Source organism: Schistocerca gregaria, chromosome 6 (genome assembly GCF_023897955.1).
Source record: "Schistocerca gregaria isolate iqSchGreg1 chromosome 6, iqSchGreg1.2, whole genome shotgun sequence".
Classification (NCBI taxonomy): domain Eukaryota; kingdom Metazoa; phylum Arthropoda; class Insecta; order Orthoptera; family Acrididae; genus Schistocerca; species Schistocerca gregaria.
The window spans coordinates 333,272,340-333,849,055 of NC_064925.1; the positions used below are offsets into that span (position 1 = coordinate 333,272,340).

General features: G+C 41.0%; 2 protein-coding genes and 1 long non-coding RNA gene across 9 annotated transcripts; 1 reads left to right on the plus strand and 2 right to left on the minus strand.

The window, feature by feature from the left end:
- Positions 1–76,240: 76,240 nt before the first annotated feature.
- On the minus strand, positions 76,241–122,389 carry LOC126279139 (cytochrome c oxidase assembly protein COX20, mitochondrial). Its single transcript, XM_049979650.1, has 3 exons — positions 122,257–122,389; positions 93,267–93,442; positions 76,241–76,907 (listed from the first exon to the last, which is right to left on the minus strand). The coding sequence occupies exons 1-3, from the start codon at positions 122,284–122,286 to the stop codon at positions 76,754–76,756; spliced, it is 360 nt and encodes a 119-aa protein (XP_049835607.1). The 5' UTR covers positions 122,287–122,389; the 3' UTR covers positions 76,241–76,753.
- Positions 122,390–122,421: 32 nt separating this feature from the next.
- LOC126279138 (blastoderm-specific protein 25D) lies at positions 122,422–261,784 on the plus strand. 7 transcript variants are annotated; one of them, XM_049979646.1, is made up of 21 exons: positions 122,422–122,973; positions 130,436–130,596; positions 134,409–134,529; positions 141,381–141,541; positions 145,078–145,337; positions 148,948–149,205; positions 151,204–151,344; positions 158,729–158,891; positions 161,031–161,147; positions 176,574–176,725; positions 198,065–198,306; positions 202,027–202,127; positions 209,304–209,447; positions 223,605–223,712; positions 225,570–226,265; positions 230,007–230,133; positions 243,904–244,019; positions 246,192–246,335; positions 253,852–254,014; positions 254,424–254,524; positions 256,519–261,784. In XM_049979646.1, exons 1-21 carry the CDS (start codon positions 122,700–122,702, stop codon positions 256,654–256,656), a joined length of 3,888 nt encoding a protein of 1,295 aa, XP_049835603.1. In that variant the 5' UTR covers positions 122,422–122,699; the 3' UTR covers positions 256,657–261,784. The 7 variants fall into 7 exon arrangements, with proteins under 7 accessions (XP_049835603.1, XP_049835604.1, XP_049835602.1 ...); XM_049979647.1 differs by having other exon boundaries at positions 253,855–254,014; XM_049979645.1 differs by having other exon boundaries at positions 122,427–122,973; positions 130,436–130,602; positions 176,574–176,727; positions 198,070–198,306.
- Positions 214,964–469,996, minus strand: LOC126279140 (uncharacterized). The gene is made up of 4 exons (XR_007550791.1): positions 469,866–469,996; positions 349,317–349,637; positions 289,684–289,891; positions 214,964–221,100 (listed from the first exon to the last, which is right to left on the minus strand). It is a non-coding gene; the product is annotated as an uncharacterized LOC126279140 (long non-coding RNA).
- Between the last annotated feature and the right edge of the window lie 106,720 nt (positions 469,997–576,716).

Below are 576,716 nucleotides of genomic sequence, written 5' to 3' on the forward strand. Positions count from 1 at the left end.
GGTATGAAATGGTGCTGTAGAGCAGCGCCGCTGTAGTCACTTTATCTGTTGATAGAGAAGGCCCAGGAGGCTGTTCCTATCATTCCGCTGGAAGTTTTATCCGTGTTAGGTCATCATATCTAGTTACTGCTGCTATTTTGTTTAACTTCATGGTTTTCCGGACGATTTTTGACGTACTTCTCAAAGTTATATTTAACACTTGCGTAAAATGCTTTGTATCTGTCTATGAAAATCAGTTGGTGTGCAGATAAGTTTCAAGCTACATTGCTTTTTTAAGACACATGTTTTTTATATCTGTATTTGTTAGTGTATTTTTATCAGGTCATCTGTAGATGGGCAGAGCTCGAAGTGCATAATGATGAATAAAATAGACGGGTTTTTCCAAGATCATCCAGTATTTTTACATTCATTATAGTTTTTGTGAAAATCACAAGACAGCTGCATTCTCTCTTCCGATCAGGTGATATGGCATCCTGTACATAGAGTTATTTCGTCAGAACAAAGATGCTGAAATTCGTCTACGGCCCCGCTGTCGTTTCAAAGAACATCAAGAACTTCAACCCTTCAGAAAGAGTTAAATCTTCTCAAAGAGATCGTGTGAACGAAACCATCTTCTGTTAGAAATAAAGGCCAAATTGCATAATATTTCTTTCTTGGTAATGAATTTCTGTATTATATATGAGCCATATGAAACAAGGATCTTGTTAAGTCATGAAAGGCGTAAGGGATACTCTCAAAGAAGTTGAAACCTAGCTGTGCTAAGGCGCAGTGAATTTAATGGTATCTACGATAAGTGTTAGACAAAAAAGTTGATCATACACGTACAAACGTCCGTGAACGTTTTGTTAGTAATGTAAACATCTACCGCATCCCTAGAAACAATTTATTCCACAAATAAATAAAGACGACTAAATGGAAATATAGCCAATTACTCAATTTCTTTTGCAGATTGGACTAATCGAATAGAAAAACAAACATAATCGGATCTTGAGTCATTTTCTTAAGGAACAAGTTGCTTTCAGGGCTGGTCAATATTTCACAGCAGGAAATGATCAGTCTGAAAATCCTGGAGGTGCGTACAGTAAGTAATCAAATACCATTTTTTTCTGAATGCACGTTGGTTGTATGCAGGACTCAAATATGCCATATTATTTCCCACTCTTTTGGCTACAAAACCCTATTTTTCAGCCGGCCGTTGTGGCCGAGCAGTTCTAGGCTCTTCAGTCCGGAACCGTGCTGCTGTTACGGTCGCAGGTTCGAATCCTGCCTCGGGCATGGATGTGTGTGATGTCCTTAGGTTAGTTAGGTTTCAGTATTTCTAAGTTCTAGGGGATTGATGACCTCAGATGTTGAGTCCCACAATGCTCAGAGCCATTTGAACCTATTTTTCAACATAATCTCTGTTCAATGCGACGGCCTAACGCAACATTACTGGGAGTGCTTGTATGCCCGCATGGTACTATTGTATTGGTTGACGTCGGAGCCAATGTCTTACTGCCCCATCATCCACGTACTGCTTCACGCAGAATGCTTCCTTCATTGAGCCAAACAGATGGGAGTCGGAAGGTGAGATCCACGCTATAGGGTCGATTAGGAAGAACAGTCCAAAGAAGTTCTGTGAGCTCCTCTTGGGTGCGCAGACTTGTGTGAGGTCTTGCGTTGTCATGGAGAGGGAGAAATTAGTTAGCATTTTTGTGGCGACGAACAGTTTCCTGTGGGTAGCACACACTTCAGAGTTGATCGGTACAACATGAGGGAAGACACCAAACAGAATAACCCTTACTCAGAGTCCCACAAGACCTTCGAAATGACTTCAGCGGCTGAGGGTGCGATTGAGACGTGGTGTGGTGCCACTACGTAAATTGCCGTTTCGTTTTCGCCTGTGATGATGTCTACAAAAAAATCGTCAAAATCAGCCTCGTAAGGTGCAGAAAATGCCGCGCAGATGGTCCATCGTTGTCTTTATATTCCTCTTTTAGGCAGCGAGCAACTCAGCGGGTACACACCTCTGAGTACGCCAACTGCTGGGCGGGCGTACCAGCATTACCAGCAGAGACGTCCAGTTGAGTAACGAGGCGTTTAACTGTGATCCGTCGAATCACCTCAAATGAGAGTGTCCGCACGTTCCAACAGCGCAGGAGTCACAGCTGCGTGTGGCCGGCCGGCACGCGTGAGATTTGACCTTGTTGCGATGATGAGAGACGCCTCGCCCAACGACTCAACATGCTTTTGTCCTGGCAAGTCTCCGTAGACATTCTGGGAATGCATGTGAACATCTGCGATGTTCTGGCTTTTCGTCAAAAGAAACTCAATGACAGCTGTCTACCAGGGACGTATCTCTGTTACAGACGCCATTTTGAAGAGTACGTACAGCGCCGCCACCAATCGGAATTTCATGAAACTATAGGCACTAAAGCGGGAATATCCCACTATGTCCCACAACAAATTGCGCATTTTTCCAACCGAAACTGGCGGAGAAAAATGTGATGAATTGCTTATTGAACGCTCCTCGTACATAGATACAGACTGGAACCGGCACGCCCGATACACGAGCATAATACGCGAAAAATGCAAAGTAATTTATCAGCCTTAAGGCAAAGTGTAGGACAACTATTCGCTTGCACGAATGTAAAACACATAAAAATATCGTAGAGCAGGTTTTGGATGAAATAGAGTTCGTCTGGGGGTTGTGCAAGCATGGGCATATGGTAAATATCTTCCACATTAAACAATAGATTGCGTCACGCCAGTGCATGAAAAAATTAAAGCATTGCCACCCAATAAAACGGATAAGGGATAGATGAAACACCTGATGCCATAAATAAAATACTATTTCACCCAGACAGAAATATATAAATGTTAACTTAAATAATGAGCAACAGCAATATATGTATATTAGATAACTTATTCTAAACATATCCATACATTACTTGGATAACTAATCTTGCTTGGCCCAGTTAAACTGTGCAGGTGAGTTCAAACTAAAATAGACATCTTGTGCAAGACCACCATTAACTTTACAGCCAGGCACACAGAATCACTATGACAAAAAACCAACTCAGTGAAATATCTACACTCTAAATACTATCAACCTTAACCGTCTGCCAGACGTGTCCCAAAAGAAAACAGAATTTCACAGAGCTAACCAACACACGGTAAATAATAAAATGACAATACACAGTAGCTTATCGTTAGACTACAATCGTGGAACCACAGTCTGACTGTGTATATAGTTTCACAATCAAAATATAACATTCTCTTAAACTTGACAGTATTCTTTACAGTCTCACCAAGCTTCTATACAACACGACAGAAGTAAGTCAACTTCAGCTGTCCACACAAACATCACCGCACTGTAAAGTAATCAGCCAAATACTCTCACTGCTCGCCACTGACAGATATGGCTCAGAAAATCACACGTCACGTTGTGCTCTGCATTGTCTTGGTCTGGTAATATACAATATACACTCCTGGAAATGGAAAAAAGAACACATTGACACCGGTGTGTCAGACCCACCATACTTGCTCCGGACACTACGAGAGGGCTGTACAAGCAATGACCACAAGCACGGCACAGCGGACATACCAGGAACCGCGGTGTTGGCCGTCGAATGGAGCTAGCTGCGCAGCATTTTTGCACCGCCACCGTCAGTGTCAGCCAGTTTGCCGTGGCATACGGAGCTCCATCGCAGTCTTTAACACTGGTAGCATGCCGCGACAGCGTGGACGTGAACCGTATGTGCAGTTGACGGACTTTGAGCGAGGGCGTATAGTGGGCATGCGGGAGGCCGGGTGGACGTACCGCCGAATTGCTCAACACGTGGGGCGTGAGGTCTCCACAGTACATCGATGTTGTCGCCAGTGTTCGGCGGAAGGTGCACGTGCCCGTCGACCAGGGACCGGACCGCAGCGACGCACGGATGCACGCCAAGACCGTAGGATCCTACGCAGTGCCGTAGGGGACCGCACCGCCACTTCCCAGCAAATTAGGGACACTGTTGCTCCTGGGGTATCGGCGAGGACCATTCGCAACCGTCTCCATGAAGCTGGGCTACGGTCTCGCACACCGTTAGGCCGTCTTCCGCTCACGCCCCAACATCGTGCAGCCCGCCTCCAGTGGTGTCGCGACAGGCGTGAATGGAGGGACGAATGGAGACGTGTCGTCTTCAGCGATGAGAGTCGCTTCTGCCTTGGTGCCAATGATGGTCGTATGCGTGTTTGGCGCCGTGCAGGTGAGCGCCACAATCAGGACTGCATACGACCGAGGCACACAGGGCCAACACCCGGCATCATGGTGTGGGGAGCGATCTCCTACACTGGCCGTACACCTCTGGTGATCGTCGAGGGGACACTGAATAGTGCACGGTACATCCAAACCGTCATCGAACCCATCGTTCTACCATTCCTAGACCAGCAAGGGAACTTGCTGTTCCAACAGGACAACGCACGTCCGCATGTATCCCGTGCCACCCAACGTGCTCTAGAATGCGTAAGTCAACTACCCTGGCCAGCAAGATCTCCGGATCTGTCCCCCATTGAGCATGTTTGGGACTGGATGAAGCGTCGTCTAACGCGGTCTGCACGTCCAGCACGAACGCTGGTCCAACTGAGGCGCCAGGTGGAAATGGCATGGCAAGCCGTTCCACAGGACTACATCCAGCATCTCCACGATCGTCTCCATGGGAGAATAGCAGCCTGCATTGCTGCGATAGGTGGATATACACTGTACTAGTGCCGACATTGTGCATGCTCTGTTGCCTGTGTCTATGTGCCTGTGGTTCTGTCAGTGTGATCATGTGATGTATCTGACCCCAGGAATGTGTCAATAAAGTTTCCCCTTCCTGGGACAATGAATTCACGGTGTTCTTATTTCAGTTTCCAGGAGTGTATATCAGAGCAAAGAAGGAATAATAAGAGTGGAAGACCAAGAACGAATTACTCGAATTGAAAAGGGTGTACATAGTCTTTCGCTCCTACTGTTTAATCTGGAAGAAGCAGTGATAGAAATAAAAGAAAGGTTCAGGAGTGGAATTAAAATTCAAGGTGAAAAAATATCAGTGATACGATTCACTGATGACATTGAAATCATCACTGAAAATGAAGAAGAATTACATGATCTACTGAATGTAATGAACAGTCTAATGAGTACTCGATATGTATTGAGGGTAAATCGGAGAAAGACGAAAGTAATGAGAAGTAGAAGAAATGAGAATAGCGAGAAACTTACCATCAGGATTGATGGACACGAAGCAGATGATGTTAAGGAATTATACTACCTAGAGAGGAAAATAACCAATGAGGGACGGAGCAAGAAGGAGATCAAAAGCAGACTAACATTGGCAAAAAGGGCATTCCTGGCCAAGAGAAGTCTGCTAGTATCAGAATCAAACATAGGCCTTAATATGAAGAAGGAATTTCTGAGAGTGTACTTTTGGAGCACATCATTGTGGGAAGACCGGAAAAGAAGAAACTCGAAGCAAAATTTCAAATGGTTCAAATGGGTCTGAGCACTATGAGACTTAACATCTATGGTCATCAGTCCCCTAGAACTTAGAACTACTTACACCTAACTAACCTAAGGACAGCACACAACACCCAGTCATCACCAGGCAGAGAAAATCAAACTCGAAGCGTTTGAGATGTGCAGGCTCCGGGTGTATAGCGCTGCTCGGATCCGTGGCGCTCTTCTCCCCAGTCTGCTCTTCTTCTCACGCCGCCCAGGAACTGGCGTGGGAACTCCCTTTTCTATAACTGGCTGATGATTGTGGCCGCGCCTGGGCCAGCCACGCCAAATACGAAGAACGACACCGCGAAAGGTGTGCGGTGGTCAGCGCCCTGGACTCGCATTCAGGACGACGACAGTTCACATCCACGTCCGAGCATCCTAATTTTTGATTCTTTTAATATTCCTGAATAGCTCCCGGTGTACCAAGTGGGCTCTGGAGCGAGGACTGGGTGGTAAAAGGACGTCTAACACTTCAAGAATTTATTAAAACCAAATATTAAATAACAATGTAAGGGAATGTAACCGTAGGCTTCCGCGGCCGTTGTCAATGTCAATAAAATTCTTCTGGGTTAGAGACCGCATTGTCATTTATAAAATTCCAACGTTTCGGCGTCTGTTGCAAGACGCCTTCCTCAGGGTGTGTTGCTAACTGCTGAATGAGCGCAAGTGTGGGTACATATATACTATGGAAGAGTGTTGTGATTGGATGTGAGGGTGAGGAGGAAGGGCACTAGGAGTTAATTTTATTGGCGTTTGCATTGCGTCTTGTTATTGGCGGAAATAGGCGTTTTCCATTGGAGTTTCCTTTACTGCCTGCCATTGGTGGAAATCGGCGAATAGGAGACTTAGCGGCGACTGCAGCATAGCGTTGTTTACTAACTGCCTAGTATCGACTAGGCCGCGTCAGCGCTCTGTGTACCATCCTCCGCTGTGGCCTACCGCACGCCTGTTGCTTTGCGCGAGCTGTCCTTCCGCAAAGCTGTCACAGCAGGCAGCCAAGACGCTGGAAGTCTGTACCCGTCTTCTCTGTTCATATTATCGGGTCGCTTGGCTATTTCTATAGCCTCTCTAATCTTCCTCCTCAAACTAAACGGCTGTTTCACCAGTACCCTGGCCTCTCGAAATTCGATGTTCATCCTGCACTGCTCATGATGTTCTGACACCGCTGATTTGCTATATTGTTTGAGGCGGATATATCTTTCATGTTCAGTTAGCCTCGTGCTTATTGGACGCCCAGTCTCACCTACATACACCAGTCCACATTCACACTCGATTTCATAAACTCCGGCGGCATGAAGCTTGTCAATTGTATCTTTTGTCGAGCCCAGAATGTCTTTTATTTTGTTGTTGCTACGAAAAATCGGCTTAATACCTGCCCGACGGAGAATTTTGCCCAGACGTTCAGTAACCCCTTGTACATACGGTAGCACGGTGGTGTTCTGTGCTTCGTTCTGTATTTCCCTGTTGCCCTCCTCCTTCGGCGCCATGGTTTTGTGTATCAGCCTCATGTCGTAGCCATTAGCTCCAAAAATGGTCCTGAGGTTCCGCAGTTCAGCTTGCAGGTTGTATTCATCGCTGATCCTGTAGGCTCTCTTAGTTAAAGTTCGCAGGGCCGAATTCTTTTGCATAGGATGGTGGTGGGAGGATGCATGAAGGTACCTGTCCGTGTTGGTGGGCTTCCTGTAAACTCTGTGTCCAAGCTTCCCGTCTGGCTTACGATAAACTTCTACGTCGAGAAAAGGCAATACCCCGTTCTTTTCAATCTCCATGGTAAAATGAATTTTGCTGTGCTGCTGGTTAAGATGTTCGTGGAAGTTCTGAAGCTCTTCTTCTCCGTGTGGCCAGATAACAAAGGTGTCATCCACGTATCGTAGCCAGCATTCCGGGCGTAATGGCGCGGACTGGAGTGCTGTTTCTTCGAATGCTTGCATAAAAATATCTGCTGCAGCAGGCGAAAGAGGGGGTAGGCCACAGCGGAGGATGGTACACAGAGCGCTGACGCGGCCTAGTTGATACTAGGCCGTTAGTAAACAACGCTATGCTGCAGTCGCCGCTAAGTCTCCTATTCGCCGATTTCCACCAATGGCAGGCAGTAAAGGAAACTCCAATGGAAAACGCCTATTTCCGCCAATAACAAGACGCAATGCAAACGCCAATAAAATTAACTCCTAGTGCCCTTCCTCCTCACCCTCACATCCAATCACAACACTCTTCCATAGTATATATGTACCCACACTTGCGCTCATTCAGCAGTTAGCAACACACCCTGAGGAAGGCGTCTTGCAACAGACGCCGAAACGTTGGAATTTTATAAATGACAATGCGGTCTCTAACCCAGAAGAATTTTATTGACATTGACAACGGCCGCGGAAGCCTACGGTTACATTTAACGCACCTGTATGGGCAGGAGATTTACGCAAACATCAGGCAGCTCGAATCACTGAGGCTGAAAAGAGGTAAACTGCTGAATGATCTTGCGTTCCTGAAGAGATGTAGGGATGCCAATGTAGTACCAACATTTTTACGGCTGACGTCCCACATAAAATCGTACAAGGCCAGGAATATCTGTGCACAGGCCAGCAAAGCTTTATTGCGGGAAAGGATCCGTCACATTCGTGGTAGTCTCGACGTGAACAACATAAAACTGTGTGAACTGCACCTCTTTCTGAGTGGGAAACTGGATGAGGAAGACTGGCACAAGGTCGACAGGTTAACCTTCCAGCAAGCTGCCAGATCAAGTGAATGTACCACCAGTCGACAGGTGACGAAGTTCGACAAATTGCAACGGAAAACAAGAGATGAAGGACCAGTTTTGGATACGCGACGAACAGTGGTGAACCTCTCCAGCCACACCTTGAGCGATGCAGCAACAAAAGTTTTGGCGAAAGGGATGAACTATGCAATCGCACCAAAACTAGTACCGAAAGAAGACATTATCGAATCAGTGGAGGCCTCGGTACGCCATCTACCACAACCAGAAGCAGAGAAGATCCGACAAGAAACAGTACGAGTCTTGGCTCACGCAAAGCCTCCGAAGCAAAACATCAGTAAAGAGGAACGTCAGGCCATCAAGGAGCTGAAGAACAACTCTCAGATTGTGATAATACGGGCGGACAAGGGAAATGCCACCGTAGTGTTGGACACCGTAGATTACGATAAGCGGATGGAGGATCTTTTGAAGGAACCCATTTACCATAAACTTAAGGGGGATCCGACGGTCAAGATAGTGAAATCGACGCAAGCGCTGCTGAAGCAAACCAGGATGAATTTTGACACGACCCGTAGACTCATTCCACAGGTGGCACAGGCACCAAGAATATATGGGGTACCAAAGATCCACAAAGAAGCCTTCCTTTTACGGCCGATAGTGAGTAGTATCAACTCGCCGACCTACAAATTAGCGAAAGAATTGGCTCCGAAGCTTAGACGTTTAGTGAGACATACAGATGCATACGTCAAGGACTCCACCCATTTTATAGCACTTTTGAAAGAGAAGCGTGTCTCTGATACGGATTTGATGGTCAGTTTTGACGTGAAATCTTTGTTCACGAATGTACCCGTGACGGACACCATGAACATCTTAGAGGAACGCATGGCACCTGACATCAGTGAGCTAGTGCGCCACTGTTTGACGACCACCTATTTTAGGTGGAAAGGATATTTTTACGAGCAGACGGACGGTGTTGCTATGGGTTCCCCTCTTTCGCCTGCTGCAGCAGATATTTTTATGCAAGCATTCGAAGAAACAGCACTCCAGTCCGCGCCATTACGCCCGGAATGCTGGCTACGATACGTGGATGACACCTTTGTTATCTGGCCACACGGAGAAGAAGAGCTTCAGAACTTCCACGAACATCTTAACCAGCAGCACAGCAAAATTCATTTTACCATGGAGATTGAAAAGAACGGGGTATTGCCTTTTCTCGACGTAGAAGTTTATCGTAAGCCAGACGGGAAGCTTGGACACAGAGTTTACAGGAAGCCCACCAACACGGACAGGTACCTTCATGCATCCTCCCACCACCATCCTATGCAAAAGAATTCGGCCCTGCGAACTTTAACTAAGAGAGCCTACAGGATCAGCGATGAATACAACCTGCAAGCTGAACTGCGGAACCTCAGGACCATTTTTGGAGCTAATGGCTACGACATGAGGCTGATACACAAAACCATGGCGCCGAAGGAGGAGGGCAACAGGGAAATACAGAACGAAGCACAGAACACCACCGTGCTACCGTATGTACAAGGGGTTACTGAACGTCTGGGCAAAATTCTCCGTCGGGCAGGTATTAAGCCGATTTTTCGTAGCAACAACAAAATAAAAGACATTCTGGGCTCGACAAAAGATACAATTGACAAGCTTCATGCCGCCGGAGTTTATGAAATCGAGTGTGAATGTGGACTGGTGTATGTAGGTGAGACTGGGCGTCCAATAAGCACGAGGCTAACTGAACATGAAAGATATATCCGCCTCAAACAATATAGCAAATCAGCGGTGTCAGAACATCATGAGCAGTGCAGGATGAACATCGAATTTCGAGAGGCCAGGGTACTGGTGAAACAGCCGTTTAGTTTGAGGAGGAAGATTAGAGAGGCTATAGAAATAGCCAAGCGACCCGATAATATGAACAGAGAAGACGGGTACAGACTTCCAGCGTCTTGGCTGCCTGCTGTGACAGCTTTGCGGAAGGACAGCTCGCGCAAAGCAACAGGCGTGCGGTAGGCCACAGCGGAGGATGGTACACAGAGCGCTGACGCGGCCTAGTCGATACTAGGCAGTTAGTAAACAACGCTATGCTGCAGTCGCCGCTAAGTCTCCTATTCGCCGATTTCCACCAATGGCAGGCAGTAAAGGAAACTCCAATGGAAAACGCCTATTTCCGCCAATAACAAGACGCAATGCAAACGCCAATAAAATTAACTCCTAGTGCCCTTCCTCCTCACCCTCACATCCAATCACAACACTCTTCCATAGTATATATGTACCCACACTTGCGCTCATTCAGCAGTTAGCAACACACCCTGAGGAAGGCGTCTTGCAACAGACGCCGAAACGTTGGAATTTTATAAATGACAATGCGGTCTCTAACCCAGAAGAATTTTATTGACAATGTAAGGGAATGATAGATTGCTACTTACCATAAAGGTGACACATTAAGTGTGATTCTGGTCCAAGCTGCCGGAGATGGCAATCATGTATGCCCGAGATGTGCTTGCTTGCGTGTGTTTCTTTTTCTGACGAAGGCCGAGCCCGAAAGCTAATGCACAGGCGTCTTTTAATTGTGCCTGTCTGCAACGTCAACGTGTCATCTTTACGGAAAGTAGCACTCTATCTTTTCCTTAAATTGTCGATATGGCGATCTGCAGTTTCCATTGTTCAAACATTAACTACACTTTTCTAAATCTTTAAGTCCTACGTCCAAGCAGACGAATTAACAGAAAAAAAAATTAAATTAAAATCATTCATAAGAACCATTACTTCCAATCAGTCTAAGTTAAAAACAAGGTTAAAAATTATTCCCGAGAACACATTTAACAACTACAAGAACTTGTAACATTTCTCAGTTCTCATTACACTGTGATAGGCTAGTCATTTAAAGAAACTCTTTGAGTTATCCATAAGTATTAAACAATACATTTTTCAGCGATCGTTATCGCAGCTTGAAAGCAAGTAATCACTCAAAACTTATGGTACAATAAAGTGCAATGAGAATGGTTTAAACTATTATAACATACAAGGCAACAACCAAGTAAGATAGTTTCCCTTGACCGAACCTCGATTAACACAATCAAACGGCCCCTGTCTGCTGCATGCCTGGTAGTCCTAACTGCCAAATAACATCAGAACAGTTCAAGGAAAATCCAACACCTCATTTGTCAGGAATTTCCTTACACAATCTGAAAACAGCAATAATTAACACTCTTTCAACTGATAGCAACTGTGAATTACAAGTTAATTAAAATGACAGCATTAACAAAGATTTCCACACTCTCGATTTCACACAACATAGTAATCACAGGACGGTGTTCATGGTCAGTTACACACACCATATTTTATTATCTTTAGCTAAGACTGTACATACGTAACATACAATATTAAATCAAATCCCTTAAGCGCTAGCGACAACCCTTCATAAATTTCTGTTTCTGTATGCCAACAAGCAATACAAGTTATCGGATTCACAATACATTTTCCACATAAAGTAGCATAAGCTGCATCAGACCAAAAAATTTAGGCAGCAGTGTGAAAGTCCGAAAGACTGTGGAGAAAAAATGTCTCTGAGCACTATGGGACTTAACATCTGAGGTCATCAGTCCCTAGTACTTAGAACTACTTAAACCTAACTAACCTAAGGACATCACACACATCCATGCGCCAAGTCAGGATTCGAACCTGCGACCGTAGCAGTCGCGAGACTGTGGAGAAATGAGTACAATATGATGTGGCACAGAATAACATCACATAGTGTCAATTATTCGATACCATCATGCCCATTCTTAGCTTGAATAATCTATGTACTTCTAATATACCAGTAACTTAAGCCACCCAATGCTGGTCGTTTACCAGCACGGCAGAAGTGTTCGATTTAGGGTTGTTCAGTTCAACATACCAAATCAATCCTGTGCTGGCTACGAATACATACCTTATCCAGCTCCCTCTAGTGCCATGGAAGTAATTCCACAGCCATACGCCGAACATGACGATCTTCCCTCTCAGTAGTGCCAGATGACCATGTGGCCCGGTCTTCTTGAGATCGTCTTTCTGTGGCCAGAAGCTCAATAACATTCAATTTCTCCCTCTCAGTTCACCACTATGAGACATTTCCCCATGCAAATTAAGCCACCAACTCAGGTAAGCAGCAACATAGTCTAAAACCTAAACCAGTGCTCTTCCCCAGACATTTACATTAAGAGGACAGCACCACTCCTATACCAGGCCGTCACTACATCGCTTCACTGACCTCCACCAATCGACTACACACAGCTTGTGCACACCTTCGGTTTACGATCAAGTAGGCAATAATTCGAAGATGTACCACTCACTGGCGCACAGGCAACTTCTAGAATGGTTTTTTGAGAAGGGCACGCACATATCCTTCCCCATCGTTTCGTAATCTTTGTGCTCCGTCTCTAATGACCATGCTATCGACAGGACGTTAACCACTTTTTTTTTTTTTTTTTACCGGCATGGTTCATGCGCCGTCCAGGCCCAACTACAAACCAATTAGTTGTCCATCATAATCTCTAATGACCTCATCGTCTGTGGGATGTTAAATCCTGTTCTTCCGGCCTTTACTTCCTTCATCCGGCTCTGCACATAGCAGATCTTGGCGCTGGCACAAATGGAAGTAGCTGCCTCTGTGTCGTCGCACTGAATGGCTTCTCCGGCAGACTCCGGCCCTGGCAATTCCAACTCCTCGGTCTAGCCACGCTGAAGCGAACAAGTGTGGCTGGTGCGCCATACCAGCCGCTGGCACCTCTTCACAACTTGTCCGTCGCTGCTCCCAGCCCTGTCCAGCCGTGCCTCAAGCTGATGTTGCCGCTGGAACTTCTTCCGGCCAATGTGCCCTAGCGGTTCTAGGCGCTTCAGTCTGGAACCACGCGACCGCTACGGTCGCAGGTTCGAATCCTGCATCGGGCATGGATGTGTGTGATGTCCTTAGGTAGGTTTAAGTAGTTCTACGTTCTAGGGCACTGATGACCTCAGATGTTAAGTCCAATAGTGCCCAGAGCCATTTGAACCATTTGAACCGCTGGCACTCCAAGCTGTTGACTCCCATTCCCCCTGTCAGGCTGCCGCAACTCAGCTCAATGTGAGGCTGAGTCCACGACTCTCCACACACACACGCCCTCTGGAGCTAGTTCAGCACCTCATGCACGAAACCGCGACCAGCTGGGCAGGTGGGAAGAGAAGCGTGCCTCGAAATTCCAGTTTCACGGACCAACTTGCCCTCAAAAACCAGTCGCAACACCGTCTCGCAAGAGGAAGTGATCACCACCAGACACACACCACAAAATACACTCAAGGAAAAAAAATTCCCCCACCACCAAGGAGTCGTGGAAGATGAACGAAAATTGGAAGGCGTTTTTCTACATCTGAAATCTACTCAAATTCCGTGCCAGTCCCATGAGAATAGCACTCGTAGCGATACCATGAGCATGCAAATCAAGTTTGCTTTAAAACATGCTGTAATGACTAGTTATCATTGAGATTGCACATAGTGATCTGATATTAGTCAAGAATGCCTTTAAGACGACGAAGGTGCCGTTATCAGAGCCCACTGAGTTTGAATGAGGTCGTCTAATAGCGCTACGAGGAGCTGGATGTTCCTTCTGCGATACTGCAGAAAGACTTGGCATGATTGTTGGCGGCAGTGGCCACAGAAAGACGATCTCAAGAAGACCGGGCCACATGGTCATCTGGCACTACTGAGAGGGAAGATCGTCATGTTCGGCGTATGGCTGTGGAATTTAGCACTGCGTCTACAGCAGCTGTTCGAGCAGCAACTGGCACAACAGTGGCACAACGAACTGTTACAAATCGGTTACTTCAAGGACAGCTCCGGGAGAGCTCATCGCAAACACGATATTAATGAATATGAGATGGGAGATACGATACTGCGAGAATGAATTGACAAAGCATTGAAAGAGCGAAGTCAAAACAGGGGCCCGGGAGTAAACGAAATTCCGTCAGAACAGCTGATGGCCTTGGGGCAGCCAGCCATGATAAAATTCTCTCAGCTGGTGTGCAAGACGTATAAGACACGTGAAATACGCTCAGACTTCAAGAAGAATGTAATAATTCCAATTCCGAAGAGCGAACGTGCTGACAGCTGTGAATATTACCGAACTATCGGTTTAATAAGTCACGGTTCGAAAGTGCTAACACGAATTCCTTACAGAAGAATGGAAAAAACTGGTAGAAGCCTACCTCGGGGAAGATCACTTCGAATCCCAGAGAAAGGTAGGATCACGCGAGGCAATAGTGACCCTACGACTTATCTTAAAAGCTAGGTTAATAGAAGGCAAACTTATATTTACAGCACTTGTGGACTTAGAGAAAGCTTTTAACAACGTTGAGTAGAAACCTCTCTTTGAAATTCTGAAGGTAACAGGGGTAAAATACTGGGAGCGAAATTCCACTACAACTTGTCCAGAAACCAAACGGCAGTTATTAGAGTCGAGGGCCATGAAAGGGAAGCAGTGGTTGAGAAGGAAATGAGATAGGGTTGTAGCCTATCCCGATGTTGTTCGATCTGTACGTTGATCTAATAGTAAAGGAAACCAAAGAAAAATATGGAATCGGAATTAAAGTTCAGGGAAAGAAATAAAAACTTTGAGGTTTTCCAATGAACATGTAATTCTGTCAGAGACAGCAAAGGACTTGGAAGAACATTGGAAAAGACTGGACGGTGTCTTGAAAGGAAGATATAATGACGAACATCAACAAAAGCAAAACAAGGATAATGGAATGTACTCCAGTTAAATCAGGCGATGTTGAGGGACTTAGATTAGGAAACGAGAAACTTAAAGTAGTAGACGAGTTTTGTTATTTGGGCAACAAAATAACTGATGAAGGCTGAAGCAGAGAGGATATAAAATGTAGACTGGCAGTAGCAAGAAGAGTATATCTGAAGAAGAAAAATTTCTTGACATCGAATATAGATTTAAGTGGCTGGAAATCTTTTCTGAACGTATTTGTGTGGAGTGTAGACTTGTATGAAAGTGAAACATGGACGACAAACAGCTTAGATAAGAAGAGAATAGAAGCTTTTGAAAATTGATGCTACAGAATATTGCGGAAAGTGAAATGGGTAGATCATATTACTAATGAGGAGGTGCTGAAGAGACTTGGGGAGTAAAGGAATTTATAACACATCTTGACTAGAAAAAGGGATCGCTTGATAGGAAGCATTCTGAGACTTGGTGGGATCACCAATTTAGTAATGAAGGGAAGTGCGGAGGGTAAAACTCGTAGAAAAAAAACCTAGAGATGAATACAACAAGCACATTCCGAAAGATGTAAGTTGCAGCAGGTTTTCAGAAATGAAGACGCTTGCACAGAATACAGCAGCATGGAGAGCTGCTTCAAACTACTCTTCAGACCGAACACCACAACAACAACAACATTACGAAAAACTGGCCACACAAAACATTGGGGTCTTTCCAGATCACTGCCAATCAGCTGGTTATGGGAAGGCTAGCCGAATATCTCCAGGCTGGAGAATAGTCCACGTTCCTCGGGAAACCAGCGCTGGCGTTCATATTATCGACCAACACTAGCCGATGGACGCGGAAGATGCTCAACAAATTCCTGTGGCAGACACTGCTAACAAAGCATTGTGCACACAGACGAGCTCTCCTTGTTGCAGTGGGTCCTACCAGCTGTCGCCGCATCCGTCATTTATGTCGCCAAACTCCTTGATATCGCCATTTTTCCTCATCTATTCTATTTCTCCTCTTTCCATCGCTTTTCGGGTACCACTTAGTCACCCTTTCCGTGGTATTTCTCTCCTTCTACTTCCAGGAAGATACTCTTAAAGTACTCTCCTGGGCCGCCTATCTTCATCCTTTGTTTTGACGCTCCTTAACCATCTGTCAGCAATACTGTAAAGAGTCTACGTCTTTTCTCTTATTTCCTCAAGTTGGAAAATTCTACATGCTTTTCTCAAGTGGTCCATTTCTAAAGCTCTAAGTCTCTTTTTATGTCTTTCTGTGAGTTCCCAGCACTGATTCCCATAGTCTGTCATTGTTTCCACAGTGGCTTTAAAAAAGGCGTTTTAACCCCTAAACTCATTTTTGAGGACCGAAGTACAAGATTTAATTTTTGGATAGCTACTCTTCCCTGCTTGATCGATTGTTGGATATCTCTGTCACATCTCACATCATGTAATAAAATACTACCCAGGTACTTAAACTCTTTATACACTTCGTAACTTGGCTATAATTTCGCACCTTACAAGCACTCATCCACATACTTTGCCATGAACTATAATCATAATTAGGTATCATCTGATAGGTTGTACATCGTATATATTAATATTTAAAGGAGACTGACATTGTTACGTACGCCTTTTAAATAATTAACGCTTGTTGTATGAAAGGTGATGGATTGTCTTTATTATCAGAGTGGCGTAATGAATGATTGCTTATACTAGTAAAGGTTGGAACGCCAGTGGACATGAAACGACAGGAAGAACTCAAGCTCTGGGTGGATGGCCCGCACAGGTGTTGGTCCTGTTTAAAAACATGAAGTAACTAGACGGACGTCGTGGCACCTGAGCTCTGGAGCACAATAGGGTGACGGCCGGCCGCTATCGTAGCAGGACCGGAGGGATAACCGGGACGCAGGTGATACGAACAAAGAAGCGGCACCTCGGAAACCACGCAGACTTGGTTATTTCCAAGGATTTTTACTCAGAAGCGTACAATTGTTCGAGTATAGGTTTTTCCTCGCAAACTTTCCGCGCTGGACGACAAAAGTCTAAAATATGGTTGGTCGGCGTTCGGAAGAATCTGTAGAGAGGGAGAATATGTTTCGTTTTCAGAATTACGATGGTAGGGACCCAAACCTTGCTGGGAAGCCAGCAGTGGACAGACAAGGTTTTCGTTGTGAGCGCCCGTGTGTGACGTTGGATCGGTATCAGCTTTGTTGGTACAGACGGACTTGCTGTCTTTGCTCTCAGGAGAGTTTAGAGTTAAAACAGTTAGACACTGTACTGTTGCGAACCTATATGAGTCTGGACTTCACCTCCTGGTTGGAAGTCGTCTTTGAGTACACAGCATTCAGTAATTGAGAGCACTTCTTCTGCCTATACTTACGTTGAGACATTGAACTCCATCCTTGTGGCTGGGAGTTCGCGTTTCTCGTCTGTAGTACATAGAGAAGAGAAGACAGTATTAGAGTATATTAGTCTGCCGTCCTAGTGTTTGAAAGCGTTTATTTGTTGCTGGAATTCTTCCATTGTCGCAGACGAGTACGAGAACCATCACTTCGACGCACCGGACACAGTATATACGGTGGTATCGCAAATTGATTCGGCTTATTAGGGCTATAAAAGCTAAACAGCTGTGATCACGTTAGTTTATTTCCACTAGGGTTCCGCACCAGCTTAGATCATCTTTTAAAGTAGTTTCTTCTAGTGTTTGACGCAAAGGTGATGTCAGTCATCTCGCGTTAGTGATATTACACTGCGAAATCATAACAAGGGGTAGTGTTGGGCAATTGATCAATAATTTTAGTTACGAAATACAGACAAGTGTACTTACAAGTTTGATTTTAATCCACAATAAATACACTCCTGGAAATGGAAAAAAGAACACATTGGCACCGGTGTGTCAGACACACCATACTTGCTCCGGACACTGCGAGAGGGTTTTACAAGCAATGATCACACGCACGGCACAGCGGACACACCAGGAACCGCCGTGTTGGCCGTCGAATGGCGCTAGCTGCGCAGCATTTGTGCACCGCCGCCGTCAGTGTGAGCCAGTTTGCCGTGGCATACGGAGCTCCATCGCAGTCTTTAACACTGGTAGCATGCCGCGACAGCGTGGACGTGAACCGTATGTGCAGTTGACGGACTTTGAGCGAGGGCGTATAGTGGGCATGCGGGAGGCCGGGTGAACGTACCGCCGAATTGCTCAACACGTGGGGCGTGAGGTCTCCACAGTACATCGATGTTGTCGCCAGTGGTCGGCGGAAAGTGCACGTGCCCGTCGACCTGGGACCGGACCGCAGCGACGCACGGATGCACGCCAAGACCGTAGGATCCTACGCAGTGCCGTAGGGGACCGCACCGCCACTTCCCACCAAATTAGGGACACTGTTGCTCCTGGGGTATCGGCGAGGACCATTCGCAACCGAGGCACACAGGGCCAACACCCGGCATCATGGTGTGGGGAGCGATCTCCTACACTGGCCGTACACCTCTGGTGATCGTCGAGGGGACACTGAACAGTGCACGGTACATCCAAACCGTCATCTAACCCATCGTTCTACCATTCCTAGACCGGCAAGGGAACTTGCTGTTCCAACAGGACAATGCACGTCCGCATGTATCCCGTGCCACCCAACGTGCTCTAGAAGGTGTAAGTCAACTACCCTGGCCAGCAAGATCTCCGGATCTGTCCCCCATTGAGCATGTTTGGGACTGGATGAAGCGTCGTCTCACGCGGTCTGCACGTCCAGCACGAACGCTGGTCCAACTGAGGCGCCAGGTGGAAATGGCATGTCAAGCCGTTCCACAGGACTACATCCAGCATCTCTACGATCGTCTCCATGGGAGCATAACAGCCTGCATTGCTGCGAAAGGTGGATATACACTGTACTAGTGACGACATTGTGCATGCTCTGTTGCCTGTGTCTATGTGCCTGTGGTTCTGTCAGTGTGATCATGTGATGTATCTGACCCCAGGAATGTGTCAATAAAGTTTCCTCTTCCTGGGACAATGAATTCACGGTGTTCTTATTTCAATTTCCAGGAGTGTATATATTGAACAATAACGTTTATCATTTAGTAGTATTAGTTGACTTCATGATTCATTTATGTTTAGATTGTAATTTATATGTTAAAAAAAGCATTAAGAGATCCTAAGATCTGCTTCAGGGGGTAATCAGAAAGGGCCAAATCATCACTTTAGCGTTCATTATTTTCCAGAATGAGATTTTCACTCTGCAGCGGAGTGTGCGCTGATATGAAACTTCCTGGCAGATTAAAACTGTGTGCCGGACCGAGACTCGAACTCGGGACCTTTGCCCTTCGAGGGCAAGTGCTCTACCATCTGAGCTACCCAAGCACGACTCACGGGCCGTCCTCACAGCTTATTTTCCGTTGCACACATTCATTTTACACCCGCCTGGAGTAGCATCTTGGAACTTTAATAAGATGTTCGTCAATGTCCAAGTTACTTCCCTCTTCTTCGCAGGATAAATATTCCGTCTTCTCAAAATTAATTTTCGACAAATTCCGATGCATGTGAGATATATCCTCTTCCTCGTTTGCTGCAACGACCTGATCATCAGCATAGAAAAGTGTGTACATGCGCTGGTTCGCTACTTCAGTCCCCATGCTCGTGCACTTTCTACACAACGGGACCAGTGCTTTCTCCACACACATGTTTAAGAGTGTGTGAGATAGGCAGTATTCTTGCTTTAGCCCTTTAGTTATTCTGAAGACCCATCTAGAAATTTATTTCCCCAATTTAATGACGTAATGACACATACTCCCGGCTTGTATAAGTTTATGGTGGTTCTTACATTAATTTTTGGCAGTTCTCCTGATTATAGCACCTCGAACGATAGTTTTAGTGGCACTGTGTCATACTCATTTACAAGATCTATGAAGACCATGACTGCTTCGATTCCTTTCCAATCTCTTCTCCATGATCTGTCTTAGGGTAAGGAGCTCATTGTTAAAATTCAGAGAGGAGACATTCCGAGATGAATCAGACAACTTATTACTGCATCCCACATATATCTCACGTCGCAAGCCTGTTAGTGAAATAAGACACATTCGACTCATATAGAATGTTTCCGACAGGCATTATTCCGGCGCACCTTTCACGTACGGCTTTGTGATAGCGGTAGCTCAGGCACTAACCGAAGAACCCCTCCGCCAAACAACGACTGATGGCGTGCGTATATAGGTGCAAATGTAGATGTAGTAATGTCTGGTGCACTCAGCCACGAATTACTCTCCTGTACCAACCTCTTCAACTCAGAGCTCTTGCAACCAATTTCCTCAAACATCGGTTGGGTATATACCAGTCTGTCTTCCGCTGCAGTTTTTACCCTCTACAGATACCTCTAACACAGTTACAGTTATTCGTTGTCTTAATACGTGTCCTATCGTCTTGTCCCTTCCTCTTGTCGGTGTTTTCCATTTGTTTCCTTCTTCGGCGATCTGCAGAGAACCTCCTCATTCCTTACCTTGTCAGCCCACCTAATTTTGAACACTCTTCTGTAGCACCACATCTCAAATGCTTCAGTTCTCTTCTGTTTCCGTTTTCCTACTGTGCATGATTAACTTACAAATAAAGCTGGGCTCCAAATATACACTCTCATAAATTTCTTCCTCAGAGTAATGTCGCTGATTGATACTAGGAGAATTCGTTTGGTCAGGAGTGCCCTCTTTTCCTGTCCTAGACAGCGTTTTATGTTCTCCTTGCTTTTCCCGTCATATGTTAATTTGTTTCAAAGGTAACAGAATTCCTTCACTTCGTTTACTTCACGGTCCCCAGTTTTGATGTTAAATTCATCACTAGTCTCAAATCTGGTACTCTTCGTTACTTCCGTGTTTCTTCGGTTTACGCTCAATCCATATTATATACCTATTAGGTTATTCACTCCACTAACTAGATTCAGCAATTCTTCCGCACCTGCACTGAGGACAACAATGTCCCAAGCGAATCTCAATGTTGATATCATTTCACGCTGAATTTTAATGACATTTCCAGGTCTTCCTTTTATTTTCGTTACTTCTTTCGATGTGTAAACTTAGTCTGAATACTTCGCTCTTGATGTTCCATTTTTGTTTTTCCGTTTTGTTTCTTGTACATAATGTATATTACCGGAATTTTCCTATAGTTAGACTCATTTTTTCCCTTAGAATTTCAATATTGCACCATTTTACATTGCCTAATGCCTTTTCTAGGACAAAAAATTCTATGAATGTGTCTCGATGTTTCTGCGCAAGCCCAACGTCGGAAATGCCTCTGTGTTAACTTTGCCTTTCCTAAAGCTAAACATCTTCATCTGGCATGCAGATACGGAGAACAGAATTTTTGTCGCGAATACACATTGCTTCTAAAGTCGTGTGACTACAGAAAGATACAAGGCTTGTCTATACGCTCCAAGCAGATTTTAAATGCCATTAATTCGCTAGTAGAGACAGATCCAGTTTGAAAGAATCACAGACTTTGTATACGCGATACGTAGGTTTATTAACAATTTCCATTCGATATTTGGAATGAACGTGGCTCTAAGGTTTCGAAGAGATAAACGTACGGCATTGAGTTTGCAACAGACGTGATTGCTCAAATGTCGCTATCTTTTTGTTACAGGACAATAAGGGCTAGCCCCAGCTATAGTTTTTGGTATTATACTGCACTTGACCGTATTGCTGAATTTCTGTTTTAATAACCTATGTAACAGTGGATTGCAAAATGGGCTTCTATTACACCAAAATGTAAATGCCCGAAACAATGTCGAATTTGTAGCGACGAGATGCAGTAAGTTATCGATTTATCACAACTGCGATATTTTCACAGAATAAAATTCATCCGTTTTCCTTTTCTTACAGTCGTTTTAATCTTCGTTCACCCATAGGGACACTAAAATTTTGGTCACATCTAATCATTTTCCCTGTCATTAGTGGTACCGTTTCCTGTTGTGACTACTTTTGTAATAACCACGATGGCTTGGATATCTGCATAAACCAGGAGTAAATTATTCAGACTGTAATATGTAAATCGTATCTACATATGAACGTAGGTCACAATGAGTAAACATACAACACACTAATTGGTAGCAGAGTCCCACACTATCGAATTTGTCTACATCTCGCCTACTACATCCACCGATCTGCAAGAACATTATTACCACCTGCCTAATAACCGGTATGTCCATCTTTGACAAGGATAATAGTGGCATGTAAGTAATGAGCCCTTGGAGGTTGCTGGAGGAAGTTGGCACCACATCTGCACACACAAGTCACCTAATTACGTAAATTCAGCGGAGGGAGGCGATGAGCTCTGACGCTACGTATAATCACATCTCTGATGTGTTCGATCGGGTTCAGATCTGGCCAGTTGAGTGGCAGCACATCAATTGCAACTCGCCACTGTGTTCCCCGAACCATTCTATCACACTACTAGCCTTGTGACTTGACGCATTATCTTACTGAAAAATGCGACTGCTCTCGGGAAACATGATCGTTATGAAGGGGTGTACGTGGTTCTCAACCACTGTACGATACTCCTTGGCCGTGATGGTGTCTTGCACGAGCTACGCTGGATGCCCACGTGAATGTTCCCAAGAGCATGATGCAGTCAGCGTCAGCTCGTCTCCGTCGAGCAGTACATGTGTCAAGAAGCTGTTCCCTGGAAAACGACGTATTCGCTCTCTCCCATCGGCAGATGAAGAAGGTGTCGTGATTCATCAGACCATACAAAGCCGTGCCACTGCGCCAACATTCAGAGTCGGTAGTCACGTGCCCACTTCAGTGGCAGTTGCCGATGTCGTGGTGTTGACATTGGCACATGCATGAATCTCGGCTGCTGAGGCCCATCGTCAGGAGTGTTGGGTGCAGTGTGTGTTCAGACATACTTGTACCCTGCCCAGCAATAAAGTCTGATGTTAGTTCCGCCACAGTTCGCCGGCTGTTCTGTTTCACCAGTCTATCCAGCATACGATGTCCGAGACCTATAATGCCTGCGCAACCCGAAGACGTCTGGACGTGATTTCACCGTCATGTATCTTTATCCTTTTGACAGGAGGTCTGGGGGGGGGGGGGGGCGACGGCCGTTTACTATTGTGAGAAAATGAAACGCCTACAGCCGTCCTTACAATTTTATTTATTTTGTAGCTACCAGTTTCGGCGTTTCAATTCGCCATTTTTAGGCTGTAGTTGACGCTGAAAAAGTTGACACGATCTCTATATATACCACATCAGTGACCAATATAACTAGTTACGCACACTATCTGAAAACTTTGGTGTCAGCACTCCAACCAACAAGTGACAACTCAGTTGGCCTTTGTGGTATTTACCAATGGAAAACAATTTTTCCTCCTTTGGCGTATTTCAAAAATGGTTCAAATGCCTCTGAGCACTATGGGACTTAATATCTATGGTCATCAGTCCCCTAGAACTTAGAACTACTTAAACCTAACTAACCTAAGGACACCACACACATACACTCCTGGAGATTGAAATAAGAACACCGTGAATTCATTGTCCCAGGAAGGGGAAAGTTTATTGACACATTCCTGGGGTCAGATACATCACATGATCACACTGACAGAACCACAGGCACATAGACACAGGCAACAGAGCATGCACAATGTCGGCACTAGTACAGTGTATATCCACCTTTCGCAGCAATGCAGGCTGCTATTCTCCCATGGAGACGATCGTAGAGATGCTGGATGTAGTCCTGTGGAACGGCTTGACATGCCATTTCCACCTGGCGCCTCAGTTGGACCAGCGTTCGTGCTCGACGTGCAGACCGCGTGAGACGACGCTTCATCCAGTCCCAAACATGCTCAATGGGGGACAGGTCCGGAGATCTTGCTGGCCAGGGTAGTTGACTTACACCTTCTAGAGCACGTTGGGTGGCACGGGATACATGCGGACGTGCATTGTCCTGTTGGAACAGCAAGTTCCCTTGCCGGTCTAGGAATGGTAGAACGATGGGTTCGATGACGGTTTGGATGTACCGTGCACTATTTAGTGTCCCCTCGACGATCACCAGAGGTGTACGGCTAGTGTAGGAGATCGCTCCCCACACCATGATGCCGGGTGTTGGCCCTGTGTGCCTCGGTCGTATGCAGTCCTGATTGTGGCGCTCACCTGCACGGCGCCAAACACGCATACGACCATCATTGGCACCAAGGCAGAAGCGACTCTCATCGCTGAAGACGACACGTCCCCATTCGTCCCTCCATTCACGCCTGTCGCGACACCACTGGAGGCGGGCTGCACGATGTTGGGGCGTGAGCGGAAGACGGCCTAACGGTGTGCGGGACCGTAGCCCAGCTTCATGGAGACGGTTGCGAATGGTCCTCGCCGATACCCCAGGAGCAACAGTGTCCCTAATTTGCTGGGAAGTGGCGGTGCGGTCCCCTACGGCACTGCGTAGGATCCTACGGTCTTGGCGTGCATCCGTGCGTCGCTGCGGTCCGGTCCCAGGTCGACGGGCACGTGCACCTTCCGCCGACCACTGGCGACAACATCGTTGTACTGTGGAGACCTCACGCCCCACGTGTTGAGCAATTCGGCGGTACGTCCACCCGGCCTCCCGCATGCCCACTATACGCCCTCGCTCAAAGTCCGTCAACTGCACATACGGTTTACGTCCACGCTGTCGCGGCATGCTACCAGTGTTAAAGACTGCGATGGAGCTCCGTATGCCACGGCAAACTGGCTGACACTGACGGCGGCGGTGCACAAATGCTGTGCAGCTAGCGCCATTCGACGGCCAACACCGCGGTTCCTGGTGTGTCCGCTGTGCCGTGCGTGTGATCATTGCTTGTACAGCCCTCTCGCAGTGTTCGGAGCAAGTATGGTGGGTCTGACACACCGGTGTCAATGTGTTCTTTTTTCCATTTCCAGGAGTGTACATGCCCGAGGCATGATTCGAACCTGCGACCGTAGCAGTCGCGCGGTTCCGGACTGAGCGGCTAGAACCGCGAGATTTGGCGTATTTCGATGTGCGCCCGTAGCAGCAAAAATTATTCTTAATTGTTGTTACTAATAAATAAATGTGTAAACACATAGGAAAGAAGTGTAACATTGAACATTCGGTGCAAGAGTAAAACGTAAACAAACAGAGTATACAGAAGTGAGGAAACAATCCCAGTCTGATGTTAATGACGTTCGCAATATACCATGTTCACTCGATCTCCATAAAGCAACTTTTCCTGCGTGGACTTATTTTGATGTGCAGCAAAAATGATTTTTAGTTACTATTGCTAGTAAATTAACAAGAAAATAGGGCAAGTAAGAGTCGTATTTAACTTTCGGACCAAGCGCAAAATGTAAGCAAATAGAGTAATCGAAAATCATGAAAGACTCCCAGTTTGAAGTTAGTGACAATCGGAGTATACTGCATACACTCTATCTCCGTGTACCTCTACACGACTGCTATGTAATTTACGCTTAAATACTTGGCAGACACTATTTCTCTACGCTCACCTCCCGAATAACGCTTGGGAAAAAGGAACACTTAAATCTTTCCGTGCGATCTCTGATTTATGTTACTACTATGATCATTTTTCCTAACGTAGATAAGACGCAACAAACCATTTTAGAATTCTGAGAAGAAAGTTGACGATTGAAATCTCGTGAAAAAATCTCGTTGCAACGATAAACGCCTTTGTTTTAATGACTGACACCACATCTCACTTATCATATCCGTGACACTCTCTCCTATTTTTCGCGACAATGCAAAACTAGCTGCCCTTTTTGAACTTTTCCGATGTCCTCTGTCAATCCTATTTACGAGGGGCGTGCAATAAGTAATGCAACACATTTTTTTCTGAAGTCAGGTTGTTTTTTTATTCCAATACGTCACATTATTCACCACTCTTTTGGCTACAAAAACCTGTTTTCCTTTATACTGGAGGACCTGTATGACCCCGTGTCACAACTCTACTGGTCGACGTCGGAGCCAACGTATTGGTGCATCAATAAGCTCTGCATGATCCCCGTAGAATGCACCCTTCAAAGGGCCAAACAGATGGAAGGTGGAAGGTGGGAGAACTGGGTCGCAGAGTAGATGAGGCAGAAGAGTCTCATGGAGTTTTGTGAGCTTCTTTTGCTGTAAGAGTGTGTCAGTACTACCAGCAGAGACGTCCAGTTGATCAGTAAGGTAGATTTTGTTCCGTCGATCACCTCGTATGAGAGTGTCCGCACGTTCCAACATTGCAGAAGTCACGACTGTGTGCGGCCCTCCGGCACGCGGGAGAGCGGACAGGTTTGCGCGACCTTGTTGCGACGGTGACAGACGCCTCGCCCATCGACTCACCGTGCTTTTGTGCACTGCCAGGTCTCCGCAGACACTCTACATGCGCCTATGAATCTCTGCGAAGCTCTGCGTTTTCGCCAAAAGAGATACCCAATGATAGCTCTGTGCTTGGGACGCACCTCGGTTAAAGAAGCCATTTGGAAGGCTACGTACAACGCCGCCACCGATCTAAACTTCATGAAGTATAGGAGCTGAAGAAGGATGATTGCACGATGTCCCACAACCTCGCATTTTTTCAACCGAAATCGGACGAGAAAAAAAAGTGTTCCATTACTTGTTGAAAGCCTTCCGTAGTAGGGATCCCATACTGCGCAGCACTACGCCGGAAAAGAACATACGAGCATAATGTAGGTAATCTCTTTCGCAAGATTTGGTGCAACTTCTAAGTGTTCTGCCAAAAAATCATGGTCTTTGGCTCCCCTTCCCCTCAACGTTTCCTCTGTGATGGCTACAATTTAATTTGTTCGTAATTGTAATCATTAGACATTTAGCTGAATTGACAGCCTTAAAGTTCGTGTGATTTATCGTGCAGTGAAGATGACCTCAATTTTTTTTATTATTTGCAGTAAATTACTCCTTCTTACATCACACAGACATCTTAAGCCAGCGGCCTTACCGTAGTGGTAATACCGGTTGCTAATAGGTCACCGAAGCTAAGCGCTGTCGGCTGGGCTTGCCTTTGGATGGGTGACCATCCGCTCTACCAAGCCCTTGTAAGGCACACTGAGGAGCTACTTGATTGAGAAGTAACGGCTCCGGTCTCGGAAACTGACGCACGGCCGGGAGAGCGGTGTGTTGACCACATGCCCCTCCATATCCGCATCCAGTAACGCTTATGGGCTGAGGATGACACGGTGGCAGGTCGGTACGATTGGCCCTTCATGGCCTGTTCGGGAGGAGTTTAGTTTTAAACAGACATCTTGTCTAAATCATTCTGCAATTGGTCTTGATCTTCTAATTACTTTACTAGACGGTAAACGGCAGCATCGTCTGCAAACAATCTTGGAGAGCTGCTCTTAGTGCACTGCTCTGTGGCTAAAAAATAAGGTCACCTGTTGCTTCAGTCGTTATGCCAATGTCACCCCGTACATAACAGTTAAATATTTATAAACCTGTCCCCCCTCCCAAAAAAAGAGATTAATTTCTCACTATGGTCAAATTGTTCAAAAATTCAAAACTGAACTGCCTCATACACTTCGCATCACAGGACACCGAATCTGCGAGGCACCTGTGTATTTAGGTCAAGCGGCACACAGTACGCCGTCACGATGAAATTCATAGAGTATAATCGGGTACTTCAGCAACTAAAAATTGTTCTCCTCTGCAGAGTATCCCGCTAGCGACGCCTCCGTTCAGTTTGCGCCAAGAGAATGGTATTTAGTGTGGGCTTTTTGTGCCCAATTTACCATCGAAGCTAGAATGTCCATAATGTAGTTCACACAAAGCTATGTATGAAAAAGAAGTCCCTTTGATAGGTGTGAGCGGCGCTCCAATTACCTGCTGGGAAACAGCCGCTCCTAACAGGCGTCTCCCGTCGTGCCATGGCAAGCTACCAAATCGCTTCGCTTTAATCGCTATTTCTGTCCAGGCGAAACGCTCGCCAGCATGTTCCGCTGAGAGTGTCTTATGCCTAGAATTCCGCAGTTCTTCTATACGGGATATTCACACACATATCTTCAGCATACATAATGATACCTCCCAGATACGTACGAGGAGCGTTCAGTAAATAGTGCAACATATTTTTTCTCGGCCAGTTTCAGTTTAAAAATGAAAAATTTGTTGTGAGAGGTAGTGGAATATTTCCACTTCAGTCCCTACAGTTTCATGAAGTTGCGATAGATGGCAGCGCTATACGTAGCGATCAAAATGGCGTCTGCAACGGAGGTGCATTCCAAACAGAGAGTTATCAGTGAGTTTCTTTTGGCGGAAACCAGAACACCGCAGATGTTCACGGGCGCTTGCAGAATGTCTACTAAGACCTGGCAATGAACAAAAGCACGGTGAGCCGTTCGGCGAGTCGTCTGTCATCTGTCATCATCGCAACAACGCCGCGCAAACGTGGTCGATTTCCCGCGTACCGGCCGTCCGTACACAGGTTTGACTCCTGCAACATGGGAACGTGCGAACATTCTCGTTCGAGGTTATCGTCGCCACAAAGAGGGATACGACCTTCTCCTTTCTATGGTGACGCGGCGCCTCACAAAGGTCTGTGCACCCGAGAAGAGCTCACAAAACGCATTGGACTGCTTTTTACTCATTCATCCTGCAGCCTGTATCTTGCACCATCCGTCTTCCATCTACATGACCTAATGAAGGATACACTCTGCGGGAAGCAGTGTATCAATGATGGAGAGGTTGTTGATGCACCAACACGTTGGCTCCCACGTCGACGAGTACAGTGGTGCCATGCGGGCACACTGGCCTTTCCATTACGGTGGCATAAGGTCGTCGCATTGAACTGACATTATGCCGAAAAATAGAATTTTGTACCAAAACGACGGGGGAATAACAAGTTGTTTTGGAATCCTGAAGAAAACCACATTGCTTGTGTTGAACGCCACCCCCCTTCCCCCTATTTTTTGAGTCGTTTGATAACCACAGGTAGCGGACATGCTAGACACAGCTGGCCCTCTTTGTGCACGATATACAAACAGGCTCTAGACACTGACTCCCAGGTTGATGCCATATTTCTCGATTTTCGAAAGGCGTTCAACGCAGTCCCGCACTGTCGCTTGCTCCAAAAAGTGCTCGCTTACGGTCTATCCGATGACATATGCGGTGGAGTAGAAAGTTTTCTAACAGACAGGGAGCAGGATGTCGTCCTGAACGGGGTGATTTCAACAGAAACAAGCGTAACTTCAGGTGTGCCCCAGGGCAGCGTAATAGGTCAGCTGCTTTTTACGATTTACATAAACGATCTGATCTGCCACACCTTGGTAGACGTGACGCCACCAGCAGTCGACCATATGTTCGCCCTGAAGATGGCCCCTGCGATGGGCTGAAAACGGTTGGCATTAAATAAATAAAAAAACGGGATTAAGACTGTTTCCTTGATACTAAGCACAATTAAACAGCCATAAAATTACCAAAACTTCTTGGGCACAAGAGAGAATAAAAATTTAATAAAACTGAACCGGCCACATAACAGTCGACAGTTTAAAAATTCCAATGCTAAAACACAAGGTGGCCAAAGAAGGGGAACCCGGAGTTGAAGACCTCACCAAACAGGAATGATAGCAAAGGTTACAGCGTTCCCCATCAGTATGCAAATAAGTAAAATTTACATTAAATAAGAATGGTGGTTGTTATCTCAACTACTAGTATAATGTTTAAATAACTTCCAGAAGCAACAGGGTTATAAAAGGGCAGCCTCTCTTAATTTAGGAAGTGGAATGACTCAAAATCGTTCTAAAATTGCAACTTAACTTTAAACAACAGCATTAAAGGCCATAGTGGCGCTTGGATAAAATAACACTGCGGAAGACAGACAGCGCAAGCTTTCGCTGCCCAAAACTTTTGAACAGGATCGCATAAACTGGCGGATGTGTAATCCGACTGAGCCCGACATAAGTAGCCCTGACAAGGATTTATGAACAGCAGCGACCCCGGTGCACAAGTATTCTTAACAAAATTCCTTGCAGCACAAATAAATTCCAATAAGTGCAAGCTCCAGTCACAGCCAAGATCATAATTAATAATAATTACACTCCCAAGAGTTAATGCAAATTCTTACGGAGCAATCCTGAAAATTAACAGTCTCCTAAGATGTTGGTAACAATTTAAGACACCACTTACAGTAGGCTTAAGGAACTTCCCGTATTAAATCATTATATCAAATCCTGCTGCAACAAGTGATTAAACCAACCCCGAGCCAATTGTGTTGAATTCTACGGCTGTTGGACACGTACACAGTCCCGGCCAAGCTCAGACCGGACAGTGTGTCCCAAAACGGAATAAAATTTGCAAATAAACCACTTAAAATGACACACTCTCTCTGTACATGCTCTGAAGCACAATAAGCAGTACATTAGCCTCAACGAATAAGACATTGTGGAACCAAGTTCAGAACTATCCTTAACTAATCTCCGGCCGATACCACATGGCACCAAAAGTCTCACACATCTTCACCGGTTAACATCAGGGATGTGAATCATACGTAACTTAATGCTTCCAGTTACGCAGTGAGAAGAAGTCTAGAATGAGATGACGAACCCGCCACCGTTTCGCACGCAAAGGCCCCGACTAATCAGCACCGTGCACCCGGCGCGCGGCCAAACGACAAGGACGGCGAGGCCCAGGCATCGCGGATGGAGACGAAAGATTCCTTTAGAAACACGCTAAGCCGGAAAACCAAAGGCGGAATAGTCAGATACAACACCAGACGAGTGTCGATATCAGTGGAACATACAGTACTGACTATTAAAATTGCTACACCAAGAAAAAATGCAGATGATAAATGGGTATTCTTTGGAAAAATATCTTATACTAAAACTGACATGTGGTTACGTTTTCACGCAATTTGGGTGCATAGATCCTGAGAAATCAGTACCCGGAACAACCACCTCTGGCCGTAATAACGGCCTTCATACACCTGGACATTGAGTCAAACAGAGCTTGGATGGCGTGTACAGGTACAGTTGCCCATGCAGCTTCAACACGATACCACTATTCATCAAGAGTAGTGACTGGCGTGTTGTGACGAGCTAGTTTCTCGCCCACCTTTGACCAGAGGTTTTCAATTGGTGAGAGATCTGGAGAATGTGCTGGCCAAGCAGCAGTCGAACATTTTCTGTATCCAGAATCGCCCGTACAGGACCTGCAACATGCGGTCGTGCGTTATCATGGTGAAATATAGGGTTTCGTAGGGATCGAATGAAGGGTAGAGCCACGGGTCGTAACACATCTGAAATGTAACGTCCACTGTTCAAAGCGCCGTCAATGCCAACAACAGGTGACCGAGACGTGTAACCAATGGCACCCATACCATCACGCCGGGTGATACGCCAGTATGGCGATGACGAATACACGCTTCCAATGTGCGTTCACCGCGATGTCGTCAAACACGGATGCGACCATCATAATGCTGTAAACAGAACCTGGATTCATCCGAAAAAATGATGTTTTGCCATTCATGCACCCACATTTGTCGTTGAGTACACCATCACAGGCACTCCTGTCTGTGATGCAGCGTCAAGGGTAACTGCAGCCATGGTCTCCGAGCTGATAGTCCATGCTGCTGGAAACGTCTTCTAACTGTTCGTGCACGTGGTTGTTGTTTTGTAAACATCCCCATCTGTTCACTCAGGGATCGAGACGTGGCTGCACGATCCGTTACAGCCATGTGGACAAGATGCCTGTCATCTCGACTGCTAGTGATACGAGGCCGTTGAGATCCAGCACGGCGTTCCGTATTACCCTCCTGAACCCACCGATTCCATAATCTGCCAACAGTCATTGGATCTCGACCAACGCGAGCAGCAATGTCGCGATACGATAAACCGCAATCGCGATAGGCTACAACCCGACCTTTATCAAAGTCGGAATCGTGATGGTACGCATTTCTCCTCCTTACACGAGGCATCACAAGAACGTTTCACCAGGCAACGCCGGTCAACTACTGTTTGTGTATGAGAAATCGGTTGGAAACTTTCCTCATGTCAGCACGTTGCAGGTGTCGCCACCGGCGCCAACCTTGTGTGAATGCTCTAAAAAGCATATCATTTGCATATCACAGAATCTTCTTCCTGTCGGTTAAATTTCGCTTCTGTAGCACGCCATCTTCGTTGTGTAGGAATTTTAATGGCCAGTAGTGTAACTACCGCCAGTCTCCAGGGCTCAATCTGTCTTTGGGAACCATCTGCATCCCTTCGTACAGTTTGTTTTTCCTCAACGCGATGGCATCTTTCAGCAGGGCAATGCAACGTGGTTCAAAGAACACTAGGCCACTAGGCCCATAGGCCACTAGGCCACCAGCCTCCCGGATTTAAAGCCAACCGAGAACCTGTGGGACCACTTCGATTGGGCTGTTCGGGCCATGGATCGTCATGGAAACCTAGCACAGCTGTCCATTACACAATGGAGTCGGCATGGCTCCACATCTCTGTCGGTATCTTCCAGAACCCCACTGACTCTCTTCCTACACATCTCCCAACGGTTCGTTCTGCAAAAAGTGGTTATTCAGGCTTTTGATGTGACTGGACAATGTGCTAGATGGCTATAGCCTCGATAATTTGCACTTCGTTTTAAGGAAAGGTAGTTATTCGCTCATTTCAATGATAAGGCCATTATATCTCTGTAGCAGTGGCATAATATTACAGGGTCGTCGGAAATTCCCGTTACAAACTTCTAGGACATGTAGAGGGTAGTGAGTACATAACATTTTGAATACGAACCCATGTCCGGTAACGTATCGTTTCAGTTCTACGACAGTTTCAATGCAGATGATTATCTCGTCCACACCCACGTGAGGAATGTACTTAGGCGTGACGCAGTACAATTGTTGCAATCCATTTGAAAAGAATACTGACTCGTTCCGTTATTACTTACGCATTTGCCTTACGACTTACACATTATGGTTTACATTAGTCGACAACAACAAGAACCCAGCATCTACGGCACCAGTCGCAACGTACCGATACATTACAACAGCGGCTCCATGTGGCGACCACCAACGTTGTTACACACATTGTACCTCCGAAGCATCTTCTGGTACACTCTCGCCATCCCACCTGGTGTCTTGTGCAGCGGCCAGAACTCGTGTCAGCAGATCTTTCTCTGTCTCATAAATTAGTCTCTTCATACGACCCCACAAGAAGTAGTCCATAGGGGCTAAATGCGGCGATCGTGGCGGCCACGTGGTTATATCACCACTGCCTATCCACCTTTCACTGTCTGTTGAGATGTCTCTGGACAGCCAATGAAAAGTGTGGTGGTGCTCCATCATGCTGAAACCACATTTCCTGACGGACATTCAATGTCACAGCTTCCAAGAACGGGTCCATTACGTGTCGTAGGAAGACTAAGTATGCGGGACCCGTGACCTTGGATGGAAGGAGGTATGGTCAAACCACATGACCGTCCAGAATACCTGCCCACACGTTAATCCCAAACCTGTCTTGAAACCCCTGAACATGCGTGGCATGAGGGTTTTCCCACGCCCAGGCATGGCTATTTCGAGCATTCGGAACACAATCCCTTGTGAACCTACATTCACCTGGAAGAGAACACGACGTGAAAACAGCCGTGTCTCGATGCATAGGTGCAGGAACCATGTGCAGAAGGCGACGCGTTCTGGAAAGCCTGCTGGACCCATAAGGTGTACCGTTTGTAAGTGGTACGGATGTAATTGTTGCTCATGCAGTACGTCCAAGACGGTACTGTGGCTAACAGCCATTGTACGCGCAATTGTTCGCGAACTCGTTGACGGGCTGTCTTCAATGCGACGCAGTACACCTTCTTCAAATTCGGGTGTGCGGCGTCGCCGTGGAGCACAACAGTCCTGCTTCCTCGTGGTGAACCCGTTTTTCGTAGCCGTTCTGTAACCTGGGCAAGCAATTTGTATGATGGAGTGTGTCGGTGTGGAAAACGTTCGTGATTCAGACGACTAGCAGCTCTTCCGTTGCCTTCAGCTTCGCCATACACAAGGAGCACGTCTTGTGTATTCCGCAAACGTGTACCGCACCGCCGGCCGCTGTGTCCGAGCATATTCTAGGCCCTTCAGTCCGGCACTGCGCTGCTGCTACGGTCGCAGGTTCGAATCCTGCCTCGGACGTGGATGTGTGTGGTGCCCTTAGGTTAGTTAGGTGTAAGTAGTTCTAAGTCTAGGGAACTGATGACCTCAGATGTTAAGTCCCATAGTGCTTAGATCCATTTGAACCGTTTGTATACTGCACCATGTTTCCTTTATCGGTGATGCACAGGTATTGACTCGGTCTCACAGCAAAGCGGACAGTAAGTTTGACGTAGTACACGTCATTGTGTCTACACTTTGCATACCACGACAGGGAACCCTGAGACGTTTCTGTCGCCCTAAGCAGACGTTGACGAAGTACACATCTGAACTGAACCTGTCGTAGAACGGAAACGATACGATTCCGGCCATAGATTCCTATTCAAAATGTTCTGTACTCACTACCCTCTACATGTCCTAGAAGTCTGCAACGAGAATTTTCGATCGCCTCGTACAGATGCGTTCAGTGGTATATGTGGTATTGTCTGCAAAATTTGTTACGAATAGAGCTAGCAATAAAATAAATTGTAAATTAAATCGTCATGCCTTTTGCTGATGTTTGACTGCATGAACAACGAATATGTAGTGATAAACTTTTTTTCCCTTCATCATTTCGTTGGCGAAGTCAGCGAGGGAAAGTTTCGAAAAGGTTTGAAATCATGTGTTAGATTTGTTGGGAGTCGCAAAGCGTTCTCATTTTCAGATATTGGTTGAAACTCTATGCTGTTAGCTAATGCTGCCTCGAGACTCGCACACAGTTTCTAACATAAATGCTTGACTTATTTCGTTAAACTTTTAACATAACATTACATCTCTTAATGGGTAGATGTTATTGTTGTGGCCTTCAGTACTGAGACTGGTTTGATGCAGCTCTCCGTGCTACTCTATCCTGTGCAAGCTTCTTCATCTCCCGGTACCTACTGCAACCTACATCCTTTTGAATCTGCTTAGTGTATTCATCTCTTGGTCTCCCTCTACGATTTTTACCCTCCACGCTGCACTCCAATACTAAATTGGTGATCCCTTGATGCCTCAACACATGTCCTACCAACTGATCCCTTCTTCTAGTCAAGTTGTGCCACAAACTTCTCTTCTCCCCAATATCCTATTCAATACTTCCTCATTAGTTATGTGATCTACCCATCTAATCTTCAGCATTCTTCTGTAGCCCCACATTTCGAAAGCTTCTATTCTCTTCTTGTCCAAACTATTTATCGTCCATGTTTCACTTCCATACATGGCTATACTCCATACAAACACTTCCAGAAATTACTTCCTGACACTTAAATCTATACTCGATGTTAACAAATGGGTAGATAACGATTGCATTTTAATTTTTTTTTAAATTCGGTCGACAGTTATATGACACATTGCCCATGGAAGCCGTTAGGTAGGCAACCTGCACCTGCGATTGTGCAACGTTGTAGATGTTTAGAGATACAGATAATATGAGCCTATCCCTGAGAGCAGTAGTGTAGTTAGGGTATACACCATCAGTCCAGGAAATCTCAGGTTCAAATGGTTCAAGTGGCTCTTAGCACTATGGGACTTACCTTCTGAGGTCATCAGTCCCCTAGAACTTAGAACTACTTAAACCTAACTAACCTAAGGACATCACACATATCCATGCCCGAGGCAGGATTCGAACCTGCGACCGTAGCGTTCGCGCGATTCCAGACTGAAGGGCCTAGAACCGCTCGGCCATAACGGCCATAAAACTGTAATTGCACTTAGCGCAAAACAGAAAAGTAACGTCCAGCCGACTGGACGCGGGGACTGAAGAGGATATACCAATTAGGTCCCTTTCAAAGTATGCTGATGCATTAGCTCCATGCTTAACAATCATATACAACCTTTCGTTCGACGAAAGATCCCTATTCAAAGACTGGAAAATTGCACAGGACACACTAATATTGAAAAAAGATAGTAGGAGTAATCCACTCGATTACAGGCCCATATCCCTAACGTCGATATGCAGCAGGGTTCTGGAACATATATTCTGTTTGATCATTACGAATGACTTCGAAGAGGTGCAGGCAAAAAGCCAGTGGGGTTCTGGAAGGCACCGACAGGGATGTGGAATAATGCCAACTCCAGTGTGACATGGCCAGCTGCGTTATGTTTCTCGGTTGAGGATCGATGGCGTGAATAGTCGGATCGAGATGGTCCGCCAGAGATTGGGAGGATTAGTGGCCAGGGGAGTACACTAAACTGCTCCTGGTGTTATTAGAACCACGCACGTGCGCTGCGAGCTGTGTGACATGTTGCATTGTCGTGCTGGTAGATGCTTTATGCGGTCCCTTATTCCCAAAAAAATCTAAAACCACCCAAAGGGGTGAAAAAACGGACAACAGGAAAGCCGGCAGACGACACAGGACTAGAAATACTCAGACAGGGATGAGACAAAACAAATTAAAATCACACAGAGTGTGATGGTGGTTAGCCGACCATAGATATAAAAAGGAAAAGCCAACCACCGAGAACACATTAAAAACTCAGCTTAAATTCGGAGGCCAAAGGCCAGAATCAACACAAAACAATAAAAGAAAACAGAAACACTCAGATTAAACGATAAAAACTCCCTGCCCGAATAAAACGTAAAACTAAGCCAGCCATAGCAGGGTCATCAGTTAAGAGGGCAGGGAGCGTATCAGGCAGCGCAAACGTGTGCCTGAGTACAGCTAAAAGCGGACAAGACAATAAAATGTGCACCACCGTCAAAACCGCCGCGCAGCGACAGAGAGGCGGGTCCTCACGACGCAATAAATAACTGTGTGTCAGTCGGGTGTGGCCAATGCGGAGCAGACAAAGGACGACTGAGTCCCTGCGGTTGGCTCGCATGGATGACCGCCATCCAGTCGTCGTCTCCTTGATAAGACGGAGTTTGGCTCGGGCACGTTGCGCTATTCAGTGTCCCATAAATCAAAAATTTTGCGGCGTAATAGTGCCCGCAAATCAGTCGCCGGGAGGCCAATCTCCAGAGATGGTTTACTGGTGGCCTCTTTCGCCAGGCGGTCTACATGTTCATTACCCGGGATACCGACATGACCGGGGGTCACCACAGAGCGGCAGCAACGGGCAAGAATGTGCAGGGACTCCTGAATAGCCATCACCAGACGAGAACGAGGGAAACACTGGTCGAGAGCTCGTAAACCGCTCAGGGAATCGCTACAGATCACGAAGGACTCACCTGAGCAGGAACGGATATACTGTAGGGTACTAAAGATGGTGACCAGCTCAGCAGTGTAAACGCTGCAGCCATCCGGCAAGGAACGTTGTTCGGAATGGTCCCCTAGAGTTAGCGCATAACCGACACGACCAGCAACCATCGAGCCGTCAGTGTACGCAATGCCAGAGCCCTGATACATTGCAAGGGGGGAAAGAAAGCGGCGGCGGAAGGCCTCCGGAGGGACTGAGTCCTTCGGTCCCTGTGCCAATTCCAGCTGAAAGCGAGGGCGAGGCACACACCACGGAGGTGTACGCAGAGGTGCCCTGAAAGGAGGCGGAAGAGGTAAGCCCCAAGCCCGGAGAGAAGCTCTCGGACGCGGACCGCGATCGTACTTCCAGCCAGGTATTTATGGAATTGTGTATCTTCACTAGGTTCCTGAACGTCAGACTATTAGTCAACATTACTACCTTAAAGTTCTTGCTCAACGCTCTGAGAAAATGCGAAGGCAAACGATCCGAACTGTGGAAGAATCAAGGAAACGCACCGACTCATACCACATCATCTGTCAAGAGGTTTCTAGCGGAATACGGCATCCCAGCGTTAGACCAGCCACCTTACCTGATCTAGCACCTTGTGTCTTACGTGTTCCTCAAGGTCAAATCTGCTTTAAAATGAACAAGACTTCAGTCTATTAAAGCAGTGAAAGAAAAAGCGACATGGGTCATCCAAGAACTCACAGAGGAAGACTTCCAGCACTGTTTCCATCAATGGAAAATTCGTATGGAGCGTTTCGGGATAGAGGAGAGGAGTATATTGAGGGTGACACTAACTAAATAAATTTTTGAAATTAAATGTTTTATAGCAATAGTCCTGTTATTTTATACCCACACCTCGTATGTTGCGGTATACGCTTTGGTAGCAGCATTCCGGGTCCGATGGGCTTCCGCGTAATGGTCATGCGAGTTCTGGGTCTACTCACGAAGCCATCGCTTGCCGTCCGCAGCTAGTGGTCGAGCGGTAGCGTTCTCGCTTCCCGCGCACGGGTTCCCGGGTTCGATTCCCGGCGGGGTCAGGGATTTTCTCTGCCTCGTGATGACTGGGTGTTGTGTTATGTCCTTAGGTTAGTTAGGTTTAAGTAGTTCTAAGTTCTAGAGGACTGATGACCATAGATGTTAAGTCCCATAGTGCTCAGAGCCATTTGAACCATTTGAATCGTCGCTTGCCGCTGCGCGGAAAACACCTTTGCAGGCTACTTGCAACGACATCAGCTTCATCTGCTTTGGCTACCAAAAATCTTCAAGGCAGTTCTCTGTTCGACGCCAAAACTGCCCGAATGCTAGTCAGTAGCCGATTAAACTACAACACCCGACTAAAATTTTCAAGCAGCAACTTTTTCCTGGCCAGTGTCTTAAGGTCAGTCAAAAACTGTTCGGGGAACATATCCTCTAAATGCTTACGACATAGCAGCTCAGGCGACAATGAGATATTCAGGAGATGACAATCTTTTATTGTTACATAACGCTGAGCTTGTAACATCTCTTCAGCATGAACAACCTTCTCATATTGCTTGTAATAGCGTACTGTTCAAACATGCTATTGGCTTGTATAAGCCTTAATTGTGGCATTGCTGGCCAAAATGGTGTAAATTTTATGTGGCCGAGAGTTCTGCCTTGCATTGAATCTTGAGGTAGCCTGAGCTGTCCTGATTGTTCTCCTGACGAATTTTCTTCATGTTTCTGTGTTTATGGTTTGCTCAGATATGTTTGCTCCTGCTTGCATACGTTATTTGCAAAAATGGTTCAAATGGCTCTGAACACTATGGGACTTAACTTCTGAGGTCATCAATCCCCTAGAACTTAGAACTACTTAAACCTAACTAACCTGAGGACATCACACACGTCCATGCCCGAGGCAGGATTGGAACCTGCGACCGTAGCGGTCGCACGGTTTCAAACTGTAGCGTCTAGAACCGCTCGGCCACCCCGGCCGTCCGTTATTTGCAGTGGGGTTTGTTCGAGTCAATGTTAGGACAGTGCAAAGGCTCGAAATTTATGTCTTATTCTCATCACAAGGCACCATTATTGGAATTTAGTTACACACTTACGTAATAACTTCCACACATAATTGATTGGGCAATAAATCGAGCACCAGACATTTATTAAAGACTTGCTAGGCACATTTTATGCACCACAGAAGATAAGCAATGTTTACAGCTCATGTACAGGACGCTGATTGATTTTATAAAGACATTATATTGATTACACTCTCACTGTTGCGAGCAGTGAACCGACTGCCGTGGTTGCTACAATAGTAACGAAGTATCGATATCGACAATGTTAGGTCGCAATATATGAAGGGCGCTCGATAAGTAGGATCTGCAACACATTTTTTTCTGGGAAAATTTCGGTTGAAAAAATGCGGGTTGTGGGATATCGTAGAATATTCCTGCTTCCGTCCCTATGGTCTCATCAAATTCCGTTAGCTTGCGACACTATTCGTAGCCCTCGAAATGGCGTCCGTAACCGTGGTGTGTTCCAAGAAGAGAGCTTCCATTGAGTTTCTTTTGGCGGAAAACGAGAGCATCGCAGATATTCATAGGCGATTGCAGAATGCCTGCTGGGACCTGGCTCCGAAAAATGCACGGTGAGTCCTTGGACGAGGCGTCAGTCATCATCACAACGAAACTGTGCAAACCTGTCCGATCTCTCGCGTTCCGGCAGGCGGCACACGGCTGTGACTCCTGCAATGATGGAACGTGCGGACACTCTCATTCGAGGTGATGGACGGATCACAATCAAACACCTCGTTGCACAGTTGGGCGTTACTCTTGGTAGTGGTGGCACATTCGTCAGCTAGTTGGGGTACTCAGAGGTATGTGCTAAATATTAAAAAAATACTGGTTCATATGGTTCTGAGCACTATGGGACTTAACATCTGAGGTCATTAGTCCCCTAGAACTTAGAACTACTTAAGCCTAACTAACCTAAGGACATCACACAATAAAACGGCAATCCATGGAGTGGTAGCACACCACCTCTCCTCGGAAGAAAAAATTCGAAGCCACACCCTCAGCCGATAAAGTCGTGGCGACGGTCTTGTGGGACTCTGAAGGGGTTATTCAGTTTGATGTGCTCTACATCTATACTCTGCAAATCACCGTGAGGTGCATGGTCGTGGGCACGTCCCATTGTGCCAGTTATTGGGATTTCCTTCCCGTTTCATTCACTTATGCACCGGGGGAAGAATGATTGTTTGAATGCCTTTGTGCGTGCAGTAATTAGTAAATCTTATCCTCACGATCCGTATGTGAATGATACATAGGGGACTGTCACATGTTCCTAGAGAAACCATTTAAAGCTGGTTCTCGAAACTTTATTAATAGACTTCCTCGGGATAATTTAGGTCTATCTTGATGGGTCTTCCAGTTCAGTTACTTCAGTGTTCCTGTGACACTCTCCCACGAATCAAACAAAATTGTGACCACTCGTGCTGTCATTCTCTGCCTAGCTGTAAGCCCTATGTGACTTAACATCTGAGGTCATCAGTCCCCTAGACTTAGATCTACTTAAACGTAACTAACCTAAGGACACCACACACAGCCACACCCGAAGCAGAATTCGAACCTGCGACCGTAGTAGCAGCGCGGTTCCGGACTGAGGCGCCTAGAACCCCTCGGCCACAGCGGCCAGCTGCCATTCTCTGTATACGTTCAATATCCCCTGTTACTGCTATCTGGTACCGGTCCGACACACTTGAGCAATATTCTAGAACCGATCGGATGAGTGATTTGTAAGCGATCTCCTTTGTATACTAATTGCACTCCCCCAGTATTCTACTAATAAACCCAAATCTACCACCTGCTTTATCCACGATTGAGCTTATGCAATCGTTTCACTTCATATCCCCACATAGCGTTACACCCAGGTGTTTGTATGGGTTGGCAGATTCCAGCAGTGACGCATTGATGTTATAGGATACCTACTGTATTTTCTCGTTTTGTCAAGTGCATAACTTTACATTTTGGATATTTACAGCAAGTTGGAAATCTTTGCACCACTTTGAAACCTTATCAAGATCTGAATATTTATGCAGTTTTTTTCAGACTGGACTTCATTACAGATAACTGCATCATCTGCATTACTTTTAATAAAGTCTGCAAGGTCACTGATATACAACATAAGCAACAAGGGTCCCAACACACTTCCCTGGGGCACACCTAAAGTTACTTCTACATCTGACTACGACTCTCCATTCAAGATAACTTGTTGCGGCCCTCCCTAAAAAGAAGTCCACAAGCCAGTCACAAATTTCACGCGATACTCCATATGACTGCACTTCTGACAATAAGCGTAGGTATCGTAATGAGTCAAATGCTTTTCGGAAATCAAGAAATGCTGCTTCTACCTGACTGCTTGATCCAAACCTTCCAGTATGTCACGTGAGAATATTGAGGGTTGGGTTTCACAAGATCGATGTTTTCGGAATCCCGTTCAAGACACTCCATCACATTTAAGCTCAGAATATGTTGTAAGATTCTGCAACATATCGATGTCAAGGATACAAGGATACTGGAAGGTAGTTCTGTCAATCACTTCTACTACCTTTCTTGTAGATGTGAGTGACCCGTGTTTTTTCCAAGAACTGGGCACGTTTTTTTTCGTTCAAGGGATCTACAATAGATTATAGTGAGAAGAGGGCGAATTCAGTCGAAAATTCAGTATAGAATATGATAGGGATTCCATCAGAGCCTGTGGGTTTGTTCAGTTTTAACGATTTCAGCTGTTTCTCAATACCACTGACACTAATATTTATTTCATTCATCTTTTCAGTGACACAAGGATTAAATGGGGGCAATTCTCCAGTGTTTTCATTTGTAAGAGAACATTTAGAAAGGGAGTTAAGCATTTCAGCTTTTGCTCAATTTCATTTCCTATCTCACTCGTTAGGAACTGGATACTAACTATGGTTCCACTAACAGGCTTTACATAAGAGCAAAATTTCTTTGGCTTTTGTGAAAGATCACTTGACAATATTCTCCTACGGTAGTCATTGACGGCATCGCACCTTCCTCTTTTGACACGCAAACGTGTTTCATTCAGAATCTCTACCTACAGCCCTACCCTTGTTTTTCACCCTTTATACAGTAATCTCTGTTTCTTTAGAAGTTTCTTTACAGTAAAGGTCCCTCCTCTTATGAAATGTTCTACTGGGTACTTATCTATCTAGTACATGGTCAACACATGTTTTAAACTTGAACCATACTTCCTCTACATGCTCCTGCATTTGCTGAAAGTTTCAAGTACCTCATTGAGGTATGACACTACTGATTTATTATTTAGTTTACTGAACATATATATATCTCTCTGTTTGTTCTGGCTGTCCTTTCTACTTTGGTATTGCTGCTACAACCGCATCATGGTCGCTGATACCAGTTTCGATGTGGAAATCCTCAAAGGGATTTGTTGCCATTAAATCCAATACCTCTTCCACATGAGTGGGTTTCCTAACTATGCTCACGATGGAAGAATCAGCTCTGAAGTGCACTGTGCTGCCGTTATAAAATTGAAGAAATGACTTCATCGTGTTCGTCGGCACAAAAATGTAAACGAACTTCTCCTTCTCCATGACAACGCATAGCCTCACACAAGTCCGCGCACCCAAGAGGAGTTCACAAAACGATTTTGGACTGTTCTTCTTCATCCACTTTACAGCCAGGATCTCGCACCTTCCTACTGCCTTCTATTTGGCCCACTGAAGGATGCACTCTGCGGGAAGCAGTACGTGGATGATGGGGAGATTATTGATGCAGCAAGTCGTTGGCTCCGACGTCGATCAATGGAGTGGTACCATATAGGAATTCAGGTCCCCCCAGTAAGGTGACGTAAGGCTGTCGCATTGAACGGAGATTATTTTGAATAATAGGGTTTTGTAGCTAAGAGGTGGGGAATAATATGGTGTACTGGAATCCTGAATAAGTAGAACCTGGTTTCATTTTAAAAAAAGTTTTTGCGTTACTTACTGAACGCCCCTCGTAAAACAGTTGTACAGACTGGGGAATGCTCTTTATTTTAATCATTTTTGCTAACGTTTCGGAAGTCACTCTTTTTTTTTTAGCGTTTCCCATTTGTCTTCCATTACTCAACTTCCTGTGGTTTCGGGGCTCTACGTGTGGATTCAAGATTGAAGTCGGATTTAATGTTGACTGCAGGTATAGTCAGCCTGTGAATAGGTGCCTCTACCTAACTGAAATGTTGCTGGTCAGCTCAAAAAACCATCCATACGGTAAGCCCACACGCAATCAGATGAAACTTATCCTGTGTTGAATTCGGCTTGTTATTTCTAGAGTTTCTTGCCATTTTCGAGACATTTTAGTTGTTATGCTGCTTTATTCTCTGCAAGTTAGTTGCGAGATTGGGAAATTGAGATATGTAAAATACCAAGCTTCGATTAAAACGTTGTTCCAGGGAGGGAGGTTTAGGAGATTGGAGATTACAACCTCGATGCCATTCTCTCCCTCCCCCCGTCTCCATCTCCTTTGGATTCACGCCACATATCCTTTGGAAACTGACGAGTTTTTCAGTAAAATATTCTGACAGTCTGTCTTGTAGTGAAGTTCTTCGTCGGCTAGAGAACACTTCTATGCATAAACCTGTGGCACTGACCGATACTCGCATGTAATTCTACGTGTGAGATGTTCGTCTTCGCAATTTTCATGGCCTTTAATTGGATTATTTGTCGACAGATAGGTGTCATATATTTTCTTTTACCTTTTAAAAATGAAAGAACCCTAGCTTCAGCTCGGGATATTTCCTGGTTTCTGCTTTCTGCTGGATTTCCTTGTTGAAACTGCAGTTTACTCATTATTTTGTATCGAGTTCATACGCTGCACATTAATCATTCAACTTAACTTTTTCCAGCTTCTCTATTAGATGCACTCTTCACATGCCGAATTAGGCCAATAACGTTCCACAGGGCCTGCAGCGTAGTATATGTCAGCAAGTGACTTATTTATGAGTATGCAGACTCGCTGCTGTATGATGTTGATTTTTATTTCTTTCACTTTCACTACAGATCTGTTTCGGCTAATGTTATTCTCTGACATTTTCAGTGGGGGGAGATATGGGATCTGTTGATTTAAAACATGTGTGGATAAAAATCATACGTCAAGACTGGATATTTTCTGTACTGATTACCCGTTTCGGCTCATTACCGAGCCATCTTCGGATCAGTCTAAAATACTGTTCAATGTATATGGCACTTTACACATCGTCGTATTTTCAGATCTAAGTAGCCCTAGTTAAATTAAAAATCGAACGTGAAGATAGTAGTTTGTTATGTAAATTGACAATGTTAATCACTAATCAAATGTTGTTACAGTGCCCATGTTGCCCCTTATATATACAAACGATCGACAGCAATTATAGTTGCATCGCCTGTGAGTGGATGTAAACAAGATATCATTTCTACCATTCATACCAGGATGGAAGTATCTGTGTGCCATTTTAATTTAATTTCGTTTCATTTATTGTATATTGAAAGAACTGCTGCCTATTTTAAAAAGCAGGTCGTACATTCTATTATTTTGCATGTTACAATACATTGTTCCATATTTCTAACATTTTTTTCTGAAGCAAAAAAAATAAAAATTTAAAAAAAACAATAGTAACAATCACTAGTTGGTACTGGAATAAAATGAACATAAATTGAGGAAAAGAAAACAGAAACAATTTAAAAATTTAAGAAGAAGCTAATAGATGATAGGAGAGGTTTTTAATTGAAGAAAGTGTCCCACTACCTAGCTGTTCCAGGTGAGAGGGCATCGAAACAACTTCGAGCCAGTCCCAGGTGGAGCAGGAGTTTGCTTAGATCTAAGTACAAATGATATTAATACGTTGTTTAAAATTTTTCATTAACTATACTAGATTAGTATTCATCTCGCATTCATTTTACTATTGATTACTGGCAATGTCATAGATTTTCCTGTTAGCCCCGATACTGAGTCTTGCCAATTTCACATCCAGCGTCAATTTCTATCTCGGTGGATTTGAGTTTCTTGTCTACTGCAAGAAATACACCCCCTCCATTTCTCATTCGCCTATCCTTTCGTCATTCATTTAACTTTCCCCCAATTTCAGGCATCAACCAGCTTTCTGTGCCTAGTAATATGTGAGCTTCATTGCTTTTGAGGAGCACTTCGAACTCGCACTTTGTTGCGAATGCTTCGGAAGTTAACATCTAGGATTTTAGTACTGTCACCCGTGGCGGGCATTTCTTTCGATCTCACACAGATACTTCCGGGTTTCCTATGGCTATCGTTATCTGGATTGGATGGAGGGTCGCCTAATGTAAATAACGCTTATGTGCACCCCACACACAGTCAGGTATCTGGGTAGCAGCCTGAACTATTTAAGTGGACCCTACAGACCTCAACCTTATGGTGCCCTCGGTAGGATTTCAATATACCATTATCTATGTCACAGTCATCAATGGGGATATCTGTTGGAACATAGGAGCAGGGCTGACATTTGCGTAGTTTGCAAATGCTGTTTTCCCATAGGAACATTTTTCATCGCTTCCTGTGCCGCATATACATTTTCAGTAAATGTTTTTCAATAGTTTCGCAGATGCTGCTCCTTCAGAAGTGGAAACTGGCAAGACGCCTTGTTTTGAAGCATTCTAGCTCCACTGCAGTTAATCTGCTGTGTTGCTTTTTCCAAGCTTGCATCTGGAAATACCTTCTAAGGGAATGCTGTCGAGTAGTTGATGTTGTAGGAAGCAATGAGGTGAGGTTGAATGATGTATTTGATTCTCATTTTTCAAAGATTTGATAGCGAAGCACATTTAATGGCTTTATTTCATCTTGACACTACAGAGCTGCTATGTACTTCTGTCCGCCCTTTCCAACCCCATCAGCAGTAGCACAGAAGCTGCTGAATATTTCTTCTGCTTTCTGTTGGTTGTTTTTCTTCTACAATGCTTGAGGAGTTTCGTTTTTTTTCAGTTGTCGAAAAACGATGAATTCGTATCGCAGTCACAGAAAGCATTTAGAAAAATGAAGCTGTCTTTCGATACTTGGGACAACTTGAAATAAAGGAGGCTGTAGACTACATCGCCTTGTCTGGCTTTGCCTGCCTTCAGTTGAAAAACGCTGGGGGTCTATGGGGCCGAAGCGGTTAGAATCCTTAGAAGGGCGGTGTCCTTGCCAAAGACAGCAAAGAGAGCTGAGCAACGTCAGCAGCAGTAGCAGTAGTATCGGTGTCCCACTGCTTGCTTAATATTGAAGTGCTCACCCTCAAATAAAGCAAGTTTCGTTGTTTCACTAAACGTTAGTTGCAGTATATGACATAGCTCCATTCAGTAATTCAAAACTACCTTCCAAAGTTGTGCGTTCAATTAATGACTCCACAATTAGAAATTTCAGAGAAAATCTTCAGCAGTTAGACTGGGATGAGGTGTACAAGGAGCCTGGTGCTAATTTAAAACATAACTTACTTCATGATACACTTGTAAGAGAATTTGAAAACTGCTTCCCCAAGAAAGTAGTTAAATCTAATTATAATAACTTTCATATACATAGTCATTATTATTATTATTATTATTACTATTATTATTATTATTATTATTATTACTATTATTATTATTATTGATTGTTATAATTATTTTTTATTGTTATAATTATCATTGTACTACTGTTATAATATCTATTTTTTTCTTTAACATCAATACTGCATAATAGGCTATATGTCCTTAATGTTAAGTAGAAACTGTAACTCGTTCAATCTCAGTATGCCTGGTTAGGTGTAAGAGAGGGCCTGAAGGCCCTAATCTTGCCAGGTAAAATAAATGCATAAATAAATAAATAAATAAATAAATAAACCATGCAAAAAACCTTGGCTTACTAAAGGAATAAAAATATCTTGTAACCACAAAAGGAAACTGTATCTAACAACAAGAAAGAGTAATGACCCAGAAACAGCCAAATATTATAAAAACTACTGTATTACATTAAGAAAGGTTATTAAAAAGTCCGGAAGCATGTGCATCATGTCTGAGATTAATACCTCTGATAACAAAATCAAAAAAATTTGGAATATTATTACAAGGGAGACAAGGCAACCAAGAGTAAATGACGGCGTCACCATCAAAGCGAATGGAAACTTGATAAACAACAAGCCAGAAGTCGAAAACATTTTGAATAATCATTTTTTAAATGTTGTAGAGAAAATAGTTTCTAAATGTTCATTAGAAGAAGCAAGGGAGTTAATGGAAGAGGCTTTACCCACACCATATGATACAACTGAAATTCCACCCACCTCTCCTTCTGAAATTAGGAAGATAATAAACTCTCTCAAGAATAAAAGCTCACATGGAATTGATGGCATTTCCAGCAGGATAACAAAAGCTTGTTCCCAAGAAATAAGTGGGATTCTTAGCCACATAAGTAATAGCTCTCTGAAGCAGGGTATTTTCCCACATAGACTGAAGTATGCCATTGTTAAACCAGTGCATAAAAAAAGGGGATACGTCTGATGTCAACAACTGCCGCCCAGTCTCTTTTCTGACTGCCTTATCCAAAATTCTTGAAAAGTAATGTATTGTAGAGTAGCTTCACACCTTTATAAAAATAAAGTTTTAACAAAATGTCATTTTGGTTTCCAGAAGGGTTTTCAACGAAAAATGCTATATATACTTGCACTAATGAAATATTAAATGCTCTGAGTAGCCAGAAGTTACCTGTTGCGATTTTTTGTGATCTATCAAAGGCGTTTGATTCTGTAAATCATGGGATACTTCTAGATAGGCTCAAGTACTGTGGTATGAGTGGGACAGTGCTCAAATAGTTTAAATCATACCTAACTGGAAGAGTGCAGAAAGTTGAAGTAAGCAGTTCACATAATATGCAAAAAAAACTGGTGATTTCTAAAACTGGGGATCAATCAAGCAAGGGGTACCGCAAGGTTCAGTCTTGGGTCCTCTGCTGTTCTTAATACATATTAATGAGTTGCCATTCTATATTCACGAAGATGAAAAGCTGGTACTTTTGCCGATGACACAAGTATAGCTATCACATCCAACAGACAAGAATTAACTGGTGAAATTGTAAACGATGTTTTTCAGAAAATCATTAAGTGGTTCTCTGCAAATGGGTTCACATTAAACTTTGACAAAACACAGTATACACAGTTCCACACAGTAAATGGAATGACACCATTAATAAATACAGACTTCGATCAGAAATCGGTAGCTAAGGTAGAATATTCAAAATTTCTGGATGTATGCATTGATGAAGGGTTGAACTGCGAAAAACACACTGAGGATCTGCTGAAACCTTTGAGTTCGGCTACTTATGCTTTTAGGGTAATTGCAAATTTTTGTGATATACATCTGAGTAAATTAGCTCACCACTCCTATATTCATTCTCTGGTTTCGTATGGCATCATATTCTGGGGTAACTCATCATTGAATAAAAGAGTGTACATTGGACAAAAGCGTGTAATCAGAATAATTGCTGGAGCTCATCCAAGATCATCATGCAGACACTTATTTAAAGAGCTAGAGATCTTCATTGTAGCCTCACAATATGTGTATTCACTTATGAAATTTGTTATTAACAATCCGAACGAATTCAAAAGTAATAGCAGTGTACACGACTACAACACTAGGAGAAAGAATGATCTTCACTACTCAAGGTTAAATCTAACTTTGGCTCAGAAGGGGGTAAATTATGCTGCCACAAAAGTCTTTGGTCATTTACCTAATAGCATCAAAAGTCTGACAGATAGCCAAATAGCATTTAAAAGGAAAGTAAAAGAATTTCTTAATGGCAACTCCTTCTACTCATTAGATGAATTTTGGGATGTAGTAAGTGGTTAACGCCCACAAAAAAAATTAAAAATATTAAGTGTTATGTAATATCTTGTATACACACCTTTTATTAACCTGACACATTCCACATCATTACGAAGTGTCATATTCATGACTATGGAACAAGTACTAATCTAATCTAATCTGTTGGCAGAGTTCTTTTGGTGGCTCTGCATAACCGCTCAGCTGATTTCGTGCTCCTGTCACTTGTCACATCGGGGTAACCATTAAACACAGTTGTGAAGCTTTTGCCATATGCAGTGTAACTGCGTTGCTGAGGGTGAATGTTGTCAAAAGAAAATAATTCAGAATAAATGTCTTTACGAAACATTAGTTTTGTCAATAGTAGTTGAATGAATGTTCCTAACGTTGGATAGTTGTAACTCAGTTCGTTCGGAATAATAAACGTTGACCAGGACTTACCTTCATTTTGATGCTTCGGTGCAGCTGACTACTCCTGTTTCTTAGTGTGAAGTGTCTCAAGTGAAGACGGACCAGATAACTCGATGATCCCCAAAAGACGTGAAAAGTCGGTTAGTGTGCCAGGCGTACAACTTATTACGTTACACAGTGCTGATCAATATCTTAACATCATACTGCTCGGCTCCCTTCTCCCGGGTCTTCGTAACAACTTATGTATTGTCGCTTGCAGTTAATTCGTTAATTACAGTTATAGAAGTTGTTAATAATTACAAAAAATGTTATTATCCTATAATTACAACTGAAATTCATGACATAAGATACACATACAATTACAAATTTCTTGATTTCACAGAAGATTAAGTGAAATGATAAGAATGTGTCAATTACACTACCATGTTTCCTGTTTCAAAGATGAGTACATTATTTTTTAGTGTGAACAGCAATTCAGTAAATAATACCGCAGCCCAAATGAACACTTCGTGTACATTGTTAATCTGGTTCCTTTACATGGTTAATCTGATTTCGTTTTATGAGCTACAGTAAATACGAGTTAATTACAAGTTGTTATGTTAGGTAATAGCATCGTAAGCTGAAATGATAAACAGAGATGTTGCAAGTCTCAAACATTATAATTGCAGTATGTTTGAAATCTCTTTTGTTACTCGATTGTTCGTAAATGCAAAGCCCTAACTGCAATTGAACGAATTGACAGTACATGTTCCTATGATTGGATGGAAGTAATATTAGTGAGTACTTTGTTGGAAATTACGTTACAGAGCTCAAAAGGCGAAATTACTAATATGGGTCGTACCTAATGACTTACCAGTTAATCATACAGTTCAAATTAGCTTAGAAATCGTAAGAAAAATGAGCTGTTACGTTTCAAATGCCAACGTCTGATGTAATCTACATAATTTTTAATTATGGAAGAAAATAGTTATTTTGTCTCCCATGCCTCGCTAGGCAACAGACAATGAACTCTGCCTTTTCGAAGTCAATTGGACGTTTGAAGGGATCAAACAATTTTTAAAGCACAGCTTTTTCCGTTTCCCGAGTACCTACGTAGCAGAGAACATTCTAGCTACGATTTTTGTCACATTCTTTGACTTTTAGAAAACACTTCTTGATGCTCTGCAACATTGATTATATAAAGTTTTGCGTCAAATTGACCGATTCTCAGATGCTGCACGTTTCATAGCGAGGAAATGAGTGGTTTTCGAAAAGTGTGAAAAATTGCCATTTTCAGCTGTAGTTTCTCTATAGAAAAGTTTAATCAAACAGCAAAGTTTTGGTACTCAATTGATGCAGAATTTAGTGCTCTGCATTTTTGTAACCACGGTTTTAATCGAGTTAAACACTTAGTTTGAGAGGAAAAACAAACAAAAGGTAGTCCGAAATTAAGGTGGTTTTCTTTTAATTACAACTGAAGTTGCACTCTGAAATCGGATCGAACTGATTATTCATATCAGAGACTTACAGTACTTGAATGGTTAAAACAGTTTCTAGAATTTCACTGATTTTTTGAAAGCAATACTCTAACTTTCTTGGTCTTAATACCTGTAAGATTGGAATTCGAAGCGTCATAACTGCGGCGAATGCTAAAGTTTTTGGATGATTTCCTTTTGATGTTACGATTGATTCGTAAATACTAAATTTTATTCTTTACTAAGTGAAAAACTGCTTATCAAAGATAGTTACATGTTGCATCAAATACAATGATTTGTTTACAAATATTTGCAACTGTTGCTCCATTTCGAGCACTAGTCCTAAGTTTCGGTGTCATAGTTAGACCTCGGACTTTTAGATTCTAAAAATTTTAAATTGGGTACCTAAAATAGGTTTTATCACTTAAAAAATAGGTTACAAAAACTGGAAAATAAGTGACCAAAATCTGACATTTTATCGTCTAGAAAGATAAATAGATTGACAAAAATTCACATTATATTGTCGTAAATGTCCATAATTACAGTCACAGTAAATAATTAACACTTTCTTCACATTTTCCATGGAGAAACTGGATCGCTTATCTGTTAATAGCATCTCATATGCCGAGAATGAGCGTTCCACGTCAACAGATGTCACCGGAGCATATTTAAATGACGGTATTAGGCGCAATTTGACCGCACTTTCATGTTATGTTGATTTATCTAATAAGATCGTCTGCCACTGTGCACAGGGTGGTCAATCCTCTCTCTTTTTACGCTGTCTTTAGTTCACACTAACTTTCATACCAATAGAACCTGGGACCAAGATGATTTTTTCTGTCACCTCTTCTATCAATCGCAGTTGCGTGTAGACTGGGTTCGCTCTAGAGCTTTAATAATAGGGACCAAAAAATGCATAATGAGATTTTATGTATGCAATGACGTTGGAAATTGTTGTTTCCTTTAGAAGATCTTTAGCTGAAGTAATGCTCAAAGAACAATGTTCTTCATGTCTTCCAAATACTCGCTGCAATATTCCACATCCTCTAGCCACGTTCCCCAGTGAGTAAGTATGGGTTCTGGTGGAAGTGGTACGTTGGGAAGCTCCTCTAGAAATAACTGGGCTCTGGTAGGTGCTTTAATAAAAAAAAACTTTTTGGTGGATGAAACTAGCTTATTTACATGTGGAAATTCGAGACGTATCGTCTCAGTTAAACCATTCATGACATGTGCAAGACATGTGATATGGAGCAATGCTGGGTAAAATACTTTAACAATTTAACAGAAGCAGTCATGTATGCGGCTGCATCAGTGTAGATTACAAGTACTTTATTTTCATCTAGACTGTTGGGGAAACATAATTTATGGGCTTTATTAACAAAGTGAGCAATTGTTTGCTGGTTACTCTTTTTTATCACCTTGCTGCAGATTAGATGACGTACAGATCGAGTGTCAGAATCTATCTAACTTTCCAACAATCAAATTAGCCACATATTAACCTTGTCTGTCAGTTGTCTCATCGACAGAGATGCACATGTATGAATCGCCTATATCTTCCCTTTCGTGCTCAATGTATTTTCATATGAAGTATCTAAACAGGTCTTTCTCAGTGTGGATTCTGATGGAATGCTGCAGTGACAGTATTTCTCTACAAAACTTTTGAACTGGCTCTTTTCAACTACATTGAATGGTACGTTTGCTGCAGCAATGGCTCGACACAGGTCAACTTGAAATTCGGTTTTCTTTGTTGTATTTGGTTTAGTTACAAACGTTTGTTTCAAGTTTGATTAATTTTTAATTTGCCAGGTGTTTAATCCCTGCAACATGCTGACTTGAAGAATTTACGCACGAGATCTACTTAGCAAAAAATTAAATGATCGTATTTATCGTATATTTATAATATCTCCAGGAGATGAACTGACACCTTCGCAATATTCCACAACAATGTGTAGTGATGACATTATCCAGAACCTAGTCGAGCAATCTAATCTATACTGCACACAGAAAACATGTGTATCTTTAGATACAACCAAACAATGGTTGGCCGGGAGGCCCCATTCGGGGGAGTTCGGCCGCTGTATTACAAGTACTTTCCAATTGACGCCACTTCGGCGACTTGCGAGTCAATGATAATGAAACTGATTATGGACACACGACACCCAGTCCCCTGCCGGGAATCGAACCCGGGACCCTTCGTGATAGGCGGTAACGCTACAACTACGCTACGGAGGCGTACTACTTAGCAAAATTAACCTATATTAAGGGGTTAGAATCATTTTTGCATTTGTGTCTAGTCCACGTTAACTCGGGAAAAACAGTGGCATTACTGTTCTCTGAGTGGGCGTAGTATTGTTGCATGACGTCTACGGTACAGTGCACCCAGCTGGACCTTCAAAATATTACATCATGGTAAAAGAAGCAAACTAATATAAAAGTTGCACTAATAAATTATTGTTGAAAGTGTAAATTAACTAGTAAACACTTTGAAAATAATGCTAGTCACGGTAATTTTCTGTTTGAAAGTCACAAACATGTGTGATTCCATTTGGCATCATTGGGAATTTGTTATGTTACCAAATGTAGTACATGCAATAACTTCGACTAAATTTTACCATAATGTGTAACTCTAATACTTTCAAGTTTCTTTTGAAGCTTTAATATACTAACTAATATTAATGTGTTAAAATTTTTATTGACATAATTTACCAGTTTTTTTGCTGCTTTAGTAAAAAGTTCGCGGTTTGTGTACCAGATGATTCGCAATCATAAATCATCATCAGGAAAAGAAATATTGCTGCTTCTCGAAGGTGATTTATCTGATTTGCACCTTGATACGTCTGATATGGAGGAAGAGATTGAAAATGCTCGGCAGCAGGACACTACTACACTGGATATACAGATTCTTCAAGAAATGGACCTTGATATGGTTGAAATTCTGGACCCTCAAGCCAATGATGAAGATGATGTTCCCTTAGCTTCAAGATTACTTGCTGAGCCAAACCTAGCACCAAGTCATTCAGCTCAGAAAATTCAGTGTGATACACACCGGGACCTTCTGTGGAGAATGAAGGACATTGAAGAAGTGGACACATCACGTAATGCAGTTTTTTCTGACCCTCCAGGAGATGAACTGACACCTTCGCAATATTCCACAACAATGTGTAGTGATGACATTATCCAGAACCTAGTCGAGCAATCTAATCTATACTGCACACAGAAAACATGTGCATCTTTAGATACAAATGTTCGTGAAATAGAAAAGTATCTACATGTACATCTACATGATTACTCTGCAATTCACATTTAAGCGCTTGGCAGAGGGTTCATCGAACCACAATCGTACCATCTCTCTAGCATTCCACTCCCGAACAGCGCTCGGGAAAAACGAACACCTAAACCTTTCTGTTCGAGCTCTGATTTCTTTTATTTTATTTTGATGATCATTCCTACCTTTGTAGCTTGGTCTCAACAAAATATTTTCGCATTCGGAAGAGAAAGTTGGTGACTGAAATTTCGTAAATAGATTTCGCCGCGACGAAAAACGTCTTTACTTTAATGACTTCCACCCCGACTCGCGTATCATATCTGCCACACTCTCTCCCCTATAACGAGCTGCCCTTTTTTTGCACCCTTTCGATGTCCTCCGTCAATCCCACCTGGTAAGGATCCCACACCGCGCAGCAATCTGCTAACAGAGGACGAACGAGTGTAGTGTAAGCTGTCTCTTTAGTGGAAATGTTGCATCTTCTAAGTGTCCTGCCAATGAAACGCAACCTCTGGCTCGCCTTCCCCACGATATTATCTATGTGGTCTTTCCAACTGAAGTTGTTTGTAATTTTAACACCCAGGTACTTAGTTGAATTGATAGCCTTGAGAATTTTACTATTTATCGAGTAATCAAATTCTAACGAATTTCTTTTGGAACTCATGTGGATCACCTCACACATTTCGTTATTTAGCTTCAACTGCCACCTGCCACACCATACAGCAGTCTTTTCTAAATCGCTTTGCAAGTGATACTGGTCTTCGGATGACCTTACTAGACGGTAAATTGCAGCATCATCTGCGAACAACCTAAGAGAAATGCTCAGATTGTCACCCAGATCATTTATATAGATCAGGAACAGCAGAGGTCCCAGAACGCTTCCCTGGGGAACACCTGATATCACTTCAGTTTTACTCGATGATTTGCTGCCTATTACTATGAACTGCGACCTTCCTGACAGGAAATCACGAATCCAGTTGCACAACTGAGACGATACCCCATAGGCCCGCAGCTTGATTAGATGTCGCTTGTGAGGAACGGTGTCAAAAGCTTTCTGGAAATCTAGAAATACGGAATTAACTTGAGATCCCCTGTCGATAGCTGCCATTACTTCGTGTGAATAAAGAGCTAGCTGCGTTGCACAAGAACGATGTTTTATGAAACCATGCTGATTGCGTATCAATAGATCGTTCCCTTCGAAGTGATTCATAATGTTTGAATACAGTATATGCTCCAAAATCCTACTGCAAACCGACGTCAATGATATAGGTCTGTAGTTAGATGGGTTACTCCTACTACCCTTCTTAAACACTGGTGCGTCCTGCGCAATTTTCCCATCTGTAGGTACAGATCTATCGGTGAGCGAGTGGTTGTATATGATTGCTAAGTAGGGAGCTATTGTATCTGCGTAGTCTGAAAGGAACCTAATCGGTATACAATCTGGACCTGAAGACTTGCCCGTATCAAGCGATTTGAGTTGCTTCGCAACCTCTAAGGTATCTACTTTTAAGAAACTCATGCTAGCAGCTGTTCGTGTTTCAAATTCTGGAATATTCCATTCGTCTTCCCTGGTGAAGTAATTTCGGAAAACTGCGTTCAATAACTCCGCTTTAGCGGCACAGTCGTCGGTAACAGTACCATCGGCACTGCGCAACGAAGGTATTGCTGCGTCTTGCCGCTTGTGTACTTTACATACGACCAGAATTTCTTCGGATTTTCTACCAAATTTCGAGACAGTGTTTCGTTGTGGAACCTATTAAAGGCATCTCGCATTGAAGTCCGTGCCAAATTTCGCGCGTCTGTAAATTTTAGCCAATCTTCGGGATTTCGCGTTCTTCTGAATTTCGCATGCTTTTTCCGTTGCCTCTGCAACAGCGTTCGGACCTGTTTTGTGTACCATGGGGGATCAGTTCCATCTCTTCCCAATTTATGAGGTATGAATCTCTCAATTGCTGTTGCTACTATATCTTTGAATTTGAGCCACATCTCGTCTACATTTGCATAGTCAGTTCGGAAGGAATGGAGATTGTCTCTTAGGAAGGCTTCTAGTGACATTTTATCCGCTTTTTTAAATAAAATTGTTTTGCGTTTGTTTCTGGTGGATTTCGAAGAAACGGTGATCACGACCTTGTGATCACTAATCCCTGTATCAGTCATGATGCTCTCTATTAGCTCTGGATTGTTTGTGGCTAAGAGGTCAAGTGTGTTTTCGCAACCATTTACAATTCGCGTAGGTTCGTGGACTAACTGCTCGAAATAATTTTCGGAGAAAGCATTTAGGACAATCTCGGAAGATGTTTTCTGCGTACCACCGGTTTTGAACAAGTATTTTTGCCAACATATCGAGGGAAGGTTGAAGTCCCCACCAACTATAACCGTATAAGTGGGGTATTTATTTGTTACGAGACTCAAATTTTCTCTGAACTGTTCAGCAACTATATCATCGGAGTCTGGGGGTCGGTAGAAGGAGCCAATTATTAACTTAGTTCGGCTGTTAGTATAACCTCCACCCATAGCAATTCGCACGGAGTATCTACTTCGACTTCACTACAGGATAAACCACTACTGACAGACACAAACACTACACCACCAATTCTGCCTAATCTATCTTTCCTGAACACCGTCTGAGACTTCGTAAAAATTTCTGCAGAACTTATTTCAGGCTTTAGCCAGCTTTCTGTACCTATAACGATTTCAGCTCGGGCGACAAAGCTCTGCAGAGCAGGGCGGGCTGGAACAGCCTCGCATATGCAGTCGTCGTCGTCTGGCTCGCGATTGACGTTCACGCATGCAAATAAAACTGTTATCATTCAATTACTGTTTTCTAAGTAGCCGGGAAGACCAGAAGAGTAATTTTAGTCATACAAATTCTATTTGACAGGATTTTTAGAAATTAGATAGTCCGATTCTAACATGAAGTTAGGTACTATAAAATTACAATTATCGATAAAATATTTGCATAATTCTTAGCTGGGAAGGCCACGAGTGAATGTTAGTCATAAAACATTTTATTTTTTTAAAATTTTTTTAAATTCAGGTACAATCAGGTTCTAATCTGAAATATGGTATTTTTAGGAGCTATAAAACTAGCGTTTTCGATCATAAATTGGCGTATTTCGTGTATGTATAACATTTATTGCCTTTATTTGATGAGAAAAAAATGTTTTTACCTAAAATTCGAGGCCTAGTCACAGCATACTCACCAGAGTGCGAGCCATTTCAGTCTCCCCAGTTTAGGATGAAGAATGAATATTTTCCATTCAATTGTAGGTTCGTTTAATCATAGTGAGTGACGGTATATTTCTATAAACTTACCGCATGCATCAACAGTGTTCGTTCTTTCCTTTTCTCAGGGAATAAATTTCATTGCATGTTGTTGTTGTCCGATTTGATACAATTCTCTGTGCTGCTCAGTCCTGTGCAAGTCTCTTCATTCCAGATAACTACTACAACACACTTCCATTTGAACCTCTGCAATTTTTACCAGCCCCCTCCCCCCTACACACACACACACACCCGCGCGCGCGCGCCCACACACTCTCTCTCTCTCTCTCTCTCTCTCTTCCCTCCAATACTAAATTGAGAATTCTTTGATGTCTCAGAATGTGTCTTATCAACTCGTCACTTCTTTTAGTCAATAACACTGCAATTTTTTTCCACTAATCCTGTACAGTATCTCCTCATCTAGATCTACCAACGTAATCTTAAGCATTCTTCTGCAGCACATTTCACTAGCTTCTATTCTTGTTGCTTGAATGGTGTACCATCCATGTTTCAGTTCTGTACAGGTCTACATTATAGACAAATACCTTCAATTTATATTCAACTATCTGAGTAACCAGCACCACCCTGGTATGTATTCGTCCCCCCCCCCCCCCCCTCTAACTCCATTTCCTCCTCTGTCTACTTCTTCCATCCCCCACCTTGTGACCCATGTCCTCCTCCCCTATGTACATACGCTGCTTCCCCCTCTGTCCATCTCATCCTTCCCCCATCCAATTCCATTTCCTTCTCCCCTGCCCTTTGTCCATCTCCTCTGTCCATTTGCTTCATCCCCCTGTGTCCATTTTTTCCTTCCACCTCTGTACATCTCCTCCTACACCCATCTAATTCTCTTTCCTCCTCCCCCTTTCTTTACTCATTTCCTCTACCCCCTCTCTCTGTCCATCTCCTCCATCCCCATCTAATACCCTCTCCTTCTACCTCTCTCTTTGTCCATCTCTCCTCCCTATCCATCTCCTCCTCTCCTCCATCCATCTCCTATGTCTACCTGTTCCACCACCAGTATCCATCTCCTTTACCTCTCTATCCATCTGCTCCTTCCTCCTCTGTACGTCTCCTCGTTTCCCTTTCTCTGTCCATTTCCCCTCCCCTCTCTTTGTCCACCTCCTCCTCCCCTCCCCATGTAATCATCCCCACCTCAATAGGAGGCTGATGACTCTTACCCCCACAGTATACCGTTTCTGGTTGTAATTAGAATGTATACAAAATCTGGTTGAAATTATTCCAGGGGTTTAGAATGAGCTTTTAACCTGTAGCTGTGCCTGTTTACACACATTTCAAAAATATTTAACATTATCTGTTCCATTTTCACACAGCTCAATGTTTATGACATCATATCTCTTGAATTATGTGTTGTACAACAATATATTTTTCTAGATAAATTCTGTGGCATATGAGTCCATTGTTTGTGAAATGTGTCTCAAACAGAGTTAGTGTTAAAGAAGTAATACATTGAAATGTCATGAATGTTAGGAAGTTTTGGGAGCATTGTGTTCACAGTGATATATTTTTGTAAGTACATTCAGCACGGCAATGTGGATACTGTCTCTGAATGGTTTTGCGAACAGCATTAGTAGTAAAAAGTAATAAATTTAAATATCATGCAAGATGCGGCAGTTTTTCTGCATGAACGGGAACATGTAATAAGCGATAATCTTTTTTCCTTTCATCCATCAAAGTTTCTTAAAGATTTGAAATGATGTGTTTAAGTTTGTTGCAAGTCACTAAATGCTCTGCTTCTCAAATAATGGAAAAATAAAGTACAGTTATTCAGGTGTTGTGGGCTACACTGCTTTTTCCCCCCACCCCTACCCATTTCATACTGTGTAGGTGCATTTTAACTTTACAGCAATTCTTTCCAGATGCTAAGAGATGTGTGTACCAAGTAATACTTCCACTTTCTGCCACAAGCTGAAAATATAGTGCTGTAAGCAGTCAGAATGTGGTGTCGGTGCAGAAAAGGAGGGGAATGATCAAACACACAATAATGGTGGTTCTAGCACATTTATTAGTATATCGTCGCAACATGTTTTCAGGGTAGTCTCCTGACTTAGAAACATGTTGCAACAGTTGTTTGCAGCATATCCAGTGTAATCAGAGTGATATACCATCATATGCTATCCTTCAGATCAGGGAATCCAGATACATCCCTGACAGACACGATCTTTCAGATATACCCACAACCAAAGTCACATGGATTTATTTCAGGGGATCTGGAAGGCCATACAGCTTGAAATTGAGTATGTACTCATTACCAAATGTCCCTCAAAGCAAATGTTCCACCTGTCAAGCAACATGCAATGCTGCCCCATCTAGCAAAAGAATAGCAGTGGGGACACAGCTGCATTCCTGCAAAGCTGGAATCATACGTTGCACAAGTAGGTCCTTGTAATGTGCAGATGTAGCTGTACACCAAAGAGACCGTGAGGCATCATCCTCTCAAAGAAACATGAGTTGAGGATTAAGGAGCTTGTGAAATCGCACCACAGAGTCACATAAGCAGAGTTCAGTGGATTTTCCTGTACAACATGTGGCAGAGTAGAACCCCATATGCAATAGTTCTGTACATTCATGGCACAGTGCCAAGTAAAATGTGCCTTGTCTATCCACAGAATATTCCCTAGCCACGTCATCCATTTTCATTTGTGCCAAAAAATGAAGTGCAGAGTTGAGGCATTGTACCCTATCTTTGGGCTTCATTTGGTGCACATTCTGAATCTTGTAGGGATACCAGAGTAAAATGCACCGCAAAATCTTAACTGTTGACCAGGGTAGAGAGAATTCCCCTGGCACAGCTCAAGTACTGGCTACAGAATTTGAGGCTTCTGCTGCATGGTCAGCTTAAGCCACAGCAAGTTCAACAACAACTGCCGTGTAAATGGGCTGCCCCTCTCTGCCTCTGCTGCATGCCTAATTCAACTGTTCTATCACATTTTTTGATCGTATTCTTCAGCCTGTTTATTGCGAAGAGGTCTCTTCACAGCTATTTCTCTCAGCAACATTTCCACATTGGAGTGCACTGCTATTGCTGCCATTCTAATAAAAACAACTTTACCAGCCATGCACAGCCCTTCTTTTCAATAGCCATTGCACTTCATATAGGAAACTTCACCCTTCTTGACCTTTTATACCAATAGTCACTTCACAAAAGAAAACAACATGCTTCACCACACAACAAGCAGCATATTGACATCAAAACAGGATGGTTCAAATGGCTCTGAGCACTATGGGACTTAACATCTATGGTCATCAGTCCCCTAGAACTTAGAACTACTTAAACCTAACTAACCTAAGGACAGCACACAACACCCAGCCATCACGAGGCAGAGAAAATCCCTGACCCTGCCGGAAATCGAACCAGGGAACCCGGGCGTGGGAAGCGAGAACGCTACCGCACGACCTCAAAACAGGAAACATTTCCCCAAAACAAATATAACACCTGCAAAAATTGTTGCACTAGATACAATGATGTTACTTCCAACCACAGAGAATGAAGTCAATAAAACTGTTCAAAAGCTAAAAAACAAAAAGTCAGAAGGCTTAGATGATGTACCAATGTGTGTACTGAAACAATGCATAGGGATTATACAAGGCCCATTAACAAATATAATAAATGAATCCTTCACATCAGGGACATTTCCAGAGCAGCTAAAACAGGCAAGAGTTGTACCTTTGCTTAAGAAAGGTAATGCAGAAGACATAGAAAATTACCGGCCCATTTCCCTGCTGTCAGCATTCTCAAAAATAATAGAAGCTATTATGAAAGACAGATTAGTGAATTATCTGAATAAATACAATCTTTTAAGCAAATCACAGTTAGGTTTTCGAAGTGGCAAAAATACGGAGTCAGCCATAGTAGAATTCACAAAAGTTGTACTTAATGCTCTTGATAAAGATGAGTGTGTCACAGGCATATTTTTGGATCTTTCTAAGGCTTTTGATACAGTCGACCACAAGATTCTATTAAATAAATTAGAAGCATTAGGAATAAGAGGGGTAGCTAATGACTGGTTTCGATCATACCTAACAGATAGGGTACAAAGAGTAGAGATAACACATACTTCAAATAGATCTAAACATTTAGTAAAATATATTAATATAGGGGTTCCACAAGGTAGCATATTAGGACCAATACTATTCCTGATATACATCAATGACTTTCCCAGTAGTGTTACTCATGGTGAGAAAATTCTCTTCGCTGATGACAGCAATATTATAGTCACTGAGAGAACAAGAGAACTCTTTACCGAGAAAGCAAATGAAACTCTCAAGGAAGTTTACGATTGGTCAATAAGCAACAAATTGACATTAAACATAAAGAAAACTAATGCCATGAACTTCAGTCTGAAGAGGAAAAATGACAATGTTAAATTAAATGTAGATGGCACCTCTATAGACTGTGTAACAAATGCAAAATTTCTAGGAATGAATATTGACTCTCAGCTGAAGTGGTGCGAACACACAAAGGTACTTGCAAACAGAATGTCATCAGCATGTTATGCCCTTAGAATTCTATCATCTGTGTGTAACATGCAGTGTCTTTTAGTTACATATTATTCATATGTACACTCAATTCTTAGCTATGGCATTCTTTTTTGGGGAACAAATCCACAAAATATGAACACAATTTTCAAACTCCAGAAAAGAGCCATAAGAATAATAACCAGAAATAGTAGTCAAGCTCATTGTAAAGATCTGTTCAAAACACTGGGAATTTTAACTGCTCCATGTGAACACATTTACCAGTCAGTTGTACACATCAAAAGTAACATTGGCAATTACTGCACAAACAGCTCTGTCCATGACCATGCAACAAGAGATAGACTCAACTTACATTTACCAAGACAAAATAAACATAAAACTCAAAACAGCATTTTCTACCAAGGAATAAAACTGTACAATAAATTACCAAAAGAGATTAAAGAAATTTCAAAAATACACTTATTTAAGAAGGCAGCTAAAAAGTACCTGTTATGCAATACATTTTATACATTGAAGGATTACTTAGATAAAGCAGAGTAGGGGTTTGATAAAAAAAAATGTTATACAAACAAATAATAATAATAATGATGATTATAAAACATCCAATATTCCACATAACACCTTCACTTTATTATTTTTCTTCTTTTTTCCTTTCTAGAGACACTCTCCCCTCAAGCTATGCATAGCACAATACTAACACCTCTTCCTCTTTCTGAGCTCAACATCTCACTCATTATGAAGGGATGCTGACTCAGTTTTTCAGGATAGCAAATGGGAACTTGCAGTACAGAAAATGGCCCAAGGATCACCTGTGTGTGTGTGTGTGTGTGTGTGTGTGTGTGTGTGTAGTGAGTGAAGTGTTATGAAACAATGTGTGTATAGTGTGTGCAGTGACTGATAGTGAAATATGAGTGAATAGTGTGGCATTACATTATTTAATGAGTTATTTGTAAATAAATTATTGTATACCAGGAGTAAAATCTAATGATTGTCTCTAACTAGAAGTCTGTAAATATATGTGTATACGAATTTAGCTTATTGTAAATTGATCTAAGCTTGTAAATACTTTGACATGTCCTATATCCTTGTAAAAAGAGATCTACGGATGAATAAAACTACTACTACTACTACTACATATTATGACTGCTTACAGCACCATATTTTTACCTGGTGGCAGAAAGTAGAACTATTATTTTTTTCAGCATACTCTGCGAGCACACCGATTAATGAAAATACTTGCGATGTTTCAGCATCCTACGATGTATGCAGCCCACACTGCAGCACTCGGAAAACTGCGTACATACATATGTGCATATGTATGTACATCCATTTGTATAATACATATGGATGCAAGCAAATTTCTCTTCTGTTTCTCGGCTAGCATTGCCGAACTACATTTGATATGTTTTTTACTTTGACCATCACCAGTTATCTTACTGACTAAATAGCAAACTTCATCTACTACTTTTAGAGTCTCATTCCCTAATTTTATTCCCTCAGCGTTGCCTGATGCGATTCAGCTCCATTCCATTACCCTTATTTTAATTTTCTTAATGATCATTGCATAGCCTTCTGTCAAGACACTTCAAAAGTCCTTTGCTCTCTCTTGACAGAATGACAGTGTCATCGTCAAACCTCTAAGTTTTTGTATTGTCTCTCTGAACTTCAATTCCTTCTCCAAATTTTTCTTTGGCTTTCTTTACTGGTTGCTCAATGCACAGACTGAACGTCATGATAGGGCTACAGCTCAATCTCACTCCTTTCTCAACCGCTGTTTGCGTTTCATGCCCTTCACCTCTTATAACTATCACCTGGTTCTGTGTTGGTTATAAATAACATTTTGCTCCTATTATTTTACCCCTTCTGCTTTCAGAAATTTAACAGAGTGTTCGTGTCATCATTACCAGAAATTTTCTCATAATCTAAGCTTTCGAAATGTGGTGCTACAGAAGAATGCTGAAGATTAGATGGGTAGATCACGTAACTAATGAGGAGGTATTGAATAGGATTGGGGAGAAGAGAAGTTTGTGGCACAACTTGACTAGAAGAAGAGATCGGTTGGTAGGACATGTTTTGAGGCATCAAGGGATCACAAATTTAGCATTGGAGGGCAGCGTGGAGGGTAAAAATCATAGAGGGAGACCAAGAGATGAATACACTAAGCAGATTCAGAAGGATGTAGGTTGCAGTAGGTACTGGGAGATGAAGCAGCTTGCACAGGATATAGTAGCATGGAGAGCTGCATCAAACCAGTCTCAGGACTGAAGACAACAACAACAACAACAACAACAACAATCTATAAATACTATAAATGTAATTCCTTAACCCCTTACACAGTGTCACACATGGATTGGAAAATTGTTTTTTGCACCTCTAATGGGAATTTACTGAACCAACCCTAGTTTCACAGATGCAAATAAGCTCATATAAAGAATCTCAGATGCTAGGCATTTAGTAGTTGGCTGTGCAACAGACTTCTGGTAATCCCTTTGTACGAATGCAGAGAAAGCTGTTGCATGTGAATTTTCTGTAGTTTCAGACTGTGTTACATAGTTTCATGTTCTATGGATCATCTGCATGATAAATTGTTATGGTGTGGAATGAGTCATTTTACATTCACACCACAAATTAATTTGTAAATATGGCTAATGCCAAATATTTATATCTTATTATTATTATTAAATAGACAGATGTTAGCTAATAATTCTTACCCATCACCTTTTACACATTACAATAATAGAAGTTCTTCTATGGAATAGAAGAAGTTAGCAAGTTTTCAAATTTTATTTTTCTGTCTGTCGCGCATTTTACATCACCGGGTAATTATCAAAAATTTTAGTTGGAGCATGGTGCACTGCTTTTCGTGCTGAAAACAATCTTAATGTGGAGTAATGAACATTATTTTTCCTTCTGACATTGTATTTACAGTACATTATTGTTCCTTTTGAACTGCAGTGGTTTATTTTCAAAGAACTTCTTGAGGGAATAAATATACCGTGAACTGGAAGTCAGAATGCCCAACTCCTCAAACAGGTGTCTACAAGATGAACATGTACGAGTACATGTTATTCTTACAGAGTGCCTTTGAGCGATGAAGACTCTCTTTAAGCTGAGTAACCTCCGAACATTATTCTGTATGAATGAATTGTTGTTGTTGTGATCTTCAGTCCAGAGACTGGTTTGGTTACAACCCTGTCTCACTCCCTTCCCAACCACTGCTTCCCTTTCATGCCCCTCGACTCTTAAATATGCCATCTGGTTTCTGTACAAATTGTAAATAGCCTTTCGCTCCCTGTATTTTACCCTGAATTTGAAAGAGAGTATTCCAGTCAACACTGTCAAAAGCTTTCTCTAAGTCTACAAATGCTATTTTCTAAGATAAGTCATAGGGTCAGTATTACCTCACGTGTGTTCCAACATTTCTACAGAATCCAAACTGATCTTCCCCAAGGTCGGCTTCTACTAGTTTTTCCATTCGTCTGTAAAGAATTCATGTAAGTATTTTGGAGCTGTGGCTTATTAAACTGATAGTTCAGTAATTTTTACATCTGTCAACGCCTGCTTTCTTTGGGATTGGAATTATTATATTCTTCTTGAAGTGTGAGGGTATTTTGTCTGTCTCATACATCTTGCTCACCAGATGATAGAATTTTGTCGGGGCTGGCTTTCTCAAGGCTATCAGTAGTTCTAATGGAATGTTGTCTACAGCTGACGTAATCATGTTCCGTGGATCATTTTGCGTGATCAACTGTAATGATGATGTAGAACAAGTCATTTCACATTCACTCTGGAAATTAATTTGTACATACAATTACAATCTGAACATTTGTAAGGTTTTTTATTTTTATTGTTTTTTACAAAAAGAAAAAATATATAGAGATGTGAATTACTAATTCCTACCCACCAACTTTTACACATTACAGTAATAGAAATTCTTCTACAGAATAGGAGTTGTTAGCAGATGTCTACAAGATGATCATGGGTGAGACCACATGTTATTCTTGTAGCATGTCTTTGCACAATGAAGACTTTCTTTCTTAATGATGAGTTCCTCCACAAAATTATTCCATATGACATTATTGAATAAAAATATACAAAATATGTCACCTCATTGAACTGTCTCTCTCCAAGATATGCAATGGTTCTAAGTGCAACTGTGAATGAACTAAATAGAATAGAAAGAAACTTCCACATGGGAAAAATATATTAAAAACAAAGATTCCAAGACTTACCAAGCGGGAAAGTGCCGGTAGACAGGCACAATAAAATAACACACACAAAATTACGAGCTTTGCAACCTGCGGTTGCTTCGTCAGGAAAGAGGGAAGGAGAAGGAAAAACGAAAGGATGTGGGTTTTAAGGGAGAGGGTAAGGAGCCATTCCAATGCTGGGAGCGGAAAGACTTACCTTAGGGGGAAAAAAAGGATAGGTATATACTCGCGCACACACACACACACATATCCATCCATACATATACAGACACAAGCAGACAATGAACTAAGTTGTTTTAGGCATTCCAAAATGTGCTTTTTCCAATTTAAATTTTCAACAATAGAGACCTAAAAATTTTGTAGTTTCCAGCCTATTTATTATGTCCTCACCATGTGTTACACTTATTATTGGTGTAGTATCCCTAGATGTGCAAAACTGAATATGTTGTCTCTCTTTAAAATTAAATTAAATTAAATTAAGGTTTATTAAATTAAGGGCAAGACCATTTAGAGAAAACCAGTCAATGATACTTTTAAGAGCCCTGTTTACCATTTCTTCTGTTTCTATATATGTTTAGACTCATTTCAATATTACTGTCATCTGAAAAAAGAAGGACTGCTGTTTGTTGTGTATTGTCCCCGGACTATATATTTTGAATTACTAAGTACAATTATGTATTATTTTGGTTAGATATGACATTATACATTGCCTGGCTAAATCATAAATCCCATTAAACTTCAATTTATGTAGGAGAATACTATTGTTCACACAGTTAAATGCATTAGATCGTTCGCAGAATAAACCAGCTGGTGCTATTTTATTGTTTGATCCTTATAAAATCTGGTGAGTGATCAAGTAAATTTTCAGTAGACCGTAATTTGCTGAGGATATTATTGTTTTCAAGCTGAGATACTGTTCTAGAAAGCATCATCTTCACACGAATTTTTGGAAAATGATATTGGAAGTGAAATAAGTCAGTAGTTATTAACGTCTCTCTTATCACATAGGAAACGTAGTACGTGAATATGGATTGGGGGTAAGAAATGAAAGAGGAAGCCGTCTGGTAGAATTTTGCACAGAGCATAACTTAATCATAGCTAACACTTGGTTCAAGAATCATAAAAGAAGGTTGTATACATGGAAGAATCCTGGACATACTAGAAGGTACCAGATACATTATATAATGGTAAGACAGAGATTTAGAAAGCAGGTTTTAAATTGTAAGACATTTCCAGGGACAGATGTGGACTCTGACCACAATCTATTGGTTATGAACTGTAGAATAAAACTGAAGAAACTGCAAAAAAGATGGGAATTCAAGGAGATGGGACCTGGATTACCTGACTAAACCAGAGGTTCTACAGAATTTCAGGGAGAGCACAAGGGAACCATTTTCATGAATGAGGGAAAGAAATGCAGTAGAAGAAGAATGGGTAGCTTTGAGGGATGAAGTAGTGAAGGCAGCAGAGGATCAAGTAGGTAAAAAGACGAGGGCTAGTAGAAATCTTTGGGAAACAGAAGAAATATTGAATTTAATTGATGAAAGGAGAAAATATAAAAATGCATCAAATGAAGTGGGCAAAAAGGAATACAAACGTCTCAAAAATGACATTGACAGGAAGTGCAAAATGGCTAAGCAGGGATGGCTAGAGGACAAATGTAAGGCTGTAGAGGCTTATGTCACTCGGGGTAAATAGGTAGGGCCTGCAGGAAAATTTGAGAGACCTTTGGAGAAAAGAGAACCACTTGCATAAATATCAAGAGCTAAGATGGAAGCCCAGTTCTAAGCAAAGAAGGGAAAGCAGAAAGGTGGAAGGAGTATATGGACGGTCTGTACAAGGGTGATGTACTTGAGGACAGTATTATGGAAATGGAAGAGGATGTAGATGGAGTTGAAATGGGAGATATGATACTGCGTGAAGAGTTTGACAGAGCACTGAAAGACCCGAGTCAAAACAAGGCCCTGGGAGTAGACAACATTCCATTAGAACTACTGATGGCCTTGGGAGAGCCAGCCCTGACAAAACTCTACCCTCAGACTTCAAGAAGAATATAATAATTCCAATCCCAAAGAAAGCAGGTGTTGAAAGATGTGAAAATTACCGAACTATCAGTTTAATAAGTCACAGCTGCAAAATACTAACATGAATTCTTTACAGACGAATGGAAAAACTGGTAAAAGCCGACCTCGGGGAAGATCAGTTTGGATTCCGTAGAAATATTGGAACACGTGAGGCAATACTGACTCTACGACTTATCTTAGAAGAAAGATTATGGAAAGGCAAACCTACGTTTCTAGCATTTGTAGACTTAGAGAAAGCTTTTGACAATGTTGACTGGAATACTCTCTTTCACATTCTGAAGGTGGCAGGTGTAAAATACAGGGAGCGAAAGGCTATTTACAATTGTACAGAAACCAGATGGCAGATTTAAGAGTCTAGGGGCATGAAAGGGAAGCAGTGGTTGGGAAGGGAGTAAGACAGAGTTGTAGCCTCTCCCCGATGTTATTCAATCTGTATATAGAGCAAGCAGTAAAGGAAACAAAAGAAAAATTTGGAGTAGATATTAAAATCCACAGAGAATAAATAAAAACTTTGAGGTTTGCCAGTGACATTGTAATTCTGGCAGAAACAGCAAAGGACTTGGAAGAGCAGTTGAATGGAATGGACAGTGTGTTGAAAGGAGGATATAAGATGAACGTCAACAAAAGCAAAACGAGGATAATGGTCGAAGTAGGGAGGGTATAAAATGTAGACTGGTAATGGCAAGGAAAGCATTTCTGTAGAAGAAAATTTTGTTAACATCAAGTATAGATTTAAGTGTCAGAAATTCGTTTCTAAAAGTATTTTTATGGAAGTGAAATATGGACGATAAACGTTTTGGACGAGAAAAGAATAGAAGCTTTCAAAATGTGGTGCTACAGAAGAATGCTGAGATTAGATTGGTAGATCACATAACCAATGAGGAGGTATTGAATAGAATTGGGGAGAAGAGCAGTTTGTGACACAACTTGACAAGAAGAAGGGACCGGTTGGTAGGACATGTTCTGAGGCATCAAGGGATCACAAATTTAGCCTTGGAGGGCAGAGTGGAGGGTAAAAATCGTAGAGGGAGACCAAGAGATGAATACACTAGGCAGATTCAGATGGATGTAGGTTGCAGTAAGTACTGGGAGATGAAGAAGCTTGCACAGGATAGAACAGCATGGAGAGCTGCATCAAACCAGTCTCAGGACTGAAGACCACAACAACATCACCTTTCTTAAAGAGAGGTTTAACATGAGAATATTTCATTCTCTCTGGAAAAGTCCCTTGAGTCAGTGGTGCATCACATATTTCATATAAGACTGGGCTTGTTATATGGGAGCAGAGTTTTATCACTCTATTGGAAACATCATCAAAACTACATGAGGAGCTACTTCTGAGAGAATGTGTAATTTTCTTAATTTCAGAAGGAGAAGTTGTGATACATTCATACAATTAAATTTTATGAGAGATAATTTTTCAACATACTACTGTGATTTTTCTCTTGAACTGCTTGCACGTATGCTTCTAATACATGTAAGAAATGATTATTAAATACATTCACTACCTGTGACTCTCTCCCCCCCCCCCCCCTCCCCATGAACCATGGACCTTGCCGTTGGTGGGGAGGCTTGCGTGTCTCAGCGATACAGATAGCCGTACCGTAGGTACAACCACAATGGAGGTGTATCTGTTGAGAGGCCAGACAAATGTGTGGTTCCTGAAGAGGGGCAGCAGCCTTTTCAGTAGTTGCAAGGGCAACAGTCTGGATGATTGACAAAGAAAGCAGGTGTGGACAGATGTGAAAATTACCGAACAATCAGTTTAATAAGCCATAGCTGCAAAATACTAACACGAATTCTTTACAGACGAATGGAAAAACTAGTAGAATCCGACCTCGGGAAAGATCAGTTTGGATTCCGTAGAAACACTGGAACACGTGAGGCAATACTGAACTTACGACTTATCTTAGAAGAAAGATTAAGGAAAGGCAAACCTACGTTTCTAGCATTTGTAGACTTAGAGAAAGCTTTTGACAATGTTGACTGGAATACTCTCTTTCAAATTCTAATTTGGCAGGGGTAAAATACAGGGAGCGAAAGGCTATTTACAATTTGTACAGAAACCAGATGGCAGTTATAAGAGTCGAGGGGCATGAAAGGGAAGCAATGGTTGGGAAGGGAGTAAGACAGGGTTGTAACCTCTCCCCGATGTTATTCAATCTGTATATTGAGCAAGCAGTAAAGGAAACAATAGAAAAATTCGGAGTAGGTGTTAAAATCCATGGAGAAGAAATAAAAACTTTGAGGTTCGCCGATGACATTGTAATTCTGTCAGAGACAGCAAAGGACTTGGACGAGCAGTTGAACGGAATGGACAGTTTCTCGAATGGAGGATATAAGATGAACATCAACAAAAGCAAAATGAGGATAATGGAATGTAGTCGAATTAAGTCGGGTGATGCTGAGGGAATTAGATTAGGAAATGAGACACTTAAAGTAGTAAAGGAGTTTTGCTATTTGGGGAGCAAAATAACTGATGATGGTCGAAGTAGAGAGGATATAAAATGTAGACTGGCAATGGGAAGGAAAGCGTTTCTGAAGAAGAGAAATTTGTTAACATCGAGTATAGATTTAAGTGTCAGGAAGTCATTTCTGAAACTATTTGTATGGAGTGTAGCCATTTATAGAAGTGAAACATGGACGATAAATAGTTTGGACAAGAAGAGAATAAAGGCTTTCGAAATGTGGGGCTACAGAATAATGCTGAAGATTAGATGGGTAGATCACATAACTAATGAGGTGGTATTGAATAGGATTGGGGAGAAGAGGAGCTTGTGGCACAACTTGACCAGAAGAAGGGATCGGTTGGTAGGACATGTTGTGAGGCATCAAGGGATCACCAATTTAGCATTGGAGGGCAGTGTGGAGGGTAAAAATCGTAGAGGGAGACCAAGAGATGAATACACTAAGCAGATTCAGAAGGATGTAGGTTGCAGTAGGTACTGGGAGATGAAGAAGCTTGCACAGGATAGAGTAGCATGGAGAGCTGCATCAAACCAGTCTCAGGACTGAAGACCACAACAACAACAACAACCTGTGACTCATCATTTATAGCCCTTCCATTCAGTTCAGTAGTGATATTATCTCGTTTTGTGGCTGGTTGTCTTGTCTCTTGTTTCACTACATTACATTTAGCTTTAAGTCTGTTGTTGTAATTCTCATTTCTGAAATTATGTGAGAGTGTAAGACTCATGCTACCAATGAACAGCAGAGTCAAAGACTAGGGTGCATTCCAACTGATACAGCAGATCAGTTAGTGAATCATCCCCAAATGATGTGTCACTTTTGAGAACATTGTCACAGAATTCCATCATGAATCAATGTTCTGTAAACAATAACAACCACGATTATCTTGGCTACAAGAACATATGCAACCAATGGGCATCAAGAAAGCTACCCATGACCACAAGTAAGTGCAGCTGACAATGTCTAATGAGTGCCTGGAAAATTATGCTTTTGAAGAAGATACTTTCCTCGACTGGATTGAACAAGACATGAGTTCATGATGATGATGATGACATGAGTTACGGATGCACTGTTCAGAATTAGAGTGTAAAAGTCAATCAATGGAATGGATTTTCCTGTCAAGAAAAAACTCACACAGGAACCAACTACGAAAGTCAATGTCACAGTCTCTTGAAATGTCAGGGGCTCTAGACCAGTGCATTTTTTGGAGAAGAACCAAGCAGCAACTATAGCCACTACAGTAAGATTTTGCCAAGACAACTGAAAGCTCCTGTCCAACCAATGTGCTGCATATTTCTCTCACAGGGAGTATTGCTACTTCATGAGAACACATCCTCATTTTACTGTGTATAGTAACATTACGCTAAATAAGCTAAAATTTAAGGTATTGAGACATCCATCAAACATTCCAGATTTCACACCAAGAAAGAGGGAAGTGCAACTTGTTAAACTGGCGTCCAATGAAAGAAGTGCACCAGGCCACTGAGCTGCCTTAAATTATATTATGGAAGTGTGTCTTGTTTGAACCTTCAAAAGAGCATTTGTGAGTGTTGAAAGTTTGCAGATGACACCATGTGAAACAGATTTTTTCACTCTTCAGGTGGATAAAATGTGGGGTAAAGGAAAGATATAATAAAATTCCTGTTATTTAATGACTTACCCTTATAAATTTGCTGAGTTTTCTCAAAAAGTGGCACCTTTTGTTTTACAAGCAATGCTCCCACAATCTGGTCACCTTTGTTTTGGCATGTACAACTGTGGGTTTTTTAACATATATGTGACACTCTGGATCTGGCTAAATAAGAAATATATCTGAAAGCTTCTCTTTCAACCTTCTTTATCTTTTCTTTTCCACACAGTTTGGAGTGGATCTCAGAAAGAAGATCCATACTCAAGAGTGGGGTTAAGTAGATTTGTCCTCCTTTGACTAAGAGTTACCTTCTTTAAGAAAATTCTTCTCAGCCTAACATAGCACTGTCATATGCCATAGCCACACTGGACAGAGCTTAACTTTGGTGATCTGACACGAATCACTGTATCCATCTTGGTATGGCCATTAGCCCGGCCTGACATCTGCTTTTCCAACAACAAAATTCGTGTCACTATAGACTAAGAATCATATACTTCTAACTGAATCAGGCGATGGAAACCCCAGGTAGGAATATCAACAATATAGAAGAAGACAGATTTCTATTTACTATAAAGAAGACATATCAAGTTGCACACAGGCACAATTAAAAGACACTTACATAAAACTTTTGGTTGCAGCCTTCATCAGTACAGGAGAGACACAAACACCATTCACACACACAAGCAAGCAGACCTCATTGCCACATGACTGCCAACTCCAGCATCTCAGCCCAAGATGCTGGAGTTGGTGGGCATATGTGTGTGAGGTGTGCTTTCTTGTGTTGTAATGCTATTGGAACTATAATACTGCCATTAATCTGTATATTTTAAAACTTTTTTCTTCTGTAACAATTTTAAAAACTTAAGCAAATACTATAACGAGAGTAAGTTTTTGTTAAGTGTAGTTTATGTGTTTAAAATAACCTCTTTGACATACGTGGAATATGTGTATTAAAACATTTTTTTAAATAATTATGTAATATCTCAAGTACAACTGTAATTAATTAGGTCAGTTTTGTATGTATATACTGTCATGCAAATGTAGATGGTTCATACATAGGGTTTTTGTAAGCTGAAGTATAAATTGAAAAGGTGTAGGGATCATAGGTAGAACGGAACTCCGTTCTGTGGTGGAATGGAAAAGGTGGTGGGGCGCGCGAATGAGAATTGGCAGGCAACTGGCTCAGACAGTCAGTAGCTGCCCTGCAAGTGGTGAACACGCACTAGAGGCCCCGAATTTACCTGCAAGACTGGGTTTTTGGCCTCGGACATGTTCTACATGATTGGCACAGTACAGCAATAAATCAATAGCTCAGAAATTTGCAATTTTATCATTGCCACCAAGAGGAAGACAGAGCTATGTACATCAAGAGCCGTACCTGCGCAGTGTTACTACGCACCACCGCCTCACGCCACCTTCAACATCAGTAACAGGCAAAGTACTTTATTTAAAGTGTATCACAGTGTGAACTATCCATCTTCAATCAGTGGAACATAAGTGTTAAATGTACCTTTGCGTTTAACCGTGATTTTCCTATGTCATGTACCTCAGTAGGGTCCTTACCTAAACGAATTTATACCGAGTATCCTGATGTTTATTGAAGCTTAATAATAGTAAATTACTGGCAAGAGTACTGTTTTGGTAGTAAATTCTGAAAATCATTATTAAATACTAAAGTTTGCACGTATCAGTTTAAGGACCACTGCTTTGCATGATCATGAGGATAAGTTTTCAATAGTATTCCTGAAAGTAAAGTAACATAATTGTTTAACTGCAACAATCTTAACAGTAATTGTTCGTGTTGCTTCTCCATGTTAAAGAAAGCCAGACAAATATTGGTATTAGTAAAACGTTAACAAATAACAGTCCTAAAGAAATGAAATTTAGTCGTGTTAGATAATAGTTTAATATTCTTTTGTATCCTTGTTGAAACATGTGTGTGTCTTCTTTAAATAATTACTGAAGTATAGTGATAAATTCCATAAGTAACAGAAAGTGGAGTTATTAGTACTTATTGCCAAGTGACCGTAGTAAGTGAAAGTAGTTATTTATTCAGTGTCGAAAATTGACTTTATCTTTTTGTGTAGAAATTTGGCGAAACAGTTTATTGTTATAACAGGCTTTGTCTGATAAAAGGTTTCCAAAAGTAATTGTTCTCACTGTTTTTCCCCAAACTGTATGATTTGGAGAAAAATAGTTCGATACTTTACCATTGGGTTGAACATGGTTAAAATCTCTCTCCAAGAGTAGATGGTTTGGAGTGTTAGTGCTGCGTGATTTTATGTTGGTGTTCCTGCCGCACCTTACTGCACAGCTCTGACATTCCGAATCGCGGATCTCCGTCTTAACAGTGGTAGAACTTAAACGTTCTGCTACCGTACTGACAAGAATGCGAAAGTATTGTTGCAGTGTAGGCTGTGGGCAAGTGCTTTATGTCAGTGTCTTTTAATTGTGCCTGTTTGCAACTTGACGTGTTTTCTTTATGGTAGGTGGCAATCTATGTTGATACACTTATGACTGATTCCTAGGGCTTACCATGTACAGTGTAACGAAGCAACGTGGGCTATTTTTAATTAACGGAATGTTTATAAATTATGCCATTAGGTAAATACAGTTAGGGTAACAACTTTAAGTTACCATAAGAAAATGACTTGTTATGAATGGATTTCATTTTTCATACATACTGCATTGTCCTCAAACTAAGGCTTAACCAACGTATAGGCCCTATATTATCTGATAGAAGTACCACATCATCTGCTTTTGGCTTATTCACTAGTTGTGCCAAATTCTTCTTTATTGTCTAAGCTGAAAACAGTCCATGGTGGTTAAGTACAGTTGCATACAATAAAAGCAGAATCACTGCATGTTTGTCATTGCTATAAATTGGTGCAAAAGGCACAACAGAGAAGCTGTGCTCATAGCAAATAGTCCAACACCAGTGAAGCACTATGAAGCCAAAGAGCAGTCCAGGTATATATTTATTCCGAGAGAAGTAATTAAATAGGAATTAAACATGAAAATTTGTTGGCAGTCACAACACTGTTTGAAGTCAGTCTGTGCAATCTTCACTTTTACAGAGTTAAAGCCAAAGGTCTTGCTACCAGTGCCAGTGGCAGAGACTGGAGTTAGTTATCTGTGGTATCCTTGAAGTGGAGACTCCACATCACTGTCTGGCAATGATACAGGATGTAGTCCTGCAATCATTTCCTGGCTTTGTTGTGCCACACTAGATAATAAAAAGGATGCACATACTCATCACTTTGGCTCTTATACTATACTTAATTAGTTTAGCCCAATAAGAAACACTACTTACACTCTCATTGTAAACATAAACGTCATATTGTACCAGGTGCTTTACTAGTTTTCTTCTTAGCAATCATCCTCTCTTCGTGTAACATTCCACACAGAATGTCTTCTGATCCAACACTTCTTTTCTTGAAAGATGTCAAATCTTACTGCACAACAATGCTCAGAAGAAAATTAAAATATTTGTCGTAAGCATTCTGTAATATTTTGTAAGTATGTCTAATGCTGCAGCAAACCAGTCTTACTTTGTGTCTGGTTATATCACCTATTCATTGTTCCCTCCTTAGCCTTAGCCAAGTTCAAATTTTTTCATGGAAAATGTTCTTTTCAGAATAGTAATTTTAGAAAAATGGGTTGTAACAATTTCTTGTTACACTCTCACTATTGTTGATTACTACTTTCAGCATGATTTTGATATTAAACAATGGGGAGTCCATGATGGAATAACAACAATATGGAAAAGATAAGAGTGTACTCACTTTATAGAGGAAGTACTGAGCACAGACAGGCACAATGAATACAACTGTTAAAATATTAAAGCTTTCGGACAAAGACCTTCTTCTGAAGTAAAAACCACTTGCACATTCACAGGAGCACAGCAATCTTTCCTTTCCATATTGTTGTTGAAATTTATAAATGAACATTAATTACAGTGACACTCTAGCATTTATGCAAGCAAGAAACATTTCACTTGGCATTTGGTACTTGGACAATCCTCAGACCATACAGATCCACCAAGCTTAGAGAAAATGAATAGATATTTGCTCATAAATATGTGATAAACTGATGTCAAAGACAAATGTCATTGACAAAATTAGTTTAAACTTGTTTGTTTGTATTTATAACAATGGAACATAGGCTATACATCTTAAACATTAAGTGTGAAAAGACATCTTATTCCAAAACATTTCTCTAATGAAACATGTTCTATACAAAAATGTCACAAATATTACTTGACAGGAGAGCCTTCAGAGAAAGCACATTAAAACAGAAACGAATGATTACAACTTACAATCATTTACAAAAATATGGATCTGAAAAATTCACTTCTTAACGAAGAATGAAAAATTAACTTCATAACAAAGAAAATGTTTCACTTTGCATAACTAGTGTACAGTAAAAATATAAAATAAATAACTTGATGGCAAAATCCCTGAAAATTATTTTAACTTCTCACTTTCTTCCAGTTTCTTAGCATAATCTTTCAGTTTCTCCTCTAATTCAGTACCTTCATAGAGCATTTGTTGCTTCATAGCGTATTTAAGCTTCTGATATTCAAATCTCTGTTTTGACCAATTTAACCGGCAGTAAATCCTGGGAAAAAAAAACCATTCCTTTAATATTAGCCACAAAAGCTTAAATTACAAAGGGATTGCCTTGTCTCCTTTAAAACTGAAATGGTAATGACAGATAGATTTATCAACAAGTTATGATTGTGGAGACATTGCGTAAATTGTACACTTGTTTACATTCAATTCAAGAACATTTATTGCAAAGGATGAAAAAGATTTGTAGTGTGTGTTTGTGTGTGTGTGTGTGTGTGTGTGTGTGTGTGGTTATAATCATTATCATTGATGTGAGGATGGTGAATTATTATGAGTAAATTGAAAATGTTGCTGAGCTTCTACACAGTGTCTTCCTTCTGAGCTCGCACTCGCACTCGCACTCTCTCTCTCTCTCTCTCTCTCTCTCTCTCTCACACACACACACACACACACACACACACACACACACACCACACACACACACACAAACACACAGAGAGAGAGAGAGAGAGAGAGAGACATGACAGATGATATAAAAATTTATGTATGTATGTATATATGGATGATCCACATCTCCTCCTAAACCATTGGAGCGATTTCAACCAAACTTGTTACACATATCATATACTTTCAGACAGGAGGAGATGGACTAATGGAAGTTGAATAAATACATACTCAGGCAATTCAGTTAAGTGTATTTCCAACTATCTTGGCCTGTGCTGCAGCCTGATTGGAGTGAGGGGATGTGGTGGGTGGTATCAGTGAGAGGAGAAAGGAGATTGGGAAGAAGGTAAGTGAGGGCTGAAGGGAAACATGACTGGTGGTTGGAAGATTGTGGCAGCAGTGATGCCACTCTGACACATACAGGGAGTGTTTCTTGTGAAATATGATGTAGTTCATAGATGTTCTGAGGCTGTCTCCATGATGCAGTGAATACATGAAAGTATTTGTGGCCATGGAGCTCCCAACCCATACTGATGTTGATTATGGACATCAATTCCAAACTGAATGAAAGTTTAACTATTCAATACCTAGTATGTGATGGACTGTTGTTTCATGGTGTAGCACTTTGTATTTTCATCAGTGTATGTCAAGTGAGGTGCTGTAGTGGATAAGGAAGTGACTTCAAACTCGAGAGCAGATGCCTTAAAATCTTTCTCCAGTCATGCTGCTCATTGTTTTTCCCTAAATAATTTTGAATTATTGCTGCAATGAGGCCACACCTGATTATCTCCACAATCCATGTTCACATCAACAATGGCTTAATATCCGATGATGTCAATGCCAATAGGCTGGTAACTTTCCTTTCCATCTGTAGACCAGAATGTAGCCTCATACAAGACACAGCAGATGAGGACATGGTCCACTATACATTGCAGCATGAAACATAGATCACCACTGGGTATGACTCTCTTTCATATAAATTAATGTTATTAGTCCACTACAAGTAATGGGTTAAGCCATAGTAGTCTTGCTGTCCCATGGTACTGAAATTTGAAGCACTCCCTGGCAGGTGAGATAGAAAGAGTACGAACCAATGTTCCTGCACACTGTTGCAGAAGGGAAAGCCAGTAAGAGTGGGTATGAATCGCTTTAACTGCTTTACTCAATAAATAATGATTGTAGAGTTTTTATTCCAGTGGTCCCTTCAAAGTCCCATGCAATTGGCAATGAGTATCTACGAGTTCTGAAAATTCAGTTACAACCCCTGTCCTAACATTGGTTAGCGCAGCACCTCCCACTCCTTTACAATGATTCCTGTTGTTTCAGGTAACTGCCTCATAATTCTAATTTCATTTTAGTTTTCATGTTGGGTGATGATGGAGAGGGGTTAGGGAGCAAACTGTCACACAAGGGGCTGACTACATCAATGTCAATAAATTGCTAAAAAAGTTATGTCACCATTTAAACATACTTCACACAAAATTCGACTGCACTAACCTTGGTTAAAGTTAAATGAGAGAGTTAATCATGGTTAAAGTTAATTGAGATTAGAGGCTCATTTATCTTGAATTGATCACTCTTATACTGAAGTAAACAAGTACCATATTAAGATAGCAGAGTCTTTTGATGTTTCAGATGGTGCAGAAGATATGACTATGTAAATAATGCAGAAATTCTATTGGTGTACTTGTAGAAAGGGGGAAGCCTTTCAAAGGTTTCAGAGACAAGAAATTTGAAGAAATATCTTGTATTTCAAAATAAACTGTGCGGTGTTTATTCATGAACTTGATGAAAGGCTGCAATTTCCTACTTATCATAATAACCCTAGCTTGCTCATGAACAGACTTCTGATGACATTAAGGGCAAATGCAACTGGTGCATTTAATATAGTTATTGATGACAGTGCTCATGTATATAGTACAATGGCACAAAGAATTATCAGTGATGTATTGGGCATCATAGTAGCAAAATGTTCAAATGTGTGTGAAATCTGATGGGACTTAACTGCTAAGGTCATCAGTCCCTAAGCTTACACACTACTTAACCTAAATTATCCTAAGGACAAACACACACACCCATGCCCGAGGGAAGACTCGACCTCCACTGGGAGCAGCCGCACAGTCCATGACTGCAGTACCTTAGACCACTCGGCTAATGCTGCACGGCGTCATAGTAGCAATGACTCCACGATATCATTGGTACAGTGGATTATATTAACATATGGATTCAATCTCCTGGGGGTTTATCGGTAATGCAAAGGAATCATATTTTTCATTTAACTGACAAACTATCAATGAGTACAATAATATTAATAATATGGGACACTGTTGCTCGGTGGCCTGGAATGGAATTACACTGTGTTGCTATATTTATGACCATGCTTTCAGTTTCTACCTAACGCTATGCCGATCCATTTTTTTGCATCTAAAACTTTCATATAACAGCCAACCACCTCCAATAGGATATTAATTTCAATTTTTGATAAATTCAATGTCCTTTTCTTGCCCTCCATAGTGTAGTAACAATACCCACATTATGATAACAAACTGTAAAGTGTGCATACCATTATTTTTGCATTTATAATGAGCACTTTCCATTGTAAGACATGAAGTTAACTGCAGTCAAAGTCCTGGTTAGCTGAAAGTGTTTTGCTAACCAGCATTTTATGCTGCACAGCAGAGACAACGTAATAGCAATTAAACTTTAACTGTGATCATGGGACCCTCGGCTATCTCGCTTTTTAATCGGCATTGGTGCAGTCGGCCGAAGATAGTACAGTCAAGGACATAGATAAGCTCAGCAGGTTTTCCAATGAGGATCTTTAAAACTGATACAGAATATACCTCAATAACAACTGTATGCCCTGCATTATCTTCCCTGGAGACTCAACAACTTCATCCTCTTTAGCATCAATGGAACAAGACATTCAGACTATGGAACAAGTTGGTTATATGTTTAAACACTAGACTTATATTCATGGGGAAATGATTGAATTATTGTCAGGCCACCAAGGTTTGTGATCATTGGAGATTCCCCAAGTCACTTTAGCTGAATACTGAGAGGGTTTCTTAAACACGGATACGATCCTCTCCTTGGCCAAGCAAAATTTGTGTATCACTTGCATTGACTACACTGCTGACAAGGTGTAGTGCTTCGAGAATTTAGAAGTAAATTCTAGAACCACTCAGCCTTCCACCGTTTCAGACACCCAATATTTTAGAGGTGAGTGGGAGAAACAAATACACCCTACTGTACATCACCTATTTATATATGCAGGTCAAAACACAGTTACGAGAAAAAGATGGATCTGGCGGCCGAATGGTGGCAGACAAGTACCTGCTGTATGGACCACAGAGTTTCCACGTGCGGGCACAGAAGAACAAGAAAAGTTTATATAGTATTCTGTGCTCTTTAGTGTCTGTGTTGATTGTAAAAAGACTAATGAACAATTGAATATAGATTTCTATGTACATTCACATATTGGACTCGCTTGAGACTAGATACTTTTAACTTACTTATGTCTTGGCTGTGAACGAAACAAGAAACATATATGATGTTCATAAATTATTTGGTTATCAAACCAATTATATTTGAATATGTGTAAATGAGTCTAATGTTTAAGGACTGAGTTAGCTTGCAGAAGTTGTTGTCTGTGGAAGTTGAAAATATAAAGTGATTGAACTGAAAAGCACTCTACAAGTACCCAAATTATTTCAAGGATAGAGAAGTAGATTAATAAACTCCTTAAATCAGCTGTAGTCTTCGGAGAAGAGGCTTTTGGGAGATTGATGTAGCTGATTACTCAGAGAAGAGGATCAGCTACACATAACGTGCAAGTTAACTGATTTGAGAGACATATGAGCCTTGCAACCCAATACCACACTCTCTCTTGTCATCCAAAAAATGTTAGAATGTGGCGACCCAAGTGACAGGACCCGAAGAAAATGGGAATTTTAAGATGGAAATGAGAAGATGATATTATGAGTTGCCATAGCAACCAGGCCTAACAAGATACGAGAACTGTTTCCAGTAGTTGTATTGAGTCTAATAAACCAATGGAAGAAAGTTGCATGCGCAATACAGTAAAAGACGTGAGTAAGTAATAGCGGAAAAAAAAAAAAAAAAAAAAAAAAAAAAAAAAAAAAAAAAAAAAAAAAAAACAGAGAGAAGATCTCAACCTTTTGACTGAGAAGATTGGGCGTACAGAGTAAGCAGTTTTCACACACATACATTGCGCCGATGCCAATGCAGTAAACAGCCACCAATGCCGACTGAACCAGCTGCTGCTCATCGGTGCTGACCACATGTCCGCTCGCTGACGACAACACTAAAACCAACATTTGGTGCCGCCAGCGCTGTCCACCGGCGCTGATTACACATTCGCTCACAACTGCAGCTAGAACTCTACGCCGGGTGAGCGAAAAACAATAATTGTTTGGTAAAGTTGAAGGAACTGTTGAATGATAAACTGTTGTACTCAGTGGCTAATTTTCTTTTAGATGATTACTAGGTCTAAAATCAATAAAGTTACGCACAGCAACTAGCAGAACCAGCCACAGCTATGACAGTGAAATGCCAGACTGGGCTCAGGTAGCAAATTTAATCAGAGAACTAAGTCTAAAATTAGACTCAGCGAGAACAGAGTTGAATGCTCAAATTATTATTCTACGTAAAAATTTAGAAGCTCAAAATACTCAGTTGAATGTTAAGTTGGATGACCAGAAGGCTGATTCAGCCACTCTAAGTGAAAAATTAGATGCTCAGAGTGAAACTTCAAGTAATCAAAGTGAAACCTTGAACAGTCAAGCAGCAAATATAGTTTTTATTAAAGACTGAATTTAACTCTTTTAAAATAATAAGGTAGAAAATCTGAAATTAGATTTAAAGAGTGAAGTCACTAGTTCTTTGAATATTCATGTTAATCAACTATTTACTGAATTTAACCACAGACAGGATAAGCAACTTCAAGATTTAACTAGAAAATTAGAATTTGACATTGAAGATAAATGTAATAACGTAGAAATGGAACATGTTGAAAAATTAGGATCATTTCAAAGCATATGCAATGTTACATTCGATGTTGTAAATCAGAGGTTGCGCACCTTGAAGGAGAGTGTTGAAAAACAGTCTATGTTAATTCCTTCTGTCCAATCACAAATTGTAGGCGTCAACACTCAAGTTGATACCGTGGAAAGAGATTTTAAAGAGAAACTAGTGACATCACATACCTTAAATATAAGCAATCTGGAGGAACAAGTAGAAGAGATGTTAAGACGGAAAAGTGACCGAGAGGGTAACCCCTAACCATCTTTCTTCAGATTTAGCTTTGGAACTTAATGATACTAAGAGAGGCGTAGATAATTTATGGAAAGAATTCAAACTTATCCAGGATAGAGTAGAAAATAGAATAACTTTACCTAATGTTGTGTTACCTCATGAAGTGGTGATTGTTTTGCTGAGGGGGAGACTTTCACACAAAATTTAACGAGAAGTATTGGTTTGCACTTGCTCGAGTGAGGTTAATGTCAGATCCATGGGATCCGGGCAGAGTCACATCTGTCTCCCAGGGACATTGATGTTCTGTGTTAATGGGCGGAATGATGACTGTTGGATCGCTAATTGTTTTCAGTGTTTCTTCTGTACCATTTTTCCTGCATTGAATTCCCTTCAAATATTAAACTATTCTGTAATCTATTCTTGAATTCTTAAACTATCCTATAATTTTAGTATGTAGGAAACCATATATGACTACAAGACAGCCCAATTTAAGAGAATCACGGATGAACAGTGATCTCTAGACATGAAGTGAAACGAATAGAATGTTATATTAGTGGGGAGTATAATATAATGTGGATGGATGATGGATGGATGGAGAGGGTTGCATGGGCGCATGACGGCAAGGTCTTCAGTGTCCGGTCAGTAACAGATTGAGATGGGTGTCAAGAAAATTCTCAGAACAGTAAGGTAAAACAGAACATAAAAAACAGGTAACAAGATATGGTATTCTTTAAACAGAGTGATGTCGAGATGACATAAACTGAACAGAGGATTTTACGTGTGTATTAAAAATAATATAAAGTGACTAACTAGACAACTATTTTATCGTAGAGTATAATTTTCTATTTAGTATAGAATATTTTATACCTTTTATGAAATGTAATGTAGATGGGAGGGGAAAGGGTGGGTAGTGTAAGTACAAGCATGACTAACACTAAACACACATCACACCTTTCAGACAACCCTCACAGACAAGTGTGACTGGTTCTTCACCATTTTCTGTTTCATAGTGGTTGCTAAAATTTTTCCTCAGGGGCTTCAAAGGCGAAGGTGAGAATGTCCGTTCTGTAGGAGATGTTTAACACCATACCTCCTCCGGCTTCTCACTCAAGTACCGGTGAAGTAGGGATCCTGGGAAATGGGGGTGTAAGGGTTTCCTGTCTTTGGGGCTATCTTCTATCTCTTCTTCAATCTTAGCAACCTTTTCTACTTTTTCCTTCCTTACTTCTCATAAGAGTACCGATCTATCTCTCCCTCTTTTCATATGCATATACTTCTATCACTGAACTACTTCTTATTTTCCACGGTTTCCAATAACCTTCATCTTATTTCATATACGTAGGCTGAAGAATCAGGCTACACGAACACAATTCCACACACACACACACACACACACACACACACACTCACACACACTCACACACTATAACACAAAGACACAAACAATGAAAGTCCAGATTAAAAGGATGTGAGAACCGTCAAGTGTTGTAGGGTGAAAGAACGTGCACACAGAGAAATATGCATTTCACTGTAATGGTTCTACATCATCTAGGTACTTGAAAAAAACTATCATGTTGATAAGGAGCATAACTAATGAGCATAAGTCAGGGAGGAACTAATTACAATAATTATCCAGGAATGTCAGTCTAACAAATATTCTGACGACTTGCAGGATAGTGGGACTCTTATAACCTAAGTAAGCATATTATATATTGAACAATGTGTGTAGGCAAGAAGTAGATGCTGGAAACGTAGAAGTTGACAAGTAAAGGACTCTAGGGTATTAAAGAGAAGTATGAAAAGGCAAGAGTGAAGAGTGAAGTAGGTTTTAGTTTTACCAGATAATATTTAGTTATAGTGTACATAAAGATGTATAATAGGGCAATGAACCATGAGGCCTACTCAAGAAGGATAAGGGGGGACAAATCTGGCCTGTATTGGATGCAAAGGGCAAAGGGCAGATAGGCATACCTAAGAAAGGCTGACCTATACTGCGTGGACAGGGGCACCAAGAAGGGGATTGACCTGTACCACAGGAATTAAAAAAGGGGTGCACCTACCAAAATAGAAGGAGAAAGGGTACTCATAGTATCAACCCGTATGTACGGTATAGGTACTGTTTCTAAAGAGGAAACGACAGTATCGTGACAAAAGTCACAAAATTTTTTAGAAATTGTTCTGGTAGCATGATCATGTTTTATGAGTGTCAATGGGAACATTTTTATTTTGCCCAGAGTCCCTCCAGACTACAAAACGTTTATAAATAATAAGACCATTGTGAGCTAAAGTAGAAGCACAAAGAATTGGAATAAAGAATAAAGTACTCAAGTGTTGTGAACACCTGGAGTTTGTGATTGGAAATGAATCCTAACTATTAGGAAAACTTACCAGATCACAAGGGAATATTCGGGGTTGATGTCAAAATAGAGTGAGAGTAGAATAAATGAATGATTAGCTAAAGTTTATTCTAAATGAGTGCAAAGATCTATGTTGGAATGTATATTGTTAGAATTGTATGTGATATAAATTTACATAATGATTGTATAAAATATCCTGTGTTTGATTTAGGGGGGAAATAGGTAGTGCTTCAAGAATTTTGGAGTAAATTCTAGAACCACTCGACCTTCCACCGATCCGAACACCCGATATTTTAGAGGTGAGTGGGAGAAACGAATATGCCCTACTGCGCTTCGCCTATTTGTGTGTGCTGGTCAAAACACAGTTACGAGAAAAAGATAGACTCGGCGGCTGAACAGCCGCAGACAAGTACCTCCTGTATGGACCTCAGAGTTTCCGTGTACGGGTGAAGAAGAACAAGAAAAGTTTATGTAGTATTCTGTGCTCTTAAGTCTCTGTGTTGATTACAAACAATTGAATATAGAGTTCTATGTACATTTACATATTGGATTCGCTTGAGACTAGGGACTTTTAACTTACTTCATGTATTGGCTGTGAACGAAGCAAGACACATGTATGATGTTTATAAATTATTTGGTTATCAAAACAGTGATATCTGAATATGTAAATGAGTCTAATGTTTAAGGACTAACTAGCTTGCAGAAGTTGTCTGTGGAAGTTGAAAATATAAAATGATTGAATTGAAAAGTATTCTACGTGTACCCAAATTATTTCAGGGATAGAGAAGTAGTTTAATAAATTCCTTAAACCAGCTATAGTCTTCGGAGAAGAAGCTTTTGGGAGATCGACGTAGCAGATTACCCAGAAAAGAGGATCGGCTACACACAATGTGCAAGTTAAGCCTTGCAACCCAATACCACACTGTCTCTTGTCATCCGAAAAACATTACAAAGGTATTGATTTATAACCTTACTACTTCCTGCTTCTTCTTTTCTAGATACATTGCTGTTGGAGTCATAATGATACACCAGTTTCATTACCATTAATGATCAAACTGAGACATGTTTCGCAACACTGCACTGTACTGTGTTGTGCTGCCTTCAGCCATACCTGTTTGCTGCTGGGTTTGATGATTATTACTTAAGATTTGCTGTCACCATCAACGAATGTCCTTGAACTGAATGTTGCTCCATGATTATTTAAGATCACTCTAATGACTGGGGACATTAAATTACAATCTAGACAACATTTTGTTTGCAATGAGAAACAGAACGCTGTTTTCCACAGACACTGAACATTGCATGAGATGTCCTATGAGCAGTCTTCTTGGTCTGGTTATCTCTTGGTGTCACTGGTAAAATGCCAGGCACCATCGATCCAAACATCTCAGGTTCAATCTTTGATCGGTTCTAGGGTTTTTTCTGTTCAGTTAGCTGTTCAGTTTCCTGCCTGGCCCGGTGCACCCCTCCGTAGCTAACCTGGTCACTCAAGACTCCTCTTAAAGGACCATATTGATGGCGATCTCAGTGCGGACGCCAGTTCAACACAGGATGCTGTGAAACAGTACTCGCATCCTCAGACTATCCACTACACCCGGCCTCCAGGTCGCTGGATTACAGGAGCACGCCACCACTCCCAGCCTTATCATTTCATTCATCTGTGGTAATGTTTGCTAATGTGAAAAATACTCAGTTGTGCCATTGTTTGGAGTCTATATTAAACTACAGGTTCCCTTATAATGGCTAAATAAATCAGTTTGAAAGTTAGGGGAAGGAAATGGTGATCCTCCAATAGGGCTTTACTTATTCACACGACATCAATGCAAAATTGAAAATACCCTCAGAAACACTGAAACATCATTAAAATAAAGGTGTCTGGTGATGCTGAAGTGAAGGGAATGATTTGAGTTTTAAGGATCAACACTGATATGCTGCATGTCAATGCTCCATTTAGTGATAGTATCAGCATATTTTGTGTGTGTGGGTTGGGTATAGCAGACTGGCTACAGAAACTGAGCTGTGAGGACTTAAATACGGTACTTAAGATGTCAAACAACAAGAAATAAAATACGGTTAATGGTCTGAGGAAAGACAACAGCTCATTATCATATTGAGGAGATGCTGAATGGAGGACTGATATGCAAAGAAGAACTGGAACTACATTTTCCCACTACTGCCACTACTTAGATGTTGTACTGGGTGTAGCAGGAGATGGGACCTTGAAATGTGCAAGAGGAAGAGATGGCTCGTGTCCATGAGAGACAGGTTAGTTACTTAGTTAGTTAGTCACGTGTTTCATTGATCAATAGCACAGAAAAACTGTTTTATAGTGTTATACCTAAATTTTCCTATTATCTATCCCATTCCCTTAAATGGCACAAAATGCATATATTATATCTCCATATTTATTTACTCATATTCAAGAATTCATCTATGGTATAGAAGGAGTTGTCAAGGAGGTGTGATTTCAATTTGTTTTTAAAACTATTACTACTGTCTGTCAGACATTTTATTTCATCCGGTAATTTATCAAAAAGTTTTATAGCAGTATATTTTATCCCATTCTGTGCCAAAGATAGGTTAAGTAAAGGATGGTGTAGGTCTTTCTTTTTTCTGATATTGTAATCATGAATGTTGCTGATGATTTTAAACTGGTCCATGTTGTTGAGAAAAAATTTCATTACTAAGTAAATTTACTGTGAAGCAGTTGTAAGAATTCCGTAACCTATTAAACAGATGCCTACAAGATGTGCAGCTATGAACCCCACACATTATTCTAACTACTTTCGTTTGAGCAGTGAATACATTTGGCCTAAGTGTTGAGTTGCCCCAGAATATTATTCCGTATGACATCAGAGAGCGGAAGTATGCAAAGTATGTTAGCTTACTAATTTCTACATCCTCAAAATTGGCAATTATTCTGATTTTAAAAGTTGCTGAACCTAGTCGCTTTAGGAGATCCAAAATATGACTTTCCAATTAAGATTCTCATCTATATGTACACCCAAAAACGTAGTATGCTGTACCCTGGCTACTGACTTCTTTTGATGTGCTATGTTTATTGAAGGAATTATACTTTTCGCAGCAGAAAATTGGATGTACTATGTTTTTTCCAAGTTCAGAGCAAGCCCATTCGCAGAAAACCAATTAATAACTTTTCCAAAGACCTTCTTTGTATCATTTTCTATTGGACTTTCTTTTACTGGATTAATAGTTATGCTTGTATCATCAGCAAACAGTGTCAGTTCAGCATCTTGTTTCACATAAGAAGGGAGGTCATTCATATATATCAAGAACAGGAGGGGACCCATGATCGAACCTTGTGGAACACCTACAGCAATTTTACCCCAGTTAGATGAAGAGGCAAACTCCTCTGATTCACCTGAAGCATATAAAGAGACTTTCTGCTTCCTGTTCTGTAGATATTACTTAAACCACTCATATGCTGTTCCATTTATACCATATAATTGTAATTTCTCTAACATAATGTCATGGTTCACACAATCAAATGCTTTGGATAAGTCACGGAATATTCTTACTGGTGACATTTTACTGTTTAAAGACCTATTATGTGGACAGTGAAATTGTATATTGCTGTCTCAGTGGAACAGCATTTCTGAAATCCGAACTGTGATTTACTAAGTATCCCATTACTGTTGAGATGGCTAACCACTCTCGAGCACATTACTTTCTCAAAGATTTTTGAAAATGCTGTAAGCAAGGATACTGGCCGGTAATTATTAACATCTGTAGTTTCCTCCTTTTTGTAGAGGGGCTTGACAATGGCATATTTTAACCTGTCTGGAAAAATACCCTGAGTTAGTGATGCATTACTTATATGACTCAAAATATCAGCTGTAATTGCTCCACATTGTTTTAATAACTTGTTAGAGATGCCATCTACTCCAACAGTACACTGTTTTACAAAGATTTGATAATTTTCCTTATTTCACAAGAGGTTGTTAGATGAAACTTAATCTGACTAAAATTTTTCAAAACTGACTATTCCATGTATTGCCCGGCTTTTTCTCCTACACTTAAGAAGCAATTGTTAAATACATTGGCTACCTGTGTATTATTGGTTAAGATGGTCTCATTTTCTTTAACAGTAATACTACCTACTCCAGTGGTTACTTTTCCTGTCTCCCTTCTAACAACATTCCATATTGATTTGATTTTATTACTGGAGCTGTTAATTTCTTCTTTAACATACATATTTCCTGATTTCTTTACAACTTTTCTCAGTATGTTACAATAATTTTTATAGTGTAAAGCTACTTCTGGATCTTTGCTAGTTCTTGCTGTCTTATATAGTTTTATTTTTTCTTTCTGAAGACACTTTAACACCTGTAGTAATCCAAGGTTTCTTTGAAAAGTTTGTGGTGTTACATTTAGAAATTTTCTTTGGAAAACAATGTTCAAAAAGGGATTTAAATTTATCAAGAAATATGCTGCATTTATCAGTAGCATTTGGCCCATTATATACATCTTCCCAGTTTACATTTCCTAAACTTTCTCTCAAGTGATCTATAGATACCGGCTTGAGCACCCTCACACTTTTACTTAATGGTTTCTGAAGTATACGCCCTGTTAGGTTTTGTAAGTTAATCAGTTGTGCATCATGGTCAGATAATCCATTTACCACAGGGAAAGCATGTGTTTGTTGTACATCCTCTTGTTGTACAAATACATTATCTATTAGAGTACTACTGCCCTGAACTGATTCTAAGTTATATGTTGTTAACTTCTAGTTCACTTTTCCTATCAGAATTGCTTAGAAAGTTAACACTGAAATCACTACAGATTAATAACTTCTCCCTTTTGTCCGACAGACGGCATAACAAGGAGTCAAACTTTTTTTTTTATGAACAGTTCCCAATCTCCAAGTGGAGACCTGTACACTGTTGCTAATATCAACACAACATTATCTAGCTGAAGTTCACATGCACAAACCTCAAAGTGCTGAACAACACAAAATTTGCTTACTTCAACAGATCTGTATTTATACCCTTGTTTTATGAAATGGCAACTCCTCCTTTATCCATACTAGATCTACAAATGTAAGATGCTAAATTATACCCATTTATACTGACATTTTCCATCCCCACTGTGACATGGTGCTCAGACGGACAAAGTATATCAAACTCATTCTTATTTTTGAGATCATCTAAACACATTATCAGCTCATCTACTTTATTTTTTATTCCCCTGACATTTTGGTGAAGTAAGTTGATCCGCCCTTGGCTTTATCCCTATTTGCTGCGCATGAAGTTTCTTTTCTTTGGTTGTTGTCTCTTTGGAATTTGGCTTTAACCTAAAAAAAACTGTCTGCCTGGTCCCAATAACCACAGGGATCACCCCTTGTGTGACTTGGCCCCCCTTACAGTACTTGCTGATAGAGATGCTAACTTATCTTTCCCCTTCCTATTAAGGTGCAGGCCATGTGCAGTGTAACCCCACCTACCAATAGCATGAACTGGAATAACACTCATGTGAGACTTTGCTGGTGTCTGGAACATCCCGTTCGGCTCAGTGTTAACATGCCTTACAGCAGAGTTTACCCAGGGCTGATCATTGTGCTGAAAGACCTCCACAAACTGCACATTCGTGTGCCCAGTTTCTGTTCCTATTTTATCCAGGTCACTCCTAATACTATATCTTGGATTCATAGCCAGCTTGTTTCCTGCTCCCCCAACTATAATTACCTGATCATCTTTCTCAAAGTCCTTGCATAGCTGACCTAAGTTTTCTGTCACTTGCCTAAGGCTAGCACTTCGTTTTGCAAAACTTGTGACCTGGTACTCGGTCGGTAGTTTCTCCTGAAGCTGTTGGCCCACACCCCTCCCATAACTGCTACCTAAAAGCAGAATTTTTCTTTTCCTATTCTGGTTTAATCTCAACCTGCCTTTTTTCTTTAAGCTAGTATTCTGCTTCAACCTACATCTGAATGAGGCCCTTCCTCCACTACTTCAGATAGCAAGCCAAACTGATTTGCTAACAGAATTTCAGAAGTTTTATCAATTGTTTCCCTTTTTCACTCTTTGCTTGCTACCTTTTCCCAACGCCCAGAGTCCTTTTCCTCCCTAAGCTTACATAATTCCAAATTTGTGATTTCTAATTCAGCCTTAAGGCCACAAATCTTTGCCTCCTGATCCGCGATTTTTCTGTCCTTTCTACATAACCTACACTGCCATGGAAGAGCCTCATTATCTACCCTCGTTTCCTTAATGTTGCACTCGCCCCAATGAAACAACAACATACAGTCTATACAGAACACCCCCTCTTTCAAATTTCTATGGCAACCACCACAGTTGTCACACATGGTTTGATAGTAAAACGTAACAAAAAAAGCACAAAATAACTTCAACAACCCAATAGTTTTGTAACCTGTACTAATATGTAACTAAACACTAATGTAAACAACCTTACAAACTTGCTTCAGAAACTTGTAATTAAGCACACAAATTCTGGATGAGAGACATGAATTAATTTAACTTTGAAGCGCTAAGTCTAGTCAAAAATAAATACCTTCACCCGTACAAACTTTACGCCTAAATATGTAAACAAATTCGTGACTGCCGGCCTTTACAAAATACTTCCTTTTCGATGTCATTACGTTTAGAAAAGCGAAACCTTCAATAGATAGATTAGATAAAAAGTAAATGCACTAGTCTAAAACGTAATATTAACTAAATTAGCTCATCGCTTAACTTAGTGAGAGCTTCGTACACGTGCGTCCACCTGGCTGCAGGGCTGCCAACCTATATATGATGGAAGCAGGAGAATGGATATGAACGCAAGGTAGCGCGTAGTATTAATAGTATGTGGTATATAGTTACAAGGAGGTAGGGACATTGGGAGGAGGGAGTGGGTAGGAGATGTGAAAATTAGGAAGGGAGGTTGAGGAGGCAGCAGGGAAGAACAAAGGGAGAAGGAATTTCAAGATAATCATGTTAAATAATATTTAACTAAATTTAATTACCATTTTGTACCTATTTCAATTTCAACTGCTAGAGCCACAATAAAAAAATTTTACTCAAGTGATAGTTATTTAGTTAGTTCCCTGCTCTGTACGTTACAGTCATAGTGAACTTTATGATGTGAAACATGTCATTTGAACATATTCCAGACACAGTTAGCATTTATATTTATATGGCTAAAGCTGACTATTTACAGGTTTATAACTGCCTAATTATTCCAACTCAAGAAATCTCCTATGGTATAGAAGTTATTTTAAGGCATACATAAAGAACCTAAATAGTTTAATTCAGGTAATGTTCCTTTTATAAACATGGCATTGGAGTCTCCCATGGAAATGTATTTATGTCTAGTTAACTTGTACAGCATTATTTAAGGATGTTTCATGTGAATTACTGGTTAAATGAATTGTGATTACCACACTGACGAGGACTGTTGGATTATTTATCATCAATATGTTTCTAATTGTCTAAATATGACTATCTACTTGTAGCATGTAAAGACTGTAATCATTAATATTATTTTATTCATATTTTCAGTTGTACTTTTCTAGTTAAAGCAGGTTTGGTGAAAAAAATTGTATTCATTGGCATATAGAAAACATCATGTAAACATAAAGATGTATTTGCCTTCATTTGTCCAATACCTGGTGTGCAGTGTAAGATTTACTGGACCAAATAATAATACAAATACAATTGATGATGTGGAGAAACACGTTAACATCAGGTAAAGAATGTAGTCTTCAGCTACTGTGGAAACAATTCATAATCATTATCCTAAAGGCAGAAAACGTGACCAATGAGTGTTTTACAGTATTCTGTACAAATGTTGAGAATAGCACACTTGTTTTAAAGAGAAAGTTGTGAAGGGTAAAGAGATAATCATAAATGAAGTACACTAACTACTACTCGAAGCAGTCAACAAATTACTAGCACATCCCAAATATGCACAAAAATTTATTGTAAACATGGAATAGTGAAATCTGAACACATCTTCAGTGGAAGCAAAGCACCTACAAATGAGAAAATTTTCATTATCAAGAATTTTGCCATTACAAAATTAAAATTCGAAATGCTAATTTATGAATATAGGTGGAATCATAGAGAAGACAACTGTCACTATACTTGAGTTTGAAAATGAGGTACTATTTTTTTACACTGCATTCTAAAGTACTCCTGACAATGAGAATTGAAATCACAGTTTATTCCCAATGAGAATTGAAATCACAGTTTATTCCCATCCATAATAAATAATACTGAAAGTGCCAGAAGAAAACAGCTTCACTGAGTCTTGTGACACTCTACATTTCAATACTGACTGCAGTATTGCAATATCATAACATTTTTACTTACCAGTAAGACAAGGAAACTCCAACAAATGTTCCTGCAGCGACATGTGATGATGTTGTTGTCCGGCTTGTGAAGAGAAAGTACGTAAGTCCAGCACCAAAACCACTAGTGATTCCATACAGGAACGTATTTCGAAAACATGGTATTTTAGATATGTCCCGGCCAAACAGGAAAGGTCCCTTTAGAAGAAAAGAAACCAAGTAATAAGAATTTTACAGTAAAATTCTCTTTACATTAGGAAAAAGACGTTGTTTTGTATTACATTGCTCAAATGTAATAACTAAATCTACTCAAGAGAGGGAAACTGGAAAAACAGAAATGTTTATGCTCCTATGCATTGCCACCACAAGCAAAATTTATTTTCCGATAACATTTTTCTGGGTTTGTGACTGCGTTGTCAATGCACAAAATTACCAATATTTTGGTCCCTGTTGCAAGTGGCCTTCTTCAGGGTGTTTTTATTTACTACTGAATGAGAAAGCTTTGTTTCTTATACACTCCTGGAAATTGAAATAAGAACACCGTGAATTCATTGTCCCAGGAAGGGGAAACTTTATTGACACATTCCTGGGGTCAGATACATCACATGATCACACTGACAGAACCACAGGCACATAGACACAGGCAACAGAGCATGCACAATGTCGGCACTAGTACAGTGTATATCTACCTTTCGCAGCAATGTAGGCTGCTATTCTCCCATGGAGACGATCGTAGAGATGCTGGATGTAGTCCTGTGGAACGGCTTGACATGCCATTTCCACCTGGCGCCTCAGTTGGACCAGCGTTCGTGCTGGACGTGCAGACGCGTGAGACGACACTTCATCCAGTCCCAAACATTCTCAATGGGGGACAGATAGGGAGATCTTGCTGGCCAGGGTAGTTGACTTACACCTTCTAGAGCACGTTGGGTGGCATGGGATACATGCGGACGTGCATTGTCCTGTTGGAACAGCAAGTTCCCTTGCCGGTCTAGGAATGGTAGAACGATGGGTTCGATGACGGTTTGGATGTACCGTGCACTATTCAGTGTCCCCTCGACGATCACCAGAGGTGTACGGCCAGTGTAGGAGATCGCTCCCCACACCATGATTCCGGGTGTTGGCCCTGTGTGCCTCGGTCGTATGCAGTCCTGATTGTGGCACTTGCCTGCACGGCGCCAAACACGCATATGACCATCATTGGCACCAAGGCAGAAGCGACTCTCATCGCTGAAGACGACACGTCTCCATTCGTCCCTCCATTCACGCCTGTCGCGACACCACTGGAGGCGGGCTGCACGACGTTGGGGCGTGAGCGGAAGACGGCCTAAAGGTGTGCGGGACCGTAGCCCAGCTTCATGGAGACGGTTGCGAATGGTCCTCGCCGATACCCCAGGAGCAACAGTGTCCCTAATTTGCTGGGAAGTGGCGGTGCTGTCCCCTACGGCACTGCGTAGGATCCTACAGTCTTGGCGTGCATTGGTGTGTCGCTGCGGTCCGGTCCCAGGTCGACGGGCACGTGCACCTTCCGCCGACCACTGGTGACAACATCGATGTACTGTGGAGACCTCACGCCCCACGTGTTGAGCAATTCGGCGGTACGTCCACCCGGCCTCCCGCATGCCCACTATACGCCCTCGCTCAAAGTCCGTCAACTGCACATACGGTTCACGTCCACGCTGTCGCGGCATGCTACCAGTGTTAAAGACTGCGATGGAGCTCCGTATGCCACGGCAAACTGGCTGACACTAACGGCGGCGGTGCACAAATGCTGCGCAGCTAGCGCCATTCGACGGCCAACACCGCGGTTCCTGGTGTGTCCGCTGTGCCGTGCATGTGATCATTGCTTGTACAGCCCTTTCGCAGTGTCCGGAGCAAGTATGGTGGGTCTGACACACCGGTGTCAATGTGTTCTTTTTTCCATTTCCAGGAGTGTATATGTGCAGACATGACTGTTATCTAATTCTGATAGGCTGTTAAGGATGAAGGGGAGGGATGTTAGAAGTCTTTCTTGGTGTTTTTATTATTTCTGTTCATTGGCGGGAACCCAAGGTTTTGATTGGTGTTAGCATTACTGCTTTTGATTGGTGGAAATCGGTGAATGGAAAACCAGGCAGCAGCTGTGACATGGTGTTGTTTTCCTCCTTTCTAGCACTGGCCAAGGGGTGCCAGTACTCTGTGTACCAGTGGACACTGCAGTCTACTGCACAACTGTGTGCTTTGCTTCACGTGAGCTGTCGTTCCATAATGCTGTTATTGCTGGCAGCCAAGACGTTGGAAGTCAGTACCCATCTTCCCTGTTCATGTTGGCAGGTTACTTGGTTATTTCTATTGCCCCTCTAACCTTCCTCCTGAAAGTAAGAGCCTGTTTTGACAGTATGCGAGCTTCAAAAAAATCAGTCTGTTTGCAGCACTCATCCTGGTGCTCTCCCACCGCTGACTTGGTGTGTTCTGATATCTGTGTGCTGATGGGTCGCCCCATCTCGCCTACATAAATGAATCCACATTTGCCACCTGATTTCTTAAACCCCAACAGTATGTAGTTTGTCAACTGCATCTTTTGTTGTGTGAAGAACATATTTTTTTATGTCGGCTTGATGCCTGCTTGGTGGAGAATTTTGCCCACCTGTTGAGTGACACCTTGAACATATGGTAATAGTGATGTTTTGTGCTTCCTTCTGCCCTCCTATATTGCCTTCATTCTTTGTCACCATATTATTATCTATTAGTTTCATTCCATAACCACTGGCACCAAAAACAGGCTTGCCGTTTTGTAATGCATCCTTTATAGATATTCCTTATCGCTGACCCTGTGAGCCCCCTTGGTTAAAGTGTGCAGGGCGAATACCTTCTGCATAGAGTGATGGTGAGAGGAGGCATGTAGGTACCTGTCAGTACTAGTTGGCTTCCTATTTACTCCATGACCCAGTTTACCATCAGGCTTTCTATAAACTTCCACGTCGAGGAAATGCTGTACCTCCTTCTTTTCTATCTCCGTATTGAATTGGATTCTGCTGTGCTGCTGGTTGAGGTGTTGGTGGAAATTGTGTAGCTCTTTCTTTCCATGTGACCAGATAATGAAGGTATCATCAACATATCGGAGCCAGAATGTTGGCTCCGATATGTTGATGATATCTTCATTAGCTGGCCACATGGAGAGGGAGGGCTACGAAATGTTGCCTCTGATATGTTGATGATACATTTGTTATATGGCCACATGGAGAGGAAGAGTTATGAAATTTCCACCAACACCTCAACCAGTAGCACAGCAGAATCCAATTAACTATGGAGACAGAAAAGAAGGGGGTGCTGCCTTTCCTCGGCATGGAAGTTTACAGAAAGCCTGATGGTAACCTGGCCCATAGAGTATATAGAAAGCCTACCAGTACTGACAGGTACCTACATGTCTCCTCTCATCATCACCCTACATTCGAGAAATCCATCCTGCACACTTTAACTAAGACTGTTCACAGGATCAGCAATAAGGAGCAACTAAAGAATGAACTACAAAATCGCAAGTCCATTTTTGGTGCCAATGGCTGTGGAATGAAACTAATAGATAAAACTATGGCAACAAAGAATGAAGGGAATTGAGGAGAGCAGAAGGAAGCGCAAAACATTGCTCTATTAGCATATGTTCAAGGCGTCACTCAACAGGTGGGCAAAATTCTCCACCAAGCAGGCATCAAGCCGACAGAATAAAAGATGTTCTTCACAAACCAAAAGATGCAGTTGACAAACTACATACTGTTGGAGTTTACGAAATCAGGTGGCAAATGTGGATTCGTTTATGTAGGTGACATGAGGTGACCCATCAGCACACGGATATCTGAACACGAAAGATATATCCGACTAAGACAATACACCAAGTCAGCTGTGGCTGAACACCAGAATGAGTGCGGCAAACCGACTGATTTTTTTGAAGCTCGTGTACTGGCAAAACAGCCTCTTACTTTCAGGAGGAAGATTAGAGAGGCAATAGAAATAACCAAGTGACCCACCAACATGAACAGAGAAGACAGGTACCGACTTCCGACGTCTTGGCTGCCAGCAATAACAGCATTACAGTATGACAGCTCACATGAAGCAACACACAGAGGCGTGCGAGAGACTGCAGTGGCCGCAGGTCCATAAGAGTACTGGCACTCCTTGGCCACTGCTAGAAAGGAGGAAAACAGCACCATGTCACAACTGCTGCCTGGTTTTCCATTCACTGATTTCCACCAATCAAAAGCAGTAATGCAAACACCAATCAAAACATTGGGTTTCTGCCAATGAAAAGAAATAATAAAAACACCAAGAAAGACTTCTAACATCCCTCCTCTTCATCCTTAACAGCCTATCAGAATTAGATAACACCCATGTCTGCACATATATAAGAAACGCAGTTTTCTCGTTCAGTATTAAACACAAACCACCCTAAGTAGGTCACTTGCAACAGGGACTGAAACATCGGTAATTTTGTACATTGATGATGTGGTCACAAACCCAGAAAAATTTTACTGGGTGTGATGATGGCCATGGAAGCCTACATTTATATAAAAATTATTTTGCTTAATTTAGTGGGCATTAGCTTGGTTAGATGCATAATTCTTAGAATACTTTCCCTCTGTTTTCCTGTGTGGAATTAACTGTCAAGCTGACAAGGAGATCTTTAATGTGGTTCATTTTAATGACAGTCCAAAAAGACAAGTATTTTCTGTTACTGCCTGTTAATTAAATACATCTGCATGAACAGAGTATGGAAGCATTCTGGGAACAAACACAAAAGATCAGAGCCTGGCTGTTTTGGAGCAAGAGACTGGAATCAAATGACAAAATATGTTACCTACCTGCACATCTGTAGTGGATAATTTTCTTTTCTTTTTTAAGGGAATAAAGTTCTATTAAGAGCAAGATCAACAGAGACCGAGCAGTCCTTGTATAGACACTGTTGACAGACTAAATAACTGGTATTTCTAAGAAACTATTGATGGATTGTGAGTTATTAGTCTCATAACATAAATAATGTAAATCGTTTGATTAAGGTACAGGAGGCACATCATAAACATTGAACTAGTACTTCATCTTAAATATAAAGCAAGTGGTGTTAATAACAGTGTTGCAATTATTATACAGTTTATTCCTCCTACAGAATCTGTGCAACTTTATTTTTAATATATGCTGATTCACATTAAGTATGCTGTTGTCTAAGTATTAACTTATTGTATTTTTTTTTTCATCCCCCAACATTGTTGAGTCTGTGTGTATAATTTCAACTAGTGTGTGATGTATTTACTTGCTTTGTTTCAGAAACAAACCTGCAGTAGGATAGCCAAAATGAGACCCAAATAATGCTTTTTCTTATTATGATTCTGACTTTTTACCCTGGCCCACAAAACACACAGTTAAGTGAAAAGAAGCCCTGTGTTATACTTTTAGCTCTAGTGCAATTCCTGTGATATGATCTGAACAGAAAAGAAAGTCTTCATTAATTTTCTCCGCTGTGTAAGTATGTTATTTCTGACTCTACACTTTGCGTCGCCTGACAAGAGAGGACCCCTTAGACACTTGAGAGACGTGCTATGCTCATTTTCAATGTTTAGATTAATGACTCTGAGCACTATGCGACTTAACTTCTGAGGTCATCAGTCACCTAGTACTTAGAACTAATTAAACCTAACTAACCTAAGGACATCACACACATCCATGCCCGAGGCAGGATTCGAAACTGCGACCGTAGCGGTTGCTCGGCTCCAGACTGTAGTGCCTACAACTGCACGGCCACTCCGGCCGGCCAATCTTTAGATTAGGAGACATGTCAAAAAGATATGACAGACATCCAACACAGAGTTTTTCTCTCTCTCTCTCTCTCTCTCTTTCTCTCAAATATTGAGCTATTTCACAAGTTAGTTCCATCTACTGCAAAAAAGCACAATAGCCCTAAAACAAATTTATTTAGATCATGTCACAAGGGTAAACCTTGTAGTGTGTTGAGTTGCAAAAGCCTTTGAAATGGCATAGTAATGCACTATACGAGAGATGGCATATTAGCTATGATACCAGACATAGCAGTCTATGCCAAATGACAAGCAAAGTGTTAGTACATAACTTCTACACAGTGAAGTAATAAGAAATGGAAGTGAAGAGCATATTGTCTTAAGTTGAAAAAGTTTGATTATACTTTTCGCTCAGCACTAGAGGCTGCCGTAATTTATGGCTTGGTTTGTAACGGGATCATTACAGTTGTCCCATTTGTCCCTACTTGCTCACACGGTATGGCATCAACAGGATTCATGTGAAAAGCTCACTCTTGAGATTCTTGCCAACACTTTCACAGATCTGGTTACAGGGCTTGTTGCATCAACTGGAGATATTTCAGGCCATGGAAATTATCTCCTGAGAATGTGATATAATCATGAGAAGATTTATTTTTATTTGAATTTGAACTGGAGGGTGGAGGGAGGGGGGGGGGGGGGAGGTAATGAAAACTGCTTCCATGGTATTTCAATGAAGCCACACATTCTTCATGGCTCATTCCAAAAAGGTATAGGTAGGTTCCAATAAGTGCACATAAAGCTCCCAAATTGTAGCTTATGGCGGCTCTTATAAAGGTATTTTTTTTTTTAATTTTAATTTTAACGCTCCCTGTGAAAATGAGATTTGTGAAATTCGGGCTCAGTAAGGTGAGAGGCCCCCCCATGAACCATGGACCTCGCCGTTGGTGGGGAGGCTTGCATGCCTCAGCGATACAGATAGCCATACCAAGGTGCAACCACAATGGAGGGGTATCTGTTGAGAGGCCAGACAACATGTGGTTCCTGAAAAGGGGCAGCAGCCTTTTCAGTAGATGCAGGGGCAACAGTCTGGATGATTGACAGATCTGGACTTGTAACACTAACCAAAACGGCCTTGCTGTGCTGGTACTGTGAATGGCTGAAAGCAAGGGGAAACTACAGACGTAATTTTTCCCTAGGGCATGCAGCTTTACTGTATGGTTAAATGATGATGGCGTACTCTTAAGTAAAATATTCCGGAGGTAAAATAGTCCCCCATTCGGATCTCCGGGCGGCGACTACTCAAGAGGACGTCGTTATCAGGAAAAAGAAAACTGGCATTCTACGGATCGGAGCGTGGAATGTCAGATCCCTTAATCAGGCAGGTAGGTCAGAAAATATAAAAAAGGAAAAGGATAGGTTAAATTTAGATATAGTGGGAATTAGTGAAGTTTGGTGGCAGTAGGAACAAGACTTTTGGTCAGGTGACTACAGGGTTATAAATACAAAATCAAACAGGGGTAATGCAGGAGTAGGTTTAATAATGAATAGGAAAATAGGAATGTGGGTAAGCTACTACAGACAGCATAGTGAATGCATTACTGTGGCCAAGATAGATACAAAGCCCACCCCTACTACAGTAGTACAAGTTTATATGCCAACTAGCTCTGCAGATGACGAAGAGATTGATGAAATGTACAATGAGATAAAAAAAATTATTCAGACAGTGAAGGGAGACAAAAATTTAATTGTCATGGGTGACTGGAACTCGATAGTAGGAAAAGGAAGAGAAGGAAACATAGTAGGTGAATATGGAATAGGATTAAGGAATGAAAGAGGATGCCGCCTGATAGAAATTTGCACAGAGCATAACTTAATCAAAGCTAACACTTGGGTCAAGAATCATAAAAGAAGGTTGTATACATGGAAGAAGACTGGAGATACTGGAAGGTCTCAGACAGATTATATAATGGTAAGACAGAGATTTAGGAACCAGGTTTTAAACTGTAAGACATTTCCAGGGGCAGATATGCACTCTGACCACAATCTACTGGTAATGAACTGTAGATTAAAATTGAAGAAACTGATAAAAGGTGGGAATTTGAGGAGATGGAATCGGGATAAAATGAAAGAACCAGAGGTTGTAGAGAGCTTCATGGAGAGCATTAGGGACAATTGACAAGAAAGGGGAAAAGAAATACAGTAGAAGAAGAATGGGTAGCTTTGAGAGATGAAATAGTGAAGGTAGCAGAGGATCAAGTAGGTAAAAAGACGAGGGCTAGTAAAAATCTTTGGGTAACAGAAGATATATTGAATTTAATTGGTGAAAGGAGAAAATATAAAAATGCAGTAAATGAAGCAGGCAATAAGGAATACAAAGTCTCAAAAATGAGATCGACAGGGAGTGTAAAATCGCTAAGCAGGGATGGCTAGAGGACAAATGTAAGGATGTAGAGGCTTTTCTCATGAGGGGTAAGATAGATACTGCCTACAGAAAAATTAAAGAGACCTTTGGAGAAAAGAGAACCACCTCTATGAATATCAAGAATTCAGATGGAAACCCAGTTCTAAGCAAAGAAGGGGAAGCAGAAAGGTGGAAGGTGTATATAGAGGGTCTATACAAGGGCAACGTTCTTGAGGACAATATTATAGAAATGGAAGAGAATGTAGATGAATATGAAATAGGAGATATGATACTGTGTGAAGATTTTTGACAGAGCACTGAAAGACCTAAGTCGAAACAAGGCCCCAGGAGTAGACAACATTCCATTAGAACTTCTGACAGCCTTGGGAGAGCCAGTCCTGACAAAACTCTACCATCTGGTGAGCAAAATGTATGAGACAGACGAAATACCCTCACAGACTTCAAGAAGAATATAATAATTCCAATCCCAAAGAAAGCAGGTGTTGACAGATGTGAAAATTAACTGAATTATCAGTTTAATAAGTCACGGCTGCAGAAAACTAACACGAATTCTTTACAGACGAATAGAGAAACTGGTAGAAGCCAACCTCGTGGGAAGATCAGTTTGGATTCCGTAGAAATGTTGGAACACGTGTGGCAATACTGACTCTATGACTTATCTTGGAAGAAAGATTAAGGAAAAGCAAACCTACGTTTCTAGCATTTGTAGACTTAGAGAAAGCTTTTGACTATGTTGACTGGAATACTCTCTTTCAAATACAGGGAGCGAAAGGCTATTTACAATTTGTACAGAAACCAGATAGCAGTTATAAGAGTCAAGGGGCGTGAAAGGGAAACAGTGGTTGGGAAGGGAGTGAGACAGGGTTGTAGCCTATCTCTGATGTTATTCAATCTGTATATTGAGCAAGCAGTAAAGGAAAAAAAAAAGAAAAATTTGGAGTAGGGTTAAAATCCATGGAGAAGAAATAAAAATTTTGAGGTTCGCCAATAACACTGTAATTCTGTCAGAGACAGCAAAGGACCTGGAAGAGCAGCTGAACGGAATGGACGTGCCTTGAAAGGAGGATATAAGATTAACATCAACAGGACCAAAATGAGGATAATGGAATGTAGTTGAATTAAATCAAGTGATGCTGCAGGAATTACATCAGGAAATGAGAGGCTTAAAGTAGTAAATGAGTTTTGCTACTTGGGGAGCAAAATAACTGGTGATGGTCGCAGTAGAGAGTATAGAAAATGTAGACTGGCAATGGCAAGGAAAGCGTTTCTGATGAAGAAAAATTTGTTAACATCGAGTATAGATTTAAATGCCAAGAAGTTGTTTCTGAAAGTATTTGTATGGAGTGTAGCCATATATGGAAGTGAAACGTGGACGATAAATAGTTTGGACAAGAAGAGAATAGAAGCTTTCGAAATGTGGTGCTACAGAAGAATGCTGAAGATTAGATGGGTAGATCACATAAAAATGAGGAGGTATTGAATAGAATTGGAGAGAAGAGAAATGTGTGGCACTACTTGACTAGGACAAGGATCGGCTGGTGGGGCAAATTCTGAGGCATCAAGGGACCACCAATTTAGTACTGGAGGGCAGTGTGGAGGGTAAAAATCATAGAGGGAGACCAAGAGAGAATACACTAAGCAGATACAGAAGGATGTAGGCTGCAGTAGGTACTGGGACATGGAGAAGCTTCCACAGGATAGCGTAGCATGGAGAGTTGCATCAAACCGGTCTCAGGACTGAAGACAACAACAACAACAACAACAACAACAACAACAACGTGAGAGGATGGGATGCTACTGGGACATCAAAATATGAATATTCAAGAAATTATCAACTTCATAAAATGTTATATCTGTATGACAAATCCATTCATTACCTAATGTAGGCAGGTTCTTTACTTCTGTCTACGAGACAGAATGCATTTTCATTTCACTCACCACTTTGGTCATGTGATGCAGCCACTCAGTGACCCTGAGCCAAATAAATTTAGGGCAGAATGGGCTGAGCAGTCCCTTTTAATGGTCCAATTCAAACTACTCTATTCAGTTTTCACTTCTGAGGGAAGACAGCAGTTGTAGGACATAAAATAGCTTTTTCCTCAACTTGTTTATGGGTTACAATTTATTTGCTAGGGCATTAGTACCCCAAAATAACTGGAAGCAAAATGCAATCTGCCACTAAATATTAATGGTTTTAATTATCAAGTGGATAAATCCATTATGCTTCGAAGTGCTGCACAAGGTGTGTGGGAAATGATGATTTATTGTGTAAAATTATAAATTCCAATGCAGAATTTGAGGAACTGCAAATAAAAACTGGAAGCTTTGTAACAACAATGGAGGTAATTTCAAACAGAGTTTCAAAAGTAAAGACATAGATTTTTTCAAAAACCTGATGACATGGCACAAGCTAATTCCCTGACCATTACAGTCAATCAATTGTTATGAGGAAGACCTAAATTTACACATGGAAATAATAACCCATTATCTGAGAAATAAAGAAAAGCTTCTGAGGGAACTGAGACAGTAGTGAAGAGGTGAGAGCTAAGTCAATATGAAATTCAGCATTTCAGTGAGTTATGTATTTACATACTTAAATTATTAATTTTAACAATATTAGGAAAAGGATAGATTACACACACAACCGCTACCACACCAGAACCTCCAACCGAAATGCGAATGTCACGGGAGTAGCAATCTGTAGTGGGGTGGGGAAGGGGGAGAGATAGCAGGGTACAGCTGGGGGAAGAGAAGAGGGCGTGCATGGACCAGAGACTGCTAGGTGCAATGCCAGAAGGTGGAGTGTGTACATTGGCAGGGTGAATGGTAAAAAAGAGAGGAGATGATAGGGCAAGGGGGTCGAAATTATTGGATGGAGGGTGCCGGGACAGTAGGTTACCATAGGTTGAGGCCAGGATGTAGCTACTGAAATTAGGCATGTTATATTCAACTGCACGCTGTGCCATGGGATGGTCTACTTTGCTCTTGGCCACAGTTTGACTGTGGCCATTCATCCTGGTCAACAGCTGATTGGAAGTCATATCAATATAAAAATCTGTGCAATAGTCGCAGCATGGCTGCTTTCACAGACTGCCTGGCCTTTATGGTCTAAGATAAACCTGTGACAGCAATGGAACAGGAAATGCTATGTAGGTGGATTGGGCAGGTCTTGCATCTGAGTCTTCCACAGAAATATGATCCCTTGGCAAGGTGCTGGGGTTGGGAGTGGCATAGGGATGGACTAGAATGTTGTGGAGGTTAGGTGAATGATGAAACACCATTTCAGGAGGGGTGGGAAGGCTCTTGAGTAAGATGTCCCTCATTTCAGGGCATGAAGATAGATAATCAAAGCTCTGATGAAGGATGTGGTTCAGCTATTCCAGTCCATGGTAGTATTGGGTGACAAAGAGTGCACTATTTTGTAGCTGGCTCTTGGGGTGGTAGTTTGAGGATTGGAGGTGAGTGAGGAAATGGTGCAGGAAATTTGTTTGTGGACTAGGTCCAGGGCATAGTGCCTGTCTGTGAAAGCCTTGGTGATGCCTTCAGCAGACTGGGAAAGGGTGTCCTTGTCACTGCAGATACATTGTCCCCAGATGGCAAGGCTGTATTGGAGGGATCTTATGGTATGGAAGGGATGGCAGCTGTCAAAATACAGGCAATATTGGCAGTTAGCAGGTTTAATGTCGACAGAGGTGTGAACAAAACCATCAGAGAGGAGGGGCTCAATATCTTGGAAGGTCGCACACTGGTTGGGGAGGACCAGATGAAGGGGATGCGAGAGTGTTGAGGTTGTGAAGCAATGAGGGAAGGCATCTGGGCCCTGAGTCAAGGTCATGAAGATATTATCAATGAACCTGAACCAGACCAGGAGTTCAGGAGGATAGGAATAATTTTGGATACATGTGTATTTGAAAATAAATTAAAAGTTGACTCTCACTCTATGCTCATAATTTTATGCCTATTTTGGTTGTTTAACTTACTAACAGTATGTAAAAACGCAGGAAAAAGTTACTATGAAAATTTTGTAGAGTGGGGTTATCAGTTTTATGATAAAGCACTGGTTTTTGAAATATCGTCATAAAACACTTTTAGGTGTGCATGTGCATTTTGATGAAAAGCTTTTTGGAAAAAGGCGTTTTGTATTTAGCCCATCTTATGGGCATGAGTTATATATGAAATCATTCTCAAAAGTCGACATAAACGTTTTCTGGGTATGGTACCAGGTCATAATGTAAAAAACTACTGCTGCTGGAGGAAAAAAACCAACGTTTCAGCCACGGTTGCAGCAGCCTTCTTCTGGGTCTAATGGCAGCAGTAGTTTTTTACATTATGACGTGGTACCATACCCAGAAAACTTTCATGTCGACTGACTCTGGCCGCAGAAGCCTATGCAATTACATTCTCAAAAGTATTTTTGAGGAAAAGATGAGCTGCAGAAGTGAGGGCCCATCGGTATCAACATTGATGCCAAAGCACTATATTTGGATTTAAGAGCTCTTTCAAAACTATCAGGTTGTAGATTGTGATACCTCTTGTGTATCCCCTCGGACACACAATTATAGCTTTCGGCCATTACGGCCTTTGTCAGCAGTAGACACACATACCTTCTCTCCTGCCCTCCGTCTAAACTGCAAAACTTCACTGTCCGCCACTCCCACCATATTATCACTCTCCCTCCCCACCTCAGCCTCCTCCTTACCCCCACCCAGTCGCCACTCCCATCATGCCCTGGTGCTGCTGCTCGCAGTGTGGTTTCAGCTCTCTGAGACTGCAGACGTGTGTGCAAGTTGCGTTTGTGTTTGCGTTTGCATGTGTGTGTGTGTGTGTGTGTGTGTGTGTGTGTGTGTGTGTGTACTGCTGACAAAGGCCTTAATGGCCGAAAGCTATAAGAAGTTGCTCTTCTTTTTCGCTAAGGACAGCAGTGTCATCAGCAAATCTTGTCTGATGTCCTTTCCACCTGGACTTCAATCCATACTCTTGACAATTGCTTTTATTTCTGTCATTGTTTCTCTGATGTCCAGATTGTGCAGTATGGCAAAATACAACATTCCTGTCTTATACCCCTTGTAATATGCACACTTCATTCTTGGTCTTCCATTCTTATTTTCCTCTTTTGTTCCTTTGTTCTGGAGTATGTCATGTATATTATCCTTCTTTTCCTATAGCTTCCATCTATTTCCCTGGGAGTTCGAACATCTTGCACCATTTTACTATATCAAAAACTCTCTAGGTCAAAAAATTCTGTGGATGCGTCTTGACTTTCTTTAAGCCTTGCTTCCAGTACCAAGCAAAATGCCAAGATTGCCTCTCTGGTGCTTTTACCTTTCCTAAAATCAAATTGTTCATTATCTAACAGCTCCTAAATTTTCTTTCCCATTATTTTATGTATTACTCTTGTCACAAATTTGGATGCAATATATGTTAAGATAATCGTAGAATATTTTTCACACTTCTCTGCCCTTGCTACCTTCAGGATTGGGTATTTGGTGTTTCACCAAAAGTCTCATGATACCCTTCCAGACTCAAAGATTCTACAAAGCACCTGGAAAAGTAATTCAGTTGTCACTTCCCCCGTTGATTTTAGAAATTCTGAAGAAATGTTACCTATGCCTTCCACCTTATTTGACTGCACATCTTCCGAAGTTCTGTTCAACTCTGATCCCCTATGGATTCTCCATGTTGCTGCTGTTATGATGTTCAGTTTGATGTAGCTCTCCACAATACTATATCCTGTGTGAGCCTCTTCATCTCCAAACAACTACTGCAACCCACATCTTTCTAGATCTACTTCCTGTATTCATCCTTTGGTTCCCCTCTATAATTTTTACCCCCCTCCCCCCACACTTCCCTCAAACACTACATCTAAATTGGTGATCCCTTGATGTCTCAGATAGTGTCCTGTCAAATGACCCCTTCTTTTGATCAAGTTCAGCCACAAATTCCTTGTCTTCCCAATTCTGTTCATTACCTCCTCATTCGTTACGTGATCAGCCCATCTAATGCAGCTCTAATGTACAATTAAATGATGATTGCTTCCTCTTGGGCAAAATAGTCCGGAGATAGAATAGTCCCCCATTGGGATCTCTGGGCAGGGACTTCTCAAGATATTGTCATCATCAGAAACAAATGATAAGAGTGTGGAATGTTTCCAGAGTGTGGAATGTTAGATCCTTTAATTAAGCAGGTAGATTAGAAAATTTAAATAGGGGAATGATAGGGAAATGGATAGGTTGAAGCTAGATATAGTGGGAATTAGTGAAGTTCAGTGGCAGGAGGAACAGGACTTCTAGTCGGGTGAACAAAGGGTTACAAACACAAAGTCAAATAGGCGTGATGCAAGAGTGGGTTTAATAATGAATACGGAAACAAGAATGCGGGTAAGCTACTCTGAAAAGCATAGTGAATGCATTATTGTAGCCACGTACACATGAAGCGCACACCTGGCACAGTAGTACAAGTTCACATGCCAACTAGCTCTGAAGATGATGAAGAGATTGAAGAAATGTGTGCTGAAATAAAGGAAATTATTCAGACAATTAAATGAGATGAAAATTTAATTGTGATGGAGAACTGGAATTCGATAGTTTGGTAAAGAAAGAGAAGGAAAAATAGTAAGTGAATATGGACTGGGGAAAAGCAATAAAAGAGGAAGCTGCCCAGTAGTTTTGTACAGAGCATAATTTAATCATTGCTAGCACTTGGTTTAATAATCATAAAAGAAGGTTGTATATGTGGAAGAGATCTGGAGGCACTGGAAAGTTTCAGATTGTTTATATAATGGCTAGACAGCGATTTAGGAACCAGATTTTAAATTGTAAGACATTCCCAGGGGCAGACGTGGACTCGGACTACAGTTTATTCATTATGAACTGTAGATTAAAATGGGAGAAATTGGAAAAAGGTAGGAAGTTAAGGATATAACATCTGGATAATTTGAAGAACCAGAGGTTGCTGAGAGCTTCAGAGGGAGTATCGGGCAACAATTGACTAAAACAGGGAAAAGGAATACTGTAGAAGATGAATGGGTAGCTTTAAGTGATGAAATAGTAAAGGCAACAGAGGATCAAGTAGGACAAGGCCAAGAATGAATCCTTGGACGACACAAGATATTGAATTTAATCGATGAAAGGAGAAAATTTAAAAATGCGACAAATGACACAGGTGAAAGGGAATATAAATTTCTAAAAATTGAGATAGACAGGAAATGTAAAATTGCCAAGCGGGAATGGCTAGAGGACAAATGTTACAATTTAGAAGCATATTTCACTAGGGGAAAGATGGATACTCCCTACAGAAAAATTAAAGACATCTTTGGGGGAAAGACAAGCAGTTGTATGAATATCAAGAGCTCAGACGGTACACGAGTCCTGAGCAAAGAAGGGAAAGCTGAAAGGTGGAGGGAGTATACAGAGGGACTATACAAGAAAGATGAAGTTGAAAGCAATATTATAGAAAGGAAAGTGGCTGAAGATGAAGATGAGATGGGAGATATGATACTGTTAGAAGAATTTTAAAAGCCCTGGAAGACATAAATCGAAACAAGGCCCTGGGAGTACACAACATTCCAGCAGAGCTACTGATAGCCTTGGGAGAGCCAACCATGACAAAACCATTACATCTGGTGGGCATGATTTATGAGACAGGTGACATACCCTCAGACTTCAAGAACAATGTGGTATGAGGGGTGTTTGAAAAGTCTGTGCAGAGTCTGAGAGATGGCACCACTGGCATGTATCGAGGTCATGCTTAGTTAGGGGCATCTTTGGAAAGAATGCGCACCAAGTTTAAGTCATATTGGTCTATTTCTTTGTGTTTGGCATTCATGTGAATCAAGGAAGTCAAGTGATTGTCAGATAATGGACAAAAAAAATTGTGTGGTGATTAAACATTACTTTATGAATGGCAAAACACCTCAGGGGACTAAAGAGAAACATTATGGTGACTCTACACCTTTGATTAGATCAGTTTATAAGTGGTTTCAAAATTTTCAAAGTGGCCCCTGGGCACAAGTGATGCTGAACGTTCTGGAGCCCTGTGGAGGTTACGACTCTAGAAAGCATTGATAAAATCCATGATATGGTGATGGATGACAGAAGAGTTAAGGTGCGTTAGATTGCTAGTGCTGTGAGCATCTCGAATGAACGGGTACATAACATTTGGACATGAGAAAGCTATCTGCAAGATGGGTTCCATGATAGCTCACACTTGACCAAAAATGGAATCGTGTGAAGTGTTGCAAGGATTGTTTGCAGCTGTTCAGGAAGAATCCACAGGACTTTAAGCATCGTTTCGTCACTGTGGATGAAACATGGTTACATTACTATACTCCTGAGACCAAACAACAATCTAAAAAATGGGTTACCAAGGGATAATCTGCACCATAAAAGGCGAAGATCATTCCTTTGGCTGGAAAGGTTATGGTGACTGTCTTTTGGGATTTGCAAGAGATAATCTTCATCAACTATCTGGAAAAGTGAAAAGTTATTACATGTGCATATTTATTCATCATTACTGGACCATTTGAAAACTGAGCTGCAAGAAAACTGCCAGTGATTGGACCGCAGAAAGTCCTTTTTCATCACGACAATGCACCAGAACACACCTCTGCAGTTGTGGTCGCAAAATTAATGGAAACAGGATTCCAACTCGTTTCACCCCCCCCCCCCCCCCCCCCCCCGCCCCTATCTCAAGACATGGCTCCCTAAAACTACTATTTGTTCCCCAATTTGAAGAAATGGCTGGTGGGACAAAGATTTTATTCAAACAAGGAGGTGATTGCAGTAACTAATAGCTATTTTGCAGACTTGGACAATTCCTACTATTCGGAAGGGATCAACAAATTAGAACAGCACTGGATGAAGTGTATAAGTCTAACAGGAGAATATGTTGAAAAGTAAAAAAGGTTTACGCCAAACACGTAAGTAGTTTTTATTTTTGCATGGAATTTTCAAATGCCCCTCGTAATTCCAATTCCAAAGAAAGCAGCTGCTGACTAGTCTGAAAATTACCCAACTATTAGTCCAGTAAGTCATGGTTGCAAGATACTAATTTTTCACAGAAGAATGGAAAAACTGGTAGAAGCAGACCTTGGGGAAGAACAGTTTGGATCTCAGAGAAACGTAGGAACACACAAGGCAATACTGTCCCTATGACTTATCTTAGAAGTTTGAGGAAAGACAAACCTACATTTATAGCCTTTGTAGACTTAGAGAAAGCTTTTGACAATGTTCACTGGAATACTCTCTTTGAAATTCTGAAGGTAGCAGCGGTAAAATACAGAGAGCGAAAGGATATTTACAACTTGTACAGAAACCAGATGGCAGTAACAAAAGTTGAGGGGCATGAAAAGGATGCAGTGGTTGAGAAGGGAGTGAGGCAGAGTAGTAGCATATACCTGATGTTAATCAATCTGTACACTGAAAAAGCAGTAGAGGAAACCAAAACAAAAATTGGAGTAGAAATTAAAGTTCAGGGAGAAGAAATAAAAACTCTGAGGTTTGCCGATGACATTGTAATTCTGTCAAAGACAGCAAAGGACTTGGAAGAGAAGCTGAATAGAGTGGGCAACAGTTTGAAAGGAGGATATAAGATGAACATCAACAAAAGCAAAACAAGGATAGTTGAATATAGCCACATTAAATTAAGTGATGCTAAGGGATTCAGATTAGGAAACAATACACTTAAAGTAGTAGATGAGCTTTGCTATTTTGGCAGAAAAATAACATGATGGCCGAAGTAGAGAGGATGTAAAATGTAGACCGGCAATGGCAAGAAAAGCATTTATGAAGAAGAGAATTGTATTAAAATTGAATATAGATTGACGTGCTAGGAAATCTTTTCTAAAGGTATGTGTCTGGAGTGTAGCCATGTATGGAAGTGAAAGATGGACCATCAACGGTTTAGTTAAAAAAAGATGGATCTCCCATATGTCTTCCACATTGACTCCAATTTATTTTTCTTCCCCATGAACCATGGACCTTGCCGTTGGTGGGGAGGCTTGCATGCCTCAGCAATACAGATGGCCGTACCGCAGGTGCAACCACAATGGAGGGGTATCTGTTGAGAGGCCAGTCAAACATGTGGGTCCTGAAGAGGGGCAGCGGCCTTTTCAGTAGTTGCAGGGGCAACAGTCTGGATGATTGACTGACCTGGCCTTGCAACATTAACCAAAACGGCCTTGCTGTGCTAGTACTGCGAACTGCTGAAAGCAAGGGGAAACTACAGACGTAATTTTTACCGAGGGCATCCTTCACTGTATGATGATGGCGTCCTCTTGGGTAAAATATTCCGGAGGTAAAATAGTCCCCCATTCCGATCTCCGGGCAGGGACTACTCAAGAGGACGTCGTTATCAGGAAAAAGAAAACTGGTGTTCTATGGATCGGAGTGTGGAATGTCAAATCCCTTAACCGGGCAGGTAGATTAGAAAATTTAAAAAGGGAAATGGATAGGTTAAAGTTAGATATAGTTGGAATTAACGAAGTTTGGTGGCAGGAGGAACAAGACTTTTGGTCAGGTGAATACATGGTTATAAAAACAAAATCAAATAGAGGTAATGCAGGAGTAGGTTTAATAATGAATTAAAAAATAGTAGTGCGGGTAAGCTACTACAAACAGCATAGTGAACACATTATTGTGGCCAAGGAAACATAGTAGGTGAATATGGATTAGGGCTAACAAAAGAAAAAGGAAGCTGCCTGGTAGAGTTTTGCACAGAGCATAACTTAATCATAGCTAACACTTGGTTCAAGAATCATAAAACAAGGATGTATACATGGAAGAAGCCTGGAGATACTAGAAGGTATCAGATAGATTATATAATGGTCAGACAGAGATTTAGGAAGCAGGTTTTAAATTTTAAGACATTTCCAGGGGCAGATGTAGACTCTGACCACAATCTGTTGGTTATGAACTGTAGATTAAAACTGAAGAAACTGCAAAAAAGGTGGAAATTTAAGGAGACCTGGATAAACTCAAAGAACCAGAGGTTGTACAGAGTTTCAAGGAGAGCATAGGGGAAAAATTGACAGGAATGGGGGAAAGAAATACAGTAAAAGAAGAATGGGTAGCTCTGAGGGATGAAGTAGTGAAGGCAGCAGAGGATCAAGTAGGTAAAAAGACGAGGGCTAGTAGAACTCCTTGGTTAACAGAAGAAATATTGAACTTAATTGACGAAAGGAGAAAATATAAAAATGCAGTAAATGAAGCAGGCAAAAAGGAATACAGACGTCTCAAAAATGTGATCGACAGGAAGTGCAAAATGACTAAGCAGGGATGGCTAGAGGACAAATGTAAGGATGTAGAGGTTTATCTCACTAGGGGTAAGATAGATACTGCCTACAGGAAAATTAAAGAGACCTTTGGAGAAAAGAGAACCACTTGTATGAATATCAAGAGCTCAGATGGAAACCCAGTTCTAAGCAAAAAGGGAAAGCAGAAAGGTGGAAGGAGTATATAAAGGATCTATACAAGGGCTATGTACTTGAGGACAGTATTATGGAAATGGAAGAGGATGTAGATGAAGATGAAATGGAAGATATGATACTGCATGAAGAGTTTGACAGAGCACTGAAAGACCTGAGTCGAAACAAGGCCTCGGGAGTAGACAACAGTCCATTAGAACTACTGATGGCCTTGGGAGAGCCAGTCCTGACAAAATTCTACCATATGGTGAGCAAGATGTATGAGACAGGCGAAATACCCTCAGATTTCAAGAAGAATATAATAATTCCAATCCCAAAGAAAGCAGGTGTTGGCAGATGTGAAAATTACCGAACTATCAGTTTATTATGTCACAGCTGCAAAATACTAATGCAAATTCTTTGCAGACGAATGGAGAAACTAATAGAAGCCGACCTCGGGGAAGATCATTTTGGATTCCGTAGAAATATTGGAATACGTGAGGCAATACTAACCTTACGACTTATCTTAGAAGACAGATTAAGGAAAGGCAAACCTACAATTCTAGCATTTGTAGACTTAGAGAAAGCTTTTGGCAATGTTGACTTGAATACTCTCTTTCAAATTCTAAAGGTGGCAGGGGTAAAATACGGGGAGCGAAAGGCTATTTACAATTTGTACAGAAACCAGATGGCAGTTATAAGAGTAGAGGGACATGAAAGGGAAGCAGTGGTTGGGAAGGGAGTGAGGCAAGGTTGTAGCCTCTCCCGGATGCTATTCAGTTTGTATATTGATCACGCAGTAAAGGAAACAAAAGAAAATTTCGGAGTAGGTATTAAAATCCATGGAGAAGAAATAAAAACTTTGAGGTTCACCAATGACATTGTAATTCTATCAGAGACAGCAAAGGACTTGGAAGAGCAGTTGAACGGAATGGACAGTGTTTTTATCACACAGGACTGGGACAACTGAACTATATCCTTCCTTTGATTATCTCCAATCCTGCCCTGAAATGAGGGTGATTCTATCCAAGATACTTCCAATCCCACCTAAAGTAGTGTGTTGTCATCCACCCAATCTACATAACATCCTAATCACTCCCATCCCTAACCCCTTGCCACATGTATCACATCCTTGTGGCAGATTATGGTGCAAGGCCTGCCATCCTATCACAGGCTTATCTGCCCTGTCAGAGGCCGGGCAATCTGTAAAAGCAGTCATGTCATATACCAACAATGCTGCAAACACTCCACAGCATTATGTGTTGGTACAACTACCAACTAGCTGTCCAACAGTATAAATGGCCACTGCCAAAGTGCTGTTAAGTACACATTTGACCACTTGGTTACACAACTTGCAGTTGAGGAGAACATGCTCAGTTTCAATGACTGCTTCACAGTCTGAGCCATTTGGATTCTTTCCACCACCAACTGCTTCTCTGAACTATGCAGATGGGAGTTATTGTTACAACACATCCTCCACTCCCGTAGTTGTTGTGGCCTCAATCTCACGTAACCCACTGTCTCCACACCATCCGCCCAACTGTTTCCCCTCCTTTGTCCTGTCATCCCCTGCCAATTCATATCCCTACATTGCCTTCAGCATGTGCCACTTCACATCGTCCACTACAATCATGTTAGCCTATGCACCTGCCACCCATCCCTCTGGCATTCCTAGCCAGCAAACTAGCCACCTCCCTCCAAGCTGCTAGCCACCCATCCCCAATACCTCTCCCTGCCTCCCAATCCCTCCATTCACCCCCTCCGCCACAACCAATCCACCTGCCAACAAATAACAACGGCGCCGTCAGTCTAGCCAGCACCATGTAAGGATGTGTGTGTGTGTGTGTGTGTGTGTGTGTGTGTGTGCTGTGTGTTTCCATTTTTTTACTCGAGCTCATCAGTGGATAACTCCAAAAGCTAGCAAGTTTTCTTTCTTTTGTGTATGCCTATTGGCAACTAAAAGCTTCTGCTTTCAGTGTGTGGTCTCCTTTAATCCTAAAGTATTTACATTCTACATAAACATTCCTACAAATTTACGGATGTTATTATTAAAGTTAATAAAACAATATTGATAGCCAAGTGGAAATTAGTAAAGTTTGGCTAATTAGCTACATATGAACAACATATTTTAGATAAAAAAGAAATAAAATTTCTATGCATTTTTCTTTCTTTTTTGTGGAGGGACCAAAGGCACTCTTTTCCTACGAATCCCAAACTACACACAAGAAATTTTTTTCGCAGCTTAACCCAACTGAGGAGTAGTACACAGAAAAAAAATCAAACTTGAAAAATAAGAGACACACAAGTGGTAGTGGAGTTGTGGGCGCCCAGTCTAAGTTGACGAGTGTAAGGTACTACGGATTGAAGTCACTGGCGAATGCCATATGCTGTGATGAAAAAACGTTAAATCAGTGACTATGCACTATGAAATGGACTGTGTCTCAAAGAATAGGGGTCTTGGCTTAGCCAACCAAATCATGAGCACTGGACAAAGTATTAGTAACAATAATTAATAATAATAAAACTCCAATCTCAACATCTGTCATTAGCAGCCACCTGCCATATATCAGTTGTATTATGATTTTTCAAGTAAGGCAGCCTTCTGTCTACATCAACTTTTAGCTCTCCAGCTACTGGTGACAGCGCAATGCAAGTCACTGATTCAAACAAATGCCCAAAAGAAAGTTTCCAAAATTGTTTCTCAGCAAGCAAGGATCCAATCTTCCAGCAGAACAGAGCTCAGAGGGTTTGTTAGGTTTTTTGTTCCCATAACGAAGAGCTTTACTTCACCCATTTTTCCATCTGAGAGCTGAGTCTACTAGTACCTGCAGGTTGTAATACAGCAAATGGTCACGGCGAAATCCAATACACTATGTTGTGGCACTTCAAAGTGACACCAAAACAAATTCTCATTGTTGTGTTAAGGGGACTTGTACGTGAATAACTGTAAAAAATCGATTTTTTAATTTTTGTCTTAAAAATTTCTCTGTAGTCTTCTGAATCAGAAAAAGTTTACTTCCAGGAAAATCGCCCACAGAAAGTACAAAAATTAGAGGAATTTAAAAGTGGCTGCACGCACCACAAAGTCCCCCTGGCACTCAGTCAGCTCTATTAAAATAACCTGCGAAAGCCTTACAGTTGCTTATCTTTCATTTAGTCATTGTTTGCTGTTGTTTTCGTGCTAATATTTTGTTTTCAGTGAAGAAATTGTGTGCGTGAGTTTCTTATTACACTTGAAAGCAATGGGAAGAATTAAGGAGTTCAGTGTTAAACAAAGTAAATTTTATAGAAATCAGTTCATCAGATGGATTAACTCTGCTAATACTGAAATACAACATGACATAACACTTGAATCAGCTTCAACTGCTCCAAGTGCTTTGAAGCTAAAACTGAAATATTTGGACAATGTACTTTACAGTATTAATGTTGATAATATAGAGATGCCAACTGCTGATTAAGATTGTATTATTGTTGAACTCTCTGCTCTATCTGAACTAATAAACAAAGCTTTGTAGAGTAAGGAATATGGCAATTGTGGTGTGAGGGTAGTTGAGTAGACATGTGTTAGAAGAGGTTGTGCATCAAAATTAAGAATTGTTTGTAATTTTTGTGATTTAAGCGACTATGGTTATACTTGTGGCATAATTAAACAGAGAGTGTATAACACAAATATTAAACTAGCTTATGCTATGATCTGTACAGGTAAAGGGTATAAAAGTGCACAAATTTTCTCTACTCCTAAGGACTTACGTCCCCCTACAAAGTTTCACAGGTACAATTAAATTATTCTACAGAAGAAGTAGCAAATAATAGTATTAAAAATGCTGTTCAGGAAAGTGTAGACATGAATGACAGCAATATATCTATGTCTGCAACCTGGATGCATCCTAGCAATGAAGAGGCCATAGTTCGCTTAATGGTGTAGTGATAGCTACCTCCTTGGACATTGGTAAAGTCATTGATGTGAAATGTATTACCAAGTATTGTCATGGATTCACTATTGGAACTGAAAATCATAAATTTTTGATTAATTTTAGTGGTTGTAGTGGAGGGATGGAATCTGGAGGTGTTGTGAAGATATTCCACAGGTCAGTGGAGAAATATGGTGTGATGCAAACATCTTAACTAGAAGATGGAGACTCAAAAGGGTACCAAAAAGTTTGTGAATCCAAACCTTATGCTGACACAAAAACTGAAAAAATGCAGTGTGTTGGACATGTCCAGAAAAGACTGAAGAATTTGAAGAGGAATTTAAAGGGAAATAAATTAGCTAATGGTAAGTACATTAGTGGACATGGTCAGCTTACAGACAAAGATAATAGTGTAAAGAACTTACAGAAAAAATAAACCTTCTACTTTTTTATATTTTGAGTAGTGTGTACCTATGATGTACATAAATAATTAGTGTTGTTTATTTCACTTTCAACAAAAAATACAATTAATAAGAAGTGTGAGAGCGAAGGCTGTGGTTCATACATAAAAATGTTCCCCAAAGATGTCTTAAAAATGGTAAGCATTATATGGGCTTACAAATCTTATTCTTCGAGTTAACACTGTTTAGAAAAAACAATTTTTTCAAGATTTCCCCTGGTATTCATGCACCAGTCCCCTTAAACTGAATCTTGGAAACAGGATAATATACTGAGTCAAGCTGTGCATGAGAATCTCAATGGAGATAGGGAACTATCATCTTTTCTATGTTCTTGCTTAATTGCTTCCAGTGGGGGTTTAGGAGATATTCTTATACTAAGGGTGGAGTAAATGTTATGGTATGATAGGTGGACGAGCCAGAGGCCCTTATACACAAGTAACACCTCGTAGATGTATTTTTCAGGCTCTGTAATACTCATGACACTACTTGGAGGCATTCTAATGTAGCTCTGCCAACATGGATTTGCATGACATGTCAACATATTTGTATAATCTTTGCTAGATAGAAACATTTCAAATACAAAGTTGGGGGAGATCAATCATACCATGTTATTTGAACATTGTATACACCAAGAGAAACTCTGGTCTCACAATCATACTAGTTTGAGTATCAAAACAGTGTCCCTAAATAAAGCATCTAAGATGTCACCATCACTGAGCTCTAATCTTCAATACCATTATGTCCACAATACGGAAGCCAATTCAGAAATCCTTATATGTGGATGTGAGGACAATTTTGCTACATTTTGCTCCTTCCTGAACCATGTAACTGGTTTGGAGGGATGGAATGTACACACTAGGATAAAGTTCTCAGGAAAAATGTTAATTTGCATGGAGTTTCACAATGGTATTTATTCAATACAGCTGGATTGATGTGGGCCACCAATCTGGGAGTAAAACAGTGGGCTTCATGTTTGTTAGTAAATTAATATTGTTATTGAACTGAAAGCACTTAAAATCGAGGTCCCTTGAAGCAAAGGTCTTAGCCATGGGTCCCTCGAAGCAAGTAGAATATGTCTGGTTCAGTTTTTGAGCTTTTGTGTGGTTCCAGCTGGGTTATATGTACCAGATACATGATTGAGCAAGAACTTCATTTGAGCATTACAGATGCTATCATGAGGAGATCAGATTGGTTCCAGATGTCTACACACTCCCATAACCTGTTTTTGCACTAAACTTGTGAGCTGCTCCTGTCTTATCTGACTGCAGCTCCTCATGGTGTGACAAGCTCATAGGTTCTTTGTTTATGCACAGTGCCAAGCATTTAATCAGTGTGTGCACCCACATATGGAAATATTATTCACAAATAATGTACAAGCAATAAGACCATTTGGGATCCACGTCAAATTATAGCTAGTGGTATTTGGTGTGAACCATCTCTAAATCCCTACCTGGGAAGGGGGAATAATGGAGAGGGAGAAGAGGAGCCAGCAGCCACCCTGGCATAAACAGAGTAGCTACGTAACTATTTACATTGTTGGGTCTAAACAGGGGAACTGGCTTGGTTATCTATAGTTGTCTTTATTGTGTCTTCAAGATCCACTTAACAATGAATTCAGTACCTACAACATGGAGCTACATGTGATTTTGAAGGAAATGGTGGATTTGAGCTAGGAAATTCCTCATCAACTATTATTCCCCAACAATATGTGCAAACTGAGCCAACCAGCACATGCACCCATACCCAGCAGTTACGGCCATCTCAACACATGCTTCCTCCCTTACAACTAGGGAAGGAGACAATATTTTGTTGTGTATCAGGGAACATGGGAACTTAGGGTAATTAAATTGGAGATGTAGCATGCCAAAAACGCTTGCATATTAACCTGCTGTCAAAGTAGACTCACTGTTGGGGTACGGGGCCATAAATCTTTGGGGAAATGGGCTGGCTAGAAATCAGAAGCAACAAGTTCAAGCCTTTAACTTGCATCCACACTGAAGATTGCCCTCTGACACATCACTTCCTAATCTGCTAAGAAGATCAGTCCACGTACAGTACTTGAAGCACAAAACTATCTGAATGTCATATTATGGAAGAGTACCCTCAATTTGCTAATGAAACAGTAGTCCATAATTTGGATGGGGACTTAACCTTATATTTTTTGTGACCGTTGTCCACATGGCAGTTACTTTTTTTTGGTGAGTTTCTATGCAAAGTGCAGAAAGAAAACATCTAGCTTGGTTATAAATCTGATTTTGACTAATCAATCTTTCTTATATCAAACATCTTTAAAATTTACAACACGTACTTGTATATCACTCTCTTTGGAAAGTTCTCAGTTTTTTACTGACTTTACAGATACTAACCTTGTTACAATTGTTATTTGGTGTTAACATTTTTCCTGTATAATTTTATTTAGTTATGGAAACCATAATTAGTTTGCCTGGAGTGATCCAACTTCATCTTATGGCAGTTAGGCATTGACTTTCAATGTTAAAACAACTCAAAAACTACAGCATGCTCAATGAGGAGATGTTTACTAACAATAGTTAGGAGTGACAAGAAAACAAATTAATTGACCATGGAACAGCCTGTAGAGCATGACATAATTCTGATTCAGTGAAAATGATACGAACGTTGATGGATTGTGTAGCAAGGCAAACTGACCAAGAAAGTTCTTTGCTGGATTCCAAAAGATCTGAAAAGACTGAAGTGTTAATGTACTGGTAAGCGTGAGGATGGCATAAAAAAAAATAGTGCGAGCGATGCAGTTGTGTATTCCTGAAGGCCATAATGCATGGAAAGTCTGGAGACCTTTACGAAACACTGGAAGTCAACTGGCTGACGATGGCCTTAATACAGATATTCTACACCATTCGTCTTATTCTTTTCTTCCATACTTTTATAGCTATTCTACTGCATTATAATCTGCTAGCTGACCATATTTGAGAAAGTCACTATTATCACAGATGAGTGTGCAGTGCTGAATTTAGAAATGACATTTAAATATGCTTATTCATCTGGACAACTGATCATGTGATATTGACATACCAATTGTTAGCTGTGATGAAGTTGTAATGCACTGCAGTATTTTGGGAAAACTCTTTTGATTATCTGTTAGGAAAATTGCAGATCCAACAAAGAGAACAATGCTATACAAATTATTGCATGATTTAAGGAAATGAACAATTATATGACAACTTGTTTCTCCAGTGCTGCATGAATTCAAATTTGTATTCATTGTCTGGAATTTTTACCTTACCTATATAGAAAAAAGTGATGTAATCATGTTTTAAGAATGGAAAAGTGTGCTTCAATTGGTTTCATACAATATCACACCAACATCTAAGTCAATGATGCCTCAAAATATGTAACTTCAACAAAGTTTACAATCGGCAGCACTATTCTCTGAAGTGATTGTGGTCCGCTGGAACTGTTTTGAAGGGATGGTTTGAACTAAGGAGTACAAGGTTCTGTGACAAGCTTGGCTCTGATTTTGAACACTTGTATCATTAGGTTGAGAACTGCAAAATCACTAATTGGCTTAGGAATGCACTGTACAACAGCAGCTGCTAACTAAATATGTGACTGTGTGTGGGGTATGCATAAGGGTAAATTTTAGATTTGGTGATTCCCTATTCAGTCCAAATAATAATATAGTGCACAAGACACTAAGTATCTGTGTAATCAGTGTAAGACCAAAAGACATACTACTTCCCACAGATGAAACTATGAAAATTGTGTTGATCAACTGCCAAAGTGCTCTTGAAAAGCAACAGACATCACATAATGATAGCCACTGAAAATTGGCTAAAATCCAAATTGATAGCAATGAGATTTTTTGGATAAACCTAAGTATGTATCGAAAAGACAACCCAATGGGAAATGGAGGTGGTGTATTTGTCGCAACAGAGAAGCAACTCATATCCACTGAAATAGAAATTGAAGCTGCATGTGAGATAATCTGGCCAAGACTCACTATAGAGGGTGGGCATTTAATTTATGATTGAGTCCTTCTGCTGAATACCACACTCATTGATAAGATACTGGGAAAGTGAAATCAGTCTACAAAGGAGATTGCAACCGACTGAACAATATTTTTCAACTGCACCACAGTAGAATTACAGGTTATATTAAACAGGTAGAAAGAATGAAAGCACAAGTGGTTACAGTTATGTTTGACTCGCAGGAAATCATTGCAGAAATGCTAATTAATCTGAAATGGGAGATGCTTGCAGGCAGCCATCAAACATCCTCTGAAAGTTTATCCACTTATAAAGCTTCAAAAATAAAAATTATGTGAGGAACCTAAGATATACTAGTGCGCTATGTATTACACCTGTAAGAACAGTGAAGACAAAATGAGAATAATTAATGCATGCACAGGCTCATTTAAGCAACCACTCTTCCTGCACTCCATGTGGAATGACAAAAAAATGTGAGTCATCCCCTGCCATGCACTTTGTAGAGGTTTGCAGAATATCTGTATAGACGTAATTCAGTAAGTGAGCTATCCCACTTCTCCGCGAAAAAATCCAGGTATAGCTACCAAGTGTATTATGTTTTACATGATATAGTGAACAATGTAAACCCCAAACTTCAATATGGGCCAGTCATCTCTCAGCTTCATTTAAATACGTCTTGGCTACCAAATGAAGTGGAACATGTCCAGCTTTGAAGCAAGATATTCTTGGAATCCTAGTTATATGAAGCATTGTCTTGTGAGGCTTTTGGATAAATGCCTTATAAGGAGAGCTAAGTGAGAAGTCAGACCTCACACTCATTACATTTCAACAGCAACCACTACCACATGATAAGTATACGTCAAAATCCAAGGAACAACAATCTTGCTTCATGCAGTAAAGAAATAAACATTGAACTGAATTAAATTTGTCTTTGGGACGGGCAGTGTTCGTTATTTTGCCTATCAAAACTCTGTGCTACTTTTCGTTACGATAGATACGTGCTTTCGGCTTTAGGAAATTACGATGAACTAAACAACGTAATTTAACATTTTTGCGAATAGTATCACGGTTGATTATATTTGCGAGTTTTTACCTGTTTCAACTCATCTTCTGGATCTGACATGGCTTTGTAATTTTTCTGCCTACAGTTATTTCATATTTCTACCTGCAATTGTTCACTATTACCTGCTCCTCATATTGTTATAAACAAACATCGCACGTCGTTTGTCTTCTGTTCACTTCGCAAGCAGCGCAATCTGTGTTGCGTACTTCAAATAACGGGAATGGGTGTTTGACAGGAAGAGTTGATTAAAATTGTTAAATATTTATGAATTCATATATTTTTGGATCTATTTCTTTTGTGACCAGTATAAAGTTTTAAACTGCTCTCGCTAAAAGTTTGGTTCGTTACATTTTCAGACTTACGAGAAAAATGTCGCAGCAGAGACGTGACTTTTAGGTTAAGACAATATACGGGCTTAATCCTTTTTTCATGTGTGATGCCTTCGTTGTGAATATAACAGTCTGTGCCATGCCATGGAGGGCCGATCGCTCGATCCATACGAACAGCAATTACTTGCAGTGTTTGAAAGCTGTGATGAACAAAACACAGGGAGCCTTGACAGAAAAAGCCTTGAACAACTCTGCTCCAAGTTGCAGCTTGAGGAACAAGGTCTGGAACTGATGGATTACCTTTTGGGAAATGATAAGTCCTCCAGGAGAGTGACTTTCACTGAGTTTAAAGACGGTCTCTTAACAATGTTAAGAGAAGGACAAAAGAAATGGGACTCTGGGGGTAGAGGATCCCCCGGTAATTATTAACACTCCTTTCTTTTTACTAATGTGCATGTTTCAGAAGATTGTAGAGAATTTGTGTACTAGAATGTAAGATTTCTTTTAACAAGAGTAATTAACAAATGCCTCCTGTATATGTCAGCCTCCCTTTTACCCTATGAAATATCATGGTTATGAATATGAAAAATGAGATTTATTTTTTCTGCTTAGTATATTCATAGCTTTATTTGGCTACGAAAAACTAATATATGATAGAGTTGTCTAGGTTCTTAATAAATTGTCCATTAACTCATCTTAAACTGAAATGCATGGTTTTTCTCTTTATCCCTTGCTTTGCATGTCACAATATATCAGTTGTTGCTTCTCCTCCTATTATTTGCCATAAGCAGCTAAATTGACTTAAAGTAAGGATCAAGCAGGGCCTAAGACAACATTGCTAACTGTATCCAAATGTTTTTAATTGACTGGTTCAAGTCACACTACAAATAGTAAGAAGCTTTTGAACAAATGGAGAGTGGAAAGCTTGGAGGAAAGAGCATAAACATTCTGGTGATAAAACTATTCAAGGCAGTGTAATTCAGTCGGCTAATGGTGTCAGTCCTGCCTCACACCATTTTAACACTATCTTATTATTCATTGTTTTCCATTTATGCACACTACTGAGTATGATATATAAAGTTTAGCTTGGTCTTGGATTAATAACTTATCTGTCCCTATTTTATCTGCACACTCTTCACACTTTCAACCACCTTATTCCACCTGTTAGAGGTTTTTGTTAAATTCAAAAGTTTGAGAAAGCATTTTATGGTATTCTTTCTTAATTTCTTCTCCCATCAGTTTTATCCAAAATCAGACATACTTCCCAGATCTTTTTCTTTTTTCTTTTTTTTTTAAACTTTTCTGAAGCCGAATTATCTTTCTAAATATTATTCTAAACCTGAATGTCACATTGCTTGTCCAGCTATAATTTTCTGCCAAATATGGCCTTAATCTTATTAAATTACATGGTTATCTTTTAAAAAGAGATTTTACTGTTAATTAAATCAATGTTATACCTCAAATGTGTCAAAAACTCACAGGCACACTGTTGGACTGTGTCATGGGGGTCAAATAAATGACTATTTCTCCAGAAGTATTGAATTAATTACGATGAAACATCACCAATGTTCATTGGGAATATGTGTGATCATTCAAACAAAATTTCATCAAAATCTGTGATGCTCAGGTGGGAACCTCTAGATCACTTGGCATGGAATGACCTACCATTCTCAGAATTTTCAGTGTCCACCAATTTTTATTTCATCTCTCTTCAAATGTACTTCATCTGTTGTTGTGGTAGTTCACACCTGGTAATGGCCTGAAGCTAGTTAGCGAGTAAATAAAAATTGTTTCAAAACATTAAGAAACTGTTCAGTTTGTTTTGTGGTTCTTATTTCATTCTGCCAAACAGTGATGGAGAATTTTATGTAATTTTAATTTATTCTTTTTTATCTTCTATGTGTCTTCTATGAACTGTTCTCTGCACTTCCCAAATTAGCAGTTGATTACTGCCTCAAAGAGTTTACTATATTTCTCATATTTTCTGAATTTTCCAGTTTCTGTTTCCAAATATTGCAGCTCTTTCTTAATACATCCATACAAAATTAAGCTAGGCCTATGTGTTGCTGTAAGGTTATGATCAGAGTCCACAAATTACTATTGTTGTTATTCATATTAGCATTATTATATATGTTGTTCATTATTTACCAATTAGAGCAGTGACCAGGGATGTAGAAACTACAGGAAATGCTTAATTCATATTAGTAAACACGTACAGTTCATACTCACAAAGGCAATGTTGCATTCCGACACTGCCACCATACTGAGGTAATTGGTGATCTTGGATGGGAAAGTCTGGTGGGGAAACAGACTGGGTGTGGAGTTAGGAATGAAATGAATGGGAAGGATTGGGAGGAAGTGAGTGGGGCTGATAATATTGAGTTAGGAGCAGGTTAAGAGAATGTTAGGAAAAATCCAGAGAGAAAACAGAAAGAAAAAAGGGCAGATAGGAAATAGAACATCCAGGGTAAGAGACAGAATAGAACTGAGGTAAGCATCAAAGTAGTTTACAAGGATGGAACAGAAAAGTAATTGGGCATTAGAGTGAGAGCAGGTGGATGTGAATAGAATGGGTTCAGGTAGTGGCAGTTGCAGAGGGAATGTAGGGAATGGATGTTAGGGAAATCAAGAATATTTTGCAAGGAGCATTACCACCTGTGCAACTTCCTCATGTTCTTAAATGAGGAATATCCTCTCCACAGCACTTTTCAGTGCTTCCAAGGTAGTATTCTGCTGCCCACAAAAGTAACTAACTTAGTCTTCCTCCTCCCACCTTCCTCCCCACCGCTCCTCTTTTTCCACCAAATGCTGATGGGCCCTATGCCTGTGGAAGACTCATATGCAACCCCTACCCCATAGATTCATGAACCACGTTCTGTCTAGCCATCAAATGGAGTCCTATGTAAAAGCAGCCACTTTGGATATCAGCTTCTCTCTCTCTCTCTCTCTCTCTCTCTCTCTCTCTCTCTCTTATTTACATATAATTTCTTGTAAAGTAAAATAGGCATGCTTTTCTGGAAATAAATGTGTATGGGGAAAAAGGTAATGATTATTGGTTTCGTGTGATCCTCAGAACCATGATGTATTTCCTTATGAGGAACTAGATCACTGACCGTGAGTGAATTTCTTAAGACATTTCAGATGAAAGTTATTTCTCATCTCTGTATGTAAACAGTAATTTCCTGGAGTGAGGGAGGATGGAAGGGAGTTTTGGTTGGGGAATGTAAAAGATCTGATGTAGGTGGCCAGGTAAATGTCAGTATTTCACACATATATTGTGATGAGTATTCTCCGTTGTCCACAAGCTTCAGAACATAATGTTTATTATATAATTATTTAACTGGTTTCCTGTACCTCACCTATTGTAGAACACGTCATCTGGTTTAAAATATGCTTTTTTCGCAGTGAGTGTATAGTTATGTGCTCAACATTTACATCATTGGTCACCTTTGCTGTGAAATTATTTATTTATGCAACAGTCTCTTTACAACTTCATCTGAATGGCCATTATCAAATGGTATACTGCAAAGTGCAAAAACTGTTTGCATGTAATGGAACTCGCATCATCCCATGTATATACCAGTTATATAATGAAATAAAAAGTTAAATACAATCTATTATTTATGCTGTGCTTTAGCACATTACACATTGCCAACACATTCATATGTTGCGTATTTTAACTGTAAGTATGCACCTACATTAAGCAACAGTAAGACTATGTACTTCATGGTAATTACATAAATTATGCATACTGTTACCATTGTTCACATCTTTTGCACAAATCACATCAAATCACTACTTGTGTAGTATGTTGTATAGCCTACACTACAACCGAGTAAGTGCCAGGAAATAGATTCCCATGTCATATATTGAATGTATATTGAATGTGGCTCTCCATCAGGGATACGACTTCCTAAAATCCTGCCCCGCAATGAGATCCATCCTTCATGAAATCCTCCCCACTCCACCAAGAGTGTCTTTCCGCCATCCACCTAACCTTCGTAACCTCTTGGTTCATCCCTATGAAATCCCCAAACCACCTTCCCTACCCTCTGGTTCCTACCCTTGCAACCGCCCCCGGTGTAAAACCTGTCCTATGCACCCTCCCACCACCACCTACTCCAGTCCTGTAACCCGGAAGGTGTACACGATCAAAGGGAGAGCCACGTGTGAAAGCACCCACGTGATTTACCAACTGACCTGCCTGCACTGTGACGCTTTCTATGTGGGAATGACCAGCAACAAACTGTCCATTCGCATGAATGAACACAGGCAGACAGTGTTTGTTGGTAATGAGGATCACCCTGTGGCTAAACATGCCTTGGTGCAAGGCCAGCACATCTAGGCACAGTGTTACACCGTCCGAGTTATCTGGATACTTCCCACCAACACCAACCTATCCGCACTCCGGAGATGGGAACTCGCCCTTCAGTATATCCTCTCTTCTCGATATCCGCCAGGCCTCAACCTCCGCTAATTTCAAGTTGCCGCCGCTCATACCTCGCCTGTCTTTCAACAACCTCTTTGCCTCTGTACTTCCGCCTCGACTAACATATCTGCCCTTACTCTTTGACTTTAAATATGTCTGTGTGTGTGTGTGTGTGTGTGTGTGTGTGTGTGTGTGTGTGTGTGTGTGTGTGTGTGTGTGTGTGTGTGTGCGTGTGTGCGCGAGTGTACACCTGTCCTTATTTTTTTCCCCCCCCCCCCCTAAGGGAAGTCTTTCCGCTCCCGGGATTGGAATGACTCCTTGACTCCTTACCCTCTCCCTTAAAACCCACTTCCTTTCGTCTTTCCCTCTCCTTCCTGAAGAAGCAACCATCGGTTGTGAAAGCTAGTAATTCTGTTTGTGTGTTTGTGTGTTTTGTTCATTGTGCCTGTCTGTCGGTGCTTTTCCGCTTGGTAAGTCTTGGAATCTCTGTTTTTAATATATTTTTCATATGTAAGTATGACATATCAGTATATTTTCCTCACCAATTATGTCAACTATCTTTGATACAGTATACACAAGTAACGATTTCATGTGGTTCATTTAAAAGATATTACCAGCATTAACTGAATGTATGATTTGTGCTATTTTCATAATAGCCTCGCTTTCATTTTTTGTAAATGCATTCTTGCATGTCGACAGCCAAGATATGAAGATGGTTAGAACATGTAATCTTGTCAGATGTTCTTTAGCATTTGATGTGATAAAGCACAGCATAAGTAGCTCTAGCATTTTATTGTACTATATGCTGTGTTTTAATTTTTTACTCTCTACAGCTCTCTCTCATAAATACCACCTGATAATAGCCAAGCAACCATAATTGTAAAAGTGAGTTTTACAAATAAATAATAGAACAGTCGAAAGTAACCATGATGTAATTTCAAAATTTTATATCTCTGTGAACTCCAGCTGCAAAAATGGCATTATTGGCTTTTGTGTTAATATTATTGTGCATTATATTCAGACATTCATATTCAGATTAAGACCAAGCAGAAAAGCTTTAACTTTTTGTTTACTGCTTTCGTTGTCTCCTATCACCTTTAATTTACCAGGGAAACAGTTAAATAGGTTTGTTGTTGAATGCATCTCTCCCTTCTATGCAAAAGGAAGGTGAAGTTGTAATTAATTGAGGCTAGTTTTGTTCCTAGTATTATATTTGTAAATGCTAGTATCGCTTTCAGATTGTGGCAGTTTTGTGACAACAGATTTCATAACTAAGTAAAAGTTTTGTGAGGGTGTTGTTACTGTGCCTAGATTTTGAATAATTGCTTACATGTCCTACAATATTTTGAAATGTATGTACTGGCCAAATTATCATTTTTTTATTTTATGTGTATTTTATTTTGCTACACAGTTTTAATCTGTAAATGTTTCCTGGATCTGTTGGCTCGGTAAAATGACACATTTTCACAGTCTTTGTGACCATATAATGGTTTATTGAATACATGCTGTAGAAATAGTTATTAGTTGGAAATTATTTTATTTTTGAAACCATTTTTATTGTCAGTTACTACTGAGATTTGAATACCCATATTGTTCACCCCCTTTTTTTATCGAAATGAACTTGTAAGTAATGGAAGCCTTTTTTATATCTGCTTTTAAACATATAAATGTTTCTTTTCTTTCAGATTTGTGATCATTTGATGAATGATAAAAAACACAGGAAAGAATGAAGTCTTTTTTAATAATAAACTATGTACTCTGAGGCTGTTGTTACTTGTTAAGTTGTTTGAAATGTTTACTACAGAAAGACTGAGGGTGGACACAACATGTAATCATTACGGAATGTTGTTGCAGACAGATGAAATTCTCTCTTCCTTGTATTTTCTACCACCAGTCCAGAGACCAATTTTAATTTCTAGCTAACCATGGTGTTTCCATCCCACCTGAATTAATTTCAGTAATTTCAGTGCAAAAAAACAAAATCAACATCATTATTTATCTGTACTGTTAAGCAGAGTGCTGATAGGCAGCACAGCTCAAGCTGTGGTTAATGGCTGCAGTGTTTGGTTGCAGGTGAGACCACAGAGGAAAGAGTGGCTAGTGGCACTGGCTTCCATTTCTACATTAGCTGTGCAAGTGGTTAAAACTATGTGGTGGAATTCTCATAGCAGGTAGACAGTTTGGTTTGGCGACATAATATAAGGTGTATCTGTGAAATTCAATGAATGGTCTCAGAAAATAAAGGAAACAGGAGTTACAAACAGAACAGCTGTACTGATCTTCAGTGTAATCTCCATTAGTTAAACTTTACTTCTGACATCGGTTGTAAAGCTGTTAAAACTGTCAGCAAATGCTTCTTGTGGAATCACTCAAAGCACCGTGGTCACTTATTGTTGGATATTCGCATCATTACAGGAGATGAGACCTGGTGCTACCAATACAACCCATAGCCCAATCAAGTCAGTGGCATGACTCTCATGGTCTTCCCCACCTCCCTCAAGTAGAAGTTTGTGATGGATTGAGATTTTTTCTCAGCAAACATTTTGTGGGAGGTGGAGAACATAATGAACGCAACAACATTGCCTGTTGCGTGGTCTCTGGATTGACTGCTAGCACCAGGTCTCATCTCCTGTAATGATGCGGATATCCAACAATGTTTGACCATGGTGCTTCGAGTAATTTCACAAGAGGAGTTTGCTGACAGTTTCCAATAGCTTTACAACCAATGTCAGAAGGGTTTTGTAGCTAATGGTGATTACTTTAAAGGCCAGTAAAGGTATTTTGTTTTTAACTATTTGATTCCTTTGTTTTTGAGACCACTCTCCTAACTTTTCAGATGTGACTTTTATCTGCTTATGAGTACTCATTCCACAGTTGAAAATTATTTTGATATGTTAGTTACATTTCATGTACAGCAACACCTGGCCCAAAGTATAACAAATGCAAAGTAGCCAGTGACACAAAAATTTGCTGCAGATTCTTCAGATTCACTGCAAATTCTTGTATGTAGAAATGTGCTTGCATGCGCTGGCTGTAGCAGTGCAACTGCACTTGGAGACAACTAACCATTCTGAGTGGGGACAGGCTATAGTATCAAATTTGCTCTTCATGTGACCAGTACGATGTAATAATTCACAGTTCAGAGCTGCAGCACAGCTGTCATATTCAGAGGCTGCAAACTCTGTTCTATTTGTTGAGGCCTTAAATGTTAATCACCTTTGAAGTTAGTTGATATGCCAACGATGATTAATTTTTCCTTTCAGCAAACTGTCAGTTGCTGTTCGTGTTGGTTGTATGTTAATTACAGATATTGCAGGTGCTTTGTTTCTCATCTTTTTACTTAGCAGTTTCTGTGACATTGCCAGTTCCATTCATATTCATTCCTCTGTTAATAGTGTCTGCTCGTATTTCAGTATTAGTATTTTTCAGTTTTTTGTTTATTATATTGCAGATCGAGAAGTGTCCCCAAAATTTGTTTTTGGACAGAAAAAATATGGACGTCGCTCTAAACCAGAAATAAAAGACAAGGATCCTCGTAATAAGGATGCTGCTGTTGATTCTGACACTGAAATTCTTATAAGTATGGATGGGGATGTCAAAGATATCATAATGGTAATGGTATGATACATAACATTTCAGTTTTTTGACAAGTTAATTTTTCAGCTGTGAATGAGCCCATCGCAATACATATTTTCTAATTAACTCTTCTTCAAGTTGGAAATTCCAGGATAGACACAAGAAACTGAAACAAGTAAAGTGAACCACTCATTTGCAGCTGGATGATGTATGGCACATAAACACAAGCAATAGCTCAGAAAATGATGATTTTGGAATTTGTCTAAGTTGTTCTGTGTGTTTATGCACCATCCATCAATTAGCTGCAGGTGACTCATTACCTTTTCTCATATTTTGTTTATCTTATACTCTGAAAAGGTGAAATACAGGACAGGCTAGAAGTAGTGACAGGAAACTTTCAGGAACATAACAACATGAAAAATAACGTGAAAGTGGCAGCTTTACAAAATATTGCAAAATCGGTGATTTTTAAGGTTGGTGTGTAATCTTAAAATGAATGAACGTTTCCCTCATAACTACAGGTGATATCAAAACTAACACTGAAAGTGTCAAAAAAAATAGTATTAGATTTGGAGGACAGTGACATTGGTAAAGGGGAAAGAAACACAAAAATTCAGAAAAACAACAAATTTAACCCAAAAAAGCCACCAAATTTGGCAAAAAACCTGTGAATTTGGCTAAAAAGGTAACACTGAATTTACAAAAAAAGGTAACATGAAATCTGACAAAAATAACACAACCTGGCAAAAATAACAGCAGATTTGGCAAAAAGTAGCAGTGATTTGCCAAAGTAGCAGCAAATTTGGCAAAAATTAAAGCAGAAAGAACCCCAAATTCAGCAAAAAATAAACAATGTTATGAAAAGAATAGTTGCTACTCACCATATAGTGGAGATGCTGAGTCGCAGATAGGCACAACAAAAAGACTCCAGAATGAAATTTTGCACTCTGCAGCAGTGTGTGTGTGTGTGTGTGTGTGTGTGTGTGTGTGCTGATATGAAACTTCGTGGCTGATTAAAACTTTCTTCCAGGAAAGCTAGTTCTGCAAGGTCTACAGAAGAGCTTTTGTGAAGTTTGGAAGGTAGGAGGTGAGGTACTGATGGAATTAAAGCTGTGAGGAAACGTTGTGAGTCAGGCTTGGGTACCTCAGATGGCAGAGCACTTGTCCGTGAATGGCAATGAGTTCGAGTCTCGGCCTGACACACAGTTCTGATCTGCCAGGAAGTTTCATGTCACTGCACACTCTGCTGCAGAGTGAAAATTTTGCTCTGGAAACATCCCCCAGGCTGAATCTAAGCCATGTCTCCACAATATCCTTTCTTCCAGGAGTGCTAGTTCTGCATGATCTTCAGGAGAGCTGTGAAGTTTGGGAGGTAGGAGACAAGGTACTGACGGAATTAAAGCTGTGAAGATGGGTTGTGAGTTACATGAAAGGCAAAGATCCCAAGTTGAAGTCTCAGTCTGACGCACAGCTTTAATCTGCCAGGAAGCTTCTTAACAAAAAGACTGTCAGAAAATGAGCTTTCAGCCAACAAGGACTTCGTCAGAGATAGAACGCTTACACGCACACGCAAACACAACTCACACACGCGACAGCAATCTCTGGCTGCGGAGGCCACACTGCGAGCAGCAGTGCGTGATGAGAGATGCAACAGTGTGGTGGGAGTGAGGATGAGGCTGGGGTGGGGAGAGGTAGGGATAACAGTGTAGGTTTGGCGACAGTAAAGTGCTGCTTGTGGGAGCACACAGGGATGAGGTTGTGAGAGGTTAGGGCAGCCAGGCGCAGTCAGGTGGTTAGACCGAGGGCGTCCGCCGACTTAGCTGGGTGGCAACATGCTTGCCTCCCATGCACTGGGCGCGGATTCGATTCCCAGTGGATTGGAGATTTTCTCTGCTCGTGGACTGGGTGTTGTTTTGTCATCATCATGATTTCATCCTCCTCATCAGCCGAAAGTCACCCAGTGTGGTGCCGACTGAAACAAGACTGGCACTTGGCAGCCGAACCCGAATGAGACATCTGGGGAGGGGGTGGGAGAGTGTTAGCGGAAAAGGAGGGAGGTATAAAGACTGTAGGTGCGTCAGTGGAATAGGGGACTGTGTATTGCTGGAATGGGAACTGGGAAGGAGCTTTTAGAGGATAAGGAAACAAAGGCTAATGAAGGTTGAGACCAGAAGGGTTAGGGGAATGTAGGATACGTTGCAGGGAGAGTTCTCACTTGCGCAGTTCAGAAAAACTGGTGTCGTTGGGAAGGATCCAGATGGCACAGCATGTGAAGCAGTCACCAAAATGAAGAATGTTCTGTCAGATGACGTGCTCAGCAATGGGATGCTCCAGCTCTTTCCTCTCCAGAGTTTGTCAGTGGCCATTCATGCAGACAGACTACTTGTTAGTTATTATGCTCGCATAGAATGCAGCACAGTAGTTGGAGCTTAGCTTGTAGACCAAATGACTTGTTGGCACAGGTAGCCCTGTCTTTGATGGAATAGGTGATGCTTGTGACTGGGCTGGAGTAGGTGGTGATGGGACGATGTATGGGACAAGTCTTGCATCTAGGTATATTTCTGGGATACGAGCCAGGAGGCAAGGGATTGGGAGCAGGGATTGTGTAGGGATGGACATGCATATTGTGTAGGTTCAGTGGGCAGTGGAATGCCACTGTGGGAGGGGTAGGAAGGACAGTTCTCATTCCAGGACATGGCAAGAGATAGTTGAAAACCTGGTGGAGAATGTGATTCAGTTGCTCCAGTCCTGGGTGGTATTGAGTCACGAGGGGACTGGTCCTCTGTGACCCGATGGTGGGACTATGGGAGGTGGTGAGTAACTGGAGAGATATGGTATGGGAGTCCTATTTTTGTACAAGGTTGGGAGGGTACTTATGGTCTTTGAAAGCCTTAGCGAGAGGGACTGTTCATCACTACAGATGAGATAGCCACAGGTGGCTAGCCTGTAGGGAAGGGACTTCTTGATATGGAACGGGTGGCAGTTGTCAAAGTGAAGGTATTGCTGGTGGTTGGTAGGTTTGATATGGGCGGAGGTACAGATGTAGCCATCTTTGAGGTGGAGGTTAATATCGGGTTGAATAGGACCACCTGAAGTGAATGGGTGAGAAGGTGTTAAGGTTGTGGAGAAAAGTGGATAGGATGTCGTCGCCCTCGATCCAGATCGTGAAGATGTTATCAGTGACTCTGAACCAGGTGAGAGATTTGGGATTGTGGGTGTTCGGGAAGGATTCTGGTAGATGGCTCATGAGTAGGTTGGTATAGGATGGTGCCATGCGATTGCCCATAGCCACACCCCAAATTTTTGTTGTTGTGCCTATCTGTGACCCAGCATCTCTGCTAAATGGTGAGTAGCAACTATTCTTTTCACAAAATTGTTACATTCTGTCCTGGATTTTCCATTGTATTAAAAAATAAAACCTGATTTGTCTGAAAATTACTCTGGATTTGGAAAAAAGGTCCAAATTTGGCAAAAATATTCTAATTTCATAAAAGACTCCGAATTGAGCAGAAATAAAACCAAAAAGAGAAAAATGCGAAATTGACAGAAACAGTGAAACTGGCGAAAAAAAATTATGCAAAAAAAGAGAAAAAAGCTAAATTTGGCAACAATGTCGAAACTGCCAGAAAAAATTACCAAAAAACAGTATGAATTTGGCAGAAAAGTTAATATCAAATTTGGCAAAAAAAAGGTAACATCAGATGTGGCAAAAAAAATATCAAATTTGACCATAAAATAAAATGATTTCTTCCTATCCCTAGTTGGAGCATAAATGTTATAATAATTTTCTTATACTTGTTTTGAAATTTTTGTATAAACAGTTTGTCACATTAAAACAATGTTTACAGAGATCCTCACCCGATACGCCAGCCGCTGATGAGAGCCAGTTTCCAAGAAAACGAAAGACCAGCATTGATGATGGCAAGAGCTTTAAAAGATCAATTTCTCTTCCAGACAACAAAACTCCTGGTAAAACTTTTTTTTCTGTTTATGTATATCATTAAAAGACAAGTTGGCTTTGATGATGGATGCAGTTTTAAATTGCGCATTTTGTTCAGAAAGAGTTACTTTGAAGACAAGTTTGGCTAAATTCTGTTTGCTATTTCTAATATGGAGAATTTTTGTTGTATAATGAATGATATTATTCTTACATATATATATATATGAATAGAGGTAGGAGGGTTTGGACAATGAAGATCATATTGCTCTCCATCCCCCCCCAACTGCCTCACCCCTTAGGTCTCGGTGATTCCAATAATGTATTTCCTATGCAAAGGAAACAGGAATGATGTAACCGTAAGTCATGTCAAGGCAGATCAGATGTGTGCAAATGAACACTTGTAGCAGGACAGACAAACACTCCAATTGGAAAACGTATTGATCTCTACTTTTTGTGTTGTGCAGTTGTGAAGGTGGACATTTCAAGCCCATTTCTGCTGAATATAAATCTTCTGTGTGCGTGTTCTGATAGGTTACTTGTGATTCACTAAATTACTACACACTTATGCTAGTATGATTCTATTAACAGGTCTGTGGATAAATTCGATGCTCCATTTCCTCCACCTCTCTATGGGTTGGACTTAAAAATCCCTTCACAAACTGAAAGGGAAATTAGAAAACACAAAGAAGAAAGTGGACATGCTATAGGGTGCAAAAGCCATTTAAAAATCTGAATCTAGGGAAACGTTACCACAAAGAAATAAATGGAATTAACAACAAAGTAATACCTGATGCTATAATTCCAATATACCAATGAGTTGTGGTAAAAACTATGAGCGTGGGCCGGCCACTGGACGCCAGCTGGACGTCACCTGCCGGTCACACACACATATACAGTATATGTATGGAGCAGTGCTAACTGACCCTCTTTTATGTTCTTGCAGTTGTACCATTCACATCAGTGTTCTGTGTTTTGTTACATTGGGATCTGCGATAGTCTGATTTCTGTTATTGTTTAGAGGTTCATGAATAAAGCCATAGTTTTGTTACTTTGACCAGTTACGTGTGTTACTTGGTTACTACAATTGTGTTTGAGACATTGCATCACTAAATAAGGCTGAGATAATATATCCTGGCCATACTGTTGCAGAAATTGGAATATCATCTGATGAATGGTTCCTTTCTTATGTAGACAGCTATAAGCAGTTCTTTTAAAAAAAAAAAAAAAAAAAAAAATGAGAATATATTTGAATCTGACAGGAGTACTGTAAAGTTTTTAATTCCACCAAACATGACTGATGGTTTCCCCTTTGTAGATAGGGCAGGAGCTGTTTTTAGAGAAGTGTAATATAGTTTAAATTATTTAGCTAATAGACTGCTCCAATGGCGGCTCATGAGTGCACTTTTTGGATGTTCCCCCCAGTTTAAGTTGAAAGTATGAAACAGCAACTGCTGTTTAACAGTTATTATGAACAAATTTATACAACTGCAGCCACTGCCAATATCATCATCATCATTTAAGACTGATTATGCCTTTCAGCGTTCAGTCTGGAGCATAGCCCCCTTATAAAATTCCTCCATGATTCCCTATTCAGTGCTAACATTGGTGCCTCTTCTGATGTTAAACCTATTACTTCAAAATCACTCTTAACCAAATCCAGGTACCTTCTCCTTGGTCTGCCCCGACTTCTGCTACCCTCTACTGCTGAACCCATGAGTCTCATGGGTAACCTTGCTTCTCCCATGCGTGTAACATGACCCCACCATCTAAGCCTGTTTATCCTGACTGCTACATCTATAAAGTTCATTCCCAGTTTTTCTTTGATTTCCTCATTGTGGATACCCTACTGCCATTGTTCCCATCTACTATTACCTGCAATCATCCTAGCTACTTTCATATCTGTAACCTCAACCTTGTTGATAAGGTAACCTGAATCCACCCAGCTTTCGCTCCCATACAACAAAGTTGGTCGAAAGATTGAACGGTGCACAGATAACTTAGTCTTGGTACTAACTTCCTTCTTGCAGAAGAGAGTAGATCGTAGCTGAGTGCTCACTGCATTAGCTTTGCTACACCTCGCTTCCAGTTCTTTCACTATGTTGCCATCCTGTGAGAATATGCATCCTAAGTACTTGAAACTTTCCACCTGTTCTAACTTTGTTCCTCCTATTTGGCACTCAATCCGTTTATATTTCTTTCCCACTGACATTACTTTCATTTTGGAGATGCTAATCTTCATACCATAGTCCTTACATTTCTGATCTAGCTCTGAAATATTACTTTGCAAACTTTCAATCGAATCTGCCATCACAACTAAGTCATCCGCATATGCAAGACTCCTTATTTTGTGTTCACATATCTTAATCTCACCCAGCCAGTCTATTGTTTTCAACATATGATCCATAAATAATATGAACAACAGTAGAGACAGGTTGCAGCCTTGTCTTACCCCTGAAACTACTCTGAACCATGAACTCTAACTGCTGCCTGACTATCCATGTAGAGACCTTTAATTGCTTGCAAAAGTTTGCCTCCTATTCCATAATCTCGTAGAACAGACAATAACTTCCTCCTAGGGACCCGGTCATATGCCTTTTCTAGATCTATAAAGCATAGATACGGTTCCCTGTTTCACTCATAACACTTCTCCATTATTTGCCGTAAACTAAAGATCTGGTCCTGACAACCTCTAAGAGGCCTAAACCCACACTAATGTTCATCCAATTGGTCCTCAACTAATACTCGCACTTTCCTTTCAACAATACCTGAAAAGATTTTACCCACAACTCTGATTAAAGAGATACCTCTGTAGTTGTTACAATCTTTTCTGTTTCCATGTTTAAAGATTGGTGTGATTACTGCTTTTGTCCAGTCTGATGGAACTTGTCCCGACCCCCAGGCCAATTCAATTATCCTGTGTAGCCATTTAAGACCTGACATTCCACTGTATTTGATGAGTTCCGACTTAATTTCATCCACCACATCTGCTTTATTGCACTGCAATCTATTGACCATTTTCTCCACTTCCCCAAATGTGATCCTGTTTCCATCATCATTGCTATCCCATTCTACCTCGAAATCTGAAACATTGCTGATTGTATTTTCACCTACATTGAGCAACTCTTCAAAATGTTCCCTCCATCTGCCCAAGGCATCCACAGGATTCACCAGCAGTTTTCCTGACCTGTCCAAAATACTTGTCATTTCCTTCTTACCTCCCTTTCGAAGACTGCTAATTACACTCCAGAATGGATTTCCAGCAGCTTGACCCAAGCTCTCCAACCTGTTTCCAAAGTCTGCCCAAGATTTCTTCTTGGATGCTGCAATTATCTGTTTGGCTTTGTTTCTTTCTTCAACATAACTTTCTCTGTCTCCCAGACATTCTTTAGCCAATTCTAGTACTGTGTCCCTGTACCTTGTCCATTCCTTTTCCAATGACTGTAACTGACTACGTTCAACTAACTGGTACCTTTCTGAGATTGATGTTATGTACTTGTGCCTAATTTCCTTATCCTGAAGTTTCTCCAGTCTTATCCTTCTACGTATGGACCTGACCTCCTGCACTTTCGGCCTCACAATCCTAATTTCACTGCAGATTAAATAATGATCAGTGTCATCAAAGAATCCCCTGAATACACGTGTGTCCCTCAGAGCCTTCCTGAATTCCTGATCTGTTATTATATAGTCAGTGACAGATCTGGTTCCCCTGCCTTCCCAAGTATACCGGTGAATGTTCTTATGTTTAAAAAAGGAGTTTGTGATTACTAAGCCCATACTGGCACAGAAATCCAAGAGTTGTTTCCCGTTCCTGTTGGCCTCCATATCCTCTCTAAATTTGCCCATAACCTTTTCATACCCTTCTGTTCGATTTCCAATCCTGGCATTAAAATCACCCATGAGCAGAACACTGTCCTTGTCCTTTACTCTAACAACTACATCACCGAGTGCCTCATAAAAAACTATCCATCTTATCTTGATCTGTCCCTTCACAATGTGAATATACTGACACAATCCTAATTGTCTTGCTAGACACTGTCAAATCTATCCACACCAGTCGTTCGTTTACATACCTTATTGCAACTACGCTGGGTTCCATTTCTTTCCTGATGTAAAGCCCTACACCCCATTGTGCTATTCCTGCTTTGACTCCTGACAGGTAGACCTTGTATTCTCCCACTTCCTCTTCTTTCTCACCCCTTACCCGAAGGTCACTAACAGCTAAAACGTCCAGCCCTATCTTACTTGCAGCCTCTGCCAGCTCTACCTTCTTCCCAGTGTAGCCCCCATTGATGTTAATAGCTCCCCATCTCATTACCATTTGTTTGCCAAGTCGTGTCTTAGGAGTCCCTGGTTTGTCAGTTAGAGGTGGGACTCCGTCACCTCCAAAGGTCCGAGGCATTTTGCTCTGATTGTTGCCAGCATCATATTTAAAGTATCGGGGAAGCAGGTTGCTAGCCTTACTTGCCCCGAGTCCCATTGAGTTTTACCCCTAACGGTTGAGGGACTAACCGGTGGATTTGGTAGTCTTTACCGTATGAGCACAAAGGTGACCACGACTCAGAATATGCCCGAGATGCCCAGCATTATTCCAAAGTAACTGGTATCCCGACTGTCGGGACCACTTACTTGGCCACTCATACGTTGTCTGTTGGTTCATGAACTAGGACATGACTACAGGAACCCACACCATGAACCACGGCATTGCCAATAATACCAATAAAAATGTAACAGTGACGACTGATCTAATTTTAATATATAGTGAGCGAATTGACATATCCGAGGAATATGTTACCATCTACGGGACTTTATGCCAACTGCAAAACTGAAAGAAATGTCACACAGTAAATCCACTTTATACTGCTTTATTATGTACTATTCACACCCTTTTATTGTATTAAGGAAGTATTAACGAAGTTTCCCTAAGCTGGGTGGAATTAGATATGTAAGTTTCAGTCAAAGAGTTTGTAACAAGATCCAGATTTCATTTGCTACTTTAACAAACTTCAGTACTTCCTCACAATTAAATACCAGTGTTCACTTCCTATGTCAGTAAATTACTAACAGTCTATTACTTTGGGGCAAAGTTCTGTCTTCCCTGTGTAATAATCAGTTAAGACAAGTGCGGGTCTTTTGCTCTCTTGGCTTTACATAATGATATACTCATGATCTACCTATTTCAAGTTTAATGATTCCTAGCAAATCGCAAATTTCCAGAAATGCACAAAACAATCTTGTCACGCCTACGTACAAGAGCACACGTTGCGATACGACCTGATCCAGCAAGCACTAGCAGCACGTTAACAATGTATGACTTTTTTCTTCTGTATTACGCAGTGTCCTCATAGAGTACTCACAAGGAGTGTTCTTTAAGTTCACTTGTTCTATTCCGTGATCTATCAGTACACTACTTTGCAATCTACTATTATTTTAATTTGAAACTAATGGATTCTATTTCTTTCCCTTTTTAAAATATTACGTCACTTTATACTGGATTTCTTTTCTATATACTTGATACTATGCAAGTGATGCTGTTCCAGTGGGACGTGAATTTGGATCTGGGATTTGGGGACTTTTATTGGGTTTTGAGTACTATTTTATATTTTCAATTTTGCATCCTAAGGAAGCGGCATTACACACTGTTGAGAGCCCTTCTTGGCACAAAGTAACAATGTAGACGTGAGCAAACCACAGTACTGACTGTCTAGGCATGGTTGAACTACAGACAACACGCACCAAGTACCTTCTTCCTGATGGAATGACTGGATCTGATCAGCAGTCGGACCCCCTCCGTCTAACAGGCGCTGCTCATGCGTAGTTGCTTACATCTTTGGGTGGGTTTAGTGACCTCCCTGAAAGTCAAAGGAACTGTGTCTGTAATACAATATCCACAGTCAATGTCTGTCTTCAGAAGTTCTGGGAACCGGGGTGATGCAAACTTATTTTAATGTGTGTATTTAAAATGAAAGTATAACATTTGGTATTTGACGACAAATAAAATTTAAATGTTCCCAAAGTCTTTTGTGTGCAGAACTCTTCGGTTCATGTACCACCCTATTGGATCACAGGTGGCATCATATCATAAAGTAGTCCACAGAACTCTAATTTGCACACTATTATGAGGAGTGTGATTGACATCGATTAATGAGTTTCCAAAAATGTTCCATGCATTTCTGGCTGATTCACTTTCTCATTGAATCCTAGGATGACTATTATGTGAATAATTTTTTACAGTTTGTATGGTCATATTTAACTGCAGTACTCACTGTGTACCCTACTCTAAGTGGACTTGTATTACAACCAATCATGTCCTACATCATGAGTCATGTATCCATTATATGGTAACTTCGTGGTTATGTTAATGGTTTTTAATGAAAAGTATAGGTAATAATAACCAAATTTCCAGTCCATTTGTCTCAAAATTCACATACTACTACAATAAGCAGGGAAACCAGGTTTCCAGCAGTGTGACGTTGCTAGCAGGAATGCTATTGTGAATGGCAAAACCATGATGCCTTCCAAATAATCCACTTTTCTGACTTTCTATTTGTGTGTGAATTGACATCACCAATACATACATCTTATAGTTTACAATATACTAATTATTGCTAAACATTGATCCTCCAGTTGAATGCATTTTCTATTTCATTATAAAATTGACCTTGCTTCATTGTGTGTCAAAATAATTTACTATTCCTGTTACTGTAGGATTTCGCTCATTCTCTTTTAGCAGTACCACCTGGGTGAGATTGCAGACATTTTTGTACCATTGTTGTCTTGTTCAGAAATTGTGCAAAATTGTTGGGTCAGTTTTTCATCACTAAAGATATTAAGATTGTTATAATTTGTGTCTTTTTTTTTTACTGAAGCAATAACTTTTCAGGTGTAAGTGATGATAGTGCTCCACCAAGCTTGGATAGTTCTGAAGAAGAGGTCTTAAGGACAACATGTGATTCTCTCGGTGTAGGTCGTAATGGTTACCTCAACAGGCAAGAGCTGGCACTTGTTTGTCAACGGATTGGACTGGATTCTGTTGCCGATGAGGTTAGTTTGCATTGATATTTCATTTATGTTAATAAAGAATAGGTATTTTGAAAACCAGTCCAAATGGAAGTGCGGATAGGAGAAATATATTCATACTACCTTAACAGCAGCTAGAATATACGTGGGTCCACAGAAAGACATTGCAATAATTTGATAATTTCAGGTGTTAAAAATGCACTTAATGAATGAAAATAAAGGTATGAGCATCCATTGTTTGAGAGAAAAGAGGTTGTTATGGACAGCTCACTGGAAGCACAACAGAAGCATCGAATGGAGTAGAAGTACGGAGAAAAGTGTGTATTAATAAACTATAGATAGTAGCTGCTAACAGAATAAGAGTTTCTCATGAGAAAAATTAAAGAAAATTGTAATATTTGTTGACAATAATAAAGTTTGTTACTTGGTAGCTGCATGGATGACTGTCAGACTACAAATCCAAATTTTTGAATTCCAATATGGCAGATATGTTGACTTTCACCTTTTACAGTAATTTTAGTCTGTGGGAACAAAAAGAAAAGTTACACCATGATTCATATTCCTTGTTAAAGTGTAAGTCTCCAAATAACTGACAGAATGTGCAAGTTCACCCTGAAGAAACAGTCTTTGTAAAATACTGTGATGTTCAAATCGATCGTCAGGTTGATATACGGCATGTAATTATTATTGAAGACAGGAACTTGGCTTTAAGATTTTGGCACATTTTACAAGTAATATTATGAGCAAGGCTAAGATTCCAAAGTGAGACAGGCAGAGAAAATTGTAGGATCAATTGGCAATCAAACCTTAGTCTTGTAGCCTTCAACTGAAGCCACTGAGCCACATGAAATGACACAAGAACTATGGAAAACTTCAGGGAAAGGTTTTGTCAATGTGTCAGTAATGGAGGATGCCATTTGCTGGATGTGTTCTTTAAAACCAACTAATGTAAAATGGTATAGTATTCGTTGTTCACCAATAAAAGTATATTGTATATATCTTTCTTTGTTTGCTTGGAACACTCTTGAAATATGGGAGGTCTTTTTGCTAGACCCTGTAGATGTGATCAAGCTACACTTCAAAAGAAGTTATGTAGAGATGCACATGTGAGAACAAGCAGCTCAAATGTATCAGTTTTCACATTAATTGACTTTCTAAAAATCATAGGTGAAAGAAGCAATAAGTAACAGAGAAAATCGTTGGATCATCTGGGGATCTAACTCCAAACCATGTCTTGTAGTCTTCAAGTGAAGCCAGCTATAAATTTACAACTATTGAAATTTAGTGGCTGTTAAGCAAATTACCTAAACTGACTATTGTGTATGCCAACAGATGAAATAATTGTGGATGGAATGCTACATCCTACGCTGTTTTCCACAGGGCGGGATACAAATGAAGGAGGGGTTGAAACGATATGGTATGCTGTATTAATGTTAATCTGCCATAATTCGTTTGAAATGGATAATTTTGCCTTGTAGTTGATCTTTCAGCAGTTGGCTTGTGCTATTGATTGAGTATTGATTTCAAACAATTTCTAATAATTTCTACTTCCTAACAGAATAGTTTATGTATATTTTTGTTCTAGTTGTATGCCACTCGTAGCAAGCAAGAATTTATGCATAAATTTACCTTATTGCTGTCCCCAGATCCAGGTAAACTTGAAATGTGTGAATGCAACTGAAGATACTTGTTGAACCAACAAAACTATTCTCATTTTTTCTTCACAATTTTTGTTTGTGTGATATTGTTGTGCCTGTGTTATTCCTATTCTGAAGGAACAAGCACTCTGAGATAATAGGCGTCATGAAATACATGAAATGTATTCACAGTTGTGAATATGGACGACCACTAGCTGTGTAATGGAATGACAAGGATGAAAATTTCTACCGGACTGGGAATCATACCAGATTTCCCATTTATTGCAAACAGTTGTCTTACCTTTTCTTTTTTTTTTTTTTTCTTTTAAGGACATCATCTTCACGTCAGTGACTGTTATAAGCTTTTATTACACACTATTGCAATTTTGGCCTTAGGCCATTATCAAGTGCTGCTGAAAAATACAGAATGTTTAAAAAATTATTTTACAGATTCATTAGGTGGCCGAGCGGTTGTAGGCGCTTCAGTCCAGAACCGTGGTGCTGCTACGGTCACAAGTTCGAATCCTGCCTCGGGCATGGATATGTGTGATGGCCTTAAGTTAGTTAGGTTTAAGTAGTTCCAAGTTTGGGGGACTGATGACCTCAGATGTTAAGTCCTATAGTGCTTAGAGCCATTTTTTGAACCAGATATATTATGTATCACGATGTTGTCCAATTATACACAACATTTTAATTATGTAGCCATGTTACTTACATATTATGGGTTTAAGCCATGTCAACGTGATGTAAGCTGACACATTTGTATGTCATTGTCAATACTGTTAAATACATTCGTGATATTGTTGCCCAGTGCGAGCACACGTATTCAGACATCGTAAAACAACATAATCTGTCACTGCACATGTTCGTTAAACCATCATTAGTCACAAATGCATTAGACCACAGCTGCAGACTACTGTTTGCCAGCCACTAATAACAATTTTTGTGCATAAACGGATCACAGATATTGTTTTGCCATGTGTGGAGCGCCATTGCAGTCAAACGTCTGTACTAAGAAGCAAAGGGTGTGCCCTCGTTGCACAATTATGAAGTCTGCTGTAAAATCTTATGTGACTTATTCTTAAATCATCATAGATAAACATGAGGATTACACATTGAATTACATACACAGGGGTTTATACATCATTACACATAAAATCTTACTTACAATGTTATTAGTTGCCTTACCATTTGGCTATCTCAACCAGACTCAAACTTCCGTATGTTGTCAAGCATGTGCCTACAACCTGTACTTGTATGTCCATTATGTTTATTTGCACACGGTGGAGACATTTTACTTGAAAGTTGCTTACCTGGTGTCGGCAGATAAATACAGTATTCAAATGCCTTTGTTATTCTGCATAAGGATGCTTATTCCTTCGAACATGCATTTCATGTATTTCGTGGTGGCTTTAGTCACTGCAGTGTCTATTCCTTTGGACATATATGCATGTCTGAAGGAACATTGCATCGAAATTCAAAACAGCACAGGCTCTGCAGTATCGTATTTATCCACTGACACTGGGCAAGTGGCTTTCAAGTAAAATGTCATCCCTGTATGGGAAAATACATAATGGATCTATGAGAATGGGTTGTAGACTCATGGTTGATGACATATAGAAATTTGTGACTGGCTGTGAGTCATGCTCGGTGACTGGTAAGGTGACTGGTCGCAATAAGCGGGAAATCCAGGTTTGAGTCCCAGTCTGAAACAAAGTTTTGTTTTTGTCATTCCATTACACAGATAATTCACAACTGTGAATATATTTCATGTATCTGGTTTTATGGTTTTTTGTCCTGCCAGTATTCAATAAGTGTGTGCTGTATCCCTTACCTGAATTTAGTGCTATTATAAATGTTATTGGTAGTGTTTAGTTCATTCATCCACTAATGTTGTGTAAACAATTACTGTGTTGTGTGCAGGTTGTCCAACAGGTATTTGAGAAGCTTTCTGTGGACAACGAAGGTCGCATAAGTCTGCAAGAATTTCTACAACTGTTTCGGAATGCTGGAAGTTGGGCAACAACTGTGGGTGTGAGTGTGTCACCGTCGCTTGTGGAGAAGGATGCAACGTGTGGCCATTCTGGATCGAGAACTTCAGGAGCAGTTGTTGGAGATCCTGATGAGACAGGCGATGTGAATAAGGAACTACACTTCCTAGCTTTGGATACAAACAACTCGGGGTGAGAATCTGAAACTGCATTGTTTGTACAGATTTATGAAACTACAAGTTGATGAGGAAACAACTGGAATTGGGAGGAGGAGGGGACAGGGCATTTAGGCAGCAGCATGCTGCTTAATTTTCCTGTAATTTATTATTATTATTATTATTATTATTAAGGAAGAATTTGGATTCCTTATTCATGATTCTGTCGCTTTTTTTCCTCTCTCTCTCTCTCTCTCTCTCTCTCTCTCTCTCTCTCTCTCTCTCTCTCTCTCTCTCTCTCTCTCCATTATTTTTTTTTTCCTAACACAAAAGAAAAGAAGCAACAAGAAGACATGGTGAGATGTCAGTGTAACTTTGTACACAGACAAACTATCAGCAGATGTAAATAACCAAGTTTTATTTTTCTCTGGTGGGTAGAACTGCTCCCAGAATGATTAATGTTTGTATTTAGTGTTGTTACCAGGCTGGTAGGGCTTATAAGAGGGTGTGAAATTTTAAGTGATTGCCGTGAAGGACACAGAGATGCCACATACTTGTGTGGGACAGAAGTAAGAGCACCTGACAGAATATTAAAGGGGCATCATTGTGGGTCTCCATTTGGATAGCTAGGCGAACCATGGAGCACCCATGGTTGTGAGGCATTTAATTAAACAATGCTCGATATGGGAGTGCATGGGAATATGAGGGCAGACATACTCGTCATCTGGTTTCCAGTTGATCACATCTGGCTACCATAAAGGAGGATCACTGCATTGTGCACCAGGCACATGGTAACACTTTCACCTCAGCGTCTGCCATCCGAGAACAATGATAGACTCCCTGGAACGTTCTGTGTCATCCTGCACCTTTAGTTGGAGACTGACAGCATCTAGACTAGGGAATTACCACCCCATTTGTTGACTGCTATTAACACTGCAACAGAAATGGCCATATTTGTGGTGGTGCCATGAGCAGTAAGCATGGACTGCTGATGGATGGTATTGCATCATGTTCAGCACTACTCTGGATGACCATTGTTGACAAGTATTGTGAAGATGTGTAGAGACCCCCCATTCTTCCAATGTTTTGGAGAGGCACAGTGATGTTCTCCTAATGAGATGGTGAGAGGAGCCATTGGATATGACTTCAGGCCACTGCTGGGAGTGATGGATGTGATAGTGTTGTGGTGCCCTTTTTCAACAGGACAGTGCTTGTCCACACAAGGCACATGTCCTTATGAACTGTCTGCATGGTGTTAAGGTACTCCCATGGTCAGTAAGATCACCAGATCTCCCCCGATAGAACATGTGTGGAACCAGATTGGGCATCAGCTCTCCATCCCAGTGCCAGTATCCAGGATATCAAGGACCAATTACAACAGTTGCAGACCATCTTGCCGCAGGAAAGGATACAATGGCTTTGACACCCTTTCCAAATGTATTCGTGGTGCATTCATTGAGACCACAAGAATTACAATATTATACTGCTATGTGGACTCGTAATGTCAAGCTCTCTTTAAATTTGACTCGATGTTGTAATCACTGAAGTAACATCATATTTTTTTTTTTTTTTTTTCCAGCTCTGGCAAGCTCCATACATATGAAAAATGTTAAGTTGCGACATGATTCACAGCACTTGTTAAATGGTGGATCCCTATAACAGCCAGAGTAAGTCATTCAAAAGGTCAGTAAAGGAAGGACCACACCAAACAAAGAACTGCAAGTTTCAAAGCAACCTTTTGGTTTGAGGACAGCTTTCCCTGTTTTAGTGACATTAGTTATGTTTGTGACTCGTGGAACATTGCAGAAATGTGTTGATTGTATTTTGCAAGGTAAAACTGCCTGTTGAACTGGCTCTGTCCAGTTTACACCTCTTAACAATGCCTGCTTCGTGGGCACCTGATAACTTCGTTTTGCCACTGACTCTTCTGTTGATTGTTATCTGGGTTAAGGACCTGGTCCTGGTTGCTTCTGCCAGTTAATGTATAACTTGATTCATTCCACATCCTCTTCAAGTGGGGACTGACAGAACATGATGTGTGAGTGCGTGCATGAATGGATGAATGTATGCATGCATTGACACTTTCTATCAATACAGTGTAGTACTACTGCGTCCCCCCCCCCCCCCCCCACACACACACAGAGAGAGAGAGAGAGAGAGAGAGAGAATATTTATTCTCGAATGATGTAGAGTGATTATTCCTCCTGAGCATTTGAAGCCACAGATCAGCATGCACTGCAATTGATAGTGACATTTAATAATTTAATAAAGTCTATTCACATTTCAGTTTGATGTGAGTGCTTTTCTGTGATATACCTTTCCTATTATCATTTTCATAATGTTCTGAAATTTGTGCTCACAGTAGACACCCCCCCCCCCCCCCCCCAAAGTATGTGTGTTGTTTTGCTGAAATTGCTTTGCACAGCATTATTGCAATAACTTAATGTATTTTCACCCACTTTCAGCTGACACAGAAAGTTAATCATACCAGATAAGGTTCTTCACTTTCTGTGCTGCCATTTCATTCTTGAGTTTCCTGTAATTCAAAAATGATGGTTATAATGTAAACTTTCAGATTCGAACATATTTGTAGGTAAAATTCACAAGTACTGTTACTATTGCTTCAAGTACCTCATAGAAAATAAATGAAGTGTTTCTACTTCTGTGAACAATAGTAATGAAATGGACGGTGCTGAAGCAGTACCAGCAACCTCTTCATCAGCAGTGATGAGCAACAAAATTGTATTATATGGCATTTTTACACACTGTCTTTTGCTTGGTTGAGGATCTTCAGCTGATTTAAATTTCATACCAAACTATGTCAAATCAAATCCTTGCCTATGAAAGCAGTGGTTTTGTTTCCATCTACACCATTTTTCCAGAAATTTGAGCTGAAAGTCTCTGCTCCCCTTTGGTAGAAAGAAAAATAAGAAAATTTGTGATTATAGTAGTGCAGATATTTCCTAACAAATGTTAGTTTTATAATGATAATGTTTTAATTACCATAAAATTCATGACAAGCTGAACTCTGTGATTGTCCAGTATATGTGAATATCTCATTAAATATCTGAATAACAATAATGGAAATTCCTGGATGAAGCAATATGTAAAATAAGCACAACCACACAGGCACCTAAATGCACTCTTCCAGAAAAAGAGCAAGAGCTCTAAAGTTAGTGTGAATGTTGTTTCCTGTTATGTGTTTGTATGCTCCATGCATCAGTTTGAGGCGAGTCTGTTTATGTTTGTAATCAATTACATATTTTTCTTTGGAATATTCACTGATAGTTATTGGTTTTGATGTAAATAAAATGAATCATGCCAGATGTCCTGAATTGTTGCCCTTGATTCAGCTTAGGGGGCAAAACAGTTTTAGTACATTGGAAGAGTAGTGCTCTTTAAATTCATATTTGGTCCATAGTTCAGTACTTAGTTTTAACCTATCATGATTGCTCAACAGATATATTAGCAGCATATTTGTAGGAAGTTCTTACGCTCTGGTCTGTGGTACCATCATATTTCACTCATATCTAGACATTTCTTTCACTGATGTTTCGTGCTGCTGGTTTCCAAATTAGTTACTGTGGAGCATTCGTCACCTCAAAATTTATTGTTATTTAATTTTTTCTTGTTTGTTCATATGACAGGCTGGTTCCCGTGGAAGCAGTACTAGAGTTGTGGGAGACAGCAGGCATGTCTCCTGCAACAGCAGCTCGTCTTGCTAGAGATTTGGGGCTTCCAGAAGTGGGCACAGGTGGTCAAGTGCGTCTTTCAGATCTGGCCACTACATTGGAGTCAGAGCTCCCAGCAGCCCAGGCTGATGCTGCGGCACATGGATATAGTGCTCTGGAGCTTTTACTTCATGCAGCCCTCGCTCTCTACCAGGCAGAAGTTCGATGTCTCAGGTCAGACACTAGTATCTAATTATTAAAGCACATTTGATATTGCTTTTTATTTCCCATTATCTGAGTATATGAGAATTTTTGATTAATTTTTCAGGAGTAAAATTCCAGTACTTTCGATGGATGCGTTTAAACTGAAAAAACTACTTGTATTTCTCCTCATCCTCGTGAAAGTGGGGTCCCTCGTATCCTTCCTTTCTAATCTTCATCAACCTGTGAAACTTGAACTTCCCAGCATATTGAATGTTCAGGAAACTTAAGGTAATGCAGCTGGGTAACATCCTTGAGGATGTGGCTGCATTGGTAAAAGACTCTGTGGCATACTTATGTGTTTCATACAGGAATGTTGTCAGAGTTTGCCATGAGCTATGATGGGAACAAAAGGAGGTTTGTTGGCAATTAGCGTTGCGCAGCCAATGAGAGAGCAGCAGACAGGCGACATGTTTTGAAGTAATACATTCAGAAGAAAGAGTGAAACATTGCTGTAAATTAGGATTATAAATTTGATTGTTCCTTGTTTGACTCACAGATGTTTAAACTGTGCTACTGTCGCAATCAATGGTATAGTTGAAAAAGCAGTGAAATATTTCTCTGCTCTGTGTTGCTACACAATTGATCTGCATGAGTGCACTAAGTAAGTGGCTCAATGTTTTTTTTTTAAATTAAATTGTAGGAGATTAGATTAATTAGATCATGGGAGAAAGTAGTTGGATCAGTGGTTATTAATATATTAAATGTGTGACTGTTAATAATAAATATTGATCCACATACCTTCTCCCATGATTTAATTTAAAAACATTGATCCACTTACTGAGTGTGCTCTTGCCGATTGGTTGCATAGTCATTTCACCACCACATTTGATACATTTTTGTATCTGTGCAATTAATCCATGAGATATGCCCCAATGGATGACATTGTCATGCAGAGATAAATCACTTAAATCAGTTAAACAATGGAAACATGAGATAGGAATGTAAACAGCCCAGAAAAAGATAAATTGCTACTTGCTGTAAATAAGACATGTTAAGTTGCAGACAAGCATAATTAAAAGGCACTTACACAAAGCTTCCATTCACAGCCTTCGATCTTATGTGTATGAAGTGTGCTTGGTTGTGTGTATGAATGGTGTGTGTTTCTCTTTTATTGTTGAAGGCTGTTACTGAAACCTCCGTGTAAATGTCTTTCAATAGTGCCTGTCTGCAGTTTAACATGTCTTATTTATAGTAAGTAACGTCCAGCTTTTCCTTTTTCTGTTCACTTAAATCAGTCCACTTTATAGCACTCACTGCCATAATCACAAAATATTTCTCTTGAAACTTACTAATACATCAAAAAAACAAACAAGACAATGGATTCAACTTGAGTGCTAGAAAGGCATTGCCTGTCTTCTCGCCTCTCATTTGTTATGTCAAAGAATCATCTCATTTGCTATGCGAAGTGATGTGTTGCCAGCCTGTGAACAGGAGATGAGCACCACTGTGATTGCCACTGGCCCTGATCTAGACATTAATTAGCTGTATTTCTGTAAGTTGTTTGAACTTCCTCAATGTATCTCTCTTTCCTCCCTGAGGAAGTAACTAAGGAACCAATAGTTCCAAAAGCCAGGAATAGTTTTCTCACTTTTAAATGTCTCTATTGGCAGTGTGGGAATTTCACCTCCTGGTGCAATTGCTTATGGCTCTTTGTAATTTTAATTTTCTCAAGTAAATTTTCATTTTGATATTGTTAATTTTGTAATCACTTACGTATTTTCTTGGAGGTTATGGTTTTGTTGTGATTTTAAAAATGAATTTTGCCTATTTTTTTGTTCCTGTTGGCATTTAGCAACTTTCATCTTGCTGGCCTCCTTGTTAGCCATTACATTTTTTTTTATTCATGACTGCAGTCATTTCATATTGCTCCCATGTCACTACATTTACATGCAAAACACTAACTTTTATATGGTTATAGTTTCACTTAACTGCGATAAGAAACTTAGAAAGTGTTTGCTATATTTACAGATTGTCTTTGGAACACCTCCGTGGCGAAAGAGACAAACTTCGAGCTGATATATTAGATGCCAATGAACGAGCCTCCTTGCTGGCCCAGGAGGTTGATGATAGCCATGCTCGGCTTGAACAGTCCAGTCAAATGCAGGTCAAGTGAGTAAGATTTGTAGCCAGTTACATGTATACGCATACCACGACCAAGGAAAGGTGACAGTCATCTACATTGAAAGGCCCTTGGGCTGATGATCTTCAATGTTGTTATCACATTATTATTGACCGATCCCTCCCTCCCTCCTCCTCAAGGAAGGAACTATTACTTCCAAAAGGTAGATAGTGTGTCTATAGGCAGTACTACAATTTTTCCTCCTGAAGATAAGCACTGACCAAAAATTTTGAGTCATAATTTATTATTTCTCTCATCTGAATTTCCATTTGATAGTACTTGTAGAAGCTGTTGCAAAAAGTACGACAGTTTTTGCATAATCACCCTTCTTTTCAGCAAGTTTCTCTTATTGTTACATCATCTGTTTTATTCCAGCAGAGAAATAAGTGTTGACTATGTCTTTCAATTAAGAATGCCCACAAACTTTTGATCCTGACCTTATTTAAATTAACATTCTCACAAAGTGCCTTCACCAGTCCCAAACACTTGATAAACTTAAACACTTAGAGTATGTTTATTTGGTAGGTACTCTAGAATCTGAAATTAATGTCTCAAAATTGTATCAAATGTTGCAGCTGCGTTGTGGTAGTGAGCATTGCTCAGAGTGGGATTAAATTCGTTAGAAAAAGAGAAAAGGATTCTTTGCAATAACTTGGTGTTGATAGTAACACATCCTCCAAAATTGCATTATACTGTTAACATATTATTGTTTCACTCTTCTCTTGGTAGTATTTCATAACACGGAAGAGAGTAAAAATAACCTTACAAATTAAGGCTGAGACCTGATTTTTTGCCACAGCACATTTGTGTGTCTATTATTAGGACTATTTCTTGCTTCTGGATTCATAATGTCTCAATTAGGTTGCATCCTCTGCAACAATATGACTGAAAACTGCCTCTTACAGCATTACATTACAAGTGGATGTGGAAATGTGCACATTATTTTGTGTCTATCATTCTGTGTGTTGAAGTTCCCATCACACAAACACGCACACACACACACAATTACCAGTGGTATAAGGGGTTCGAATATTAATATTTGACATCTTCATCAAAACCTGTGCAAAAATGTCAGTTCTCATAATTGTAGGTATTGACATAACCGACCTTCGCATGTATGTTCACTTCATGGGAGTTCAAAATCCCCAAAATGTTCCCAACATGTAATATTATCAATTTTCTGTTATTTTTTTGAAAAACTTTAAAACATGATCTTTCTTGTAAATAATGGTAAAAATGTTAGTGGCTACTTTGCTGGATTATAATGTTGATAAAAAAAAAATATTTGTAATATCGTGATTGTATACTACCAAAAGTAAAATCCATCAAAATGCTAAATTTATTAATACAAACAAATCTTTAGTTTGTAATTTATAAACTGACATATTCAGAAGAATAATCTATATGATGTCCTGAAACTGTATTATTTCTAGGGATTGTATTTGATTTTTCAATGTTGAATAATAATAATAATAATAATAATAATAGTAATTATTATTATTATTATTATTATTATTATTAGTCTCATAAAATAAATGTGAGAATTTTCTCTTTGCTGCCTTATATATGGCTTGCATCTCTATTTCCCATTACCCATTTTCCATTTACACAAAAATGCTTTCGCAGCTGTACCTCTACAAAATTTCAGATAAGTTTCAAAGTTGGCTATCTCGTTTAAAGAACAATCAAATAAAAGGGCTGTTTTAGTGATATGTTATTGATAATTATATTTGTGTGTGTGTTATTTTATTGTGCCTGTCTACCGGCACTTTCAAAGATTCCAAGACTTACCAAGCAGGAAAGTGCCGGTAGACAGGCACAATAAAATAACACACACACAAAATTTCTAGCTTTCGCAACCAACGGTTCCTTCTTCAGGAAAGAGGGAAGGAGAGGGAAATACGAAAGGATGTGGGTTTTAAGGGTGAGGGTAAGGAGTCATTTCAATCCTGGGAGCGGAAAGACTTACCTTAGGGGGAAAAAAGGATAGGTGTATACTCGCGCGCGCGCCCGCCCACGCCCACACACACACACACACACACACACACACACACACACACACACACACACACACACACAGATATCCATCCATACATATACAGACACAAGCAGACATATTTAAAGGCAAAGAGTTTGGGCAGAGATGTCAGTCGAGGCAGAAGTGCAGAGGCAAAGATGATGTTGAAAGACAGGTGAGGTATGAGTGGCGGCAACTTGAAATTGGCGGAGATTGAGGCCTGGTGGATAATGAGAAGAGAGGATATATTGAAGGGCAAGTTCCCATCTCCGGAGTTCGGATAGGTTGGTGTTGGTGGGAAGTATCCAGATAACCCGGACGGTGCAACACTGTGCCAAGATGTGCTGGCCGTGCACCAAGGCATGTTTAGCCACAGGGTGATCCTCATTACCAACAAACATTGTCTGCCTGTGTCCATTCATGCGAATGGACAGTTTGTTGCTGGTCATTCCCACATAGAAAGCGTCACAGTGTAGGCAGGTCAGTTGGTAAATCACGTGGGTGCTTTCACACGTGGCTCTGCCTGGGTTACAGGACTGGAGTAGGTGGTGGTGGGAGGGTGCATAGGACAGGTTTTACACTGGGGGCGGTTGCAAGGGTAGGAGCCAGAGGGCAGGTAAGGTGGTTTGGGGATTTCATAGGGATGAACCAAGAGGTTACGAAGGTTAGGTGGAGGGCGAAAAGACACTCTTGGTGGAGTGGGGAGGATTTCATGAAGGATGGATCTCATTTCAGGGCAGGATTTGAGGAAGTCGTATCCCTGCTGGAGAGCCACATTCAGAGTCTTATCCAGTCCCGGGAAGTATCCTGTCACAAGTGGGCACTTTTGGGGTTCTTCTGTGAGAGGTTCTGGGTTTGAGGGGATGAGGAAGTGGCTCTGGTTATTTGCTTCTGTACCAGGTCAGGAGGGTAGTTGAGGGATGCAAAAGCTGTTTTCAGGTTTTTGGTGTAATGGTTCAGGGATTCAGGACTGGAGCAGATTTGTTTGCCACGAAGGCCTAGGCTGTAGGGAAGGGACCATTTGATATGGAATGGGTGGCAGCTGTCATAATGGAGGTACTGTTGCTTGTTGGTGGGTTTGATGTGGACAGATGTGTGAAGCTGGCCATTGAACAGATGGAGGTCAACGTCAAGGAAAGTGGCATGGGATTTGGAGTAGGACCAGGTGAATCTGATGGAACCAAAGGAGTTGAGGTTGGAGAGGAAATTCTGGAGCTCTTCTTCACTGTGAGTCCAGATCATGAAGATGTCATCAATAAATCTGTATCAAACTTTGGGTTGGCAGGCTTGGGTAACCAAGAAGGCTTCCTCTAAGCGACCCATAAATAGGTTGGCATATGAGTTGGCCATCCTGGTACCCATGGCTGTTCCCTTTAATTGTTGGTATGTCTGGCCTTCAAAAGTAAAGAAGTTGTGGGTCAGGATGAAGCTGGCTAAGGTGATGAGGAAAGAGGTTTTAGGTAGGGTGGCAGGTGATCGGCGTGAAAGGAAGTGCTCCATTGCAGCGAGGCCCTGGACGTGCGGAATATTTGTGTATAGGGAAGTGGCATCAATGGTTACAAGGATGGTTTCCGGGGGTAACAGACTGGGTAAGGATTCCAGGCGTTCGAGAAAGTGGTTGGTGTCTTTGAAGGATGGGAGACTGCATGTAATGGGTTGAAGGTGTTGCTCTATGTAGGCAGAGATACGTTCTGTGGGGGCTTGGTAACCAGCTACAATGGGGCGGCCGAGATGTTTGGGTTTGTGAATTTTAGGAAGTAGGTAGAAGGTAGGAGTGCGAGGTGTTGGCAGGGTCAGGAGTTTGATGGAGTCAGGTGAAATGTTTTGTAGGGGGCCTAAGGTTCTGAGGATTCCTTGAAGCTCCGCCTGGACATCAGGAATGGGATTACCTTGGCAAACTCTGTATGTAGAGTTGTCTGAAAGCTGACGCAGTCCCTCAGCCACATACTCCCGACGATCAAGTACCACGGTCGTGGAACCCTTGTCAGCCGGAAGAATAATGATGGATCGGTCAGCTTTCAGATCACGGATAGCCTGGGCTTCAGCTGTGGTGATGTTGGGAGTAGGATTAAGGTTTTTCAAGAAAGATTGAGAGGCAAGGCGGGAAGTGAGAAATTCCTGGAAGGTTTGGAGAGGGTGATTTTGAGGAAGAGGAGGTGGGTCCCGCTGTGATGGAGGACGGAACTGTTCCAGGCAGGGTTCAATTTGGATAGTGTCTTGGGGAGTTGGATCATTAGGAGTGGGATCAGAATTATTTTTCTTCATGGCAAAGTGATATTTCCAGCAGAGACTACGAGTGTTGGACAGTAAATCTTTGACAAGGGCAGTTTGGTTGAATCTGGGAGTGGGGCTGAAGGTGAGGCCTTTGGATAGGACAGAGGTTTCGGATTGGGAGAGAGGTTTGGAGGAAAGGTTAACTACTGAATTGGGGTGTTGTGGTTCCAGATTGTGTTGACTAGACTTTTGAGGTGTTGGGGGGAGTGGAGCTGGAAGTGGGAGATTGAGTAGATGGGAGAGACTGAGTCTGTGTGCTATGAGAGGAGGTTGAGGTTTGTTGGAAAGGTTGTGAAGAGTGAGTGAGTTGCCTTTCCGGAGGTCGGAAACCAGGAGATTGGATAGTTTTTTGATGTGGAGGGTGGCATGCTGTTCTAATTTGCGGTTGGCCTGTAGGAGGATGCTATGAACAGCCGGTGTGGATGTGGGAGAGGAAAGATTGAGGACTTTGATTTGGGATAGGAGTTGACGGGTGTGTTCATTGGCCGAGTCGATGTATAGGTGAAGGATTAGTTGGGTGAGGGCTATGGATTGTGCTGTTTGGAACTGGTATAAGGACTGATGGAAAGAAGGATTGCAGCCAGAGATGGGAACTTTTAAGTGTGAGGCGTATGGGGGTAATGCCAAATGTCAGGCAAGCCTGAGTAAATAAAATATGGGAGCGTAATCTGGCTAGGGTGAAGGCATGTTTGCGGAGGGAATGTAAATAAAATTTAATGGGGTCGTTGTAGGGGTGTTGTGACGTTGACATGGTATTAGAAGGTGGAAAGGGTAATATGAGGTTAAAGTGAAAATAAATAGAAATTTATATAGGAAGAGATAAAGGTGTGAAAAAAGTCGAAAAAGTGTTGGTTTGAGATGAGCTATGTTGATCCTGTGCTGAACTTAGGTTGGTGTGAAGGTTAGGTGGTTGTGTTGTCTCCAAAACACGTTAAAGGGTGGGGAAATTCAGGAAAATTGCGAAAAAACTGCGTGTAAATGTATTCAAAGGACTGGTTATGTACTGGCAGATTATGAAAATGAGGCTAACAATTGTTTGACGAATCAATAATAATGTTCAAACCTGTGGGGAGCTGCTAAAAAATGATCCGTTATGTAGGAAAAACGAAAGTTGTTGGAAATAGCTGAGATGGTTGTTTAATGGGTGAAAGGAACTGAAGCTGTGAAATAGTATTCACTAGTTTACACGAAATGTTTGTAAACTTGGAACAGTGGATTTTATAGCAGCGGTAATGTTGAAAGCGTTAAAAGTTTTTAGGTTACGGTTTGGAAGTAAATTACGTATTATTGAGTATAATTAGGCAGGATAAACTGTATGGTAGATTACGGAAAAAGGGAAGATGAATACAAAGTGAAACTACTTGTACAAACAAAAAGAGAAAGTAAGATGATAGAAAAGATTTCGAAATGCAACAGAGACAATAACAAACGTAATTGTTGGGTTCAAATTAATGATGTAAATAAAATAGAAAGAAACTTCCACATGGGAAAAATATATTAAAACAAAGATTCCAAGACTTACCAAGCAGGAAAGTGCCGGTAGACAGGCACAATAAAATAACACACACACAAAATTATGAACTTTCGCAACCGTGGTTGCTTCATCAGAAAAGAGGGAAGGAGAAGGAAAGACGAAAGGATGTGGGTTTTAAGGGTGAGGGTAAGGAGTCATTCCAATCCTGGGAGCGGAAAGACTTACCTTAGGGGGAAAAAAAGGATAGGTATATACGCGCGCGCGCGCGCACACACACACACACACACACACACACACACACACACACACACACACACACACACACACACATCCATCCATACATATACAGACACAAGCAGACATATTTAAAGGCAAAGAGTTTGGGCAGAGATGTCACTTGAGGCGGAAGTGCAGAGGCAAAGATGATGATGAATGACAGGTGAGGTATGAGTGGCAGCAACTTGAAATTAGCGGAGATTGAGGCCTGGTGGATAACGAGAAAAGAGGATATATTGAAGGGCAAGTTCCCATCCCCGGAGTTCGGATAGGTTGGTGTTGGTGGGAAGTATCCAGATAACCCGGACGGTGTAACACTGTGTCAAGATGTGCTGGCCGTGCACCAAGGCATGTTTAGCCACAGGGTGATCCTCATCACCAACAAACACTGTCTGCCTGTGTCCATTCATGTGAATGGACAGTTTGTTGCTGGTCATTCCCACATAGAAAGCGTCACAGTGTAGGCAGGTCAGTAGGTAAATCACATGGGCACTTTCACATGTGGCTCTGCCTTTGGTCGTGTACACCTTCCGGGTTACAGGACTGGAGTAGGTGGTGGTGGGAGGGTGCATAGGACAGGTTTTACACCGGGGGCGGTTACAAGGGTAGGAGCCAGAGGGTAGGTAAGGTGGTTTGGGGATTTCATAGGGATGAACCAAGAGGTTACGAAGGTTAGGTGGATGGCGGAAAGACACTCTTGGTGGAGTGGGGAGGATTTCATGAATTTCATAATTATATGTATAAAGTCTTTTTGCCAATATACATACCTGTTGATTTCACTAATGAAGCAAACCATCTTTTTCTTTGCGCATTTTAAACAATTTGTTTTTCTTGATATTACGCCCCTTTGTTGCCCTTTTCAATTAATGAAATAAGCCAATTTATTTACAATACTTGAAGTGTTACAGCGTCATCTCCCACTATTCAAGACTTCTACAGGAATAGTTTTATGTTTCATATCTCTTCTGAAAAAACCTTTTGCTATTCATGTAGCATTGTTCTGTCCTTATCTTCTGATTTATTGGTCTGACAATATTTCACTTCATATTAAAACTTAGATACCTTTCATTAACAGTCGATTTCTAATTGCCTGTTGCGTAGTTGCTTGCAGATCTAAATTCTTGATTAGCCTATGGATTCCATTTGTAAAGATAGAAGTACTGGAATGGTTAAATAACAAAGAAAATTATTACAAGTGTCCAGTCTGGTATAGCACATTTTTTTAACAGCTACGATGATATGTAGTGATATTTTAATTCGCTAGTGTATAATATTTTGACAGTTTTTGTTATTAGACTTTCCGTGATTATTGTAGAGAAATTGCTGATTGCAGATTATTGGAGCAGCGTCATGCAGAACAACTCCGTGAAGTTGCAGAACAGTTAGGACAGGAACGGGAGCAGCTCGCTGCTCAGGTACACAACCTGGAACAAAGGTTGGCAGCATTGCATGAGGAAGATAGTCGACTGAGACAAGAATTGGCAGCCTTGAAAGTGGTGAGTCTTGTGGTTATACTGACAGCAGCTTAAAGTCGATAAAGTCAACAACAGCTAAATCAGATACCCAGTTTTCCAAAAATAATAGCATTTGTTTGTTGAAAAAGTCCATGTTCTATTTGTCATACATGAGGTTTATTCAAAAAATTCTGGAACATCCGTAATTTCACACCAATTGTGTGTTGGACTGAAATGGGGTTGGCATCCCTACACACGCCCGTGTTTAATGTGTAACTGCCAGAAGTGTCATTGTTGTATGTCTGTTAGTTATTGTTCAGTGCTCTACTGAGCAGAATACTGCGTCACACATTTTGTGTATTTCGAGATGGCAGAGTTAAGAGAAGCAACACTGGCAGTGTTAAGAGGAGCAACATGTGAGCATTAAATTTTACAGAGACACACCAAATGATGCATGAAGCCTACAGTGGTGAGTGCTTAAGACGTACTCGGTGTTATGAACGGTTCAGACAGTTCAGAAACGGCCAGACGGAAGTTAAAGATGACCCTCGTTCAGGACGTCTTTCCACATCTACTGATGACCCTCATGTCAGGAAAGTCAAAAAAACTGTGGGTACCAATCGAAGACTGAATGCCCAAGACATTGCACAAGAATGTAACATTTCAGTTGGATCATGTCATGAAATCTTGGCTCAGTATCTTGGAATGCATCATGTTGCCGCCAAGTTTGTCCTCATGAGTCAAGATCAGAAAGACCTTTGCCTCGCAATCTGTGAAGAGCTTTTGGATCTCACGAATGAGATGTTCCTTAAGTGAATCTATGGCCCCTGTGGACTTTTTTTTCCAATGTTGAAAACCTCATTGAAAGGACGATGATTTGCAATAATAGACAAGATATAAGAAAATTCGCACAGGGCACTTTGCATGATCCAGCAAGAGGCGTACCAAGACTGCTTCCAGAAGTGAAAATGGCATTGGGAATGATTTATCAATTGTGGAGGAGAATATTTTGAAGGAGACCATGCACAGTAAGTAAAAGGTAAATTTGGAAAAATTTTATGGGCGAAGTTCCAGATTTTTTTAACAGACCTCATGGTTCAGTGAAATGTGTGTATGTAATTGCTGCAAGGTAGTAACTTGGAAACACAGATTAAATCTTCCTATGAATGTGTGGTTTTTTTTATACTAGTGCCTCTATTATTGTAGAGGGAAATAACGATTTTTTTTTCTTCTTAGGAGAAAAAAAAACACTATTTTCTGCTTTCACTAGGTCTGATGAAGTATGTCTATGCGTGTGCATTTTGTAAGGAGTGCTTCAGAGAAAGACAAATCCTTATTTTGTTTTTAGTTTCTATTTGTAACATGTAGAGCTGACAGACAGGATATGTTAGGAGATTTAGACAAAGTTTGGTTCATATTTAGTGAGCCACCTGAACAGAAATTTTATTTTGGTCCAAACCCTGTTTTCTGGCCCTTTAATGTTGCCACAAATTAACATTGGTAAATGTTTCAAGTTTACAGCATGTGTATAGTATCACTAAATGCTACACATGTAAGAATCAATTAATCTCACCCAATAAATGGTGAAGTTGTTTATAATTTTTTAGCATAGTAGGTTTATATCAATGGAAATCAGTTCCTGAGAAATAGAAGGGGAACAGTTGTTCAGTTTTTCATCATGTATATTTTATTGTGATTTTATTTTTGTATCACATGTTTTACTTGCTTATATACTTGTTCCCATTCTTGACAACAAAGTGTGTGTAATTAATTCTTTAATTACCCACCATCTTATGGTTTTTCCCTCCACCTTGCATCTCTCTGATTCCAAAATTATTTCTAAAGATAAATATGTGACATCAGTTTTAAATGTTTATTTTGCTCTGTCACTATGTTTTCTTTTCTTTCTACATCAGTGTTAGTTTTCTTTTATGTAGTAGATTGAGCCTTCTTTGGAAGGATCTTATCACAACTAAAATGTGTGTGCATTGAAACAGTAGCAAAGCAGAGACTGGACAATCTTTCTCTCACGTCTAAGGAAGAAAAGAAATGTTCTGCTCTGTCATTGAGATCCGTAATGCACTGTACGTAGTTGCCCCTTAACTCTCTTTAGTATCCTGCTGTATTAATTTATCATACCATAATGTCTTCCTTTTCAATTAAACTTTTTCAATGATACAGGAAAATGAAGCAGTGGATAAAGAAAACCAAAGTCTTTTGGAACAGTTAGAGGAAACCAGAAAAGCCAAAGCTAGCCTTCAGAACGAGTTGGAATCACTAGCGTCACTTCAGCAAAAGGTATGATCTAATGACAGATGTAATAAATTTTAATTTTTTATAATTACTGATAAGTGTATGTTTCTTTGCATAGGGCATGGAAAAAGTGGTTGCTCTTGTTCTTTCACAGTTAGTGCCCAAGTTTGATTTATATCTCTTAGGCATATTTGCAGTGAATTTAGTTCATACAATCTTCCTTGCTTATTTGGAGGCATTAAACTTAATTGTTATTCAGCACATGAATATGTGCATGTGATGTTTTTTATGTAGTGCATGATTTCAGGTGGCTGTAAACAGAGGAACATCTACGTACTTACTCCGGAAGTCACCATACAGTGCGTAGTGGAGGATGCCTTTTCCCACTGTCACCCATTCTCATTCCACTCACATATCGAATGAGGGAATAATGACTATCTTTATACTTCTGCAGAAACTCTGATTTCTTTTATCAAGACTTTGTGGCCCTTATGCAAGATGTATGCTGATGGCAGTAGGATTGTTGTGCATCATTTTGCAGATGCCGGTTCTCTAAACTTTCTCATAATGTTTAGTGAAAAGAACATTCAGATATACCAATTTGGGTTCATGAAGCATTTCTGTAACACTTTCATGTTGATTGAATCTGTTGGTAACAAATCTAGCACTACACCTCTGAATTGCTTGCATGTCTTCCTTTAATACAGCTTGGGAGGGGGGGAATCACAAACTCTCTAGCATTACTGAAGAATGAATCTCACAAGTACTATGTTTACCATCTCCTTTATGAATGAGCTTAACTTTCCTAAAACTCTCCCAATAAACCAAAGGTGAACATTCACCTTTTCTACAACTAACCTTAAATACTCATTCCATTTAATGTTAATTTACATTACACACATTATTTAATCTATGTGACTGTGTCAGGCAGCACGCCACTAATACTGAATTCGACATTATTGTGTTGTTTTCCCTTGCTATCTTCATTGACTTCTTTTTTCCCCGGATTTAGAGGAAGCTATCATTCATAACACCATATAGAAATTCTATCATATCATCCTGTATCCTCCTACAATCACTCAAAGATGAAAGTTTCTTTTATACTACAGCACCATCAGCAAACAAGTCTCCGATTGGTGGCCAGACTATCCATCAGATCGTTTATGTACATAGAGAAGGAGAATGGTCCTGTCACACTTCCATGGGGCATCCTGAGAATATGTTTGTCTTCGATGAACACTTGCTGTCCAAGATGGTGTATTGGGCCCTGATAGTGTGTCTTCAAGCCTCTCAAATATGCTGTGATTGGATAGACAAAAAATCTACTCACCAAGCAGCAGCAGCAGGATAACACACATATAAAATAAGGTCTTACTTACGGAAGCTTTCAGAGCTAGTGGCTCAATCTTCTGGCAGAAGGGTTGAAGGGGACTGAAGAGAGGTGAAGGGAAATAAACTTTAGAGGTATAGGAACAGGGTTGAGTTCGGAAAAGCCTCCCAGAACCCCGGGTTAGAGGATCCTTTTCATCCTGTCCAGTAAGTCTCCCATGACCCAGGGTTCTAGATTGATTTTCGAACTCTACCCTTTTCCTAAACCTCTCAAGTTTCTTTCCCTTCAGTTCTGGTGCAAGAAGAAGCCACTGTCTCCAAAAGCTTGCGTAAGTAAAACTTTTTTTTTTAGTGTGTGTGTGTTCTTCTGCTGCCACTTAGTGAGTAGATTTTTTTATCTATCCAATTACACTATATTGTCAAAATTGATTATTTTCATTGAGGCATATTTTTTATGCTCAGACCTTTGTTAAAAGTATGCAGTGTGGTATTATGACAAATACTTCCTGTAAATCTAGAAATATGGACTCTGCTTATTGCTGTGCATCCATGCTTTGCAGGATATAGTGTGAGGAAAGGGCAAGCTGAATGTTGCACAAGTGGTGCTTTCTTGATCCATGACCTAAACCCATGATGATATATGATTGATTATCCAAACATCAAAACTTGTGTCACTCATTTCTTTAACATTTCACATGTACAAAAGCCTGTTTAGTTTCACATATTCTGCACAACTGTAGTAAATGACACATAAATTTCAGAAAGAAATTCAGCAGTATCAGGGTGTATACACCTGGGAAATCCGGGAAAAACCTGGGATTTTTTTAATCGAGGAGAAAACCGGAAATAACCTGAGAATTTTTTGAAATTTCGGTAATTTTTCATTGTTTTAGTTTTCAGTTAAATTCTTGGATTTTAACTGGTAATAACTGATACCCTGCCAAAAAATATTACTGTATCCCTCTACTGCAGAATAATACTGCAGCAGTAAAACATAAGCGAGAAAAAAAAGCAACAAACGTTAGTTGCAAAGGAAATGCACCTTTTACAATAACAAAGCAGTGTGCACACACAAGCATCTCCTAGCAGCAAAATGTGTCAAAAGCCTTAGGACAAAGACTATGCAACACTTAGTAACAACAAACTGCTTCCAATGAGTGCGACGTCAGATTAGTGTGTTGCCAAAGGGCTCAGGTGCATGCACAGTCAATCACATATGAGCAGTACCCTCTCCCACTTCTGGCTGCTTGAAGCCAGATGCTAAATTAAAAAAAAATTGGCCCAGCCAGATTCGCGCATGCAAGATCAGTCTGAGTTGTTGTTGTTGTGGGGGGGGGGGGGGGGGGGGTTAGTCTTCACATGACCCCTGTTTACGTTTAGTGATTTTGCTGACAGCATAAATCAGCAAGAACTATACAGAGTACTGGAAGAAGCTGGTATATTTGCTACACTAATAACACTAATCAGAATGACAATGACATAGACAAGAGCAAAAGTAAGATCCTTAGCAGAAAAAGTGAAAGCTTTGACTGTAATAAAGGTATGAAGCAAGGTGATAGTCTCTCCACTGTCCTATGCAATATAGCCCTGCATAGAGTAGTAAATTTATGAAAACTAGCCAGATATGTGCATATGCTGATGACATTGCTATAGTAGGAAGAAATATAACTACACTCCAAGAAACATACTGGGCAATAGAAACAGAAGCCTTAAAAATTGGCCTCATAGTAAATGAAAACAAAATAAAAGATATGGTAATTCACAATCTGAGGCCAGAAGAACCTCTAAAAACCTAAACATCAATGGAAAATGCTTTTAACTACTTGGGAGCCCTAGTAATAAATGAAGACTATAAGAGGAAGGATACAATGAAGGCTATAAGAGAAAGGATACAACCAGGAAACAGAGCTTTTCAGAAATAGCCTTGTTACAAGAAAAACAAAACAGCCTACATATAATTGCCTAGTCTGCCCAGTTATCACATATGGGTCAGAGGTATGGACGTTAACAGAACATGATAAAAATGCACTAAGAACCATTGAGCAGAAAATACTGTGCAAAATCTATTTGCCCATAAGAGAGGAAGAAGGCTGGAGAATATGCCAAATTACAAGAGTTAATACAAGGTAGGGACATAGTAAAATATATGAAATCACCTTAAATATGATGGCTAGGACACTTGGAGGGAATGGCAGAGGATAGAATTCCAAAGAAAATCATGAAAGGTGTGATCAATTCAGCTAGGTGAAAAGGGAGACCTAGAAGAAGATGAATTGATGATGTAATAATGGATCTCACCATTATGGGAGTCTGGAGTTGGAAAAGAGCAGCAAATAACTGAGAGGTGTGGAGGAGGATCGTTGAAGGAGCCGAGGCTCTCCAAGGGCTGTAGTGCTACTGAAGAAGAAGATTAAGATTGTGCTGTTTCTTCTTCATTTACAGCTCCCACGTGGGATAAAAACAAAATGGATTTCTGTGACCCGGAGCTATCAAGTGAATTAAAATACATTCACATAATTATTGAAGGCTGTGATATATAATTAGTTTCAGTTTTCTGATTTTATTTTATTTTCAGTTTTTTGGTAGTCAAGCATTAATCACCTTACAGAACAATGAAGCTGTTTTTGTTGGTTTGTTAAAGAACTGTGGGCTTTCATTAATCTTTTCCACTGAGGCAGTCAATTTATTTGAAATGAAGCATTTTATTCCACAGTATAGGTTAGTTCCAACTGTTCACTGAATTTCAAGTGCATGTTTTCGTCCTCTGGCACATATGGCGATATGGTATAATAAAGAACCAAACATGAGATAGCGTAGTACTGGTACTCCAAGAAAATTTACATCTCGAAAATCACACTGAAAAGCTTAATATAGATTGGGGCCTACCGCATTGTGGATCTGGACATATGAATGTGGACTTCAAGCCGAATTATGCATTTCAGCATGGTTTACGAAATTCTGATGCTCTTGGGAATATCCTCTGATGTCCTGTTTCTTTTATGACATAATGTAAGATCTTTTAATGCATTATATGTACAAACATACAGGCTTCCTATGCCTCATAACTGCACATGTTCAATAACGCCTGTGTCCTGGTGCTGAAATGAACCTGTTTCCAACAGGTCTCAGTAAAATATTGCGAATAGTGGTTTGAAAAATGTTACTTTCGAAGTAAATTTCCTTTTACACAAGTTGAATTGTGTTACATATGAGTGTGTCCGATGTTTCTTAAGTCACAGAGCATTTGACTCTCATTTAAAACGTAACACTTTGAGGACCAGTCACTTAGAATAATTTTGAGCTCAGAAGACCAGAAATTTATGTCATTAGTTCAAATTTTACTGCCATATTTGTGTATTGTATGTTAAGGTGTAACACCTGTAAGAGAGACCAATATTACATGTGATAGCTTAGCTTAGCTTCTCTAGTAGCTTATTAATATTATATGTGAAGGCTTAGCTTTTCTTGTAGCTGCAGTATATACATATATTAATTTAAACAATTAACTTTTCCTATTTGTGTGTTTTGGTACTTAATAGTGATGTGTCCGTTGGCTGACTACATCATGTGTCGTATGCCCTGGACATCTGCTGTCATCATTTTACTTCTCTCCTTTACCTCTACCTCCCCTCTCTCTCCTGTCCTCTGTCCAATCTCCCGACTGCATGTAGCTGCCCTACCCTAACTCCACCTTGTCCCTGCAAGCTCCCACTAGTAGACTTCACCATCATGAATCCCTATTTTCCTATCCATCCCAGTCCCTTCCCACCCCAGCCCCTCCTTACTCCCACCCAGTTGCCTCTCCCACCTTGCACTGCTGCCCATAGTCTCGCTACAGCTGCCAGAGACTGTGTGTGTGTGTGTGTGTGTGTGTGTGTGTGTGTGTGTGTGTGTGTGTGTGTGTGTTGTCTTTTTTGGACAAAGTTATTGTTGGCCGAAAGCTCATTTTGTGACAGTGTTTTCTGCGACTCAGCATCTCTGCTATTTGGTGAGTTCACATATATTTAACATATTTCACATTTATTTGTACACATATTTCATCAGTATATCTAGTGAATTTTGCCCTGCAGCTTCATTTTCATGCAGCTCAATGTTTATAACATTGTATATCATGAGCTGTGTGCTGTATAATGATATGATTATATGTTATATGTGGCTACTGTCCGCAATGTGTGTTGCGAATACAGTGAGTAGTAAATTAAAATGTCATGCTTCATGTGCAGTTTTTCTCTGTGAACAGTGAAAATGTAGTACATGATAAACTCTTCCTTTCGTCATTTTGTGGGTGTCAGTGAGAAAAAGTTTCACAAACGTTTGAAATTATGTGTAAACTGTGTAGTCTTTTAAGTACTCTTGTTCTGAAACACTGGATGACTAACATATGGGTATTTGAATGTCATGGACTACACTGTTTTTTCAAACCCATCCCCACTCCCACACTTTTGATATGAGATGTGTGAGGAAAGTAATGAGAGCGATCTGGCAATGCTGGGTTGTTCTACTCGTGTAGACCTGTGTGTTCATCCCTTCCAGATGCTCAGTCTGAGTTTGCGCTCATACGGTTTTCACACGATTTTTGAGAGAGCTGCAAGTGAATGTGTGTGTGTGTGTGTGTGTGTGTGTGTGTGTGTGTGTGTGTGTGGTTTTTTTTACAAAAATGGAACAGTTGAGTTGAGAGCAATATTATGACATCAAGTTTTGTATTAAACTTGGGAATCTGTGAGTTTGACATTTGAAAAGTTGAAAGAAGCCTGTTGGGACATTCCTTACCAAGAGCACAAATTTTTCAATGGCACAAATCATTTTTGGAAGGTTGAGAATAGAGGTCTGCACGGATAAGAAAAGTGCAATCCGCATCCACAAGGTCCTAATCCGCATCTGCATCCGCAGCAATTAATCCACATCCGCAAGTTCCTTATCCGCATAGGCATATATTTAAGTTTTGAATGAGTAGTTAATAGTAATAGACAGTAGTACTTAGAATTATGATATGTAATGACACAGTTATAGTTAGGGTGCCATTTCTGCGACAACTTAACTACTATTGAATTCTTAAATCACAGGAAATGCTCTATACCTACTCTAAAGCAGACCATTCCAAACAGGAAAGCATTGGCGCTCCGGAGCACACACAGTAGCAGCTCAGATCTCGTGAGATTGGAAACACTATTTAAAAAAATAAAATTCAATGTAATAGTATTAAATGATGAAAATACGTGTATAGAAACAATTATATTTCGCTGCTCTTGTGCCAAGGCAGCTGAAAATGACGATGGTTTTAAACTGCTACTAGCACATTGCATCATTTACCGACAGTTTTTTTGTACTCACTGCTAGGATGTGTCAAATTTTGAAGCCATTCATGTCAGCTGATAATTATATTATAGCTTATGCATTCAGTCCTCGTTATTTCCAGGTGAAAATATTTACAGCATTAGGCCTACACTACAAAGCGCTGGCGCACCTGTGAAAAAGTTAAACTGCCAGCAATAATTGATGTTGTCTGGAAGAAATGACTCGTCTTCCGATGAGTGACAACAAAATCAGTGGTTATAGAAATTAGGAGTCCATTTAGCTTTAGCTAAAAATACGATTGAAATCTCGAACCTCACCTTTTGGCTGATTTCTCGAATTAAGACCTAGCGATAAATGAAATGTCTGTTTCATTCTCAACTAAACAAAGTTTTTCACACTTTAAAACATCCTCAACATTGGTCTAAACTAAGACAAAATTTGCAATAGATTTCACAGTTAATACTTTCAGTGTTAAAAAATATTTTTTTTTTCAGAGTTTCATGGAACTGCAAACAATTTTATGATGTCTATATAAAAACCATTGTCCCATAACTTCAAATGTTAGGCACTGTTCCCTGTTAAGCAATACCGAGTTACAGTTAAAACATTCAATTTTGTTATGAATTTCAGCCCTTATCTTTACTAATTGGCTTGTAAATTAAAAGACACATTATTATTTTGGATGATTTGAATATTTTGTATGTTTTCAATGTGATCAGAATAATCTTTCACGGGCTATCGCAGTCACAGCTTGTTGGTGGTCGTGAGCCGTAGTTTTGAAGTCCCACTTGTAATTAATTACAAGGCCCGCCGTGCCACCACTCTGGCCGGGCTGTTTCACTGTTCACAAAGATCGACAATGCTTGGCGGCTGCAAATGTTACTATAGTGCGCTAAAATTTAGGTAGGCACTTATGAGATCATCATTTCCTAACAATATTGACGTATTAGCTGTTGAATGTTCTTGTTGCGAAGAGTAAAAACTTAAAATTGAGCTCTTTAATATGAAAATTACAACAAAACAAATTGCTTGTTAAATATTTCCTTCTTTTGCATAATGCTACTTAAATGTTCTTGTTGTGAATAGTAAAAATACTAACAATATGCTGAGGAAATTCTTTACTATAAATATTACAATAAAATCTCACAGGCTTCAGATTAAATATTTTCATCTTTTGCTTGCTTCTGATTCAAATACTGTGAAAGAAAGAATCAGATGAAACAAATTGTAACTAATTCAGATAAGTCCAAAAAATACAGTGAAGTAAGAGAAGCTGTACAAGTACCTTTTTACTTTGGAAGATTACAGTGCAAGAACGTGATGTCATCAATCGTCTGTGGCTTCAAAGACGTGCGTCAATCCTGCATTATTTGTCCCGCTGTAGAGAAGCTTCTGTCAGATGGCATGCTAGACGCAGGAGTGCAGTGCACGAAGTATGCGAGTTCTGAAAGACGCGGATAGACGTTTTCACGTCCATGCCACCAAGCTATCATGTCGATGCCTTCTGAAAATTGGTCTTTATCATTCGTATATATCTGAGAATTTCATCTGATGTGAAGTCAAGATCTCTCGTCGATTCATCTTCTGAGGAATTGTCAGATTCATTAAAAAGTACGTCAGACTTCTCTCTCTCTCTCTCTCTCTCTCTCTCTCTCTCTCTCTCTCTCTCTCTCTCTTTTGCAAGAATTCCAGATGTTGTTTCCTCCTTATCTTTTCTTTTAACTGTGGACAATTTCTCGCAACATAATTTTTTCCTTCCTTTACAACTTCATCTTTTTCAGCACTGCTAAGAAATTTTAGGTTTTTATATTTTGGATTCAAATACGTTGCAAGTTTATTGGTTACTGTTATGTCCCATTTGCTGATAATCTACCAGAAATGGGTTGTCACTATCATATTTATTTATTTATTTATTTTTATTTTTATTTTTTTATTTTTTATTTTATTTTTTTTTTTCCAAGGAAGAAGTTTTAACTTCAACAACACACATAAATAAAGCGTAGGGGTTTTGGAGGCTTCGAGATCACAAGAAGCTATTTTAAATGGTGTCAGAAAGGTTATTATACCTTCCAGTATCTTCTTGTCTATAGAATCAATCAAATTAACTTGGTTTTTCTCTGAAAAAATTGACAGAACATCAAACCATTGTGAATTAATATACTCAAACATATCCAATTTACTGTTCCATCGTGTGTCTATATCTCCTTTCAATGACTTCTAAAGGCGATTCTGAAGACCAGATCTTTTAAAGAAAGTTCCGATAGCTCGACAGGAATTTATTAGTCGCTGCATGTCACTCTTCTTATCATTCGCGTCTCCTCGAGTCATGTGCTCCAGCACAGTATTAAGAATGTGTACTGAGCACGAGAGCCTCTTGTATGGGCGAAGTGCTGCCACACTATTTGGACCTCTATCCGTAATGAACACTGTTATTCACAGCACTGAATAAATCGAACGACCGTAGTATCTTAATTAATTCAAGTTCAATGTTTTCTCCTGTTTTTTTCATCTCACTCTCAAAATTTCTGGTGCACAACACTCAATCCTCAAGTATCACTTCTTCATAATTAACATAATGTGCAGTCACTACCATATAGTTTATTTTACGGTACAAATCAGTCCAGTTAGTGCTCCACCTATATCTCTGAATATATTCTTCACTTCTGCGGAGACAGTTTCAGACTTGGCCCCCACATCAATAAGAAACTGTGCCGTCTTGAGAAACCCAGATTCACACGCAACTTCGAATGGTAAAATGTCTTTTCTGACAAGATTGATAAGTTTTTCTGTCGCGGCTGTCTTCAAATTTGGCAGAACTTCAGGAACTTTCACGTCTCTTGGTATTTAAATAAGTAATTATGCTACTTTGTCCAGCCTCACACGAATGTTTTAGCAAATTTGAAGTTCCACTTTTGTGTCCAGTGTAGGACATGCAAAACAACCCACTATATCTTTTATCTTTTCGTTGTCTTCGAATACGTATCCAAATTTTTTTTCGAATTGGCGATTTCAATTTGTTTTCCTTCACTAATGTAAAATCACCTTTTTTCACCTTACACAAAATTGTATCCATAAATATAGTGTTCATTTGAAGAAAGAACTCTCACTGATATTTGCTACGATGCTCGTTGTCACTCGGTCACTACAAAGTGTGAAGGCAGCGTAAAATTGAAACGGGCACCTGTCTGGTAGACAGTGTCAGCCAAGTGTTGTACAAAACGTCAGGCAGTAGTAGCCGACCGAGGCAGACACAGCAACAGGGAAGTAACCAGTTTTGTGATATTTGCGACTTCCTAACAGGAGCGAATTTTATATCATGTGTGTGCTTTAATAGTTTAGTTTCTTGAGTTTCTGCGTGTAAATTTAATATCTAATTCGGAAAGTAAACCTATTTTGTAACATATTACAAGTTCATAATGAGGGACGAATTATTTAGTTTCACCTGAGTGTTTTGGTAGTTAGGTTTTTGAATATCTGTGTATTATTAGACACAGTTCCTGCATTTTCGTCAGGGTCTACAGTAGAGTTGCGCGGCACGTACTGATAGTACATTTATGTGCATAGTTCAGTTTTCCACAGTCTTTAGTATGGACAGGGACTGCAATTCTTGTGTGCAGACATGAGCCGAGTTGGTAACACTTCGCTCTCAACTTCAGGCTGTGATGGCTTTGGTTACGCAGATTGAGGCTGTAGTGGATGGGCACCACTGTTGTTGGCTGGCCTTGGGGATCCAACGGATGTCCAGCATGTCCAAGTCCTCCAATCGGTTCTCACCGGTGGCTAGCGCAGTTACTGCTCACACTAAGGTTGACACCTCACCTGTGGTCTAGTGGGAGGTCGCCCCTGGGCAAGCAGGTGCTGACAACGTCACTGAACGAGATGCTGTCACATGTCCAGTTTCAGAGGAAATCACTCAGCCTGCAAGATTCGGGCAATCACAGAGGGTTGGATTATTGGTAGTTGGGAGCTCCAATGTTGGGCATGTTATGAGGCCCCTTAGAGACTTGGCTGACAAGAATGGAAAGAAAAGCAATGTGCACTCCGTGTGCATACCGGGTGGAGTCATTCCAGATGTGGAAAGGGTCCTCCCAAATTCTATGAAGAGCACTGGGTGCAGCCAACTGCAGGTCGGTACCAGTCATGTGTGTCACTTTGGATCAGAAGAGATTCTCGTGCCTAACAGAAGTGATAAAGGCTGCCAGTCTTGCTTATAAGATGAAAGCAGAGCTGACCGTTTTCAGCATAGTTGACAGGACCGACTGCGGACCTCTGGTACAGAGCCGAGTGGTGGTTCTGAATCAGAGGCTCAGATGGTTGTGCATCCATATAGGCTGCAGATTCCTCGACTTGTGCCAATGAGTAGTTGGGTTTTGGGTTCCGCTAAATAGGTCAGGTGTCCACAATACACAGGAGGCAGCTACATGGGTAGCAGGGGCTGTGTGGTGTGGACTGGGCAGTCTTTTAGGTTAGAGGGTCTCTGGGAAACAAAAGAAGGGCTTCAGTCAGATGATAGGGTGCAGGCTGAACACAGGAAGAATGTAGATACAGGAACGATTGTTTGTAAATTGTCGTAGCTGTGTTGGGAAAGTACCAGAGCTCCAAGCACTGATGCTCAAATCATAGGCACTGAAAGCTGGCTAAAGCCGGGTATAAGCTCAGCTGAAATTTTTGCGAAGACCCTAATGGTGTTCCGAAAGGGTAGGCTAAACACGGTTGGCAGTGGCGTGTTTGTTGCTGTTAGAAGTAGTTTATCTTGTCACGAAATTGAAGTAGATAGTTCCTGTGAGTTAGTATGGGCAGAGGTCATTGTTGGCAACTGAAATAAAATAATAATAGGATTCTTTTACCAACCTCCCAATTCAGACGATACAGCTGCTGAAAGGTTCAAAGAAAACTTGAGTTTGATTTCAAATACGTACCTGACTCATATTTTAATAGTTGGTGGTGACTTTAATTTACCCTCGATATATTGGCAAAAATACATGTTTAATTCCAGAGGTAAGCATAAAATATCATTCGAAATTGTGCTGAACGTATTCTCTATAAATTATTTTGAGCAGTTAGTTCATGAGCCCACGTGAATAGTAAACGGTTGTGAAAATACGCTAGACCTCGTAGCAACAATTAATCCTGAGTTAATAATGAGCATCAAAACTGATATGGGGATTAGTGAACACAGGGTTGCAGTAGTGAGATTGAATATTGTAATCCCCAAATCCTCCAAAAATTGGTGAAAAATATACCTATTCAAAAAATCAGATAAAAATTCACTTGATGCCTTCCTGAGAGACAATCTCCACTCAATCCAAATTAATAATATGGTTGTAGACCAGATGTGACTTGAATTCAAAGGAATAGTATCAGTAGCAATTGAGAGATTGATACCAAATAAATTAACAAACGATGGAGCTGATCCTCCTTGGTACACAAAACGGGTTAGAACACTGTTGTAGAAACAACAAAACAAACATGCCAAATTTAAACAGACGCAAAATCCCCAAGATTGGCAATCTTTTACAGGAGCTCGAAATTTAGCACGGACTTCCATGCAAGATGCTTATAACAGTTTCCACAACAAAACTTTGTCTGAAACCTGGCAGAAAATCCAAAGATATTCTGGTCATATGTGAAGTGTGGTAGCGGCAAGAAACAATCAATGCCTTCTCTAAATTACTTAATAAAAGCAAGTCTTCTGGTCCACACTGTATATCAATTAGGTTCCTTTTGGAGTATGCTGATACATTAGCTCCATACTTAACAATCATATAAAACAGTTTGCTCGACAAAATATCTGTACCCAAAGACTGGAAAGTTGCACAGGTCACACCAATATTCAAGAAGTAGGAGTAATCCACTAAATTACAGGCCCATATCGTTAACATCAATATGCTGCCGGATTGTTTTCAAACGTTATGAATTACCTTGAAGAAAACTGTCTATTGACACACAGTCAACATGGGTTTAGAAAACATCATTCCTGTGAAACTCAAGTAGCTCTTTGAGCGCTATTGACAAGGAATTTCAGATTGATTCCGTATTTCTGGATTCCCGGAAGGCTTTTGACTCTGTACCACACAAGCGGCCCATAGTGAAATTGTGTGCTTACGGAATATCATCTCAGTTTTATGACTGGATTTGTGATTTCCTGTTAGAGAGGTCACAGTACATAGCAGTTGACAGAAAGTCTTCGAGTAAAACAGAAGTGATTTCTGGCATTCCCCCTGGTAGTGTTATAGGCTCTTAGCTGTTCCTTAACTATGTAAATGATTTGGGAGACAATGTGAGCAGCTGTCTTCGGTTGTCTGCTGATGATGCTGTTGTTTATCGACTTATAAAGTCATCAGAAGATCAAAACAAATTGCAAAACAATTTAGAAAAGATATCTGAATGGTGCAAAAATTGGCAGTTGACCCTAAATAAGGAAAAGTGTGAGGTCATCCACTCGAGTGCTAAAAGGAATTAAATACCTAGGTATTACAATTACGAACAACTTAAATTGGAAGGAACACATAGAAAATGTTGTGGGGAAAGCTAACCAAAGACTGTGTTTTATTGGCAAATGTAACAGATCTACTAAGTAGACTGCCTACACTACACTTGTCCGTCCTCTTTTAGAGTACTGCTGTGCGGAGTGGCATTCTTACCAGATAAGACTGATGGAGTACATCAAGAAAGTTCAAAGAAGGGGAGCACATTTTGTATTATTGCGAAATATGGGAGAGAGTGTCACAGCAATGATACAGGATTTGGGCTGGACATTGTAAAAAGAAAGACATTTTTTGTTTGCAACGGAATCTTCTAACGAAATTCCAATCACCAACTTCCTCCTCCGAATGCAAAAATATTTTCTTGACCCTGAACTACATAGGGAGAGATGATCACCACAATAAAATAAGGGAAATCGGAGCCCGTACGGAAAGATATAGGAGTTCATTCATTCCGCGTGCTATATGAGATTGGAATAATAGAGAAATGTGGAGGTGGTTCGATGAACCCTCTGCCAGGCACTTAAATGTGATTTGTGGAGTAGCTATGTAGATGTAGAAAGATGTTCTTGAAAGGCTCAGCAAAAGGATGAATCGAGTAAGACCGGATATTGCAGACAAGTGGATGCCTCAAATGGCTTTCCTGTTGTTCCACAGCCCCCCTTTTCACCTGATTCTGAGTCCTTTGGGCTTTTTGTTCCCCAATTGAAAAAGTCTTAAAAGGACGTCATTTCAGCTCTCTGGGGAGCATTCAAAACAATGTGACTGGCTTTCTAAAGACCATAACAGTCGAAATCTTTCAGCAGCTGTTTTTGTGTTTAATTGGACACAGGTTACATAATTCCTGGTATCATGTGAAGGTGGTTTGTGTGCTTAGAAATGACCTCCAATTAGAAAATGCCATGGCTGGTGGGGCAGACATTACCAACTGACTGCTGACGTAGTGTATAGAGTTGCATCTCCGCTGAGAGCCTAATGTATGTCCCACATAGCATATATTGCCACCACCAGACAGCAAACATAATACATTGCTTGAATTCAGTGGTCCATTCAACACTTATAACTTAGTTTGGCTTTGATTCATTGATAGACATCTTCATAATCTAGATCCTTGGCAAGAGCAGCATCTTGTCTTTCTTCAACATCTACTTCCAAATCTACTTCTCTCTTAGTTCTTATCAACTCAAGGAGTTACTTTCCAAAATGTTGATCTCCATGCAAGCATTTCAAAAGTTGTTAAGCTTTTAAAACTGATGGTACTGTCACAGGTATGTAATTGTTATATCTTAAGCATCCTTTTTGTACACTGCTATAACATAATTTATATAGTGCTGTAGATAAGAGACAGTTACTCATTGATGATGATCTAGATATTGGATATGAAATTTTACTCACCAGGCAGAGCCACATTACTGTGAAAGGATTTTCACCAAAATTTTAATTTACCTGTAAAGAAAAGAATATTATAAAATAAAGCTACAACTATAAAGTGTTATTACTCGACTGTTGCAAATTGACTGAAGCAAATAAAATTTAACTGGTTTTTCACTGTCCAATAAATAGCTCTGCTTTACACAAAAAGGTGTAAGTCCATGTATAGGAAATATTTGATAGTAAAGCTCTCCTACAGGGAATAGTGACAACTTTATTTGAACAAAAAGGTGTAAGCTTGTTTTGAAAACTTTTTTTGTATTTGGAGTAACATGCACAAATAGAAATAACATCCAGTCAAAGGGAGGGAATTGTGTCCTGTTAAACTGTGGAAATTGGATTTGCACCCTTCTGTTCAAAGAAAAGCAAAAAAAATGGAAAGAATATCTGAATTTCTGGGATGTACTCATGGAAGGATGTAATACACGTTAGATATAACTGAGAGACTTTTGACAACAGGAACTAGACCCAGTGTAGGATACACAGCCAAAATTTACGTATTACAGACTATAGATGATATGCTGAGAATTTGGTGCAGACTTGAGAACAGAAATTGACTTAAGAAAAATTACGAATTGCATCATGCTCACAGACTGCAACACCTATTAGAGTTTATTCAATCTGTAACACACACATGCAGATTATTGTTGCCTTTTAGGTACATACATGCAGACATTGAGGACCGTCTTTTAAAAGATTAATTGTTATTATTTCTCATGTTCATTTTGTTGCTTCTGCTCAATTTTTTTCAGTCAGAATTAGTTTTTAACCCGTAGTTTGTGCGTTTAGTTTTTGCTATGACTGAAATGAATTACTCAATTTACTGTCCTTTTTTCTATGCATTTCAAAAGTCGTTATATCTTCTCCATTTGATAGATTGATAAACAAGTATGTATACCAATGCTTAAAGGTAGGTAATGTTTTATTTCAGATTAGTGAGCTGGAAGGAAGTCGAGACATGGTTGAGCCTCTTCTTGAACAAGTTGGGCAGCTTCAGACAGAAAATACTGAGCTGAGAGATCGCAATGATGAATTAAAGATGAAGATAGAAGCACTCACTGTACAGTTATCAAGGCTTGCTAGGTAGGTCGTGGTTCAATTACAATTTTTTTTTCTCTCCACATGATCTTAGGTTATTATGTCATCACTTGGGTATTAAAAATAAATAATGGTTATACCCAAAAGGGTTAATTTTTTAAAAGTAGAATCACAAGAATAATGACCGCTTGTGAGATGTACTCTACTTGGTTTAGAAAATCAACGGTTCCAAACAGTATAAGATTAGTGAGGCGTCTTAATGTGCATCCCAGACATGCCAGGATTCAAATATAGATTTGTTGATGGCCAATACTTGCAGTGGATCTCTCTGTGTGTGAGCAGTTAATCAGATAGGGTGGTTCCATGCATATGGGTGCTGTCATCTGTGAGGGGATATCTGGACCAACTGCACATCTGAAAATGTTGCACATGTGGTTGCATTATCTCAACTTGACATGTCCTGTGAAACAAAACATCTTTGCCTCGCTCTGTTGTATCAGCTTGGGGTTGGAGTGATCTTGCCCCTCTTTCCAATCACTCCAACATATTTCTCTTTCCTCCATGACAGAGATAATCTTTCCAAAAGCTGGTATATTGTTTTCTGCTTCTAATATGTCTTCTACCAGTACTGTAATTTTGACTCTGGAGATGATTACTGGTCAGCCAATATGCCTCTTTAAAATTTTTCAGGAAATTATTCTTTTTTTTATTCTTTTGATATAGTGAGAGATAGTATACAGTGAATGCAGAAGAGGTAGCTAAAGTTGTCCTCATAAATTAAAAACTCTCAGAATCCAGGCTGTGGTGGTACAGTCACATAATATGAAGACTTGAAGATCATGTCATAAAAAGGGTCTTTCTATGGTTACAGCTCCACAGGACTTGTGGCCTGTAATTGAAAAAGGACTGTGATGATTCTCCATTGACAAAAGATCCCAGATTATTCCTCCATTCAGATCTCCAGGAGGGGACTGCCAAGTGGGAGGTGACCATGAGGAAAAAATGGAATAACCAGTGATGGGATAACATTCTACAAGCCAGAGTACGTAAGGTCAGAAGTTTGAATGTAGTTTAAATAAAAGAAACATTCAGGAGTGGAATTAAAAGTCAAGATGAAAGGATGTCCATGATATGATTCGCTGATGACATCGCTATCCTCACTGATAGTGAAGAAAAATTGCAGGATCTGTTGAATGGAATGAGTAGTCTAATGAGTGCCGTATATGGGTTCAGAGTAAATTGAATGAAAGGCAAATGTAATGAGAAGCAGCAGAAATGAGAACAATGAGAAATTTTACATCAGAATTGGGGATCACAAGTAGATGAAGTTACAGAATTCTGCTACTGCTGCAGCAAAATTACACATGATTGACAGAGCAGAGAGGACATAAAAAGCAGGCTAGTACTGGCAAAAAGGGCATTCCTGGTTGTGAGAAGTCTAGTAACATGATGCATAGACCTTTATTTGAGGAAGAAGATTCTGTGAGTGTATGTTCGGAGCATAGCATTCTATGATAGTGAAACATGGACAGTGGGAAAACTAGAACAGAAGAGGATCAAAGTGTTTGAGATATGGTGCTACAGAAGAATGTTCATAATTGGGTGATCTGGTAAGAAAAGGAATAAGGAGGTTCTCTGCAGTATCAGCAAAGGAAGAAACATATGAAAAACACTGCCAAAAAGAGGGGACAGCATGATAGAACATATGTTAAGGTATCAAGATATAACCTCTATGGTGCTAGAGCATAAAAACTGTAGTGGAAGACAGAGATTTGAATGTATCCAACAAATAATTGAGGATATAGAGTGCAAGTGCTCCTCTGAGATGAAGAGTTTAGTGCAGGAGAGGAATTTGTGGCAGGTTGCATCAACCCAATCTGAAGAATAATGAGTCAAAAAGTCTGTTGATATATGATATGGCTATTTTATATGTGGAATTTCTATTTTACAATCTTTTAATCTTCTAGGAATGACTTTTCTTGGTTTATTGATCTATTCTTTTTATTTGTATTCTATGTTCTCCTTTGTTTAAATTGTTTGCGAAAAATGTCTCCCAAAAGACAGATGTGTGACATATTTTGTACTAGAATTGAAGAAAATTGCAGTTTAGTATAGATTCGGTTCCATCATGCTACCAGAGTATAGACTTACAATGAAAGAGAAGAAAAACTGCCACTAATGTGAGTGCAGGCTTCTACAGTAATATATCCACTTACACTGATTAGAAAAACTCAAATAGCTCAAAAATATATTTCAACTTTCAGTTGCATACAACTGACAAATGTGTTAACATGTAACAAATTTTTCTGAATTTCTATTTATGTTTACTTCATTATCTGAATGGAGATGATGAATAGTAACAATGGCACAAGGATAAGTTAGTCAAAAAGCTCAGCTCTTCCAGCTTTTCATTTATTTATCATTCTCATTATGTTAACTTGCAGATAGAATTGCTAGCACACTTCATATACTTTCATTCAGTACTGTTCTATAACTGTGCAGCGAAGGTCAAATAAGTATTTATTCTGCGGAAGTGTACTGTAAGAATACTGTGTAAAGTTGATAGCTGAACATCTTACAGAAGTCTCTCCAGGGATCTGTGGATTGTTACATGTACATTCAGTACCTATATTCCTTTATGATAAACAGTGCAGTTCATCATTACAGTAATTGAAATAAAAATATGTGCAGGGTAACCCAAAACTCTATTAGCAATTGAAATTGCACTAATTCACAGAATCGTGTAGGTAGAGAGATAAAACTTGACACAAATGCCTGAAATAACATGGGGTTTTATTGAAACCTAAACTAAGTGCAAAAACCACCCAACAGACAGTGCTGGGCAGCAACACATCAGTGATGCTACATTATAAAATTATAAAAATGAATTGTAGTGAGAGAGGGAACCATATGTGCCAGCAATTGTGGCAGGTTGATTTGTCAGAAAATGTACTGTTAGTGAAGCTTTACTACCAGAATGGAGAATCTGCAATCTGCTACTGCAGCTTTACAACTCTATCAGCATAAGAAGGGTATCTGAACAGGTGTTGCTGTGAAGAAAATGATAATGAAGTTCAAAGCCACTTGTTCTTTAGATTATCGGCCCTGTAATGGGCAGTGAGTCACAAGTGCAACTGCTACTCAGGCAGTTCAGGAACAAATGATGACTTCCAGGTTCATCTATGAAATCAGCTCTCATCAAGTCACATGTTGCACTGGCATTCCATGCACTACTGTTTGGAGGGTAATTAGGTGTAGCCCAGTGCTAGTCGTACAAAATCCGGCACCATCAAGAACTGTTAGCCACTGATTTTCTGACATGGAGAACATTTACAGTGTGGGCACTTCTAAAAATGGGGGGAAGATGATGATTAGTTGTCTAATGTGTTGTGGACCAATGAAGCCCATTTCACTCTCTGAGAGACTGTAAACTCCCTCAACTGCAGAATCTGGGCTACAGGAAATACCAATGCTTGATAACAAAATAAGTGTGATATGGATTTACCGCATCAGTTGTGATCGGACCCATTTCTTCAAGGAAATGCGGGATGCTGTTTTTCAAACTGTCAGTGTTATGGGTGTGATGTATGCGGATATATCACAGAATTGCTTCTTCCCTAGCTTGTCTGATAAACACCAGCTGGAAGTTATGACTTTTGTGCAGGATGGCACTCCACCCCATATTGTTACATGTGTGCAAGATCGCTTGGCGGGGATTGTTTGTAGAACCACAAGTCATTTCAAGGACATGTCAGTTTTTACCTCTCTGTCTACACAAATCGTGAAGCATTTAATTCTCAAATGTTAACAGACTTCTGGGTTACCTATATGTTATGCATCACTATTTAGGTCTCAGAATGGAATTTTACACTCTGGTGAAAAACTGTACATGTTGCTAGTAGACATCAGACAAAAAACTGAAAATCCACAGATATTCAAAAACAAAGCAAAAGATTACTTCTTTAGCCAACTCTTCCACAATTTATTTGTGTTTTAATTAGTGTGGCTTTTTTAACTTTATCGGAGCTAAAGGTTTTAGGTTATATTCAGATTCATATATATGAACCCAGGGATGTAAAATTTCCATAAATCTGTCATTTGAATGAAACAGATTTTGACTTTGCTAGTGCACAGACAGCTGATAGTGTGCTGTGTACAGCTGCATGAATGCTTGGCTTGAAATAGTGAAGAAAAGAACAGCAGTGGATTAGTTAAGGAGATTGACCAGTTTCAAAGTGGTGTTTTATATCCTAACAGCCATATACGTATGTAAGGTAATCCAGAAGTGATTTCAGTAATTTTCAGTGTGAGTAGAGTCCATGCACACATCACCATTCTGTTGCCCTTTATCCAGCCAATCCTATATCTGGACTGGTATGGTACTTCCTCTGTGTTTTACCGAGAACCATACCTGCATATTACTACAGTGGGGTCACCACTTTCAAAGGCATTTTAAAGGTATGGCTTCTACTCACTCATCCCCCTCGCCCTTACTCCCATCCCCTCCCCTCCCCACCTCACCATTCTCGTACACGAAGGAATCCATGCTCTCCTTTCTCTGCATCTAGTGTATAGTGCAAGGTCAAATGTAACACTCTTTCTCAAAGTGTGTGCTGTCTGCACATTCAGTAACTCAGGAGGAACCTGGAAACTAGCCTAGTATTTAGCAAAATGGATATGGAAAACCAAATAAACCCCATTGTCAGGCTGGTGAGTACACCGGCCCCCATCCTTAACTCTATTTGTCCCAATAGTACAAAAGAAGTTTGAGTCTAAAACTGTTTGCATAATTAACGTTTACTATAGTAAGCAACAAGTAAAAGAAGAAATTGGAAATTTAAGGAAGTGGTTTCATTTTGGAACCCTAGGTCATGCAGTTTTCAATGACATAATGTTTCATATGGTATATATGAACGTAAATTTACATTTTTCGTGGACGCAGTCCCGCGTCTTGAAATTTTCATAAACTCTTAATGCCTAAAACAAATTATAATCCTAAATAGCAAAAATGAGCCGGTAGTTTAATACATTTTGTATCAACACCACACAGTAGACTGCCCCAGTGGTTTCATTTCAAAACCACTCATAAAAGCGGCAGTACAAACTCAGCTACATCACAATAACTTTAGATATACTTACTTTCAGTGTCAATGATATCCTCAATATTATCAATATTTTTTTTTTTTTAAGCTGAATGTTAAAATGTCCTAAAATCAAGTAGGACAATCTCTGCAATGACTGTTGCTTGAAATGCTGTAAGTGATTGCTACAGTGCACTACATTCTTAGAAGTGCATCCATAAATGTGTCTGTCATGCAACATCATTGATGGTTTCATACTAAAGGTATGAGTACTTTAGAAAATGGTAATAAAATGGTGGTTTCAGGCAGTAACCACTGGTGGTCAAAGTGGTAATCAGTGAGATGGATTCTATGTGGGTCCAGCACACTTTTCAGTTCCCCGGAAGTGGTTGCTTCAATACATGTGGCTGTCTGAGCAAGTCTGTGAGTAGATTATCACTGGTCACCATTTGTTGGCAGTATAGGATGGTTATAATTACACTTCACTACTTGAGGGGGCTCCCGTGAAAAACAAGTAATCATAGAATGATGAAACTGTGAGGAAACATTCATAGGGACATGGTGAAGAGGAAATAATGAGTGAATCATTGAGAGAAGCACACTTTAATTTCTACATGAGAGGGCAACATTTGTTAATTGCATGCCATGTTTATGTTCCAGGTTACAAACATTGCACAATGTGACAACCATCTTATCCATGACAGACTGGACCTGCACTAGGGATACAATTTCACAATTGTTCGTGGCACTTTCCGAACAGTGGATCACAGAATGTTGTCATGACACAGCTTGTGCACTGCTTGAAGATCACCCATTGCATCTAGCATTCTTAGCTGTAGCAATAGTAACTTCTTGAGCCATTTGTGGCACAATTGGCTATCAACCTCTCCCATGGGCAGTTCCCAAATTGCCAGTTAACGTGAACTTCCAAATCATGTCCTTCAACCTGAGTGCAGAAGGATGACCTCTCCGTATTCCTTTAATGAGTCTATCCTCACAAAGATCAGCAGCACTATTGCTGTAGTTTTGGTACAACAGCTTTACGAGTAAAGCCCTGCTCACCTTGTCTAGACTGACGTAAGCTGTCTGCAGCTGTAATGCGCACTGTTGTTTGTGTTTCAGCACTACGTCGCCGTACCACTACCAGTGCCCAACAGCAGGTTGTAGCACTAACACTAATAATGTCACAAATCCTGCATTGCATAGTCTGAACATCATTCCTAAAAAGTTGGTATGGTAAATAGTTTTTCTTCTACAGTGGCTCTAGTAGTGAAAGTTTAGCTATAATCACCCTGTATAATTTACAGAATTAGTCTGTGGTGGGTGCTTCGACCTTTTAATTTATAAGCTACCTCGTGCCACATCCATGAAGGCTCTCTTTCATTATAGGATTTATGGGAATGAATGAATAGATTCGGATGCTATAGATATATTATAGCTTTTTATTCCATGCTCTAAGTTTCCAAAATCATTATCTGACATTTTCTTTCATTTTATTTCTATGATTATACTCCCTAATTTGTCTCACTTTTGTTCACTTGTCAGTTGCTCATTCTGAGTTTCAAATTTCCCTAGTATTCAATAATTTTCTCTATACCTGTGGTCACAATGTGTTACAGTTGAACGCTAAGTACAACAAATAACCATTACTGTCAAAATTACAGCATTTTAGTAATTATTCAAATGCAATTAACATAATTTTGTGAGCATCTCTTGCTATATTTGTGACACTGGAAGACTCTTTAAGTGATGGTAATGTTGGTAGGGAAGTATTACCCTGAAGTTGTCAAGATCATCGACTACTGTGTTCCTCATAGCTGTCAAAGAGTTCGCGTGCTAGTCACCAGAGGTGGTGATGCTCAGCATCAGAGGTTGCAACAGTCCATGAAAGTGACACAGTATTAGAACTCCTTGTCAGAGGCAGGTCTTGACTATGCTAATCTAATGCAGAAAACTGCATTTCAAGTGCTTACAGAGTATCTTCTCTTGTGTTTTGTTTTCGTTAATAAAAGTTTATTATTCCTGGTACATGAATGTTCATATTTCATATATTGTTGTAGTTGAGTTGCCAAAACATAATTAGTTCTGACAGTTAACACTTAGCCATGCAAACAATGATGACTCTGACATGACTTCACCTGTCATGAACAGCCTACAAAGACCATAAGGAGCAGTACAAACTCTTGAGAGTGATCAAAGAATTTTTTTGAAAACACAAGACTCAGAGCTTGCCGAAGGGAAATCTGTACCATAACTTGTGAAAATGCCTCCATTGTGCAGGTTTAACAATCAATTCAATCAAATTAGGTGAAGTCAAAGACATTATTATTCCTCCACCTGTACAAGAATCCTATCACAAACTCAAATGGCTCTGAGCACTATGCAACTTAACTTCTGAGGTCATCAGTCGCCTAGAACTTAGAACTAATTAAACCTAACTAATCTAAGGACATCACACACACCCATGCCCGAGGTAGGATTGGAACCTGCGACCGTAGCGGTCACTCGGTTCCAGACTGCAGCGCCTAGAACCGCACGGCCACACTGGCCGGCTATCACAAACTCAAGGCAAAATTGAGTCACAGACTTTTTTGCCTCATAAGAAAAGTGCAAGTGTTAAGTTCTAACACAGGAAGATATCAAAGACAGAAAGCTGCCGCCATTATCTGAAACACCTATGCAATAAAGATGCCATGGGAACTGTACCTGGTACCTTGTTACATACACTTTGGAATAACCGTCTTCTGGCTCAGTCTAAAGTCACTATAGCGTCTCAGATGGAAATGCCATCAGATGTGCTGTCACAGATCTGGCTGACAGAATTCAAGATGCAAGAATTCCAGCATCAATCAAAACAGTAGCAGTGCTGTACAACAGTGTTTTGTCATTGGCAGTGACACATGCAGTTTATGATTACCTCTCAGATAAGGTAGACGCTGTAGCTAAACAGTTAAGTGAACTGCTGTCTTGTTGCAGCTCCAACAGTGACAGAGGATGTTTTTGCATATCACGTAGTAATTTCATGATGAACTCATTGAGCCTTAGTGGCGCAGTGCAGCCACCTACTGTATGCTGGTCAGTGGATGTTTGGAAACCAGTTGCACAAGTACACTACCTTGCACGTACCTAAATGGCAATGGCAGTCTAACATAGGCACATCGAGTTGCTGCTTGAAGTCTCAGTGTCTTTTTATTAGTGATCTAAAGATGGGCCAATAATTTCTTGTGGATGTTGGGCCAGACTTGTGCATTTATTTCTGTATTATACAATTGCTGGCCACCAACTTTGTTCTGTCTCAATATTTAGTAACTTACGATACACAGCATATTGAGCTGGACTTGGGACTGCACTGTGTCTTCGCCTGGAATTTCACCATTGCCAAAGTCACAGAACCCATAATTGAGGTTGATTTCGTGGTGCATTATTTTCTACTACCAGGTGTGACGAATGCAAGTCTCGTCAATAGCATCGTTGGACTTTCGACAGCTGGAGTCCGTAGCAGTACAGCAACACGCAGAGCCAAGCTCATACAAATGATGAAAAGCAAGTTGTTGAGCTGTTTGAAAAGTTTCCCATCATAACACAACCACCAGGGCTCCAAGGGAGGTACATAACAACACCATACATTATACCAAAACGAATGATGGCCCATCAGTTTCATGTCATCCAAGATGTTTAGCTCTTGATCATCTTATTATTGCAAAAGCAGAATTTGAGTTTATGATAAGGGAAGGTAATATTTGCCCTACTACCAACCCATGATCGTGCCCAAGAAGTGTGGTGCATGACATCTGTGCTGTGATTTTTGTGCACATAATATAATGACATTTCGGACAGATACCTTGCACCCCTATCAAGAGATTACAACTATGTTCTATGTGGTGTGAATGTGCAAAAGCCATTACACAAATTCCTGTGGCTGGCAGATATATTCTGAGAACAACCATAATCATGTTGTTTGGCTTATTCAAGAGTATCTTCATGACATGTGGTTTATGCATGCTGTTTTGCGTATCTCGATGACATCCGTATCTTTTCAACCATTGCAGAACAGCACCAGCAATACTTGGCGGATGTTTTGAAACAGTTACAATAGTTTGGCGTGTTGTTAAATACTGACAAGTGTGCTTTTGATAAGCCACATATTAACTTCTTAGGATTTTGTCAGCAGGAACAGTGCAACCACCTGAGAAAATAAAAGCTATAGTGAAGATTCCACAGCAAGAAACAATAAAGAATTATGCCCTTTTTAGGAATGCTGAATTTTGTCCGGCCTCATCTGCCCTGCTGAGCTGAGCTGCAAGAACCGCTGACTGCAGCTCTTTGTGGACATAATACTAAGGGGAATTCACTTGTCCACTGAACAGATGCGATGAGCTCTGCTTCTGAGGCAGCAAAGCAAAGCGTAGCAAATGCTGCACCTCTGCATTGGATACACATCTCCAATGTCAGTACAGTAAGGTTTTCCACGTGCATGTGCCTGTTGTAGATTATCCAGATACAGTAACATGTTTCTTACATGTGCACATTGACTTATTAGGCTCACTTCCACCATAAATGATTAGCACTATTTATTAAATGCAATTGATTGCTTCACTCATTGGCCATGACCTATTTCCTTACCTTTGTGTTTTGTTGTGTTGGGTTTCGCACTTCAGGTGTCTGCTGCAAACAAGCACAGATTGCGGCCGGCAATTCGAGTCGGAGTTACTTATTCAACTTAGTAAATTCTGTGGTGCATTCCATCACAGAACAACCAGCTATCACCCAGCGAGAAATGGCATGGTCGAAAGTTGGCACTATTCTTCAAAGGCTCCGCTGATGTGTCTAGATACTCATTGGACAGCTGCCTTACCCATGGTCTTGCTTGGACTTCGCATTGCGTACAAACCAAACTTGGATTCATCACCAGCAGAGCTTGTGTATGGCGAAGAACTTCATCTGCCTGGCAAGTTCATTGACCCATGTTCTGTACAGCTACCTGACCACAACCACTCAGACTTCATTTGATGTCTTAGGGAACATATTTGCATGCATTCACCCTCGTGGCATGGAACGACACCTACCTATATGCATCGTGACTTGCAAACAGGCACACATGTCATGTTACAAGTAGACAGTGTCAAACCATCAATACAATCCCCATGAAATGGCTCATATCAAGTCATCAAAACAGGAGTACCTGCATTCTCAGCTGAGAGAGTGATACCTGCATACATCCCCTCTGTGAGTCCGGGGCTTAGAATAGGCCCGAGTTATTCCTGCCTGTCATAAGAGGTGACTAAAAGGAGTCTCCCACCTTTTGGCACTACAAGTTCAGGTCTCATTTTATGGTTTGACCTCCCACTTTCCAAATTCTGGAGAAGTGCGGGACATTTGAAGGAGGACGCCTTTGTGGTGACCAGTTATCCATAGTGCAATTAGATATTCAATCTCGTGCACCTCTTTTTATCATGGCTTTGCATCCCTACCTGCAATTCAAGTATTTGGGTGAGGACACCTTCTGGGGCATGTCATCTTCTTCCATTGTCTCCTGTCCTCATGCACCCCCATGACAAAATTGGATTTTTCGGCACCCAACATCCACCACAGTAGACAGTCCATTGTGGTGGAGCCATCATGTACCCATTTGGTGGTAGCCCCCTGACAACACAGGGATCACGCTGCTGATGCCTGAGCTTTATACTCTCCACATATGACAAGAAGTAGATGCCTGACTTGTTGGAGCATCATGACTCCCGCCAAAGGACATTGTGCCAGGTGGCCTTTGCTGTGGCTGGGTGGTGCCCATGGGAAGAAACCCTGATCGGAGTAGGTGGCATCAGAGCAGATAACTCGCAGTGTAGTGAACTAAGTCATGTTTTGCTGGGGACCGAATTGTTGATTTCAATGCTGACAGGTATGACCCTAAATCGTTCTCCTCCCTAGCAACACCTTGGGAGGAACGTAGAGTTTCAGAATGACAGGATCCATACTCGCCTCCTTACTCAGTGAGCAGCAGAACTGATGGGTACTCCTTTCTGGGTACGAAGCCTCTGTTTTTCGTTGAGCACCTGGAGGATAAGTTTGGAGAACAGCACTGTCCAAAATGCGCAATGGGTCAGTTTTTATTCAGATTGCCTCCTCAATCCAGCCCTGAGTGTTACTTGGGTAATTTTCTTGTTTGGTCACTCCCCATAAAAGCCTCAACGTGATCCAGAGAATTATTTTTCATCACCACCTCTTTTTGTTGTCCGACAATGAGCTACGTGCCAATTTAGAATGGTGTGGTGTTCATTACACATGGCACATTTACGGGGAATCCAGAGACAATGGTTGTTGCTACCGGTGCCTTTGTCTTGGCCTTTGAGGGCGATTCGTTACCTGAAAAGGTCATTGTGATAGTATACTGATGTGACATCAAACATTACGTCCCTCACCCTATGTGGTGCTTTAAGTGCTGGAAATTTGGACACATGTTCTTCCAGTGCAATTCCGGTGCCACATGTTGAGATTTTGGACGTTCGCTGCATCCGAATACTCCATGTGCGCCTCCTCCCATCTGTGTGAATTGTAGAGTGCACCGCGTCCCCTCCCCGCGGGACTACCTGGTACTCCAAAAGGAGCGGAAAATTATGGAGTACAGAACCCTGGGCAGGCTGCCTCACCCTGGGGCTAAACTCAAATATGAAAAGCTAAACCCTGTTCGGGAATGCTCTCTTCCTAAGCTGCCGCCACAACGGCGTCACCTTCGATAGCGCCGTTATGCCCATTATCTAATGTAGCTCCAGTGGGCCCTCAGGACCGCCCACCTTCCTGCCCCTCCAGTTGGCTGGGGGCACATCTTCTGTTGCTCTCCAGGCTTCTACTTTGAGAGCCACTGGCTGGTGGTCTAAGGGCTTGAGGGTATCCCTCTGTCCCAGAAGCTACTTCTGAGAAGCCCTCCCAGCAAGCCCCTAAGGAGTGGTGAGAGGCCAAAACTTCAAAGAAGAAGTCCACTCAGAAATGGGAGCATCCAGTGCTCCTCACACCAACACTCCCCCATGGCTCTGCGTCCAAGGATGAGGTGGAAATTCTGGCATTCCCGAGGACCTAGATGTCACCGACGCCTTGGATGCAATGATACTGGATGCAAACATGCAACCAGTGGTGACAGGTGATGCTGAGGCCTAATTTACCTCTTTGGTCACTTCATGCTATCCTAGATGACAAAGTGTCAATTCTCCAGTAGAACTGTGGAGGTTATTTTTTGCACCTGGCTGAGTTATGTCAGCTTTTAACCAGTATGCCTGCTTTTTGCATTGCCCTTCAGGAAATCTAGTTTCCCACAATGCAGACCCCCACTCTTTTGTGGCTATCAGGTATACTACAAAAACTGTCCTGCCTGTGACAGACCGTCAGGTGGAACATGCATCTTCATCCTTCCCTCTGTCTGTAGCAAACCTGTGCCCCTTCAAACACATGTAGAAGCTGTGGCTGTCAGGTTGTGGACTAGGAAGGAAATTACCATCTGTAACATCTACTTCCCTCCAGATGGTGACACACTGCACCATTTCTTGGCTGCGTCAATTTCACAATTCCCCCCATCTTTTCTCCTTAAGGGTGATTTTAATGCCCATAACCCTTTCTGGGGTGGAACCAAGGTCACTGCCTGTGGCAAAGATGTTGAAGACCCACTAACTCAACTCAACCTTTGCCTCCTAAATACAGGTGCCCCACACATTTCAGTGTAGCACATGGCACATATTTGGCCATTGATCTCTCGGTTTGCATTCCTGGCTTTCTCCCATCTGCCCCCTGGAGAGCACATGACAACTTGTATGGTAGTGACCACTTTCCCCTCTTCCTGTCCCTACTCCATCATCCTTCATCTAGAAGCTTGCCCAGGTGGGCTCTTTCCAAGCCTAACTGGGACACTTCCACCTCTGCTGCCACCATTGAATCTCCGTTGTATGCCACCATCAGTGAGGTAATTCACACCATTTCTAATACCATTATTGCCACAACTGAATTGGCAATCCCTTGTTCCTCCAGTTGCTCACGGCAGAAGTCAGTGCCTTGGTGGTCATTGGAAATCTCTGCGGCCATTAGGGACCACAGGCAGGTACTCCAACATCATAAGCGCCACCCCTCCCTGGAGAACCTTATTACCTTCAAACGGCTCTGTGCCCAGGTTTGCCTCCTCTTCAAACGAAGGAAGCACTAATGTTGAGAATGCTTTGTTCCCACCATTGAAACATGAACCTACCAAGCTATCAGACCCCTACAGGTGTATCCAAAATTTCCACAAATGGAGCTGTATCTGCCAATCGAGACGTAATTGCACTGTGTCTTCCTGAGCATTATGCTTGTATCTCTGCATCACAGAATTACCACCCCGCCTTTCATCTCCTCAAACAGAGGGTGGAACGACAACACCTATCTTTTGCTCCACGCCGTCCTGAGACTTGTAGTGCTCCTGAGACATTCCTGGCCCAGACCGCATCCATTCGCAAATACTGAAACATCTGTCAGCGGATACCCAATGCCACCACTTTGCCGTCTTCAAGCGAATCTGGAGTGATGGCAGATTTCCATTGCAGTGGTGGGAAAGTATCATCATTTCAGTGCTGAAGTCCAGGAAGAACCCACTAGATGTTGATAGCTATTGTCCTATCAGCCTCACCAACATTCTGTGCAAGCTGCTTGAATATATGGTGAGCTGTCCATTGTGTTGGCTCCTTGAATCTCGGGGCCTTCTTGCTCCATCCCAGTATGGTTTTCGCCAAAGATGCTCCACCATCGACAGCGTGGTGTGTCTGGAGTCTGCCATTCGATTGGCCTTTTCTGGGATGTCTTTTTCGACCCTACAAAGGCCATGGGATACCACTTGGTGTCACCACATCCTCACTATTCTGCATGAGTGGGGGTTCTGGAGCCTGCTCCCGATTTTTATATGGAACTTTTTGTCACTCCATACTTTCAGAGTTCGCATCGGTGCTTCCCACAGTGCACCCCATATGCAAGAGAAAGGGGTCGCACAGGGCAGAGTGTCCCACTCTTTTCAGTTGCTGTCAATTGTCTCACATTAGCAGTATGATCATCAGTATCTCCGCTCCTATATGCTGATGATTTTTGTATTTCCTTCTGCTCCTCTTCTATTGTTGTGTCTGAACACTGTCTGCAGGGAGCTATACAGAAGGCGCAGTCATGAGCCCTCAGTCATGGCTTTCAGTTTTCAGCTGCCAAAATTGTGTAATGCACTTCTGTCATTGTCGTACCGTCCAGCCCCATCCAGAACTTTACCTCAACGACCAACTTCTAGATGTAATGGAGACTTACCATTTTTTGGGACTGGTCTCCAACGCCCGCTTAACTTGGCTTCCCCTCTTCATCAGCTTAAGGACAAGTGATGGCAACACCTTAATATTATTTGTTGCCTGAGCCACGTCGATGGGGATGTGGATTGTCCTAGACTGCCGCAGCTGTACAAAGCCCTTGTACAGTCCCATATTGATTATGGAGGCGTTGTGTGTGCTTCAGCATTGCCCTCTGCACTGTGTCTGCTGGACCCTATCCACAACTGTAGAGTTCGTCTCACGACGGGAGTCTTCCAAACAAACCCCGTTAATAGCCTCTGTGTGGAAACTGGCATTCCTCCAGTGCAGCTGTGGTGGCAGCTATTGCTTGCAAATTATACCACCCACAATCATAGTTTGCCTCACCATCCAAATTAGCATCTCCTTTTTGCTAACACAGCGATCCATCTCCCACAATGGCAGCCCAGCACTGGAAATCCCTTCACTGTTTGTGTCCAGTCACTTCCTAATGAACTCAATGCTTTCCCCTTAGCACCTTTCCTGGGGGTCCATACCTCAGCTACAGCTTTTGCTGGACCTATTGCAAATCCCCAAAGGCTCAGTTCCACCCGAGGCTCTCTGCCAGAAATTACTCTGTCTTCTCAGTGAGTTTGAGGGCTCAGATATAATCTACACAATTGGATCAATGGTCAACAGTCTTGTTGACTTTGCTTACACTTGCCGTTGGTCATACTGAACAGTGCTCCTTGCCAGATGGCTGTAATGTTTTCAGTGCAGAGTTGGTGCCATCTATCATGCTCTTGAGCATATCTGTATTTGCTCTGGTGAGTCCATCATCATCTGTAGTGACTCCTTAAGGGGACATGCTCGTGAAAATGACCAAAAATTTGAAAAAAGAATTCTTTGTCTATAGAAAAGAGCATTTCATGCTGATTTCAAAAATGTATAGTTTATGGGCATTATCATTTTCCGTTCATCCTAAAATTGAAGTTGAACATAGTGTTGCACAGGAGCCATGCCCATCTGTCAGTTTGAAATGCATCAGAATATGTGATGCATTATTTTATTCTTCTGTTTTCTTCGTTGTTAGTTACGGATCGTTAACACAGTTGTATTCTAGAAGGCACTGGCTTCCAAAACCAAACTACAGGCATGTCTATTTTGTTTCTGTGTGTGTGTGTGTGTGTGTGTGTGTGTGTGTGCGTGCGTGCGTGCGTGCGTGCGTGCGTGTGTGTTTCCTGTGCTACAAATGCCGAGATTAAAAAAAAATTAGCCCCAAATGAAAGTTTTGCACCAACTAGTTCCAAACACAGCCAACTAATACGCATCAGTTGCTTCATAAGTGGCCCACGGAAACTGTGTCTGCAGGCAGTGAATGTAATAAGGACAAGCCTAGTGTATTATGAGCAGCAATAACAACGGAAATGTTATTGTGAACCTAAATATGCTGTCAAGACTTTGAAGAGTGCTGTGAAATGTTAGTACTGCAATTTTGAAGATAGTATTGACATTTCTGAGGATATTTCAGCAAGGAAGGGTCTTTCAAGTTGGTTAGTGATTGCCTGTAACTCGTGGCACAGTGATACTATGACATCGCCAGTAACTGAGAGTTGACATTACATTGTAAATATTCAGCTTTGTATTGGAAGGGGAAGGAGAGCTGCCCGGACTTTTTGTGCAGTGATGGATTTGCCTCCACCTCCACTGAGGTTTGACAGATACAATAAATTAATACATAATGCTTTATGTGGAGTAAGTGAACATTCAGTGAAAAGAGCAGCAGAAGAAGCAGTAGCCTTGTCTGAGAATACAGACATGGTAGCAGCGTTTTATGGATCTTGGTAGAAGAGAGGTCATACTTCTCCGAATGGAGTTGTAACTGCCACATTTATTGAAACTGGTAAGATACTAGATTATGAATGTCTAACAAAGCTCTGCCAGGGTTGTTCTAGTAAATTTATTGGCACCCATGTTTGTGAAAAGAACTATATTGGACCAAGTGGAAACATGGAAATGAAAGGAGTTCACAACATTTTTAGAAGATCAGAGGTCAGCTGTGGTTTGAGGTATGTAGGCTACCTTTGGGATGGAGACTGTAAAGGACACACTACTGTTGTTAATGAAGACCACATGGGAACACACTGATAGAAAAGCTTGAATGTGTTGGGCATGTACAAAAAAGAATGTGAGCTCGGCTGAGAAAATTATGTAACGACTTCAGTGGAAAAAGCTGTCAGACAGAAAACACATAAGTGGACGCAGGTCATCTTACAAAAACTGAAATTGATTCTTTGACTCAATATTATGGACCAGCAATAAGGAGAAATGTAGGAGATTTTGAGAACATGAGACAAGCTGTTTCGGCAACATGGTTTCATAGTGTGTCAACAGATGAAACTCCACAGCATGGTTTGTGTCCGAAAGGGGAAGATTTGTGGTGCGAGTACTGGTTGAGCAATGCTACAGGCATACAATATACCCACAAGCATTTCTTGGCATTTGTAACATATGCAATTAGGCCTATTTATAGGGATCTGGTAAATAAAACTCTACGTAGGAAATGTATGCGTGGTCTCTCTTAGAATGCAAATGAAAGCTTCAACAGCTGTATATGGGAGAGAATACGCAAAACTGTATTTGTTGGGATGACAGCGCTGAAAATTGTTGTACTGGGTGCAGTAACAACATTCAATGATGGTGCAATTTCAAGAATCAATGTCATGAAGAAATTTAACATCCAGATGGAAAGGAATGTGGCTTCAGCTCTAACTGCTATTGATAAGTGGTGGGTAGCTGAAGCAGAGACATCTGTAGAAGCTGCTGCGAAGGAGTAAAGGATAAAGAAAAGAATGAAGGGAGAGAGAGTGTGAAGGATAAGGAAACAGGAGGACAACTGGAGTATGCAGCTGGAATATTTTAAACGAGTATAGTGGTAAGTTAATAAATCTGTAAATCTTCTTTTGCAATTTACTGAAAACTCGAATTTTCGTTATTCAGGTACATTTTTCTCCTTAATGACTGAAGTTAAACTCTCAAAAATTGGTACAGATATTTAGAATGATCTCCTCTACCTCCCTTGCCTACTATTTCCTGAAAAATTTATAACATGATGTCATCAGTGATAATTGAGCTACATTTTTAAATATTTTTGTTTTAATAAAATAAATTGCTTGTCTTTTTCACAGATCAGCATCAGTGAAGGAAACTGGAGGCATAAAACACTTATGTGAATCTGTACTCTGACTCTTTTTCCAAGCTGTGCAGTCAGTGGTTCCAAAGAAAATGGTACCACAGTGAAATAGTGTTCCGTTTTTTATACTGTTATAAATATTGTTGTCGGTACCAAAGTATAATAAATATCTCAATGATTTTTTGCGAATTGCTTTGACTAATGACGCTAATTGTGTGTAATAATTACGAGCTATCTCTCATTTATAGCTCAGTTGCACTATGAGGGTCAAGATAATGCTAAAAATGCAGCCAGTTAAGGGACATGTCCCCTTAAGCAGCGTACAAGCTCTCAACCAGTGTTTCCGTAGACAGCCTTTGGTAAAGACTATCCAGGAGTCTCTTTATGCTCTCTGCGACAGTGGTCTTTCAGTAACCTTCATTTAGACCCCAGGACATGTCGGGATACCGGACAATGAACTTGCTGACTGCAATGAACTTGCTGACTGCAATGAACTTGCTGACTGCCTGGCCAAACAGGCTACCAGTAAAACACCTCTGGAGATTGGCCTGCCGGCGACCGATTTGCAATCGGTCTTCCGCCGCAAAGTTTTCGCGATCTGGAATACTGAATGGCACACCTCGAGTACATGAAATAAGTTCCGTGTTATTAAGGAGACAACAATTGTGTAGTAGTCCTCCGTGCAAACCACTCGCAGGGAATCTGTTATCCTTTGCCAGCTTCACATCGGCCATACGTGACAAACACATGGTCACCTCCTCCGTCAAGAGGACTCACCTCAGGGTCACCGTGGCTCCCTTATGACTGCCATCCACACCTTGTTAGACTGCTCAGTTTTAACTGCTCTGTGGCAGATTTTTAACCTTTCCAGCATGCTACCTACAGTGTCTGGTGACAGTGCCTCAACAGCAGATTTAGTTTTACATTGTATTCATGAGTTTTTTTTTTTATCGTACCAGGGTGGGCGTCTGGTCTTCTCTCAGAGGCATCCACCCTCCCTCTATTTTAACTCTCTGTCTCTTTCTTTGCATTTGTTTGTCTTGGTTTTTGTCTTTTCCCTATGTGTGTTCATCTCACCTTGTCTTTTTGGGATGGACATTTTTGTGTGTGTCAGAGTGGCTGACTCATCCTCTTTTATTCTTGTGATTGGCCAGCCAGACCATCTGCTCTATGGTTTTAATACATACCTTCCTTATGGTGTATATTTTTCCTGTTTTGTTCATTTCTTTTGTTTTCTCTTTCGGTGTGGTTCCCCATTCCTTTCCCCCCTTTTACTTTCAAAAAACTTAATTTGGCTGTTGTTTTACCTTGAGCCTTATTTGTATCAGGAAAAAAGGACTGATGGCCCTGTAGTATGGTCCCTTTATACCGCAACACAACCAACCAACCAAACCTGGATACAAGTTCCCAGAAGTACTGCTAACATTCACACCGCAAAACCAGCCTCTGCCCCTGACACAAATGCAACCATCTGAAGCAAACTCACTACCTGAACAGTGAACACCCTCTGGACGCTGAGAGCACTTCCCTGCAAGATTTTTAGATGACTCTCCACATCCACCAATGGGGCTGATGTTGCAGTGTACATTGTCTAGTATTGCGTTCAACACAGCTGTTAAAGACCTGACGCACCAGCCACCAAAGGTGCTGTTTTTTGGCATTAGCAGTTGAGTTGTTCTTGATATTCCTTGTGACGTTCTGTGAAAGTGACAGCGAGCTGGAACTTCCTTGCAAACAGGAACAACTCTTGACTAATACTAATCTAATACAGAAAACTAGAGTCAAGTGCTTCCAGAATATCTTTTTCTGTCTTGATATTTGTGCTACATGAGTGTTCATATTTTGTGTGCTCATTTTGTTGAGTTGGTTGAACACGATAACATTATTAGTTAACACTTAGATGCACCGACAATCCCATAAAATTGTCTAACCATCATGAATATATGCAGTAAATTTTCAGCTGTTCCAGTATTATTCTGCTTATTCTGAGGTTGGTTTGATTCTTTATAGTAGTTGTTAATGTATACTGTGTAGTTATTTTGAAATAATAGTGCATACTTACATACAATGCATGACAACATAAATCAAAACAGGCAATGCTAGTGAATTACTGTTGTTTGTTTTAATAATATTGAAAAGTTATAACTTTCAAAAGAGGAAGCATAGAGATGTAAATTTTCTCAGGGGTGTAATATGGTGATGTCTTCAAGATCTATTTATCAAGAAATTTTTAGGCATGGTGCTGTACTTCATATAGTTTGCTCAGAAGCAGTTCTTGAGGAAGGTGAATGAGCAAGTTTTGGGAACATTGTACAATGATTTTAGAATACCTGAAGAAACACATACACACTATATATAGGGGCTTGAAAAGTAGCATCTATTTTTGGTAAAATTCACATCTGTTTTTGCTGAAATTCAATTTGTTTGTTTGTGTGTGTGTGTGTGTGTGTGTGTGTGTGTGTGTGTGTGTGTGTGTGTGTGTGTACATTATATACAAGAAGTCAATCCTGACAGTAAACAAACGAATTATGACTGTCAGAGGGGAGAGGAGCGGTATAGGGAAACAAGGGCAGATGACTACTTTGCGTTCTGTATTTCTGTGAAAGCAGATCTAACATGTGGTCACAAAGCTCACCGATCCCTTCTGGTGTTATGAGGGTCGTAATCCAGTCCCATGGTGGACCAGGATTAGTCTCTTCACTAATTTCAAAATAAGAAAAGAAAACAATGAACAACGCACAACACAAAGCTTACTGAGGTTCACAGTATCATAAGTGAGATATGAAAAAAAATTGTTCAGGCCCAACACCTACAGGCATTTGATGCAACTAAAGTTCAAAAGACCCACCACCTAAACCAACATTAAAATGTCTCCATTATACCAAATTTTGGACTTAAAAGAGCAAGCAGACATATCAATTTCTTTCTTCAGGGAGATACTAGGCCCACAGGTGAGTACTACATTGCATTACACGGTGTGTATCTTATACAGACCATTCAACCACCCACATATTGGCATGGCACCAGAGCATCAAACACACTGATACTTCATTATGTTCATCCACTTTTTATTTTGAAGATTGGTCTTTGCTAGATGATGTGCAGTACCAGTAACTGAAAATTAGTTACTTTTTAACATTTCTGTACAGAAAGTAAAGTTATTCCAAACTATTCCTGATAAAAATAGTTCATCTGAGTACAATTCGCTATAAAATATTGTCCATTAGGTAATTTCAAGTTTTCACATTTTGAGGCAGAATTTGCATCTATATTCACATTTATCACAAAATATTTGCTACTTGAGATACATGTGTTATGTGGTGAGTATTTGTCATTAAACAGTTTGTCTGGTTTTTATAGCCATGATACATAGTTTGTCAGCCAGGATGTCTTCTCAAAGTGCACAGTATTCTCGATTGGGAGACCCCAAAAGGAAAGCATTTTTTGTACCAATAAACAGACCTACTTTGTATGAAATTTGTGTATTGCAAAATGTTTTATCTAGATTTCACATATGAATAACAGGCTCATCTAAGAGAAGTCAGAAAATGTGCTGAACTGACAAGAACACCATTACTTTAATGCTTTATGTGTGGTGAATATAAAATTCAAATACAGTAAACAATAGAAAAGCAGATTTATATGGCTGGATAGTACTGTTTTCAAGATTTTACAGTAAACATTCTAAAGAAAGTAACCACAGTTATAAACTTTTCAATTACTTTGTCTTTAAATGATTTTAATTTTGTTAAAATATTTGCTGCTTACACTATTTTGAGTTCTTAAAGTATGTGATTGTAATTGAAATAAAATGTATCTTGATTACTAATTTAAGGTCACCACCACCACCACCACCACAGCACCAGGCTGGCACAGAGAACAACAGTGAAACTGTTACTGATGAGGTGGGGTCGGCAGCAGTGGGTGGAGGAGTTAAAAGAAGGGGAGAAAGTGCTCTGATCATACCTCAGGAAGAAAACCCTGAGGATGATAGTCCTCGCCTTGGAAAAGTACGGCGCTGTACGCCCGTTGTAAGCAACCGTACTGATGTTGTGGATGATGTCATGAACATGCAGGGTAAGGCTTTTGTTAGTTACTGGTTACAAAATTTGTGTCAGATGTATACTGTGGTCAGCCAATAAATCTTTTCTCCCTGGTACTGTTAGTATATTATTGAAGGGATGATCAGAAAGTAATTTCACATTTTTAACGTCATAAAACACAGTAATAAAGGAACATGTTTGATTTTGGTTCTGATGCACAGTCTTCTTACATAGTCTTTGAAAATATCAATGTGTTCCGACTTCATGCAGTCATACTGTAGTATTTGAGAAAATGACTGACATTAATAGACTGTGATTATTCAATTCTGAAATCAAGTACTGATCCAAATTTGTGAAAGGCTGAAGAATATCTTGTAGAATACTGAAGGGAATGTCAAAACAGATAGACATTGAGTTTATTGCTGTAATGAAGCTACACACTGAATACCATTGGCTACTCTAAAGCTTAATAGCTAACCCAGTGATATAGTGACTGCACCAGGCACCCAGTACATCTTTCATACAACCACTGCATAACAACTGGCAAAGTGTGTAGCTGTGTGTTCCACCAGTAAGGGGGGTTTCATTATGACTTTTTACAAAATAATCTACTGAAAGGTTTGTTCATGGAAGTATCGTATCATAAATGTTGACTGATCAGGATAAATACATAAGGGGAAAGTACATGAACAACCATCAGCTCTATGAGGGAATTATGACAATGAAAATTTGTGCTGGACTGGGACTCCAAACTGGATTTCTCACTTTACACAAGCAGTTGCCTTATCTGCTTTGACTATCCACACATGACTCACAGCCAGCCCCAAATTTCAATATGGTGTCATTCCTGTGTCAGAAACATGCTCTTGCACATGTTATGTAACTGACATACAGTGGAGAAGATTTTAATTGAAAATATCCACCAGTGAGTTGCATCATTTCTATATCATAAGAGAGGAACTCTTAGTGAACATTGTGAAAACAAGTGAGAGGCAGGTTCATTCCTGTGAACGCAAATGGAAAAGATAATGAAATGGCAAAACTCATAGTGTGAATGGAAAGACTCATTTCAGCATAGTACAGCAGCAGCATTAAGAAACTTGAAGTGTATTTTCATCAAATTCTCTCACCAAAACATCTAGTGATTTTATATGATAATGGCACACAATAAATAGGTCAGCATGCGAGCATACCATTGATTAGATCATAGAATGTGGGTGCGAAGCCACACACTTCAGAAGATGTGGCCCCATTGGACTGCCATCTCTTCAGGCAATTAAAGAAAGCTCATTAGTCCATGTGACAGTGTACCAGAGGCTGACAAACAGAGGCGGTGGTGTGGGAATCTTTTTTTTTTTTCCCGAAGGCCAATAGAGGTTAAATTGAAAGTGAACAGATTATATGCTGTTTAAATTTTTGTCATTTTGTTATGGGTAATTAATAATAAATCTAAAAAAGGTATATTTGTTACTAAAGAAATTACACTCCTGGAAATTGAAATAAGAACACAGTGAATTCATTGTCCCAGGAAGGGGAAACTTTACTGACACATTCCTGGGGTCAGATACATCACATGATCACACTGACAGAACCACAGGCACATAGACACAGGCAACAGAGCATGCACAATGTCGGCACTAGTACAGTGTATATCCACCTTTCGCAGCAATGCAGGCTGCTACTCTCCCATGGAGACGATCGTAGAGATGCTGGATGTAGTCCTGTGGAACGGCTTGCCATGCCATTTCCACCTGGCGGCTCAGTTGGACCAGCGTTCGTGCTGGACGTGCAGACCGCGTGAGACGACGCTTCATCCAGTCCCAAATATGCTCAATGGGGCACAGATCCGGAGATCTTGCTGACCAGGGTAGTTGACTTACACCTTCTAGAGCACGTTGGGTGGCACGGGATACATGCGGATGTGCTTTGTCCTGTTGGAACAGCAAGTTCCCTTGCCGGTCTAGGAATGGTAGAACGATGGGTTCGATGACGGTTTGGATGTACCGTGCACTATTCAGTGTGCCCTCGACGATCACCAGAGGTGTACTGCCGGTGTAGGAGATCGCTCCCCACACCATGATGCCGGGTGTTGGCCCTGTGTGCCCCGGTCGTATGTATTCCTTATTGTGGCGCTCACCTGCACGGCGACAAACACGCATACGACCATCATTGGCACCAAGGCAGAAGCGACTCTCATCGCTGAAAACGACACGTCTCCATTCGTCCCTCCATTCACGCCTGTCGCGACACCACTGGAGGCGGGCTGCGCGATGTTGGGGCGTGAGCGGAAGACGGCCTAACGGTGTGCGGGACCGTAGCCCAGCTTCATGGAGACGGTTGCGAATGCTCCTCGCCGATACCCCAGGAGCAACAGTGTCCCTAATTTGCTGGGAAGTGGCAGTGCGGTCCCCTACGGCACTGTGTAGGATCCTACGGTCTTGGCGTGCATCCGTGCGTCGCTGCGGTCCGGTCCCAGGTCGACGGGCACGTGCACCTTCCGCCGACCACTGGCGACAACATCGATGTACTGTGGAGACCTCACGCCACACGTGTTGAGCAATTCGGCGGTACGTCCACCCGGCCTCCCGCATGCCCACTATACGCCCTCGCTCAAAGTCCGTCAACTGCACATACGGTTCACGTCCACGCTGTCGCGGCATGCTACCAGTGTTAAATACTGCGATGGAGCTCCGTATGCCACGGCAAACTGGCTGACACTGACGGCGGCGGTGCACAAATGCTGCGCAGCTAGTGCCATTCGACGGCCAACACCGCTGTTCCTGGTGTGTCCGCTGTGCCGTGCGTCTGATCATTGCTTGTACAGACCTCTCGCAGTGTCTGGAGCAAGTATGGTGGGTCTGACACAACGGTGTCAATGTGTTCTTTTTTCCATTTCCAGGAGTGTAGATGTATGGGATATATCACATAAACTGTTGAGCTTCAAATATCTATGTATTCCTTAACAGTGTCCATATTGTGCTTGATTGTAGGTAGTTTCTGCTTGTGACAAGAGTTTTCATAGGTCCTTGTTGCTTTAGATCATATAATTTTTTTCACACAGAAATTGATATTTCCTTCAGTCATTTATTATTGAATTGTAGTTGTTATTAATACTGTTGTAACATTCATCAGTAAGATATGTTCTATCTTGTAACAGTCAGTGACATAAGGGAGGTACTTTTGGAGAAATAATAATGTTTAAATTATCATCATGCATAACTGCATAAGATGGAAAGGGCCTTTGAGAGGTAATAGTATTTAATCTCTGAGTCACAAAAGTAAAAGGTCTGCTTAATTGTGGTAGCCTTTTGTTACTGAAACAGGTGTCAATTAATAGATATGGAACATAAGAGATGCAGCTTCACAAATAAGCTGCATTGACAAACATAATAAACAATTGCAGTATGCATTTGCTGTGTCTGGAGAAGAAACAAAGCAGGAGGCAACACTTCCAGTGATGATACAATGCATAGACTTTCTATATTGTCAGGTTATTTGTTTGGGAAAAGTCTTAAGTATTTACTTTTCTTTTTAGATGCATATGCAATCGCAGATGAAACTGAATGAAAAATAAGTTGTAAGTATGGTATGATGTTTATTAGGCTACTTCCATATGAAAATCACACTACATGGCTATTGAATGTGTGGAACATTCTGTTCCTACATAGTTTTCTGGTGGTTATTAATGTGCCCCAAAATAAAATTCCTTTCTTTACACAAATTATATACTTCATGTATATCTTGACAATTTCAGGCCTTCAGATACATCCTTCTGCTAAGAGTCAGTGCATTGTGGATGCTGACATTGATGTGGATGAACCAGAGTCTTTGGATTCAAATCCAGCTCTGTATAGGGTGAGTCAAAAGTTTGAGTTACCTGTTTGCCTATTTTCTGATGACCTGTCTGCTAATATTCATCATACACTGGTGTTGATACTAACACAAGTGAATCTGCAACATGAAGCACAAAATTTGTATATGTTGTAATTATAATATTTACAACTTCATCAACACAATAAAGATCTAGCATCGAAATTCACTATTTTATTCACTACTTCTTAGCTGTTTTCTAGATAGAACTACTAAGTTACATTTTCTATGACAGAAATGACATAAGTTTAAGCCTGGTTGTGCAGCAAAAGGCAAAGTGTAGGACAGTAAGTCTTCTACTCTACACTTTTTAACAGCAATTATCTTAAATTAATGAATAATGTTGGTTATGATATTTGTGTTATAAGGTAATCTAACAATGACTATTGTATTCTGTTTGTGTATTTTATGCTCATGGTCCCTATTTATCGACACACTTCTCTAAATTTACGTCATGTGTCCCTCTACCAAATATTTCCATTTAACAAAGGAACCTTGTGGTTTGGCCTTCTCCAGTTCTAGTCATAATTATAGGAGTGTCCAGGCATCAGTTTCCTAAAGCAGTATGACACAGTTCTTAAAAAAAATCACCAGTAAAGATTAGATTACCAAGTGGTGTTAAATATGGGCCATACCAACATGTTGCAGTTCTAGCATTGCATCTCTGAATTTGTTCAGTGCTGTTGTCATGCCCAACTTGGTAAGGGCTCCAAATGCTAGAGCAATGCTGTGAAAATAGACGTACAGATCTCTTACCTGTGGTTTCCTTTACAGCTTTCCGAGAACCCTTCCAACAAATCTAAGTCTGCCAGTTTGCATTCCATGCTACAGATTTCATATGGCTTCTTGGTACTACTACTAAATCTTTAAATATAGGGGAGCTTCAGATGTTTGTTGCTATTCTTGCAATTGGACCCACCTCCTTTGTTATTGACATTACCTTGCATTTATTCACTTTTAAATAAATCTGCCATTCATTGTGCTAAGTGGAAATCTTCTCGAAGTTTTACTGCATTCCATTATGATAGTCCAACAGTGATACTTTCCTGTGGACAACAGGATCATATGTGAACAAGTGCTGCTAATCCTCTCTGATAAATTGTATATACATGGGGAACCAGAACTCCCCTGACAAGCTTTCAGAAGTTGCTGAGGGATTCCGTCTGAGTAGTTTGATGTAGGGACCTATGGTCTCCCGGAGCACGTGAAAGTTAATGAATATTTTGTTTTTTGCTACAGTTATCTATATTACACTGATAAAAGTGCACAGCATTGCAGATGTCGACAGTATGTGCTATTTGTCTAGTTTCCATACACTCGTAGTTGCTGTTGTTAACAACAGTAATGCCCTCTTTAACCCATTGCCCTCAAGCGTGCATTCAGTGCTTCTCGAATCTGTCTAGGGCTTTGTTTCCTGACTGCGTTAGTCGTACATTAACAATGGTACACAGTGGTACTGTGGGTAGGTTTGCTGATGAAGGGTTGTCCAATATGCACCTCATGTATGCTTTCAGTGAATGCAGTGGAAGAGCAGCATGATGGCAATCACATCTTGGTTTTGCGTTAGTCTGTGTTGTACTTTTTGCGATTTGCTTATTACACGGTTCTTTTCTGTTGTGAAGCTATGATTGTGGTAACAACCGAATAAATGGTAATTTTATTGTTACACTGTAATAAGCTGCCAGAGACCATGTGTCTCTTGCACCAGAATATTCACAAGGTATCCTGAAACAGCACCGGAAAGTCTTTCAGTTGAGTTTTGGTTCACCCTGTATGTTTTCAGAACATTAGCAGTGTTGTAACTCGAAATTTTGTGTGTGTGTTTGTGTGTTTTTTTATTGTGCCTGTCTACCGGCGCTTTCCCGCTTGGTAAGTCTTGGAATCTTTGTTTTTAATATATTTTTCCCATGTGGAAGTTTCTTTCTATATTATTTGCTCTATTTAATCTGATTGAAAATACTGTTTTCAGATTTAATTTGGTTATTAATTGTCAATGTGATGCAATGTCAAAGGTTTTACTGCAAGCCAGTAAGAGGGAATCATGGCATTCCTACTTGCAGTACTGCGACAGTAAAACATGAAGAATAGCCAGCACTACAGCAGCAATTAAGTAGGATTGCTGCTTGGTAGTAGCAGTGAGCATGGGCCAGGACAGTGGTATTGTTACTGGAGTACTAGTTATTCTTTGTGTTTTACTTCCCTCTTAATACATATCAATAAAACAAATATTGCACTAGACTAATTGGGAACCACTCTGTTGAATAGACATATAAAACTCTACGTTAAAAGTTATTTTGTTCATAACAGAAAACAGACCAACTCTTTCCATCGATGGTGCGCATCTTATGAAAGAAGTCATGAGCAGTATTTGTTTGGATGACTCCTATTACACATCACAAAAGTAAAATTGCAGATACATCCCAAAACACCACATAAAATATGCCTGATAACTCTTGTAAGAGACACCCCATGCATGTGAATACAATTTTCAATGTGGAACTTAATATTTCTGATATCAGTCTGCTGTCTTTAGTTTCAACCCCAGACTGATCTGCGAGAGATTGGATGAAAAGTGTAGATCCTCTCATGAACCAGAACTTCTGAGCAACTTTTTGTGGACTTACCCATATCCCATTTGTTGGCAGCTCGAGTTGCCATCAAGTTTTCTGCATCAAATTTTCACGTGTTATCTTTTGTAGTGAGAATACAGAAGCTTCTGTATGTCATATCTTTTCTGTTTAAACAGCAGAGTTTGTTCGAATAGTATTACTGATATACAGAGTCTGGCATCCATATTCCCATGATATTTAGTTGCAATAAATTTCATTCTTAATCTTTGCATATGACACACTGTTACTAAAGGCTTTGCAAATATTGTGATTCTAATTTGATTACCTTCCTGCTGTGACTGAAAGTAGTTGAATGTTGTTTACCATAAAGTGTGTTGCCAGTAACTCTAATTTTCAATAAGAATTTTCTTTTAATAACCATCTACTTCAAAGTATTCACTTCTCAAGTTAGATAGTTTATTGCAAAATGAACCTCCACTTTGTTGCTCAATACAGCATAATGACGATAATACATATTTGCAGAATTTATGTTAATATTATATATAACACATTACAAAATACAGGGTAAGTCGAAAAGGACTTTACAACTATGAAATGATAAAGAAATTTATTGAGGTAACTTGCAGAATCGGTAGATGTCATTTTGAAGCAAGCAACCTCAAGTTTGATTTCTGTAGTGCATCAGTACCCCATTCTGCCACCAGGAGCATCAGCCAATAAAATAGCTACTTTTACTGGTGTGGAGCATGTTTTGGTTTCATGAAATGAACACTGCAACAACTGTTCAACATAAATTTTGCACTGAATACACTAAAGAACCTCCAAGCAGATCTACGATTTACTGTTGGCACAAGAACTTTGTTGAGATGGATTGTACACAGTGACACTATGAAGCACCAGGTTGCCCACATGTTGATTATGTCGAACAGAGGAGGGAAAGCAACACTGGCATTCCTCTCCCACCAAATAATTTAGCTGACCTCAAAAATTGAATCTACACTACCACTGCACAAGTTATGCCTGATTTGCTGCAGTGAATGTAGGAAGAAATTTATTACTAGTTGGATGTTTACTGCATCACAAATGATAGTCACATCAATCCAAAATGATACTTGACACTTTTATATGAAACTTGGGATTGTTTGCTACAAAATGATGTATCTACAGTTTCTGTAAGTTATCTGAGTTATTACTTAAAAGATCATACAGATGTAATCTGCACAATAAACTTTAGTAAAAGGCAAATAGTAATGAAAGCTTTATTTTCAGTCAGGTAATCTCTGATGAAAGTGGTCATGAACATCCCAGCAACCATTTCATCTGTGCTACTACTATTACTATTACTCCTATTAAAGACGAGACATTGTTACCATCAATCTCGAAAGTTCTTTACCACTTTGCTTCAGATTTCTACACAATACTCTGATGAATGTTCGAACGGACATAGGCTATGTATTTTTGTAATCTATATAGCAATTAAATATATACAGTGTGGGCCAGAAGTCAGGTGGAATGTTTTCTGGACGTATATTCTAGGTGGAAAATATTGTTTCCTGCCTTAGCATGCCTGACTCTGGCAGAGATCACTCAAATTACAACAATGCAGTCAACACACCCTGATAATTGGGTGTATGATCATGTTGTTTTGCTTGTAGTTCTGACGATTGCTACAGCATGTGACCATGTTCTGTTTTGTTACCAAGATAACACTTGTAAACGTTTGTGTTAAATACAAGCAGATGCACCATTGAAGAATGTCTCCTTCTTAACATATGGGTCCATGAAAAGGAACAAATGGTTGAGACATATGATAAAATTAGGAAAAACTTTCTATTCGCTTGGAGAAAAAAGCCCCGACAGAGACCAAACTTCAGAAACTGGAAAGAAATGCCTTTGCAACTGGTTCTGTAACAGACACACCACACAGTGGAAGACCCAATAAATACGACATCAATAATGAAGTCACTGAAAGCTTAAATGCATTATTGCGTTGTTCACCAGACAAATCAACAAGGCAGTGGTTGGCAGAGATGAACATTCCCAGAAACTCTATGTGTCATTGGATGAAGAAAGGAGATTTCCATTTATTTCAACTCTGCATCATCATTGAATGGAGTGATAATGAGATATGTGATGGTTAGCATACAGACAGAGTTTGAAATATGTAAGACCATTTCTTTCTGTGTTATGCCATTCTTGCATTCTTTTTCTGTTAAATACAGTTTCTGCGATAGCTAGGGAGCCATTTTATGTTCCTGTTTGCTCTTCTTGTTGCTTCTTATTTCAGCATAATAACATGAAACATTTCCAAATGTGACTTCTGGCGCACCCTGTATATACAGGATGATTCACGAAGATATGCAAATACTTTAATATGTTATTCTACAAGTAAAAGTAAAGAAAACAGTTTATGTAAACATATGTCTGCAAATGTTTAGTTACAGAGTTACGACTAATAAAAGATTTTGCCTGGAACTTAGCAACTTCGCTAATATGAAGCCATCACAAAACTGCACAAGGTTAAAGTAAAGCATGATTTCTATATATTTTGTTGTTATTGATCTGGTGAATCTAATGAAACATGTCCCAGACGTGTATCTGCTGTAGTTTACCAGAACATCAGTAGAAGCAAAGAAGTGATTTTGTAAATTTTTTAATTTATTAACTACATGGCCCAATTTGTTTTTTAAATTCCAAACAATTGCACAAAGTTTTCAACAGAAGTTGTAGAGAAATTAATTTTAGAAAAATGATGGTAATAATGTTAACTGAAACTGTATGAATGTGTCAGATAATCTACAAAGTACAACAGTTACTACGTGGTTTCACTTTAATACTCTGTTGTTATTATGTTCTTCTACTGAACAATACAGACAGCTAGCTCATTTCAAGGTTAGGAAACAACAAACAACTCACTAATGGTTGCTAACAATGACATAAACGTTTCTACATTCTTAATGAAAAGTAAACAAATTGACTTGTATAATAATCTTTGCTTCTTCAGATGTTCTGGAAAACTACTGCAGATACACATCTGGGATATGTTTTATTATATTCACCAGACCAATAACAACAAAATAAATGGATATCATGCTTTGTGATGGCTTCATATTAGCGAAGTTGCTAAATTTCAGGCAAAATCTTTTATTAGTCGTAACTCCGTAACTAAACAACATATTTGCATGTCTTTGTGAATCACCCTGTATAATATATAAAGAGGAAATGTTGTTGCAAAAATCTCGAAGTTCTTGACAGATTTACTTCAGATTTTTATATGATATTTTAATACACATTCAAATTAACATAGACTATACATTTTTTTAGATAACAATGTACAGTACAGGTTTCCTGTTAAAACTGGTTACCAGAAGGAAAATGTCGTGCTGTGTTGTGCCATCAAAATGTGTGGTTTAGTTTTATTTTCCTCTGTCACTTTTAATAACTATAGCAGGACTTTTAAACCATTAGACAAATTGTTTCTCTCTTATATATTCTTTCTCCTTAGTGTAAATAAAAATTTTAAAAAAATAACTTGCATTTATGGCTTATTGATTTATAAGAATATTGCTATGGAAGCTGAATCGTCTGAAACTTTGTAACCCTCCTCGTTCACAGTTTAAAATTATAAAAAATAATGTCATTGGAGCTACTACCCTCACAGGCCCAACAGTTGGAGAGACGTCTCTTGTACACCATATACCATGAGCCCAACCAATTTACCCACTCATTTTAAGTGACTTCAGTTCCCAATCGAGGTTTCGTTTGCAGTAACAGTAAACAAGGCCCAATATCAGGGAGAGGGAATAGAGGAGATTGGAAGAGATGTGGAGGGAGGAGGGCGGAAATTATGATAGAGATGGGGAAGGAAGGAGACAAAGAGAAAGGGGGGGGGGGGGGAAGGACAACATGTACAGAGGGAGGAGGAGGAAACAAACAAAGAGTGGGAGGGGGGAAGAGTAGGTGATGGACATAATGGAGGTGGGAGAAGGAGATGAGGACATATATCCAATTCCAATATACATTTAGCAATTGTAAAGCATTGCCGGGCTCCCTAGCTATGAATGCGCTGAAAATTGTCAGTTATTCAATTTGATTTTCAATGACTGAAAACAAATTCATGTTGCATACAAATTTCTCACACAATTTATAGAAGAAACAAAAAATGCCTTCGAAATGAATCTGGATAATGTTTCAGGTTTGCGCCCCAGTTCAGCATGTAGCTTCAATTTGTTGAAAGTTTAAAAAATGATTACATGAAAATAACTTCACCATAAGTTTTATGTAGAATTGGCCACCCAATATACCTCTTTGTAAATTAGTGTTTCGTGAAGCATATATTGTTTACTTAATTCTGCCATTTTAAAAGAAATTGCTATATTTACATTGCATGCAATAAATTGTAAAACTAAAATACTATAAATTGAAAGTGAGTTCATTACGATTTTTCTTAATTTAAAGTTATGTAAATTGTGTATTATTTCCAGGATTTTTTATTATCTGATGAGAAATTTTTGTAGCACTAATTCCCTCTCATTTTCTGTCTGCAGATGTTATTGCTCTTGTCAGTTTAGCTGCTTCTTTGCTGTTTTAGGATGATGAAACTACTGGAAATAATGTAAGAACTTTTCCTCGTCCAACTGAAATAATAACCAAGGACAGCTCTGAAGTTGAACGCTTACAAATGCGTATTGCCGAGTTGGAGCAAAGGCTGTCACAACAGAACAGCAAGCTTATGGTGAGTTAATTTTATCACTGGAATGAGTGGAAAGTGTTAGAAGAATGCTATTACTGGAATAGCTGTAAAAATATCAGAACTCTATATGTGCTTTAACCATTGCGAGGGGTGTAATACAATGAACAGAACCATGTGGTAATTTTTTTAGTGTGGAAAGTAGAAGGAGAAAGAACTATGCAGTAAAGATAAGATAGTTAATATATTGTGAATATTATTAAGACAGCTTACAAGAAATTTCAGTCCAGTTGTTGTAAAGAACCCATTTGTCCAAACAAAGAAAAAAGCATGGGTATTCTTTTATTTTGAAGCCAATCTGTCAGATGGATTTGTGAGACAAGACAAATTGAATGGAACTGTAGAAAGATGTTAAGACATAGTCAGGAAACTGATTAGAATTATAAAAAAAAGAACACTTATGTTGATGCAAAATGGAGAGGTGTGTGAATTCCTTGTTCAGGAAGGAATAGAGCAAAATGTTTGGACATGGAGATCTTAACTGTGAAATATACACTATCCATAACTCTCTTAATCAGGGAAACGAGTATTTAAGGAAAACAATACCTACATTTTCAGAAAAGAATTGCCCCAAGAAGTTATAATTGTTTCAGTATTAATATTCACAGTGTGACTTACTTACATTTATATTGAGGATTTATGTAGATGGCAGAGAGGTATTTGCAAGATGTTTGTTGATTCTGCTACTGCTAGATTGAAATATAATGAGCAACTGAACCATTCAACTCCACTACAATAATAAAGATAGTTTACAAAATTTCTGAAGCTTTTGTGGCCACTTGTTGACAAACTACCTATTGGCTTCAGTCTCAGGTTCTTTGGCTGATGCTTGTTTGATATTTTTCTGACATTTTGCCAGCACAAGTGGCTGACACTTTCAATCCTTCATGTTGCTGGTGTCCAACTTTTGTTTCATATTTTTCTGATGTTACACAAACACTGTCAAAGCTTCACCCTTGATTGCCGGTGGCCACCATCAACAAAGAATGAAGCTTTGACAATGCCGTCCACTCATACTGGCAGAAATCATAAAAGAAATGAAAAAAATTATCCTGAGACAGAAGCTAACATGCTGTTTGCCAAAGATAATTAGCATCAGTTTCAAACTTTTTATTTTTATTTTCGAGCTGATGTCCTAACTATATTACTTTATTTGAGACATAAACATTGAGGACAATTACTGACACTTGTTTTGTGGCACTCATAAGGTGTATCTGCTCCTTTATCATTATGAAATTGGTTCTCTACTGCTATGAGATTTGCTCTTTAAATGACTGTCATGCAGCCTGTGTCCTATGGTGGCTGCTTCTGCTTTCCCTAGAAAATTTGCCATCAGCATTGTACGAACTGTATCAATTGTATAAAGTTCCACATGGAAGCTGTGTAAAACACAAATGCAATTCTTCAGGTTCTGAACCATGTCATATTATCAAACTTAACTGGTCTCTGTTTCAAGAATTCAACTCCTCGTTAGTACTATGAGATTATAATCAAAGTGCAGCTACACACACAAGTCCAGTGTGGGCTGTAATTATTGTATGGGATCGAAACATGATAGATATTCTAATATGTTAATGCAGAATCAATTTACACTGAAAGAAGTTGGTTTCAATTTTGGCCACCAGGTGCTATGAATGCAAGAACGAAGTATAGAACTGTTTCCTTATGTAATGAATTAGGAACGAGACATTAGGTCAAACAAGTGAGAAAGGCATAATGTTGGTGTTATTATTAACCACCACTTACACAATTTGAGCACTGTGGAAGTAAGTGAGATGCTGTACAGCACCAGATTTGCATCTGGCAGTCAAAATTGGAACTAATTTTTTTCCAATGTAAATCCATTCCTCACTAACTCATTAGAATATCCACCAAGTTTTGCTGCATGTGCTATTTCTAGAACAATGCCTGCTGCCAGATGTTTGTGTGATCTGAGACATTATTTGCCACCAATCTATTTTAAATGGCAAGGAAAATTAAATTGCTGTGGTATCCTCACTATCATCTATGATGGCATTTCTTTTCATTGAAGCCTTCCAGAACACTGCTGCTGGCTCTGTTCCATTTCACTTGCAGTACTGACTGTGATATGTGGAGTTCCAGTTTTTAATTTGCTGGGAAAATATGTACAATGGAGGCAATACTACAGGAGAATCAAGTAACCAAATCTTTTTGCACTTTGCTTTTATTTCTCATTCTTTTTTATTCAGTTTACTGAATTGTAGATATCAACACACGTTTTCTGCTTTCAGCTCTCCTCTGCCATAAAATCTGTTGTTAACAATATTTTTTTTTATTTTCAAGCCATTCATGAATTATTGCTGTTGTTTCATTTAATTTGCAATACCAGAGCTATAGTCATTGTACCAGGTCTATATTGGTTATGTATACGACAGAAGATCTTACTGCCCTCGGATCCCACGTAGGAGAGGAGTGATGCTACCCCCCTTTCACACACACACACACACACACACACACACACACACACACACACACACACAATTAAAGGTATGGTGTTGGATTTGAATGTGTCTCAGCCCTGTTGCAGATGTTGGTAAGCAGACATGCCTGTGCTATAGTTAAGGGTTGAATGGTTTAACATCATTGCAGCACATTTCTGTCATCTATTTAAAAAAAAATACTGATTGGACAATACATCCTTGCTGGACAATAAAATTACAAATGATTTTGTGGTATTTATGAAAATATTGAAATGTTGATGTAAATTTATTATATCTACCTATTATATAAGTGTGATGTGGAAAAAAGATGTTTCATGGTGTGTCTGCTTTGCCTTAACAAGCTCTTGGATAAATTACTTTATGCAACATGGGTGTCTGTCATATGTAAACAGTTTTATGTGATGTTCTTAAAAAGCTATTGTATTTTGTTTATACTTAGACATAGCATTGTGTTATTTCCTGGTAGCCTTAATATATAGATTGCATACATAGTGAACTGATTATAAACTGTGATGTCAGTATTATGGAGATATGATCAAATTATTCAAAATTCATCTTTCTTTTATTAGTAATATTATAAAGCTGCATTACATCTCCCTTGCTTTTCGAAAAACTTTGCCAGTTGTTTCACAGTAGCAGTCATTAACAAATGGGTACATGTAGCTTACAACACTTGTACATGTAAGTAATAGATACTCTTACTCAGTTCCAGAACTGCATATTTTGGTTTCTTTCTCAATAATTTTAATTTACCTACCTATGCACTCCATCCTTCCATCTATTTTACCTTCTCCATAATGTCCTTCCTCCACTTTGTCATAAGCAGTTGAGGATGTCTGACATGTGGCTTATAGTTTTCAAGAGTTTGATATTTTAATATGTTAAGAAGCTCCTACAAACACAGACATATATCTTGATTTTGAATTTTGGCACTATCTCTGATGACAATGTCACTGACAGGACATTACACTGTAGTATTCTATCCTTTCCATGAACTCAGTAAGTTTTACAGGAAGTGTACCCTGCCGAATAGCTCTATAAACAAATGGTGCGGCTGTAGTGTGAAACATGAAATGAGATTTATTCATCTCACAATATACAATTTTCATATCATCTGTCAGTTATTGTCTGTGTATTTAGCAGTAGATGATTGATTATGGAAACAATAATGTTCTGAGTATGTTCCTGCAGCCCTTACCAATATTTGATAAATTTTTGAGGTTGTCACTGTCATATGAAAGTATTTTTAGTTTGTAGTAGATTTCAGTTCCTTATCAAAATTGCATAGTGTACCCATAGAGTCATTTTATGCATCTGCATACATGCTCCCTCAAGTCACAGTATGGTGTGGGACGAAGGGATCCTGTACCAATATCAGTCATTTTCTTCTCTGTTCCTTTCGCAAATAGAATGAGGGGAAAATGCTTATATGCAATGATAGGAGACCTAATTTGTCATATCTTCATGATCCTATGCAGCAGAATCATTCTGCAGTCAGCTTCAAATGCCAGTTCTCTTCATTTTCACAGTAGTGTTGAAATGAACATCACCTTACCTCCAGGGTTTCCCATTTGAGTTCCCGAAGCATATCCGTAATACTTGCATGTCGTTCGATGTACTGGTAACAAATCTAGCAGCCTGCCTCTGAATTGCTCCAATTCCTTCCTTTAATCCAACCTCATGTAGATCGCAAATAGTCGAGCTGTACTCAAGAATGGGTCACACTATTTTCCTGTATGCAGTCTCCTTTACAGACGAAACACACTTTCCTAAAATTGTCTCTGTAAACCAAAGTCAGCCTTCCATGCCACAATCTTTACATGCTCATTCCATTTCATACATTTGCAGCACTGCATCCCGATATTTAAATAACATGACTCTGTCAAACAGCACACAATTAATGCTGTAGTCAAACATTACAGTTTGTTTTCCTACTCGTATGCATTGACTTACATTTTTCTACGTTTGGAGCCAGCTGCCATTCATCACACCAACTGAAAATTTTGTCTAAGTCACTTTGTATCTTCCTACAGTCATTCAATGATACACCTTCTCATACACTACAGCATTATCAAGAAACAGCCACAGATTGCTGTTCACCCTAGGTCTTGTATGTATATAGAAAGTAACAGCAGTCCTGTCACACATTTCTGGAGCACTCTTGATGATACCCTTGCCCCTGAACACTCTCCATGACAACATAGTGGGTTCTATTAGTTAAAGAAGTCTTCCAGCCACTCGCATAATTGGGAACCTATTCATCTTGCTCATACCTTTGTTAACAGTCTGCATGTAGGTGGCCAGTACCATAGAGTACTCTTTGTAAAACTAATGACTTATTTGTTTTCAACTGTTTCACATGTTTCTGTATGACAGGCGTGCCTATTACTGTGTCCTCTGTACGGGAGCATATACGATGGTCAAACAGTGTTTATGAATCTCCCTAGTGAACATTTTCTGAGACACTAAATATTGCAATCTTCAACTGCCACACCAGACTGGTAAACAAGCAGCAGGATAGAAGCATTAGATCCTCTTAGCGATTTTATGTAGAACTATAATTTGCTTGTGTTCTCGGCAAGATATTTTGCTGAGGTATTACAGTGGCAGTTGTATGCTTTGCGCATCGATCTTCTTACAGAGGTCTGAATCTCTATAAACTTTTGCCAGTCATCGATTGCACATTCTTTTTTGAACCAAGCATGCAAACAATCTTTCTTTCCTCAGCATTTTCTGAATTTCATTGTTAAACCACAGTGGACCTTTTTCTCCTTAATCCACCTACTTGGCATATACTTTTGCAGAGTGCAATTTCCAATTTGTAAAATTTGCCCATAATTCATCTACGTCCATCATTTTGGAACTGAATGATGTCAGTTCATTGTTTAAGTGGGATGCTAACAACTTCTTATCTGCTCTTTGTAACAGAAATGCTTTCCAGGCCTTCTTGACTGATGTATTTTAATAACTTTAGATGCTATGATGGCATCAATGTAATTAATCTCTGTCTCTATACTGATGTCAATACGGTCAGGCCTGTTTGTAGCTACAAGGCCTAAAATATTTCCATTATGTGTGGCTGCCGAACTAGTTGCTCAAGAGAGTTTTTGGAAACGTATTCAAAATTACTTTACCAGACTGTCTGTCTGTACACCCTGCAATGAATCAATAGATATCCCAGTCTATATTTAGTAGGTTGGTCACCTCCAACTAATACTGCATGTACTGGATATTTCCATGCTACTGATAGTAGGTGATCTTCGAATAACTAAATCTGTCACAGTGCATTCAGGTGGCCAATAAAAAACCCAACAACTTTATTTCATTAGACGTGTTATATGTGACCAGACAACTTCACTATCACAGTGAAATGCTACCTCAAGATAGACAGTACTTCTGTCAGCAACAATGAACACACACCTTCCTATGACACATAATCTGTTTTTCTGATGTACATTCCTTGACTCCTAACTATCTCAGACCTTTATACTTCGTGTTTCAGCCAGCTCTCAAGAAAAATTTGAGTGTGAGAGATTTCCTGAAGGATGCATCTTTTCATGAGAATTTTGGCAAAATTCACATCTCTTTTTGGCAAAATTCACATCTCTTTTTGGCAAAATTCACATCTCTTTTTGGCAAAATTCACATCTCTTTTTGGCAAAATTCACATCTCTTTTTGGCAAAATTCACATCTCTTTTTGGCAAAATTTACATCTCTTTTTGGCAAAATTTACATCTCTTTTTGGCAAAATTTACATCTCTTTTTGGCAAAATTTACATCTCTTTTTGGCAAAATTTACATCTCTTTTTGGCAAAATTTACATCTCTTTTTGGCAAAATTTACCTCTTTTTGGCAAAATTCACATCTCTTTATGGCAAAATTCACATATATTGTTTTGCAAAAATTTTGTATGTGTTTGCGAAATATGAATCCATTTTGTGAATTTAGAATCTATTTTTGTGAAATTCAAATCTGTTTTTGCATGTATTTTTGCCAAAAATTGCATTTTTTTAAGATGCACAAATTTAAAAGATTAAAAAGGTTTAAAAGATTAAAAGATTCATGAGTGAAGGAAAAAAAAGCCTTAGTTCTTTGAAGTTCACTTTTAAAAAAAGCACTGATTGGTAACTTTTTAACTGGAATGTTTTCTTTTGCAAAAACTTCAACAGATTTTTTTTTTCCGAAATGGCCTTTGTATTCTTTGTTTGACCATATTTAAGCTTTCAACAAATGTTGGTTCTGTTGAAAAGCAGCAGCATTTTCCCGCCAGAGAGCTGTATATATCTTTGGTTTCAGATGTTTCTTAACATTCTGTGTCCTTTCCCGCCCAATTTGGTGATTACAAAATCTGCAGAATATTAATTCATCATGGGCATTCATAGCCATGTGACCCATGTTTGACAATACTACAAGTAGAATTAACAAGGCACTTAGTGTAGAAGTAGTACCAAAAGTAACCCTATTCAAACATTAGGAATATAATTTCGGCACAGTTGAAAAATGTGACTGATTTTGTTTTTCAATGGCTATAATGCAAAGTGTGGATATTGTATAGTGACAGCCAGCTGCGAGCGTAAACAAACTGTAATTTGGATCGCACAAAGCGGAGCAGTGCAGGGAAACAAGCACTGACTCCATCTCGCAGGGCAGAAGCCTGTGTTCTTTAAAAACAAGGAATGCCATTGTCACAGGGATCACTGGTGTTCGTAATCGAAATCCATGATGGACCAGGATTAGCCACTTAATTCATTTCAAAATCAGAAAACAACTAGCAACGCACAACACAAGGCATTCGGAAATGGTTACCATGCAGTTGTTTGGGGGTTGGCAGAGTATTGTTAACAAGATTGTTCAGGCCCGACCTCTAGCAATTTTTGATGCTACCACCAATCAAAACATCCACCACCTAATTTGCCACATTAAAAGTGTCTTGTGTTATACCAACTTCTTAGTTTTAGCTAACAAATGTACGTATGTGTTTCTTTGTTATAAAATGCTAAGTCCCATGGCTGAGTGCAACATTGCATTACGTGGTGTGCATCTTTTTTTTTTTAAAAAAAAAAAAAACACACAACTGCCCACAACAGGCATGGCAGCAGCACATCAAGTGCATTGACATATTGCACTTGTGCACTTTTTATTTTTCAAACAGGTTCTGATGCACATTCTTTCAAAACTGGACTTTGCGAGATGATGTAGAGTTCCAGTACCACTTAGTGAAAATTAGTTACATTTCTGATGTTAAAATGTTGAAAATAAAGCTATTTCAAACCATCTCTGATAAAATAGTTCCTCTGGATACAATTTGATATGAAATAGTGCCTATTAGGTAATATCATGTTTTCGCATTTTGAGGCAGAATTCTCATTTATCGTAAAATGCAATTTTTTCTGTCCCTGATAATTACTGTTTTCATATTGACATCCTATTATTGGTATCCCTTTGCTCTACATGAAACTATCCTACATCAACTGTGTCTCACATGTCATTGGTGCCTCATTCTGTTACATCAGCACAATCTTTCTCACTGATATTATGAGACATTTAAATAACTTAGTTACTATATTTCAAGGGGAAGGCTCTACTGATTGTCAACATATGTGATAAAATGTATGGACAAACTATATCTATTTGTGAGACACCTTGGTACAGGGAATAGCAATTTTTTCATTTGTTTTCCTTATCTACGATTATCTTCACACATATCTGATGGTTTATTGGTAAATCGTTGGCAGATTCATCAGAGTTTTGGGATAGGTTTTGAACCTACATAGCAATCCAATTTCAGTTGCATCAGCTACTGTACTTTGAGATATAATTAGAAGCAGTTAATTATAAAATAGCTATCTGCTCAAGTACAGGTAGTACAGTAGCACTAATTTTTTTTATAATGGTACCATGATTAAAAATGAAGTGTTTCCTAAACTACACAGAAATGTGACCAACATTTTATCTGAATATCTTTTTCTGCCGCAAAATAAATAAGTAAATGAGTAAAAAAATAAAAAAGTAAACTGCAGAAAGGCCTCAGCTTTAAAGTCTAATATTGAAGACCATTCTGTCATTTCAGAAATGTGGGGCCTGACCGCAGATGTTTCATTACTTGTGAATAAAAAGAAATCTCATTTCCAAAAATGTAATTAAATGTTGGTATTTTTCATTTAATTTGACGTTTTCTGCTAAATCACATTGTCGTCTTACTGCCATATTTGCATTGTCAGTGTTAACTCACTATTTGGAATTTCCGTGTACAATATTGACTGGTCACATATGGGCCAGTCACAAACCCTTACCCGTGGGCATTGACGAAGGCCAATGATCTCAAGGTTATGGCCCTACTACCTGACTACCCGTGCCTGAGTTGCCCACACTCATCTATCCACTTGTGCCGCAGGCACACATCTACCCATGGGTAGGCAGTCAAGGTGGAACAGCTTGCTATATATGGTTTCTTTTTAACATTGATAATGTAGCACAGAACAGCCATCTTGTTTACTTCCACATAGAGAAGATTTTTTTGCTCTCTGCATGACATCACACACAATGTGCTGTGATACAACACACAGTTTTTATGTGGAGGAAAGGTTCATTACAAGACTCTTTTATTCTTATGTCACTGCCACAACCTGCTGCCTGTTCAACAGAAATTGACTCTTGTGTGAAACTGCATTTCACAGGGATTAAGGGTTTATCACTTTAATTATTGGAAATGAAGGTCATGTTACTAAACAGTGCATCCTCACTTTGTATTAGTTTTTCACTGTGTTATTAAGTATGTAGACATACCAAACATTCGCTTGACCACTTACTTCTTCAGTCCTCAGCTGTTGGTTACGGAAATCTTTCCTCTACTGGTATTAAAATGCTTTAAATCATTCTTGCTCATAGCAAAAACGTTTCCTCTGTAAAACTTTTGTGAATGCATAGTATATTCTACAGTTTCATATTTGTGAAAAACCAGTAATTGAAAAGTACAGTAAATTGTTGAGTGTTAATATTCGTATTATATGCTTTTTTTCACTATGATGTATTCTGATTGTAACCTACAAAGATGAACTTAGTAATATATTATTTACTAAAAGGTTTTTTGTAGATCTCAATTACTTCTGATGTCTACACTACTTGTAATACAAACAAATTTAACAGTAGACACACAAAATTAAAACATTTCACATCTCATACTATGCTGTGGGAAACTGTATTAGTAACCAAGTGAAGGGATTCATTTCCATGTCTCCGTTGGAAAAATGGAACAATTTGTTGTGTGTTTTCAGATTTGTGTTTACTGTGGTTACATAGTTTCTGACATAAGATTTAAAATCTTTTTCCACTTTCTTAAAAAAATTTTTGGGACTGTTTGATATTTATGTCAGCATAAAAAAGTGTGTCTTTCCATAGCAGTGATGTAAGATGTTCATCAGGTCCACTTTTATTATGTTAATTACTGGAAGCATTTAAAACTCCAAAATTGTTTCTGAGATAGTCAGTAAAGTGTCACAGTTTATTACTTAAACCGCTATTAACTAAATGCTGACATTAATTTTTAATTTACTGTTACATATCATTGAAAGCAAACCATAGCTGGGAGAAATTGTAATGTATAAATTATTTAATGTTTGTGCAGATAACTGAAAACATCCTGTCAACAAAATAGTTGAAGGAAATGTATCTACCTCATGCAAAATGTTTCAAAAAGCAAATACAAATGAAAATTGTTACAAGTACATGAATTTTGTGATCACTGTAAAATGCCAATATTTTTATACAGTATTTTATTCAGTACTGGGTGCATAACATAATACTTTAACCAATGTGCTATTTTCATTATGGATTATTTTTTAATAATATAGATAAGTGATACACAAGAAAAATTGCAGAAGAGTTAAATTAGGTACTTTCTGTACAAAGTAAAAGATTTTTACATAGGTTACTACAATTGTCTTTTTGGCAAAGTTTGGTTCTCATATATGTACATGTTCTTTCCAAACAAGCTATTCTATTTTCTTACTGTGTGAATCTTTGTTCCACAAAAGACTAATGTGGAAAATATAGGGTGATAAGCGTGCAAATTTTTGCAGTAGTAATCAGTTAATTAGTAAGTGAATTCATTTATTGGATTGATGCTGTCTTTTAATGAGTTTTGCTTTTTAGATCATGTTCTACTTCTAAAACATGAAATTTGTTGCATACTAATGGTGCAAACTATATATTCCATTGATTCCAATAAACTGAATTTACTTTCTATTCAACTTCTCTTCGGATGGACCGAATTGTAAATATGGAATACAAGTTCCAGCCTGTGTTACAAAGACTGGATGTTTAACTTATGTAGGCTTACAAATATTGCTTTAAATAAATTTTTTGAGTAGGCTTATACATAAAAATTAGATAGTAGTGATGATGTGTGTTTCATTACTGAGAAAAATTTAAAAGAAAGCATTAAGTAATTTATATAAAAAGCTTGGCCTATTGGGTTTTGAACTGAACTGTAGGAACTAATTTATCCCAAAGATATTTATAATTTTTTCGCACATTACCTGTGTGTGTTGGCAACATGCTGCAACACACATCTGCTGATTGTGAAACCTAAAAGTATGTGGGCAAAACAATTTGCTGAGGTATCTGTTGAATACAACTTATTGGTGCTACATGATTTTATGAAATTGTATTGCATTTCTAAACCTTAACTGCATGTTAGTAGCATATCTGAAAATAAATAATTTTGTATCACATGCTTTGATTATTTTGGTATATAAAATTCTGTATATTCATTTTCCTTTACCTTATATGCCCTTGCATGGTGGAATGTGAATTTTGTTAAGAAACAAAAACTGACTAATATTATATTTCAGGGACAATCTTTCATCGAGTGTTATGGGAGACTGTTGGTATTCAGGGTAATCCTGCATACCAAAGAAAGCGAATATAGAGAGCAAAGAGTTGCAAATACAAGTCTTGAGAGATATGTAGGATTCCTGTGTTTGAAGTTTCGACTGACAGTTTTTGTAACTATCAAGCGTAAATAATGTCAGTGTTTGTCAGGAAACACACTCCAGTGACTAAGCTTAGTCCATTTTTTTCCTTGTTCTGTGAACAATAATTATGGTAACATAAAATGGAATGTGTCAAGATGAAGCATGGCTCCGTTCGTAAATGCCAGTTTGAGCAGACTAGACTGAAACAAAATAATAAGAAAAAAGATTATGCAAAACCAACAGAAATTAAATAAACAGTTGATCAACAACGCATTTGTCACCTAAAATAGGGAGGTCTCTCAAAGTTCTCTGGAATTATGAAAAATTTGTAGGTAGGTTCACTGTTATTTACTTTGAGCAGATTTTTGGGAAGTCATGACCATAATTTTTGTAATTTAATTTGTGTTCAGCCAAGAACAGCTTTTGAGATAATGCTAGGAAATAAGATTTGCAACTAAACTTGCTGGTAGATTTAAACTCTTTGCTCGGCCAAGACTCGAACTCGGGAGTGAAAGGCAAAAGTCTCGAGTTTGAGTCTTGGTCCAGCACACAGCTTTAATGTGACAGGAAGTTTCATATCAGCGTACAGTCCACTATAGAGTTAAAATTTCATTCTGAAGATTTGAAATGATCTGCCACTACTACGTAGGTGTTGCATTCGTTTTGTCCGCGTGATATAATCTGTCATGGTGTAGGGTTGTGGGATAGCACTACAGGATAAAAACAAAATATTATCATCATCAACAGCAACAACACAATTATGAAGGGAAAGGTGAGCAGGCCACTAGCATTATAATTATATATAAAAGAGTCATAATAGTAAGAGAGTGGAAAGTTGTAATAGTAATAGAGTGGAATTACGGTATTAAAACTCATTACTGTCAACAAATAGTTGTTATATTAAAAGAATCTGCAGAAAGAGAGAGTGCAAGTAATTTGTGTTTTGATGTAGGATCTGTTGTAAGTTTAAATCTTTCCTTTCCATCCACAAGTTAGAATGTAAGAAGGCTGACAGAATAGAAAGTTGTGACACACTGCAAAGGGAGCAACACATAATATACAGGACATCAATTTTTCCAGATGCGAGTATGTGGGAAATACAAGGGGATATGTTGAAACAGGAAAGAGGTACTTTTTACACAAATAGTTCTTGTGAATGTTCAGTAAAAGAGAGAGAGTGTGTGTGTGTGTGTGTGTGTGTGTGTGTGTGTGTGTGTGTGTGTGTGTTAGGAGGACAAATTTATACATCAGAGTGTTATGATATTTAACTTTTGTAGATTTGCATAACCAATAAACACACTCTGTTGTCTGTGTATATTATCCAATTATTTTTAGTAATTTTTACTGATATTGTTATGAAATAGCTTCTGTACTATAGAACTGCACTAAAACAAAATGAATGGCACTCCAATTTATCTCTGAAATTTAATATTTTTCAGAAAATATGAGCCATTTTATTATTACAACAAGTGCAATGAAATAAATGTGTTTTTATGTGATTACCTTTAAATATGTTTATTTTGCTGGAGTACAATTCTAATAAGTTACATCGAATAAGATACATTATTGAGTAACAAAAAAAGAAAGTTGGTGTTTGGTAACTGGTTGCAGCTTTCCGTTAACACTTTTACTGGGCATCAGTGCAGCTGATTGGTGGATAACATTAACTGGTTTACAAACATATTATGCTTTGTGCATATTTTGTTGTTGAAATGTTTTTAAAAATCGAGAAAACACAAACATTTTTGTGATCTCTCATTTAAAAAGTTTTAATTATTGTACCAGAAACAGTAAATGGCAAAAGCAGTTTTGTCAGCAGCTTTGTTTTCATGCATTTATTTTATGTTAAACACTGCATTATTATTCCATATGTGTGAATAGTCGGACATTTATAAATCAAATCTTCCAGTAGTGAGCTCTACAAAAACCTGTTTACTGACAAAACATTTAATCAGTTTTATCTAATGTTGTAAAGAATAGGACATTGGTTGACAGAGCTGATAATGCTATTGGATTTCCCCACTTACTGCAGTCAGGAGAAAAGTTGGAAGACAGAAGGTCCTCAATCAGGTACTTTGTCAAGATATTGACAGATCCAAATATTTCACTGAATGGACAGTATTGTCAGTAGATGTGACATACAACTTTCTGCTTTTGCTTTTTACTTGAATCTCTTGTGCTGCGCTCCTCTTGGTATCTGTGGCCTCCATTAAGTCATCTCATCAGTAGTTTTTTCACACTAGAAGAAATAACTATAGACTTTATGAATCTAACCAGGAATTTAAAAAAAGGAACTAATTGATTTGTATCTGGGAGATTGTGCTAACCAAACTAACCATTCAAAGACTAGACAAAATGTTTTACATATGGTTGTTTCTGTATGAGCAAGCATTCCAGTGGGATTTAATTACTAATATTTTACTCAATCATTATTTAAAAAACATGACTTTTTTGTAGAAATTCTTATTGCTTGTAGAACAAATACTGTAATTATCCATGTAACATATTATAGTGATTGCAATTGTGTGATGTGATTCTGGTTTACTATTTTCTTTTCTGACATTCATAATTTGAAAAGTACTTTATTGTACAACCACTTAGAAATGTTCATGTCAAAATGTAGTTTCCATACAGTTATTTTTGCAAGTATTTGTTTACTGAACAAAAACTAATTTTGATAATGCTGTTTTTATTTTTAACATAGGAATGGGAAGCTGAAAGAGATTGCCTGCAAGAAAAAGTGAACAGATGTTGTGATCTGAGTTCGAAGACTCTGGGAAGTTCAGATCTTGTTAGGGGTCATTTGAAAAAAGTAAGGAAAATTTATTTTTGGATGTAGAGGTTAATGTTTTAAAACATTTCAATCTAGAATATGTCTGTTTTATTTCAGTTGGTTTGTAGCAGCTAGATGCGATTTAAATTCTTCTACATTCTACCACCTAAGTAGCTTATGTCACCAACTGTTTTAGTAATTATTCACATATTTGCTGATACCTCACCTTTTGTGTACATTTTGCATTTCATTTATTCAACAAGCTCCATTACAGTATTTGCAATAGTACATGTTTAGATACCAAGATATGTAAATAAGAAGTGTAACTGCCATGAGTTACAATAGTACGGATGAAAAGTATTCACAATAACAACTTATATAAGGTCTCCATGAATAACATTATAAAAATATACTCCAGCAGGGATATGACTTCCTCAAATCCTGCCCTGAAATGAGATCCATCCTTCATGAAATCCTCCCCACTCCACCAAGAGTGTCTTTCCGCCATCCACCTAACCTTCATAACCTGTTAGTTCATCCCTATGAAATCTCCAAACCACCTTCCCTAGCCTCTGGCTCCTACCCTTGTAACTGCCCCAGTGTAAAACCTGTCCCATGCACCTTCCCGCCACCACCTACTCCAGTCCTGTTACCCGGAAGGTGTACACGATCAAAGGCAGAGCCACGTGTGAAAGCACCCACGTGATTTACCAACTGACCTACCTGCACTGTGAAGCTTTCTATGTGGGAATGACCAGCAACAAACTGTCCATTCGCATGAATGGACACAGGCAGACAGTGTTTGTTGGTAATGAGGATCACCCTGTGGCTAAACATGCCTTGGTGTACGGCCAGCACATCTTGGCACAGTGTTACACCGTCCGGGTTATCTGTATATTTCCCACTAACACCAACCTGTCAGAACTCCGAAGATGGGAACTTGCCTTTCAGTATATCCTCTCTTCTCGTTATCCGCCAGGCCTCAGCCTCCGCTAATTTCAAGTTGCCGCCGCTCATACCTCACCTGTCTTTCAAGAACATCTTTGCCTCTGTACTTCCGCCTCGACTGACATCTCTGCCAAAACTCTTTGCCTTTGCAAATGTCTGCTTGTGTCTGTGTAGGTGCGGATGGATATGTGTGTGTGTGCGTGTGCGTGTGTGTGCGTGTGCGTGTGCGTGTGCGAGTGCGAGTGTATACCTGTCCTTTTTCCCCCCCTAAAGTAAGTCTTTCCGCTCCCGGGATTGGAATGACTCCTTACCCTCTCCCTTAAAAACCACATCCTTTAGCTTTCCCTCTCCTTCCCTCTTTCCTGATGAAGCAACCGTTGGTTGCGAAAGCCTGAATTTTGTGTGTATCTTTGTGTTTGTTTGTGTGTCTATCAACCTGCCAGCGATTTTGTTTGGTAAGTCACATCATCTTTGTTTTTAGATATATACTAATAATTATATTCACAACAGTAATCTGTATGATCGGTATAAGGTTTCCAGGTAGAACATCATTTTTGAAAAACTTTAAGTAACTTAAATATTCATATGTTGGGAAACATTATTACATTAAAATTTGTGAAATTCATTCATGTATAGCTTTACTAAAACTGTGTTTTTGATGAACCAGCTGCCTAACTATTTGTGTACAGTTTAAAATGAACTATTGTGTACACTGAATTATCAGGTAACCATGGTGCAGGAAATATGTGCACCATTCAGGAAGATTTAATTGTAGAGGCATATCTCAATTCTTATTTTACCTGCTCTGAAGACAGATTATGTGTATTAATTCAAATGGCTACAGTCTGTAACAAAATCTAAAATTTTAGTGTTTTTTTCCCTTACATTATTATTTCTTGATGTAAAAATTATAATGCAATATGATTATGTGTTCAATTTCATCACCAGGTATTCGAAACACTACGAAAACAAGCTGCAGAAGAACTGATGGAGGATGAGGAGTTCTTGTCTAGTCTTCAAAAACAGAATTGTGAACCTTCCGTCCAAAGAAATTGCAAAGAAGACAAAACTGATAATATTTTTAAAGTTACCAAATCAGCAGTCAGTAATGTGCAGTGTGATACTGTACCATCAGAAGACTCTGCAGAAAGCACAAGTGGGAAGAAAGATGTAGAGCAACTGGAAAGGCACTGCAGGGACTTGGAATCCCAGCTGGACCAAGTAAAAATTGAAATTGTGAAGATCCTGTCTGAGAAAAAGGCCTGTTCTCAGGAAAACACAACATTGAAAAGCCATCTGTCTGATCTACAGGGTGGATCAGCAGAAGGACAGAATAATGAAGCCCAGGAGCTGCGTGAGCGCTGTGCTGAGCTGGAGGTGAGTCTGGAACTGCTGAGGCAGGAATACGAACGTTGCGAGGACTACTGGGCTGCAAAGCTGGATGAAGAACGCCGCCTGTCCGAGGCAGAGCAACGAGCAAGTGATGAGAAGTTCTCAGAACTCCTTGCTAAAGTGCGGGAGTACGAGGAGCTCTGTAGCAGCACTAGCTGTGACGACGGCGATGGTTACGCTGCTGGCAGCAGTCTTGGCAGCAGATCTGGTCGCCTACCAACTATTGATGAAAGAGCAAGCCTTGAGAAGCAGGTATGTCTTATACCTAACCATGATGAAGACTGAATTTTTTGTAAAGATATTCTTCAGTTCCATTTATACGTAAATATCTTTTGTAAATATCAGACTGTTATTTCCCTTACCTTTCCCATGATGCTCGTGGAGCATGTTGACTGTTCTGCATAGTCTATTAAAATGTTAAACATGTATGTTTTTAGATACTGGAGTGAGATAAACACTGTTAGTTCCATAAAACAGCCACTTTCACTTCTTCTTGGCAGAGTAACTGTTTTTATTATTTCTTCAGTACCCTTTTATCTTTGTCATCCCCCTCTTTTGGCTGCATTTTTGTCTCTGGATAGACCGAGTTTTTTTTTTTAAAGACTTATTATGACACCAAATGTTCTTCAGATTATGATTCCACTTTTGAATAGATCTTTCCTCACGAGGTGTTTATTTTTTTAAAGTGGTAGATATGAGATAGAATTCCAATCACTGTCCCAGGTTCATCATAGGAGAACTTTACTCGGGATACTGTCTATCTATCCATATATACGAGATAACTTATCCTCTCAAGAGTCTTCTGATCCATACTGAAATACAGTCTTCTCATTCTATCATGAATTTCTCTAGTGGAAATATAATGAAAAATTATGTGTCAGGTGCATTGTTGTTGTACCTGTCACCCCGTATGTGGTACTCATGCCGTCATAGCATTTTAGTCTTAAATACATTTTACTGGAGTACCAGTTATTTTTAATTTGTAATTTTCCATTTTTATTGAAGATATAATGCCAATTTTTAATTTCAGTAACTTCTACAGTATCAGAAGTAGTAGCGGTTGTGGTGGTCGTTGTTGTCCATTTGACATCAACTGCTGGGTGGAACCTCTAGATTTTTCCATGCAATACAACTTCATCAGGATGCAACTGTATTTTTCTTACATGTTTTCTAATTTCCCCTATCCACCTTTCTTTAAATCATTATACTGTTAATTTCTTATATCTTGGAAATTATCAGTGTATTTTCTTGATCCTCCCACCATCCGTTTGCCTGTTTACATGTCCCGCCTGCTTCAATTCCAGTTTTATTTCAGTCATAATTTGGTCTTCCACTCAATTTGTTCACTGGTTTGTTTGTTGTCCTAGTAATTACTACTACTCATTTTTCCATTGCTCACTGGACAACCCTCAGTATTTGAATGATTCTATGCAGTCAAATTCCAAAATAAAACGGATAATACACTGTAAGTGTAAACTTTCCTCTTCACACACATTGGAATCTACAATTTAAAAATTCTGCTTCACGCACAAAAAGCAATCCAGACCATTTTTACTCTTCTGTTCATCCAATTGTTTTCATCTGCCCTATGTGCAAAACCACACAAACAGATTGTTAACTTAAAATTTTTCTTTTTGGTGTGATGGATTTCATTGTTTAGCTTTATTATAGTGGATTTTTAAGCTTTTTGAAAATTCGCTATGCGAATGTCTTCCATTTTTAGTGGAAGCCGGTGTGGCCGAGTGGTTCTAGGCGCTACAGTCTGGAACCGCGTGACCACTACGCTTGCAGGTTTAAGTAGTTCTAAGTTCTAGGGGACTGATGACCTAAGCAGTTAAGTAGTTTTTTTTTTTTTCCCCCCCCCCCCCCATTGGAAGCAAACTCTAAGGTGACATAAGCAAATTGAATGTCCGTTAATGGTAATTTTAATTAAAAAAAATTCTTGTGAAATAAAACTAGAACAGCATCATTACAGTTTTGCGAAACTGACTTGTCTTGCTCTTCACAATTTCCTCTTGTCTTACTTTGCCTCTAGTTTTATCAGTTTTTGTTGAAATCCAATTATCTGTAGGCACTCTTCCTTTCTTAATAAACAGCTTTATACACCTCATCTGGAAATACATACTTAAGTGACTGTACATTTCAGAAGATTAAAGAAATCTTCAGATGGCTGTACATATCTGTTGTTAATTACTGTGCCATCCCCTATTTAATAAAAGAAAAATAGTTTGTTTTCATTTCTTAATACTCTCACGTTTCTTGAAAATTTTCATTTTACCTTCACACACAGTTCATGGGAACTTCTAAGTAACTTTTTAACTCATCATATTCTTAGTATTGTCTTCTTGAAACTCTTGCTTCTCTGTGACAACTACTTTGTTCCATTGCAATACCTAATACCATCTCTGGATGCAACATAACTCTTTCTGTTTAGTTTTGTGGTTTTATGTAGTATTTTCTTCTGTTTTTTTCCCCATCAAGTATCCTATACTATCAATATGTGCTCCTTTGGGCAGTTTTATCTCTGCTGCCATCTCATTCTCAGTTATAATAAAAGATGAAAAATGCAGAGACAGATGTATTTTGTATTCACCTGGTGGATGTAAAACTGAGCAGGCACAAAGAGAGGGGCACATAAGTTTCTGTAACACATTTTCTTAAATAAATGGTGAGTTTCAAAATACGGCGGTGTGAAATGTGTTAATTAATGATTTACAGTATTCAATTGTTTTATATTCATGTCAAAAGGATGCAGTAAGAGTGTTATCGATAAAGGAGTGAGAAGATTTTTTGTGCCAGACAATGAAGGTTACATTAGACAGTAGAGATTTTGTTTCTTTTTCCTTTTTCATTCATACAAAAGATTATCTGTTTGCCCATGTACCTTTGTTACCTAACTAAATACAAGCAGAGCTGGTCAACCGGAACATGATAACTAGGCCACTCTTGACAGTTCATCATGCATTACATCCTCACAGTGATGTGGACATTTTGCATTTGCACTCAAATTAGCTGGCAGAGGATATCTGGAAGTTAGGCAAACAGTTAAAGGAGAAAATTATACATTAGCAGACCATGTGACTGAAAGTGAGGAAAATGCATGTGACTGAAAGTGAGGAAAATGCTTTGTAGGAGATCAATAACGAGAAATTGCTTGAAATGCTACAAAAGCAGATCAGCACCAAAAACAGATAAGCATTAAAGGACTGTGTGGACTATTTAAGTTTGAGGGCAATGTAGACAAGGAAAATACCTGGTTTTGGATTACTAGTAGAACCCTTAAAAAGGGAACAGAAGAAGTAACTAATTCTGGCAGCAGAAGCTGCAAACTGCAGGCTTTGCAAAAAAACTGATGAAACACTCTCCACATTCTGAGCTGTTACAAAATGATGGGATACCTAGATTTGAAATCAGAGCCACAACATTGTAATCCAACTATTGCTCTGGACCTTGGGTACCATTTCTTCTACATGCAATTGTTTTCTTATTTCGTCACTTATGTTCTCAAGTTATGTTACTTGGTTAGCATAAAGGTCTCTCATCTGTCTTTACGTATAAATAATAAGTTGTGGTGGTGACAGGCCACATACGTGCTTAAGCTACTGATGCATTCCTTTAGCTTCTGTATATTTTCCATGGGACACATAATTTGATGTGATATTTTTATTGCGTGCCATAGTTATTTGTAACTTGGTAATTTTCTAATATTTACTATAGTACATCTTTAAAATCTGAAACATGACAGTCAAATGTTGACACAGTTTCTCATGAACACCATGGCCACATCTTTTCCCAATTGATAATATGTTAAATTCTGATCATCCATTCTGTCCACTTCCGAAAGCGCTAAATTTTTATCTGATGCATTTTGTTTCATTATGCGTAATTCATTATTTATTTTGCATAACTTTTGATTTTGTTATTAGTTTGTCAGTGTATCAGGCCACTTGTCATATTGATTTGATTTTCAGTGTTGTTCTTATATTCCATCAGGTGACTGATTTAGAGGAGGAATGTGAAGAAATGCGACAGCGGTATGAGCAAGAGGTGGCAGAAAAAGACCAGCAACTAACTCAGTTACAGGAACGAGTTAGGATCTTGGAAGCAAAAAGAAGTAGAGGTAAGCAAGTATATGATAGGCTGTAACACCAACCACAGTGCAGTGGATGTCAGTAGACGAGTGCATTTAAGCTTCTGTAAGAGCCTTTCTTCCAGCAAGATGATAGGGAATGAAACTTATGATTTTCCCTCTAGCACATCAGGGGACTGGAAAACTTCCAGAGCTTCTGCCCATAACTACTAGTATTGTTCTGTATCATTTCCCCCCACAAGGTAGTATAGAAGCACATTACTCTGCCTGCTGGAGAATGGATGTGCTGATGCATCCACTACAATCACAGAATTCATCCCCATGTGAAAATCACTTGTACTCTTAGTAAGAGACGATGATCTGGACAACTGTGTCCTGCCTTATAGAATATTGGTATCATCATGAATTGTGATAAACCTCCACTCACTCTTTGTGAGCTGTGTGCAATTTAGTGACTGCCAAACTGATGACAACTTCTTAAGACACTGGATTGAGGGTGCCTTAGAGGGTTAACTGTTGTACATATGTCCATCACTTGTTTCTGTTGTGCCAGTGTAACTTGTAACCTGATATATGCCCCTCACAAGATTGCCCTTTTTCTCAAATTTAGGTGCCTGCTGGCCATGATACAAATGGTGTACACATTGAAGTGCTGTAAACTGTATGATTCCATATACTCATTTCAAAAATTTGTGCCATTCTCATATAGATGATGGTGGGAAATGCTAAAATCTGAACAAAACAATAAAAATATAGAACTACTAACATGTTCTGTTACTAGTTGACAGTACTGTGGAAAGGCTGGATTGCTACTCACCATGTAATGGAGATGTTGAGTCACAGACAGGCACAAAAATATACTGCTAAATAAGTAAGCTTTCAGCCAAAAGGCCTTCTTCTGAAGCAGACAGTGTACAAACACACACACACACACACACACACACACACACACACACACACACACACACACATGACCATTGTCTCTGGCCGCCAACGTCAGACTGTGAGCAACAACACATGATGGGAGAAGCAGTCTGTGTGGTGGGTGTAAGGAGGAGGCTGATGTGGAGAGGGGTTGGGGGGTAAAATGCTTGTGGGAACATACAGGGACATGGTGGCGGGGGGTAGGGCCGCTAGATGCAGACAGGAGGTTAGACAGAAAGGGTGGTAGGGGAGGGGGGCGGGGAGTGAGTGGAAAAGGAGAGAACTAAAAAGGCTTTGGGTGTTTTGGTAGAATAGAAGGATGGGTACTGCTGGAGTGGAAACAGGGAAGGAGATAGGAGGGTGAAGAAGTGGGGTTACAGGACCATAGAACATATTGTAGGGACAGTACATCATTGAAGTGAAGAATATTATGTTAGGCAACGTGCCCAGCTGCTGGGTGGTCTAGCTGGGGTCTACAGTTTGTCGGTTGCCGTTCGTGCGGATAGACCGCTTATTGGTTGTTATGTCCGCATAGAATGCAGCAAATTAGTTGCAGCTTAGCTTGTAGATCACATGATTACTTTCACAGATTGCCGTGCTGTTGATGGAATAGGTGGTGCTTGTGATCGGACTGTAGTTGGTGGTGGTGGTGGTGGGAGTGGGAGGAAATATGGGACAGTCTTGCATCTAGATCTGTTACATGGATGTGAGCCATGAGACCAGGGGTTGGAAGCAGGATTGGAGTGGATGAGGATATTGTGTAGGTTCGGTAGGCGGCAGAATACCACTGTAGGAGGCGTCAGAAGGATAGTGGGATAGGGCATCCTCATTTCAGGGCATGACTAGAGGTAATTGAATCCCTGATGGAGAATGTGATTCAGCTGCTCCAGTCCTGGTAGTTCTGAGACAAGAGGGAATGCTCCCTTGTGGCCAGACGGTGTGACTTTGGAAGGTGGTGGATGACTGGAGCGCTAAGGCTTGGGAGATTTGTTTCTGTAAAAGGTTGGGAGAGTAATTTCAGTGTGTGAAAGTCTCAGTGAGACCCTTTGTATATTTAAAGAGGGACTACTTCTCAGTACAGAAGTGATGCCCCTGGATGGCTAGGCTGTGTGTATCACTAGTTATTTTATGTTAATTGGAGATTTTGATTATATCCAAACATTTTCAGTAAGTTTTTCATGGATTTCTTATAGCGGCTGCCAGATTCCACAGAAAATGATAACTTCAGACACCACATTTTTTGGGATATTAATATGGGGTCTCAGTAGCATTTTTACATTTTGGCCAGTAAGTCACACATTCTCTAAATGATATGATATATGTGATTACTGAGAACACTCTTGATGAAATTTTTATGTTCTTTGTATTCTGTGCTCAGAAATTTGCTTCTTGTTCTTGAATGTGGCATGGGTGTGTGGAGCAAAGCTTGACTAAGAACAGCTGCCTTTATGTGTCATATTATAAAATAATCTGAATGAGTATAGCTTGCATCATTTATCTGGTATGGCTAAATGTATCGGTTTTTGGCATGTGTTTTGTACCAAAAAATTACAAATAATAAATCAGACAATGGAAAATCCAGAATGGAATGTAAAAGTATTATGAAAAGGAAAGACATGACTGCAGTCTCAGGCAACTGAGGCCTCAGTTGCCTGAGACTGCAGTTTTTTGTGAGTTGTGTTTATACGATTGTGTTTGTCGTCTAATTTTGACGAAGGCCTTACTGGCCAAAAACTATTTTTGTGACAAATAATAAACCTTACATTTGAAGTGTATGTCTATGAAATAAGTTGGTTTAAGCTCTGAATTGGCATGAAGTCTGATGTAAAGTACCAGTCAATATTTTCTACAAGTACCAGAATCCAAAGAATAAAATTTGATAAAATTTCTGTAACTATACCTTCCTACTGATGAAACAAGTCTTCACTGTTATCTACCAAAGACTGAACATGAGTACAGAAAATATCAGTTGGAAATATTCCAGAGTAAATATAAACTGTTCCAGCAGACAGCTGCTCACAGATATTGCAAATTAATCAGACAATGATTTCTTGGATTTTAAATTTGAGTCTGACTTTTTAGAGAATTTCTGTCATCCAGTATTTGAAAACTACTTTCAGTGTGACTTCAGTTTTACAAGGTACAACCAAACAATGTGCTCAAGAGGCACTTTCTTGTAATCGTGCAGGACATACTGTTGAATGGTACTATACTATCAGTATGCCTCATTACATGTACTTCTGACAGTTATCACTGTGAACTGTTGGCAGCACAGGATCTCTAGCCAGCAGTTCATGTGAGACCATTAGCCAGCCAATCTAAGGCCAAGTGGCTGCCCATTCTCATTTGCAAATCACACTTTGGGTATCAGAAGAGATGCTCTACTGGGAATGCTGTTTACATGTACCCTAACCACATTTTACAAACATTAAATAATAAAATAGCATTGGTTGGTATTTTCTTAGATTAGATTAGTTTTTCATTCCATAGATCCGTGTTGAAGAGATCCTCGTGGATGTGGAACATGTCACCTTTTTTTTATTTTTTATTTTTTTTAAGCTGAAATAACAATACCAATAGTATAAATATATACAACGCATCATTTGTTTCTATTAAAAAATTCGTCAATGGAGTAGAAGGCTCCTTTTAAACTGATCTGTATTTGTAAATAAATTTTTTGTTTGCTGGCAAATTATTGAAGATGAGTGTTCCTGAGTAGTGGACCCCCTTTTTGAACTAAAGTAAGTGCTTTTAAGTCCTTGTGCAGATTATTTTTGTTCCTGGTATTGTATGTATGAACTGAGCTGTTTGTTGGAAAAAGAGATATATTATTTAGGACAAATTTCATTAAGGAGTAAATATACTGAGGGGCAGTAGTTAGTATACCCAGTTCTTTGAAGAGGTTTCTACAAGACGTCCGTGAGTTCACTCCACAAATAATACGTATTACACGCTTTTGGACTCTGAAAACTTTTGTTTAACTTGAAGAGTTACCCCAAAATATCATACCATATGACATTATGGAATGAAAGTAGGCAAAGTATGCAAGCTTTTTCACTTTTATGTTGCCTATGTCTGCTAACACTCTAATTGCAAATACAGATTTGTTAAGGCGTTTCTGCAGTTCTGTGGTGTGCTCCCAACTGAATTTATTATCAAGTTGTAATCCCAGGAATTTAAGACTGTCAACCTCTTCTATCTGCTCTTCTTCATACTTTATGCATATGCTGGGTGGAAACCTCTTACAGGTTCTGAATTGAATTGCATATAGTGAGTCTTTTCGAAGTTTAATGTCAGTGAGTTGGCTTTAAACTATTTATTAATATCCATGAAGATATCATTAGCAGATATTTCTAGAACTACACTCGACATACTATTTATTGCAATACTTGTGTCATCTGCAAACAAAACGAACTCTGCTTCTGGCAGTATAACTGATGAGAGATCATTAATGTACACAAGAAAAAGCAATGGCCCTCAGATGGATCCTTGTCGGACACCACATGTAATTTCTTCCCATTCTGATGATGACTGATGACTTAATTCACTAGTCCCTTGCACTGACACCCTTTGTTTCCTGTTAGCGAGGTATGACTTGAACCATTTTGCAGCACTGCCCGTGACACCATAGAATTCTAATTTATTTAAAAGGATGTTGTGGATTACACAATCGAATGCCTTTGACAAATCACAGAAAATACCTGCTGCTTGTAACTTGTTATTTAATGAATTAAGTACATTTTCACAGTAGGTGTAAATAGCCTTTTCGATATCAGAACCCTTCAGAAATCCAAACTGTGTTCTTGATAATATGTTATTTGTGGTCAGATGGTTGAGAAGCTGCCTGTAGATTACTTTTTCTAAAATTTTTGAGAATGCTGGCAAAAGTGAAATCGGTCTGTAGTTTGATGGCATCTATTTATCCCCTTTCTTGAATAGAGGCTTAACATCTGCATATTTCAGCCAGTCAGGAAATGTCCCAGTTATAATTGACTGGTTACACAAGTAACTTAGAATTGTACTAAACTCACAAGAACATGCCTTAATTAACTTTGTTGATATTTCATCCTAACCACTAGAATGCTTTGTTTTTAAAGATTTTATTATGGAAGTTATTTCTTTTGGTGATGTGAGTGACATATTCATGTACCTGAAGCTATTTGTAAAGGCTAGTTTCAGATATTCAAGGGAATTATTTACTGATCCTGACAATCCCATTCTATCAGTAACGGATATAAAGTACTTGAATCTATCTAAGGCATTTGACTGTGTTAACCAAGTATATCTGTAGAAAAATTGAAGTTTTGTGGGGTTGATGGTATAGCCGACCAGTGGATATTTTCATATCCAACCAAAATAATGCAGATAGTTGCAATAGTAATTCCACAAATTTAGTGGGGACATAATGCAGACTGGGCAGAAATGACTTACTAAGTTCCACAAGGCTCAGTCTTAGGTCCAGCATTGTTCCTCACATATGTAAATGATCTACGTTGTAACACACAACAAACAGAATTTAATTTTTATATTTCCTAAGTATGACAACATCCACATTGTAAATAACGATTTACTTCAGGCACTTCAGCAATTACGTGCATTGCTTCTCCCAGTGCAACTTACCAAGTTGGAATCCCAAGAATTTAACACTGTCAATCTCTTCTGTCTGCTTCTTCTCATATTGTTGGAATATACTGGAGGAAAACTCATATGAGTTCTGAACTACATATAACATTTCTTCTCAAAGTTTATTGACAAAGTACTAGGGAGGAACCCTTTATTAATGTTCATGAAAATGTCATTAACCATTCTTTCTAAGACTATACTTGAAGTGCTAATTATTGCAAAGTTTATGTCATCTGTAAACAAAACAAACTAGATATCTGGGAATGTTACTGATGAAAGGTCATTAATATGCAGAAGCAGAGTGGAAGAAAATGTGCAGGCATTAGCAGTTAGGGAGATGCATTCAAAGTTGCTTGAAAGAATGGAAGGTACAGGGTATGCACTCTTCATGAGCAATTTTTACAATCCTGTTAGCCTTATAGATTATGATACTGTAATTCCACAAGCTAAGACGAAGGACAATTCGCTGGGTAACACAACAATGGAAAGGGGTATGGTGTGGTAGGCAGAGCGAAAAGCTGGGGGTCTGGGCAATTTTTAGTGAATACAGACTATTTTTTTATGTTACACAATAACCAATAAGGTGTAAACTAAAAAAAGTATTGTGAACATTACATCATTAGACTAATATGTCTTTGTACCCCTTCTCAATCACAATGGATTGTTGTGGAAAAATTTTAAAATTTGTTTTATATAAGACATATTTATTAAAATCACAAACTTCTGCTGGTTAGGTAAGACATAAGGTTATGATTGCTGTGAACAACAGGAGCCACTGAACAGTAATTTTGCTAATGAGTTTTCTGCATTCATTCCATTGCCTGTTACTAGTTTCACTTCCCATGCATGTTTTATGTCAGGGGCATGTGTATATCTTCTGTGGGAACTTCATAAATCTCATGTCACAGAGGTGGTTGGGTGTTATTATGACAGTTAATTAAAAAGATGTGCATTTAAAGAAGTCAGCAGTTCGTGATGGTAAGATTTGATCATACTTGCTGTTGTGACATTGTTGTGTTGGCTGAAGAGCCAACACCGTGTTACTAGAGGAGGCCGAAATGCACACGTTTTAGTTCACGCAGGCTAGTGTGAGGAGGGAAGAACTATATTGACGTGAGGTCTGGAATATGACAAGTAATTAGTTTCATACTTAACTTTAATCCATTAATAATGAACGGTGCTCTTGACGGTACACGAGTCACAATATTATCTGTTCAGAATAGTAACTGAATATGGCTCCTTGCTAGGTCGTAGCAAATGACGTAGCTGAAGGTTATGCTAAACTGTCATCTCTGCAAATGAGAGTGTATGTAGACAGTGAACCATCGCTAGCAAAGTTGGCTGTACAACTGGGGCGAGAGCTAGGGAGTCTCTCTAGACTAGACCTGCCGTGTGACGGCGCTTGGTCTGCAATCACTGACAGTGGCGACACGCAGCTCCGACGTATACTAACGGAGTGCGGCCGATTTATAGGATACCACCTACCAAGTGTGGTGTCTAGCGGTGACACCACAGACATCACTAACTTAACTGGAGGCTGTCAAACTGCCCATTGCTACACTCCATTGCTATACAGTGGCGACACGCAGCTCCGACGTATACTAACGGAGTGCGGCCGATTTATAGGCTACCACCTACCAAGTGTGGTGTCTAGCGGTGACACCACAGACACTAACTTAACTGGAGGCTGTCAAACTGCCCATTGCTATACTCCTTGTGTTTGTACGGTAACCAGTGTTTTACCTTTGTGAGATTGTTGTTGTTGTTGTTGTGGTCTTCAGTCCTCAGACTGGTTTGATGCAGCTGTCCATGCTACTCTATCCTGTGCAAGCTTCTTCATCTCCCAGTACTTACTGCAACCTACATCCTTCTGAATCTGCTTAGTGTATTCATCTCTTGGTCTCCCTCTACGATTTTTACCCTCCACGCTGCCCTCCAATGCTAAATTTGTGATCCCTTGATGCCTCAAAACATGTCCTACCAACCAGTCCCTTCTTTTTGTCAAGTTGTGCCACAAACTCCTCTTCTCCCCAATTCTATTCAATACCTTCTCATTAGTTATGTGATCTACCCATCTAATCTTCAGCATTCTTCTGTAGCCCCACATTTCGAAAGCTTCTATTCTCTTCTAGTCCAAACTAGTTATCGTCCATGTTTCACTTCCATACATGGCTACACTCCATACAAATACTTTCAGAAACGACTTCCTGACATTTAAATCTATACTCGATGTTAACAAATTTCTTTTCTTCAGAAACGCTTTCCTTGCCATTGCCAGTCTACATTTTATATCCTCTCTACTTCGACCATCATCAGTTATTTTACTCCCCAAATAGCAAAACTCATTTACTACTTTAAGTGTCTCATTTCCTAATCTAATTCCCTCAGCATCACCTGATTTAATTTGACTACATTCCATTATCCTCGTTTTGCTTTTGTTGATGTTCATCTTATATCCTCCATTGAAGAAACTGTCCATTCCGTTCAACTGCTCTTCCAAGTCCTTTGCTGTCTCTGACACAATTACAATGTCATCGGCGAACCTCAAAGTTTTTATTTCTTCTCCATGAATTTTAATACCTACTACAAATTTTTCTTTTGTTTCCTTTACTACTTGCTCAATATACAGATTGAATAACATTGGGGAGAGGCTACAACCCTGTCTCACTCCCTTCCCAACCACTGTTTCCCTTTCACGCCCCTTGACTCTTATAACTGCCATCTGGTTTCTGTACAAATTGTAAATAGCCTTACGCTCCCTGTATTTTACCCCTGCCACCTTTAGAATTTGAAAGAGAGTATTCCAGTCAACATTGTCAAAACCTTTCTCCAAGTCTACAAATGCTAGAAACGTAGGTTTGCCTTTTTCTAAATCTTTCTTCTAAGATAAGTCGTAAGGTTAGTATTGCCTCATATGTTCCAACATTTCTGCGGAATCCAAATTGATCTTCCCCAAGGTCCGCTTCTACCAGTTTTTCCATTCGTCTGTAAAGAATTCGCGTTAGTATTTTGCAGCTGTGACTTATTAAACTGATTGTTTGGTAATTTTCACATCTGTCAACACCTGATTTCTTTGGGATTGGAATTATTATATTCTTCTTGAAGTCTGAGGGTATTTCGCCTGTCTCATACATCTTGCTCACCAAATGGTAGAGTTTTGTCATAACTGGCTCTCCCAAGGTCGTCAGTAGTTCTAATGGAATGTTGTCTACTCCCGGGACCTTGTTTCGACTCAGGTCTTTCAGTGCTCTGTCAAACTCTTCCCGCAGTATCGTATCTCCCACTTCATCTTCATCTGCATCCTCTTCCATTTCCAGTACATCGCCCTTGTATAAACCTTCTATATACTCCTTCCACCTTTCCGCCTTCCCTTCTTTACTTAGAACTGGGTTTCCATCTGAGCTCTTGATATTCATACAAGTGGCTCTCTTTTCTCCAAAGGTCTCTTTAATTTTCCTGTAGGCAGTATCTATCTTACCCCTCATGAGATAGGCCTCTACATCCTTACATTTGTCCTCTAGCCATCCCTGCTTAGCCACTTTGCACTTCCTGTCGATCTCATTTTTGAGCCGTTTGTATTCCTTTTTGCCTGCTTCATTTACTGTATTTTTATATTTTCTCCTTTCATCAATTAAATTCAATATTTCTTCTGTTACCCACGGATTTCTATTAGCCCTCATCTTTTTACCTACTTTATCTTCTGCTGCCTTCACTACTTCATCCCTCAGAGCTACCCATTCTTCTTCTACTGTATTTCTTCCCTCCATTCCTGTCAATTGTTTCCTTAAGCTCTCGCTGAAACTCTCTACAACCTCTGGTTCTTTCAGTTTATCCAGGTCCCATCTCCTTAAATTAGCACCTTTTTGTAGTTTCTTCAGTTTTAATCTACAGTTCATAACCAATAGATTGTGGTCAGAGTCCACATCTGCCCCTGGAAATGTCTTACAATTTAAAACCTGATTCCTAAATCTCTGTCTTACCATTATATAATCTATCTGATACCTTTTAGTATCTCCAGGATTCTTCCATGTATACAACTTTCTTTTATGATTCTTGAACTAAGTATTATCTACGATTAAGTTATGCTCTGTGCAAAATTCTACCAGACGGCTTCCTCGTCCATTTCTTCCCCCCAATCCATATTCACCTACTATGTTTCCTTCTCTCCCTTTTCCTACTGACGAATTCCAGTCACCCATGACTATTAAATTTTCGTCTCCCTTCACTACCTGAATAATTTCTTTTATCTCATCATACATTTCCTCAATTTCTTCATCATCTGCAGAGCTAGTTGGCATATAAACTTGTGCTACTGTAGTAGGCATGGGCTTTGTGTCTATCTTGGCCACAATAATGCGTTCACTATGCTGTTTGTAGTAGCTTACCCGCACTCCTATTTTTTTATTCATTATTAAACCTACTCCTGCATTACCCCTATTTGTATTTATAACACTGTATTCACCTGACCAAAAGTCTTGTTCCTCCTGCCACCGAACTTCACTAATTCCCACAATATCTAACTTTAACCTATCCATTTCCCTTTTTGAATTTTCTAACCTACCTGCCCGATTAAGGGATCTGACATTCCACGCTCCGATCCGTAGAATGCCAGTTTTCTTTCTCCTGATAACGACATCCTCTTGAGTAGTCCCCGCCCGGAGATCCAAATGGGGGACTATTTTACCTCCGGAATATTTTACCCAAGAGGACGACATCATCATTTAATCATACAGTAAAGCTGCATGCCCTCAGGAAAAATTACGGCTGTAGTTTCCCCTTGCTTTCAGCCGTTCGCAGTACCAGCACAGCCAGGCCGTTTTGGCTAATGTTACAAGGCCAGATCAGTCAATCATCCAGACTGTTGCCCCTGCAACTACCGAAAAGGCTGCTGCCCCTCTTCAGGAACCACATGTTTGTCTGGCCTCTCAACAGATACCCCTCCGCTGTGGTTGCACCTACGGTACGGCCATCTGTTTCGCTGAGGCATGCAAGCCTTCCCACCAATGGCAAGGGGTCCATGGTTCATTGGGGGGGGGGGGGGGGGGGGGCGTTGTGAGATTATTAGCACCTACTATCAGGTCAGTACTGACAAGTAACAAAAAGATACAGTGGCAGAGATAGTGAAGCACTGTCCCATAAGCAGTAATACTCCTAACATGTCACTGAACAAAATAATTAAGTGTAGCACAAAATGCTGGCCATATTAACACAAAATGTCACAGTTCACTGGCAATATTATCATTCGACAATACTGCATTCACGTGAAAGCGATAGTCAGTGCCTCCTACCAACCACAACACAGTTCAGTCAAAATATCCATAAACTTCTTGAGCTACAAAAATCAGTTGAAAGATTTTTTGACATTGCTATTAATGATTCTTCGCCTATACAGGTACAAGTACTTCTGTAAACAAATTGTGCATAGCTGTAGCTTGAACAAAAACTGGGAGCTTGTTAACTGTACCGGGGCTGGCTGATGATGTCTGACTATTCAAAAACAGTCTTATGAACAAATCGTTATTTTGGAAATTACATAATCATTTAACAAACAGCTAGGTACAATATTGATACTCCGGATGGACTATAAGTATTGACTAAATTGTGGTGTACAAAAATGTGATTATCTAAGAATTTAGAAAAGTTTATGGAATCACTTCATGCATCCACACTGTCCGCCCCGGTAGCTGAGCGGTCAGCGCGACAGACTGTCAATCCAAAGAGCCCGGGTTCGATTCCCGGCTGGGTTGGAGATTTTCTCCACTCAGGGACTGGGTGTTGTGTTGTCCTAATCATCATCATTTCATCCCCATCGACGCACAAGTCGCCGAAGTGGAGTCAAATGAAAGACTTGCACCGGGCGAACGGTCTACCCGACGGGAGGCCCTCGTCACACGACGTTTCATTTAATTTTCATGCATGCACACTAAGAATGCCCAGTTTACAGATACCAGTGCCACATTAAAAAATTATTTTACATATTCTAAATTATTCAAAATCATAATTAGTGGCTTAATTAATGAGTAAGGAGCCAGAAAAGTACTGTGTTAAAAGTTGAGAACCTAACAAGCCTAAAGGTAAAATAAGCAGTAGAAATTATGACAGTATGGAATTTTCAATGTCTATTATTTCAGAAGTTAATTATTCATGCAAAATAAAATATAAAAGTTGAGATGTCGGTTTTTGTAACGAATGGCCATACTACTTTTACTGTAGGTGGAGCAAAGTCCAAGCTTTTCAAGTATTTAGGCAGGTTACATGTCACATATGTTCAGTATAAATAACATGTGTTCAGTATATAATGATAACTAGCATAACAACTGGCGAGAAGATTATCAGTCCAGTCATTAGGGGAGCAGTCATTGAAGTGGGGTCATTTCCAGCTTGCTGTGTCACGATATGAATTAAGTAAGATATACCCACACCAACAAAATTTGACTATTTCACAACATGAATTGAGTAAGATATATATACCAGAATTTATTTGTTTATTTTGGTGATTCAGTTCATTAAAGGCAGTCCAAAATAGAAGAAGTTAACAGCACTTAGTTTTTTCTAAAAGTTTATCATTGACCGTAATGATCTGTATTTGGCATTGTGCAGCGAGGCAGGGTGTTGTAATTAATGGTATTAAGCTGTTATCTGTTATCAACAGTTTTCTTCATTTGGTTCAGAAGATAAAGTCTTCATACATACATACATACATACATTAATACTTGTTCCACAGATAATGAATATGATATTTTGTAATGATGTGGAACATGTCACTTCTTCTTCTTCTTCTTCTTCTTCTTCTTCTTCCTCCTCCTCCTCCTCCTCCTCCTCCTCCTCCCCCCCCCCCTCCTCCTCCTCCTCCTCCTCCTCCTCCTGTCCAGACTGAATAGTAAGCAAGGCTGATACATAATTCATCATTCACACATATTTGCATGTAACTCCACACAACATAACATTTCAGAGATGCAATGTGCTTGCCAATTATGCCTGTTTAGACATATTATGCTGTTACTGTATTTTCTCTTTCTTTTTCTTCAGTGAATATAATGTTCCCTTTTTTCAGTATAGAGAATAAACAAGGTTACTAGATAATCATAATGGAGTATCAGAATTTATCGTATACACATACTTGCATTTATGAGGGCATGCTAAAAAGTAATGTCTCTGATATTTTGTATGTGAAAACCCGTAAAGCTTTTTAGATAAAACAAATGTTGTTAACGTCTTTCGGGTCTACGTATTTAGTTCTCAACATAGTAAACCTAGCAATGAACAAATTTCTCCTAACAAGAGACCAGTTTGTTGATACTGTCACTGTAGAGTGCTTGACTTTGTTGATGGAGCCACAGGCTCACCTCTGCTTGCACCACTTCATCACTATCAAAGTGAAGTTCTCGAAGGTGTTCTTTAAGGTTTGGAAACAAATGAAAATAAGATGGTGCCAAGCCAGGACTCTATGGAGAATGATCAATGACAGTCAGCTTGTTGCAGATGTCGTTGTACTTGTGTATGGTCTGGGATTGTCATGCTGAAGTAAGAGTGCTCCATGTGTGGACGAACTCTTTTAATTTGAAAGTTGATCACAGCACGCACTTTCTCATGCACTGACATAGATTAGTTCCACATAACCATGTTACATGCTACAATTTGGAGCCCTCTAGCCCAAGAGAGCTGCAGATGTGTAGATGTGAAGAATAAAGATGTAGAATGTTAATAATATTTGTTTTATTTTAAAAGCTTTAAGGTTTTCACAAAAAAAATTCAGAGGAATTGTATTTCAGCAAGCCCTTGCTGATTCTTAAGAGATAATAATATCTCAGAGATACAGTGTATTTGCTCATTATGCCTGTGCATTCATATACTATTATTATAAGTTTTATTTTCCTAGTACATTTCTTTTTTTTTTTTTTTTTTTTTTTTCGCTCAATCTACATATTCTGTCTATTTCTTAAGTAGTCTTCTGTGGATTTCCAGCTTATCACGTAAAACTGTTTTTTTTCTCCACTTATGTTTTGTGAACACTTTTTTTTCTGCTCATGTTGGCCCCTTTTTTATTTCACTTACTGTGAGCAATTTCAGAAGAAGTTGAAAATACATATCGCAAGTATTACAATAATTGAAATACCAGACTCAGATTTTTCATGTATGTTTTGTATGTGCTAGTGGTTACAAATTACATCTAATAGTTATTTTTTCAATAGTTCAATAACTATAACTTCTGTGTTTTCCATACTTTCAATCACAAACATATTCTATATTCAGGAAGAAGACTAGATGTTGCTGTGCAAGTAGCTGATCTTGAGAATTGCAGTTGGGAAAGTGATAGGACATTTGTTGTTGAGCTTGATGGTGGAAGAAGAGCAAGTCAAAGACTGCAGGTAAATCTCATAATTCTAATTTTGGTTTGAAAATTAGTATTCACTAGCACAAAATTACTATCAGTCCAAACAGATATTTATCTTAGTGCCAGTACCTATTTTATGTCAATAAATGACTAATATCTGAGTCATTATTTTTGTTTCAAATAATAATAATTATTATAACAATAATAATAATAATATGATGATGATGATGATGATAACGATGATGAGAATACTGGTTTCTCAATCTACAAAGGGATATATTGCTCTGAAACAGCTCCTGAGAAGAGGTAGGTATTGTATGTAGAACATTTTGAATGACAGTGCAAAGAGTTCATTTCTACATACATCTTGCATTAAAATTTTCGCGTAATAATGCAGCTAAGAATGAAACAATTTTCACTGATAATAATGCAGCCACAAATTTTACAGACAGATACACTGATAGACCGAATCGTTTTGACTACCTGGCTAATACCATGTTGGTCCATCCAGCATTTCGCATGGTGTGGATTTGACAAGTCCGTGGTAGGCTCTCAGAGGTACGTGGCACTAGATGTCTACATGCAGGTCATGCTACTGAATTATGGGCTGCTGATTTGTGTACACGGAACAGGAGTCCAATAGCATCCCAGATGTGTTCCATCATGTACAGATCAGGTAAATTTGGTGGCCAAGGCATCAATGGGAGTTCCCTATCATGCTCTTCAAATCACTTTAGCATGATACTGGCTTTGTGACACAGGCACTTATCCTGCTGGAAGATACTGTCAGCTTTGTGGAAGACATCAGTCATAAAGGGATGCAGATGGTCTGGAATAATAATCACATAGTCCACAGCTGTCATGGTGCCTTCGATTACTACCAGCTGGCCCCATGAAAGTCTGTGTGAATGTCCTCTGTAGTGTGATACTGGCCCCCACTGGCCTCCATGCCTGGTACTCGTAGCCTAGACGATGTTGAATCCGAGCATGACAATCGACCTGGTGTAACAAGAAATGTGATTCATCTGACCAGGCAACATGTTTTCATTGATCCATGATTCAATCTTGATCATTGCATGCACACCGCACACCGCAATAGTATTTGATGACTCATTGAGTCAGGCATGAGAACATGTAGGAATCATCTGCTGTGGACCTCCATGCTGAAAAATGTACATTAAATGTAGTTCTCTGAAACAGTTGTGTCTGGATTCAGTATTGTACTCTGTCATTGTATCTGCCTATTCTGCTTTACAGAGCAGGCAAGCCTCATACCACCACCTTCCATGATGAGGCTTGGACGTTCAACCCCTTGTCAGCGTCTCGTGGTTTACCTTCCTTCAGCAACTTCCCATACATTCTCACAACGGCAGCCCATCAGCTGCTAACCAGCATTGGCCATTTCTGAGATTCTTGTCCCCAGGTGCCAGGTCATAACAATCTGACCTTTGCCAAAGTCACTTACATCAATGTATTTCCACATTTGTGGCCCATATCATCACTATAATGATTTTCCATTTGTCTCTGCTTCACTGATTACTATCCTTGCCACATCACATTCCACCAATTCCACTAGGTGGCATTAAGTCTCAGAGTGGGCAGTGATTATAACGTTTTGGCTCATTGTGTGTTTAGGCCTGGAAAATAACAACTCAGATGTTATAGCACTTTTTCTCTACTTCAATAAAAGTTACGTACTTCCCAAACACTACAGGTACCATACAACCTGATGCCTACTTCCAGTTAAACAAAAAACTGGAAAAGAAAATCTGAAAAGACACCTACCTTCAGTTTATTGAAATAAAAATATTTGGAGCAGGACTGACAGAAATAAGTGAAAAAAAGACATATTATTACTTGTTTCCAAATCTGGTATTTCCATGAATGTGAAGTATGATGTACCTTCCTCCATCTGCTGTTGGTACATAGGAATCACATTTTCTATGACACTTTGTATTAATTTCATTTTTTTTTCTTTTTAGTTTAATGCATCCTGATTTTTTTTACTTGTGTTGTTAGACTGTATTTTTGTTCTGTATTTAGTTCTAACATTTAAACTGTTGAAGACCAAGTAAAAATTACACAATGACCAGTGCAAAAACTGGTGAATTGTATGTATTATATATTTTGTTTCACCATTGTGAGCTACAATTCAGTATCAGGAGTCAAAATATTATTCACTTGAGCAAAATTATGTTGTGTACAGATCCCAACTATAAATGGTTGTGCAACACCAGAAACCGGTTCATCTTCTGCAGAATCAACCACTCGTCATACACAGAAATTAAAAGGTGCAGTTGAGTGTGATCATCAGTATTCCCAACAGCACAGAGATACTTCATCCAGTGAGGTTAGTGTTCTGTGAATTGCTTAATTAATTTATAAACAATAGTTATGATGTGACTATCTACCTCTACATCTTTAGCTGTAAACAATATCTTAAGAACAATCTGTTCCATATAAGAACATTTTTAATTTCTTGTAACTCATGTGGACATCATCAGTTTCTTTCTGCATATCTTCTGCTATTTTTTAGTTTGGCCTTCTACAGCACTTCGAATTTACTCTTTAAATTATTTTTTTTTCTTTTTTTCCAAATATGTTTGTTATGTCAACAACGTGAAGCATTTACCTTCTCCCTAGGCTTTAGAGTTATTTCAGTATTAACTGTTGTGCCAGATCACCATCCTCAGAGTATTGGATTTGTACATTATAAAAACTTCCTGGAAGATTACAAGTGTGTACCAAGCTGGGACTCTAACCTGGGACCTTTGCCTTTTGTGGGCAAGTGCTCGACTGACTCACCACCCATCCTTACAGTTCTGCTTCCGCCAGCAACTCGTGTGCTACCTTCCAAACTTCTCAAAAGTTCTCCTGTAGTTTGGAAAGTGGAGATGAGATAGTGGCAGAAGCAAAGCTGGTCACAAGTTGTGCTTGAATAGCTCAGTCGTTCAAACATTTCCGTGCTAAAGGCAGAGGTCCCTGGTTCGATTCCCAGTCCACCACACAGTTTTAATCTGCCATGAAGTTTCATATCAGCACAACCTCTGCTACAGAGTGAAAAATTTACTCTGGGCATTACTGTTTACTGATTGTTGATTCTTTGTAGTTTCTTGTACATTTTCTCTGTTCTCTTTCCTAGATTTCATCATCATTGTTTAATAGGAACATTCTAATTTCTTATTGCCACAAATAACTTTTGAAGTCACCTATCCCTTAACAGCCTCTTCTCTCCAGTTATCTCTGTTATGTTCTTTATGCTCATTGGCTATGTCAGTATATGGTACATACTCCAGCTAGGACCTTTGTGCAGTTTCTTTTCATTACAACTAACTACAACATTTTAATTTAATTTATGGAACTGTCACTATTTCAACTTTCCTTTATGCATTATATTAAACAGTTCCTTCAACAGTGTAATGATATACTGTTATCTCATTTTTGCTAATGCATATTCTCTTCGTCTGTCGGTTTATTTTCCCAATCTCCCAGTCTATCAAATCTTTTCCATCACAAATTGTGTACTCATACTGAATCAACAGGAAGTACTTCTAGCAGTTACATAGTTTTTAGAATGGGAATGTGGTAATTCACCCAAAAATTTTCCCAGATAAAATAGGAAGAGAAGAGAGTGCAATCTGCAAACTATATTTAAAAATTTCTTGCAGTTAATAAGCTCCCCAGATAAAACATTACTACCCTGACGTTTTAATAATGGAAGCTACCAGTGGTCTCAAATGAAGTGGTTTAGGGCAACTGGCATGGTGTACTGGCCAGTGTTCAGGGTGTAAGTAAATGTGGCATAGTACAGTGCCTGTCTCATTCAATGTCTGTAACATGAAGTTTAAAGCTGATATGATACAGGGGCAGAATGGGTACCAAAGGCCACCCTCTGAAGAAAGTAGCAGGAATTAAGTGTGTATCATCACGTACAGTGCCAGACATTTTAATTGAAGCAAAAAGGTCACAGTAGACCGGAATATGCCGTAAGTGTCCCAGCTTTTGCAAGTCATCAGTAATAATCTGCAGGCCCTTCTGTGTACAGAGTTTGGAGGAATTCACACTGCATGGACAGTTGGAGTAGAGCTGAACACAAGGGCCCATTTCTCACTCCTATCAGCAAGTTTTCTTTTCACACTGTAGAAATAAATGCCAATAGTGTCCCATAAATGATTTGAAACTATTTTTCTCATCAGTCAAATTATGTATCTGCCCGTTTAGGGTTGGCATGAGATATTATTTTGATCATGAACTATAGGAATTTTTGCAAGAGATATGTCTACACAGGGTGTTTAGGGAGTCACTCTTCGTGACAGTTTCACAGTAGAGTTTCCCAGTAATCCAGGAAATATTTATCTTAATATAATGCTAGTCATGGACCACAAGATTTACCAATCAGGTTATTAATTTCAATTGATAATGATCATCACCATGCTTAAAATTGTACATACAGAGGGAGAGCTTGACAGACAAATATATCCAGACTACATAAATGCAGAATCAGAAATCAATTTTAGCAACATGGAAACATTCCCGTACCTGAGCAGATGCAGTATACTAAACATATTGTGTCATTACATACATCAATGGTACAGTGTATTGTTTTTTACTAAGTGTAAAAGAATTTTCCAGTGGGGGTTAGTGCAACTAGATATAAAAGCACAAGTAATTGTGCTTAATATCATATATAAAAATAAAATGTAATGAGAAAGGGACGTTTATTTAAAGTAAGTGTAACTAAGTTGCAATATTACAAAGTACTATCGCACTGTGCAATTGGTAATCAAAACAAAAAACTGAATCTCACTAATAAATACAGTAGAGCAGAACATGAATGCACATGCTGGATCCACTTAACAATTGCAATCACCCAAATGGTTCACAGTTTCACGCAAATAAATAGAAAACATTTGTCACTAGACGTAATCAACACTGTTGTCACACGTATGATCCATTGATAAAAGCTACAGATATAACTCGAAAACTATAGATTATGGTTCCAAAAAATATCTGGTATGAACATACAAAATGTGTCCAACTAAAAATCAGTCAAAAGTTCAGTATGTATGTACTCTGTAAATCAGAACAGCTATATAAATGGAGCTAAAACACTCCAGTAATGTGTAAAGATGATTAACCCCTAGTAAAATATAAAAATGTACAAACTGTGGCAACTCAAGGCGTACATAAAATGTATAGACCACCAAGAAAAAAGAAAAGAAAATAAGAATATATTGAACTAGAATACATAGACAGTAGTCATGTTATAACCATAAAAGGTGCTTACATTATTAGAGTTAAAATTAAATAAGAAATCTGTAGTAAAAAAAAGTCAGTGTAATAACTTACTCTATATATGCCTCAAGACCACTAGTTGGGGGAGAAATATCACATAGTTATATGTCATATATACATAGTATGGCATTCCATACAGTACATGTTATTACATATATATTCACAATTTGTTGTGAGACTATACGATGAAATGCCATTTAGACACTTCTGACCTATCATTTGCTGACTGCAATGAAATTCCTCTCTGTTCTTCTTTCTTAATTTTGTTACAAGCGCACATCATATCTTTTTCATTGTACCTGCCCAGCTACTGCTGTTTTTTTTAAGGTATTCAGTTTGTCATGTATTTTCTCAATTGACAGAGAAGAATTTTGTCACAGTTAGGTAATGAAAGTAAAAATATTGCTAATGTAGAGCTACATATGTCTCATTTCTTGGTAAAGCATCACAACAAATTGATAAGTGCTTCAGAAGGTCCAACTTCAGCTGTGGATTCTAAGTAAATAATATGCTATGATAGAGAAGTAAACATAATATAGGAAAGAAAAGCAAGTTTTCAAGGTTGGGAGTGTATAGAATTGATTGTGGTCATGTGACCATTACTATGTAGGCCAGAACATAAGGTCTTTTGATGTGAGATTTAGAGGGTATTTGTGAACACTGAATGTGTCCACAATTCACTTACATTTTTTCTGAGGGTGGACATAAGTTAGATGCCATAGAGTATAGTGTGAACATTCTCCACAGTGCACCAAGTTGGTGCACCCTCAGTCTCCTGGACGCATTGGAGATGTGCAAACATAAGAAAAATCAGCCTGATAAAGTGCTTAATGAGCAGATTGATATTGCGCCTAGTGCATACTTAAGCTTTGATCATTTTCTCTTACATTTTTATGTTTTGCCACCTTCTTTCTCTCTGTCTAGCTAGTTCCTACATTTTATTAGTTGGTAATAACACACACTTCAGGAAATGTACAGCATTGCTTGTAAATGTAAGTAAACCAGAATGTCTAGCAGACATGGGGCACATGTAGAGTAAATTGCTAATGTCACTTTTGTCGACTGTAGCTTTCTTATTTACTTTTAAGGGGACCGCACCATAGTTCAGGACCAAAAAATCAAGTTTCGGTTTTCATCATATTTCGATAGATTAAGGTTTTATTTAAGTACTCTGTAACGGTTTTTGCCGAATGTTTTTGAGCATTTAAAGAGCATTTTCCTACCACGTGTGTTTATGTGCCACTCCCACTTTTCTGTCACTCACTTTTATGCATATATTTTAGATCTTTATAACCCCTACATTGCACGTTAGGGACCCTTTTTTTTTTTTACTCCCGAGTGTTTTGGCTATCCTTGGAATTCAACGGTCAGTATTCTTTTGTTTCTGCTGTTTGTAAACAACACGCTTTCAAACACGCGGTTAGTTTTGTTCTAGTGTGATTGGAAACTTGCAGGCATACTATGGCCAGGCAATTAGGAGAAATAATGAAAATCTGGAGGCAATGAAGAGAGATGTTTGGGCCGTATTCTTCCATAAGTCCTCTGCTGATGATGATAAGCCATGTCACGGATTGTGTCCATCAGGAGAAAACTCGTAGTGCAAATACAATAGTGCTCAGGCAACTGGAGAATCTTATTCTCACCAGCGTTCTCTTCCTGCTGCTGTTATTACAGCAATTAAACCTGTTTTTCGAGACTTCGATCATCCTGACCTTCTAAGGAAATGTATGCATGGGCAGAAACAGAACCCAAATTAATGTTTCAACAGCATAATTTGAAACTGCCTTCCTAAAGCTATTTGTAGGCATGCATACAGAGAAACTTGGAGTTCACGATACTGTTATTACATTCAATTGTGGTAATATTGGAAAGTGTTAGGTACTGAAAAAGCTGGGAATTAATCCTGTGAAAATATGATCACTGGGCTGCAACATTGCAATAAAATGAGGATAGCCGATGCAAACTGGTCTCCATCTGAAATTGCCAATAAAAGTAAGACAAACATCCAGGAAGGTAAAAAAGAAGCTGGAAGACCTGCCAGAGGCTAAAGAAGGGCCATAATATGCAGCAGGACAGTTTTAATTAACTGTAAGTAACAAATTTCAAAAGTTTTTTCTTTAAAGTCAGTTTCCTGCAAACTAAAATTTTCAGTACATATGCCCCATATCAGAAACTATCATAGATAAATGAATGAAATTTTCAGAGACTCTGCATAACATAAAAAGCCACCTCTAGGACTACATTCAATAATATTCCCCCATTAGGATGTTCACAAAAAATATTTTCTGCAGAAGAAACTTAATATTTTTTCATAGCGTGTAGGCTTTCACGGCCAGCGTCTTCAGTAATTAAAACTTCCGGGCTAAGAGGCCGTGGTCCAATAGATGGACCACAGCCTTTTAGCCTGGAAGTTTTAATTACTTAATATTTTTTGTTAATAAATTTAAAAAAGTATTTCTTAATTTCTATAAAATGAATAAAGTAGATTTTAGTACAGTTGACTCTATTAGCATCATGTAACATACAGTAAAAATATTAAAGGTCCTCTATCAAATAGTTTTTTTTTCAGGAATGGGTCAAATACTTGTCTAAATTAACATGGGTTAGTAGGCAGGGTGTGGTCCCCTTAACGCCCCATCCGAAGGACGCCTCAGCGCCAACAGTGTCACATGCCCTCACTCCAGTAGACACTGGAGTGGTTCAGAATTTAATGCAGGACATTGCCACAAAGATTGGTGATCAGGAACTTTATGCCACCATCCCTCCTTCCTTTTTGTCAGAAAGGTAAAGGGAAAACTGCCAAAGGCATGTGACGGACCCAGATGCTCACTCATCCAAGTACAGGTCATGCCCGATGTTGCTTGACTTCAAAGATTTGGCGGGAACCGGTGTATCCCATTTGGCAAGACCACTGATTTGATGCACATATTTTATATATTATTGGTGATAAGTACAATAAGCAGAAGAATGAAAAAAAAAAATTAATGATGTGTTAGATGGTGAGCAATTAGATATTAGAAAAGGTAAAAGCCCAGAGGCAATTTTGATCTTGCTCTTGATAATAGAATCATTCGGAAAAATTAACATTGGTTCGTAACATTTGTATACCTAACATATGTACAGTGCAAGGTGTTCAAAAATCTGAGAAAAGTAGGGGTAAGCTACGAGGAAAGATGGTAGTAGACAACATGAACAAAAATCTAGAGTGAACAATAGGAATGGAACACTAGGAACGAAAGATCAGGATAGAAAGATCTAAGGCAGGGGTGCAGCCTTTCTCCATTATTGTTCAGTCCGTTCAGCGAAAGAAAATAAAAGATTCAGAAATTGAATTAAAATTCAGGGTGGAAATATGTCAATGATAAGATAACCTGATGACATTTCTGCCCTCAGTGACAATGATGAAGAAATATAGGACCTTTGAATGAATGATGAAAGACTGTAGGTTGAGAGTAAACTGAAGAAAGACGAAAGTAAAGAGGAGTAGCAGAAATGAGATTAGCATAAAATTTAAAATCAAAACTGGGGGCAACTAAATAGATCAACTGAAGGAACTCAGCCGCCTTGAAAGCTAAAAACAGCGCATGACGGACGAAGCAAAGACGATATAAAAAGCAAGATGGTAAAGGGAAAGAAGGAATTCCTCGCTAAAATTAGTTTTCTAATAATGACAATTTGCTTTAATTTCAGGAGGAAATTCCTAAGAATGTCTGAAAAACAGCATGTTTGTAAATGAGTCATGAACCTTGGGTAAGTTAGAAAAGAAGACAGTCAAAATGTTTGAGATGTAACATTACAGAAGGATATTAAAAATCAAATTTACATAAGAAATCAGATGATTCTCTTCAGAATGGGCCTGGAAAGGTGTATGTGGAAAACAGTGACTGGAAGGAGGAGATGGATGTTAGGACACGTATTATGACTTCAGCGTCAGATGTTGAGGCCAAAAAACAATCGTGGGAGATGGAGACTGGAATATATTAAAAATAATTGTGAAATTTGAGTGTAAGTGCTACTCTGAGATGCCCTTCTACTAATAATAATTTCTCTTTATTTTTTCTTCCATTTTGCTTTTAACAATTTCAACACTTAATCTCCCCTCTTTCCATCGACCCTCCATCCCTCCGTCTCCATTTTCCTCTCCCTTCCCCTTCCACCTCCTTCATCTCCACCCTCCCTCTCCCATTTCCTTCCCTCTCCTCCTATCTCCCTCCCTCTCCATCCCATGGCAACAGAAATACAGGTTTGTGTTTTGATCCTGCACACAACTTTTAACTTCTCACAAACGTAATCTGCAGCATGGATTTCACTAAAGAGTAAAAATATGTCATCTCTACAACTACTGTAAAATTGAATAGACATATGGAGCTGTAACAGTAACAGTGTCTTGATGAAGGAGTTAAAATAAAATATGACACAGTCACATAGATGTGACAATTATATGGTTCTTTATTCTAAAATTTTATGTATTTGTTTATTGAAGAATTGTTCAGTAAAAATGAGCTGTCAGATATTTCAGGAAATTTTGTTTGCAGAATTAATTCAGTGAATAAACTGATGTTTTAATGTAGCAGGTACATCAGACAGGAGGTAAGAGGAGCAATTGGAGGTCTCAGCCGGATGCATGTATGCTTCAAGCATTGAGTGAACGTCTGCGTCAGCAAGAGCATTACTGCCATGAGTTGCAACAGAAAATACGGCAGTATCAGCAACATGCAGATCTTATGCTTCAGCGTAAGTACTTTTTTAATAGTTAAAATCCTAGGTCAGTATGCATTCATTAATGTTGCCCCCCCCCCCCCTCTCTCTCTCTCTTTCTCTCTCTCTATCTCTCTCTCTCTCTCTCTCTCTCTCTCTCTCTCTCTCTCTCTCTCTCTCTCTCTCTCTCTCTCTCTCTCTCTCTCTCACACACACACACACACACACACACACACACACACACACACACAGATATTCCATCCAAATTGGAAACTGCACTGCTGTCTTCCACTTGTCAATATTGACCACAAATATCAGCTCCATCAATTTTATAGGCCTTCCGTTTCTAAGATCAATGATCTATGTTTATGTAAAAGTGTCTAACCTGTAGTCCGTTTGTTATCAAAAGCATGTGTGTGTGTGTTTTTTTTTCCCCAACTGACAGAAACATGGCAGCAGCATAAGGAAGAGATAGCAGAGCTACAGTCACTTCTTCACTCTACGCAGGAACGGTTGTTGCAGCAGACTTCAGTTTGCAAGGATCAGGTAAATGGAAAATTTGAATTCTATCCTTTTTAGCAACATCAAGTTGGCTTTTCAGAATAGAATGTTTCGTACTATAACATGACGGAAAATGAAGAAGTGAAAATAAAATGAATTTTAAACTATAGTTTTTAGATTTGACAAGTTAACAGGCAGTTTTGGCTTGCTAATGTTTTCATTTGTCATCCTACAAAATAATACCCAATTTAATTATGTTATTTCATTTTCTTCTTCTATGATGATGATTACTTACGAAAAAATTGTAGAAGAACGAATAAAATTCAAATGCACATGTGGAGGATATATGGCCTCTAACTGTTGTGTGAAATACAATTGCTTGAGACTGAACATCGCTTGCAATGGATATTTAACGATAGTTTAAATTATAGTGTTTCTTAAAGGGATGTTGGAGAATTTTCATTTAATGCACAGCTTCATTTCCATGCAGAAAAATTTTGGCGTGGTGGTTTTCTTCATCATTATAAAGATAACATCACTTTCCAATATATTTACTGCTGTGCAGATTTTATTGCTGATAAAAGTCAGTTTCAGTTGTTGTAATACAAGATGCAAAAAAAAAATAAAATAAAATAAAAAAAAATGGATATCCCTGCCAGTTCAAAAGGCAAAGAGAAACGCACCTCATTACCCACTCTTTTGGGAAATGTCCGAATATCTAGATTCAGGATTTAAAATTTCAGCTACGCACATGGAAGGTAGCAGTGTTTGTTATAAAGTTGCATAACAAGTAATAATCCTTATCTATGTAAAAGTGAATGTTTCTCTTCTATGTACTCCTATACCATTCATCCAATTACAAAGAAACTTTGGTGAGTTGTTGCGTGTGTACAGCTATCGGAGGTTTCTGAGGCTGTAAGAACAACCTTCCTCCCAAAGGGTGGGGGAAAAAAGGGGCTGACATAGTACGAGTAGCAATTTCAACAAACTTTTTATAGACATGTCTCATTATTTGTACAAACCTATTGTAGGGGGATGGGTGTGCGTGTGAGAAGCTGTGATATGTAAAAATATTAGATAGTGACTAATATTAGTTTACTGACAGCCCCAATAAATGTGCTTCAACTAGAATATGAGCATGTGGGACAGGGGTCGTAAAGACAATAACATATCTGCCTCTCTCTGTAATGACTGAAGCGTTTCCACCAAACTTGGTACAAATATCATTGGAGAATTACTGTGACAGTAAGAACCTCATAGCATCCCTATAGATGAGTATTGAGATGAATTGTAAGAGCATAACTCAAGGAGCAATTTCTACCAAATTTGGTGTATACTTGACTTATTATTTGCATACAAATTCTGTTTGAATAAGATAACTGTATTACCTGTAGGTATTGTAGGGGAGATATGTAAAAGAGTTTGGACATGACCTGTTGGTATTCTTTTACTGCATTTAGTTGACTTTGGAAGTGTGAAATGCAATTTCTCTCTTATTTGAGTTTTTCAAAGTGTCAACCAACTCAAGGGGCTGGCCACTACAGCAAGCCAACAATTTTGTCAGCATATATAGGCAAAGCCATGGGGAAAATGCTAGTGTACTATAAATAGGATTCAGTATTTATGGATGTAAACATATTTTCTTTGAAGAATACAATTGTAAAATCTATTAAATATTAGTCTGTGAATAGCAGATAAACAACAGCTATATAGTAAAACTGAGGTGACAGCAGTGAAAAAGTAGTGGCTTTCTTACTAATTTACTCTGTTAATTTTAGAAGGCATAAGTGTGAATAGCAATAAAATAGTGATAATTTATTGTTAATACAGCACACAGATTAAGTTTCTACGATGTCTTTCTTTGATGGTACATGTGGAATGTGATGAATGAATAAGTAAATGAGTAGGTATTAACTAATTCTTGAATGTATGTTTGGCCAAACTGACAGTGACCGTGAGCAATTTAATTCCGTGATTATTTATTTTCAAACAGTGACAAATTATAGTGTGCATTTTCTTTTTTCTCTCTCCCCTTACAGACTGGGCGGCTGGCATCGGCTGACCTTCTTGTCAAGGATTTATATGTAGAAAATGCATATCTTCATCAGAGCGTCCAGCGACTAGAACAACGGTGCCATTCACTAGCACAGATGACTACTGACTCAAGCTCTGTGTAGTTACTTGTTTTTCTGTTGTGAATTGGTACTGCCTTCTCACATTCAGTTTTTCACATGCTCCCTGTCTTGCACAGTGTAGATCCAAGAGCTGTTTGAATGCACTGTACAGTATTAGTGAAGAAGGAAAGACTTCTTGTGCATTAGAGGACAAATAAGAACTGCGCATTTTGATTCAAGTAACTAAAAAACTGATTCAGCACATTGTATGAATTATCAATAGACAGTTTTTCTTCTTGCAAGAACATTTGATTAGTGTGTTCTAGCTGCCAAACAATGCAAACATTGAAAATTTTCAATACACAGTATTCTGTTTTTCCACATAATTGTATTGTCACTTATGTATGATGCAGTGTATTTTAGATAAGTAATTCACTATCTTAGTAGCTAATGAACTGCTTGTGTACTTGAGGAAATTTGAATCATAAGATTGCTTATAGACCTATGTTAGCTACTAAGCTCCTCACACACTGCTATGCAATTCATAAATAATGTTGCAATACTTGCCATACTTTGGTTACTGTTGTATTTTAAAATGTAATTTGTGTAATTCATTGTGTCCAAACTATCAGTATGACTTCCATGTCATGGATTTTATGTACACTTCAAAACTATTTGTTCCCACAAGAGTGAATAATTGTAAATCTGTTTAAAACTTCAGTGGAAAGACTATTTTCTGCATATTGTTGTACTGTTTCCACTTAAAATATTCCCTAAGCATATCACAGTTTTTGTAGAATAGTGTGGAATTTGTGCAGATTGTTCTCCAAATAGGAGCTTATTGGGGACTACCATCCCTCATATCCCTTTGCATATTATCCGTGTTTAGCATTATAAGCACAATATTTGCTCATGAGTAAGTGTTTTATTGCTCATTATATATGCAAATAAGTGTGATAAGCTTTAATAGTATGTTAGTGTTAATTTTTGCAGACACAGTTTATCACATGAGTAAATATTCAGTTGGTAATTATAGGTAATAAAAGTTGTTTTTCATTTGCTAATTACTCATAGGCATCAGTCTTCTTCTGACTATGTAGATTATTTGAATTTCAGGAGCATTATCATATATTGAGTTCTCAACAGTATGCATGTCCGCCCCAGTAGCTGAGTGGTCAGCGCGACAGACTGTGGATCCAAAGGGCTCGGGTTCAATTCCCGGCTGGGTCGGAGATTTTCTCCACTCAGGGACTAGGTGTTGTGTTGTCCTAATCATCATTTCATCCCCTTCGACGCGCAAGTCGCCGAAGTGGCGTCAGATCGAAAGACTTGCACCAGGTGAACGGTCTACCCGACAGGAGGCCCTCGTCACAAGACATTTCATTTCAACAGTATGCATTGAGGATTTAGATGCAGTTTTTATTTATGGATAACTTAGAATGGATGTAGAAAAGTTTCAGTACAAGGTTGTCTATTAAAATAAAATTGTCAGTACCTTAATGATATACATAATTAATTTTATAAATGTAGAGAAGATAGAGGGCTGTAGCAATTATGCCTTTACACATTCGGTCATTGTCAAGTTTTGACCATATGTAGCCCTTTTAATACAGTGCATGATTCGTTGTCAGATAAAAGTGAGAAATTTGACTGCAACAGATGAGTTTCAGAAATATCTGTGGCACATATGAATTAATAATAACAACAATGACAAAGAATTCAGTACATTTCACACAAAGAAATGAAATTTCATAATGTCAATATAATGATATGCATCCACAATACGAAGGAATTCTTCGATGTATGAGACAGTGGTCTTATATTTGGTAAGATGATTGTTAAAATCTTTGCCCAGCCATCAGCTTTTGGCTTCTTGCCATTTCACTAAATAGCCTTAGGTAATTGCCAGGATGACTCCATGGAAAGGGAATGGCAGGTTTCATTTTGTACTCTCTCCAAAATCTGAGCTTATGTGCTCCATCTTTTATGTGACAGGATGTTACAACCTAATCTTCCTTCCTTCAGTCCCTCCTAAAGTATGTGTACTACAACACAACTTTGATGATAGCTAGTAATATGATATTATGATATTATAGTGCACTGTCTCATGAAGTGTTGCTCAGAAGCTATCCTTCCAGTCAGCTAACAGGTTTATAAATGCCTCCATCTTATTAATATGCAGGTTCCAAGAGGCTAGTAGGTTGTTTTCATCACCACTTAGCCATCAGTCTTGTGCAGTTTATCCTAACTTTTTTTGTGTTCTGTAATTTTGCCCCATCTCAGATCTTTCATATTTTGAAGACTACAATGTGTCTCCATTTGTCTCTCTTACCTGTTACAATTTTTCATTCTTCAATGGATCATTTTTTTGTATTATATATATAAACTATGGAGAATACTATTTATTGATACTACTATTTCTGATCTTCTAACATTTACATACAACATTGTTCGTCTTGATTTTCAGAATGACTAACATCGTCTTCAGTTATGAAATATTTAGATAGTTGTTAAGAACATGTTTACATTACTCATTGAGGGCAAGGGGGAAAAAAACAAAAATGAAAAGTAGAGAATGATCTTTGAACATCTTAATCCCCAGTCTTGATGCCAGTAGGAATAAAAATAATTGAATAATTATAATTCATTAATTAATCCCCAGTCTTGATGCCAGTAGGAATAAAAGTAATTGAATAATTATAATTCATTAACTAACTAATTTTAAGAATTAGAGTACCATAAAAGTTAACTGATTGCTCCTGTAATATAATTGTTAGCAACCTTTCTTACTGATCTTCAAAGCTTCTAAAAGTTCACACATGATGCAAAACATACGGACATTATTTCAACATCATTTACCACAGATCATAACAGTTCATAATACCTTCTTCGTCTTCATTTTAAAAAGCAATCTACATTTGGAACAAAAACTTCTCTATAATCAGAAGAAAGATATTCTTTCAGAAAGTGGTAGCTTCACCATAATGTTACTGGCCGCTTCTCCACTTTCAAATTTTGTTGTACATTGTCCCAATGCTAAAGTTTCTGAAGTATTCTTCTGTCACACATTGATTGCTTTATCATCTTTTTATTTTGCATTCAATGTTAATTTCTGTTGTGTGGTTGTCTGGTGCAGTTTTAATTGTATTTATTCTCTTCATATCTCTTTGTTCAATCCCATTGGGTGCAATAATGTATTATGCTTGTATGTATAGTACATTTTTGATGTTCAAGTTTAAATAGCATAGGGAGTGTAATTTTCAATTTTTATTGCTTCCAAACAGAAACTTGTTTCAGAGTAATCTATATATAAATGACACTTGTGGTGACTGTTTAATTAATCTTATTGGGATAAATAGGTCACTTGTCTGTGTAACAGTGAATGCAGGCTACTTTACATAGGATTAGTGAAATCATAAAGTTTTCATATTTTCTTTGTTTGGGACTGCTTTGTGCTGGGGAGAATTTTGGTTCTAAGCAGAAGAACCACACACCCACAACTCTGTTTCTTTTATCTGAGTCTTTACACTAAGTACTATTCGTAAACCATTATTTTAGAACATTTGTCTTGTCTGATAATGACTGTATTTTAGTGTTTAAAGATTGAAGATCATCTGGCCCCTCTTGTCTTATCACCATACCACTTTCATAAATGTTTATTTTCAATAGAATTAAGCAGACAATCAGTAATCACACCAATGTCATAACTTCCACATAATGTTTAGCAAATTATTTTTTCCATTAAGGTATAAGGTTATAAATACATATTGCAACTGATAAATAACCATTGCATGAAAGAGTTCTATGTATAACTCAACAAGTAGGGAGATATTTTGTGATGTGAAAAGGTGATATATCATGAGTCACTGTAATGACATATTTCTGTTTCCCTTTCCTGTTTGTCATTTTACACCTCTTGTAGTGCAGGTATAATCTAACACATTAGCAATTACTTATTATTTGGATGCTTTGACTTTGTTGTTGTAGATTCTGATTTTTAGGGAGCAAATATTTTTCATAATAGTCTAAATAGAAGGAATCAAAGCTCTCTCAATAGTATATAGCCTGCACCATAGTGTTAGAAGCAGTGTTCAAACTGAGGCAGTCATTTTAGTGACTAGATGCTGTTTTTTGCAAAGCTTCATTGTAGTACTTTTAAGAAATGGAAAATATGTACCAAATGTTGTGACCTAAGATTCTGTTGTAATTTTCAGTTTTAAATTAATACTATTGTTGTACAGCATATTTTTCTGTAGATAAAGAAAAGACATCAAGTATTTATTTGTACTGTTTATGTGGGCTAAGAGCATTTTGTGCTGTTGGTCTCTATTCCTATGCATATTGCTATACCAAAATATATATAATTTTCTATCTTGTTTTTTGATTCATGTAATAATCCTTTTTATACTGAAAGCTTATTGCTGTCTTTTACAGAAAGGTACAAATTACATATAAGAATATTAGTGTAGTTTACATATATCTTTTATTATGCAATAAGATGTTTGAATATTATTGTACAGTAATTAAAATCTTTATAAAATGTTGATAGGTTAATATATCCATGAATACACTATCATTTGTGTACAGATAATATAGTGTATTGATAAAAGACATATTTTTTGAAGTAGTGAATACTAGTCAGATGTGTCACTGTCAAACTGGCAAACTTGAACGTCCATTGTGTGCAATTATTTGCATGTTTTTATAAAAATTTTCTAAAATCATTATTCTCACCAATGAATGGGCTTGCACATTGTTAATGGCAACTCTTGATTTTTTAGTTTCAAATAACACACACAATCTGTCAGATTTGATACGAAGTTAAGATATTGCTGTTATTTTTCAAGACAGTATTTGTGTCACTGTTAGTGTATTAGTATAGTGTGTTACACTTAAACTCTTGTTGAGAGCTGTGTTGTATATGCTGTGTTTTGGTGCTTGAAATTTTGAAATATTAGTACAGAACTTATGCATATTTTCAAAGAGCTTTTTATGGATGTCTGTTCATTTATCCTTTTTGCAGATTTGTAAAAATGATGAAAAAGAAATTTATATAAATGGTTTCAATGTTACCATGACACAAGATTTTTGTGCCTTGCTGTTTTTTACAGTGTTTGTGTACAGTTTAAGCAAAACTGCTGTTTATGTCTCTTTGTGTTTTAAACATAAATAAAGAAACTTGGTTGTTAACTTTGAGTTATATTTATGTATAAAACATTAATGTAATACATCATCCTTGTCCGAAGTATCAAGTTGTGTAATAATAGAGTTCGTAGTAGAATGATGAGTAGTACTGAATAAATGTAAGCAAACAAGGAGTGATAAAATGTTGGACTGCTCATAGGGTGGATCAGTTCCAGCTCCTGTTGTAGCCATCCTAAGTTAGAGTTTCCCAAACTCAAATAAAGAAAAAGAGAAAGTAAAGCCACAGTAATAATGAGATAATTTAGTTATCATTTGCCACAATAATTATGTTACATATTTTTGTAACACATACATCTCATACAGTTTGAAGCAAATTAGAATTCATAATACTGTATTGTTATCAAAAACATATCAATAAGAAATCAGACATTCCAGTACTTGTAAGCCTATTGGTAGTATTTTCAAGAATGTGAAACAAGTTTTTATCACAATGTAAAAAAAAAGATTGACAGAATTATTAAATGTGCTCATAATTATGCAGATCAAAAGTGCACTTCATTTGTGATTTAAAGATGGTAAAGCACTATATTTTGACTAGAGTTATTTTTTCCTTCTTGTTCTTCTGTTATCTGCCTGCTCCCAGTAATGTATGAGCAGTGAGCAGTCATGGTGAATCGATCCAATGAAAATATATTCTATATACTAAGACATGTCTGAAGGAACAGATACCATCGGTTACCATACAGCTCGTTAGAATGAAATTACAATGAAATGAACACCCTTAGCTGCTTACAGGTGCTGACATACGTCAACGGGGACGATGAAAATGTGTGCCCCAACCGGGATCCGAGCCCGGGATCTCCTGCGTACATGGCAGACGCTCTATCCATTTGAGCCACCGAGGACACAGACTGCGGGGATTTATCTCTGGCACGCCTCCCACAAAACCCACATACTCAACGTATTGTCCCACACTACATTTGTAGTGCCCCCACCCATTATACTCATTACTCGCGGCGCGTTGCCGATTCCTATAAGAGTTCGGGCACTGTTTGTGCATTTGCAAAGAAGAAGAAGAAGATGGTCAAGAGACTGGTGAGCCTCTTATATAGTCTTATATATTCCTCATCACCTTAGCCAGCTTCATCCTGACCCACAACTTCTTCACTTTTGAAGGCCAGACATACCAACAATGAAAGGGAACAGCCATGGGTACCAGGATGGCCCCCTCATATGCCAACCTATTTATGGGTCACTTAGAGCCTGCCTACCCAAAGTTTGGTACAGATTTATTGATGACATCTTCATGATCTGGACTCACAGTGAAGAACAACTCCAGAATTTCCTCTCCAACCTCAACTCCTTTGGTTCCATCAGATTCACCTGGTCCTACTCCAAATCCCATGCCACTTTCCTTGACGTTGACCTCCATCTGTCCAATGGCCAGCTTCACACATCCGTCCACATCAAACCCACCAACAAGCAACAGTACCTCCATTATGACAGCTGCCACCCATTACATATCGAACGGTCCCTTCCCTACAGCCTAGGCCTTCGTGGAAAACGAATCTGCTCCAGTCCTGAATCCCTGAACCATTACACCAACAACCTGAAAACCGCTTTCGCATCCCGCAACTACCCTCCCGACCTGGTACAGAAGCAAATACCCAGAGCCACTTCCTCATCCCCTCAAACACAGAACCTCTCACGAAGAACCCCAAAAGTGCCCCACTTGTGACAGGATACTTCCCGGGACTGGATCAGACTCTGAATGTGGCTCTCGAGCAGGGATACGACTTCCTAAAATCCTACCCCGAAATGAGATCCATCCTTCATGAAATCCTCCCCACTCCACCAAGAGTGTCTTTCCGCCGTCCACTTAACCTTCGTAACCTCTTGGTTCATCCCTATGAAATCCCCAAACCACCTTCCTACCCTCTGGCTCCGACCCTTGTAACCGCCCCCGGTGTAAAACCTGTCCTATGCACCCTCCCACCACCACCTACTCCATTCCTGTAACCCGGAAGGTGTACACGATCAAAGGCAGAGCCACATGTGAAAGCACCCACGTGATTTCCCAACTGACCTGCCTACACTGTGAAGCTTTCTATGTGGGAATGACCAGCAACAAACTGTCCATTCGCATGAATGGACACAGGCAGACAGTGTTTGTTGGCAATGAGGATCACACTGTGGCTAAACATGCCTTGGTGCACGGCCAGCACATCTTGGCACAGTGTTACACCGTCCGGGTTATCTGGACACTTCCCACCAACACCAACCTATCCGAACTCCGGAGATGGGAACTTGCCCTTCAATATATCCTCTCTTGTTGTTATCCACCAGGCCTCAATCTCTGCTAATTCCAAGTTGTCACTCATACCTCACCTGTCATTCATCATCATCTTTGCCTCCACACTTCCGCCTCGACTGACATCGCTGCCCAAACTCTTTGCCTGTAAATATGTCTGCTTGTGTCTGTGTATGTATGGATGGATGGATGGATGTGTGTGTGTGTGTGTGTGTGTGTGTGTGTGTGTGTGTGTGTGCGCGCGCGCGCGCGCGTATATACCTATCCTTTTTTCCCCCTAAGGTAACTCTTTCCGCTCCCGGGATTGGAATGACTCCTTACCCTCTCCCTTAAAACCCACATTATTTTATTGTGCCTGTCTACCGGCGCTTTTCCGCTTGGTAAATCTTGGAATCTTTGTTTTTAATACATTTTTCCCATGTGGAAGTTTCTTTCTATTATATATATATATATATATATCATCTTCTTCTGTGCGAATGCACATACAGTGCCCGAACTCTTACAGGTATCAGCAACGTGCTGCGAGTAATTAGTATAATGGGCGGAGGCACTATGAATGTAGTGCGGGACAATACGTTGAGTATGTGGGTTTTGTGGGAGGCGTGCCGGAGATAAATCCCCGCAGTTGCGCTATCCTCTGTGTCCTCGGTGGCTTAGATGGATAGAGCGTCTGCCATGTAAGCAGGAGATCCTGGGTTCGGGTCCCGTTCGGAGCACACATTTTCATCTGTCCCCGTTGACGTATGTCAATGTCTGTAAGCAGTTAAGGGTGTTCATTTCATTGTAATTTCAATCTATATTCTGTCTCCATACAGCAAGGAGAAATTTAAAAAACCTGTTTCTTTGCGAACTTAATTATTATGAGATGAATATTTTTCATGAGTATGACATACAAAAATACAACAAAAGTTATAATTATGAAAGTGTTGCTGGAAATGATACTATATCTGACTTCTTGAACTAAAATTCCTTATTCAAAAAATTAACAGTGGTGTGGATTGAGGACACACTACTCAGAACTTGTTAGTTGTACTTGTGCCTTCTGCACCTAACAGTATTGTAACCAAGTATGAAAATCACACTTAACACTAAGAAGCAATGGCTGATAGAGAAAGACATTATTATGCATTTGTACTTTTTCATCATTGGAAGTTATCATCTCCTTGAATGGAGGTGTGTTGCAATGGTGAATGGAATTAATCATACAAGTAGAAGAAAATATAAAAAGAGACATGGACTTAAAATTTGACAAAATGTCATTAACAAAGTCTGTCTTCCTGCACGAACACAAATTTTGTTTGATTTTGTGCAGACATTAATAATCACATTTGTGGCATAGTCCGTGGTTGGTTGTTTATTTCTTCTGAAATTCTGATATACACAAGGTGTGCATAAGAACTCTTGAACATGAAACTTACCACTGTTGTTTAAATGATGCTCTATCTGCTATACCTTATTTTATATTATGTGTTTCCTGTTAGCGCCTATCCATTCTACCCACAGGTACGAGGGGCATTTGAAAATTCCGTGCAAAGCCCAAGAGATGGCACCACTGGCACGTATCAAGGTCATGTTTAGTTGGTAGCGTCTTGGGAAAGAGCGCACACCAAGTTTCAGCCATATTGGTCTATTTATCTGTGTTTGGCATTCGTCTGAATCAAGGAAGTTGAGTGATTGTCAAAAAAGAATTTCTTGTGGTGATTAAACATTACTTCATGAAAGGCAGAACGCCTCAGGAGACTAAAGAGATGCTTGGTAAACATTACGGTGACTATGCACCTTCAATTAGAATAGTTTATAAGTGGTTTCAAAATTTTCAGAGTGCTGAACGTTCTGGATGCCCTGTGGAGGTTACGACTGCAGAAATCATTGATAAAATCCATGATATGGTGATGGATTACAGAAAAGTTAAGGTGCATGAGATTGCTAGTGCTGTGGGCATCTCAAATGAATGGGTCCATCATATTTTGCATAAACATTTGGACATGAGAAACCTATCTGCAAGATGGGTTCTGCAATTGCTCAAGCTAGACCAAAAATGGAATCATTTGAAGTGTTGCAAGGATGGTTTGCAGCTGTTCAGGAAAAATCCGCAGGACTTTAAGCATCATTTTGTCGCTGTGGATGAAACGTGGATACATTACTATACTCATGAGACCAAACAACAGTCTAAACAATGGGTTACCAAGTAAGAATCTATACCAAATAAGGCGAAGACCATTCCTTCAACTGGAAAGGTTTTGGCGACAGTCTTTTTGGGACTCGCAAGGGATGATCCTCATTGACCATCTGGGAAAGGGTAAAACTATTACAGGTGAATATTATTCATCGTTATTGGACCATATGAAAACCAACCTACAAGAAGAACACCAGCCATTGGACCGTAAAAAAGTCATTTTCCATCAAGACAATGCACCAGCACACACCTCAGCAGTTGTGGTCGCAAAATTAATGGAAATAGGATTCCAACTCATTTCACCCCCCCCCCCCCCCCCCCTATTCTCCAGAGTAGGCTCCCTCGAACTGCTATTTGTTCCCCAGTTTGAAGAAATGGCTGGCGGGACAAAGATTTTATTCAAGCAAGGAGGTGATTGCAGTAACCAATAGCTATTTTGCAGACTTGGACAATTACCATTATTCAGAAGGGGTCAACAACTTAGTACAGCATTGGGCGAAGTGTATAAGTCTAAAAGGAGACTGTTGAAAAATTAAAAAAAGGTTTACCCCAAACAAGTAAGTAGTTTTTATTTTTACATAGACTTTTCAAACGCTCCTCGTATGTACTGATGCAGCATGCCATCTGCAGCAGAGCAAGGCTTGAATATCAACTGTTTGGAATTTGGGTCTAAGTCATAGCAACAAAAATAAATTTTAGAAGAAGAAAATTGGTGTACAGCAAGCGACACTAACACTTCAATCTACACAAATATTTTTTACTGTAATTTAAATATATATTATGTTATGACTTGGACCTAACTTGGAACTCTAATGTTGTTGAGCATTGCTGAGCAGCAGATGGCATGTTGCATTAGTATAGATTTTTGGCTAAATTACATAGGCAGCCACAGGAAATAAAAGGTATAGTACAACAAACTGGAGTATAACGTGAACAAAGGTGATAAAGTTTATGCCCTACTGTTTATAACACACTTGTGTGTATGTTTAAATCTTTAAGAAAAAAATATATCAACACCTATTAATAGTGCCACAGCTTCTGGGATACATGTTTCTTCAACAACTAGGAAATGGTATCCATGCAGGAAGGAGGACTTTTATTCGTTATTTTAAAATGAAAGATACCCAACTAGTACCAACTTATGGACAATCAACTAAATGCAACAAAAGGCAAAAATTTGGTAGAAAAAATTTTCTGTATCTGAACACAGTTTTGTGAATGAAATGTGACTAACGAAATGTCAGATGTGTAAATTGAAGGTGGAGAGAGGAAGAAAGGAAAGGAAGGGGATCACTGCTGTCAGACACCAGGTACTCATATAATGAAATCTCAGGTATGTCTTTAATTGAAAAATATAAAGACTGTCATTGAATTCCCCATACTATCTCTCGAATCTATAGAAGCTGACAGGCAGATGATAACCTGAGTAGAAATCTGTGTCTGGAGGCATACCATCTTCATCCTGTAGGAACCTTTGCAGAAGTTTGGCTATAGAGCAGTAATTTACTGTTATTTTTTGACTAATTTTGTAACACTGTCCATTTCCAATGTAAAATTAAATATTCACTATTTACATATCACAGCATCAGTTCTTCCAAAATTGGTTCCCATCTCCTCCTATTGATGCTACTAGCATTAGGCATTATTACCATTTCGTTTCTTGGTTGCAAACATTATAACTGTGAGGGTGACAATAAATTAATATTACTCTTTCATCAAGTAAATATGGGAAGACAGGGCATATCACAAGAAATGAAATGGTTTTCTGTTCCAGTCATTATATGCTAATTAAATCATGATTATACATTTCAGCAGCATCCCTCACTCTTTGTATGTCTTGTTCTTATCTCATGTTAATGATTTACAACATTTTCAGGCATTCATACATGTCAACACAATTAAACAGTTTAAACAGCAGTAGTCTGTGAAAGCAGGATTAATTTACATGATAAAAACAGGTTGTCAATGGAAGAAAGAGAAACACAAATGGATGAGAAACAAAATTGGCTTCAGGTTCAGTGGAAGAGCTTTGAGTGTTGAAATCTGTAGTTTGTGATCTAAAACTAAACTTTTTATTTTCCAAAGTATGCCATTCACTCAGATTACTTAATTTGAAACCATCAATGATGGGACACCCACAGCAGTTCTCAGCTGGGGAAGTTTCAGTTGCATAGCAACAAACTGACCCTCTGAAGAATACGAGTGTGTTTGATTTTTTGAAATTTATACCTTCTATCTACTTGAGAATTCCATTTCATTAGAGGCAAATGATAAGAAAGACATTGAATCCACTCGAAACAGCTGATTGTGATGGTGTTGATGTTGGTGATTGGTAATGAATGGAGCTAGGATTTTTAGGAACTAAAGATCACCATAATCACAAATATATGCTGTTAAAACAAAAATATGCACAAAACATAAAAAATGACCTAACAGTATTAAAATGAGATTAAATTTCTATTGTAAAATAAATTAGTAAGTCAATTCATGATAATGAACTAATTGTTTAGAATAAAATGCAAATGAGAAGCAATCTAAACTAGGGAATTTGATGTTGTTGTATGCTTGTTATTAACAGTAACAGAACATTGGTAACCTATGATGTATGTTTTTTTTCCATACTCTTTTCTACTTCAGTTTAAGAGCTCTGAGTTGTAACATACAATGAATGATGAAATGGCAAGTAAATAATTTCTGAAGAAGACAATATGTTAACAGTGAATATAGGTTCAAGTATTAAGAAGTCTTTGTTTGAAAGTTTTAGTATGGAGTCTAATCATGTATGGAAATAAGACATGGATGGTAAACAGTTTAGACAAGAAGAGAATAAACACTTTTGAAATGTGGTGCTACAGAAGAATGCTGAAGGTTAGATGTGTAAATCACATAACTAATGAGGGGGATTCTGACTAGAACTGGGCTGAAAAATATTTGTGCCGCAATCTGACTAGAAGAATGGATTGGTTGATAGGACGTATTATGAGACATCAGGTGATCACCAAGTTACTGTTAGAGGGAGACCAAGGGATGAATATAGTAAGCAGGTTCAGAAGCATGTAGGTTGCAATAGTTATTCAGAGATGAAGAGACTTGCACAGGATAGAGTAGCATGAAGAGCTCATTAACCCAGAATTGAGACTGAAGACCATGAAACCTTGTACAAATTGTCAAATAAAAAAGATTTCCTTTTATTAGCCAACAAAGCCTTCTACTTCAAAAAACTTCTTTCTACTTCAGCTGACAGAAAAAGTACACATTTAATATGGACCATCTTTTGAACCTAAATGATTAATAGAGAACTTTTCACTCACCAAAATCTTTGAAGTGGTGCACAGTGTTTGATACCTTTCATTTTTTTCTAACAGCTTTTCTATTTTCTTCGAGACTTCTTTTTCTGTTTTACCAAAAACAGGTTCTAATTTATTCATAATTTTTCAGTTGTTCTATATGTATCATTAGTAGCAATTCTGATTGCTCCAATGCAGTTTTAGCAGCAGGAATAAATCCAAAATTTGATTTGATTTTTGAAGGATTGCTAAAATTCCAGCATTAGACAAATTCTTGGGCTAGTTTAATTGAAGTGGGTTCACTGCTATTGAATAAATCAGTTATGCTTTTCATAGCTGAAGTTCAGGCAGTAGTAGTTTCAGGCATCAGTCCGGGACCCCATCTTGTCAAAATAGGAGATAGTGATAAGGAAATGTCCGGAACTAACAACTTAATTGCTGCAACACATGAAGAGGCTTTCAAAAATACCTTTTCATCAAACTCAGTAAATTTGTTAACATCACTGAATTTCCATTGCCTATTTTTTTCTCCAAACTACATATTTGTTAAGAAAAATGACTTGTCCTATATCATGTGTACTTTGTACAATATGTGATCCACAGGATAAATAAATAAATACAAATACAATACAAATACTATGAATGTCTTCTGCAACTCTTTGTAGGGTGTGAGCTAAACAAATCTCATGCATCATTTTACTTTCAGTGAATCGACAGCTTTTACCATATAAGTTGTTGTATCTATTATGAAGAGTACTATGTTGCTATACTTAATGTCTTTGAGCCATGTGGCACCCATAGTTCTGTCGAACAGTTTACTCATGGTGAAAAAATTTACTTTTTCTGTGTATTCCCAGGTTACTAGAAAGCTCTTGCCTGAGCCATCTTCTTCCAAAGTTCTCACAATGACATCTACAATATATCTTCCCATACAGTCTGTGGTTTCATCAGCTGACACTCAATCTTTTTTTATTTCTAACCCTTTGTCTGATTTGGTGCACTGTTATTTATTTAGACTACTTCTTCCTTTTTTTTTGTTAGCTCCAGCTGACAGTTTTTTCTTAATGTGAAAGTGTCAGGAAGAGATTTGCCTGTAAGTTTTTCTAAGAATTCATGAAATTTTCGATGGTTCAGTTCACTTAAGGGAATGTCAGCACAAAGGAACGCTGTACAAATTCTTCACAGAATGCTGAATAAAATTGGTGGGATCACCCTAGAAGCATTTGCTGCTTTGTTCTTCCATTCCCAGTCCATTGCAGATTTATCCACAGTTACTCTTAGATCACACCTTTACAATACCATCAATTGAAGATACTTTCTTCCCAAATTGAGACAAAAACTGCTGTAATTTTATTTGAATACTTTGCTTCATTTCAGGATTTGTTTCTGAACCATTCTGCACATTTCTTTGATGTCAACAAGATTGAATAAGACAGTGAGACACTTGTCTGCATGCCAGAGTCCAGAATGGCTTGGGCAATTACCTGCTCATAGAGTAACAATGGGCTACAAAAATCCACAGTTGCAGAGTGCTGAAGTTCATAATCAAACAGAAAGAAACTTCCACATGGGAAAAATATATTAAAAACAAAGATTCCAAGACTTACCAAGCGGGAAAGCGCCGGCAGACAGGCACATGAACAAAACACACAAACACACACACAGAATTACGAGCTTTCGCAACTGACAGTTGCTTCGTCAGGAAAGAGGGAAGGAGAGGGAAAAATGAAAGGATGTGGGTTTTAAGGGAGAGGGTAAGGAGTCATTCCAATCCCGGGAGCGGAAAGACTTCCCTTAGGGGAAAAAAAGGACAGGTGTACACTCGCACACACACACACACACATATCCATCCGCACATACACAGACACAAGCAGACATATTTAAAGGCAAAGAGTTAAGGGCAGAGATGTCAGTCGAGGTGGAAGTACAGAGTCAAAGAAGTTGTTGAAAGACAGGTGAGGTATGAGCGGCGGCAACTTGAAATTAGCGGAGGTTGAGGCCTGGCGGATATCGAGAAGAGAGGATATACTGAAGGGCGAGTTCCCATCTCCGAAGTTCGGATAGGTTGGTGTTGGTGGGAAGTATCCAGATAACTCGGACGGTGTAACACTGTGCCAAGATGTGCTGGCCGTGCATCAAGGCATGTTTAGCCACAGGGTGATCCTCGTTACCAACAAACACTGTCTGCCTGTGTCCATTCATGCGAATGGACAGTTTGTTGCTGGTCATTCCCACATAGAAAGCATCACAGTGCAGGCAGGTCAGTTGGTAAATCACGTGGGTGCTTTCACATGTGGCTCTCCCTTTGATCGTGTACACCTTCCGGGTTACAGGACTGGAGTAGGTGGTGGTGGGAGGGTGCATAGGACATGTTTTACACCGGGGGCGGTTGCAAGGGTAGGAGCCAGAGGGTAGGGGAGGTGGTTTGGGGATTTCATAGGGATGAACCAAGAGGTTACGAAGGTTAGGTGGACGGCGGAAAGACACTCTTGGTGGAGTGGGGAGGATTTCATGAAGGATGGATCTCATTTCGGGGCAGGATTTTAGGAAGTCGTATCCCTGCTGGAGAGCCACATTCAAGGTCTGATCCAGTCCCGGGAAGTATTCTGTTACAAGTGGGGCACTTTTGGGGTTCTTCTGTGAGAGGTTCTGGGTTTGAGGGGATGAGGAAGTGGCTCTGGTTATCTGCTTCTGTACCAGGTTGGGAGGGTAGTTGCGGGATGCGAAAGCTGTTTTCAGGTTGTTGGTGTAATGGTCGAGGGATTCAGGACTGGAGCATATTCGTTTGCCACGAAGGCCTAGGCTGTAGGGAAGGGACCGTTTGATATGGAATGGGTGGCAGCTGTCATAATGGAGGTACTGTTGCTTGTTGGTGGGTTTGATGTGGACGGATGTGTGAAGCTGGCCATTGGACAGATGGAGGTCAACATCTAGGAAAGTGGCATGGGATTTCGAGTAGGACCAGGTGAATCTGATGGAACCAAAGGAGTTGAGGTTGGAGAGGAAATTCTGGAGTTGTTCTTCACTGTGAGTCCAGATCATGAAGATGTCATCAATAAATCTGTACCAAACTTTGGGTTGGCAGGCTTGGGTAACCAAGAAGGCTTCCTCTAAGCGACCCATAAATAGGTTGGCATACGAGGGGGCCATCCTGGTACCCATGGCTGTTCCCTTTAATTGTTGGTATGTCTGGCCTTCAAAAGTGAAGAAGTTGTGGGTCAGGATGAAGCTGGCTAAGGTGACGAGGAAAGAGGTTTTAGGTAGGGTGGCAGGTGATCAGCGTGAAAGGAAGTGCTCCATTGCAGCGAGGCCCTGGACGTGCGGGATATTTGTGTATAGGGAAGTGGCATCAATGATTACCAGGATGGTTTCTGGGGGTAACAGACTGGGTACGGATTCCAGGCATTCGAGAAAGTGGTTGGTGTCTTTGATGAAGGATGGGAGACTGCATGTAATGGGTTGAAGGTGTTGATCTACGTAGGCAGAGATACGTTCTGTGGGGGCTTGGTAACCAGCTACAATGGGGCGGCCAGGATGTTTGGGTTTGTGAATTTTAGGAAGTAGGTAGAAGGTAGGAGTGCGAGGTGACGGTGGGGTGAGGAGTTTGATGGGGGAACTCGCCCTTCAGTATATCCTCTCTTCTCGATATCCGCCAGGCCTCAACCTCCGCTAATTTCAAGTTGCCGCCGCTCATACCTCACCTGTCTTTCAACAACTTCTTTGCCTCTGTACTTCCGCCTCGACTGACATCTCTGCCCTTAACTCTTTGCCTTTAAATATGTCTGCTTGTGTCTGTGTATGTGCGGATGGATATGTGTGTGTGTGTGCGCGAGTGTACACCTGTCCTTTTTTTCCCCTAAGGGAAGTCTTTCCGCTCCCGGGATTGGAATGACTCCTTACCCTCTCCCTTAAAACCCACATCCTTTCATTTTTCCCTCTCCTTCCCTCTTTCCTGACGAAGCAACTGCCAGTTGCGAAAGCTCGTAATTCTGTGTGTGTGTTTGTGTGTTTTGTTCATGTGCCTGTCTGCCGGCGCTTTCCCGCTTGGTAAGTCTTGAAGTTCATAATCATGTATTCAAATGAAATAGGGGAGTTTAGTTGGTTGGTTAGTTGATTTGAGGAGGGGACCAAACAGTGAGATCATTGGTCCCATCAGATCAGGGAAGGATGGGAAAGGAAATCTGCCGTACCCTGCCGAAGGAACCATCCCAGTATTTGCCTGAAGCGACTTAAGGAAATCACCAAAAACCTAAATCAGTATGGCCAAATGCAAGTACGAACCATTGTACCCCCTAATGCGAGTCCAGTGTGCTAACCACTGTACCACTTCACTTGGTGAAATGGGTGAGAAAGGTAGATATTTCCCCCTAATGCGAGTCCAGTGTGCTAACCACTGTACCACTTCACTTGGTGAAATGGGTGAGAAAGGCCCCCTAATGCGAGTCCAGTGTGCTAACCACTGTACCACTTCACTTGGTGAAATGGGTGAGAAAGGTAGATATTTACCACTTTCCAAGAAATAAAATGAGATGTACAGTTCTGAGAAATGCCACACAGAAGAAAATTTTTTTGTTTCTTGAAAGAGTGAAAATATAATGAATGTGACCATTTACTTCCTAAAATATGTTGTATCAGAGAGAAATGGCCATGTATGCATAAATATGACTTAACAAATTACAGTACTTTGTTTAGTTTTTTTGTAACAAGCATTTATACGAACTCAGGATACTGTCAGTCTTACCAAAAAATTATTCCCTATGATAAAAATCCTAACCCTAGTAATGAATAATAACAGTTCTCTCCATTTTACAAAAACCACAATAATAATAATTACTGTGGGGATGCAATTAGTTGAACATTAGGAGCAATACGGAAGTGTGGAATTTCTCCGTTTTACTTACTGATGAGTTCTTTGGTTTCTACATCTACATCTACATACATACTCCGCAATCCACCATACGGTGCGTGGCAGAGAGTACCTCATACCACAACTAGCATCTTCTCTCCCTGTTCCACGAGGGAAAAATGACTGCCTATATGCCTCTGTACGAGCCCTAATTTCTCTTATCTTTGTGGTCTTTCCACGAAATATAAGTTGGCGGAAGTCACCCTCAAATGCTGGTTCTCTAAATTTCCTCAGTAGCGATTAACGAAAAGAGCGCCTCCTTTCCTCCAGAAACTCCCACACGAGTTCCTGAAGCATTTCCGTAACACTTGTGTGATGATCAAACCTACCAGTAACAAATCTAGCAGCCCGCCTCTGAATTGCTTCTATGTCCTCCCTCAATCCAACCTGATAGGTATCCCAAATGCTCAAGCAGTACTCAAGAATAGGTCGTATTAGTGTTTTATAAGCGGTATGCTTTACAGATGAACCACATCTTCCCAAAATTCTACCAATGAACCAAAGACGACCATCCACCTTCCCCAAAACTGCCATTACATGCTTGTCCCACTTCATATTGCTCTGCAATGTTCGCCCAAATATTTAATCGACGTGACTATGTCAAGTACTACACTACTAATGGAGTATTCAAACATTACGGGATTCTTTTTCCTATTCATCTGCATTAATTTACATTTATCTATATTTAGAGTTAGCTGCCATTCTTTACACCAATCACAAATCCTGTCCAAGTCATCTTGTATCCTCCTACAGTCACTCAACGACGACACCTTCCCGTACACCACAGCATCATCAGCAAACAGCCGCACATTGCTATCCGCACTATCCAAATGATCATTTATGTAGATAGAAAACAACAGTGGACCTACCACACTTTCCTGAGGCACTCCAGATGATACCCTCACCTCCGATGAACACTCACCATCGAGGACAACATTCTGGGTTCTTCGAGCCACTCACATATTTGAGAACCAATCCCACATGCTCGTACCTTAGTTAGGAGCCTGCAGTGGAGCACCGAGTCAAACGCTTTCTGGAAGTCAAGGAATATGGCATCCGTCTGACACCCTTCATCCATGGTTCACAAGATATCATGTGAAAAAAGGGCGAGTTGCGTTTCGCAGGAACGATGCTTTCTAAAGCATGGACAGCAATTTCTCTGTCTCAAGTAAATTCATTATATTCGAACTGAGAATATGTTAGAGAATCCTGCAACAAACCGATGTTAAGGATATTGGTCTGTAATTTTGAGTATCTTTCCTTCTACCCTTCTTACATACAGGCGTTACCTGCGTTTTTTCCAGTCACTCGGGACTTTACGTTGGGCAAGATATTTGCGATAAATGCAAGCTAAGTAAGGAGCCAATGCAGTAGAGTACTCTCTATAAAACCGAATTGGAATCCCATCAGGACCTGGCGATTTATTTATTTTCAACCCATTCAGCTGCTTCACAACCCCAGGGATGTCTATCATTATGTCCTCCATACAGTAATCTGCACGAGACTCAAATGGCAATATGTTTGTACAATCCTCCTGCATGAAAGATTTCTCAAATGCTAAATTTAAAATTTCAGCTTTTGCCTGAAAGCAAGGGGAAACTACAGCCGTAATTTTTCCCCGAGGGCATGCAGTTTTACTGTATGATTAAATGATGATGGCATCCTCTTGGGTAAAATATTCCAGAGGTAAAACAGTCCCCAATTCGGATCTCCAGGCAGGGGCTACTCAAGAGGACGTCATTATCAGGAGAAAGAAAACTGGCATTCTATGGATTGGAGCGTGGAGTGTCAGATCCCTTAATCAGGCAGGTAGGTTAGAAAATTTAAAAAGGGAAATGGATAGGTTAAAGTTAGATATAGTAGGGATTAGTGAAGTTTGGTGGCAGGAGGAAAAGACTTTTGGTCAAGTGAATACAGGGTTATAAATACAAAATCAAATAGGGGTAATGCAGGAGTAGGTTTAATAATGAATAAAAAAAAATAGGAGTGCGGGTAAGCTACTACAAACAGCATAGTGAACACATTATTGTGGCCAAGATAGACACAAAGCCCACACCTACTACAGTAGTACAAGTTTATATGCCAACTAGCTCTGCAGATGACGAAGAGATTGATGAAATGTACAATGAGATAAAAGAAATTATTCAGATAGTGAAGAGAGACAAAAATTTAATTGTCATGGGTGACTGGAATTCGAGAGTAGGAAAAGGGAGAGAAGGAAACATAGTAGGCGAATATGGATTGGGGCTAAGAAATGAAAGAGGAAGCCACCTGGTAGAATTTTGCACAGAGCACAACTTAATCATAGCTAACACTTGGTTCAAGAATCATGAAAGAAGATTTTATACATGGAAGAACTCTGGAGATACTAGAAGGTTTCAGATAGATTACATAATGGTAAGACAGAGATTTAGGAACCAGATTTTAAATTGTAAGACTTTTCCAGGGACAGATATGGGCTCTGACCACGATCTATTGGTTATGAACTGTAGATTAAAACTGATGAAACTGTAAAAACGTGGGAATTTAAGGAGATTGGACCTGGATAAACTGAAAGAACCAGAGGTTGTAGAGAGTTTGAGGGAGAGCATAAGGGAACAATTGACAGGAATGGGGGAAAGAAATACAGTAGAAGAAGAATGGGTACCTTAGAGGAATGAAATAGTTAAGGCAGCACAGGATCAAGCAGGTAAAAAGACGAGGGTTAGTAGAAATCCTTGGGTAACAGAAGAGATACTGAATTTAATTGATGAAAGGAGAAAATACAAATATGCAGTAAGTGAAGCAGGCAAAAAGGAATACAAACGTCTCAAAAATGAGATCGACAGGAAGTGCAAAATGGCTAAGCAGGGATGGCTAGAGGACAAATGTAAGGATGTAGAGGCTTATCTCATGAGGGGTAAGATAGATACTGCCTACAGGAAAATTAAAGAGACCTTTGGAGAAAAGAGAACCACCTCTATGAATATCAAGAGATCAGATGGAGAACCAGTTCTAAGCAAAGAAGGGATAGCAGAAAGGTGGAAGGAGTATATAGAGGGTCTATACAGGGGCGATGTTCTTGAGGACAATATTATGGAAATGGAAGAGGAGGTAGATGAAGATGAAATGGGAGATATGATACTGTGTGAAGAGTTTAACAGAGCACTGAAAGACCTAAGTCGAAACAAGGCCCCGGGAGTAGACAACATTCCATTAGAACTACTGACAGCCTTGGGAGAGCCAGTCCTGACAAAACTCTACCATCTGGTGAAAAAAATGTATGAGACAGGTGAAATTCCCTAAGACTTCAAGAAGAATATAATAATTCCAATCCCAAAGAAAGCAGGTGTTAACAGGTGTGAAAATTACCGAACTATCAGTTTAATAAGTCACAGCTGCAAAATACTAACGCGGATTCTTTACAGACGAATGGAAAATCTGGTAGAAGTCGACCTCTGGGAAGATCAGTTTGGATTCTGTAGAAATGTTGGAACACATGAGGCAATACTGACCCTACGACTTATCTTAGAAGAAAGATTAAGGAAAGGCAAACCTACATTTCTAGCATATGTAGACTTAGAGAAAGCTTTTGACAATGTTGACTCGAATACTCCCTTTTAAATTCTGAAGGTGTCAGGGGTAAAATACAGTGAGAAAAGGCTAATTACAATTTTTACAGAAAGCAGATGGCAGTTATAAGAGTCAAGGGACATGAAAGGGAAGCAGTGGTTGGGAAGGGAGTGAGACAGGGTTGTAGCCTCTCCCCGATGTTATTCAGTCTCTGTATTGAGCAAGCAGTAAAGGAAACTAAAGAACAGTTCAGAGTAGGTATTAAAATCCATGGAGAAGAAATAAAAACTTTGAGGTTCGCCAATGACATTGTAATTCTGTCAGAGACAGCAAAGGACTTGGGAGAGCAGTTAAACGGAATGGACAGTGTCATGAAAGGAGGGTATAAGATGAACATGAACAAAAGCAAAACGAGGATAGTGGAATGTAGTCAGGTGATGCTGAGGGAATTAGATTAGGAAATGAGACACTTAAAGTAGTAAAGGAGTTTTGCTATTTGGGGAGCAAAATAACTGATGATGGTCGAACTAGAGAGGATATAAAATGTAGACTGACAATGGCAAGGAAAGCGTTTCTGAAGAAGAGAAATTTGTTAACATCGGGTATTGATTTAAGTGTCAGGAAGTCATTTCTGAAAGTATTTGTATGGAGTGTATACATGTATGGAAGTGAAACATGGACGATAAACAGTTTAGACAAGAAGAGAATAGAAGCTTTCGAAATGTGGTGTTACAGAAGAATGCTAAAGATTAAATGGGTAGTTCACATAACTAATGAGAAGGTATTGAATAGAATTGGGGAGAAGAGGACTTTGTGGCACAACTTGACTAGAAGAAGGGATCAGTTGGTAGGACATGTTCTGAGGCATCAAGGGATCATCAATTTAGTACTGGAGGGCAGCGTGGAGGGTGAAAATTGTAGAGGGAGACCAAGAGATGAAGATGAATACACTAAGCACATTCAGAAGGATGTAGGCTGCAGTAGGTACTGGGAGATGAAGAAGCTTGCACAGGATAGAGTAGCATGGAGAGCTGCATCAAACCAGTCTCAGGACTGAAGACCACAACAACAACACTTTCGTTTTGCTGTCTTCCATTGCTAGGCCAGACTGATCAGTGAGTGACTGGATGGAAGCCTTCAACCCGCTTACCAATTTTACGTAAGACCAGAATTTTCTTGGGTTTTCAGCAAGATATTTTGGTAAGGTATGATGGTGGTAGTGGTTGTATGCCTCCCACATCACTCTTTTTCAGCAGCATGAATCTATACTAATTTTGCCTGTCCTCATTCTCCCGATCTTTCTTGTACTGAGAGTGCAACTGCTTCCTGAGTATTCTCAGAATTTCGCTGTTAAGCCACAGTGGGTCTTTTCCATCCGTAACCCACTTTTTTGGCACATACTTCTCCAATTTGTGATTTACAATGTGTTTAAAATGTGCCCATAACTCTTCCACATCCATCATACCGGAAGTAATTGAAGTCGATTCACTTACTGAGTGGGATGCTAACAACTGCTTATCTGCTCTTTCTAGTAAGAATACTGTCCTAGCCTCCTTGACCGACTTTTTAACTTTCATAACCATAGTCGTAATGACAACATCATGATCACTAATCCCTGTCTCAGCACTGACACCGTCGATGAGGTCTGGTCTGTTCGTGGCTACCAGATCTAAAATATTTCCATTACATGTTGGCTGTCAACTTAGCTACTCAAGACAGTTTTCAGATAATGTGTTGAAAAGTAATTCACATGACGGATGTCTGTACCACCTATAATGAATCGATAGACATCCCATTCTATACTAGGTCGGCTGAAGTCGCCTCCGACTAATATAGCATGATTCGGGTACTTTTGCGATACAGAATGTAGACTCCGTTTGAATGATTCTAGAACTGTCATGGTGGAGCCTGGTGGCTGGTAATAACACCCAACAATTAACTTTATTTCTCCTAGCCCTGTTAAACGTGTCCAGATAACTTCACACTCACACTCTACTTTGACCTCAGCAGACAATATTTTTGTCAACTGCAATGAAGACACCACCTCCTACGGTATCTAATCTGTCTATCTGATACACGTTCCAACCCTCACTAAATATTTCAGAACTTCCTATCTCAGGGCTCAGCCAGGTCTCAGTCCCGAGAATAATTTGCGCGCCACATGCTTCCTGGAGGGCAGTAAATTCAACGAACTTTATTTCGAACACTCTGAAAATATACTGCTAATATCTTGACAGCTGAAGAGTCTTTACACTGAGCATGTCCTGATTTCCCTGCCTGCACGTCGACTGGTGAGTGTACATCAGGACACCTTGCACTACAGCCTAGCCTAAAAAAACCCTTGTGCACACTACAAGTACTCTGCTACCCGAGTAGCCGCTGCGTTTATGTAGTGCACCTCTGACCTATCTAGGGGCGTCCTACAATTCCCCACCCAATAGTGCAAGTCCAGAAATCTGCAGCCAAGACCGTCACAGAGTCGACGAAGCCTCTGGTTGAGACCCTCCACTCGGCTCCAAACCAAAGGACCCCGATCCACTCTGGGAACGATGCTGCAAATAGAGAGCTCTGCTTGCACCCAGCGTGCGAGGCCAGCGGTCTTCACCAAATCAGCCAGCCACCTGTACGAACTGAGGATTGCCTCAGAACCCAAGTGACAGGCATTATTGGTGCCAACGTGAGCAACTACTTGCAGACGACTGCATCCCGTATGCTCGACAGCCACAGGCAAGGCCACCTCCACATCTTGGATGAGGCCCCCCGGCAGACAAACCGAGTGCACGTTGAATTTCTTTCCACCCCAGTACGCTATTTCCTTAAGGCGCTCCATCACCCGTCTAACGTTGGAGCTCCCAATAACCAGCAAGCCTTTGCCCCTGTGTGCCTGCCCGGGCCCTGCTGAAGGAGTGGCCACCTGCCCACTGACAGGACGCACGGGCGAGTTGCAGTCTGCAACTCAGCTTGAGGTGAGTGCGGCACCAACGCGCCGGGTACACTAGAAGATGCCTCGGCAGCTGAGTCAGCGAACGCAGCAAGCGACACCTGGGGTGTCTCAAGCGACGCGCCAGGCCATCCGCTGTCACTGCACCTCAAGGCAGCAGCCTGAAGGTGGCTGACCATGGCCAACAGCAAGCTCAGCTGCTCACGAACCGCGGCCAGCTCCTCCTGCGCCCGCACACAGCACGCACACACCCTTTCCATCCTACTACCAATATCTAACGACTCCACGAATTTATACTTTACAGCTATCAATAAGCAATATTACTCTTCTCAAATACGAGAATACACCTGCATTTTATGTAATTAAATATGCAAGTGCACAAACACTTGGAAAGAAATTAAGAGTCAAACTACAAAACAAATACGAGGTTCATTTAAGTTCAAAGGCCTCCGATTTTTTTTCTAATTAACTACTCACCCGAAATCGATGAAACTGGCGTTACTTCTCGACGTAATCGCCCTGCAGAAGTACACGTTTTTCACTACGCTGACGCCATGATTCCATGGCAGCGGCGAAGGCCTCTTTAGGAGTCTGTTTTGACCACTGGAAAATCGCTGAGGCAATAGCAGCACGGCTGGTGAATGTGCGGCCATGGAGAGTGTCTTTCATTGTTGAAAAAAGCCAAAAGTCACTATGAGCCAGGTCAGATGAGTAGGGAGCACGAGGAATCACTTCAAAGTTGTTATCACAAAAAAACTGTTGCATAACATTAGCTCAATGTGCGGGTGCGTTGTCTTGGTGAAACAGCACATGCTTTTTTGTTGCAATGCAGGAAGGAATTTGTTCTTCAAAACATTTTCATAGGATGCACCTGTTACCGTACTGGAACGCCATGGGTAAGGGTTACGCCCTCGCTGTCCCAGAACATGGACACCATCATTTTTTCAGCACTGGCAGTTACCCGAAATTTTTTTGGTGGCGGTGAATCTGTGTGCTTCCATTGAGCTGACTGGCGCTTTGTTTCTTGGTTGAAAAATGGCATCCACGTCTCATCCATTGTCACAACCGACGAAAAGAAAGTCCCATTCATGCTGTCGTTGCACGTCAACCTTGCTTGGCAACATACCACACAGGCAGCCATGTGGTCGTCCGTCAGCATTCGTGGCACCCACCTGGATGACACTTTTCGCATTTTCAGATCGTCATGCAGGATTGTGTGCACAGAAATGCCAACTCTGGAGGCGATCTGTTCGACAGTCATTCGGCGATCCCCCAAAACAATTCTCTCCACTTTCTCGATAATGTCGTTAGACCGGCTTGTGCGAGCCCGAGGTTGTTTTGGTTTGTTGTCACACGATGTTCTGCCTTCATTAAACTGTCGCACCCACGAACGCACTTTCGACACATCCATAACGCCATCACCACATGTCTCCTTCAACTGTCGATGAATTTCAATTGGTTTCACACCACGCAAATTCATAAAACGAATGACTGCACGCTGTTAAAGTAAGGAAAACGTCGCCATTTTAAGTATTTAAAACAGTTCTCATTCTCGCCGCTGGCGGCAAAATTCCATCTGCCGTACAGTGCTGCCATCTCTGGGATGTACTGACAATGAAAAAAATCGGAGGCCTTAGAACTTGAATGCACTTCGTATGAAAGCTAAATTTGCGACTCGTTTCTGCACTGCTGCTGCACTGATACTTCACCAGCGACTGCTCAAGGCTCACTTTCTTTTTACCACCATTGTCTCATTGCCCTGTTCTGTATTGTGTAATCGGTGACTCCAAATAGCGCCATGGCAGACAACAAACACATCAAAAGTGAGGACACACTGCTGGCTACTATGGATGCCACCTCATCAGCACAGTTGTTTTTTACCTCAGAGGAAGTAACCACCTTTCTATCAGTGGCAATAAATTTTGGACTACTACTGAACACTTCTCATGAATTGCACCTTGCAGGCAATTTGCTAATAGGCTGCGTCGTGTCTTCTGCACCACAAGGAAAATGCATTGTCCTGCTGTACACAGTACAACAACAGGACCTATAGTTCTGGCTCCTACAACTTTCATTTGCCACCTACATTATCCCTTATGACAACCTTCAATTCATTCTTAAAATTTGATAGTTAGGTTCTTAAACCTTGTTGTTATTATCTGATATCATGCAAAACATGTCACATGCACAAAAATAGGTACACTTTGAGGACAATGTGCTTTGCCGAGTGCATAAACCGACAGATCTTCAAATTGAACAAGTCTTGGCAAGTGAAATTATTGATGACAAGTTATCTCTGCATTCTGGCATCATATCTGGTCGCTAGCATCTGAAACCAAAGTGCCTGAGGCAACACTGAAACACGTGGAGGTTAGACAGTTGCCTTTTGCAGTCAAAAATGCTGTGGTTTCAAGTAACACCACAAATTTGGATTTGGTTACTCATTGCTGACCAAATATACAGTACTGGCCATCAGAATTGCTACACCATGAAGATGACGTGCTACAGACACGAAATTTAACCTATAGGAAGAGAATGTTGTGATATGCAAATGATTAGCTTTTCAGAGCATTCACACAAGGCTGGCGCCGGTGGGGACACCTACAACGTGCTAAAATGAGGAAAGTTTCCAACCAATTTCTCATACACGAACAGCAATTGACTGGCATTGCCTGGTGGAACGTTGTTGTGATGCCTCGTATAAGGAGGAGAAATGTGTACCATCACATTTGCGACTGTCATAAAGGTCAGATTTAGCCTATCGCAATTGCGGTTTATCATATTGTGACATTGCTGCTTGCGTTGGTCGAGATCCAATGACTGTTAGCAGAATATGGAATCGGTGAGTTCAGAAGGGTAATATGGAATGCTGTGCTGGATCCCAACAGCCTGGCATCACTAGCAGTCAAGATGACAGGCATCTTATCCCCATGGCTGTAACGGATCCTGTAGCAACGTCTCGATCCCTGAGTCAACAGATGGGAACGTTTGCAAGACAACAACCATCTGCACAAACAGTTTGATGACGTTTGCAGCAGCATGAACTATCAGCTCGGAGACCATGGCTGAGGTTACCCCTGACATTGCATCACAGACAGTGCCTGAGATGGTGTACTCAACAACGAACCTGGGTGTACGAATGGCAAAACATTTTTTCGGACGACTCCATGTTCTGTTGACAGCATCATGATGGTTGCATCCGTGTTTGGCAACATCGCAGTGAACGCACATTGGAAGCGTGTATTCGGCATCACCATACTGGTGTATCACCCGGCGTGATGGTATGGGGTGCCATTGGTTACACGTCTCTGTCAGTTCTTGTTTGCATTGACGGCACTTTGAACAGTGGACGTTACATTTCAGATGTGTTATGACCTGTGGCTCTACCCTTCATTCGATCCCTGCGAAACCCTACATTTCAGAAGGATAATGCACGAACATATGTTGCAGGTCCTGTACGGGCCTTTCTGGATACAGAAAATATTCAACTGCTGCCCTGGCCAGCACATTCTCCAGATCTCTCACCTACTGAAAACATCTGGTCAATAGTGGCCGAGCAACTGGCTCGTCACAATACGCCAGTCAGTACTCTTGATGAACTGTGGTATCGTGTTGAAGCTGCATGGGCAGCTGTAAATGTTTGGCTCAATACCCAGGCGTATCAAGGCCATTATTACGGCCAGAGGTGGTTGTTATGGGTACTGATTTTTCAGGAGCTATGCACCCAAATTGCGTGAAAATGTAATCACATGCTAGTTCCTAGTATAATATATTTATCCAGTGAATACCCATTAATTATCTGCATTTCTTCTTGGTGTAGCAATTTTAATGGCCAGTAGTCTATATTACATTGTGAGTACTGTCATAGTGAAGGTGAATGGTCTACTTTGGTTCACTGGAACAATTTTAGGAAAGCATGGCTCGTCTGTAAAGGAGACTGCATATAGGATGCTAGTGTGACCTATTCTGTAGAACTGCTTGGGTATTTGGGATCTACACCAGGTCAGATTAAAGGAAGACATCGAAGTAATTCAGAGGCTGGCTGCTAGGTTTTTTACTGGTAGGTTCAAACTGCGGGCAATTATAATGTGGATGATTTGGGAGCTGAAATGGGAATCCCTGGAGGGAAAGTGATGTTCTTTTCAAGGAAACCTACTGAGAAAATTTAGAGAACTGGCATTTGAAGTTGACTGCAGAACACTTCTGCTGCTACCAATATACATTTCACATAAGGACCACAAAGATAAGGTACAAAAAATTAAGGCTCATACGTAGGCACACAGACAGTTGTTTTTCCCTCACTACATTTGTAAGTGAAGCACGAAAGGAAATGACTGGAAGTGGTACAGGTACCTTCTGCCAAGCACTGTACAGTGGCTTGCAGCAAAAGTATGTAGATGTAGATATAGATACATGATAATGCAACACATATGGAAAATGGTGTCCTGAGTATAGTTACAATGGACGCCACTAGAGGGGAGCAGCTTCCACTAGCAGAACTAGTTAGCTCATTACAGCATGACTTTAGCACTTTCTCATGGCAATTCCAGCAAACTCAAGTGAGTCCAAGCAGCCCTCAGCCTGCCAGGCAATGCAGCACTTGCTGTGGTTGATATGATTCCCACTTTGGACAGATGACTAGAAAATGCACCCCTCTGTGCAACTATCCAAAAGAGGTCAGCAATTGGACATATGCACAACCAACTGCTCTGATGTAAAGGGCTTATGCCCTACCACTGCAGGAATTTCCATTTCATGTGTGCCGATATCAGCTGTAGACACTGTCACAAAAATGTGGATTTCTCCCTAATATCAGAAATGACTACCAGGGAAGTCTAATTAAGCTTCCACTGTTAACAGTTTTTTTACGTCACGCCACTTGATGTCCAGGACACTACAGTACTCAGAATTATTTGGTCAACTCAGGATCAGATCTCTGCGTTGTTCCGGTGAAACTGGAAGACCAATCTTCCATTGCATCCTGGCCCATCACTGTGAATAGCTCAAAAATACCTATTTCTGGACAATGCAGCGAGATGGTGAGTTTGGGTTTCATGAAGAGCTTGTAGTGGATCTTCAGAATCTCCAGTGTCACAAAACTCTTGTGGTGTATTTTCTACACCAGTTTCATACTGATTTCTCCATACAGAAAGTCCAACTCCATATGAATGCTGAGACAGTTTATGGGCATACTAAATGACCCTATATTGCTCATGAACTGATAAACATAGCAGTTTCAGGTACAGCAGTGCCTGGAGTACACAGAAGCAACCTATCAACACAGAAGCATCATTGTTAAAAGAACTTTTCACCACACAATTAACAGTGTTAGTGACCACTTTATAAGGCAGTGAGCTTTAAGCTAGAGAAAACACGCATTAATGCTGACTATGGTGCATTTCATGCTCAAATCAAAAAATGAACTACTGCTCTCTGGATGTCTCAGACTAAATTACGGATATTAGAAGATGACATCATTCCCCAGATGACTTTGAATGATTCAAAACAGCTGCCTATGCACCTCACTGGGATACTGCATAACGCTAGCCATCACATTCCTATTATGACATGGCCACCGGTTGCTTTCAAATTGTGGAGGTTGTCACCTGAAAAGTATCCTACACTGAAAAAAAAAATTTGAAGACTTATTGATCACAAGGATTATTTGATGTTCAAGCAGCCCATGGATGTTTAGTAAAGAAAAAAGACAGTCGCTGACATCTTTGAAAAGACCACTGAACTTTGAACGCTCAGACAATTCCTGACTGTTACCCTGTTCCACACCTCAAGGATTTTAGAGCTATATTAGCACGTGCTCAGTTGTTCAGCTTTACTAATTTCCAAAAAGCATACCACCAGACTCCAGTGGCACCCACAGATATATCAAGATGGTAGTGACTGCTCCTTTCAGCCTCTTCCAAAACATCACAGTACCATTTGGCCTTATGAACACATCTCAACATGGTAGTGTTTTGTCAATGAAGTGCTTTGTGGCCTCCTACCCTTCTATGTCTTCTGGATTATATGTTAGTTTTCTCAAATTATGGTGTGGACCATGACAAATAACACAGATTATTTTTGATAAACTTCCAAAAAAAAGAGGTTAACTTGTTTCAGTCTGTGCCTCATCCAGAAAAATTCCAACAGTTATACCATGTTTTTTTCTTTTTTGGTATCATATGGTGAACTTTTACAGGTGCTATCTGCCCTATACCGTGACCTTACAAATGCCCCTCACAGCTGTACTGTCAGGCCCAACTTGCCAGAGAATAATACCCCATCACATAAACTCCAGAAATGTCATCAGCACTCATCATGGTCAATTCCAGCTAGAGGGGTGCAGTGCTTCTAGCACATGGTATTTGTCTGTCCCCTAGCTACTGCAGTACGTTCTAACCAAACAGCAACAGGAAGTTAGTGGTATGTTGCAGCCACGCAGATTATTTGACTGCAGTGTTGGAGTCACAAACAAAATGGAGAGTTTACAACAGAGAATTTTCAGCAACCTATGAAGCCATTAAGCATTTTAGACTGAACATAGAAGCTCACCACTTCACAGTTTTTACCAACCACAAACCAGTTTCCATGACTTTCCACACCCTTCATGACTTTCTTGCCAAGACAGTTCCACCATTTGAAACTGACCAGTCAGTTTACTCTTGTTATTCATCATTTATGGGGTGCAGATAATATTATGGCTGATTATTTCTTGGTGTCTGCAAGCATTAACTACATGAACTGGCTATGGCACAACACATTGATGTGGAGCTGCAGGCATTTATCAAGAAACCACTGACAGTAGAGTGTCTACAGAAGTTACCAATAGCCAATTTCCTTGTGTGGTGTAACATTTCTCAAGGTGTTCCATTTTGCTGTTTTTTAGGAAACAAATCTTTAATGCTGTTCATGGTTGGTTGGTTGGTTGGTTGTTTTGGGGGAAGAGACCAAGCAGCGAGGTCATCGGTCTCATCGGATTAGGAAAGGATGGGGAAAGTAGTCAGCTGTGCCCTTTCAAAGGAACCATCCTAGCATTTGGCTGGAGCAATTTAGGGGAAATCACGGAAAACCTAAATCAGGATGGCCGGACGCGGGACTGAACCGTCGTCCTCCCGAATGCGAGTCCAGTGTGCTACCACTGCGCCACCTCGCTCGGTGCTGTTCATGGACTTCCTCATTCTGGAGACAGCTGCAATGGATGGGTGATGCTGGACAGATTTGTATGGTCAAGTAAGAAGCATGACTGCAGGTTGTGGGTAAACACTTGTTTGGCATGTAAATATGCTAAAGTGGGATGATATGTCCACAAACCAATTGGTTTCTTCAAGGACCCTGCACACCAATTTTCTTATTGGTCAGACTGCTCACTACTGTACAAGACTTTAAGTATATTTTTTCTGCAACTGGTAGTTTCAGCCACTGGTGGAAGCAGTGCCTATCCTGGACATTTTCGCAGGAACAGCCACATAAACCTGTCTCAACATGTGGAACTCGCAGCTCAGTTGTCCAATGTATTTCACAATGGACCAGGAAAATTAACTTCAGACCACTTTGTTTTGTGAACTGGTGGATTTATATGGTTGTATACATCATCGTACCACCAGCTACCACACATCCAGTAATGGTATGGTGACATGTTGGCACAAAACTTTAAAGTTGGCTCTGACACATCAAGACTCTTCTGGTTTGTTGACCTTAAAAAATTATTTCCAGTGTTTCTTTGTTTTCATGCAGCATTCAAACCCAATATTTGTGCATCAGCAGCAGAATTTGACTGCAGCTAGACCATCAGGCTTCCTTCAGAGTTCTTCAGCCAACAGCAGGGCTAAGCACACAAGATCCTTCCTTTTTAATACAGCAAATTAAGAACTGCATCTCCAGTTGCCACTTATCCGCAGAATCCCACTATGCAGACTCCCCATATTCATTCACAAATATCTCAGTACATGCTCTCATGTTACACTATGTAAGACCCTCTGCAAATACCTTATACACGTCCATATCTGGTATTGGGATGCAGTGCCCACACAGTGATAATGTTGGTTAACAACAAACCTACCAACATTTCCATTGAAAATGGCAAGCAAGCCTTTCTGCTTCGGGCTAATGATTCTGTGTTTTGGTCCCAATATTGTCACCCAGTGCCTGCATTACATAGTGACCAACCTGTCTACGCCATTGCCAGACGAGTCCATTCATCTGCTGCCTGTATTGACAGGTGTAACTACTAACAAGGCCACACTGTTGCTGTACTAATCCTCACAGGATACTCACTCCATTTCTCCAGTTTTACATCAGCTGGCAGAATCACATGGCGTAAATATCCTTTCAGTCCAGAAGCTCTGCTCTACATGTATCCTCCATTGCGTGTAATCTTTTGGTAAATTAGTAAAGTATGTGTCACTGAAGTTGCTCCCACTTAATCATGGATCATTGTTCCACATTATTATTGCAGTGATAATATGATGTCTACAGATAACTACCTTTTAAACTGTTGCTTATGAACCATTTCTAAACACTCAGTTATTATCTGTGCAGTGTCCGGTGGGGTTGAATTTAAATGCTTTGCCCAAAGGAATTCCTTTAACCATCACCTGATGAATAATAAGAATCCTGGTTTCTCAAAAATTCAAAACAGCTCTGCTCTCATCACGCAAGCTGAACTAAAACTGTCTGGTCAGTTAATCTATAGACAAATGAAAATATTGGCATGTACACTGTAAATGCTGCCTCATGTAAGTGGTGCAAGTAAGTCTGGTAACCTTGCATACATACCATCTTCATGAATCCTTCTGCATAAATTACATGATGATGTCATCCTTTTACTGGCTGCAGCAAGAACAAATCATAGCTGGGAGAGGCTGCAGTCTTGTTCTTCTGATTGGATAACAGCAAACATTGGCCATAGTAGTGCATCCTGGTCCTTGAATGTTCTTAGCTGACCCTTCTACATTTCAATCTTGTTGTCAGAAACTGAGACAGACTGTTAAGAATATAAACAAAATTGTTTTAGTATCAAACTCATTTTCTATTCATATGTTGAACCAAAAGCTTCATGTATGAAATATTGAGTTTTACTGGTTATATCAATCTATAGCTCTTAGATAATAATGTATGGAGTCAATAAGTTAGAATCCATATGACTGTATATTAGAAATCCATGCTGCTTACCATGGAGAAAGTCATTTTGTTCCCTCTATCTGGAATAGTGCTACTGCTTGTAAAGGATCTGAAATAGTGCTACTTACAGAGGGGAGTAAAACAGGTACTAGTTATATGGATCTATTCAGCTCCTCTATTCACAGATGTGTGTGTCCTGTGTGCTCTTACATCCCCAGAGGATTTCCGCAAATTTTATAGAACCTTGAAGAGAATTTGCCAGGAGCTGGCTTTCTTCTTTCTTTTAATGAATTAGTACACAGACACCTGTCAAAAATGATAGATGTAATGAATGGACTGTGCTGGCATAGTAAAACTGGCACAAGCTCCAATTACGGAAACCATTTGTATGGAGGAACTGATATAGTTAGTTCAATATCATATTGAGGCTCAGTATTCACCTAATGTAGACATAAATACAGGTGGAAGACACCAAAAAATATGATAATGAATCAGTCATTGTTTCAATTAATGGTTATGACCAGTGCTGGATTTGTGATGGTATACACCAGGAATGCCTACCAGTACATCTATGAGAGAAAAGCAGAACTGCAGATTTTGAAATATGTTACAATAACACTTTTGGTGCAGTTGAAGCAGAGTAACACAAATTATGTACTCACAATTTTAAAATGTTCAGAAAAGCATTAAAATAACATTTTGAGAAGTTTAAATTTCCAGGACATTTCCAGCAGCTTGGGTCAAGCTGCTGGAAAATCTTTCTGGAGTGTAATTAGCAGTCTTCGAAAGGGAGGTAAGAAGGAAATGACAAGTATTTTGGACAGGTCAGGAAAACTGCTGGTGAATCCTGTGGATGCCTTGGGCAGATGGAGGGAATATTTTGAAGAGTTGCTCAATGTAGGTGAAAATACGATCAATAATGTTTCAGATTTCTAGGAAGAATGGGATAGGAATGAGGATGGAAATAGGATCACATTTGAGGAAGTGGAGAAAATGGTCAATAGATTGCAGTGCAATAAAGCAGCTGGGATGGATGAAATTAAGGCGGAACTCATCAAATACAGTGGAAAGTCAGGTCTTAAATGGCTACACAGGATAACTGAAATGGCCTGGGAGTCGGGACAGGTTCCATCAGACTGGACAAAAGCAGTAATCATACCAATCTTTAAACATGGAAACAGAAAAAATTGTAACAACTACAGAGGTATCTCTTTAATCAGCATTGTGGGTAAAATCTTCTCAGGTATTGTTGAAAGGAAAGTGTGAGTATGAAAATCAGTGTGGGTTTAGGCCTCTTAGAGGTTGTCAGGACCAGATCTTTAGCTTACAGCAAATAATGGAGAAGTGTTATGAGTGGAACAGGAAATTGTATCTATGCTTTATAGATCTAGAAAAGGCATATGACTGGGTTCCTAGGAGGAAGTTATTGTCTGTTCTACGAGATTATGGAATAGGAGGCAAACTTTTGCAAGCAATTAAAGGTCTCTACATGGATAGTCAGGCAGCAGTTAGAGTTGACGGTAAATTGAGTTCATGGTTCAGAGTAGTTTCAGGGGTAAGACAAGGCTGCAAGCTGTCTCCACTGTTGTTCATATTATTTATGGATCATATGTTGAAAACAATAGACTGGCTGGGTGAGATTAAGATATGTGAACACAAAATAAGGAGTCTTGCATATGCGGATGACTTAGTTGTGATGGTAGATTCGATTGAAAGTTTGCAGAATAATATTTCAGAGCTAGATCAGAAATGTAAGGACTACGGTATGAAGATTAGCATCTCCAAAACGAAAGTAATGTCACTGGGAAAGAAATATAAACGGATTGAGTGCCAAATAGGGGGAACAAAGTTAGAACAGGTGGATGGTTTCAAGTACTTAGGATGCATATTCTCACAGGATGGCAACATAGTGAAAGAACTGGAAGCGAGGTGTAGCAAAGCTAATGCAGTGAGCACTCAGCTACGATCTGCCCACAATGAGGAAATCAAAGAAAAACTGGGAATAAACTCTATAGATGTAGCAGTCAGGGTGAACAGGCTTAGATGGTGGGGTCATGTTACACGCATGGGAGAAGCAACGTTACCCAAGAGACTCATGGGTTCAGCAGTGGAGGGTAGGAGGAGTCAGGGAAGACCAAGGAGAAGGTACCCGGATTTGGTTAAGAATGATTTTGAAGTAATAGGTTTAACATCAGAAGAGGCACCAGTGTTAGCACTGAATAGGGGATCATGGAGGAATTTTATAAGGGGGTTATGCTCCAGACTGAACGCTGAAAGGCATAATCAGTCTTAAATGATGATGATCCCTGGATGTTCACAGTACTGGAACCTCCCCCCCCCCTTTTTTTCTTACGAATCAAGCACTGGTTATGACTGACCAGTTCATATCAAAATTGTTAATGCAATTTTCATATTACGTAGTTCTGGTACCACGCGCCGCAGTGTTTGAATCCGCGGCAGACGTCATGGACGTCGAAGACCCCTTGAGGTCTCTGCACCATCCTGCCATAAGATGTGGTGGTGCATGCCTCCTGGCCTGCATTTAGTGTGAGGGCGCCACAGTGGAAGACATGGTTCCAGCGGCCAATAGCAGTGCCCCCGATGGAGTACTTAAGTGCCTGCCTCTCACTCAGCCAGCCAGCCTAATCTCGTGTACGCCTGTGGACACATCGCCTCGCATAGACAGCTGACTTACTTGTGCTGTGTATGAGTGGACGTGTTTGTTAGGTTTCCTTGTGACTCCATTGTTCAACCTTGTTGTTGTTCGTTTGTCCTTCGTTGGTCGTGTCCATCTTCTCTCGTTGCGTTGTTGTTCGCGGGCTTCTCCGCGAGTCCCGCCGCGCTTTCTGTCATTTCAAACCCGCGACCATCCTGGTCACAGTTACAACAGTAGTTGCATTGCACTGTAGTTACATAGTTATTAGATTACTTGTAATTTGCCATACAGCAATGCTCACATGCATGCCAATGATTGTGTGTATAGTCAGTAAACTTTTCTTGGGTGGTATTAGAGCAGAGAATGAAAACATGCTCTAACCAGTAGGTAGACTACTATGGAGAATGGAGCAGTGCAGTAGGAACAGGCCACACCTCTGCTGCAATTCTGAATTTCCTCTGTGCTTTGCACCAAGCATCTACCTTCACTCTGAGTTGAGTGCTTTCTAATCAACTGCTTCATCAAAGTGTGTAATGATAAGTAACAAATGTGTGCCTTGTTACCCTTCAGGTATAACATTCCCTTGGAATTACAGTGATGCATAGTACCTTCTTAAATTATGCTTATGGGGCAGAGTTTCTAAATCTGAATTTGGTTTACTTCTTTTCGTAGAAAAAAATCATTGTAGTTTTCATTTTGTTGAGGTAAACAGGTACAAGTATCAAAGAAAGGTTAATAATATGTAATGATAAAACTGAAAATTAATTCAATGATTATTAAGGCAATGTGAGATGATTGTGATAGCTGACTGTGTTTGATGCCATAGTGCAATCCAGCATCTTCAATGTGTAACTTTAATGCATTCAGTCTGCCAGATCTGAGTAACTCAGTTGTGCTTAATACCAGCCACCAGCCTGTGACCTGTATCTTCTGGGTAAAGGCAGCACTTTTCATCATATATGCTGATGATAATTTTTTTGCTGCAGAGTTGAAAATCTGAATTCAGTTTATTCTTTTGGAAACAATTTCATTTGTCATGGGGTCCAAAAGGCTTTTACAACAGTCATGTTTTGTCCCTTTCATTTAATGGATAACAGAAATACTATGCTACCATACGATTCTTAAGTTTGCTTCACCTTTCAAAGCAGAACATGTTAAAGGGGTCCAAATTGACCCACAAGGAAGTATGAAACCCAAGGAAAGAATGAATAACACAAAAATGGGCCAAAACACATTAGGTAAATGGCTGGGAAGAAACACACACCAAGGGACAGGTAGACGTTTTTTAGAGTAGCTGAGGATGCCACAGGGGAATGTGTTACAGAACAAACTTATACATACACTTTAAAAGTCGTTCACCAAAATGTACAGTCCCTACCAAACAAACTTGATGAAATAAATGTGCTTCTTAGGAATGAGTGGAAGGAGGTATCAGTTTTATGTTTATGTGAGCACTGGCTAGAGAAGGACCATTTACAGTATTCAAACATAACCGGTTTCACTCTGGCAAACTACTTTTGCAGATCAATATCAAAGCTTGGAGGAAGCTGCATTTATGTAATAGAAAACATAAACTGTAAATAAAATAGAAAAACTTCCACATGGGAAAAATATATTAAAAACAAAGATTCCAAGACTTACCAAGCAGCGCCGGCAGACAGGCACAATGAACAAAACACACAAACACACACACAGAATTACTAGCTTTCGCAACCGATGGTTGCTTTTTCAGGAAGGAGAGGGAAAGACGAAAGGATGTGGGTTTTAAGGGAGAGGGTAAGGAGTCATTCCAATCCCGGTAGCAGAAAGACTTCCCTTAGGGGAAAAAAAAGGACATGTGTACACTCGCACACACACACACACACACACACACACACACACACACACACATATCCATCCGCACACACACACAGACACAAGCAGACACTATGGTGAGAAAACATAGACTATAAGATAATAGACTGTGTAAATCACTTAGGAAGCGAAAAACACTTTGAAGCCTCAGCTGTTGAAATAACATCAGGAAAAACTATAATAATGTGTGTTTACAGGTCACCCAACAGCAATGTAAATATTTTCTTTAAAAAACTTGACCTTGCACTAGGGAAACTTAAAAATACTTGCAAAACTATAGTTCTGTGTGGTGATTTTAATATTGACCTCTTAACACAGAACCACCAAAGAGAAAAATTCCTTAATATTATTCAAGAATATAACCTTTGCACTAAAATAAACTCCCCTACACACGTAACAAAAACTAGTGCTACACTTATTGATCAGATCTTTGTAAACACTGACATGCACACCTCAGAAAACTTTAATACCGGCTACAGTGACCACAATGCACAGCAACTTGCCGTATGCGGAAGTGTTGATTTGTCTAGGAATGGAAGTGTTATCTACTAGAGAAAATTCAGCATACAAAATATTGAGCACTTCAAACACATGCTAAGTACCCACTCGTGGAATAAAATCTACAACAGTTACAGCACAGATGAAAAGCTGGATAATTTCATGGACATTTACTGACATTGTTTCGAAATTGCATTTCCAAAAAAGAAAAAAAATTATAAAGGCCCCTGCAAACCCAAAACTTGGATTACATCAGGGATCAAAGTATCAAGTAGAAGAAAAAGAGAACTTTTTGCGCTATCAAAAACAGATAGCAGCCCTGAATTTGTTCACTACTTCAAAAAATATAAGTTAACTCTCTAGTTGTGTAATAAGGGAAGCAAAATTAAGGGAAAATGACAAACTTATTATGGACTCATCAAACAAAGCTAAGACAATGTGGAATATGTAAATGTGGAATATGTAAAGGTGGAAACACACAAAAACATTGTATTGTCACAGGCGGGCAGCAAGATCACTGATCCAAAATTAATCACTAACCACTTCAATTCTTACTACACCAATTTGGCTCATGAGTTAGCGAAGGATCAAATGGGAAAAACATCAAACAAAATATTACAGGAAACTTCTGGAAATAGTGTAACAAATACATCCATGTTCCTCCGACCAATAAGTAGGGAAGAACTGTTAAACAGCATAAAGTCATTAAAAAGTAATTATTCAGCCAGAGTCGACGATGTCCCAGACTATATTATAAAAGTATCAGCTGAAAAGACACACACGCCACTGCTAGATATATGCAATTCTTCACTATCAAATGGTATTTTCCCAAAACAGTTAAAAACTGCAAAAGTTGTACTCCTTTACAAAAAGGGCGATCGGCAGCAGATGGTGAACTATAGGCCTGTGACACTCCTATCAGGTTTTTCAAAAGTCATTGAAAAACTAGTTCTGCTACAACTAACTGATTTCTTTAACAAAAAAAAATATGATTTCAGGATATCAGCATGACTTCATGCCTCAGTGCAGTACTAAAACAGCCACTTTTAGTCTCAAATATTATTTTAAATTCAGTGGATAGTCACAAAAATGTTTCAGGGATTTTCCTGGATTTAACAAAAGCATTTGATCTAATAGACCATGAAATTCTCCTAAGAAAATTAGAGTGGTATGGTGTAAGAGGCCTGCCACACGAGTGGTTGAAATCCCACCTATAAAATCGCTCTAAATTCAGTGGATAGTCACAAAAATGTTTCGGGGATTTTCCTGGATTTAACAAAAGCATTTGATCTAATAGACCATGAAATTCTCCTAAGAAAGTTAGAGTGGTATGGTGTAAGAGGCCTGCCACACGAGTGGTTGAAATCCCACCTATAAAATCGCTCTCAGATAACAGAGGTAAAACACATGGGAAATAACGAACTCCAAGCTTACCAATCGAAACCTTCCACATTAACCCACGGTGTACCACAAGGCTCAATTTTAGGTCCCTTTCTCTTCCTAATTTTTGTAAATGACTTCCCCCTACATGTTCAACACTCCGAACCAGTGCTGTTTGCAGATGACACAAGCATATTAATTGAAGGTGAAAATGAAATGGCTCTAAGTTTAAATGCTAAAGTCACAAATGAAAATGTCACAGAGTGGTTTATGAGGAATAAATTACTGATAAAGCCTCAAAAAACAGTTGTCTTACACTTCCATACACAACAAAATAAAAACCCATTAAAACCAAACATGTCCATAGAAAAACAAAGAATTACCAGTGTCACTTAAACAAAATTTCTTGGCATCTACTTACAAGACAATCTTAAATGGAATTCCCACATCACTTCATTAAATTCTAAACTATCCAAAATGACTTATGCGATGAGGCTTATATGGAACAACACAAGTCCTGAAACAGTTAGAGTGGTGTATTACACTTGCATACACTCCCTATTGAGATATGGCATCATATTCTGGGGAAATTCTCCTCATAGCATAACCACATTCCGGAAACAAAAAAAGATTGTGAAGATAATGAAAAATGCTAACAGCCGAAAATCATGCAAACCATTCTTTAAAGAACTGGAGATTCTACCCCTACCATGTATCTATATACTAGAAGTTGTGATGTTCCTAAAAAAAGCATGCTAAAAAATGGAAATGTATTTCTTCAAAATAAATCTGTACATGAACACCATACAAGGGCAAATAGTGACATGCACAGACATCATTGTTATACCACACTGCAAGAAAGGTGTATATCACTCAGGTTCACATTTGTTTAATAAGCTGCCAAGTAACCTGAAGGCCATAAACAAAATCCATAGCTTTAAAAAATCGGTCACATCATATCTCTTGGAAAACTGTTTTTACTCAGTAACACAGTACCTTGAAAAATAAGTTAATTTTGGTTGAAAAAATATAAAAATGTAATGTAACAATATAGAAATATAAAAATGTAACAATTTATAAATGTAATGTATATAATCAATGTATCAGTATATTAATGTAATGTCATTTTGTCCAACATCTAAGGTATGGTATATGCACCACAAAGATTCAGGACATAAATAAATAAATAAAAAAATAGAAAGAAACTTCCACATGGGAAAAATATATTAAAAACAAAGATTCAAAGACTTACCAAGCGGGAAAGCGCCGGCAGACAGGCACAATGAACAAAACACACAAACACACACACAGAATTACTAGCTTTTGCAACCGATGGTTGCTTCTTCAGGTTCCCTCTCCTTCCTGAAGAAGCAACCATCGGTTGCAAAAGCTAGTAATTCTGTGTGTGTGTTCGTGTGTTTTGTGGCCACTGATGAAAACAGCAAGAAAGTGCACTTCATCCTTATCATCAAAAAATCCTAGTATTTTCCCATCCCTACTCTCTGATAGTAACAAAACCACTCATCACCAGCATCAATGCCAAAAAATCAGAAGCAGCTGTCACTTTTTTATCCATCAAGGAAATTGTCCTTTTGCCTTCTAAAATTATAGTTAGTAATATGTATTGCAATTTTTGTACACCACATGTGAGGTGTGATCAAAAAGTAATGAGAATTCTTGATTTTCTTAAAAAATCTTTATTTATTCATCAACATCAACTTTGTCCCATTCAAAGTAATCCTTCCTCAGATATATATAAGGAGTGTTCAAAAAGAAACGAACCAGAGGCGTTATTACAGAAACTAGTACCTGTATGTTAGAAGTATTGACCCTGGCTGTAGAGACATTTGTCCCACTGTGACAAGGCTGTGAATCTCTGTCTCATAAAATTCCCAGGGCTGCAAAGTTAACTAGTTACCACAAAAATGGTGTAATCACAGGGAGAGAGGCCCAGACTGTATGGAGGGTGACCAAGAACTCCCCTCCACCCCCCCCCCCCCCCCCCCCCCCAAATCTGCGTTTCTGGAGGAGTGCCATGACTGTGTTGGCCGTACGAGGCTTTGCATTGTTGTGGAGCAGAATGACCCCATGGGTGAGACTGTCTGGTTGTTTTGATTTGATCGCTTGGCAAAGGGTTGTCAAGGGTAGCGAGTAATGCTGGGTATTCACTGTTGTCCCATGTTGCAGGAAGTGAATCAGAAGGGGCCATCTTGGTCAAACAAGAACATCAGCATAATCTTTCCTGCACTAATGTAGATGGCCTTGGCTTTTTTTGGTGGTGGTGACCATGGATGCTTCCACTGGAGACTTTGTCGTTTTGATTCTGGTTCGAAGTGATGACACCATGACTCATCTCCAGCCACCACTCATGCCAGGAACACATTACCTTCTCAAGCATAGTACTGCAGATGAGTAAGACAGTGGGCCATTCGACATGCTTCTTGGTTTGGCTGAAGACTGTGGGGCACCCATTGGGCATACACTTACGTGCATGTGCAGTAGCTCCTTCATGACGGTGTGAACATTTCCAACAATCTAACTGACCAAGGTGGCTATGGCTTTCACTGTCACTCAGTGGTCCTGGGTAATGAGTGATCCACAAGCTGGATGATGTCATCGCCAATGCAGTCTGCTGCTCCAGACCATGCATCATCTGCTAACGACATCTGTCCTTCCCTGAAGTGCTTGTGTCACACATTCATGCTTGCAAGGAACATGCAGTGTTCACCATACACTTGTGACATTTGTCAATGAATGTCCATTACTCCTACTCCTTCTGCTGTCAGAAAACGAACAACACCTCTTGGCTCTTTTTTTTTTTATGCCTCCCTGTCATTGTTTGCAATGCGACTGGCAGCGTTGGATGATTGATGCATGCTGCTGCTAGCTCCGTATAGTCATGTGACATGCGTGTGTGCCCTCTTGTGATGGGCTGTGAACTTCCACGCTCTGGCTGGAACCACACCTCGTTACACTCACCACAATATTACCCTCCTGTTACCAGTTTGTGCATTCCAGACACTGGCTCGTTTGTTTTTGAATGCTCATTATAAGTTAATACACTTGTGCTAGAGCTTTTTTCAGTCTTCGAAGCTCTTCTGAAACTCACTTTTCATTATGGTGTTCAGCCTCTTCAGTAATTCTATTTTTATCTCATAAATAGCAGCAAAATGACATCCTTTCATACTCTCTTCACCCTCACATATAGAAAGAAGTCACAGGGAGGCCATGCCTGGTAAATGTGATGGCTGAGGCAGCATAACAGTTTTGTTTTTTGCCAAAAAATCATTAACAAGGTATGAAGTGTGAGTGGGAGCATTATTGTGATGCAATTTCCACAAATGGTTTTGCCAAAATTCTGGTCTTTTCTTCAGATTGCTCCATGCAAGCACTGCATAACTTCCAAGTAGTATTCCTTATTGACCATATGACCAAAAGGCAGAAACTCATGATGCACTGTGCCAATGTAATGGAAGAAAACAGTGAGAAGAATCTTAACAAGTTATCGAACTTCTTGATTTTTTTTTTTTTGTCTTGGCTGTTCAGGTACTCTCAATTGGGATGAATGGGCATTGGTTTCAATGTCATATTGGTATACCCATGTTTTGTCACCTGTTTTAACCTTATTTAGAAGTTCTTGATCATTGTTGACTTCATTCAGCAATTCCTGAGCAACGTTTTTGTGACATTTTTGGTTGAAACTCGACAATTTCAGAACAAACTTTTCTGCTACATGTTTCATCCCCAAAACATAAATTGCTTGGAATGAGCCAAACAATATTCCAACATTATCAGCATCCTTTCTGATGGTAATATGGCAATTTTCTAGAATCATTTTCTTTGATTATTCCACGTCATCAGTAATTGATGTGCTAGGCCATCCAAGGCAGTCGTCGTCATCATCAGCACCTTCTTGACCCTCTTTCAAACATTTATACAACTCATAAACTCTTACTCATAGTAGATTCACCAACAGCCACTGTCAGCATTTCAAATATGGTTCTGAACTTTATTGCAATTTTCAAGCAAAATTTAAAGCAAATTCTTTGTTCCATCTTTTTCTAAAGTAAAAATTTGCTAAGCTTTCGAAAACACACATATTGTTATTAACTGTCAATTAAAAAACTATCAATAAAGCACATGAAATAAAAAAAATCTATTACTTTTTGATCACACATCATGTAATTCAATAACATTTTAATATTTTAAATCACTTTCATACAGTTTAAATGTCTCTGGCTGAAAATTTGATGTAACTTATCACTGGCAGCTCACTTTCTGCCTGTATGGAGCATGGAGTACAAAGGGATTAACTACATATAAATTCCAGCTATAAACAAGTGCTTTTTGTTCTGTGGGATTTTAAAAATGCATATGATAATGTAAGGTAAGATGCTTTTGGAATCATAATACACTCCTGGAAATTGAAATAAGAACACCGTGAATTCATTGTCCCAGGAAGGGGAAACTTTATTGACACATCCCTGGGGTCAGATACATCACATGATCACACTGACAGAACCACAGGCACATAGACACAGGCAACAGAGCATGCACAATGTCGGCACTAGTACAGTGTATATCCACCTTTCGCAGCAATGCAGGCTGCTATTCTCCCATGGAGACGATCGTAGAGATGCTGGATGTAGTCCTGTGGAACGGCTTGCCATGCCATTTCCACCTGGCGCCTCAGTTGGACCAGCGTTCGTGCTGGACGTGCAGACCGCGTGAGACGACGCTTCATCCAGTCCCAAACATGCTCAATGGGGGACAGATCTGGAGATCTTGCTGGCCAGGGTAGTTGACTTACACCTTCTAGAGCATGTTGGGTGGCACGGGATACATGCGGACGTGCATTGTCCTGTTGGAATAGCAAGTTCCCTTGCCGGTCTAGGAATGGTACAACGATGGGTTCGATGACGGTTTGGATGTACCGTGCACTATTCAGTGTCCCCTCGACGATCACCAGAGGTGTACGGCCAGTGTAGGAGATCGCTCCCCACACCATGATGCCGGGTGTTGGCCCTGTGTGCCTCGGTCATATGCAGTCCTGATTGTGGCACTCACCTGCACGGCGCCAAACACGCATACGACCATCATTGGCACCAAGGCAGAAGCGACCCTCATCGCTGAAGATGACACGTCTCCATTCGTCCCTCCATTCACGCCTGTTGCGACACCACTGGAGGCGGGCTGCACAATGTTGGGGCGTGAGCGGAAGATGGCCTAACGGTGTGTGGGACCGTAGCCCAGCTTCATGGAGACGGTTGCGAATGGTCCTCGCTGATACCCCAGGAGCAACAGTGTCCCTAATTTGCTGAGAAGTGGCGGTGCGGTCCCCTACGGCACTGCGTAGGATCCTACGGTCTTGGTGTGCATCCGTGCGTCGCTGCAGTCCGGTCCCAGGTCGACGGGCACGTGCACCTTACACCGACCACTGGCGACAACATCAATGTACTGTGGAGACCTCACACCCCACGTATTGAGCAATTCAGCGGTACGTCCACCCGGCCTCCTGCATGCCCACTATACGCCCTCGCTCAAAGTCCGTCAACTGCACATACGGTTCACGTCCACGCTGTCGCGGCATGCTACCAGTGTTAAAGACTGCGATGGAGCTCCGTATGCCACGGCAAACTGGCTGACACTGACGGCGGCGGTGCACAAATGCTGCGCAGCTAGCGCCATTCGACGGCCAACACCGCGGTTCCTGGTGTGTCCTCTGTGCCGTGCGTGTGATCATTGCTTGTACAGCCCTCTCGCAGTGTCCGGAGCAAGTATGGTGGGTCTGACATACCGGTGTCAATGTGTTCTTTTATCCATTTCCACACCCCCACAGATTAGGCCTTAAGCCTGTTCTGACTGGCTGGCTGCTGCACAATATGAGGAGCAGTCTAGGATTGCTAGCAGTTGGTGGATCCTGATGCTGCCTCTGCTTCTTTATTCAAGTATCTCCTCACTTGGCCTCACAAGGTTGAATGAGCTCTGTTCTAGATCTCCCTTCCTAAGGAAAAAATCTTAGGAGCTAGTGAGAATCGAACCCGGGTACTTCAACACCAAAGGCAGTGACACTAACAATTTCTATCTCACAAAACACAACATCATACCTCAATACATGGGGGGTGAGCTTTCATAACAAACTAACAACGAACTGAATATTTTCACAATTTCAAGAAATCATTAGGAAACAGTTAATTAACAAAGAACCTGCACTTGTAGTAGAACACTCAGTTTCAGTGAAGAAAATGCCCAGCAGTGAGGCACTCGGCTCTGATAACACTGTCTGGCACCTGCTCCACACTGCATGTAGCCAGCCATTGTTCTCCAGATGTCTTCAGGTTTTTCTTTTGCATTGTTTGTTCTAGCAGTCTGATGTGTTCTTGAAGGTAGTATCTGTTTTAAACCTGCATTCGCTTTCACACTATATAGAGTTGTTGAAGGTTTCCTCAATTTTTTATCTGCAATGACTTGTCATTGTGCATTTGTAAGTACAACCAGAAGTCATCTCTAATTTTTTTTCTATTGTTTCAATATAAAGTACTGTATAGCCTTTTAGCCAGTTTAAGGCTTTTCTTTTCACTTTAGAATAATTTTTGGAGTCTGGGTTTAAGAAGTCTGCCAGCATTATAACATTTGATGATGTTTCAGTAATGTGTGCTAACTTTTGTCATACAACAAATCATATTTACTTAATGTTTCCACATGTGAACATGTATTCTTTGGTACCTACTAAATTGCATTTCACATGTATTGGTATCTTTGCAAGATATTTTATTGTGTTCTTTTACCTGTGATGGTAAATATTGGCTGTGAATGTTTTTGCATATCTTTTTCCAGTCATTATTTTGGTATTTTAGATCTGTAATATTTCTGTCTTTTTGTGTCATTAGCTTCTGATATACCTCTCTCACTTCCATCATCTCCTTTTCAGGTATATTTATTTTAATGTAATTATATTCCATTAAAAATGCTTTTGTTGATAGAGTGGGAATACATTGGATGTTCGCTGTTGGTTTCAGACACATGAGGGCAATTTCATTTAAAGGGTATGATGTTAAACTATTAGGGAGTTTCTTCCAGATTTTGTATGTGATGCTCGCGTATAATGATTTTGGTTTACTAATGACATCTATAAGATTGAGTCCACTATTTTCCAATTGGGAGTGTGTCATCCTTGACTTCAAATGTATAACCTCAACTTATGAAAGTGCCTAGCACAGCCAATTTCTTTCACCTATTTCTTGAGGGATTGGTAGAATTTGTGCTAAATCATTCATCTTTGAAATAATAAATACATCAACAAGTTCAATTTTCTAGACTTCATTTAGTTGTCTTATACTGTGTTCCTGTTTACATGCACATAGCCTTATTAATTTAATTTTGTAGTTCTTAGTGATAGTTTGCTGTATATTTGGTCTGATTTTTTTTACTTCAACTGTTAGGAAAAAATGATAGCACTAATATCACATTCTAAGAACCACAAGCTTTGTACAGTTATAAGATTTTTGCACACCAGCAGTAATTCACTGCCAATTTTTCCACACTTATACATATTATGACTGAGGAGACAATTCACTGAAGGCCAAATGTACATTCAAGACAAAGACCTTAGAAGTTGACCATTCCTGCCAATATCAGCAACAAAATAAAAGACCAGTGCTATTACTTCTACTATCAATGGCATAGTAGTTTGCTTGTTAGTACCAAATTCAAGTAGACACACTCTGTAAAATAATATACATAAGTGTCTTCTGGCATCACCATGGTGTCCTCCTGACAGAGATATTACTGTAGGGTTACAGCATAAGTGTTGATCAGTACTGTCAGACAATATGAAATCTGTGAAGGTTGGTGATCTAGAATGAGTGATATGGGATGCTGAGTTGATGCATAAAACTTTTGAAAAACAATGCATGTCCCCATGTGAAGTCACATGCTTCAGTATGGGTAGGAGCTCCTTGACAATCCTGCCTACAGCCCCTATCTCACATCAAGTGGTACACATCAAGGTACACACAGCAAGGACTTCATGGCTCCGGACATGGCTCACAGATTTCTATGACCTGGGAACACAAATGTTGTTTCACCAGTATAATAAACACACACACAGCCAAATCAAGAAAAGACAGACCTCATGTACTGACAAGCAGAGACTGCCAAGCATTGTGGAGGGTGGTTGTAAGAAACCACATGAAATGGAGGGTAGCTGTAAGAAATCACATGAAATCAGTGGAAGAAATCACTGATGAGAAAGTGCTACCAGAAGTTAGCACTATGTGCATAGGGAGTTAAAAATAATGATGTACAATCGCTGGGCAAATCCTCATGTCAAACATTAAGCGATGTTTGAGCCATTGTAAAGAGCAATGCCACTGGACAGTAAATGGTTTGGAGTGATGAATCATGCTATAATCAGGGACAGTCCAGTGGAAGAGTTTGGGTTTGATGAATGCTTTGAGAACATTACCTAACATCATGTGCAGTGTCAATAGAGAAGTATGGGGGGAGTGGTGTTATGATATGAAGGAGTTTCATTGGTAGGGTGTGTTCTCCTTATTGTGCTTAAGAAGACACCAAATGCAGAAGGCCGAGAACACATTTTACAGCATCATGTACAGAAGAGGAATACTTTGGAGATGATGATTGTTTGTATCAGTATGATAATGCAGTCTGCCATAAAGATGCCTTTGTGGGGCATGGTTCAAGGACAATAACAACACTGAAATGGAAAGGCGTGGCCAGAATTCTGACCTGAACACAATGGCACACTTCTGGGATGAGTTAATGAGTTAGAACGTTGAATTTGCTCCAGAAGGCAGTGCCCAACATCACTACCTTGTAAGGTACACATGCTGTGCTGTGGGGAAATCAGTACAGTTGAAAATGAACACACTTTGTATGGCGTGATCACAGTGTAGAAACTTTCTTTATTCCAAGATGAGCAGTTTCAACAATCTTTCGCTACCATCAACTGATCTTATGAAACTTGTTACAAAATTGTCATGTCACATTACATGAAATCAAATCACTAAAAGCAGTTTTATGCTTTGACTTCATGTAATGTAACATGTCACTTTTATAACAAGTTCCATAGGATTAGATGATGGCAGCATAAGACTGTTGAAACTGGTGATCTTGGAACAATTAAAGTGTCTACACTATGATCGCAGCATATGAAGTGTTTTCATTTTCTGCCACCTCTGGTTTCAGGTCTTGAGGAATAATGGGCTGTTATTCCTCCACAGGCTTTCAGACACCTCACTGAAAGTGTCTCCAACGGGGTTAAGGCCATAATAAAGGTGAGTCTTGTTGCAATTGTACTATCTTGTGAGGATTTGATGACCCCTAGATGCATACATTATGTACATGAGTTCGCATTTCCACTTAGGTGAAATGTCAATTGATCACTAAAGACTACGTGATCCAGAAAGTCTTCATTGATTTGATTTATTTCGTGTTCCATAGGTCCAACTGTGTTGGATACACAAGGACGTGGAACAAGTCAGTTTTTTACAAATACAATCTGATAATCTTATAGAATATACAGAAATTTGAGTACATAATTATACAGTAAATTCTTTGGGCAGCAATACAGAAAAAGAAAATACATTTTCTTAGAATCATTAAAACTCTACAGAAAACAGATACAGAGCACACAAAGATACAGAGCTCAGGTTAAATAAAATTATTAGTGGCATTATGTCAACTTGTATTATATAATATTAAAATATTACAATTTACTTAGTTAAAAATACATCTAGACTGTAAAAAGCTTTTTTTAGCAGAAATATCTTTAGTGCTTTCTTAAACTCACTCTTGTTATGAATCTTTGTCTTTATTTTGGGAGGAAGAGCACTGAAGAGTTTTGCTCCAGTGTAGTTAACACCCTTTTGTGCCAAGCTCAAATTTCTGAGTTCTCCATGTATGTAATTCTTCCTCCGTGTGTTGTGCTCATGATAATTACCGTTTGGTTGAAACTTCTCTATATTTTTACAAACAAAACACATGAGAGAAAAAATATATTGGCATGTAGATGTGTATATTTTAAGATTACGAAAACTGTTTCTACACGAGTCTCTTGGGCGCAATCCACATATAATTCTTAAAGCTCCCTTCTGTGCAAAGAACACTTTCCTTGCTAATGGCTGGTCGCCCCAAAAAATAATTCCGTACTCAATGAGAGAATGAAAATAGCCATAGTATGTCACTTTTGCAGTGTTAGGGTCAACACATGTAGTAACAACCCATAAAGCAAAGGTAGCAGAGCTAAGCCTCTTACAGAGATCAATAATATGTGAAGACCAGTTCATTTTCTTGTCAATGTTCACTCCAAGAAATTTTGTTGTTTCCATTCTAACTATTGGTTGATTACCACATGTCACACTTATCTCTCTCTCTTCTTCTGTTTTTGTACAGAATTGAATAAAGCTCGCCTTACTGGAATTTAATGAGAGACCATTCATCTTGAACCAGTTAACCACATCTGAGAGTATGTGATTAATGAGTTCCTCAAGATTGTTGTCTGTTCTACTGCTCATAAGAATTGTGGTATCATCAACAAATAATGTAAATTTACACGGCAGGCTTGTACATGATGGTAGATCATTTATAAAAATCAGGAATAATAGTGGCCTAATAATTGAGCCCTGGGGCACTCCACATGTAATGGAACTCCATTCAGAATGTGAGGAAGTGTCACATACTCCACCCAAGCTATTCAAGACAACTTTTTGTTTTCTGTCTTGGAGGTGCGACTGCAGCCAATTGCCAGCAACACCACTTATTCCTACTAATTTTGATTTTTGCAAGAGAATCTGGTGATGAACACAGTCAAATGCTTTGGATAAATCACAGAAGACACCAAGTGCTAGCATTTTTTCATTAAGGGTTTCTAGGACTTCATTTGCAAGTGCGTAGACTGCGTCTTCTGTTGAACGGCCCTTTTGAAAGCCAAATTGGCTCTTGCTGAGAACTCCATTCTTCATGAGGTGATCAGTAATTCTTACATGTATTAGCTTTTCTAGAATTTTGGAGAAAGCTGTCAGTAAAGGGATAGGTCGATAGTTAGTTAGTTCAGCTTTATCACCCTTTTTGTACAGGGGCTTCACAGTGGCATACTTAAGTCTACTGGGAACAACACCTTTCTGAAGGGAAGCATTGAAAATATGACAGAATGTCCCTTATCCACACACAAGAATATTTCAATAAATTACTAGATATATTATCAACCCCTGCAGAGTTCGTACTTTTTAGAGACAATGATTTTTTGAATTTCTTCTGCAGTGACAGGATTAAGGTGCAATTCTGAAATTGTGTTTGAATATACTGCTTGACAAAGAGTTACAGCTTCATCAACATTGGGCTTGCAACCAATCTGTTGAGTTACTGATAGGAAGCGTTCTTCACCACCATTTTGGGGTTATCTACTAGGGTTCCTTCATATCTGATATTATTTTCATCTTCTTTACTTGTTTCTTCCTGTTTCTTTTTTTACAATGCTCCAAATTGTTTTTATTTTATTATTAGAATTATCTATTTTCTTCTCATAATAAAGGGCTTTTAATTTCCATATTAGTTTCTTCAAAATTTTACAGTATATTCTGTAGTGTTCCCATTTTTCTACATCTTTACAGAATCTTATTGCAGCATAAGTTTCCTTTTTGGTTTTACATGACTGTTTTTTACCTATTGTAATCCAAGGCTTGCTTACAGAATTGGAAGTGTGGGTGTTAGAGAAAGCAATTCCTTTATTCCTCCCCCCCCCCCCCCCCACACACACACACATACATAACTGAACACTACACACATGAATGAATTGTGTAAACATGAACAGCATGGAATAACTAACTAAAGAAAAGTCAAAGAATAACTGTATCACTACACGTAAATTAACACTTCACAGAATGTTTATGAAGCACTGTACACTTGTAGGGATTGATTGTCAGAAATAGGTCACTACATGACTCCCCTCTTTAATGCTAATGATACCGCAGATTAAATTTCACACGCCGTCCAGCTCTTGTAACTACTTCTTTCTTGAAACCGGGCGTTGCGTCGTGTGTCAGGGAGTGGTGTAGTAGTCCTCGACGTCGGTCTTGGTGTTGCAGTGACTGGTGTTCGCTGAGCGTTGCTGTGTTCATGGGGTACAGGAACACATCTTGTAGCTTCTCCTGTCTTCTCTGGTTTGTGTCCAGTGGTAGCTGTGGTGTCTGTTGCGTCCAGAAATGTAGGCTTGATATGGTCCACTGCAACTGTGTTGGGCGTACCGTTAATCATTATGCAGAAAGTACTGGTATCCCTACTGACTACCAGGTATGGTCCGTCATATGGTGGCTGCAGTGGTTTACGCACAGTATCATTGCGTAAGAATACATGCGTGCACTTGTCTAGCTCCGCAAAAACGAACGAGTGTCTTCCAAGCTGGTTTCTGGGCATTGTTGGTCTCAATTGACGTATATGCTCTCTTAATCTTGTGGCGAATTCTGAGGCTGTGATTGTATCATTTGACATGCTGTGCAGAAATTCTCCAGGTAGGCGTAACGTTTGTCCATACACCAGTTCTGCTACTGTTGCTTTCAGATCACTTTTGAATGATGTTCGTAGACCCAAAAGTACGATAGGTAGTGTCTCTGTCCAATTTGGTGTTGCGTGACATCTCAGTGCTGCCTTTAACTGTCGATGAAGACGCTCAACCATGCCATTTAATGTGGGGTGGTATGCCGTGGTGCGTATGCGTTTCGTACCTAATAACGTAGCCAATCCTTTGAAAACGTAGGTTTCAAATTGCCGTCCTTGATCAGTTGTAATTCTCAGTGGAACTCCAAACCGGGCAGTTCAACCACAAAAAAATGTTTGAGCTATAGTTTCTGCAGTGATGTCCTTCATTGGAAATGCCTCAGGCCACCTAGTAAATCTGCCAATCACCGTGAGGAGATAACTCTAGCCTTCCGATGTCGAGAGTGGGCCGATGATGTCAACATGCACATGGTCAAAAAGCTGATTTGGTGGAAGGAATGTGCCTAATGTCCTGACGTGCTGTGTGACTTTATTCCTCTGGCACGCCAAGCATTGCTTCACAAATGCTTTACAGTCTGTGTGCATACATGGCCATACAAATTTTTGTTTGACCTATCTGAGTGTGGCTCTTACTCCTGGGTGTGACAGATTGTGCATTGATGCAATTGCCTGTGTTCTGAATTGCTGTGGCACAAATGGATGTATCTTTCCTCTTGCTACGTCACAGTACAACTCAATGCTTGCTTCAGGAACTGTCACGAGCTGTAGCTTCAATCCTTTCTCTTCTTGCAATAGATCACGCAACTCACTATCACATTGTTGTGCATGTGCGAGGGCGTCGTAATCAATGGCCTTTGTCACTGCTTCCACCTGTGCGATGCCATCTGCTACAGTGGACACTGCTTCTATGCGAGAAAGTGCATCAGCTGGAACATTTAGCTTCCCTTCCACATACACAAGGTTGGTCGTGAGCTGGCTGATATAATCTAAGTGTCGCAGCTGCCTGGGCGATGCTTTCTCTGGCTTTACCTTAAAGGCATAGGTAAGCGGTTTATGATCTGTGTAAATCGTGAACTGTCGCTCTTCTAATGCGTGTCTGAAATTTTTACTGCCGCATAAGCTGCGTACAGCTCACGGTCATATGTTGCCCAACGTTGCTGAGATGGCGACAACTTATGACTATAAAATGCAATGGGCTGCCATAACTGATCAATTTGTTGCTGAAGTACGGCACCAATGGCAGTGGACGAAGCATCAACCATGAGAGCGAGTGGAGCATGCGCGACCGGGTGTGCTAATTGCGCGGCCTCTGCTATAGCTTTTTTTATAGCGTGAAACGTGGTGCCCGTCTCTATAGTCCAATGCACACTGTGGTTAGGTTTAGGTGCGCCTTTAAGTAGTTCATTCAATGGTGCAGTTATCAGTGTATGATTGCGAATGAAGCGTTGGTAGAAATTCACTACTCCAATGAATCGTCGTAATTCTCTGACTGTGGCAGGGCGGGGGTCTATTTTACTATGTGGCGTTCGAATACCCTGTGCATTCACCAAAGAGGCCGCGCAATTAGCACACCCGGTCGCGCATGCTCCTGCGTGATAGGCGGTTTGCTGGATATACGGACACTTCTGCACCTGTATCGACGAGAAACTGTAGTTTTGTTTCGCGGTCTGTCACAAAAAGTCGGCGAGTGTTTGCACTGGAAGTTATCGCTGCTACGGTGTCTGCCTCATGTTTCCATTTGCAAGGTGGCGTACACTTTCGTGCATCATTACCAAATGTCTTGTGGTACCAGCATAAGTTCTGTACTGATGGTGATCGATTGCGACTTCGTGACCGTCGGCGGCGTGGCCGTTGGCGGTTGTGCGTTGTTTGTAGTGCAGCTACCTGTGCTGTCAACTCTGCCAGTAGTGATTGTAGGGAGACTAACGTCACTGTGGGCGAATTTTCTTGTAGTGGCGTTAATGTTGAGACACTTGATGTGGGATACATCTCAATTAACCTGTCGGCCGTTTGTGCCAGTGCGTTTAAATCGCCTGCACATACCATGAGAATGTTTTGAGTATCTGACGGCAGCCGAGACAGCCATATATTTCGTAGCACATCATCAGTTACAGTGTTACTTGCCAGCGTGCGCAAACGTCGTAAGAGTTGTGATGGGGTGCGATCTCCGAGTTCTTCAGTGCGCAGTAGCTTCTCCAGCCGTTTTGCCGCTGATTGTGACAAACGCGTTATTAATGCGTTTTTAATGGAAGCATAACGATCGGTATCCGGTGGTGCGGCTAAGATATCTTTTACTTCTGCTGCTAGATCTTCTGTTAGTGCTGCAACCACATAGCTGTACTTAGTTTCGTCCGCCGATATTTGTGCGAGAACGAACTGGCTCTCTAACTGGGCAAACCACAATAGAGGAGTATGTAACCAGAATGGTAGAGGTTGTATTGTCACCCTGTTAATTGCACCGCTGGCTTCAGGTTGAATTGAGACTGGCGAATCGGTCATTATCGTCCTGAAACGAGCGCGACGCGGCTGGCGCGGAAGTTACAAACGTGAACGTTGCGGAACTTCGCTAAACGCTGAAGCCGACGCGGATGTTACGTAGTTCGTCGGGTGTCACCAAATGTGGGTGTTGGAGAAAACAATTCCTTTATTCCCACATATATTTAACAATAACTGAACACTAAACACATGAATGAATTGTGTAGACATGAACAGCATGGAATAACTAACTAAAGCTAAGTCAAAGAATAACTATATCACTGCACGTAAATTAACACTTCACGGAATGTTCATGAAGCACTGTACACTTGTAGGGATCGATTGTCAGAAATAGGTCACTACAGAAGCATTGCCATGCAGGTACACTTAGGTACACTTCACTTGAAAATTTGGCACATAAACCGTAGTCTGTAGGCTTTAGAGCTCGTAACGACTGCAAATGATAAGTATGTTTTCTTAAAAGTCTCCACACAAACGTCAATAGAACTGTTAGTTCACGACTAGCCTTCTGAACTGACTTCTTGGGGCTAAGCGTGGAAAATTCTCACTCATTCAACACCCTTCTTCAGTCACTGTTTATTGTCCCATACTCTTCGCTTTGCAGAGACAACCGGTGCCTTCAATTGATGATACTTGATATGTATTTATTATCACTTGGAGCATTACAATTTTACTGTGTTCAATGACTCAGTCTGCTGTTATAGTGCAACAGACATTCCATATAAAGTTAAACACAAAATGCTTTCAGATGAATTTGCAATTGCGAATACTAATTAAAAGCAGCTGTAGAATGGAATGACGACAGTGAAAACTTGACCGACCGGGACACGAACCCAGATTTCCCACTTATCGCGAGCAGTCGCCTTTTTGTTTTTTAATCTCATTTTGTTTGCTTTCGTTCGTTGCATCTGCTCGGGGCGGACGTCGTAAGACACCCGTTTAAGTTCGTCGTCGATCTATTAACTCAAATTGTTTTATTACAGAGGGCAGCTAACCCTTTGACCGAACATGCTGGGCTACCATCCGGCACCAACTGGCTATCCGTGTAGGACTCATGGCTACACCTAAACTTCCCTCTGGGGTCAATCATACGTCTACAATCTGTACTCTCACATCCATTATGTGTATTCCCGTACAGATCAGGCGTTATACTTTAAAGTCAGATGCCTGGTATGGGCAGATAAATACGATATTGCAGTGACTGTGTTGTTGTGATAACAATGCACTGCGGCGACCACAGCCGTTAAGAAGCAATCAGATGAATTCGCAATTGTGAATAATGATTACCATCAGCTGTAGAATGGAATGACGAGAATGGAAATAGTCAGTCTGTTATAGATATCTCACATGAATGCACAAGAACTAAATTAAGAAACACCGCCTCATATCGAGCCGCGTATCACTGCAGTGGTGGTGGTGGTAGTTAGTGTTTAACGCCCCGTAGACAACGAGGTCATTAGAGACGGAGCGCAAGCTCGGGTTGGGGAAGGAAATCGTCCGTGCCCTTTCAAAGGAACCATCCCGGCATTTGCCTGAAACGATTTAGGGAAATCACGGAAAGCCTAAATCAGGATGGCTGGAGACGGGATTGAACCGTCGTCCTCCCGAATGCGAGTCCAGTGTGCTAACCACTGCGCCACCTCCCTCGGTATCACTGCAGTGCCATCAAAGCCTTTCCCCATATGCAGGTAACAAGGTAAGACGTGTTACACGCGTCGTTGATTGAGCTGAAACATCTACGTAGTTAAATTCAAGAAAGTGCTCCCTGTGTAAGTAGGCTGTTTAGGTTTTCTTGTTGGTAACGCCACATAGCGCTCGGTATGAAAAAATCACTGACTGTGCCGTGTGCAGTCTGTGTTTAGTCTGCATTGTTGTCTGCCATTGTAGTGTTGGGCAGCGGCAGCTGGATGCTAACAGCGCGTAGCGTTGCGCAGTTGGAGGTGAGCCGCCAGCAGTGGTGGATGTGGGGAGAGAGATGGCGGAGTTTTGTAATTTGTAAGACTGGATGTCATGAACTACCATATATATTTTGACTATTAAGGTAAATACACTGTTTGTTCTCTATTAAAATCTTTCATTTGCTAACTATACCTATCAGTAGTTAGTGTCTTCCGTAGTTTGAATCTTTTATTTAGCTGGCAGTAGTGGCGCTCGCTGTGTTGCAGTAGTTCGAGTAACGAAGATTTTTGTGAGGTAAGTGATTTGTGAAAGGTATAGGTTAATGTTGGTCAGGGCCATTCTTTTGTAGGGATTTTTGAAAGTCAGATTGCATTGTGCTAAAAAATATTGTGTGTCAGATTAAGCACAGTCGTGTACAATTTTTCTAAGGGGACGTTTCATATGTCGACCCTTAGCCGAGGATACCTCACTGGAATCTTCTGATTTTTTCCTTGTAGTTTGTGTAATTAGTGTAGCTTTTGTTTATTGCTAGCGCGTAATCTTAGAGTGAATTTCCTTTGTAGTTGTAGTCTTTCATTGTTGTACAGTACAACAGTTGTGGCATGCATGTAGAGTTGCACCAAGTATTTCGCAGCTGCGCTTGCAATTAACTAGATATTATTTTCAGTGCTATGTTAATGTGTTCTCTTATTTTTGCTCTTCAAATTGTGCTTTTCTGTGTTATCGTGTGAAATATTGTGACAATAATGGCGTGTGAAAAACGTAATACTAGGCTACAAAGTAAACTGAGAAATGACAGTGAAGACGGAAGCAATGTGTTAGCGCCACCATGTAATGAATTCACAAATGTTCAAAGTAGTAATTTGGTAATAGTGCATAGGGAAATGGAGCGGGCTGCAAATAATGGTGTAGGAAGTGAAACAGTTAGTGAACAGGGAAGCATTATCGATCGATTGGTCGGCAACAGCTCGCGTCAGGAATCCGATATGACAGGACACAATCTTGCAAATACTGTACATTCAGGTTTTGCGTCCTCACCGTTTTCTCAAATAAGCCGAGACACATTTTCTGCTTGTCAAACTGTGAATGTTGCCGGTGCAAATGCACTGCCGAAAAGCATAGATGATCAGATTCCAGACACTAATACATTATTATTACAATTAATGCAACAAATGAAACAAAACCAGAGACAAACACAGCAACAGTTAGACACAATGGAACAAAATCTTCAAAAGTTAGACACAACGCTTGAACAAAATCAGAAACAAATGGGACAGAATCTTCAAAAGTTAGACGCAATGGAACAAAATCAGAGACAAACACAGCAAAAGCTTCAAAAGTTAGACACCACACTTGAAAAAACACGTGAAGATTTAACTAATGAGTTACATAACATCGAATCGAAATGTCAAAAAGTCTGTAATGACGTAAAAACACAAATTTGTGAGCATTTCCAACCTATTTTTTCGCGGCATGAAAATGCATTACAGAATCACGAAGCAGCCATAAAAGAACTGCAAACTATTGTTCATGAAAATCATGAGACCTTGCAAGCTAAAATTGACTCAGTTGCATCTACCGATTCGGTTACGCAACTTGCAAAAACTCAAGCGAACTTAAAGGACACAGTAGATACTCTGAAAATTGGTTCAGAAAGACACACAGAGGAAATAATTTCACTGTCGGATAAAGTAGCCGAACTTTCAGATCAGTTCACTAACTTATCTACGAAGGTAGATGATGATCTGAATGACACAAAACCTGTAGCCTTCACTGACACTGAAGAGTATGAACAAATTAGGAAATTCAAACAGAATCAAAATCAAATCAACACACAGTACAAAAGAGAAATGCGGGAAGTACAAGATCAGTTGGCTCAAGTAATACAAGAATTACATATTTCAGAGGACACTCGCGCCCGAGTATGGGAAGAGGGACATAGTAATACAGAACAACCACAAAATAATAACACAGGGCATTTCGGAAATCATGAAAGTAATTGGCAAAGTACACCGAATTTTGAGATGGAACCGCCGAAACGACGTAACAATGACCGATATGCGACCCGCTGACACGATGGTTTTGACTATAAGCTGTTCATTACTGCACGTAAATTCAAAACATTTAAGAATTCTGGCAACGACATTCATCCACAAGCGTGGCTCCATCAATTCTCTCATTGTTTTCCTCCCAACTGGTCACTAGAGCACAGATTAGAATTTATGTGTGGCTACTTAGAGAATGAACCAGCTGTAAGAATGCGATCGGCCATTCACGATTATCACAGTGAAGGAGAATTTTACCATGCCTTTCTCTTAGCATATTGGTCCCAAGCCACACAAGACTGAGTAAAACATGGCATCATGATGATGAAACATTTCGAACAATCTGAATTTTCCAGTCTTGTGAAATATTTTGAAGACATGTTGCACAAGAATCAGTACCTGTCAAACCCATACAGCCCGTCAGAACTCATCCGCATTTGCTTAATCAAATTGCCTGAACATTTAAGGAATATTATTTTGGCAGGCCGTTGCAAAGACGACATTGAAGCTTTTCAGGGACTCTTACAAGAATTAGAAATTGACACTGACAATCGCGGAACGCGAAAACAGGAACACAACAATTACAGGTCATATCCGTCGCAATTCCGCGATGAAAGAAATAACAACTGGACACGACAAGGCTATTCTCACAACACAAATCGTGACCAAAACAGACACCACCCGTATGACAACCACTGGCAGAGTAATAGTTACAGAGAAAGATCGTATTTCCGTAGTAATGAACATGACAGAGACAATCATAGAAACAGACAATATCGTAACCAGAACTATTATTATCAAGGGAGACAGAATAACTTCAGACGCAACGGTCCAGCGCACAGTTACGATTCCGGGAGAAATTCCCCACCACATGACCGACAAACAAGAAACTATGTAAACCACCGACAAAACGACAGAGCTGAATTCCATCAGAGCTGGCGAGCGTCAAACAGGTCAGGGCCTTCTCGTCAAGGTGAATTTGTAGAAGCTAGGTCTCCTAATCCCAATAACGGCGCGCGCCAACAAAGAGACAGACAATGACTCGCACCGCAGGCAGCCGCGTGCGCCGGCTGGCTCAGAGAAAAATAACATAGACACAAACCTTGAGAAAAATTTTAGCATTCTTTACCGAAGTATACAGCATGATAATTGCGTTCAAGTTGAAACTCTGTGTACTAGGAAGAGTAAAGGTTTACACCACATTTCACATGTAAAACCATTTATTGAAAGATAATCTGCTTTTTAACTTAATCTTTGCCATAAAAATATTTCACTTCACATTTATAGTATGCTTTGTCACACTGAGGAACTGTTAACATGCAACAATGGTTTGAAGTTTACTATCCAGTCTAGAACCTACAGAACATATTTAAACAGAAATTACGAATGCATTGTTATAGTGAACAGACGTCACAGTGTTATTGTGCGTGTACATTCTTGCTTGTTAGTTGCACGATTACGTAACGACCATAAGGTTCACATACTTAGAACATTTACCAGTATTGCTAATGGGATTTTAATGCAACATTTTGGTTTACTTGAAAATACATACTGGATTTAAAGTACTTTCTGTGAGATACCAGATGATACCGTGGTTAGTTTATGTGACAGCTACACGATTTTATCACGACGCTACTAATGAGTGACAATTTACAACGTTACTTTTGCAGTTTATCTGTTTTATATCTGCACAGTTTTTCTGAATTTTTCTGGAAAGTAAAACATGTTTTAGTAGTAACGTTTGTGGTATAGCTACAATGAGACAGCCTTTTCTGTAGCACAACAATACGTACAGTACAGTACTTACTTCATCACGGCAATAAGCGTAATAACTAAGATATCTATACGCAAAGCATTTCAGTTTCGTTTATCATGAGGTAAGTACATTGACGTCTGCAGAACTTAGCTATCGGAGGACGGTAACTACGAGACTTCCACAGAGATTGTCTTACAGCAAGACGCACATTTAGCGCTACAGGACACGCATTAAACTATTTATTTTTCAACATATTTGAATTACAAAGAAAGTTTTCCGTGATACATTTCATTCCATTGCTGTAATCTGTAACACCTGAGGATATAATTACATTATTCCTCAGGGGGGTACACGCTTACTTCGTGTACCATGTGTTTGGCAAGCACAAGGAGCCCTAGCTAATATGGTATTTGCTTATACAACTTTACACATCGGTACCATATTTCTCTAACACATTAATTACACAGCTATCTGATCATTTTACTGGGAGAGACAAACATTCATTTTACTACATCAGTGACAGATGTTTACGTAATTACACAGTTGGATAACTTCAAGCACTTACGAAATTGTATTTTGTCTGTACTTTGTGAACTGTTCATATTTTTTTGGAACCATTGTGATACTATGAGAGCTTTGAATGACATATTTGGTATGGGATCATGATTTTTAAAGTACATTTGAGGTAGATGACACTTTTGACATGAGCAGAGAATTTTTTTAGGTTTTGAAATTATTGGAGGAAGCTACGACGATTTCGAGAATTTAATTGATGTGTTATGATGTTATTACTACGATGACTAAGTGAATTATGCTGCTGAGGTATGTTTAAGCTGATGCTATATGAGTTATTTGGTTATGCTACATATCTCTTATGATGAAATATTGAAGAAGTGTCGACGAATAAGGTAAGTAATATTGAGTAGTGGTTAGGGACTCTGGTTTGTGAAAAAGGTTGTTGAAAACCAAGAACCGTACTTTAAGAGTTATGAAATGTATGTAAATGCTTGAATGTATTACAATGCCGACGAAAATTTTTTGGACACTATTCTATTTAAAGGATTTTGTTTCTACATATTTGTAACGCAAATTCTTGACATGTGAATTTTTTTATATGAGACTGCCACCGTAGCGGAAACTGGTGTCGTAAATATTTCGGTAAGACAATTAAGTGACCACCTGCACGTAATGCGTCGTGGGCACCCAGCTGCGCGACAACCACCTGACAAAAGAGAGCCATTAGTGTGTGCCTTTCAGAGGCACAGGTAAAAAAAAAAGGGCCATTATCCTCTCTATTGACATTCCTTTGTAGAAAGCACCGCAAATACGACACGCTCATTACTGAGAAAGATACTTACATCTGACACCTGATTATAACAAACGTCTTTCTACGAGAGTTGAGAGAATTCTACTAACTTATGAAATGTCACATGACTATTGAATGATATTTTTATGCTTTGTCCATAGTTGCTTATTTCATTTGATATCTGTTTTCCAGCTGTGTTGCAGCATTGGTTTTATAAAATTAAATGCATTTGCTAATGTGAACACTTTCTGTCGACAGATCTATTAAATAATTATTTTATGATCCACATTCTGCGAAAAAGGAGCTCTTGGAATGGAAAGAGCAATAAGAAGCGACTAATAACAGTAACTGTATATATAATTTTCTTTTCAAGTACATGGTAATATTTTTTTACAATAAATTTTTGTGGTGCACCACTTTAATTACATAGACGTTAAGATGTGATTATAACTTTCCCTTATCTGCATTGTTGTCTTTAGCGTAATATTTTTTCTGCTTCAGCTTTGTCATGTTTAGATATAAATTATTACATTTATTGCTGCTCGCTATGCTTACTTGCATTCTTTTTTGTCATTGCTGTTTGTATTAATTGTTTTGTGCCGCTGCATTGCCTCGTCCCTTAGTTTAGTATCTGAGCTCAGTAGATTTAAGTTAGCTTAAGAGGTGGTAGACTATATAAGAAACTAACTATGATGAATTGGAAGAAAAGCATTGAGAAGCTATAAGAAAATGGTTTGGGCAAAAAAAAGTAGTGTACAGTGGAGAAAAACTATTTTTGAAAGAGGATGTGAACAGAATACAGAAAGCAGGTTTAGATAGGACTTTTTGAGAATAATGATGAATTAAGGGAGATCTCTATGCAAAATACTGCAGTAAAACAAACCCTGTCCTTTCCTTTCGTATTATCCCTCTATGTGTTTATGTACCCTTGTGTATTTGTCTTTTTCCTGTCTTTATGTGTTTAGCTAATAAGATTTATGTTGTAGAAATTTTCAAATACTATGTTATTTTCTTTGTAAATATGTTCAGACATTATTTATTGTGTTTTGTTTTAATGCTCATGTGTGAAGTTGATGTTTCAAAAGTTATTCTGATCTTTTATGTATGTACTTATGTCGTAATTTTGTAACACTGATGCATTTGTTATTTCGATTCTATTGTAAAGCCTGTATTACAGCAAATGTTATCTGTATTGTTATGTTCTTTAAAGACGTATTTTGTACCTTTGTTATTGTATTCTTATGTTATAAAATTGTAATTGACACCAGTTCATCAAATTAAGTAATTTGTAAATTACATTTCACTGCACACGTTTCTGTTGGTCATAGTATATGGACAATATGTGAGAAGTAGGGACTGACAGTGTTTGCACGTGTGTTAATAATTCAGTAAGGGACTGGATAACAGCATTGCTGGTTCTAAGGACATTTCAAAAACAATTTTTGTGAGTGCACAAGTGGTGCTTATGGACTTACTATATTATCCGCAAGACTCTTCAATGGTGATTGTGCGCCTGCACAGTCAAACAGATGGCTGCTGGCCATCTCTACAAGGACTATAGTGGGTCTACACCTTTGATGACCCACCAATACCATTATTTCTACAAGGACTTCAGTGGGTCTGCACCTCTGGTGGCCCACCAATAGTAATCTCTACCAGGACTACAGTGGGTCTGCTCTGTGATGACCTACCTACCGATAGTCTTCAACGTCATGACTCTGCTGTGGCCCATTACCTGTCTGCATGTCAAGAGTCAGCACTGTCTTTCGTTGGTAGGACAACACTACTTCTTCAAGACTGCTTAGAAATCCACTACTTCCAAGTGCAATTTCTTTTATTGCTCAGACTTTGAAAAAAAAACACTGCAATTTTACTGTGATGAATGATCAGGACTGTCTTTATGGACTGTGAGAAAATTTTAGCTTTTGACCAACATTGTATCGACAAGTGTGTGCATTTCATTTCTTTGTTATTGTAATTATGAAAAAAATTTTCAAATCTGTATTGGCCACGGCCCAAAACAATTTGTAAATTTTTTTGTGGGGAGCATGGGGGCTATGTAAGTAGGCTGTTTAGGTTTTCTTGTTGGTAACGCCACATAGCGCTCGGTATGAAAAAATCACTGGCTGTGCCGTGTGCAGTCTGTGTTTAGTCTGCATTGTTGTCTGCCATTGTAGTGTTGGGCAGTGGCAGCTGGATGCTAACAGCGCGTAGCGTTGCACAGTTGGAGGTGAGCCGCCAGCAGTGGTGGACGTGGGGAGAGAGATGGCGGAGTTTTGTAATTTGTAAGACTGGATGTCATGAACTACCATATATATTTTGACTATTAAGGTAAATACACTGTTTGTTCTCTATTAAAATCTTTCATTTGCTAACTATACCTATCAGTAGTTAGTGCCTTCCGTAGTTTGAATCTTTTATTTAGCTGGCAGTAGTGGCGCTCGCTGTGTTGCAGTAGTTCGAGTAACGAAGATTTTTGTGAGGTAAGTGATTTGTGAAAGGTATAGGTTAATGTTGGTCAGGGCCATTCTTTTGTAGGGATTTTTGAAAGTCAGATTGCGTTGCGCTAAAAAATATTGTGGGTCAGATTAAGCACAGTCGTGTACAATTTTTCTAAGGGGACGTTTCACCTGTTAATAGATATTCGAGATGATCAATCGGCGTATTGTAAACATAACGCTGGTCCAAGAATGTATTTTTCTCTCTGCAGCAGAGTGTGCGCTAGTAAGAAACTTCCTGGCAGATTAAAACGGTGTGCCTCACAGGGTCTCAAATTCGGGACGTTTGCCTTTTTGACACAAATGTTCTACCAACTGAGCAACCCAAGCGGGACTTACAAGTTATCCTCAAAGCTTTACTTCCGCCAGTACCTCATCTCCTACCTTACTAACTTCTCAGAAGCTCTCGTGTGAATCTTGGAGAACCAGCACTCCTGGAAGAAAGAATATTGCAGAGACAGGCTTAGCCACAGCCTAGGAGATATTCTCAGAATGAATTCTTCACTCTGCAGCAGAGTGTGCGCTGATATGAAACTGCCTGATGTTACGAAGGCAGGAGATGAGATATTGGCGGAAGTAAAGCTGTGAGGACAGGTCGTGAGTTGCTCTTGGGTAGTTCAGTCGGTAGAGCACTGCCTGCGAAAGGCAAAGGTCCCGAATATGACTCTCGGTCTGGCAAACAGTCGTAATCCGAGAGGAAATTTCGTAATGCTAGTTGTTATTGCTGTATGTCTTCTTTTTTTGTAAGCGAATACAGTAAAACAACCTGCCTCTTTGAACCTTTTGAGTAGTTGCATTTGAATAACATTATCTCATCGTTGAATAATTTCTTTCTGAATTCCTTAAGAGGTATACATGGTTCTACAGTGGATGTTTTGTGTCAGTGATTCTCAGATCGAGCGTAAAAATGAAGTAGTGCTCTAAAATCGCGACATCCTCTTAGTGCAGTTTCCCGTCTTTCACACATAAGGACTGTTTCCGCAATAGCTTTTAATCTTTTTCTGTTCTCAGAATGAGATTTACACTCTGCAGCGGAGTGTGCGCTAATATGAAACTTCCTGGCAGATTAAAACTGTGTTTGGAAGGTAGGAGACGAGGTACTGGCAGAAGTAAAGCTGTGAGTACCGGGCGTGAGTCGTGCTTCGGTAGCTCATATGGTAGAGCACTTGCCTGCGAAAGGCAAAGGTCCCGAGTTCGAGTCTCTGTCGGGAACACAGTTTTAATCTGCCAGGAAGTTTTTCTGTTCTTTTCATCAATTTCACTATTTGCTACATTGATGGGATTCTTAACATCAAGCGCTTTGCATTCCACAATCTTTACAAAATTTCCTGCCTTCTCGGCAGTGAATTTCTTATCTGTGTTGTGATCAAAGCTCCCTAAAGCTTTCTTCCAATTAGTAAATGGCTTACTAACAAAGGCTCCAAGTTATTGCATTTTTCTAAGTAATACACATACTTTGCAAAATTCTACCTGCGTGATGTTTGAGTGCGCAAGTCATGAGTGCCTAGAATCCAAGGTTCTTCTTGCCAGTGACTGGAAACTTAAAAGTATCCGATGATGTCCAAGGCACTTTAAACGCTCTCAGCTTTTCCTCATATTGGTTGGAGGATGACCTACATGTCTCACAAATATTACAATTCACGGGCATAGTTGTAACAGAAAGGAAAGATTTAAAACCAAACAGTTCAACAACACGCACCCATTTTCGCTAGTGTACAGCTAGCAACAGGGATGGTCGATAAATCATATCCTGCTACTTCATGATAGATATTTTCTGCCCCAGATGCCTGTGACGCACTTCCTGAAATACCTGTGACATTTGCACATGATAGTGTATACCTGTTACGGAGTGAGCTGTGGCAAAAATAATGGCTGTGACTGAGCTGAGACAGACCGTAAATGCGACAATCATACAGGTCCTCCATTAACATACATCATTAGAGAAATTTCTGTTTCATTGAGAAGATCGCCCAAAACAACCTCACAAAACTGATAATACAAATAGATGTATAGCTCTTCAAGAAATAGCGACGGTGGCACTACAATAAAAGTATTGTAAGTATTCTTTTTTATGTAATTTACAATCATTTTTCTGTAAAAGAATTTAAGTTGTTTGTTTAAATGAATGTTAGGAATTGTTTATAATTCTCTGTCCAACATAAAGAAAGTCTTCTTTCTTTTTTTTTTACTTAATATTTGTGACCGAGGGCTTATTTGTTACAATATCTTCTTTCTTTCTTACGCATAAGTGTTTCAACAAGATTGTGTGAAAGGGCAATACAATTCCGGTAACATCGGCTCTACAAATTTTTATGACTTTTACGTAGTCTGAATTGAATCGAAATCAGGTTTCCGAACTGTTTGTTTAAAAGACATTTCAGTTTCAGCAAATACGTTCTACCAAAGCTGTAAATCGTATACCCCAGCACACACGCTTTAGAGAGAACGTGGTTGGAGGAATGACATGAAATACATCAGCTTTCTTTCTATATTGTTTAAGATTAAACTGCGTTAAATACGGGGGTATTGTCTACAAGCAGTATGACCGACATACAGTCTACCCAACTCTTCTTGACTCCTGGTCCCCATAGCATGCTTGGAACTTGTCGATAGAATTCAAAAGTTTTTGTGACGAGTGCCATTGCTGTCAGTTTATAATTAGTGGCGCTGCAGCATCCATTACGCACGAACTGCTTAATGTTTGAACTTACGTATTTCCTCAATTTAATTATATTTCTTTTCACTGAAATTAGCACAGTATGTGAACATGCATGCAGCTTCTTATTTCCGAGCATCATTTCGATCATATCAAGTGATCAAAACGGTGCTTATGTCTCACATTGATGTGGTTCCTGTTGATTCTCTCAATAGGTGGGATTATACTAGGCACTGCCTTCACCTCAACAGGAAGGGGAAGGGTAAATTGGCTGGGAAAAAAAGCAGGAAAGTTATGGGGGGAGGCAATGCCACGAGTGTCAAAATACCAGTGGTTATAGGGTTCAGAAAATACCCTTTTTTAGCGTAGGAAGGACAGAAAGAAACCAATTTTTAAGAGAGGTTAGAACTGAGACAAACCTTCAGTTTGAGAAAGAAACCAAAAAACATAATTTTAGCTTATTACAGCAGCATAAACAGCTATTGGTTAAGAATTTTCAACAGTCAGCAGATATTTTAACTCGACCCAATTTTAACTCAGTCAATGTGAAATGTCAGCTATCTTTATTGCATCAAAATATTCGAGGACTGAGAAATAAAATTAATGAATTAACCGTCTGCATAGATGAATTAGAGTCTTCAAACCCAGCTGACATAATCTGCCTCTCTGATCACATGTGACCACTGGTATAGAACTTTTTAAGTGTTACAGGGTTTAGGTTAGCATCTCGCTTTTGTAGATCAGAAATGGAGGTAGGAGTTGCTACATTCATCAGGAACTGTCAAATTTAAGAACGTACACATTCATAAATTTTGCCTAGAACACCATATGGAAGCATGTGCAACAGAAGTAGAATTTCACAAAAAAAAATCCTTCATAATATTAAGTGTATATCGAGAACCTACAGGTAACTTTAATCTGTTCGTAAACCACCTTGAAGCTGTACTGGCCCATTTAACAACCAAAAACAAAGAAATAGTGGTTGCTGGTGATTTCAATGTAGATTTCCTCAAAGACTCTCCCAATAAGAACTTATTTGAGTTAGTAACACTATCATTCAACTTATTTGCCACTGTGAAGTTCCTCACTAGGGTAGCCAATTGCTCACAAACAGCCATTGATAATATCTTTATAGAAAAGTCCAATGAACAAAATTATATTACAAAACCAGTAGTCAATGGCCTCTCAGACCATGACATGCAGTTCCTTCTGTTAAATGTTAATACTGAACAGGATATAAAATCCGTTAAATCTGAGCTCAAGAGGGTAATCAATAAGCCAAAAACTGATTATTTTAGGGCACTCTTCAGAGACATTCACTGGACTGATGTTTACAGTGCTCATAACATGAATAAAAACTATAACACTTTTGCTAATAAAGTGATTACCTTATTCAAACACTGTTTTCCTCCAAAACTTACCTTCTACAAAGAAGCCATGGATTACTCAAGGAATAGGGGTATCTTGTAAAACAAAAAGAAAACTATCTGTCAATCCGAAACAGTTCCGATGTTGATGCTATAGCACATTACAAGAAATACTACAAAATATTGAAGACTGTATTATGGACATCAAAGCAAATATATTACAAGGAAAAGATAGTCATGTCAGATAACAAAATAAAGACAATATGGGATATAGCGAAGGAGGAGACTGGTAGAACCAGACATGAAGAGGAACAATTAGCATTAAGAGTAAATGATTTATGCACAAAATCCTGTACCGGCAACACTTTCGCAATTACGGACAGTTATAGAGGCAGCTTGGCTCACTGTTTCTACAGGGGACTTCCAACGACGTGGGGCGTCCACGCCACGTCGAGATGGTGCAAAGAGCCGGGCAAGAGGAGGTCCTACACGATACTAGGGGATGTCCCATGACTCTTTTTCAACTCATTGTGTATTCGTCTACCGAGCATCAGTCGTTTTACACAAATAGTGTCTGTAAATGACCTATTCCGATTTAGTGAGCACAATAATGTAGCTTTATCAGTAGCTTCTTATGTTTTAACACTGAGGAAGCACTATACGCATAACGTAATTTAGCACTTTTCTGGAAGTGGCGCCAACCTTAACCAGTAGGAAGCAATACAGTGCGCCGTATGAACAATTAAACTGTAGTAGCCATTGTGAATGCAGTATTAATTACCCTGCTAGGAGGGTCCAGCATTCATGTCCGCCCTCTATACCTCTACCAATCCTGCTGTAACCAATGTGCTAGGCGGCAATAGCATAGTTAGGCTCACAACGTCTCCCGCTAAATGTGCCGAGTACTAGAGGCTATAAAGTCCAACTAAGATTTCAAAAAACTGTAGCTCGGAAGCTATTAGAGATAGAACGTTGTAGTTTGCTGTAAAACTTTTAGTAGCGCTAAAAGCTTCTTTTCTTCTATTAAGCCAGAAATTCGGTGCGTAACCCACTCGTCACTTTTAGAACATCAAGGCGATATTCGAGTTCTGTCCGTGTACTAGTCAGCATTGCAGCTCAACAGTCCAACTGTTCCGTGCACGAAGGGTACCAATGTCATTAACTAGTGTTGTGTACACGCGATCATTGACGTAACCGCACAAAACGAAGTCTAATGACATCATATTGGGAGAGAGCACGGGTCATTTGGTGGAACCACGACTGCTCATCTAACTCTCAGGAAATGTGACACGAGAAATTGACAGCTGGGGGAGTGCTGAAATGCATCTCGCACTCTATCAACACGTGATTCAGACACAGAGGGACGTCTATTTAGAGGAAAGTTTTCGACACTGCCTGACTCTTTAAAGTATTTGAACCATCGTGGTGTTCTTGTTTTTGCCGGCTACGATAATTATGCAGTATCATTGTCACAGATTTGAGTTCCGAACACAAGATGACACATTGTGCCTTCTCCTGGTCTGGCGCCGTTTTAATACATTCCAAGTCAAATCCGCAAAAAAGGATTAAGGGAAAAAAACTGAGAGCTACTAAATGTTTTACAACAAGCCACGATTTTCTATCTCTAATTGATCAGAGCTATAATTTTTTTGAAATAGTATCCACATGGATATCAGCGAAAGGAAGAGAGTGGGGAAGGCTGTTAAAAAAAACCACGCAAATAAATATGCACGAAACTGTTTTATTTCACCCACCAAGATCGTGCGAATTGTGGAAAAAATATCTAGGTGATTACTGGCGAAATATTAGTGTTCTCCAATACTTTGGAGACTTCAGATTGCTAAAAACTTCTGAATAAGAAGTAAAACACATCGCGTTAACGTTTTTTGGACAATTTTCACGAAAAAATGCAAACTTGTACCAAAAAGTTTAACGTTCAGGTAGGATTCCGGAGAGTTAATTTGGAGAACCTGTTGAGACAGTGTCTGGAACGTACGCAAAATAAATTTTGTTAGAGGGGAGTATATAAAATAAAATGCGGATCATGTGAATGTTTTTACGTGGGACAAACAGGGCCAGAGTTCAAAACGAGGTTTAAGGAACATGGGTATGCGAGCAACAGTAGCGCATTAGGATTCCATTTAAAAGATAAAAGCCGTACTCTGGCAGAATTATAAAGCAGCATGACAAATCTGCACACAGAGAGGAAGGGAAACAATTTGGACATCTTGGAGGAATTGGGAACACATGCATTCATTCAAGTGGCTCCAGAACTGCTAATCAGCGAGCAAATCAGTAGTGGCAGGAAGCGGTTTTTTAGTGTTTTTGACGATTTGTTGTGAGGGGCACGCAAAAACTATGGTAACTTTCGTAACCACTTTTCTGAAGTTGAGTATATAGACCACCGTCGTCCCCTTCACTATTTTTTGGTGCTCTACAGTGGTTAGTGAATACCATGTTAGTTAGGTTCATTAATGGTTCAGTAGGAAAATGTCTTCGGTTTCCACGTTTGACATGTAGTCAGGACGTGCACTGGCAAATCAAAACAAGTCCTATTGCAATTATGACATGTTTTTTCTTAATAAAAAAAGGAAAAATTAAGCATTCAAATGTACTGATCAGTGAATCAAGACAAAACTTTTTGTAATTTTACAGATTACCCTTTTACGATAAATAAATATTTTATATAATATGCTGAAAGCCTTAATCTCGTGACCATATACTGTAGTGACGCTTCTTTTACTGCGCTTACGAGCAGGCACACTACACGTATTTTTGTTGTTGTATTATACTGTTTTTAAGAGCAGTAAACATTTTGGCGTTTGGATAGCCGCAATAATAAACCACAAGTGGAACAAAGGTCTTCAGGTTTTACGTTTTCATTGCTTTGAAAAATTGCGTTATTATAGAAAATGAGAAGAGCGATCAGTGCTATTTTAATAACAATACCGACAGAAACGAGCAACAAACAAATGGCATAAGGACTAATATATCATTGCTGAGACAGCAATATACATGTTACCACGTGGTGTCGCCTATTGAATGGTATGCGTGCAAAATAACGTGGCCAGTAGATGCACAGTCGGCAGAGCATGCGTGGGGATATCAATAGTGGTGTGGGTTACAGGCAAGAGCTGTAAGGGAAATGCCGTTTGTTGGAGGGGAAGTGCCGTTCTAAACAGAAGTCTACATGCACATTTTCTTGTAAATATTAAGTAGAGCCCCTCAATGCCCACACTTGCATGGTGATCATTCAGAAATGTCAGTCACCTCAGCTTTGGCTCGTACTTAAAAAAAAAATTCTGCTGAAAATGCTGTGAGTTTTACCCCTGACTTGATAACCATTTGTAACTTTCAGAGAAGCGACATGAGTAGCGAATTTTGAGCAAAACTTACACTTTTTTCCTGTTGCCATCTTAAAATTCACTTCTTTTGCCAAAAGATAGCGGAGTTTAGGCAGTGTCACCTCACTAACATGTTGTGCAACCCAATTGCTAGAGAATCCTGAAACAGTGGTTTATCAAGTAAGGATCTGAGGAAAATTACGGCCAGTAGTTTATGAAAAAGCACATCCTCGGTATAAAATAAACGTGTAGTGTCTTCACTTACGTTGTTCCAAAATCCACAGCATTTTTCGTTTCACTAGCTATCCATGGCTCTTAAAAATTGCATTTTTTTCATCGAAAGAGCCTGTAGTTAGTGTATGACACGATAGATAATGAAGTTACGATAATAATCATATGGCAAAATACTCTTCTCTTTGTGTGCTATCATTTACCAAAATCTCATTTCATTATCTGAAACCGTTTATGAAATATGAGGGATGTTGTGGATATTTCACCCTGGCTTTATCGCTGGCGCGGTGCGATAGCAAATGAGGATTCTGCGTCAAATAAATTATCTTGACACTGGTGACAGAGAGACGTGCGCCCAAGTCTAAAGAAAAATTGACTGTATTAGCAAAATTTCATACAGAGCAGCATATTACGTGCTATGCACAAAACGCAAAATCATAGCGACCATGATCGTTAACGAAATGACGGGCGCATCATCATGAACCTGACACACAGAGCTAAAGTAACGCAAAAATGATTTTTTTTTACCGAATAGTTTCCGTAAAATTGTTTGAGATAGATTGCAGGGCGTGTGCCTCGATCTTATCATCGCCCATCGGCCGAAGGGTGGCAAATACTGTCACCCTCCCCTTCTAAACGAACGAATGTACTCCCCCAGAACTTTGGACAAAGATTGGTCACTGCTCATCGACCACCGTATCCTACTAGGACCCTACATGCAGTGTGAGAGACTTACCTTATCTGGTGTACATGGTAGCTTCTCGCTAATGTCGAACATACAGAGTACTGATACCGCACTTCATCACGTACGAGTACTTCCATTAAAGTGCAATCCAGCATTTGCTTTAAAAGATTAAGAATGGAGGAAGGCACAATAAACTTGTGACATCATGTCTACATCTACATCGTTACTCTGCAGTTCACACCTAAGTGCCTGGCAGCGGGTTCATCGAACCATTTTCATACTACTTCTCTACCATTGCACTCACGAATGGCGAGTGGGAAAAAGGAACATCTAAATCTTTCCGTTAGATCTCTGATTTCCTTATTTTATTATGATGATCTTTTCTCCCTACGCAGGTGGATGTCAACAAAATATTTTCACATTCGGAAAAGAATGTTGGTGATTGAAATTTCGTAAATAGATCTCGACGCAAAGAAACCGCCTTTGTTTCAGTGACTGCCACCCGAATTCGCGTATCATATCAGTGACACTCTCACCCTCATTTCGTGATAACACGAAACGAGCTGCGCTTCTTTGCACTTTTTCGATGTCATCCGTCAATCCTACCTGGTAAGGATCGCATACCGCGGAGCAATGTTCCAGCAGAGGACGGACAAGTGTAATGTAGGCAGTCTCTTTAGTGTGTTGGTCGCATCTTCTAAGTGTTCTGCCAACAAAGCGCAGTCTTTGTCTTACCTTCCCCACAATATTATCTATGTGGTCTTTCCAATTTAAGTTGCTTGTAATCGTCGAACTGACAGCCCTTAGATTTGTGCGATTTATCGTATACTCAAAATGTATCGGATTTCTTTTAGTACCCATGCGGATGACCTCGCACTTCTCTTTGTTTAGTGCCAATTGCCACTTCTCGCACCATACAGAAATTCTCTCTAGATCATTTTGTAATTGGAATTTATCGTCTAATGATTTTACTAGACGCTAAAACTAGCGTCATCTTCAAACAATCTAAGGAGGCTGCTCAGAGTATCACCTAGATCATTTATGTAAATCTGGAACAGCAGAGGGCCTATGACACTACGCTGCGGAACGCCAGATATCACTTTTGTTCTACTCGATGATTTACGGTCTATCGCTACGAACTGTGACCTCTCTAAGAGGGAATCACGAATCCCGTCACAACTGATACGATACTCCATATGCACGCAATTTGATTAACAGTCGCTTGTGAGGAACGGTATCAAAAGAGTTCTGGAAATCTAGGAATATGGAATCGATCTGAGATCCCTTGTCGACAGCACTCATTACTTTATGGGAATAAAGAGCTAGTTGTGTTGCACAAGAACGATATTTTCTGGATCCGTGTTGGTTATGTATCAATAAGTCATTTTCTTCAAGGTGATTCATAATGTTCGAGTACAGTATATGTTGCAAAATCCTACTGCAAATTGAGGTCAGTGACATGGGTCTGTAATTCAATGGGTTACTCCTATTTCCTTTCTCGAATATTGGTGTGACCTGTGCTACTTTTCCAGTCTTTAGTAACAGACCTTTCCTCAAGTGAGCGGTTGTATATGATTGCTAAGAAAGGTGCTATTGTGTCTGCATATTCTGAAAGGAACCTGATTGATATACCATCTGGACTGGAAGACTTGCCTTTCTTAAGGGATTTGAGTTGTTTCTCAACACCTAAGATGTCTACTTTTATGTCACTCATGCTAACAGCTGTTCTGGTTTCGAATTCTGGAATATTCACTTCGTATTCTTTCGTGAAGGAATTACCAAAACTGTATGAAAACTGTATTTAGTAATTGCGCTTCAGTAACACCATCATCGGTAAGATTTCCAACGCTATCGCGCAGTGACGGTATTGACAGTTTTTTGCCACTGGTGTACTTTACAATACGACCCGAATCTCTTTGGGTACGGAGAAAACTTAAAACTTAGCAATTCGTTGATAATATACCATGTGTAGAAGTATGAAAACTGAACTTCCCTATAAATGGTGCTAGCCGTCAGTGTATGGCCCCCGCGAGACCAAGTCTGCAATATTTCCTGTAACGGCTGACGAAGAATGTCAGCACACAGTAACCCAAGTTCCATACATCGTCATCTGTTTCAAACCCATAAACACGTCGAGTTATGTGCCTACGAACTACGACTTGCGGACACCATTCGTTTCCTGTTATCATTTGAAGAAAACTCAGTGTTTCGAGTGCTTCAAAAAATTCAAAAGTGGTGATTTTGAAGTGAGAAACGACGAGCGTAGGATACCACCGAAAACTTCGCAAACAACGAATTGCAGGCATTATTGGATGAAGATGATACACAGACTCAATAGGAAATCGCGGAACAATTAAACGTGACGCAGAAAGCCGTTTCTCTTCTGTTGAAAGCTACGAGAAAGGTGCAGAAGGTGGGAAAATGGGTTCCGCATGAACGGAATGAAAGACAGTAAGGAATTCGAAAGACCACTTGCGAAATGCTGGTCGCCAGGTACAAAAGAAAGCCGTTTCTCCATCAAATAGTGACAGGTGATGAAAAATGGATATACTCTGATAATCCCAAGCGTCGTAATCATGGGTGAATCCAGGCAAACCATCAACATCCAGTGTAAGACCAAGTCGCTTTGGAAAGAAGACAATGCTCTGTGTTTGGTGGGATCAAAAGCGTGTCATCTTTTACAGGTTGCTAAAACCTGGTGAAACCGTTAACACTGATCGCTACCAACAGCAAATGATCCATTTAAATCGAGCATAACGTGAAAAACGACCGGAATATGATAAAAGGCAACACAAAGTCATTTTGTTCCAAAACGAATCAGAGAAACGCTCGAGGCGTTCAGATGGGAAATACTAGGGTGTGCGTCTTATTCTCCAGACTTAGCTGCTTCCGATTATCATCTATTTGCATCACTGAGACACGCTTTCGCTGAAGAACGCTTCAAGTCGTATGAAAATGTACGAAATTGGATAGTTGAATGGTTCGCTTCAAAAGAAGAACTTTTTTTTTGCGTTGCATTCATAGCCTACGGGAGAAGTGGGAGAAATGTTCAAATAGCAACGGAGATTATTTTGAATAAAAAATTGTTTATCAGTTTCTAACAACAGGTGTGTAATTATTACAACCAAATTCCCAATGGTGCAATTGAAATACAGAGTAGCTGATCTGTTGCCCTGCGTCAACATAACATGCCTTTACCGGCGTTTGAAAACAGACAAATTAACATTAAAATAAAGTTCTTCAGCCTCAATTTTCACCTTATAGCAGTGACTATTCGTAACGCCCTAATACTGACATGATTTTTGAGCAAAGTTTCAAAAATTAGAACCAGTAGGAACATACTAGCAATTTTAATTTTTTCTAGCATTTAATCACTTATAACTTTTTGAGAAAATCAGCGAATAGTTGACGGATTATTTGTCTTTTAAATTTAATATTTTGATTTTATGTGTCTTGAATCTGAGGGAGTCAAAATTTTCCAGTGTTTGTTTGATTTTTACATTTATTAAAGGAAATAGAAATAAAAACCGAAAATTGTTTTTCCAGAAACTGGTTATTTTGAGCGGTGTTCACACTCAGATACAACTGGCGTCGAAAAAAAAACGATATAATCGAAAAACGGTTGTTTCAGCGATAACCGCCATGCCTGTCACGCGTGTTGCTGATGGAGGCCAAGCGCAACAATATCGTGGTTGAGTGGTAGATAGGAACATACCACAATCTTTATCATTTTTTTTGAGTCATCAGTCTTTGCTTTGATGCGGCCCGCCACGAATTCCTCCCATCGTGTCAGAGCAGCACTTGTGACCTACGTCATCAATCATTTGCAGGGTGTATTCCAATCTCTATATTCTTCTACAGTGTTTACCCTCTTTAGTTTCCTCTAGTACCACGAAACATACTCCGTGACGTCTAAACAGATGTCCTATTATCCTGTCCCTTCTTCTATCATCTTGCCCCTTCTTCTTGTCATCTCCTTTCCTCGACGATTCTCTGGCGAACCTCCTCATTCATTACCTTATCACTGCACCTAATTTTCAATATCTTCATGAAACTCTTTGTCATAAAACAGTATATTAAAGCCATAAAAGTTACTGGAATTTAAAATAACAAATTAAAATATTTTTTTTAGTAATTGAAGTATTGCCAGTTAATGTATGTCAGTTTCTTTTTCAAGTAGTGTTAGTTGTACATTAACAATGATACAAGAAATATGAATAGGTTTACTGATGAAGAATTGGTCGATATGTGGTTCACTAAATGCGACACAACGACACGGAACTTCTCTCGGAACTATAGCAACCACATCACAGTAATTTTTCATCTAATACTTGTTGCATTGCCCTGTGTTTTGTGATCCAAGTTTTGGTGAGCACATATTATACGCGTACTCAATGTCGTAGAGGTATTTTCACAGACACAAAGTGAATTTGGGCAACAAACGAATAAATTCCAATTACAAAACTTGAGAAATTCAGAAAAAACTGCAGACAGCGTTGGCAGAATTCCTTCATAAATGGGCCATTTTTGTCAACTGTTGGCAAAAAAGTGGCTATCACCAAAAAATACGAAAGTAAAGATTATTTAAATTGTCAAAACTCTTTACTGTTTACGAAACAGAAAATTCTGAGATGTTCGTCACAAATGGCAAATCATCTTCAGATTTCATTATCGAGAAGGTAAATTACATTTATAGATAAAAGGCGATGTCCTGAGTGGCTGACTTACTGACTGATCATCGCCCAGCTCAGACCGCTAAGTATAGAAACTTCAAATTTAAAGAAGGTTTAGCTCTCATACTGTAAGCGTCGTTTAAGGAGGGATCTTTCGACACTCCAATCTCCAAAGAGGGTGAAATAGGGCTGGAGCGTTTTTTGAAAAATGCCACTACTAAGGCAATTGTTAAGCTAGACCTACAAAAATTGGTAATTAGTTTCTCGGTCAGAACTAAAGAAATGCATGTTTCAGCTTTTTTGGAAGTTTAACCCTCTGGGAGTGAAAAAGTTGGTGAAAGCTTCTTCTGAAAATATACCCTTATTAAAGACCTATTAAAGTATTTTTAAAAATACATATATGAACACTGGTATCTGACTTCTCGGTTACAAATAAAATATACGTGTTTCAGTGTTTTTTGAAACTGAACCGTTAAAAGAGTGAAATAGAGGAATTTTTTTTGAAAATATTTTGTGATAAAAGCATTTTTAAAGCTACATCTACGAAAATTTGAATTTGGCTTCTCAGTTAGAAATTAAAAAATTGGTGTTTCACTGTTTTTGAAAATTCAGTCCCGAAGGGGGTGAAACAGGAGATGAAAGTTTTTATGGAAATATGTCATTGCGCAAGCATTGTTGGAGCTAAATATTTTAAAACTGATGTTTGGCTTCTTAGTCACAATTGAAAAAAATATGTTTCACTGTTTTTGGAAATTCAACCCCTCAGTGGGTGAAATAAGGTCAGATTGATTCACTGATTATCATCGCCCAGCCCAAACCGCGAAGGGTGTAATTGAAGTTTGGAGAGAGTGTGAATCTTATACTGCAGGCCCCATTGTCCGAAATTCCGCTCCTAAGGGGGTGAAATAGGGGATTAAAGGGTTTATGAAAGTATGTCGCTAGTAAGGAAATTTTGAAGTTGGAACTACGAAAACCGGTATTTGGTTTCTCAGTCAGAAAATAAAAAAACATGTGTTTCAGCATTTTTGGAAATTCAACTACTAAGGGTGCAAAATAGTAGGTGAAAGTTTTTTTAAAAATACATAATTACTAAAGAACTATTGAAGGATTTTTAATGCTACGTCTATGACAACTGGTATTTGATTTTTCAGTCAGAAATTAAAAAAAATGTGTATCAGTGTTTCTGGAAATTCAGTCCCTATAGGAGTTCAATAGGTCGTGAAAACTTATAAGAAAATATTTCATTACATTAAAAAAATCAAAGGTGACTTTCTGAAATTTGGTATTTCACTTCTATAAAGAAATATTTGTTAGGGTATGAAATTTTGCTATGGAACTATCTCCAGAAGAGCGCACAAGGCATGATTAACAAAAACTTTCGACTCCAGCTACCAGAATCGCTTTTCGGTCAGAAGTACATTCGGTAAAGGCCATACTTATGACTTTAATTAGTGTGAAAAGCTTAGAAGGTGCTGCAATTTGTAAACGACACAAAAATAGAATCAACTAAAAAAAATCTCTGCAGGCCATATAGTCTATGGGAGCGAAACAACGAGCGCTCAGCTAGTAAACCTATATATGTCATGCACATAGAGTAAATCCTCATCAACGATGTTAGGAAGAAAATACTTTCCTCTTAGATGGCTTGTCGAGAAGACACGAAACCGCAACTCTGTCTCTAAGGAGCTGACAAGCACTTGTTTCACGCTCACTTTTTCCTCATTGTTGTTCAATGCAGCTTGACTTCCTGGCGTTGTCAGCACTATTTTCTGTCATTCTAAACGGAATGTTGTACCTCTCAGCTGCTTTTCTTCTTATTTCTTTATCACTCATCGCAGTTCGAGGAGACAAAAAAGTCCAGAGAAATAAAGTCATAACTTTGATACCTGTTCTCCCATTATCCTAATGTGTCTTTGCATTTTAACATGCGAAAAAAAACGCGGAATCTGAGGAAAAGCACGTAAAAAGTTAAAAAAACTATGAATCTTTCCCGTTTACACTCAGTTTTTTGGTGTCACAATGACAAGTGATGCACCTAAATGCAACATAATATTTGTAAATGATTCTGCAAGAAAATTAAAGGTAAAAAAACGGAGCTATATCAACTATTTATCAAATAAGCAAATTTAATTCAGAAGTGGATAAATCATGAGGACAAAACACTTTTGTAGACGACCAAAAACATCATCTCCTTCAAGACATAAGAAAAAGCGCCAACAGCATGCGGTGCAAACACTGAAACATTTATTAGTTGGTTCAGAAACTAACAGAAACACGGTCCGCGTCCCAAAGTTTCTCAGTTGACGCTGGTAAAATTTCGATACTTTCTAGAAGGGGAACACCCGCTCGTGGCGGTAGTATCTGCACGGAAAGCCAGGTGCGTTTCCAAGGAAGCGAGCCACGGCGGTTAGAACACGGTGGAGTGAAAGCGGAACAAACCGCGGCTTGCTTCTTGAAATTAAGAGGAAGACTCCGCAGTCGTAAAGTTTATGCATCGTAACTGTTCTCTCTCGTCTCGCTACCGCATAAAAGAAAGTGAATGTGTACCTACATACCCACAGCAGCAAGCCGACCACGAGAATAGTTTCTTGCAGCAGGAGAGGAGTGGCAAGAGAAAGCCATTGCATGCGTAGCGAATCGAACTGACTTGCATATCGGAGTCACAGAAGAGGCGAGTTCCATGAACCCGGGGAAGCCCTGCATTCGGGCATGCTGGCCTTCCCCAGACCTGCCTCAACATCCAGCGCTTTGTATTCGCGGCTCTTCACGCGACGCACGGGGATTGCCGTCGATAGATGAACGTGGCGCTGGTTCCACGTATCACAGCGGAGCACTGACAAACTGCAGTTACAAAAGGTGTCACGAAGTTTTAGTTATCACATAAAAAATCTAACTAATAAACACAATAAACAAATAGATCAGATGCACAGTGGAAAAATAAAATAGCATGGAAATAAACTTCTCGCATATAACGTTAGAAAACCAAACAACCAGCATTAATTTCAAATTTAATGGAACCTAAAACAACTGCCACAATCATAAATCTGACTACAAATTAGCTACAATCACAGATACAAGCAGCACTCTGATACTTTCCTCATACACTGAAGAACCAAACAAACTGGTACAGCTGCCTAACATCGTTTAGGGCCCCCACGAGCTCGCCGAAGTGAAGCAGCGCGACATCGCATGGACTCGTCTAACGTTTGAAGTAGTGCTGGAGGGAACTGACGCCATGAACACTGCAGGGCTCTCCATAAAGCCGTGAAGAGTACGAGGGGGTGGAGATCTCTTCTGAACAGCACGCTACAAGGCATCCCAGATATGCTCAATAACGTTCATGTTTGAGGAATTTGGTGGCCAGCGGAAGTGTTTAAACTCGGAAGAGTGTTCCTGGAGCCACTCTGTAGCAATTATGGACGTGCGGTGTGTCGCATTGTCCTGCTGGAATTCTCCAAGTACGTCAGAATATATACATATTGTGTCCCAGCTATTTTGTCCACCCAAAATATCTCTGGAACAATAGCAGCTATTGGAAAACTACTTTCACCGGTATCAATGTAGGGCTGGGGCCCATGAATGTACATACGCTCCTGGAAATTGAAATAAGAACACCGTGAATTCATTGTCCCAGGAAGGGGAAACTTTATTGACACATTCCTGGGGTCAGATACATCACATGATCACACTGACAGAACCACAGGCACATAGACACAGGCAACAGAGCATGCACAATGTCGGTACTAGTACAGTGTAGATCCACCTTTCGCAGCAATGCAGGCTGCTATTCTCCCATGGAGACGATCGTAGAGATGCTGGATGTAGTCCTGTGGAACGGCTTGCCATGCCATTTCCACCTGGCGCCTCAGTTGGTCCAGCGTTCGTGCTGGACGTGCAGACCGCGTGAGACGACGCTTCATCCAGTCCCAAACATGCGCAATGGGGACAGATCCGGGGATCTTGCTGGCCAGGGTAGTTGACTTACACCTTCTAGAGCACGTTGGGTGGCACGGGATACATGCGGACGTGCATTATCCTGTTGGAACAGCAAGTTCCCTTGCCGGTCTAGGAATGGTAGAACGATGGGTTCGATGACGGTTTGGATGTACCGCGCACTATTCAGTGTCCCCTCGACGATCACCAGAGGTGTACGGCCAGTGTAGGAGATCGTTCCCCACACCATGATTCCGGGTGTTGGCCCTGTGTGCCTCGGTCGTATGCAGTCCTGATTATGGCGCTCACCTGCACGGCGCCATACGCGCATACGACCATCATTGGCACCAACGCAGAAGCGACTCTCATCGCTGAAGACGACACGTCTCCATTCGTCCCTCCATTCACGCCTGTCGCGACACCACTGGAGGCGGGCTGCACGATGTTGGGGCGTGAGCGGAAGACGGCTTAACGGTGTGCGGGACCGTAGCCCAGCTTCATGGAGACGGTTGCGAATGGTCCTCGCCGATACCCCAGGAGCAACAGTGTCCCTAATTTGCTGGGAAGTGGCGGTGCGGTCCCCTACGGCACTGCGTAGGATCCTACGGTCTTGGCGTGCATCCGTGCGTCGCTGCGGTCCGGTCCCAGGTCGACGGGCACGTGCACCTTCCGCCGACCACTGGCGACAACATCGATGTACTGTGGAGACCTCACGCCCCACGTGTTGAGCAATTCGGCGGTACGTCCACCCGGTCTCCCGGATGCCCACAATACGCCCTCGCTCAAAGTCCGTCAACTGCACATACGGTTCACGTCCACGCTGTCGCGGCATGCTACCAGTGTTAAAGACTGCGATGGAGCTCCGTATGCCACGGCAAACTGGCTGACACTGACGGCGGCGCTGCACAAATGCTGCGCAGCTAGCGCCATTCGACGGCCAACACCGCGGTTCCTAGTGTGTCCGCTGTGCCGTGCGTGTGATCATTGCTTGTACAGCCCTCTCGCAGTATCCAGAGCAAGTATGGTGGGTCTGACACACCGGTGTCAATGTGTTCTTTTTTCCATTTCCAGGAGTATATATATATATATATATATATATATATATATATATATATATATATGAAAGGTGAAAATGTGTGCCCCGACCGGACTCGAACCCGGGATCTCCTGCTTACACGGCAGACGCCCTACCCATCTGAGCCACCGAGCGCAAAGAAGATAGTGCGACTGCAGGTATTATCTCGCGCACGTCTCTCGCGAGACCTACATTCTCATCTTGTATGCCCACACACTGCATTCGTAGTGTCCCAACCCAACAGACTCATTGCTCGTGGAAGACATTCTAACCAAGTCCCGTAAGAGTTCGGGGACTATGTGTCCATCCTGACAGAAGGAGGTCATGGCCAGTATTGCCAGAACTACATATATGGATATGGTGTCTGTTCTTTCGGTCATGTCGCCCTATCCTCTGTGCCATCGGTGACTCAGATGGATAGAGCGTCTGCCATGTAAGCAGGAGATCCCAGGTTCGAGTCCCGGTCGGGGTACAAATTTTCACCTGTCCCCGTTCATATATAAAGCCCGTCAGCAGCTGAAGGTATTAATATAATTCTAATTTCGTTCTAGACAGCTGCAGGTCATCAATGATGTCCGAAAGAACAGACACCATATCCATATGAATGAATGCAGGTGATCAGATAGGATTGTTAAGTACATGTCACCTGTCAGAGTCTTGTCTAGATGTATCAGCGTTCTCGTATAACTCCAAATGCACACGCCTACCCTATTACAGAGCCTGCACCAGCTTGAATAGTCCCCGGCTGACGTGGAGGGCCCATGGATTCATGAAGTTGTCTCCATGCCCGAATACTACCATCCGCTCGATACAATTTGAAACGAGAGTCATCCGACCAGGCAACATGTTTCCATTCATCAACTGTCCAATGTCGGAGCTGACGGGCCCAGGCGAAACGTAAAGCTTTGTGTCGTGCTGTCATCAAGGGTGCACGAGTGGGTTTTGGCTCCGAAAGCCCATATCGATAATGTTTTGTTGGGTGGTTCGCTCGCTGACACTTGTTGACGGCCAAACATTGAAATCTGCAGCAATTTGCCGAAGGGTTGTTATTCTGTCACGTTGAACAATTCTCTTCAGTCGTCCCGTTTTTTCAGGATCTTTTACGGCAGCAGCGATGTCGGAGATTTGAGCTTTATCGGATTCCTGATATGGTATACTCGTGATATGGTTGTACGGGAAAAATCACCGCTTCATCGCTGCCTCGAAGATGCTGTGTCCCATCGCTCGTGGGCCGACTATAACACCACGTTCAAACTCACTTAAATCTTGATAACCAGCTATTTAGCAGCAGTAACTCATCTAACAGTTGCGCGTGACACTTATTATAGGCGTTCCCGGCCACAGCACCATATTCTGCCTATCCACATATTCCTGTATTTGAAAACGCATACCTATACCAGTTTCTTGAAGTATAATTGTCAACAAGAGAGCAGATTCAAAGTGGTACACAATGACACACAAGCGCAAACGCACAAATAAGATAAACATCTGCAAAAGACAAAGCATAGAGACAGTATTCAAAACATACAATTCAGTACAAAGGTACTTCCAAAAGATACAGACATCGACCAGAACACAAGAGTGCAGCAACTACTAAGAAACAAGTGTGATGGAAGTTATGTAATACAAACCTTCAGAACGTTTCACAACCTATACAAGGAACCTACCAGAGCCTGGAAATATGGGATGAGTAACTCAGATTTTGCAGCGTATTTTATAGAAATAAATTACAGGTGACCTACAAGAGAGAAAGACATGAAAATAGATTACATAATGAAATATGTTTGTTAAATTTACAAGAAAATTATCACATATGTAAAACAAAGGCAAAAAAGAAACGAGTACTAAATAACCAATTCCATATGACTAAGCACTCACTACTTACACTAATTGATGAAATAATAGACAAACATGACTACAGATGATCACAATTCGCATTCGTATCCTTAGAAAAAAAAAACCACATAACCCCCCCCTCCCCCCCCCCCCCCCACACACACACAAACTTACACTAGCACACATTCAGTCAGACAAAAACGAATGAAAGCAAAAGCGCGGAAAGTTGGCAACACTTACAAAAACAACTGGTGATGTGAACACCGTAAATGGCAGATAAAAATGCTTTGTTACGAAACTACAGTGTTTACACATGAGAGAAAGCTACACCGTTTCCAAATATGAGTTACATGCCTTAATGTAAGAATTTAGAAAGACGGATATCACCTACAGGAAAACTTACGGGACTCTGGAGAAAAAAGAAGCAGCTGCGCGGTTCCTGGTGTGTCCGCTGTGCCGTGCGTGTGATCATTGCTTGTACAGCCCTCTCGCAGTGTCCGGAGCAAGTATGGTGGGTCTGACACACCGGTGTCAATGTGTTCTTTTTTCCATTTCCAGGAGTGTATGATGATAGAACGTTCCCAAATACTACTTTTCACGGAGTCCATCATTTCTGTCCTGGTTTATTTAGTTTAGATGTATAAAACTTCTGCTGTCTGTATTATTTTTTTTTCAGTATGACGAAAGAAACTTACACGAAACTGAGTCGATCCACATTAAGAAGAAAATTGGCAATTTTACTCATTGCCATGGACAACTCACGCTTGACCAAAAACTTGATTATGTCAAAATTGTTTTCACAAAAAGCAGCTAAACATCCCTGAGACAGTTTCCTTGAGTGTGCCATGGCTCCGCATTCCCCGTAATGACTCAGGTATAGATAATCCGGCTTGCATGCCGTGTATCAAGATGAAACATGTATCATATTTTAAGTTATACCTCCATCAATGCAATATCAACACCGCATCAGATTCCGTGAAACAGTTGTTCAATGATGCGCGTACAAAGATACGGACAGACACACAGATAGACAAAAAAACAAAGATTCCAAAAATAATTGTTTTGGCTTCCACTGCTGTTATAATGTCCCTCATATTAAGTTTTCTAAAATATATCCTGTTACAGACATCAGCCAGTTGCAATTTTATTACACACACATCAAAAATTTTTGGCATGACTCTGATCCGAGAGTCCCGGAACCTGTACAGAAAATTGCAACAGAGATTAACATAAACATCATTTCCGCCCTTTCTATTGCTCACGAAAACCACACATTGCATATTGTACCACCGTACAGCGACTCCTTCAGAGGTGGTGGTCCAGAGTGCTGTACACACTGGAACCTCTAGTACCCTGTAGCACGTCCTCTGGCATTGATGCGTGCCTGTATTCGTCGTGCCATACTATCCACCCAGGTCACCCATGGTCTAGGGATGTGGTACAGCCGGCACGGTCGCTCAGCGTGTTCGGTCAGAGGGTTAGGTGCCCTCTGTAATAAAAAAAACTGAGTTCATCGATCAATAACGAACTTAAACGGATGTCTTACGACGCCCGCCCCGAGCAGATGAAGCGAACAAGCAACGAACGAAAGCGAACAAAATGAGATTTAAAAAAAAAGGGGGTAGCGTCTTTGATTCATAATCAAAACGTATTCGGTCCCGGGTTCGAACCCCGCCACTGCCTATATTTTGATAAATAATCAGCATTGGCGGCCGAAGACTTCCGGCATAAGAAGTCAGCCTCATCCTGCAACGGCCTTGTCAAAGAGGGCGGAGCAGCGGATAGAGGTTCAGGGCACACTCTTGTCCTAGGGGTGGGAAATTGCTCCTAAAGGCGGAAGAATCAGCAATGATCAACAACATGAGGATGCAGAAGGCAATGGAAACCACTGCATTAAAGACACGTAACGTGTATCCACAGGACATGTGGCCTGTAGTTGAAGAAGTGTCATGATGATCTTTCCACTGGCAAAAGATTCCGGAATAGTCCCCCATTCGGATCTCCGGGAGGGGACTGCCAAGGGGGAGGTTACCACGAGAAAAAGATTGAATAATCAACGAAAGGATAATGCTCTACGAGTCGGGACGTGGAATGTCAGAAGCTTGAACGTGGTAGGAAAACTAGAAAATCTGAAAAGGGAAATGCAAAGGCTCAATCTAGATATAGTAGGGTTCAGTGAAGTGAAGTGGAAGGAAGACAAGGATTTCTGGTCAGATGAGTATCGGGTAATATCAACAGCAGGAGAAAATGGTATAACAGCTGTAGGATTCGTTATGAATAGGAAGGTAGGGCAGAGGGTGTGTTACTGTGAACAGTTCAGTGACCGGGTTGTTCTAATCAGAGTCAACAGCAGACCAACACCGACAACGATAGTTCAGGTATACATGCCGACGTCGCAAGCTGAAGATAAACAGATAAAGTGTATCAGGATATTGAAAGGGTAATGCAGTATGTAAAGGGGGACGAAAATCTGATAGTCATGGGCGACTGGAATGCAGTTGTAGGGGAAGGAGTAGAAGAAAAGGTTACAGGAGAATATGGGCTTGGGACAAGGAATGAAAGAGGAGAAAGACTAATTGAGTTCTGTAACAAGTTTCAGCTAGTAATAGCGAATACCCTGTTGAAGAATCACAAGAGGAGGAGGTATACCTGGAAAAGGCCTGGAGATACGGGAAGATTTCAATTAGATTACATCATGGTCAAACAGAGATTCCGAAATCAGATATTGGATTGTAAGGCGTACCCAGGAGCAGATATAGACTCAGATCACAATATAGTAGTGATGAACAGTAGGCTGAAGTTCAAGACATTAGTCAGGAAAAATCAATACGCAAAGAAGTGGGATACGGAAGTTCTAAGGAATGACGAGATACGTTTGAAGTTCTCTAACTCTATAGATACAGCAATAAGGAATAGCGTAGTAGGCAGTACAGTTGAAGAGGAATGGACATCTCTAAAAAGGGCCATCACAGAAGTTGGGAAGGAAACCATAAGTACAAAGAAGGTAGGTGCGAAGAAACCATGGGTAACAGAACAAATACTTCAGTTGATGGATGAAAGGAGGAAGTACAAACATGTTCCAGGAAAATCAGGAATACAGAAATACAAGGCGCTGAGGAATGAAATAAATAGGAAGTGCAGGGAAGCTAAGACGAAATGGCTGCAGGAAAAATGTGAAGACATCGAAAAAGATATGGTTGTCGGAAGGACAGATTCAGCATACAGGAAAGTCAAAACAACCTTTGGTGACATTAAAAGCAACGGCGGTAACATTAAGAGTGCAACGGGAATTCCACTGTTAAATGCAGAGGAGAGAGCAGATAGGTGGAAAGAATACATTGAAAGCTTCTATGAGGGTGAAGATTTGTCTGATGTGATAGAAGAAGAAACAGGAGTCGATTTAGAAGAGATAGGGGATCCAGTATTAGAATCGGAATTTAAAAGAGCTTTGGAGGACTTACGGTCAAATAAGGCAGAAGGGATAGATAACATTCCATCAGAATTTCTAAAATCATTAGGGGAAGTGGCAACAAAACGACTATTCACGTTGGAGTGTGGAATATATGAGTCTGGCGACATACCATCTGACTTTCGGAAAAGCATCATCCACACAATTCCGAAAATGGCAAGAGCTGACAAGTGCGAGAATTATCGCACAATCAGCTTAACAGCTCATGCATCGAAGCTGCTTACAAGAATAATATACAGAAGAATGGACAAGAAAATTGAGAATGCGCAAGGTGACAATCAGTTTGGCTTTAGGAAAAGTAAAGGCACGAGAGAGGCAATTCTGACGTTACGGCTAACAATGGATGCAAGGCTAAAGAAAAATCAAGACACATTCCTAGGATTTGTCGACCTGGAAAAAGCGTTCGACAATATAAAATGGTGCAAGCTGTTCGAGATACTGAAAAAAGTAGGGGTAAGCTATAGGGAGAGACGGGTCATATACAATATGTACAACAACCAAGAGGGAATAATAAGAGTGGACGATCAAGAACGAAGTGCTCGTATTAAGAAGGGTGTAAGACAAGGCTGTAGCCTTTCGCCCCTACTCTTCAATCTGTACATCGAGGAAGCAATGATGGAAATAAAAGAAAGGTTCAGGAGTGGAATTAAAATTCAAGGTGAAAGGATATCAATGATATGATTCGCTGATGACATTGCTATCCTGAGTGAAAGTGAAGAAGAATTAAATGATCTGCTGAACGGAATGAACAGTCTAATGACTACACAGTATGGTTTGAGAGTAAATCGGAGAAAGACGAAGGTAATGAGAAGTAGTAGAAATGAGAACAGCGAGAAACTTATCAGGATTGATGGTCACGAAGTCAATGAAGTTAAGGAATTCTGCTACCTAGGCAGTAAAATAACCAATGACGGACGGAGCAAGGAGGACATCAAAAGCAGAATCGCTATGGCAAAAAAGGCATTTCTGGCCAAGAGAAGTCTACTAATATCAAATACCGGCCTTAATTTGAGGACGAAATTTCTGAGGATGTACGTCTAGAGTACAGCATTGTATGGTAGTGAAACATGGACTGTGGGAAAACCGGAACAGAAGAGAATCGAAGCATTTGAGAATTGGTGCTATAGACGAATGTTGAAAATTAGGTGGACTGGTAAGGTAAGGAATGAGGAGGTTCTACGCAGAATCGGAGAGGAAATGAATATGTGGAAAACACTGATAAGGAGAAGGGACAGGATGATAGGACATCTGCTAAGACATGAGGGAATGACTTCCATGGTACTAGAGGGAACTGTAGAGGAAAACAGAAATTGGAATACGTCAAGAAAATAATTGAGGATGTAGGTTGCAAGTGCTACTCTGAGATGAAGAGGTTAGCACAGGAAAGGAATTCGTGGCGGGCCGCATCAAACCAGGCAGTAGACTGATGACAAAAAAAAAAAAAAAAATAAATAAATAAATAAATAAACTATCCAGAAGTTCATCGAGGCACTGTTGGTACAGATAGCCCCAACCCTCAACGGCGATTCGGCGTAGGTCCCTCAGAGTGGTTGGTGGGTCTCGTCGTCCATAAACAGCCCTTTTCAATACATCCCAGGCATGTTCGATAGGGTTCATGTCTCGAGATCATGCTGGCCACTCTAGTCGTTATCCTCAAGGAAGTCATTCACAAGATATGCACAATTGCAGCGCGAATTGTCGTCCATAAACACGGATGCCTCGCCAATATGCTGCCGATATGGTTGCACTATCGGTTGGAGGATGGCATTCACGTACCGTACAACCGTTACGGCGCCTTCCACGACCACCAGCGACGTAAGTCGGCCCCACATAATGCCACCCAAAAACAGCAGGGAACCTCCACTTTGGTGCACCCGGCCTGACCGGGTTGCCTCCAAACACGTCTCCGACGATTGTCAAAGGCATATGCGACAGTCTTCGGTGAAGAGCAGTCCTTACGGAATGTTGTTGGGCCCATCTGTGTCGTGGTTGCAAAGATCGACCTCGCCATGGACGTGGGGGGTGAAGTTGCGCATCATGCAGTCCGTTGCACACAGTTTGAGTCTTAACGCGACGTCCTATGGCTGTACGAAAAGCATTATTCAACATGGTGGCGTTGCTGTCAGGTTTCCTCCGAGCCATAATCCGTAGGTCATCCACTGCAGTAGTAGCCCTTGGGCGGCCTGAGCGAGGCATGCCATCGACAGTTCCTGTCTCTCTGTATCTTCTCCATGTCCAAACAACATCGCTTTGGTTCAGTTGAGAGCCCTTCCTGGCACAAAGTAACAATGCGGACGCGATCGAACCGCGGTATTGACCGTCTAGGCGTGGTTGAACTGCATACAACACGAGCCATGTACCTCCTTCGTGGTGGAATGACTGGAACTGATCGGCTATCGAACCCCCTCCATCTAATAGAGTTGTTTACATGTTTGGGCCGGTTTAGTGACATCTCTGAACAGTCAAAGGGACTGTGTATGTGATAAAATATCCACAGTCGAAGTCTATCTTCAGGAATTCTGGGAACCGGGATGATGCAAAACTTTTTTTGATGTGTGTATGTATTGACTACTGATCTACAAATCCAACGTTAATGCATCCAAGTGATGTATCTTAAATGGAGTTTTGCAGTCTTCGGTCAGAAGACTGGTTTAATCCGGCAAGAATCGTCATATCTGCATAACTACTGCAACATACATCCTTTTGAACCCTGCTACTGTAATCTGTAATCAAGCCTTGGCCTCCCTCTACAGTTTCTGTCCGCACACTTCCCTCCATTACCAAATTAACTACTCGTTCACGCCTCAAGATGTGTCCTATCAACCGATACCTTCTTCCAGTCAAGTTGTCCCATAAGTTTCTTCTCCCTGCCCCCCCCTCCCCCATTAGTAATCCCATCTACTTACCTTATCTTCAGCACTCTTTTCCAGCAGCAAATTTCAGTAACTACTATGCTCTTTTTGTTTGTTTACAATGCTATACCACACAAATACCTTCACAGAAGACTTCCTAACATTGAAATTTATATTCAGTATTGTCAGTCCGTATTTTATATCCTATTTATTTCAGTCATTGTCAATTGTTTTTCTGCCCAAATTAAAAAAACTCATCTACTACTTTTAGCGTCTCGTTTCTACATCTGCTTCCTTCATCATCGCCTGATTTAATTCGAATACATTCCATGTTTTACTTTTGTTAGTATTCATCTTAAAAGTTCTTTTCAAGACACTATGAATTTCGTCCAACTTCTCTTCCAAATCGTTTCCCATCTCTGACAGAATTACAACATCCCCAGGAAAACTCAAAGTTTTATTTCTCTTCCCTGATCTTAATTTGCCTTTCCAAGTTCGTCCGTGGTTTCCTTCACAAACTACTGACTGTACAGATTGATTAATGTTGGGGATAGCTGAAATCCCGACTCTCACCTTTTTTAACTACTGCCTCCCATTATGTCCGGTTTCCGTACGAGTTGTGGATAACTTTTCAGTCCACGTATTTTATCACTGTTTCCTTCAAAATTTCATAGAGCATTTTCATTCCACAATGTTAAAAGCTCTCTCTCTGGCCTCCTCCTTGAAGTAAATTTTTACACTGACTACACATGGTTAAGTCAGTGTTCACTTGAGTGGCACAATAACTGTTTGTTGGTCCGAGAGCCACAGGAAATACCAAAGTTAAATTCTGAGTTGAATTTGGAATGAAAAAGTTAAGAAGATGAAGCACTACAATGGCTAATACCTAAGACCATGCATGTTCCTGTCGCAGAGGCCATGTCTCAACCAAGGCTGGTAGTGGTACCGGTTGATCCACACAGAGGATGTTGCTCACTGGAAGAAGATCCTGACAATTCCTTACCTATACTTTGATTGATCACTACTCCAGTTGATGTCTGGCACAAAGGCCTCGTTAGGAATGAAATGGCCTATCACTGCTGGGGTGCCAGCCTAAATACCGTGAAGGTGCCAGACTACGGCCAGGTACATTTGCGGCCACGTGACCCCACAAGCGGAAATAGGCCCGTGTGTCCAGCGACATCTTGTGGCGATCATGTTGTCGCCTAGTGGCCCAGTGAACGTGCGAAACCTTCTAGTCATTGTCTGCTTTGCTGTGGAGGCCCCTCGTTTAACCCTGATCTATCACTGGTTGCTAAATGAGAGGAGAAGTGGCTCCAATATAGCACAGCCTTTCCACTGGTGTGCGGTAGGGTGTGCTTCATCTTTAAGTCCCAGGAACCGACTGTCTTCCTGGCGGCGACCTGCAGACCCAGAGAGTTGCTGTGTACATCCATTGGTGAGGATGCCTGCGTTGTGGGAGGGCTAACCTCAACATCATCCAGCGACCACATGACCTGTTGTGGTGGTGGCTGTTGGTGTGCTGTGAGGGTGCACCTGGTTGATATGCTTGTGGCACCTGGAGCCATCTCGGAGTTTCCCAACCTCCCTGCCGGCACCCAGTGTTGGTGGACTTTAGAGGGGACAAGCTCCTAGGCCTCATCCAGCGGGGAGTATCAATGGTGGATTAATTACCAGCAAGGGAGGATGAAGGACAGTCAGGTGAATAATCAGGGGCTGGTATCGATGTGGCCTCCCATGCAGTTCTTCGTCCATATTAGAGTCACCCTGCGGGGAGGAGTGCTAGAAGGCTAAGAACAATCTGAGTGCCTCATCCAACGCATGATTCTGGTGCAATTTGACCATATGCGTGTTGAATGTGCGTACAAACCTCTTTGTGAAACCGATGGATAGATAGAAGGATGCTATGTGCACCCAGGTGATGCTGTTTGTGAAGAAGTGTCAAATTCAGTGGATGTAAACTGGGGCCCATTATCTCTCACCCTAGTTTTTGAGAGCCCCTCATTGACAAAACTGCGATCCACTGCTTGCATTCTTTTCGCTGAGGATGTTGATGACTTTCTAGACACATACAGGAAACCACAGCCTGTGTGAATGGCAGTTAATCAGGAGTATCCCAAGAAAGGGCTTGCAAAATCTAAGTGATGGTGAGACCATGGTGATGATGTGTCCAGCCAGAGACGGTGAGCTTAAATCTACCAATTTACTCTGACAATTGGTGCATGTTGCAAGTATTTTAGCAATATCGTTGTCAATAACTCACCAATATACATGTTGGTGAGCAAGTCGTTTGGTCATTTCTGTTCCTCAATGACCTTCATGATGGAGTGTCAGGTTGCGTTGTCTGAAGGCTTGTGGAATCACCACTTAGATGTTAGCATTGTCCCTCTAAAGCAACAGGATGCCATTGAGAGTTGATAGTTTGTTTCGACGATATCAGTAGTCTTGCACTTCTGTATAATCCAGTTGTCTGCGTCTGCTACGCAGTCATGGTCCCCAATCAAAGTACTTCCCACGTGACTGGGTTGTCTAGAGGTCGAATGGCTCTGAGCACTATGGGACTTAACTGCTGGAGTTCCGTCACCTGAAAAAATTATGTTAAAAGTGTGCCGCATGAACAAAGTGAAAGAATGTCAGAGAAAAAAAAAGCTGTGTGTTAGTCTAACAGCGGATTACCCACAGTTGTAAATAAATTTGAAACTACAGAAAGTGAAAGAATGCTGAAATTTAGTTAATATTGTCTATGAAAAAATGAATGTAACTACGTGTTACCTATGTATTGTAACAGTCCAGAGAGGTCATATTCTACAAAATCTGTGACAATGAATTATGTCATTGATGCTAAAGAAAAATGGTGTTAATTCTTTTGCTTTTGTTCTCGAAGCGAAAATCTACGGACGTATTTTGTTGCAGATGGAGATGTATATCAGTGTTATTTCACAGTGTATGTTGAACGTAATTATGTGTTCTTTCATTTCATTTCCCTCCATGTGAGATAATGAAGAAGATAATAATATAAGATATCTGGTACTGGTACAGAGATTCCCTTAGCCATCTGCCTTTCGTGTCGTAAAGGCGAGGAAGGAGCCATTACGTTAAAGTTGGAAACAATGATTATTTAGGAGCTTCACTCGACAAGATAAGCAGAGTAACTTTAAACAGTTTTGCTTAATATGTGACAGTAATTTCATTTAAGCCAGGCTGACTGCAGTTTATATTTAAGTGAGAATAAATTTCAGAGCTGAAGCCTGTATCAGCATCAACATCTTTGCTCAACAAGAGTGAGACAACAGGTTTCATTAAAAAGGTGAAATTAATTTGAATTAAGTTACTTAAAAACATTTTACCGTTGAATCCAGGTTAGAAAAGTATTTTGCGGTTATCATTGCAACAGTATAGCTAAGTAGGTAGTTGTATCGTCTCTCTCAATAACGTTGATAGCAGGCAATGTTAATACATTTTTTGACAATCTGTGTGCATGGTATATTAAGAAGCGAACTTTTGCAAAGCACTAATTCAGTCTGTTTTGGTCCACGTAGCACATTCCTTTGTTGCCAGCATATAAAACTAGCCCTTCATACAAACGTGCGGAAACTTATAAGAAAAATTATTGATAATAGGAAGAAGAGGGACGATATAAAGAGCGATGACTGTTGGATACAAGGGGAAGTTGGTCACCACTTTTTCTGCTTTGGTATCCATATAGAAACAGACTCCAGGCGCTGAACTCCATGTCTTTTGAGAGGATATAGGTGTTGGCACGTTACGCCACGGACCCAAACTGTATGTTGTAGATGTATCCTGACAGGGAATAAGCCCATCGCTGGAGACAACACTCTGTTCTGAGCGAAATGTTGGAGCTGTCTTTGATCAACGGCAAAAAAGGCTTGTGACCAGTTAATAGAGTAAAATGTCTGCCATACATGTAATTGTGGAACTTCTTCTGGGCGAAGATAGATGCCAGGGCTTCCTTCTTTATTTGGGTGTAATTACATTGCATATGTTATTTTCTTGGAAACACACGCAATAGGCTATTCGGTCCCATCATCGGCATGGGACATAGTATAATGTATCAGTTCCAAGTTTAAGGACTTGGAAGGGTTGGACCGAGAAGATGCTTCAAATGGCTCTGAGCACTATGGGACTCAAATGCTGTGTCATCAGTCCCCTAGAACTTAGAACTACTTAAACCTAACGAACCTAAGGACATCACACACATCCATGCCCGAGGCAGGATTCGAACCTGTGACCTAGAATCGCTCGACCACCCCTGCCGGCGGACCGTGAAGAGCTTGTCTGAGATCCCGGAAAACCTTATTGTATGCGGAAGTCCAGTTGCACAACATTTTTCTGCAGCAGCTGATGAAGTGATTCGGCTATCACCGCCACATGGGGAATGAATTTTCTATAGCAGTTAAGTTGTCCGAGCACAGGTTTTAATTACTTAGTGTCGTTGGGAGCTGAGAGTTTCTAAATGATCTGGATATAGTGAAGTGAGGGCTAATGAACTGAACACATGTCCCAAATATTCGCATTGTGGTACAAAAAACAGCATTTGTCCTTGTTATACTTGAGACTGGACCGCTGGAGCACATAAAATAAGGAGTCAAGGTTGGAGGCTATATCTTGAGCATTATTTTACCAGTAACATTATCATCGAAGTAGTCCGTCATCCCCAGTACCTCTCTTCTAGGGTTGAAAGATAGTCGGTGCACTGGCAATGACAAAGGGAGGTCGAAATTTCCTAGCAGATTAAAACTGTGTGCCCGACCGAGATTCCAACTCGGGATCTTTGCCTTTCTTGGGCAAGTGCTCTACCATCTGAGCTACCGAAGCACGACTCACGCCCGGTACTCACAGCTTTACTTCTGCCAGTACTTCGTCTCCTACCTTCCAAACTTTACAGAAGCTCTCCTGCGAACCTTGCAGAACTAGCACTCCTGAAAGAAAGGATATTGCGGAGACATGGCTTAACCACAGCCTGGGGGATGTTTCCAGAATGAGATTTTCACTCTGCAGCGGAGTGTGCGTTGATATGAAACTTCCTGGTAGCCCCAGGCTGTGGCTGAGCCATGTCTCCGCACTATCCTTTCTTTCAGGAGTGCTAGTTCTCCAAGGTTCGCAGGAGAGCTTCTGTAAAGTTTGGAAGGTAGGAGACGAGGTACTGGCAGAAGTAAAGCTGTGAGTACCGAGCGTGAGTCGTGCTTCGGTAGCTCAGATGGTAGAGCACTTGCCCGCGAAAGGCAAAGGTCCCGAGTTCGAGTCTCGGTCGGGCACACAGTTTTAATCTGCCAGGAAGTTTCATATCAGCGCACACTCCGCTGCAGAGTGAAAATATCATTCTGAAAGGGAAGTCGATTTACCGAAAAACTCCAAACGGAGTGTTGGTGACCAATATGTTTTAGACGCCTCATCCTGTTGGAACTGGAGATATGCAGCGCACAAATCAATTTTTGTGAAGATCTTGCCACCGGCGAGGTGCACCATGATGCCTTCTACTTTAGGTATAGGGTAGACATCAGAGACGGACTGGGCATTAGTCATGGTTTTGAAAGGTCCACTGACTGTTGGAGACAGGTCAAGATGATCTGATCCTGTAAGTGTTAGAGCTCGCTATGAACCTTATCTCTGAGCAAAAAGGAACCGCACTTTAAAGAAGTGGGGTATAGCCGAGGGTAAGAGTGCAACATGTGACTCAAATCCTGTGGTGACGGTGGGGGGACGTGTAAAAGCTTGTTCATGTGTGGAGCAAAGATCCGGCAGGTACGAACTGGCAATGCATAGTTGCATACTACAGGTGGAATCGTGGACTTCGAACTTCAGGGAGTGAAAAAGTTCTACCAGAACGTACACAGCCCCTGTTGTATCAACCACCAGAAGGTCTGATGTGAATGAGGCTACTCGGTACTGGATTTACGCATTAAACAGGTTCTTGAACTCGTTGATGTCATTGCTGTAGCTCTTGAGTTGTTTAGAGAGTGTCTGGAATGAAGGAGAGCCCGTGAAGCGAAATGTTTACCAATCGACAACGGTCGTTGCCGAGCTTGTATCGATTTGGAAAACCGCTAAATTGGTGTTGACACCCGCGCTAAAAGCCTATCGGAGATTGAGAGAACGGCCTTGCGTCTTTGCGTCTAGATCAAAGGGTCCCATCCGTTTCGGACATTTTCTTCGCTCGGAGACTTGGTCCTTGTGTTCTAATCATTTCATGTCATCTTCATTGGCATGCAAGAGGCCGAAGTGGTATCAAATAGAAAGAGTGGCACCAGGCGGTCGAACAACCCCGGACAGGGTCTCCCGGCTAATAATTCCATACGATCGTTTCATTTTTTATTCCTTAATGGAGAGTATTTCCCTTTCTGTCTTCCGTTATTCAACCTCCTGTGGTTGCACCTTTGAATTCAGGAACTATATTATACTTTTTGTCGGCTGCTGGTAGGTCAGCCTGTGCAAGAACGTTGTCAGTCAGGCCACAAGCACATCTACGTCAGAAGAACCCCAAGCAAGCACCTGGAAAGTATGCTGTGTTGATTTTCTAGAGTTCTTTGCCAGTTTGGAGATTCTTGATATTCATATTATTTTACCCTCCAAACGATATTGCAATGCCTTCGTTGTTCAGAAGTACTGTGCAGTGTACCTTCGGCCATGAAAGCACTGTGGCGATTACATTGTTATGAAATAGATGAAATGTACCCGCCAGGATAGCCGAGAGCGCTAATGCGCTGCTTCCTGGACTCGAGTAGGCGCGCCGGCCCTGGGTGGAATCCGCACAGCGGATTAACGACGAGGGCTGGTATGCCGGTCAGCTTGGATGTGGTTTTTAGGCGGTTTTCCACATCTAGTTAGGTGAATACCGGGCTGGTCCCCAAATTCCGCCTCAGTTACACGACTCACAGACATTTGAAAAACGTTCGCACTATTTCATGACTTACACTAGACGCAGACAGCTGGGGTATACTCCTTCCATCCCGGGGGGGGGGGGGGGGGGGGGGCGTATGGTGTGGCGTCAGGAAGGGCATCCGGCCCTGCAATTAACACTGCCAAATCCGTAATAACAAAGGCGACCCCGCATTGGAGCGGGACAAAGGCCCCGAGAAAGAAAGAAAGAAAGAAAGAAAGAAAGAAAGATATGAAATGCATTCACAGCTGTGAATATCGACAACCATAAGCTATATAATGGAATGACATCAGTGCAAACTAGTGCCGCACCGGGACTCGAACCCGGATTTCCCGCTTATCGCGAGCGGACGCCTTCCAATTTAGCTATCCGTTCACGTTGCTAATATACCCTTCCGCAAGTTAATTTAGTTCTCAAAATTCACTTCACGGCTCTTACATGGGAGCCATCCGTACGATGTTAAGCTCCAACTTCCCTCTCGTACTTCAGATCTCATTTCGAGTCATCGTTCGGCATAAGAGCTGAGATGCAATCCAAGGCGCCTGCAAGGTTAGTCACACTGAGTAACTGTTGCGGAGACAAGCCCACACTGGAAACTGGGGAACTCGTCATTGCTCGGCGAAGGACGACACTGAATCACTAGACTAGAGAGCCGTCAGTTTGAGGAAATGGAGGACCGCGAACCGCAGTGTCCCTTATCTCTCCGTCAACAACGCACGAGCTGGGGAATTGCCACGGGAAACTGTTCACCAAGGAACATTCCAGCCTACAAACTGGGATCGTCTTACCGTGAGTCTCCGTGGATATGAGTCTGGTTCTATGAATTTTTGATCAATAGGACACAGGTAGTTACACTAGAAGGTTGATATTCAAATAGTCAACAGAAATGAAAGTACAATAGGATGCGACTCAAGGAAATGTTATACAAAGAAAATTTGTCAAATAAGCAGGACTAGCAAACTGTTTGCTGATGATGTTGCTGCTACAGGAAAGTATCGTTGTTGGACGACCACAAGTAAAAAAATGGTTCAAATGGCTCTAAGCACATGGGACTTAACATCTGAGGTCATCAGTCCCTTAGACTTAGAACTACGTAAACCTAACTAACCTTAGGACATCACACACATCCATGACCGAGACAGGATTCGAAGCTGCGTGGTTTCGGACTGAAGCACCTAGAACCGCTGGGCCACAACGGCCGGCTGACCACAAGGAAATGAAGAAAAACTTTGGACAAACTTTCAATTTGCTTTACTGAATAGCAGTTCTGTGGATAAAGGGAAGAAAACTTCTATAGGTACTAACCTTATGGTATCCGAGTACAGGATTACTCGCGAACATCTAGAACTTGTCACATTGTCACATTGTTTAAATGATTAGAGGCAATACTAAGAAGTGACGTATTAAGCTTCACGGAATTCTGAAGTTATCGTGGGTTAAATGAAGTGTTGTACTCAAGGTGTCCTGCAGCCCCATGTAATGGAGGAATGACGACTAGATGTCACGAGAATTGGACCCACCAGTATAAAAGGCGACGGGAAGTAAACATTCAACCTTTTCTATACAGGCTACATGAGCAAAAGTATCCGGACATCTATTAATGAACATTAATACAGGGTTGTGTCCAACCCTCCGCTTTTATGACGGCTAAACTCTGCTGGGGACACTTTCAAGAGGTGTCTGAACGTCCGTGGAGGAATGGCAACCCATCGTTCTTCCTCAACTAGAGCCGAGACCAGAGAAAGTAAAGATGTTTGACGCTGGGATCTGGAGCAAAGTCAACGTACTAACACATTCCAAATGTGTTCAACTTGGTTCGAGTCGAGATTCTAAGCAGAACAGCCCATTTCAGGAATGTTATTGCCCAAAGACTATTTCCTCACAGTTTGAGGCCGCAAAGAACCTGCGTGCTGTCATGCGATCCACCCCCCCCCCCCCCCCTGCGGAGAAGAAACTGAAAAGTAGCCTTTTTTAAAAAATTGTGTTGTCAATAGGGAATTAGAATGGTACGAATTTTCTCAATTTGAGAGTGCTGAAGGGCAATCTGTTTTAATTGTAAAAACAGAGTCTGTCTCTGTGTGGACGAGACATGCTGCGCGAGGAAAGAACTACATTATCTATTTTTGCCCATTCGTAGACTTTTTGTACATGATTTTAAGATTTTACTTTAAGATATACAAAATTTCTATGAGGACATAAAATAACTTACACGATCGCTGAAGATGTACATCTAGACCGATACCGGTTCAGCAAAAATAAAAATAAACATGCAACCTTGTCTATATACACTATCTGATCAAAAGTACCCGGACACCTGTTAGTGGACATTAATATGCGGTGTGTCCGCCTTGCGCCTTTATGACGGCTGAACTCTGCTGGGGGCACTTCAAATGGGGTGTATGAACGTCTGTAAAAAACCATTCAACAGCCAAGATCGCATAAGATATTGCTTTATTTAAGACAGCCGGTTTCAACAGACTTTGCTGTCATCTTCAGGTGTTAATTTTTGTTGTTGTAAAACATTTTCATTTTACGCTGAACCTCGGGCACAAGATGTCAAGTGTGCTGATTTTTATCCACTTGACATCTTGTGATGTTCAGCGCAAAATGAAGATTTTTACAACAAAAAGATTGTAAAATCTGAAGATGACAGCAAAGTCTGTTGAATCCTGTTGTCTTAAATAAAGAACTATTTTATGCGATCTCATCTGTTGAGGAGCGTTCAACGATTTCGAACGTGGACTTGTCATTTGAGTAACAAATCCATCAGCGAAATTTCAACGTCTCTAAAGCTGTAAGATGTATTGTTATAATTCCCATTGTATACTCTCCAATTGATTTTTTACATTTGAAAATGACGACGTAGTTCGCTGAAACCAGGAATGTAACCCCCTTTTTTTAAAGTAAAGAAAAAATATGTACTGTGACTATGGGTTCACTATCGTAGAATCAAACAAACATTTAAGTTATATTTTGGTCACACTCCTTGCGACAATTATGTCGGAATATAGAAGTTTATACGGGTTTAATAATAAAAAACATTACCTGGCTGGCAAACTTCCTTTCCAAAAATCATGAAAGAAGGGGGGGGGGGGGGCGACCTTTCAAACGATGCGAAAAAGAAAATATTTTTTGCTACTTAGTAGACTCAGGTGTTGCAGGTTGGTGTAGGACTAAGGTTTACACCAGACAGCTGAGTCACTGAAATTTTCAGATGTTCATCATGTTTTCTCATAGCAAAAATGTTATGTTTTGCTGTATTAGAAATAAGTAAACGCAGCAGGAAAAACTAGTAACTGGTTTATTAGAAACGTGGCTACCTGTTTCTCGTAACGAAACCACAAGAGCGATCATTTAAGCATTTGACAGGCGAGCAGACCATTACGTGCCATATTGAAACAAAATTGTCTCGTCTTAGAAAATTCTGACAGTTTCGGTTTGGAGTAGATTAAAAAGCGAGTAATCTTAAGATTTTATTCGTTAATGCCTCTTCAATAACAAAAAAGTTTCCCGCTTGTCGAAAATTCGGTAACATTGTCAGAAAATGAAATTTCGTATGTCTGTATATGGTTTAAAATTTGTTAGCGCACATAAAATAAAATCTAAACAGAGTGGAACTCTTGCAGAACATACAGATGCCAGTTACATATTTGTACACTGAATAGTTTGCCTGTTTGAGTGAGATGAATAAAAGTGTAAGATTACGTGTGTGTCCTGTGACGGACGCGGGGACGTAGAGAGAAAGAACTCCCTCTCAGACAATATGCTAAACAGAGAAATTTTTCAGATAATGTTCTTTTGCTCTGAGAATCTTCTCCAGGGAATGTTCTCTTTTCTATTGATACGGCTCATTGTTATTGTGGACATAAGTCCAAAGATTAGTTTAACGCATCTCTTTGCGATAATCTGTCGTGTGTAAGTCTCTTCATCTCTGAGTAAGTACTTCAACATAAAACAATCTGAACTTTTTTACTGTAGTGAAGCCTGGATCCCTTGATCACTTCTTTCCTACAGATCTTCAAACTACTGTGAATAGTGTGGTGGAGGCTACTTTCCGTTGAATCTGTGGGAAGAATGATTGGTTAAACGTTCATGTGAGCGCTGTAAAAATGATTTAAATGGCTCTGAGCACTATGGGACTTAACATCTGAGGTCATCAGTCCCCTAGAACTTGTTGTTGTTGTTGTTGTTGTTGTTGTTGTTGTTATGGTCTTCAGTCCTGAGACTGGTTTGATGCAGCTCTCCATGCTACTCTATCCTGTGCAAGCTTCATCTCCCAGTACCTACTGCAACCTACATCCTTCTGAATCTGCTTAGTGCAGTCATCTCTTAGCCTCTCTCTACGATTTTTACCCTCCACGCTGCCCTCTAATACTAAATTGGTGATCCCTTGATGCCTCAGAACATGTCCTACCAACCGATCCCTTCTTCTGGTCAAGTTGTGACACAAACTTCTCTTCTCCCAAATCCTATTCAGTACTTCCTCATTAGTTATGTGATCTACCCACCTAATCTTCACCATTCGTCTGTAGCACCACATTTCGAAAGCTATTCTCTTCTTGTCCAAACTATTTATCGTCCTTGTTTCACTTCCATACATGGCTACACTCCATACAAATACTCCTGGAAATTGAAATAAGAACACCGTGAATTCACTGCCCCAGGAAGGGGAAACTTTATTGACACATTCCTGGGGTCAGATACATCACATGATCACACTGACAGAACCACAGGCACATAGACACAGGCAACAGAGCATGCACAATGTCGGCACTAGTACAGTGTATATCCACCTTTCGCAGCAATGCAGGCTGCTATTCTCCCATGGAGACGATCGTAGAGATGCTGGATGTAGTCCTGTGGAACGGCTTGCCATGCCATTTCCACCTAGCGCCTCAGTTGGACCAGCGTTCGTGCTGGACGTGCAGACTGCGTGAGACGACGCTTCATCCAGTCCCAAACATGCTCAATGGGGGACAGATCCGGAGATCTTGCTGGCCAGGGTAGTTGACTTACACCTTCTAGAGCACGTTGGGTGGCACGGGACACATGCGGACGTGCATTGTCCTGTTGGAACAGCAAGTTCCCTTGCCGGTCTAGGAATGGTAGAACGATGGGTTCGATGACGGTTTGGATGTACCGTGCACTATTCAGTGTCCCTTCGACGATCACCAGATGTGTACGGCCAGTGTAGGAGATCGCTCCCCACACCATGATGCCGGCTGTTGGCCCTGTGTGCCTCGGTCGTATGCAGTCCTCATTGTGGCGCTCACCTGCACGGCGCCAAACACGCATACGACCATCATTGGCACCAAGGCAGAAGCGACTCTCATCGCTGAAGACGACATGTCTCCATTCGTCCCTCCATTCACGCCTGTCGCGACACCACTGGAGGCGGGCTGCACGATGTTGGGGCGTGAGCGGAAGACGGCCTAACGGTGTGCGGGACCGTAGCGCAGCTTCATGGAGACGGTTGCGAATGGTCCTCGCCGATACCCCAGGAGCAACAGTGTCCCTAATTTGCTGGGAAGTGGCGGTGCGGTCCCCTATGGCACTGCGTAGGATCCTACGGTCTTGGCGTGCATCCGTGCGTCGCTGCGGTCCGGTCCCAGGTCGACGGGCACGTGCAGCTTCCGCCGACCACTGGCGACAACATCGATGTACTGTGGAGACCTCACGCCCCACGTGTTGAGCAATTCGGAGGGTACCTCCACCCCGCCTCCCGCATGCTCACTATACGCCCTCGCTCAAAGTCCGTCAACTGCACATACGGTTCACGTCCACGCTGTCGCGGCATGCTACCAGTGTTAAAGACTGCGATGGAGCTCCATATGCCACGGCAAACTGGCTGACACTGACGGCGGCGGTGCACAAATGCTGCGCAGCTAGCGCCATTCGACGGCCAACACCGCGGTTCCTGGTGTGTCCGCTGTGCCGTGCGTGTGATCATTGCTTGTACAGCCCTCTCGCAGTGTCCGGAGCAAGTATGGTGGGTCTGACACACCGGTGTCAATGTGTTCTTTTTTCCATTTCCAGGAGTGTACTTTCAGAAATGACGTTCTGACACAAACTCTAGAACTTAGAACTGCTTAAACCTAACTAACCTAAGGACATCATACACATCCATGCCCGAGGTAGGATTTGAATCTGCGACCGTCTGCGCTATAACCTAGTTTCAAAATCCATGTGGCGGCCACACGTGGGGGGTTGTAGAGTATTCTTAGATTCATAATTTAGAGTTTGTGCTTAAAACTTGCAAAGTAGGCTTTCACGCGTCTACCTTTTTCTAGCGTTTTCCTAACGCTCTCTCTTGGGTCAAAAATCCCGTGAGCATACAGTTGTATACGTTCACTCTCCCATCTTAGCACTACTTGGTATGGGTCCCACATACTTGAGCAATATTCCAGGATGGGTTGCACCAGTGTTTTGTAAGCAATCTCCTTTGTAGACTGATTGCATTTCTCTAGTATTCTACAATCGAATCGAAGTCTGCCACTTGCTTTAGTTACGACTGAGCCTGTGTGGTCTTTCCATTCCATCTCCATACAAACCGAGGTGTATGTACCGATTCCAGTTGTGACCCATCGATATTGCAGTCATATGAAATTGTTTTCCTTGTTGTATAATGCAAAATGTTGCATTTCTGAACATTTGAAGCAAATTGCCAGTTTTTATAGTACTTTGAAATCTAATTAGGATGTGACTGAACGTTAGCGCAACTTTTTTCACACAGTACTTCATTACAGATAAATGCATCATCTGCGAAAAGTATGGGTAAAGTTAATATTGTCTGTAGCGCGAACAGAAAAGATCCCAGCACACTTCCCTGTGGCACACCTTATGTTATTCTGCATCTGCTGATGATCCTTGATCCAAGATAACTTGATTATCCTCCCCACCAACAAATCCTCAGTCCACTCACTGATTTTGTTTCATACCCCCGTACGAAAGTACTTTCTAAAATAATCATATGCGAGGCACTGAGACAAATACTTTTCGGAAGACAGTAAATACTGATTCCACCTGACTGCGTCGTTCCATGGCTTACAGGACGTCGTGTGAGAAAAGCGCGACACTTTTCAAAAGTTCTATTATCTTCTCGTCTGAATTGGTATACGTCCACATTTCACTAAAGAGTAAGGTTACAGTGTAAGGCTACACATCACGTTTTAATTTATTACTTCTTTACAACTAATTCTAATCGCAACAGATTTTACAGACAGTATTCTCAAATATCATTGAGTTTACGTGCAAAATGATACCCTTGTACGACAGATGGTTCGGGAGATAAGACGTTCTACACATAGGAAATCGATTCTTTAAAGAATCAGAGATAGGGAAGTTTACTGGTATGTTTAGAAAAGATTTCTACCACTTACAATTATATTAGATTTAACAAATTTCTCTGTTTCAAAGATGCTTTTCTTGTTATTGTCGATCTGCATTTTATATTCGCCCTATTTCGGTGAAGGCCAGTTATTTTGCACCTCAAACAGTAAAAGCACTGTTAGGATCGCATTTCCTAATCGAGTTCTATCAGCATCACCTGATTTAATTTGACTACATTATATTACTCTTGCTTTACTTTTCTCTGTGTTGTGTATGTAATGGCACATTGATATTTAATAGTAGTTCGGGTCATGCATGGGTCGCTTTCAGAATGATTTTGAACAGTTGTAGATAAAAAAATAAAACATAATTCATACTTGGACGCATGTGGGTGCTTATAGCTGCAGTTTCACAAGTTTGGGTCAGGTAGTCGGCCGTGAACTTATAGCAGGAGACAGCCTGGTATTTTCCAGGTGCCGAAGGAGCCCGAAACGAAAGAAATGCTGAATTAGGACAGTCAGATGAGGATTAGTCTCCATCCTCAGGAATACAGTACCACTGTGTTAAAAGTGCAACCTCGCTCAGTTTGTGGCTAATTTACAATCAATACAACCCCCCCCCCCCCCCCTCCCCAGCCCACCACTTCCTAAATGCGACTGTACTGTATCTTGGCTCTGCATTCTCGTCAACTATAGTGGGATCAAATGTAGAGAGTAATTTAAGCTTTACCACTCTGTAGCGGGATGCACAAATTTAGACAGCATGGTAGAGTTTTGGAGGCGCGTAAATCCGGACGGCAGTGTTCTAAGAGAGTAGGTCATAGTAAAGTGCAGCATGCAATCCCCATATTTGACTGGCCAGCAGTTTTAGTTCATTGTGCGCTTTTATCCAACGCATTTTGATGTGTTAGCTAATCGCACTGGACAAATGTAAATAGTGAGGTAGAAGTCAATGACGCATACCAGGTACTTTTTAGATCGAAAATAAATATAGAAGGAAAGAACAAATTAGGCCGGTTATAAAATAAAAACATGGTATTGGAATTTTATCTGTATCAAAACTAGTCCTGATTGTGTTTTGGAAGAAAGCAAATAAAAAGAAATTTCTCAGTAATCTTCACCCAAGTTTCTACCACTTTTAACATCCAGAAATAATTTTTCCGATTGATTGTGAACTCGGAAGTGAGGAAGAGTGTACCAGCAATAAGGGACTAACGTCGCTGACAGCGCAGATGTAGTCTCAACAGGCTGCTTCTCCAGTCTGCTCGAAGACTTGGGGTCTGTGCCCGCTACACGTCACGATAAGATAACAGCGGAGGGGGGGATAGGCGGAACAGACCCAGTTAACGAACTGTGGGTCCAGATACCCGTCCTACAGGGGGACTCCCAGGCCGGCAAGCCGAGCTAAGCAGGGCCACACATTTGCACTCGCAGAACCGCTTCGGTAGATTCATCAGTTGCTTAACAGATTCATATTCTAAGATTATTACTTGGGTTACCTAAGGACATTAAAGTTTCACGATGAAAAAACTGGACTTTTTTTTCAAAGTAGTTAATACATTATTTTACTGTGAGCCACTGCTGCAAGAAGTCTGTGAGATACAGATGTTTTACCTAGTGTTTCTCATGCTTCCACCATAGTACCAACAGGTAGTGTTGTCATATCGCTTTAATACATCTACATTTGTGCTCCGCAAGCCACCTTAACGAACTGTGGGTCCAGATACCCGTCCTACAGGGGGACTCCCAGGCCGGCAAGCCGAGCTAAGCAGGGCCACACATTTGCACTCGCAGAACCGCTTCGGTAGATTCATCAGTTGCTTAACAGATTCATATTCTAAGATTATTACTTGGGTTACCTAAGGACATTAAAGTTTCACGATGAAAAAACTGGACTTTTTTTTTCAAAGTAGTTAATACATTATTTTACTGTGAGCCACTGCTGCAAGAAGTCTGTGAGATACAGATGTTTTACCTAGTGTTTCTCATGCTTCCACCATAGTACCAACAGGTAGTGTTGTCATATCGCTTTAATACATCTACATTTGTGCTCCGCAAGCCACCTTACGGTGTGTGGCGGAGGGTGCTTTGTGTACCACCGTCACTTCTCCTTTCCCGATTTCAGTCGCGAATGGTTCGCGGGAGGAACGACTGCTGGTAAGCCTCTGTGTGGGCTCTACTCTCTGCGATTTTATTTTCATAGCCTTGCCGCGAGATATACATAGGGGCGACCAACACGTTTCTTGACTCTTCTGCCGGCGGGGTGGCCGAGCGGTTCTAGGCGCTACAGTTTGGAACCGGGCGACCGCTACGGTCGCAAGTTCGAATCCTGCCTCGGGCATGGATGTGTGTGATGTTCTTAGATTAGTTGGGTTTAAGTAGTTCTAAGTTCTAGGGGACTGATGACCTTAGAAGTTAAGTCCCATAGTGCTCAGAGGCACTTGAACCATTGACTCTTCTAGAAACATACTCTCTCAGAACTTGAACAGTAGAGTACACAGTGAAGCACAACGCCTCTCCTAAAACGTCTGCCACTGGAGTTGGCTGATAATCTGCGTAACGCTCTCGCGTTTAAAAAATGAAAAATGCTACGTCCTTCGTTGATGGAGTAAGTTTCCTGAGGCCTCTTCCAATGGATATCAGTCCGGCTTCTATCTTACCTGCAACTAATTTTATGTGGTCGTTCTGCTTTAAATGGCTCCGTAAGCATACTATTAAACAAATAATGGAAGTAACTGCTTCCAGTGATTATCTTGCAATCGTGTAATCATGCAATAAAGGTTACTTTTGAATGCATTATGGGAATAACAGTGATCAATATGTTACAAATATTTGCTATTAAAAACAGTCTTGATCACAATTTATTTAGTACGGTGACCGGTTTCGACCACTACTGTGATCATCTTCAGACCAATGAGTTAGAACCCCCTTCTGATAGACAATCACTACTGATTCTCTAGCAGGAGGAGGTTCTTACTCATTGGTCTGAAGATGACCACAGTAGTGGTCGCAACAGGTCACCGAACTAAATAAATTGTGATCAAGACTGTTTTTAATAGTAAATATAAGCAATAAAGGGTATTTCTGTCTATGTATTCGCAAGACGTTACATTTGTTTATGTTGAGAGTCAACTGCGACGCCCTGCACCAAGTGCCTATCCGCTGCAGATCTTCCTGCATTTCGCTACAATTTTCTACCGATGCGACTATTCAAGGGTTGCCATACAACAGCATCGTCTGCGAAAATTCCGACGTTATCTGCTAGATGGTGTATATATATTCTGAAAAGAAATGGTCCTGTAACACTCCTTTGAGGCACGCTCGAAGTAATTTTTTACATCTGTTCTCTCTGCTGAAAATGACAGTGTGTTTGCTAGAAATTCTTCAGTCACATCACGCATTTCTTCTGATATCCCTTACCCTCATATTTTGCTCATTAGGGATGCAGAGCGGAACTGTATCGAAAATCTACCAGAAGTCAAGGAACACGGCACCGACCTGGGTGCCTGTCAATTTACACAACTGTATTCGTTTCGAGAACATTTTTGTACCCCATCTGCTATTCGATATTTGCAAAGTTGTGCATGTAAAACAATTCTTAGACTGTTTGTAACTGAGAATCATTCGTACGTTTGAGGGCGAGTGATTTTGAAGAAACCGATGGAAAATCAGCCTCTGCAACGCATCGCTTGTGAACGCTATAAACGAGGGTAACAGAGAGTAATATCTTCATCGACTTTCAGTTGTAAAGTATCCTTGGGTTCTGTAAGGCCTCTCTTCGCATCTCAGAGAGAGGACTGTCAAGGGGAAATGTCAGCCGTTGGAACGTCCTAGGTAGCTAGAAGATCTGAAAAGGCTCATCTGCTCATCTAGATACAGTGGGGATCAGTGAAGCGAAATGAAAAAAGCTTTATGGTCAGACGAATATAGGGTAATATCAACAGCAGCAGACAATGGTAAAACTGGAGTAGGATCTGTTATGAACAGTACAGTGATAAGGTTGTTCTCATCAGGATCAAAAACAGACCAACATCGAAAACAAGAATTTAGGTATACATGCCAACGTCACAGTCAGAAGATAACGAGATAGAGGAGGTTCAAAATAGCTCTGAGCACTATGGGACTTAACATCTGAGGTCATCAGTCCCCTAGAACTTAGAACTACTTAAACCAAAGGACATCACACACATCCATGCCCGAGGCAGGATTTGAACCTGCGACCGTAGCAGTCTCGCGGTTCCGGACTGAAGCGCCTAGAACCGCACGGCTACCGCGGCCGGCTAACGATAATGGACGTGTAATTTATTGTACAGTCAGCCTAACAGCTCAGGCATCCAAATTGCTGAAAACAATAATATACAGAATAATGGAAAACAAAATTGAGGCTCTGTTACATGACGATAAGTTTGACTTTAAGAAAGGCAAAGATACCAGAGAGGCAGTTCTGACGCTGCGCTTAACAATAGGAGCAAGGCTGAAAGAAAATAGCATTCGTTACCTGATAAAAGAGTTCGATAACGTAAAATGGTGCAAGATGTTCGGAATTCTGAGAAAAATTGGAGTAAGCTATAGGCGAAGACACGTAATATGCAATATGTACATGAATCAAGAGGGAACAATAAGACTGGAGCACCATCAACGAGGTGATCGGGTTAAAAAGGATGCGAGACAGGGATGTAATCTTTCGCCCCTACTGTTCAATCTACACATCAAAGAAGCAATGACGGAAATAAAAGAAACGTTTAAGAGTGGGATTAAAATTCATGACGAAAGCAGTGACAAAATTCGCCGATGTCATTGCTATCGTCAATATGTGAAGAAGAATTACAGGCTCTGTTGAATGGAATGTAGTCTAATGAGGAGGGAATATGGACTGAGCGTAAACCGAAGTAAGACGAAAGTACTAAGAAGTAGCGGAATTGAGAATAGCGAGAAACTTCACGTCATAATTGGTGGTAACGAAGTAGATGCGGTTAAGGAAATCTGCTACCAAGGCAGCAAAATAACGCATGACAGAAGGAGCAAAGAGGACACAAAATGCTGACTAGTACTAACAAAAAGGGCTTTCTTGGCCAAAGGAAGTCCTCTACTATCTAGCATAGGTCTTAATTTGAGGAAGAAATTTCTGAGGATGACGTTTGGAGCAGTGCGTTGTTTGATAGTGAAACATGGACTGTGGGAAAACCGGAATAGACAAGAATCGAAGCATTTGAGGTGTGGTGTTACAGAATAATGTTGAAAATTATTTGGACTGATAAGATAAGGCATGAGGAGGTTCATAGGAGAATCGGCGGGGAAAGGAATATATGGAAAACACGGACAATAAAATGGGACAGGAAGATAGAACACGTGCTGAGACGTCAGGGAATAACTTCTATGGCACTAGAGGGAGCTAGAGAGGGTAAAAAAGTGTAGAGGAAAACAGAGACTGGAATACATCCAGCAAATAATTGAACACGTAGGTTGATATTGCTACTCTGAGCAAACCAGTCAGATGACTGATGACTCAAAAGCTATAGGCAAATGAATTTCATTATTTCCTATCCTTCCTGGTGTCGTAAATTTAATGGTTAGTAGTGTATTATTGTGGTGCAGTAGCACTTCATCTTCGGGATTTTTTTTAAATTAAGACGACGGATAAGGCCGGAAACATTTGTTTCGTCTACAGCAGAAAGAACAAAAAAAGAAATTGTTCTGTCGTTCCATGCAGAGCCACTATGACGTCAGCAGTTCCTAACCTTCTCAAGACCATTAATGTTTGACAAACTTTAGTCAGTGTCGATCCACATTATCCAAACGGACAGGTAAGAGAATAATGTAATCACTGCTTTTCGATTCCATGGACAAGGCAAAATTTTCCTATTATGATTACCAGGTTTTTTGGCAGTGTAAATCGCAAAAATAATGCATGGCCTCCGCGTAGGTCTGCTTGCTCAGCAGCAGTTATTCGTAAGCAGTAGTGACTATTCCCGTGTAAAGCTGTTACTAGTAACAAAAACTGTGCCTTCAGAAAAAAGCAATGTGTGTGCCCCCAGCAAAAAATAACTCATCGTACGACAAGTTTTAATGTCTATCCACAGATGTTTTCTGCCTGGTGTGATGTAGAAGCTATAATGAAGTGTGAAATGATCCTTATTGAATTGTTGACATTTATTGACAAAAACTTGTACACATAGTGGCCGTAGTTGAAGAAACGCTGAATAAGATAGCTTGAAGGGTTGCTTCAGCTCTGTAATGCACACCCGTGCGTGAGTGACATGACGGAAGCAGCTGTCTAGCAGTTCTGCTGGCAGATGATTTCCGTTCTAATGTGAAGTCTGTTGTAGCCAGATGTACAAAATATTTTTGTGGGTACATCAATCCCGACTTACTAGTAATCATCGATTCATTTGTTATGATTTTTGGTGCAAAGGGGATTCAAAGTAAATCGAGGGATTCCATATGTGTTAGGCTTCCGCTAGTAGACTCTATCCTTCAGTTTTGTAGGGAACTCCTTCGGTAACGAAGACACTGAGAAAACTTGAACTCAACTCGAATCCAGCAGATTTCCTCAGTTGAGGGGTATGGTTCTATCACACTTTTATGAGACCGTCACAAATAATTAGAACTACTGAAAAAATTCATCACACATAAAAACTTTTCCCCGATTCCATATCAACAGCAGCGGCAAAAATGAGTTACAAGTTAAAAGTCCCGTCGGTGGCGTGTCATTCGAGACGAAAGAGTGGCTTAGATGAAGGAAAGATTTGGGGGTGAGGCTGGAGGGGGAAAGGAGAGCAGTTGAACTTTGCCTTTTTTGTGGAACCAAAAAGCCAGCAAGGCATTCGCTTAAAATTGTTTGAGGGAACCTCGGAAAACAGATCAGAATTTCTAAAGGGGGACTTCAAACCCGATCTTACCATACAGTGCCTTAGCAGCAGTCCTGATATTCAGTTCCCACAGTAGAGACTTTTGTATCACACCCTTGCAAGCCGCGGAGTTACTGTATTCGTGTTTAGATTATGCTATGCAGAGTGTTTCGCAGTTCCTGTTACATACTTCTAGGGGCTACAGAAGGCGCCTATGAAGCCCGAAACGTGCAATTTCTATATTTAACAAATGTGAAGATTGGATCACTTCCAGATATCCCGCTTCACAATACACACACACAAACTGAAGAGAGGGTATCGTCATAATCCATGTTATAATTATGACATCAAATACCATTTTCGTCCGTCTCCAACGGGTACGAGAAACTTGTATGTTCGCGACTACAGCGGTTGACTTTCTACATACATACTCCGCAATCCATACGGTGCGTGGCGGAGGGTACCTCGTACCACAACTAGCATCTTCTCTTCCTGTTCCACGCGCAAACAGAACGAGGGAAAAATGACTGCCTATATGCCTCTGTACGAGCCCTAATGTCTCTTATCTTTGTGGTCTTTCCGCGAAATATAAGTTGGCGGCAGTAAAATTGTACTGCAGTCAGCATCAAATGCTGGTTCTCTAAGTTTCCTCAGTAGCGATTCACGAAAAGAACGCCTCCTTTCCTCCAGAGACTTCCACCCGAGTTCCTGAAGCATTTCCGTAACACTCGCGTGACAAATCTAGCAGCCCGCCTCTGAATTGATTCTATGCCCTGCCTCAATCCGACCTGATAGGGATCCCAAACGCTCGAGCAGTACTCAAGAGTAGGTCGTATTAGTGTTTTTTAAGTGGTCTCCTTTACAGATGAACCACATCTTCCCAAAATTCTACCAATGAATCGAAGACGACTATCCGCCTTCCCCACAACTGCCATTACATGCTTGTCCCAATTGATATCGCTCTGCAATGTTACGCCCAAATATTTAATCGACATGACTGTGTCAAGCGCTACACTACTAACGGAGTATTCAAACACTACGGGATTCTTTTTCCTATTCATCTGCATTAATTTACATTTATCTATATTTAGCGTTAGCTGCCATTCCTTACACCAATCACAAATCCTGTATCCTCCTACAGTCAGTCAACGACTTTGGTGCTTGACGGACGCGCCGCATCTCTACTTTGAAGTGGTGCCGCCCTTGGTCATGCAGAAGGGAACCAGACGACGTGTGCGCGAATCTTGTCCATGCTACGGGCTGCTGTCGAACACACATCTCAAGGCTCATTGTCTTCGCTCTGTGAGTACTGCGCAGCAGGAGATTTAAAAGTGATCCAATCTTCAGCTCTTTCCGCGCGTGTGTTCCTTACGAAGTCCCTCGCTCTCCGTCACTTCACTCGGTCCCACAATGGGCCGCATCTGCCGCCTACTGCCTTGACTCCCCTTACTGCGTGCCCTATGCAGAGCCCAGAAGCCTGCAGCAGGGAATTGAAAAGCAGCCTTTATGGGAATAGGAGAGAACTAACGACCCTTGCCTAAGTCATGTCTCAGGAATCGCTAAGATGGTGGTAATTTAGTACATAACGCTCGGCTTAACAACACGGATGAATAGCATAGCGCAAAAATAGTAACAATTACGCGTTGGAGTTTAAGATTTGAGGAAAAAGCTCCTTTCTTTTTAAGCAACTCAAGTTTGATATCTAGTGTCTCCAGCAGGTAGTAATTGAAAATGAAGCTGTAACTTCGAAATGCATTAGACATAAGCAGAAAAGGAAAATATTGTGTCTGAATATAGAGTATTTGTAGTAAAAATATCTTTCTTAGAAGGTAGAGTCGAGAACAAAAAAAATGGTTCAAATGGCTCTGAGCACTATGGGACTTAACACCTGAGGTCATCAGTCCCCTAGAAGTTAGAACTACTTAAACCTAACTAACCTAAGGACATCACACATATCCATACCCGTGGTAGGATTCGAACCTCCGACCGTAGCGGTCGCGCGGTTCCAGACTGTAGCGCCTAGAACCGCTCGGCCACCCCGGTCGGCTAGAGTCGAGAACAGCCCATGAATGAAAGTCTATTAACGGTGTACACTACTGGCCACTAAAATTGTCACACCAAGAAGGAATGCAGATGATGAACGGGTATTCATTGGACAAATATATTATACTAGAATAGACATGTGAGTACATTTTCACGCAATTTGGGTGCATAGATCCTAATAAATCAGTACGCAGAACACCCGCCTCTGGCCGTAATAACGGCCTTGATACGCCTGGGCATTGAGTCAAACAGAGCTTCTATGGCGTGTAAAGGTACAGCTGCCAATGCAACCTCAACACGATAGCACAGTTCATCAAGAGTAGTGACTGGCGTATTGTGACGAGCCAGTTGCTCGGCCACAATTGACCAGACGTTTTCAATTGGTGAGAGATCTGGAGAATGTGCTGGCCAGGGCAGCAGACGAACATTTTCTGTATCCGGATAGGCCCGTACAGGTCCTGCAACATGCGGTCGTGCATTATCCTGCTGAAATGTAAGGTTTCGCAGGGATCGAATGAAGGGTAGAGCCACGGGTCGTAACAACTGAAATGTAACGTCCACTGTTCAAAGTGCCGTCAGTGCCAACAAGGGGTGACCGAGAAGCGTAACCAATGGCACCCCATACCATCACATCGGGTGATACGCCAGCATGGGGATGACGAATACACGCTTCCTATGTGCGATCACCGTGATGTCGCCAAACACGGATTCAACCTTCATGATGCTGTAAACAGAACCTGGATTCGTTCGAAAAAATTACGTTTTGCCATTCGTGCACCCCGTCGTTTAGTACACCATCGCAGGCGCTCCTGTCTGTGATGCAGCGTCAAGGTAACCGCAGCCATGGTCTCCGAGCTGATAATCCATGCTGCTGAAAACGTCGTCGAACTGTTCGTGCAGATGGTTGTTGTCTTGCAAAAGTCCACATCTGTTGACTCAGGGAGCAAGACATGGCTGCAGGATCCGTTACAGCCATGCGAATAAGATTCCTGTCATCTCGACTGCTAGTGATACGAGGCCATTGGGATCCAGCATGGCGTTCCATATTACCCTCCTGAACCCATCGATTCTATAATCTGCTAAAAGTCATTGGATCGCAACCAACGCTAGTAGCAATGTCGCGATACGATAAACCGCAATCGCGATAGGTTACAATCCGACCTTTATCAAAGTCGGAAACGTGATGGTGCCCATTTCTCCTCCTTACACGATGCATCACAGCAACGTTTCATCAGGCAACGCCTGTCAACTGCTGTTTGTGTATGATAAATCGGTTGAAAACTTTCCTCATATCAGCACGTTGTAGGTGTCACCACCGGCGCCAACCTTGTGTGAATGCTCTGAAAAGCTAATCATTTGCATATCATAGCATAGCATCTTCTTTCTGTCGGTTACATTTCGCGTCTGTAGCATGTCATCTTCGTGGTGTAGCAATTTTAATCGCCAGTAGTGTGTGTTTTTCTGGTGTCTCCAACATATAGTCACTGAAAATGAAGCTGTAACTCCGAAATGCATTAGAGAAACAGAAAAGCAAAATATTGTGTCTGAATAGAGTATTTATAGTAAAAATATCTCTTTCTTCGAAGGTAGAGTCACGAACAGCCCATGAATAAATGTCTTAACGATGTAATTTCATTAGACATCGCGGTACACAGTGGGTAATAGGGAGAACTTTAGGTATCGAATAAAAAAAGGATGCTGCCTGCTGATTTCAGCGACGCAGGAATGACAGTTTCAAAGATGACGCCAGTCCATCGGGCACCGTGACGTCACTCGGTACCGCAATGGGCCGGATGTGTCGCGTGCCACCTGGCTCGCCTTATTGTGTTTACGCAAATGCGGCCCATCTCTGAAGTGCTCTGCACTTATCTGCTCATAAGAACACACATTACCATCCCTGGCATTTAGTAGTTTAAAGTCTTGAAGACGAAGAAGACGACAGTTATTGAAAAAAAAAAAGCCTGCACCCTATTCCACTGCGTAACCCATGAACTGCTGCGGAGTAACAGCTGAAAGGATCACGAAGTAAGTACAATGAACAAAAACTAGCGAACAAGACACGTCACGCTAATATCGCCTTCAGCCTTGATAATGATTGTTCGCGAAGAAGAGAGTCCTCAAATATCTCCACAAATGGTATATTCATCTTGATATCTAGTATAGAGTAAAAGGTGTTCTAACTTGTGAGAAAGGACGGTGAGTCAGACAAAGATGGATTCCGCACGGCGGATTGGCGACCGTGTGGGGCCCAGCGGCCAGCTTGAGTATGGTTTTTAGGTGGTTTCCCACTTTCATTTAGGCAAATGCTGGCTGTTTTCCAATTCATACGATACGCATACAGCTAAAATACGATCACACACAGTACGCTGTCCCCTTTTATTAGTATCCCTCTTATTAATTTGGGAAAGTTATGGTATTGTAGCAAACGATACGTGACAACGATTATGTTAGAACACTCCGATTACGACTGCGAGGAGCTTTTTGGCACAAACGAACACATTTATTCGGTGGAATGAAAATTCCACTAGAAAGTAATGATTTAGAGCAGGCTGGTCGTAGAGAAGTGGATCATACACTGTACAATGCCTCATGCGTATGCAATTAGTATGCAATTTAAGTCCGAAATGTGGACAGGTTAACAAATTCTTGTCATAGAATCCTAGAGAAAAATGTGTTGCTACTCTATAAAATATATTCTACAAGTTTTAAAGCATGTTTTCCACTTTTTGTGTCTAGTAGGTTGGTTGCGTAGATGAAACGTTAATTTCATAATAGCCCTGTTTGGGGGAGCATCCCTCAAATCGAAATTTTCACTTTCAACACAGTACGACGACAGCTAACATTCACACTCCACTGAAAGAGCTACTCTGGTACATGAGTGGACTCCTTACCATCGACGAATGCGCAAAGAAATTCAATGAACAAAATCGCACCTTCAGAAAATTAATATTTTTGTACTCAAGCCTTTCAGGAGAATCGCCGACGCAGTAATCAGACTACATAAGGCATTCAATTACTCAATTATCCTATCTTCAAATCTATAATACTTAGAGTTGAAAGTTCTTGCAACGAATTATACTCCTTATTAGTGCGCAAAATAATTTTAAAAACAATATCCAAAAGACTATTCCCACATTAATAGTTTGAGATGAACGTTACTTAGCTTTGGGACATTTAATTTAACGGAAAAAAGTTTACCGTGATTTCTCTAAATCGCTTCAGGCAAATGCCGAGGTGGTTCCTTTGAAGAGAACGGCCGACTTCCTTTCCATCCCTCCCTAATCCAATGGGAAGTATGACATCGCTGTTTGTTCCCCACCCCCACATCAACTAACCATCTAATCGGAAGAAAAGAAGAAGAAATATCCAGCTGAAGCAAGTCTTTGATGATCAGATATTGTAGAACTAAAAAATTGCGGGGATGTTAATTACTACGTTTTTCGCTGTCCCAGACATACTCTATGGGTTTAAGGTAAATGATTCGCTAGGCCAGTAGAGATGCGATAGGATGATCGACCGTTTGTAAAACCAAGGACATATCCGTCGGCCGTAAGAAAATGACTGCTGTCATCTTGGTAGACCTGGGTGTTCACAGCATAATCATAACAAACATGCGGAAGGAAGTTGAAATGAACCTTCTGGTTCATGATCAAGGTGCCCTGAATGAGTGAACACCTGCAGTCCTCGCTGATAGTACTTATTTTACTTACTTTATTGCGCTCTCTCTGTATCTTATTCGCATGGTCTGTATGCATGATATGCGATACTGGCAGTTTAACCGTCGCATAGTCTCCGTCGGATACAGTTTATTCTAATTTACCCGTAATGGTATCGCGAGAGCTACGTCTCCTTCCGTCCATGGATTCCTGTTACATCCCCGATTCATTCTGTTACACTTCTATATGGCCTATACCGGTCAACCGATCCTAGCAGCGCTGTTTGTTAAGTCGTTCGCTGACTTGTCATGTCTATCCGATACGGACTCCAAACACTGGAACAGCACTCTGAAACTGCGCACACTATCGCTTTGCACGTGCCATATTTTGCAGATGCATTACATTTTCCCAGAAACCTTCCATGAAACTAAGTATTTGTCTACCCTAACACTGATTTACGCTTCTAAATAGCGCTCCTCAAATACTAACACTGTGTGGTGTGGTCGAGACGATTCCACTACTCTTGTAATCACATACTACACAGTTCTTTCTCTTTGTTATAAGCACTATCTTACATTTATCAAAATTTAACGAGAGTTGTCATTCATTACACGTAGCGGAAATTTCATCCAAGTTTTACTGCATTATACTGTACATTATTAAATTGCTAAAACGGTCAGTCGACCACCTTGTAAGTTGATTGTTTAGGTTTTTATTCCGGTAACGCCACGTAGCGCTCTATATGACAATCACTGACTGTGCTGTGTGAAGGCTGTGGTTGGTTTGCATTGTTGGAATAGTCGCCATTGTAGGGTTGGGCAGTTGGATGTTAACAGCGCGTAGCGTTGCGTAGTTGGAGGTGAGCCGCCAGCAGTGGTGGATGTGGGGAGAGAGATGGCGGAGTGTTGAGAGCGGATGATCTGGACGTGTGTCCATCAGAAAGAGTAAATTTGTAAGACTGGATGTCAGTACTGATATATGTATTATGACTTTTGAATATTATTAAGGTAAATACATTGTTTGTTCTCTATCAAAATCTTTCATTTGCTAACTATGCCTATCAGTAGTTAGTGCCTTCAGTAGTTTGAATCCTTTATTTAGCTGGCAATATTGGCGCTCGCTGTATTGCAGTAGTTCGAGTAACGAAGATTTTTGTGAGGCAAGTGACTCTTGAAAGGTATAGGTTATTGTTAGTTAGGGCCATTCTTTTGTAGGGATTATTAAAAACTCAGATTGCGTTGCGCTAAAAATATTGTGTATCAGTTTAGTGAATGAGTACGTTCAGTTTTGCTCAGCTGTTTGAAAATCAAATAACGTAGAAGTTTTCTAGAACTGTCATTTATAAAAATTTTCAAAGGGGACGTTTCATATGTCGACCCTTAGCAGAGAATACTTCACTGGAATCTTATGTTTTCTTGTAGTTTGTGTAATTAGTGTAGCTTTTGTTTATAGCTAGAGCGTAATTGTAGAAAGGATTTACTTTGTAGTTTTTCATTGTTGTACAGTAAAATAGTTGTGGCAAACATGTAGATTTGCACCAAGTTTTTCGCAGCTGCGCTTGCAATTAACTAGATATTTTCAGTGCTATTTTAATGTGTTTTCTTATTTTTGTTCTTCAAATTGTGCTTTTCTTGTTACTGTGTGAAATACGTGATAATTATGGAGTGTAAAAAACGTAACACTAGGCTCCAAAGTAAATTGAGAAATGATAGTGACGACGAGTGTAGCTTATCAGCACCACTGTGTAATGAATTAACAGACATTCAAAGTAGTAATTTGGTAGTTGTGCATAGGGAAATGGAGTGGGTGGCAGATAATGGTGAAGACAGTGAAACAATTAGTGAAGAGGGAAGCATTATCGATCGATCAGTCGGCAACAGCTCGGCTCAGGATTCCGAAATGACAGGACACAACCTTGCAAATACTGTAGATTCAGGTTTTGCGCCCTCACCGTTTTCTCAAATAAGTCAAGACACATGTTATGCTTCTCAAAATGAGAATATTGTCGGTTCAAATGCACTGCTGAATAGCAATGAGGAACATGTTTCAGACACCAGTGCATTGTTACTACAATTAATGCAACAAATGGGACAAAAGCTTTAAAAGTTAGACCCAATGGAACAAAATCTTCAAACGTTAGACACAATGGAACAACACCAGAGACAAACACAGCAACAGCTGTAAGACGGCAAGAACTATGCCCCTTACATGAGGTCATTAAAGATCATGTTGAACGAACAGTAGGGCTGAACAAAATGACTGACAAGGCACAATGCATCTTGTAGAGGTTATAGTATAGAGGTAGTGGAATAATTAATGTTGGGTGATGGTTTCAAAGTAATTCACAAGTGGAATAATTAATGTCGGGTAATGGTTTTAAAGTAATTCACACGACATGAAAACTTTGTGGAAACAAGTCGATTTACTGGACACTAGTTTACCCCAAGGAAGTATTTAGAATTGACCGTGGGCGGATGGGGAACGGCGAAGGGAAGTGACAATAGGCAGCTTAGGGCGGCCCGAGCTCTGAGAAAGAGATAACGGGGCGCAGCCTCCAGCCGCCTTAAGATGAGTGACAGCATGGGTGGTTGACCCCAACCCCATGCTGATGCACTGGGAAACAGACGGAGAACTTTTTGCCTGTTGATAAATGTCCGCCATCCAGTTTTCTGTGAAACATGCGAGAAAGCCGCTCATAGCTACAGTAGAGCGGTCAACAGAGGTCAAAATATTCGTGTTCGTGACTATAGCAACTTCACGGTGAATTCACGGTCCACAGAGCCTGAAGTAAATCAGGTGAAGAGCGACAGCATGAAATACGCCGACCTCCGATGGGAACGTAGAACCAAGGAATTTGAAGTACTCTCCTGGGAGTCAGAATTCCAGAAAACTTAGTGTTCGTGCAGACGCTAACCTTGACAGGTGACCTGGGAGGAGCTATATAGCAGATGTTGAGAAGGGAAATTGTGGGAATTCATTCACTTCCCAAAGCAGGCACTGGTCGGCACTGGGAAGCAATGGATAATTAACGCGACTTGCGCTGCAATTGGCATAAGTGATTTTGCTGGAGGGGAAACCGAGGTGAAGAATGGACTGAGAGAAATCTCCATAGAGGTCTTCTGTTCCCAGCTTGCCTAGAGTGGGGGGGGGGTGGCGTTCTTTACTCAGCTTGTCTGATAAGAAGTGAGCATATCTGCAGTTTAGGACTTAGCAAATGGAACGATTGAGCTTGGAGATAGGATGTTTTGGTTCAGCTATGTACTAAGCAAGATAGCTAGGAGTGAATAGACGAGCGCAGCCTTGCAGCACCATGAGGTCAGCCGACGTCCACACAACGACGCCACTCCGCCATGCTGTATTCGGTGATATTGCGCCCACTCCGGCCACTGTAATTTGTTGGATCACGTCGGCAAAGTTTCCACGAGGGTTTCATGGGCCGTGTATTGTAGAATTCTTCTCGCACTTCGCATTATGCCTGGGTCAGTTGATAGGAGTTACTTTTGAGTTATCACGCTTTACTCCACGCAAACACAATTTATTACCACTGCCTGATAGGAGAGTCTTGTAATGTGATGATTGAAGGTCAGGAGTTAAATTTGTGCTAATCGACTGCATCTGTTTTCAGTCAAGTAGTTGAAATCCCAAGTCACTTTCTTAATTAATTTTATGTTCAACATTTGCATCTGGTGTTCAATAGCTGAATGTAACATCAATGTGCACCCCTTTTTAATTAAAAGTGATCAATTCTGAATAAATTAATGTCAACACTGCCACCGCAGTTCAATCAGGAGTCACACGGCCATATTACTATTTTTCATAATCCGATATTGTGGCAGTTTTGCGCTCTCTGTTGATCTGTTAGTCAATTAGTTGGGGTGAACACACTCCAAAACCAGCTAAGTGACGGGTGGGGTGTTACACAGCTTCAAATGTTAGACACCACACTCGAACAAATGCTTGAAAGTTTAACTGCTGAGTTACTTAAAATCGAATCGAAATGCCAAAAAGTGTGTAATGACGTAAAAACACAAATTTGTGAGCATTTTCAACCTATTTGTTCGCGTCATGAAAATGCATTACAGAACCATGAAGCAGCCATAAAGGAACTGCAAACTATTGTTCATGAAAATCACGACACCTTGCAAGCTTTAATTGACTCAGTTGCATCTACCGATTCGGTTACGCAACTTGCAAAAACTCAGGAAAACTTAAAGGACACAGTAGAGAGGTTTTCAACACAAATGGGCACTCTGAAACTTGGTTCAGAAAAACACAGTGAGGAAATCAGTTCATTATTCGTGAAAGTAGCCGAACTTTCGGATCACACAAGACCCATAGGCTTCACTGACACAGAAGAGTATGAACGAATTAAGAAATTCAAACAAAATCAGAATCAAATCAATACGCAACACAAAAGAGAAATCTGGGAAGTACAAGATCAGTTGGCACAAGTAATACAAGAATTACATATTTCAGAGGACACTCGCGTTCCAACACGGGAAGAGGGACTTAGAAATACGAATATGCCACAAAATAATAACACAGGGCATTTCGGAAATTATGAAAGAAATTGGCAATGTGCACCGAATTTTGAGGTGGAACCGCCGACACGACGTAACAATGACCGATATGCGACTGGCCGACACGATGACTGACTATAAGCTGTTCATTACTACACGTAAATTCAAAACATTTAAGAATTCTGGCAACGACATTCATCCACAAGCATGGCTTCATCAATTCTCTCATTGTTTTCCTCCCAACTGGTCACTGGAGCACAGATTAGAATTTATGTGTGGCTACTTAGAGAATGAACCAGCTGTAAGAATGCGATCGGTCATTCACGATTGTCACAGTGAAGGAAATTTTCTCATGCCTTCCTCTCAGCATATTGGTCTCAAGCTACACATGACCGAGTAAAACATAGCATCATAATGATGAAACATTTCGAACAATCTGAATTTTCCAGTCTTGTGAAATATTTTGAAGACATGTTGCACAAGAATCAGTACCTGTCAAACCCATACAGCCCCTCAGAACTCATCCGCATTTGCTTAATCAAATTACCTGAACGTTTACGACTTATTATTTTGGCAGGACGTTGGAAAGACGACATTTAAGCTTTTCAGGGACTGTTACAGGAATTGAAAATTGACGCTGACAATCGCAGGACGCGAAAACAGGAACACAACAATTACAGGTCACATCCTTCACAGTTCCGCGATGACAGAAATAGTAACTGGACATGAGAAGGCTATTCTTACAACGCAAATCGTGACCAAAACAGACACCACCCGTATGACAACCGTTGGCAGAGTAGTAATAATTACAGGGAAAGATCACCTCTCCGCGGTAATGGCTATCACAGAGACAATCAGAGAAACAGACAATATGGGAACCAAAATAAATATTATCAGGGGAGACAGAATAACTTCAGACGCAACAGTTCGGCGCGCAATTACGATTCAGGGAGAAATTCTCCAACACGTGACCAACAAGAAACTATGGAAGCTACCGACATGACGACAGACGATATAATCGTAACGACAGACCTGAATTTCATCAGAACTGGCGGGGTTCAAACAGGGCAGAGCCCTCTCGACAAGGTGAATTTGTGGAAGTTAGATCTCCTAATCCTAATAACGACGGGCGCCAACAAAGACAGACAATGACTCACACCGCAGGTAGGCAGGTGCGCCGGCTGGCTCAGACAAAAATAACATAGACGCTAACCTTTAGAAAATTTTTAGCATTCCTTACCGACTTATACAACATGATAATTGCTTTGAAGTTGAAACTCTGCACACTAGAAAGGGTAAAGATTGCACCACATTTCACATGTAAAACCGTTTATTGAGAGAAAAATCTGCTTTTTAGCTTAGTCTTTGCCATAAAATTTTTCACTTCACGTTATTAGTACGCTTTGTCACACTTAGAAACTTAACATGCAACAATGTTTGAAGTTAACTATCCAGTCAAAAACCAAGTGAACTTATTTAAACAGTAATTGCGGATCCATTGTTATAGTGAAAAGACGACACAGTGTTGTTGTTTGTACATTCTTGCTTGTTAGTTCCACAATTATGTGACGACTATAAGGCTTACATTCTTAGAACATATACTGCTAATGAGATTTTAATGCAACACTTTAGTTTACTTGAAAATACATTCTGGATTTAAAGTACTTTCTGAGAGGTACCAGATGACACAGTGGTTAGTTTATCTGAGAGATACACGATTATATCACGATGCTACTAATGAGTGACAATTTATATTATTGCTTTTGCGTAGTATCTGTTATATATCTGCACAGCTTTTCTGAATTCTTCTGGAAAGTACAATATGTTTTAGTAGTAACTTTTTTGGTATAGCCACAATGAAACAGCCTTTTTCGTAGCACAACAATACGTTACAGTGTAGTACTTTCTTGATCACGGTAATGTACATAATTATTACGATATCTATACGCTTATTTTGCTTATTACAAGGTAAGTACATTGACTTTTACATAACTTTGCTTACAGACGACGATAATTACGACACTTGGCACATTTTTTACCCTTAAGTAATGACAGAGATTATCTTACAACTAGATGCACAGTTTAGCGCTACAGTACACGTATTTGAGTGATTAATTTTGTACTTAAAACATTTATTTTTAAAAAATTTTGAAAGACAAAGACACAAAGGTTTTCGCTGATACATTTCATTTCATTGCTGTAATCTGTAACACCTGAGGGTATAATTACATTAATCCTCAGGGGGTACACGCCTATTTTGTGTACTAAGCGCGGCGAGCGCTAGGAGCCCTAGCTAAGATGGTATTTGCTTATACAACTTTACACATCGGTACCATATTTCTGTAACACAGAATTACACAGCTATCTGATCAAATAACAGAGAGACAAACATTTTTTTACTACGTCAGTGACATGTTTACCCATTTACTCAGTTGGATAACTTCACATTAATGAAACTGTATTTTGTCTGTACTTTGTGACGTGTTTATATTTTTTGGAACCATTGTGATAGTATGAGAGCTTTGAATGATGTATTTGGTATGGGATCATGATTTTTAAAGTACATTTGAAGTAGATGATATTATTGAAATGAGCAAAGAATTTTTTTTAGGTTTTGAAATTATTGCAGAAAGCTACGATCTTTTACAGATTTGACTGAGGTGTTATGATATTATTATGACGACGATGTGTATTATGCTGTTGATATATGTTTATGATCAATAAGCTGATGATATATGAGGAATTCGATTATGCTACATATTCATTATGATGAAATATTGAAGAAGTGTCGACGAATATGTATATGTGTAATAAGGTAAGGAAGAATGATTAGTGGTTAGGGACTCTGATTTGTGAAAAAAGATGTTGGAAACCAAGAATCGAACTTTAAGATTTATGAAACGTGTGTACATGTAGGAATGTTTCACAACACTGCTATTCATGAGATTTCATTTCTACACATTTCTACCGTAATTTCCCGATCTGTGAAATTTTATTTGTATCAAACTGTCACTGTAGCACAAACTGCTGTCGTTAATTTTTGGCTAAGAAAGATAAGTGACCTTGACGTAATGCGCTATAGGCGCCCAGCTATGTGCCAGTCGCCTGGAGAAAAAGCCATTAGGTGGAGAAAAAAGAGGCCATTAGCCTCGCTATTGACATTCCTTTGTAGAAAGCATCGCAAATACGACACGCTCATTACTTGGAAACATTTGAATATACTGTGGAGCTCGTACTTTGTGCTACTTAATAAAATGCTTATCAATTGACGGAAAATATTGTTACATCTGCGCATCTGATTATGACAAGTGTCTTTCTACGAGAATTGAAAGAATTTCTACTGACTAATGAAATGCAACATGGCTAGTGAATGATGTTTTTACGCTTTGCTTTGTACATAGTTGCTTATTTCATTTGATATCTGGTTTCCAGCTGTGTTTTAGTATTGGTTTTATAATATAAAATAAAATGCATTTGCTAATGTGAAAACTTTCTGTCAACAGATCTGTTAAATAATAATTTTATGATCCACATTCTTAAAAAAAAAAGAGCACTTGCAAAGGAAAGAACAATAAGAAGAGACTAATAACAGTAACTTCATCATAATTTTCTTTTCAAGTACTTTTTTTTTGTAGAATAAGTTGTTGTGGTGCATCACTTTAATGTCACAGACATTGAGATGTGAATAGACATTTCCCTTATTTGCATTGTTGTCTTTAGTGTACTATTTTTTCTGCTTGAGCTTTGTCATGTTTAGGTATAAGTTATTGCATTTGCTGCTGCTGTTTGCCAGGCATAGTGCTACTGAATTTCACTTTGTATTACTCTGTTAAACCTGTTTTCCTACTGATTTATTTTTCTTCTTGCTGCACATTGGCTCATATTAGTTGTATGTTCCATTTGCTTTGCTAATTTAGATATATTGCTGCTTGCTTTGCCAATTTGCATTTTTTTTGTCATTGCTGTTTGTGTTAATTGTTTTGTGCTGCTGCATTGCCTTGTCCCTTAGTTTATGTATCTGACCTCAGTAGATTCAAGTTAGCTTAAGAGGGGGTAGACTATATAAGAAACTAACTATGAAGAATAGGAAAAGAATGCTTTAAGAAGTTATATGAAAAAGAGTTTGGCCAAAATGAGTATTGTACAATGAGAAAATTATTTTGAAAGAGGATATGAACAAAACAGTAGGCTTTACTGACAACAGGTTTGGCTAGGATTTTTTTTTTTTTTTTTGCAGGAGAAAATGTTGAAATAAGAGGAAAGATCTATGGAATGAAGATTTGGGTTGGACTGCAGCAAAGACATCTCACTGAAAACAAACCCTTTCCTTTCCATTCATGTTATTTTGCTATGTGTTTGTGTAGCCTTGTGTATATGTGTTTTTCCTGTCTTGACATGTTTATATGATAAGAGTTGTGATGTATAATTTTTCTAATAATATGTAATTTACTATGTAAAGATGTTTAGACATTATTTATTCTGTTTTGTTTTAATGCTCATCTGTGAAATTGAGGTTTCGAAAGTTATGCTGATCTATGTATTTATGTCATAATTCCTGTAACACTGATGTATATATTTATTTCTATTCTTTTGTAAGGCCTGTATTACTACAAATGTTATCTGCACTATTATGTTTTTAATGACTTTTCTGTACCTTTGTAATTTTATTCTCATGTTATAAAATCGTGATTGACACCAGTTCATCAAATTAAGTGCATTCATTTCAGTGCACACATTTCTGTTGGTCGTAGTATATGCACAATATGTGAGAAGTTGGGACTGTTAGTGTTTGCACGTGTGTTAATAATTCAGCAAGGGACTGGTTAACAGCATTGCTGGTTCTAAGGACAATTCCAAAAACTTTGTGAGTGCACAAGTGTTGGTTTATGGACTTGGTATATTGTCTGCAAGACTCTTTGATGGTGGTTGTGGACCTGCACAGTCGCAACAGATGGCTGCTGGCCGTCTCTACAAGGACTGCAGTGGGTCTGCACCTTTGATGGACCACCAATACCATACTATCTACCAGGATTACAGTGGGTCTGCTAGGTGATGACCTACCTATCAACATTTTTTAAAACTTCGACTGACTCTGCTGTGGGTTTGCACTGTTGTGGCCCATTATCTGTCTATATGTCAAGAGTCTGCATTGTCTTTGTTGGAAGACTGCATGGAAATCCACTACTTCCATGTGCATTTTCATTTGCGGCTCAGACTTTGTGCATAAAATTGTAATAAATACTGTGATGAATGATCAGTACTGTCTTTATGGACTGTGAGAAAATCTTTGCTTTCGGCCAACAGTATCAATAAGTGTGTGCATTCGATATCTGTTATTGCAGTTATGAAAAATTTTATCAAATTATTGGCCACTACCCAAAACAATTTGTAAAATGTTTTTGGGGAGCATGTGGGCTATGTAAGTAGGCTGTTTAGGTTTTTATGTTGGTAACGTCACGTAGTGCTCTATATGAAAATTACTGACTGTCTGTGTGAAGTCTGTGGCTGGTTTGCATTGTTGGAAGATTTGCTATTGTAGTGCTGGGCAGTTGGATGTGCACAGCGCGTAGAGTTGCGCAGTTGGAGGTGAGACACCAGCAGTGGTGGATGTGGGGAGAGAGATGGCAGAATTTTGAGAGCGGACGATCTGGACGTGTCTATCAAAAAGAGTAAATTTGTAAGACTGGATGTCAGTACTGATATATATATTATGACTTTTGAATATTATTAAGATAAATACATTGTTTGTTCTCTATCAAAATCTTTCATTTGCTAACTATGCCTATCAGTAGTTAATGCCTTGAGTAGTTAGAATCTTTTATTTAGCTGGCAGTATTGGCGCTCGCTGTATTGCAGTAGTTCTTTTGTAGGGATTATTAAAAGACAGATTGCGTTGCGCTAAAAATATTGTGTCAGTTTAGTGAATGTCTGAGTACGTTCAGTTTTGCTCAGCTGTTTGAAAATCAAATAACTTAGAGGTTTTCCAGCACTGTCATTTATAACATTTTTCAAAGGGGACGTTTCATAACCTAGTCTCAGTACCCGCTCATGCAGCCACACATGTTAAAGCGACCACTTCCGGGGCAGGGAGGTATGCTGGCTAGCGTGGCTTTGGTTTGTAGGCGGTTTCCCCAACCCAGTAAGTGAATACCGGCATGCTTCCCAAGTCTTACGTCAGGTTTACACTACGCAAACACTTAGAACATTTGTACACATAGTTGACTTTATATGCAGACTGATTGGGTACACTGGTTGTCCGATGACGTTGGGGGGGGGGGGGGGGGGGGAGGCAGGTGATGACATTTAGCTGTTGGTTTCCTGAACACTTTCTCAGCATCACCCTATATCAGTTGCAGATTCCCTTAATTACGGCTTCCAGAGGCAACAAAAAATTGATTTTCAGTATTTCATATAATCACCGCCAGAATGTAAAAATTTAAACTGCTGTCAATCTACTCAGTAATCGGTATAATCTTACATTGCAGGTTTAACACAATAAGTCAATTATCGAAGTTAGACACTCACAGCTAGCAAATTAGCTAGGCTATATTGACACAATATTTGAGAATAAGAGCACCTTGCGACTTCCAACAAATTTTACACAAGATTTCAAAACTTTTCAAAACCATCCACAAAAAATTAAAGGATAAAAGTTTATCGCTTACTATATTTTCGCTCTTATTGCAATAAAACTTCAGCTTCAGACATGATGTTTCAATTTATTCCTTCTTTACTACTAAATCTTCTTGCAATACATTTTGCAGACAGTTTGCACATATACCATTGAATGAACCATAAAAATTATATCATTTTACGAGTCATATTGCAGGACATATGGCTTCATAGACACTGAGTGACGTGAAATGGATGTTTTACGCATGGCGTCTGGTTCTTTAGGGCATTGGTGGTGGGAAGTTTTGGTTACTTAGTGATTATCCAATGACGATATTCCCCTGTCTACAACAGCAGAGTCAACGAAAAGTTTAATATAGAGTTGATGATCCTGTATGTAACCTATACTTACAACATTAGAGGTGCTTAGCAAGATAGACAGGCCACAGTCTTAATGGGAGCTACTGTTTTGTTCGGGCTGGGGGGGGGGGGGGGGGGGATAAGCCATCAGAACAGCTAACACTGCCTGGTATAAGAGTGGTTTGATAAGTCTGGTAAATTTCAATGAGAGAATGGAATACTTTTGTTGCGCCTTTGTGGCTGATAAGCCTATTTATTCCAAGAATCGTATAAATAATTTCAACAGTATACACCGTACACTTCATTGTTGACAGCCATGTGAATTGGTCAATGTGTCGACCGCGACTGAAAAATGAGGTTTCGAGCTGTTACTAAACATTTTCATTTCAAGGATTGTGCTCCCTAACAAATCAAACCAGAACTGGACAAATTCAGAACAATTCTGCACCATTATTGAAAGCAATTTACTTCTGATTGATGAATTTAAACATGGGCAGACAGGCACCGAAGACCAAGTCCGCTTTCGCCGTCCATTGACAAAACCCATGATATTGTAATGCGAGATCGCCAAATAAAAATTCGAGATATTGATGAGACTGTAGCATTTCAGCTGAGCGTGTGCATAATATCCTGCACGGAGAATTGGCTATGAAGAAGCTGTGTTACGAGATGTGTGCCGCGACTGCTTGCAGTCGACCAAAAGCACATCCGGCACACCATGTCTGGCGATTGGTAATCGCAATCCTCAAAACTTTTTGCGCCGATGTGTGACTATTGATGAAACCTGGATCCACAATTACACACCAGTGTCAAAAAGGTAGTCAGAGGCTAGTGAAAGTGCACCGAAGATGGCAAAGGTCATTTTGTGAGCTGGTGGTGTGATAGTCACTGTATTTTTTTTTTTGTTGGGATTCCCAAGGAATATTCTTCATAGATTACTTGGAAACAAGAAACCTAATAGGTTTCATTTTTGAATCGTTCGAAACTTACCTTGGCGGAGAAAAGGCCAAGTGCTGTTTCATCAGGATAATGCTACATCCCACGCATTAGCGATAACAGTAACGAAAGGGCACGAGTTGGGCTTTGGGTTGGTTCCTCATACCACTTGTCACCAGAGTAGGGTGGACCAGACTTCCCGGTCCCTAACTTGAAACTTTGGTTTGCAAGGAAGAAATTGTCATGAAATGATGAAATGGTAATTGTAATGGATAACTAGGAATTTGGGTGGGAAGATTTGGAATCGGATCACCCTAATGGAAGGAGTTGGATCCCCATATATCTGCTTCAGCGTTCATCACCTTTAATGCATAACTTACTTTCATTAAATTCAATCGAGTTTTAAAACCAATCAGTAGTAAAAATGACTGGCCAGACTTAAGAAAAATGACTTTTAAACAGCTGGCACTAATTATGAGCCGACCAAGGTGGCCGAGTGGTTCTAGGCGCTACAGTCTGGAACCGCGCGATCGCTACAGTCGCAGGTTCGAATCCTGCTTCAGGTATGGATGTGTGTGATGTCATTAGGTTAGTTAGGTTTAAGTAGTCCTAAGTTCTAGAGGACTGATGACCTCAGAATTTAAGTACCATAGTACTCAGAGCCATTTGAACTAATGAGCCACCAGCCATTAAGCATACACCAAAAGCACAGAATTAGAAAAGCAATTAACTATAATTAGCAAAATTCACTGAGCAGCCTTTTTTAGCTGCATTACCTTTAAACTGCTGCCATTAATTACGAATCCACTATTATCCAGTAGACAGCAAAATACAGTATTTTAGAAACAACAGTCACTGAATAAGCAGCTGCAGTTAGCCAAACTTCAGTGGTCAGATTTTACGGAAATGAGTCTTAAACAGGTGCTATTAACGATGAACACGCTGTCGTTCAGTACACACACAATGTACAGAATTATAAAAACCATTAACAACCAGTGGATAGGCAGCTACAGTTAACCATAATTCACTAATCAAATTTTAATCAAATGATTTTTAAACAGCTGCTATTAGCTGTGAACCCACTGTCGTTCAGTAGACAGCAAAAAACAGAACTTAAAAAACAATGAAGTCACTGGAAAGGCAGCTGCAGTTAGCCAAAATTTGCTGATCGGTTTTAACCAAATGACTTAAGCATCTGCTATTAATTATGAGTGGTAGCTGCATGAGCCCCACAGGCGGTGGGTGTGGGGGGGGGGGGGTGGGGGGGGGGTGAGGAGCGAGAGGTAAAGACTTACACGGAAGCTACTTAACTTCGACAGGATGGCCGCTGTCGTTCCACTCCTTAAGCCTGCAAGAGATCGCATTCAGTAGCGTCGAACGGGCCAAATAACCTTCGAGTCGCTTGTGTGTTTTCCAAAATATTATATCCACTCACGGAAAGCGCTTCGCAGGGCAGGCGATAACCGACAATCAAAACCAGGAGCGGCGCCTTCACAGGAGGCAATTCATTACTTCATGTACTACCGAGAAACCAAACCTCTCGCGCACCCGGCCGACTTGCTCCACACACCCCAAGCTCACAGCCATAAACCTTCCTACTTCGCGGCTTTTGTTCCCACCGACGGCGTTACTGGCGTACTTCTAAGCTATCCAAACAAAGATCGTCAATGATGGGCGAAATCGATAGGACGAGCCCGCACGGCTCGGTAGTCGGCGAGTATTTTGCAGAGTTTGACAGGACATGTTTTTCCGATGGGGTGGAAAAGCTGATCGCTGGACCATGCACATGTCCCTCAAAGGAGACTATGTCGAGAAGTAAGGCGTGTACTTCGCGAAACAAACGTTTTTTTCTTGCTTTGTTCATCAGACGTATCAAATTACCCTTATGCGAGGCATGACCTAAGCCGTTTTGATTGGCTGCGCAGAACGGGATATTACTTAGTACAGACAACCTGAGCAGCGACTTAACAGGGTTGTTGGTGCACGTGTGACGGTGTTAGCAAGTGGAGTGACGGAGTGACCTCAAGGCCACGTGGGCGACGCAGCCGCTACGTCGGCCAGCACGCGTGTGCGGCGACGGAGCTGCCTCGTCTCGTTGCGTAACTACACCCTAGCGCGCTCAGCATCGCTTCCGGAAGAACATTTTGGGAGCTCCGTCAACAACGAAACCGCTGCCTCTCAGTAGTTGGCACCTATTCTCCAGGGACGACGAAGCGACAAATTTACCGATGGGAACCGTCTGTAAATAATGGTCACTCCGAAGAGAAGCCAGCTGCTTGTCCCTGCTGAAATCTGTAGCGATAGATCAATTTGCAAGGTTTTCTCATCTTTCCTGCTGTTATAAATATTTTACCTTTACAGTACGGGGACAAAGGTGCATGAGCGCACCCCACGAGTATTGGATAAGATCCTTTATTCTCTTGTTTAATCTGTGGTGCGCTTGGTCGCCGATCAGTTGCGCAGCACTGAGGCGTTCTACTTTGAGGCACAATGGCGAGAAGTTAAGTTTTAGAGAAGGAGATCTGATATTTGTGAAGCTGCGAGAAATTATCTTGAATACTTTATTATGGAGGTGAAAACTTGTTTGTAAAGATATTGTCTTGATTGTATGGATGCAGAAGAGTTTTGGAGAAATATTTCAAGGCAACCAATGCATCTTCAAGAATGAAATGTTTCTTTGTCAGAACTATTGATTGAAGGTAATCTTTGTCCCTTAGATGACTAATAATATTCATAATTAGTGCTAATTTGATCTATTTGTTTTCATTATGCCACAAATAACGCAATTGTTTTAAATGTAATTTTTGAAATAAGAGAATTTTGTAATTGTTAGAGTCATCTCATGTCATACAGTCTTTTCTGACAGTAATCAGAGTTTCATTTTTCAAGAACGCTCTTCGTTAAAGTAAAACCCTCCTCCATCATTCTTAGCAAAGCCTTAAATATTTTGTCGCGTGAGCTTTGCACCTTACGCCACACGGAGCCTTTTCCTGACAAACAAAGAAAAGTTCATTAGCGAGTACATTATTTCTCTTTAGCCCATTTGCTGATTTCAATTTGCTTTCGAGTAAGTCAGTAGGCCTACACGAGGCGAAAAACAGCATTGCTGAGCCGAAATGGCTCTGAGCACTATGAGACTTAACTTCTGAGGTCATCAGTCCCTTAGAACTTAGAACTACTTAAGCCTAACTAACCTAAGGACATCACACACATCTAGGCCCGAGGCAGGATTCAAACCTGCGACCGTAGCGGTCACGCGGTTCCAGACTGTACCGCCTAGAACCGCTCCGCCACTCCGGCCGGCGCTGAGCCGAAGGTAAGATTCTTTTCTTTTGGGGCGGATCTCATTTTGTATTCTTGTGTGCAAACAGTACGTAGTCAGAATTTTCGGTGTTGTGCCAAGTAAGCAGATTATTTCACAGTGAAAAGAGTAGATAATTTTAAACAGTTATTTTTTTCCGAGTTGAGCAATATTTATATTGTGGATCTTTCAAGTCAGAATTTGCGGTTCATCTTACATAACTTTCATAACTTCTGTATTGAGTTTTAGTTAAATCAGTAACAACTATTTAACTCAAATCGTTTCTTTTAGGATTTAATTAGATTCATTTTCATTATTTCAAACTCAGAATTTCACAAGTTTTGTTTCACAACACCGTTCACAAGCGCAGTATAGTTAGTATAGGATATCGGAAGCACGCGTTACACGCGGCGAAAGCTTTTGAAAAAGAATATTTAATATAGAGATAAGTAACATAGAACGCTCACAAATTTAACAGCGACGTACAAAAAGTAACTAGTTTTTAGCTTTTGCGACTGCAAATAGATGACAAGCTGAAGTGTTTTCGCTATGTTGGGGCATGTTGCCATATTTTGCAAGTCAAGTGCCAACTCCTCATACAGATTTGACAGTATGGCTTTTTGTATTTATCGCGTTGTCACAAATCGAGAAATACGTCGATAGCTGTACTAAAACCCACAATCTTTTGCTGTTAGACAGGAAACATTTCCCCTTGCCTTTCACATCATACGAGCGTCATTCCGTAAGTCTCGGCAGCTTTTGTATGCCTTGCGAAGATGTAGCATCAACATAATCGCAGGAAATGCATTCGAATGCCAGCGACAAACAGTATCGAAATGAATTAAATTGCGACCGTATAGGAGGATTAGTCGGTACCCTCAGTCCGTGCGACTTCGACCACATTTCCAGAGCTGAGGAAACCATTGTGTGGGAAGCGCTTAGTGAACAAGGCGGAGGTGGTTGTTTTTTGGTTTGTGGGGCGCTCAACAGCGCGGTCATCAGCGCCCGTACGAAGTCCCAATTTTTACACAGTCTGATATAATCACTGTTACGAATGCTGCTGCTGCGGCTGATGATGATGATGAAATGATGAGGACAACACAATCACCCAGTTCCCGAGCAGAGGAAATCCCCAACCCGGCCGGGAATCGTACCCGGCACCCCGTGATCCAGAGGCAGCAACGCTATCCAATAGACCACGAGCTGCGGACAAAACCAAGGTGGATATCCTCACGTCATTTCAGCTACAGGTTGCACATATTGATGAGAATCCCAGTTATGTTCAACGCCTTCTCCACCGTTGGCAATGCTGTATGAATGCACTGGGGGACTATTTTGAGGGGCAGTAGTTGATTTTAATTTATTTTTGTTCTATTTGTATGCGTACACCATAATTTTACACAGAATTCCAATGCGTGTGTTTAATTTCAACCGTTGTCGTGACCTCATGTACTGGAATTCCATTTACGTTGGCATTCAGGTGTATATTCCCTTACCGGTTCAATGCACATCGTGGATTTCCTATGTTGTCGCATTATTACAAGATAATACCATCGTTGCCATGACTTATGTAGTGACACTCATAATGCATTCGGGTGTGAGGTATGACGAACCAACTCCATCAGGCTACGGTAAGGGAATGGCGTGGTGTGAGATAGCAGGGTGCATCGTGCTGTGTGGGCGTGTTGTGACGTAATACTACTGCCTAAGGCGTCACTGACGTTATAACGGAACCTCGCTACTTGACGTTAGACCGGCGACCCTGTGCCGGGCTTCCCGGTAACACACAGGGCTATTTGCGTACGTTGATAATCTCTAATTGACAGGTTCGCAGCTTGGCTGCAAGCTTTTAGTTTTGGGACCAGCACGCTACCTACAAAACGCACTGGCACGCGCCGATTTTGCTGATGTGAGTGGTCCGAGCACGGGGCTCACAACACGAACCACACGCCACTGTTAAGCACTAACCAAGGACTGACTCCCTTACTTCGATTGCACATAATTCATTAAGGTCAATCCAACACATTTATTTCAAATAACATAAACGAAGTTACATTAGAATCTGTCTGACATTAAATTGGAATAAAAAAAAAAACAATTTCAATATCAGCTGATTTAGTGCGTGAAGCGCGAGTTAAGCCAATAACCAGGTAAATTAAACAGTTCACCGTAATTCAAAAGAAAGAGAAAAACAAAATTGAATCAATACGCCCCACTGACAAATATCGAAAAAACCTTACAATACTACTCAAAAGAATACACTGAATTGGGGAGCAGTCATTCAGCCGACAGAACACTTCAAAATGAGTTCAATAACACAGCTGCGTGCGCCAGAAAACAGCAAGACATCAAATACACTTCATTTGACGAATAACAAATACTCATTAACATTACGCCACACCTGTTTTAACTGCAGTCTCCCAAAGAAACAGGCGCTTATTCTGAAAGAACAATTTTTTAATGTTTAAATTACAGTATTAAGGAATTCCAAAGCTTTCCCCTTTCTAGGCGGAGGCTGAGCCAGAAACACAGAATGCCATAAAAACACAGTTTTGCTGTGCAATCTTACAGGACACCCGGAAGCAGCAACGGACAGGGGGTCGGCACCCACAAATAACACAGGCTAAGAGTCAGGCTGGGAGCACATCCTACGAGAACTTGTTCACACTATGCTCACCACAAACTGTAGACATTCCGGCCGAACATCCGCCTGCGGTGGCTGCCAGGAGGAGGAAGCAACCAACAGGCCCACGCCGTGCTTCTCACACAGGCACCTCAATTTGTACAAAAATGTAGGCCAACACCAACTTCGGACTCCCCTCTCACTGCGAGACTTGGCACAGTTTATATGAAATGCCTTCCAGGCAACCAGTAACCGCCGCAGGAGTTTCGCGATTAGCACACAGCCCCAGCGTAACAGACATCACACATGTGCTTACGCCAGAGCCACGACTCCGCCAGTCTCACGGGCCGCCCCAAACCGACTGCCTCTCGCCCTAGCCGAAAACGCAAAGATGCTCATACCCGGAGACGCGCCAAAGATAACAAGCCGATCGCTGATGATCGACCAGCGATCTGGCTCAGTGAGTACCGCGCAATATTTGTCTTCTCCACTGACTTAGTGATGCACATTTCTACCACTATTTGCACTGTGCCGGATGTTCATCGTTCCGGAGGTTTGAATTCGCGCGCCCGTCCGACCGACGGTGAACTTCGGTGGCGCTGGTCTACAACTCGACGCTACGTTGTTGGTGGAGGGTGGAGTGCTTGGGGCATGCAAATAGCGGCAATTGGTTCCGGGACTTACTTACGAGGCGTGTTCAGCTTTATTGCTTATTGTACAACATTTTAAGCACTGTCCCATTCAAAACAGTCACTTCTACTGGCAATACACCGTTCCCATCGTTGGTTCCAGTTTTAGAATGGCTCCTGGAACAAATTTTGTGGGATGGCGCGTTTCTCGTCGCATTGTCCTGTATCACCTCTATGGTTTGAAGACGATGTGCTTTCAATGTGTTTCACAGTTTGGGAAACAGGAAAAAGTCTACTGGGGTTAGGTCTGGGGAATACGTTGGACGGGGTACAACGGAAATGTAGTGTTTTGCTAGGTAGCTGCAGACAAGGAGTGACACGTGAGCTGGCGCATTGTCACGACGCAACATCCAACTCCGGTTTTCCACAATTCAGGCCTCTCACAGCATTCCTCATGCGCACTAGGATTCCCTGGAAGATTTCCTTATTTACCATCTGACCACGTGGCACAAATTCATGATGGATAATGCTTTTGTCGTAAAAAAACGCAGCCAACATCACTTTGATCTTTGACCGACTCATGCGTGCTTTTTTTTTGGACGAGGTGACGCTGTGCCCACCCACTGCGACGACTGCATCTTCGTTTCAGCATCATAGCCGTACAGCCACGTCTCATCGCCTGTTACGATAGTCTTAAGTAAGTTTTCATTGTCATTCACAGCGGCAAGCAGTTCGTCGCACATTTCAACACGGCTCTTTTTCTGATCTTCAGTCAACAAACGCGGTACAAATTCTGCAATGACAAGATGCGTCTTCAGTTTTTCACCCAAAATTTGATGGCATGATCCTGTACCAAGGTCCACCTCCTCGGCAACTTCCCGAACGGTCATCTGTTGATATGGAAGGACGTCCAGACTTGGCATCGTCACAGGCCGACATTCTGCATTGTTGAAAACGTTTAAACCACTCGTAGCACTGCGCGCGACCCGTACAGGCTTGCTAAGCATTGCTTGGCTAAGCATTTGAAATGTCTCAGTGAATTTTTTTCGAATCAGAATGTTACACACACACACACGTTGTTCTTCAAGCTCCTTAACTGCGCTAATCCGACGAGCAGGCTGTACACGAGCTTACTTCAGCAGCTGTGGTTTGCTTGTTAATTGTCCGAGCGACACGACGCAAACAGCAGTTTGTTGTCTAAACCTGCCGTTAGGTAGCCGTAGCACGCTCTCAGTGCTGCCTGGCGCGCAATTTCAAAAGTACTGTAACATCTCCTGTTGTGAGACGCCGATGTGGTGTACGGTAGTACGTCGTCGTAGCATGGGGTGTTCCATGTTTTCCGTTGGGGAACACAGTATTGGCCGGCAAGAGTGAACTGCAGATTCCGCGCTCAGTTCTTTGAATTATCCGTATAAAGCAATTGTTTTATTTTGCCTGTGGTACCAATAATGCAAAAGCGGACATTAAGTGTTGAAAGTTTTTTTATTATGTTGTAGTGAGCTGATGATTTATACTGTTTGTCTGCGACGGTTCTTAACGTCGTCGAAGCAATCGGTCGGCTTTGTCCAGGCAGGCCTTCTAAGGTAACACTGAGTGATGCATACAGCTGCATTTACTAAATTGTGATCCGTTGATGAGGATTTTTGATTTACTGTGTCTCCGAGTGTTCACTTTTGATGTAGAATCCGAACTGGTTGCACAAAGTCGTCTGGTTGTATTACCGACAGCCAGCGTTGAGAACTACGTAAATTGCTGGAGAGTCGACACTACAGAACAAACACTGCTGGCTGCTACGGGTTTTACACAGCACTGACGCCGCGAACCAAGGCTAGTGTTGTTTGAGTCTGACTGCGAGACGGTTTCACGAAGTGTGGCTCTTTTAGCTGTTCCGTCTTTGCCGTGTCACTTGCTGCTATTGGTTAGGTTTGCTGAAGTTACGGAAAGTTGTGATTTGTTCATTTTTTCTATTTTGCTCACTGCCGATAGTGTTGCTTTACACTCTTACACGGGAATGTGGCTAGACACAGCTTCATAGTGTGTTGTCTGTGCTAACAGCTATCCAATTTTACTAAATTGTTGAAGAATTTGCGATTGGCCTCACTTGGGTGATACCTTTCCGTGTAATCGTAACACTGGTTAAGGTGTTATACACCGTAAAGATTATACGGATAAAACATTAAAGATGTGATAGCGGTGCCTCGCAACATTTTGTGTGAGTAAAATCGAGCAGGCGTTAACGCGCAGTGTGCTGGCGCGCTGTTCCACTGGTGGTCAGGGTGTATTCAAATTCCAAAAAGCAAAAACAAAAAAGTGTTTCAAAATAATAGATTTAGAATCAGTGGTGCCTCATGGGGCCACCTCTTTAATCTTAGAAGTGGTACACCATGGTACTTTAAGTTTTTGTTTCCTTTCTTTGCTTTAAGATAATTTAAATCAGAAGTAAGGCTGTTAAGCAAGAATCTTTTAGCATAACTTTAGCTTAAGCTGCGCTGAGCCAACAGATACCAATGCGCGATTTTGTTTGGGTTGTGGTGTTTGGACAGTAACGAGTTAAAATGCAATGCTGCATGGTAACACAGTGCAGTGGGCATTAGTAACTGTGCTGTACTGTGTGGTTTGTAGTGGTTATGTCCAATGTGTGCGTACATCCCTTGTATTTGGCTTATGTGTAATGTGATTGTTCTCCACGGGAACAAAGTAACTAAACCCAGATTTTATTTTTGATCAGTTTTATTAATGTTTTACCGCGTGAAACTTTTATAAATGATTCGAAATACTTTGTTGTTGTTGTTGTTGTGGTCTTCAGTCCTGAGACTGGTTTGATGCAGCTCTCCATGCTACTCTATCCTGTGCAAGCTTCTTCATCTCCCAGTACTTACTGCAACCTACATCCTTCTGAATCTGCTTAGTGTATTCATCTCTTGGTCTCCCTCTACGATTTTTACCCTCCAAGCTGCCCTCCAATGCTAAATTTGTGATCCCTTGATGCCTCAAAACATGTCCTACCAACCGATCCCTTCTTTTTGTCAAGTTGTGCCACAAACTCCTCTTCTCCCCAATTCTATTCAATACCTCCTCATTAGTTATGTGATCTACCCATCTAATCTTCAGCATTCTTCTGTAGCACCACATTTCGAAAGCTTCTGTTCTGTTCTTGTCCAAACTATTTATCGTCCATGTTTCACTTCCATACATGGCTACACTCCATACAAATACTTTCAGAAACGACTTCCTGACACTTAAATCAATACTCGATGTTAACAAATTTCTCTTCTTCAGAAACGCTTTCCTTGCCATTGCCAGTCTACTTTTTATATCCTCTCTACTTCGACCATCATTAGTTATTTTCCTCCCCAAATAGCAAAACTCCTTTACTACTTTAAGTGTCTCATTTCCTAATCTAATACCCTCAACATCACCCGATTTAATATGACTGAATTCCATTATCCTCGTTTTGCTTTTGTTGATGTTCATCTTATGTCCTCCTTTCAAGACACTGTCCATTCCGTTCAACTGCTCTTCCAAGTCCTTTGCTGTCTCTGACAGAATTACAATGTCATCGGCGAACCTCAAAGTTTTTATTTCTACTCCATGAATTTTAATAACTACTCCCAATTTTTCTTTTGTTTCCTTTACTGCTTGTTCAATATACAGATTTAATAACATCGGGGAGAGGCTACAACCCTGTCTCACTCCCTTCCCAACCACTGCTTCCCTTTCATGTCCCTCGACTCTTATAACTGCCATCTGGTTTCTGTACAAATTGTAAATAGCCTTACGCTCCCTGTATTTTACCACTGCCACCTTCAGAATTTGAAAGAGAGTATTCCAGTTAACATTGTCAAAAGCTTTCTCTAAGTCCACAAATGCTAGAAACGTAGGTTTGCCTTTTCTTAATCTTTCTTCTAAGATAAGTCCTAAGGTTAGTATTGCCTCACGTGTTCCAACATTTCTACGGAATCCAAACTGATCTTCGCCGATGTCGGCTTCTACTAGTTTTTCCATTCGTCTGTAAAGAATTCGCGTTAGTATTTTGCAGCTGTGACTTATTAAACTGATTGTTCGGTAATTTTCACATCTGTCAACACCTGCTTTCTTTGGGATTGGAATTATTATATTCTTCCTGAAGTCTGAGGGTATTTCGCCTGTTTCATACATCTTACTCACCAGATGGTAGAGTTTTGTCATGACTGGCTCTCCCAAGGCCGTCAGTAGCTCTAATGGAATGTTGTCTACTCCCGGGGCCTTGTTTCGACTCAAGTCTTTCAGTGCCCGGTCAAACTCTTCACGCAGTATCTTATCTCCCATTTCGTCTTCATCTACATCCTCTTCCATTTCCATAATATTGTCCTCAAGTACATCGCCCATGTATAAACCCTCTATATACTCCTTCCACCTTTCCGCCTTCCCTTCTTTGCTTAGAACTGGGTTTCCATCTGAGCTCTTGATATTCATACAAGTGGTTCTCTTCTCTCCAAAGGTCTCTTTAATTTTCCTGTACGCAGTTTCTATCTTACCCCTAGTGAGATAAGCCTCTACATCCTTACATTTGTCCTGTAGCCATCCCTGCTTAGCCATTTTGCACTTCTTTAACGATGGTAATTTCAGCCAGTCTGTCAGGATAGATGATTCAAATTTTTTATCTAAGCCATTGAGAGCTTAAAAGACATGAAATTGCTTTGGTTATTTGAATGCAATTTTAACCATCCGCAGTACTTACATACACTGAAGCGCCAAATAAACTGGCATAGGCATGCATATTCAAATACAGAGATATGTAAACAGGCAGACTACGGCGCTGCGGTCGGCAACGCCTATATAACACAAGTGTCTGGCGCAGTTGTTAGATCGGTTTCTGCTGCTACAGTGGCAGATTACCAAGATTTAAGTAAGTCTGAACGTGGCGTTATAGTTGACGCACGGGCGATGAGACACAGCATCTCCAAGGTAGCGATGAAGTGGGGATTTTCCCGTACGAGAATTTCACGAGTCAGCCGTGAATATCAGGAATCCGGTAAAACATCAAATCTCCGACATCACTGCGGCCGGAAAAAGATCATGCAAGAACGGGAGCGACGACGACTGAAGAGAATCGCTCAACGTGGCAGAAGTGCAACCCTTCCGCAAATTGCTGCAAATTTCAATGCTGGGCCATCCACAAGTGTCAGCATGCGAACAATTTGATGACACATAATCGGTATGGACTTTCGGAGATGAAGGCCCGATCGTGTACCCTTGAAGACTGCACGACACAAAGCTTTACGCCACGCCTGGGCCGTCAACACCGACATTGGATTGTTGATGAATGGAAACGTGTTGCCTGGTCGGACGAGTCTCGTTTAAAATTATAGCGAGCGGATGGATATTTATGTGTTAGGAGACAACCTCATGAATTCATGGACCCTGCATGTCAGCAGAGGACTGCTCAAGCTGGTGGAGGCTCTGTAATAGTTTGGGGTGATACGGGACCCCGGATAAGTCTAGATACGACTCTGACAGGCGACACGTACGTAAGCATCCTGTCTGATCATCTGCATCCTGTCATGTCCATTGCGCATTACGACGAACTTGAGCAATTCCAGCAGGACAATCCGACACCTCACACGTCCAGAGTTGGTACAGAGTGGCTCCAGGAACACTCTTCTGAAATTAAACACTTCTGCCGGCGACCAAACTCTCAAGACACGAACATTATTGAGCAAATCTGGGATGCCTTGAAATTTCTGTTTAGAGGAGATCTCCACCCCTTCGTGCTCTTACGGATTTATGGACAGCCCTGCAGGGTTCATGTGTCAATTCCCTCCAGCACTACTTCAGACATTAGTTGAGTCCATGCCACGTCGTGCTCCGGCACTTCAGCGTGCTCGCAGGAGCCACACACGATATTAGGCAGGTGTACAATTTTTTTTGTCTCTTCAGTGTAGTTTGTCTGCGTCGCTGTTGTATTAAACACTGTTCATTGTGGTTGAAGGCTCTGGGGACGTTGTAAGTGGACCGTTGCCTCATACCTGTCATAGATGGAGGTGCGATCGGTGCTTATGACTGGAGGAACCGTGATGCCCAGTGTGATCCCCTGAGCTGATGGTTCTGTAACCGCGAGGTTGGCAGCCCTGTAGTACCACTACCAGTTTCATCTAAGGGATGTTTTTGTTAACCAATCGTATTCATCTGTCTCATCAGTTAATTATCCCAGCCCACCAGTCCCAACCGCGAAAAATTCCTGCAAAGTGCTATATACTGGCATTCACAATTCGCATGCCTGATTTTCACTTTTGAGCAATATATTTAGAGATAGCTGCTATGGAACAATTCTGTACACTCAGCAAATGTATTAATTCGACAAAGAACGGATTGTGAGGTCATCAGCCCATGTGACGGCTGCTTATGTGATATTCTTGATCAAGATGAGCGAGATGCTAGATCTCACGCATCACGTAGAAACCTATCTGTATGTTCACAACCTTTCAGCATTCGAATATTGGCTTTCAGTAAAAAATATGCACCGTCTTTATTGCTCCTCTGACTTAAACGCATTAGTGTGTACATACACCGTCTGCCAAAAAGTTCCTAGTCTAGTTTATTACTGCGATATAAACAACTTCATCGCAGTAATTACGACGTCAACCTTAACCAACAACTGCAAACAACACACTTGCAGTCTACCAGTCAGTTGTGAGCAGACAGTGTTAAGTAGAGGACCCGCGGCTGTTGTGTGTCAAGGATGTTGTATCACAAATCGCAAAAACACCTCTAAATCAAGCATTGAAGATATTCTCCATAATGTTTTGAAGAAGAGGAAACTGGGTGCGAAGTTTGTCCCGCACACCCTGACTCCTGAACAAAAAAAAAACGACGTGTCGACGCCTGCCGCGACTCGATTGAAATGCAAAACGCTGACAATTCTTTCCTGGAAAAAATCAGGATGACGAGGCTTGGTGTTATTATGAAGGCGTTCTGAAAAGTGATGCCTTCAAATTGAAATGTGAAAACTCTTCAAGCTTCTTAAATAAGACTAACTTTATGAGCATTTTACATCTTTATCGTTAACGCCTACATATTTATTTCTCAAGAGGCGACGGCATTTCCTCCAAAGAGATACCAATTTATTGAGACAGTCTCTGTAGAATGTTTGACTTAGTTGACGGAGGTATACCTTCAGTTCTGCTCGCACCGCTTCATCACTATAAAAGTGTAGTCCTCGAAGACCTGCTTAAATTCTGGGAACAAATGAAAATGGGAGGGGCCAACTCGGGACTGTATGGGGGGTAATCGATAGCAACGAACCCAAGGCGTCGTTGCAGGTTCCGCAGCGCTCATGTGTAATCTGACACTGAGATGCTGAAGGATAAGGTGTTCCATGTATAGACGAACTTTTCGAATTCGTCAAACTCGATGTTTCTCGCGCACCGACATAGTCACTCGTACATTAAACACCGCCTGTTACACAGTACTATTCGGGGCTCTATAGCGGCACTTCCTTGCAACTTGCGTCAGCGAAGTTTGACGTTAACCGCTTAACATGTATGACATGTAATACTTCAGCCTATATTGAGAATAGAATAAAACATTCGGAATCATTACTTTTCAGCACTCCCTCGTAATACCAATCTATAACAAAACGACAAAGTGCAGAAATTCGTATGAGAGCCAACGCTTTGTCAACTTAACCACATATCCGACGTTTAAGCCAAAGTGAAGCGCAAATTAAACAGCAACCAAAAGAAGGACTTTCATGAAAATTTCAGAGGTTATATTAATCTGCTGTGCGTTACACTCAAATGGAGGGAGACAATGCAGAACATTTACACGTCATCTTAACTTTTTGTGTATTGTTTATTAATCCGGTCTCGAAACTTTTCGGACTGAATAGGTTGGCCATAGCTTCGTCCATTAACGATCTTATCGACACAGAAAGGTCTTTGAGCCTGGGCCAAGGTAGTGTTTCCATTGTCTTATATGCGCGTTCGGTTTTCGCTTTGTCTGTGAGTGGGGTCAGCTGTCATGACGTCACAATAGAGCAAGGCAGCTACATGCTATTGTGTAAGCCGCTTTGACAGTGTCTCTTGAGGGAATAAGGGCTAGTCTGGTCATCAGGGTCGCACACTGCTGACTCCACCCTGTGCCTTGGAATTTGCTAAATTCTGTATCGTTAATACTAGTGGAACGGCTGTCAGGCTATTTATCGCTGTGCGGATGGGAGTATATATATTTCGATGTACGACTCTCTGTTATGTAATTATTGGGAGAAACGAAGTACACAGCATGATCAAATTTCTGATGTGCGTTTTATGATTAAACAGCACCCACGAGCTATGCACTTACACTGAAATCCAAGGCAAAGGCCCCGAGTTCGAGTGTCGGTCCGGCACAGTTTTAATCGGCCAGGAAGTTTCATCCATGTAATAGTAGACCTCTTTTTACAAGGATATAGGACATGTCAAAGTATTTACAAATTTAGATCAATTTAAAATAAGCTAATTCGTATAAACATATATTTACAGACTTCTAGCTAGAGACAATCATTAGATTTACTCCTGGTATACAATACTTTTTTTACAGATAACTTATTAAATTATATAATGCCACACTGTTCACTCATATCTCACTGTCAGTCACTGCACACACTATACACACATTGTTTCATAATACTTCACTCACCACACACACACACACACACACACACACACACACACACACACACATACATACATACACACACACACACACACACACACACACACAAACACACCGGTAATTTCATTTGTATGAAGGCCCAAGGTGACATTCAAGCTTTTTCTATTTTACCTGTACTGTTTCACGTCAATTTACACATATTTGCAGAAGTTTCTGAGTGAATACTCAGTTAAATTTTTTAATTATGCAAGGTAATCAGAAACAGTCTGAAAAGCTTGCAAGGGTGTTGTAGGGCAGGTAGTGCTGAGAAATAACTGTTAAGAAAAAAATTCGATACGTTTCCGAGTTAACTAACATTGAATTTAGCCTATCAGGTGGCCCGCCAGACACGGTGTCGCCAAACTGTTCTTTTGTTTTCCGACAACCGAACAAGAGAGCGATAAAAAGACGGGACGTTAGTGGGGATCGAACCCGAGCTAAAGGCTGAGCAGACTCGTGCGCTATCATCTATACTATGACAACAACTGGCACTAATTAATTATAACCCGTGGGCAGCCTGAATTTGAGAGCGCAAAAACTTGACTGGCTAACGTCAATGCTAATTACTCGGAAACAATGCAACGAGTCGATTTTTCCCATAACAATTATTTCTCAACACTACCCTATAACACCCTTTCAAATCTTTCAGACTGTTTCTGACCACCTTCTATACTGTTTGTGCAACAGACTGCCTGGCTTTCTGGTAATACACGTTTGAATTAACCGAAATCGTTGATCATAGGACTTAGTAAGCTAAGTGCAATATTCCTCGTTTCCCCTTTACCGTTCCTAATTCGCAGTTACATCAACTTCCCCAGTTACCTTAGGCCAGACAAATCTATTTTAAAGATTTACATACATGTTTCGCATTTCAGCTTCCACCCGGGAACGTTTTGCCACAAGCAGTCTATGATTCACACAGCAGAGTCATTATTACGGGGAGATTAATTGTGTTAGTTCAGTTCAGGGCTTGACGCGTTAGAAATGATTTTCAGAGCAGTAGTAATTCAAAACTGAGAAAATTTGCAGCAATCAGTAATATGTTTATCCCAGATCTAGATTTGAAGCACCCTATGGCTATCATCAGTACTAAAAACACATAAGAATGCTTACATGCATGTCTGAAAGAACAGACTCATTTTAAAATCTACAGCTGTACGAATTAAGTCTAAATTTATTCGCGGACTGTAAATCTCTCGATATCAGCTGTATTAGTAAAGATACACTATCCAATAGCGACATACGAAAATTTGTGCCGGGCCCGAATTTCCCGCTTACTGCCAGCGGTCGCCTTAACCAATTCGGCTTCTCGTGCACACTCCACAGACAGTGTGACATATGTTAGTTTGGTTCGATATGGGAAGCGAGCATAGATAGCCTAAGCTATTAAGGCGACCTCTTGTGATAATGGGAAAATACGGGTTCGAGTGCCGGTCCGCCACAAATTTTCATGTGTCACTATTGCGTAATATATTTAAAAGTGTGGATATAAAATCAGGGACTGATGCTGTCAAAGAGCAAGTACACATGCGGCATAGGTGAACGAGCAACAGGTGTGAAGCGTGAAGCCTTCTCAGTGGAATGCAGTATCTTGTTGCTATCAGTTGCTAGTTGCTATCACGCCTTCGAATGAAGCACTAGCGTAACGATTGAATTCACGACATCCAGAGATTTATGGCTCTACCATATATAACATTTTCGTGGATATAGAACCTGAAGATAAGATAGTGAGATGCTGAAACAAGTAGCCTTCAGAATAAAATAAAATAACACCTCAAGCTACACGGCTGTTGGTGAATTTCATTGACATCGAAAATTACTTACCCAGCTGATATCTCCTGTCCGTGATGGACCTGCACAGAATTAACGGAGAGATCAAGCACTAACTCTCTCAAGAAATACACTCCTGGAAATTGAAATAAGAACACCGTGAATTCATTGTCCCAGGAAGGGGAAACTTTATTGACACATTCCTGGGGTCAGATACATCAGATGATCACACTGACAGAACCACAGGCACATAGACACAGGCAACAGAGCATGCACAATGTCGGCACTAGTACAATGTATATCCACCTTTCGCAGCAATGCAGGCTGCTATTCTCCCATGGAGACGATCGTAGAGATGCTGGATGTAGTCCTGTGGAACGACTTGCCATGCCATTTCTACCTGGCGCCTCAGTTGGACCAGCGTTCGTGCTGGACGTGCAGACCGCGTGAGACGACGCTTCATCCAGTCCCAAACATGCTCAATGGGGGACAGATCCGGAGATCTTGCTGGCCAGGATAGTTGACTTACACCTTCTAGAGCACGTTGGGTGGCACGGGATACATGCGGACGTGCATTGTCCTGTTGGAACAGCAAGTTCTCTTGCCGGTCTAGGAATGGTAGAACGATGGGTTCGATGACGGTTTGGATGTATCGTGCACTATTCAGTGTCCCCTCGACGATCACCAGAGGTGTGCGGCCAGTGTAGGAGATCGTTCCCCACACCATGATTTCGGGCGTTGGCCCTGTGTGCCTCGGTCGTATGCAGTCCTGATTGTGGCGCTCACCTGCACGGCGCCATACGCGCATACGACCATTATTGGCACCAAGGCAGAAGCGACTCTCATCGCTGAAGACGACACGTCTCCATTCGTCCCTCCATTCACGCCTGTCGCGACACCACTGGAGGCGGGCTGCACGATGTTGGGGCGAGAGCGGAAGACGGCTTAACGGTGTGCGGGACCGTAGCCCAGCTTCATGGAGACGGTTGCGAATGGTCCTCGCCGATACCCCAGGAGCAACAGTGTCCCTAATTTGCTGGGAAGTGGCGGTGCGGTCCCCTACGGCACTGCGTAGGATCCTACGGTCTTGGCGTGCATCCGTGCGTCGCTGCGGTCCGGTCCCAGGTCGACGGGCACGTGCACCTTCCGCCGACCACTGGGGACAACATCGATGTACTGTGGAGACCTCACGCCCCACGTGTTGAGCAATTCGGCGGTACGTCCACCCGGCCTCCCGCATGCCCACTATATGCCCTCGCTCAAAGTCCGTCAACTGCACATACGGTTCACGTCCACGCTGTCGCGGCATGCTACCAGTGTTAAAGACTGTGATGGAGCTCGGTATGCCACGGCAAACTGGCTGACACTGACGGCGGCGGCGCACAAATGCTGCGCAGCTAGCGCCATTCGACGGCCAACACCGCGGTTCCTGGTGTGTCCGCTGTGCCGTGCGTGTGATCATTGCTTGTACAGCCCTCTCGCAGTGTCCGGAGCAAGTATGGTGGGTCTGACACACCGGTATCAATGTGTTCTTTTTTCCATTTCCAGGAGTGTATGAATAGCTGGTGATCTTCAAAGCGAAAAAAAAGAGCTGATCCCTCCCTATCCCTTGAAGCTGTTCAGTAATCGTTCACAATGACGAGAAAGGTGTAGTGATTGCCTAGGAAATCGGCGCTTTAGGTGTCTTCCTTTATTCCCTAAAGGGAAAGCCATCTTGAACTTAAGAACGACGCAGCGTCCGGATGACTTGGTTGGATGATTGCCCATCACAGTGGACGATCGAGCCGTTACAATGCTGTTAGGCAGGCTAACCAAAAATGTTCAAATGTGTGTGAAATCTTATGGGACTCAACTGCTAAGGTCCTCAGTCCCTAAGCCTACACACTACTTACCCTACATTATCCTAAGGACAAACACACACACCCATGCCTGAGGGAGGACACGAACCTCCGCCGGGACCAGCCGCACAGTCCATGACTGCATCGTCCTAGACCGCTCGGCTAATCCCACGATGGCTCAGGGTAACTAGACCAGACTGCCATTGGCGACTCCTTCCTTCAACACAAGGGAACTGCCTGCCGCAGCAGGCCATTGTACGACATGGCAACAAACCTCATATTTTCATTATCCGTCATAATGGATTGTGGGGGTGCAGCAACGTATAGTAATAACAATAAATAAAATAGCCTCAGGCTGCAGTTATGGTGTCACAAGTTTTAGCTGCCAAGTTAACCAAATCCACTCAGCTAAACAAGCGTGGATCCTAGATTAAGTCCTGGGGTGGGGTTGGGGTGGAGTGGGGACCGAAGGGGGGGGGGGGGCGTGAAGGGGAGGAACAGTTAGTTACTGTCTCTCTCCCCTCCCCCCCTTCTAACCCGCAAATATTACTTTCACCTGCAGTCACCTACACTTTCAATGTGCCACAAGTTACGGTTTTAATCATCATCATCATCTTCAAGCATTAGGTCTTTTTTGTTTTGCCTTTTACGATACGCATCGCTTCCTCGGTCTTCCTCGCCTTCTTCTCCCAACTGACTTGAATCTTATCAGGACAGGTACTCTTTCTGCACTCATTCCTTCGATAAGTCCATTCCAGTTTCTTCTGTTTTCTTGTATTTTATTGACGATGTTAAATATATTCAGTTATTTCACAATTTCCGAATTTCGAAATCTGGCGGCTCTTGCGCATCCCTTTACGGCCCTTAGAGACCTCACCTCTGTGGCTTGTATGCAGCTTTCCCGTTGACTTCCGTAAACAAGCACTGAAACTGCCATTGTCTTATAAAATTGCAATTTTGTTTCCCCCCTAATTTCATTTTGTAGACATCTGTTTATTAGTTTCAGAAATTACTGCAACCAATCGGCGTTTTTTCTTCAATTTTTATTTATTCGTGACTGGTTTTTAATTTCCTGGCGATTCATCATCAGATGATACAATTTAGTTTGGAGTATTGTGGAATTCGTGCACTGTTTTTATTCTTGTGGCAGGAACTGCTCTGGAAAACACTATGTGTGCTTACCAGTATCGTTAAATACTTGAGGTATAATCTTCATTTTAGACTTTAATTTAAAAACTGTATCTGAAAAAGTATTGATTGTATTAATCTGTCCGTAAACATTTTTGTAAAGAATTCTCTCCGCATTTCTCTTTTTAGATATTAATAACCTCTGACTTTCTCTTTGCTAATAGCGAAGACATATTGTTCACATATTTTAAAGTAATTTATTTATTTATATAAGGAACTGCGAAATGAAAACGAGACTAACGGAAAAACGTAAGCAAATCATTCGTTACTTCAAAGGTAATGTTAGAACATTTAGCCTACTGTGAGACAAGACTGTCAACGCCTTCATGCAGAAATACTTGCGTATCCTACAGAAACACGATTGCACACAGCCGTCCACTTGTTCGTCCAAAGCAAACCGACGGTCACGAACGTCTGTATTCGTGGCTCCAAAAAGGTAGAGGCTGCATAGGGAGACAACAGTATTGCATGGAGGATGTGTAGGGCTTTCCAGCAAAACTTCCGCAGCGTGGTCGAAACAACCTGGGGAATATTCATTCTGTATCAGGACAATGCTCGTCCACATGTTGCCAACGTTGGTACGACCACGCTACAAAAGTTGCGCTGGGAAGCCTTTACACGTTCTCCGCACAGTGCCGATCTCTCCCCAAGCAATTATCACATTTTTGGAGCCCCGAAGAAACAGATTCGTCACCGTCGGTTTGCTTCGGAGGAAGATGTGCACACCTGGGCACAATCATGTTTCCGCAAGCAACCGCAAACATTTTTGCATGACGACATTGACCGTCATTGTCCCACAGTCGTCTGAATGTAGTAGGAGTTACGCCAATTACTTTTGAATAATAAACTGTTTCTTCCCTTTTTTACCATCTGTCTCATTTTCATTTGATTGACCCTTATGTATGCTGATAAATATTTTTATTGACTTGGTTAAGCTATATTCCACCTATTATTTTCACATTAGCGTTTTTCGTTATGATGTCAATAATACAACGAATTACAGAACTTGGACAAAAATACACAAATACATTCTTGGACATACATGCAAGCCTGTAACGAGTGCTGTTCTATTTAACCACTTTCGGTACCTGAGCAATATCCTCAACACATTGCACGTGTCAGTATAGGACAGAACAGTGTTCTGTGTAGTTAATGCGTTACGTCGGAGCTAAGTGTATTCGCACGTGGGCAAATCGTTGGTCCTCGTATGGTGGATGCTGCCGTAACCATGAGAGCTGAAGTGTTTGAGGTTCAGGAGGCACTATAGCGAAGTACTACCGCACGCTGGGAAAGTGAACCAAAAAAAAAAAAAAAAAAAAAAAAAAAAATCAACTGCAAAGTCACATCGCAGACGAAAGAGTATTGAGCGATAGTGACAGTCATTGAAGAGGAATGTGACGAAAAATAAGAGGACGAAAGATGCAAAAGTCACTGCTAACTGAATGCCGTACTCAGAAACCCTGCCAGGACGTAAACAACACGAAGGGACCTCTGTGTGTGTGAACTTCTAAAGGACCAAACTGCTGACGTCATAGGCCCCTAGACTTACATACTATTTAAACTAACTTTAACTTATGCTAAGAACAACACACACACCCATGCCCGAGGGAGGACTCGAACCTCCGGCGGGAAGGGCCGCGCAAGCGGTGACATGCCTTCTCAGACCGCGCGGCATGAAGGGACTTCTACAACCAGGGCGAGCTGGAATTCCGAAACTCATCATCAGAGATTGAAATGACCGGAAAAGGGAAAAGTGGTTCCGAAGCCATAAAAATTGTACAGTAGAGCAAGGGAAGAAGTCATTTGGCTAGATGAGTCTTATTTCACACTGTTTCTATCTTCTGGCCTAGTTTACGTCCCAAGAGTGAAACACGGCAAGGATTTGGTGATGATTTGGGCAGCCGTATTCCATTGGTCCAATAGCCACTCTACAAGGTCGCATTACTGCCAATGATTTGGCTGATCAAGTCCATCCCATGATACAATATTTGTTTCCCAATGTTGATGCTGTGTTCCGATAAGAGCCCTACTCGAAAAGCCAAATCGTCCAGGATTGGTACTATGAGCACGAGGATGAAATGCCGTATATCCCCTGACCACCACAATCACCAGGTCTTATATGATTGAACCTTTGTGCTCTTCTTTAGAGAGAAGGGTGTGTGATCACTGTCCACCTCCCTCATGGTTACCCGAACTTACCACTGTTTTGCAGAAAGAACAAGGTAAGATTCCCTTGACAACCATCTGCATCTACATCTACATGGTTACTCTGCATTTCACACTTAAGTGCCTGGCAGAGGGTTCATCGAATCATTTTCGTACTGTATCCAAGGTTCTCGGGTGCCCAGCCGGATCCGATCGTCGGTGGATTCCATCAGCACCACCTGATGATGGCGGAACGGTTATTCGCCGAAATATCGTGGAGCTTCTACGATCGGATCCGGCTGGACACCCGAGAACCTTGGATACAGCACATTCGCCTCAGATCACACATTTTCATACTACTTCTCTACCATTCCACTATCGTGTGGCGCGTGGGAGAAAGGAACACCTAAATCTTTACGTTCGAGCTCTGAGTTCTCTTATTTTATTATGATGATCATGTCTCCCTACGTAGGTGGCTGTCAACAAAATATTTACGCATTCGGAAGAGAAAGTTGGTGATTGAAATTTCGTAAATAGATCTCGCCGCAAACAAAACCCCCTTTGTTTCAGTGACTGCCACCCGAATTCGCGTATCATATCAGTGACACTCTCACCCCTACTGCGCGATAACAGGAAACGAGCTGCTCTTCTTTGCACTTTTTCGATGTCCTCCGTCAATCCACCTGGTAAGGATCCCACACCGCGCAGCAGCATTCCAGCAGAGGACGGACAAATGTCTCTTTAGTGGGTTTGTCGCATCTTCTAAGCGTTCTGCCAACAAAGCGCAGTCTTTGTTTCGTCTTACCCGCAATATTATCTATGTGGTCTTTCCAATTTAAGTTGCTCGTAATTATAATTCCTAGGTATTTAGTCGAATTGACAGCCCTTAGATTTGTGCTATTGTCGTATGCCCAAAATTTATCGGATTTCTTTTAGTACCCATGCGGATGACCTCGCACTTTTCTTTGTTTAGTGTCAATTGCCACTTTTCGCACCATACAGAAATTCTCTCTAAATCATTTTGTAATTGGAATTGATCGTCTTATGATTTACAGCATCATCTACAAACAATCTAAGGGGGCTGCTCAGATTATCGCCTAGATCATTTATGTAAATCAGGAACAGCAGAGGACCTATGACACTACCTTGCGGAACGCCAGATATCACTTCTGTTCTACTCGATGATTTACCGTCCATCCCTACGAACTGTCACCTCTCTGAGAGGAAATCATGAATCCAGATACACAACTGAGACGATGCTCCACATGCATGCAACTTGATTAATAGTCGCTTGTGAGGAACGGTATCAAAAGCCTTCTGGAAATCTAGGAATATGGAATCGATCTGAGATCCCTTGTCGACAGCACTCATTACTTCATGGGAATAAAGAGCTAGCAGTGTTGCACAAGAACGATATTTTCTGGATCCGTGTTGGTTATGTATCAATAAGTCATTTTCTTCAAGGTGACTCATAATGTTCGAGTACAGTATATGCTGCAAAATCCTATTGCAAATTGAGGCCAGTGATATGGGTCTGTAATTCAACTGTTTACTCCTGTTTCCTTTCTTGAATATTGGTGTGACCATGCTACTTTCCAGTCTTTAGGAACAGACCTTTCGTCAAGTGAGCGGTTGTATGTGATTGCTAAGAAAGGCGCTATTGTGTGTGCATACTCTAAAAGGAAGCTGATTGGTATACCGTCTGAATCGGAAGACTTGCCTTTCTTAAGTGATTTGAGTTATTTCGCAACACCTAAGATATCTACTTTTATGTCACTCAAGCTAACAGCTGTTCTGGTTTCGAATTCTGGAATATTTACTTCATCTTCTTTCGTGAAGGAATTACGGAAAACTATTTAGTAACTCCGCTTTTGTGGCATATATGACCTGTATTTATCCTCTCCAAGATGACTGCAATTTGTTTTGAATGCGAACGGATTTACTACACTGTATAAGGCAGGCATGGTGACGTTATGTGACGTTGTGCCAGTCCAGTCTCCAGTGTCAGTGTCGTCTTAGGGAGAACCACTTCCGGCGCACCTCTTTCTGCTGTCTTGTGAAAGGAAGTCGCAATAATGGCTGCCGTACAGATAGTCGCTGGTGCTACAGATGTAGTCACTCTGCCTATGTGGATTCATATCTCGCTATATAGCCCCGATTCCAGATACAAGGCAGGTTACATGGCTGTACGATCATACTCGGCAGACGGAATAGGCACGTCTGTGCTCTCGGGCGCTAGTCGCGTCGAGTCATTGAGGTTGTCATGGGGTTGAGTACAGCCTTCCTGAAACCATCTATTTGTTATCTACATGAAATTCGTAGCGCCCTGATCAACACGAGCAGCAATATCGCGGAACGGTAAATCGCAATCTCGATAAGCCATGATCTTGCAACTATCTCATTCCTTTTTACACGAGACATAACGCGATCTTCTCATAAATATTCGAATGCGATTCCTAAGAGAGGAACCCGTTGTGTAGCCTTTCGTAATATACCGTATATAGATGGCGTTACTGGTCCCCGCTTTGTGCGGCCGTCCTGAAATGCTAATCATTTGCATATTCCAGAATATAGTACACCCCATGCCAATTTGACGTTTGTTACTTTGCTGCCTTCATGGCCCTGCAATTTTAATGTCCGGAATGTATGCAGAAGCATTGCGTGATCACTGGTCCCTTTTTCAGACGTAGGTTAAACTACTGCATAAAGCAACGATAAAATATCGCTTGAGATTAAGAAATGTAGCTAAGGAAGGAATCTTCAGTAGGGAGCTGCCATGGCGTGGCGAGTGAGATAGGCGTGAAAGTGTCAGGAGTGGATTTGACGAGTCACCAGAACTACGGTTCGGCAGTTTTGTTACACTACGCAAATAACGAGTAAATGGTAGGATTACCGGTAGCATCGATAGCAGTGGTAGAGAAAGAAACATAAATGAATGTGTCAGAGAGAAACCGGTAGCCGACGACTCCTCTTTGTTTTTTTGTTTGTTTCTTTGTTATGCACATAATTACAACCGGAGATTACTCAGCGTTATTCAGTTCCGTGTTTTATATGCTTACAGAACATAAATTGCACCATATAATTAATAAAAATTAGTTGATCGCGTAAGTACTACGTTTTTATGTAACCCGAACAAATACTTTTGATACCGGCACAGTTTACATGCACAATAATAAAATAATCTATTTAATTAATGTTGGCATTTTGTACACAATAGAACGCTCTTCATCATGATGTAATGTAAGACTTTCCTTTGGTTATTCAGAAACGCCAAAGTTGTTTACGAATAACAAAAAATTTGGACATTTGTGGTAAGGTTTTATGGGACCAAACTGCTCAGGTCATCGGTTCCTAAGCTTACGCACTACTTAAGCTAACTTAAACAAACTTACGGTAAGGACATCACACACGCACCCATGCCCGGGGAAGGACTCGAACCTCCGAAGGGGACAGCCGCCCGGTCCCTGACAAGGCGCCTCAGACCGCACGGCTACCCCGCGCGGCTATGAATAACAGTAACATGTTGTATACATGTAAGTTCGACGATGTTTGATATATTTTTCTTTTTCTACTTTTATTTTATCTTTCTTTGAGAAATTGGCGCTTTCTCGCGTTATACAATAAACCTGTATTGTTTTCTTTATTTTTACCACAACATCCCTCTGTTTCATGTTACGGCTCACCAATTTTCGAACAAAATGTGAATTAAACATTGACAGTTCCAGTTTTTCTATAAATACTATTCGCTTTTACAGACAAGAGGATAATTACGTGGAACAAAAATGTTCCGTAGGTTACTTGGCCATTATATATAGGTTGCTGTAAGTTTTGCAGAGCACATTGTTACAGTACTCTACGAAAACACATTCTTAGATGTTGGCCAGTGATGGGATGCTGTACAAGATTGGAGTTCAGCCCCTCAGCGTCTATTAAGACCTGAAAATGGTATAGTGAGCCACCGAAACTGGTTGTTATACAACAAGTAACATCGAAAGAACAGCTCCAGGTGTTTCATTTTATTACATTTCTGTACAGGACATCTTACAGGTCACAATAACAACTACTCGTCTAATAGCATTTATACTGAAAGTAAATAAATTCTGTAGAGTAGAACGAAACGATGTGCATCTTACACAACTATTACTACAGAAAGGTATCGTAACGTTAGAATTTTGACTCCTGATGTCACCCCTGCAGTGCTGTGCCAACACACGTGTCATAGACGGAGCTGGAAGTGTTGCTCAACTAATTGCAATGTGGAAGAATAACTTCATGAATACACGCATTTACGGCATGCTCTTCACTATTGACGAAACTCAAATGTAGCATCCGATGGGCAAAAGTTATACGACAGGTCCGAGTCTGGAAATCGGTCTGTGATTCATAGCTTTTTCAAAACAAATGATACGCACAGAACCTTCATACGGGAGTTGTACAGTTGTTTTTCTGTCATGGAGGATTATACTTTTTCTTCCTTTCTTTTTACCTATTTCTTTATCCTTCGGCTGATTTATTTGTTTCGAGTTCAAATACTATAGATTTCGATACCACATCTATTTCGTTCTCGGACACAGGGAAGCTGGAAGCAAAGTTAATCAGCAGGTTATATAACCTGACACAGACTTTGAGGGACTGATTGTCCAACCATGTACCAATACACAAATTTTGCACAAAGAGGCTTACCTAACACTGAAAAACACATGTGACAGAGGCTGTCGTTTCTGTCTGCTGTCAAAGCGCGATGGACTCTCGACAGAAGTGAATTTACAAATGAACCTATCATTTCTAAAGCAATTTTTGTCACAAATGTTTGGAAATCTGTTTTGTGGTCCTGCATCGGTAGATACTAAAGAGGCCTCTCTCTGAGAGCTTGTGTTGACACATGAAGACAATAATATTGTCGTTCATCCGTGAAAGACTTCTCCCGGAGAAGGGGTAGCTTATCAAGGAATCGCTACCGTAAAATGTGCCAAGTACAACAAATTTACAGTCCACATAGTGAATATAGATTACTTTTTTTTTGTAATTTTGATAAGTGGTGGCCAAATTTCTGTGTACAAGCAATACTCTCAATCTCTAGGGATTCCTCGTGGGAGATCGGAGGAAAAAAATGTTATTGTAGTATCAGTTACCTGCAGGTGCTTCCATAGAAAAGTTCCAGAACGAGGCTCCTTTATCAGCGGTACAAATACCCACATATAACTTGAGACGGAAAGCTAGCTGAAGCCAGACGTTAACAGCAATGAAATTCTAAATTCTTATTGGGAAGTATTTCTCGTAAATTGTTTGAACGCCAGTTGAGGAGGCTTATTTATAGTAGTAAAAAATACAACAAAATCTAGTAAGGTTAGTAAATATTCCGAAAGCGAAATAATCTAGGTGAAGATAAGCCTTAAAGGTGGATCAGACAAGGTCATCCGATGCTTCTGCCAACCCCCTGCCTCACACAGTAGCAGTAGTGGAAATTTGCAAATTTATGATAAGTTCCTATGGGACCAAACTACTGAGGTCGTGGGTTCCTAGGCTTCCACACTACTTAATCTAACTTAAATTAACGTACGCAAGGACAACACACACAGCCGTGCCCGAGGGAGGACTCCAACCTCTGACGGGGGGAGCCACGCGAACCGTGGAAAGGCGCCACAGACCTCGCGGCTAGCAGTATTGGTGATACATTTGAGGGAGAAGTTTGAGAATATTCCGTGGAAATCTGTTGGTCACTGGTAGGTGAAACTGGGGTGGGAAGATTCAGGAGGTGTCCCCTAAGGGAAGGTCTGGGGTCCCCACCTGGTTTTTACAGCATTCAACAGGTTTAGAGCAACAAAAATTTAGTAAGACCAATACCAAATACCATTTAAAAGTTTGCCAGGATTTTAATTAATTACCATCAAATAGATATCAGCGTACATCTGTAAGGTCTCTGTTGGATTCCTTTGATGTTAATTTCTTAAATCTGTTGTCATTTACGGCATAAATTCCTCTTCTAAATTTACTGTGGCGTTTCTGACTATCTGCGAGGAGACTGAGCAGTGGCACGTGTTACTTTTACACGTAAACAAGAACGATCTGTCACACTACTACATTTTAAAACACAGTTTATATGTAAATTATGTCACACAATCTTGTACGGAACCTACATCCGCTTTCTTTTATATACTGAATATGACGAGACACTGTCATCCCCCTTCCCTTCTGTGTGAAAGGACGAATGAACAAATGTATTTCTAGTTGCATGCTTGATGGTAGCAGACAAGCCTGTCTGCTAGAGAACAGTAGGACCAACGTCGGAACAGGTAGCTACGCTTTCTAAAAGCAAAGAGGTTTCTCTTCTTAGTATGATCCTATCCGTCCTTGTCATTTTGGTATAGGAAGCTGCCTCTCTGGTCACTTCCGTTTGTATCTGTTAAGCACCCTCGGTAGGGGCCCAGGCAGTCTGTCCGCGGCGAGCGTCTGAAGTGGTAAGATCTCTGGCTAAGCGCGTGTTTGCTAAGTCCATAGGACAATGGATTTCTTAAGTTGGGCCTAACTGAAAATTTAATCACCTTTATTTCAGGTTTAGATTTAAAATATCTAATGTTATCTTAAATTGCAACGCAGTGTAATTCGAGTGTGAAGTTCAGAATACCTTCAGGTAAATGCTTTGTCACTACTTTGTGAGTAAACTGGAACCACATGTGGATGATCTGTAACTCTAACTAAGATCATCAATCTTAAATGTGAATGTGCGTGAGATTATAACGTCTCGTCTTGACAATATTTTTCAATATAGCAACTTTTCTTTATGTTCAACCCACGTGGGGTGTACTTTGTGAGACCAGTACCACGTGATTATACAATTGTTTGACCCATCAGGTTAATAGTAAGACGATAGTGACCAGTTCGAGGTTTTTCTTTTGTAATTTGTGTTTCGATGTAATTTATTTTAATTATCAAAATTATTGTGGAGTTACACTCTTTGTGTAAACCAAGTTGACCACGTGAAGCATGTAGTTTAACCATCAAAGTAGCCCTCAGCTATTCTTTTCGGGAAGATTTCACAGAGAGTTAGTATGAATTTAGTAAACCAGTGTGTGGTAATTTCATGACGGACAGGATTGCGCTACGAACGTAACTTCTTTGGGTGAAAATGGAATCGGTTGGTTGTGGTTAATTTCCTCTTGCATATGTTTCAACGTTCTTCGTGTGTTATTTTATGAATGCAGTGTTGCATGCAGTCTCCCAATCTTGGCTCCATATTTGATGTGTTCCGTAAGGTTAGAAACTCACATTTTCACAATCCTAAATAAGGCACCAGTTTAGTTATGAATCAAGTTTAATATGCTGAAATTTTAACGGAACAATCATCAATACTAAAATAAATGTCCAAATATAAACTGATTTATTTATTTTCATTTAAATTGTCTTTTCATATATATATCACCGGTTGTCGTAAGGTGACTACTAAAAGATTATAATTAATGTTAGTCTGGTTGGGAATTTGGTACGCTAGACTGGATACCTGGTGAAACAGTTGCTCAGTAATGCAAGGTTAACTTCCCCATATAGCACACAGCTTTTAACCAGATTTTATTGCCTTGAATATCAGCACCGCTATCAGAACAAATTAATGCACCAACATTACATCTTCAACAAACAGCCAACTCTGACTGAATAGTCAACATTTGAGGTAAGTTTACAGAGAAGTTAGCTGAATGTCTTTTTTTTCTTTTCCTTTTTTTGATACAATAAAGAATAATAGTTAAAGAAATGCAGGTTAGATAAGAGCCTCCAATAAACACTTTTACTTAATTAAAATCGGCGATCACTTGATGCACAGTTACAGTTAGCCAAATGTACTGGAGTTTAGGAGAATTTCTCATATACAGCTACCATAAATTATTAAAAACACCTGCCATTATATTGAAAACAGAAGTACAGATCTTTATAAACAGCAAACAATGACATTTAAAGGCGGACGAGCAAGACAGCAGCTTTCAATAAACAGCTTTGCCAAATTATCTTATTAAACAACCAGTTACAGTTTTTTTCTTTTTTTTTTTGAGAATCAGTAACTACTTAATGCACTGACCAAGCTTAACAATATCCTCGTCTACTGCTGCCATTAATTATAAAACATCTTTCACTTTTCATACGTTGAAACCCAGCAGATATTTTCATAAGCAACAATTAACTGTTTTTAAAGGGGGTGGGGGGCAGACAAGACAGCAGCCTTCAATAACCAGTTTCAACAAATGCTCTTACAACGCAGCTACATCCAGGTTTTCAAAACAAGATCAGTGACCACTAAACGGACAATAACAGACAGTTAACTTCGCTGAATAAGTTCAGAATAATATCTCATAGCCAGCTGCCATTTAAAACACCTTTCATACTTTCAAATGAAGTACATGTTTCTTCGTAAGTAACAATCAACTATTTTTAAGAGGGGGGGGGGGGGAAGACAGCCGCCTTTATTAAAAAGCTATAGCAAAGAACCTTATTGCAGTGGGATTTCTGATGCGTGAAGGTAAGCAAAGAGGGTGCACTGAAAAACGCGCCCAGAAAGGGTCGAGGATGGGTCCGCTAATCACCTTGCCTGGAAGACAAAAGAGTTGAGGGAAGCTATCAGGAGGTTTCCGAGCTGAAGTTTTCAACCATCAGACACAGAGAGAGAATTAAGTTTCTACCACACACCACTTCAAACTGCAGTAAATACAAGAGATTACATTCTTTTGCTTCACTTGCAGTACAATTCAGCAGTCATTATCAAAATCATTATCATTATAACCAATACACTTCTTGAATACTCCGAAATATCAAGTGACTCTACACTTGGCGATTAGTAACGTCACTTACTTTTAACTCTTAATTTATAAAACCTAGCGAGGAATTGGGATGGTGACTCTTGAATGAGAAGTATAATTGTAAAAGGTTGACTCTGAAAAGGGCCCGCTTTTGTTTTGGTGTATTGTAAAACACATATAATGTATTTTAAAGATAATCTAATTTCCATCACACTTTATCCAGGCTTTGCACTGGCTAAAGAGCAAAAGTCATTTAGGCGTGTTTGTTGTTGTTGTGGTCTTCAGTCCTGAGACTGGTTTGATGCAGCTCTCCATGCTACTCTATCCTGTGAAAGCTTCTTCATCTCCCAGAACCCACTGCAACCCACATCCTTCTGAATCTGCTTAGTGTAGTCATCTCTTGGTCTCCCTCTACGATTTTTACCCTCTACGCTGCCCTCCAATACTAAATTGGTGATCCCTTGATGCCTCAGAACATGTCCTACCAACCGATCCCTTCTTCTGGTCAAGTTGTGCCACAAACTTCTCTTTTCTCCAATCCTATTCAATACTTCCTCATTAGTTATGTGATCTACCCATCTAATCTTCAGCATTCTTCTGTAGCACCACATTTCGAAAGCTTCTATTCTCTTCTTGTCTAAACTATTTATCGTCCATGTTTCACTTCCATACATGGCTACACCCCATACAAATACTTTCAGAAATGACTTCCTGACACTTAAATCTATACTCGATGTTAACAAATTTCTCTTCTTCAGAAACGCTTTCCTTGCCATTGCCAGTCTACTTTTTATATCCTCTCTACTTCGACCATCATCAGTTATTTTCCTCCCCAAATAGCAAAACTCCTTTACTACTTTAAGAGTCTCATTTCCTAATCTAATTCCCTCAGCATCACCCGACTTAATTCGACTACACTCCATTATTCTCGTTTTGCTTTTGTTGATGTTCATCTTATATCCTCCTTTCAAGACACTGTCCATTCCGTTCAACTGCTCTTCCAAGTCCTTTGCTGTCTCTGACAGAATTACGATGTCATCGACGAACCTCAAAGTTTTTATTTCTTCTCCATGAATTTTAATACCTACTCCAAATTTTTCTTTTGTATCCTTTACTGTTTGTTCAATATACAGATTGAATAACATCGGGGAGAGACTACAACCCTGTCTCACTCCCTTCCCAACCACTGCTTCCCTTTCATGTCCCTCGACTCTTATAACTGCCATCTGGTTTCTGTACAAATTGTAAATAGCCTTTCGCTTCCTATATTTTACCCCTGCCACCTTTAGAATTTGAAAGAGAGCATTCCAGTTAACATTGTCAAAAGCTTTCTCTAAGTCTACAAATGCTAGAAACGTAGGTTTGCCCTTCCTTAATCTAGCTTCTAAGATAAGTCGTAGGGTCAATATTGCCTCACGTGTTCCAACATTTCTACTGAATCCAAACTGATCATCCGCGATGTCGGCTTCTACTAGTTTTTCCATTCGTCTCTACAGAATTCGTGTTAGTATTTTGCAGCTGTGACTTATTAAACTGATAGTTCGGTAATTTTCACATCTGTCAACAACTGATTTCTTTGGGATTGGAATTATTGTATTCTTCTTGAAGTCTGAGGGTATTTCGCCTGTCTCATACATCTTGCTCAGCAGATGGTAGAGTTTTGTGAGGGCTGGCTCTCCCAAGGCCGTCAATAGTTCCAATGGAATGTTGTCTACTCCGGGGGCCTTGTTTCGACTCAGGTCTTTCAGTGCTCTGTCAAACTCTACACGCAGTATCGTATCTCCCATTTTGTCTTCATCTACATCCTCTTCCTTTTCCATAATACTGTCCTCAAGTACATCACCCTTGTATAGACCCTCTATATACTCCTTCCACCTTTCTGCTTTCCCTTCTTTGCTTAGAACTGGGTTTCCATCTGAGCTCTTGATGTTCATGCAAGTGGTTCTCTTATCTCCAAAGGTCTCTTTAATTTTCCTGTAGGCAGTATCTATCTTACCCCTAGTGAGATAAGCCTCTACATCCTTACATTTGTCTTCTAGCCATCCCTGCTTAGCCATTTTGCACTTCCTGTCGATTTCGTTTTTGAGACGTCTGTATTCCTTTTTTGCCTGCTTCATTCACTGCATTTTTATATTTTCTCCTTTCATCAATTAAATTCAATATTTCTTCTGTTACCCAAGGATTTCTACTAGCCCTCGTCTTTTTACCTACTTTATCCTCTGCTGCCTTCACTACTTCATCCCTCAAAGCTACCCATTCTTCTTCTACTGTATTTCTTTCCCCCATTCCTGTCAATTGCTCCCTTATGCTCTCCCTGAATCTCTGTACAACCTCTGGTTCTTTTAGTTTATCCATGTACCATCTTCTTAAATTCCCACCTTTTTGCAGTTTCTTCAGTTTTAATCTACAGGTCATAACCAATAGATCGTGGTCAGAATCCACATCTGCCCCTGGAAATGTCTTACAATTTAAAACTTGGTTCCTAAATCTCTGTCTTACCATTATATAATCTATCTGATACCTTTTAGTATCTCCAGGCTTCTTCCATGTATACAGCCTTCTTTTATGATTCTTGAACCAAGTGTTATCTATGATTAAGTTGTGCTCTGTGCAAAATTCTACCAGACGGCTTCCTCTTTCATTTCTTTGCCCCAGTCCATATTCACCTACTACGTTTCCTTCTCTCCCTTTTCCTACTACCGAATTCCAGTCACCCATGACTATTAAATTTTCATCTCCCTTCACTATCTGAATAATTTCTTTTATTTGATCATACATTTCTTCAATGTCTTCCTCATCTGCAGAGCTAGTTGGCATATAAACTTGTACTACTGTAGTAGGTGTGGGCTTCGTATCTATCTTGTCCACAATAATGCGTTCACTATGCTGTTTGTAGTAGCTTACCCTCATTCCTATTTTCCTATTCATTATTAAACCTACTCCTGCATTACCCCTATTTCATTTTGTGTTTATAACCCTGTAGTCACCTGACCAGAAGTCTTGTTCCTCCTGCCACCGAACTTTACTAATTCCCACTATATCTAACTTTAACCTATCCATTTCCCTTTTTAAATTTTCTAACCTACCTGCCCGATTAAGGGATCTGACATTCCACGCTCCGATCCGTAGAACGCCAGTTTTCTTCCTCCTGATAACGACATCCTCTTGAGTAGTCCCCGCCCGGAGATCCGAATGGGGAACTATTTTACCTGTGGAATATTTTACCCAAGAGGACGCCATCATCATTTAATCATACAGTAAAGTTGCATGCCCTCGGGAAAAATTACGGCCGTAGTTCCCCCTTGCTTTCAGCCGTTCGCAGTACCAGCATAGCACGGCCGTATTGGTTAGTGTTACAAGGCCAGATCAGTCAATCATCCAGACTGTTGCCCCTGCAACTACTGAAAAGGCTGCTGGCCCTCTTCAGGAACGACACGTTTGTCTGGCCTCTCAACAGATACCCCTCCGTTGTGGTTGCACCTACGGTACGGCTATCTGTATTGCTGAGGCACGCAAGCCTCCCCACCAACGGCAAGGTCCATGGTTCACGGGGGGAGGCGTGTTTAAAATCAGCTTATAAGCATCATCAATTTTTTTATTTTTATTATTTTTTTTTATAAGTTGCTATTTACATTTGAACACTATTGTATCTATATACATCTTCTGATAAATTCAGTCAAGTTTCTGTAGGTAGGATATGGCTTTCAAGCAATCCTTGAGTTCACCTTCCTCTTTGTATTTTTTTACTGTTTTTCCCAATCTTTTATCACGTTTCATGTAGACTGTTTTTTCCGTTTACCTCTCATAGTGTGTTCTGCCCTCATTAAGGCGCACGCCGAATTTTCTGCTTCTCTTTTCAAACACCTAATAACGTCATTAATTTTCGGATTTGGTTTAGCAAGCATGTTATTAATTTTGCCGTGCCAACCTTCTACAGTGTTGGTTGTTCGGTGGCGCCGTTTGGAGCAAAAATACACTCATGGAAATTGAAATAAGAACACCGTGAATTCATTGCCCCAGGAAGGGGAAACTTTATTGACACATTCCTGGGGTCAGATACATCACATGATCACACTGACAGAACCACAGGCACATGGACACAGGCAACAGAGCATGCACAATGTCGGCACTAGTACAGTGTATATCCACCTTTCCCAGCAATGCAGGCTGCTATTCTCCCATGGAGACGATCGTAGAGATGCTGGACGTAGTCCTGTGGAACGGCTTGCCATGCCATTTCCACCTGGCGCCTCAGTGGGACCAGCGTTCGTGCTGGACGTGCAGACCGCGTGAGACGACGCTTCATCCAGTCCCAAACATGCTCAATGGGGGACAGATCCAGAGATCTTGCTGGCCAGGGTAGTTGACTTACACCTTCTAGAGCACGTTGGGTGGCACGGGATACATGCGGACGTGCATTATCCTGTTGGAACAGCAAGTTCCCTTGCCGGTCTACGAATGGTAGAACGATGGGTTCGATGACGGTTTGGATGTACCGTGCACTATTCAGTGTCCCCTCGACCATCACCAGAGGTGTACGGCCAGTGTAGGAGATCGCTCCCCACACCATGATGCCGGGTGTTGGCCCTGTGTGCCTCGGTCGTATGCAGTCCTGATTGTGGCGCTCACCTGCACGGCGCCAAACACGCATACGACCATCATTGGCACCAAGGCAGAAGCGACTCTCATCGCTGAAGACGACACGTCTCCATACGTCCCTCCATTCACGTCTGTCGCGACACCACTGGAGGCGGGCTGCACGATGTTGGGGCGTGAGCGGAAGACGGCCTAACGGTGTGCGGGACCGTAGCCCAGCTTCATGGAGACGGTTGCGAATGGTCCTCGCCGATACCCCAGGAGCAACAGTGTCCCTAATTTGCTGGGAAGTGGCGGTGCGGTCCCCTACGGCACTGCGTAGGATCCTACGGTCTTGGCGTGCATCCGTGCGTCGCTGCGGTCCGGTCCCAGGTCGACGGGCACGTGCACCTTCCGCCGACCACTGGCGACAACATCGATGTACTGTGGAGATCTGACGCCCCACGTGTTGAGCAATTCGGCGGTACGTCCACCCGGTCTCCCGCATGCCCATTATACGCCCTCGCTCAAAGTCCGTCAACTGCACATACGGTTCACGTCCACGCTGTCGCGGCATGCTACCAGTGTTAAAGACTGCGATGGAGCTCCGTATGCCACGGCAAACTGGCTGACACTGACGGCGGCGGTGCACAAATGCTGCGCAGCTAGGGCCATTCGACGGCCAACACCGCGGTTCCTGGTGTGTCCGCTGTGCCGTGCGTGTGATCATTGCTTGTACAGCCCTCTCGCAGTGTCCGGAGCAAGTATGGTGGGTCTGACACACCGGTGTCAATGTGTTCTTTTTTCCATTTCCAGGAGTGTAGTTCAAATGGACTGCTGTGGTCATCAGTCCCCTAGAACCTAGAACTACTTAAACGTAACTAACCTAAGGACATCACACACATCCATGCCCGAGGTAGGATTCGAACCTGCGACCGTAGCGGTAGCGCGGTTCCAGACTGTAGCGCCTAGAACCGCTCGGCACTCCGGCCGGCGTTAACCCTTCGACAGCCAGAGCGGCACTAAGGCTGTGTTTGTGTATCAGACAGTCGGCGGCTGTGCCTAGTACCGGGGGTGCACGTCTCTGTGTCCCAGGAGCAGGTAGTTTAGGGTGACCTGGGCGCGTGTAAGCCCGACACAAAGGGAGCAGGTATTGGGCGCGAATCTCACACATTTCTGGTTGGGCGCGAATCTAACTGGGCGCGATTTCCATAGATTCAGCAAAGAGGAGGAGAAGAGGTGAGAGGCTAAGGCAATTCACTTAGCTTGGACAGGACGGAGCCGTTCTTTCGCTCCTTAAGACTTCAAGAGACAGGGCTGCCTCCGCTGGCGTCGTCTTGCAGTTTGTTTTGATCTTCTAACGACTTTACTAGACGATAAAAGACAGCATCATCTACGAACAACCTAAGACGGCTGCTCAGATTGTCTAATAAACCATTTATATAGATAAGGAACAATTGAGCACCTATAACACTACGTTGGGGAATCTCAGAAAACACTTCTGTTTTACTCAATGACTTTCCGTCAGTTACTATGAACTGTGACTTTTCGACAGGAGATCACGAACCCAGTCACACAACTGAGACGATATCCCATAAGCACTCAATTTGATTACAAACCGCTTGTGAGATACAGTGTCAAAAGTCCTCTGGAAATATAGAAATACGGAATCAATTTAAAATCCCTTGTCAATAGCACTCAGCACTTCGCGTGAGTAAAGAGTTAGTTGTGTTTCATAAGAACGAAGTTTTCTAAATCCGTGTTGGCTGTGTGTCAATAGACGTTTCTCTTCTTGTGTTCGAACACATCATATGTTCCAAAATCCTGCTACATATCGATGTTAATCAATGATATGGATCTGTAATTTAGTGGATTATTCCTACTACCTTTCTTGAAAACTGGTGTGATCTGTGCAACTTTCCATCCTTTGGGTACGGACCTTTCATCGAGTGAGCGGTTGTATATGATTGTTAAGTATGGAGCTATTGTATCAGTATACTCTGAAAGGAACCTAATTGGTATACAGTCTGGAACGGAAAACTTGCTTTTATTAAGTGATTTAAGTTGCTGCACTACTCCAAGGACACCTACTTCTATGTTACTATTATCGGCAGCTGTTTTTGGTTCGAAATCTGGGATGTTTACTTCGTCTTCTTTGATGAAGGAATTTCGGAAGGATCTGTTTAGTAATTCAGCTTTAGCAGCACTGTTATCAATAGTATTTCCATTGCTAACGTGCAGAGAAGGCATTGATTGTGCCGCTAGCATACTTTAAATATGACCAGGATCCCTTTGGATTTTCTACCAGGTTTCGAGACAGAGTTTCGTTGTGGAAACTATTATAAGCATCTCGCATTGAGCTCCGCACTAAATTTCCAGTTTCTCTAAAAGATCACCAATCCTGGAGATTTTGCGATCGTTTAAATTGGGCACACTTTCTTCGTTGTTTCTGCAACAGCGTTCTGGTCCGTTTTGTGTACCAAGGGGAAACAGTTCCGTCGTTTGTTAATTTATTAAATCTCTCAATTGTTGTCGATACTATTTCTTTCAATTCAAGCCATGTCTGGTTTACACTTACTTTGGAAGGAGTGGAGATTGTCTCTCAAGACCGCGTCAAGTGAATTTTTATCTGCTTTTTTTAATAGGTATATTTTTCGTTTATTTTTGGAGGAATTTGGAGTTACAGTATTGAGTCCTGTAATAAATGATAGGTAGTCTGCATGACGCCACGAACTAAGTGCCGAGCGTCGGGGTAGTCCTTTAGGCTTTCGGTGCTCGGTTCGTGCGTTCAGTAAACTTTTAAGCTTTTAGCTACAGTGTGAGACCATCGCATGCGTGTAGGTTTTTCTTGCTTTTGAAAACGAACGTCCCAGACAAGGTTCTGTAGGCTGCGAGATGTTGATAGAATATGAGCTCTGAACATCTCGTGATCTACATCCACATCTTTACTCTGTAAACCACTGTGAAGTGCATGACAGAGGGAACAAGGAAAAATGTATTTCAACATATTCATTTACAAAAGGCACAATCACTCGGATTAAGTGATTGCGAAAAGTCATGGTGCAAATTACACAACCGAGAAGAATTCTATAGTTTTTGCTAAGCATTTCTCTGGGAAACACATAATTACTGAAAACAAAATGAGGAGAGCAGATGCTTTTGTGTTTACAGCTCGTGAGACTCTTTCCAAGTTGGCATCGGATGCCGTTGTTTCTTTGTTTCCTGGAGAACCATCCTACATGTTTGCTCATCTGTCTGCTGAAAGAAAATCGCCGTTGCAAGGTACCAGTATTCAGTACTTGAAACATTTTGCCAAGTTCCTAAAGCACTGAAAAAACTTACCACCACCTGCACCTCCGCCTGAACGTAATGGAAAATCATCCGGTACATTTTATTCTTTGCTGTATATGTCAACAACGATCATTCATTAAACTAATACATTTTCACACTGTCGTGAGCTGGTAGGGTAAGTTTCAGACGGATTATCTAGACAGTGGGTATGGTCGCTACAGACAACTGTGTGGTGCTTGCTACCCTGTGCCAGTTTCGCAGGTGTTAGACTCTGAAAAGAAACTGAAAATAATGAGTGCGTTAAAAATGAGATCTGCATTATTTGTGGAATTTTGTGGACTAATGCGTAAAAGGCCTGATGCTGAGTATTGTAGAAAAATCCAAAGAACAAGGTCTAGTAGGAACTTAGAGCACGTTCACGAAAATGAAGATAAAATAGAAACGTCTGAAAATGATTTAAGTGTGTTGTTTTGTATAGAAGGCTAAGAATCTCTTGCTTATTAACATTCGTAAGTAGTGCGATGAATGTAAAACACTTATTGGCAGTCCTGATGATTTCACTTGAAATGAGATTAACAGTGGGATTAACTCAAACTTAGTCAATGCAGAGATGCCTTAAAGCAACCATCTGATTACAGATTTCAAATTGGAAACAAATTGTTTCAGACACATATCTGATGGCTTTGATTGTTTCTCAGCCAATGTCAGGACCTCAAAAATTTAATCAATATAACCATTTAACTTACAATATTGTGTAGTTTAATTATATATTGTGCTTAACATTGTCCACTGGGTACACTGTAATTTCACCCTTAAGAAGTAAATTTGATTCACAACACTCAATGCATTTGCATCTTTTCTTATAATGTTTGTTTACCTAAGAACTAGTGTCCGTTTCAGATGCTACTCATTTATTTCCTGAAGAGGTCCAATCAACCGAAAACTTGTTTGAAAGGAACTAAAATGAGTAGAACAAAAACGGTGTACATGTTATTGAACCTTAGTACGGAATTCTTCTACCAAGAAGAAACGGACGAAATCCCTGAATAAGAATCTCGTATGCTTCATACTTTGCAACGACCTCTGTATTGGTAGCCACGCACCAAATATACTTACTCGTGCTATAACTTAAATGCACTAAGACAAGCGAAGTGACATGTATACAATGGCGAACTTTAATCGAAGTTCGGCCCTAGCTCTAATTGTTATCAAAGATCCTTGCTGGAAACTTCCCTGCCAGAGGTTTGACCAGAGGGCTTTGATAAGTGTTTATTGCTGGTCACGAACACTGTAGAGCTAAAGTCACACAATGGAGGTAAAAATAAGAGGCATTGTCATGACGTAACAAACTTGAAGCCGACCCAAGTGAAGATCCGCCATGTTAGCTACCCCAAAACATTCGCTTCTGGTGGTTTGATTCCGTGTAGTGGTAAAGTGTTTTGATAAAAAATGCTGGCTTGCGTCGCTTGCGGGTGTACTAATTGTTCTGATTGTAGACTAAAGTTGAAACAAATCACATTTCATTCGTCACTGGACTTATTTGAACGCTATTTTCTTATATATACTTTAAATTCTGATGCACTGTACAGTTTAACGGTATGGTTTTATTTCTGTGATTTGACTTTAAATTTCCTATCAATCCAACGTGAAGAACTCTCTGGAGGTGAGCAATACACATGGTTTTCATTGTTTGGTTATTCCCAAGTAAGTGAAAAGTCCTGGCAGGAAATATTCTGGAAATGGGGACTAATGTTTTAAAATGAAATAATTTAATATAAAGGTAATGTAACACATGTAGTTAATTAAATCTTCAGTAAAATGTGTGGAACACCTGTTACAGTGGTTAAATTACAAGTACTTAAACGGTTACATATTTGTTAAAGAAGAGTTCCCTGTCTAAGTTCAGGCTACTTAGGTCATTACATTAATCACTGTGTTGTCGTGTTACCCTGTAAATTGCTGTTATTTGCCACACTGAATGTCACTTGGTAAGTACAATTTAAAAACAAAGCAAATGTGTAAACTACAATGGGCCTGACAATCTTAAATTCAGTTATTTTCGTTCGTAATTTAAAGAATCTTTCACTTTGTTGACATGACAGCTGGCTTGTTTACATCATAACTGCGTACATCTGTGGCACACCAAAGGAAATAAGGTGAGTTTCTGGCAAACTTGAACATTTAAAATTTGCATTTGACTTCAAAATGCAACGAATACAAATCGTTGCCACTAAACTCTGTAGGTATCAACATCGATTCCGGAAACAGCGATCGTGTGAGACCCAACTCGCTTTATTTGTTCATGAGACCCAGAAAATATTAGATACAGGCTCCCAGGAATATGCTATTTTCATTGACTTCCGGAAGGCGTTCGATACAGTTCCGCACTGTCGCCTGATAAACAAAGTAAGAGCGTACGGAATATCAGACCAGCTGTGGGGTTGGATTGAAGAGTTTTTAGCAAACAGAACACAGCATGTTGCTATCAATGGAGAGGCGTCTACAGACGTTAAAGTAACCTTTGGCGTGCCACAGGGGAGTGTTATGGGACCATTGCTTTTCACAATATATATGAATGACCTAGTTGATAGTGTCGGAAGTTCCATGCGGCTTTTCGCGGATGATGGTGTCGTATACAGAGAAGTTGCAGCATTAGAAAATTGCAGCGAAATGCAGGAAGATCTGCAGCTGATAGGCACTTGGTGCAGGGAGTGGCAACTGACCCTTAACATAGACAAATGTAATGTGTTGCGAATACATAGAAAGAAAGATCCTTTGCTGTATGATTATATGATAGCGGAACAAACACTGGCAGCAGTTACTTCTGTAAAATATCTGTGAGTATGCGTGCTGAACGATTTGAAGTAGAATGATCATGTAAGGCGGGTACCAGGTTGAGATTCATTGGGAGAGTCCTTAGAAAATGTAGTCCATCAACAAAGGAGGTGGCTTACAAAACACTCGTTCGACCTATACTTGAGTATTGCTCATCAGTGTGAGATCCATACCAGATAGGGTTGACGGAGGAGATAGAAAAGATCCAAAGAAGAGCGGCGCGTTTCGTCACAGGGTTATTTGGTAAGCGTGATAGCGTTACTGAGATGTTTAACAAACCCAAGTGGCAGACTCTGCAAGAGAGGCGCTCTGCATCGCGGTGTAGCTTGCTGTGCAGGTTTCGAGAGGGTGCGTTTCTGGATGAGGTATCGAATATATTGCTTCCCCCTACTTATACCTCCCGAGGAGATCATGAATGTAAAATTAGAGAAACTCGAGCGCGCAAGGAGGCTTTCCGGCAGTCGTTCTTCCCGCGAACCATATGCGACTGGAATGGGGAAGGGAGGTAATGACAGTCGCACGTAAAGTGCCCTCCGTCATACACCGTTGGGTGGCTTGCGGAGTATAAATGTAGATGTAGATGTAGAACTATCATCATTGCTTTTGGAGTTCTGGCTTTATCAATTATTGACACAAACACAATGAAAGTGATTAGAAATGGATTGGGAAAGTACGCTTACATACATTACGCTTACATACACATACTTCTCGGTTATTCGAAGTGTATAAACAAAAAGGAATTACAATACTGAAGCCAGAAGCGTCATATTTTCGTGTGGTATTACTGTATCGAATGCGGATTTAAGAGCAGAAGAACGTTTGAAGTTGCCTTCTTTATGCTGTGTTGTTCACTAAAACAATTTAACATTTGCTATATAAAACAAATATCGCGTGCACGCGACAGAAATAACGAACAAGAAGCAATTGTAAACACTCGTCTGCTAATGTTTTGGGAGATCCAAGATGGCGGTAGGCCCCGCCCACTGGCTTCAAAAAAAAACGAACAGCGTTAAGTCTGTAGCACCATCTCCCCTTATTCTACCTCCATGAGTTACACAGACGTGCGCTCAGGCCTAGATTTATCGTTGGCGGCCAAAGGGAGTCGCAAGCTTTCCTTAACGCAGGACTTCCCAACGTGTGGTCCGCCGACCCCTTAGGGGTTCGCCAGCTCTTTCTATGGGGTCTGCGGCCACCTTTCACGTGTAAAATAATGAGTAAAATTATTGAATAAAAATGTGAAAATCAAATTCATCACTATTTTTGTGTGTGTGAAAAACGTGTACTTTCACTGCAGGTGGTATCCCCAAGCAGCCTTTGCGGTTCCTAAGTGAGAACGTATACACAGATTAGTGCCTGAGAATGCGGCTTCTCTGATCGACTATTTTGCAACAATAAGGGTGTCGGTTTTGTGCCGGCTCACGGCGCTAGATGCGCTGAAATGTTTTAGGCATGCGCGGAGCGAGCTTTGTCGACCAATCACAGCGCTCGCTGGCACGTATGCGGCCCCAGGCATCATTAAATGTTAAACTTGCTTTGTCAGTGCACTACCTATTTCGTAAGTCGATTTTTGACCAGTTTATTACTTCTAACATGGATCGGTGGCTGAAGTCAGGATCATTGAACAAGGGTGCAGTTTCTCCATCACCTTCACAACAAGGGAAGTTTCCAGTTGAAATGAATGAGGAGGGAGGACGACCAAAGGAAGACTTTATACACATTTGAACATTTTTCTTCGGATTTCACGAAGAACCACACACACACACGACTGTTACGAAATATGCATGCTCCTTACACAACAGCAGCCAAACAGTGGAAGTGAACAGAACATAAGCGGCAGCTTGTCAATAGCGAACAGTTTGGACGCGACGTTGATTGTTCTTGGAGGAAGACGGCTCCATCGTGTGAAATTTCAATTACCACATCTTTAACATTAAATCCAGTCATTGCAGGCAGGTACTCTAGGAATGAGTGGGAGTTTGCATCAGAGAGGAGGCAATGGTAATCAATCACCAGTAACTAATCACGCGAATGGATTAAAATACCAGTTATGGAGATATTAATTTTGTACCACAGGTAGTAACACCATAGGAGTCATCACCTGTACTACAAAATTGATTTGAAGAGAGGGGCTATAGTGTGTTGAACAAAGGGAGTAAATCCACTAGCAAGTGTCTGGATACAGTGGGAGTTCAAATTGGATCGTTAATTTCAAGTTGTTTTCATTCATCTCTAAACCAAAGACTATTGATACTTCGGAGGGGGCGGGGTGGGTGGGGGGTGGGGGGGTGGGTGGGTGGGGGAGGTGTCATTGGGAACATGGCACTTGTATTAAGAAGCTTTCAGTTCCCATGGGTTTCGCTCTGAAATTTAAAGTTGCTGTGCTCTTGACTTACTAGGGGTCCCCCACAGATTTTAGACTGAAGAAAGGGTCCGCCAGCTGAAAAGGTTGGGAAGCCCTGCCTTAACGTAGTTGAGGAATGCAGTGCCTTTGCTGAGGAGGGGTAGCCAACTCGCCTCCCTGCTGCCTCCCGTGAAGGCCCGAGCTACTCGGTGATGCCTGGCGCGAGCACACCTGCGGCCAGTTGGTGGCCGCAACAGTTCAGGAGAAGAGGGGCCGCAGCACGGCAGGGTGGGTCGGGTGGCCGCCTGCTGCCCCCTCCTGCCCCACCACCCAGGAGAGCTCCAGCCGGCCTTGGGAGCGGGCAGTGCCTCCCAAGGGGCCGCTAACCGCCCCCACGAGAGAGGGAGGTGAGTCACATCGACTCCCTTCGCCTACCACCACTCCAGGTGAATGAATGGGGCACCGCCAGGGAGCAGCAACAGCCACCGCCGGTCTGCCGCTCAGCATGGGGTGCCACCCTAAACACTCTTCTACACAAGCGGACGACACAGTAAGAGGAGGCCGCGGCGAGAGTGAGTAGTGTGGTCACTTTTACTTTCTCTCTATCCTGTATACTGGCAACTGCGGGGTGAATGATCCAGAGACTACGGATATGTTCTTAAGTAATAACAGTAGTGGGAAGCCCCTTCAAATGGCTCTGAGCACTATGGGACTTAACTGCTGAGATCATGAGTCCCCTAGAACTTAGAACTACTTAAATCTAACTAATCTAGAAGTAGAAAACTTAACAAAATATGGTCCTCCTTTGTACAGATTTAATGAAGTGCACGTAAGTCCGGTTGTTTATTCCCGTGACAACGTTCACTGTCCAAGGTCGTGATGTAGGGTGAAAACAGGTTAGAGGGCGTCTACACAGTTCGTCCCCACGGTCACTTCCACAGAACTCGGTCACTTCCACAAAAGAAAAGTGTTCAAATGGTTCAAATGGCTCTGAGCACTATGGGACTTATCATCTGTGGTCATCAGTCCCCTAGAACTTAGAACTACTTAAACCTAACTAACCTAAGGACATCACACACATCCATGCCCGAGGCAGGATTCGAACCTGCGACCGTAGCGGTCGCGCGGTTCCAGACTGTAGCGCCCAGAACCGCTCGGCCACTTCGGCCGGCGAAGCTCCTTCCTGAGTTTCCTGAAAGCGGTTGGGTCTGACCCATTACAGACTACAAAAGTAAGGGAGTGATGAACAGCAAATAATAGACTAGTTGCGGCCATTTTCGTTAAGAACAGCTGCGGTGAAAAGCTCTCCCACTAGCAAGGTGAGGCTACGACTTTCGGATCAAGGGTTTACTTCAAACCTGGTACACTTTTAGTAGTTCTTCAAGACAACATAACGTGCAAGTAGTAAAGCAATTTCGAGAAATTCCAACACAAGTTTACGCCTCAGTGAAGTATCGATACATTGAAAGCCTCTATGAGGGTTAAGATCTGTCTGATGTGATAGAAGAAGAAACAGGAGTCGATTTAGAAGAGATAGGGGATCCAGTATTAGAATCGGAATTTAAAAGAGCTTTGGAGGACTTACGGTCAAATAAGGCAGAAGGGATAGATAACATTCCATCAGAATTTCTAAAATCATTAGGGGAAGTGGCAACAAAGCGACTATTCACGTTGGTATGTAGAATATATGAGTCTGGCGACATACCATCTGACTTTCGGAAAAGCATCATCCACACAATTCCGAAGACGGCAAGTGCTGACAGGTGCGAGAATTATCGCACAATCAGCTTAATAGCTCATGCATCGAAGCTGCTTACAAGAATAATATACAGAAGAATGGAAAAGAAAATTGAGAATGCGCTAGGTGACAATCAGTTTGGCTTTAGGAAAAGTAAAGGCACGAGAGAGGCAATTCTGACGTTACGGCTAACAATGGAAGCAAGGCTAAAGAAAAATCAAGACACATTCATAGGATTTGTCGACCTGGAAAAAGCGTTCGACAATATAAAATGCTGCAAGCTGTTCGAGATACTGAAAAAAGTAGGGGTAAGCTATAGGGAGAGAAGGGTCATATACAATATGTACAACAACCAGGAGGGGACAATAAGAGTGGACGAACAAGAACGAAGTGCTCGTATTAAGAAGGGTGTAAGACAAGGCTGTAGCCTTTCGCCCCTACTCTTCAATCTGTACATCGAGGAAGCAATGATGGAAATAAAAGAAAGGTTCAGGAGTGGAATTAAAATACAAGGTGAAAGGATATCAATGATACGATTCGCTGATGACATTGCTATCCTGAGTGAAAGTGAAGAAGAATTAAATGATCGGCTGAACGGAATGAACAGTCTAATGAGTACACAGTGTGGTTTGAGAGTAAATCGGAGAAAGTCGAAGGTAATGAGAAGTAGTAGAAATGAGAACAGCAAGAAACTTAACATCAGGATTGATGGTCACGAAGTCAATGAAGTTAAGGAATTCTGCTACCTAGACAGTAAAATAACCAATGACGGACGGAGGAAGGAAGACATCAAAACCAGACTCGCTATGGCAAAAAAGGCATTTCTGGCCAAGAGAAGTCTACTAATATCAAATACCGGCTTTAATTTGAGGAAGAAATTTCTGAGGATGTACGTCTGGAGTACAGCATTCTATGGTAGTGAAACATGGACTGTGGGAAAACCGGAACAGAAGAGAATCTAAGCATTTGAGATGTGGTGCTGTAGACGAATGTTGAAAATTAGGTGGGCTGATAAGGTAAGGAATGAGGAGGTTCTAAATGAGGAGGTTCTACGCAGAATCGGAGAGGAAAGGAATATGTGGGAAACACTGATAAGCAGAAGGGACAGGATGATAGGACATCTGCTAAGACATGAGGGAATGACTTCCATGGTACTAGAGGGAGCTGTAGAGGGCAAAAACTGTAGAGGAAGACAGAGATTGGAATACGTCAAGCAAATAATTGAGTACGTAGGTTGCAAGTGCTACTCTGAGATGAAGAGGTTGGCACAGGAAAGGAATTCGTGGCGGGCCGCATCAAACCAGTCAGTAGACTGATGACCAAAAAAAAAAAAAGAAGTATCGATGCTTTGCGACCCAGAGGACGAGCTGGTGACGGTGAGGTGGTTAGCGCTCAAGCTCCGTAAACAGTTGATCGCTGGATCTAGTGCCGCTCATGTGTTTTTTAAAGTTATATTCCTTTCAAAACTAGTCATATTATTTCGTACATATTACTTTTGGAAGGTAATACGATGACAAGACTGGTATTTGCGTGAACTTTTATTGAATTTTCAGTATTACACTAATGGATATTGACGGGACGTTAAACACTAACCACCACCACCACCACCACTAATGGCCATTAAAATTGCTACACCAACAAAAAATGCAGATGATAAACGTGTATTCATTGGACAAATATATTATACTAGAACTGATATGTGATTACATTTTAACGCAGTTTGCGTACATAGATGCTGAGGAATCAGTACCCAGAACGACCACCTCTGGCCGTAATAATGCCCTTGATATGCCTGAGCATTGAGTCAAACAGAGCTTGGATGGTGTGTACAGGTTCAGCTGCCCTTGCAGCTTCAACACGATACCACAATTTATCAAGAGTAGTGACTGGCATATTTTGACGAGCTAGTTTCTCGCCCACCATTGACCAGAGGTTTTCAATTAGTGAGAGATCTGGAGAACGTGCTGGCCAAGCAGCAGTCGAACATTTTCTGTATCCAGAAACGCCCGTACAGGACCTGCAACATGCTCTCGTGCATTATCCTGGTGAAATACAGGGTTTCGTAGGGATCGAATGAAGGGTAGAGCCACGGCTCGCAACACATCTGAAATGTAAAGTCCACTGTTCAAAGTGCCGTCAATGAGAACAAGAGGTGACCGAGACGTGTAACCAATGGCACCCCATACCATCACGCCGGGTGATACGCCAGTATGGCGATGACGAATACACGCTTCCAATGTGCGTCCACCGCGATGTCGCCAAACACGGATGCGACCATCATGATGCCGTAAACAGAACCTGGATTCATCCGAAAAAAATTACGTTTTGCCATTCGTGCATCCAGGTTTGTCGTTGAGTACACCATCGCAGACGCTCCTGCCTGTGATGCAGCGTCAAGGGTAACCGCAGCCATGGTCTCCGAGCTGATAGTCCATGCTGCTGCAAACATCGTTGAACTGTTCGTGCAGATGGTTGTTGTCTTGCAACCGTCGCCATCTGTTGACTCAGAAATCGTGACGTTTCTGCACGATCCGTTACAGCCATGCGTATAAGATGCATGTCATATCGACTGCTAGTGATACTAGGCCGTTGGGACCCAGCAGGGCGTCCGTATTATCCTAAACTCACCGATTCCATATTCTGCGAACAGTCATTGGATCTTGACCAACGCGAGCAGAAATGTCGCGATACGTTAAACAGCAATCGCGATAGGCTACAATCCGACCTTTATCTAAGTCGGAAACGTTTTGGTACGCATTTCTTCTCCTTACACGAGGCATCACAACAGCGTTTCACCAGGCAACGCCGGTCAACTGCTGTGTGTGTATGAGAAATCGATTAGTAACTTTCCTAATGTCAGCACGTTGTAGGTGTCGCCATCGGCGCCAACCTTGTGTGAATGCTCTGAAAAGCTAATCACTTGCATATCACAGCATCTTCTTCCTGTCGGTTAAATTTCGCGTCTGTAGCACGTCATCTTTGTGGTGTAGCAGTTTTAATAGCCAATAGTGTATCTGGTTGTTTACAATTTTTTTATCACCACAGATATAATATTTGTAACTGCTGACAAGTAAACGACGAAACATATAAAGTTTTCCTGAAAATGTATGTTTCCAAAATCCCTTATACCTGCAATCGGGTAAGGTACCAAGAACTGCTTTGCACTTGGACGCTTCGATCTGTAGATACAGGGTTCAAGGACGAGGGACAGGTCTGCACAGATCAAGTCAAACATCGATAAATAAAGGTATAAATAACTTTATTTAATAACACATTGAGGTACAGTATGGGGTGGGGGTAATGTACAATTAATTGTCCGATCTGCTTTTCATATTATAAGTTGCAGGTTGAAGTTTTTCATACAGATAGAGAAACCAAATTAAATCAAGGTCCACTACATCGAATGAATGCAACTTTCCCGCATGCAGATGGGATTTTCAGATTTTCTGAGGAAAAACAAAGCTCGTTGACAGTTTGAAAAATATCTCTGTCTTCCGAGAATTTGGACGTAATCATGCATAAAGCAACATTTTGATAAATATCGGTGCCGAAAATTGGCTGTGTACTATTAAATGTATTTTAATAGCATCTTCACGAGAAGCAATATCTCGTTCATTGTCAATCAAATATGAACAAGTCTGAAGGCGCTCGATGAAGTTTTTACCTTGCCTATAGAATTAAAAGTTGCACAATATTTGTTGTAATAACAAGAATTAGTAGACAGCGACATAGCACTATAAATTTAAAAAAAGTTTATGCAAATACACGCGTCTTTTTATCATATTGCGTTTCAGGGAATATGTCCGAAATTATATGACTAATGACTAGTCTTGAAGAAATAAAAATAACCACTTGAACGGGACTGGATCCGCCGATTACGGAGCTTGAACACTAGTCACAGGGCCGTCGCCATATCATACTCGGAGGTCGCAACGCACCGATACACTACTGATGCGTAAAACTTCTCTTGCGATTTTGTGGAAATAGCCTAAGTAATAAGCCTGACAACTTGCACATTGTGTTGTCCAAATGGACTACTAAACACGTGCAAACTTTGAAGCAAATCCGTGATCCGAACGTCGTGGCCGCTATCCGCGTGTAAGGCAATTTCCTTGAAAACGGTAGGGAGTGGCCCACTATAGACTGCCAATGTAAAGGACAGATAACAATAACTGACGATTCGGATTTCACGATGGTACAATGGTTTGCTGATTGACCATGCAGGTTCACAGCTTCGGGTGGACATGGTGCCACACTTTTGTTGTCTGGAACAACGTGACCGCTACGGTCGCAGGTTCGAATCCTGCCTTGGGCATGGATGTGTGTGATGTCCTTAGGTTAGTTAGGTTTAAGTAGTTCTAAGTTCTAGGGGACTGATGACCACAGATGTTAAGTCCCATAGTGCTCAGAGCCATTTGAACCATTTGAACACTTTTGTTTTGTGGAAGTGACCGAGTTCTGTGGAAGTGACCGTGGGGACGAACTGTGTAGACGCCCTCTAACCTGTTTTCACCCTACATCACGACCTTGGACAGTGAACGTTGTCACGGGAATAAACAACCGGACTTACGTGCACTTCATTAAATCTGTACAAAGGAGGACCATATTTTGTTAAGTTTTCTACTTCAGGTCAATGAATATTCACGTAATTAAATAACGTCTAGTAATTTTTACATAACACCACTGTTTTAATGTTATTGTGCTTATGGTGTGAAACCATTGTTGTCGTACTTACCATTCGTGTAGTACAATACAGTAGAACACACGTACGTCCTTTTAGATTTTTGTGATCGATGTTTCATTTCAGGAAGAGCATTCTCTTTCTCATTACAGGAGTTACTGAGCGATAATTTGTTTGTACGAGGGTTGGAGGGGAAAGTCTGTGGAGTAAAAATTGTACAGAAAGACCAAGAGATAAATACAGCAATCAGATTCACAAGGAAGTAGGTCACTAAAGTTATTCGGAGAGAAAGAGGTGGATGAGGAAAAACCGTCGAATGAAGTTTCCTGAGTTCCTCTTGGGTGCACGGGTTAGATTAGATTAGATTTTAACTTGTTCCATAGATCATGAATAAGACACTTCGTAATGATGTGGAACGCGTCAGGTTAATAAAAGGTGTCTATACAAGATATTACATTACACAACATATTACATGACACTCAATTTTTTTACCCACTTACTATATCCAAAAATTCATCTAATGAGTAGAAGGAGTTGCCATTCAGAAATTCTTTCAATTTCCTTTTAAATGCTACATGACCATCTGTCAGACTTTTGATGCTATTAGGTAAGTGACCAAAGACTTCTGTGGCACCATAAGTTACCCCCTTCTGAGCCATAGTTATATTTAACCTTGAGTAGTGAAGATCATCCTTTCTCCTAGTGTTGTAGCCATGTACACTGCTATTACTTTTGAATTCGTTCGGACTGTTAATAACAAATTTCATAAGTGAATATATATATATATATATATATATATATATATATATATATATATATATATATATATATATATATATATTGTGACGCTACAGTGTAGATCTGTAGCTCTTTAAATAAGTGTCTGTAGGATGATCTTGGATGAGCTCCAGCAATTGTTCTGATTACACCCTTTTGTGCAATGAACACTCTTTTACTCAGTGATGAGTTATCCCAGAATATGATGCCATAGAAAGCAGAGAATGAAAATAGGTGTGGTAAGCTAATTTACTCAGATGTATATCGCCAAAATTTGCAATGACCCTAATAGCATAAGTAGCTGAACTCAAACGTTTCAGCAGATCCTCAGTGTGTTTTTTCCAGTTCCATCCCTCATTAATGCATACATCTAGAAATTTTGAATATTCTGTGTTATCTACCGATTTCTGATCGAAGTCATTATTTATTAATGGTCTCATTCCATTTACTGTGTGGAACTGTATATACTGTGTTTTGTCAAAGTTTAATGAGAGCCCATTTGCAGAGAACCACTTAACGATTTTCTGAAAAACATCGCTTACAATTTCACCAGTTAATTCTTGTCTGTTGGGTGTGATAGCTATACTTGTATCATCGGAAAAAAGTACCAGCTTTGCATCTTCGTGAACATAGAACGGCAAGTCATTATTGTATATTAAGAACAACAGAGAACCCAAGAGCGAATCTTGCTGCACCCCATTCTTGATTGTTCCCCCGTTTGCGAAATCACCTGTTTTTTGCATATTATGTCAACTGTTTATTTCAACTTTTTGCACTCTTCCAGTTAGGTATGATTTAAACCATTTGAGCACTGTCCCATTCATACCACAGTTCTTGAGCTTATCCAGAAGTATTCCATGATTTACACAATTCAAAGCCTTTGATAGATCACAAAAAAAACCACGGGTGACTTCCGGTTACTCAGAGCATTTAATACTTCATTAGTGAAAGTATATATAGCATTTTCCGTTGAAAAACCCTTCTGGAAACAAAACTGACATTTTGTTAAAACTTTATTTTTACAAAGGTGTGAAGCTACTCTACAATGCATTACTTTTTCAAGAATTTTGGATAAGGCAGTCAGAGGAGAGATTGGGCTGTAGTTGTTGACATCAGACGTATCCCCCTTTTTTTTGCAGTGGTTCATCAATGGCATACTTCAGTCTATCTGGGAAAATACCCTGCTTCAGATAGCTACTACATATGTGGCTAAGAATCCCACTTATATTTTGGGAACAAGCTTTTAATATCCTGCAGGAAATGCTATCAATTCCATGTGAGCTTTTATTCTTGAGAGAGTTCATTATCTTCCTAATTTCAGATGGAGAGGTGGGTGGAATTTCAATTGTATCAAATGGTGTGGGTAAGACCTCTTCCATTAACTGCCTTGTTTCTTCTAATGAACATTTAGATCCTATTTTCTCTGCAACATTTAAAAAAATGATTATTCAAAATGTTTCGACTTCCGGCTTGTTGTTTATCAAGTTTCCGTTCGCTTTGATGGTCATCCCGTCATCCTGTACTCTTGGTTGCCCTGTCTGCATTGTAATAATATTCCAAATTGTTTTGATTTTGTTATCAGAGGTATTACTCTCAGACATGATGCACATGCTTCTGGACTTTTTAATAACCTTTCTTAATGTAGCACAGTAGTTTTTATAATATTTGGCTGTTTCTGAGTCATTACTCTTTCTTGTTGTTAGATACAGTTCCCTTTTGTGGTTACAAGATATTTTTATTCCTTTAGTAAGCCAAGGTTTTTTGCATGGTTTCTTATAATTAGATTTAACTACTTTCTTGGGGAAACAGTTTTCAAATTCTCTTACAAGTGTATCACGAAACAAGTTATATTTTAAATTAGCGTCGGGTTCCTTGCACACCTCATCCCAGTGTAATTGCTGAAGATTTTCTCTGAAATTTCTAGTTGTTGAGTCTTTAATTGAACGCACAGCCTTGGGGGGTAGTTCTGAATTACCGAATGGACCTATGTCATATACTGTAACTAGCTGAGCATCATGATCAGAAAGCCCATTCTCAACAGGACAAGAATGTATGTTTTTAAACCTATCTTGGTCTATAAAAAAGTTATCTATCAATGTGCAGCTGTCCTTTACTACCCGAGTAGGAAAATTAATGACAGATGTCAAATTGAAAGAACCGAGCAAGACTTCCAGGTCATTCTTCCTATTACCCTCTTTCAGTGAATCAACACTGAAGTCCCCACAAATAATAATTTGCTTTCCCCTTTCTGACAGATAGCACAACAGACTTTGTGAGGCTTGCAATGTCATGGAGAGGAGGATGTTTGCCAGCTGAGAGCGTGAACTTTTTCTTCCGACGAGAGGTGGTATGGCGCTACTAGGATTCCGTTTTGTTCCCGGTTCGAGACGATGGACCTGTTTCATTAACAGTGGCGATGTTCTTTAAAAAAAAAAAAAAAAAAAAAAAAAAAAAACAGTCTCGTAACGCGCAAGCAATTACGCTCAGAGAGTCCTTCGTTGCTCTTTATGGTCTTCTGTTAGGCGGCGAGGAACCCAGCGGGCTCACACCTTTGAGTGCCACAACTGGTGGACGAGTGTATGAGCATTGCCAACAAAGACGTCCAGTTGAGCAGCGAGGTGTTTGATTGTTGACGGTCGATCATCTCGAGTGAGAGTGTCCGCACATTCCAACATTTCAGGAGCCACAGCTGTGTGCGGCCGGCCGGCACGCGGGAGATCGGACAGATTTGCGCGGCTCTGTTGCAATGATGACAAACGTCTCGTCCAACGTTCAACCGAGCATTTCTTCACTGTCAGGTCTTCGTAGACCTTCTGCAAACGCTAATGAATATCTGCGACGCTCTGCTATTCCGCTAAAAGAAACTCAGTGACAGCTCTCTGCTTCTAAAATACCTCCATTACAGACGCCATTTTGAAGGCTACGTATAGCACCGCCACATATCGGAACCTCATGAACCTATACGTACATGCCGAAGCGCGAGTATTCCACGATGTCCCACGACAAATTCTGCATTTTTTTCAATCGAAACGTTGCATTCCTTATTGAACGACCCTCAAACAAACTGGTCTATGAAATTGAATCTTGGTTATCATTTTATATATATATATATATATATATATATATATATGGTAATTTTGCCAATCTGGATCTGTTTGAAGAGCACATGATAAGCCGATCCAGGAGAAAGACGTTTTAGGTTAGGTAATGTCTTTAGACTTAATTTCACAAACTTACGATCAATCAACAGTTTCGTTGCTTATTCTGCTGGCTCGCTGGTTAGGTCGTAGTTTAGATGATCCGTGAGCCGGAGTTTCACTGTTTGACTCATGTAATATTTATTCCAAATGTACGTGCAATTGCACCAAGCTACAAAATATCATTTTCTGGAATGATACTAATTTCTTATTGTTCCTCTAAAGTTGTGGGATGACACATATCTCCTACACATTTTCAATAATTTTTGTGTTGCTATGCATCTCCAGGAGGAGGTTCGAGTCCTCCCTCGGGCATGGGTGTGTGTGTTTGTTCTTAGGATAATTTAGGTTAAGTAGCGTGTAAGCTTATGGACTGATGACCTCAGCAGTTAAGTCCCATAAGATTTCACACACATTTGAACATTTTTTCTATACGTCGTTTGTGTATAAAAAGGTGTATTAAACCACTGTCAGACCGATCCTAAAATGAACAATCCGAGCCGTTGTTGTTGTGCTCGTCAGCCCGAAGAGTGGTTTGATGCAGCTCTGCATGCTACTCTATCCTGTGCAAGCCTCTTCATCTCCGAATAACTATTGCAACCTACATCCTTCTGAATCTGCATACCGTACTGATCTCTTGGTCTCTCTGTACAATTTTTACTCCACACACCTCCCCCACCCAAATCACTAAGTTGGTGATCCTTAGACGTCTCAGGATGTGTGCTATCAACCGTTCTCTCGTTCCAGTCAGGTTGTGCCAGAAATTTCTTTTCTGCTCAATTATGTACAATACCTACTCATTAGGCACGTGATCTGCCCATCGAATTTTCATCATTCTTCTGTTTTTGTCTACACTGCTTATCGTCCATGTTTTACTTCGATACATGACTGCATTCCATAAAAATACTTTAAAGAAGAGATTTCGTAACGCTTAAATCTATACTCAATGTTAACAAATTTCTCTTCTTCAGAAACGCTTCTCTTGCCATTGTCAATCTACATTTCAATCCTCGCTACTTCAACCACCGCCAGTTATTTTGCTGCTCAAATAGCAAAACTCGTCTTCTTCTTTAAGTGTCTCATTTGCTAAACTAATTCCCTCGGCATCACCTGATTTAATTCGACTACATTCCATTATCCTTATTTTGCTTTTATTGATGTCCATTTTTACATCCTTCTTTCCAGACACTGTCCATTTCGTTTAACTGCTCTGCAAAGCGCTTTGCTGTCCTTGACTGAATTTCAGTGTCATCGACAAATCTCAAAGTTTTTATTTCTGCCCGCAGAACGTTATTTCCCACTCCAAATTTTCTTTCATTTCCTTTACTGCTTACTGAATGCATAGATTGGATAACATTGAGGATAGACTACTACCCCGTCTCACTCCCTTCTCAATCACTGCTTTCCTTTCATGGCCCTAGAATCATACCTGCCATGTGATTTCGGTACAAGCTTTTCGCTCCCTGTATTTTACCCATACTACCTCTATAATTTCAAAGAGAGTGTTCTGGTCAACATTGTCAGAAGCTTTACCTTGTCTCCAGATGCTATGTAGGAGAACGCGGGGCAACATTGACCCTTCAACTTATCTTAGGTTAAGGAAAGGCATTTGCCTTTCCTTAGAAGCAGACCTAGGGGAAGATTGGTTTAGATTCCGGAGAAATGTAGGAAAGCACGAGGCAATACTGGCCCTTCGGCTTATCTTAGACCTAAGATATGTCAAAGGACAGGCGTTAGCCTTTCCTTAACCTAAGATGAGTCGAAGGGTCAGTACTGCCTCGCGTATTTCTACATTTATCCGGAATCCAAACCGATTTTTCCCGAGGTCGGCTTCTATCAGTTTTTCCATTTTTCTGTGAAGAGTTCGTGTTAGTATTTGCAACCGTAGCTTATTAAAGTGATAGTTCGTTAATATCGTCACATTTATATTTTGTAATTACTTAACACCTAATCTACCGCTATCCTACCCCACGCTCATTCGTTTCGACGACATAAAACATGGCGGTTTTTTAAAAAATAATTTGCAGTGTCGCTGCGGTGTTGCCTCTCATTGGTGTTCTCTTTCTGTTTGCTCGAAACTGTTGCTGCAATGCATCCGGTGTGCAGCGCTGGAATTGCAGCGCTGCACGCTGACGCACACGCCCGTTCCCGTGGCTCCGGGTCTCGTTACTGTCTCGGCCATTCACTACGTCCCCGGATGTAGCACCGGCACGCTTTTCTTCTCATTGTTATTTCAGGTCAACACAGTCTTGAAAGGAGACATGCTCAACGTGCAACGACGACTGATGTGAAGCCTAAGAACACAAAAAAAAAACCACTCTCTGACGGAGAAAAATCGCAACACCAAGAAGGAATTGTGCGACATAAACGGAAGCTGGTAAGCGTGTTTCTACTCCTGAAAAATGAAGTCTATTCAAATCTCGCACCAGCCGCAAAATACTGGCACTAATAGCGCTGCTATACGGATGCAAGCAGGTCTGCTGTAAATCCGCGCTGTAACGGTCGTAGGCGTTAGTCACCTTTGAGATCGAACATGATGAGTTGTGGTGTTAGTCAAGAATGCCTTTAAGGCGAAAACGACTCCATTATCAGCACCTCATTAAGTTTGAACGATGTCGTGTTATACGACTGTGAGAAGCTGCCGTGGCACTACTGAGGGAGAAGATCCCCACGTTCAGCGTATGGCTCTGGCGCATCGCAGTGTATCTGCAGCAGCAATTTCAGCTGCATCTGATACCACAGTTACACAATGAATTGTTACAAATCCGTTACTTCAAGGACAACTCAGGACCAGACGCACTGTAGAGTGCATTCCACTGACCCCTAACCATCGCCATTTGCGATTTCAGTCGTGTCCAGCGAGAGTTCACTGGAGGGCAGGGTGGAGTTCTGTTCTGTTTTATGAAGAAAGGTGATTCCAACTCGGTGCCAGTGAGTGTCGTATGTTGATTAGGAGGAGGACAACTGAGGGCCTGCATCCTACCTGTATGCGTGTTAGTGACTGCGATCAGCGGAGCAATTTCGTATGAGAGAAATACCACTCTCACGCACCCTGTCTGCAGATTTGTACGTCAGTCTAGCAGTTCGACCTGATATGCTGCTTATTCATGAACAGCATTCCAGGTTGTGTACCGAGAGAGGTGGCGCAGTGGTTAGCACACTGGACTCGCATTCGGGAGGACGACTGTTCAAACCCGCGTCTGCCATCCTGATACGCGTTTTCCGTGATTTCCCTACATCGCTTCAGGCAAATGCCAGGATGGTTCCTTTGAAAGGTCAGGGCCGACTTCCTTCCTCATCCTTTCCTAATCCGATGGGACCGATGACCTCGCTGTCTGGTCCCCTCCCCCGAATCAACCAACCAACCAGGGAGTGTTTTCTAACAGGATAACGCTCAACCACATACCGCTGTTACAATCCAACTTGCTCTACTGTGTGTCGACATGTTACCTGGGCATGCTCGATCACCAGATCTGCCTCCAGTTGAGCACATATGGGACTTCATCTGACGACTACTCCAGCGTCATCCACAAACAGCATTAACCGTCCCTGTATTGACCGACCAAATGCAACAAGTGTGGAATTTTCATCACACAAACTAACATCCTGCGCATACACAACTCAATGCATGCACGTTCGGATTCTTGCATTCAACAGTCATGCGGTTTCACCAGTTATTAATGTACCTGCTTATCTCACCCTTACATTAACCTGTGAACTTCCAATATTAATCACTTAAATAATTTACCTAGATAAACGTATTCCCAAAATTTCATTACTCTAAATTAATTATTTTTTGGTATTCCGATTACAGTGAGTCACTGTTTGAGTCAGTCAACAGGTACTAATACCTTGGTGTAGGGATATGAAACAGAATGTTCTCGTAGGCTCAGCTGTACGTAAAACAGGTGGCACACTTTGCTTCATTGGTAGCGCACAGCGATAATGCAATCAGTCTAAAAAGGAAGCTATTTGTTATAAATACTCGTGCTCAAGTGTGCGCGATTTCTACCAGGGAGGACTAACACGAAGTACTGAGTGCGTACAAAGAAGGGCGACACGGATGACCACAGATTTGTTTGACCTGCGGGGTAGCCTTCCGGTTTCTGGATGCGGGGTAGACTTCCGGTTCTGAAAAACCTGAACTTGCTGATGCTTGAAGACAAGACTCCCAGCTATTCCGCGAAAGGCTATGCACAACTTTTCCAGCGAACTATTCGCGGAGACGACGAACGCCATGGGATAGCGATAAGCACTTATACAGATGGCAGTTGTATCGTGTACACAAGGTCTTAAAGAGCAGTGCATTCGGAGCTGTCATTTATACGCAGGTGATTCGTGTGAAAAGATTTCCGGCGCGATTACGGTCGCACAACGGGAATTAACAGACATTGAACCCGGAATGGTAGCTGGAGTCAGACGCATGGGACATTCCGTTGCGAAAATCCTTAGGGAATCCAATGTTCCGAGTTCTACAGTGTCAAGAGGGTGCGGAGAATACCAAATTTCAGGCGTTACCTCTCTCCACGGACAACGCCGTGGCCGACGGTCTTCACTTAACGAACGAGGGCGGCGGCGTTTGCGGAGAGTTGTCATTGCTGACAGAGAATCAACAATGCGTCAAATAACCGTAGAAATCAATGTGGGACATACGACGAACGTATCCGGTAGGACAGTGCGGTGAACCATCCCGCCGGAGGTTCGTGTCCTCCCTCGGGCAATGGTGTGTGTGTTGTCATTAGCATAAGTTAGTATAAGTAGTGTGCAAATCTAGAGGCCGATCACCTCAGCAGTTTGGTCCCTTAGGAATTCACAGAAATTTGAACATTTTTTAGTGCGGCGAAACTTGGCATTAAAGGGCTATGGTACCAGACGACCGACGCGAGTGCCTTTGCTAACAGCACGACATCGCCTGCAGCGCATCTCCTGGGTTCGTGATTGTATCGGTTATACGCAAGACTACTAGAAATGGTCAGATGGTCAGATGGGCCCCGATTTCAGTTGGTAAGAGCTGATTGTGTAAAGAGCTGATGGTAGCGTTAGAGACGGGCGCAGACCTCACGAAGCCATGGACTCAAGATGTCAACAAGGCATTGTGCAAGTTGTCAGTGGCTCCATAATGGTGTGGGCTATGTTTACATGCAATGCGCAGAGTATTATGGTCTAATCAACCGAACTTTGACTGGAAATGGATATTTTAGGCTCCCTGGAGACCAATCATGGACTTCACAAACAATGATGGGATTTTTATGGATGACAAAGTTCCATGTCAACGGGCTACAGCTGTTCACGGTTGAAGAATTCTCTGGACAGTTCGAGCGATTGATTTGGCCATCCCGATCGCCCGACATGAATCCCATCGAACATTTATGGGATACAATCGAGACGTCACTTCGTGCACAAAATCCCACACCGGCAATACTTTCGTAATTATGGATAGCTATAGAGGCAGCTTGGATCAATATTTCTGCAGAGGATTTCCAACGACTCGTTGAGTCCCTGCCAGGTTGAACTGCTGCACAACGCCGGACAAAAGGAACTCTGCCAGTCACTTAAGTGTGATTTGCGGAATGTCCATGTAGATGTAGAAACAAATATTCAAATGTGTGTGAAATCTTATGGGATTTAACTGCTAAGGTCATCAGTCCCTAAGCTTACACACTACTTAACCGAAATTATACTAGGGACAAACACACACATCCATGTCCGAGGGAGGACTCGAACTTCCGCCGGGACCAGCCGCACAGTACATGACTGCAGCGCCTTAGGTAGATGTAAATATCGCACGATTTTTGTCATATCAGTGTAACTCTATTTGTTTTGCTCCGATAGATACGTTGAAGACGAAACTGATTACAGCAGGCACAGAGGCATTTAAGCAAATTCTGCTTCCCACGCCTCATATATGACCATAACATGTGGTTCAATCGAAAGTACCCCCTGGCAGGCATCTGACAGAGGTTTACAAAGTGTAAATGTAGATATAGATTTCAAAAATAGATTCATAGGCGAGATCCCAGCTGCTTTATGAATGTTGTCAAAATGTGTTGTGGGGTGTGGATATTACTTTGAAGGCGTATAAAGCTTTTTGTGACTTTTATTTTATTTGTTTCACTGTATCATTCTCTGAACTACTCAGACGTACTTCGTACAATCAGCTCTGAACATCGCTTCTGGTGAATTCTATAGAGGTGTCTGTTCTGAGTTTCATTGACGGCGAGTTCGATAGATAAACTTGTCATTTAATTTTTTATGTTTTGCAGTCGTTAGTCTCCAGTTTAAATTTGCTTATCTTCTAGATAATAAGCGGAACTCGTATTTATAGCTGAATTTAATTTTCTTTATCAAATACGTTTCACCTAATTATTTCAGTCACCTTTAGTGGTCTTGTAAAGGAATTTATTGTTACAAAAGTTATGTTATTAACCGTAAGTATTTGGATTTAAACCGTCTGAACTTAAATGGTAGTATTTCGTACAATTACTTCTGTTACATTTGTTATACTATACATATAAAAAATGAGATAAGCTAAACGTGGTGTTGTGAAACATTTCTGAATCCAATAGTATCAAAACAAAAATTTTATATTTTGATAAGTAAATTATTGCCGTCATTCGACTATGAGGTTTTATGTTTAATTTATTTCACTCCCGCAATTTTGAGCGGTAGAGCCATTTTGAATTGCAAAAATGAAAAACGTAAATTTCCAACATACGTGAACAACATGTTACCGTCGAAATATTGCAACACATATCCAAACATTCCTGATATTTCGACGACGGCATTTCGTTCAGACAGCTCTGATACTTACTTCATATTTTTCGCCTTTGCACTTGAACACAGCTCTACAGCCGAAATTGCGATAATGAGTAATAAAAACTTACAGTCAAATGGTTGCAACGATATCTTTCCAAAAGTACTTTACGACTGTGGCCCCGAATAAAAGAAAATTCATTAAATCTATAGTAGTTAAGCAAATAGTTAGGACAATTCTTATTTTCATTATAGACCAGTGAAGTTGCTTAAAACTATTAGGGGAAACATGCTTATACATAAGGAAAAGAAAAGATGGAAAAGGCGTGTGGTAATTATTCCAATCTACAAGAGAAACTGTACCCCGTAATTTAAGTAACATGACTGATTTAAGTACTATGACAGATTTTTATAACGTGGTACATTTCCTTCTATGTTCTGTTGTTCTCTTTGGTAATGCTTATTAACCTCATTACGTCCATTTTAGATATGATTTGGGAACTGTGATAGTTTGTGATATTAGAGACAAACTAAGAGTTTTTAAAATTGTTTTGTGTAGCGCTTATTAACAGTGACTTTTGGGTGTGGAAAGCTATTGCTTTGTGGAACGAAAGCCAACGTGACTGCATCAAATGGGCCGCATACATTTACCTTACATTAACACCACTGAGCATGACACCTCAACTCCTTCCCTCCTGAAGGCTGTGGCAGTGCATCAGAAGACTGCAATATTAGAACGGCTCTAAACTTCGTGCCGTCGTTGTCCGTGGCAATAGATTATTCTGCTGACCAAAAGTTGATTCATTCTATGCGCGATGCGTCACTGGACCTCCATAACGGGGGCTTTACCACTTTCCATGGCGCTAATGTCGACATTCGAAACAGCTGCAACTATTTCTCAACAAGCAGCTCCTCATCTGCGATTACAAGCTGAGTGGACGCCTATCCAGGAAAAAAACGAAAAAGCCTTGACGATACAAGGAATTGAACGTGTGTCTTCGGCCAGACAGTCAGGTGCGTTGATCATACACCCTGTGAAAATTGCACAAGCTTTTCATCTTTTTGGAGAAATAGAAAACTGATAGCGTGACTCGAAAATAGCTATCTGGTCGAATTCTGATTCTCATTGCATGGGTAAAAATAGAACCCATTCTATTTGACAACAAAAAACAATTAGTTCTATAACCATGAACGTCAACCACGTAACTTCGAAAACTATGCATTCAACAGTAATGTAGTTCGTTTCCGTTGCGTTCGTGTTTCATCACCTTCACAAACCTCTCTACCCAGAGAGACGAGTGCGTTCACGCGCCTTTTCCGGGATTCACGGGGGGCTCGCCGGCCTCTCATCTAATCCGCCTGAGAAAAAAACGCAACGGTCGGCGTACTGGCCATCCTGGATGTGGTATTCAGACTGTTTCCAACATCCAAGAAGGCAAATACTGGACTGATTTCCGCGTCCTCCCTTTGTTACACCATGAGCAAACATTTCGAAAACGATCTCAGTTTTCATTCCACAATCAGTGACATAGCCGCGAATAAAATAGTGATACAGAAAGCGCAGAATAAATTTCTTTTGTTTCCGTCTACGTTCATAAAACATAGGTCCTTAAATTATCCGTTTCGGCCAGCATGACCATCTTCAGAAGTGTTTTTCTTTTCTTTTCTTTTTGTACTCTAGTATAATCAAGCCATAGTGCCATCGTCATTATGTATGCATTTGTTGACGAGGTCTTTATGGCTTCATTGAATCAGGAAACGATTCAACACAGACCTGAAGATGGTCACCACTGACCGAAACCGGTAGTCTAAGAACGAAAAATTTTGTGATCATAGATGGAAATAAAAGAAATCTATTCTGGTCTCACACTTGCGCTTGCTGTAGGTGCACACTGGTAAGGTACATGAATTCCGTCGCTGGGGGAAGCACAGTCTCAGGAAGGGAATCCGCTCACCCACATTACTAACACTACTTCGACCCCCATAACATTTCCGACGCAGCAGGGTGATGGGACAAGACAAGGATGGAGACGATAGTCCTCCACCCCTATGGGTGTTAGGGGCGTCTTACCCTATCAGTGTATATCAGAAAATGACTACTAGTGCTGAGGTCACCTGGAATCTGCAGCGTCAGTTGAGGGTGTGGTAGGCAGAACATCGGCCAGACGGAGCGATGAATATCGCAGCGCTGTTCAGAACATGTGAGGAGCGTTCTTCTCATCCAGACCGACAAGTCCGCAGTGGCAGAGCATAGCATCAATCAAGGACACATGTTTGTTTTTGAACAGACAAAGGTAGTGGTTCAAATGGTTCAAATGGCTCTGAGCACTATGGGACTGAACATCTATGGTCATCAGTCCCCTAGAACTTAGAATTACTTAAACCTACCTAACCTAAGGACATCACACAACACCCAGTCATCACGAGGCAGAGAAAATCCCTGGCCCCGCCGGGAATCGAACCCGGGAACCCGGGCGTGGGAAGCAAGAGCGCTACCGTACGACCACGAGCTGCAGACGACAAAGGTATGGAATTCAGTCATCAAAGAGGCTGTGGAAACGCGATTACGATCTTGTCAACCGGGACAGCGATTTACAGTTGAGCTCTATAATGGATCTCCCATTATGAATAATATATCAGGAACATTCTGATGTAAAAGAGGCGGAAGAGGCGGAGGAGGTTGCCTGAATAGACAGGAAGCATTAAGATCGACGCCTGGACTCTTTTCTACATCTACATAATACTCCGGAAACCACCTAATGGTGTGTGGCGGATGGTAAGTGCGGTACCGCAAACTGGTCCCTCTTTCCTGTTCCACTTGCGAATGATGCATGGAAGAATGATTGTCGGTAAGCATCTGATCAGAAATAGTTCTAGTTTCTCGAATTTTCTCGTAGTGGTCATTTCGTGAGATGTATATGAGAGGAAAATGCTCTGTCGAAATTTCAATAGCAAACCTGTCCGTGATTCTCAACGCCTCTCTCCTAACATCTGCGTCTGGAATCTGTTGGCCATCTATGTAACGTTCTCGTGCCGAGTAAACGAATCCGTGACGAAACGTGACGCACTTCGTAGGATATTCTCTGTCTTCTGTGAGTCCTACCCTTCAAGACTGGTGAACACCTGTCTTATTTCCTACTACTTGTTTTACGGGGCCATTCCAATTAAGGTCGTTTTAGAGAGTTACTCCTAGGTATTTTATAGTAGACATTTTTTCTAGAAATTTTCCATCAATAGTGTATTTGTACACTACTGAATTTATTTTCCTGTGTGCCGGCCGTGGTGGCCGAGCATTTCTAGGCGCTACAGTCTGGAACCGCGCGACCCCTACGGTCGCAGCTTCGAATCCTGCCTCGGGCATGGATGTGTGTGATGTCCTTAGGTTAGTTAAGTTTCAGTAGTTCTAAGTTCTAGGGGACTGATGACCTCAAAAGTTAAGTCCCATAGTGCTCAGAGCCATTTGAACCATTTTTTCCCCTATGTATTGGCATTATGTTACATTTATTTACGGCTAGAGTCAACTGCTCGATACTGCACCATTTTTATATCTTCTGCATCTGGAAATCTACACTGTATTCTGCCTTTGCTACGTTCATATAGACAACCGTATCATCTGCGAAGAGCTTCCGACTCTTTCTACTAGATCATTCATATACATTGTAAGCAGTAACGACCCTATCACATCCTTGAGGTATTCAAGAAATTACCGTTACATCTGTCGATTTTGTTCCGTTAAGAGCGACATGTAGAAGTCTATCTACAAGGGAGTCTTGAATCCAGTCGCTAATCTGGTCCGGTAGTTGGTAAGCTCGCATTTTTTTGGACGGTGACAAATGCCTTCAGGAAGTTAGGGAACATGCCATTTAACTGAGCACCGTTGTCTACTGCGCTGTGTGTCTCATAGAGGAACAGAGCGAGCTGAGTTTCCAAGATATATATTTGCGGATTCCATGTTCCTTTTTATCGAGAAAATTTTCGTTCTTTTAATAAGAGGGTTGTTCGGAAAGTGAGGAACGATCGATCATGAAATGGAAACCACAATGAAATTTTTTTTCTTTGCACATTTAGCTACACCTTCCTGGTACTTCTCCACATAGTTGTCGCTCCGACTTAAACATTTGTCGGAGCGTTATACCAAATTTCCAACACCGTCGTCGTAGAAGGCAGCCGCCTGTGTTTTCTGATAATTCTCTATGCTGATCTACAGCGCGCAGCTGCGCCCAAGTGTTGTCTTCGTATCCAGTGTTTCATGTGAACAGAGATGATCCTCAGGACAAGTCAATTAGGGTTGTGTTATGGGTGATCGAACACTTCCCATCGATTGGGCTGCAGGAGCGTCTACTGCCCCTTCAGAGTGTGGCTGAGAATTGTCATGAAGAAGGAAGTGTGTGGCAGTTGTGTTAGGTGGGTAGCATTCATTAAGGCGAAGCCTTTCAGCGGGCCCTCCTACTTGGCGGGAGACAATGTTGTTCTAGGCACTTTTACTGGCTCACAGTGCGCTCAAAACTGAAAAGAGCGTCTTGACGCGGTCGATGGGCATACTAGAGACACTGCCTAAAACGTCTGTGAAAAGTCTCATCGGATTTTCACAGTGGTTTCCGTTTCGTGACCGATCGTTCCACACTTTCCGAATAGCCCTCATACATCATGATACATCAGCACTAAACATGTTCTATGAGTCTACAACAGGTTGACATCAATAATAGAAGCCTACAATTATGTGTATCTGTCCTGCGATCTCTCGTGACAACGGTAATAACCTGTCTTTTTCCAAGTCGCTATGTATTCTTCGTTGCTGCAGTGATCTACGATAAACTGCTACTAGAAGAGGAGCAAGTTGTTTCTCACATCTAACCCTGATGCCTTTCCATTACTATGCAATTGAAGATGCCTTTCTGTTCCGCGATCGGCTCTCTCAATATCTGTCACTCCGACGTCATTAGGTTTGTTTGAAAGGAGGGACTGTGCTACGATATTCCATGGTAAAACAATTTCGGAAGATCGAGTTTGGTGTTTTGGCCTTTGTCTATCGTCTTTCAATTCGGCGCCAGTATAGTCTCAGAGTGACTGAATAGAGGATTTCGAACTGCTTAGCGATTTTGTGTATGACCAAAACCTCTTAGGGTTTTTACTCAGATTGGTAGACAAAATTTTACTTTCAAAGTCATTTAAAGATTCCCTCATTGCTATCCTTAAGCTCATTTTCGTTTCTTTCAGCTTTTCTTTGTTACTAGGTTTTGACTTCCCTGGAATCTGTGATGTTATTCTCTTTGTTTACAAAAAAAATGGTTCAAATGGCTCTGAGCACTATGGGACTCAACTGCTGTGGTCATTAGTCCCCTAGAACTTAGAACAACTTAAACCTAACTAACCTAAGGACATCACTCACATCTATGCCCGAGGCAGGATTCGAACCTGCGACCATAGCAGGTGCACGGATCTGGACTGCGCGCCTAGAACCGCATGACCACCGCGGCCAGCCTTTGTTTACATATCAGTTTTCTAACACAGCTATTTAACCACGTTGGGTGTGTACCAAAAATATTTCCTGCCTTTCATAACATTCCTCGTACACTCGTAGTCATGGTTCCACCCCTGCCCCCCTCCCACAACCACTGGCAGCATCATCTATCCCGAAGGCATGTAATTGGTCCTTCCTTTGGACCCTCAGCAGAGCAGTACAGGCCAGTGGCCGTAAAGGAAAGAACTGGACACAAAACCGTCATTTCACCTGAAGATGATGAGAACAAAACTCATCATAACGTTGCGAAGCGACTTGGCTAATAACTCGAAAATATTTTATCAAGGGAATTCGCTGAGAAAGTCCATGTTCCAGTATATTGTCACTACGGTAATCCATTCGAATTTGTCTTCTATGCCAATATCTTCATTTTGGAGTAGCACTTGCACGCTATATCCTCAATTATTTGTTGTATGTATCCCAGTCTCTATCTTTTGTTCTTACCCTCCTCAGCTCCTTCCAGTATCATGGAGTCAATTCCCTGACATCTTAACAAACATCCTGTTATCCTGTCCCTTCTTCTTGTGTTTTCTCATGCTCATTTCTTCAACAACTCTGTAGAAAACCTTCTCATTTTATCAGTTGTCAGTCCTCTTAAATTTCTCCATTATTCTGCAACACCACATCCCAAATACTTCCTCTTCTGGTTTCCCCAGTCTATGATTCACTAACATACAATGCTGTGCTCCAAACACACATTCTAACATTTCTTCCAAACATTAAGACCTATGTTTGATACGAGTAGATTTCTCGCCCTCTTTCCCAGTTTTAGTCTGCATTTTATGTCCTCCTTGCTTTGTTCACCAAGAGTTATTTTGCTTCAAAGGCAGCAGAATTACTTCATTTTGTCTACTTTGTGATCACCAATTTCGATTTTAAGTTTATTACTAATTTTATTTCTCCTACTCATCAGTGAACCCTGTAATTCAACAGCAGAGACGAATGTATACATCCTTGTCTTACTGTCATTATAATCCCAGCCCTTTGTTCATGTCTGCTCATTGTTCCCTCTTGGTTTTTGTACAAACTGTATATTCCTCATCTCTCCCTATTGCTTACTACCATTTTTCTCAAAATTTCATGCGTAGTGTACTATTTTAAATTAGACAACTTTTTTCTAGGTCATCAAATCCTATGAACATGTTTCGATTTTTAATTTTTTTAATAATGGGAGTTTTCACTTTTTAAATAACTAATATTTTTTCCATTCTTAAAACCTAATATTTTTTTTATTTTTCAGTCTTAAAAATCTAATAAAATTTTTCTACATAAATTATTACAAAAAATCTTGTAAATTAACTCTCTCAAATCTTTTTCCACGATTTAAAATCTAACATATTATTACAAATACAAATATGACTAATATAAGAGATGAATTCAAATTTGATAAAAATATTTTACTTGATATAAACAAGAAGCCAAGAGTGAAACAAGCTAAATGTCATACTTGCAAATATTACTTTAAACCGTCTTTAATTGTAGAACAATCAAATAATATAGTACATAATGATACTATTGATTATGTTGAAGAATATTATGATGAATAAACTAATGACTTTAGTTTTAATAAATTTTTTTTAGAAATATGGGAATAGAAAAGACAAACTCTCCGGGTTTTATAATTTAAAAAAATTGTGAATTTTCATATAAATACAAAAATTGACCACATTTTTTAATTTCTGGTGAAATAAGAAAAACTTTAATCATTTAGCAAAAATATTATGAGTTTATATTTTTGTTTATGTACTATTATTAAAGTCTTCTAATGCAAATAAACAAAAATTGTAAATAATTTAAAGACATTCTCAATTAATATTCTATGTTGAACATCGTGAGTTAATTCTTAAACAAGCTATAGTATCATTCAGAATTTTATAATTAAAACTAGGAAAAAATTTCATAGTTTTTTTAATTGCTGCAATATTTATCTTTCTGCACATACTTAAAACAAAAATAGGGTAATTTATGTTGAACTAACATGGATTTATATCAGTATCTCCTTTTAATTGTGTTTCTCATTTAAAACCATGAAATGAATCATAAGGTTTTAAAAAATTATTTGATTGATCTTATTCCACATTTCTTGAGGAAAAAGTTCCTTTCTTCCATTTTTTAAATAAATATTCATATTTTAACATTATCAAATCATGATGATCAACCACCAAAATATTTTTACTTCTTGGTTGAAACACAACAAAAATAAAGTAAGGAACACCAAATTCTGTTCAATTATAATGATTTGTTACATCTGTCTTAAAATTATTTTTATTTCTGGTTCTGGCAATTTCTGTAGTTTCTAATTCAAAGATAGATTTGTTATTTTAGGATTCTTTAATCTTTCTTGTTCCAATTCTAGTTCATCATTGGTATCATATTTAACAATAGGTAATTCAATTTCAATATTTTCAGTAACAATTTTCCCATCGTCTGGTAATATACCTTTCTATCAACTCAAGCATCGATTTTATGTGAAAATCTAAGAATAGCTTCTCCAGCTCTAGAACTGAAAGTGAAATTACAGTTAAATTTCCTTCCACAAATTTTTTATAAGCTACAAACGCAATGCCAAACATTTCTAATGGTTAAAGTACATAATTTCCTTTTATTTTGGCATTATTAAGTATTAGATGCCAATATAAATTGTATCAGGAAGTGAACTGGCAGAGAAATAAAAGGATCATCTATCATTGAGGAGAAATTACATCCTTTTTTCTAGTTACAAAATCAAACAATTTTGTAACACAATTACCAATTAACTTTTTACTAGATTTTCAATTATATGTAGGGTAATCTGATCTGTCGGGCTATACATTTCATATGTAATTGAGAATGATTAGGATGAGCCCCACCAACCAGAATATTTATATTAATTTATATATTTATATTAGAAATGTTTAATTATCTTTAGTTTTTCATTAACAGGGAAAGAATAAAATTGATAGCTTTCAACTCTGGTCGTTTTTAAATACTGAAATTCTATAAAAGTTTTTAAAAAAAACATTATCTACTAGGTCTAGAACTTTGCTTCCGCCGTTTTTTTTTTTGTAGTTCGAAACTATATTGTTAAGATCTTACAAAAAAATTACGATTCTAAGTATTGGCCATCGTTGCCCACTGCTTTCTCATAACTTTAGGGCATCATATGAATCCTGCATGTTTTGAGGGAAGCCATGAATCGATCTAATTTTGCACTTGTTCATATGACTGAAGATGCTAGTCAGCTAGGTTGAGTGTCATAGATCAAGAAAGGTGACAGTCAGAGGGAGAAATATCTGGAGAATACAGCAGGTTGGGTAGAACTTCCCATTTCAACGTTTCCAAATATGTATTGATTGGATTTTCACATAGGGTGATGTATTGACATGCTGCAAAATCATTATTTCATATTTATCGCTGTAGTGTGGCAGTTTGTCTTTCAGTGCGCATGCTCAAACACATCAATTGCTTTTCATAACAATCTCCTGTGATTGTTCCCATTGGTTACAGTTGCATCCATAGCTTTGTCTCTTTCACAACCATGCCAGTCATCAACATCAAAATCACCATACTTGAAGCATGGAAACCATTTTCTGTGAAGTTCTGTCACTAACAGGTGTGTCATCATAGGTCGAACCCAGTTTTTTATGAGATTCAGCTGGAGATTTCTTCATATCAAAGCAGAAAATTAAAACCTCCTACAGATGACAAGACTGGGTTCATAAGTTGATGTATTTAGTTGAGAACAACTTTATGATGCAATCAAAAATTGACTGATGTTTTAATGGAATTATGTTCTCAATGAAACTGATGATATTCTAAAAACTGAGATTAAATGTAATGTGCCTATTATTTATTCTTTCGATGAAAAATATCAGGTTTGACCATTAAAAGTAACAAATTCAAAGAGAGAATAACATGTTAATAAATGATATATATGAAAATGAAAGTAATTCACACTACAGTTGAATAAAATGGTTATCTAAACTTGTTTCAATTCAAATTTAAAAAATGAGCACCAATAATTTATTTATGATTATGCTTATTACAGTTTCATAATAAAAATTAGATAACCATCTAAATGATTGCTTAATTAATAAACTGGTAAAAGTAGGACTACCAGAATAAGATTAATACAAAGAATGTAAAAATTAATAATTTATCCAAAAAGCTCCTTTTGTTATTTACACAGGCTTTGAACATATATTATTAAAAATAGATAATTGTCAACTTGATCCAAAAATTCTCTTACTATCAAGTACTGACAACATGAATCAAGAACTTTGTTATGTTGAAAAAGGAATGTTAAGTAGCAAATAATGAAATTAAATATATTAGTTTTGGTGAAAAACAGAAATAAGATTTATTGATACATATAGAATTTTGGCTTCAGGCCCTGTTAGACTCTTTTCAGTTTTAAGAAAGAAACAAAAGAAAATTATTAGAGAAAATTTTTCAGCTGAGCTAATAAATTCAGTAATTCAACCCGGGGTTTATACTAATGATTATATTGATACTTGATAAAAATTAAAAAAAAACGAAACCTACATTAAGTAAGAATTTTATAATGAATGGATGTGATATTAGTGAAGAGGGACATCATCATTCTATACTAATTTGAGTAAAAATAAATATAAAAAAATTAGGAGTGTATCATGAAATACGTATAAAAACTGATTTTTCATTACTAGCTGATGTTTTAGTAAATTGTAGAAAAACATGTGTATAAACATGTGATTTAGATCCATCTTGGTTATATACAGCACCTAGTTAATCTTCTGACGTGATGTGGAAAAAGGCTAACCAAACAATTGAATTATCACACAATTATGATGTCATTTTAATGGCTTGGAACATGAATAAGAATAGGTGTATCCCAATGTTGCAAATTATATATTAAAGCAAGCGATAAATTTATGTAAAATTTTAATGAAAATAAGATATCGAATTATATAGCATATTTAGATGAATATAATTTATGTGGTAATGGTATGAGTCAATATTTACTATATTGTGAATTTTAAAAACTTGACATACATTTAGAATTGGTTACATTTTTGAAGTTGACTTAGAACACCCAAAATATTTACACAATTTACATAAAGATTTAAGATTAGCCTCTAAAAACAAAATTTTTCCACAAACTGAAGAAAAAGTTACTAACTACTTTCGATAATAAATATAATAATTTTGTTCATTATAGGAATGTTAAATTTAAGTTTTAAGATATAAAAGCATCTAAATTTAAATATAGAAATGAAAACAAAGACAAAACATATCATTTTGAGAAATATTTCAGTAAATTGGCGTATAATTCAGTATTTGGAAAAACAATTTAAAATATATGTAACATGGTCAATGCAAAATTAGTCTCAAATCCAGATAAACGTGATAGATTAATAGCTAACACAAATTTTAAAATAGAACAATATTTAATAAAAATTATAAATTGTCCATTTAAATATAAGAACTTTCATAGGCCTATTTAAGTTGGTATGGGTGTACTCGACTTATCAAAACCAACAATGTATGATTTTCATTTATAATGTTATGAAACCCAAATCTGTAGAAAATACTGAACTTGGTTATCAAGCTACTGAGAGTTACATATGTACTTTAAAAACTATAGATTCTTATAAATATTTGAAATCAATGATTGATTACTTTTGATAGAAGCGATATCCAGAATAAAATATATATAATACATCCTTATTAAACAAAAAAGTAGTAAAATGAAAGTTAAATGTAAAGGAAAATCTGTGAAAAATTTTTGTGATTTAAGAGCGAAAATATAACCTTACAATGTTGATAAGGAAGATAAAACAACAACAAGAGTAGGAAAATCTGTCGTTAAAAATAAAATATGATTACAAGATTAAAATATTGTTTATTTAATGGTAAAGTACAATACAGAACTATAAAATTAATATGAAATGAGAAACTTGAAATTCATTCATTGGAACTAAATAAAAAGATAGTCTGTCAGTATGATAGTAAAAAAATTGTTGTAGAAACTAAAATACATACTTTATTAATTTATAATTTGTAGCATTACCTTACTTAAAAAAAGTTACAAAAATTTTTACTGAAAAACTTTCAATCAAATTTGTGTATCGTTTTCACACAATGATGTTTGATTTTTAAAATGTAAAAAATTTACTGATACACATTATCCACACAGAATAACAACAAAAAATTTAAAACGAAGTATTGAAGGTATTTTTTCAGTATGTAAAACTAACAATAGTAAATTTCTTTAAAAAATTATAGATAATGGGCCTCAGTGTGACGACTGGCTCAGCAGTCACTGTTCACAGCCAAATACTCGAGAAGAAATAATTTATGAATTATGTAACTGGTAAGAAAAAAATTTACAAGAAGAAATGTTAATTCTTTAGGAATAGACGATTTATGGCAAGCTGATCTAGTAGAGATGGATTCAAATAATTTGAAAGGAATTTCGAAAATGAATGAAGGTTATAAATATTTATAAACTGTAATTGATATCTCTTCAAAATATGCTTTGGCTATACCAGTTAAAGATAACACAACACTGTTTCTTAAGAAAAATTTAAGTCATAAATGATCAACTAAATTGCAAAGAAATAATGGAAAAGAATTTTATAGTATAGAATTTCAAGAAGTTATGAAAAAATATAAAAATTAATCATTTCCAACTTTTACAGAGTTAAAAGTGTCTGTTGTTGAAAGATTTAATAGAATACTAAAAGAGAAAATGTGTAAAAAATTTTCTCTTCAAGGAAATTATAAGCATGTCAATTTGTTAAAAACCTTGTTGTGGATATAACAATATAAAATATTCGACAATAAAAATGAAACCAATAGTAGGTACTGAAAGAAATTATTTAAAGAAAAATTGCTGTGTACAATAACCCAAAATATAAAAACATTAAACTAAATAAATAAGAAATAATTTCTGATAATGGCTACATAGTTAATTATTCAACAGAAATTTTCGAAAATAAAAAGTGTATTTAGTTTAATACAATCACATAGAAATTAAGAGATTTTAAAGAGAGAAGTTAAAGGACATTTTTATGAAGAACTACAAAACATTAATTATTCAAATGTGTACCTAGTTGAAAAAAAGATAAAGCTTTTGTTAAATGGCTTGGTTTTAACAATTCTCTGGTACTTTTGGCACCCGAAAAAAATGTTATAATACAAAATAAAAACATTATTTTTTAACAATAATTATTAGAATTTTTTGTTTTTCTAGTTCTTTTTTCTTCATGAATGGAAGTTATCCTATCTAAGATTTGTAAAAATTATAAATTTGTGAAGTCAGTTTATAGTTTTACTTCACAGAAATATACAAAAGATGGTTGTAGAACAATGTTTAAAATGAATACCAAATGATGAACATTCGAATATATTATCATCATTTACAAATGTAAAAAACATAAAAAATTGATGAAGAATATATGAATTTAAAAATGTATAAACTGCCAAGAAATTAAAATTTACATTGGTTTTTATAAATGTCTACAAACAAAGACAATTATTAAAATAAACACAAAAAGTTTTCTGAAGTATATAAAAAATAAAAAATTCTGTTTAGATGTGTCTTTTATATGTTTTAGATGAGTTTGAGATCCTTAACATAGAATGTGTTTAAAAGAACATCATTAGTGTTATATGACAAATGGACAAAAATTTCATTTATTACATACATATTATATATTGGGATTTAAGATAAAAATGTTTTCGAAAATTTTATTGATGTTATGAATTTAAAGGATGATTATGTCCATTGGAAATATAGTACTAGACTCAAAGAACATATAATCGCTTTATTTCTTAACAGAAAAAAAAGTATTTTTTTAAAATGAAAAATAAAAAATTTACTAACTTTTAAAAATGAAATAATATTAGATTTCTTCTAGTGTGAAATTTTTCTTTTATATTGGGTTAACATTAATGATTTAGTAGGTAAGTTTATTGATGTTAGTCAGTTAAATTTTAATCAAAACAAATTGAGTTGAATAGACCCAACATTTAGCAAGTAATGGGGGATCAGTAGTAGTAGTAGGTGGAGATTGCCAACTGACCCCAAAAATTTGGGTTTCGTTGGCAATTTCCATCTAATGGTATGAGTTGTTAAACTGACTGTATGAGCCTTGGATTTACCTCTCTTTGTTACATCTGGAATTCTGTAGGTGATATTTTCTGAAATGTCTGATGGTATATCTTCAGTCTCATTGATTCTACAACCCATCAAGAAATGTCATTTGGTTGTCATATCCTGCAAAGATTTTATGATTGCAAAGACATGTTATTGATGCCTTCTACCTAATTTGATCACAAGTCTTTTGAAGCTCTCTCAAATTCGAACTCTGATACTGGAATCCTTATGTCATCCCTGCTGACTCCCATTCGTTCTTCTGGCATATCATCAGACCTGCCTTCAGTGTAATCGTTCAACCTATATATTCTCTCCTCTGTACTTAATAGTAGAATTCCCATTGTCCTCTTAACTTTGCCAGTCTTGCTTTTAACTTCACCAAAGGTTGTTTTGACTTAAATGTATGCAGTATCTATATTTCCAAGCACAGTTTCTTTTTCGTTTTATTTTTTCATTTTTCTTGCAGCCATCTTAGATTCTGTGCAATTAAAATTAATTTCTTCCCTAGGTGACCTATATTGCTAGGGTCCCATCTTTCCCTAGCCGTTTTTTGTATTTTCTCCTTCATCTGTTGAAGTATTTCTGCTGTTGCATAAAGCTTGTTTGCAGTTACCTTCCTGGTACCTATATTTGTCTGCCCAACTTCTGAGGCTACTGTTCCTATTTGTAATGAATCCCACTACAGTTTCTGCTCTTGATGATATTACCCTGTATATGTCTGTCCGAAAATACTTATCTTCTTTCCACTTCACTGACCCCACTAGATCTAGACTGAGCCTTAGTATTTCATTTTCATGATATTCCAGCTTCCCTACCACGTTCAAATTTCTGACACTGCATGCACCAACTCCTAGAATGTATATTTCATTGACTATTCAATATTTCTGTCCTGTTTAGCTCAACTGAGCTGAATTTTGGACTAATCAGCAAACCTTTGGCAATGAGAAGATCGTCATGGCATTTTTCAATTATAGGCCACATATCTTGAAAATATACATTGTGCGCCTTTAGTGCAGTGGTTTCCATTGCTTTTAGCATCCTCATGTCGTCGATAATTGTTGGCTTTTTTGTGGGCCGTAACGTCAGTTAGAATACAAAAGTAAGGGCAACACAACACCTAGTTCCCAAGTTGAAAAAAATTTCCGAGCTGGCCAGACATCGCACCTGGGCTTCTTTGATTAGCAATCTGCCATGTTGACCGTGCAGCTACTGAAGCGAATACTGCTGATTCTTCAGCCTTTTAGGGGCTGTTACTTTTACCAAGGCCAAGAGGTTGCCCCCGCCTTCTTTGACAAGGCCATTGGCAGAACGAGTGTGACTCCATATAATGGAAGTCATTGGTCGCCATTGCTGATGATTTTTATTCAAAATTTAAGCGGTGGCTGGGTTCAACTCCAGCACCTAAGGCGCCGTTGATTGCGAATTAAAGATACTATTCCTAGATTACATTTTCTTTTTTTCTTTCTTCAGTTTAGTTATTTTGATTTTCAAATTCTTCTCTATTAGGGCTTCCAACCTCGCCTTAGCAGCCCACATTTCACTCTCCATTTTCACTTTAAGAGCATGGGTCAGAATTCTGAAATGCACTGATATGAACTGAAAGTATCTTCACAAGAGTGCAAATTTCGATGGTCCGTAGTGTGTCGTGTTTGCAGACAAACTTGTTCCAGCCACTCACAGTACTTGCCGTTTACAACAGTGATGCCCACTTTACTCTTCGACCTCAAGCTCGCATTCAGTATTTCTTTATCTGATTTGTTTCCTGGGACTGTGACCTGTATGTTAACTTTGATACATAGCAGTATGGATAAGTTTGCTGATGAAGAATGGGCGGACATACTGCTTGTGTACGCATTCACTAAATGTTGGTATGTATTAATGAAAACATGAAACAATGCTGAGCATCAAACCTGCACGCAATGTGCAGAGCAATTTTGCCGTGATGATATAACACACTATCAATACATAACTTACCAAATTTAAGATGTAGGCGAGAAACAAATTAAGAATTAAGTGAGACCCATAGAAGCGTGTGTTGTAATGTGACTAGTGAAAGGAAGTCATTGTTTTGCAGAAGACAGAATTGTAAAAGAATCGCTATTTTCCTCCCATCACTATCAGTTCATTAGAAACAAAAGTATCAGTTTCCAAATAATTAGCCCCTTCGACCAGTTATCAAAATTTAAATACGTTATGATATTGCATTAATAGTGCGCCAATGGATAAAATAAAAATTTTAAAAAAGCTACAAAATATTACAAGAGCTCTGGAATTCCGTGAAACACAAAATCTAAAAGGGAAAACCAACAGAGAATCAACCACTTGCGCAGGGACTGGAAGTTGAGTCTCAAATTACTTAAATGACGTGTATTATGCATAAATAGGTAAAAATTAAAATAGTCACTGGAAACAGTAACTACTGTAAAACACCCGGGAGTCATCATCCGGGAAAAACTGAAGTCAAATCACCACATAAAATAGATTGTAGGAAAATCAGATTCCAGACTATGATTCATTGGAAGACTCGTAAGGATACGTAACTTATCCAAGAAAGAAGTGGCTTAAAAGTATACTTGTACGAACGATTCTTCAGTAAGCAGGCAAGGTACTGGCAGAAGTAAAGCTCTGAGGAAGGGGCGTGAGTCGTGTTTGGGTAACTCAAATGGTTGAGCATATGCCCGCGAAAGGCAAAGGTCCCAAATTCGAGTCTCGGTCCGTCACACAGTTTTAATCTGCCAGGTAGTTTCTATTCTTCAGCGTTGTTGGTCAGTGTGGGACCATTACCAGCTTGGATCAAAAGAAGAGATAGAGAAGACCCAACGAAGAGCGGTGCGCATCGTCACTGGGTCAGCCAGTCGGCGCGAGAGCATTACGGAGATGCAGTTCAAACTCCAGTGGTAGACATTACAAGAGCGGTGCTATGCAACACAAAAAGATTTATTATCCTCATAGCCAAAGAGATTACTTTATAGTACAAGTCTCGCGAAATGATCACAACGATAAAATCACAGAAATTAGAGCCGATGTAGAGGTTTGCCGATAACCGTTCCCCTCACGTGTCATTTGCAAAAGAAATAGGCAAGTTACGAGGTGGGCAGGGGGGGAGGGGGAGGGCGGTGTGGTGGGGGGGGGGCGGTGTGGTGGGGGGGGGGGGGGGAGGCGCGGAGAGAAGACGAACAGAGGTACAGGTGTACAGTTCGCTGTCCGCTAAATACTGTGAGGTTGCTTGCGGAGTATAGACGTAGACGTAAATGTACCACTGTACGTTTGAACTAAGGGGAAGCGGATCCTACTGTGTTAGCTTTGACGACCGCATAATACAGTCATTTTAACAATTGCTATTGTTGTGGCGGTTTTTAGTCTGAAGACTGGTTTGATGCAGCTCTCCAAGCTACCCTATCCTGTGAAAGCTTCTTCATCTCTGAATAATTATTGCAGACGCTTATTGTATTCATCTCTTGGTCTCCCTCGCCTATTTCTATCCCCCACGCTTCCCTCTAATACTGAACTGATGATCCCATGCTGTTTCAGAATGTTTCGTACCGACCGACCTCTCCTCTCTGCCAAGTTATGCCACAAATTTCTCTTCTCCCAAATTTCATTCAATACCTCCTCAATTATTACATGATGTACCTATCTAATCTTCAACATTCTTCTGTAGCACCACATTTAAAAAGCATCTATTCTCTTTTTCTCTGAACTGTTTATCGTCATCGTTTCACTTCTCACTTCTATATAAGGCTACACTCAAGACGAATACCTTCAGAAAAGACTTCCCAACAATTTTATACAATTCTTCTTCCTCAAAACATTTCTTGTCACTGCAAGTCTACATTTAATATCGCTCTACGTCGTTTCCTACTCTAATTCCCTCAGCATCAACTAATTTAATTCGATTTCATTCCATTTCCCTCTTTTGCTTTTTATTAATGTTCATCTTACGTACATCCCGTTCCACTGCTCTACCAAGTCCTTTGCAATGTCATTGGCAAACCTCAAAGTTTGTCTTTCTTCTCCAAGAAATTTCCCAAATTTTTGTTTGGTTTTTATGTTTCTGCTTACTTAATGTGCAGACTGAATAACATCGGGAATAGGCTACAACCCTGTCTCACTGCCTTTTCAGTCATTGTTTCCGTTTAATGCCTCTCGACTCTTATAACTGCCATCTGGTTTCTATACAAGCCATAAATAACATATCGCTCCTTGTATTTTGCCCCTGCTACCTTCTGACTTTCAGAGAGTATTCCAATCAACATTGTCATCAGATTTCTGCCAGTCTACAAATACTATAACGTAGGTTTACCTTTCCTTAACCTGTCTTATAAGACACGTCGTAGGGTCAGTATTGCCTCTCGTGTTCCTAAATGGAATCTAAATTGACCTTCCCCGAGGTCGGCTTCTATCAATTTTTCCATCCTTCTGTAAATAATTCGTGTTAGTACTTTGCAATCGTGACTTATTAAACTGATAGTTCGGCAATATTCAACTCCGTCAGCACATGCTTTCTTTAGAACTGGAATAACTACGTTCTTCTTGGAATGTGAGGGTATTTTACATATCTCACATCTTGCACACCAGGTGGTACAGTTTTGTTATGGCTGTCTCTCCCAAGGATGTCAGTAGTTCCGAGGGATTGTCGTGTATCCAGGGCCCTTGTGTCGACTTAAGTGTTCCAGAGCTCTGTCAAATTCTTCTTGCTGTATCATACTTCCTATCTGATCTTCATCTATGTCCTCTTCCCTTTCTGTAATATTGCCTTCATGTTAATTTCCCTTGTGCAGTTCCTCTATATACTCCTCTCACTTTTCAGCTTTCCCTTCTTTTCTTAGTACTGGGTTCCCATCTGAGCTTAATATTCATACAATTGCTTTTCTTTTTAACTATTGTGATGGTATTTTCACAGAAAGACATTTAATTTGGCTACAAAACCAGAACGATCATAACTACAATTTAAAGCCATGTTGATAAATCATAACTAAAATTTAAAGCCATTTTGCCTGTTAATCGAACATGACTGTTTACAGAATTAAAAAAAAGTTTCTCGAGACCGCTACCAGTCACCGATTTTTGTTGATTTACTTGAATTATTCAATGAAGCAACGTGTTTTGAGGAACAAAAATCATATTCAGGTTGCAATGGCAATGCAAAAAACGCTTCATGAAAGTACACATAGCTATTAAAATGTTCTTTACAGTCTTGGCGTGTGTTGTGATTAAGTAAATCCAAGGAGTCATAGCAACGGATGTAACTGAACACACCACAAGAAGACAGCGATTCACATAAAGAGAAAGAGAAGGATAATCTAATATGAAGTAAGATTTACTTCGTTAGTCTGCCGTTCACACAATTAAAAAAAAATCACACACGTTGGTCATTTGAAATAGCTCTCTTCTTATAGTGTGTTAAGTTGACTGCTTCGATATGCAAACGACACTTCAAAAACGTCATCACGATCGACACTATTGGGCAGTGGGTACAAGATGGCGGTTAGAGGAAAGATCATCTCGATTTAACTACTGCTTTGTCGATTCTCACTTGCAGTGTCTTCTGCACACTTTGCTGTCTCATGTTTTATGTTGATGGGCAAAACATAACACAGTAAGAGCTACTGTGATGTTAATAACAACAGTATAAAATTATTTTAAACAGTTAATAAGATATGGCTACTGAAACACAGATTCGTAAATGTTCTTAATTGTTACGTGTTCTCTGTTTTAGCAACATTGGATTGAAGTTGAAGAAACATGAGTTCGTGAAACCTGTAATTTCTCTCGGATCTCGTTTCTTTCCACTTTCAGCGATTTCCTCCAAGATGTCGACATACTAGATCTTCTCTAGTGTGTGCTGTCCTTTGGGTAAAGTCTTTCTTTACTGCAACACTGTGTCCTGTTTGGCCTCTCTGTTTCTATTGGTCAGCTTTATTGGGTCTGAAACACCATATACGTTCTTTAAAACGAGTTATAAAATTTATGTCCGTTTGATCGATGTTGCAATTACTGCATTTCACTTTATAAACTTCTAACTTGCTCAGTTTCTCAGCTGGTTCTAACATGTCGTGCTCTAGTTCGTTCCTTAAGTTGTTAGTGATTACGATGTCTATGGTTTTTAAACAGCTTGATTATTTGTCTGAAATAACCCCTAACATACAATATAACACACGATATTCTTGGGTCATTACGAACGGAATAGCCATCTTGTTTCTGCTGCACAGTCGTTGCTTGTGATGATGTGTTTTAAGTGCCTTTTACAAAATAATAAACAGTGATTAAGAAAATCCAAGGAGTCATAGCAATGGATGTAACTGAACACACCACAAGAAGACAGCGATTCACATAACCATAGTGAATGATTGTTTTTCAAGAAAATATGTGAAGAGCAGACTAAGAAACGAAGTAAGTATTCCCTTACGTTAGCTCACCCTTCTGTTTCTCTACAGGATTATCATAGCACATTCCATGATTATAAAGAACAGCTTTAATATTTGTGTGTGCATGTGTTAAACTTTTTTCGTATTGCCAGTGTAGCTCGAAGATGAGATCAGAACCTCGAAACATGTTGCTTTATTAGGTAATTAAAGTAAATCAACAAAAAATTGTGACTTGTGACGTTCTCTGAAAAACCACTTCAGATCATAAATCAGTAACCAGGCAACTTATGCGAAACTTTCGAACTTTTATAGCTTTAAATACTGACTGGATCTGGAATGAGTGTAGTTTTTAGGATAATGATAGTTGTGACAATGAAGAAAAAACATGTTTAAAAAGTACCGAACGAAGTTAAATAATAATCATGAGTTTATGAAACATCCTTTCTCATACATTTCCATGTGCCCAAAAATGTGTTTTGCATTCCCTATGTTTGTCCCGGCTTGTACGACAGAAAAATGGAAATGAACGTTTGGCGTCATTGGGAGGCCCCTTACGGGGCAGGTCCGGCCGCTTTGCTGCAGGTCTTATTGCATTCGACGCCACATTGGGCGAATGAGCGCCGGGGAGGGGATGAAATGATGATGAATACAGCACAGCACCCAGTACCTGAGCGGAGAAAACCCCCAACCCAGCCGGGAATCGAACCCGGGCCAGTAGGACGGCAACCCGTCACGCTGCCCATTTTTTTAAAAAAATCTCATTTTGATCGTTTTCGTTCGTTGTATTTGCTCGGTGCGGACGTCGCGAGACATCCGTTTATGTTCGTTGGTGCTCGATTAACTCAGTTTTTTTTATTACAGAGGGCAGCTAACCCTCTGAACGAACACGCTGAGCTACCGTGCCGGCTAAAAATTTCCATTTTGTTCGCCTTAGTTCGTTGCATATGGTCGGGGCGGACGTCGTAAGACATCCATTTAAGTTCGTTGTTGATCTGTTAACTCAGTTTTTTTTTTTTTTATTGCAGAGGGCACGTTACCCTCTGACCGAACACGCTGAGCCACCGAGCCGGCTCCCATGCAGCTATCGGGGAGGACTGTACGACGGACAGAGATTAGGAATTGTCCATACGCCACAATTAGAAGTACAGTAAGCACGTTAGGCCATAGTAGCAATAGGCAACTCACATTTTCAGGTGACCATGACAGATTTGTTTGTTATTTCGGAAAGTATATTCGTTTACAAGAGTCAGCTTGTACGACGGGCAGAGATAATGGACTACCATAGTGGTCACGTTTATCGTCTATGACAATGCTGTATGCAAAATATGCACTTAATAAGTACTTTGAAACAGATAAAATGGAATTTCCAACAAAATCATATGAAAATGGAGTCTTGTGATTAGTTAGCATCATAAAATGTAGGTACGAAACTGGACATTCATGAATTCATGATACCCTTTCGCCTCTGATAGTAATAAGTCTCTTTTATTTTAAAATTTTCCGCAAACAGTACGTTTTAGCGTAAAAAATGGTTCAAATGGCTCTGAGCACTATGGGACTTAACATCTGAGGTCATTAGTCCCCTAAAACGTAGAACTACTTAAACGTTACTAACCTAAGGACATCACACACACACACATGCCCGAGGCAGGATTCGACCCTGCGTCCGTAGCCGTCGCGCGGTTCCAGACTGAAGAGCCTGGAACCGCTCGGCCAGACCGGCCGGCTTAGCGTAAAATCTGTGTGGTTAAAAAACCTTTCTAACGATACCTCATTCATTCCTGTGCGATTAAAGCACTGAGAAAAACGGGGGTTTGATTTGGGAAATAATATATATGAGACTGTGTAACTAACTACCGGAAACCACTGGTCCTTAATACCAAAACAGTGAAAAAATATCTCAGAACACCCTCCGAAATTTTATTAGTGGTGTTCAGATTCAAATGGTTCGAATGGTTATGAGCACTATGGGAGTTAACTTCTGAGGTCATCAGTCCCCTAGAACTTAGAACTACTTAGGACATCATACACATCCATGCCCGAGGCAGGATTCGAACCTGCTACCGTAGCGGTCGCGGGGTTTCAGACTGCAGCGCCTAGAACCGCTCGGCCACTCCGGCCAGCTGGTTCAGAGTCACCCTGAATAATAACGGCCCTACCACACAACACTGTGATATGCCAAACGCTACCTTTGCTTTTGACGATACCTCCTCACATAGGGAGTTCTGTGTGCAAGGAAGCCTTCAGTACAACCGTATTCCTACTCTAACATTCCATGCGGATGTGCTTTGTTTACCAGACGATTGTACGGAACTTTATCGAAGGCTTTCGGGAAAAGGCGCGGCATCAATCTGAATCACCTATTCCGTGTCATGAATGAACTCTTACGCGCCGATTCTAGAGGGACAGATCGCCTGATACCCACAGGTTAGATGTCAGATTAAGCCGCACGCATTACTTACCGCAGTTTGCCTGTGCAGAGTGGTAAGGCTGTCAGCAGTGAATCACACGTGCTCCCGGATGACCCCGTCCAGCTTTGGTATGCCGTATCCTGCACGCGGATTCCAGGTAGCCGTCCGCCGGGGCTCGGACGCCCCTGTGGATTGCGCGTCAGGCGCCGTCTGCAAGCCGCTCCCCCTCCTCCCCTTACCCCCTCCCCACCCGCCATTACATCAAGCAGCCAGCATCCGTCACGCGCGGCGCGCAGAGAACGTAAACAGCGAGGCGGATATCCGGCCGGGAATCCACACGCTGCTGCTGCCGCTGCCGCTGCTCCGGCCACAATGCCGCCAACAATGGCCCTTCCGTGGGGTTGGCAGCGTGCCGACTGCAGTTATATCCGCTATAACAAATGTGCAATGGGGATGCCTCGTAACGTACACTACTGGCCAGTAAAATTGCTACACTACGAAGATGACGTGCTACAGACGCGAATTTTAACCGACAGGAAGAAGATGCTGTGATATGCAAATGATTAGCTTTTCAGAGCATTCACACAAGGTGATGATAGCAGCAAAGTTTCCAACCGATTTCTCATACACAAACAGCAGTTGACCGGCGTTGCCTGATGAAACGTTGTGATGCCTCGTGTAAGGAGGAGAAATGCATACCATCACGTTTCCGTCTTTGATAAAGATCGGATTGTAGCCTATCGCGATTGCGGTTTATCGTATCGCGACTTTGCTGATCGCGTTGGTCGAGATCCAATGACTGTTAGCAGAATATGGAATCGGTGTTTTCAGGAGGGTAATACGGAACGCCGTGCTGGATCCCAACGGTCTCGTATCACTAGCAGTCGATATGACAGGCATCTTATCCGCATGGCTGTAACGGATCGTGCAGCCACTTCTCGATCCCCGAGTCAACAGATGGGGACGTTTGCAAGACAACAACCATCTGCACGAACAGTTCGACGACGTTTGCAGCAACGTGGACTATCAGCTCGGAGACCATGGCTGCAGTTACCCTTGACGCTGCATCACAGACAGGAGCGCCTGCGATGGTGTACTCAACGACAAACCTGGCTGCACGAATGCAAAACTTCATTTTTTTTCGGATGAATCCAGGTTCTGTTAACAGCATCATGATGGTCGCATCCGTGTTTGGCGACTTCGCAGTGAACGCATGTTGGAAGCGTGTATTCGTCATCGCTATACTGACGTATCACCCGGCGTGATGGTATGGGGTGCCATTGGTTACACGTCTCGGTCACCTCTTGTTCGCACTGACGGCACTTTGAACAGTGGACGTTACATTTCAGATGTGTTACGACCCGTGGCTCTACCCTTCATTCGATCTCTGTAAAACCCTACATTTCAGCAGGATAATGCACGACCGCATGTTGCAGGTCTTTTACGGGCCTTTCTGGATACAGAAAATGTTCGATTCTTCAAATACCTCACCAAATGAAAACGTCTGGTCAATGGTGGCCGAGCAACTGGCTCGTCACAATACGCCAGTCACTACTCTTCATGAACTGTGGTATCGTGTTGAAGCTGCATGGGCAGCTGTACCTGTACACGCCATCCAATCTCTGTTTGACTCAATGCCCATGCGTATCAAGGCCGTTATTACGGCCAGAGGTGGTTGTTCTGGGTACTGATTTCTCAGGAACTATGCACCCAAATTGCGTGAAAATGTAATCACATGTCGGTTCGAGTATAATATATTTGTCCAATGAATACCCGTTCATCATCTGCATTTCTTCTTGGTATAACAATTTTAATGGCCAGAAGTGTAGTTGCGCTGTCGCACGGATGCAACGAACACAGTCCACTCTCCGAGGATTGGAAGTTTAGAAGCGGTAACTATCGGTTCGTTACAATTACAGAACAGCCAGTCGCGGAAGTCCAGTGTGGGCTGCAATTATCGCACGGCAGCGACACTGGGTAGATATGCTAATGCGTTATGCGGAACGTATTTACACAGGGAAAAAGTAGTTTCAGTTGTGGCAACCAGGTGCAAAATAGCACTGTACACAGTTTGCCTGACGGCATGACATCCACACTGTCCTTTGACAAGGCATAACGAGAGTGACAAGTATGGCTATCGAGAAGAAAGACTGTGTGCTGTTAGTGAAATTGTTTTACGTGAACGGCAGCAATTGCAGTGTTGCATTAGCGAATATCGCCTTCTGAAAGCTCTGAGGGGAAGCCCAATCTCTTTAAATGATTTAAAGAAGACGATAAGGAAATTCGAAAACATGTGTGGTAGAGTAAGGCGCCCTATCCCGGTGGAAGATATTGACGAGATTGCTGTTGCTGTAACGGACCATGCAGCACGTGTTCCGTTTAGTGGTAATGTTGGTGTAGTGTCACGAGAATTGTCCATCCCATGGCCAACTGTATGGAAAGTCTTGTGGCCTATTTTACACTTGTACCCCTACAAGATCCAGACTGTACAACTACTGAAACTTCATAATCGTCACTTCTTGGTTTCCAGCACGCAATCTAAGTTGATGACACGTGGCTGGACAATGTTCTGTGGAGTGACGGGCCACATTTTACACTACAAGGGGCAGTTAGTGCACAGGACTACCGAATAGAGAGCACGTCAATTGTAGCGTGACGTCTGCACGTTAAGGAGACCTCCTTGTACAAAGTGTGATTCCCGCTTTGGAAGAGCGCAACTGCGTAAAAACCACTGCTTTCATGCAAGATGGAACAGCAGCCTTTGTCACCTGGCCAGTGAAAGATATGTTAGTGCAACCTTCCATGTGTTATTTCCAAAGGTTTTGCAGATACAAGGCCTGCGAGACCACCTGATAAGAATAACTTTTAGTTCTGCGGATATCTAGAAGAACGCGTTTACCTGGGACACGTCAGTCTCTTCCCGATCCGAAGGCCACTACACAGGAACACGTTGCTCATATCCAACCGGAATTGTTGCGAGCACCTTTTACGCATGCAGCATCTCGTCGACGTCCCCGTTGCTGATATTTAACAAACTGCGTAAGCGGAGGTTAATAATGAAATCAACGTTATACCTTTATCACTTATCTGACCTTCTCTGTCCACTTTCCATTCCTAACCCATGCGAACATTTCTGTGTGTCTTTCTTGCACTGACAGCTTCACATCTGCACCTGGTGGCCAAAATTGGATTTTTTATTTTTTTCAGTGGAAATCGGTTCGATGTTAACGCATTAGAGTATCTACCAAGTTTCGCTTCCGTACTGTAATTGCAGTCCACACTGGACCACCGTTAGTAAATGTACTTTAATTATAACCTCCAGGTATTTATTTACAACGCATGCAAATCACATATTATCTGGCAGTGTGGAAGCACCGTCGTGTTTAACCCTGAGAAAGAGGGGGGTTGGGGGAGATATCGTATAATCCTACGTTCTTATGGTTCGCTTGCACAGGCTATATTTTAATGGAAATTTGTTGGTACAATAATTTAGATTTAAATATTGCTGCAATGTGGCTGCAATACACGGGGCAATTGTGAGAAGGCCGGCCAATATTGCTGATGGAGCAGGCTGTTGCAAGCAATTGCCAAAGTATCGTTGAGGTGTTACTGAGTTGTCCACCAGCAGTGGAAAATGTTTCGTGTTGCAGAGCAACATCTGTGTCGGCCATTACTTCCGTGGAAATACTTCTCACACTCTGCCACTCTGACAATGCTGATTCACAGTTTAATGTGTATGAATACACGGATTACGCATTTCGTGGAGCTGATTACAGATGACAGACGGTGGTTCAATGGCTTGCTATGAACCACCTATGCCATCCCATGCAAAAACAAAAATTTTAGGGTCCCATCTTGAAAATTTGTGTGAGGAGATGGCTTCCCTTGGACTGTGAGATGAATCTATCAAATTTTCAGAAACTTTTTATTATAAAAATTGACATTGCAAAACATGATTGCTAGATTATCTTTTATTGATGAAATATTAATGAAAATTCAATTAGATGTTATGGAACAGCTTATCAATGAAAATTCAATTAGATGTTATGGAACAGCCTGAAACTTGGATCACACACAAAGCGACATTGCAATTTGAACGTATTATTCTTGTTCTTTTTTCTTCTTTTCTTCGTAATGCACATACAACGCTATACTTCGCAATTTTCTTTGGCAGACGCTCACCCACTTTCAAAAGTCTGAGCTCATCAATAACACCAATGCTACTGTTTTTTTCCCAAATGAGTACGGGTGGATGTCCATGTCGTTTCTTTGACGAAAATCCTGACATTAATTCTCTTGCTAACTCTAAATGAAACGTTAGCTGTTCTCCATTTCCTGTGACTGTCACGTGCATTATAAACGCGTTCACAATAGCAGCAATTAAATAAAATCTGCACGTACTATCTTAACGACTTTAAATGATAAGTAGGGTAGTAGAAGTACTTTTGAGAATGTGGTGTATTTGTGCAAAACACTTATTGGTGTCGACGATACAGCAATTAAATAAAATATAAGTTGAATAACAGGAAGACAGTAGATTCCTACTGCACGTAATTCGTTGTGAACGACGACATAGCTCACGAGATTTCACTTCTAAACGCACACTACGGCTTCACTGTAGAAACCTCGGTAATCCCCCAAGTTGACAAGTCAGCACTCCGAAGTATCTCTATCTCTCCTGATCACTCGGAAATCGCTCTAAGTCTCTCCTGTTACCGTGCGTCCGTTTCGCCGTACTGTTCAGACCTCCATGTGCCTGCAGTCTTCTCCCACTTCCATTCAGTCTCCCCATTCACGAGCACTGTGATTGGCTAGAGCACTCCTACCATGTCTTCAAGCCGACGCACATTCGCAAACATAATGAAACACATTCGAAATGCTGGATTTACATTAAAATAACTTGAAATTAAATAAATATTCCTACTGCTGGACCATAAACACGCTCTAACATACATTATTAAATACATAAACAAATTAAATAAACATATATAAAAGGAATAGAAAGCAAAAGTAGGCCAGTAGTCTAATGTCACTGTGCTTTGGTTCAAATGGTTCAAATGGCTCTAAGCACTACGGGAGTTAACATCAGAGGTCATCAGTCCCATAGACTTAGAACTACTTAAACCTAACTAACCTAAGGACATCAGACACATCTATGCCCGAGGTAGGATTCGAACGTGCGACCGTAGCAGCCGCTTGGTTCCGGACTGAAGCGCCTACAACCGCTCGGCCACCACCGCCGGCTGTCTCTGTGGTTTCTAAAACGCAGTAAATATCTGACAATTTCTTCATGAATAGTATATATCAGATATAAACAAAGACATAGATGAATAAATGTATTCATAAGCATGCTGCTACCGTTTTTTCGTGTAACTGTGGGGTACATATGTCCTGACGCGATCAATGGTAATCGGCCGCTTTGACCTCCAATAACTCATGTACTATTCAAGTTACTTGCCTGTAATTCATACCAATTTTGGTTTACAGTAATAGCTTTCTAAAGACACTTCGATCGACGCAATCGGATGAACTGTTTAAATTTTGGAAATTCGTTGCTGGATGTTACTTGTATAACTTACAGTCAGATACTTGTAATAATTTCCGGGTATGCAGCCGGATCCCGTCGACATTCTGCCACGATATTTCGGCCCAGAGACGTCCGGCCATCATCAGGTGAGTACACAACTACTCGCACGTGCGCGAGAATCGGCATAAATACCGCGACTGCACCTGGGCTCTTCAGTAGTTGTGTACTCACCTGATGATGGCCGGACGTCTCTGGGCCGAAATATCGTGGCAGAATGTCGACGGGATCCGGCTGCATACCCGGAAATTATTAGAAGAACAAATACGCCGGGAAAATTTCAGAAGTCACAGTCAGATACTTAACTTTAAACTAATTAAGATATTGAAAATCTGATTACACCATCAGAATCGTCGTGCAAATAATGGTTATGTACATGTTTCTTTTTGAGGTATCGTGATTCATCTGGCTGCTATTAATTTCTATACGAACGGTGAAATGCCTGCCGTGATGGTTTCACAAAGCCCGCCATCTTTGGCACTCTCAGCATACACAGCATCACCATGGAGTTCCCAGCCACGCGCTCGGTCTGGACCCCTCTTGCTTCAACGTCGGGCACCACGTGGTCGGCCTACCGAGCGATCTGTGCGGCCATGCCAATTCAGAACTTAGAATATTATTAGGGCGCCTCAATTTGCCCGTTACCTCACAACGGTCTACCCTAGCACGTGTCCCGTCAGACCCAACGTATCCACACATTACTAATATAGTGCTGCTTGTGCATTACCCTAATTACTCTCGGCGTTCCGCCGATTACTATAAGAGTTCGAGCGTTGGCTCCAGCCGCATCCTGAATTAAGGCGAGGATGGTAAACTGAAATCAACAGGCTCAAACTCTTACGACCGAGCACAAATGTTCATCTTTCGCCATTGATTTAAGTTAATGCCCTCTCGCGGCCAATGTCTGTAATACCTTTGTGTCTCAAGCTGCATGAATATCAAGTGTTCAGATGGAAAAACAGTCCTAAGAAAAGAAAGTAAAGCTGAAAGGTGGGTGGAGTATGTAGAGGGGCTATACAATGGCGATAAACTTGCAGGCAATATTGCAGAAATGGAAGAAGACGTAGATGAAGAAGAGATGAGAGACATGATACTGTGAGAAGAATGTAACAGATCACTGAATGACCAAAGGCCCCGGAAATAGGCGACATTCCGTCAGAAACACTGATAGCCTTGCGAGAGCCAGCCATGACAAAACTATTCCTTCTGGTTGTCAAGATATATGAGACAGCCGAAATACCCTCAGACATCAAGAAGAATGTAGTAATTCCAATTTCAAAGAAAGCAGGAGCTTTCATTTTAGTAAATCATGTGTGAAATATACTAACTCGAATTTCTTACCGGTGAATGGAAAAGCTGATAGAACCCGACATCAGGGAAGAGCAATTGGGAATCCCGAGTAATGAAAGAACACGTGAGGCACTATTGACTCTACAATATATCTGACGAGATAGCTTAAAGAAAGGCAAACCAACGCTTATACCATTTGTAGATTTGAGAAAGCTTTGGCAATGTTGATTGAAATATTCTGTTTTGAATTTCTGGAGGTTGCAGTGGTAATTTACAGAAAGCGAAAGCCTTGTACAGAAACAAGACAGCAGTTGTGAGAGTCGAGGAGCATGAAATGAAGCAGTGATTGAGAAGGGAGTGAGACAGTGTTGAAGCCTATCCTACATGCTATTCAATCTGTAAGTAGAGCAACCAGTAAAGGAAATCAAAGAAAAATGTGGAGAAGGAATTAAAGTTCAGGGAAAAGAAATACAAATTTTAAGGTTTGTCGATGACATTGTAATTCTGTCAGTGACAGAAAAGGACTTGGAAGAGCAGTTGAACAGGATGAATAGTGTCTTGAAAGGTGGGTATAAGATGAACATCAACAAAAGCAAAATAAGGATAATGGAATGTAGTCGAATTAAATCAGGTGATGCTGAGGGAATTAGGTTACGAAACGAGACATCTAAAGTAGTAAATGAGTTTGGCTGTTTGGGTAGCAAAATAAATGGTATAAAATGTAGTGGCAGGGAAAACGTTTCTCAAGAAGAGAAATTTATTGATATCGAATATACACTCCTGGAAATGGAAAAAAGAACACATTGACACCGGTGTGTCAGACCCACCGTACTTGCTCCGGACACTGCGAGAGGGCTGTACAAGCAATGATCACACGCACGGCACAGCGGACACACCAGGAACCGCGGTGTTGGCCGTCGAATGGCGCTAGCTGCTCAGCATTTGTGCACCGCCGCCGTCAGTGTCAGCCAGTTTGCCGTGACATACGGAGCTCCATCGCAGTCTTTAACACTGGTAGCATGCCGCGACAGCGTGGACGTGAACCGTATGTGCAGTTGACGAACTTTGAGCAAGGGCGTATAGTGGGCATGCGGGAGGCCGGGTGGACGTACCGCCGAATTGCTCAACACGTGGGGCGTGAGGTCTCCACAGTACATCGATGTTGTCGCCAGTGGTCGGCGGAAGGTGCACGTGCCCGTCGACCTGGGACCGGACCGCAGCGACGCACGGATGCACGCCAAGACCGTAGGATCCTACGCAGTGCCGTAGGGGACTGCACCGCCACTTCCCAGCAAATTAGGGGTATCGGCGAGGACCATTCGCAACCGTCTCCATGAAGCTGGGCTATGGTCCCGCACACCGTTAGGCCGTCTTCCGCTCACGCCCCAACATCGTGCAGCCCGCCTCCAGTGGTGTCGCGACAGGCGTGAATGGAGGGACGAATGGAGACGTGTCGTCTTCAGCGATGAGAGTCGCTTCTGCCTTGGTGCCAATGATGGTCGTATGCGTGTTTGGCGCCGTGCAGGTGAGCGCCACAATCAGGACTGCATACGACCGAGGCACACAGGGCCAACACCCGGCATCATGGTGTGGGGAGCGATCTCCTACACTGGCCGTACACCTCTGGTGATGGTCGAGGGGACACTGAATAGTGCACGGTACATCCAAACCGTCATCGAACCCATCGTTCTACCATTCCTAGACCGGCAAGGGAACTTGCTGTTCCAACAGGACAATGCACGTCCGCATGTATCCCGTGCCACCCAACGTGCTCTAGAAGGTGTAAGTCAAGTACCCTGGCCAGCAAGATCTCCGGATCTGTCTCCCATTGAGCATGTTTGGGACTGGATGAAGCGTCGTCTCACGCGGTCTGCACGTCCAGCACGAACGCTGGTCCAACTGAGGCGCCAGGTGGAAATGGCATGGCAAGCCGTTCCACAGGACTACATCCAACATCTCTACGATCGTCTCCATGGGAGAATAGCAGCCTGCATTGCTGCGAAAGGTGGATATACACTGTACTAGTGCCGACATTGTGCATGCTCTGTTGCCTGCGTCTATGTGCCTGTGGTTCTGTCAGTGTGATCATGTGATGTATCTGACCCCAGGAATGTGTCAATAAAGTTTCCCCTTCCTGGGACAATGAATTCACGGTGTTCTTATTTCAATTTCCAGGAGTGTAGATTTAAGTTTTAGGAAGTCATTTCTGAAAGTTTTTGTATGGAGCGTAGCCACGCATGGAAGTGAAACGTAGACGACAAACAGTTTAGACGAGAAGAGAATAGAAGCTTTTGAAACGCGATTCTACAGAAGAATGCTGAGGATTAGATGGCTATATCGCTTAATTAATGAGGGATATTGAATAAAAGTGGAGAGAAAAGAAATTTGTGCACAACCTGGCTATAAGGAGGGATCAGTTGTTAGGACACATTCTGACACATCAAGGGATGAGAAATACAGTATTTGAGGGAAGTGTGGGAGGTAAAAATCATAAATGGAGACCAAGGGATGAATACAGTAAGTAAATTCAGAAGGATGTCGGTTGCAGTAGGTCTTTCTATATGAAAAGTCTTGCACAGGATAAAGTAGCTTGGAGAGCCTAATGAAACTAGTCTTCGAACTGAAGATCACAACAACAACAATCATTGACATAAAATATGGGTATTCTAGACCTAAGAAACAAACATAGACGTCAATGCAAAATAAAATACAAACTGAAATAAATAAAACACAATTACACAGTGTAAAATTCCCTACTGACATACAATATTTTTTTTCATATATCATCGTTACACAAGATCTGATTGTATGTAATTTATATAAAATTTGCTTCCAAATGGTAGCCTTTAAAGCATTGTGGCGCACAAAGTCCGGCATTGCAGTCTTTGTACAACCATCAGCTTTCTTTCCTTATGCGCTTGTCAGTCTCTCTCAGAGCAAACTTCACAGTGGCACGTGGTATTTAATTTGGTGACAGTGGTTGGTACTTTATCTGGAAAACGGCGTCCAAAATTTCCATCTAGGCTAGTGGTTGGTGTTGGTTCCAATGATCGAGTGTCTCCTACTGCAGCTACACATCCATGTCAACTTTTCTTTATAAATTTCACTAGAGCTATATTTTGCTTGGTGACATCCTTATACAGAATAAAACAATTCAACGTAGACATGTGGAAAACACTAATGTAATTTTTTCCACCACTTCACGTTTTGCTTGCGAATGGATAGTAGCTATAAAGCTGATTGACACGATCTAAACCAGTCCTGTTAATGTATAGTCTATTACAATTTTTGGGTTTATTGTAGTTGTCAAATCTCGTTTTGAACGTACAGGAATCTCTTTGGTGGTTATCTGATGTTTTGTGGAGAAGTGGTGTACATCACATTTATTTTTCCATTTGAGCCCTAGAATACGGCCATTCCCGAACTATTGCGTCTATCCTACAGCTAGCAGTTGCGTACCATGCAGGAAAACACGTTTCAGCGAACGGAAAAGCTGCCACCGTACGGGATACGGGCCCCGTCCACAAGGCTACACAGGCGCGCCCGTATGGCGTGCTAGCAGTGCGAATATGTTAAAAGATTTATAATTTTTTAACTTTATGTGCAGCTGTCAGATCGTTTGTCTCCTTCTAGGCCATGTCAAAAGTTAACTGTAAGTGACTTTGTCGTTGTTCCTATATGGGCTACTTTGTCGTTGTTCCTGTATCGGATCAATGATAATTGTTTTAGAATAATCATTACCTTGCCCTTTTTCATTTTCTACGGCTTTTCTTCATCTTTACTCTGCGAGTCACTGTGAACTCTGCCTGCCACAGAGAACATTTCTTATTCGAGGCTATTCCTGTTCCATTTGCGAATGCAGCGTGTATGCGAGCCTAATTTCATCTCCACGAGACAGCTACGTTGATGGTGGATTTTGGGGGAGAAGCGCGAAGGCTGAAGAAGTTAGCGTTCCGAAAGATGGCTCTTGGGAGTTTCCCAAGCCTTCTAGAGATCTGTACGACGTTTTGCTACGAGTTCAGCCATTACAGATTTTTCGACATTTCTGTTGCACTCTTACATGAGTCTAGTCTTGACTGTTCACGTCACCCTCATCCTATTGATAGTACAGCCGAACTGGATAACTATCCCACTCAATGTAGAAGGTAAATATTTTTAAACATTTTTAGTTTGGAAAAAGAAAGTTCAGTTTTTGCAACGACCATAAATTTTATTACATACATCAGGACTCTTTCACGTATGTCAGGGTAACATGATGTCAGTTCTGCTAAGTCTTGTACACAGGACATTAATTTATGTTTATACTTTACTTACTTATGTTATAATCAACATTAGCTGTGCTGGAAATAGAAGAGAAACGTTTGAAAACGTGCTTCATTTTGATCACCTGCGAACTGATGTCAATAGTTGCATTGAAAGGTGTCACTATATGTCCATTTAGGTGTAATGTTCTCGCAAAGTTCATCGAAGTGCTTTTCTATTACTCTAATTCTTTTGGTAGGCAATTTATACTCTATGGTTCATCCTTCATAGATATTGAAAGTTTCGTCAAGTAGTTTGTCATATAATCTTTTATGATAGTAACTGAGTGGTATGTCGCTGTGGTAAGACTCTCGACTGATATTCCCACTTTAATTGCCGCCGAGGTGGCCGAGCGCTTCTAGGCGCTACAGTCTGGATGTGTGTGATGTCCTTAGGTTAGTTAGGTTTAAGTAGTTCTAAGTTCTAGAGGACTGATGACCTAAGAAGTAAAGTCCCATATTGCTCAGAGCCATTTGAACCATTTTTTAACCACCTTAATTTTAGTATTTTGAACAAGGCTGCACTACAGCAACGGTGACAGGAAGAGCAGCAGTAGCAAACATCCAACCACTTGCAATAAATTATGGTTTTCAAATAACCTTTACCATGGTTTCGACGGATTTAAACCCGTTTTCCTCAGAAGGACAAACAAACTTCACATTAGCAATTAGTCAGTAAAGCTATCTACACATGACATGTGTCGGCAACGGTCTGTATGTCCATATGTAAAAGTTAAGGCCGCTGGAATCAAGGGCTTGTCACGTCAGTAATAATAGATCATGATAGTAGCTACAAGCCTACTGTCTTATTGTCGGCATGTATCACTGACTGCTAATGTGAAGTTAGTTTGTGCTTCTGAGAAAGAGGGGTTTAAATCCGTCGAAACCATGGTATAGGTTATTTCAAAACCACCATTTATTGGCTCTCTATTACACCTGCTGTTAACGTGGTCTGTTATCTTAAGAGAATGGTTTTACTGACGTGATAAGCCCTTGATTAACTTTTACATATGGACATACAGACCGTTGCCGACACATATCATGTGGAGATAGCCTTACTGATTGATTGCTAATGTGAAGTTTGCTTGTCCTTCTGAGGAAGACCGGTTTAAATCCATGGAAACCATGGTAAAGGTTATTTGAAAAGAACCATTTATTGCAAACTGTTGGCTGTCTACTACACCTGCCGTTATAATTTTCCTACCTGTTCTTTATAGGCGTACTTCTCCGGCCTAGTTATATATCTACTATTATCCAGGGATAATTTTCCTAATTCTGCGATTATTCTATTCTTTACAGCGTCCTAAGCCGTGTCCACACCGGAAGCTCCGCGCTCCGCACGTCAGGCACAAAGGCGTGGGGCAGAGGAGCGGAGAACTGCACAGAGCAGCGCAGTGTTAGTACGGAGATGGCAAAATAATGTGAACAGTGATAGTAACGGGTTGGCTGTGCTTGGAGGTCAACAACGCAGGTAAGGCACGTGTGGCGCTGGACTGTGCGTGTTCAGCCTACCACGGACTAGGCACCAGTGCAGGTTGTTTACGAGTAGTGCACACTTCGTATTTGCATTCAGAGGACGAGGTCCACGTGCAATGAAAGACCTAACAGAGTTCCATAGATGGCAACCTGTGGGGGCTCGAATAGCTGAAGCATCAGTAACCAACACAGCCAGCTTATTGAATGTTTCAAGAGCAACTGTTTCAACAGTCAAGACAGCCTACACAAAACATGGAAAGACATCACCGCGTAAACGTAATAGTGGGCGCAAATCAAAACCGAATGACAGAGAGCATCGTACGGTAAACACCAATTGTGTCAAAACAACACAGAACTACGGCGGCTAAAGTGACTGCAGAGCTTGATAGCCATCTTTGAGACCCCGTATATATCGACACTGTTCACCGAGAACTCCATAAAGCGAATATTCGTGGACGAGCTGCTATACCGAAACCATTAGTGATGACAACCAACGAGGAGAAATGATGATGTCAGGAGCATAAATCTTGGACGGCTGATCAGTGGAAACACGTAATATGGTCCGATGTGTCAACGCTTTCGTTATTTCTAACATCGGGCCGGGCTCAAGTCTGAACGCCAAAAGAAGCCTACAATCCTGATTGCTTGATTCCAACGGTTAAGCATGGACGCGGAAGTGTGATGGTGTGGGCAGGCATATCACGGTACTCTACTGGTCCCATCATTACTCTCAAAAGCCGTGTTACAGTCAACGATTATATGAACATCCCAGGTGATCAGGTGCACCCCATGATTCAAATGTTGTTCCCCAACAATTATGCCATATTTCAGGACTATAATGCACCCAGTCACACAGCCAGGACAGTATAATCGTGGTATGAAGAGCATGCAACGTGTTCCCTAGCCAGCACAGTCCCCGGACTTTAACATTATGGAACTCTTATGGGCCGTAGTGGAGCGCAGTCATCGGAGCACATTTCCGCCTCCCTCGTCACTACAGAAGTTAGAAGAGGTTCTGATCGAAGAGTGGCTTAACATTCAACTGGAGACTATACAATCATTATGTATCAGTATTTCAAGAAGAATCGCAGCTGTATTACGGGCAAATGGAGGTCCAACCCCTTATTAATAAACCATTCCCAAGTAAGTACAAGTGTTGACATTATTTTGCCTATCCCCTGTAATGCGCAGCGATGTTCGGATGTGCATGTGCTCGAGCGCGTCAGTAAAAATGGAAATTGAGAAACGCCGATCAAACAGAACCACGCACGAAGAACGAGCCATTTCCTTTGGAAATGAGCGTTTGGCGTCATTGGCCGGGAAGCCCTTGCGGGGCAGCTCCGACCGGCTTGGTGCAGGTCTTATTACAGTCGACGCCACATTGGGCGACCTGCGCGCCGGATGGGGATGAAATGATGATGAAGACAGCACACTACCCAGTCCCTGTGTGGAGAAAATCCCCGAACCAGCCGGGAATCGAACCCGGGCTCGTACGACGGCAGCCCGTCACGTTGACTACTCAGCTAGTGGAGCGGACACCTTTTCCTTTGATGTACCGACACTGCGGGGAACTTGTCCGTTGTTGAGCACAGCGGCGCGGTTTAATGTTCACAGCGGCCGGTGCGATGCAACGCGGCTTGTGTGGACACGGCTTTAAAACAACATATCCTGACAATAGAAGTGTCTCTGCAGCTACCAACGCACTTTGTTAGCGTAAAGCCTAGTTTACACGACGACACTAGGTTGCAGGCAACTGCGCTACCGCCCACTGCGATTGCGCGCCGCGCGTTTGCGCAACTTGTTGGTGAAACTAAACACTTTCGGCGTGTTCCAATTTTTGCGACACTAGTTGCATGAGTTTTGATCTTACGTGTGTTCATAGACTGTAGACAAACTGAAATATGAAGTGGGGAACGGAGAATAATGTTCAGTGTTTGCGGGATTTTAGTGATGCGATTACAAAAATAAGCAACATATTGCTGCCGCTGAGACCGTCATGTGCGATCATATCATAGATAGTTTGACGATATATGAGCTGCAGGGTAATATTTATTGAGTTAGGAGCACATATGCAACTGAATTAAGAAGAATATAAGCCTGTGTAATTCTAGCTCTGGCAATGCTCTCGACTACAAGACTAAAATCCCATCGTTCGATTTGGCCAACTCTTTGTTAAGGAATATTGTTGACACGAGGGAAGACTATCCAATTTCAAGAGGCTGCATTCTTTAAGCAATATTCATCTATTTAAAACGTCGATGCAGTGCTCCCCATTCACGTATGATAGAATTTTGAAATATTGCCTCTGTACAGGTCTATCTTACAGAGAGTAGTTTGCAAACCATTCTCTTCTTAATGCGGTCTGTTCGAATAATTATTGTTGCTACTGTTAATAATTATTACTGTTAATGTTTATAATTATTGAGCCCGCCGGTGTGGCCGAGCGGTTCTAGGCGCTACAGTCTGGAACCGCGCGACCGCTACGGTCGCAGGTTCGAATCCTGCCTTGGGCTTGGATGTGTGTGATGTCCTTAGGTTAGTCAGGTTTAAGTAGTTCTAAGTTCTAGGGAACTGATGACCTTAGAAGTTAAGTCCCATAGTGCTCAGAGCCATTTGAACCATTTCTGAATGAAATACCGTCATGACCAACAAAAACCGTATCTTATAGCATGCTGAGTGTTCTCGATTGTAATGTACGCAATATAATATGTAATTTCAATTCTAGCGACAGTGCTTCATACATTACAGTACCTTTATTCCTTATATCATAATTAACTCTATTTAGAAGAAGCATGAACAGTTCTAGTGACATTCTAAGATAATTAAAATATCTTCTTGGATCTTCCGTTATAAATTATTTCAGCAAGGGTGCTGAGCAACCGAGCTGACTTCTTTTCTTTGTCCAGTCACGAATCGAAACACGTTTCTAATTTTTTTCTTATGCACCGATTTCACGCAACAAGCTTTAATACCATCACAACTCGTGCTATGTGCAGCTGCCAGAACTTTCATTTCAGACACGACCCAGTGACACATAAAACGATGAAACTGAAGTGTATAATGGTGTCGCTGTGTCTACTGTCATATATGAAATCACTTGTGTGCAACTCATTACACCCGACGAGTGGCGCAACCCAATGTAATCGCGTAAACTAGGCTTAAGTTTGAGACGAGGCGACTGGCGAGCACCAAGAATGTTTCCATTTTAGATTCTCTTAATATTAAACTGCAGCTAAATTATTATGAGCGAATAATATCTAGTCACTTGAATGGAAACGTTAGGACGAGAGAAGTCGCTTCCCAAACATTTTAACACAAACATTTCCGACATTACTAGGTATAAATCTAATTCCTATTTGAATTCTCAGCTGTATAAAACAAAAATAATTAGTTACAGTTCATAATCGTATCTATCTGCCTCTCGATGTCAAAGTCAGCGCCTGGAATAAAATTTCTGTCGCTCTGCAGAATTTCGATGGTCGTCGACACTGAAAATTCTTAAAATAATCAGAGGTACAATCCGTCGCCTTGGGGAAGCCGTCTTGGATGCTATGTCGTACTCTGCAGCATGGGGATCAGTGTCCTAGTTGTGTGTTAATTTCGATAAAAGTCCAGAAATTAAACTCTCAAAACAGAACATAAACGGCCATGATGCAAGCTTTACGGATTTCCCAGGATACCAAGTTCCCTACGAGTTCCGACACACCAAATAATGTTCCTATAGCTTACCCCTACTTTTTCAGTATCTCGAACAGCTTGCACCATTTTATATTGTCGAACGCTTTTTCCAGGTCGATAAATCCTATGAACGTGTCTTGATTTTTTTTTAGCCTTGCTTCCATTATTGGCCGTAACGTCAGAATTGCCTCTCTCGTGCCTTTACTTTTCCTAAAGCCAAACTGATCGTCACCTAGCGCATTCTCAATTTTCTTTTCCATTCTTCTGTATATTATTCTTGTAAGCAGCTTCGATGCATGAGCTGTTAAGCTGATTGTGCGATAATTCTCGCACTTGTCAGCTCTTGCCGTCTTCGGAATTGTGTGGATGATGCTTTTCCGAAAGTCAGGTGGTATGTCGCCATACTCATATATTCTACACACCAAAGTGAATAGTCGTTTTGTTGCCACTTCCCCTAATGATTTTAGAAATTCTGATGGAATGTTATCTATCCCTTCTGCCTCATTTGACCGTAAGTCCTCCAAAGCTCTTTTAAATTCCGATTCTAATACTGGATCCCCTATCTCTTCTAAATCGACTCCTATTTCTTCTTCTATCACATCAGACAAATCTTCACCTTCATAGAAGCTTTCAATGTATTCTTTCCACCTATCTGCTCTCTCCTCTGCATTTAACAGTGGAATTCCCGTTGCACCCTTAATGTTACCACCGTTGCTTTTAATGTCACCAAAGGTTGTTTTGACTTTCCTGTATGCTGAATCTGTCCTTCCGACAATCATATCTCTTTCGATGTCTTCACATTTTTCCTGCAGCCATTTCGTCTTAGCTTCCCTGCACTTCCTATTTATTTCATTCCTCAGCGACTTGTATTTCTGTATTCCTGATTTTCCCGTAACATGTTTGTACTTCCTCCTTTCATCAATCAGCTGAAGTATTTCTTCTGTTACCAATGGTTTCTTCGCAGCTACCTTCTTTGTACTTATGTTTTCCTTTCCAACTACTGTGATGGCCCTTTTTAGAGATGTCCATTCCTCTTCAACTGTGCTGCCTGCTGCGCTATTCCTTACTGCTGTATCTATAGCGTTAGAGAACTTCAAACGTATCTCGTCATTCCTTAGAACTTCCGTATCCCACTTCTTTGCGCATTGATTCTTCCTGACAAATGTCTTGAACTTCAGCCTACTCTTCATCACTACTATATTGTTATCTGAGTCTATATCTGCTCCTGGGTAAGCCTTACAATCCAGTATCTGATTTCGGAATCTCTGTCTGACCATGATGTAATCTAATTGAAATCTTCCCGTATCTCCCGGCCTTTTCCAAGTATACCTCCTCCTCTTGTGATTCTTGAACATGGTATTCGCTATTACTAGCTGAAACTTGTTACAGAACTCAATTAGTCTTTCTCCTCTTTCATTCCTTGTCCCAAGCCCAAATTCTCCTGTAACCTTTTCTTTTACTCCTTCCCCTACAACTGCATTCCAGTCGCCCATGACTATTAGATTTTCGTCCCCCTTTACATACTGCATTAGCCTTTCAATATCCTCATACACTTTCTCTATCTGTTCATCTTCAGCTTGCGACGTCGGCACGTATATCTGAACTATAGTTGTCGGTATTGGTCCGCTGTCGATTCTGATTAGAACAACGCGGTCACTGAACTGTTCACAGTAACACACCCTCTGCCCTACCTTCCTATTCATAACGAATCCTACACCTGTTATACCATTTTCTGCTGCTGTTGATATTACCCGATACTCATCTGACCAGAAATCCTTGTCTTCCTTCCACTTCACTTCACTGACCCCTACTATATCTAGATTGAGCCTTTGCATTTCCCTTTTCAGATTTTCTAGTTTCCCTACTACGTTCAAGCTTCTGACATTCCACGCCCCGACTCGTAGAACGTCACCCTTTCGTTGATTATTCAATCTTTTTCTCATGGTAACCTCTCACTTGGCAGTCCCCTCCCGGAGATCTGAATGGGGGACTATTCCGGAACCGTTTGCTAATGAAGAGATCATCATGACACTTCTTCAACTACAGGCCACATGTCCTGTGGATACATGTTACGTGTCTTTAATGCAGTGGTTTCCATTGCCTTCTGCATCCTCATGTCGTTGATCAGTGCTGATTCTTCCGCCTTTAGGGGCAATTTCCCACCCCTAGGACAAGAGAGTGCCCTGAACCTATATTCGCTCCTCCGCCCTCTTTGACAAGGCCGTTGGCAGAATGAGGCTGACTTCTTATGCCGGAAGTCTTCGGGCGCCAATGCTGGTTATTTATCAAAATTTAGGCAGTGGCGGGGATCGAACCCGGGACCGAAGACGTTTTGATTATGAATCAAAGACGCTACCCTTTTTTTTCCTTTTTTGTCCTTTTTTTAAATTTACGTTACCCCCTTTTTTCTTCTTCTTTTTTAAAATTTTCTTTTTTTCTCTTTTTACCCTTTTTTGAAATTATAACGCCTTAACCACTTTTTTTAAAAATTTCCCTTAAAAAGCCCCTTAGGAAAATGGAACTAAAAGAAACCCCTAAGTGCCACCGCCACTTTTCACCCTATAACAAAAAATCTGATCCACTTCAAGCGTTGGCTCCTGAGTAAACCCACCCCACAGAGGTGCCTATATATCAGGGGAAATATGGGAAATCAAGGTTAGGGCTATCCTTTGCCACTTTTCTTTTTGTTACATGATTACATTTAGGGAACGTGTACAAATGAGAATTCTAGTAACTAAGTGTTACAAGTAAGTGTTACAACAACAGAGATGGCATAAAAGAGTAATCCAGAAATAAAAACATAAATCACTGATGTAATTCCAACTAAAAGGTTCTTCAATAATGTAACTGGTTCCACTTGGAACCTCGTCATCGTTATCTGATATCTCCAATTGCGCCTTTGAAGGGCATCTGCAACGGAGGCATTCAGCTTCGCTAGTACCTCAAGGAAAAGAGCATCCTTGCAGCAGCTTGTCTCTTCATTCGCTCATGGTTGACAAGGCAGAACGTTCAGCCGTTTGTGTGATGCGGCACTTAACATTAACCGCAGCTCGGCACTCCCCAGCTGAGTGAGGGGTTAACGAAAACGCTGCGTAAATAATTTGCGAAGAGCGTACGGCATTTCGGTGTGCATTTGAGGGCATTGTGAGCATTTTGCAGGAACCACCAGTAATCAAGCTGCTCTTTCTCTCCGTCGCTAAAGATGTAGGCGACAGTAAGTGCTTTGAACCATGTAAGCGCATGATATTTTGCAGCCGGAAATAAGTTCCATCTGGACAGAGTAGGGTCTGAGGGTCAATCATATCAGGTGTGACCCGGAGGTAGCAAGCCAATATCTTCTGTGTTAGTCGCCAAACTCCGGACGATGATGCACAAGTAAAACGATGTTCATCAGTATCCAAAAGGTGACAATCTGGGCAATAAGGGAAGTCTGCCAGTCCAATAGTGTGAAGTCGCTGTAGTGTGGTATATTTTTTGTTGGAGATCTGATACCACTTCGAACGCACCGTGGAAGACAGAAAGTTGTGGTGTATCGTTTTCCACACTCTTGGCCAGTGAACCGTAGGGTACTTGTTTTCCACCACGTTATGGGGAACAGCACACAGAAGGTTGGTATAAAAATCTTTCGCTTTTGGTCGACGCGTGGCGGAGAGGTTCGAGCTGAGATAGCTGTAATCAAGAATGAAGGTCGACACATGGGAGAGCTGTAGTGCGACGTGCGCAACCGACACCGGCGGGACGTTAGAGACTGGCATCAGAACCTGTAGTAAACGACCCGTGAGAGAGGTATATTGACTTTTCCATCGTTTCCTCATGTTGCTCATGTAAAGGCTAGCTGCTCTCGCCCTGACGTTGACCAATCCCAGCCCTCCTTTGTGCACTGGGAGGGTAAGAGTGTCGTATCGTACTTTAAAGATATGGCCTGCGGAAACGTAGTAACTGAAGGCCGCCTGAAACCGGCGACCTATCTGGATCGGTAGTGGGAGGACTTGTGCCACGTTGTTGAGTTTTGATGCCACGTAGAGGTTCAGGTATTCAACACGTTGTAGCTGATTCAAGTCCCGGAGCAGGTTCTGTCGCACCATTGCGGGTATGATCTGTAATAACCGTCAGTAGTTTGCTGCAGCTGTTTTACGTACATCTTTCTTGAACGTGATTCCCAAATATTGCAGATCAGAAACTGGTGGGAGGGGAGCGAGGCCTTCCGGTCCGAGACCACGCCCAATATCCAACGCCGCCGACTTGTTGATGTTCAGAAGACTGCCTGCAGCCTGTCCGTAATTCTCAATCCAGGTTAGTACGCTTCGAACTTCTTCACTGGAACGAACCAGCAGTAGCAGGTCGTCAGCGTATGTCCTATAGCGAAAGGTGACGTCCCGCAGCGTGATGCCAGATAGGCGGTGGTTAAGGCCCCCTAGGAGTGGCTCGAGTGCGATGGCATAAAGGTAGGTAGAAAGGGGACAACCCTGTCGTAGAGACCTCTTAATGGGTACTGGTCCTACCGTCCTTCCATTGACCTGGACGTGTGAGCTGGCTTCGGTCCAAAGACGCTGTAGGGTGTCGATGAGGCCCGGGGGAAATCCCATACAGTCCATCACTCGTAGGAGGAAGTTGTGGTGCAATCTATCAAAGGCGCGGTTGAAATCTACGGAGACAATCGCCGCTCTCAGACGGCACGCAGAAGCGATCGCTATTAAGTCCCTGCAGTCACCGGTGGCCATGTGTATGTTGGCTTCTCCCCCTGCGACGTCCGTTCTGTAGCGAGGATCATCGGCAAAGTTATCTTAATACGGCTCGCCATAATCCTGGTGAAAATCTTGTAATCGGCGTTCAGCATTGTAAGCGGCCGATAGTCGTTAATCGATAGCCCTCCACCTGGCATGTGTACCGGTATGAGAAGACCTTCTACAAACGCTGGCAGCACAACACAGTCTGGAGACATACGCTCCTGGAAATTGAAAAAAGAACACATTGACACCGGTGTGTCAGACCCACCATACTTGCTCCAGACACTGCGAGAGGGCTGTACAAGCAATGATCACACGCACGGCACACCGGACACACCAGGAACCGCGGTGTTGGCCGTCGAATGGCGCTAGCTGCGCAGCATTTGTGCACCGCCGCCGTCAGTGTCAGCCAGTTTGCCGTGGCATACGGAGCTCCATCGCAGTCTTTAACACTGGTAGCATGCCGCGACAGCGTGGACGTGAACCGTATGTGCAGTTGATGGACTTTGAGCGAGGGCGTATAGTGGGCATGCGGGAGGCCGGGTGGACGTACCGCCGAATTGCTCAACACGTGGGGCGTGACGTCTCCACAGTACATCGATGTTGTCGCCAGTGGTCGGCGGAAGGTGCACGTGCCCGTCGACCTGGGACCGGACCGCAGCGACGCACGGATGCACGCCAAGACCGTAGGATCCTACGCAGTGCCGTAGGGGACCGCACCGCCACTTCCCAGCAAATTAGGGACACTGTTGCTCCTGGGGTATCGGCGAGGACCATTCGCAACCGTCTCCATGAAGCTGGGCTACGGTCCCGCACACCGTTAGGCCGTCTTCCGCTCACGCCCCAACATCGTGCAGCCCGCCTCCAGTGGTGTCGCGACAGGCGTGAATGGAGGGATGAATGGAGACGTGTCGTCTTCAGCGATGAGAGTCGCTTCTGCCTTGGTGCCAATGATGGTCGTATGCGTGTTTGGCGCCGTGCAGGTGAGCGCCACAATCAGGACTGCATAAGACCGAGGCACACAGGGCCAACACCCGGCATCATGGTATGGGGAGCGATCTCCTACATTGGCCGTACACCTCTGGTGATCGTCGAGGGGACACTGAATAGTGCACGGTACATCCAAACCGTCATCGAACCCATCGTTCTACCATTCCTAGACCGGCAAGAGAACTTGCTGTTCCAACAGGACAATGCACGTCCGCATGAATCCCGTGCCACCCAACGTGCTCTAGAAGGTGTAAGTCAACTGCCCTGGCCAGCAAGATCTCCGGATCTGTCCCCCATTGAGCATGTTTGGGACTGGATGAAGTGTCGTCTCACGCGGTCTGCACGTCCAGCACGAACGCTGGCCCAACTGAGGCGGCAGGTGGGAATGGCATGGCAAGCCGTTCCACAGGACTACATCCAGCATCTCTACGATCGTCTCCATGGGAGAATAGCAGCCTGCATTGCTGCGAAAGGTGGATATACACTGTACTAGTGCCGACATTGTGCATGCTCTGTTGCCTGTGTCTATGTGCCTGTGGTTCTGTCAGTGTGATCATGTGATGTATGTGACCCCAGGAATGTGTCAATAAAGTTTCCCCTTCCTGGGACAATGAATTCACGGTGTTCTTATTTCAATTTCCAGGAGTGTAAGTTCGCGGAACATTATAACCGAGCGAGGCATCATGATGTCGCGGAAAGTCCGGTAGAATTTGATGGGCAATCCATCAGGTCCAGGAGACTTATTGGCCGCTCCTTTGTCCACGGCGTCTTCGACTTCTTCGAGTGCGATTTCCTCTGTTAGTGCATTCACGGTAGCCTCGTCGGTAGTACGTGTTACCTGCTGTAACACTTCAGTAGTGGCCTGATCATCGACTATTCTTTCCTTGTAAAGATGACAGGAGAGACGCTCAGTAGCTCGGTACGGGCTTTTGTTAAAGTTTCGAGAACATACCTTCACCGAAGAGTCAAGCAGTATATTGCTCCCTCCTACGTATATCTCGCGAAGAGACCATGAGGATAAAATCAGAGAGATTAGAGCCCACACAGAAGCATACCGACAATCCTTCTTTCCACGTACAATACGAGACTGGAATAGAAGGGAGAACCGATAGAGGTACTCAGGGTACCCTCCGCCACACACCGTCAGGTGGCTTGCGGAGTACGGATGTAGATGTAGATGTAGATGTAAAATTCCTCCACCGCCTTTACTATGGTTGCTTGGGTCGCACATAAGCGACCGTCGAGTGTCCTGAGTTGTGTGATTAAATGTTGGCGTTGTCGGCGCTTATCCGCCACAACGTGGTGCATAGTGGGTTCCTCTGCAAACGTACGGTCGTGCCGTTGCGAGTGGACGACTGCACCTTCTAGTCGGCGCTTCGTCAATGATAGTATGTGAGCCTTGATTCTGCTTTGATCATGTTGTCTCTCTGGGGAAGGGAGTAAGGCGTCGAGGTCCCTGAGTGCCGCGTAGTAAAAATCGAGGGTCTGTCGATGCCACGCAGTCACGTCCTTGCCATATTGCGTAAGTGTCCTACGGATTGCTGGTTTGGCACAGAGGAGCCACCACTCCAGGGTCGAGGTGTATCGTGGGTGGCGGCGTTCACAGTCAGTCCACGTTGCTGCAACTTGCCGACGGCAATCCAGGTCCTGGAGATGAGTTATGTTGAGCTTCCAAAAGCCATTGCTGCGTCAAACTTGTTGGGGGCGTAGGTGTATAGTGCAGATAGAGGCACTGTGATCGGAAAAGGCTTGAGGCCATAGTTCGGCGTCCACCACACCTTGTGTGAGATCTTGTGACACATATATGCGGTCGAGTCGGCTGGCCGAATGACTGGTAAGATGAGTGTGGCCAGAGCGGTTACCGTGGACTTTTTCCTACGTGTCGCACAAGTGAAGTTCGTGGATCACCGCACCCAGTTCCGGACAAGGCATGTAATGTGGAATTTGATCCTTGGGGTGAAGTACGCAATTAAAATCGCCGGCGAAAACGCTGTGGTCGTACCGTCCAAGGAAAGGGGGAGTGACATATGTGGAGTAGAATCTGGCGCGGTCGTGACGTCTTGTGGTACCCGACGGCCCGTAAACATTAATGAATCGGGTGTTGAGGGCCGTAAATGCTATTCCTCGCGCGGAGGGAAGAAACGTGACGTCGGTAACTTCAATACCTTCACGCACTAATATTGCCACTCCGGTATCTGCAGGGCTACCGGGCGTCACATGTGTGGTGTACCCGTAAAAGTGCGGGAGTGCAGTCGTTTTCACTTCTTGTAGGAAAGCAAAGTCAACCCCCATGGCTCGTATGGTTTGGATCTTGACAGGAGAACTGATCATGTTGATATTCATTGTCGCCAGGCGGTAAGCCTGGCAACGAGTTGTTTGGGCGAGGTTATCCATGGTGAAGGTGGAGAGAAGCGAACATCGGAAGTGATGTCACCCCCCGCCGAACGCGGTCCTCCTTGTGCTGCTTATGCTGCATGATCCGGAGGCGCCTCAGCCGGCCGCGGGTCGGGATCTTGTGTCTCGACGTCCTCGGCCCACGAAGCGGGCGCGGATGTCTGTTCATGGTCCATAGCGTCGTAATGTTTGATAGCAGGGACGGGGCGACTTCGCTGCCTGCACTGGTACCTTCCCGCTGCTCACTGTTTCTGTCAATGGGCTGATGGTCGAAAGCTGCATGTTCTTCTGTCTGTTCTGCAAGGCTGGAGTCAGTGGAAACAGCCTCAGCTTCGCGGCTGGCTTCTTGAGTGGTCAGTTGTTCTTCCCCGGCCGAATGCGAACCGCTGTGTTCCGACACGGTCCGACGACGCCGCTTTCGGCGTTTCGGTGATCGCTGTTTCCGTACGTGGTCTTCATTGTCAGAAGACGGCACTGACTCACGCTCCGCCGGAACAAACGCTTCGGTCGGTACAATAAGGGAATCAATTGCCATCTTACTGGCGTCAATGTCTGTCGCGTTCGGTAGCTCCAGAGTCGTAGTGCTATTTTCCACCACTGGCCAGGTCGGCGGATCATCCAGGTCTTTGTCCGTGGAAAGTGATTCTTGTACCGCTGAAGCGGTCGGCCGTGTCTGTTGTGTGGAGAACGTCGTGAGCGCCGCCGCGTAAGTAACGGATAGAATAGTCTTCGCCGCTGGGGTGCAACGTCCTTCGGTGGGAGTTGTGTGATCCGACGCTGGAGGCACTCGGAACGAAGGTGACCTTCCTTACCGCATCCGGAACACGTCTTCGGTTGGCCGTCATAAATAACTATGGCCCGGCATCCACCTATCTGTAGATAGGATGGCACGTGTCGTTGGAGATCTATGCGCACTTGGCGTACTCCATTGAGTACTGGATACGTCTTAAACTGGGTCCATTTTTCAGCCACATGTTCGTGTACCGTGCCGTAGGGGCGGAGCGCTGTTACAACTTCTGCCGCCGGGAGTTCAAATGGAAGTTCGAAGATGCGTATAGTTCGCAGTCCCATTGCGGCATGGCCGACCTCGACGTTGCCAACATTGCCATCTGTGTGGCAGAAGCGGAGTTCTTGTTTCATCTCTCGAAGCACTTCGTCGCAAGTAGTTTCGTTTATGAGCTTTACATAGAGCGTGCTACTGACAATCGAAAAGTGAATGCCGACAATGTCGGCAGCCGGGATCTTGGCTTCCTCTTTTAAAAAGCGTTCGACTTCGAGCGCCTTTGGTCGGGTATAGTCGTTCCGAAATGTGATTTTCAAGGTTGATCTTCTGTACTGGTTTGCCATGGTCTTGTAGTGCTACGGCGTCACGTTAGTGTCGGCCGAAGAAAGTAAACAAGGCGAGCGGGCCCTCCCTGCCAGCGGAGAGCACACACCGCACGTCCGCTTCGGTCGGCTACGAGAGCCGCACTGGCCCTTAGACCACGGGTACTACTTAAACGTAACTCACCTAAGGACATCACAAACATCCTTGCCGGAGACAGGATTCGAATCTGCGACCGTTGCGGTCGCGCACTTCCAGACTGAAGTGCCTAGAACCGCTCGGTCACGCAGGCCGGCGCACACGTAATGTTCCACATTCTATCCAAATACTTTTTATATCACGAGTCAGAGATAATCTGTCTCTCGCAGTCCTAATGAGTCTTTGATCCATACAGATGACCCGCGCAGTTACACATAAACATTAGCTCTAGAATAGAAAAAAAATATTAGAAATGATGATGCTACAACTTTTAGGTCCGATGGAGAGGCGTAACTGTATCAGTTTGAGGTAACGAGGTGAGCTGCAAGCGGAAATCGTTCTGATACCTTTGACAGTGGACTGAATGTACCGGTACTGGTACTGTTACAATTGTAGGATAGGCAACTTTCAGTGGCGATAGTTTGGAACCAGACAAGAAGAACGCGGGCTGTAAAATGGGCACCTGAAGAGCTATGAGCACTTGTGGAGTAGAAGAGGTGTGTTTCACAGTAGCGACGATGAATAAGTGTTCTTAGCTCTTAAGGTATGTATTTTAGAGCCCATATTTACTGGACCCCCCCCCCCCCCCCCCCATGAACCATGGACCTTGCCGTTGGTGGGGAGGCTTGCGTGCCTCAGCAATACAGATAGCCGTACCGTAGTTGCAACCACAACGGAGGGGTATCTGTTGAGAGGCCAGACAAACGTGTCGTTCCTGAAGAGGGGCAGCAGCCTTTTCAGTAGTTGCAGGGGCAACAGTCTGGATGATTGACTGATCTGGCCTTGCAACATTAACCAAAACGGCCTTGCTGTGCTGGTACTGCGAACGGCTCAAAGCAAGGGGAAACTACAGCCGTAATTTTTCCCGAGGACATGCAGCTTTACTGTATGATTAAATGATGATGACGTCCTCTTGGGTAAAATATTCAGGAGGTACAATAGTCCCCCATTCGGATCCCCGGGCGGGGACTACTCAGGAGGACGTCGTTATCAGGAGAAAGAAAACTGGCGTTCTACGAATCGGAGCGTGGAATGTCAGATCCCTTAATCGGGCAGGTAGGTTAGAAAATTTAAAAAGGGAAATGGATAGGTTCAAGTTAGATATAGTGGGAATTAGTGAAGTTCGGTGGCAGGAGGAACAAGACTTTTGGTCAGGTGGCTACAGGGTTATAAATACAAAATCAAATAGGGGTAATGCAGGAGTAGGTTTAATAATGAATAAAAAAATAGGAGTGCGGGTAAGCTACTACAAACAGCATAGTGAACGCATTATTGTGGCCAAGATAGACAAAAAGCCAATGCCTACTACAGTAGTACAAGTTTATATGCCAACTAGCTCTGCAGATGATGAAGAAATTGATGAAATGAATGATGAGATAAAAGAAATTATTTAGGTAGTGAAGGGAGACGAAAATTTAATAGTCATGGGTGACTGTAATTCGAGTGTAGGAAAAGGGAGAGAAGGAAACATAGTAGGTGAATATGGATTGGGGGTATGAAATGAAAGAGGAAGCCGCCTAGTAGAATTTTGCACAGAGCGCAACTTAATCATAGCTAACACTTGGTTCAAGAATCATAAAAGAAGGTTGTATACATGGAAGAAGCATAGCTTACATAATGGTAAGACAGAGATTTAAGAACCAGGTTTTAAGTTGTAAGACATTTCCAGGGGCAGATGTAGACTCTGACCACAATCTATTGGTTATGACCTGTAGATTAAAAGTGAAGAAACTACAAAAAGGTGGGAATTTAAGGAGATGGGACCTGGATAAACTAAAAGAACCAGAGGTTGTACAGAGTTTCAAGGAGAGCATAAGGGAACAATTGACAGCAATGGGGGAAAGAAACACAGTAGAAGAAGAATGGGTAGCTCTGAGGGATGAAGTAGTGAAGGCAGCAGAGGATAAAGTAGGTAAAAAGACGAGGGCTGCTAGAAATCCTTGGGCAACAGAAGAAATATTGAATTTAATTGATGAAAGGAGAAAATATAAAAATGCAGTAAATGAAGCAGGCAAAAAGGAATACAAACGTCACAAAAATGAGATCGACAGAAAGTGAAAAATGGCTAAGCAGGGATGGCTAGAGGACAAATGTAAGGATGTAGAAGCTTATCTCACTTGGGGTAAGATAGATACTGCCTACAGGAAAATTAAAGAGACCTTTGGAGAGAAGAGAACCATGTGTATGAATATCAAGAGCTCAGATGGCAACCCAGTTCTAAGCAAAGAAGGGAAGGCAGAAAGGTGGAAGGAGTATATAGAAGGTTTATACAAGGGCGATGTACTTGAGGACAATATTATGGAAATGGAAGAGGATGTAGATGAAGACGAAATGGGAGGTAAGATACTGCGTGAAGTGTTTGACAGAGCACTGAAAGACATGAGTCAAAACAAGGCCCCCGGAGTAGACAACATTCCATTAGAACTACTGACGGCCTTGGGAGAGCCAGTCATGACAAAACTCTACCAGCTGGTGAGCAAGATGTATGAGACAGGTGAAACACCCTTAGACTTCAAGAAGAATATAATAATTCCAATCCCAAAGAAAGCAGGTGCTGACAGATGTGAAAATTACCGAACTATCAGTTTAATAAGTCACAGCTGCAAAATACCAACGCGAATTGTTTACAGACGAATGGAAAAACTGGTAGATGCGGACCTCGGGGAGGATCAATTTGGATTCCGTAGAAATGTTGGAACACGTGAGGCAATACTGACCTTACGACTTATCTTAGAAGATAGATTAAGAAAAGACAAACCTACGTTTCTAACATTTGTAGACTTAGAGAAAGCTTTTGACAATGTTGACTGCAATACTCTCTTTCCAATTCTAAAGTTGGCAGGGGTAAAATACAGGGAGCGTAAGGCTATTTACAATTTGTACAGAAACCAGATGGCAGTTATTAGAGTCGAGGGGCATGAAAGGGAAGCAGTGGTTGGGAAAGGAGTGAGACAGGGTTGTAGCCTCTCCCCGATGTTATTCAATCTGTATATTGAGCAAGCAGTAAAGGAAACAAAAGAAAAATTTGGAGTAGGTATTAAAATTAATGAAGAAGAAGTAAAAACTTTGAGGTTCGCCGATGACATTGTAATTCTGTCAGAGACGGCAAAGGACTTGGAAGAGCAGTTGAACGGAATGGAAAGTGTCTTGAAAAGAGGATATAAGATGAACATCAACAAAAGCAAAACGAGGATAATGGAATGTAGTAAAATTAAATCGGGTGATGCTGAGGGAATTAGATTAGGAAATGTGACACTTAAAGTAGTAAAGGAGTTTTCCTATTTGGGGAGCAAAATAACTGATGATGGTCGAAGTAGAGAGGATATAAAATGTGGACTGGCAATGGCAAGGAAAGCGTTTTTGAAGAAGAGAAATTTGTTAACATCGAATATAGATTTATGTATCAGCAAGTCGTTTCTGAAAGTATTTGTTTGGAGTGTAGCCATGTATGGAAGTGAAACATGGACGATAACTAGTTTGGACAAGAAGAGAATAGAAGCTTTCGAAATGTGGTGCTACAGAAGAATGGTGAAGATTAGATGGGTAGATCACGTAACTAATGAGGAGGTATTGAATAGGATTGGGGAGAAGAGAAGTTTGTGGCACAACTTGACTAGAAGAAGGGATCGGTTGGTAGGACATGTTTTGAGGCATCAAGGGATCACAAATTTAGCATTGGAGGGCAGCGTGGAGGGTAAAAATCGTAGAGGGAGACCAAGAGATGAATACACTAAGCAGATTCAGAAGGATGTAGGTTGCAGTAGGTACTGGGAGATGAAGAAGTTTGCACAGGATAGAGTAGCATGGAGAGCTGCATCAAACCAGTCTCAGGACTGAAGACAACAACAACAACAACATTTACTGGACTTTTTTTCCTATGTTGCTCCTTATTGCCACCTCTGCAAGTGTCGATAGGATCTTCGATGCTGCAGTTATCATCACGGTTTTTTGATTTGGCAAACCAGGTATTCAGGTTGTTTAAGGCGGTTTGTGTTTGCGAACCATGCATTTTTTAAATCTTGCAATAGCCGGTAAGTCGAAATGCAACGAATTATACTGTCTCATACGATGTTCCCGTGCCAAGTGCTCTCAGGATTCGCTTATATAGATAAGATATGACAAATCGAACACCTCAACATTATGTCTTGGAACACACGCTTCCCATGCCCATACAAAATGGTTCAAGTGGCTCTGAGTACTATGGGACTTAACATCTGAGGTCATCAGTCCCCTAGAACTTAGAACTACTTGAACTTAACTAACCTAAGGACATCACACACATCCATGTCCGAGGCAGGATTCGAACCCGCGACCGTAGAGGTCACGCGGTTCCACACTGAAGCTCGTAGAACCACACGGCCACACCGGCCGGATCCATGCCCACACAACAAATAATATATCTTTACACGAATTTCTAAAGTATTATGGACGATTTTCAAGCACCGATCTGTACTTCTGTCAGAAAAGTAATTTGCTTTTTAAACCATAAGCGTACTATAAATGGAATGAACTGTGATTTGAAATTACTGCTTATACTGACGTAAACAGCTTTATGGTCTTTGATCCAGTGCAATTCGTATCGTTAACCTCAGTACAGCGCTCTCGCATATTCGTGGCTTCTCGTCTTCCTGGTCCTAAATCGGAAGATGTCGTTGGATTTCGTGTTTCTTGTAGGTCGACGCCTTTCGCTGCCAACTTTGACGGTCAAACGATTCTAAAAATAAGTACTCGTACAGTCGACCCAACAATAAAGCCGTCATTGTTCAATACTATGGTTCATTTCGGTGATCAGTAATTTGTGGGACCTCTTACGCTACTGGGCACCCCTTGAACTGATACAAGAATTATTAATCGTTGACTCTAAGATGACTCTCGGGAGCATGGTTGACAGGTATAACTGTTCCCCTAGAAGTCGGAACACAGTGAACGACTTCGGGGAGATATTCACATACACTCCTGCAAATGGAAAAAAGAACACATTGACACCGGTGTGTCAGACCCACCATACTTGCTCCAGACACTGCGAGAGGGCTGTACAAGCAATGATCACACGCACGGCACAGCGGACACACCAGGAACCGCGGTGTTGGCCGTCGAATGGCGCTAGCTGCGCAGCATTTGTGTACCGCCGCCGTCAGTGTCAGCCAGTTTGCCGTGGCATACGGAGCTCCATCGCAGTCTTTAACACTGGTAGCATGCCGCGACAGCGTGGACGTGAACCGTATGTGCAGTTGACGGACTTTGAGCGAGGGCGTATAGTGGGCATGCGGGAGGCCGGGTGGACGTACCACCGAATTGCTCAACACGTGGAGCGTGAGGTCTCCACAGTACATCGATGTTGTCGCCAGTGGTCGGCGGAAGGTGCACGTGCCCGTCGACCTGGGACCGGACCGCAGCGACGCACGGATGCACGCCAAGACTGTAGGATCCTACGCATTGCCATAGGGGACCGCACCGCCACTTCCCAACAAATTAGGGACACTGTTGCTCCTGGGGTATCGGCGAGGACCATTCGCAACCGTCTCCATGAAGCTGGGCTACGGTCCCGCACACCGTTAGGCCGTCTTCCGCTCACGCCCCAACATCGTGCAGCCCGCCTCCAGTGGTGTCGCGACAGGCGTGAATGGAGGGACGAATGGAGACGTGTCGTCTTCAGCGATGAGAGTCGCTTCTGCCTTGGTGCCAATGATGGTCGTATGCGTGTTTGGCGCCGTGCAGGTGAGCGCCACAATCAGGACTGCATACGACTGAGGCACACAGGGCCAACACCCGGCATCATGGTGTGGGGAGCGATCTCCTACACTGGCCGTACACCTCTGGTGATCGTCGAGGGGACACTGAATAGTGCACGGTACATCCAAACCGTCATCGAACCCATCGTTCTACCATTCCTAGACCGGCAAGGGAACTTGCTGTTCCAACAGGACAATGCACGTCCGCATGTATCCCGTGCCACCCAACGTGCTCTAGAAGGTGTAAGTCAACTACCCTGGCCAGCAAGATCTCCGGATCTGTCCCCCATTGAGCATGTTTGGGACTGGATGAAGCGTCGTCTCACGCGGTCTGCACGTCCAGCACGAACGCTGGTCCAACTGAGGCGCCAGGTGGAAATGGCACGGCAAGCCGTTCCACAGGACTACATCCAGCATCTCTACGATCGTCTCCATGGGAGAATAGCAGCCTGCATTGCTGCGAAAGGTGGATATACACTGTACTAGTGCCGACATTGTGCATGCTCTGTTGCATGTGTCTATGTGCCTGTGGTTCTGTCATTGTGATCATGTGATGTATCTGACCCCAGGAATGTGTCAATAAAGTTTCCCCTTCCTGGGACAATGAATTCATGGTGTTCTTATTTCAATTTCCAGGAGTGTATATCCGATTGCGTGATTTCTATTCTTTCTGACGTGTCCGAAAGAACAGATACCACACGGATACATATTACATTAACTGAAGGGGGAGAGGAGAGGGAGGAGAAAGGAAATGAAAGAAACTAATGAGATCAGCTGCATCGGAACACGGCTCCGAATCAGCTGTGACGAGTCGAAGTACGTGCCACACCCAGAGTCGAGCCCAGGACCTCCTGCTTAGTTGCCAGTTGCGTTAATCACTGCGCCATCCGCTTATAGTGTTCAGCGGAAATACGTGGACTATTTCAGCACGCTCCATGGCCGACTTCAGGCCCTTATTACTAGAGATGAGGCGATTCGTGAATGAGTCGTTCATTTGAACGACTCTAAATAAAGAATCGTAAGAATCGAATCGTTATACGGACGAATCGCCGTTCAAAAGAATCGTAAAAACGACTGCGTGTTTCCGAGTCGTGACGATTCCAAGTTCCAACGATTCATCGATTCATAGTACGCTACGCTTCGAAGGCAACTCCCGAATCATGCGGAGTCGTGTCGAATGATTACGACCGGCAGATGGCAGTCAAGTGGAGGAAGCGTGTGAACAATGGAAGCAATTTTGCACCACCTTTCGCACAAATCGACTCCTCTTTCCTGGCATACTGAAATAAAACAATAGATGCAATCAAATCAAACGTGACCTTTACCATCTTCTGTTGTGCGAGATAGTTCGAATAGAGCGCTCTGTTGCCCGACAGATCTCACTAACAAGTTCTGAAGTTGAGGAATCACGGCAGAGTTGCAAGGGCTCAAATTCGGGGAGTATGGTGCATGGTAAACAGATTACGATCCCCATCGATAGAACAAATCAGTCACAACTTGCTCGTAAGCGCCCCCGGCATTGCCCAACAATTTTTAGCTGGGTTCTGCGGAAAGTGTAGTCACCTTTTTTCTCAAGATGGTCGATGGTGGTGATTCAAGAATGAACACCAATACAATTGGTAAGCATTCTGCAGTTGGGGGACGCTATTAGTCAACCACGATATTGTTGTTCCTGGGAGTGAAGGTGCTCCGGTCAGTTTATCGTGAGTTTTTATAGTGATACTTCACCAGGACAGCCCGAAACACTTGATAGTATGTGCACAACTGCATTGGCATTTTCCACAGTGCGATGCATATTTGTTAGTCAACACTGTACTTGTTTACCGTAATTTCACCAAGTGTTTCCGATAACATCCATGCGAGGCCAAGTGGGGTAATGTAGTTGTCGGGTAGCTATTAGACCTTCAGAATGTTTTGCAAAGCACGTGTTCAATATGAGATAAATTTTGAAGATTCTACAGCGCGAAGAGACAATTTCGTTCTGCGTCTGACATCGTTAGTCATTGCTCATTCTTTGGTCTTTATTGATGATCAGTTCCTCACCGCCAGGGCAAGAGAGTACTGTGAACCTCTATCCGCCGCCCCCTCACCCCTCTTTCTATAAGAATGGGAGAGACTTTATATGTCGGAAGTCTACAATAGCTGACGAGAATGAAATTTTCACTCTGCAGCGGAGTGTGTGCTGATATGAAACTTTCTGGCAGATTAAAACTGTGTACCGAACCGAGACTCGAACTCGGGGCCTTTGCCAATCGCGATCGAGTGCTCTAACCTCCAAGCTACCGAAGCACAACTAACAACCCGTCCTCACAGCTGATGATTTTATTGCGAATTCCGGGAGTTGCTGCGATCTAAATCCGAGTCCAGACACTGGAGTGGTAGTCAAAGAGGATAACTCGTAAACGACTACTATACTTACCGCAAAAACGGACACTTTTCGAATTTAACTAGATGCCTTTTTTTTCTTTTGTTTGGGAGGGGGTCTGCATAAACCGCCTTCGAAGATTGGAATAAATTTCTGGTACACGCTGCGTACCTAGAATTTAGAGACACTGCAAGTGAGGGTGCAAAATGGTTTCTTATATACTGCTCATCAACCTGCAACGAATATTCTTTGAACTTTAAGAAAGTAGAGCATATAATCCCGCGTCTCAGACCTTGATTCTGAGACGTCGCAAAGCACACTTTAGAGATAAAGAGATGACCTTGTGTGAGAAGCCTCCATGGACAGCGTTTCGAGAAAGGTGAAAGAAACACCTGAAGAACAAATGACGTGAGGATAGCGGCGGATAACAACACCCAAGGTCAAGTGTAATGTACCTTATACTGCATAGACTGTACAGCCTATATTTATGAATTCACTCCAAAACAATTGAGTAATTACCTGAACAGTAATGCCTACTAGACGCAATTGCTTTGTAACACTTAAACATTTGTTCGTAGTCGTTTACGCGTTGCAAAATAACACAGCCTAAACCCAAAAATATTATTCAGAATAGTTTTACAAACTGTTGGACAGTTTTCTCACACGCAAAGTAAAGAGACCGTAAAAATTTCGTTTTTGAGGTATCAACGAAAGCCTTCAAACTGAGATGCATAGAAAAAGTTCAAAATACCGTCCGCCTCGGGCATGGGTGTGTGTGATGTCCTTAGGTTAGTTAGGTTTAAGTATTTCTAAGTCTAGGGGACTGATTACCTCAGATGTTAAGTCTCATAGTGCTAAGAGCAATTTGAACCATTTGAAGAGCCGATTTTTCATTTAAGCGGCAAGATTAGCACACATAACTGTAGGATTTGGGGCAGTGAAAATCCACATCAAACATTGCAACATGTTTGTGATAGCCCTAAACTGAACGTTTTTTGTTCATTGAGCGACAGAACCACCAATGGGACAGTGTACCTGTATATGTTACAAATATTTTTGATACCACAGATCGATGAGGATGACCGAGAACGAAATGTTTACGCCATTCAAAATGGTGCACCACCCCACTACCTGCCTGACGCCTGGGATTTTCTCAGTGACCGCTTTCCAGATCAACTGATTGGCCGTGATGTGCCAATTGCATGGCCCCCAAGTTCCCCACAACTGACACCACTCTATTATTTTTTTATAGCGATTCATCAAGGATATCGTGTTTGTACGTCCTGTGCCGCTTCTCTACCTGTATTTAGAGGTAGAATTTACGCCGCCACCGAGCAAGTTACACCTGCAATGCTACAGCGAGGTTGGGAAGTATGCAGGGTAACTAATGGAAGCCACATACATCTATAGTTCAAAGTAAAAAAAAATAACAATAACTTATGTGTTTCACTACAAAATAATCATAAACCCAGCTCTATTTCAATCAATTTATATGAATTTTAAAAGTTATAAAGTTCTTTTTGAAACACCCTGTCTAATTGTACGATGTGGAATAAAATGAAGAATTCAGCAGGTAATGTCTACAGTGGGCTTGCCAGGTGTTTAAGTTATTACAAATATAAAATGGCAATAAATTGAAAATACGTCTAAAGTTAAATTCTTAAAAAGGACATTGACAATAATTTACATATGCTCTTGCGGCGAATTTTAGATAAAAATATAGTAATATATATATGAGAACAAGTTTATAGACCTAACAGAAGAATTTAAAAATGATAAAATAAATAGGGAAAGAAGCCAATGGATGAAACAACAGACTGTAGTTAGTATAAGAGCCCTCTGTTGGCTTGGACGCCAGACTGTCGCATGATGAGAAGTGGTCAGAGAAACTTATCCGCCAGATGGTCCCTGGTACTCTGCGACACGCCATTCCAAGAGGAGAATGATAAAACGCAGTACCGGTTATTTAATAAAATTATCTAGTTAATGAAACGTATTATATAAAAAGAGAAGGGACAAGAAAATGCGAGAGTAGTACGTTCAACGTAAGAAAAAGAATGTAAAGCAGTCTGTAGTAGGTAGATACAAAGGCATGATATATATGAAAGAGGCGTTACGTGATTGATGCCGATCGTTGATGGGATACAAAATCGTTTTGGCCATTGAACACTTTTGCTGGCTTTTCTTATTTTAGTTTATAAATTTCAGTCTAATTGCATCCTGTGGAAAATACATAAATGATTCTGAATGTTCCTTATAATGCGACCAGTTTCCAATAAAGGCAATCCCAAAGCAGCTTTGTTTCGCAGCCGTGAATGCTCCTTAAATCATACGTCAGAAGAGCGGACGATTTGGGTGATGTAATCCCAGTTATTATAGTCAATCCTGTATACATCAGGGTGGTGTCAGCTTCAAAGCTACTTGTAACACTAGATTTTCTGAAACATTTCTCTATTTCCTGGGACTTTATGCTAGAAATTCCGCTGGAATGGTTTTCATTCGTTCTTTATCGGCTCTATTTTGTTGGTGAGTGTGTGTTTGCTTCTGTTTATTATTCGTTTCTGTACTGTAAGGGCACGTGACATCATTTACAGAAAAACTTTTAGCTATTGCAATTTGCTTTAAAATACTGAGTTCTTTTCGTATTTTGCTTTCGGCCAAAGGTAGTCGTAGGAGCCAGTGAATCATTGAGGTGAAGAAGACTTTTTTATATCGTGGAGGATAGCATGAACTGGCATTGATAACACTATCTGGACATGTAGGTCTTCTAAAAATTGAAAATTCATGTTTGTTCCCAACTTTCTTAATAGTAAGGTCAAGGTAATCAACGGAGTTGTCTTCTTCTACTTCCGCAGTAAGAGCTATTTTTGGGTGCATGCTAACATTTGCTTGGATAAATGATTTAACATCACTGGTGCCACCCTCTATCAAAAATAAAATATTGTCATCATAATGTTTATGCCAAATAGTTTTTTGCTTTAGCGGTAGAAACTTGCCAAAATTAAAAATAGTTAAAAATATTTGTTAAAGTGCCAGCTAGACTATTACGATCTGATAATATATTTTGTCACTAAACGTAAAAAAAGTGTAAGCAGAAACAAAACCTAAATATACAATTAGTTTTGTACATTTTGCAGTGCTGATCTTCTTATTGGTTAGCATGTTACGTCTAATACTTTCAATACTTTCCTTTATCGGGATATTACTGTAGGTTTTTTAATCCAAGGATGCCAATGTTGCATCATTTGGTATACGTACACCCTTGATTGCATATCCAAGCACAGAAATGTTTTTAACCCCAATTTAAGTACCGAACGTGTAAACTGATTTAAGTTTATTGCTAAGAAACTTATTTAGTTTATAGTATGGTGCTGACATGTTCGCAGTCGGAGGAACCAGATTTACATATCCGAAAATGTGAACTTGAGATAGTATTCATCATTTTAAGCTATTTCTTTTCAAAATCGTTTAGCAGAAATTGGATGCTATCTTTTTATGCAGCCACTCTGAAACTTCTCAATTGGATCTCTCTACAATTCTATTGTTCCACCTTCTGCAAAGAATTCTTCCGTCTTCCTAACGTAGTCATCGAACTGCCGTATTTCCCTTGTCTGCTTGTAAGACCACTGCATTCTCTTTTGCTAACTCTGTATAGCGATTTTTTAAAATGCGCCTCTCATGATTCACAACTTTACAAGAACTATTTTAAGCTGATAATGATTTATTGATCTTAACGGCTATGTCTGCAATTTCTAGTTTCGTTATCCTAGCTGCTTCACATGCCATTTTCGATCTCCAAAAATGTTATAACAAGTGAACACACATTAGGAGTGCAAATTTGGATTGAGAAGAAAGGAGCTGGAAAAATGTTGTGCCCTCTTAAAGGAGCCTTCTGCCATTCGCCATAAGTAATTTAGAAAAATCGTGTAAAACCTAAATCTGGACGATTGAACTGAGATCCACTGAAGTTGGGAAAAAGTGCCGGCTGTTGTAAATGTCGTCCAGTGCGCTTCAAATGAAGTGGATGAAATATGCTGTACATAGTTATGCATTAGCCATTAGCTTTCTTTCATTCTGTGGAAAGTCTGGAAAAAAACTCTTAATAAAGTTGTTGCACACAATCGTAAGAAGTGCTGTTTCAAAGCCTTAAGTTCTCCTGGCCCTTTCCCGCCTCCATTTCACTGTCTAATGCAAACAGACCTCTTTTTAAGAACACACTTCTTCACCTGCTCCAGTCTACTTGTGAAACATTCCTTGCATCGCTACCCTGTAAAAACAGAATGAAAAATAAAGGTTTATGTAAATGGTCTAATGGGTAACGTCGGTAGATCCATCAAGCTTTTCGCGGATGTTGCTGTTGTATAGAGAGGTCATAATGCTAAGAAATTGTAGCGAAATGGAGGAAGACCTGCAGAGGATCAATGTTTGGTTCAGGGATTGGCAGGTGACACTGACTATAAACAAATGTAATGTATTGTGCGTAAATAGACAGAAAGACCCATTATTATATGATTACCTTATTGCAAAACAATCACTGGAAGCCGTCACATACATAAAAATCTAGGAGTATGCGAACGGAATGATTTAAAGTGGAACGGCCACATAAAACTAATCGCAGGTAATACGGATGCCAGACAGAGATTAATTGGAAGAATCCTCAGAAAGCTTTGTCCACCCACAAAATAGGCAAGCTTACGATATTCTCGTTCGACCATCGCTCGTCAGTCTGGAATCTGTACCAGATAGGACTGATAAAGGGAATATATCCAAAGAAGAGCAACACGTTTCCTTACAGATTCATGTAGTGAGCGCGAACGCACCATGGAAATGGTCACCCAACTCAAATGGCAGCAACTGCAAGAGAGGTGTTTTGCAGCACCGTGTGAATTACTGTTGAAGTTCCCAGAGTGTACGCTCCTTAAAGAACCAACCGATATATTGCTCCCTCTGGCGGACAGATCATGAAGAAGATTAGAGAGATTCAAGCTCACATGGAGTGTCACCAAAAAATATTTCTTACCGCGAAAAATTCGCCACTCGAAAAGGAAAAAGGGGGAGGGAGGGGTGAAATGACAGTGATTCACGAAGTATCATCCGCCACACAATGTAAGACGTTAAACGTCCAGTCGACGACGTGGTCATGAGAGACAGAACAGAAGCTCGTGCAGGGGGATGGATGGGACGAAATTAATAATTTCTTCACTTCCCCTATTGGCCTTACTCGATTTGGGAAAACCACACTAAAACCTAAATCTGGATGGTTTTCATTTGATTTGAACAGATCTAGGCATCTAGGATTAAAACTGAAACCCAGAATCCTTGGGTTACTTATTAAAACGTTAACTCGGTAGTCTGCTTCACTTAATAATTCTAAAACGACGAATTTTCGTACTTGTTTTTACATGAAGTATTCTGGGTGTGTGGAATCCACCTCGGAAGTATGGTAACATCTCTTTAAAACTAATTAACTAGCTATAGCTGTTGTGGCATTATAATTGCGTGTGACAACTACTTTGCAATGTATGAGGGGTACCCAAAAAACCAGAATTTTTTTAAAAAAGCTATTCATTTTCAAATTGTTTACAAAACAACTTTATCCCCTTCAAAATACTGTTTATTACAACTAATCAATGTGTCCCACCAGTGCTTCCACTGTTCAAAACGTTTTCTGAAGTCATCTTTACAAATGGCTTACAGTTCGTCCCTCGTTTTTTTCTTAACTTCTTCAGCGTTGTCAAATCGGTGTCCCTTCATGCGTGGAAATAGGAAAAAGTCGCAGGGGACCAGGTCAGGCGAATAAGGTACGTGAGGCAGCGAAACTATGCCATTTTTAGCCAAAAACTGACAGAGGTGACCGTTTGTGAAGGTGCGTTGTCGTGTTGGAAGAACCAGCCCCCTGTCTGCCAGAAATCGGGGCTTTCTTGACGAACACTGTTGCGCAATCTCCTTAAAACGTCCAAGTAAAAGGTTTGGTAGACGGTTTGAGTAGGGGGAACAAACTCTGAATGAACTACGCTCTTGGCATCAAAAAAGCAAATCAGCATCGTTTTGATGTTTGATTTGACTTGACGACATTTTTTTAGAGGGGGTGACGATGACGTCTTCCTTTAGCTTACTTATTGTTTTGTTTCTAGTTCGTAACCATAGCACCATGACTCATCACCAGTAATGACCTTTAACAGAAAATCTGGATCCGTTTCAAGCTGTTATTTCAAAGGACCACATGTTTCAACTTTAGACGCTCCTTTTGATTGTCAGTCTGAACCCAAGGAACAAACCTGGCAGCAATTCTTTTCATTCCCAAATCTTCCGTTAAAATTCTCTGAACCGAGATCGAAGATAACCAACTAATCTCTGAGGGTTGGTCAGTTGTCTCTTGACGGTCTGTGAAAATAAGTTTTTCAATATTTTCGTCGATGCAGGCAGCTGATGGACGTCCACGACGAGGTTTGTCACCAATAGACATGTTGCCATTTTTAAATTGAAGAAACTACTCGTACAGTTGAGTTGCCGGCCGGAGTGGCCGAGCGGTTCTAGGCGCTACAGTCTGGAGCCGAGCGACCGCTACGGTCGCAGGTTCGAATCCTGCCTCGGGCATGGATGTGTGTGTTGTCCTTAGGTTAGTTAGGTTTAATTAGTTCTAAGTTTTAGGCGACTGATGACCTCAGAAGTTAAGTCGCATAGTGCTCAGAGCCATTTGAACCATTTGAACAGTTGAGTTCTTCCAATAGCGTCATCTTGGTAAGCGGTTTTCAACATTAAAACAGCGTTTTTACTCAGTAGGAAACAAAATTTCACAGCTGCTTCAAATTGCAGTCATAAAAAACGAAACAAGAACGAAACACCGCTAGAAAAAACAATCACTGCAGATGAACAGAAGAGGCCAGGTCGACAACATAGGCGGCACTGAACTGGCAATGACTTGCCTTCTACACGCCTAGCGGCAGATATGCGTACTATACAAGCTCTGCGCACGGCAATGTTATTCCGGTTTTTTTTTTTTTTTTTTTTTTTTTTTTTTTTTTAGTACACCCTGTTGTTGATTAGCCAGGAACGAAAATCCATTGTGGTTTAACTGAAGAGAAAACACACTATTCGCGTCGTCAGAATCCTCTATGGCACCTTGACACTGAGGGATGCGACATTTCACAAAGCGCACCCTGCAGATAAAGTAATGGCCTTGAGTCGGAAGCTACCCATGGTCAGAGTCGTGAAAGAAACACTTGAATAGGAACTTAAAAGATACTACATTTGTAGCCAGGACAAAGATAAGAGTAATCATACTGATTAAATTTTCTCATTTTGAGAAGACTGACAAAGCGATCAGGTTTTTTTTTTGCTAAAACCATTCAAAATCCAAAATTGCATAAGTATTTCTTCATTAAAAAAATGGGTTTTTACAGATAGATGAGAGTAAAGTCCGTCGAAACTGTTTCTTTTTTGTTTTGTTTTTTTTTTACATAAAGAAATATCAGAGTCAGTAATCGTGTGAAGCTCAGTATTAAGATATGACCATCTAAGTGATTACCTAAGTAAGAAGCTGCCTCATCAATTTATTAACCGTGATATAACCTATCATTGAACGAAATATATAAGATATGAGAGTAAGTATAAAACAATAGGGATCATAAGCAATTGTCATAATGTTTACATCATAAATATCTCTAACTCAATGTCATCTGTCATCTACATTGACAGGAAAACACCTGGGTTAAAAGTTCATCTTCATATATCTTGATAAAATACAAAAGCAACTAGAGATAGTCTTGATAGTATAAATTACCATTGCATAATAACAAACAAGTTTAAAAAATAAAATTCTGCTGTGAAAATTATGAGGAAAAGTTGCCACTGACTTGCTTAATGAAGCCACTTACAGCTAAAGCAATCAGACATTGCCATAGTCATAGTAACATGAGGCATTAAAAAGTAATATGAACACTCGGTGGACTGCAACCAAAACACAGTCAGCATCCTAGCACTTTAATGCGATATACTTCTTGACATGTCAAATACCTAAACCCACACATAATTCGTAACAGTGGACAAGTGACACTAAACAATGAAGTAACAAAAATACTAATAATAAAACATAGTCAATCAGCTTGTGGCATTTACATAACACAATTAACACTTATTCATCCATACAGAGCCAGAAAGTATCTATCCTGCACAGAAAATACGAAAAATAAATTATTGTCTAATTAAGTGGCAATTATATGTATTAAAATGGTTGAAATGGCTCTGAGCACTATGGGATTTAACTTCTGAGATCACCAGTCCCCTAGAACTTAGAACTACTTAAACCTTACTAACCTAAGGACCCCACATACATCCATGCCCAAGGCAGGATTCGAACCCTCGACCGTAGCGGCCACGCGGTTCCAGACTGTAGCGCCTAGAACCTCTCGGCAACTCCGGACGGCTATCTGTATTGTTTGCTGAAGATGTTTCAGGTATTGGATGCCGCAGTTATTGTGTTACTGAATGATACTTTCTTCCTAAAAAATCTGTAAGCTGAGTTAATACCATTTACCTGTGTGTGTTGACTTGCATATTTACAGCATGGAATTTACCCCATTCTGATAACTTTGTTATATTTTACTGCAAAGATGTTACTATTTAGTCTTTACGACACAAAGGAGGATGTTATTGTTGACTAACCAAGTATAAAAATACCCTACATAATGTAATTTTAAATGTTTATTACTTTGTCATCTTGAAAATGACGGGTTGGAATACAATTTGGTTACAAGAGTTATGATTAGTGTTATCTTCATCCTGGGTGTGAATGTAATATCTTTGTATTCCTTGATCTGTGACACGTTTGCTGTGATCCTCGAGGGTATTTTTGTTATGTCATTGTAACTACAAGAATGCGTGATTTTTTCCACCAGACGCTTTTTGTTTTATTGAAGTAAAACATGATCAGTGGTCTGTAATTAAATTATTTACATTTTGATTTGCTTTTAGATCGAAAAACAGTTCGTCAAGAATATGTTGATTTGTACTTTGTATGTACAGTACTTACCGTAAGTACAAATCAACATATTCTTAACGAACTGTTTTTGATGTAAAAGGAAATCAAAATGTAAATAGTTTAATTACAGAGCAATTATGATGCTTTACTTCAATAAAGCGAAAAGTATCTGGTGAAGAAAAAATTACTCATTTTTGTAGTTCCAATGACACAACAAAAATACCCTCAAGATCTGTAAAGCAATTATGGACACTATGGCCACACAAATGAATTTAATTATTTACTATAAGTTCTGGCCATGTAATGGCAGTATATGTCCCGTGTAGGTTCTTTTCAGTTAGCTGCTCTTCACACAGATATCATACTTGTAATGTTGGAAATGAACGATGGATTTAGTTTTGATATGCAATGTTGGCTGCAGAGTAACTTTTCGACGTAGGTAATTTTTCTGTTGCTACATTCAAAATAATCTTGTGATCTTGTAGGTCATTTCCTTTGTGCAATTTGCCATGATTTTTGTTTATATTTCGTACAGGACCGCGAACGCAGTTTATGACCGAAAGCGGTAGATTACGTCAGAATTTGTGTATTACGCGTTTTATAATATAATGCATAAGCTCTCCAACCGATTTAAAGAATTTACTTCAAGACATTGAAGTAATTACGTGGCAGATACGTGCATCTATGGGCAGTATATTGTTGTACAAACTGTGCGACAAATTTTCCAACAGTGAAAGTGAGAAAATCTGTATAAATGTACTACAGAAAATCCTTCGTTTTTGAGGTATCAATGGTTCAAAGTATCTTCCACCGACCCCTCTACGCACAAATAGTCTAGTCGGATCATGGACTCTCGTACCATCTCTAAAGAAAACTGAACGATGGCAATTGGTTTTGCAGTGTTATCTGACACACTGATAAGGCATCACTTTACTTAGGAAGATCTGCTGTACATACCAAACGCTTTAAATAGGTCGACAGATAATAATCGAAAGGACTGGGCTTGGAAGAAGGAACGAAAGATGATTAGGTTTCAACGTGCCGTTGACAATGAAGTCATTAGATGCGGAACTTGAGCTTCAGTGGCCACGAATTGGAAGAAAATAGACCATCTCATTTTCAAAGGATTTGCATCAACTTGTTTAGGGAAACCGCGGAAAATCTATGAGCCGTGTGCGGTTCGCGTTGGTGCTGTTGGTACAGGGTGTTTCAAAAATGACCGGTATATTTGAAACGGCAATACAAACTAAACGAGCAGCGATAGAAATACACCGTTTGTTGCAATATGCTTGGGACAACAGTACATTTTCAGGCGGACAAACTTTCGAAATTACAGTAGTTACAATTTTCAACAACAGATGGCGCTGCGGTCAGGGAAACTCTATAGTGCGATATTTTCCACGTATCCAGCATGCGTAGCAATAATATGGCGTAGTCTCTGAATGAAATTACCCGAAACCTTTGACAACATGTCTGGCGGAATGGCTTCACATGCAGATGAGATGTACTGCTTTAGCTGTTCAATTGTTTCTGGATTCTGGCGGTACACCTGGTCTTTCAAGTGTCCCCACAGAAAGAAGTCACAGGGGTTCATGTCTGGCGAATAGGGAGGCCAATCCACGCCGCCTCCTGTATGTTTCTGATAGCCCAAAGCAATCACACGATCATCGAAATATTCATTCAGGAAATTAAAGACGTCGGCCGTGCGATGTGGCCGGGCACCATCTTGCATAAACCACGAGATGTTCGCAGTGTCGTCTAAGGCAGTCTGTACCGCCACAAATTCACGAAGAATGTCCAGATAGCGTGATGCAGTAATCGTTTCGGATCTGAAAAATGGGCCAATGATTCCTTTGGAAGAAATGGCGGTCCAGATCAGTACTTTTTGAGGATGCAGGGACGATGGGACTGCAACATGGGGCTTTTCGGTTCCCCATATGCGCCAGTTCTGTTTACTGACGAAGCCGTCCAGGTAAAAATAAGCTTCGTCAGTAAACCAAATGCTGCCCACATGCATATCGCCGTCATCAATCCTGTGCACTATATCGTTAGCGAATGTCTCTCGTGCAGCAATGGTAGCGGCGCTGAGGGGTTGCCGCGTTTGAATTTTGTATGGATATAGGTGTAAACTCTGGCGCATGAGACGATACGTGGACGTTGGCGTCATTTGGACCGCAGCTGCAACACGGCGAACGGAAACCCGAGGCCGCTTTTGGATCACCTGCTGCACTAGCTGCGGGTTGCCCTCTGTGGTTGCCGTACGCGGTCGCCCTACCTTTCCAGCACGTTCATCCGTCACGTTCCCAGTCCGTTGAAATTTTTCAAACAGATCCTTTATTGTATCGCTTTTCGGTCCTTTGGTTACATTGAACCTCCGTTGAAAACGTCGTCTTGTTGCAACAACACTGTGTTCTAGGCGGTGGAATTCCAACACCAGAAAAATCCTCTATTCTAAGGAATAAACCATGTTGTCCACAGCACACTTGAACGTTGTGAACAGCACACGCTTACAGCAGAAAGACGACGTACAGAATGGCGCACCCACAGACTGCGTTGTCTTCTATATCTTTCACATCACTTGCAGCGCCATCTGTTGTTGAAAATTGTAACTACTGTAATTTCGATAGTTTGTCCGCCTGAAAATGTACTGTTGTCTCAAGCATATTGCAACAAACGGTGTATTTCTATCGCTGCTCGTTTAGTTTTTATTGCCATTTCAAATATACCGGTCATTTTTGAAACACCCTGTAGGTTGCCATCGTGTGATAGGGATAGTGGTATCTCGTTTTCTTCTTATGTTTAATGGCGCCACTACATTTGCTAGCGTTGTCTGTTCGCGAGTGGCAGCAGCAGCTTTTATCGATATCTAGTACCCGTACTATCTCTGGAAGGACGTGAAGTGCTTTCAGGGCGGGTGTGTCGGTAGTTCGGTTGGAACGGAGCAGCAGAGACGTCCGGCAGCGGGAGGACACGCCGGGACTGCTGGCGGCATGCAGGCACTGCCGGATCGAGGGGCTGTAGTTGCGAGGGCCACATCCTCGTTGTCCACCGGACCCAGAACATTGAGTTCAGTGAATATTAATCCAGTAGTGCAACCTCCACTCTTTGGTGATCACGCCGTTTGTTCGTGCGTAGCTGCTCGTAGGGTCGTTGTGAGATGAACAGCAACAAGTGAAGTGTGTCGAGTTGGTGGAATCTGTTAGCTGTCTTCTACTTCCTGTTATTAGTTTTTGAATTTTGTGTTGTTATTGGTGAAGTGCAACCAGCGGTATTTTACGGCCTAGTGGCCGCTAACGCCCCAGTTAACCTGCCCTGGAGGTTAGAGTATTTTTGCAGCAGTGTACTTTTCCTCATCTTGCCGATGTTGTCCGGCATGACGTGTAGTTTAACAGCCTCCTTGATTCCGTTGTGGATTGTGGTTTCTTTTGTCTACCTTTGTTGTAGTGGTTCCTTCTGCCTTCAATATTTTAAATACTGGATTCTGAAGATGCAATGCTGTCTGTCACTTTGTCCTTGCGTGAATTATTCCGTTGTTGTACTGGTCATCACACGTTTGGTGGGTATGGTAAGAGCATTGTCGGCGTTTAAACTGTTCCTAGTTTGAGCTACTATCCTGTTAGGTGAGCATAACTCTTGGCTGTCTGTCTCACCACTTACACAGGTGTAGGGACTTTCATCAGCTTGATGTTGGAGCACTGTCTGTGGAGATCACTCCCTTCTTTATTTGGTCTGATTGTGTCAATTGTTTAAAAATAATATTTTGTTTAAATTATTCCTATTTCTTGTGGCCTTCAGCTGACAAATAATTTTGAATTCTTTCTTAATAAGGCCTTCAGCCGTCAGTGTAGCTTGTGTTACAGTGAATTTTTTTAAATTATTGTTTTAAAAGTTATTTTGGTATTTTCAAAGTGTAGTTGCCTTCCTCACTTGTAATTCAGTCCTTCAGCCTGCAATTGTTCTGAAGTATCGCTTTTGGCCTTCAGCCGACAAATTATTCTGAATTCTTTCTTAATAAGGCCTTCAGCCGTCAGTGTAGTTTGTGTTACAGTCAATTTTTTTAATGATTGCTTTTAAAAAATTATTTCCTTAAATAAAGTGTATGTGTTTACTGTGCAAACAACGGCAACTGATTAGGCCCCGTTCACACCTTTTCCTGCTTTCCCTCTGTCCCACGTTTCAATCTAAGTGTTGTGATAGCGATTTCGGCCGCCGTTCTCCCAAGTTTAGTCCAGTACATTAACCTTTGCACCGCCACACTTGGTCGACCAGCATTTCTAATACTGATTCCTGTATAGCAGAGTTACTTCAGTTCTAACACTACAGCAGAGTTTTCAATTTAGATTTCATTACCTTCGTGTTGGCTTAGTGTTCTGATGTCCCGTCCAAAAGCCAGAATGAGGGGAATAAGTCACAACCCTGCCTTTTTACCTTTTAACACGTGCTTTTCTTGTTTGACCATTCACTTTTACGACGCTCTTTAAATAGGTAATGCAACACATTTTTCACGGTCAATTTGGGTTGAGAAAATGCGGAATTTGTTGTAGGACATCGTGGGGTACTTCCGCTTCATCCCACACAGCTTCATGAAGTTTCGAAAACTGACAGAGCTTCAAAATGACGTGGAAGCAGTGAACAAAATGTCCGATACTGCTCAGGAAATACACTAGCTTACTAATCGAAGTAGAAAACAGAGGAAACTTAAGAATGAGGTCAGACGGCAGCAGTTGAAGTTGGTCAGGAATCAGAACGGTTGTCTTAAACTCGTACACATAATGAGAAAGGTATTACAGTAGGAAATATCGACACAGGATACAGTAAAACTGAACTCAAGTTTGGTGAAGTAAAATGCAATGTGCACATAAAAAACTTGTATTCAATATGAAAGAAAGAACTGCCATGTCAATGGTACGTGGAAGGAATGTACAGTGGAGACAAAGATTTCAAGGCGTGCGAGAGGAGGAAGATGAAATAGGTGTTGAGAGCTTAACGGAGCACTTCATAACTTGATCACAAATAAGTCCGTAGAAATCGGTCACATACGACATGCGTTCAGCAAGTAATCCAACACTTCTTTTCCAGAAAACAGTTTGGTTTTATTAAGAATTCCCTACATTATATTACTCCCCACTCATCCACGCTATACCCCGGATCTCATACATCCCGTCTATTTGTCCCAATGAAGGATATATTCCATGGGAAGCAGTAAGTGGATGACGGAGAAATTTATGCAGCAATACGCTGGCTGAGACGTCAGCCAGTGGAGTGGTACCATGTGGACATTCAGGTCCTCCCAGTAGGGTGCCGTAAGGCCGTCACATTGGTGAGTAATATAACGTACGGGAATTCTTAATAAAACCAAACTGTTTTCTGGAAAAGAAGTGTTGGATTACTTGCTGAACGCATGTCGTATGTGACCGATTTCTACGGACTTATTTGTGATCAAGTTATGAAGTGCTCCGTCAAGCTCTCAACACCTATTTCATCTTCCTCCTCTCTCACGCCTTGAAATCTTTGTCTCCATTGTACATTCCTTCCACGTACCATTGACATGGCAGTTCTTTCTTCCATATTGAATACAAGTTTTTTATGTGCACTTTGTAGGCTGTCAACATTGCATTTTACTTCACCAAACTTGAGTTCAGTTTTACTGTATCTTGTGTCGATATTTCCTACTGTAATACCTTTCTCAATATGTGTACGTGTTTAAGACAACCGTTCTGATTCCTGACCAACTTCAACTGCTGCCGCATTCTTAAGTTTCCTCTGTCTTCTTCTTCGATTAGTAAGCTAGTGTATATCCTGAGTAGTTTCGGACATTTTGTTCACTGCTTCCACTATTCCCATAGGAGCGTATCTGAATTAATTCCATTTTTATTCATTAATTTCCCGTCTTCTAATGAAAAAATCTCGACTCTTTTAGATATGCCCTTGGTTAGTGGCTCTCAGAATGCTGTCCAAAATTTCAATACTTAATCTCATTGTATACTCTTTTTTTCTATAACCTCTTGAATTCCAGCCCGCCGTTCATATCACCATTTGATGATGGTCTGAGGCAATATCTGCACATGGGTATGCTCTATAACCCAGAATTTGATTCCTAAGTAACAAATTTCTGTAGTATGTTCTCCAAGTGATATTTGTCTTCGTCTCCTGGTCCTCTCCAAGCGTTGAGTTCTCTCGCTCACCTTTGCCATTTCTGCCAGCAGGTCAACCATTTGTACTATCTCCCTAAAAACGTATTTAACTGCAATCGATGAAATTACGTTATGCTTAACTAATCAGATTAAATGAAATGGCATGAAATACTATGCGAGATAGTCATCAAGTAATTCTCTTTGTAAATACTGACGGTTTTAAATTTTTCTAATGAAACTGAAATGTTCCCGCAAATAATATTCCTTTACTCAAGTGCAACTCGCCAGTATTAATGCGACAGTCTTGGAGCTCAGTTCTGATCTTGCTTGCGTGAAAGATCTGATGAGCGGCTGATAAAGTCTAAGTAACAGCCTAAATTGAGAACCCAAAGAACAATGTCACCAAAACAAGTGCGTTCGACTTTAATTATGAGATAATTAACGATGGTACGGCAGGATGATCGATCGTTCGATCTTCAGATAAAATACGAAACAATTCAGACAAAGAAGTTCGTAATGGCCACTTGGAAAGATAAAAGTTCTCAAGATTAATATTGACAGACATATTAATTGCAAATAAAAGATGCGGTAATATTTAAATATTTCAGTTACCGCGAAGCGTATTTGTGCCTGAAGGCAATAAGTTACTGCAATGGTGCGAGTGTGTCCTCGTCACACTTTCATCTGGTAGGCTCCAGACACAGAAACAAGATGAGTGTGTTAATGAGCGCCAGTTGCTTTATCAGAGCTTATTTAAAAAAAACTGATTAAAACATTACATAGATAACTGTAGCAATCAGGCTGTCGCTGAGATGCATTGATCAAGTATTTCAGATTTATAACAAAGCGAATCATTATGTAGTTCACAATTTGACGTAGAAATACTAGGTTGCCCTCTGAATGGGGAAAGACATTGATTACGTAACAAACATGGGTTTCACTACACTGTAGTTTTTTCTTTACATCAGCTCATATCTTTTACCAATTAAAAACAGTGTTGTATTATTTTTGTTTACAGGACAAGTAGGATAATAATGAGGGACATGGAAGTTCAAGTTACTCATAAGATTACAAATTACAGAGTGTACTATCATACCCAACAGCATCCGAACGACCTGAATCGCATTACAACAGATCTTCATTCAGCCCTCATAACGTAGCTATTTTTCAGGTCCACTAGTTTCTTTGCAGTACATTCGTTTGACTCTATTAGTGGATACCAGAAGAGAGCACTACAAAACAATGTTATTTAAGGTAATCAGACGAGATGCAAATCAACGCCACAATTTTGTAAACACTAGGAAATGCGTCATTCGAGACGAGACTGTCCTTAACGCTTGTAAAATCAATTTTATTGTAGTAAGTGACATTTCAAAATTAACACCACATTCATTAGAATTTGTGTTAACTAACTCCGTCACATAAGTTGTTCCAACAATTTTTAAGCAAAATCAAATGTTGTCATCAACAAGAGGCTTTGAGACAAAAAAAAAAAAGTTTCAAATGGCTATGAGCACTATGGGACTTAACTGCTGAGGTCATCAGCCCCCTAGAACTTAGAACTACTGAAACCTAACTAACCTAAGGACAACACATACATCCATGCCCGAGGCAGGATTCGAACCTGCGACCGCAGCGGTCACGCGGCTCCATAATGTAGCGCCTAGAACCACTCGGCTACTCCGGCCGGGTTTGAGACAACATCTGGGCTCCCAAACTTCTATGACAATTCGAATCGTTTTTGATCTTTAAAGGATCGTTCCCGATGCGAGTGGTTTGTCATAAACTGGATGTTGAACTAACAAGTTAAAAGCAACGCGATTAACAGCGGCTATCGCTCTATGGAAACCTCAAAAGTAACAACGCTTCATCGCTAACTTCTTTGTACTCATGACGGAGCAGTTATTTGTGCACATGTTTGAACTTTAAACGATATGACGAACTTTTTCGTTCTGGATCTGCATTGAAACCAAGCACCTATAGCGACTGTAACTAAGGAAAGCTTTTCTGCCTGATCGAAACTCGGTCACAGCAACGTTTGTCATTACTGACTAGGTATAAAGAGTCGAGAAATGTCGAAGTTTTTATCAGCATCATTTAGCAAATCTGAACATGAAAATTGGTGTGCTCTGAATGCTGGCAAGACCCTTACTTCCCTTTTAACTAAATACGGGAAAACTTTAATGCAATTTCAAGTGACAAAGTCTGCACGTGTTTTAAACTAAGTGTCACGATATAAAGTTTTGTGACAGGGAGTCGAACCCAGCACGTAGTCAGATAGTTAACTAAGTAAGACCAGATGTTAGATAGCATTTTTTTCACCAGCAGCGAGATGTTTGAATTTTAAATGAGTGTACAATTTCTTTGTCTGACCGGGAATCTAACCTTGCACCTACTGCCTTTGTTTTCTGTCCACGAATAGTTTGCTCACTTGTTGTGAGATGTGCGTATGTCTGACTAGAAATATGGCCACCTGTCGTTTTTGTTGACAACACGTGAAGAGGCATTAAAACTGAAAATTATTTATCACTTGTAGTTCAGTGTGCGAATGGTAGGGCTTGAAATGAAACCGTGGATATTTTTGCGCTGGACCAGGATTCGAACCCACATACGAGGCTTCCGTGGAGACCTAGATGAGTCTGACATCTTGACGAAAACAATGAAATGATCGAACTATATCATTCCGTGGGGACCAAATGCCACGAAAGAAAGACCCGAATTCGAATTCCAGTCCAGCAACATATTTTTAAGCGTCTCAAGTTCAAATAAAACATGAGCCTAGAGACAATTGGCTTATTAAAGAAAATAAAGTTTCTAGTGTAAGGATGTTCATTGGCAACAGAGTTTCTGTTATGCTCGTTTCATGTCAGGGAGATGAAAGATGTTTTTAGCCATTATAGCTTCGATTGAAAGCCATTTTGAAATTTTCAGTATTCCAAGAAATTTCTTAAATCGAGAAATACCTTTCAAGTGATTAGTACTGATATCACTATTAGCTTCTTCAGTTCGCTGCTGCTACACGCTTGCTTTGAGGAAACATTTGATTCTTCTTGGTCGTTTTTAGAAGAAGTAGCCTAAATAGAGGGAAATATTTAGTTCGCAGAAAATGGTTGCGACATTCTGTGGCAACTGGACCGTGCTTTTTCTAGTCATCACTACTACGATATACTGGAGATCGTAATGTTTCCTTCTGTTCGTCAGGGATTTTCGGGAGGCAGAATAATCGCCCAACATGACCATTCTCCTGTCCATATAGCGAGATGCGTAAAACTCTGGTTTCAAAGGAACAGAGACATTGAGCTGTAGGACTGTCCTCCCAAAGGTGCTGACCACAGTCGCATAGGGCTTGTGTGGACAGGGGTGGCGAAAATTATTAGGTGTAGAAAACCAGCACCGACAACCAAGAAAGTGATGTCCGAAGCAGTTCATGAGCCATGGGAATAGCTGTCAGAGAATAATATTCATTTGGAAACTTGGTGCTTCCTTTCCCCGTCAGCTAATTGCAGTGTTAGAGGATGGAAACTGGACACAATACTGAAGTTTTCTGTTATGAAGGAATTTTTTATGACAAATGAATGGTTTCTTCTCCCTCGAAGCAGAGGAAAGTTCGTTTATCACATCTCTTTTTTCCTTAAAAAAAAAAAAACAGCAGTACTTAAATGAAAACTAGGCTGCCCATTTCACTCTTTTCAGTCGCCCAATAGATTCATGATTTTAAATTATCGTATCACATTTGATAAAAAAGAACGAGCCAAACATGAAATAAGTTTTTTTTTTTTGTCAAATGGTACATGACGTCAGTGCCGATGAAGGTATCAAACAGAAAGCCCTTAGTTTTGATTGCGTCGACAAAAAGCATCATATTCATTTGTGTTCTCTTTATTTACGGCGAAAGCACAAAAGAGATATGATTTTCTTTTAATGCCAAGCAGAAATCGCAGTAAATAAAAAGAGAAAATGGTGCAAGATCGACGGAGTAGGTATAATACAGGGTGTCCCAAAAAGAATGAGCCAATTTTAACTTGCAATAATATTGAAACAAATGTCACTAGGTACATTAGAGTCTCGATAGTTCGAGGTGAACGGAACCGGAACCACCTCGAACTATCGAAAACTCGGACTATCGAAATTTAAATGGGAAAAAGAAATATTATGATATTGTAAGTAATACAGGCCAAAATATGAACTTTATTAACATAAAAGTATTTACACATGCATTTGCATTGGCACAATAACAATAATTATTTATTTAGACAAGTAATAGTGAAGAGTCTTTTGTTTGGCGAAGCTGCAACGTTTCCTCGCGGCAAATTCACGCCACCGTCTCAGGAGCAGTAGGTCAGTTGAAGTCGCCCCAGGCTGTTGTTCCACGTAGCATATGGCGGCCTCGAGAGCAGCGTAGCCATCGGTGTGGCCCATCATCGGTGCAGCCTCTGCCTCGTCATCCTCGTCACTCTCACACTGCGATGGAATGTTGACCATGTCAATTATAGAAGGGTCTGTCACTTCCAATTGTTCGTCCGAATTTAACCACTCGCCTATTTCCACCTCTTCTGCCTCTTCACTCCCTGGCAATCTTCTGATTAAATTACACAATGGTTGATCGTTCTCACCTGCTAAATCTTCAGTTTCTGTGTCTGGCATACTTTCCTGTTGAATTTTCCTCCATGACTTAGAAATTGTGTCTGACTTTATTTCGCTCCAAGATTCGCTAATCCAGTACACGACGTCCTTCAAAGTCACAATCTTCAAAGCTCTTACAATGCTTTCGTTGTCTTCGGAAAGCACGATTGACTGTAGCAATCGCCGTCGATACTTCTTTTTTTTTTTTTTAGACATTCCAGAACGCCCTGACCTATGGGCTGAATGAGACAGGTACGTTTGGTGGGAAAAACAAGGTGCGGATACCGTCGCACTGCAGTTCTCCTGCACTTGGATGTGAGGACACATTATCCATGAGCAAAATTGCTTTGCATGGCAGTCCCCCTTCTTTTAAAAAATTCTTGCAGTCAGGTACAAATGAGTTCAAAAGCCAGTTCCTGAAGATTTCCTGATTCATCCAGGCATTATTCTGATGTGTATAGACAACCGGAAAAGCTGAGATGGATACATTCTTGAATGCTCTTGGCTTTTTAGACTTCCCAATCACAACTAGTTTTAGTTTGTGGATTCTAGTTGCATTTGAAGCTGCCATAACTGTGAGCCGCTCTTTGCTTTTTTTGTGTTCAGGAGCACTTTTTTCTTCACAAGAAGCAAATGCTCCCGCTGGTAACAATTTAAAATTTAGCCCAGTTTCGTCACAGTTATATATTTGTTCATTAGACAAATTGTCGTCAGTTATGATTTTTTAAACTAGATGATGAATTTTGAAACGGCCTGAACGTCACTAGAGAGTTTTTCTCCACATACATCTAGTTGATGCACTCGATACCTCTTCTTCCACTTGTCGAGCCAGCCCACACTAGCGGCGAAATTCTCATCTCCTTCCTGCACCTGCTTTCTGAAAAACTAAGCTTTTTCTTGCAAGATTAGGTCAGAAATCGGAGCATCCTACTGTCTCTGTTGGTTAAACCACATGAAAAATGCCTCACTTGTTTTTTCGAAGCTTGACTTTTTTATACTTCTTCGATTGAGACATTCGTGTGAGCATTTCTGTGAAGAAAGCTGTTCCTATTTAAGTCGGTTTCTTCGCCAATCACCAACAGTAACTTCACCGACACGACATTCGAGAGCAAGTTTTTTTTATTGTTTCTCCTCTGTCGTCTTAGTGCTTCTAATTTTAGATGCAAAAGCACAAATTTCCTCTTTTTTGTTACAGCACTCATGTTTGTAAGGTGTACAACGGAACACACCGTCAACAAACAAAACGACACACAACACTGTACAGTACAGGTACTGGGAACTACAGCAGCGTATGAACTCCCCAGTTTTGATCGGTAGCAGCCGGTAGCAGTCGAGGTATTTCTTGCCATACTGACAACAAATGTTCGTGCAACAGGGCAGCGAGCTAATCGTGTGTTGATTGCATAGTTGTCCGCTTTGTCACTGAGCTGTACTCTCCCCAAATATCTTTTGCAATGATGTTTTCATTATTTATCCTGTGAGTAGAAAAAAGAAAGTAGATCGTTGCAACCCTTTTTTAAAGAGGCTCGGATTATTGGAAACTCGAACTATGGCGACTCCAACTATCGAGACTCTTCTGTAACTTAAACAGTGCTAAATGAGGTCGGCATGGTCTAGAGTTTCAGAAAAATTTCGCTAGATATCTCTACGAGCGCTGACCTGGAGCTTGCAGCCAGTCTCCCGCAATATGGCGTCCGTGCAGCAGAAGGCGTATTGTGTTATTGAATTTAGTCGTACTCAATCAGTGGTCGCAGTTCAGCAGGCATTGCATATTCGATTTCGTGCCAAGAACATTCGACGGTGGTATAAACAGTTTGAAGAAACAGGGTGCCTCTGTAAAGGCAAAAGTCCTGGCCGGCCACGTGTTCCTGAACAAACAATGGAACAAATCCGACGAGCAAGTCTACGTGTCATGCTAGCCGAGAACTTGCGTTACTGCGCATGACGGTGTGACGTGTGTCACGGCGTCGTTTAGCCCTCAAACCATACCGATTACAACTGGTACAAGCTCTTCGAGATACTGACAAAGTGAAGCGAGTGGACTTTAGCAATGCTATTCTAGAGGACATGGAAGATGACACTTTTATATGTCATGATTGATATTCAGCGATGAGGCAACTTTCTATATTAGCGGTAAGGTTCACTGTCATAATGCGTGTATATGGGGGATCGAAAATACTCATGAAACAATTGAACACGAACGTGATTCACCAAAAGTCAATGTTTGTTGTGCAGTTTCACAAAGTATTGTTTATGGACCCTAGTTTTTGAGGAAGAAACCGTAACAGGACAATCATATCTTGCAATACTATGGAACTCGTTATTCCCACTACTTGACTCTGACAGTTTCATCTATCAGCAAGTTGGAGCACCACCACACTGGCCCAACAATGTGCGCAGTTTCCTAAATGCCAGTGTGCCTCGATGTTGGATGGGGTGTACAGAACTGCAAGTCCAGGCATTACACTTTTGGCCTCCTAGGTCCCCTAACTTAACACCATGCGATATCTTCCTGTGGGGATATGTTAAACAATGTGTGTACATTCCTCCCTTACCTCTTGACATTGCTGAACTAAAAACCAGAATATCAGCTGCTGTAGCTTCAGTGACAGAAGACACCTTACGCTCAGTTTGGGATGAATTGGGCTGTCAGATAGATGTCGTCTGTGCAGCCAATGGAGGACATATGGTTCAAATGGCTCTGAGCACTATGGGACTCAACATCTTGCTAAACAGCTTCCATTAAAGATGTGAGACCGAGTAAGTAAATCGCATTGTTTGATCCTAAATTTGACGTTTCGCATCTAAACTATGATTGCTCTCTGGTGTCATGTTCCGAGTATTCTACATTATGAAATATGGATGTAATGTGAAAAGGTAAGCCACAGCAGTGTCAAGTTGGCTTATTGGTGACATGCTCGATTTTTCACCACGCAGTTGATAGACAAGTCGGTCCAGATCTCACTGGAGAAACACTGCAGTTTGTAAGCATTTTTCTCGTTTTCTTTAGTAGACGAAATTCTGTAACTAAATCAGAAGACAGGCTCTGCATCATGTGCCATCTCACAAACTCCATTCAGTACATTGTTGGCCTGAACAGAAGTATGTTTCGGATACTGTGAGTTACTTCACTAGAAAGGTTCAGAAAAGTCTCCAAGAGAACATAATGACAGCAGCAATGAATGTGTTAAGGTAAATCTGGAAATGAAAAACTTATTGAATAGCAGAATTACATGCTATTTCATCTCTTCCTTTTTTATCTGCATTGTATAAGATATATTTCCCTTATAAATATACATTTTGATTACCGTGTGATATACTTGAATCAATTCACAACTGGGACTGGAACAGTTTTCTTTCATTACATTAAACGTTCGTTGTAAGGCAAATACTGTAAGTATATTATTCAACTGTATTTTCTGATACAGTTCAGTCATGGTGGTAGAATAATTGCTTCAAATGTTCTCAAAAAAATTTCTGGACGAGCAACTGCCACATGAGTAATTTCACCATCACTGTGTCGAAATTTTGTGATGCTTGCCTTACCAGGTATTATGTTCTCACATGGTCTCATACACAGCACCTCCAAAACTAGCGGATATTATAAAGTCTAGCAGAATACTTACTGTCACATTCAGTGAGCTTATGTTCTTCATAACTCCATTCATGCATTTCCGTCGAATAAGCACTACACCATTTTCAATAGGTATACTACTTCTTTTTCATGGGAAAGGTGTAACATTACAGATCACATCATACCATTTAAAAAGCATATTATACACGAATGGTAGAGTAGCTTAGTAGTTGAAGTGGTCAGTTTCTAATCTGCAAGTAGTAGTTTTGAATCGTGTCACTTCATTGAATTTTAATTGGTCATGGGAATTACTGGTTTAGGAGAAAAACAAGAATTATTAAGCATTCATAATTTTAAAGTACAGGGTGTCCCAAAAAGAATGACCCAATTTTAAATAGAATTATTTACTAACAAGAAGGGCTTAATACCAACAAATTGCATACTAAATTACTCAGAAAAGACAGAAGTTTACAAATATCCATCATAAATGTTCCATATGTCCTCCATTGGCTGCACAGACGACATCTATCCAACAGCCAAGTTCATCCCAAAGTGAGCGTAAGGTGTCTTCCGCCACTGAAGCTACAGCAGCTGATATTCTGGTTTTTAGTTCAGCAATGTCACGAGGTAAGGGAGGAATGTACACACATTGTTTAACATATCCCCACAGGAAGAAATCACATGGTGTTGAGTTAGGGGACCTAGGAGACCAAGAGTGTAAAGCCTGGTCACGCAGTCCTGTTCGCCCCATCCAACATTGAGGCTCACTGGCCTTGAGGAAACTGCACTCATTGTTGTGCCATTATGGTGGTGCTCCATCTTGCTGATAGATGAAATTGTCAGAGTCAAGTAGTGGGAATAACCAGTTCCATGGCATTGCAAGATATGATTGTCCTTTTACGGTTTCTTCCTAAAGAACGTAGGGTTCATAAACCTTGCTTTGTGAAACAGCACAAAGAACATTAACTTTTGGTGAATCACGTCCATGTTCAATTGTTTCATGAGGATTTTCGATCCCCCATATACACACATTATGACAGTGAACCTTAACACTAATATGGAAAGTTGCCTCATCGCTGAATTTCAACCATGACATAAAATTGTCATCTTCCATGTCCTCTAGATTAGCATCGCTAAAGTCCACTCGCTTCACTTTGTCAATATCTCGAAGAGCTTTTACCAGTTGTAATCGGTATGGTTTGAGGGCTAAACGACGCCGTAACACACGTCACACCGTCATGCGCAGTAACGCAAGTTCTCGGCTAGCATGACACGTAGACTTGCTCGTCGGATTTGTTCCATTGTTTGTTCAGGAACACGTGGCCGGCCGGGACTTATGCCTTTACACAGGCACCCTGTTTCTTCAAACAGTTTATACCACCGTCGAATGTTCTTGGCACGAAATCGAATATTAAACGCCTGCTGAACTGCGATCACTGACTGAGCACTACTAAATTCAATAACACAATACGCCTTCAGCTGCGTGGGCGCCATATTGCGGGAGACTGGCTGCACGCTCCAGGCCGGTGCTCGTAGCGACATCTAGCGAAATTTTTCTGAAGCTGTAGACCATGGTTGGTTTAAATGGCTCTGAGCACTGTGGGACTTAACTGCTGAGGTCATCAGGCCCCTAGAAGTTAGAACTACTTAAACCTAACCAACCTAAGGACATCACACACATCCATGCCCGATGCAGGATTCGAACCTGCGACCATAGCGGTCACGCGGTTCCAGACTGTAGCGCCTAGAACCGCTCGGCCACCCCGACCGGTGTGCATATCACCTTCATGCCACAGACGCCAAATTCAGGAATGGCTTACACCCATTTTCTGTGCAACACGCCGTGAGCTTGTTAAGGATGTATTTTGCAGGAGTGCTAACGCCCCCTCTTGCAAGCCTTGGCGTACGCACTGTGCATTGACGACCGCGTCCGCCAGGTTTTCGCACCTGTAACACGAAATGAATACACGGGGTTTCGAAGTAGGCCTTAAATTCATATGTGTCATTACGGGATCGTGCCACACATGTGCCATTACGGGATCGTGCCAGTGGGAAATGTAGCTCAAGTGAACCTTTCTCTGGTAGGGTACATGAGTGTGGATCTGGCACTCGACGATTCGGAACTGCCGAATGTACAAACAGTGGGCAGCGTGAGCATTTTCATCTGCCGCCCCGTAAGCACGGTGCCTGTCTGCCCTTTCCTCCCAAGAATAGCTCTTCATTTCCTGTCCGCTCCGCGCAGTAACAAACTCAAGTGTGTCCCCGTTTTATAACAAACTGACGCAGGGCGAACCAGACTCCACAGTGTGCACTGGGTCTGCCTTTTATGGAATACCTATGAAACAGGCATTTGCACAGCCAAAAGCAACGCATTCGCGTCCCAGTAAAAGGCGGAATATCCGCACCTATGACAACTACAGTGTTATCAAATAAAGGTAATAAATCTTCATCCCGACGTCTCTTTTACCTTGATGTCACCAGAACGTTGAAATCTTTGCTCTGCAAACTTGCTACCACGACGGTTCGGATAGGATGTTGTGTGACTACCCTATTGGCGGCGCGCGACCCTGTTCAACGACACCTAGCGCATACGCTAAGTGCTGCGGAAAGAGTTTGCCATGTGAAATATCCTTGTCATGACCCATTCTATCAGCTCACTCATTTTTTACATTCATTTCAGATACACCATATGTATTCGCATGACCTGCAAAACTCAAACTTTCATGTGCTGTTTTGGAACACAAACTTTCTACTGTTATTAACACTGAAATTTATCAAACATTAATCTAAGGTTCAAAATAATCCAACTTATGGCGGTACGTCTTGCGTAACGATCGCTTATGTTAGATAAACACTTTATCTAAAGCCTCTTTGCATTGAAAGACATGTTTCAACCACAGAAAGATATAATTAAAAATTTCCGTATACGCTATTAACACGAACTCTGATATGAACTAGAATTATGTACTGTCAAATCCAGAAGTATCGGAAAGATATGAATTGCATTTCGCCTGATCTGTATGCAGACCACATAACATATCTGTCTTGTTTGACTATACACAATAGATACCACAAGAAATCACTAGAGAACACTGTTCTTTAAGGTAATCAGTGCAGATGCAAATCAGTGCGACATAGTGTAAATACTAGGAATTGCATCGTTAAAAATGGGACAGTCCGTATCGCTTGTAAAATCAATTTCATTACAGTAAGTGACATTTCAAAATCACTACCACAATCATTAGAATTTAACTAACTCCGTCACACACGTCGTTCCAGCTATCTTTAGGCAAAATTAAATATTATTGTCAACAAGAGATTTGAGACAGTATTTAATATTTTTTGTGGAATCTAAAACTTAAAAACCTCTCTCACACCGGCCTGATTTAGCTTCACTGATCAGGATAGTAAAAACATGCGTATGTTAAGGGAATTTTCATTCACAAAGCAGGCTTATCACATTCACACAGTTCAATACTGTTCTATCCTGATTAAATTGAGCTTAACTTAAATTCCATAAGGCAGTGAAGCAATTTCGAAGTCTTGGTGCGACGAAAATTGCCAGTCGATCTCCTGAAAACATTTGTAATAATTATTAACTTTCGGTGATCACAGGGGAAAACCGGAGATCTGCTGGTAAGACGGTGTTAGCCTATTTATTTGAAGTAACTGGATATCTTGAGCATACAAAACGGCAGGTTCGTCCAGTGTAAATCAGACGTTCCCCACTGATCCCGTGCAACACAGCGTAGTAAGCAGACACTGTCAATAATAATTAATAACCAGTTCAATAATACGCGAACACACTTACTTTAGTTTATTTCATGTATTAAATTCCTTCTCATACAGAATGTCATCAAGATGGCGACTAGCTCAACAATACATACATATACATCCTCCTTCTTTCACGACTAATCGGCAAGAAGAATTCCTTCATTCTTTTCATAAGAGAAAACATAGATAGCAAAGCAGCTATCCCATGGAGTAAATGGACGCTCCAAGGAATAATTGGGCTTGAAACTACTTTGTATTGATAATCGGTAAGATAAGAAGAGATATTTCGAGATATGTACTGAGTTATAAAATTTCTGAAAATATCGCGGGGAGACCGCTGCAAGAGACATTACCAGTATCTGAACACTTGAAGTTTATAACAATTCCAAGTGTTTTTGCTTCTTAAAAGGTTTTCCTACATGTGTGAAAAGCCGTTCCTGATACTAGTAGTTTGTCAAATTGGATTTCCAACTAATGAGTAAAAAGCAGTGCGATTAACAGCTGCTAGCGCTCTATGGAAACCTCAAAATCATCATCATATCACCAGTAATTTCTTTGTACTCATGGCTGAGCAGTTATTTGTGCAGCATCGGATAGACCGTCAGTGACAGTGCACCTCGTGTTCCTGCTGCTAAGAAGGCGAGTGCACTGTTCGTTTATTTTGTTTGTTTGCGACCTTCCAGCAGGAGCGACTTATTTATTTAGAGATACCTGTGTAGTTACTTGATTGTTTTTCTAATTTCTTGCGTGTTCAAGTCCTTGCTACACACGAGCTTTTATTTTAATAACAGTGTCGCATACTGTACCTCCGTTGCTATCGAACCTCGTATCATACACGCCTTTGTTTGTTTTGGTTAGTATAGCTCAGCATCGGATGGACCGTCAATGACAGCACAACTCGTGTTCCTGCTGCTAAGAAGGCGAGTACACCGTTCGTTTGTTGTATATTTTTATGACGTTCAAACGGGAGCGACTGGAGTAATGGATAGGAATTGTGATTGCTGTGCACAGATGTGAGCTGAGCTGGCGACCCTTCGCTCACAGCTCCAGGCTGCCTTGGCTTCCGTCACACAGCTTGAGGCTGCTGCCAAGGGGCATCACTATGGGGGTCAGACACAGGGATGTGAGAGATGTCGAGCATGTCCCATGTGTCCCCAGTTCAGTCCACTCCTGTGACCACCCCAGGTACTGCTTGTACTGAGGTTGACCCCTCACCTGTGGTCGAATGGGAGATCGTTCCAAAGTCTGGTAGGCAGCGAAAAAGTTTTCGAGGGGACAATAGTAAGGCCTCCCCAATTTGTTTGACGAACTGGTTTCGGGCGTTATCTGTTGCTGACAATATCTCTGAACCGGAAACAGTCGCCCAGACTGTTCCAGTGTAGCTTCACGACCCGCAAGGTCTGGGGGTTCACAGAGGGTGGGTTTCCTGGTAGTTGGGAGCTCCAACGTTAGGCGCTTACTGGGGCCCCTTAGGAACATGGTTGCCAAGGGGGGGAAGGACGCCAGTGTGCGCTCCGTGTGCATACCGGGGGGAGTCATTCCGAATGTGAAAAGGCTGCTTCCGGATGCCATGAAGAGTACAGGTAGCAGCCGTCTGCAGATGGTGGCTGATGTCGGTACCAATGACGTATGTCGCTTTGGAGGAGATTCTCTCTGATTTGGGTGGCTAGCGGAAGTGGTAGGGTGCAGCTCACCACCTGCAGCATCGTCAATAGAAGCGACTGTGGTCCTTCGGTGTAGAGCCAAGTGGAGGGTCTGAATTAGAGGCTCAGGTGTTTCTGTGACAGTGTAGGCTGCAGATTCATTGCCTTGCCCCATCGGGTGGTGGGTTTCCGGGTTTCACTTAATAGGTCAGGAGTTCACTACACACAGGAAGCGGCTACACGGGTAGCTGGGGTTGTGTGGAAGGGACTGGGCCGTTTTTAAGGTTAGAGGGCCTCAGAGAACCACAGAAAGGGCGTCCGTCTCAAAGGCGGCAGGTAAAACACGGTAAGTTAGTTGTAGAAACGGTCGGTATTGTAATTGTAAATTGTCGCAGTTGTGTTGGGAAAGAACTAGAGCTCCAAGCTCTAACAGAAAACACTGAAGCTCAAATAGTTATAGGTACAGAAAGCTGGCTAAGGCGGAAATAAGCTCAGCAGAAATTTTTCTAACGATCTAACAGTGTTCATAAAGAATAGAATGTGATAATGCAAAATACTGATAAACATTTAAAAGGTGCAAATCTCACATATGTGTAAGTGAATTTAACTGAATCAGAATTAAGCATTATACGGGTACAACTTGAGGCCCAGTGCTCGAATTAATGTACACAACGAATTAATTAACGATATGGAATATTGTGGTCTCAGCAGTGAATCTTTGTGTGGGGAATTTGCTTTTTATCTTTAAAAGTATTAAATGTTTAATGGAAACAAGAATTAAAACGTGATAATAAACACAAGATTTAAATCAACTCTTTAGTTAGTTACAGAAAGTATTAGAGTCATAAACTATCCAAAACTGTCATGAAATCACTAAGTTACAACCACAGAATTTGTAGTTGCGAAACTGGAACCATCAGTTGGCAAAGTTACTCAATGACTTCGTAATTACTAAATATAACGACGATAGTGACTATTTATCTGAACAGAGAACAAAAGAAACCTGTAGATTTAAGGATGTGCTGATGAATGTAAGACAGTAAAATCCATCACGAATTTGAACTTCAAATTCTCTAGTGCCCTAACTTGCCAAAGCCTCTAGCCATTCTCACCCTAATCCTCGGTGTAAAACGAGTTTGACGGCAGGATCTCACAGCCGAGGGCTCGAACATTGGTCCCCAGTCGACTTCTTCAATTGTGTACAGAGTACTGATGCATTCAGTGCCAAATACAAAGAGTCTTTCTTTCTAATTCAGTGAAGAACTCCACCAATAAAAGCTCAACCATCAATCCCCTCTAAAGTTACATCAGTCTGCCAACGGCAACATTGTTTCTGTAACAAAGAGTCTCTCCAAGAAGAGGTGAAACAGCAGAAAACCGATGATATCAGTTTCCTCCCCTTTTTTCCAAAAAACTCCTTGCTACCTTTTACATTCTCCTGACGTCACTTCTAGTTCACCAATCGGTGCCCTCTCAGTCAGTGGCTAGCGTCGCCAATGAAGGTCCTGGGAAAAATTAGAAAACTGCGATCGTTGTTAGCTACCAACTCTGCAACATCTTCTCAACCTGCAGTAAGTCAGAGTTGTTTTGCGTGTATTTTGAAAGGCGAGAGATGTTTATCTGGTGTAAGCATTTTTCTTAACATGGTCCGAGCACCAACCTCCTACTGGCATCTGGAACAAATGCTCTCAGCTTTCGTTCCAAATTGGATAAATGCAGTAAACTGCACAGTAGACCGAGATCGTATGATACTGGCAGAGACAACGTTTCCCAAGACAAAGTGAGTCCATTGCACTTCTGTGAAGAACCGCGTCCCCTTGGATCACCGGAAATCATTTCGCCAAGCCTCTCTAAATGTCACCTGCTCGTATAAGCAGAGCTTCTTATTTTTAAAACTCTCCCAGAAAAGCAACTGACACAGCCAACACCATGTTACATTAAAGCATGTTGAAAACGAGAAATGAAATCAGCGAGTACATTCATTGTAATCTCATTAATCCATCTAAACTTACTCTTCTCCTCTACAGTCATATGATAAATCGTAAATAACTGAAAAGAGACTTTCCAGATGACTTGCCTCTCTTCAAAGGAAACACGTCATTGATAAGTTGCGAAACTGGTAGCAATAAACAGAGTGGCGAACAGCATACTGCACCTCTAGAGGTTAACTTCCATCTCTAGACAGGTTATATTGGACGGAAATAATTCTGAGGTAAAACAGAGAGATCAGAGAAAGAGCTGAACACACCAAACACCGTAGAGTTGAAAATGGGGTTGGCGTTATTTGCAAATATCTTTTTATAACATGCGGATGCAGATGGTGATCCAGCAGATTCCCATAACATTTCTGCACAGTTCCGTTGCTCTCCCTATGTTAAACTGGTAGCGCTTTATCACTGGTCTCATTACATTTGTGTGTTCAGAGTACACTATTTAACTGTGCCCTCTGATTTCTGATCAGAAACTGGGAGACTAAGGCGGCTATGCTATGAAGTTTTATGACCACCGAGTGAGCGCTTCTCAGAAAGCTTCCGATCTCAAAGAATAGGTCTCCTGTCAACTGTTGAGTATCTGCTGGGGCATAGAAAACAAACGATGCTTCTGTTCCTCAGAAGCCGCTGACACAGGGCTATTGTCTCCATACCAAGGCTCGTCTTTGAAGAAGAGGGAGCCATCAAATTTTTAGCGAATTCTACACTCTAAGAAAAAAAGCTGCGCGCCAGGAAGGACTTATACAAATTAGCCCAAAAATTGATATTCATACAGGTATCGATGGAAAACGCAATATTGTAGGACCAACTGATGAACGTGTGACGCTGCAACGGAGTTTCACCGCCAACGAACAGCTGGCGAGGACAGTAAACAGGAAGTAAGTCGAACCAGGGCGTAAAGTCTTGACGAATATCATTCCGTGTACTAAGTTAGGTTGTTACTATTCCTCGCATACATTCGCGTGAGCTGTACATGCAGATGTCAGCTTTTGAGAGAGTACGTGTTGTTGGGCTCGAAGAAGCCGATTGGAGTAATCGTCGGACTGCTCGACATTTGAATAGGGGGGAGGGGGGGGGGAGGTTCCACTATTCGACAATGTCGGCGGGAATGGGTGAACTATGGTCGAACACAACGTCAAGAATGAAGTGGTCGACCTAGAAAGATAACAGAACGAGAGGATCGAGCAATCGTCAGAGAGGCACCCAGAGCCCCAGATTCATCACTATAATCGATATACCATGCAACTGGCGCTTAGTGACCGCAAGGACCATTAATGGGCGGCCCACAGAAAGAGGGTGAGCTCAACGTGCCCCTTGCGCCGATTAACATTGACCTCTGCACACCAATAGGTCTGTTTGCAGTGATGTCGGGCACATTCAGCCTGGAACCTCGCTGAATGAGTTAGAATTGTCTTGAGCGGTGTGTTTCGCTTCGAATAGGGTCCCCAGCTAAGACATATCTGGAGAGACGCCAGACAGCGCTGGGATACCAACCAACCTATCGCTCATCATACGCCACGACAACCAGAAGTGATTGTCTGGGGGGCCATTTCATTTAAAAGCAGGACCCCTTTGGCAGTTTTCCATGACATCCCTAAAAGCAGAGCGGTACGCCGACGATATTCCACGTCCCTTTCTGTTGGCCTGGATGCTGAAGCATCTCGAGCTTAGATTTCAGCAGGATAACGCCTGCCCGCACACGGCGAGACTTTATACTGGTTGTCTTCGTGGTTGCCAAACCCTACCTTGACCAGAAAAGTCGCCGGATGACTCACCAACTGAGAACGTTTGCAGCATAATGGGCATGGCCCTCCGACAGCTCGGGATGTTGACGATCTAAGCGTCAGTTGGAAAGAATCTGGCGCGCTAGCCCTCAGGAGGACATCCAACAACTCTGTCAGTCGATACCAAGCGAATTACTGCTTACATGTGGGCCTGAATGGACCAAAGAGTTACTGACTAGCTCAATTTGTGAGGCTCTTTCTCGAAAATAAATCATGTAGTTTGTCTGAAATTGTTATCATTTGTTTGTATGTATATGTGCATAACATCTAGCGATTTCCGTCCCATCGGCTAATTCCTTCGTGGTGTATTACATTTTTTATCTTAAAGTGTATCTTAACCATTTTGTTGAAATCAGAAAATTCTATCATAATGATCACAGCGGAGACCACATTTCTCGATATTGCTGTCCTGTAGAGGAATGTGGCTGTCATTGTTATGCAACATCTAAATACAATTAATATGAAGAATTGAAGTACACCAGTGTATTAGTTGCAAAAGGCTCTATATTCTGTAGGAAAATGAATATGATTTTGACTAACTGGGCTCTATCTTTTTTAACTGGCCTTTCAAGATGGCACTTGTAAGCGTCAACACATCGAGATACTGAATCGATTTGTAGATTCACAATATCACTTCAGATTACGCAGTTTCGATACCATATTTATACCTCTGATATTCCACTGTCCGATTCGTACAATGTTGGCGTTATAAAAATCCCTTCTTGCTGGTCCCAATCCTGAAATGTGCGCAGGTGACTTTTTCACGTTTGGAACATTTTTGCAAAGGACCTCACATGCGCCTACGCTCAAGGCGGACAAGTCATCTTGTGTCTCAGTGTGCGACCGACCAACCGATCGATCCAACCGCCAATGACCGTTGCCCAAGCAACTCGAGCAAACTGGCGGCCTAACGCGCAGACTCAGATGCAGGACCTCAGCCCCGACCGGGCGACCACTAGCTGAGTTGTTACTGGCGGAGTGGATTTAATTTCAAAATATTTTCTTAAAGAATTTACTTTATTTACTAGCGATTCTTCAGGAACATTAACACATTTAATTACACTATGTGAGCGAGGAAGTAGTTGCCAGTGTGTAACTGATGAAAACAAATTTCTTTCAACAAATGGAAATTTTATTCATGAAAACCCTTTCCTTTCTTTAAAAAAAAGTTTTAAAAATTATAATCAGAAAGCACCCTCTAAATATCAAGTTACAATTTATTCAGAGGCAGAATTTTTTTTTTTTTTTTTTTTTTTTTTTTTTTTTTTTTTTTTTTTTTTTTTTTACAGTATGAGCTTTCGGGCTGAGAACCTAGCCGCTCCCTTTTAACCCAGCCGTAGTCACGACCACTCACAGCAACCTCTGAAAGACTACACTGGTGCCAATCTGCAACACACCATATTGCTTTAAACTAAAAATTTTAACAACTCACACAAACACATAAACTATGCATCCCGTAGGAGGGATGGAAATGGTACAAAACACTCACATTAAAAAAAAAAAGAAATTACTTGCCACCGAAAGTGCAACTTGTTTTTAAAAGAAACAGTGGACGGGTGGCAACTTTATATACTAAAATGACCATTTAAATAAAAACCCATGAAATGCACTCTTATATAAAATGTACAAACATGCTCTCCATTACACATATACCGCCTCTCAAGATGATAGGCAAGATAAAAACTTATTTCAGGAATTCGGCCTTTACACCTTAAGCAATAAATTCGTTAACACCGAAGCCGACAAACATGACAGAGGCGACATACGGCAGACAGACAGACACTAACTGCCTAAAAAATACGGACGGGAGACAGACGAGCAAGCTGGGGGCGAGAGACTGACCAAGAAAACAAGTAGAATCTAACAAGTAAATGAAGCAACATATCACGAATCACTTCTAAAAAAAAAAAAAAAAAAAAAAAAAAAAAAAACTGCCATGTCTGGCGTAGACCTGGCGTAGCACCCCTAAAATGCTCCCCCGAACCGTCTGCTGCTAGACGCTTCAACGGACGCAGGAAGGGGCGCCGATCTCCCGTCTCATGGCGTCGCAGCTCGCACCGGCCAGATCGATGTCGTAGGTTGGCTCCTGTTGCTCTCGTGTCGGCCGTGAATCCACTACCCCTCGCTATACGGCGCGGCCCACTGGACTGACGTGGCGACCTCACATGCGCCGACGCTCAAGACGGAGAAGTCATCGTGTGTGCCAGTGCGCGACCGACCAACCGATCGATCCAACCACCAATGGCCACTGTCTGAACAAACTCGAGCAGACTGGCGGCCTAACACATACTAGCACTCCGGACGACAGACAGACACTGACTGCCCCACACTGGCCCGGCTGACCATCTGACTAGACTCGCCACCTAGCGAGCTCATAGCGTCCCTTAAATGCACGTGAGCAGGCTATCTTTCCCCTTTCCCACCAGAGGGAGACACCAAAGATGCGATTGCCACAGCGGCGCCACCGCCAGAAACGGAGGGCGACTGCTTTACAGGACGCGCTGCTGCGCGCTCTTCAAAACAGCAACTTTTACCATGACTCAGTCATCACGAGAGGACTTTGGAGAAGACACTTATGTCTTCAATAATGTGGTTCCCATTACCTTTTGTATCCTGATACATATAGTCACTGCAAATTATCCCACCTTTATCGGCAATTATCCATACCGTAGGCCAAAATGAGCGCAGGCCTGTTATTCATTTGTCCGAAATATTTTCACAACCATGACCAGTTCGAGAGGTGCTGCATGTACTGGCAAACTTCTTCCGCCATAGCTTGGATCGAAACCGGCGCTCAGTACTCTTAGCAGTCAGAGAGGCTACACTGCAATCTACGTCAGTCGATAAAGTGAAACGATTATAACTACATGCCTAATAGCGTGTTACTCGACTTCTGGAAATCAATACAGCAGCGATTGTGCATGGCATGAATTCGACAGTTTCAGAAGGTATGTGGCACTACACGTCCACGCACAGGTCACACAATTCCCGTAAAATATGGGCCGGTAGTATGTGTGTGCGGAACCAGAGCCCTATAACATCCTAGATGTGTTCCATTGGGTTCAGATCAGGCAAATGTGGTAGAAGAAGACATCAACAAGATTTCACTATCATGCCCCACAAATCACTGTAGCACGATTCCGTTTTGTGACGCGGACAATTACCCTGCTCCGTGATGTCGCAGGTATCGGGGGAAGACATCAAGCATGAAGGGGTGCAGGTAGTCCTCAGTGACGTAGTCCACAGCTGTAATGATGCGTTCCGAGTGCTACCGTATGTTCCTCATCGCCTTGCATCTAAGGCCCGGAGCTTGTGTCAGGCGGCCATCCGTATTCGGCCACTACCATAGTGTAGTGTAGCAAAAAATATGATTCTTCCAACCAGGTGACACGTTTTCGTTGATCGATGGTCCAATTTCAATGATCCTATGCCCATTGCAATCATAACTGGCGATGGCGTTAGGTCAGCGTGGGAAGATGCAGTGGTCGTCTGGTGTGTAGCGCCATGTTCAACAATGTGGGTTGGACAGTGTACTCTGAAACACTTGTCCCTACATCAGCATCATACTCTTTCGTCAGACAGGTCACAGTTCGCCGCCTACCCTGGTTTACAGATCCTGCAACTGTCCGACCCTACCACCTCATGGTTTAACTGTGCTTCAACCACTTTTCATCGATGCTCACGATAGCGTGACGCGAGTAGCCAACCAGCTTCGCCGTTTACGAAATGATCGTTCCCAGCCACTAATCCATGTTTCACGGCCCATTTCCTTCCCCGTCTTCGAAACGTTCAGACCTTGTGCTCCGTCTGTAATCACCTCGATGTCGATAGACGTTAGACAATAACCTTCCTTCCTTCTTTCACCACAATCTGTCCCTTGCCAGTGTTACTTATGTCAGTCGATTTCCCTAATTACGTCACATATCGTCACTAGGTTGGGAATCTGCCCCCAAAAGGAAAAAGTACCAGTTATGACCAACGGCGAGAGGCTGCAGAAGACAATGGAAACCACTGTTTTAAAGACACTTAATGTTTATCCACATGAAATGTGGCCTGTAATAGAAAAATGCCATGTCAAGGTGATCTCTTCATTCGTAAAAATTCCCGATCGGTCCCTCATTCTTATCCCTGGGAGGGGACCATCAAATGGGAGGTGACCATGAGAAAAAGATAGAATAACCAACGAAAGGATAACATTCTACGAGTCGGAATATGGAATGTCAGAAATTTGAACTTGGTAGGAGAGTTGGAAAATATGAAAAGGGAAATGCAAAGGCTCAATCTAGATACAGTGGAGGTCAGTGAAGTGAAATGGAAAGAAGATAAATATTTCTGGTCAGATGAAATTAGGATAATATCAACATCAGCAGAAAATGTTATAACAGGGGAAAGACGGTATGAATACGAAGGTAGGGCAGACAGTGAGATAATGTGAACAATTCAGTGATAGAGTTTTCTCATCATTACGAATGGAAAAGAAAATTGAGAATGCGCTAGGTGACGATTAGTTTTGCTTTAGGGAAAGTAAAGGCACGAGAGAGGCAATTCTGACGTTACGGCTAATAATGGAAGCAAGGCTAAAGAAAAATCAAGACACGTTCATAGGATTTGTCGACCTGGAAAAAGCGTTCGACAATATAAAGTGGTGCAAGCTGTTCGAGATACTGAAAAAAGTAGGAGTAAGCTATACGGAGAGACGGGTCATATACAATATGTACAACAACCAAAAGGGAATAATAAGAGTGGACGATCAAGAACGAAGTGCTCGTATTAAGAAGGGTGTAAGACAAGGCTGTATCCTTTCGCCCCTATTCTTCAATCTGTACATCGAGGAAGCAATGATGGAAATAAAAGAAAGGTTCAGGAGTGGAATTAAAATACAAGGTGAAAGGATATCAATGATACGATTCGCTGATGACATTGCTATCCTGAGTGAAAGTGAAGAAGAATTAAATGATCTGTTGAACGGAATGAACAGTCTAGTGAGTGCACAGTATGGTTTGAGAGTAAATCGGAGAAAGACGAAGGTAATGAGAAGTAGTAGAAATGAGAACAGTGAGAAACTTAACATCAGGATTGATGGTCACGAAGTCAATGAAGTTAAGGAATTCTGCTACCTAGGCAGTAGAATAACCAATGACGGACGAAGCAAGGAAGACATCAAAAGCAGAGTCGTTATGGCAAAAAAGGCATTTCTGGCCAAGAGAAGTCTACTAATATCAAATACCGGGCTTAATTTGAGGAAGAAATTTCTGAGGATGTACGTCTGGAGTACAGCATTGTATGGTAGTGAAACATGGACTGTGGGAAAACCGGAACAGAAGAGAATCGAAGCATTTGAGATGTGGTGCTATAGACGAATGTTGAAAATTAGGTGGACTGATAAGGTAAGGAATGAGGAGGTTCTACGCAGAATCGGAAAGGAAAGGAATATGTGGAAAACACTGATAAGGAGAAGGGACAGGATGATAGGACATCTGCTAAGACATGAGGGAATGACTTCCATGGTACTAGAGGGAACTGTAGAGGGCAAAAACTGTAGAGGAAGACAGAGATTGGAATACGTCAAGCAAATAATTGAGGACGTAGGTTGCAAGTGCTACTCTGAGATGAAGAGGTTAGCACAGGAAAGGAATTCGTGGCTGGCCGCATCAAACCAGTCAATACAATGATGACAAAAAAAAAAACCAATAGCAAACTAACAACACCGGTTCAGGTATAGACGCTGAAGTCGCAAGCAAAGGACGGAGAGTTAAAGTATGTGAGGAAACTGAACAGATGTAATTCAGTGTATGAAAGGAGATGGTAATCTAATAACAACGGGGGAGTGAAACACGGCATTAGGAGAGGGCGTCGAGACGGAATTGCTGGAGAATATGGACTTGGAAGAAGGGGAAAGACTAATTGATATATGCAATAAATTTCAACTAGAAATAGCGAACACTGTTCAGAAACCACCAGCTATACTTGGGAAAAGCCCGGAGACACAGGAAGTTTTCAGCTGAACAATATCATGGTCAGGCAGAGATTTCTAAAACAGATATTGGCTTGAAAGACGTGCCCACGGGCGAGCACATACAGAAGCGGATGATTTAGTAATGATGAAGAGTAGATTGAAGTTTAAGAGAATCGTCCGAAAGGATCAGTGTGGAAAGAAGTGAGGTATGGAAAACTGAGGATGGATGAGATGCATTTGAATTTCTCTAAGGCAGCAGACAGTGTGATAATGAATACCGCATTAGGCAGTTCAGTTGAGTGGACACCTCTAAAAAGATCAGAGAAACTGAATGTACAGATACAGATAAAAGCAAGGTAACTGCAGAAAAACAGTTAAATTGACTGATGAATGGAGGGAATGTAGCAGTATTCGGAGAAAGACAGGAATCTAACTCACTTGGGCATGAAAACAACAGGAAGTGCAAGGAAGCCAAAACGAAACGGTCGCAGGGAAAATTTGAAGTAATCGAAAATGAATCGTCACCAGAAGAATTTCGGTTAAATTAAGAAGAGATGTGTCAGTATTAAGAGTGCAAGAAAAACTACATTGTCTTATGCAAATGGAGAGCCGATAGGGGGGAAAAGTATACTGAAGGCATCTGCCAGGTTGAGAAAATGACTGATGACATGTTGGAAGAAGAAATGCGAATCGATATGAAATATATAGACGATCCAGTATTCGAGTCAGAGTTTAACAGCACTTTTCGAAAACTTGTGATCTAAGGCGCTGCAGTCAGGGACTGTGCGGTTGGTCCCGGCGGAGGTTCGACTCCTCCCTTGGGCATGGGTGTGTGTGTTTGTCCTTAGGATAATTTATGGACTGATGACCTCAGCAGTTAATTCCTGTAAGATTTCACACACATTTCAACATTTTCTTGGAAAACTTGCGATCAAATATCGTAGAAGGTTCAAAATGGCTCTGAGCACTATGGGACTTAACATCTGAGGTCATCAGTCCCCTGAAACTCAGAACTACTTAAACCTAACTAACTAAAGGACATCACACACGTCCATACCCGAGGCAGCATTCGAACCTGTGACCGTAGTGGTCGCGCGGTTCCAGACTGAAGCGCTTAGAGCCGCTCGGCCACTCCGGCCGGGAGTTGCACTTGATAACAGAAGTAACACTCAAGAAAAATGAAGCTACGTTCATAGGATTTGTTGACCTAGAAGAAGCATTTGACAAACTAAAATGATCTAAGATGTTAAAAATTCTGAGGAAAATGGGAGTAAGCTATGAGGAAATACGGGTGACATACAATATGTACAGAAACCAAGAGGGAAAAATAAAAATGAAAAACCAAGAACGATGTGCTCGGGTTAGAAAGGGTGTCAGAGAGAGATGGAGTCGTCCGCCCCTACTGTTCAATCTATACATAGAAGAAGCAATAACGTAAATAAAAGAAAGATTGAAAAGTGGGGTTGAGATTCAGGGTGAAAGCATATCAGCTATGATCCTCGATGACATTGCTATCCTAAGTGAAAGTGGCGAAGAATTACAGGACTCGTTGAATGGAGTGATTAGTCTAATGAGATGAGGTTCGATTCAAAGACGTTCGAAGCGTCCGTTGCACATTTGTTTAGAGATTTCGTAATAGACCTAATACGCAAAATGATTTTATTCGAATATGAGAGTAATTCAAAAGAGGGAGTCGAAGAAAAGATAGTCGAAGAAACAGCTTTAATCTGCATACAGAATTCAAATATGGTTCGGCGCCTGGAAGGGAGACATAACGCGAAGCTTGTTTGCGATGTGGGTTGGAGGTATTTTGCTGCAGCAGGCGTCAGCTTGAACAGTTTCTAAACCACGTATTCAGTCACAAATATTCGTGTTTTATTGTAGTACAATAAATTCCAAATCATGTAGTGTTAGTCTTGCTTGATTACATTCGAACATCAATTTCGTTGTTGATGAGTGAGGTGAAGTTTTAGATACATGCCTTTCTGTTACGAAAAGGTAAGCTATCAAATTTGAAAATCGTGAGCCAAGTAAATGGGAAAATACGGAGGGTACTAACTAAATCATAACATGTCTATAATCTTAAGAGTAACAGATTTAATCACACTTCGCTGATAGACACTTAGTGGCTCTGAGCACTATGGGACTTAACATCTGAGGTCATCAGTCCCCTAGAACTTAGAACTACTTAAACCTAACTAACCTAAGGACTTCACACACATCCATGCCCGAGGCAGGATTCGAACTTGAGGCCGTAGCGGTCGCGCGGTTCCAGACTGTAGCGCCTAGAACCGCTCGGCCACACCGGCCAGTTAGCCCTTAGTGTCCAAAATAAAGTATATAACATAATAAAACACGTATATTACAGACTGAAGGTGTTGATCATCATACTTCTGGTGTTTTGAATGCAATAACATGCAATGCGACTTACGAATGAAATTAATTTTTCTAAATGTAATATTTCGTAACGTTAACACAATATTTTTCCAGGCCGGAAGTTTTTGCCCACGGCTTGCGAAAATTTAGGCGATATTTATTTTGATTTCAATGAAAAAACACTAACATAAGTTAAAGAAATGCAATAACCATGAAGGGAACTGAGATTCTTTGAAAATGTTTACAGCAGCTTCATTTCTTCTAACATTAGAGCTTCCACCTACTACTTTGCTGCTTTCTGTCTCGAATTCCATCAGAAGACCAGGTATTGGATAGTTTTATAGACATATATGTTGATCTGTAATAATTGACTATAAAGTGGAGCAATGAAATCTGTACCAAAAAGAAACAAAGTCTCTTACGATCTGTAGCAGGGACCAATTTCACTGTAAGACACGACAGTGTAACTTATGGTTGTGTGCACTTATCTTTCGAAACACACAAGACAGGTGCTGCAAATAATGAGTTACCTGCTTTGATTGAAAGAGAAGGACGATTGTATACACAAGTTTACCGCAATGGTTTTGATTTACTGTGTGAGGTGTCACGTCAGAGGGGTGTTCTGAACACAATTTCGACACAAAGCAACTCAATAGGCTGTGGAGTGGAAGTGTTAGGCTAGCAATAGAACAGTGCATCACCATTGTCTAGAAACTCATTTATTGAACAGATAAGTCAGATATTACCCAAAAGGAACAATCAGTACAAATTACAAAATAATATTCTTTTCCTTTAAGTCACTCAAACATTTAAACAGGCAAACAGCAATCATTTAACTGAAAGCCTTTTAAGAAAGCAAGACTAGAAAATTTGAATGATGAGTTAAAATCATATTTAAATAGGCTCTGACCGAGCACATATTTTAAAACGAAATACTTCCTTTAAGGTACCAGCGATCAAAATTAATTACATAATCCTCAACAACCATATTACATCCAAGACATTTAAGATTAAACAGTAATATATAACATCAGAGATCTGCAGTCCCAAGTCTTAAGCAGCACGTTTCAGATGGACTGCACTGCAACAGTACAATACAAGTCCCTCAGAGGATCTCCCCACACAGGAAATTATTACCGCAATCGACAAAATACCAACATCATTCCATGTACAGACCTAAAACAAACTAAAAGCTCTCTTACGTTTGGTACACTTAATTCCCTTTCAACATAACATACATCACAAGTCTAGCCCTAGGACGGCACCGACACAACGCAATTAGCGATGTACTCATCACGTATCCTTACTAAATCCAAGAACAGAGGGCCGGCTCCCCAATAGCGGAACATTTAACCACGCACAGCGTGCGGATTTGCGGGATGCTGATCCCGCCCTTAATCTCAACACCAGTTCAAATACTAGTCAGCCTACAATCTTGAACCACCATTCACATTCCTTCAGGTACTGCATAGAAAGCCATGTGATAGGCAAACAGACCAGCATACGATAAAAGCTTACGCAATTTGCTTACTAGACAATCCTTATGGACAGTATCCGTAATTTTTTTAAAACGTGAGCACACCCACAATCAAAACACAAACAACGCCAACCATAAGGACAGTAGCACATAAGCAAGTATCAATGGTAACTTCTGCTTAGATTGGCTACAAATCAGCGCGTGATTTAACACAACAGAGAACAGCCTTTACAACATAACCATCAATACAATAGCAAATTACTCACACGTGTACTCCCCCCACGATTTCGATTTGCAAAGCGATAGACAAAACGTGGAGAACGTGTCACTTAGACCAACATAATGGTGCTCCCTCAGTTACCCCAAATAACTGACTCCCTTAGTTGCACAGCAAAGAACCAGACCTAATGAAACCACCACAGTTTTCGCCTCTAAATTGTCACAGTACAAGTGAGTCTCAATCACAAATGTAATTTTACATCACCAGTTCCCCTATAGTCAATACAAGCGCCTGATTTTCACCCGTTTATAACGGCAGGCAGCAACATCGTACGGAAAAGAGCGTAGACACCAGCTCTTACCAATTCTCTTCTCCGAAAGCAGCCACCGTAACTCTCGGGAACCACTGGGACATCCAATGCAAAAATCGTTACTCCTTCACACAAATTACAGGACGCCCGCTTCCCGCTGCTTGCTACGGCGCCTTACGTTCAGAGCCAACTTGTATATCTCCATGCGATCCCCCCTCCCCTCCTCACAGGACCTCATCTCTTTACTCCTCGCGTAGGCCCCAGAGGGCGCTGCTTACCTCCCTTCTTTTATCGCTTATGCTTCACACACACACACACACACACACACACACACACACACACACACAGACATACATATACACGCACGCACGCTCATATTTTGCTGTGCATCTAGAAAGAAGTGCAGGACCTCCACATCCGCACTTGCTTGATGACCACTGAAAAAACGCTTAAAGGGTTAATTGCATTTCGTAGATTGACATGAAACCTGACTGAAGTTTTCTATAAATGTAGGTGCTGTCGTTCTTTAATATGGCCTCATATGGGAAACAGTAGAGGGTAGAACATCCCATGGCAATCCGTGGAGGACAAACCTCTGTTACAATCTGGATACTAGTTGAGCTGCTGTCTGATTATCCAAAGTCCAGAGTCATCATCCGAGAAGTAAATCTGATTACAAAATCGGCCGCTCAGTGTAGATTATCGTGTGGGTTTGTCCGTGATTTGTGTGTTGTCAGCTTTCCTGTGACTGGCTAATGTTAACTGTGCAAGTTTAACATTTGAGTATCTCCGGGAGTCTGAAATATTCAAACATCTTGCGGGAAACCAGCCGAGTGACGTGTTCGACAGCCGCCAGATTTCGACAAGTGAACACATTGTCATTTTCAAGGCATTTATGTTTCCACCTGTCAAAATACTGGCGATTAGTAACGAGGAAGTTGCCTTTGTTGCTAGGCACCTACTATTTCTCCTGTGCCAACCACAGCGATCGCGGTTCCGCAACGTGCCAGAGTCATCATGCGAGATGTCAATTTCGTTACAAAATCGGCCCCTCAGTGTCGATTATCGTGTGGGTTTTGTTCTTGGTTTGCGTTTTATCAGCTTTCCTGTGCTAGCTAATGTTAGGCTGCGCAGATGTAATATTTGAGTTCCTCCAGGCGTGTGAAATGTTCAGAAAGCTTACGGGAAAGCAGCCGAGTGACGTACTCGACAACCACCGATATTTCGACAAGTGAACATTTTAGAGGTATTTGTGCCTTCACAATCGCGTTTTATGCTCCATCAGACAGACGGTAGTTGGCCTCTACGGATCGAAACATCTGAAAGCAAATACCTTGCAACAATTGTTAGAACGGTCCAGGCTGGAGGAAGGAGCGTTATAGCGTTATGATATAGGGAATACATCGTGGTATTCCCTGGATGATCTCATCGTTCTGGAAGGCACAATCACAACTATGCAATTATCCTTGGGGAATATATCCATCCCTACATGCAGTTTGCTTTTCCCTCTGCACGGTGGTCAGCATGACAATGCAACATGCGAGACAGCTTTCAGTGTACACGCATTTACTCCTCCTTTCACAAAACTCCTCTGATTTACCCTGAGGTGAGAGAAGATATGGGCTAGCGATATGTACGTAAACACATAGCTGTAGTATCGAGAACATGACAGTACGATGGCGTAGCTGTCATTTGTACATAGGTGATCCATATGAAAAGCTTTCCGACTTTATTATGGCCGCACGACGAGAAGAATAGACTTTGAACGCGGGATAAGACGCATGGGACATTCCACTCAAGAAATCGTTAGGGAATTCAATATTTCGAATTGAAAAATGGTTCAAATGGCTCTAAGCACTGTGGGACAACATCTGAGGTCATCCGTCCCCTAGACTTAGAACTACTTAACCCTAACTAACCTAAGGACATCACACACGTCCATGCCCGAGGCAGGATTCGATCCTGCGACCGTAGCAGCAGCGCGGTTCCGGACTGAAGCGCCTAGAACCACTCGGCCACAGGAGCCGCCATTTCACATTCCAAAGCATCAAGAGTATGCCGAGAATTGCAAATTTCTCGCTTTTCTCTCACTATGGACAACGTAGTGTCTGACAGCCTTCACTTAACAATCGAAAGAAGCGGCGTTTATGTAAAGTCATCAGTGCTAACAGACAAGCAACACTGATTGAAATAATCGCGGAAATGAATGTGGGATGTGCTACTAACGTATTATTTAGAATAGTGCGGCGAAATTTGTCGTTAATGGGCTACGCCAGAAGACGACGGACGCGACTGCTTTTGCTACCAGAACGAAATCGCCTTCATCACATCTCGTGGGCAGGCGCTCACATCGATTGGACGCTAGACGTCTAGAAAACTGAGGCCTTCTCAGATGAGTCCCGATTTAAATTGGTAACAGTTGCTGGTAGAGTTCGAGTGTGTCGCAGATTAAATGAAGCCATGGATTGGATTGGATTGTTTGGGGGAAGAGACCAAACAGCGAGGTCATCGGTCTCATTGGATTAGGGAAGGAAGTCGGCCGTGCCCTTTCAAAGGAACCATCCCACCATTTGCCTGGAGCGATTTACGGAAATCACGGGAAACCTAAATTAGGATGGCCGGACGCGGGATTGAACCGTCGTCCTCCCGAATGCGAGTCCAGTGTGGAAGCCATGGGTGCACGTTGTCAACAAGGCACTGTGCAAGCTGGTGATGTCTCCGCAGTGATGTGGGCTGTGTTTACATGGAGTGGACCGGGTCCTCTGGTCCACCTGAACCGATACTTGGCTGGAAATGATTATGTTAGGCTACTTGGAGACAAACAACTATGGAATTTTTGTGGATCACAAATAGCTATCTCACCCAGTCGCAACAGTTCACGATTGGTTTGAAGATCATTGTAGACAATTCGAGCGAGTGCTCTGGCCACACGAATCCCATCGAACATTTACGGGACGTAATCGAGAGGTCAGTTTGTGCACAACACCGTTATGGATGGCTAAAGAGGCAGGGTGGCTCAATATTTCTCCAGGAGGATTCCAACGACTTGTTGAGTCTATGTCAAGTGGAGTTACTGCACTACGCCGGGCAAAAGGGGATCCGACAGGATATCAGGAGGTATCCGATGACTTTTGTCACGTCAGTGTAAACCCAGACGAGAATCTGTAGGACTACCACTATTGCGCTGTTCACGCCATGGATCCTCAACAGAGAAATCTAGCGCAGCTGACCACGTCGCTGGAGTCGGTATGGCTCCACATCACAATCGGTAGTTTCCAGAACCTCATAGAGTCTTCTGCTGCGATCCACGTTGCAAAAGGTGGTTATCGAGGCTTTTGATAGTTGGTCACAATGTGAATCGACAGTGTAGCATGGGATGTCACTGGGGAAGTAACACGATCATGTCTGCTTCGGTTAATCGGTAATTTGGGCAGCAGCCATTACATTTATGACGTGGACACACCGGTGGGCGTGCCTTGTCTTCAAGGTCTCCTTGACGTTATCTTTAAGCAAGATAATGCAAAACAAAATCGCATTTTGCCAGTGCTGTCCTGACCTATCTCGATGTAGAGGGCGATCGACTGTTGCCAGGGCCATCACATTCTCCTTTTCTGACGGCCACTGATAACATCTGATTATGGATTGTCGAGACAATGGCACGCGACCACTCACCATAAACTACGACTGATGAAATCAGGCACTGATTTGGAGCAGCATGATGAAATGATGTGTACTCAATTCGTCTCACTGTCACTGCAACTCCTGGTACTAATTTGAAATGATAATCAGTCTTTATCGCTAAGTCTTTATTAAAAATCACAGGTAAATGATAACCGGTTTCGATCATCTCTGGACTATGTTCTACTAGGTGGTGAGCGTAGACGACGGAAACTGCCGGAGGAGTTTGACACTTTTCTGCTCTTCGTCTCTAGTCACAAAAAATGAAACATCGTCTGATATTGATCTACGTATGATCTAAACAGGCTGCCATTGACATAATATGTTTAATTTTTAATACAAAAATGCGATCTAGTCTTATCATTTCAAATTATCTAATCAGATCACTATTGTTCCAATAATGTTTTAAAAAATTATTTCGCGTACCAAGTTTTGCACCTTATACACCGACGAATCACCACAGATTTCATCAGTACTCCACCTACCACACTGTTTACAAACTTAAGTTTTCTCTGCTGGTGTTGCATTTTAACGGCCTGCAATGTAGATTTAGAGATACAGAAGTGGAGAGCAGCAGATAACATGATGCGGGTACCCCAAATATTGGGGGAGTATAATGAACTTTGGTGTTCTGGTGCTGGTGTTTTGCTTGTAAGGATCAAGCAGACGGAGTACGAAGAACTGTAGTTAACACTTTCGTCATCAGTGGGGCATACGTGTCCAGCATGCAAATTTACTCCCCTAATTTCACAGGGATATGATAATCCCACATCTGTGTGGTGCTTCGATCTAGCGTTGAATGTATAAACTTTTTGAGCCAACAGGCTGATTGTTTGGCACCTGACGTAAGAGATGTCTAGAGATGGGTCGAACTTATTCATTCTCGTGAACTACTTCATTCATTTCACTCTTTGCCGTGAAGCGTTCAAATGAAGTAGTTCAATCATGAAGTACGGAAGCCTGGCGAAGTTGCTCAGTTCGCCGCTCAGCCGCGGCTACGCTCGCTCGTACAATAAAGCTTCGTAATACTTCATACTTTAATCCAAACTAGAATGAGTATGTTTACCACTGTCACAAAGTCTATGTACCTAGGTTAAGTAATTATTCAGAAGTTTTCCTGTAGATTTTATTTTTGTTGAGAATAACAACTTTCCAGATTCAAAACGTAAACTGTCGCCTGTAGTCATTGATACGATTTCAGGTAAAATCCCTCTTTCAGTGTTATTAACAAACCTTTTATTTTCATGTTGTCTGTGCGTGCTCACACAGCCAGCCTCTTCGTTTGTATCTTTAATATTCATTTGTCTGCAAGCGCTGCCAACGGTAGGCTACCCGTAGACACGAAGTTTAACTGCACAAATAGTCACGGGTAATGATGTCAGCTCTGCAGGAAGCAGCCGACGCTGCCTTCCCCTCGCCCCTCGCCCCTCACCACCCCAACCCCTCGTAAACCTATCTTTCCCCACAAACACAGCGCGATTCGTCGACAGGCAATAGAGGGAGGACCGAAGTGAAGGGAGGATGAGTGACGTAGCGGCAATGTAGTGGGAGAGGGGAAGAGGGTGAGTGAACTAGAAAAAAGTGTGGAGTGTGCTATCTATGAAGAGTTTGAAGTACCATTGAAATTGAATGATTAGTCACATTTCACTGGAATGAGGCGATCATTTGAACGACTCATTCACAAGCTCCCCATCACTAGAGATATCGCTTCGTTGTTGCCGTTGTGCATTGTGTGTCTTGTGTTTTGGCGATTTTATGTAATTTGTGTCCTGTGCGATTTGGATGAGGTCAGTAAAGATATTTGTTGTCTTTTTAATTTGTTCGCTACAAGTGCACAGATTTGTGCACATATTTATTGCTAAAACACATGGCAAGTGTGTGTAGAGAATTTATATTTGAGCCTTTTTTCATATTTTTGTCTAAATTTTTACATTTATGTATTTCATTAGGTGCTGTAATCTTATTTTATTTGCCTTGTTTTGACATGAAACAGAAAACTCCACAAACACCTGGTTTATTTTTGCGATGAATGCTTTCCTTCCCCTTCTTATTATATTTTCACAGTTGACAGCTGCCTTACAAGAGGAAGGTGGAAAGAAAGTTGGTACGTTTTCCTCCGTTGTTACTGTTCTACCTGATGAAACTTTACTATTGCAACATCAAAAATAAAATAAAGAAGACGCTGCCACCATTTCAGTGACCTACCGACAGTCGCATGTCTTTATCTGCACTGGTCGGCAGCTCCCATTACAGGTGTGTACGCTGCTTGGATGCAGGGCAGGATATAGCTGACGTTGTACCATCTTCATTTTTTTCTTATGACGAATCCTACATTGTTCGGGTGGTGAGCAGTTGACAAAACTGGAACTGGACTGTTATCCTGCTATTTTATTGCGGATGCACACACTTTTGTGAGGATGATGATGTGCGCTTCTATGCAGTTGGAAAACAGGAGGCGATGCAGACAATGTAGCTCACAGAAGCAAGAGACAAGGACCAATTTCATACTCATGTGAAGCTGCTGCTAAGTACCATCAGATATTTAGCCACGTTTTGAAAAATTTCACAAAAATATCTAGCTGTGAGTAGATAATTTTTTTACATAATAATGGTACTTAATTTCTTTTTTTATAGCTCCTAATCCCCCGTAAAAAAATATTTTAAGTGCGACGTACGTAGTAGGAATCATTTATTCCTCCTCGAGTACAGCGGTATATATGCGTCCCACTTAAACTAATTATAGAACTGTTAACAGCAATCGAAATTTAGAAATATGATCAGACTCAATATCCATTACAAAAGAAGGAAATTTTTTTTACAGTAATGTGCGAAATTTTAATTTAATTCGGTCACTAAGGAAAAAGTGCTCAACCTTCGCTTAAATACGATATATATATATATATATATATATATTGCCTCTTGATTTATGACATATTTTTCGCTATTACGACTGCTCGTGAATAAAGGGGAAGTACATTCGGCTCTTCTTAGACAATAAGAGTATAAGAGTTCATATTTTAAAGTAGGTTCATCTGAGTCTGCACATAATTGATGTATTCAGCAAAGGAGGAACGAAATTACTTTCAAAGTGAAAAACAGCCATTCGCACAGGCATAAACACGTAAAGGTCTTAATTCTCCGATAACGGATGACGTTAATCGGGCTAAGAAGTCAAAAACAGTACACAGAAGCCGGCCGGTGTGACCGTGCGGTTCTAGGCGCTACAGTCTGGAGCCGAGCGACCGCTACGGTCGCAGTCTCGAATCCTGCCTCGGGTATGGATGTGTGTGATGTCCTTAGGTTAGTTAGGTTTAATTAGTTCTAAGTTCTAGGCGACTGATGACCTCAGAAGTTAAGTCGCATAGTGCTCAGAGCCATAGTGCTTAGAGCCAGGACACAGAAAGCTAGAGAAGAATGAGAAAATTATTGTGTCATCGGTCATTAAATTGAAAACTTCGTCGTGTCGTGTCGGAATTGCGCCTGTGATACAGAAAATCACTTTCTCCTTCTTCTTCTGTTGACTGGGGTTGCCCTTGTTGGCCTGCCTCATTTCGTGGATGGATTGGACCAGCTGCTGTGCCATCTTTCGGGTGGTCTTTCACTTAGTAGTTTCCCTAACGGTCGTTCATGTTTACAAATTTCAACTAATTTGTCAGGCTGCTTCAAGATTAGATTCAAAAATGGTTCGAATGGCTCTGAGCACTATGGGACTTAACATCTATGGTCATCAGTCCCCTAGAACTACTTGTTGTTGTTGTTGTTGTTGTTGTTGTCTTCAGTCCTGCTTCATCTCCCAGTACCTACTGCAACCTACATCCTTCTGAATCTGCTTAGTGTATTCATCTCTTGGTCTCCCTCTACGATTTTTACCCTCCACGCTGCCCTCCAATGCTAAATTTGTGATCCCTTGATGCCTCAAAACATGTCCTACCAACCGATCCCTTCTTCTAGTCAAGTTGTGCCACAAACTTCTCTTCTCCCCAATCCTATTCAATACCTCCTCATTAGTTACGTGATCTACCCATCTAATCTTCAGCATTCTTCTGTAGCACCACATTTCAAAAGCTTCTATTCTCTTCTTGTCCAAACTAGTTATCGTCCATGTTTCACTTCCATACATGGCTACACTCCAAACAAATACTTTCAATAACGACTTCCTGATACATAAATCTATATTCGATGTTAACAAATTTCTCTTCTTGAGAAACGCTTTCCTTGCCATTGCCAGTCTACATTTTATATCCTCTCTACTTCGACCATCATCAGTAATTTTACTTCCTAAATAGCAAAACTCCTTTACTACTTTAAGTGCCTCATTTCCTAATCTAATTCCCTCAGCATCCCCCGATTTAATTTGACTACATTCCATTATCCTCGTTTTGCTTTTGTTGATGTTCATCTTATATCCTCCTTTCAAGACACTGTCCATTCCGTTCAACTGCTCTTCCAAGTCCTTTGCCGTCTCTGACAGAATTACAATGTCATCGGCGAACCTCAAAGTTTTTATTTCTTCTCCATGAATTTTAATACCTACTCCAAATTTTTCTTTTGTTTTCTTTACTGCTTGCTCAATATACAGATTGAATAACATCGGGGAGAGGCTACAACCCTGTCTCACTCCTTTCCCAACCACTGCTTCCCTTTCATGCCCATCGACTCTTATGACTGCCATCTTAACTACTTAAACCTAACTAACCTAAGGACAACACACAACACCCAGCCATCACGAGGCAGAGAAAAATCCCTGACCCCACCGGGAATCGAACCCGGGAACCCGGGCGCGCGAAGCGAGAACGCTACCGCACGACCACGAGATGCTGGATTCGAGATTAGACCTACTCGCCAACTTCACACTTGCAACACTCGGTTTGTCTCTCGAGCACTCTGTGTTCCTGAAACTTCCATAAACTGCCAACAGTCTCGATTGTTTTCCACTGCCATAATCGTTATCGTCTGGCTATGTGAGTGCTATAGGACCTTACAATTGCCCTTATATGGTCGACATCTGAAATGTGCCTCTTATAGTCCGCAGTGTTGAGAGCTTTCAAAGTATCTTCTTTCAAAGTATCTTTTGTGGATCCCACCAGTTCTGTATACATGGTGTTTCTGGAGGAGTAGCAACTGCTTTAGGAGCTGATGGTATAGACAAATTCGACTGAAACATTGCATATAACATCTGTCCAATTTTGACTACTAACAGAGGTACAACTGGTTACAGAGATAAAGTTTCATTTCGCGTATTGGCATTCTAGTTAAGATGGGTTTATTTATCGATTGTCATTTTTGTTTTGAAGTTGCAGTGGTTGAGATACATAACTTTTCAACTGTGATTATGTTTGTAGCATGCTGGTCAAATCTACTGTATCTTTTCAGTATGCCTCACGTAATGTTGAGTGTGCCGATATGGAATTCGCGTACTAGTTTTGTAACGTAAACAGTTCTGTTGCTGGCAGAGAATGTGGCAGAAGATTTCCTAACAGCAGAGCACGACATTCTAAGAGAGTTTACTCGTCGCTTCTCTAAACTGCGTGAGACTGGTGCAAAGCCCAGCAGTCATATCTGATCTGAACGTGCAAATGAACAGTGTGTCTATGACTTGGGAGATATTATTCAGTTTGTAGAACGTAGTCCTTCAACAAACACACGCAGAATTTCCACATGCAAGGATATGTCAGACATTATGTTGCATAGTGTGTATGCTTATCATTTACAGCGACTTCATCAGGAGATGAAGGTAGAATTTTGTTCTTGCCTAATTGCAAATCGCCGAGTAATCCGATTAATACTGCCTACTAATGAAGCCACAGTCACAAATAGTCGTATCTGTAACAGTCGTAACTCAAATTGGTGTTCGGCTGAAAATCCATATGCTTTGTGGAGTTCAGTTTCAAGAACGCTTCTCTGTAAATATGTGTAGTGTGGTATGGAAAACAAACAGTTAATTGGTCCTGTTGTGTTACTCCATCGTCTTATAGGGACCCACAATCTATTGTTGAAAAGAGCCCTTCAATATTATTGAAGAGGTTCCTTAGGGTACAACGATTGGTGTGTTATTCTACCCTCTGTATTTGTTTGAGTTACAATCTAACAGCTGTAGATGTCTGTGCAACCTATGAAAGTTGGACACTTATAGGGAATGTCTTATTTGATTTAGTCTGTATTACCACCTCTTAAAATATTTGCTGTTCCTCCTGAAATACTCTGTTCTGCACTTTCAGGAATCTGATTTACTCATTCGTTCCCCGACGCCGCTGATGTTAGGTAGTGTGCCGCCGGGACACGTTCCCCATTAAGTTTTCTTTGTCTTTCTTCTTGCACCTGCACCTGATTGTTTAAACAACGATGGCGGAGGATATGATCCCTGATACTATTGCTGGAACAATATTCCGCTCGTGTGATGTACAGAATTTGAATTGCTGACCACAATTTGAAGGCCCATTGCTCTGGAAAACGCGTCTTAACCACTGCACGACTTCACTGGCTGAGAAGGGAACTGAAGCTATGTAAATGAGATTTGTAGCATCTTTGTCACCTTATTGCTTTTAATTCACAAATAAAACTAACAAACATGTTTGCCGAGGTAAACAAGGATCGATGGGCACGATCTTAAAAAAAATACCCAATATACTAAATACACCAATACACAAAAACACTGGGAAAATAACATTTATCGTTTTATAAATGCAAAACACAAAAATAATAGTGCTTTCACTAAATTAGAGCAAATTTAAAACTAAGTACAAAGTTTTTGAATTATGTAACAGTCATCTCATTTGTGCATCAGTGTTTGATGACCAGACACGGAAGGGATAGATGGCCAGCTGGCAGAGAGCACTTTGAAAACAAAGAGGAAATCTTGTTAAAAGAGTATACAATAATCTTTACTTGTTTTTATTGAACTCGCAGTTAGACAAAATTATAGGAAATCACACAAGTCGTTCCTCATTGGTCAAACCCAAATAGGAACCTGTACCCACTGCAGTTTTAGAATGCCAACCGGTTTTTATATTTCTCTCTTCTGTCTCAATAACTACCATTTTTTACTTTATTAATAGCAATCTGAAGCCTTCTTCTTCCCAACTGCCTTTAAAAGAATCAATATTAGGAACGTACTTAGCTGGAATCTGTAAAAAAAAAATTAATTCCCATCGAAACTAAAAATTGAGTTTTACGGGTGGCTAAGAAATAAAAACTTTGAGGTTCGCCGATGACATTGTAATTCTGTCAGAGACAGCAAAGGACTTGGAAGAGCAGTTGAACGGAATGGATAGTGTCTTGAAGGGAGGATATAAGATGCACATCAACAAACGCAAAACGAGGATAATGGATTGTAGTCGAATTAAGTCAGGTGATGCTGAGGGAATTAGATTAGGAAATGAGACACTTAAAGTAGTAAAGGAGTTTTGCTATTTGGGCAGCAATATAACTGACAATGGTCGAAGTAGAGAGGATATAAAATTTAGACTGGCAATGGCAAGGAAAGCATTTCTGAAGAAGAGAAATTTGTTAACATCGAGTATAGATTTAAGTGTCAGGAAGTCGTATCTGAAAGTATTTGTATGGAGTGTAGCCATGAATGGAAGTGAAACATGGACGATAAATATTTTGGACAAGAGAATAGAATCTTTCGAACTGTGGTGCTACAGAAGAATGCTGAAGGTTAGATGGGTAGATCACATAAGTAATGAGGAAGTGTTGAATAGGATTGGGGAGAAGAGAAGTTTGTGACACAACTTGACTAGAAGAAGGGATCGGTTGGGAGGACATGTTCTGAGGCATCACCAGTTTAGTATTGGCGGGCTGTGGAGGGTAAAAATCGTAGAGGAGACCCAGAGACGAATACACTAAGCAGATTCAGAAGGATGTAGGTTGAAGTGGGTACTGGGAGACGAAGAAGCTTCCACAGGATAGAGTAGCATGGAGAGCTGCATCAAACCAGTCTCAGGACTGAAGACCACAACAACAACAACAACTATCCCAAAGGTGGTATTGCCATCTCTGCCAATCAGCAGATGGCCATAGCACGTTACGAAAATGGTGGACGAGAAAGCAAAGAGAAACAACATGTCGGTATGTAGCTAGATCCATCCCGACCTGAAATGTAAGTTGCCGTACCTATTCACAGTCTAATTTTCGGAAAATGGAACGGTATTGACATGCTGTATAATATTAGGGTGTATTAGAAACTAAAATCATGCCAAATACTTTTCATTGAAATAAAGACTCAAGGAAAACATCTATGTGTCACTGGCGACAAAGACGATCAACTGGCCGGAAGCGTTCTAAAGCCCTGTGTGACTGTTTATCCCTGTTTCAACTTATGGAAAATTAGAGGTACCAAACGCCATGCGCCATGAAAAACGTAAGAGGGCTATACGAAGACATACGAGCGATACTCGTACAGTTTTACTCACCACATCAAAAATATCAAGCTGCGACCATGACTGTTGATGGTGGTATTACTCCTTCTCTTCATATTCAACCTTCAGTGCGACACATTTCTACCAACAGTGCTCGGTTTAATGGAGTCTTCGTTGTAGAAGTCTACATTTTTGCTGGTCGTGAAACGTTCCGCCTCGAAAATCAGCTCTTGCCAAAATGGAAACGCCTGCCACGCAATTGTGCCATATCAGGAGGTATACGTGGGGGTAGGTATAAACCTAAAGAGCAGCATGTGTGACGGGGATGGAATGAGCTGGGATCTTGTAGAACCAAAATACCCCTGTTGTACAGGTCCTGTGACCGTCTCGACAGCCACCAGTGAACTCCTAAGAACTTTTAGCTAGTATGAGCCTGTGACTAGACTGTTTGCTCCACGAGGGCAGCGTTTGTTAGCATCACACAATGAAAGACCGAAAAAGCACTCTGCATAAGCTTGCCTGATGAGGAATGAGTCTTTTTCATTCTTGGCGGTGGAGAAACCACGTATTTCCAGTGCCTGCTTTGCATCGGGGCCACAGAGATACATCTAGTAATGGTCTATGACAGCCAAATAAGCTTTTTGGACAGACCAGGGCTCAACCTCCGCTCCTCAAACAAGAACCCGGGGGTGGTGTGCCGAAATAAACTAACTAGCAGCTTCTAAAAAGGGACAAGACAGTGGCCGAGAAAGGCTGCAAGCGAAACACTTGGTCGGACCCACCTCTGCAGAGGAAAGACGCCCTCTGGCTACCCGACATCCCTGCCACTGGAAGAAACCGACCGAAGTCCAACAAGACGACCAATTCACAGCCACTGCTAAGTCAGCAACGAAAATAGCGAGATACCCGCTCGGACTTCAACAATGCAGAGGAAACATCTCCCAGGCTATCCGACATTCTTACACAGTAGAAGGCACCGAGAGAAGCCTCACAAGGTGACCAAGGTTGAAGGGACTATTCGAAGCTGACATCCAATGAGCTACCAGAACTTTAAGGCCAGAAGCTAATGTATTAACGGATTATCAGCGCCCACTAGATTCTTCGGAGCTAGAATCTAACCCAGTTAACCTAATCTGCAACGCAGCCACCTTTCGCTGCAACTCAACCACTTCCTTACCATGAGCGTCGTTTACAACAACTTGTTCTAGATCAGAGAGCCGGTTAAACACGTACACCAAATGTGTGCGTAGTCTAGCTAACTGCTTGCGACTCGGTTGATCAACACAAAACCAGTCTAAATGTTGGTGGAACTCACCGACCTCTCCTGCCGCCGCTGCCATGGCTGTCGGAAAGGAACCAATAACTTCCGGTGAGCCGACCGTTGTGGCCCAGTCGTTCTAGGCGCTTCAGTCCAGAACCGTGCGACTGCTACTGTGGCAGGTTCGAATCCTGCCTCGGGCATGGATGTGTGTGATGTCCTTAGGTTAGTTAGGTTTAAGTAGTTCTATGTTCTAGGGAACTGATGACCTGAGATGTTAAGTCCCATAGTGCTCAGAGCCATTTTGAACTTCCGGTAAAATTTGGACTGGACTGAGCAAGGCATCTTTTAAATCCACAAGCAACTCAGGAAGAATGCCTTGTTTGTTTATATTACGAATACGCAACTCATATAAGAGTTGACTTCTGTGCAACAGGCCTAATCCTGGACATTCTCTGGCCGCCATGACAACCTGAAACATACAGCTAAACAGTCACTTGGCCAATGCGAAATATTACAAAATTATAAAATAAGCCAACTACAATCCCATCAGTTACTCAAAGAGTAGCAGCAAGAACGCTAAACCACGCTCTGCTACCAGTAATGAACCGTGATTTATTTGCAAAAGAATATTCTTAAGAATTTATTTTATTTACTAGCGATTCATCAAGAACATTAACACATTTAATCACACTATGTAAGCATGGAAGTAGTTGCCAAGGAGTAACTTATGAAATCATAACCAGATTCCTTTTAACAAATGGGAATTTATACCACGGCGCAACAGCTTAAACGTTTCCTTTCAGCCGGCCGCGGTGGTCTCGCGGTTCTAGGCGCGCAGTCCGGAACCGTGCGACTGCTACGGTCGCAGGTTCGAATCCTGTCTCGGGCATGGATGTGTGTGATGTCCTTAGGTTAGTTAGGTTTAAGTAGTTTTAAGTTCTAGGGGACTGATAACCACAGCAGTTGAGTGCTCAGAGCCATTTTTTCCTTTCATGCCTCGATACGTCGGGCATTTTGATTGTGTTTGATAATCTCTGTCACCAGTGGGTGGGAACTATTGTCGTGCTACATGGTCTATTCAGATTAATGTGACCACGTGTCAAAAGCCGTCATAACCGTAATTTGCAGCGTGGACGTGCAGGGAGAAAGCCTAAGGTACCGACAAGCATACCGAATCCAACGCCGTGGCCAGGTTTCACGTTTCAGGATCCGTGACGTGAACAGCCTGACTGAGGTGCTTTCACAGATTCTCGATTAGATTTACGACCAGATGCGTTAGTGGCCAGGGGAGTCCAGTAAACTCGTACTGGTGCTTTTCGAACGACGCACGTACACTGTGAGCTTTGTGACATGTCGTTAGCAGACTGGATGTAGGGATCCACCTGGTTGTGTTGTTCTGTTGTGCCTTCCAGAATCACGAAATCACCCAGGGAATGCCACGAAATCATTCCCCCAGGCCATAACCCTCCCTCCTCTTGCGGTTGTTGCAGGGTATTTGCTTCTCGGATGTAACATAAAACGAGGTTCGTCTGAAGAGGCCACCTGTTGTCATTCAGTGGATGTCCAGCTGCGTTACTGGCATGCAAATTCCATCCTTTGAAGCCAATGAACAGCAGTTAGCATGGCTGCATGAACCGGACACCTGCTGCAGATGCCCATAAGCGGCAACGGTCGATGAACGTTCATTGAGGAGACGCTTTTGGTGAGCGCTTGATCTATCTTGGACGTCAGTAGCTCAATAGTTGCACTTCTGTTCACCCGAACTCATCTCTGCGGCCGTTGTTCACTACTGTTATCTACTACCCTTGTTGCGACACAGTAGCCTCGTCGCCGATTTTGGATTTCGCCATTTTTCCAATCACGGTATTCTTTAACCGTGGTGGCCCATGAACAGTTCACAAACTTGGCCATCTCGGGAATATTCACCCTTGGCCCGATAGCCAGAGGTCATTGTTTGTGTTTCCGCATCACGACAACGACAGCACTGACTTTCCTGTCCTTCAACGCGCTTTATATACATTCCATTGCTGATGCTGCGACAAGCCGTCCGTGAGTGCTTATTGCACATTGTCGTCGAACGCAAGCGTGGGTCATATTGTGACTGGATAGTGTACAAATTACCCCTTGACTGCCGGCCGGGGTGGCCCATCAGTTCTAAGCGCTTCAGTCTGGAACCGCGCGACCGCTACGGTCGCAGATTCGAATCCTGCCTCGGACATGGACGTGTGTGATGTCCCTAGGTTAGTCAGGTTTAAGTAGTTCTAAGTTCTAGGGGACTGATGACCTCAGAAGTTAAGTCCCGTAGTGCTCAGAGTCATCTGAACAATTTTTTTACCCCTGACTAATCGTGATAAGACTGTCTCTGAGCACCAGTACCTCCACTTCGCTTGCGGTTTCCGACTGTTCACAGAGAGTTGGCCTGTCCCTTCCTCATTAATATTTGTTTGATGGCAGTGGAAACGTATACTACACCTAACTGCTATGTCACATTATGGTACACTGTTTTCGTACACTTCCATCAACTTATCACGGATTGTTGTTGTTGTGTACGTGCTCATCCGGCCGGGATGATCGACGGATTCTAGGCGCTACAGACTCGAACCACGCTACCGCTACGGTCGCAGTTTCGAATCCTGCCTCAGGCATAGGTGTGCGTGATGTCCTTAGGTTAGTTAGGTTTAAGTAGTTCTAAGTTCTAGGGGACTGATGACCTCAGCAGTTAAGTCCCATAGTGTTATAGTGTTCAGTGCCATTTGAACCATTTTTTTTTTTTTGTACGTGCTCAAGAGGTACAAAACAACACTACGATGGTCGGCACCACGCAGACATACTACTCGCCTGGCGCCTTCTCGGTCCGAATAGCGTCATGCAGATGTCATTCGCTCTTCGGGACAACTTTCTGCTTTGCTGCTTATAACCGTACCACCACTATTGTGCTTTAGTATACTTTTACCTAAATAATAGAAAACCCTGTCTCTATGTTGCCACGTGTAGCCTACTATACTCCAACACAACGAATAATCCTGTCACGGGAAAGGCCTCGTATAAGCTTCTTACTAAAATTTAGTTTAGTTTCCAAATCAAGTACACTACTGGAGGATACTCCTGTTTTTAGGAAAACATAATCAATAGAGTTACCCTTTTTACAGGATTTCACCGTGTATTGCGCCTAATGGATAAGCAAATCCGACTATTCACTTCTTTTCCTAAGAACTTGCCCAGGGGTTAGATAGAAACGCAGTATGAATAATATTATACTCAAGTTAGGATGACTCAGTTCCAAGTTCATTTACTGGTTTAAAATGTGTACTAATGGTCGCTAGCCTATTCAGGCAATGAAACAGTGAAATATTGGAAAAGCAGAAGTATGAATTTTGCCTACTTTCTTATCACTGTTTAATTTGGTTCCTGAAATAAATATTACTCCACTTAAAGAATGTTTGAGTACACCATTATACATTACGTTTTTGAAAGAGAAAAAGGCTAGTAGATAACTTCAAGGAAGCTAAAAAAAAAAAAATTGGCGTTTAGAAAATCCCTTTCCATAATCAAGAAACTTAAAAAGAAACTTAAATACTAAAATACTTAGATACTAAAGCACACACTTTTTATACTGAACATTTCATTTCAAGAAAACCTCTTTCAGCCCGCATCTCGTGGTCGTGCGGTAGCGTTCTCGCTTCCCACGACCGGGTTCGATTCCCGGCGGGGTCAGGGATTTTCTCTGCCTCGTGATGGCTGGGTGTTGTGTGATGTCCTTAGGTTAGTTAGGTTTAAGTAGTTTTAAGTTCTAGGGGACTGATGACCTAAGATGTTAAGTCCCATAGTGCTCAGAGCCATTTTTTAATAACCTCTTTCTCACTGAAATTTACTTCCAAAATATATCACTCTTAGAACTAATTCTATATAGTCATTTAGCAGATTCCAGTAACTTCGCTTCACTCTGATTGAATTCTACGTAAGCAAACTTTTACTATAACACTTCACAATAGTTAGGAAATTTTTTTTATTATTTACACAAAAACGAAAACACATTAACTTGGCACTACATAAATCTGTAAACAGGATACTCGGATTCATCAAACACCAGGAAGGAACCCTATATAGGTGTACGATTAGGATGAAAGAACAGGGTGAAGTAGTTTCTTTAAAGTTCAAGAATGATTATTAAAACACAGTTTAAATTACAGTTTAAATTAACGGATCACGCTTAGTACAAAAGTAAAAACATAAAATACCTTATCTAGTGGCTGCATGCTTGGGTATGGCGAACAATTACGGGGGTACACTACCCAAAAGTACGTCCTACAAGTATCTTGCTGTATGGGCTTAATTTTTCTTCTTGGCGCCTTCAGGTCTATATACAGTAGCCCAGCAACTAGCAGCTATGACGTAAGCCGTTTGCAGTCTTTATCCGAGGCATTTTTGTGCAAATTTTCAGGCAAAGCTTCTCCTCCTCCACAAAGGTGTTGCCTCAATCACTGCTGCCTACAGACTGTGTGACTTACTTCCCGCGCTTGCTCTAGGTAGCGCGCCAATTCGCCCTTGCCACCTTTCCCACTCTCCAGAGCCACTTTCGTTTCAAACAAAAGCACACTGGCTTTTACATAACATCTATTTCTTACATTGTTGCTAAGTGTGACCATTTCTTAAATTGTCGAATTTATATCAACACGAACAATTTATACAAACAAATAATTTTAAACACAGAATACCATCAGAAAGTGATTTAACGTAATAAAAAATTTATATAGTATTCTAAATACATGCAAAGAACTTCAGTCTTCAGTATAGTACACTCTACATATACAGAAAGTATAGTACCAATATGCGAAAATTTTTAAAGGCAAAAAAATTATAAATATTTAAATGAATCATAAACAAATAATGTTACATGCTCTGTCCATAAGCGCGTCATATTCGTCCGCCGATGGTGCTGTCAGATACCAGAGAGAGTAATGTCAACAGTGGACTACTTTGCTTCTGCCTAATACTGATAGAGCTCTTTCTTCCGACAGGCAAAAAAGAAGACACTCCGCTGCCTCTCAGTTAAGTCCAGTTCCTGCAGTTTGTTAGTACAAACAGTGCTAACATTTCCTGTAATTACGCTACGGTGTAAACTTCCCGGGGCTCCACTCCGAAGATAATAGTTCCGACTTATCAGTCACCATTTACTAACGGTAGAACCACAAACAAGTGTCTACATAATTAGTTTCCGTCATAGGCTGCCGAGAGACGCTATGTTGTTGAGATTCTATTGTATTAGGTATAGGATATCATGTGCCGCGCACCAAAGTGTTCATAAGTAATACAAAATGTAGCGAATTTTATTGAACCATAGTAGGAATTAACTTTTTTGCTAGCGTGGATGTTCGGGCTCAATTGATAGTAACAATCATTTTTTAATGGCAAAGCTTCTGGTCGAGATTGTGTACCAGTCAGCTTCCTTTCATAGTATGCTGATACAATAGTTCCGTACTTAATAATCGTATACAACCATTCGCTCGACGAAAGACCCGCAGGTAAAGACTGAAAACTTGCAAAGTCACACTAATACCCAAGAAAGGAAATAGGAGTGAGTGATCCGCTGAATTACAGATCCATGTCGCTAAAGGCGAGTTGTAGTCGGATTTTGGAACATATACTGTCTTCGAAGAAAACGATTTATTGACGAACAGCCAACAAGGTTTCGGAAAATATCGCTTTTGTAAAACACGACTTGCTATTTATTCTCACGAAGCAATGTGTGTTATCGACACGGGGTGTTAAATTGAATCCATATTAGATTTCCAGAAGGCTTTAGATACCGTTCCTTATAAGCAACCTCTCATCAAATTGCATGCACGTATCAGCAGTTGTGCGACTGAATTCGTGATTTCGTCAGAAAGGTCACAGTACGTAGTAATCGACGTAAAATCTTCGAGTAAATCAGAATCGATATCCGGCGCTCCCCAAGGAAGTGTTATAGACTCTCTGTTGTTCCTGATCTACATCAACAATTTAGGAAACAGTCGGAGCAGTCTTCATAGATTTCTTGCAGATGATGCTGTCATTTACTGTCTTATGAAGTCATCAGATGAACAAAACAAATTACAAAACGATTTAGACAAGATGTCTGTATAGTGCGAAAAGTGGTAACTGATTCGAAATAATGAAAAGTGTGGTCATACACATGAGTACTAAAAGGAATTCGCTAAATTTCAGTTATAGCCTAAAACACGCAAATATAGAGGACCTTCAACATTGCAGCGCGTCAGCAATCGTTTGTTAATATATTAATGGACTGAGATCCGCCTCGATTGCGAAAAAACACCTAGTGTTTACCTAGTTTTCGGTGTAGATAACTACACCTTCTTCAGAACAATAAACTCAAAAGTGTCTATAAAGACCTTTGTCAATAATTAAAAGCTCAGCATAGCTATATATTTATAAAAGAAAAAGATGACACATAAAAGTACATGTGAACAAAGTCAAAAGAATAATTTAACTTAATGGTGTACACTCCACCTCACATCAGCATGTGTTCGATGGGCCGTGTCCCGTCGCAAACTGCGGCAACCAAACGGTAGCTCGCTTACCAGCTAGACACGCTATCTATGCACATGCGCAAGAAATAGGAAGTTACTTAATGCGCATGCGCATAAAAATACGAGAAAGCCCGTATATTCCCAAACGTGGATCAACGTATACCAAAAATAAAATGGACATAACCCGAGACGAGCTAAATACAAGATAAAACCTAAAGATCAGCACACAGGGTTACTGTATCTCGGAAGAGTAACATACATGATTGTTGATTATGACAAATTTTTTATTTATTTATTTATTTTTTTATTTTTATTTTTTATTTTCAGAAGCTGTATGAAAAGCCAGTAGTCAAATGAGGGTGGGGGGGGGGGGGGGGTTGAGGGGACGTAGTCTAAAGACGTCGTGGAGATAAGGATATAGGGATAAAACGTGAGATGTTCACCGGGCTAAAACCACCTACATCGTAAAAAGAATAAAAAGATAAAAAGTAGATGAACAGCTTGACCAACCGCGCTCGCCATATCCTCAAAACTACGAGTGAAAAGAACGAAGTAACGGCGCAAAACCATCAAAAAAAATTTTTATTTCTTAGTAGGAGTTGGTCATTGAGGATATTGTCTCTATCATGTTGCAGATGCTTAAAGATCTGCATTTCTTCTAAGATATCTAATTTTAAGCCCTTGACCTCAGCATGAAGTAGCTCAATGTTAACTGGAGGGCTCGGCGCATGAGCCGCTTGCACAAGATGTTCCGCATAAGTAGAGCCTTTAGTACCGTCACCGCTTCGCGGTTCGAGAGTAGAACGATAGAGAAAAAATTTTTCAAGTGGTTCGATGACCCCTCTGCCGGGCTCTTAATTGCGAATTGCAGAATAATCATGTGGATGTAGATTTGGGGTTTGTTTCTCAGCTGGTGTGCTACAGTACTATGGCACCGAGATTTGAATGTGTTCCAGTATTTAAAATAAACGATCATGTAACTATTTTTTCTGAGTTATAAACTTCCTCACCCCTTCATAGAGGTACAAGACAGAAGTAATTTAGGACAGTAATGGTTGAACTGTGTAAGCATTCACTTGAGCACGAACAACTGCTACAATTCCGCACTGCATTGATAATGACCTGACACAGGTCGAAATCTGATCTGCGTTGTGACTATAAATGTCATATTAAAGCAACTTAATTCTACGAATGATTGTTGCTCTATCTAACCCAGTAATTTAGGAGCCTAAAGAATTTGCAGTTGAAAGCGAGGCGGGCAGTATGTGACGTAATCGACTGAGTGGTGGTGATGCAACATGTCAAGATCCGACAATATAAGCTCTCCTCATTTCGCAGCTGTGGATTGTCTGAATCCTAAAATAAGAACGACCTTGCAAGAGGTTCACTGACCAGGGTCGGCAGCGCATGACCTCAACCGTGCTTTGGGGAAGCCCGCCTGATTATCAACGACCGGAGAGCTACGCGTTTTCGACAGCATTTGGTATTTCCAGACATGTGTTCTGTTTCTTTAATACTTGTAAATCATGTGCGTCAACGATATTTTTTACTTCATTGCTTTCCTGTGTATCTCTTCGTGACTGTCGTCTGTTCAAATGGTTCAAATGGCTCTGAACACTATTGGACTCAACTTCTGAAGCCATTAGTCCCCTAGAACTTAGAACTAGTTAAACCTAACTAATCTAAGGAGATCACACACACCCATGCCCGAGCCAGGATTCGAACCTGCGACCGTAGCGGTCTCGCGGTTCCAGACTGCAACGCCAGAACCGCACGGCCACTCCGGCCGGCGACTGTCGTCTGTGAATGAGTTAACAAGCAGTGCTTACATTTGATACTTTCGGAAGTTTAATGCCAAATAGTTTTAACACAGACTTCGATATATCATTTTTATTTTTTGAGCTCGTTAATTTTTCACCTGTTGGCTGCTCTGCAATGTACTAGAAACCCAATAAACTGTATCAGAGCTTCGCAAGAGGGCACAATCCAAAATGCACTATGAGAAAGTATGTTTTGCCAAAGGATGTTAAAATACAGAACTAATTTGTGAAAACTCTTGAAACTCAAAACGTTATGCAATTAGTATTTCTCGTACTAATATAGAAAAACATATTGTTTACATCTAAGTGTCAGAACACTCTGGTACATTTATTTAATTTATATTGCTTTACGTTATTGTGTACCACATTTCAACATACTAATTCGTAGTTACACTACAGCTCTAAAGGCAAGAACTTCCCGTTTAGGGAGATCAAGAAGTGCTGTTTCTCCAGACCTATTATATTTATATAGAAAACATCAAGTATCAGTCAGTGGCGTCCTCTATATTCAAGAGAAACTATAGAAATCTCTGCAGGGTGGTCAGAAACCGTCTGAAAAGCTTGTAAGGATGTTGCAGGGTATGGTGTGCGGAGAAATAATTGTTCAGAAAAAAAAAATCGATAGGTTGCGCCGTATTCCCCGCGGGGTCAGGGATTTTCTCTGCCTCGTAATGACTGGGTATTGTGTGATGTCCTTAGGTTAGTTAGGTTGTTCTAGTAGTTGTAAGTTCTAGGGGACTGATGACAGTAGATGTTAAGTCCCATAGTGCTCAGAGCCATTTGAACCATTTGGTTGCGCCGTTCTCGATTTAATTGGCATTGAAGTTAGCCAATCAGGCCGTAGTGGGCGCAGATTCAAGCGGCCCGCCAGGTACAGTTAGTGTCAGTTGTTCTCAGAGAGTAGATGGTAGGGTACGAGACTGCTCAGCATTTCGCTCGGGTTCGATCCTTACTACCGTCCAATGTCCAGTTTTTGTATCGCTCTCCTGTTTGGCTTTAGGAAACAGAACGAAGAAAAGATTTCGTCGCACCGTCTCTGGTGGTCTCTTGATCTCGAGAGCACATCGGCCGGGCTGGCTAACTTAAATGCTAGTTCCGTGTATGTCTATTTTTTTCAGAGATGGACGCGGGACTCGGCTGTCCAGTACAGGATATCAAATCAAACACCTTTCAGCCATCTAATTTCCGTACTGTTATTTTAGTTGGCTACCAGTTTCTGTGATTTACTACGCCGTTTTCAGCCACCCTGACCAATGTATAGGAAGCTTCCAACCTCGGTTACGGCCAAAACAGGGGCCAACAACCAAATGCTGGTATCTGTAGATTTCTGATTAATACAGTGATCATTTCAACCACCATCTGCCGACTGTTCTCCTTGAACAGTATTTGAATGCAGGCCCTGTTTTGACCGCAACCGAGGCTGAAGATGGCGTAATAAATCGCCGAAACTGATAACCAAATAAAATAACAGCTCGAAAATGAGACGACTGACAGGTTTCTGATTTGGCATGCTATAAATGATAATTAACTCGAAAACGGCGCAACGTATCAAGTGGTTCAAATGGCTCTGAGCACTATGAGACTTAACATCTACTGTCATCAGTCCCCTAGAACTTAGAACTACTAGAACAACCTAACTAACTTAAGGACATCACACAACATCCAGTCATCACGAGGCAGAGAAAGTCCTTGACCCCGCCGGGAATCGAACCCGGGAAACCGGGCGCGGGAAGCGAGAACGCTACCGCACGACCACGAGCTGCTGGCACGCAACGTATCGAATTACTTTTCTTAACAATTATTTTTCAGCATAACCTACCCTGCAATGCCCCAACACGCGTTTCAGAGTGTTTCTGAGTATCCTGTGTAGAGACAGATTTTGTTTACGGAAATATCAGACATCGCTAAGCTATTAGTCATTTTTTGGAAAATATTAAACAGTTTTCAGTGCTATCGTTTGTACTGTGTTTTATTTCACAGTATTAATTGTACAGAAGTACGCAACTAACCACGGAAATATGATTGCTTGGCAACTTGACGTTAAGTTCATAGCACTTCTACATTTACACCAATACAACGTAAGCCACCTTAAGACATGTGGCGGAGGTCACTTTGTGCACCACTCTCGTCTCCCCTCTTTTCTGTTCCAGTCGTGAATGGTCCGCGGGAAGACTCCGTCTTACCGTTCATGTTCTCTTTGAGGGATGCATCAATTTACTGGCTGCTTCTGTCAGGGACGTACGCTTCGGAACTTTAACAGTAAACCACATCGCGAAGCATAACGCCTCTCTTGTACCATATGTCAGTACAATTGGATAGCATGTCTGTGACACTTTAGCTATATGAAACCGCGAAGAGTGCGAGGACCGATTCTTCTTAGCTTTCGAGGTGTAGTTTCGTATGGATTCATTCCTGGAAACAGCGCCGACATGATCATATTTTTAACACTCTAGTACCCCAGATTAATATGAGTAACAAGATTTATATGGATTTTACTGATCTTAGGCCCGTGCTAGTTCCCAATACTGACTGCTGAAAATTTGTGCAAGCCATGCAGCCATTCTGTGAGGAATATTTGGAAGTATTTTAGAAATATTATCTTTGGACATATTTGTAGCTTCTTAGGTGCAACAGTGCAGAAGTTGGTTGTCAACCTGTTTCACGAGGTATATGAGATTTTTTGTATGTGGGTAACATATTTCTGAACAGTATGCATTAAATATTCTTCTGTAAGTAAGAACTTGTGCACAAATTACTTCAATTCTTCTCTTTATGTGTGTTGAAATATACATGAAATGTAGAAATGAAATATGCAACAGTGGGCGTTTAGGGTTATGGTTATGAATGTTCGTCTCAGTTTAGGCATTTTCTTTTACTTTCAGTTAACGATTGATGCCATTCTTGAGGTTCTACATAATCACAAAGAAATTATGTTCTCTGATCTCTATGATGATGGCGAAAAAATTCGGACAAATGTCTTTGAGAGACAAATGTCGGAGAGACTTACTGTGCTGCAGAAGTGTTGCAAGAGCAGCTGTTTTTGAATCAGTAAATTCGGAGGATGTTCTACAGGGTTCCGAGTTGTGGATCATTGATGACTTTACTTCAGAAATTCATTCGTTTGTGCGGCATCCAGCAGACGAACCTGAAGAAGAGCTCACCCCGTTGCAGTACTTCAGATCTCCTTATGATGCGTGAAAAACTAGAATTCTACATTCAACAAACTAATATTTATAGTACTCGGAAATTAGATACGACTATTAAAATTACCATAGCTGAGCTACAGCAGCTTTTAGGTATGTATTTGAGAATGGGGTTGACTCAAATGCCTGAAGTTAGATATTACTGGGAAAAATCACGGCAAATAACCCGGTTTCTTATATAATGGCTCCAAATCGCTTTCAGAATCTCTGTCGTATTTCCAGGGCAGTCTTATTGTTACTGGACTAACAAAGAAAGAAAATAAGCTATGGAAAATTCGATGTTGGCTTACTTTGTTCTCAAAAACTTGCCTGAGGAAACTGCCCGAGCAAGATCACTGTGTAGAGAAATAATGTTCCCTTTCAAAGGACGCAGTTGCCTTTGACAAAATATTCAAAACAAGTCAACAAGATGGAGCTTCAAAATGTGAGCTAGAGTAGGTTCCTCTGAATATTCGTATGATTTTGACGCCTACCAAGGTGCAGTTTGGCTGACATTCAAATTCCCACTGCACTTTTAATGTTGACGTCCTTGCTCTCAATTTCGCTGTGACCGTAGCAGCAGCGCCGTTTCGGACTGAAGCGCTTAGAACAGCTCGCCCACGACGGCCGGCGGACAGTTCATAGAGACACGTGCCATTTTCGGAGGGAGTATTGTCTGGCTAAGTGGCACAACTGTACTGTCGCATGAGATGTAACACTAGAGGCTGCAGAGTGTCCGCGACGTGTCGTTGTGTCGCCACACTTCCCTCTGTCACCGCCAATACGGACCTAAAGTCAAACTGTCGCCAGGAGCAGCGCCGTTGTGCCTCTCCAAAACACTGTAAAAACGAAACCTCTCCCCAGGATGCCACCATACTGGCCGAGGACGGTCATCCGGTGTAGTGCGTGCCTGAACACAGTGCCACACTCTTCACCAACAATTCATGTTTCCCCGTAACGGCACAACTTCAAACACAGCCCCATGTCCGGTTCCTGCTGGTCTCTGACCAGCAGTGCTGGTGACACAGGATATTGGAGGGACTCCAGTAATTGTTTTCGTATACCACGAGCCGCTCTCGTGGTCAGATGAGTTCGACCGGAACCTTTACGACGCTTTTTGCTCCTCTCATGTTACCATGCAGTCCAGCAACTAGTGACTGTCACGTCCGAATGCCCCACAAACCTGGATATTGGACGATTCGATCAGCCAGCCACAGGAAGAGCCACAATGAAGACTCTTAAAAACTCTGTCTGGTGCTGATAATGCTGTCTCATACGGGTACGCGGCCTCTCCGTGTCATTCATAGAGGTTATTCAACATCTGACGCTATCCACGTCCCTTACATACGTTACCAGGCCTAGTAACAACACTAAACACACCACTGATGCATCCTGGTGGTCGCAGACGAAGTTACATTGACATCCGACCGTGCCTTCTGGACACTTAACTATTTTGTCATGCGTTATACTAGAGCTGTATTCGAAAATTGCACGACGGTCTCTCCCCTCCCACCCGAGTTAACTTACATTCCTCTACATTCCAAGCGAGCTTCCATTCACAGTAACAAATAGAAATTCTCGGCAAGCCATCCGAAATTCCCCTACATACGTTGAACGGTGACACTTTCCTGTATAAAACATCAGCAGCAAACCCATTCAGATAGCTGTCCATCCAATACGATAGGTCGTTCATGAACTCGTACGTCGAGAAAAGATATAAGCCCATCAAAACTATCTGGTAATTTCCTGACGTTACCCTTGCCTTCTACATCTACATCTACATCTACATGACTACTCTGCAATTCACATTTAAGTGCTTGGCAGAGGGTTCATCGAACCACAATCATACTATCTCTCTACTATTCCACTCCCGAACAGCGCGCGGGAAAAACGGACACCTAAACCTTTCTGTTCGAGCTCTGATTTCTCTTATTTTATTTTGAAGATCATTCTTACCTATGTAGGTTGGGCTCAACAAAATATTTTCGCATTCGGAAGAGAAAGTTGGTGACTGAAATTTCGTAAAAACGTCTCGCCGCGACGAAAAACGTCTTTGCTGTAATGACTTCCATCCCAACTCGCGTATCATATCTGCCACACTCTCCCCCCTACTACGTGATAATACAAAACGAGCTGCCCTTTTTTGCACTCTTTCCATGTCCTCCGTCAATCCCACCTGGTAAGGATCCCACACATTCTAACAGAGGACGAACGAGTGTAGTGTAAGCTGTCTCTTTAGTGGATTTGTTGCATCTTCTATGTGTCCTGCCAATGAAACGCAACCTTTGGCTCGCCTTCCCCACAATATTATCTATGTGGTCCTTCCAACCGAAGTTGTTCGTAATTTTAACACCCAGGTACTTAGTTGAATTGACAGCCTTGAGAAATGTACTATTTATCGAGTAATCGAATTCCAACGGATTTCTTTTGGAACTCATGTGGATCACCTCACACTTTTCGTTATTTAGCGTCAACTGCCACCTGCCACACCATGCAGCAATCTTTTCTAAATCGCTTTGCAACTGATACTGGTCTTCGGATGACCTTACCAGACGGTAAATTACAGCATCATCTGCGAACAACCTAAGAGAACTGCTCAGATAGTCACCCAGGTCATTTAAGTAGATCAGGAACAGCAGAGGTCCCAGGACGCTTCCCTGGCGAACACCTGATATCACTTCAGTTTTACTCGATGATTTGCCGTCTATTACTACGAACTGCGACCTTCCTGACAGGAAATCACGAATCCAGTCGCACAACTGAGACGATACCCCATAGGCCCGCAACTTGATTAGAAGTCGCTTGTGAGGAACGGTGTCAAAAGCTTTCCGGAAATCTAGAAATACGGAATCAACTTGAGATCCCCTGTCGATAGCGGCCATTACTTCGCGCGAATAAAGAGCTAGCTGCGTTGCACAAGAGCGATGTTTTCTGAAGCCATGCTGATTACGTGTCAATAGATCGTAATTGTTTTCGTATACCACGACCCTCTTTTGTGGTCAGATGAGTTCGACCGGAACCTTTACGACGCATTTTGCTCCTCTCATGTTACCATGCAGTCCAGCAACTAGTGACTGTCACGTTCGAATGCCCCACAAACCAATAACAACTTGCTAGACACAATAGAAGCCAACTGCGGGCCACGTATTTGAATGAATTTATTGTCGAAAATCCAATTTCGACACCTAAGTCAGGGTTTATCTTCAGTCAAGGACCAATCGTTAAGCTATTGACAACAAGCTTATCGTTGGCGTTAATCGCCTCACGATGAGTCGGTGTTATCGTCTTGCAACGTTGCGCGTCAAATGGGCATTGGATATCTAAACAGTATAGGCGATTCTTACGTGTGCAGTGTAACTACAGACAACGGGTACAAGACTCGCACAAGGACAAAGAAAACATGTGTCCCGAGACTATACGAACCATTCTCTCTCTTCCACGGGAATGGAATAGGTGACGCATGCTAAGGGCTTAACGCTGTGTGTTGCACCACTAACAAAAGGCGACCTTATCTGTAAACATCCTCCATCCATGGATAAAAATTCCTAGTAAATTTGCACGACAAATTCGAATAAAATGCCATGCTTTCGATGACTGCCTCGATGATGGTCGTTAGGGGCTATATTTACTGACTTTGTAGCAATCTCCCACCCAGGCCTAACCAGAAGGTGCTTGTTCACGCTTTTATTAATTTATTTTTTACTTTTTAGTTTCCAGAGCCCTCGGTCGCTAATTCCGCAAGTGTGTTCGATCTGAGCCTTTCTCACCTCCCTGTGTCAAAAGTTAGCGCGTTTCGCATTAAGGTACACGAGCGAGTCATTTGTAGAGCTAGTTTAACTTAGGTAAAAAGTAGCCAGTGCACAAACCAAATTAAATTATAATGATTTGAGCTTGAACATGCAAATCTTCGTGACGCCTAGAGAAGCACCGTACAGTTGTTATATCGTGAAATTTGTTATTTCCACTAGAGTATGAGAATAATAACGATATTCACAAATATGCAACTTGATAACCGAAACAGTTAAGTAATCTGGAGAAAAAAGAATAATTCGATTAATTTTGAGGCGAAAGTATAAAAAATGGGAGAAACAAAAAAGACATCTATGAAAAAACTAAGAATTTAACAGATGCAGTGAGACTGCGAAGGATTACATTTTATGGCTGCCTGAAAAGTATGGATAACAAGAGGCTGAAAAAATATTCAACTTCGTTGACTAAAATCCTATGGTCCAACATTCATGGTTTACCGAAGTTGAGAAAAATTTACAGGATTTAGGTATGACAGACAAAGTCGTAGAACACAGACATGAATTTATGGAATCTGGACAAAAAGTCAAGTGCTTCGAGAAGGAAACACAAAAGAAGAGAATAGAGACATGGATAGAAGAAAGACAAGAACAAAAGAGATCAAGAATGAAGTACCATTCGGAAGAAAAAAAATCTGCCGGGTAGTAAGGTGTTTAAATGTAGCCTGAAGTTGTTTCTCCCTCCAACCTCTCCACACATAACTGAAAAACCAACATAATCCAATAACATGGATCATTTTAGCATACACGAGACCTCCACGTCAGAAGGCTTGTCGCTACTATGAGCTGTAGAGCACGTGACTGTGTAACGGGTGTTTTAAACACAGAAATTAAGACAAGAAGCGCGCAAGAAACTGGAGCTTTCTTCCAGGTGTGGTTGTACGGCACTTTGGAATTTCCCGAGGATTGTCTTGAGATATCTGTAACATCGTGACTTTGATCTTGCCACCACCGTCAGCGATACTTGATAAAGTACAGTATCCATTTCGACATATTCGGAGAAACAATGACCATCTCTAGATCAAGAGCTTCCTGTTTATGAAAATCAATTTCTGTTACGCCATACTTACTGTATGCATCTGGAAAACGTCAAGCATCTTTCCGTGCTGTTCTCCACATTTACATAAAAGGTTTTGTGTAGGAAAATTAGACGCGTCAGTTCGGCGAAACTACAGACTGCACAGACTTTCTCTTAACGGAAATCTGAGACAACTTCGTTTCTGGAAAAGATTATACAATTTTCCATGTTATACGCAAATACTCACATGAGAGAATAAATGTTAATAGCACTCGATGTTAACAGTACAGAAGTGGGTATCTAACCAATGAAATTTGAAACGTTTGCTCGTATCAACGTCCTGACATAT

What these genes read in the sequence shown, in the direction of transcription:
- LOC126279138 (XM_049979642.1), top strand. Translation starts at nt 122,700, where the DNA reads ATGGAGGGCCGATCGCTCGATCCATACGAACAGCAATTACTTGCAGTG. An exon ending in TTGGATACAAACAACTCGGG is followed by an intron (nt 145,338 to 148,947) that starts GTGAGAATCTGA and finishes TTCATATGACAG; the next exon opens with GCTGGTTCCCGTGGAAGCAG. An exon ending in CTTCAGTTTGCAAGGATCAG is followed by an intron (nt 254,525 to 256,518) that starts GTAAATGGAAAA and finishes CTCCCCTTACAG; the next exon opens with ACTGGGCGGCTGGCATCGGC.
- LOC126279139 (XM_049979650.1), bottom strand. Translation starts at nt 122,286, where the DNA reads ATGTCAGATCCAGAAGATGAGTTGAAACAG. An exon ending in CAGAAGATGAGTTGAAACAG is followed by an intron (nt 93,443 to 122,256) that starts GTAAAAACTCGC and finishes TTTCTTCTAAAG; the next exon opens with GGACCTTTCCTGTTTGGCCG. An exon ending in GGAGTTTCCTTGTCTTACTG is followed by an intron (nt 76,908 to 93,266) that starts GTAAGTAAAAAT and finishes TTTTTTTCCCAG; the next exon opens with GATTTACTGCCGGTTAAATT.